Source organism: Pleurodeles waltl, chromosome 1_2 (genome assembly GCF_031143425.1).
Source record: "Pleurodeles waltl isolate 20211129_DDA chromosome 1_2, aPleWal1.hap1.20221129, whole genome shotgun sequence".
NCBI lineage: Eukaryota > Metazoa > Chordata > Amphibia > Caudata > Salamandridae > Pleurodeles > Pleurodeles waltl.
In genome coordinates this window covers 1,270,801,660-1,271,378,375 of record NC_090437.1, presented here as the reverse complement: position 1 = coordinate 1,271,378,375, position 576,716 = coordinate 1,270,801,660, and the positions used below count along the sequence as shown (strand labels likewise).

At 45.7% G+C, this 576,716-nt stretch overlaps 2 protein-coding genes across 2 annotated transcripts; one reads left to right on the top strand and one right to left on the bottom strand.

Moving 5' to 3' along the window:
* Positions 1-23,341: 23,341 nt before the first annotated feature.
* On the top strand, positions 23,342-24,376 carry LOC138256860 (5-hydroxytryptamine receptor 4-like). The gene has a single exon (XM_069205875.1). The coding sequence runs from the start codon at positions 23,342-23,344 to the stop codon at positions 24,374-24,376; it is 1,035 nt and encodes a 344-aa protein (XP_069061976.1).
* Positions 24,377-156,393: 132,017 nt separating this feature from the next.
* ADRA1D (adrenoceptor alpha 1D) lies at positions 156,394-415,618 on the bottom strand. The gene is made up of 2 exons (XM_069204697.1): positions 414,141-415,618; positions 156,394-160,146 (listed from the first exon to the last, which is right to left on the bottom strand). Exons 1-2 carry the CDS (start codon positions 415,078-415,080, stop codon positions 159,584-159,586), a joined length of 1,503 nt encoding a protein of 500 aa, XP_069060798.1. The 5' UTR covers positions 415,081-415,618; the 3' UTR covers positions 156,394-159,583.
* Between the last annotated feature and the right edge of the window lie 161,098 nt (positions 415,619-576,716).

The following is a 576,716-nucleotide window of genomic DNA, read 5'->3' as shown; positions in this document are numbered from 1 at the left end:
CACATACAAACAACACTCCCACACATCCAATCAACTATAAAACACACACCCACATCACCCACAAACCCCTACGACCGAAGATCAGAGACGAAGGAGAGAGAGACACATCACAGAATAGAGAGCAACATCACACAGAGGCACACTACACCATCACACACACCACATAGAAGCACAAAGCACCACACACCAACACACTCATCACCATATACACCACCCCACACCTCATCCACACCACCCCATGACACCACAAAGGCACCCACGGTTTTCGGACCAAGAACTCCGGGTCATGGTGGAGGAAATAATAAGAGTTGAACCCCAGCTCTTCGGCTCAAAGGTGCAGCACACCACTATAGCCAGGAAGGCGGAGCTATGGCAGCGGATCGTGGACAGGGTCAACGCGGTGGGACAGCATCCCAGAAATCGAGACGACATCCGCAAACGCTGGAACGACTTACGGGGAAAGGTGCGCTCGATGGTCTCGCGACACAACATCGCAGTGCAGAAGACTGGCGGGGGACCCCCACCCACTCCACCCGAATTCACAGCATGGGAGCAAGAGGTACTAAACATCCTGCATCCTGATGGCCTCGCTGGAGTACACGGAGGAATGGACTCTGGTAAGTACAAACTCAACTACTTCACCCCCCCCCCAGCATGCTAACCCCCACCCCCACCCTCACCCCCAACCCCCCATCACACATCCTCCCTGAGAATGTCTCTCCAGCACAACCCACCCAACACCAACCCCTGCATGCCACCACAAACTATGGACACCCATCACCTAAGCATGACCACTGCACATACCCCCCCCCCAAACACCCCCACAACACCTCCCCCAAGGGAATGACAGCACTGGGGGACAAGGGCACCCATAAATCGCACGCAATAGCACACACAGAAACAATAACCATACTCCCTTACCCCATGCAGGACCCGAACGCCAACACACCGGTCAGGAGGGTCCAGAAATGTCCATCCCCCCCCCGGAAGAGGCCCCCAGTGATGACAGCAGCTCTGTCGACCTGGAACCTGATGACCAGCCCGGACCATCGGGGACCTCTGGACAGTCGGTTCCCCTCAGGCAGCCACAGGCCACAGCAGACCCAACCCCCTCTGGGAACAACAGCACAGCTCCCACCCAGCGGGCCCATGCCTCTGTCTCTAGGACAGGTCAATCAGCGGTGTGTCTGCCACTACAGGGCACCCAGGCTAACCCAACACCCCAACACCAACAGGGACCTGGGGGCAGTGGTAGTGGGCACACCGTCCAGGGGACAGAGGCCGGGGGAAACCGGGCAACTCGGAGGGCTGCTGTGCGACAGGGGGGGGAGGAGAGGCCCAGGGAACCCACTCTCCAAGAGGCCCTCACCACCATCATGGCAGCCTACCACCACTCCCAAGAGACGATGGCGACGGTACTGGCCAGGTTCCAGGAGATCCAGGCACAGCAGGAGGAACGCTACATGGGGTTCACCAATCAACTCACCAACATCTCTAATGCTATGGGGAGCATAGTCCAGGCCTTCAACCGGATAGAAGACACGTTGCAGGACCATGTGGCACCACACAGGGCCCCTGTCACTAGCCCGGACCAGGAACAGCCTACCACCTCCGCCGGCGCTAGTGGACAGGAGGCCCCACCACAACGACAGGCCACCAGAACCCCACCTACTGCTGAAGAACAACCACCCCGCAAGAGGAGCCTGAGATCAAAAAAATAGACAGAGTAGGATGTCAAGACCCCCGCCAGCATGAGATACCCCCTGAAGTCATCCCACTGTCCCACATTGCCACCCTGTCCAACCTTGAACTGCCCCTGCTCCATCCTTCCACAGGCATATGGACAATGCACCTGTGAGACTGAGAACTGGTCTCTGCCATGGACATTACTCCACCCCACCCATCCCCGTGTTAATATCATGTACCATTATCTAGCACAAAAAATAAATCACTCAATGCACTGAAATCAATCAGGAGTCAGGCTGTATTATTTACAAATGTATAACACATTACAGATCAATTATGTTCTGTTAACTTTGTGCTGAACACATACCGAGATCAATAAGCATTAGTCCATGGGCTAACCAAGCAGAAGTCACGCAGTGGGTCATACAGCACTGAAAAGGGAAGGGAAAATCAAACATCAGTTTAAAAGAACTGGGGGGTCATAGACAAAGTTGAGATGCAGGAGGCTTTCAGGAAAAGTAAAATGGCGTGGGTGATTCTTACCTGTGTGCTACTGAAAATACTGTTGGATAACTCTGTCCCTGTTGTCTGTGTCGTCCTCTGAGTCTCCCTCCTCTTCACTCTCCGCAGGCTCCACAGCTGCTTCAACACCACCATCTGGACCATCCTCCTGCAGGAAAGGCACCTGACGTCGCAATGCCAGATTGTGAAGCATACAGCAGGCCACGATGATCTGGCACACCTTCTTTGGTGAGTACATCAGGGATCCCCCTGTCATATGCAGGCCCCTAAACCTGGCCTTCAGGAGGCCAAAGGTCCTTTCTGTGATCCTCCTAGTTCGCCCATGGGCCTCATTGTACCGTTCCTCTGCCCTGGTCCGGGGATTCCTCACTGGGGTCAATAGCCAAGGCAGGTTGGGGTAACCAGAGTCACCTATTAGCCACACACGTTGTCCCTGTAGCTGTTCCATCATATGAGGGATGCTGCTATTACGCATCACATACGCGTCATGCACTGAACCAGGGAACTTGGCATTCACATGGGAGATGTACTGGTCAGCCAAACAGACCACCTGGACGTTCATAGAATGGTAATTTTTCCTGTTTCTGTACACCTGCTCATCGTATTTTGGGGGGACTAAGGCCACATGGGTCCCATCAATGGCACCAATTATGTTGGGAATATGTCCAAAAGCATAAAAATCACCCTTCACAGTGGCCAAATCAACCTCATCAGGGAATATAATGTAACTCCGCATGTGTTTCGTCAGGGCAGACAACACTCTAGACAAAACTTTTGAAAACATGGGCTGAGACATTCCAGATGACATGGCCACTGTTGTCTGGAATGAGCCACTTGCAAGAAAATGGAGGACTGACAGCACCTGCACCAGAGGGGGAATCACTGTGGGTTGGCGGATGGGGGACATCAGGGCTGGCTCCAGCTGGGCACACAGTTCATGTATAGCGGCACGGTCAAGTCGGTATCGTAGTATGATGTGGCGTTCTTTCATTGTCGACAGGTCCACCAGCGGTCGGTACACGCGAGGATTCATCCTTCTCCTCGCAAGTCCCAGCGGACGGTGCCTAGGAATGACAACATGGAGCACAGAGTCAAGCTAATCACTGGTACGTTCACCACAGCTTGCATAGCACACGGTTATCTATGTATTGAAAGGCGTGTATGTGTGGCAATGCAAGGCCTAGACCTGTGTGACGCAGTAGAAATTATGCCATGTGGGCCCTTGAAATGGCGGCTGCCTGACCTGTGAAGTGGGACAATGGGATGTGAGGTCAATGCGCTGGTGGAGCACACCGTGGCGGTAGGCGGTCGAAGACCGCTATACGAAGCCGCATTGGTTAACATTGAAGCCTATGGGTTTCAGGAGCCAATGACGATGTGCGCCGGCGGTCGCGGTACGCACCGCCGCGCTACGCACCGCTTCGGGCGTGACCGCCATTTTCTATCTGCTTAATCACTCGAGACCTGATCATCCACAGGAGAGGACCTATACTGCAAGTGCTGCTGTGACCTCGGTCTGGAAGTGACAATGGCTGCTGCGACTGGGGAAAGGGCCCCTGCCTTCACGTCTGAAGAGTTGGAGAAGCTCGTGGATGGGGTCCTCCCCCAGTATGCGTTACTCTACGGTCCTCCAGACCAACAGGTAAGTACACCAGGTGCACATGGAATGGGCGATGCCTGTGTGGAGTGGGGTGGATGTAAGTTGGTGGGGTGGGGGGCGAATGAGGAGTGCAATGCACGACAGATGAGAGCATGTGCCATATGGCAAGGTTGGGGAGGGGGGGCCAATCACATCTAACATGCAGTAAATTGATGAATGTTTCCTTCCCACCCTCTACATGTCACATAGGTCAGCGCCCATCAGAAAGTCGAGATTTGGCGTGCCATCGCCAAGGAAGTCCGGGCCCTGGAGGTCCACGTCAGACGGGGCACCCACTGCCGCAAGAGGTGGGAGGACATCCGCCGCGGGACCAGGAAGACCGCCGAGTCACTGCTGGGGATGGCCTCCCAACCTAGGAGGGGTGCTAGTCGTACCCTGACCCCCCTGATGTCCCGGATCCTGGCGGTGGCCTACCCTGATTTGGATGGGCGCATGAGAGCATCACAGCAGACACAAGGGGGTGAGAATCAGCACATTCTGCTATCTTTATGCGCAGTGGAGGCGTCTGGGTGGGGGAGGAGGGTTGTGGGTGACATTAGGCCAGGGCGCTTTCTGTAGTGTAGTCCTCTCCCTTAGGCATGGCCCTGTGCTCCCGGCCCCCACCTCTGTAGGGTGACAAGTACAGCTATTGATGGTCCAGCCTCACACATGTGCGCGTTTGTCGTCTCTTGACCTGTTGTCCTAGTCAGAAGTACTGAGTAGTGTACCCCGAATGCGCGGCTTAGTGCATGAGGCTCCTGTGTCTGTCCTCTCCGCCAACGGTGTTGACATTGCATGCACTCAACCTGGTCTTCTTTTTTCTCCCCCCACCCTTCTTCTTCATCTTCTTGTGCATGTGTGCATTAGCATCATCAGGCGGAGGAGATTTGGCATCGGAGCACGAGGGAGCTGCAAGTCACAAGGCCCCGGTGGGCCCAGGAACAGACACAGAGGGCACCAGTGATCCGGAGGGCGAGGGGAGCACCACAACGGGGACCGGTGGTGAGACCAGCGACAGAGACACGTCCTCGGATGGGTGCTCCCTAGCGGTGGTGGCAACATCCGTGCCCCCGCCTCTACAGGTACAGCCGCCACCCAGCGCACCAGCCCCGCCCTCCCTGCAGCCCCGCAGCCTACGCTCCGTGCCCGCTCGCCCAGGAAGGCGGGCGTCTCCTTCGCCCCAGGCACCTCAGCCCCTGCCCCTGTCACCACTGCTGCCCTCAGTGCGGAGCTCATTGACCTGGTGAGGACGCTCATTGTTGGGCAGACTACCCTTTTGAATGCCATCCAGGGGGTAGAAAGGGAGGTGCATCGGAGCAATGCCTACCTGGAGGGCATTCATTCGGGTCAGGCTGCCCATCAACGATCGTTCACTACTCTGGCCTCAGCACTGACGGCAGCCATTGTCCCTGTTTCCAGCCTCCCTCTTCTGACTGCCTCCACCCTTTCTCTGTCTCCTGTTCCTCAGCCTATCCCATCCACACCATCTGACCAGCCTGCACACACCTCAACACCCAAGGGCAGCTCATCCAGACACAAGCACCACAGATCCCACAAACACTCACCCAAGCAACACCCAGATGCAGACATTCCAACAGTCACTACCACCCCTGTCTCCCCCTCCTCCTCGTCTCCCTCCTCCCTCCCTGTGATGTCTACACTCACACCTGCATGCACACCAACATCAGCCAGTGCTTCCATCACCACCACACCCTCCTGTACAGTCCGCACGCGTGCAGTCACCACCCCCACTGCCATTTACACGTCCCCTGTGTCCTCTCACACTGTGTCTGCCACCCCCTCTTCCAAGACACACAAACGCATGCAGCCACCCACCCAACAGACATCCACCTCACGACAGCCTACAGCACCAGCACCTTCACCCAATGACAGCACACCTGACTCTCCTACAACCACATCCTCTTCCTCCACTCCCATCACCACTTCTCCTACCCTTTACCTTGGCCCTAAAAAACTTTTCCTGGCTAATCTTAACCTCTTTCCCTCCGATGACCTACCCCCTCCATCTGCAAAGAGTCCCAAGAGCACCTCAGCCACCACCAGCCCAGCTTCGAGTGTCACTGTTGTGCATGGGTTCTGGAGTCCACCCTTTGCCAGCAGTGACACCTCAATCAGCAGCAAGGACACATCCAGCCCCCCCCCCGGCAAGAGGACCAGGAAACAAAAGGGCCGCCATGCGAGGACTGACACGGCTGCCCCCAAGGAGCAAAGTTCGCCCACTTCACCAGCCACAACATCTAGGGGAGGCAAGGGCCCGAGAGCCCCATCTAAGGAGCGAAAGGGCAGCAGGGCGGAGAAGTCAGCCAGCAGGAGCGCGGAGCAGGTGGGCCCCACATGCCACATCCCAGCTGTAAAGGAGGACACCAAAGGGCCCAGGACTCCGTCACCGAAGGGTCCAGAAACATCACGGTCGGAGGGCGACTGAGCAGGGAGTCCAGCCCAGGTCTGGCTCCCTTGACCTACTGGATGTGCACCGCTGAACAGGGCCCGCCGTGCAGAAGAGCACCGCTGAACAGGGCCCCGCCGTGAAAATAGGCACCACTGAACAGGGCCCGCCGTGCAGAAGAGCACCGCTGAACAGGGCCCCGCCGTGAAGATAGGCACCGCTGAAGAGGGCCCGTCGTGCAGAAGAGCACCGCTGAACAGGGCCCCGCCGTGAAGATAGGCACCGCTGAAGAGGGCCCGCCGTGCAGAAGAGCACCGCTGAAGAGGGCCCGCCGTGCAGAAGAGCACCGCTGAACAGGGCCCGCCGTGAAGATAGGCACCGCTGAACAGGGCCCGCCGTGCAGAAGAGCACCGCTGACCAGGGCCCCGCCGTGAAGATAGGCACCGCTGAAGAGGGCCCGCCGTGCAGAAGAGCACCGCTGAACAGGGCCCCGCCGAGAAGATAGGCACCGCTGAAGAGGGCCCGCCGTGCAGAAGAGCACCGCTGAAGAGGGCCCGCCGTGCAGAAGAGCACCGCTGAACAGGGCCCCGCCGTGAAGATAGGCACCACTGAAGAGGGCCCGCCGTGCAGAAGAGCACCGCTGAACAGGGCCCCGCCGTGAAGATAGGCACCGCTGAATAGGGCCCGCCGTGCAGAAGAGCACCGCTGAACAGGGCCCCGCCGTGAAGATAGGCACCGCTGAAGAGGGCCCCGCCGTCTCAAGCACCGCTCCGCTGGGCACCGCCGTCTCAAGCACCGCTCCGCTGGGCACCGCCGTCTCAAGCACCGCTCCGCTGGGCACCGCCGTCTCAAGCACCGCTCCGCTGGGCACCGCCGTCTCAAGCACCGCTCCGCTGGGCCCTTCCTGTCAAGCACCGCTCCGCTGGGCCCTTCATCTCAAGCACCGCTCCGCTGGGCCCTTCATCTCAAGCACCGCTCCGCTGGGCACCGCCGTCTCAAGCACCGCTCCGCTGGGCACCGCCGTCTCAAGCACCGCTCCGCTGGGCACCGCCGTCTCAAGCACCGCTCCGCTGGGCCCTTCCTGTCAAGCACCGCTCCGCTGGGCCCTTCATCTCAAGCACCGCTCCGCTGGGCCCTTCATCTCAAGCACCGCTCCGCTGGGCACCGCCGTCTCAAGCACCGCTCCGCTGGGCACCGCCGTCTCAAGCACCGCTCCGCTGGTCATCTCCGTCTCAAGCACCGCTCCGCTGGGCCCTTCCTGTCAAGCACCGCTCCGCTGGGCCCTTCATCTCAAGCACCGCTCCGCTGGGCACCGCCGTCTCAAGCACCGCTCCGCTGGGCACCGCCGTCTCAAGCACCGCTCCGCTGGGCCCTTCCTTTCAAGCACCGCTCCGCTGGGCCCTTCATCTCAACCACCGCTCCGCTGGGCCCTTCATCTCAAGCACCGCTTCGCTGGGCACCGCCGTCTCAAGCACCGCTCCGCTGGGCACCGCCGTCTCAAGCACCGCTCCGCTGGGCCCTTCCTGTCAAGCACCGCTCCGCTGGGCCCTTCATCTCAAGCACTGCTCCGCTGGGCCCTTCATCTCAAGCACCGCTCCGCTGGGCACCGCCGTCTCAAGCACCGCTCCGCTGGGCCCTTCCTGTCAAGCACCGCTCCGCTGGGCCCTTCATCTCAAGCACCACTCCGCTGGGCCCTTCCTGTCAAGCACCGCTCCGCTGGGCCCTTCCTGTCAAGCACTGTTAACCGTTCACTGTGCCCACCATGCCTCCTCCTTGACCAGTGGAGACTGTAATCCACCTGATGGACTGTGGCTTTGCACTCCCCAGAATGTAACAGTGGGCAACCCACCCACTGTAGAGACTTGAGAGACTGTGGCTTTGCACTCCCCAGGATGAAGCAGTGGGCAACCCACCCACTGTAGAGACTTGAGAGACTGTGGCTTTGCACTCCCCAGGATGGCACAGTGGGCAACCCACCCACTGTAGAGACTTGAGAGACTGTGGCTTTGCACTCCCCAGGATGGTACAGTGGGCAACCCACCCACTGTAGAGACTTGAGAGACTGTGGCTTTGCACTCCCCAGGATGGCACAGTGGGCAACCCACCCACTGTAGAGACTTGAGAGACTGTGGCTTTGCACTCCCCAGGATGGCACAGTGGGCAACCCACCCACTGTAGAGACTTGAGAGACTGTGGCTTTGCACTCCCCAGGCTACATCGATGGGCATGGTGGCCCCTTCGTGGATCTGGCGTCGTGGACTCATGTGGCTGTGGTGCCCCCCCTTCCCTTCCCCCTGAGGTGCCTGTAGTTTTTTCATCAGATGCCGCTGCAGTGTTCTCTCCAAAGGACTCAGGTCTCCTGTGTGGGCTTTGCCCTTGTGTCGCTACACTGTGGCCCACGGACTGTTCTATTTAATTTTGATGTAGAGGACTAATTGCCTCGGTTCTCCATGGCAGTGTATATAGTATTATTTTGGTATGGATATTTTGCATAGTTGACCTATATTTATCAGTGCCTATTTTTTAAATAAATTTTTCTTCACAATTTAATTATGTCTTTGCATTTTTCAGGGGGGTTTGGGTGGTGTCACTGTGCATTGTTGCTCTGCATTGGTGTGTACATTGTTTGGGGGGGTGGGGGTCGCATATGTGTGTGTCGTAACCTTTCCTCCTCCCCCCTCCCGTGTGTCGTAGGTGCAGTACTCACCGTTGTCGTCTGCGCCGGCGTTCGTACTCGTGGTAGATGAGAAGGTAGACGAGAGCAGGTAGGATGTTTAATTCGGGTTCCATGCTGTCCTCCGTACTCGTGGAGTGTGTTTTGGTGAGCGTTTTCCCGTTCGTAGTCTGTTTCCGCCGTGTTTTTATCGGCGGGGCTCCCGCCCCGGAAAAGGTGGCGGATTGGTGAGTTATGATAGTGTGGGCGGTACATTGTCTGCCGCCTGCCTGTTGGCGGTGACCGCCGCGCTGTTTGTCTGTACCGCCGTGGCGGTCGGAGTGTTAATGTGGCGGTCTGTGTTGGCGGTTCCCGCCAGGGTCAGAATTCCATTTTTTGGACCGCCGGCCTGTTGGCGGGTTGGCCGCCGCTTTATCACCGACCGCCAGGGTTAGAATGACCCCCTTAGTCACTATACAGGTAACACATTCAGGCACACTTATGAGCACTAGGGCCCTGGTGAACAGGGTCCCAGTGACACATACAAACATACTGAAAACATAGGGTTTTCACTATGAGCACTGGGCCCTGGCTAGCAGGATCCCAGTGAGACAGTGAAAACACCCTGACATACACTCACAAACAGGCCAAAAGTGGGGGTAACAAGGCTAGAAAGAGGCTACTTTCTCACAGAAGTCCTCAAAACCTAGTGAAGAACTTCAAAGAAGAGAGGTATAGAGATATGTTAAAAGCCGCAAGGGATAAGGAAGGGAACAAATGGATGTGAAATGACCAGGATAAGGAAGGAGGCTATACTTAGAAGACAAATTAAATTAAAAGGCACATTGAAATCTGTAGTAATAACATGCCACAGATGATAGTGTGCATGGTGCAAAGATCTGCAAGGCACAAGTTAAAATAGAGGCACTGATAACACTACCTTTTATCCATCTATACTTGTACATTGAGAAAAAGAGAAACATTGAGTTAGTCAGAGCTCTGGCACTGCCTAACAAGGAACTGTCAAGAGGAAAATGGGTCTTAATGAGAATAATTGTGTCCCACGTTTGCAAAATTTGATTGAGCAAGTAGGCAATCCTCAGAGAAATAACCTTTTTTAGATCTGTTCCAAGTTAAATAAATACAGCAAAGAAAAGTATTTCAGCCAATCGAATGTTATGATGAGGAATAAAATTGATTTATGAAAAGAAATGGAAATAAATGTATTTGTTATGATTGTGAATCATGACTCAGGCTTCCAACCCTTTTTCAGCACTCTTTTTCTCTATCACTAGGCTTGTGTTAGAAAAGTACCTACACATAAACATACACATACACACGTGTTGCAACAGCAGCAATCAAAAATAATCTGGTTTGAAACTTATTTATTAAAGGTTAGTACTGCAATGGGAATATTCACTATGGACTCTCAGTTCAGAGAAGCACATGGGGTTAGGTGAAGTCAGTTACCCCAGTGCAGTGTTGTCTGATACATGCATACATTGTCTTAAGTAGGACCCAAGTGCCTATAATTCTCAAGCATGTGTATCCAGAGGCTACTTCCTGAATGGAATGAATTCAATCCTCTTGAAAAAAGATGTAGGGTGGTTCTCTTCCAGTCACAAAGTCCTCTTGATGCAGTGTCTTTCTGGGTTCCATGCTGCTCTAGTTCTGGACCTTCCTTGACTCCAAAATTGCTCATGCTGCTATAGGTGTCAATGTAGATGAGGAATTACTCTTCAATGTTCCTTCAAAAGGCAGAGGGCAATCTTCGTGACAGGCATGAGTCAAAAGGAAGCAAATACAGTGAGATCTAGGGGCACTGCAAGAGGTTCTGCCAAAGAGCCACAAAGCTAGATCACAACTTTGACATGTAGACATCCGCCTAGGCAAATGATTAAATAAAAGTATTACAAAGTTAAACTTTACGTGTAGCAATTATAGACAACCTGTACCATGAGATTCCATATCTAGACAATAGTCTAGACAGCAGTACATACACACTTTGACCTGCTACACCACATAATTACTTGGGAAGCTAGTGACATTTTAACACACGTTACACATGGCAGCAAGGCTAAGTTGCAAGTCACCATAGTTCAATGAAAGCAAACAGTCTGATGTCAAAACGGCTCTAAAACATATCAGACTCAAACACCAAATAAATTAAGAAAATTGTTGAAAAATACATTATCATTTACAAGTTCCACCCCTATACATGTTTTACCGCTTTACTGAGGTACCTCACAAGAGTTTTACAAAAACTCTTCTGATTGCAATATTTCATGTGCCTATGAATGTTAGGAATTGGGGCGTAGGCAAATGGCACACATGTATTTTGCCAAACTTAGGTTCTACACAACTATCAACTATGCCCTCGAAGGTTACATGGCAATACAGATCAATGACTGCATTTTGCAGTGTCTGCATTCTGCAAGTCAACACCATCTCCTCCTGCTTCAATACCCTCCGCATGCTTTGGAAGATCTACAAATGGATCCCCAGCGAAACCAAAAGAATGGTCACCAAAGCCCTCGTGAGCAGCAAGCTGTACTACGCAATGCCGTAGGAACCACAGCCAAACTCCAGAAAAGACTGCAACGCATCCAGAACACCTCTGCATGCCTCATCCTGGACATCCCCAGCCACTGCCACATCACAGCCCATCTGAGAGACCTACACTGGCTCCCCGTCAACAAGCAAATCACGTTCAAACTCCTCACCCACGCTCACAATGCACTGCACAACACCAGACCAGAATACCCCAGCGGACAGGTCTCCTTCTACACCCGACCTGACAGCTCCGCTCCACTGACCTTGCCCTCGCCACCGTCCCGCGCATCCGCAGAACAACCGCAAGAGGCAGATTGTTCTCCCACCTTGCCACCAAAACGTAGAACACTATTCCTACCCACCTGCGTCAGACTAAGGACCTACTTACCTTCAGGAGACATCTCAACACATGGCTGTTAGAGCAGTAACAAAAGTGCCCACCCCCCCAGCGCCTTGAGACCCTCACGGGTGAGTAGTGTGCTTTATAAATTCTTTGATTGAGTGATTGATTGATTGTCTGGAATTCTGATATCCTTCATACACTCATTAAAGGCACCTCAAATATTTCCTTTTGGATCTCAAAATTAGTGACTTTTGACTCATAATAGATAGCCAATAAGATTAACTGAAATAACTAGTATCATAACAGAGACAATTTTTTTGTATGGGGTATTCAGTAGTTGATTGGCATTAGGGCGAGGATGTACCCTTTGTGGCTCCCTATTGCTCCTTGTTCTCACACTTTTTAATACGCATTGTACGAGTCTCATCACACCATGAAGAGGAAATTCAACACTACATGCAGGTGCTGGGAAGCATGCAGCCAGTACAATACAACTCAATATAATAGTAGGCAATATGGGAATGATGAGTTTTGTGTTTGCATTCATACATGTAAGTATAGCAGTTTTGCTTGAATTATATGGTTTTTAGCAGCATGTTCATAGGGGCTGTATGAGAAAATACCGTGCTGTGTGACAAACCAAAGGATGCTGTTCACAATTTACAACAAAATGAAGAACAGATTGGAGACCTCATAGAAGATGATTGCTTTCAATGTATTCCTCTTATTGGTGGGCACCTCATCTCTATTGCTTGATTTGTACTAGAATGCGGGTCATTGCCCAAAGCTCTGCTAAAAAACCGCAGCTGGTATTTTTAAATGTTGGCTCACCAAATACCAAGGCTGTGTAGTCTTGCAGCAACATCATGCCTTCCACCCACTATTAGAAACTACTTGCCCCTTTAACTTGCTCATGCAGGTTGTTCCTTTCTTCAGTTGCATGGTATTCCATCTTTCTCTTCCTACTTCTTTCCCCTTTGTGTTTTTTTTCCTATCTTGATTGTGGTTAGCATATACTGAGGAAAAATAAGTGCCAGTCCCCAAACAAAAATGCGGGTCAGACTCACTGACAAAACAATGGCTCAAATTAAACACTGCTCATCTCCCAAGGCCCTTGGTGAGGAAAGGTGGGACAGTAATGAAATATAGATAAGCATTCCTTTTTTGAGGAGGCAGTTTTGTGTCATTCTGAGAAAGTATGAGGGAGATTCTTGATTCAGGGAGGAGTTTATGATTTGTAACCCTACAGAGGTGAGGCATCTGACTGTTCCTTTGTGAATTTAAGTGGGATAGGAGCTGATGAAAATGTTGATGGTTTGATGTTGGCAATACCTTTCTGTGAACCACAAATGGAAGAGGGTGTGAAAACATTCCAGTTTATCTTTATCAGGTCAGGGCATATGCAGGATGCTATTTTGTTACATTGAGATTCAATGGTGGTTTGTTTCTCGCCTTATGATCTGAAAAGGTTCCCTGGAGTCATATGGTGCCTTTGTTTTTCAATGGTTGCAAGCTCACCCTACTAGAACGGTGAATAACTGCATAACCAGTTTTACTGGGCCTAAATCTGTAGGGATTTCCCTGTTCCAGGAGAATTAACACACTCACCACCAGGTCTGCACAGGTGGTAATTATGAGCTGGGAAAGAGGCACTGGGAAGGAGTGGGAGGATGGGTCTGAGTGTAGAGTCGATGGAAAAGAAGGTGCACTGGCAGAAAAAAGTGGCAGGGAGGGTGACAGTGGCAGTGATAGACTGTTGTGAATAAACCTTCATGTGAGTTTATCAGCTTTTTTCGCAACAGATGAAATTGGGTCCAATGTTCTCACACCTTGGAAAATAAGGTGCAGGACCACCAACCTACATCTGATCGGGTACAGCCAGATTCCACATAGTTTACAGTAGTTTTTGTATTGAGCTATTTAGTTGGTGTTTTGATATCTTCTGTGTTAGAAATTGAAGTTCTGGTTGGCAGAGGTATGCACACTGTTCAAGCAGGAAACCACAATCCTAGTCAGGGTAAGTCAGATATCAATCAATCAATCATTCTATTTATAAAAGCGCACTACATACCCGTGAGGGTTTCAAGGCGCTGGGGGGGGGTGCTGCTACTGCTCGAAGAGCCAGGTCTTGGGGTGTCTCCTGAAGGTGAGCAGGTCCTTGATCTGTCTTAGGTCAGACAGGAGGGTGTTCCAGGTCTTGGCGGCGAGGTAGGAGAAAGATCTGCTGCCAGAGGATTTGCACCCGACACGGGGGATGGAGGCGAGGGCGAGGTTGGCTGAGCGGAGTTGACGGGTGGGGGTGTAGAAGCTGAGTCTGTTGTTCAGGTAGGCTGGTCCGGTGTTGTGGAGTGCTTTGTGTGCATAGGTGAGGAGTTTGAAGGTGATCCTCTTGTCGACGGGGAGCCAGTGTAGGACTCTCAGGTGGGGGGTGATGTGGCTGCGGCGGGGGATGTTGAGAATGAGTCGGGCAGAGGCGTTTTGGATGCATTGGAGGCATTGCAGGTGTTTGGATGGGATGCCTGCGTAGAGTACGTTGCCATAGTCGAGCCTGCTGCTGACGAGGGCCTGAGTTACTGTTTTTCTTGTTTCGGTTGGGATCCATTTGTAGATTCTGGGAAGCATGTGGAGGGTGTTGTAGCAGGAGGAGGAAATGGAGTTGACTTGTTTAGACATTGAGAGGGATGAATCGAGGATGAAGCTGAGGTTTCGTGAGTGGTAAGTTGGTGTCGGGGCTACCCAGCGAGGCTGGCCACCACGAGTCGTCCCAGGCGGAGGAGGTGGGCCCAAGGATGAGAACCTCTGTTTTGTCTGAGTTCAGTTTCAACCGGCTGCTTCTCATCCAGTCAGCGACAGCCTTCATGCCCTTGTGGAGGTTGGTTTTGGCGGTGTGTGGTCCTTGGTGAGGGAGAGGATGAGTTGGGTGTCGTCGGCATAGGAGATGATGTTGAGGTTGTGTTGACGGGCCACTTGTGCGAGGGGGGCCATGTAGATGTTGAACAGCGTTGGGCTGAGGGATGAGCCCTGGGGTATGCTGCAGATGATGCTGGTGGCTTTGGATTGGAATGGGGGGAGGCGGACTCTCTGGGTTCTTCCGGGGAGAAATGATGTGGTCCAGATGAGGGCTTGTTCTTGGATCCCTGCTTCGTGGAGGCGGCTTTTCAGATTGTGGTGACAGACTGTGTCGAAGGCGGCTGACAGGTCTAGGAGGGTGAAGGCTGATGTTTCTCCATTGTCGAGATGGCTTCTGATGTCGTCTGTAGCGGCGAGGAGGGCGGTCTTGGTGCTATGGTTTCGTCTGAAGCCAGACTGGGAGGGGTCGAGGATGTTGTTGTCTTCGAGGTATCGGGTGAGTTGTGTGTTGACGACTTTCTCAATGACTTTTGCAGGGAATGGGAGCAGGGAGATGGGCCGAAAGTTCTTCAGATCTTTGGGGTCCGCCTTTGGTTTTTCGAGTAGGGCGTTGATTTCGGCGTGTTTCCAGCTTTCCGGGAATCTTGCAGTTTCGAAGGAGATGTTGATGACCTTCCGTAGGTGTGATGCGATGGCTGTGTCTGCTTTGTTGAATATGTGGTGCGGGCAGGGGTCTGATGGTGATCCGGAGTGGATGGAGTTCAAGGTCTTGCGAGTTTCGTCGCCGTTGATGCTGGTCTAGGTGGTCAGGCAGTTGGTGCGGGTGGAGTTCGTGGGGGGCGGGACAGGCGTGTTAGAGATGGTGGGGGTGTTGAAGCTGTCGTGGATGTCAGCGATCTTTCGGTGGAAGGCGGTGGCTAGAGCATCGCACAGTTCTCGGGAGGGGGGATGTCGTTGACGGTGGAGCTGGGGCTGGAGAGCTCCTTCACGATGTTGAAAAGTTCTTTGCAGTCGTGGGCGTTGTTCTCCAGGCGAGTTTTGAAGGAGGATCTTTTTGCTAGCCTGAGGATTTGGTGATGGCTGCGAGTGGCGTCCTTGAGAGCTGTGTGGTTGCTGGGTGTGCGTTCGTGGAGCCATTTCTTCTTGAGTTTCCGGCAGTTGCGTTTGGAGGCTTGGAGGTCTTGGTGAACCAGGTGGCTTTTATGTTGGTTTGGTTGTTGGAGGGTTTCTTGAGTGGTGCGAAGCGGTTGGCACAGTTGTTGATCCATAGCCTGAGGTTATGGACGGCGGTGTCAGGGTCGGTGGGTGGTTTCTGGGCTAGGGCGTTGGTCAACTGTTCTTCAGTGACTTTGCTCCAGCGTCATTGGGGTGGTTGCTCGGTGAGGTGGTGTTTGGTTTGTTTCTTGAAGGTGAAGTGGATGCCGTGGTGGTCGGTCCAGTAGAGTTCGGTGGTATGATTGAAGGTGACGTGGTCGCTTATAGAGAAGATGGGGTCTAGAGTGTGACCGGCTGTGTGGGTGGGTGCGTTGACAAGCTGTCTGAGGCCGAGGTTGGCGAGGTTGTCAATCAGGGTGGTGGAGTTGATGTCGTTATTGTTTTCGAGGTGAAAGTTCAGGTAACCGAGGAGGATGTAGTCCTTGGTGACGAGTGCGTGGGTGCTGGCAATGTCGGCGATGGCATTGCTGAACAATGCCCTGGGTCCAGGCAGTCTATAGATGAGTGTTCCTCTGAGGGTAGTGTTGGGGTAGGTGTGGATTTGAAAGTGAAGGAGTTCGGCGGAGCTGAGGGAGTCGTCCAGGTGGGTCTTGACTTCGAGGGTGGCCTTGTGGACGATGGCTATGCCTCGTCCGGTTCTGTTGGTGCGGTCTCTGCAGGAGATCTTGTATCCGTCCAGGATGGCTATGGTGATGTCGGGTGCTGAAGAGTCATTCCACCAGGTTTCGGTTAGGAAGGCTACGTCTGGGGTGGTGGAGTTGAGCAGGTCCCAGAGCTCGATGACGTGCTTGCATGCAGAGCGAGTGTTAAGGAGAATGCAGCGGAGGTAGTTGGTCTTGGTCCCGGTAGGTTTATGGGTTCTGACGCAGGTGAAGCTGCAATTGTGGCATGAGAAGGGTTCATGTGTGACTTTCGGAGTGGGCTGGAAGCAGGTGGTGTCTCGGCTGGCGTTGAGTGCGAGGAGGGTGCCGGCGACGTAACGGAGGCTGGTGATGTGGCTGTTGCAGGGTCCAGGGGTTCTGGCGCTGGGCACGGTCCAAGAGCAGACAGGCTTGCCTCTGGCACGCCACCGGCGCGACCGCCATTAATAGAGCAGGTTTTGAAAATAGATAATATTTATCTATGCAAAACAAGACCAAAACGGCAAAAATCCAACATACACAAGTCAAGTTATGAACTAAAAAGCAAAGGAGTCTTAAATCCTTTAGAAAACAGTAAGAACGTTGTAGGTGTGCAAAAGTAACTGGGTAGCGTCCAAAATAAAGCTGCACAGGAGAGTGTGGGTCGAAAAAGGCCAGCGATGCGTCGATTTCTCACCTGCAAGCAAGAACGTTTGTCGTTCCTTCTCCGATTGGGTCAGCGTGCAGCGTTTCTTCTCTCCCGCAAGAGAGCGATGCGTTGATCCGGACTGGCACCTCAGGTCCTGGCAGGCTTTGCGTTGATTTTCCACACCCAGCGATGTTGCGTTGAAATCCGGCCACACGGTGTCAAGAAACCGCACTGGGTTGGGGGCTTGCGTAATTAACAGCAGCTGGTACGGATGTTGCACATCATTTCTCAGTTCGCGTTGCGTCGATCTCCCAACCATGAGGCCGGCGGAGCATCGTTTCTCTGCCATGAGGCGTGTGGTGCGTCAAAGGTTTCCCCGCATGCCAGTCTTTACTTGGATTTCTGCCCTTTTCCACCAGTGTTAGCCTTTTCATCCTTGGCGTGGTCTCCCTTAACCTTTTGCCTCTGTTTCCCAGGTTGTTGATGTGTGCTGATTCTTGGACTTGGCCCTTTCTGCGGGTTCATACCAAGCTTTGTTTGGGCTTCACCCTCCTGATTTCTGATCCTGTTTTTTGCTGGCTTTTGGGATTCTGTACACTTTAACATTGCTTACACCTAATTGGCACATTTAATTTACTTGCAAGTGCTTAGTACAGTGGTACTATAAGTACCCAGGACCTGTAAATTAAATGCTACTAGTGGTCCTCCAATAAGCATGCAAAACAGTGATGAATGGAATGCTTGCATTAATCTCAGCCACTGGTAATCACTCGGACCACATCCCAATCCATTGTTATTTTGCACACCATGCCACCTCAGTTTGGCCCTCTTTGAACTGTAACACAAGCAACCTATGGCTGGTTTCACCCTAGTTATAGGCTAATCCGCTGGTAAAGCTTGGTTCCATTGACACAGTTTGCACTGGAACCACATATGAGCATGCCCATCCAGCTAAGGGGGACACAATAAGTATATAAAACTGTGATGGATGAAATGCTTGCATTAATCTCAGCAACTGGTAATCACACTGGGCCGCATACCATTGGCTGAGATGAATTTATGCATTCCAACCATCACCTTGGTGTTTTTGCATTTGCCACCGTAGGTGCTCTACGTGTGCCCAGATGTGAGTCCCGGGGCTCACTGTGCCACTGGATTCAATCCAGCCTGGCTGATGAGGGGTAATATCCTGAAACCGGCCCTAGGATTCTTGACTCTGGTCCAGGAAGGACTGGTACTGTGTTGCCCTGCTGTCCTGCTCCTCTGTTGCCTGAGTGAAAAGGATTGGACCTGCATCTTGAACCCAGGACCACCAGAGTGACTCCAAGGGCTGGTTGGCTGGCATCCTGATCAGAGCCCCGGAGACAGAAAAGGCTCTAACCTCCTTTAACCCAGTGTCTGGACTCAGTATCCTGTGATTCTTGCCCCCCTAGGTAGTCAGAGCCCAGCCTGCGACCCTTGAAAGTGGGCCTGAAGGTTCTCTGGTGACTCAGCTGTGGTCCTTTGACAAGAAACGATGCAGCACGATGCATCTCCTTTCAGCCGCATTGAAACTGCTGCTACGCGATACACCCACATTACAGGAACTTGCATCACAGCCTGCACCTTCCATAGAATCGCCGCTGCATGAAGCATCCTCAATGCAGGCCTTCCCCTTGCAAACCCCTCTTAAACAGCATCCTCAACGATGATTGAGGACTCTGCATTACAGCTCAGAACTGCTCACTGTGTAACGCATCCTCGACATGGGATCTTGCAACGCTCCACAACCAGGATTTAAGGTACTTTGTTCAGTGGGCCTAGCTTGGTCTCTGTATCTGGCCCAAGCTCTATTGTGGTTGGCATGAACTTGTGACTGTCCCAGGCTGGCATGACCAGATAACCACAATTGATGCTTTGTACTTCCAGTCACTATTGTCACTTAAATCTTTACATTTGCATATCTGTGGTTCTTCTAATTGTGTTTTTGTAGTTATGGACACAAATACTTCATTACATTTTACTCTATTTTTCTAATTTGTTTGTGTGCTGCATAAATACTTGACACATTGCCTTTAAGTTAAGCCTGACTGCTCTTGTGTGAAGCTACCAGAGGGTTGATTACAGGCTAATTTAGGGTTTGTTTGTGTCTCATCCTGACCAGTAATGTGGTTGCTGCATGAATAGGATTTCACCCCCAACCAATAACTCAATTATCTGATGGTAGTATTAGAGAACATAGCAATATGGAGAAGAGACTGAACCAGGTTTTTTTAGTGCAATAACATTAAGGTCACAGTCAAAGGGCATACATTAACAAATGTGAATTATTTTAAAATCCATGCAAACTATGTTTTAAAATAGGTCAAGTGTGTCAGCAGCTGGTCAGTGTTACACACCCAACCACATTAACCACCTTGCAATTGGATTTTACAGTTGTGATGTTGCATTGTATCCATTTAGGAGCATGATATTACTTCACATAGTGCTCCCTTTGTATTCTAAATTCAATTGTGCACTCAATTTTATTTTGCTAATGTTTTGCTCTAAATTAACACTTTTAGTTGCAGTTTTTTCTACGTTTTTCGACTCTCACTTTTTTGGTGGATGAATTTTTAAAGGACACTTTTTGCTATATTTACACGTTTTCAGTGTGAGGGTTGATGTGGCTCTGAGAAGGAGGTGTTTTGAGTTTTTGTAAGTTCATTTTTGGTTGTGCTGATGCAGTCTATTATATGATGTGAGGGTCATGCAAATGTATTTTGCAGAACAAAAGGTAAGATTTAGAGGAGGGTGGTAATGGAGGCTGGTAAAGGAGAGTCTGCCTAAAACATGACTTTGCTAGCTGTGCCACCAAATTTAGTATTCCCCAAGCCCAGCTCTGGATTAGTCTTCAGCTGACATGGTGGTGGATCAGCTGTCTAGTCTAAGGTGACTTCCCAACCTTTGGCTTGATTAGAAGTTGGGCAGTTTATGGAAGGGGCAGAGTTACTAACCTCCTACTTTACACTGCTGTTTATGAGTTATTCTTCATTAGTGTCAGGACAATCTTTGAGTAGCTGTGCACTTTATAAATCTGGTCATTAATTAATTTATTCATTCACATTGGGGAATAGCACGTGGACCCAGTTCACTGTGGGTCAGTGGGTGAGATGGCAAGAAAATGTCCAGGACATGGGCAAGCTGGTGTCAATCAAGAAAGGGTCTTCCAAATTCCCCTGTGCCACAGGAGGGGCTAGGACAGGATGTGTGCCTGCAGCCCATAGCTGAAACACACTCTCAGCTGGTTGAGAGACATTTAAGGCATTTACAAACATGGCACTGGCCCAGGAACTTAGTTTTCAGGGGCCCCATATGATAGAGCTACTTCTGTTCTGCAGACAGTCCTGCCCTGATGACCTTGAATGATTCTCACACATGGGGCAGAATTAAGAGCGCCTAGTGCCTCTTTGCACCACATTAGTGTCATTTTTTAATGCTAATGTGACCCGCCAAGCCCAATATCACCACACCAAATTTACAAAGTGGCGCAATGCATGCCCTGTCCCATTTTATAACCCTTGGCACTACATTATGCCTGCATCAAGCATAAGTATGCAAAGGAAGCATTAGGGGGGGTGAAAAAATGTCTAAAAAAAAATCAAAGAGATTTCTTCACTGCATGTTTTTTGACACTTTTAACGCTGTCTCAGAGCAGGCATTATAAAAAAGCACACCATTCTTTACAAAGGGCCTCAATGGGCTTTCCAGGATTTGCATCACAATTTTGGATGCTTATCCTGCAAAGCTTCGAACTAGAGTCAAAAATTCTGACGCTAGTTCCCTAACTACTGTCATGGTGCGTCGGGACGCAAGGAAAGTGGCATGGCACTGGGAGCAGCACTACTTTTCCTAAATCAGGCCCATAGAATGTTTGAACTGCTTCCCATTGATTTATATTTAATGCAGGCACTGTGTGGGAGTCGATTACAGACATTTTGCGGAGCAATATTGTATTTATTTTCCCAACAGGATGCAACAGCCATAAAATAAGTTTTTGTAGAACGAGGCAGGACCTGTGTGAGAAATGGAAGTGGGTCACAGAGATCATCTATAATATTATTAGTGAGTTGATGCTAAATTACAGTACTGAAAACACGCCTCAGTACCCCGGAATATTACATGGGACACGCATTTAGGACCAGGACCAGTGTGCCTCTGCGCTGTCAGTGACTTGGCCTAAAGGGCATAAAAAAGGTGAAATTGGATCATAAGTTCTGAACAAGGGTCCCCAAAACACATCTGGCCCAGGGCCCCCAAATGCTTAACTTGTCCCTAAACTGACTGGTAACTCTGGATAAACTGTAAACGTTGTACTTGTATAGCACACTACTCACCCATTAGGGTCTCAAGGCACTGTGTGCATACCGCTGTGGAACCCCTCCTGGCTTTTGTCTGTGAGGTGCCCACTCCTGGGCAACCTCCAAGGTGAAGCCAGGCATCCCAGCACTGTTGGGGCTGTTGTGGAGATTAAGCAAGCTATTGCCCAGAGTTACCAAGTGGGACCCATGAATTAGATTAGGCACCGATGCAAGAATTACAAGGTCTGAGGAAATTGAGCCCAAGCCCCGCTGAGGCAGGAATTGAACCCTGGTCCCAGGCCAGATTTCTGCAGCAGGGTCTGCTGCTCTAACCATTGAGCCACACTTCTCCACATGCGTGAACACCAGCCAGCTAGTGATCAACCAAGAGGGATATCCCACCGCAGACTCCACCACACTCACAATCGGGCCCTACGATGGTTTGAATTAACTCCATGGAAATAATTGAAGTCTTTCATTGAAAAGTTACCTAAGGTATTTGTAACTTGATGGGAACTTGCTTCATTCAGGATGGATGTGTGATCCTGACTATATATACCCTCTTTCTGGTTAATTTTCAGTGCCCATATTTGGCGCCAGGAATTCATCCATCCATCCAATGGGCATTGATAGAATCACTACTGAAGTTTCCTTCCAAAAGTGGCTCCTCACATGGTGGAACTACCCAGTTCAGTGGTGAAACCTCTGTTGCCCTTGTGGAACATTCTAATTAGAGCACATGTTGCAACAGTGCCTGGCAATTCCACCACAATCAGAGGTTGAAAGTGCACCAGCTAAATTGTAAATTAGGCCCTTGCGTTCCCATTTGTTTTCAATTAGAAATTGCATAATCTCTAATGTCTGAGCATTTTGCTCAAAGCGATGTCTTCCTTTTAGGGCAAAATTACAATGATGTCGCAAATGTACCTGATATGATATTTCATTCTATTTTTAATTCTTTTGCAGGCCTGCACTCAATACAGCCTTACATTTCTGGATTCTATGACTAAGGACTCAACAACATGACACAGAGGAGAAAAACAAAATTTATGTTGCAGTGACGGAAGAGCAATCTATAAAAAACATTTTACTGCAAGTCTTTAAATGAGTTTCAGAAGTCTGCCGTTAGCTTAAAAAACAATCGCGGATTTACAAAAATAAAACACATTTTCACAGCGACAAAAGTGTTTCTTAGAAGGTTCGGAAGTTTGTTACTCAGAGAACATACTTTTTTGGGTGTGGTGATTTGTATTCATTCTCAGGCACTCTTCCGAATACATTGCTTGCTAAAATAGTTGCACACAGATACGCCAACAGACTTCCCGAAAATCCGTGCAAACGCCACTGGTGATAGGCTTAAAAACATCAGACCAGTCTGGTTGCCCAACACCAATCCTTTCAGCAGCATCCAAGGGAATGTACTTATGGAGTACTTGGTTCATATGGTAGGGAACCAACCTACATGCAGTGCTTAATTTGAGCCGGTGGTTTCAGGTGCGGGGAACCAGCACTTATTTTTCTGCTTTAGGCAGTTACGGCGAAAAAAAAGACACATATCGGAAGGGCGGAGGAAGAGAAAGCCAGAAAGGGAGAAAGCAGAAAGCTGCAAGAGTGAGCTGAAGTGGCAGAGAGTGTCTGTAAATGGATTAAAGCTGCCCATGAGGGCTTTAGGATTACGCTGCCTCAGTATTATGTGCTCCCACATTTAAATGCAGCAGTTGCGTGTGCTCTGAGCACCGGCACGTTTTTACTTACAAATAAACCACTACCTACATGTCAGTCCATAGTCCATAAAATAATTTGTTTTTTGTAACTGCCAAATTAAGTAGGGGTTTTTGCAGCAAGTAAGATTGAATCCTGGGTGATCTGTTAAGAAATTCAGAACATGTCCAGCAAGCAAGAATTTTCAAACGCAACCATGTTTTCAGTGGATGAATTGTGCTTTTCCCCTATAAGAAACCTGGACATCAGACTCATTCTCTATACTCTCATTGTCCTGCTCATCCTCATCACTTTGAGTGGAAATTTATTGGTGGTGATCTCTATTGCTTACTTCAAGCAGCTCCGCTCATCGACAAACTGTTTCATTCTCTCGCTTGCGGTGGCCGACTTCTTGGTTGGAGTCGCAGTGATGCCTTACAGCATGATTCGAACCATTGAGGGATGTTGGTATTTTGGCACCATCTTCTGCAGGTTTCACTCCAGCCTGGATGTCATGTTCTGCACAGCGTCCATTTTGCACTTGAGTTGCATTGCATTTGACAGATACTACGCCGTGTGCAACCCTCTGCTCTATGGGTACAAAATGTCCTCTCAACGAGTGACTGCACTGATTGCCACCTGTTGGGTTGTACCATTGCTGATATCATTCGGACCAATAATGCTTGGAGTTCACACATTAGGCATTGAAAGTGGACAACAAGATGGCGTTTGTGACTTTTTAGTGAACAAGGTATATGCTGTTTGTGCATCACTTGTTGCATTCTACCTGCCCATGTTCCTAATGCTCGCTGCCTATTGGAAGATTTACAAAGTCGCCCGGAAACAGGCTTTGCAAATACATGCTGTGGAAAAGCATACTAGCAAGCCCAGTGACAAGGATGACACAAAGCGGAAGCCAAGGCGGTCCATGAAACACGAAAGGAAAGCAGCAAAGACCCTTGGAGTGATCATAGGCATTTTTCTAGCTTTTTGGGCACCTTTCTTCACAGCAAACATTATTGACCCATTTATTGGCTACAGGACAGGCACAGTAGAGTGGGAAGTATTTTTATGGTTGGGATATGTAAATTCTGCAATGAACCCTGTATTGTATGGATTGTTTCACAGATCCTTTCGGAGGGCTTTTCTTATTGTGATTGGCTGTAACATCTGCATGGCAAGGTCTACACCCAATACAGACCTTTCTAATGAAAAGTGACAAGGCAGGGACACTGCAAACTATCAACATGGCCTCTGATAAACTTAAGCTGTCCCTAAACTTTTCATGCTGATATGATTAGCTCCTTCAATTCCAGCACATTTGGAAACTCACTAAGTGGTTCAGTGATTGGAAGAAAAACTAAGGTAGCAATAGTCAGACACTGAAGCAAAATGTTCTAGTAGTGATTCAACTATTTTTCACTATTTTAATATATGCATTAAACGCGATTTTAGGGAAAGCACCAGAATTCTGGTAATATCTAGGGAGGTGGTTCTAGATTATGAACAAAGCTTGTGAAGTAAAGGAGTATAAATCTCTACTAGGCCTGGGATGGTAGCCCTTTGATGATACTGCATCTTTCATTATGTCTGAGTGGAAGGAGCTGTAGGGACAACACTTATTTTAGATGACATATTGTTCTAGATCTTGTTCCCATAGTTGAAGAAGGCTTGCATCTTGATGTGTTTTTTTCTGCAGCTTTTTAGTTCCAGTATAGAGAGGTTCTATTTTGCCTCCAGATGTGCGGAAGGAGAGAATGTCATGGATTATTGGGTAACTTGATAGATGTCTCTTGGTCCCTACACTTAGGGCTTCTCCTTGACATCACAGAACAATTCATCAGAGTGAACAGACTGTAGCCCCTTCCTGGTGACTAAGGGCCTGATTTAGAACATGGTGGGTGGGTTACTCTGTCACATTGATTACTTTTATCCCGTCTGCCGAAATCTAAATCTAATAAGATATAATGGGATTTAGATTTCAACGGACGGGATATCTGTCACCACTGTGATGGAGTAACACGTCCACCAAGTTCTAAATCAGACCCCAGGTCAAGTCTTTCTTGAGTGTGTCATTGGGGATCTCCTTGAAGGAGATGACATGTTACTTAACTAGCTTGTGTTGCGTAGTGAGTGAAAGGACTGTGACTGATGAAGATTGGGATAATATAGTGATCTATCCAGTTGAATGGTACTGGAATGGAATCCTAGACATAGAAGGAGGAGATGATAAGGTTTAGGGTGATGCCTAGGGGATGTGTCGATTCTTGGATGTTGTGTGAAACATTGAGAGTAAGATTTTTAATTGTTCTGATTATGGGGACATCTGTCGGTTGCCATCTCTAAGGTACACTGTAAGACTTGACATAGTTGGTGTGCTATTTCCCTGAGACTTTTTTGCTTTCACGCCTCTGTTGTTTAACTCTTTTTTGTTACCTTTAGGACTCTGTGCTCTTTAGCCTCACTGACCAATTGTAATATTCTTGTGCTCTTTCCCTAAAACATGTATAATTGGCCTACACCTAAATTGCCCATTTAATTTACTTATGAGTCCTAGTAAATGGTACTACATATAACTAGGGCCTGTAAATTAGAAGGTAAAAGTGGGCATCAACATTAATTTTGCCACCCACTAAATTAGCACTGCAAAACCTGTCTCCAGTGTACCACTGCATCCGGAAGTGCAGTTTAAACTACCATTACGGTTTAGGCCTGGCAAAAGATTTATTTTGCCAGGCCTAAACCGTCCCTTTTAATACTTTCAGCTCACCTCTAAAGAAGACCCTAACCACTCATAGGGCAAGGTGCATGGTATTTAAAAAAGTAAGATGTGTATTTAGGTTGTACATGTCCTGACAGTGAAAAAACTTCTAAAGTTGAGTTTCAGTGTTGTAAGACTGTCTCTCCCATAGACTAATTGTGACTTACTGTTTTACACTTAACAAGTGATAACTTCAATTTTGGACCAGATAGAAAATTGCTGTGTCCAATAATTTGAATTGTACATTAACGTTACCTTCAATGGTAAAGTCTGTAAGTTACTACTCTCAAAATGCTACTTTTAGAAAGTGTGAATTTCTAACAGTGTCCAGGGTCACATGACTGTGAATGGCTCTCCTGTAGTGTGTTGTGTATTCCTTTCAGACATGGGGCCAAATGGGCCTTGGATGTGAGGCAGGGGGTTCTACCTTCCTGAGCTTCAAAGAGTAGCTTCAGTGGTTTACCCACCCCATACTTGACTTCTAAGTTCTGCTTGCCCTTAAACTAACAAATGCAGCCTGCACCGAGATCTGCCTGCCCGTTTTTACCCTAGGCAGTTTGGAGCCAAGCCCAGGAAAGGAGGAAGGTTCGACAAAGTGGGCACCTCCACCCACCTTCTGGCACTGGGAATAAAAGTGGCACCTTAAGATTCTCTCATCAGAACACTCCTAGACCAGCAGAAAATTCAGGAGAAAGACTGCCTTGCTGTCTGCATAAGTAAGACTGGGCCTTTTGCCTTGATAACAGGCTCCCCAGAAGTGACTCCAAGGCTCAGTTAGCTAACTTTCTATTTGAGCCACAGGGACATAACAAGCTTCCAGAGGCCTCTCTTGCAACTGCCTATGTGACCAGCACCAACTGGGCCTGCCTGAGCCCTGCTGCTAGTCTCTGTAAGAGTGAGATATGATCCCCACGAGGTGACCCACCAGGTCCTGGACAAGTGGTTGACTACAAGTCCTACATTTCAGGTGAAGAACCAGAGTTTTTGTAGCTCTTCGTGACCATAAATGGGCTCCTCCTATCACCAAATGACCATATATTAGAAATGGTGTCTTTGGTTAGCAGTCAGGTTACCCCCTGTCCAAGCAGGGACCCTCCCTCTAGTCAGGGCAAAGGAAAAACACACCTGGTTAACCCCCACGTGGTACTTGGCATGAGCAGGCAGGCAGGCTTAATTCAGAAGCAATGTGTAAAGTATTGGTACCACCAAACACAGTAATACAGTGAAACACTACAAAATGGATACCACACTAGTTTAGAAATGTAGTACATATTTATCTACATCAAACAAGACCAAAATGACAAAAATCCAACAAACACAAGTTAAAATATGAATTTTCAAAAAAATAAGAGCCTTACTCCAAAGAAAACAATGGAAATTATGATTCTGCACAAAGTACCTGGTTATTGTAAAAAATAAAGCCACACAGGCAGGTGTGCATCGAAAAAGGAAGCGATTTGTTGATTGCTTCCTCGCAAGGGAGGCCATGAGTCGTTTCTCCAGCCACGATGTGTCGATCTCTGAGCTGCGATGCAGGTGGAGTGTCGATTTTAGCCACAAAACCGGTGGTACGTCGTTTATCAGCCGTGTTGCAGATGGTTCATTAACAAATTTCCCCTCATGGTATTCTATGCATGGATTTTCAGGTCTTGTCTGCCAACTTCAAATTTCAAGGGCCCAGGGACGGGACACCCCTTGGCAGGGCAGGAGTCTCAACAAAGAGTCCAGATGTTAGCAGAGGAAGCTTTCAAAACAAAAGGCAATCTCAGTTCAAGCCCGTGGAGATTCTTCACAAGCAGGAATATACCACAAAGCCCAGTCTTTATCTCTTTTTGCAGATAGAAGAACTGCAGGATAGCCCAACAACACCCAAACACAGGCAGGGGCATCACTTCCCTCAGCTCTTCTCCTTGGCAGAGGTTCCTCTTGGTTCCAGAATCACATTTTCAGGGGTTTTGGGTCCAATACTTATACCCCTTTCTGCCTTTGAAGTAGGCCTACTTCAAAGGAAAGTCTCTGTTGTTCACAAGATCCTACCTTGCCCAGGCCAGATCCCAGACACACACCAGGGGGTTGGAGACTGCATTGTGAGAGGGCAGGCACAGCCCATTCAGGTGTAAGTGACCCCTCCTCCCTCCACTGTAGCACAGATGGCTCACCAGGATATGCAGGCACCACCCCAGCTCCCTTTATCTCACTGTCAAGAGGGGATTCAAAAACAGCCTAACTGTCAAACTGACTCAGACAGGCATTCCACAAACACGCAGAGTCACAGAATGGTTTAAGCAAGAAAATGCCTACTTTCTAAAAGTGGCATTTTCAAATTAACAATCTAAAAAACAATTTTACTAAAAGATGTATTTTTAAATTGTGAGTTCCGAGACCCAAAGCTCCACATTTCTATCTGCTCTCAAAGGGAATCTGCACTTTAATAATATTTAAAGTCAGCCCCCATTTTAACCTAAGAGACAGATAGGCCTTGCAAGAGTGAAGACTGAATTTAGCAGTATTTCACTGTTAGGACATGTAACATACATCAGTACATGTCCCATCTTTACATACACTGCACCCTGCCCATGGGGATACCTAGGGCATACCTTAGGGGTGCCTTACATGTATAAAAAGGGAAGGTTCAGGCCTGGCAAGTTGGACCTATGCTGGGGTCCCTAAACCTACATGCCCTACAATATACTAGGGACTTATAGGTAGGTTGACTTAGCCAATTATAATTAGCCTAATTTGCATACTGATTTTACACAGAGCAAAGGCCCTGGGACTAGTTAGCAGTACCCAAGGCACCATCAGAGTCAGGAAAACACCAGCAAAAAGTGGAAAATGGGGGCAAAAAGTTAGGGGGCCTCTGCAGTCAGCCCTGTTCTCTAACAAAAATGAACTCTACATTTCAGAATTGGTTTGGTATTCTTACTGTGTTATGTTTTTGCAATATCTCTGTTTGAGTGCTGCATAAATACACATTGCCTCTCAGTTGAGCCTGACCCCAGATTTGTAACCACAAGTTTATTTAGTAACTTTTGTAGCTCGCCCTGACATGTACTGTGTAAATTACTTGAGTGGCGTTTCCATCCCTCTCAGCTAATAACACAGTTTCTTACATACACATTATTGATTTGATTTGTGAATGTGTTTGGAAAAGGTGAACAATGTTATATATACAGAGGTAGAAGTACCAAAACAGTCAAAATTGTGAAAATATGCCACAATGAACATCCTACTCTAGTGAACAAAAATGCAGAATATTTTAATTACCAAAATTACAATAAAACAATTAGAACGAATAAAGAGAAACAAGATATATTTTTTTGAAGTTGTAGAAAGAAATAGCGCCAAAATGGACAAAGTACCCTACCACATGCAACTGTTTGTGCTAAACTGGGAAAAAGGTAAGGTTTAAGACTGACCACAATGGATCATGGGTTGGACACAGGGAACATATTTGTGCTGGCCTAAGAGTTACCTTTGGACTTAAGAATTTTTATGGAGGAAGGTGATTGTTGCTGAGTAATTGGCAGGGTAAGCTGCATACTGGATCCGAATTGGGGCCCAACAACAGTAGGATGCTGAAGCGGGGGTCTCAGTGCTGTCATCAATAAAAGTGGGAACGGTCTGAGTGGGTAAATGTTGAAGTCCATGCCAAGGAAGCTCTCAACGTTGCTTGGATGCTGCTCCTCATCGGTCCAGATGAAGATCTTTACACTCAGACTGTGAAACTTTCTGAAGTTGAATTTACTTCAGCGGGCAAGCTCAGGACAAATGGCAATTCAACAGTAATGACTGCGGCTTTGACAGCGACTGTGGTCTCCGATGGTTCTCCAGCTAACAATTTGGGAAAAAGTTTCTAAATCCCAGGGTTAGAAATGGAGTCTTTGGTTGGCAGTCAGGTTACCCCCTGTCCAAGCAAGGATCATCGCTCTAGTCAGGGTAAGTCACATACAAAACAAATTATCCTGTGCCACCCTCTGGTAGCTTGGCTATGAGCAGTCAGGCTTAACTTAGAAGGCAATGTGTAAATTATTTGTGCAATAATCATGCAATAACACAGTAGAACACCACACAAATACACCACACAGTGTTTAGAAAAATATATAATATTTCTCTGATAAGATGCACGTCAAAATTATTAAGATGCAATGAGTATATGTTGAAATATCACTGTAAAAATGATGTAAAGTGTCTTAAAAGCAACAAATGTCTGTTGCACATACAAAGTACCTGGTTTGCGTTCAAATTCTCCACAAGGAACCGCAGAGGAGGAGATGTGTGAAAAACAGGGATGTGTGCGTTGATTTCTCCAGCGGCACACGGCGATGGGTCGATTTCCAGCGCTCTGACTTGGATCCACTTCGGGTTGTGGGGTTTTCGGACGCCCTGGGGACGATGCGTTGAAATCCGGTCCTTGCAGGACGAAGTCACAGGGGCTGCGTCGATCCGGTGGGCGTTGCATGAAAAGTTCTACGCACGGCAGGCACTGTGTCAATTCCTCTCAGGAAGTTGTGCTGCGTTATTCCGGCTTGGCTTTACGTTGATCCAATCTCCTCCTTGCAAAATCAGGTTGCGTCGTTCCGGTTCACTTTCTAAAAGTAACATTTCTAAAATAGTAAAATCCAACTTCACCATTCAGCCGGATTTCGTATCAACATTCTGGCCATATGACCTGGCTACTCCTTTCAGATCAGGATCTACCACTCAAATAGTATATGAGGGAAGCCCTAATGATATCCTATGAAAGGAGCAGGCCTCACAGCAGTGTAAAAACTAATTTAGGAGTTTTACACTACCAGGACATATAGAACACACATATTCATGTCCTGCCTTTTACCTACATAGCACCCTGCCCTATGGGCTACTTAGAGCCTACCATAGGAGTGACTTATATGTAGAAAAAAGGGAGTTTAAGGCTTGGCAAGTACTTTTAAATGCCAAATAGAAGTGGCAGTGAAACTGCACACACAGGCACTGCAATGGCAGGCCTGAGATATAGTTAGGGGGCTACTTATGTGGGTGGCACAACCAGTGCTGCAGCCCAGTAGCAGCATTTAATTTACGGGCCCTGAGCACATGTAGTGCACTCTACTAGGGACTTACAAGTAAATCAAATAAGCCAATTGGGTAAGGAGAGAGCATGTGCACTTTAGCACTGATTAACTCTGTTAAAGTGCGCTGAGTCCTAAAGCCAGCAAAAATGAGGTCAGAAGAAGAGGAGGAGGAAGGCAAAACGTTTGGGGCTGACTCTGCAGAAAGATAATTTCCAACACCCAGTTTTTGCAGTTTGGACTGTAGAAGTACACTCTAGTACTAGCCAGGCATTTTAGGACCTCAGGAACAGCACTTCGGCATCAGGACTCTTCGCAGCGGAGAGCCACCAGCAAGGGCTGGGGCAGGTCCAGCTGAAACTAGTGAGCTACGCTCTTTTAGAAAAGTGGTCTTCTTACAGATTTTGTGTCCCAGTATTTTAACAGAAGCACAGTCACTGACCTTGAAGTCCACTTCTTTGTCTCAGCTTTTAGTGCCCACTCATAACTAATCCATAAGCTATTCAGCATCTGAGTGACAGTTGGAAGATCAGGACAATATATTACTAGAGGCTTTAGGCAAGTGGAAGGTAACATTTTAAAAGTACCTTTTGTAAAATATTTGTATCAATTTTGACTTTGCTGATGAGTTGGATTTGTAAGAATGTAGTTTTCAGCTGGTTCCTAGGTGGCGATAGCATTAATTAATTTTAGTGCTAACACCTGATTCTTTCCTATGGAACAACCATCTCCGCTACAGTGAAAATAGCTTTTGGGGCCTTGTCATTGTAAGGACATGTTTTAGATTGAACATTTACATGTGCTACTTTGAAATATCATGCACCCTGCTGTACTGATCACTAAGGCTTACTTAGCTTAGGGGTGACCTATTACTATTTAAAATGAGGGTTTAGGCCAGTCAAAAGGGGTTATATTGTAGTTTAAACCTCCTCAGCTAATTTACTGGCTGGAGGCCTGCAGTCATGTTTTGCATTGCCACCTTGGTGGTAGCACAACATGTGCTAAAGTCCACCAGTAACACTCAACTTACATGCCGTGGGTGCACTTTGAACCATATACTGGGGACTTATAGATATGTTAAATGTGCCAATCAGAAGTATAACCAAAACAACAGGTTTTAGGGGTCAGAGCACATGCACTGGGCTAGCTAGGAGAGCCTCAGTGCACAGAGTCAAAGAATCAGCAGCACCAGTCCATAAAAACATGGGGTTGATTATGCCAAAAAGAGGTGGCCTTTAGTTAGGGCATCAATTGATGATTTATGAACTGAAATGGGGATGTAAGAGGGGAGGTCTAAACGTTTCTTAAGACTGTATGGTAATGAGGAATAATGGAAACATACACGTTAGCCAGTAGTTCAATGTATCTTTCATACAGTCAAACACAAATAATGTCATTATAAATACAAAATCTAGAGAGATTAAATAAAAGGAATGTTAGTTATACTGGTCAACCACTTGTGACCTGGAATACTGTAGCTTCCATATGCTCCAAGACCAAGTGATAAAAGTTTGGGCCCAGATTTATCAGAGGATTGCTTTGCACTTGCGTCACGCAGGGTGATGTGAGGGCAACCCGATAATAAAACATGGAAATGCTGGAAGATTCCACTGTTTTACTTTCCTGAACAGAGAGCTATCCACAGCTGATGACCAATGTAACCTATGTGTCTCTTAAATTAGGCAGATGTGCAGAACAGTCTACAGAGAGATGTTTTTTTTAGATTTGTAGAGATTTCTTGGACATCAGCTGCTGGTTATGAGAAACCACTGAGTCGACCCTCACAATTGTTACTCTGGAACCCACAGCTCCTTGCTTTAGGCACTAGGCTTGCAGAAAGAATTAGTACTCTTGTTAAATTATGTGGTGACCATGGAATTCACAGAGATAAAACTTGCTTTTTCTTGTTTGTTATTAACTGTAGTTATGCTGGGAAGCTCTGTGACCATTTGAAAGTCCTTGATCATCCTAGTCATTCACACTAAATCTAGTCTCTGTCCTTGAAGGATTACAGACATTGCAAAATTACTTACTCTTCATGTATTTTTTCTTTAGGTTTTTACAAGTTGCTTCTTTGGCACCCATGGACCATAGTGCCTCTTAAGATCTCTAAGTCCAACTACTTGATTTAAAAAAAAAGGTCTGAAAGACCTTTTTTACAAACATGGCTCATTATCAGTGCTTCATGATGTCTCTAAATGAGAAGGGCTACACAGCTGAAGTCTAAGCATTTGTAAGGCAATCTTCAAACAGCTTTGTTGTTTGTTACTTGCAATAGATCATTTGAGAAGTGACACCGTTTGACGCACTGCCACACAGACTTGCAATGGTATTTACTATCCAGTGCAAAATATGTTTTGCACTGAAAATTTACGTTTTTTCTGTGAAACAATCCATTTGCATGTCTTTGCGACAAGTGGGCATTACTGGGGCCATGCTGGGGTGGATCAGTGCAGATACCAATAGCGTTTATGCAAAGCCCAATTTACTAACAGAGACATAGTAAGCTTTGCATTAAAACTAACACCGAAGGCATTAACAAAGAAAAATGTACTTATTTCTCAGAAAATCTACTGCATTGCGCAGACTATTTCTTGGTTGGTCTAGGCATTAGAATTTGTACTAGAAAGGTATGATTCTAACATAAACCTGTGCTAGACAGTGCACACTCACCTCTGCACCATATCAGCCTTGTTTGTGTGCCAGGGAGGTGGATGACAGCAGCAGCGGGCCAGTCTTAGTAGATATGCTTTGGTGCTGTGGAAAATCTGAATTCTGTGATACTTTGCATGAACAATTTGTAAATCAGGTCTCTTGTGGTCTGTATTTGATAAGATAGAGTTATACTGCATAATGCATTAATATGCCTTACATTAGAGGGCTATCTGAACTCCCATTATCTCCCATTTTGCTTTAATAATGTCACAGCCTCTGCCCACTTTCAGAACAGTACAATGCTCCTACCCTGCAGCGGTTGCATATAACAAAGGTTACATACAACAAGGGACGGGCAGTAAGGGGGATACGGATTGAGAGCTGATGCAGCAGTGCTTAATTTGAGCTGGTGGTTTCCGGTCCCCGACACTGGCACTTTATTGCCAGAACCGGGACCTAACAGCTGCCACATGGTGGCACTGTTTTTTGTAATTTAAAGGTGAGCAGAACAACAGTTGTTTACTAATTCAATATACATTGAAAATAACTAATGCCTGCCACCCAAGCCATTCCTATAGCTTGAGGGGCTCAAACAGTATGACTTGTCACACTTGTAGCAGAGTGATGTTTAGGAGTTTGCAGGTACTGCTAATTGCAGCTATGACAGTGACAATATGTGGTGCAACCTGCAGTGGCCTCCTGAGGAGGGCCCTGGCTCTTATTTTCTTTTACAAACTAAGCACTGGATTAGGGCACACACTGAGAGCTACAGGGGTCATTAAAAGAAAGCTGTAAGGGGCATGATTTGAGATCTGCACTGAGTTTGAGGAGGCAGGCAGCTGGAGCAATAAGAGGCAAACAGTCAGAGCAACTGGAACAGGCAGTTAGAGCAGCAGGAGGTTTTCAGTGAGAGCAGGAGTGTGCAGGTAATGTGAAAAGAATGGGACATGGGTGTTGGTAGGAGAGGCCATGATAGGCAGTCGAGCTCACACAAGTCACCCAGCCTGAAGAACCGTCCCGTAATAAGCCCAAACTGCATAGCTAGCTGAGGATCTCATGGTTCTCCTTGAGATTACTGCACTCACTGAACAAACACTTGCTGAACAGAACCCTGGAGAGGATGTTCCCACACACAGGTATCTAGGGTGCTCCAGGCTGCAGCTAATGATAGAGCCCTTCACTGGTGAAGCAGATTGTCAGGGCAGGCAGGGATGTAACATGGCAGGTTTTGTTCTGGGAAAAGGCAAGCAAAGCCACACTTCTCTTGTTCAGCTTCATGTGGAGCCTCAGCTTCTGCCTGGGCTGCCACCCACCTTGCTGCATCAACACAATAGAAGGGCCAGCCACCAGAAGCTACAACCAGGCAAAAATGGAAATGGTGCAGCATTATGGAATGGTGGTTACTTTTGTAGTTTAACGTACAACCCGATCAGTGAATAGCGTTGAGTTAGACTGGCTTACTGTGAAGAACAGGTCTTCGAAACCGAAACAATAAGACTGTAGCAGTCTTGGATCTCATTGTATTTGGGAGACCCATAAGTATTTATTGTATGCGTTCTAATTGTCACCATTGTATCTGATGCACCAAAGTGCCTATCAGCATTTCCCCAAGAGCAACACAACCACATTCTCAGAAATAGGATCTATGTGCTGTACACCCCACCCAAAACAAGCACACTGCAGGAAAGAGTTTTGTACACCAAGCAGGAACAATACAGTAGCAAATGCACTAGGTATTGCCTGTTACACAGAGTGCAGACATAATCATTTTTACAATGCTTACTTGAATGAATTTTATTCTGTCTAAAACCCATTGCATGAAGTCTCCCATTTGTGGAAACGATTTTACTTAAAAATAAAAAAAACATTTCAATGGGTGCCGTGCATGCTTACATTAAAAAACGGACATGGATGGCCATCTTGGAAAGATATGAAAATCATTACAAAATGGCCGCTTGCTGAGTGATGTTGAAATATGGAGCAAGGCAGCTGGTGGGTCTGAGAGATTATGGGAAGACCTTAATTTTCAATATAATGGCAGTAAGAGCAAGGGGAACGAGGTGGAGGTAGAACAACAATGCAAGTGGGGACACAAAAAGCCCTGCCGTACATGACGTTGACAGTGGAAGGATACATGCCACCCGTTCAATATACAACGAGGCAAAAATGCTCCTGGACTAGACAAAAGTAGAATATCGAGAAAAGCCTTTGACTCAATAACAACAGAGTTGGATAGACAAAATAGCAATCCAGTGATTAGTAAAAAGAAAACTGACACTATGAACACTCCATGCATTGTCTTTAAAATCGCCCTTTGGAAACAAGCGAGAGGTTAAAAAGTGGCATCAAACATAGTAAACAATTGTACAAATGTTGCTTTCAGCATGTAGGTAAAACTTAATTTTCCTTTGAAGACGCAAAGCTATAAATAACATCAATTATCCCCACCTGAGAAATAATAGACAATTGATTCTCTTAGTTTCAAATATATAATTCAATGCTGAAAGTAGAGTTTTGATAACTTTTGTGTGAAGTAACTTTATGAAAGTGTACCTTGTGCCCCCTTAGAGTACACAATTTAGACCAGATTTGCATCTCATCCTTACTCATGCGGCTCAATGTATATCCTATGCTGGCTGCTAATGATTCTCCTTTGGAAGGAGAATAGCCTGAACTCTGGACCCTGGAAGGCAGGATAGTTGTCAACAGATTTTCAGTTGACATAGGTTAGCCATCTCAAAGAGGAACAAGACCAGTTGGAAGAAAAAAAAGGACAGCCTTTCCATTTCTTTTAACTTGGAGGCGCCAACTGATTCTGACAGTAACTGTTACCTTTCCCCAAAGGGCAGTCACAGAGTTTCCTACAGCCCCAGCAGAGAGAGAGAAAACCCTTCCGGATAGAGAGGAAGATGCCTCATTTACATAGAAATGTGGCTATGGGAAGGACCTGAGCTCTTTTAGGAGGATGCTGGCAGGAGCCATTCTGTTTCAGTGCTTATTGGGTGGCTAACCACAAACCAAGAGAGGAAATGCTACAGAATCTGGTCAAGAAAATTCAAGATAGTAGTCAGGATTGGGTGTAGGGGAGTTTCCACTCGCTGGATTGGGCTCAGGCTTAGACTGCCAACTGGCCAACATGTCCTGAGAATGTTTCCACACTTGGGAAGAACACATCTTGAGAAAGAAGACTCTGACTGACTGCTGGTCGTAAAATACTCCTGACGTGTATGGCTCTTGAAGGTTCACACAGTTGACCTCCTGTGTGCTTGCTCCCGGGAAGCAAAAAACAAAATCCCTCCTCATTCCAAGAGGGCCTAGTTGACCCTGAGAACCAGACTCTGTAGAGGCCCTAGGTTCAGAGAGTCCTGGGGCCAGATGTAGCAAACCATTTGCGAGTCGCAAACAGCGAAAATCGCCGTTTGCGAGTCGCAAACGTGAGTTTGCTATGCAGAAATGCATTTTGCGAGTCGGAACCGACTCGCAAAATGCATTTCAGAGTCGCAAATAGGAAGGGGTGTTCTCTTCCTATTTGCGAGTCGCAGTGGTATGCAACTCCAGGAGTCGCAGTTACCATCCACTCGAAGTGGATGGTAACCCACTCGCAAACGGGAAGGGATCCCCATGGGACCCCTTCCCCTTTGTGACTGGACCCCAAATTATTTTTTCAGAGCAGGTAGTGGTCCAAGGGACCACTACCTGCCCTGAAAAAATCCGAAACAAAAGGTTTGTTTTTTTTTTCTAAGTGCAGCTCGTTTTCCTTTAACTACAGCAGGCCTCCATACCCGTGAGTTCCCTGACTCGCTATGGGGCCGCAATTTGCGACCCACCTCATTAATATTAATGAGGTGGGTCTTTGCGACCCACGGACTCGCAAGTCGCAATTTGCAAAGTTCCTACATCTGGCCCTTAGTGTTTAAAAGCCTGCCTTGAGGTCCTGATGGTTATAAAAGTCACCTGGAGGAAGTTTCCCAGCATTTGGATAAAAGTGACACTTTGTCATTTTTCGTACCTCGCGAGGACTAGGTTCCATGGATTCTTCAGGGAGAGCACCCCCTCAGCATCCAATAAGACTAGGTTTGCCCATATCCAGAGTTTCTTGACAGAATGAAAACTGGCTCTGCAGGAGTCTCATGTGAAAGGCACCCAGTCTTTTGGAGCCTAGTCTGGCTACACTTTCAGCCTAGGCTTGCATGTCTGATGGATTTTGGGAGCCAATCAGTGGATTATATAAAACCTTGGTCTGGGGCAATGCAACAAATCTATCCCACTGGTGAAACAACCTTATTGGCTCGGAAATCCACTTCTGTCCGAACACCAAGCAAATTACTTTAAAAAAAAGCTCAACAATGACGTACCCAAATTAAAAGGGGCCAGCCTCAGCTTCAGCCTTAGACTTTGTCATGCTGGAACACTTTCAACTTGAAAAACTAGGCTAAACAAGATTAACATTTTAACTTGTGTGACCCTCTTGTCTTATCTGACCTCCAGTCCATTGGATGATTATTTGCAATGGGCAGTTGCCAACGTCAAGGAATAATATCACTAACCCTTCGTGTGAACCCTACAACTCACTAAATTAACCTGTGTTCTGTCTCCTGGTAGCAATTACCCAGAGCAGAGAGGCTTATCTTAGGGCAGAGTGTAACATATTTATGCAGTACCAAAACAGAAATAATGTCTAAACACGAAGAAATAAAAATCCCAAACCTACTCCGAAAGATAGGGTACAGTTCAACACAGAAAAGGACACCAACGTGACAAAAATCAAATAAGGAGAACTGGACATTTGAAATATTAAATTTAGAAGTAAAAATAATTCCAAGAAGCACTAACGGCAAATGGTAGTCTATGGTGGTGGCAGAATGGTACCTACGTACACTTTGAGGCAGACTGCGATGGACGCCGAGGTCAGATACACCAAGCTGGACAGCTAGATCAAGGACTTTACTTTTGGATGTATGAGAGTATTCCACCCATCAAACTCTAAATCAGGCCCTTAGTCTGCAAAATGAAAGTCAGAATCTCTCAGCTGGGCAAAGCAGGGGGGTTACTTCGGTGCCACATTTATGGTTTGCACTAGCCTGTGGCTGGGGGAGGGGGGTCTCCTAACTCCTTTGTAACCAATGGTGTAAAGTTCCCAAGGGTTACACCACCCACTGAGTAAAGTTCCTGGATACACCCCAACTGTCCTTCCTGCAAGGGGAGAAAAACATCTCTTCACACCACAGCTATTATCCCTGTCTAGGAGCAATTTTTACTCATTAAAGTCAAGCTGTCAGTAAGCTACTGCTGAATACTGCATTACTGCTGCAGGTGCAAGTAGGTAGAAGTTAATATTTTAAAAGATAATTCTTCAATATTTAGTACAAATCTGACTTTGCCAGTAAATTTGATTTTTAGCAAATGTTAAAAATAGTCTATGAATGACTGTGGTAACATTTTACTGACAAAAGTTACAGATTAATGACTATACTCTGTACTTTGATATTTCTTAGTATCCAGTTACAGCCCTGCCAGAAAAAAAACAGCTTCAATACCTAGTCACTGGAGAAAGATGCAAATTTTAGTTTGGAACATGTTCTGCTTTTAAATATCAGACTCCCCGCATTGTGGGCAACAAGGTGTACTTAGGGGTGATTTACTAATGCTTGAAAGCAGCGGTTTCTGCCTGTCAAAATGGTTATTTTTACAGGATTGTACAGCAGGTTTTATGCTGCTGCAGTCAGGCTACACAGGGTAAACTTGAAGCCATGTTTTACAGGCCAACCCTGTGGGTGTCCAATAGGTGCTGCATTCCACAGGTGACAGGTATTTTCCAGGCCCTTGCTGCAATCTCCACACCATATACTAGGAAATTATGGGCAAATTAAATATGTCAATTAGGGATAGGCCAATTTAACCATGCTTAAAGGTAGAATCAGGCCATTTACTCCATTTTGGAGAGTTCTAAGTACAGCAAAAAAAGAGTCCACATAAAGTAATAAAATCTGGGGTGACTATGCAAAAAAGGCAGATATGCTACAAACGTTGCAGCCTAAAATTGTGGCTCAGTCCAGTGGCGCCTGGTAAATTAGGAGGGAAGGGATGGGCTGGATACACAGGCACACATGCACACTCACACTCTTTCATTGACACACAGGCACAAACACACATCCATTCACAACATTCATTATCAAATATTCAAACATGCATGCACCAAACATTCATTTTAAAAAAACACACACACACTTAACTTCAGCTCTGCTGTGGGGGGCCCCCGGAGGGTTCAGACTGCTGCCTTCCTTCATTGGCTAACCTAAGGCCAATGAGGGAAGGCAGCAGTCCCAATTCGTCACAGAGTGGGATGGGGTCAGTGAGACTGCTGTCCCCACCCCACTCTGTGACTAGGTGTCACTGATTGACATTCGGCCCTGGGCGCTTCAGGGCTTAAAACTGAAGCAGCCAGGTCCGAAGCAATTGGTGATGTTCCCCCTCGTCATGAGTGGGGGGCCTCGAGGCACCTTTGCTAAGCTGAAGGAGTCACGCCCACAGGGCTGTCACTTCTTCAGCCCCACAAAGTTCAGCTCAGGCAGCCAGGAGCCTAACTCCTGACTGCCTGACCTGAAAATAAAAAGTGTCTGTCGGGCTGACCTTTGCTCAGCCTGATAGACACTCTTCTTGAGGGGCAAAAGGTGGGGGGCGTGGACCCTCAGCTCCAAAGGACGGGCTGCGGCTGGCTAGGTCTCAGCCAACATTTACATTGCGCTTTACTTTCCCTTGGGGCCTTTTGCCTTAACATTTTCAAATTTCGTATTTCCTCTTCCCCCTCATTTGATTCCAATTGTTTTTGTGACCTTTTCTTATAAAATTTCTCGATAGGTTTGTAAATTGGTTTGGGAATTTTATTGTGTTGTTACCTTGACTTCACATTGGCAAACCAACTCTTAAATGTGTATGCCGTTTTTCTAAGTGAATTTATCACGTTTACAAACTCATTGTTTAGGTACCTTTTGTTTCTTACTTTGATTGATTTGTTAAGTATTGGTTCAGATCTTATACTGTTTTTCAATTACTCTTTGTTTTTGCTTGAAGTTATTTTTTTTGCTACTTGTTTACTGTGATTTTAATAGATATGCTGCTTTTCCCAGTTTACTTGTTGTTTACTTTTAGCAGATTTACAAATAAAGAAATATAATTATTTTTCTTTCTTGTTTGAATGTTCTCTATTGTTGTTGATTTTTCCAGTACGCTCTGTTTCAGAGTTTTGTTTTTTTCATGAACAATATTTACTGTGTTGCCAACACAGACAAATTCCAGGCTGTTGTCGAAGTAATGAGCACAGATCTTCCCATGATCGAACATGGGTCTGTAAATAGCGGGTTGGCTGCCCTCTCTGTAGATGTGCAGTGGGTGATAGTCATCATACAGCAATCTACACCTAATTCACTTTGGAACATAAAATGCATCCCTTTATTATGAGAAAACCTCTGTTCTGATGCATAAATGTTATCTATGTCAGAAGCACATTATAGTAACTTACAATCTTTATCTAGAGTCCTTGTTACTAGCCTATTTAAGAGTGGGGCAATTATGGCGAGCAGAAGGAGTAGATATGGAAAGCAAAAAAGGGAAGAAAATTTTCTTTGGCTGCATGTGGTTAGTGAATTCCATAAGTTACCCCTGTGCCTAGAGGTAGACGGGTTCCAAGTGGTGCCCACAAATAGATCCACCACCTTTTTCTGAAACCCTGCATTGAGTTCCTAGGTTAGGCACCTCCTGGGTTGGACTGGCCTATAGTGCAATCAGGCAGTGCTCGACAGGATGGTCTGACAGCTCTGTGTGTGGGCAGATTTTTGGCTGTTTGTGGGCCTGATTTATAGTCTGCTGGACTGGTTTTTACTATTGATTTCCCTAAATAGCAAACAATGCCTTCAGCAAGCGCAAATCCATGAATCCTTCTATAACTTACACAAGATTTATCCAGCATGTTTTTATTAATCGAAACCTGATCCAATTTGCTAACATGGGCGACTTTCTTTTAACTATCAAATTCACTAATAAGGGCCACTTTCTATTTTGTTCCCTGGACTATTTTGTGTCCCAATCCAACTATGGGTACCTCTAACAAGTGTAGACTTGTAGGGTTACAAGAAAACACCTACACATCTTAGTTGGGCAACAGTTCATACTGAAGGCTTATGAGCTCATCTTCTCCTTAAAGGGACTCTCAAAATATTTTTTGTGCAATTCTTGTCCATCTTAGAGGGTAGCTCTCCTCTTTCTCATCTGCCTGTCCCTAATCTGCCTCACCATAAAAATATACAGGGCGCTATCTTCACTGCTGTATCCAATGCAGACCACAGGTGGTTGGCTTTGGCTTTTACCTGAGGAAATTCTACATTGACCTGCAGAATAATGAATGTAAACTGAGCAGACTCTATCTCTCACTCTTCTTTCCAAAACTACACTATTAAGCACTATGTCCCAAGAAGAACAAGAATACCACTCTGGTCACTCGAGATGACAATGAAGTGCTTTCCCACCCTTCTAACCAAACACTCTCATATGCTGTAGCATGCTAACCATCCAATAAATGTGCTCAGGGGCCTCGTAAGGGGGATGGAGCGCTGCATAATTGCAATTGCAATACTATACGCTACTTGAAACCCAGTAGGCTGCTGGGCCAATAGAAAACAGATTTGCTCAACTAGGTTTAACTCAATTGTGCAATAACAGTGTGTTCTATGGAAGAAAGTGGCTGATTAAAGATCCTCAGAGATGAACATCTGCAGAAGGAACCTGCAATTGTGGAAATGTGGCCAGGTGGAAGGTGGTGAACACCCAGTAAGGTATAACTTTGTGGATTTTCATGAGTCTTTGCAATAGCCTTTAGTACCAAATGTATGCACCTGACAATAGTGCAAAAAGATGCTCGAGTGGAGTAAAAAAATGATCTACAAATGCACATCTCTTATGTTTCCTCCATTCAGAATCATAGATCATATTTACAAGTGGCTTGCGCTGCCCGTGTGTCACTTTCTTTGATGCACCGATGGCAAAGGCTGCAGGCCATTTTCTTTTGACGCAGGGCAGTGCAGTGAGAAGCCTTGTGGCACTGACTTGTGCCAAAATATTGTAAATATATGCCACCTTATTTAGGGACTTATTTACAAACGGCTTTCACCGCGGGTGCACCACTTTCTTTGATGCACCGGCGGCTCAGGCTGCAGGTCCATACCTATAAGGCCACGCAAAGCCACTTGCCATGGCTTTTCATGGCCTTGTAGTCATGGCGACAGGCTACACACTGCAAGTCGTTGTGTTGCCATTCTCTATGTCAAATAGGCATTTCATGGGTGTTGCAGTGGGTTTTCCAACGCCACACCTATGAATTTTGAAGCATTCTCAGATTTACAAGGATTTGTAAACCTGGAAAGCCATCAAAAGGCTACACCACCCCAGAGGAGTTGTAAGGAAAAGAAATACCTTTATTTCTCCTTGTTTTATTCTCTTCCTATGTCTGCTACATTCTGCAGCACACTTAGAAGGAGAAAAATGCTGCCATTGATTGTTTTGTGCAGTAAGGTGTCCCTTGCTGCACAAAAATAATTATTCCTACAATGCAGACAACCTTGCACCCTGGTGCTTGGGTGCCTGCGTTGGCGTAGACAGCTTTGGACAGCTACATAACCGCACTCCAATTAATGAAGTCTGTATGCCCACATTTCCATTACACAATCAAGAATCTTTACATGTTCAGTGCACTCTATCATTACAGGAATCTCACGATTAGCATAATAGTGTAATGTGACAACGAACATCAGAAAGAGAAAGTTATACACTGGCATTCCTTGGATTTAGTTGTTCCTTCTGTGGCAGCAATGAGGGGGTAAAGAGTCTGATTTATTTGAGGATTTCCAATCATACAGACATCCAAGATCATTGTACAAAGGTAGGCTTTATGGTTAAGTACTTAGAAGTTGTAGAGCTTGTTAAGATTCATTTTCTGACCCAGGCATATTGAAAGCAGCACTCTTGAGGTGAGTATGGTGCTGAAATCTGTATCTGCAACAGGAAATGTCTCTGCATTATAGCAAATGTGAAGTACCACCTTTGATATCAACATAAGATTCTGAATAGTACTAATATACATTTGCAATATTTAATGACTATTAGTATTCAGGATGCAAAAGATCTAGATCATTTCTGCATTCTACGAGTAGACCTTAAAGTGTGATATCCAGAATCGAGCCATTCCTGGGTTTATTTGCCTGGCCATACAACCAGATCACACTAATGATATATTTCTCTTTCTTTAGTTGTCATTTTTTTCAAAGATTTAACAGCAAAAGGCATAGACAGAGGTGCTTCTAGTATCCCTATGTTTGAAATATTTTGAGAGTACAGTTGGTCTGTGCAAAATTTACGTATTTTTTTTCTGCAAAATTATGTGGTTTGTATCTGTTATTTTGCACTATATTTTAGCCTGAAATGTGTCGTTGTGTCAATTTTTGATGCAAGTATGCATTTTGTGGTAATAAATAGTGCAAAAAACATGCAAAAGCACCATCAATAGCAGATGTTCCCCTTCTGTTGTTTCTGTGCATTCACAGCAAATGGCACATAATTATATGAAGTAGTATAATGACGTAATTTTGGGAATTTCACGTAACAAGTGTTAAGTGAAATTCCAGAAAATACACAAATTATGCCAGTGCAATTCTAATTTTGGCTAGGCCTACAAGAGAACCTTGAGTAGTACACTGTACTACAATGCTATCTAAAAATACTTTGTATCATAGAGGCAATGCTGGAAATAGAATCCTTATCCTGTCACCAAGTAACTACACACTACTGTTGTGAACTAGTAAAAAATGTGAAACAAACTTCAAACATACATTGGATGAAGACTACTACACAAATTAAGCTAGTGGCTGAGGGGGTCTAACCCAAAGCCAACTCTCTGTCTACTTGTGTGTATTGATAACATGAGGTCTGTCTGATTTGATTACATTTTTTATTACCTTGCGCCTCAGTCTTTCACAATAAAACAAAAATAAAAAACATAAATACAACTTTGCCATAACATAGCTGTATGAGTAATGGTGAAGGTCTCTTTAGTTTGACCAAAAAAGGAGAGTTTTTATTGGAGACACACCGGGAGTTATTTAAGTGGAAATAGATGGGTGTTTATTAATGGTCCTGAGAGGAGGTTGATCACACTTTGCTTAGATCCAGTGAGTGGGCATGCTAAAATCTTAGCTCCCAGAATCTGGAACAACATTCACACCAGTGGTAGTATCTGCACACCCTTAACATTTTTACCATTGCAAATGATCCTGGTGGGTATTCCTGGGTTCAAAGCTGTTGCTCTTTAGCTCTTTAGGTTGATTCTTGCAATATAAGTTCCCCAAAATAATAATTGGCACTTGCACAAAGAAGGAATGACCTACCACCAGTTTGTTTTTTCTTTAACCTTGGAAGACATATGAATAAAATACTTAAATGTCAGAAATGTTTCTCCCCATGAAATAATTCTACAGCCTTAGTCTGATTAAAACAAAGATGCACCCAAAATACCAAAGTACTAAACATTTACTGCAATGCCATAGTCAAAAAGCTATTGGAAGCATTGAGTACAATGTAAGATATTAACATGCAAGGAAGTAAGATAGCTCAGTAATATAAGCATCCACCCAAAAGAGAATAAAAATGCACCATTCGATTGAGTGTTATTAACATGTGATATTTGTAACTCTATTAAACAGGGGCTTCCAAACTTTTCATTACAATGGCCAGATTGTGTAATTTACAAATATGTGTGGCCCGAAAGAAATCTGTTTTATAAACGAATGAAGAAAATTTAAATAAATGAATAAGATTTACTTTGATCTTTGTTGTAATCCGCATGATATCACTCAGAGAAAAAGAAAAATGTGACAATTACCAAGAAACAATGCTGTGCTTAAACTGAGAAGTGATATAAATATATAAAATATATCATATATAATGAGTAAAAATTTCAAACATTAGCAAATGCTCTGACTAAAAAATTAATTACTTAACTGTAAGAAAAGCAGGCTATTTGTTTTTTAATTTTAAATACTGAGAATTTACAAATGTACATTAAATTAGAATATTTCCAATTTTGTAGCACACAATAAGAACAATAAACACACACCAAGAAAGAACTTCCGTAAAACAAAGGAAAGAAATTCAAAATAAATTTGAGCCATTAATAAAGGTCGAACTTCTGTCTGCACCTTTCTATACAATTCTGTCAATCAGAGAGCTTTTTGCGGCATGGATTATCTGCACCAGGAATTTGCGTTTTTCAAAGATATGGCATACCTGACATCACTGGTCCAAAGCTTACAATAGAGCAGATTCAAAAGGCTCTGTTGCCACCTACAGGTTACCAAAGGAATTGGATATATATTTTCCTTTGATCATTAGAATCCAAGGATTTGGAAAACAAGTGAGGGCCAGAAAAAATCTTGTAGAGGACCAAATGTGGCCCGCAGGCCATGATTTGGGAGGCCCCTGCTGTTAAATGGCAAAGAGCTACATTGAGATAGTTTGGTATATATTATTTCTTAGATTCTTCAGAAGAACATATGAAGATGGATTTAATTCTTTTTGAGAATCGTAGCTCGGTCTCAAAGTCAATTGCATATTTTATCTGAATGTTTGCCTTCTAGTGTGTGACATTCTTTATAAGACAATTAATATAGAGTATTATTTTGAGGTACATTTTAGATTGAAGTTTACCTTCTAACCTAAAAATTACATTGGGTCTTAATTAGAGTAAGGCAAACTTCCTGCCGGCTTCCAGCCGGCTTGCCAGGTAAGTAATCGCTGCTCATCAAATGGGTGACTGCCTGCCATGTTTAGAGACCAATGTCAGTCAGGTGGGTAGCTTTGTGCCTTCTGTGGATATTTTCACTTTTAGTGGCTCCATTGTAAATACTGAAGCTTTGCAGACTGGGTGTAATGCCTAAAGCACCCGGTTCACAAAATGTGTTTGCATAGCTACAAAAGCAGAAGTCGGTTTTCAGAAAACAAAATGACAACAGCACTGACAGAGAGTTTCTTCTATGTTCTTGGTGGTGATTGTACATTTTTTACCTAGGACCACTGCATCTCATGTGGCAATCCTGGATGGGTGGGGAAAATAAATGACGATTGCCCCTCACCTCAAGAATGGTCAAAATGACCTGAACAGCATCCATTTTAGGACATCCTCATTCCTCACTCCTCATCCCTACTTCTCCTCCCTGCTTCTCATCCATCATCCCTACTTCTCATCCATCATATATCATCCCTACTTCTCATCCATCATCCCTACTTCTTATACATCATCCATCATCCTTACTTCTCATCCATCATCCCTACTTCTCTTCTATCATACAGCTTGGGCCATAAATCAGTTCGTGGAAAAAGGGTTATACAGTTCATTGAAAATCTTTCTGGTTTCAGAAAAGAAAAGAAACTGCTCTCATAGATGAAAGCAGCCTATGTTTTGGCGCTACTCCTGCAGAGTACATCAATAGCGTTTAAAAAATGACGCAATTTCCCCCTGTCCTGCGTCATTGTGCACCGTATTTTAAATACGACGCAAACATGGTGGGAGTAAGGGGTTGCTAAAGGGTGCAAGAAAAGTTGTGCTGCACTCTTTGCAGCACCACTTTTCTTAAATATGCCTGTATTTATTGCGGGCCCTCATCCTAGTCCACAACCATTTTAAACACCAAACTATGTTTCCATCTCTGTCTCCCTTTTATTTAATAACCGAAAGAGAGCGAGCTGCCTTCCCATGCCTACCATCTCGCACAGCTGCATGTACTGCTCTTCTCACATTCCTTCTTCCTGTTTCTTCTTATGCTTTGCCTTACACCAGACCATCTATTTTCTTTGCATTAAGCTAACCCATTCATAACCAAACCAAACCTCAAACCAAAACAGGGAAGGAACACACATCAAAAATATTTACATGCGTTAAAATGATACTGCAGAAAAATTTTACAAGTGTATTCAGGTACTGCCCATCTTGGGAGGAGGGCAGAACAAAAGAAGGAAAGTATAATGGAGAGTCCTTATAGAGGAAAGTATCTATTGAATTAGAAGGGAAAAGAAAAGACAAGTTTTGAGAGTTGAGGGAAACAGTCCTCCCGTATTATAAGTCAGGCCCTTATTATTTATTTCCATACAGCGTCTCAGGAGTCTTTATCAGGGCCAGAACTCAGTCCTCAAAAAGTAGTCATATCTCAAAATAATCAGCCACACAATAAAGCAAAACCTAAAATCCATTTGAAAACAAATGTGGTGTCCCACAGCCTCGAGAAGTTAGTTCTGCATCAATGGAGAGTACTCCAGCAATCAATTGCAGAGTGCCATGATCAGTCTAAAGCCTTGCATATCATAAAAACAGGAACATTTTGTTCTAAAGACCCTCACTCTTGTTCCAGAAACTGGCACAAGGTAATCTTAGCAGATGGCGGCCAATGTGATCCCTGTTGTGATGTACTTATCTGCTTACTGTCTGAAAATACATGTTACGATGGCTGTATTTTTTTATCACAAGTGGTAATTTTGTAGCACCAGGGTAATACATAATTCCAGGGCAGCCGGAGTTAACATAGACAGAGCTGACAAAATACAGCTATTATTTTAAAAGTGATCCGCCCTGGGCAAATTGTTGCACAATAGGTTCTTTTTACAATCCTGAGTAATTTTTTCAGTATCTCTATAAAATTACTGGCTAATTCTTTCAATGCATTTACACTTAGATATCCTGCAACCAGTTTAAACTTTACCCCAGTAAGACTGAGAAACCCCGGTAGGTTCGGGCACCCTACGTGAACAATCAGCATTGCTGGCTAACTTTTTCTGCCCCTCCCTCAAATGTAGAAGTTGGAGAGGATATAAACCTTCTTTGTTCTTTAGCCTTGTGGAGAATGTGTTAAACTTTCACAAACTTTGTGAACCTTTTACAGAAGTGTAGGAAAATGTGCTCGCAGTACTTGTTTTGCATTAAAAAAAACACAGCCAAGTCTACCCTCAGAGGGAGAACTGTAATGCAAAATCTCTACTAGTGCAAATATGTCTTTCTCAGGAGTAGTTTGGAAAAGTACAAATCAAGCGTTGGTTGTGAAAGTCAGTTTTTACAATCTGGGTTCAATGTCAGTTATTTTAGCATTTCTCCATAGGATTCGTACAGTTTTAGCAATAGCATTTTGCAGTGCTTCATTTGTGCTTGTTGTTTCCAGTGCTGAACACCGGCACTTATTTTTGAGGCCCGGGGCTTATTCTTTACCTCAAACATTTGCTGCGAGCAAAAGACACATATTGGAAAGACAGAGGAAGGGAAAAACGAAAAAGTGTCACAAAGGGAGGAAGTAGAAAGCTGCAAGAGGGGTAGCTGAAGGGGCAGGGAGTGGCTTTATATGGATTGAAGAGGCCCGAGATGGCTTCAGGATTGGGCCGCCTCAGTATTCCGTGTCCCGAAATGTAATTGCAGCAGCCGCATGTTTAAGAAGAGGCAGGGGCGTAGGAGACAATACATTTCTGGGGGGGACAGGGACAGCCTTGGGGACTTTCAATCAACCCTATACAAATTGCTCGTTGTTTACGAACTGCAGGCTCCGATAAATATACACAATCATATAAAGTGAAATAGGGAGAAAGGAAGGCATGTTTTCACAGTCTGAAAGTATCTTTCATTGTTATTTACATTCACAAAGTAATTAGCTAAAATGTGAAAATAACATGTTGATTAACCTTGCATGTTCATGCACCAAGCAAATAAAGGTAGGAGGGTAAAAAGGAAGAACATACCCTTTGCGCCCCACACCCACCATGCTCTTCGCCTCATGCCAATTGGAACCGCACTGGAGATATCAAAAGCGATTATGTACAAGAGTTGAAAACTGTGCTCGGAAACCATAGTTCTAATAACACTTCTACTCCTGTGCGTGATCTTGGGCAGCTCAGCTCCACATCAGTCATAACTAGAAACATTTCAACTGAAGAAGCTCTTGCAGTTACAGGCTATATAAACATGGATTCTCTAATCTCTGTATAAACTGCAGTCACTAATTTCTCTAGAAATGGCTGTTTGTGATGCACCAAGTCACTGCGTGTAAAGAAAAGACATTCACTGATTATAAAGAAAAGACATCGGAAAATGACTATGATAGGGTTATTACAGTCGAGTTCTGACATTACAATGCCTTCTGCCAGAGTTAGCAGCCAAGGTAAAAGGCAGACCAGGTCACAGAGCATAATTAATGCAGCTGTTTAAAGCAAAAAATGGAATGTTGCTTTTCTTTCTTCTGCTCTACTTTCATAGCTTTGAATGTCAGAAGCTATGCACTAAGGTTTTAAGTGGTTTGTGGGAAAGTTGGTGGTGTGACCATGTATTATATGGGGTAAAATACCCCCTGCGTACATAAGGATATTGCAAGTCACCTTGAAGTTCATACCTTATAAACAAGCATTGGCAAAGCCAATAGGTCTCGCCTATGCAAGTTCTATTGCCTTTGCCAATGTGTTTTAGCCATGCTGTACACTAGTGAGACTACTATTCAGCATGGGTGAAAGTTAATGGCATAAAGGAGAATGATGTGTCACCGACTGGTGTGGTGTAGTGTCATGGAGTAAGTGGAGTGTCCTAGAATGGAGCAGTAAACTAACTTTAAAGGAACAGGGGTCCCTTGAATAAAATGCAACACCACTCCCATAAACAATGATATTAAAGTAGTATGCAAATGGATTGTTTCATACATTTATTCAATCACAATATAAAAGATCAAATGTAGTGGGAAAACATCAACAGGGGAAATCGAGAAAGACTGGTATTCGGGCATTACACAAGTTATCTGGATGACCCAATGTCACCAATTACAAGAAAAATTTCAAAAGTAACCTATATAGTACAGTGGTTTAGAGGAGGCTGGCCTGGTTTGTATTGGGTAGCTATGGTACTTACACCTTATACCAGGTCCAGTTATCCCTTATTAGTGAAATGTAGGCAGTGTCTAGAAGCCAGGCTCTCTAGGGGTAGCTGTAGCCAAGGCTTATCTAGGAGACGTGCAAAGCTCATGCAATACCACTGTAGTCACACAGCACTCACACACATGAAAGAAAATACTCAGTGTTACAAAAATAAAGGTACTTTATTTTAGTGACACAAATGCCAAAAATACCATAGAGACTATACTCCCTTAGGAGGTAAGTAATACACCAATTATATACACTAGTATGCAGCAATAGCAATAAAAAGTTAGAAAAGTGCAATTAGTGAAAATCACAATGGTTAGAAATGGGCCTAGGGTAAACACAAACCATATACTAAGAAAGTAGAATGCGAAAGTCGGTTTCCCACCTAGGCAAGTGTGGTGTGTAGAGGGGCGCTCGGAGTATTAGAAAACACCAAAGGTAAGTAATAGAACACACTTCAGAGCCCAGGAAAGCAGGAGTAAATGACAGTAACTTTCCTAGAACACACAAGAACACGAGAAAGAAGATAATGCAAGAACCAGAAGATACTTCAAGACACAAAGGGTGGATTACTGGACCTAAAGACCTGTGGAAGAATGGGACTAGGTCCAAGAAGCACAGAAGAGTCCAGGGAGGACAGGAGCCCCTGCTAACCCGAATCAAGGTGCAAAAGAAGAACCACTGGTGAAGAACAACAGTCAGTACTGCACCCAAGAGGATGGATGCAGGTTCCTGGTTGGTGCAGATGATATCCCACACCGGATGGATGAATGCAGTCTGGTTGCGTCGCTGGATTCTGCCAACAAACCTTGGCACACGCAAAGCTCACGGTTAGCGGAAAATGGCACTGTCTGGGACCAGGAGGGACCTGGTAGACTCTACCCAGGAGGAGGAGTCAGATGGGGCTCTCAGCAACTCAGAGAGCCCACAGAAGACCAGCCAGTGCACACAGGAGTCCTCCAGCACAGGGACAAAGGAGTTGCAAAAGGAGCCCCACGCAGCACAAAAACAAAGGATCCCACACCGCCAGAGAACCGCTCAGGAAGCTGTGCATTGCCGGAAGGAGTGCTGGGGGCCAGAATTACATTGTGCACAAAGAATTTCATAGAAGGATGCCAACAAGCCTTGGCAACTGAAAAACACGTGGTGAACAGGGTTACTGTCTTGTGTGGGAAGGCAAGCTCTTACCTCCACCAAAGTTGGACAGTAGGACGTCAGGACCATCGGGACCACTTCAGTCCACCACCCGTGATGTAGGATCCATGCAACTCAACAGGAGAGGGGACCCAAGCAGATGGTCGTCGTTGAAGAGAGGTGCCTGCTGAATCAGGGGAGTGACTCCTTCACTCCAAGGGAGATTCGTTCATTCTTCTGGTGCAGGCTGAAGACAGGCTGTCCTCTGAGGATGCACGACCGGGAAACAGTTGCATATGCTGGCAAGAGCTGAAGATACAATGTTGCAGAAGTCGTCTTTGCTTCGTTGTTGCAGTTTGTGGAGTTCCTGGAGGGTCCAGATGCAGTTTCTTCGTGAGAAGGTGAAGTAAAGGATGCAGAGGATTCCTGGTGGAGTCTTGCAATCTGAATCTGAAGAACCTCCCAAAGGAGAGACCCTAAATAGCCATGAAAGGGGGATTGGTCAGCTAAACAGGTAAGCACCTATCAGGGGACGGCTCAGACACCACCTGCTGGCACTGCCCACTCAGATGCTCCCAGAGTTTGCTGCCAACTTGGAATCCAAGATGGCAAAACACAGGGACCCTCTGGAAGAGCTATGAGCACCACACCTGGGGTGGTAATGGACAGGGGAGTGGTCACTCCCCTTTCCTTTGTCCAGTTTCGTGCCAGAGCATGGACAGGGGGTACCTGAACCGGTGTAGACTGGATTATGCAAGGAGGGCACCAAATGTGCCCTTCAAAGCATTTCCAGTGGCCTGGGGAAGGAAGCTACCCCACCCAAGCCTGTAACTCCTATTTCGAAAGGGAGAGGGTGTAACACCCCTCTCCCAAAGGAAATCCTTTGTTCTGCCTTCATGGGCTTGAGCTTCTCAAGCAACAGGAGGGCAGAAACCTGTCCGAGAGGTGGCAGCAGCTGGGCCTGCCTGGAAAACCTCAGAAGGCTGGAATGGCAATACTGGGGGTCCTCTAAGGAGCCCCCAGAGTGCATAAAATCATACAACCAATGCTTGCAAAAGCCTTGGGTTATGATTCCAACATGTTTGATACTAAACATACCTATGTTCCGAGTTACCATTATGTAGCTGGGAATAGGTAGTGACCTATTTCAAGTACATGTGTAAAATGGCATCCCGCACTCAGGAAGTCTGGGAAAATGGTCCTGGAGGTCGTGGGAGCACCTCTGCTAGTGCAGGGGTGCCCTCACACACAGTTACTCTGCACCCTGCCCTCAGGGCTGGAGGGCCTGCTATAGGGGTGACTTATAAGTGACCTGGTGCAGTGCAACTGGCAGTGAAAGGGTGCATGCACCTTTTCACGCAGGCTGCAATAGCAGTCCTGCAGAAGCCTTTGCATGGGCTCCCTATGGGTGGCAAAAGAAATGCTGCAGTCCATATGGATCTCCTGGAACCCCAATGCCCTGGGTACCTAAGTACCATATACTAGGGACTTATAAGGGGGCACCAATATGCCAATTTTGGGTGAAATACTGGGTTACCAGTATGCAAAAACCATAATTTAAGGGAGAGAACATAACTACTGGGGTCCTGATTAGCAGGATCCCAGTAGACACACGCAAACACACTGGCAAACAGGCCAAATGTGGGGGTAACCAAGCTAGAAAGAGGCTACTTTCCTACAAGGTTAGCATCAACAACAATGATTTACAAGCTTTTATACACCGACTTTTACATGAATGACTCAAATAGTGAATCAAGAAGTCATTAGCTCATAGTACCTATGCTAATGCCAACTTATGTACAATATCACAAATTCAAGTCAAGGTACTTTGGCCGACAATATTTTGATCCCCTAGACAAGTATCAGGATCATCTCAAGCCTTCGTTAAGCTTGAGTTAAAAGGGTTACAGAGTGCTTGTAACCATAACGGCGAAGATAAATCGGACTCACGTCTCATATGAGTGAGAAGGCAATCAATGGAGATCTGAATCTCTAATCAAGCCCCAATGCCATAAAGTAGTATTAGAGTGGAGTAGTGTCACAGTGTAATAGAGTGTCATAGAGTGGAGTGGCAGAGTGTCGTAGAGTGGAAAGGCATAAAGAAGAGTGAACTGGAGTAGAGTGAAGTAAAGTAACGTGAACTAGCATAGAGAAAGTTGGGTAGAGTGTTGTTGAGCACAGTACATTGTTGTATATTGGAGTGGCGTAGAGGGTTGTGCAGTGGCATTGAGCAGAGTATTGTAGATTGAAGTGGCATAGAGTGGTGTGCAGTGGCATACAGTGGAGTAAAGTGGAATGGAGTGGCGTATAGGGAGTTGTGTAGGGAGTTACAGAGTGGAGAAAGTGTTAGAGTTTAATGGAATAGAGTGTCAGAGTCTAATATCATGGAGTGTAATGTCATAGTGAAGTGTCATAGAGTGGAGTTGGGTGGTTTAGAGTGAAGTGGCATAGAGTACAGTGGTGCAAACTAGATTGGTGTAGAGTGTAGTGGTATAGAGTGCATTGGTTTTGAGTAAAGTGGTGTAGAGTGCATTGGCGAATACTGCACTGGTTTAGCGTACAGTGCAGTAGCGTGGAGTGGTGAAGAGTAGAGGGGAGCACAGAATAGATTGGAGTGGTTCAGAGTACTGTGTCATAGAGTGATGCGGTGCATGGTAGAGTGGAGTGGTGCAAGGTAGAGTAGAGTGCAGTGGTGGAGTGCAGTGATGCAGAGTAGAGTGGCATAGAGTGTACTGGCATATAGCACGCTGGTGTAGAGTGCAGTAGAGTGGCATATAGTTGAGCGGTGCAGAGTAGAGTGCCGTGGTGCAGAGTAGAGAGGAGTATAGTTCAGTGGCAGAGTGCAGTGTTGCAGAGTAGAGTGTCATAAAGGGCAGTGGTGTAGAGTAGAGTGGCATAGAATGCATTGGTGTAGACTGCAGTGATGCAGAGTAGAGAAGAGTGGCTTAGAGTACAGAGGTGCAGAGTAGATTAGAGTTGCATAGAATGCCGTGGCATAGATTAGATTGCTGCAGAGTACAGTATAGTGGTGAAGAGTAGATTGTTGCAGAGTGGAGCATAGTGATGTAGAGTGCAGTAGCATAGAGCGGTGCAGAGCAGATTGGAGTGGTGCAGGGTACATTGGCGTGGTGCAAGATAGATTAGACTGGCATAGCATAGAGTAGAGTTGCGTAGATTGCAGTGGCATAGAGGAGATGATTTCAAAGTAGAGTGAAGTGCCCTACAGTGGAGTGGTGTAGAGTAGATTACAGTGCAGTGGTGCAGAAAAGAGTGCAGTGGTACAGAGCACAGTGGCATTGAGTGCAGTGGTAAAGAGTAGAGTGGCGTGGAGTTCAGTGGCAGAAAGTGCAATGTTGCAGATTAGAGGGTCGCAGAGTACAGTGGTGTATTGTAGAGTGACATAGAGTGCAGTTGCATAGAGTGCTGTGGTGCAGAGTACAGTGGCATTGAAAGCAGTGGAATAGAGTGCTGTGGTGCAGAGTAGATTGGCAGTGGGATAGAATGCATTGGTTTTGAGTAAAGTGGTGAATAGTGCACTGGCAGAGTGCAGGGGTGTAGTGTACAATGGTTAGAGTAGAATAGCATAGATTGAAGTGGTGTGGAGTGGTACAGCATAGATTGCAGTGGCGTAGAGTGGCACAGAGTGGAGAAAAGTGGTGTAGGGTGCAGTGGCATAGGGTAGATTGTTTCAGAGTAGAGTGAAGAAAAGATAGAGAAAAGATAATATACTTTAAGATGCTGAAGTATGGACCGATAACAACAACATAAATAATAACGCTAGGCATAACGGCCCAAAATGAAATAAGGCTTCTCCCTGTTAGCCACGCTGTAATCAAGCACTTCATTACCTAGAAAACAAAACATTAAACATAAATGTTAGAAAAATATACCCTTCTAATAGCTAAATTGTTGTGTAAAAATGTAAAATCTGGGCTCAGTCTCGACTTCACTGTTTCACCAACTGGTGTGATCTTAGGCAAATACAAATATTGTGTTTCACAGAGTCTCCTTTCTAGCCTGCAGGCATCACGGTGAGTGGGACTCTGTTCTCTCTTTAGATCTTCCTCATTGTTTTGCAGCTCCTCTTGAAGGCATCCTGCAGTGCTCCTCTTCAAGGCAGCAGGTGACAGTAATCATCCAAAACTCTTTTCTCCTCCTGTAACCTTTGTTCTTATGAGCACCCTTAGAACAGGACAAAAGGGCAGAGGGTGCAGGGGGCCTCCTGACTCACCTTCATTTGGTTACCATCAGCTTGGAGGATTTGTCTGTACAGGGCTATCGTAAGTAGCACTTTTGTGTGCTAATTGCCCTCTGAATGACAGATGTGAGAGGGGAAATTATTGTGTCCCCGTGTCCCCCCCACCTTCGTCCCCCGTGTCCCCCACCCTCCAAAATCTGGGGGGGATACATCCCCCGCGTCCCCCACACTTCCTACGTCCATGAGAAGAGGGCTTTGGGCACCGGCACGTTTTTCTTTACAAATGAAGCACTGGCATTTTGTTTCCTTTGCTTCTGCGGTGTCAACGCGATGATGAGAGAGCTTGCTTCTGACCATGCGCTGAGGAGGGGGCGGAGACATTGCACAGCAAGGAAGCTGGTAGCTGGGATGGAGGGTGGAGTGCAGCCTGTCTGCAGCCCGTGTGCACCCCGTACCGGGTGTGAGGGGGTATGGGTGTACGACACATGTGCCTGTGTGCCACACCCTTAGAGTTGCGTGCGGTGGGAGAAGACCGGGGCTGCTTACCGCCAGTGAAGCAGGAAGGAAGCCAAAGTAGGAAGCATCAGAGGCAGAGCGTAGGAGATGTGGAGGTGGGAGTGAAGTAGGGCTTAGGAGTGACAAGAGCAGGTGAGGATAAACGAGAGGGGGGAGTCACCATCAAAGGACTTGCCCCCCCCCACTTCTTCCTCTCTGCCACCCGCCTGCCTGCCTGGCCACCGCTCAACTGCTGCTTGTGGCCAGCCGTGGCCCCACCTTTGCCTTTGCTCTCGCCCAAAAAGCCATTACCCAGCCGCTACTCAGCAGGCAATCAAGCCACAAGCTGGCATCAGACAGCAGCTGATTCTGGACTTTGAGAGAGCCACAAGCCGCTACCCAGGGGGAATGAAGGCTACTGTTCAGTGCTCAGTGCCTAGAGTAAACTGAGACACTTTATACAGCTGCAGATGCCCGGCAGTGTGCAGAGGCAGCCGGCTTTAGGCCGGTGCGGCTTGAGCTCACTGAGGTGCCTGCTCACCTGTTCCCTTTTTGGACAATACAAGGTACCAAAAGGCAAGGCAAGGAATCACAGGAAAATTGGAAATCATCCAGGAAGAGCCCAGAAAGGCACAAGACAGTGCACATAGTGAGCAGCGGTGAGCAGAGGTCAGCCACATACATGCCAGTGATATTGGAGAACATAAGGTGGTGGTGAAATATATTGACAAGGAGGGTCAGAGGAGGAGGGTAGGAGGCAGGAGGTACACAGATAGCAGGCAGGTAGGAGCCAAACAAGGCCAAGAGGAGGCTTGCAGAAGACCAGATTGGACCGGGTCTGTCAGTCTTTAACTCCACGTCTTTTATTCGCTGCGTTTGCTCCAGCTGGCAGCTGCCCCCCACAGCAGACTGTGATGATCTGCATATCATCATCACTTAGTTCCCCATCCTTCCGTGCCTCAGCTTCAGCGAGCCCGAGCTCTCCACAACCATACTCGGAGAGGGCGTTTTGGGACATTCTGGCAAACTCCTATGTGAGTAGCATCTCATGCCTCTCCCTTCATCCCCATTGGAGCCCTGAAGGGGGGCCTGCAGTTTAGGAGGTAAAGCGGTGTTACAAACTGGCTAACTTGCCTGCCATAAAGTGCATCAAAACACTCACAGCTCGAGACCCAGCCAGCCGGCACACAATCAAGAGGACTATGCCAAAAAGGAAAGCACACCCGTGGAAGAAAGTAAATTACGCCTCAGAGGACTTCATTATTCCTCCTCTGGCACTTCCCTCACTGGAGTTTGAGCCTAAGTTTGATTTGGGTTTCAAGAAATACCATGCCTAATTTTTCACCCACTAAGGAGTGTAGCCTTAGTCCACCCACCCGAGCAAAGAGACAAGGGACGGAGGATTTCTGCCCAGAAGGCCCACATGGCCAACATGCCCCACTATCAATGCCCAAAGGCTCCAAAAGGAATTAGGCCCAAGCACCGACATTAGGACTGACCCGTGAATATTTCTACAAGGCCTCCAACACTGGACCCCAAACAACCAAATCAAAGGGGTCAAGGAAGACTAACAAGCCTCCTCCAGCATCATGCAGTGGGTGCCAGTGCGAGTCACCAGCCACACAGCCAAAACCCCACAGATTAAACTCTTTCCCAAGGTTACTACTGGTGAGCCAGAGCCGTGAGGGGACCCTTCTAGCTGATCCACTATCTGGCACCCAGGGAACATCCCAGGTGAGAGCAGTATCAAAGGCGGTCGATCTTCCCTTGGACCAGCCGTATATAGACAACCAGAAATTGGAACAAGAAGTCCCACCCAGTGAACAGCGGGCACATGAGTTTGTGGTGACAGCACTAGTCCTCAACAGCACGCTAGCCCCTGCCCCCCCAACCACTGCTACCAGAAATTGAACATGCAAATGAAATATTAGAGGTTAGTTCTACCCAATCCCTCACACAGTCATCCATAAAAAAGCCTAGGAGCAAAAGTATATCAGACAAAGAACTGGAAAATCTATTGGATCGCTTACTCGCAACACTAGAAGCTCAGATCAAAGTCCAATTTGAAGCATCAATGGCACATACTCCTGTATTCAGAAATGACAGTAATCCCAGGCCCATTAATCTAATACAATCCGGAACACAAGTCTCTCTTCACAAGGGACCCCTGGCCCCTTCTTGGCCTCTCTTGCCTCCATCAGCATCACACAAGACAAAATAGCAAGGGCATTCTCATGCTAAGTGCAAAAGATGGAACTCAAGATTGACTTAATTCAATTGATTGACTCAACTTTAGTGGACTTGGGTCTTAGGTTAAGCTGGCTAGAAAACTGACTTTAGCGGGCTGGGGTGGAACAGTCCTATGCATGCTCCCTGCTGATTGATAAGGTAAGCACTCTGGCTGAGATACTACGGACACTCATTGAAAGAGTCAAAGCTACATCTTGGACCTGAGATACAAACCAAACACCTTGCCCCGGACAGTGCTTTGTTAGCAAATGCAACCAGCGCCAAAAGCAGTCTCCCCCTCACAGGCTTAGGATCCCCAGCTTCTCTGGGGACTGAACACGGGTCTCAGTCTGCAAGAAAACAACTCCCAGGTATCGAGAGATCAAATGAGGTTCCATCTCTCCCAAGGTTGACTGAAGAGAGCACACACACCCAAAACCTGAACCAACATCCTCATCAAGCGTAAAAAACATGTCTTAACTTTCAGGAAGGGCAAAGAAGAGTCTGAAAAAACATTAAAAAAACAGCACCTCACTAAACGGAGGTCGATGATCACAGGTGTTACCTTCATCTCCCAAGCGGACTGTGGGGAAGGAACCTCAAAACTCTTCTTGATATTTACCCTAGTCACTAAATCAAGCACAGGGGTCAGGGGGGTCACAATGTCAGTGCCACCTGATAACAGCCCTGAAACCAAGCCAGCACTGACCCATCAAGGAATATTGGGACACATGGTAGACGGCAGCTCTGTGAACATCATTAAAGACTCTGAAAATATACCAAAAGCGGATGCTCAAGGAATCTCCTCCGCACAGGCTTCAACAACCAGCGTCACCTCAAAAGGACCCATAATGATGTCAGCAATCGGAATTGAGGTAGCAATCGTCCTTAAACAGTCCCAGGGAGGCATTAGTTCACCAAATACACACAATGCCCCCCTAGCCTGGCCTGCGAACAGAGGACAACACCAAAAGCACAGCCACTCCATCGGATAAACTGGCAGCAGCCTTATGTGGGACTAGAGGGGTACAGCCACCCAAGCCCACCACTCAAGGGCCCACAGTTTTAGTACATATATTGGCTTTGAGAACACAAAGGGCTGAGATAGGCACAAAAACAACTCCTCTCTGCAGCCACTAAAGCTACAGCTTACCTTCTATCAAAGGCCTCTACAGACGGCAGTCAAGGCACGTACCAGGATCACAACAACATGCCAAGCACATCAGCCCCAGGAACCGCTAGACGTGGGATAAGTTACAATCTGGAACAGCATCACTCAATGGAAGGGCATACCATTCAGCCAGGGACAGGAGATAGCAAGAGTGACAGTTAATGATCATCAGGATCGATCAGGCAACGATTGGTAGCAAAGTGGGAAGATACTCTGTTACAACCAATTTCAAAATCAACGACTAGCAACTGGAAGCAAGATAGTCCAGCATGCAGGCAACTTTAGGACCACTAAAGCCATCCTAGGCACCAATCTGATCAATTCAAATGGCATCCAGAGCCATGGCCAACTAGACAGAGAGAAACTGCACAAGATGAAGTTGCGGATCAGCTCAAACTGGCTTTCATCCCGCACTATACCCCAAAAGGTGCCCACGACACACTAAACAGAGGAAACCTCTTGTTCTTGTTTCAGTGTATTCTGGCATTGCATGTGATAACCTTGGATGAAATAGCCTCTGTAAAGTTCGCCAACATCCCCAGAAAAGGCTCCTCAGACTCACCAATAACCACATGACAAAAAGCGGACATCAGAGATGCTATCTTGAATGAATCAAAGATTTTCGAGGATTGGGGTATTGAACTGTTAAAGCCATAGCCACCAAAATACCCTCATGTTCTACTCCCTCAAGCGTCATCCAGGTTGCACAGGCCCATCTTGAGAGGGCCGCTACCCATGACTGGCTGCCTAGCACATCGAAAACGTAAAAACCTCCTAGAAATATCCTTTGTACATAATAGCAAAACTATAACATGCATGACAAACAGCCACAGCAACATCAACCGGACCCAGCTGAGTACTTTCCATGGAGGAATCCATGAGATCTATTCCTAGCCAACTGCAAGCAGTCTGTGCACAACCCCAGATATCCTCAGAAGAGTCCAAGTTCACAATAACATCATGAAACGTGGCAGGCCTAAAGATGGTCCTGACAAATCAATCAGCAATGGCTTTCTTGCCTGGATTCAACATCATCTCTTTCAGGAAACATGGGCACTTACTCCAACAGTCTTACATGGCTTTTATGAGCTCTTTAACCCAGCAAAAGGGACTAGCTTATTAGGATTGAAGTGTTGGCCCTTGTTCACAACTCTCAGGCTCTTCAACCTCAAGGCTAATGATCTGCCACAGTAAGACTCCCTTGCTTTTGATAAATTGCTATCAAAACATACAGAAAATATCAAGATTACAGTACTGTATATGCAGGAGAGAACTTTTGCAATTGCCTGGAAGCAATCCTTTTTGACTATCCATCACATGAAGTTTTGTTAATAGGTGATTTTAATGTCAAGGACCTGGGAAGTACCAGAGCAGCTGACTGAAATACAAGTAACAGGAAAAAATGAACAATTTCCTGAGTATCTACAAGCTAATCCCAGCAGAACAAGTTTTCAAGGCCTCTGTAGCCGACCCTCCACTCCCCCTGACCTTCAGGGGAATCTCAACAATCGATTATATATTCCTATCTGAATCTCTAGCAGACCATCTTACAAACTTAGAGATTCATAACTGGTGTGAAAGCGATCACAACCCTCTGACACTAAAAGTGAAGCTGAGAGCTCCCACTGCACCTATTAGAAATGGGGTTTCTGGTTGGCTAGGGTAGGCACCTCAGCCAGACAGTCACCACTGCTCTAATCAGGGCAGGGGAGCTACACACCTAAGATAACCCCTGCTCACCCCAGTTGGCAGCTTGGCATGAGCAGTCAGGCTTATCCCAGAGGCAATGTGTAAAGCGTCTGCACAACACACACACAATCCAGTAAATACACCACAAAGAAAACTCCACAACAAGTTAAATAAAAATAAACTGCATTGCAGAAAACATTAGACCAAGAACAAAATGAATCAGTAATATTGGACATAATCACGGCATGAACAATGCAGTATACTACATGAGGGCAGAGGTATCTGGGTGAGATACAATTGTAACTAGAATCGACAACCACATCTTCTACGTGAAGGTCAAAACGCCTTGGCGCTTCTTTTAGAGGTTATATGAAAACGGGATATCTGCCACATAAGACACCGAGGCCCTCATTACAACCCTGGCGGTCACCGACAGCCAGGGTTAAAGTGGCGTTCGTACCGCCAACAGGCTGGTGGTACGAATCTCCATATTATGACCACAGCGGTAGCGCCACAGTCACACCGCCGGGACCGGCGGTTTACCGCCATGGTTGTCCCGCCGGTCAGAATCCGCCAGGGCAGTGCTGCTTGCAGCGCTGCCCTGGGGATTTTGACTCTCCTTACCGCCAGCCTGTCCATGGCGGTAGACACCACCATGGAAAGGCTGGCGGTAAGGGTAGTCGCAGGGCCCCTGGGAGCCCCTGCACTACCCATGCCTGGCAGACAGTGAAAAGCGCGACGGGTGCTGCTGCATCCGGCGCACCGCCACATTGCCGCCGGCTCCATTAGGAGCTGGCTGTAATGTTACGGCCGACATCCCCGCTGGGCCGGCGGGCAGAAACTCTGTTTCCGCCCTCCGGCCCAGCGGGGATGTCCAAATGCGGCCGGTGGGTTTCTGGCCGCATGGGCTGCCTACTGGCGGTTCAGCCTTGGCAGTCAGCCCTGTCCGACCGCCAAGGTTGTAATGAGGGCCCGAGTCTTCTGCAATCTTTCTACATGATGGGTGGTAAATAAAGTGCACCCCTTCCAACACAGGGACGCCAGCGCTCCTATTACCATACTGCAGTACAAACTGGCTCCGCAGGAACAGGACCTCCGTTGAGGATCCCCTACCTGTACTGCGAGCTGTACTGTGAATGCAAGGGAAAGAAGGAAGGCGGCCTCAACAGGCCCCTCCCTGCATAATGGGCAAATCTTTCTCTGGCAAAGTTATGCTCCCTCCAAGGGCGGTGGGAACACACACACTGGGCAAACACCCGTGTTCATGCGAGGCAGCTACTAACCTCGGCAGCTTCCCCTTCCAGCTGCTCTCTTCTTCTGCATGCCACAGGGAGGCAAGCCCTTTTCTCCTCTGGATGGGCAGGGCCACCTGTGATGGTTGCACACTGTGGCCAGCCGGGCTCCTCTCCTCCTCGGGCAGATGAGGCCATCCACAAAGGCAAAGGTAGCGCTGCAGCTACCACACTGCCACTGGACCCGACTCAATCTCATGGGGCAGAGGCAGTGATTACACCCAAGTAGGTGCCTGCTTGTGCCCTAGGGGCACCAACAGATGCACACTTTGTCTGTGCTTCAGTGAGACTACCAGCAGGCCGATCTGCACTTCTCTTGGGCCGGGTGGGGCCTATTATCACAATGAAGGTCGGGAGCACTCCACTTGCACTGCAACCACGAACAACAGAAGGACGTAGGCGCTTCCCACATACTGGTGCAAATGATGAGAAAGCAGCGCTCTTCACGCACTGCAGCAAAAGTGTAGAGTGCACCCCTCACGTGACCACAACAAAGGCAGGGGGAAAGAAGGCACACCACCCAACCCTTGGAGAACACTGGGGGCACCAAAGCAGGGTGCCGGCAGGCAGTCCAGTATAAAGGGGTGCAGTGGCAGTCCGTCTGATAACCTAGCAGCCAACAGGTCAGCACGACAAAAAGGTTACTCCCAATGGCGATCACAGTCCCTTCCAGTAGCATCTGAGTACAAGTCCACGCAGCGTCTCTCTTCCTAAAACAAGCCCTATACTTATACTCATTTTGTCTTTGATCTCAGGGGGGCACTGCAAAGGACCTATAGAAGAGCACAAAATCCCCCTTCCGCCCCAGCCCTGTCTCCAGACATCATAGGCTTTAATCAGTCCATTATGTGAGGACAGGATACAGCCTATTCACATGTAAGGTGTGAACGACCCCCACCCCCCAGCCCAGGAAAACTGTCAATATGCAGATGCCTCTTCTATCACACAAAGCCCTTCCTTTGTTATGTCTGTCTGGAAAGTAAGCACAAAGCCCAGCTGTCACCCTACTACAGACGTGGTTCGGAGTCAGGCTGCAAAGCACAATAATCATAAGCACAGAGAACTCACCACTCTGTTGTGTAGCCATTTTAGTTATAGCTTCATACACGTTATTTAACAAATTAGGCCTGCTGCTTTGCACTTTAACCTAGACATATTTTATTCAGCTTCGTTTTTATTATTTAACAATGCCACATTTGCGGTCTTGTTTTATGTTCTATATCTAGCTGTTCTTTGCCTAGGACAGCACTGCATTCTTAAACAAGACATTCCTTTCACTCTGTGCTTTTCTCAAGGCTGCAGTAAGATAGGTTGCCGGCAAAAGTGGTTTGCTTTGTCTCTAATGTTCACAGAAACGTGCACACTCTTATGTGGGGATCCTCTCTTGGAACATCAGCTGTTTTATTATAAAAACACTACTTTGACCCATGTACGTTAGAGGGAGATTCCAGCCAGATGACCACAACTGTATGCTGGTTGCTGAGTGCTTTGCTGCAGCTGCTTATGTAGACTACAGGTCTATTACTCAGGTGTGAGGGATGATGTCTTCCCAGGGGAACCTGCAGGACAGAATTAGAGCTTAACATGCTGTGCACTAACATAGTCTAGGTAGGAGCTATTTTTAACAATCTTAGTGACAATATGATATTGTTATTTTTATGTTTCATTCTGTTTTTCACAATTTTAATCCTGCCATGCTTCATCGACCTAGTTATTGCAATCCATGCTTTATTATCTAAGATGCAGTTACTTCAATAAAACTTTATTGAACCATATTCTGCCTCTGATTGTCCTTGCTTGTGTGAGACTAATGTAACTGAGAGAAATGGATGAGATCTGAGTGATCACGATTTCCCTAAGGAGTCAATTGTTTCATGCGCTCGGTTGCCCAATCATCCCTGCTCTTGGTGGAGATGAGGCACTGCTAGATAGCAAGAGCAAAACCTGGATTAGGCCAACAGGTGTCACCTGTACTGGGTGCAGACTCAGTCCCCCACAGTGCATGTGATTCTGCCTCCCGAATCCAGTAGTCTCTTTAGGATAATGAGAGCCTACGGAACCATTCCAAGCATACCAAACATGGCCACACTGCACCTCATAGATCAGAAGATTGCACTTAGACATATACAAGGGCAGTTCCAATGCAAACCTATGAGAGGGACACACTCACAGCAGTGAGAAACCAATTAGGCTGTTTGCCACTACCAGGACATGCCACAAAATAAGGCACATGTACTACCTTTACCTACATAGCCCTTAGGGCTACCTAAGGCCTACCTTAAGCGTGACCTAAATGTAGTAAAAGGGGAGTTCCAGGCCTGGCAAGTAAATTTAGATTCCAGGCTACGGTGGCAGTAAATTGTGCACACATGCCCTGCATTGGCAGGCCTGAGACAGGTTTGAAAGGTTAATTCTGTAAAAGCTGCACTGCAGGCCCACTGTTAGCATTTAATTTACAAGCCCTGGGTATAAGGGATACCACTGTACAAGGGACTTACTGGGAAATTAAATGTGCCAAGTGTAAGACAATCATACCAAGTGTAGAATGGAGAGTATATGCACTTTAGCCCTGATCAGAGCAATGTTAAAGTGCCCAGAGTCATAGATCAAACAAAAAGAGGTCAGAAAAACTGTAGGAGTCAAAAAGCTTGAGGATGACCCTGCGAAAAGGGCCAGGTCCAAGAGTGCCATTACATTGGACAGTGGGGTTTTCTGCATGCTCTGATGCAACACAGTTAATCAGGAGGCTCAAATGGAAGATTGCAGATACTACATCAGTGAACAAGTGGCTACTGAAGGTGTCCATGGACCCTAAAAGTTTTCAGGGAGAAATGTATCCTATTTGGGGCACCCTCTTATTGGAGCACATGGATGCCGTAACAGCAACTAGGAGCTGCACAAACCCTTTAAAGGAGCACACTAAGAAAGGTTTGGGGTGGTCACAAGTCTAACCGCACAGTAATAACCACAAAACACCTCAGAAAAATATGCAAGTAGCACAAAAAAGCAGTGTGGGAAGCAAAGAAAGGCATGAAAGAAATGAATGATTAAAGGTTCATGAAATGCTCCAGGAAAGAAGCCTAGCATGCTTCTGGAACTATGTTCAACTAAAAGCACATTACTCCACTAGAGACCTTGGAGTTCCGGAAGGGGTCTGCGTGACCTATTTAGCAGCACAATACTCAAGCCATCCAGCAGCACCAGCGCACACAGACAAAGATGAACTGGCCTACCAGTTAACCTGGAACGAGTCGAATCTCACTACACTGTCACAAGTGTGCAAACTCATCAAGGAAATAGAGAATGATGGGACACCAGGACCCAACAGCTTGTCTGAGGGTATCTTTAAATGTGCAGCATAGGACTGGGCCAAACTGTTAATCCCTCTCTTCAACCAAGCTTTTCCTACCGCCCAAATCCCAGATGCATGGAAGGGCTTGATTCTGTGCCCAATCTTCAGGAAAGGGGACCCAGCAAAACCATTCAACTTTTGACTGATAGCCCTGCTAGATCTAGAGGCAAAAGCTTGCGCATGGTTTCTACTTAAGCACCTAGAAGCCTGGCATACTTCCATTCCTTCAGACAAGCTTCTGGGCAGTAGTGTCAACCATTGATAACATCATCTTCCTTGCTGTGCTGAGCCACCAAGCATCTCAACAGAAACAGCTTCCACTCTTTGCTGTTTTATTAACTACAGTGCCGCTTTTGACAGAGTTGATCGACCCACGTTTTGGAGGAAATTAAGCACATGGAGCATTTCCCTAAACCTCTTGCGGGCAATCATTTCTCTCTATTCAGACACATGGGTCCGTGTTAAAACTGGGCCACACACAGTCACTCCTAAAATCACCACCCAGGGTGGTTTGAAACAGGGCTGTGTACTTGCCCCACTGATTTTTAATCTATATATAGCAGATCTGGGAAGAGCTTTAGCGAACAACAGTCCGACACCCTCACGACTTGGCCATATATCTCAATACGCAGATGACATTGTCATAATGGATCACACACAAACTGGTCTGCAGCGAGCATTACGCTGTCTCCACACCTACAATGAAATAAACTTTCTCCAGATCAATTAAGATAAGACTAAAGTCATAATATTTGGCTGTTATAAGAGAAATAAATCTCTGACATGGTGTATGGGAACAAAGACTATCAAAACAGCACAGAAATATGACTACATTCCTTCTGTTCACTGAGGCGTCCAAATGCTCGGTCCACATAGGCTCATTAAAGAAAAAGGAGGCTGCCATAAAGTACGGACTTGCCAGTCTCAATAAAAAATGTAAAAGTGCTTCTGCTGCGCTGATCTTTAAAGGCATAAAAGCCTGTCTCCTTCCATCATTATAATACGGTCATCAGGCATGCCCAGATGCCTGTGTAACTCAGTGCTTAATTTGTAAATAAAAACGTGCCGGTGCCCAAAGCCCTCGTCTTAACCCCTTAGCTGCTGGGCCTTTTCCCACCCAGTGCTGAGCCCTTTTTTGGCTATTTGGGGTAGTTCGCGCTTAGGGCTTCATAACTTTTTGTCCACATAAGCTAACCACGCCAAATTTGCGTCCTTTTTTTTCCAACATCCTAGGGATTCTAATGGTACCCAGAGTTTGTGATTTCACCTGGAGGAGACCAAGAAAATAGCCAAAATACAGTGAAAATGTTGTTTTTTCCAAAAAAATGGGAAAAAAGGGCTGCCGAAGAAGGCTTGTGTTTTTTTCCCTGAAAATGCCATCAACAAAGGGTTTCTGGTGCTGAAATCACTATCTTCCCACCTTTCAGGAACGGGCAGACTTGAATCAGAAAAACACATTTTTCAAAACAAATTTGGCATTTTACTGGGACATACCCCATTTTTACTATATTTGGTGCTTTCAGCCTCCTTCCAGTTAGTGACAGGAATGGGTGTGAAACCAATGCTGGATCCCGGAATGCTAAACATTTCTGAAAACTTGACAAAATTCTGAATTCAGCAAGGGGTCATTTGTGTAGATCCTACAAGGTTTTCCTACAGAAAATAACAGCTGAAATAAAACAATATTGAAATTGAGCTGAAAGCAACAGCCATTTTTCTTTATGTTTTACTCTGTAACTTTTTCCTGCAATGTCAGGTTTCTGAAAGCAATATACCGTTTTGTCTGCTGGACTCTTCTGGTTGCGGGGATATAAAGGGCTTGTAGGTTCATCAAGAACCCTAGGTACCCAGAGCCAATACATGAGCTGCACCCTGCAGTTGGTTTTCATTCTATGCTGGGTATACAGCAATTCATTTGCTGAAATATGAAGAGTGAAAAAGAGGTATCAAGAAAACCTTTGCATTTCGAAAATGGGATCAAGATAAGGTATTGAGGAGCAGTGGTTATTTGCACATCGCTGAATTCCGAGGTGCCCATACTAGCATGTGAATTGCAGGGCATTTCTCAAATAGACGTCTTTTTTACACACTCTCTTACATTTGGAAGGAAAAAATGTAGAGAAAGATAAGGGGCAATAACACTTGTTTTACTATTCTATGTTCCCCCAAGTCTCCCGATAAAAATGATACCTCACTTGTGTGGGTAGGCCTAGCGCCCGCGACAGGAAACGCCCCAAAGCGCAACGTGGACACATCCAAATTTTTGGAAGAAAACAGAGGTGTTTTTTGCGAAGTGCCTACCTGTAGATTTTGGCCTCTAGCTCAGCCGGCACCTAGGGAAACCTACCAAACCTGTGCATTTCTGAAAACTAGAGACCTAGGGGAATCCAAGGAGGGGTGACTTGCGGGGCTCGGACCAGGTTCTGTTACCCAGAATCCTTTGCAAACCTCAAAATTTGGCTAAAAAAACACATGTTCCTCACATTTCTGTGGCAGAAAGTTCTGGAATCTGAGAGGAGCCACAAATTTCCTTCCACCCAGCGTTCCCTCAAGTCTCCCGATAAAAATGATACCTCACTTGTGTGGGTAGGCCTAGCGCCTGCGACAGGAAACGCCCCAAAGCGCAACGTGGACACATATAAATTTTTGGAAGAAAACAGAGGTGTTTTTTGCGAAGTGCCTACCTGTAGATTTTGGCCTCTAGCTCAGCCGGCACCTAGGGAAACCTACCAAACCTGTGCATTTCTAAAAACTAGAGACCTGGGGGGATCCAAGGAGGGGTGACTTGCGGGGCTCGGACCAGGTTCTGTTACCCAGAATCCTTTGCAAACCTCTAAAAGTGGCTGAAAAAAACAAGTTTTCCTCACATTTCGGTGACAGAAAGTTCTGGAATCTGAGAGGAGCCACACATTTCCTTCCACCCAGCGTTCCCCCAAGTCTCCCGATAAAAATGATACCTCACTTGTGTGGGTAGGCCTAGCGCCCGCGACAGGAAATGCCCCAAAGCGCAACGTGGACACATCCAAATTTTTGGAAGAAAACAGAGGTGTTTTTTGCAAAGTGCCTACCTGTAGATTTTGGCCTCTAGCTCAGCCTGCACCTAGGGAAACCTACCAAACCTGTGCATTTCTGAAAACTAGAGACCTAGGGGAATCCAAGGAGGGGTGACTTGCGGGGCTCGGACCAGGTTCTGTTACCCAGAATCCTTTGCAAACCTCAAAAAGTGGCTGAAAAAAACAAGTTTTCCTCACATTTCGGTGACAGAAAGTTCTGGAATCTGAGAGGAGCCACACATTTCCTTCCACCCAGCGTTCCCCCAAGTCTCCCGATAAAAATGAATACTCACTTGTGTGGGTAGGCCTAGCGCCCGCGACAGGAAATGCCCCAAAGTGCAACGTGGACACATCCAAATTTTTGGAAGAAAACAGAGGTGTTTTTTGCAAAGTGCCTACCTGTAGATTTTGGCCTCTAGCTCAGCCTGCACCTAGGGAAACCTACCAAACCTGTGCATTTCTGAAAACTAGAGACCTAGGGGAATCCAAGGAGGGGTGACTTGCGGGGCTCGGACCAGGTTCTGTTACCCAGAATCCTTTGCAAACCTCAAAAAGTGGCTGAAAAAAACAAGTTTTCCTCACATTTCGGTGACAGAAAGTTCTGGAATCTGAGAGGAGCCACAAATTTCCTTCCACCCAGCGTTCCCCCAAGTCTCCCGATAAAAATGATACCTCACTTGTGTGGGTAGGCCTAGCGCACGCGACAGGAAATGCCCCAAAACGCAACGTGGACACATCACATTTTTTCATAGAAAACAGTGCCTACCTGTGGATTTTGGCCTCTAGCTCAGCCGGCACCTGGGGAAATCTAGCAAACCAGCACATTTTTGAAAACCAGAAACCCAGGGGAATCCAAGATGAGGTGACTTGCAGGGCTTGGACCAGGTTCTGTTACCCAGAATCCTTTGCAAACCTCAAAAAGTGGCTAAAAAAACAAGTTTTCCTCACATTTCGGTGACAGAAAGTTCTGGAATCTGAGAGGAGCCACAAATTTCCTTCCACCCAGCGTTCCCCCAAGTCTCCCGATAAAAATGATACCTCACTTGTGTGGGTAGGCCTAGCGCCCGCAACAGGAATGGATCACACAAGGGTCAATGGTAGACATTGCTTGAGGTCTACTGTTAACCCTGGAGTGATTCATTCCTGAAGCATGCACTAGGCGCAGGCACACAAGCGGGGGGGTGTTTTTATCAGGACAAGTGGGGAAACACTGGGTGGTAGGAATTTTGAGGATCCCTGCAGATCCCTGGACTTCTGCTCATTGGAATGCAAGGAAAATGTGTTTTTTAAGCACATAATGTAATTTCAAGGGGATTCTGGGTGAAGGAAAACTGGTGAGAGCCATGCAAGTCCTGCACCCTTGGACTCCCCTGGTACTAGTTTGTTAAAGTTAACCCACCACTCACACTGGTTGGTGTTAGCACCTCCAGAAATTATGGTTTCAAAGCATGATTACTTATCAAAGTATCTGAATATTGAAACCAAGCCTTCTGAAGGTGGGCCATAAAGCCGCGTCCAGGCACCAACCTCTTTATGGTCCATTCACACGCCATTCACGCACAACAAACAACCCTTTCATATCGCCAGCCACGGGCCCAATCCAATCAATCACTCCACTCACATTAACTTACCGCTGCCAGACAAGGGCCCATCACATTCACACGCCACAGAACGGAATAAGTTTGACTACATTTTACCACATGTCAAGTAACTGCCTCCTTCTTCCTTAACATTACCAAATGCATGCGTAACAAACCTTTACTAATGACTCCTGTGACAGCCACCTGAGGCTCAGGAAGACATGTTTTTCATGCGCCTTTAACACACTCTCTGTGCTATATCCAACTCCTTCCAGTTTGTGGATGCAAGTTGGGGGTGTCCGAGTATGCCGTACAAAGCGATTCCTCGAACTGAGTGAGCATATCTACCTTTGAAACTAAGGGAGACATGCTGGGGATTTCTCATGCTGTTACCTAAAGAGAAGGTCATAGGCTACCTGCCTCCTTCTTCCTTAACATTACCAAATGCATGCGTAACAAACCTTTACTAATGACTCCTGTGACAGCCACCTGAGGCTCAGGAAGACATGTTTTTCATGCGCCTTTAACGCACTCTCTGTGCTAAATCCAACTCCTTCCAGTTTGTGGATGCAAGTTGGGGGTGTCCGAGTATGCCGTACAAAGCGATTCCTCGAACTGAGTGAGCATATCTACCTTTGAAACTAAGGGAGACATGCTGGGGATTTCTCATGATGTTCCCTAAAGAGAAGGTCATAGGCTATGGAAAAGGGTAGTGTTTGGTACATAGGGGAGTCCATGAGAACGTAGCATATGTCCCAGCCAACATTATGTGCAGTGATGTGACTATAATGCACTTATACAGCAAACTGAACATCTACTAAGTTCTGATGGAGGATGAACATGAAAAGCAGGTCAAACATTGACCTATACAAGTCATTCTCCTTCAGTGCTGGGATGACACCAATGGGTTTGAATCCATAGATGTAGATGATGTACATCTGTACTACCTTTACTATCTGCCTTCTACCTGTGCAATAACCCTGTGAAGGCACTCCTACCATAAGCTTTCCTTACCCATCCATTTCTCTGTTCTCATCAGAGTCCTGGCTAATCCTGTATAATAGCCAAGTGAACCTATACTAGTTTGTGGAAGCAAGTTGGGGGCTTCCAAGTATGCCCTACAAAGTGATTTCTCGAACTGAGAGAGCATATCTACCGTTGAAAGTAAGGTAGACATGCAGGTGAAGAAAGGGTACTCCGTGGCAATGTGGCATATGTTCTGTCCACTAGTATATGCAGTAGGGGGAAGAAAATGCATGTTAATTGAACAGAACACCGACCACGCCAAAAGGAAGTCCATGATGAAGTAAAATTCTGTGGCTCCTTTCCTAACGAAGCAGTGGCCCATGGACGTTCGGTATCCATGCACTGCCACTTAAAGGATTACCCAACAGCAGCTCAACCTCAGTCGATTTCCCAGAACTTTGCTTTAGTATGATACAACGTAAAGCAAGTAGGGATACAGAGGCCTGGTTTTGATGGACACTGGGGACAGTAATACCGACTCTCCTGCCGCTTTCCATGCTTTGAGCACACTTTACAGCGACGACATGGACAATCCTTTTTGGGTGTTTTAGGTATGCGATCAGCAAAGTGTCGCTCCTGCAGCCTTGCCACATCCTCCAGAACATATGAGGTGGAGGCTGCTGCTTCTTCTGTAACAGCAGTGAGGCTTTCAATTACAGACAACTGGAAGTCAAGGAAAGTCATGAGTCTTCCTGTTGTTGTCTGACGGTAAACAACATACGCATTATGGGCCATATTTATACTTTTTGACGCAAAACTGCGCTAACGCAGTTTTGCGCCAAAAAAATTAGCGCCGGCTAACGCCATTCTGAAGCGCCATGCGGGCGCCGTATTTATTGAATGGCGTTAGCCGACCGGCGCTGCCAGGTGTGCGTGAAAAAAAACGACGTACACCAGGCAGCGCCGGCGTATGGAAAAATGGCGTTTGGGCGTCCCAAAATGGGGCAAGTCAGGCTGAGGCAAAAAAATCGTCTTAACCCGATTTGCGCCATTTTTTTTGGGCACCCAGACGCCATTAACATGACTCCTGTCTTAGCAAAGACAGGAGTCATGCCCCCTTGCCCAATGGCCATGCCCAGGTGACTTGTGTCCCCTGGGCATGGTCATTGGGCATAGTGGCATGTAGGGGGGCACAAATCAGGCCCCCCTATGCCACAAAAACAAAATAAAAAAATACTTACCACAACTTACCTTTTCTTCCCTGGGATGGGTCCCTCCATCCTTGGGTGTCCTCCTGGGGTGGGCAAGGGTGGCAGGGGGTGTCCCTGGGGGCAGGGGAGGGCACCTCTGGGCTCATTCTGAGCCCACAGGTCCCTTAACGCCTGCCCTGACCCAGGCATTAAAAAGAGGCGCAAATGCAGGGTTTTTTGACCCGCCCACTCCCGGGCGTGATTTTTGCCCGGGAGTATAAATACCACGCACATGCCTGGGAGTCATTTTTTAAGACGGGAACGCCTACCTTGCATCTCATTAACGCAAGGAAGGTGTTCACGCAAAAAAATGACACTAACTCCATGAACTTTGGCGCTAGACGCGTCTAACGCCAAAGTATAAATATGGAGTTAGTTTTGCGTCGAATTTGCGTCGAAAAAAACGACGCAAATTCGGCGCAAACGGAGTATAAATATGCCCCTATATGTTGCCATCTGAATCAGGTGGGTAAACAGTTTCTTGTACCAAGTGTGAGTTTTACGACACGCATTGTATGGTTGAAGAACCTGGTTGTTCTTGTCCACTCCACCCATGTACTTATTGTAATCGAGTATACAGATGGGCTTGTGGACTTCGGCCATCTGACCCCAAACCGTGATGGGAGAAGGGCTCTCATCATGAATTGTAGTGAGCACGTATACATCACGTCTATCTAGGAACTTGACTGCGAGCAGTTCGTTAGAACGCAATGCAGTACTCTGTGATTTCTGGAGCTTCTTGCAAACAAGCTCCCGCGGGAATCCTTTGCGGTTACAACGAACTGTACCGCAGGCCACAGTGCCAGCTTTGTAGAGCTCACTGAACAGCTCTACTCCTGTATAGAAATTGTCCACATAAAGGTTATAACCTTTGTGAAGAAGTGGCTGGACAAGTTCCCATACAATCTTACCTGTGACCCATAACACCAGAGGGCAACCTACAGGGTTTAGGGTAGAATACTTCCCTGTATACACTCTCAGGCTGTACACATAGCCAGTAGAGCTCTCACACAGCATGTACAGCTTTATGCCATAGCGAGCTCTTTTGCTCGCAATGTACTGTCTGAAAAGCAGCCGTCCTTTGTACAGGATCAAAGACTCATCGACTGCTATATTCTTTCCAGGAGTATATATCTCTGGAAACCTGGCAGACAAATGTTCCACGACAGGCCGAATTTTGAACAACCTGTCATGATCTGGATGGTCCCGGGGCAATGCAGCAGAATTGTCATTGAAATGCAGCATGCGCTGCAGTAGCAAAAAACGATCTCTGCTCATTTATGGTGCGAAGATGGGAGTTACCCAAACCATGCGAGTCGTCCAGTAGGACTGCAAGGTGGGTTTCTGTACTAACCCCATTTTGAGCGTAAGGCCCAAAAATATCTTCAACTCCGCCAGCGAAGTGGGAGTCCACTGGCGTGCCCTAGAACGGGGCCCTAGAGTGCCTCCGCACTCCCTCAGAAATTGGTCTGCATGCAAATTTGTTTGCTGCACAACTTTCTGAAGAAAGTCAACATCCAAAAACAGATAGATGTAGTCGACTGGCAAAAAGTTAGCTGTATCGACTTTACATCCAGCGTCACCAGTAAAAGGTGGAATTTGGGGCTGAACCAAACAGGGGGGCTGCCAAGAGAGCACTCTCTCTGTGCTTGAGGCAGCAAGCACGTGCTTTCTGGGTTCGGCTAACCCAATGTGGTCCCGCTGCCCAGAATGTGCTTGCGAAGGGACAGCACGGATGTCGTCATTGTCTCCTTCAGACTCACTGGAAGAGGTGTCGTCAGATGGGACTCCGCCGACTGAAAGATCACTCCCAGAATCTGCCCCATTGTCCTCTCCCTCAGATGCTCTCTCAGTGTTTGGTGTCTCAGTCTCTGAGCCTACATCAGAACTGTCCTCCATAACCCGAGCTAGGGCTTGATCAGCAGTCATCCAACGAGACGCCATCTCTGCAACTGGCTAAACTGTCCCTCTAAATTACTAGGCAAAAACAACAAGTGATGGACGGAATGCTGAACATTAGCAAACACTCACCCCCAGTCACAGATCTGGGTTTAATCCATCGTTCTTTTGCTCACCATGCCACCCCAGTTTGGACCCAGCCATGTGCAAATCTGTCTTGACCCTGTTCCTCATGGGAACAGTCCAGCCCGAACTGCCAAGCCAGGTCCTCACTGGACCGGAAACAAGCATCCTGGGACCGGTTTCGGGGTTTGACCCCTCATCAGCCAGGCTAGCTTGAATCCAGTGGCATGGGAAGCACGGGACCCACGTCTGGGCATACCCTTCCCACTTAGGGCGACAAAGCAAAAACAACAAGTGATGGACGGAATGCTGAACATTGTCAAACACTCACCCCCAGTCACAGATCTGGGTTTAATCCATCGTTCTTTTGCTCACCATGCCACCCCAGTTTGGACCCAGCCATGTGCAAATCAGTCTTGACCCTGTTCCTCATGGGAACAGTCCAGCCCGAACTGCCAAGCCAGGTCCTCACTGGACCGGAAACAAGCATCCTGGGACCGGTTTCGGGGTTTCACCCCTCATCAGCCAGGCTAGCTTGAATCCAGTGGCATGGGAAGCACGGGACCCACGTCTGGGCATACCCTTCCCACTTAGGGCGACAAAGCAAAAACAACAAGTGATGGACGGAATGCTAAACATTGTCAAACACTCACCCCCAGTCACAGATCTGGGTTTAATCCATCGTTCTTTTGCTCACCATGCCACCCCAGTTTGGACCCAGCCATGTGCAAATCATTCTTGACCCTGTTCCTCATGGGAACAGTCCAGCCCGAACTGCCAAGCCAGGTCCTCACTAAACCCAGATCTATGAGAGAGAGAGAGAGAAAGAAAACAAGACACTCATGTCACAAATCTTTTTTTTTTTATACATGTGTGCTTGCCCTTGGCAAAGCACACATGTATAAAAAAAAGAAATGGCCCCATTGATGGTCACCCTAAGGGCTGACCACCAACAATTTGTTTTTTTTTTTGTTTTTTACCCTGGGGGGGGCGATCGGCCCCCCCAGGCAAAACTACATGTTTTTTTTTCCCCCCCTGGGGTCGGCCCGTGTTCCAAGGGCCGACCCCGCCATTTTGTTTTAATTTCTTTTTTTTAATTTTTCTTGTGGGGTGCGCGATCGCCCCCCAAAACCGTGTAAATACATAATTATTGCCCCGGGGGTGGCCCTTTTACTAGGGGGCCGACCCCCCCAAAGAAGATCCCTGGTGCATAGGGGCGTTTCCTGGCCGTGGATCGCAGCCGCGCTGCGATCCACGGCCAGGAAAGGTGCCAGGGAGGCATCGATGGAAAGGGGAGAGCCTCCCCTTTCCATCGATGCCTCCCTGGCATCTGGGCAGGCCGTTTTGGCCTTTTTTTCCCCACCGGAGAAAGAGAGAACGCTTACCTGCTTCTCTCCTTCTCCGGTGGGGAAAAACTGTGACGTCGGCGCGCCTCGCGGCGCGCTGACGTCATAAGGGGGCGGGAGGGGGGTGGGATGGAGACACGGAAGCTATTCCGCGTCTCCTACGGTAAAAAAGAAAAAAATCCTCCAGTGCATTGCACCGGAGGATTTTTAACCCCCTCCCTGGTGTCGCCCACTGGTCGTGACCCGCACCAGGGAGGGAGTGTGGGCGTCGGCCAGTGGCCTACACCCGCATTCAACAGGTTAAACACGCGGCTGCTGCATTTAAACGTGGGAGCACAGAATACCGAGGCAGCCTAATCCTGAAGTCATCTCGGGCCTCTTCAATCCATTTACAGCCACTCCCTGCCCCTTCAGCTGACTCTAGCAGCTTTCTGCTTTCTCCCTTTGTGACGCTTTTTCGTTTTTCCCTTCCTCTGTCTTTCCCATATGTGTCTTTTGCTCGCAGCAAATGCTCGAGGCAGAAGACTGAGCGCCGGCCCTCTAAAATAAGTGCCGGTGCTCAGCACTGGAAACAACAAGCACAAATTAAGTACTGGTGTAGCTTACCTTGGAGCACCTGCAGACTTTAGGATACAAGAAGGTATTCCAACTACCCAGATATCTGCGCAGAACCAGAATCCGTCTGAAATTTGGTTGTATATTTTGTAATACTACATACATATACTAAGAGCCCCTGTGAACTTACTAAAAGCCTGTCTTAAAAAAAGATTTGAGAGGCCAGGGAACCCTTGGCAATTCAATGTATTAACATAGCAGCTTTTTTTAACATGGAAAAAAATCTTTAACAAAAAGCCTCGCCTAGTGTAATTTCAGCAAGACAATGTTTCTCTGAGGTCTTCAGATATTTTACATATACTGAATACTTCCTACTTAGAAGGAAGCCCTCAGCCATACCTCACAGAGGCCAACAATTGTACATGCAGAGACATCATGTATATGTGACTGTTAGGCATACCTGTGGCAGACTTGAACCCGGTTTGGTCCTCCTTGAGGAAGAGAGGGGCTTGCAGGCTATGTGACTTTAGGATCAAATCCTGGATCCATCTCCTGTGCTGCTGCCCTTCTCTTGACGCTGCTAGGCGATTCCTGCTGAACCCGGTTTTTCTGATGAAGGGGGTCTGCACCTGTCAGGAGACATTCTCAATATGTTTTTCACATATCAATGCAAGAACTCTAGCAAAGTGTGGCAAATGCCTTATTGAACTAAGGGCCAGATTTACAAGGCCCTATCGCCACCAGAGCATCACTTTTTGTGACGCTTCAGTGGCGTTCACCACTGGTCCATATTTACAAGGAGGTGTAACACCACTTTTTGTGGTATTAGCCCTTCTTATAAATATGAGTCCCTCAGAAGCAGTTTTCTGCGTCAGAGGGCCGTGCAATAGGTGTTGCAAAGGGCATTCCATCGCAACACCCATTGTTTTTGATGCTGCCCCAGATTTATGAGAAATCGTAAATCTGTGGGAGCGCCAAAAACGAACGCCACTCCATGGGTGGTGTTAGCACATGAAACCAGGAGGAATGCTTTTATTCCTCCTTGTTTTTTGCTTTTTCTATGTGTGTTGCATTCTGAAGCACACAGACAAGAAGCAAAATGCCATGGATGATTGTTTATGTGCAAGAAGGTGTCCCTTCCTGCACATAAACAATCACACCCCTCAACGCAGACACCCTTGCACTAGGGTGCATGGATGCCTCAGCTGACGCAGGCAGCTTAATTTAGCGCAGGAGGAAACACAGGGCTACACCATATTCTTGTGAATATGGCACAGCCCAACTGCCACAGCGCAGCGCTGCTGATTTAGGCATTCTGCACCAGTTTCTCATAAATCTGGCCCTAAGAGTGCTCCTCTGTCCTCGATCCACTGACCCCAACCCTACCAAGAGTACTCAAAAGGTCATCGCTGACTATTTCAACTGCATGTAGCACCTTCTAATGTTTCTCTAAGCACAATCATCTGATATAACTGTATATTATTTACACCGGTTAGAGGTGGTGCTTTGCTTTTTTTAAGCGAATCGCTTATTAAAGATTTTGGCCCGTATTTATACTCCGTTTGCGCCGAATTAGCGTCGTTTTTTTCGACGCAAATTCGGAGCAAAACTAACGGCATATTTATACTTTGGCGTTAGACGCGTCTAGCGCCAAAGTATGGGCAAATAGCGTCATTTTTTTGCGTGAACGCCTTCCTTGCGTTAATGAGATGCAAGGTAGGCGTTCCCGTCTAAAAAAATGACGGCGACGCAAATGCGTCGTATTTATACTCCCGGGCAAAAATCACGCCCGGGAGTTGGCGGGTCAAAAAACCCCGCATTTGCGCCACTATTTAACGCCTGGGTCAGGGTAGGCGTTAAGGGGCCTGTGGGCTCAAAATGAGCCCACAGGTGCCCTCCCCTGCCCCCAGGGACCCCCCCTGCCACCCCTGCCCACCCCAGGAGGACACCCAAGGATGGAGGGACCCACCCCAGGGACATTCAGGTAAGTTCAGGTAAGTATAATTTTTTATATTTTTTAATTTTTTTGGGTGGCGTAGGGGGGCCTTATTTGTGCCCCCCTACATGCCACTATGCCCAATGACCATGCCCAGGGGACATAAGTCCCCTGGGCATGGCCATTGGGCAAGGGGGCATGACTCCTGTCTTTACTAAGACAGGAGTCATTTAAATGGAGTCATTTAAATGGCGTCTGGGCGTCGAAAAAAATGGCGCAAATCGGGTTGAGGCGATTTTTTTGCCTCAACCTGACTTGCCCCATTTTAAGACGCCCTAACGCCATTTTCCCCCTACCTGGTAGGGTACCCCGCTGCCTGGTCTACGTGTTTTTTTTCCACGCACACCAGGCAGCGCCGGTCTGCTAGCGCCGGCTAACGCCATTCCATAAATACGGCGCCCGCATGGCGCTTCAGAATGGCGTTAGACGGCGCTAAATTTTTTGACGCTAAACTGCGTTAGCGCAGTTTAGCGTCAAAAAGTATAAATATGGGCCTTTATATGCTTACTTTTACTCAAAAGCTCATCATTGACTATTCCAACTGCATAAAGCATCTTCTAATGTTCCGCTAAGCACAAACAATCATCTGGTATAACTGTATATTATTTATTCAAGCTGCGGTGGCATTTCGCTTTTTTAAGTGCACCACATTTTAGAGATTTTGTAAATGCTTATCTTTAATTTCTGGGGTGCCTGCCTCACACTTTGACTCGGAAAAACAACCCTCTCTCGTTAGTAAGTTCATGTCTCCTGATTGTAACTGGTAGTCTCTTATGTTTATTGTTGCCTTTGGTGATTCTATAAAAAAAGAATCCTGAAGGGTTTTATTAACTAAACGCTAAAAAATATCAATATCAATATCATACAGTTTTGACTGTTTCCACTGGGTTATGCCAATAGTCATTATCCCAGCCTCCCAATCTGAACAAGGAATGAGAGGTTGCCCTGAAAGCACCAATGTTTGTCTCATTAATAGAGGTTGAGTGCGGCAAAATGTCATGCTGCCTATGCACCAAATTTCTTCAGACTGACTTCTATCTAAAACTGGAACATTTAGAACCCCTGCATTGTTGCACTGATGTGCATTTTGAGTTAAGGTCAAATTGCACTCACTCAAGTTTTACACTCGGCGTATCACCACTTTTTAGATGATGGTAACAAAGAGTGCAAAGCATGAAAATAACCCATGAAGAATGAAGCCAAAATAGACTGGGTGTATTTTTTTCTTATGATCATGCATTGAGTGCTGTTCCGTACTGAAATAAGCGCGAATAACCACTCTAGATTTGGAGTGAGTGTTTTTTCTTTATTGTTAAATTCTGAATGTTCACATCTAATAGGTAGTTGGTCTTGATCCTTCTTCTTCTTTCTTGCAGTTCGATCATACAGAGGACCACCAGATGGATGGATGGATGCCCCTCAGAAACAAGAAGGAGAAGGTTTAGGTAAGTGTCTTTACTATATAATCTTTAGTTCTGTCTAGGTGAGGTTTGTTTCCTGGTGCTTATGTTGAGCTACATCCTCCATGTGGGATCCAAAGATGTCAGAAGATTTGTTCTGCAGGGTGTTAATACTATGGAAAGGAAGAGAGGTCTTTCATTGCAACGCCACCCTCAGTACACTTAATTCGATTAGGTCAGCAGTTGGATGAACCAAGTCAAACGAAAAGGAAAGAAGAAAGTAACAACAAAAGCAGAAATGGTAGCATCTTTGTATAGGGCGTGCTTTCTACGTGTCTGGTATTAAAACTGCATACCTGACACCCTGCCTATAAAGCAATATGGGACCTGGTTTCAAGAGGTTCCTATCTGGTCCTTTTCCCGGCTCCCTCTTCTACCCAGGAAACGTTTGCATACCTGTGTAGGCCACGTTCCCCCTGGAATGTAGTAGGGTGACTCGCTTCTCTGGTGGCCTCCTGGCATTCTGGGTGGTCCGTCTCGTGTCTTCTTCTTTGCATTTCTCATTGGCCCGCTTCTCTCTGTTCCCATCTTCCACATCTTCTGCTCCTTGCCTCATCTCCTCTTCCATACCGTGATTCACCTCCGCTGCCAAAGCTCTTAAACATTTAAAGGGACCACAAGTGTTTTTGCCTTCCTCCATCAGCCAGTCAGAGGAGTTTAGCTCCCACCTCCACTCCAAGAAGTGGAATAGAACAGAGGACTATTCCGGTGTTACACTTGGTTTTGTCTGACTTTCCTGAAACGGTTGCAAATAAACAGACCAATATCAGTAATGAGTGCTCAGTTCTCAAAGTTATTTAAAAAGGAACTGTCTCTTGTTTTATCACCACACTCATCAACCCCCACCTCCTGACACATCCCCTCCCCAGAGTTTTAACGATCAGAGAAAAGGGGATACTGGGAAAGGAAATTTGCATTCCCCTGAGCAGATCCCCGGGGGCGATGGACTTTGAAGCAGTAGGGTTGCAAGGAGAGGAACCACTTAAACACTCTGGGGTTGTTGCCTTTGTTATGGTTCATCGAAATCAGGGGCGCATGATTAGTGTAGAGTATAAAGGGCTTTCCCTCCAGGTAATATTGCATCTTTTCCATTGCCCATATTATGGCTAGACACTTCTTTTCTAAAACGGGATACCTCATTTCTCTAGGAAATAATTTGTGATTGAGAAAGAGGACTGGGACTTCACATCCTTCCTTGTTCACCTGGTATACAACAGTGTAGGAAAGTCCTTCTTTTTGCCCTGGCCACCCCCACACTTTTTGGACAGGTACTGGTGGTTACTGACTATTGGCTGTGCCCTGGGTACTGCTTACCAGTCCCAGGGCCAGTGCTCTATGTAAAGTGGATATGCAAATTATGCTAATTATAATTGGCTAAGTTAACCTACCTATAAGTCCCTAGTATATGGTAGGGCATGTAGGTTTAGGGACCACAGCATAGGTAGTGAACCCATAGGTGCACTGCTGAGGTGCCCAGTGTCATTTTAAAGGCAGGCCTGCCTTGCTGGCTGCTTTTAAATTAAAGTTATATGCACATTCGACTTTGGAATTAAAAGTAGTTCCAAAGTCCTAAACTACCTTATTTTTACATATAAGTCACCCCTAAGTTGTGCCCTATGTGCCCCTAGGGCTGGGTGCCATGTGACTATAAGCAGGGACCTTATAAAAGTAGTTTTATAGGCCGTGGTGAGGTAAAAACAGCCAAATTCGTTTTTCCCTCATTGTGGTGAATGGCCTTCATAGGCTAGAATGGGGAGACTTTATTTTAATTTTAAAAGTCCCCTTAAGTGACAAATACAAAGAGTTTGGTATCAAATTAATTGTTGTAATAAATCCCACAACTTCCAGTTGTGGGATTTAATATACCTTGTTCAGGTAGAATGTTTTAAACTGTACCTAAAAAGTTGCTAACTTCAGCCCTGCAGTGTTTTTGCTGCTGTGCTCTGATTGACCAGCCTGTGGCAGCCTGGCCAGGCTGCCTTGATGAGGTGTGAAGCGGCCTGGCTTCACAGAAAGAGATGTGCCTGTGGGAGGAGAACTCCCCTCAGCAGATAGTGAGGCAGGAAGGGGGAGGGCTTCCAAACTGGTCTTCAAAGGCAGAGAAGGACATTTGGAGCAGCCCAGCAACACCCCCACAACTAGGTGCCCCCTTAATTAGATTAGGAGATGTCAGAAGAGGGGTGTGTTTATGATTTTTAGCCACACCAGGGGGTGGGCTCAACCAGATGTAACCTCCAAAAATCACTTTCAGCCATGATGGATTTTTGAGGAACGTTGCCTCCCGGGATTGATTTTTGCCATACTTCCCAGGAAATGGTCATCACAGGGGGAAGGACCCTGCACCTGATTGGAGAATCAGGACCCCCCTGTTTTTCACCCAGGAGCAAGGATAAAACTGGCAGACCTGCACCCACACCTCAGATCCCCATCAGATTCCAACAAGGAAGAACCACAGAAGAAGAAGGACTTCCCTGCTGGACCCCTGGCCTGCACCTGGACCCTGCACTCTGAAGGACTGCACCAGCTGCACACTTGGGCTTCACCACAAGAAGGACTTTGCCTGGTTTCAACTGGTGCAAGGAGGGACTCCCTGTTTGCTACAGGTGAAAAATTGCTAACCCGAGTCCCCTGCACCAACTCCTGAAAAAATCAACCAGCTGACCACTGTCCAGTGGCCAAAAAGGAGTTTGCACCAGGTGCATTCTGGGAGTTGTAGTCCACATCCCCAAGGATCATCTCAGAGCTTCTGGAACATTGGGGTGAGCTGTGGACCCCAAAAGAACCTTAAAGGAACATCTGGGAGAAGATCCAGAAGTTTGGAGGAGTTTGGAGAACTTTTGAAAAAAAGCTCCATAGAGGGACCGACCCGCCTTTGCAACTCTAGCCGGCTTGCCTCAACCGTGACCCGGCCTGATTTGCAGGTTCGTCCCGGTGAAGAAAATCTCCCAAAAAGAGACTAAGGGGTCATTACAACCCTGGCGGTACAAGACCGCCAGGGCTGTTATGACGGAAGCACCGCCAACAGGCTGGCGGTGCTTTGCAGGTCATTAAGAACGCGGCGGAAGCGCCGCGGTCGCACCGCCGGGGCCAGGGCAGCACTGCTAGCAGCGCTGCCCAGGGGATTACGAGTCCACCCTACCGCCAGCCTTTCCCTGGCAGTTTGAAATGCCAGGAAAAGGCTGGCGGTACGGGGAGTCGCGGGGCCCCTGGGGGCCCCAGCACTGCCCATGCCACTGGCCCGTGCAGCTTTTCACTGTCTGCAACTGCACCCATTGCACGGCCGCATCCATTTGGAGCCGGCTCCTGTGTTGCGGCCGAGATACCCGCTGGGCCAGCGGGCTGAAACTAGGTTTCCGCCCGCCGGCCCAGCGGGGATCTCCAAATGGCCGCGGCCGCCCGGCGGTCCATTCTTGGCGGGCGGCTACAGGCACCCGCCAAGGACGTAAAGAGGGCCAAAGTCCGAACGTACAAAGTTGACTGGAACCTCCCAGCCAGCGTATCCGAGGAGGGCTCCAAGGATGTCGGATCAAGATCCAGGTTTACCCCGGTCGAAGGATTTTCACATCGAAAAAACGACTATGTCCGAAGGTAAAAGTCTCCACGGAGGGCTCCCACGATGCGTATCCGGAGAAGAGATCCAGGAGGTCGGTTTGGACTGGTAGGTTCGTCCCGCTGAAGAAAATCTTCAGAAAAACAACTAAGTGCGAAGGTAAACTTTTGACCGAGGCCTCCTTCGGCCTGTAGCCGAGCCGGGCTCCATCGCGGTCGGCCTTAAACTTTGACTTTGCCCCGTTGAGGTGCAACCAGATGACCCGATTGGCGCTTTTTGTTTCTAGGTGCTAAAAAAAACAATAATTCTTTAAAAATTCAGATCTCGGGTTCCCCTTATCCGATTTTATTAGTTTTTGTGCCATTTTAAAGATACAAATATAATCTATTTTTATAAATTGGTTCTGGATTCTTAAACTGTTTCCTGTGTTTTATTTAATTACTGTTTTGTGATATTTGAATGCTTTACACTCTGTCTCCTAAGTTAAGCTTTGTTGCTCGTTGCCAAGCTACCAAGGGTTGAGCTGGGTTAAATTTACTGAGACCTAACTGGACCTAAGTGGAGGTTAGTGGCCTATTGCTAAGTGTAGGTACCTACCTGCCCTTACCAATAACCCATTTTCCATCAAACAGCCCCTATTCCTATCTTGGAAGCGTCAGTCTGCAATATGAAGGGTTCATCAAAGTCTGGTGAAGATAGGACTGGGCTGGTGGGGATGGCCTATTTTAAATGTTGAAAGGTCTACCTTACTTTAGTTGATGGTTTTTGTATGTCCTTAGTAAATACACCTTTGTTTAAAAGGTCCATCAGAAGACCCCCAAAATCAGCATATTGGGGAATGAACCTCCTATAATTCCCCAGGAAGCCTAGGAAGGCCCTAACTTACTTTTTGGAGTTTGGAAGGGGAGCTTCATTATGGCTCTGATTTTTTCCTCTTGGGGTTCGATTAGGCTATTCCCTAAAATAAAGCCTAAATATTTCACCTTGTGGTATCCGGCCTTAGACTTCTGTGCTTTTCTGTGTATGTTAGCTCCCTGCAAGGCTTGCAATACTTTATGACAATGACCTAGGTGTTGCTCCCAAGCCAGACTGAAGATGATAATATCGTCCACATAGGCAGATGAATAGTTCTGGTGGTTTTGTAAGACCTTATTCATAAGTCTTTGTAAGGCCGCAGGTGCTCTGTGTAAATCCAAATGGAGAACTGTGAACTCATGAAAACCCAAAGGGGTGGAGAAAGCTGTTTGTTCTTGGTCCTCCTGTTTAAGGGGGACCTGCCAGTAGTCCTTGGTAAGATCTAAGCTGGTGAAACACCGGCCATCTCCTAGTTTCTCCTTTAGCTCATCTATTCTAGGTAGGATAACCAACACTATGGATGAGGACTAATTGCTCTGGGATGGCTTTATTACTCCCATATCTAGCATGGTATGTATCTTTTTGTCTATGACTGCTCTTCAGGGTGTGGGTATTCTGTAGGCCCTTTGCTTCACTACCACATTGGAAGCAGTAATTATGGCACATTCAGCTAAGTTCGTTCTTCTGAGGCTGTCACAAAATAAGGAAGCAAAGGTAGTTGTCAATTCATCTTACTGTGTCTAAAGAAGGGTTTAGTTGATGTTTAACTGCTCCAAGATACTAGAATCCAAAGCTACTGTTAGCGGCTACTGTATTTGCTTCAGTAGAGGACCTAACCATTTCTTTCTAACATATTAACATGGTAGGTTTATTCTTTTCTGGAAGTCATCTGGAGTCGGTATATAACATTGCCTATTTCAACAGTGATCTTATAGGGTCCCTTCCATTCTGCTTTTAGTTTGCGGGATGAGATGGGCATTAGGACTAATATCCATTCTCCCACTTGATAGCTACACCATTTCACCCCTTTACGATAAATGGTTTATTGTTTTTTTGCCTTTTCTCTAGCTTCATATGGACTAGTTTGTGGAGTTTTCCAATTCTATATTTTGGTTGGCATGGTCTAATAGGGATCCAGCTTCCTCCTCAGTGTCCTTTTCCCATACCTCCCTGCTCATCTCCGGAACACCGTGACTTCATTAGGGCTGTAGAATCTTTTCCCCTATCCTTTTGTTGCCACTTAGTATTTAAGTCTCGTTTCTGTACGAGTCTTTTCTCTGTCTTCTATCTCTTCTTGTTATATTGGCTCCTTTATTTCGCTCAGTAGTAATGTTCCGTTTGTTCTGATTTCCGCATCCTTTCATAGCCGCGAGTACGCTTCCTGTATTGATATCTGTACAGGAAGCGTACTTGCGGCTATGAAAGCGTACTCGCGGCCATGAAAAGACGCAGAAATCAGAAAACATGGAACATTACTACTGAGTGAAATAAAGGAGCCAATATAACAAGAAGAGATAGAAGACAGAGAAAAGACTAGTACAGCAAGGAGACTTATGTAGTAAATGGCAACAAAAGGATACGAGAAAAGATTCTACAGCCCTGATGAAGTCACGGGGTACACCCCTGACGAAACACGTATTGGGGGCAATTGGCAAGTGATGGCTGGAATGCATGGCTGAAATTTAAGAAGCAACGAATAAAGACTGGATATTCTACATGAAATGGACATTGATTGGATGTGTGCCTTATTTTCATAAGTGTTGTTATCAGTGATGTTTTGATTACTGAGTGGAAGGAATTAGGGGTGATTTTCCTTCAAGTGCACCATCCTGGATACTGGACAAAGAAGAGAATAATAATTTTGTAATTGGGAACTGACAGTGAGAGCCATATACTCCGTACAATCGCCCATTGACATAATAGTTATTAATTGTAGGCCTTAACTTAGCGAGTGCTTTGGCCTAGTTTTGCCAGGCCTCATGCAGAAGCTGTATTTCTTAGTGTTTAATACAAAATGCTGACAGAGTGAACTGACTGTGAAATGCTCATTGTTTTAATAAAATGCTTAGCAGAAACGTTCTATGGGAACCGTCGGACAGGAGATGAGATCTCTAGTAATGTATCCAAATGTGTGTAATGTGCAGGAGATGTACTTTCCCAAGACGCGAACAATGAAGACAGTGACTGGAGACGAAGATGCAACAAAATTAATACTTGACAAGCCGGATGATGAGAACATCGTAAACTAGACCAATTAACGACATGTGAACCGTGAAATATTACAGTTCATAGATTTGGTATATAGACACTATTGGGCAGAGTGATAACGTATGATTAGTTGACCAATTGGAATTTGGGGGGTGGTTTGGGGAACTTTGACATAACAACACGACTGAGAAGACCAGATTCATAAGATTAGACCTTATTCAGATTCACTGCGATATTGAGATTAAGGGGGTCATTCCGACCGGGAGCACCGCCAACTGGCTGGCGGTGCCCCGCAGGGCATTCTGACCGCGGCGGTTTGGCCGCGGTCAGACCAGGAAAACCGACGGTCTCCCGCCGGTTTTCCGCTGCCCTGGGAATCCCCCATGGCGGCGCAGCTTGCTGCGCCGCCATGGGGGATTCCGACCCCCTCACTGCCATCCTGTTCCTGGCGGTTCTGCCCGCCAGGAACAGGATGGCGGTGAGGGGTGTCGTGGGGCCCCTGGGGGCCCCTGCAGTGCCCATGCCAATGGCATGGGCACTGCAGGGGCCCCCGTAAGAGGGCCCCACTTTGAATTCCAGTGTCTGCTTTGCAGACACTGGAATTCGCGACGGGTGCCACTGCACCCGTCACACATCCTCCACTCCGCCGGCTCCATTCGGAGCCGGCTTCCTCGTGGGGAGGGGTTTCCCGCTGGGCTGGCTGGCGGCCTTCTGGCGGTCACCCGCCAGCCCAGCGGGAAAGCCAGAATGGCCTCCGCGGTCTTTCGACCGCGGAGCGGCCATATGGCGGCTCCCGCCGCCCGCCGGGGTCAGAATGACCCCCTAAGAGATTTGAGATTCTGTCATTGGGCTCATACTCTCTGACTGAGAGCCTGATGTTTGCTGATTGACTGATGACCTGAGGTCGAAGACTGATTCTGCTTGCTGACCCACTACCTGGCTGTTTGCGCGCAGTTGCTGCAGTTGGTCAGAGTCTTTCACAGTGCGAAGGAGTAGTGATGGGATATCCCCTGACTGTAGTGGTCCCACACTCGATTGAGATGTTACTGACCAGGAAGAAAACCCAATATTTGACTGGTGCTAGCCTGACTAGATATGAGACGAGCATCTTGGGTGCTCCGAACGTGACACTGAAAGGATGTACAGTGCTGAACCCGGCAACTTTACTTCCAAGTGATACTACTGAAATTGAGAAAGAGGAAGATGTTGAACATGGTTGTCTCAAAGTAACTGAGATGTGCACAAAACCGAGACCTGACATTAGAGATGCCCGATTGGAAGAAAATGACCAAATTGTTTTTGTTGATGGTTCTTGTCTGAGACATATCACAGGGACACTTAGAGCAGGATATGCAGTGCGCACAATGACAGGTACCTTAGAAGTTTCCTGGCTTCGAGGAGTGTATTCTGCTCAAGTGGCAGAGTTGGTTGCTCTTACTAGGGCGTGCCATGCTTCTGCTCGATTGAGAGTCACCATTTACACAAATAGCCAATACGGATTTGAAATAGTTCCTGATTTTGGCCAATTGTGGTCGCAGAGATGTTTTCTGACCTCTACTGGATCTCCAGTAAGAAATGGTGAGAGAATAAAGGAGTTGTTATATGCGATTCAACTCCCTGGAGAAATTGCCGTGGTGAAATGCAGTGCACATCTAAAGTCACAGGACTACGTGTCACTAGGAAATGGCTATGCGGATCAAGTCACAAGGTTTTGCGCATTGAACTGTATATTGTTCAAAGACAAGTGGGAATTGTTACCTGAAGAACACACAACATGTACGAGTTGTGCATTGAAGGTAGTTACTTTAGAAGAGTTAATAACTTTGCAGAGTAATGTCAACAAGGAAGAGAAAAGGTCATGGAGCAAAATGAAATGCGTTCAAAGACAGGATGAGTTGTGGGTATCTGAGGAGGGTCAGATGGTTTTGCCAAATAGCCTGTTGTCTCAGATCGCGAGGTACTATCATGGTCAGGCACACATTGGGAGGGATGCCATGGTCCGTTTGTTCAAAATTGACTGATTTAACCCCAGGTTTGGACAAGCAGCTGAAGCATTCTGCCATTGATGTAGCATTTGTCAGCAAATAAACACGGAGAAAGGGACAGTGGTAAATTTGAGCCACACTGGAAGAGCAGGAGGTATATTCAGCCGAATGCAATTGGATTTCATTGAGATGCCTGTGTGTGGAGGTTTGAGATATGTGTTGGTGATTGTGTTTATCTTTAGTCATTGGTTTGAAGTGTACCCTACACAGGGAAATGATAGCCTCACAGCAGCTTAATTGTTGCTTAGGGAACTGATGCCACTTTTCGGGTTTCCGTTCTCCTTATAGTCAGATAGGGGAACGCACTTCAATAACGAAGTGATTAAACTGTTGTGTGCAGCATTGAACATTGAGCAGAAGTTGCATTGTAGTTACCGCCATGAAGCGTCAGGACTAGTAGAGCAGATGAATGGAACTCTGAAATCAAGAATTGCAAAGATGTGTGCAGCTACGAATCTGAAATGGCCTGAGGCATTGCCTTTGGTGTTGATGTCAATGAGAAACACACCCAACAGGAAGACAGGATTGTCGCCCCATGAGATTCTCATAGGCAGAGAAATGAGGTTGCCAGCAGTTCCAGCAAATGCACTTGTCAACATTACAGATGATATGGTGTTGGATTACTGCAAGGGTCTGACTGGTGTAGTCCGCTCTTTCTCTCAGCAATTGGAGGCCACCACACTGTCACCGATCAATGATCCAGGGCACAACCTGCGGGCTGGTGCTTGGGTTGTTGTCCGTAAACATGTGCGCAAGATGTGTTTGGAACCTCGTTGGAAGGGTCCATATCAAGTGGTTCTAACAATTACAACAGCTGTGAAGTGTGCTGGGATCCTGAACTGGATTCACTCAAGTCATACAAAGAAAGTGGCATGTCCTCTAGATCATGAAGAAGTGTTGTTGAGAGTACTAACAACCGTGAGACAAATTACAGCATCGGAACAAGAAAAGGAGCAAGGAAGAACCAAAGCTGAACGTGATCTCATTGAAGATGGTTCTATCACTCCTGTGAGAGACGAAGGTGAAGATCTCCAGGAGGGTGCTGAGGAACGTATTGCAACTGAACCAGCTGGAGAGCTTAGTACCGAGGGAGTTCTCCCAGAAACAGACGATTCCGAGAGACAGACAGAGCAAGTGCCAGACCAAGAAGGGGAAGAAGTGGAGCGGGATCAAAGTCAAAGTGATCTGACTCCTCCTGAACCAGTTGCAGGTCCATCAAAAGAAAACACCACAGAGAAAGAAAAAGATTAAAGTTTAATCCTGAAGAGAATATCAACGTATGGTACACGAAAAGGAGATAAGTGGCCGAATTCGCAAGTGGAGAAAAGGAAAGAGGTGATAGTTGAACCAAAATAGAGGAAGAAGTAGATACTACGAGAAAGGAGGAATTAAGTGAAGGAGAGTTGAATGGTGATCGAAAGTTGAAAAGAAAGAGAATAGCAAGTCGAAGATACGCAGATCCTGAATGGGCGTATGCAACTAAAAGCGAATGGCAGCAAGAGTTTATGTCTTTTTGTTTTGATAGGGAAGTTCCAAGTTAATATTTTGAGGTGACCTGAAGAAGATTGATGAACTGAACTGTTGAAACGATCTGAGACATATTTTTGAGAAACAGACTGTTGCAAATAACCAGAAAAGACATTGATGACCTGATTTGACTTTTGAAACCTGATTTTGACAAAGCTGCTAACCGATTTTGACAAGGAGAAGGTTCCTGGAAGTGAAACTGACCTGCTGAAAGAATTGTCTATTTTTGATTTTTGATGCATGTTTTCTAAGTTACTTCTGCTTTCTGATTCTTTACAGATCATGGCTGATGTAGATAAGCAAATTAGGGATGTTAGGTGCTGTAAATATATGAGCATTGGTTTGGCAATTATCTGTGGGATTATGTTTATAGTGTTGATTGTGGGTATGTCTGCTCTTGATGCGAAAGGAGCCAACCATACTTCTGCTTTTGAGACTACTACATTAACGGCCTTAGGAAGATTCAAGTTAGATGGAAATATTTGCATGACTTTACTAATGTTCAAGGAGAACTTTCTTCTAATGTTTTCTATTGCTTGCTGAGTGAGTTTGTTGAGACTATGGATGCAAAGGACTGTCTTATGTGTACACAGATTCCTTCATCAGTTGAGTAGAGTAGCTAAGGATAATGACATAGAATTAGTTAGAGGATTCTTTGAAACTACACTAATGTTTGGGACAGCTTATGCTCACAAAAATAATCTTACATGCTTGCTTACACCTTTGGAGAAAAGTTTCTTAGATCATACTGATGACAGAAGGAAGGCATTGAAAGAGAAATTAGAAAAAGTCTTAGAGAAAAGGACTTACAAAAATGATTATGTTTACACTGCAGTTAAGACGCATGGAAAATTTTCTATAGATGCATTACATGTAGGGAAGCTTTGTATATATAGGCCTAAGTCGTGCACTGACACTTTATTTGTGGATACGAGTGAATGTAGGCATGTGTTTTTGTGCCAGAGTAAATGGACATTTATATTGAATGGACAGGACCCTGCAATTGCGGGGATCTATTATATTTGTGGACTTAATGCTTATTACTGTCTTCCGAGAGGATGGTATGGGACATGTTATTTGGGCATAGTTTTCCCAAACATTTACGAGATGGAGGATTTTAAAGAGTTTCCGAAATTGACAGAATTACATCGTAAGAGACAGAGGAAGGAGATCTCTTCTGCGATAGTGGAGATATATTTGGTGCAGTGATTCCTTCAGTGGGAGTCATCCTGAATTCAATCAAGATTCAAAAGTTGTCTACTATTGTGGATAACATGCAGACACATTTTTCAGGGACTATACTCCTGATGGATACTGAATTGGCTGCAGATAGAGCTAAGGCTCTTCAAAATAGTCTTGCTTTTGACATTCTTTTAGCGAAAAATGGCAGAGTCTGTAAAATGATTAACTCTGACATTGCTGCTCCTATATACCTAACAATAGTAAAGAGATAAGAGACTTAGGGCCAGATGTACGAATGGATTTTACCCATTCTGTGTCTATGGGAAAAAGCTTTCGTACATATGGCCCTTACTTACTAATCTGACTAACGCAAGTAGTTATTTGAAGGATTTGAAAGAACCAGGGATTTGAAAAAAGGTTGGTAAGGGGGTTGCTTCAGTGGGAAATTGGCTTAGTAGTATTTGAAATGGGTTACTATTGAAAATCATGCAGGGATTATTAATTGTCATAGGTTGCTTATAAGGAATCTGGGGATTATGTAATTTATGTAAAGAATAACATTAAAAAGGTCTAAGAATAATCATAGGAAGGAAGAAAAGAAAAGGGAAAGAATATATAGAGAAAATTCAAGGAGAAGACAAAATGTTGACGAATTTGAACTGAAAAATTGTGGGTAGTAAATTTGGTGTGATGACATATTTAGTCAACAGAGGGAGGATTGCTGATGCAGATGTCTTAATTAGAAATTCGTAATTAATGTTTACGTATTATGAATAATGACTTATGAAGAAAAATGAATAACGTAGAAAAATAATGTGCACGTTTGAAAATGTGACCTCGAAGAATGGCCACCAGTGTTCCTGAAATGTACTAATTCATGAATCATACGTACGAAATATTGAAAATAGATTAGTGTAGTAATATGTCATATTAAGGGTTATGAATTATGTTAATGCTTATTAATTGTAGGCCTTAACTTAGAGAGTGCGTTGGCCCAATTTTGACAGGCCTCATGCAGAAGCTGTATTTCTTAGTGTTTAATATAAAATGCTGACAGAGTGAGCTAACTGTGAAATGCTCATTGTTTTCATAAAATGCTTAGCAGAAACTTTCTATGGGAACCGACGGACAGGAGGTGAGGTCTCTAGTAATGTATCCAAATGTGTGTGTAATGTGCATGAGATGTACTTTCCCAGGACGTGAACAATGAAGACACTGTCTGGAGACGAAGATGCAACAAAATTGATACTTGACGAGCCGGATGATGAGAACATCGTAAAGTAGACCTATCAACAACATGTGAACCGTGAGATATTAAAATGAATAGAGTTGGTATATGGACACTATTGGGCAGAGTAATTACGTACGATTAGTTGACCAATTGGAAATTGGGGGATGGTTTGGGGAACTTTGATATAACAACGCAGCAGAGAAGACCAGATTCAGAAGATTAAACCTTATTCAGATTCACTGCGACATTGAGAAGAAGAGATTTGAGATTCTGTCATTGGGCTCATACGTCTGACTAGGAGCCTGATGTTTGCTGATCGATTGATGACCTGAGGACGAAGACTGATTCTGCTTGCTGACCCATACCGTGGATAGGTGGATTTAACAATGACTGAATTGCATTTTTATGCCTTTTCTTTCAAGGTACCAACGGCGCTGTCATAATACTTTCTGTAGGTAGGTGCTTTGCAAATTTGTGTTCTAAATTGTTTTGCACGAAGCCCCACATGCTGATGCTAATTTGAGTTAGTTGATGCTACTCACATGACGACTGACATATTGCAGGGACAAATGGTTGACAAACTATTTTGCTGAACTCTATGGACAGCTAAGCTTTGTTTAAATGGGTTTTACCAATAATTTTTGCTGATGCATTGGAATGTCTTTTGATTCAAGCTTTGGTTAGGTCATGTTTCTTGCGACCTGTTGATTAACAAGCATTATTAAATTAGTTTGTTTTGAGTTGATGTTTAAGATTCATGACTTTAGTATTGTTAATTTAAGTGAAATAAAAAGTACTGAACTTATAATTAAAGGTGTGGTTATTCATGGCTGAAGAGTCATGGTGTGTGAAATTTACTGACTCCATTGATTATTGATTTGACTAATGATTATTGATTATTATGTGTTGATTATTGTTACTGTACTGAAACTATGGCAAGAACACCTTAAACGAATCAAAAGGTTCATCGACCTATACACGTCCCCTTGTAAGTTTACTTATTAAGCACTGATGCGCTAACACCTACATGGTCCCTTTCCCCACTCCAACTCCTATCCAGGATATGGTTGCGTACCTCCAGTGGCTTCCAGGCATTCTGGCCTATCCATCTCGGGCGTCTTCTTCTTTGCGTTACCTGTTGGCCCTCTTCTCTTGGTTCCCATCTTCTGCATCTTCTGCTCCTCGCCTTGTTTCCTCTTTCATCCCATGACTCACCTCCCCTGGTAAAGCTCTTGAACATTTAAAGGACCCATTGGCAAATCAGAGGAGTTTAGCTCCAACCTCCACTCCAGGAAGTGGAACAGAACAGAGGACTGTTCTGACATCGCATTTGGTTTTGCCTGATTTTCCTGGAACAGCTATAAATAAAGAGTGCCAATATCAGTAGTGATTCCCCAGTTCTCATAGTTATTTAAAAAGGAACCGTCTCTTGTTTCGTCAGCACAATCATCATCCCCCACCTCCTGACAAGTGGTAAATCAACAGCCAGCTTGCAGTGACAAATCAGGTAAATGTACTTTGTGCAAGATATTTTAGGGCACGGTATGTGATAACAGGTTTTAAACAGCTTTTAAATAGTTCAGTGGCCTAAAATATTGTGCACAATGTAACTTTTAAAATCTTTTTTGAGCAGATTATTTTGTACCACTACTAAACTGCTATTGTTCATTTTTACAAGGATAGAATTTAAAGGATAATGCCATGCTCATCAGCTAGTTAAGCGAAATACTCCTAATTTTAAATTCACAAAATATTTCTATTGTGTATGACCCATTTTGGAGGGCAACAGGGTCTGGATCCGACTGGCCATATAGGCAGGGCCAAAGTATGCATCAGGGTTGAGTAAATTATGCATCAAAAAAAGGCAAATTATGTGGCTTAATGCTGCACATTTTTTAATAGTATTACTTAATTATTTCATCATTTTTTAAACTTGGTAACACTGTCTGGATATTAGCTGCACCTCTTTAGTACCCGTTCAATACTGACATACAGCAATAAGCATCAGAAAGTTAACCAGACCAGCTTTGCTAAAGGGCCTTCCATTGTGTGGCAACACGTGTCTCTGCATTTTTAGTAACCTTTGAACTGTTTGAGCTAGAAACACATTTGTTTTGATAAAATATGTAGATTATTCATCAGATGATGGATTATGTGGCAATTGCTGCAAATCTATAACTATGCAAAAATAGCTACAGCTGCACAATCACGTAATTCCAGTGTCCCTGCTTATAGGGCAGTTTAGCAGTGGCAGAAGGGCTGGTCTGACAGGTCAGTGCAGGGGTCAGATGTGTGCATGTTTGTGGGTCTGTTTATGGCCTGGTCTTAATTCTTCACTTCCTATATGTTACCAAAAACCTTGACTGCATCAAGAACAAATGCATGCAGTCTCCATACCTTCCAAACACCTACATAGTTGTTAGACCTGGCAGCCTTAGGGTGGTCAACCCTAACTTTATGCCTGCCTCCCTCCACTTTTTTGGACACTGTTTTTGCTGGTTTTAAGACTCTGTGCTCTTTACCACTGCTAACCATTGCTAAAGTACATATGCTATCTCCCTTTAAACACAATGACAAAGGATCATACCCAATTGGCTTATTTAATTTACTTATAAGTCCGTAGTAAAGAGCACTATATGTGCCCAGGGGCTGTAGATTAAATGCTACTAGTGGGCCAGTAGCACAGATTGTTCCACCCACTTAAGTAGCCCCTTAACCATGTCTCAGGCCTGACATTGTAAGGCCTGTGTGTGCAGGTTCACTGCCAATTTGACTTGGCATTTAAAAGTACTTGCCAAGCCTAAAACTCTAATTTTTGTACATATAAGTCACCCCTAAGGTAGGCCGTAGGTAACCCATAGGGCAGGGCGCTGTGTAGACAAACGGCAGGACATGTACCTATGTAGTTTATATGTCCTGGTACTGTAAAACTCCTAACTTTGTGTTGCACTGCTGTGAGACCTGTTCCTTTCATAGGCTAACATTAGGGCTACCCTCATATACTGTTTGAGTGGTAGCTTCTGATCTGAAAGGAATAGGAAGGTTATATTTAGTATGGCCAGAATAGCACTACAACATCCTGCTGACTGGTGAAGTTGGATTTAATATTACTATTTTAGAAATGCCACTTTTAGGAAGTGAGCATTTCTCTGCACTTAAATCCTTCTGTGCCTTACAGTCCACATCTGTCTAGGTTCAGTTGACAGCTCCCTTGTGCATTTACTCAGACAAACCCCAAACACAGGATGCTCAGGCTCACTTACATACATCTGCATATTGAATGGGTCTTCCTGAGCTGGGAGGGTGGAGGGACTGACACTTACATGGCAAAGGACAGTAGCCTGTCCTCACACAAAGGACTGCCATACCCCCTACTGAGACCCTGGCAGACAGGATTCAACTGAAAGGGGACCTTGTGCACTTCTAAGGCACATTTGCGTATTTAAACAGGGCCTCTGCTCCTACCAACTCAGACACTTCCTGGAGAAGAACCTGAGCCAGACCCTGCAACCTGCCAATAAGAACTGCCTGGCTGCCCAAAGGACTCACCTGACTGCTTTCTGAGACAAACAGCTGCCTTGCTGTTGCCCTGCTGCCATGCTGCTCTCTGGCTGTGGTGAGAAGTGCTCTACAAGGGCTTGGATAGAGCTTGCCTTCTGTTCCCTGAAGTCTCAGGACCAAAAAGACGTCATTCCTGCAAGAAGAACTCCCTGTGTGGCGGAAATCGATGCACAGCCTGCAGGAAACGACGCACAGCCTGCATAGTGGTGAAAAATTCACTGCACGCCAAACTGGAACGATGCAGCCCGACTTTGCAAGGAGAAGACCGACGCAGCGCCAGCATAGTGACGGGAAATTCGATGCACGGCCCACTGGATCAACGCAAAGCTGAGCAGGAACGAAGCAGCCCAACTTCCTGAGATGAATCGACGCAGCGCCTGTTCTGCGGTACAAATTTCCATGCAACGCCCACTGGATCGACGCAGCCCCTGTGACTTCGTTCTGCAAGCGCCGGATTTCAACACATCGTCCCCGGGGTGTCCGAAAACCCTGCAACCCGAAGAGGATCCAAGTCGGTGCGCCGGAAATTGACCTAAAGACATCCCTGCATGGAAAATAATTGCTGCATCGCCATGTGCGGCCCGAGAAATTGACGCACACCTCCCTGTTTTCCACGCATCTCCTCCTCCGTGGTTCTTTGCAGAGATTTTGAACGCAAACCAGGTACTTTAGGCTTGCAAGAGACATTTGTTGCTTTTAAGAGACTAAAGACACTTTATATAATTTCTACAGTGATATTTTCAACATATACTTATTGCATCTTAATTGTTTAATATATACTTTTCTCAACACTGTGTGGTGTGTTTTTGTGGTGCTATAATGTGTTATTGCATGTTTTATTGCACAAATACTTTACACATTGCCTTCAAAGTTAAGCCTCACTGCTCAGTGCCAAGCTACCAGAGGGTGGGTACAGGATAATTTGGATTGTGTGTGACTTACCCTGACTAGAGTGAGGGTCCTTGCTTGGTCAGGGGGTAACCTGACTGCCAACCAAAGATTCAATTTCTAACATTGGTGGCAGCGGTGGGATAGGACTTGTATTTGTGCAGTGACATACAATAGCTAAGTGTTCACTACCTACACACAGTTGAAGGTCAACTTGATTGTTTAAATCTTTTTCAGCAATTTTGTTTTCTACTTGACATTTTTCAACTAAATCCTCACTCAACATGTCTCTGGCTGGGTCTGAAGCAGGAGATGAAGATTTTGATATAGCCATGCTGGAGACCTACACTGTTAAACAGCTGAGGGGTTCTGCAAGGATATGGGAGTACCCACCCAAGGAGGAATTCAAATAGCACTGAGGGCCTGGGCAGAAGCCCAATCAGAGGAGGATGTTAAAGAGGAGAGTCCAAAGGATGGCCTCTCAGAGGATTTCTTGTCATTAGTAGAGGATTTTACCACTGTAATTGGCCCCCCTACCAAACCAGGGAGAAGTGTCTCTGACCATGGCCTGACCGCAGAGGAAAGGAGGGAGTAGAGAGCATTTCAATTACAAATGGCAAAGCTAAAAATGTAAGCTAAACAGGAGGAGAGGAGGGCAGAGAGAGATGCCAAAGCGGCTGCAGCTGAGAGAGCCTTGGCTGAAAAGAAACTTTTGTTGGCTCATGAACTGAGTCTCAAGGAGCAGGTTGTCAAGGCAAGACAGTCTGAGTCCAGCAGTGAAGGTGGCAGCATACATGCAGGACCTGTTGGGGAGAAAAAGGTTTGTATACCTAAAAGTGTGGTATCAAGTTATGTTGTGGGAAATGACATTGATAAGTGGTTGGCTCCTGTGAAGTTGCACTAAGGGCTCATTGGGTCTCTGAGGAACAATGGCGGGCGGCATTGTGGTTTTATGTACCAGTAGCAAGGAGGGACACACTTCTTACACTAAATCCACAAGATCAAAATGTTTATGCACCCATGAAAGCCGCTTAACTGGCCAAGTTTGGGGTGACTCCGGAGAAATACCAACAGAGGTTCAGGGACAGCACCAAACATTCCACACAGACTTGGGTAGACTGTTTTGATTTCTCCAATAAGGCACCGAAAGGATGGGTGAGGGCAGCAAAGTAAATGATTACAAAGGATTATATGATTTGATTCTGAGAGAGCATATGCTCAGTATTTGTTTTAAAGACTTGCGCCAGCACTTAGTAGCCAGTAAGCTGAGTGATCCCAGGAAGCTTGCTGAGGAGGTGGACCTGTGGGTTAACACCGCCAAAATTTGGGAAGAAGCTATGGTACTTTGATAAAAGGTTAGGGAAGTTAATCTCCAAATGCTTAGAGAGCTACCAGCATGGACACTCTAAGGAGGACCCCCAGTGTCCCAAGAGGGCACAGCCCACCACTGGAGGGCAGACACCTGGGTTGGCTAGTGTAGTGCTCGGGGGGGGGAGACAGTCCAAGTTAGTTTTGGGGAGCAGATTGAGGTGTCCCTAGTATTCCTGGGAGATAAGGAAATGGTGCCAAAAGCCCACATGCCTGTCAATACTTCCAAGTATAGGCAGTGGGTCACCATTGATGGGCAAAGAGTGGAGGCTCTGCGTGACACAGGAACCAGTATGACTACTGTCAAGAGTCAGCTGGTGTCAGCAGAGCAGATAATCCCTAATACATTCCACCAGGTCATAGTCGCTGACAATCGCAAGAGTCACCTACCGGTGGCTCTGGTTCCCTTTGAGTGGGGGGGGGATCTCTGGTACGCTAAAAGTAGCTGTGAGTCCTGCCATACCTATAGATTGTCTGTTAGTCAATGATCTTGAGCATACTGCCTCAAAAGAGGTAGAGCTCAGATCTCACCTGGTGATGTTAGGTTTGCCTGAGTGGATCTGTATGACCACAAGGTCCATGGCTGCCTGGGAAGGGAGTCAAGGGCGTCTGGACCCTGGAACACTGGCCGTCAAAAGGAACTCCACAGCTCCATGATAGCTACACTGAATACTGGGAAGTTTGGTATCAAACTTCCCGGAATAATAAACCCACACTGATGCCAGTGTTGGATTTATTACAAAATGCACACAGAGGGCATCTTAGAAGATGCCCCCTGTATTTTACCCAATCCTTCAGTGCAGGACTGACTGGTCTGTGCCAGCCTGCCACTGAGACAAGTTTATGACCCCCTGGGGAGAGAGCCTCAGGAGGCCAGAAACAAAGCCTGCACAGGATGGAGGTGTTTAACACTCCCCCCTGCAGGAACTGTAACACCTAGCAGTGAGCCTCAAAGGCTCAGGCTTAGTGTAGCAATGCCCCAGAGCAATACCTCAGTGCAATGCCCCAGGGTGAAGTTGCCCGCCCCCTGGACACACCTCCCATGTTTGGTGGCAACTCCAGAGGAGATAATGAGAAAAGCAAGGAGGAATAACCCACCAGTCAGGACAGCCCCTAAGGTGTCCTGAGCTGACCCCTGCCTTTAGAAATCCTCCATCTTGAGATTGGAGGATTCCCCCAATAGGATTAGGGATGTGCCCACCTTCCCTCAGGGAGGAGGCACAAAGAGGGTGTAACCACCCTCCAGGACAGTAGCCATTGGGTACTGCTCTCCTGACCTAAACACACCCCTAAATCTAGTATTTAGGGGCGACCCAGAATGCAGGAAATCAGATTCCTGCAACCAACAACAACAAGAAGGACTGCTGACCTGAAAGCCCAGCAGAGACATCGGAGACACCAACTGACTTGGCCCCAGCCCTACTGGCCTGTCCCCAGACTCAAAGAACCTGCACAGAGACGCATCCGACAGGGACCAGCGACCTCTGAAGCCTCAGAGGACTGCCCTGAACCCGAAGGACCAAGAAACTCCTGAGAACAGTGGCACTGTTCAAAAACAGCAACAACTTTGCAACTTTTTTGCAACTTTCAAAGACCTCACTCTTCCCGTCAGAAGTGTGAGACTTCACCCTCTGCACCCGACACTCCCGGCTCGAGCTCCAGAGAACTAACACTCCCAGGCGACTGCAACTCCGTGAGTAGCCTGAGATGACCCCCCTGTACCCCCACAGCGACACGTGCAGAGAGGATCCAGAGGTTCTCCCTGACTGCGACTGCCTTGAACAAAGAACCCGATGCCTGGACTAAGCACGGCACCGCAGCCCCCAGGATTAAAAGGAACCGAACTGTGCAGTAGTGACCATCAGGCGACCCTATGCCCAGCCCAGTCGGTGGCTGGCCCGAGAAGCCCCCATGTGCCCTGCCTGCACCGCTAGAGTGACCCACGGGTCCCTCCATTAATTTCTATTGAAAATTCGAGCCCTGCTAAGCACACTGCACCCAGCGCTCCTGTGCCGCTGAGGGCGTGTTTTGTGTGCCTACTTGTGTCCCCCCCAGTGCTCTACAAAAACCCTCTGGTCTGCCCTCCGAATACGCAGGTACTTACCTGTTGGCAGACTGGAACCAGAGCACCCCTGTTCACCATAGGCACCTATGTGTTTTGAGCCCTCCTTTGACCTCTGCACCTGACCGGCCCTGTGTTGCTGATGCAGTGACTTTGGGGTTGCCTTGAACCCCCAACGGTGGGCTGTCTATGCCCAGGCAACTGAACTTGTAAGTGCCTTACTTACCTGACAATCTAACCAATACTTTCCTCCCCCAGGAACTGATGATTTTTGCACTGTGTCCACTTTTAAAATAGCTTATTGCCATTTTAACCTATACTGTGTATGTTACTGATCTAATTCAAAGTTCCTTACTTACTTGTGTGGAGTACCTTGCATTTTATGTATTTACTTCAAATCTTGAATCTTGTGGTTCTAAAACAAATTAAGAAAATATATTTTTCTATATAAAAACTATTGGCCTGGAGTTAAGTCTTTGAGTGTGGGTTCCTCATGTATTGCCTGTGTGTGTACAACAAATGCTTAACACTATCCTCTGGTAAGCCTACTGCTCGCCCACAGTACCACAAAATAGAGCATTTGTATTATCTCATTTTGCCGCTATCAACCTCTAAGGGGAACCCTTAGACTCTGTGCACACTATCTCTCACTTTGAGATGTTATATACAGAGCCAACTTCCTACACTGTGTGTGCAGTTTTACTGCCAATTCGATTTGGCATTTAAGAGTACTTGCTAAGCCTAAAACTCCCCTTTTTCTACATATAAGTCACCCCTAAGGTAGGCCCTAGGTAACGTTAAAGCTCCTAAATTATTTTTGCACTGCTGTGAGTCCTGCTCCTTTCGTAGGCTAACATTAGGGCTACCCTCATATACTGTTTGAGTAGTAGCTTCTGATCTGAAAGGAGTAGGAAGGTCATATTTAGTATGGCCAGAATGGTACTACAAAATCCTGCTGACTGGTGAAGTTGGATTTGATATTACAATTTTAGAAATACCACTTTTAGAAAGTGAGCATTTCTCTGCACTTAAATCCTTCTGTGCCTTACAATCTACGTCTGGATAGGTTCAGTTGACACCTCCCTCGAGCATTTACTCAGACAAACCCCAACACAGGATGTTCAGTCTCACTTGCAGTCATCTGCATATTGAATGGGTCTTCCTGGGCTGGGAGGATGGAGGGACTGACACTTACATGTCAAAGGACAGTAGCCTGTCCTCATACAAAGGACTGCCACACCCCCTAATGGGACCCTAGCAGACAGGATTGAACTGAAAGGGAACCACGTGCACTTCCAAGCCACTCTTTGAGGTCTCCCCCACTTCAAAGGCACATTTGGTATTTAAACAGGGCCTCTGCCCCTACCAACTCAGACACTTCCTGGAGAAGAACCTGCAAACTGCCAAGATGAACTGCCTGGCTGCCCAAAGGACTCACCTGACTGCTTTCTGAGAAGGACTGCTGCCTTGCTGTTGCCCTGCTGCCTTGCTGCTCTCGGGCTGTGCTGAGAAGTGCTCTCCAAGGGCTTGGATAGAGCTTGCCTCCTGTTCCCTGAAGTCTCAAGACCAAAAAGACTTCATTCCTGCAAGAAGAACTCCCTGTGTGGTGGAAATCGACACACAGCCTGAAGGAAACTGCGCACAGCCTGCATCGTGGTGAAAAATTCAACGCACGCTGAACCAGAGCAACACAGGCCGACTTTGCAAGGAAAAGATCGATGCAGTGCCATCGTTGCGATCGGGAATTCGACGCACGGCCCACTGGACCGATGCAAAGCTGAGCCGGAACGATGAAGCCCGACTTCCTGAGAGGAATCGACGCAGCGCCTGCCGTGTGGTAGAAATTTCCACTGAGCCCACTGGTTCAATGCAGCCCCTCTGACTTTGTCCTGCAAGCGCCGGATTTCAATGCATCAACCCCGGGGCATCTGAAAACTCAGCAACCCGAAGAGGATCCAAGTCCTCCTGCCGGAAATCGACGCAAAGCCTTCCCTGCATAGAAAATAAATGATGCATCGCCGTGTGCGGCCAGAGAAATTGACGCACACCTCCCTGTTTTCCACGCATCTCCTCCTCTGCGTTTCCTTGTGGAGATTTTGAATGCAAACCAGGTACTTTGTGCTTGCAAGAGACATTTGTTGCTTTTAAGAGTCTAAAGACACATTATATCATTTCTACAGTGATATTTTCTACATATACTTATTGCATCTTAATTGTTTTGACCTGCATTTATCCAGATAAATATTATATATTTTTCTAAACACTGTGTGGTGCGTTTTTCTGCTGCTATAATGTGCTATTGCATGATTTATTGCACAAATACTTTACACATTGCCTTCTAAGTTAAGCCTGACTGCTCAATGCCAAGCTACCAGCGGGTGACCACAAGATAATTTGGATTGTATGTGATTTACCCTGACTAGAGTGAGGGTCCTTGCTTCGACAGGGTGTAACCTGACTGCCAACCAAAGACCCTGTTTCTAACAATAGTGTGTAATTGCAAGTTCACAACTGTGCCAGTTAGCAAATGTAGGCCACTTTTTTAGCTATCTGATTTGGTAATGAGGATGCTTTTATTTTGGTGCCTGATCCTATTTTCGGTATCAGTCCGATTCCACACATGGCAAGTTGAAGCTACTAGGCTTCAATCAGGAGGCAGAGGTTGTTTATCACTGATGACTTGGGGACCATCTTAATAATAACAATGGAAACTGGACCAAGTACACCTCTATCTGCTCTTCACCCTCAGGATAGTGAGGTTGAGCAGTCACATGCTTCTCAGGGAAGTAGTGTAGGGGTGCTCGATCTCAGCACTCACTGGTGAACCTTCAGACACAATAATCTGAGGGGCATATTTATACTCCGTTTGCGCCGAATTTGCGTCGTTTTTTTCGACGCAAAACTAACTCCATATTTATACTTTGGCGTTAGACGCGTCTAGCGCCAAAGTTCATGGAATTAGCGTCATTTTTTTGCGTGAACACCTTCCTTGCGTTAATGATATGCAAGGTAGGCGTTCCCGTCTTAAAAAATGACTCCGATGCTATAGCGTCGGATTTATACTCCCGGGCAAAAATGACGCCCGGGAGTGGGCGGGTCTAAAAAACCCGCATTTGCGCCGGATTTTAGCGCCTGGGTCAGGGCAGGCGTTAAGGGACCTGTGGGCTCAGAATGAGCCCAGAGGTGCCCTCCCCTGCCCCCAGGGACACCCCCTGCCACCCTTGCCCACCCCAGGAGGACACCCAAGGATGGAGGGACCCACCCCAGGGACATTAAGGTAAGTCCAGGTAAGTATTTTTTTTTTTTTTTTGTGGCATAGGGGGGCCTGATTTGTGCCCCCATACATGCCACCATGCCACTATGCCCAATGGCCATGCCCAGGGGACAGAAGCCCCCTGGGCATGGCCATTGGGCAAGGGGGCATGACTCCTGTCTTTGCTAAAACAGGAGTCATTTCAATGGGGGATGGGCGTCGTAAAAAAATGGCGCAAATCGGGTTAAGACGTTTTTTTTGCCTCAGCCTGACTTGCCCCATTTTTAGACGGCCAAACGCCATTTTTCCCTATGCTGGCGCTGCCTGGTGTACGTGTTTTTTTTTCACGCACACCAGGCAGTTAGCCGGCGCTAATTTTTTGGGCGCAAAACTGCGTTAGGGCAGTTTTGCGTCAAAAAGTATAAATATGGGCCTTAATGTCCAGTCCAGTGTTGTCTTCACAAGAAAGAAAGTAATTCAATCACATGATTGTACTAAATACTGCACACTTTTAATGAGCACACATGTCTGATCCTGAGTATAAGCCATTGTACTTTACACACTCCTCTTCCTTCTTCTTCATAACTCAGATGTAGCATTAATCATGACAGGTGCCCACAGTTCAAATGCATTCAATTTCTCAATTTCACCCCTTCTCAGAATAGGGGATGCTTCTTGAGTCTGTATGTTTCTGCCCTGTACCAGGGCAGCTCTCCCTGTGCTTAGTAGGAGCCAGGAAGAACAGCCAAATTGTTTGGCAGGTTTCAGAGCCAGGCATTATCAAATGTCTGGCACCATGTCCATCAAGCCCCTGCTGCTGAGGTATTGGTGCTAGGTCCTGTCCAGGTGTAGGTGCTGGCCCAGTTTTTGCTAGTGTGGCTCTGCCAGAACATGTATAGCCCACTAGTCGAGGGCTCTGCAGTCTTAAATGGTTGCAGCCCTGAGCTGAATGAAAGTAGGTGCAGCCCCAATTGACCAACATCATTCACACCGTTGCAGCTGTCAACCAGGCTGACAGGCTGACAGAATCAGGAAGATGTAAGCCTTTTCTGGTTCTAAAGCAGTCAAGCTGTTGCAACCCCTGATTGTGCCAACAGCACTCATACAATTGCAACTCACAAGTAGCTTAGTGTTCTCACGATTCCTAACAGGAACCAAGATGAGAAAAGGGAGATGCCTCCAAGTCTCTAGATCACTCTCAAGCATTTCACTTCTTCTTGGATGTCCCCCAGCCTCGTGGTACATGCTGAACCTTGCTCCTCTTGGACAGTCCCTATAGACGTCTTCCTTTTCACAACAGACAGGCTATCTTCCAAGTGCTTCAGGGCAGGCTTGCAACTTCTCCAGCAAAATAGAACTAACCTCAGGTGATGTCCCCTCAGATCTTTTACATAAAACTTCTAGGCAGAAGATGTGGACACATATCATGGCCAATTCCTCAAACTGGAAGAGTGGTGGGGGTTGGTTCTCACGTCAAATGTCCTTTCGAGGCTATTCTCCAAACACAGCCTTCATGCAGACTGATGATTCTGACAGCGTGTACTACTGGGTTGTCTACAATCTGGAGCACCCACAACAACGACAAAGAGCGTTGAGGGTATTGGGCCTGGCTGTCATCGACCTTATTGGACTTTTTTGCTTATGCAGGGTCATCCCCAATCTTTTTGCCTCCTGTCTCCTATTTTTTCTGACCTGTTGCTGTTGGATTTTGAACTCTGAGCACTTTACCACTGCTAACCAGTGCTAAAGTGCATATGCTCTCTGTGTAAAATTGTATGTAATTGGTTTATCCATGATTGGCATATTTGATTTACTGGTAAGTCCCTAGTAAAGTGCACTAGAGGTGCCAGGGCCTGTAAATCAAATGCTACTAGGGGGCCTGCAGCACTGGTTGTGCCACCCACATAAGTAGCTTTGTAATCATGTCTCAGACCTGCCATTGCAGTGTCTGTGTGTGCAGTTTTAACTGTAAATTCAACTTGGCAAGTGTACCCACTTGCCAGGCCTAAACCTTCCCTTTTCCTACATGTCTGACACTCCTAAGCTAGGCCCTAGGTAGCCCCAAGGCCAGGGTACAGTGTATGGCTAAGGTAGGACATATAGTAATGTGTTTTATATGTCCTGACAGTGAAATATTGCTAAATTTGCTTTTCACTGTTGCAAGGCCTGTCCCTCTCGTAGGTTAACATGAGGGCTACCTTTAAATCTGATTAAAGTGTAGATTCCCTTTGGGAGCGGATGGACATGTGGAGTTTGGGGTCTCTGAGCTCACAATTTAAAAATACATCTTTTAGTAAAGTTGATTTTAAGATTGTGTGTTTGAAAATGCCACTTTTAGAAAGTGAGCATTTTCTTGCGTATACCATTTCTGTGACTCTGCCTGTTTGTGGATTCCCTGTCTGGGTCAGTTTGACAGTTGGGCTGGTTGCACCTCACACTAGACAGTGACACAAAGGGAGCTGGGGTGTAGTATGCATTTCCTGATGAGCCATTTGTGAGAGGAGGAGTGGTCACTTACACCTGAAAGGGCTCTGCCTGTCCTCACACAATACCGTCACTGACCCCCTGGTGAGCGTCTGGGGCCTGGCCTGGGAAAGGCAGGATTTCACATTCAAAAGAGACTTTACTTTGAAGTAGGCCTACTTCAAAGGTGAAATAGGGTATAAGAAGAACACCCAAAACCACAGACTTTAGATCACTTCTGGACATCAAGAGGAACCTCTGCCTGGAGAAGAGCCGAAGAGCTGAGGAGAAGTGCTGCCCTGCCTGTGACTGTGCTTTGGGGAGCTATCCTGCAGTTGCTGCTTCTGCCAGAGCAAGAGGGCAAAGACTAGATTTTGTGTGCCTTCCATCTTGTGAAGAAATCTCCAAGGACTTGATTTAGAGCTTGCCTCTTGTTGTTTGAAGTCTCAGGGACAGCAAAGACTTCTCTCTGCCAGCACCTGGAGTCTCTGGAGAGACTCCTGCTCTGACAAGTGGTGCCCTATCCAGTCCCTGGGCCCTTGAAAGGAAAGCTGGTGGAAATCCAAGGAAATCAACTTTGGACAACTTCGGACCGACGCCGCTGCTGAATTCGGTGACGCCACCTGCAACCGACTCTGTGATCTTCGCTGGAACGCGCCGACCTTCGCAGGCCTGATGCCGCTGCAGCCCCGCTGAAGTCCGCAACTCCATGGAAGTTGCCGCACCGTGTTGTGACCTATGCCACTCGAAGTGCGCGGATTCAACATTTCGCACAGACGCCGCGATCCCAGACTTCGCGCATCAACTGGTGTTGTTCCATTTTGTAGTGTTTTCATTAAGTTAATGTGTGTGTTGGTACAAATACTTTACATCTAGCACTCAGAAGTTAAGCCTACTGCTCTGCCAAGCTACCAAGGGGGTTAGCTGAAGGTGATTCTCTTTTACCCTGACTAGAGTGAGGGTCCTTGCTTGAACAGGGGGTAACCTGACTGTCAACCAAATACCCCATTTCTAACAGACCCCATAAATGCATTGCTATTGTACTAATACATGCACAAGCTGCAGTAACTAACAAAGTATTTTGCAGAGCTCAGCTCCAGATGGTATGGGAAGGCAAAGCAGTAAGATATGAAGTTATTATTCTGGCATATGCAAAATGCAAATGGCTATCAAGTTTGCAGCTGCTTTGGGAAGAGTGCAGTGTTTAACAAAATGCTATGTCTGTACCAGAAGGAAGACATTACATGAATAATGAATACCCATCTGTTTACTATGCCTGAGAATTGAAATGTTGATTACATTTCCATTGCAGGATAAGGCTGTAACTACCTGTGCTTTTAGTTTTTGTCAATACACCAACTTCAGGAGCTGCTCGCAAACCCAGAACTAAGGGCGATTAAGTATATTGTAAACCACAATAGTTCCAGGAGAAATATTAAATTTAAAAAATGAAATTAAAAAAAAGTAAATAAAAAAAACAACAATAAAGGAAAGGGGTGCCAACACACAATATAACTGAAAAACGAATATGATTATTAAATAATCATTTTGCACCACAAAAAAATGGCTCTGCAAATCACACTGACATACAAATATACATAATAAACAGTGTTTAGACAAAAAAGCTAAAGACCACAATCGGTCAACACAGACAATACACAAATTGCTTACATCCAATCAGCTTCGAGACATGTTGACTGCGTTTCGACCTCTTTCCGTTTACAGGATCATCATCAGGAAATATTAATAATGGAGCACATGTAATAATATTCAGTCCTGGCAGAAAGTGTCAACTAGCAAGGAATACATTTTGTATCAAAAATGTAAGCCCAAAGAAGTATATGCTTCTGTGAGAAAGCCATTAAACTAGGCAGCCCTGTCAATCAAAATGAGCACGACTTTAGTCAAAGAGACGAATCAAAACTGTGCCGCAGAAGCGAGGATGAATCAAGCTGCAGGCACAGACAGTCTCGGTTTCCTCAACTGTCTCGTAACTACTTCCAGAATGATTTAGTTTTTGTCAGACATCTTGCAGGAGCTCCATGAGCCTCCATGTCAATTAGCTGAATAAACTTCACTTCCAAAGAACGATCATGCTTTAAAATGTTAAGGTTTGGGTGTTGACACACACATGAATAACATAGACTCAGGAAGAAACAGCAAGGATCTGGCTATGTGAATAGAAGCTCAACTTTGCACATGTGGGCCAGTAGGCCTCAACTCCAGTGACACTCATAAAGAGATCAGGTCCCATGATTAATGGTATGCTGCCTACACAGCTCCATGCACCACATCCTCAACAGCAGCTCACTGTCAATACTGAGGGCAGACATGGTTTGTTCGACTTGGACTTTTCTGCAGGGTCATCCTCAAACTTTTTGCCTTCACCCTCCTGTTTTCTGAACCTGCTTTTGTAGGCTTTCAGGACTCTGTGCACTTTACCACTGCTAACCTGGGCTAAAATAAATTCTGCTCATTTCTTTAAACATGGTAAAAGTGGCTTACACCCACTTGGCACATTTAATATACTTTTAAGCCCATAGAAAAGCATTACTACATGTTCCTGGGGCGAGGGCCTGTAAATTAAATGCTACTAGTGGCCCTCAGCACTTATTGTGCCACCCACTTAAGCAGCCTTTTTAAACATGTCTCAGGCCCACCATTGCAGCTTTTGTGTGCACATTTAAACTGCCATTTCCCCCTGGCAAAATAAACCTTTTGCCAGGCCTAAACCTTCCTTTTTAATACATATTTCACTCGTAGGGTAGCTCCTAAACAATCCATGGGACAGGGTGCAGTATATTTAAAAAGTTGGACATGTACTTTTAACTTTTTATGTCCTGGTAGTGAGCAACTCTCAAATTTATTTTTCACTACTGCAAGGCCTTCTATCTCCCACAGTATAATACTGGTGTACCTTATTACATTTAGTAAGAGAAACCTTTCAATTGGCAGCAGGTAGGAATGTTGAGTTTGATATCTCAAGAATTGTAATTTAAAACCCTCTTTAATGGTAAAGTCCAGTTTTAAGTCACAATTCTCAAAATGCCACTTTAAGAAAGTTGTCATTGCCTAGCACTAACCATTTGGTGACTGCAGCTTGTATTCTCAGTCACATGACTAGGTGTAGCTGGCAGTTGGTCTTTGTGTTTGCTCCCAGACAGTGAGATGGAACAGATAGATGTTGGCAGGATGGTTCATCTCTGACTTGATGAGAGGAAGGAGCTATTACCTACCATACTTGCATATCACAAAGATTCTGCCTGAGCACACTCCCAAAGGATCTGACTCAAGTGTTTTGTGACCCCAGACATGCTGAGGCCAAGGTAGGGAGGCAGAAAATTCCAAGCAACTCTGGGGATGGAAACTCCCAGAACCTTTTTCTACTTCAAAATGGCCAACAGAAATGGACCCTCTGACCCAACTCTTCAGGATACCGCTGGGCCTATGGAAGACTCAGAAGGACTGCTGCTCTGCATGATGGATTGCTATTCTGTTGCCCTGCTGCTTGAGTCAAAGGACTGGAACTACATCTTGATCGTATTCCCACCAGAGTGACTCCAAGGGCTAACTGGCTGGCCTGCTGGTCATATCCTCAGGACAGAAAAGTGTCTAAGCAATTCAAACACAGCACCCCGACTTGAGTGGCCTCAGCCACTCAAGTGGTTCCACCCCAGTCCTGGGGCCTGGTAAGTGGGTCTAAAGGTGCTCTGCCAGGCCGCCACAGTCTGACATATCCCTCATGCCACACAAACTCAATGCAGGCCTTCACATTGCAAGACTCTTGTTGACTGCATCCTCGATGATGAAGCAGAACTTCGCATCACAGCCCTGCAGCTGCTTTGAAACCACTGGCGCACAATGCACCGTCGACACAAGCTTTTCATCACAAAACCCTCATCAATGATAATGCTTGATGATGAAGCAGGACTCTCCATTGCAGCCTTGCAGCTCCTTGGATCGGCAGCTGCATTATGCATCCTCGATGCAGGATATCGCAATGTGCAGCAACCTTGATTTAAGGTACTTTATTCAGCCGGCCTAACTTGGTCTCTGTATCCTGCCCCTGCTCCATCATGGTCAGCCTGAATTTGTGACTTGCCAAGGTCCAACTAGAGCCTTATAAGGTGCTTCACGGTTAAAGCGTTTCTTACATCTGAGCTTTTTGTAATTTGGCTCCTCATCTCTGGAACCATCTGTCATTTAATATAGATAGATTATACTTATATCATTCAGAGAATCCTTAAACTGCTTATTCTGTTAGAAAATGACTCTGTTTATGTCTATTTTGCCCAGTATCTGTCTTCAACCCCATGATGTCTTTGGACGACCATGCCCTAATTTCTCAACCACTCACTCACTTTCTTTCTGGGAATATAGAACTGAAGAACTTAAAATGCTGGTAGGATCAGTAGAACACAGAGAAATATCAAAGCTTCTCATGGCAACATCACTTTATCACTGCAAATCTGGCTTTCTATTTACGCTTGTTGGCAAAATACATAGCTACCATTTAATATTGAAATTAAAGAATAAAATAGATTACACTTTGAACCAGATTTGATACTAAAGAGAAAGAATCTACTTCTAGGTGAAAGTGATGAATGGGAAAGGGCTTTATGCACTCACTCAAAATGAAGGAAGGCAATGGGTAAAATAGGCTGATCCATTACTCTATGCTGTGTGCTATGGTAGGTGGAAGCTAAATGTGCATAACATTATAATCAACTAGTGGTTCAAACCTTACGACCAAAAACCCCACTATAAGTAAATAATTTAATTGAACTGTTTTGAAAAACAATAGCCTAACAATACAGTTAAAGCTATCTCAAAGGCCAGAGCTAAAAATCTCATCTTTCTACTGCCACCAGAAGCGTCTGCATTTCAGTTACACATGCAGTAGCTTTGTAACTAGGGAGTTTGGCAGTTAGAAACACACAGGGCATAAAATAAACTTGTTTGAATTGGGCAAATTTTCATTGTTAGAAATGGGGTCTCTGGTTGGCAGTTAGCTTGCACTCTGTCCAAGCAGGGACCCTCACTCTAGTCCGGACAATGGAGATACACACTTGGATAGCTCCTGGTCACCCGCTTGGTAACTTGGAACAAGCAGTCAGGCTTATCCCAAAGGCAATGTGTAAAGTATTTGTCCCAACACACTTTGTAATACAGTGAAAACACTACAAAATGGACACCACACCAGTTTAAAAAGTAGCCAATATTTATCTACACATTAGACCAAAATGACAAAAATACATCATACACAAGTCAAGTTATTAATTTTTAAAGCAAAAAGAGTCTTACTTCATGGAAAACATTGGAAACATTGTTGTTAGACAAAGTACCTGGTTTAGGTAAAAAATAAAGCAGCACAGGGGAGCATGCATCAGAAAAGTCAGTGATGCATTGATTCCTTACTAGCGAGAGAGGCCGTGCATTGTTTCTTCCCCGGTCGGGTAGGCGATGGGTCGTTTTTCTATCCTGCAAGAGAGCAATGCGTCGATTTCCGGACAGGGCACCTCGGCTCCATGCAGGTTCATATTGATTTTGACACTCAGCGATGATGCGTGTGAAATCTGGCTGCATGGTGATAGAAAACCACGCTGCTTGGGGTTTGCGTTGTTTTCAGCATCCACAAATGCGTGTCGCGTTGTTTTCTCCAGCCACGATACAGGTGATGCTTCGATTTTGCAGCCGCAATGCAGGTGGTGTGTCGATTTCAGCTACAAGGTGGGTGGTGCATTGTTTTTACAACTGCGTTGCAGGTGGTGCATCAAAATTTTACCCACACAGCTTCCTGTGCATTGATTTCAGTCCTTATCCTACCAGCTTCACCTTTCACGGGCCCAGGGACTGGAAAGGGCAACCAGCAAAAATAAAGTCCAGCACACAGTCAAAACATAGGAAGCAGAGGCAAAAAAGACATGGGAGACTATGCCAAGGATGCCAGGTCTAACAAGTGTCCCCCCATCTGAAAGTGGGGAGAGCTGCCCAACCTCATCACTAAGGCAGAAGAACCTGGACAGACCATCAACATGGGTGCGTTCTGTTCCAAGGCGGTGTTCCACCATAAAGTCCATTCTGTGTAGGGAGATAGAACACCTTAACATTTTTGGGTTCTCACCCCTCATCTGCATTAACCATCTCAGGTGGTCTGTCTGAACCCGGAAGTGAGTCCCAAACAGATAGGGTCTTAGCTTCATTAGTGCCCAGACCACAGCAAAAGCTTCATGCTCATTTGCAATGTTCCCGGTGAAGTAACCTCCTACAAATGAAGTCTACAGGCTGGTCTAGGCCCTCTTCATTTAGCTGTGCAAATTCTGCTCCCACCCCATGCTCTGAAGCATCAGTCTGCACGACAAACTCCTTGGAGGAGTCAGGCACCTTCAAAGAATCAAAAGCTGTCTGGCAAGCCTCACTCCAGATCACCTATTTGGGTTGCTTTTTGGAGGTTAACTTGGTCAAGAGAGCAACAATAGTGCCATACCCTTTGACACACTTCCAATAGTATCCTTTGAGACCTATAATGACTCTCACCTTAGTCTGGGTCTTGGGAGGAGGCTCCCAGGCCAGAATGGTGTCAATCTTTGGTTGTAGGGATGCTACCTGGCCACTCCTCACATGGTGTCCCACGTACACTACAGAGCCCTGCCCTATTTGGCATTTACTTGCCTTATTAGTGAGGCCTGCCTCCTGCAGAACCTTCAACACTTTGCAGAGGTACTCCAAGTGTTCCTCCTAGCTGGAGCTGAACACAGCAATGTCATCAGGGTAGGCTGCACTGAAGTCCTCCAACCCAGCCAAAACCTGGTTAACCAACCTCTGAAAGGTGACAGGGTCATTTGTCATCCCAAAGGACCTCTTCTTGGCCCCCTCAGTTAGAGCAATCTTCCAATTCCCAGACGTTATATGAGATGTGCCAAGAAACTTTGCAGTTCCCAACCGATCAATGAGCTCATCAGCTCGGGGGATGAGGTGTGCGTCAGTCTTCAGACTGTGCTGAGTCCATGGTAGTCCACACAGAACCTGAGCTCTGGAGTGGCAGCGGGGCCAGCAGCCTTTGGCACTAAGACCACTGGACTGGCCCAAGGGCTACTGGAGAACTCAATAACCCCTAGTGCTAATATTTTTACACCTCTTCCTTACTGCTAGCCCTGACCTTGTCGGTCATCCTGTAAATCTTGTGTTTTACGGTTGGACTGTCCCCAGTGTCCACATCACATGTACACAAATGAGTGTCCCCTGGGAACAAGAAAAACAATGAGGTAAACAGCCCAAACACCTAGCGACAGTCCCTATGTTGCTCTGGGGTCAGTGAGGGGGAGAGGTTCACATCCTCCACAGACCCATCTTTCTCCTGATGAGACAGGACGGCAGAAAGAGGCTCACTCTCTGCCTACACCCCATCATCATTTGCTAGGAGCATTGTCAAGGTGAGGTGGTTCACATGCAGGACCCTAAAGGGGTTCCTTGGAGTCCACAAGTTCTCACTCACTCTTGTGCTCCACTACCTCAAACGGCCCAGTCCACTTATCTTGGAGAGCACGAGGCGCCACTGGGGTCATGACCTGCACTTTCTGGCCAGGCTGAAACTCAACCAGAGTGGCATTCTTATCATACCAGCATTTCATGTCCTCCTGGCTTGCTTCCAGGTTCTCTTCAGCGAGCTTCCTGTAGCGGGCTGTCTGGTTCCGAAAAGGCAGCAGGTAGCTAAATATATCCTGGTGGGGCTTACTGGCAGCTTTCTCCAAGCCCTCGTTCACCAGACTCCGAGGTCCCCTCACAGGGTGGCCATACAACAATTCAAAGGGGCTAAACCCAAATCCCTTTTGGGGCACTTCCCTGTAGGCTAACAGAAGGCATGGTAAGAGGACGTCGTCCCACTTATGCCTCATGGGATCTGACAGGCCCATAATCACGTACTTCAAGGTTCAGTTGAATCTCTCAACCAAACCATTTTCTTTGGGGTGGTGAGGAGTGGTGAACTTGTATGTCACCCCACACTCCTTCCACAGAGACCTCTGTCAGATACCAGCTCCTTGAGGAACCCCATGCGGGTAAAATCCCCCAATAATGCACGTCCCACCATAGGGGCTGTGATTGACCTCAGAGGTATAGCTTCTGGGTACCGAATGGCATGGTCCACCAAGACCAGGATAAACCTGTTGCCCATGGCTCTCTTGGGATCCAGAGGCCCCACAATGTCGATACCAACCCTTTCAAAGGGGGTGCTGACTACAGAAAAAAGGTTAAAGAGGAGCCTTACACTTCCATGACAAGTTTAGCAAGAACTACAGTGCGCATCAGAGGGCCTGCACATTTGGGGCCAATAAAAGTGGGTGACAAGCTGTACAAAGGTCTTGTCCTGCCCAAAATGATGGACACCTGGGCCACTCTTTCACGACCCAGGGCCTCCTGATCACCCTGATGTGCTGCCATTGACTGGGTGGACACACACACCCACCCAGGCAGACCCAACATCTTTAAGTGAGACCTGTGTTCAACCTCCTTCCATGGGGAATCCTACAGGTCATTACCAAGCAGATAATCAACAGGCATGGTTGGACTGATAGCTACCCTCAAGGAACCTGAGAAAAGGGAACCATTGCCACTTTGCACAGGCACTCAGAGTTGTCTACCACAACTACTTGGTGAAGTGCACAGGGAACTACCTGCTCTTCAGACACCAGATGACTTCTCACAGTAGTCACACTGGCCCCTGTGCCTCTCAGAGCCTCCGCCCTCTGTCTATTGATGGTCACTCACTTCTTGTATTTCTTAGTATTCTCAGGCATGAGGGTTCTCTGGACCATCTCAGTGTCCCCTGGTGAGACAAGGGTCATCTCAGCTGGCTCCCACCTATTTGGAACCAACTCATCCCCAAGAGCTACACGGCCAAACCCTGTGACTGAGCACCAGTTGGTGCCTGTGTTCCCTTCAGACATTTGGGGTCCCCCCTCATGTGACCCACCTGATCACATGCATAGCACTTGTGGGGACCCCCTCCCTGCATATTCCCGTGTCGAGACCCTTGGTTTCTTTTCAACTGTGGGCTGGGAATATTTACCCTGGGAACTAGGCACTTTAGAGAATGCGAGAATGCCCCCTGTGCTCCCTTAACCCTCCCTCACTTCTTATGATGGGTAACTTGCCAACCCTTGGCGGAGTCTACCCCATACCTCTTCTGGACCATGGTACTTTCTCACCGGTCTGCTTCCTGAGCAAGATTTCTGGGGTCAGTCAGCTTGCTTTCAAATAGGTGCTGGCACAGCTCTAGAAAACAGAGACTATACTAATGCTCACAAGCAATTAAATCGTACAGTCCCTCATAAGTTGTCACTTTACTGCCCTTGAACCAACCATCCAGTGACCTGCAAAAAGTGTCTACACACTCTAACCAGGTTTGGGATTCCTTCTTTTTGTAGGACCTAAACTTGTCCTTGTACTGCTCAGGAGTGAGACCATATCTTGTGAGTAGGGCATTGTGATAGTGTAAGTGAGTCCCTGAGGATCCCCTAAGGATGCCAGAGTGTCCCACCACTCTACCTCGAAGAGTTTCCACAGGCCCACCCCCTCTATGAGCTTCAGGTACCATGTTCATGTGGACAGCAGAGTCATTCCCCTTAAACCACATGTATATGTCATCCTTCCTCTTGTAATCCTTCACTAGATCTTTAGGAATGTGCACCTTTCTCTCAGGCTGCATTGAGGTACTGCTGCCACCATCTCTGCTAGACTGGCTCCTCTGATCCAGCTCTCTTAAACTGAGCTCATGAGCCAGGAGCATATTTTTCTCTTCAATGACCAGCCTCCTCTCTTCCATCTCCATCTTAAGCTTCTCCAGCTCAAACAGGTGCACCCTCACTGCCTGTCTGTCCTGCAACTCCTCGGGAGTCGGACCCACTTGCACACTTGAGGGCTCTCTTTCCAGCACAACGTTAGGGAGCCAGGGACCACAGCCGCAGCCTCTCTGGTCTCCTACAGACCGCTGATTATGCCTGCTCCAGCCAATCCTTCCACTGCTCTTATGCTATTTGCTAATATAAACTGCAAGGGGGAAGTATCTGGATTGGCTCAAGAGATGCAAGCAGACCTAGTCTAGAAGGCAACATTGAAGATGGGAGATTTGGCTTTCCAATAGAACATGGCCAATCAGTGTATGGCTTTAATATAAAGCCATGCACTGATTGGTCATTTTCTGTTCCTTGCTGGCTTTCCTTGTAGTTTCACTGTTCCCTCATCATCAAACCTAGGGAGGGTAAAAGACCAGGGTGAGGCTGCTGCTTGACAGAGTAACTTAAAATCATATCTCTCCACTCCAGTCGTCCGGTCCTGGTCCCAAGAGGCCCACACGATGACTTAGTAAGTGCTATCTGCTTCTTTTTGTACTGTTACTTTATTTCTTTAAACATTATCTGCGATGGATTTGGGCAGCACTCCATAATAGCTTGATCAATTGTAATGTAACTTGCACTATAAAAATACGTTCTCCTACATGGTGCTCAGAGAAACTCCTGTTATATCCCAGCACATCGCACAATCAGATTTCCCCGCCTATCGCTCTCTACTGGGTAATTTAATTAATTCTAGAATTATATTAACACACACGTAGAGACTGTGGGCATAGATGGGAATGTATTCTAGTTTATGACTTTTGTCTATTGGGCTTCACTTGCTTGGGCATAATTCTCATCCACAACTTTTATGCCCCACCATTCTCAAATGGCACTAGCCACCACTGATAAAGCATTGTGTTGCACATGGTACTATGGGGGTCATTCTGACCCTGGCGGTCATGGACCGCCAGGGCCAACGACCGCGGAAGCACCGCCAACCGCGGTGCTTCCGGGGGCATTCTGACCGCGGCGGTAAAGTCGCGGTCAGAAAAGGGAAGTCGGCAGGTTTCCCGCCGGCTTCCTGCCGGCTTCCCGCTGCCCCAGGGAATCCTCCACAGCGGCGCTGCAAGCAGCGCCGCCATGGGGATTCCGACCCCCTTCCCGCCTGCCTGGTTCTGGCGGTTTTCACCGCCAGAACCTGGCTGGCGGGAACGGGTGTCGTGGGGCCCCTGGGGGCCCATGCAGTGCCCATGCCACTGGCATGGGCAGTGCAGGGGCCCCCTAACAGGGCCCCACATAGATTTTCAGTGTCTGCGTGGCAGACACTGAAAATCGCGACGGGTGCAACTGCACCCGTTGCACCCCTTCCACTCGGCCGGCTCCATTCGGAGCCGGCATCCTCGTGGAAGGGGGTTTCCCGCTGGGCGGGCGGGCGGCCTTCTGGCGGTCGCCCGCCAGCCCAGCGGGAAACTCAGAATGACCGCCACGGTCTTTTGACCGCGGTACGGTCTTCTGGCGGTTCCCGCCAGGCCGCCGGTGGGGGTTCATAATGACCCCCTACATGTTTTACAGTCAAATTTCTAAGGTTCTCAGAGGCCCTGCACATAAGTTGACTTTTTCACTCGTAGGACATCTGCTCAAGGGCTTCCTTCTGCTGACAAAGAAGCCACTGGAGAAGGAAAATAATATGTTTTCCTTCATTAGCCCATGTCTTGTTGAAAGCAGTCTGGGAAGGTATGTCTCTCATATCAGGAGCCATTCTGGTACCCTTATGACATATATTTCCATCATGAAAAGCATAGGAATTTATTCACAACCTGGCATGAAAGACATTGTTTGATGTATGTCAGCAGAAGTAGCTGCAGCTAAGCTAGGAAGGTGTTATTGCATACTAAGTTCCTTGTGATGAGGTGCTGCTGAATTCGAGTGTAGTAATCTCCTGGTAATTCTCCCAACTTCCCAAGAGTTACTGGTATCTTTGGCATGGATAAATCTGGGAAGCAGTATCATTGGGAGGATTACCAGCCCACTTTTTATATGGATCTATGTCCTATATTTAGGAGCAAATGGCATATCATTTAGTGAAAAAAATGTTGTCACTAATCCTGCAAAGTGAAAGGAGGCCCATTGAAAACAATTGGAGCCTCATTTTAACACCTGCATTTAAAATGACGCTAAAAATAGCACAGTGGAATCTCATAAATCCCACTGTACCATTTTTCTGGGCCTCCTAACGTCACAACGCCGCCTTGCCTACATTCTGCCTGGCACAGGCATAATGTGGCGCATGTGGTGGCAAAGTAGCGCATGCATTGTGCTGCATTGTAAATCTGGTGCGCTTATTTTAGCCTCGTTGTGCCACATTGGCATCAAAAAATTATGCTAATTTGGCGCAAGGAGGCACTAGGGGCTCTTCAATATGCCCCTAATGTGGTGCAGAGTGGTGCTAGGGCAGTGCTTAATTTGTAAATAAAAATGTGCCAGTGCCCAAAGCTCTCCTCTGAAACACGCTGCTGCTGCAATTACATGTGGAAACACGGAATACTGAGGCAGCGTAATCATGAAGACATCTCGGGCCTCTTTAATCCATTTTACAGCCACTCCTTGCCCCTTCAGCTCTCTTGCAGCTTTCTGCTTTCTCCCACTGTGACGCTTTTTCGTTTTTCTCTTCCTCCATCTATCCCATGTGTGTGATTTCCTCGCAGTAAATGCTGAAGGCAGAAAAATAAGTGCCGGCCTTCAAAAATAAGTGCCGTGCGGAGCACCGGAAACAACAAGCACAAATTAAGCACTGCGCTAGGGCCTTCATATATATATGGCCCTATGAATTTTTCTGTTATCTAAACAGAATCACTTTGCATCTTCCTTTCACGGCTTATCTTCAGCTCCTGCGGCTTCACAGATAATTCATCCAACTTCCCCTAGCCTAGATTGTAGAATGTTACAAAGCGAGCGAAAGTGGAGATAAATAGATGTTTTTCATTTCATAGGCAATAGGTATGCTTGACATTAGGTCTGGGCTTTGCGTGGCTGAGAGCTGCCTCTAAAAGGACAACGGATTGCACGAATCTACCAAAAATAGAGGTTGTTATTGTCTGTGGTTTGGACACACATGATTCTGCAATGCAAGTACACAAGGCTGCGATCGGTCACGGAAAGCCATGCGAATGCAAGAGGGTTACACCGCACAGTATTCCAAATGAAAAACGTCCAAGCAGGCATTCACAGCGGTCATGGACAGGCCATTACAATCGTGCGCACATTAAAATGTTCTTTACAGGCATGAAACTCAAATCGTCCCCTGTGGTTAATGAAGAATTCCTAAAATGAGAGACGCGCAAGACTAAATCCTAAATGCAAGATATTCATATTTGCATTTTTCATACCATTGTTAGAAGTGATGACATACTGATGGAAGACATATTAAGAACTCCATGTTGAGTTTCTTTGTGTCGGCTGAGTCTGTGTGTCTGAACGCCTGTATTATTGCTTCCGTGGGTTTCCAAAGTTCATAAACACCTCGGAATTTCTCCGAGTTAGTGCTGGATATGCACACATCCGGCACGAGTCGTTAACAGTGTGCAGAACTGGTCTCTTTTTGTTTTGGACTTATTTTGTTTAAAGTTCATACACTAAGTCCAAGTTGTATAGACATGGATTTCAAATATAGTGGGGGCGAATTAGCTAGATCTGGGTGGAGCTTGCGGAGTTGCGTTACGTGGAGCTCCACAGAGTGCCCAAAAAACTCTGTCGCGCTATGCAGTCTTTCGCAAGCGGCAGAGTGAGTTATGTCACAACGTTTGCACTGATTTTAGTGCCAGGTGTTTGTCCAACGCTGAAAAATCAACTCAAACGACTGCCGCTCAAGTTGATTTCCTACTCGAGCGGTAGCTACCTCAACATGAACAGAATGTTTCTCAACGCAAGCGGTAGTTACCAACTGTGCTGAGTGAGAGAAACTCCACAAACTCCGCAAGCAGAGCAGAGTTCACCGCCCACCTCTAGAATTATTCACATTTGTTTACTGTGCAAAGTAACACAAAGTTACAGAAAGTAGAATACAGAATTGATAAAGTACTTACTTTCCAGTGCATTTTTTTTGCACTGGAACGTTGCCCTTAAAGTAGCTTAAATTGCATTTTTCACTACTTTAATTCAAGGGGGTATGTCAAGGTTGTTAAATGGTCATTCAAAAACACTACACCCATGTTTTTATTACGAAGGCTAGATCTACACAGGTTGTCAGCCCTGGTTTTGCATAAACAATAACACCTACTTGAAACAACTAAGTAGGGAAAATGTTTACATTTCTTCAAGCATTTTAATCACTGCAAGTGTGCTGCACTGTGTAACTCACATTTAGGGGCAGATTTACGAGAAAGTGGCGTATCGGTCTCAATGCACCACTTTTCTTGCCCCCCGCTTGCCAACCATAACAACACCATGGGTGAGCCATATTTACAATACGGCACACCATGGTGGTCATTGCCACAACGTTGTGGTGCTTTGCTGCCCTTACGTCAAATAATTTACACTAGTTTGGCAAAGCTCAGGGAGGCCCATAGATTATTATGGGTGTGTCACTTTAATGCCTGCCCTGAGCAGGTGTTAAAAATTATGGAAAAAATGGCACAGTGAAATCTTGTAAATTTCACGGCACCATTATTTCAGGCCTCCCTGTGTCAGAACGCCCCTTGCATACATTATGCCTGACAAAGGCATAATGAGGCGCAAGGGGTTGGAAAGTGTCACAATGCATGCATTGCACCACTTTGTAAATATGGCGTGGGGAACGGCCATATTAATGCTGCCTTAGCGCCATAAAAATGACGCTGAGGTGGCATTAAGCTGGCGCTAGTGGCTTGTAAATCTGCCCCTCAGTGTGTGAAATGTCAAACAATGGTGCGAGTAAGCATTGGATTTTGTAATAAAAGTCTAGCCTTCCAGTACAAAACCTATGACAGACAGCACACACACACCTTTGCTCTATGGTGGCAAAGATATGTGCATGGCTCTAGCCATCCTGTTTGTGTGTCATCACACAGGAAAGTACCCGCTGCAGGTTGTATTTAGGAAGTATGGCATACTCTTTCTCTCTGCTCACTGCTTTTTTCAATAACGATGCCACTATGAAAGTTAGGTTCCTTCATACAAAAAGTGTAGACAGTGGTCTATGTGGTAGTTTGCATGACTGGTTAAACATTATTTCTCATTTCCAAATCACAAACTCAAAATTTGGTGCAAAAACTGGCCGTCATAAACCCACCCCTGCGAAACAACAACTGTGGTATCATAATGAGTTGGGCTGGCTCAGAGCAGAACCGAGAGCCTATTTTTTTTGCAGGTGCCCTGATGAAAACTCCCATATGCACACTTTCAGACTGGTAAAAAATAAAGCTAGTCAGTAGTACAATACACACTCTTTAGAATAGGTCAATAAAACAAACGAAAAACATACACACTTTTCTTAAGTCTGTTCCAAGAACTTTGATTTTACTAAATAGTGTGTGCAACATACTTACTTATATGGTCTGTTGTTGTATCCTTCACTTTTTTCTTCCAACCACTGCTGCATATAGCACAGGGAAAAGGCTCAGCCCACTTCAGGCATTGGTTATCCTCATTGTGAGTGCAAGCATTGTGCTGTTCTGCAAGAAGCACATCCAAAAACAAATTAGGTCCCATCAGTCTCCCTTCAGAATAAAAAATATATTTGCTTTAAGCCACTGTTGTTCTTTTATACTGCCAAGGGCACAGCAGCTCCCCCATTGAAGAAAAGTGGAATATTAATTGGATTGGGCACTTGCCAACCTCAAGGCATAATAACACTAACTTGTCAGGGTGATCTTTCAGATGGCTGGTAGAAAAGACTCAGGGGAGTAATGAAATAAACTTCCAGGTCTGTCCAGCTTGTGGAATAAGGCAGAATTTTGGCAACTATGGTTTACTCTTGAAATGTGGAGGTCTGGGAAAATTCTGCCAATCGCCGCATGACAGAATTTCTTATTGAGCTAATTGTTCTTGACTTCCTACGTTTAGACCTTTGATGTTTGCTCATAATGCGTTGAATCAAATGTCCCATTGATAGGGCAAACATCAGCGGTGAGAGTGGGTACCTCTTTTTACTGGGGGGGGTAAGAGCAGAGAATTACCCACTTATTTTGAGTCCTGTGGAGGGTCGTTGATAATTTGCTGATATAAATGTTCTCTTTTTAAGGCTTGTCCAGATCTTTTCAAGCATCTGAATCAATTATGGCTATTCAATCCTACTTAAGGCCGTCTCTGCATCTATGGTGAAGAAAAAATTGATTGTATCCACCACTTCTATGAGATATATTGCCAAGCATATACTATTTCCTTTTTGCCTATTTCTAATAAAGCCTGATTGCTTTTGGGAGACAAGTTCCTGCCATATCTCATGAAATCTTTCCACCAGAAAGTAAGTGGTTAATAATCTTCATGAGTGGTTTAGTCAACAGTGTAGCATAACTTTTGTTGAAAGGTGGCTTTGAAGCCACATGGTCCTGGGGATGTACCACCTGGCATATGTTTTAATTGCTGCCAATCCTTTTTCATTTGTGATAACTTCATACATATCTGCAAAATGTGTTTGGATATCTGGTGAGCTATACGTGGATAAATATTATTTTTCCTTATCCACATCTAACTGCTGTCCCACACACAAGTGTGTATAATATTGTGAATGCCTGTAATATTTGAGTAGTGGTGCTTCCATTTTCATTATCATCAATGATTTGCTGATAAGTTTTCAGGAATTAAAATGTTCAGCACACCTTTTAGCTAAGAGCCTATTTGCCTTATCACCCTCCCAGTACTGCTTTTGTTTGAGTTGTTTGAGAAATAATACTTTTTTGGCTGCATCTCATAGTTGGAGGTGTTCTAGTTCACCTCTGATGCAACACCGCTTGTGAAGTACTCTAATAATCCCTCACTGTTTATGACTAATTTATGCTTGTTTGGGCTATGCCTCTACAATTTGTTTTTCCTTTGGCTCTACGTTCCAAGGTTTCTCACTGAGAAATCAACTCTCCAATTATAACGACTTTAACACCTTCCCAGGAATGTATGATGGAACGACGAATGCTGGAACCACACATGCCTGAACAACACGGTCGGAACAGCGACTGCGTTGTTACCAAAAATGCCTTTACCACGCATGCCTTTACAACGATTTTTCGTTGTCAAAGCATGCCTAGTGCAGACGTGTGGGAACGGCATGCGTGGTTCTAGCATCCGACCCCCACCTGTCCTAAGGCCCAGAAGTACCCCACCCCTAATACTAAAACTACCTCGACCCCCCCACCATAAAAAACAAAAAAATACCTCCTACCCACCCTGAGCCCTAAACCTTTCCCCGACCTCACCCACCAGCCCTAAAAACAACCAACCCCCACCCCGCCCCTAAAAACAAAACTACCCTGATGCCCTATCCCCCACTCCCAAAAAACAAACTACCCCGATCCCCCAGCCCCACCCCCAAAAACCAAACTACCTTGATCCCCAACCCCCAAAAACCAAACTACCCTGACACTCCATCCCCTAAAACCAAACAACCCCAATGCCCCCACCCCCACCCTAAAGAACACTAACTACCCTGATCCCCCACCCCCACAACACTGACTACCCCGACCTCCCACCCCCACCCCCAAAAACCAAACTACCCCAATCCCCGACACCCAAAAACCAAACTATCCCTACCCCACCCCAAAAACCAAACTACCCCAACCTCCCACCTCCATAAAACCAAAATACCCCGACCCCCCATCTCCACCCCAAAAAACAAACTACCCCGACCCCACCCCAAAACCAAACTACCCCGATCCCCCACCCCCAAAAAACAAACTACCCTGATCCCCCACCCCCAAAAACAAAAGAACCCCAAACCCCACCCCAAAACAAAACTACCCTGACCCCCACCCCCAAAAACAGAACTGCCCTGATCCCCTGCCCCTAAAACCAGAACTATCCCGATCCCCCCACCGCTGCCCCTAAAAAACAAACTTCCCCGAACTCCCCCCACCCCAAACCCTTAATCCACCCCACCCATAAAAACTAGCCCAACCCTGCCCCAGCCCCACTTACCTGACTGCATCCTCTCCCGATGCACTCTCCCTTTTTTTCTGCCTTAACCATGCATGTGTGTTCTGCACATGTGTGGTTAAGGCAGAGAAAAAGGGAGTCATTGTTGATGCAAGCATGGTTCCGCTTGCCATAACAACGTAGTAGTTCCCCCTCTCTCAGACCAGAGACTGATTGATCTTCATGTGTTGTTTTCAAAATATCTGTTGGTTATTTCTTTAATGGTCTCTCTTATAAAACAATCTCTAAAAGCTAATTCATTTAGCACCCCTGGATGACTCAGAGGGTGACCCATATTTGTAAATCTAAGCATAACTCTATCGGAGCAAGATCAGATAATGTTTTTACCTCTGTATGTGTTGCCAAGCCATTAGTGACGAAGATTAAGTTGAATCCAGAGTGGAACCTATGGTTGTTAAAGTAAAACATAGTCTTCCTCCCCTCTATGTTGTAGTCTCCATATATCTAAAAGCCCCAAATCATCTATATTGTTCCCATGTATGCTAAGCTGGGCTTAAAACTATTTATTTGTTTTAGTTTGGTATTCTGTATGCTCTGCTGTGACTTTTATATTTCACTCTGAATAACTTGATGATATATAAACTTTAGTCACAAAAACCAGGCTGAACAGTAAAAGACTTCGGGGGTGATTCTGACCTTGGCGGTCTTTTCGCAAGACCGCCGAGTTACCGCCGCGGTAAAGACCGCCGACCGCGGCGGTATGCCGCGGCGCGTATTCCGACCGCTGGGAGCGTTCCGCCGGAAAACCGCCAGCAGCCACACTGGCGGTCGGCGGGAAAGTGGAGACTGGTCAACCTCCACCGCCACGCCAGCAGAACACCGCCCACAGAATTACGACCCACACTTCTGTGTGGCGGTCTTCTGTTGGCGGTCTTCTGTTGGCGGTCACGTCCCTATGGCTCCCGTCGCCTCCCGGAGGACCAACGCACAAGGTAAGTTGATCGTCCGTGAGGGGAGGGGGTGGGGGGGGGGTGTTGTGTGATGTGTGCGTGCATGGGGGTGTGTAGAGGGGGTGTGTGAGTGCGTGCATGCGGGCGGGGGGTGCCGCTGTGCCTATGGGCAATGTGTGTAGTTCGGCGGGTGCGCATGTTGGCATGTATGTGTGCGGGTATGTGCCCCGTTGTGTATGTGTGTGTGTAGGGGGTGTGCATATGTGCATGTTGGGGGTGCGTGCATGTCGGGGTGCGTGTATGTGCATGTCGGGGTTGGGGGGGCAGGGGGTTTGTAACATCTCTGGGGGGTGGCAGGAGGTGGAGGGTGTGGGGGGGGACTCGTGGGGGGTAGTGGGGGGTGGGGGAGACCCCTATCAGTGCCAGGGATGGAATTCCCTGGCCCCGATAGTGCCTACCGCCATGGTTCGCATGGCGGTTCCCGACCGCCAAAAACCGCGGCGGTAAGCAGGGTCATGATGCGGTTGGCGGTCTTGGGTCGACCGCCGGGCCGGAGTGCGCAAACTCCAGCCCGTCGGTCATGACCGCCGTGGCGGTCGGAGTGGGAAAGTGGCGGTCGATCGCGTCGGTGACCGCCGCGGTCAGAATGCCATTTTTTGGACCGCCGGTCTGTTCGCGGTCCGACCGCCGCCTCTCCGCCGACCGCCGGGGTTAGAATGAGGGCCTTCATGTTACCCTGCATTTGTTTGCCCGATGCGCGTGTTACCAGCAAATTGGGTTGGGGGGCAGGCTCTGGAATGTAGTATTGCGCTCCACTATAATAGCATCTCAACATGCTAGCTGTAGTCACACAGATTGTGTAGTCAGTCTCAAGAATTTGTATGTATTGGAAACAAAAGTAAAGTCTTTGTTATTGGGGTCAAAGTTCCTCTTCTGATGAGTAAGTAAAGCGATCCTTCTTTTGTTGCTCTCAAAGCTGGTAACTCTCACAGTGTTCTCTGCTAAATCGTTGAGTGCACCACTTATTTCTATATTCAGATGTGGAGAGTCTGTTGTATCGTCCGGCATGTTGATCAATTTAACTGAGACCTAAAGTTTGTGTCTTGGCCATCTTTCGTTGCTATTCATTTGCCATGTATTGTAAGTGTACCTCCACTGTTAAGCATTCTTTTCTTTTTGTACATAGGATGAGATTTCTCTAAAGTCTCTTTTTCTTACCAGGTTGTATGCTTAGACATCTTAGAAGCTCAACACTGTGGGGGTTATCCTAACTTTGGAGGAGTTTTAATCCGTCCCAAAAGTGACGGTAAAGTGACGGATATACCACCAGCCGTATTACGAGTTCCATAGGATATAATGGACTCGTAATACGGCTGGTGGTAAATCCGTCACTTTTCCGTCACTTTTGGGACGGATTAACACCTCCTCCAAAGTTAGAATAACCCCCTGTGTGTCATCGAGATTGCACTGATTCAGACTTAATAGCTGCAGCTATCAGATTTTGTTTTATTTGGAAATAAGTAACCTTGGTTAGAAAATCCGATGAAAAATCTCTTTCCTGTTGCAAGGTGCAGTAAAACCTCTGCTTTCTATCCAGTTGTATAGACTTATTCCAGCAAGTGTTGCAAGAGTAATTCCTGCACATATCCCTCAAAGTCCTTGTTAGCTATATCATTTCCTCATGCATATATTATTTTTCCAGGATCTATATTTGATGTTGTTGACCTTGTCCATAATTAATTATTGCTGTTGTTCTACGGTTCTGTGTTAGTTCATCCTGTTCATGCAAGATTTCTGCTTGGCTGTTTTTGAATTGTTCCAAACGAAGTTCTCTCTTTCGTTCTGAATGGTCAGGCTTTGAGGGGGATTTATTAAATGTATGCTTAAGTGAGGAGATAGCTTTACAACATTTGGTAAAGAGGAGTTGTATACCCTCCTTTGTTGCATGGGCCTTAAAGTTCTGTACCTTTCAGTGCTGGTGGCTTTCAAGAATGTGCACTGTCTCCACTAGCTTGACTCAAACATGTTTTTTTGCATGGTGATCTTGTTAATATTCATCAGCTTTGAGGCTTCCCCTTCCCTGAGAACATGGATGAGTTTTGGAGAAGTTGTTACAATTATAGAAAGCTACTGGTGGAAATTCTCAGTAGTGTTCAAAAGATGGTGCCAAGGAGGTTCTCTATTTATGCCTGTGGGTGAGGGTGACTTCTGGCCTTCTGGCCCCTCCCTAAACAGTAGGGTAAAGTTCCCAGGCACACCCCAACCCACTTTGCAACAGTCCCTGTGTGCCCTACTGCAAACAATCACACTGTTTTCCTCTTTACCTAAATTCAACATGACAGAACCTTTCTTTTCATTTGCAGAGCTCTTGTGTCCACCCTAGAGGTATGACCGGGGAAATTAGCAACCCCTTCTCTGTGGTCACCCAAAACCAATTCTAAGGATAGCTCCTCTTTTACTAAGATTAATGCCTGGCTGACTAAAGGGACAAGGAAGACAAATGAGGGTGAAAGTCCAGGTGTTAGCTACATCTGCCTGTGACAGGGTAGGCATCTATGAAGTTAATAATGTTTTTGAGCACAGCCTACATGGTTTTCCTACCAAAGCAACAAAACATCTGCCCACACCCAAGGTCCTTGTTCCAGTTTGTTTGTAGCAAGCACGTTCACACATCATGAAGGGGCTATTCAGCTCAAGTGTGATAGTTAGCAGCTCGTGCAAATCAACTTCTAGACACTTTTGACAGTTAACATGTAACTTTCAAAAAGTACATTTCCATAAATTATTGATTACAAATATGACTTTTCAAATAAATTGGGCATGTAATAAATATTTTAATAAGTCCAAAAATGAACTCTGCATTTGTTTCCTAAGCAGAGATAACATTATTTAACTTTAATACTATCTCCCAATGATTTCTTATGGAACAGATAACCCTATTACAGGAGGTGCTGTTCACTGTGTGCACATGTTTGACATTACATTTCTAGATGTCCTATTGTTAAATACTATGCATGCTGGCTTTTTGACATTAAGGCATACTTAGGGGTGACTTATCCATATTTGGAAAGGCAGTGTAGGCCTGTCAATAGGGTTATCTTGACAAGTTGAATTTGCAGTTTTTAAACCGCACGGACAGACTACAGTGGTAAGCTTGAGGTCATGTTTGTACTGTCCCTGTAGTGGGTGGTACAATGAGTACTACTGATCACTAGTGAGGTGTAGCTCATATGCCCTGGGTACACTATGTACCATATACTAGTGACGTATGGGTAAATTAAATATGCTAGTTTGATGTATTGCCAATTTCAACATGTTTTAGGGGTCAGAGCACACACCATGGGGCCTGGGTAGCAGAGTCCCAGTGCAGTTCTGAGAGTCAAAACAAATCACGAGTATCTTCTGAATAAAATGATGGCGATCATGCACAACAGGCATTTTGTTACACATATGATCCCCATTCATGAAAAGGCGATGGTATGATCATGCAGCGAACCACCTCTTGAAAGCAAAGGCCAGATCAGATGCAGGACCAAATCACAATTCTTTTATCACTACCAGCTTGGAGGCTTAGTAATATGACAAGCCTGCCATATTCAGGCCCTGGTCAACTAAGGGTTTTTAAGCCTTAGTGATCAATAGAGGCTAGGTGCTTTCCAATTCCAGAGAAATTTGCTGAATAGAAAATTAAGACAATTAGGGGGTCATTCTGACCCTGGCGGTCCATGACCGCCATGGCGGAGGGCGGCGGAAGCACCGCCAACAGGCTGGCGGTGCTTCCTGGGCGATTCTGACCGCGGTGGTAAGGCCGCGGTCAGAAAAGGGGAGCCGGCGGTTTTCCCGCCGGTTTCCCGCTGGCCCAGGGAATCCGCCATGGCGGCGCTGCTTGCAGCACCGCCATGGGGATTCCGACCGCCTTCCCGCCAGCCTGTTTCTGGCGGTGTCCACCGCCAGAACCAGGATGGCGGGAACGGGAGCCGTGGGGCCCCTGGGGGCCCCTGCACTGCCCATGCCACTGGCATGGGCAGTGCAGGGGCCCCCTAACAGGGCCCCACAAAGATTTTCACTGTCTGCTGTGCAGACAGTGAAAATCGCAACGGGTGCAACTGCACCCGTCGCATCCCTGCAACTCCGCCGGCTCCATTCCGAGCCGGCTTCATTGTTGAAGGGGCTTTCCCGCTGGGCCGGCCGGCGGTCTTCTGGCGGTCGCCCGCCGGCCCAGCGGGAAAGCCGGAATGGCCGCCGCGGTCTTTCGCCGGGAACCGCTTGGCGGGCGGCGACCGCCGCGGTCAGAATGACCGCCTTAGTCTAGAGGACAGTATTTCAATCTAAATGAGAGGTTCTGAAGTGAAATTATATTAATGATGGCTACATGGCCCAACAATGACAATGGTAGGGGAAGTAAAATCCCATATCGGATACCAATCTGTCCAGTAGTAGTTTTTGTAAGCATATTACTTGATTTGAGAGAAGTATATACCATGGTAGGCAAACCTCTCTAGAATTTCCATCAATTCCGAGGACCAGCACAGCCCCAAGGGCCTACCAAACGAGGAAGACTATTATCTCAGCTCATGTACATTTGAGACTAAATAATTTCCCAAAAGTGTCTAGTATGGTTAATGTATGTAGGCCAGTTACAGTCAGGTGTTAAACCTAAATCTTTATGCCATCTAGGACAGGTGGCCTAATAAAGGGCAGCAGCTGTGCATTTACAGTGCCAGAAGGTTCTATAGCCATAGCAAACAAAGGTGGGATAGACTGCCTCTGCTAATTGATATCAATATTCCATTGACATTCGCCCTGACAGTTTGTTGTGAATAAAGAAGTCTAATCCATTATAAGAAGTTGGCACCAAAGTTAATTTTGAAAGGATTGCAAACAGGAAGTTTGAGTCAATCATTTATCATATCTTTTCAAAATCTACCTTTAATAGGCCCCCTCCAGGTGCTCTGAGAGGGGCAAAGTATTGTGCAGTCATCAAATTGGTGTTATACAACTCTTCACAACAAACTGAGGGGGTTATTACAACTTTGGAAGAGGTGTTAATCCGTCCCAAATGTGACGGATATACCACCAGCCGTATTACGAGTTCCATAGGATATAATGGACTCGTAATACGGCTGGTGGTATATCCGTCACTTTACCGTCACTTTTGGGACGGATTAACACCTCCTCCAAAGTTGTAATAACCCCCTGAGTGTAGCAGACAGCCTACCACTGAGACCAACTGTTTAGCTGGTGCATTGGCCACTACCTTAAATTCAACATTGATCAGACAGAATGGACCAATAAGAGGCACATGATTTAGGGAGTCTGCATAAGTTAAGGATAACCATGATATTTGCTTGGTGTAGGTCTTGTGGCAAAGCACACTCTGCCAAGAATACCTAAAACATGGATTGTATCTAGGGCACCACTATTTGTGCATAACCTTAGTAGACCTCATCTGGGAAGCCATTAGGACATGGGGCATTACCGTTCTGCAAGTGTTTCCACCAGTTGTGTGTTTCTCAATCAATCAATAGATTTATAAAGCGCGCTATGTACCCGTTAGGGTTTCGAGGCGCTGGGGGGAGGGGGAGGGGTGTTGCTGCTACCGTTCGAAGAGCCATGTCTTGAGGAGTCTCCTGAAGGTGAGGAGGTCCTGGGTCTGGCGTAGTGAGGTGGGGAGAGAGTTCCAGGTCTTGGCGGCGAGGTAGGAGAAGGATCTGCCGCCAGAGGTCTTGCGCTGGATTCGGGGGACGATGGCGAGGGCAAGGTTGGCAGAGCGTAGTTGGCGTGAGGGGACGTAGAACTTGAGTCTGGAGTTCAGGTAGCAGGGTCCGGTGTTGTGTAGTGCCTTGTGTGCTTGGGTGAGGAGTTTAAAGGTGATCCTCTTGTCCACGGGGAGCCAGTGGAGGTCCTTCAGGTGGGGGGAGATGTGACACCGGCAGGGTATGTCAAGGATCAGGCGGGCGGATGCGTTTTGGATGTGTTGGAGTCGTTTGATGTCTTTTGTTGGGATGCCTGTGTAGAGTGCGTTGCCGTAGTCGAGTCTGCTACTGATGAGGGCTTGGGTCACCGTCTTTCTGGTTCCTGTTGGAATCCACTTGAAGATCCTGCGGAGCATGCGGAGGGTGTTAAAACAGGAAGAGGAGACAGCGTTGACCTGTTTGGACATGGTGAGAGCGGAGTCGAGGATGAAGCCGAGGTTTCGTGCGTGGCTGACTGCGGTGGGTGGGGGGCCGAGGGTGGTGGGCCACCAAGAGTCATTCCAGGCTGAGGGGTTGCGCCCGAGGATGAGGACTTCCGTCTTGTCGGAGTTAAGTTTCAGGCGGCTGTTGCTCATCCACTCGGCAATGGATTTCAGTCCCTCGTGGAGGTTGGTTTTGGCGGTGAGAGGATCTTTGGTCAGGGAGAGGACGAGCTGGGTGTCGTCGGCGTAGGAGATGATGCTGAGGTTGTGTTGGCGGGCCAGTTGTGCGAGGGGGGCCATGTAGACGTTGAACAGTGTTGGGCTAAGTGAGGAGCCTTGGGGGACGCCGCAGATGAGGTTGGTGGCTTTGGAGCGGAAGGGTGAGAGTCGGACTCTCTGGGTTCTGCCGGAGAGAAAGGATGAGATCCAGTTGAGGGCTTTGTCTTGGATGCCGGCTTCGTGGAGACGGGTTAGTAGGGTGCGGTGGCAGACTGTATCGAAAGCGGCTGATAGGTCCAAGAGGATCAGGGCTGAGGTTTCGACGTTGTCCATTTGTTGTCTGATGTCATCTGTGGCGGCGAGGAGTGCGGTCTCAGTGCTGTGGTTTCATCTGAAACCAGATTGAGAGGGGTCTAGGATGGAGTTGTCTTCTAGGAAGTGGGTGAGCTGAGCGTTGACAATCTTCTCAATGACTTTCGCTGGGAAAGGGAGGAGGGAGATCGGTCGGAAGTTTTTGAGATCGTTGAGGTCAGCCTTAGGTTTCTTGAGGTGGGGTTGGATTTCTGCGTGCTTCCAACTGTCCGGGAAGGTGGCGGTGTTGAAGGAGAGGTTGATGGTCTTGCGGAGTTTGGGGGCGATGGTGGCGTCGGCTTTGTTGAATATGTGATGTGGGCAGGGGTCAGCGGGAGATCCTGAGTGAATGGAGTTCATGGTCTTTCGGGTTTCGGCGTCGTCTACTTGAGTCCAGGAGGTGATGCGGTAGGCGTGGGAGGAGTTGTTGGGGGTGGGGTCTGGCGGAGGTGAGGTGTTGAAGCTGTCGTGGATGTCTGCGATTTTCTGGTAGAAGAAGGTGGAGAGATCGTCGCAGAGTTCCTGGGAAGGAGGGACGTCGTCGACGTTGGCGTTGGAAAGTTCCTTCACTATGCAGAAGAGTTCTTTGCAGTCGTGAGCGTTGTTGTTGAGGCGTTCTGTGAAGTGGGAGCGCTTGGCGAGTCGGATCAGTTGATGGTGTTTGCGGTTGGCTTCCTTGAGGGTAGCAAGGTTGTCGGGTGTGCGCTCGAGGATCAATTTTTTCTTGAGTTTCTGGCAGGTGCGTTTGGAGGTGGTTAGTTCGTCTGTGAACCAGGCTGGTTTTTTCTTTCCTTGGTTGGCGGTGGGTCTCTTGAGTGGAGCTAGGATGTTGGCGCTGTTGAGGATCCATTGATGGAGGTTGATGGCGGCGGAGTCCGGGTCGGTGGGGTCGGGTGGTGGGTTTATGGCGAGGGTGCTGGCTAGTTGATCTTCGGTGACTTTTCCCCAGCGGCGGTGAGGCGGTAGAGGGGTGCGGTGGTGTTCGGTGTTTTTCTTGAAGGTGAAATGAACGCAGTGATGGTCGGTCCAGTGGAGTTCGGAGGTGTGGCTGAATGAGATGTGGTTGCTTGAAGTGAAGAGTGGGTCAAGGGTGTGTCCGGCGATGTGGGTGGGAGTGTTGACCAGTTGCCGGAGTCCGAGGTTGGAGAGGTTGGTGGTCAGTGATGCGGTGTTTGCGTCATTTCTCTTCAAGTCCATCTCTTTATGTCTGTATGATATGCCTGTTAGGGATGCTGGTATAGCTATCTTAGATAGCCTTTCTTTATGCCTCTGGTAACATCAAAGTGTTTTCAAAGCAACTGACATAACACTTAAAAGTTCTTTTGATCCACCTCCAAACACTTTAAAACATCAATCATCTGTTAACCAGCCCAACCAGTAACATTCTCATCCCTACGTAGCATAGATACACAGAAACAGTAAAGAAAACAACAGAGAGAAACAACCGAGGACAGAATAGACAACAAGAGAGGATAAATGTCTGTCCCTGCAGGCCCATAAGCATGCAGACCCGCAAGTGAACAGTAGGATGTTGTGAACCACATCAAGAGTGGGGAGGGTCATCCCAGAATCAGTTGCCTAACAGGTTTGTCACCAGCTTGTTCAGCTAGATTAAACCAGGGTCATAAAGAAAAAACATCTCACCCCAGAAGGGGCAATGAGGGCAAATCAACAGAAGCATCTGCAACAGGAAGCAAGCAAAGTTGCTAGTGAGACACCAGCAAGGTATATGGCAGTAATGGCGTGACACCAAAGCAATGTGCCATGTGCCCCAGTTTTGCCAACAAACTTTTTTTTCCTGATCTACGACAAAATGAGAGTCTTGGGATGGCTGAAGTTCATTCTCATCTTTAGTAATGCCAAAGTGGGCCTGCAATCTTCTGGCAGTCCTGTGACATTTCTATTGGGGTTGTGGGTCTCAGATTTCACACTTATCCTGAGAGCCTCTTGAGAGTTGGAGACAGTCCTTTGCACTCTATCTAGTCCAGAGCAGCCCTTTAGATATTAAAGAAGAGTGTTTTACAGTTGAAAAACACTTAAGGGCATGTTTAAGAGCCCCTAGCACCATTGTAACACCACATTAGTGTCATTTGTTTTATGCCAATCTGGCGTTTGAAGGCCAAAAAAGCTGTGTCATATTTACAAAGTGGTGTGATGCATGCATTGATCCACTTTGTAACCCTATGTGCTACATTATGCCTGCACCAGGCATAAATATGCGAAGGGGGCGTTCCCCATTAGGGTCGCCAAAAAAATGGCGCAAGGAAATGTAAGAGATTTCCTTGCACCATTTTTTTCTGCACTTTTAACACTTGCTTAGAGCAGGCTTTAAGAGGAATCTTGCATTGCTTACAATGGGCTTCTGGGTACTTTGCAGAATTAGCGTCAGAATTGTTGATGCTAATCCTGCAAAGCGCCGGACTAGCGTAAAGAATTCAGATGCTAGTCCCCTAACTACCGCCATGGTGCGCCATATTTTAAAAATGGCACACACAGGTGGTGTTTGGGGGGCACTAAGGGGCGCACATAGTGCAGTGCCACTTTTCTTAAATATACCCCTTTGAGTCTAGCAGGGTACAGAAGCATGCAGTCTAGCTTTATTGCTCTCAGTTTCTGTTTTATTCCATCAAAGGTTTTCCCCTGTTGCTTCAGCAAGCTGGTATAGTTGGAGAAGGTAAGGGTACAAATAGAGGTAAACATCATTAATTCTTGGGTGTGGGCAGCACAAAGAATGGAGACTCTGTCTTTGAAACTAGGGTTTTTTGCTAAGAAGGGTCTTGCCAGAGCACCAGGAGTATGTGTCTGTGTCAAGGCTTGATGGGCATGCTTAACCTCATGTTAGATTTTTCATCCTTGGCGTGGTCTCCCTTAACGTTTTGCCTCTGTTCCCCAGGTTGTTGATGTGGGCTGGACTCCGATTTTGCTGTTTTTGTTACTCTGGGCACTTTACCACTGCTAACCAGTGCTAAAGTGCAAGTGCTCCTTTTCAAAATGTGTATGTAATTGGCTTATCCATGATTGGCATATTTGATTTATTAGTAAGTCCCTAGTACAGTGCCCTATAGGTTCCCAGGGCCTGTAAATCAAATGCTACTAGTGGGCCTGCAGCACTGGTTGTGCCAACCACCAAAGTAGCTTTGTAATCATGTCTCAGACCTGCCACTGCAGTGTCTGTGTTTGCAGTTTTAACTGTAAATTCGACTTGGCAAGTGTACCTACTTGCCAGGCCTAAACCTTCCCTTTTCTTACATGTAAGACACCCCTAAGGTAGGCTCTAGGTAGCCCCAAGGGCAGGGTGCAGTGTATGGTTAAGTTAGGACATATAGTAATGTGTTTTATGTGTCCTGACAGTGAAATATTGCAAAATTTATTTTTCACTGTTGCAAGGCCTGTCCCTCTCATAGGTTGACATGGGGGCTACCTTTTAAACTGATTAAAGTGTAGATTCCCTTTGGGAGCGGGTGGACATGTGGAGTTTGGGGTCTCTGAGCTCACAATTTAAAAATACATCTTTTAGTGAAGTTGATTTTAAGATTGTGTGTTTGAAAATGCCACTTTTAGAAAGTGAGCATTTTCTTGCTTATTTCATTTCTGTGACTCTGCCTGTTTGTGGATTCCCTGTCTGGGTCAGTTTGACAGTTGGGCTGGTTGCACCTCACACTACACAGTGACACAAAGGGAGCTGGGGTGTAGTCTGCATTTCCTGATGAGCCACCTGTGCTAGGAGGGAGGGGAGGAGTGGTCACTTACACCTGAAAGGGCTGTGCCTGTCCTCACACAATGCAGTCTCCAACCCCCTGGTGAGTGTCTGGGCCCTGGCCTGGGCAAGGCAGGATTACACATTCAAGAGACACTTTGCTTTGAAGTAGGCCTACTTTAAAGAAGCAAATAGTTATAAGAAGGGCACCCAAAACTACAGACTTTAGTACATTCTAGAAACCAAGAGGAACCTCTGCCTGGAGCAGAGCTGAAGAGCTGAGGAAGAAGAGCTGCCCTGCCTGTGACTGTGCTTTGTGGAGCTATCCTGCAGTTGCTGCTTCTGCCAGAGTAAGAGGGCAAAAACTTGACTTTGTGTGCCTTCCATCTTGTGAAGATCTCCAAGGGCTTGATTTAGAGCTTGCCTCCTGTTGTTTGAAGTCTCAGGGACAGCACCTGGAGTCTTTGGAGAGACTCCTACTCTGCCCTGTGGTGCCCATCCAGTTCCTGGTACGCTGAAAGGAGATGCTGGCAGCCTAAGAGGAAGAAATCTACGAACAGGACGCCGTGCGGGGAAAAGATCGACGCAACTCCTATCTGTGGTTGAAAAATCTACGCTCCGCCGGCTTCCCGGCTGAAAATCTACAGTCGCCTGTAACGCGACCGAAGAATTGATGCATGGAGCTCGACAAACAACACGTGGTTTTCGGATCATCGTGCAGCTGGATTTCTGATGCAAACACCGCTGGGCGTGTAAAAACAACGCAAGGCCTGCCCAGACCCGAGAGTCCAGACCGGATCGACGCATCGCTCTCCTGCGGAGAGAAGAAACTACGCGCCCTGACCCGACGAAAGGAGAAACGACGCAAGGTCCCGCTTGTTAGTGGAATCAACGCATCACAAGCCCTTTTTGACGCACACTCGCCTTTGCTGGGTTATTTTTGACGCACCAAGGTACATTTTAAACTGTTTAAAACTACATGAAGACTCTTTTTGCTTCTTAATTGATATCTTGACTTGTGTATTGTGGTTTTTGTCGTTTTGGTCTTGTTTTGTTTAGATAAATATTCTCTATTTTTCAAAACCTGTGTTGTGTCATTTTATAATGTTTTCATTAAGTTACCGTGTGTATTGGTACAAATACTTTACACCTAGCACTCTGAAGTTAAGCCTACTGCTCGTGCCAAGCTACCAAGGGGGTAAGCAGGGGTTAGCTGAGGGTGATTCTCTTTTACCCTGACTAGAGTGAGGGTCCTTGCTTGGACACGGGGTAACCTGACTGCCAACCAGACCCCATTTCTAACACCTCACAAAAGTGGACAGATTTGTGTCAGGATTCCATGAGTGGATCCATGACTCCAGAAAATGTTGTGGTGGTGTTTCTTCCATTACTTCAGGAAATCCCACTTGCCAGTGGGGCCCATCACATGAGGCGAGGTAAAAGCTGTCTTGTGACCAGGGTGAAGTACCAAACCTCCAGGAGGCAGGCTTTGAGTTTGTATATAATTATGACTGCATAGGTGCAGTTCACATTTGTCCTTTGCTAATGGTCAGGAGGGAGTTTCCCTTTAAACTCACGAGTTACCCCACTAAAGCCTGGCTCCTTCAGCAGCGCAGGTGAGTAAAGTGGATTGGTACTGATGGAGTGTGTCTTTTAGAAGCAATATTAATATGAAAATATTGAAATATATTGTGTGATGAAGCTGCATAGAAAGCGTGTTAACATAGAAAAATAATGCACACGTTTGAAATGTGCCCACGGGCAGTGGCTACCAACGTATATGAAAACTAATGAAAATCGCTTGTTAATTCTGAATTGTTATGCAATAATGTTTTGAATTTGTATTAGCGTATCATAATTAGAGTTAGGTATTAAGAAATTGCTTATTAAATTAAAAGGCCTTAGATTAGCGAGGGTCTGGGCCTAGCTGCCTGGTCTCATATTAAACTGCATTTTCTAACGTGCAATGTGCTGTTTTCTTGAAGGACATGAAGCTGTACTTTTCCAGAAGTTATGTGTGTGTAGCCATAGTAAATTCTTTCTCATGAGAACTGATTTGCTCAAGGAGACGTTCTTGCTGAATGCAACAGTGTAATTCGTAACAGATGCAAGGTTAACTGTAGTATGAGAAAACAATGGAGACACTGACTGGAGCGCAAACTGTAACTTTTCCTACCTGACATTCCAACCGATGAAGACGACAATAACGTGGACCAATCCGCGACATGAGAACTGTGCTTTGTGGAAAATTCTGGCAAGATGCGTGAAGAATTATTGGACAGAGATAACGATGCACCAATTATTATCCAATGGAGAGTTATGGGGGGATCCAAGAAGAAGAAGCGTTGAGAGAGGCGCAGAGACTTTTAGACTCCACTTACTTCACAGAGACTTTTAATTCTTTTGCTTGTCCTGATACTTTGAACCATCCTCTACCCATTCTTTGCCTGATACTTACTTCTCCTCCATGTAAGGGAAGAGAGTTCATTCCTTAGCTATGCTATATTGAGACTTTGCCCCGTCCTATCTCTGCTGATGGGGAATCGACTGATGTCCTGAGGACGAAGACTGACGCTGTTTGCTGATCTGTTGGATTGGTAACTATCTGATGCAAAATTGTAATTGTCTGTTTGCCTTTTCTTTCTAGGTACCAACTGCTATTTTGATAGAGGCCATAGTTTAGATGTTTTCCAAATTTGTGTTTTCTAAAATGTTTTGCATGAAGCCCGACATGCTAATGCTGATTTGAGGTTAGTTAAGGCGTTCACAAATATCTTGTGCAAATAGACAAATGACTGAGTTTATGCTTTGTTGAATCATGCATTACTGAGACTTTGCTAAGTTGCTTCATATTAATGATGTGCCTAATTACTGAATGAATATTCTCTATGCATTGATTAATTGTGTTCTAAATTGCTAATTAGAAGAGTTCTAATGAGGTTTATTGCTAATGAGATTAACAGAGATGACATTAGATTGTAACCAATAGAGAAATAAATATCCTAACACTTAACTAACTTGTTGTGGTTATTCGTGACTGAAAGGTCATGGTGTGTTCCACTTATTAATTCTTATTAAACGTTATTGATTAACTTGTTGATTAGTTACTGTGAATATTGATTGGGCTATTGATCTATTGATTTGTGATGCCAAAAAGACATCTCGTACTGGGAAGTCCCCGAATGTGGTCCAAAGGTTCGTCGACCTGAACGCGTCTCCTTGTAAGTTTACTTATCAAGGCTCTGAGGTGCTAACAGTAACATATTGTCACCAGGGCAATGGAGGAGGGAATCCCCAATAGCAATAGGGATGAGACCCACTGCATTGTGTGGAGGGACAGGATTATCTGTCCAAGTGACAAGCTTGGAGGCAGTATTAGACTTGACACCGACCTGGTTACCCCACTCACCCAACACCTCGAGCCTTTGAATTGAAAGGTAAAGGGTAATCCCAGCAGTCAGTCCATGGCCATGTAGGTCAAACTACGTGCGGAGGTGCCCCTAAAGCAGGGGTTCTGCACCAATGCCCCACCCAGCCCACTCATGGCCACATCCAGCACCCTGTGAGCTGTGCTGTCTTCAAGATCTCCCTGCAAGGACAGGGAAGAGAATGACTCTACCTCCTCCATTCTCCTGCTGTCATGCAATCAGCCTGCCACATCCCACATTGTTAAATTGCAGCAACTCAACCTGGCAATCTCCCTCTGTGCTGCCTGCAGTTGCTGCACTAAACCTGCGGCCAGGTCGTGCCACACATGCTGCTCCCTTTCACCCAGCCTCCAGTTCTGAGCATGGCCACTTATTCTCTTACTCACAGCATCACCTTCGAAGAAAACTACAGTTTCAAGCCACTTTTATAGTGTGGTACCGAGCCGTGCTACCGCTGCACAGAATCGAGAAGGGTCATGGAAGGCCACATGGGAGCTGCCACAAGGCACGTTCATCTTGCTATGCCCCTGGTTGGCTAAGTTTATTGACTTTGCAGTTTTCAAGAGGAGGTTATATTTGCTTTAATTCATGAAGAAGTCTGTTTATCTGTTTCATGGAAAGAGGAGTATTTACAGAGCTTGTTGCTATGAGGTATTATAACTTGAATAGGAACAGGATGTATCGTGTGGACACATTTCAGTTGATTTAGGCAGTGACTATTTTGAAAAAGAGATGTACCATGAGGTCATTTTATAATTGCTGAGAATAAGCCACAGAGGTAGGTGCGGTTGGAAATGTTACCAATTCTTAATAAGGGCGTGGATCTGTTGATCATAGGTAACCTGTATAAAGTCAACCAATGTAAACTACTGTTTTCATGCCGATATAAGCAAATCTCTGAGTCAGTATTCCTAAGTAATAGTAACTAAATGCACCATTGCCATGCCATTATTTATGACATTTGAATTTAAATCATTATTATTATGACAGTATCATCTAGAATCAAATATTCCATTCTGTACAGAGATCGTTTGCGAAAACATGCATCCCAGTGGTGCTTTACATATAATGGTATATTTGAGTGTTGTCATGGCACCAGTGCATGTATTATGGTTTAATATGAATACTGGTGTAGTAATGTTACAATACATGCCTGGGTTATGTGTTATCGAATGGACATAGAGCACCAATGTTGTTGCAGAAATCGCATGTACATGTGTAACATGATAATCCACACAGCTCACACTGGCATGATGCAAACATATTGTGTGTTCACCACACGCTAACGCCTGAGCCTGCTGTAATGATGGTTTTGGAGTCGTGGAAGGGTGCTACACTGTTCACAGTTGGATTAGAGACTGTGGCATTCCACCAACCAGTGTGTCTTCTCCTGCTGGAGTTAGTGCAAGGAGATGGCAGGTTCCTTGTGTGGTGTCCTTTCTTTCTGACTGGCCCACCCACTCCCTGCCCGTCCTCTTCTGACTCTTCTTGTTTTCCAGCATCTTCTGTGCCTACTGCATTAGCACCACAACCACTCCTCTATGTGCAGCAGCTAGAGGCCCAAATTCACAGGTAGCTTGCAGTTACCATGCTGGCATGTTGCAGCACCAATTAGCAGGTACACACTGGGCACAGCGGTTCCTCTAGCCATGAAAGTAGGCCCCCTAGGAAATAGATGGTTGTCCCACCATCCACCTCGGTGTGAAAGCTGTTCCGAAGGAGCTTGTAGACCTATAGCACAGAGGAGATTTTTCTCTATCTAATGAAACGTTTTGCTTGAAATAGATGAGGACAGATCAAGACTTGTGTACTATCAGGCTGTAGTAGTTTGTGCTGTGGTGCACACTCCATTGGGTTTGCCCTGTGCAGGTCAGAACAGTGCCCTAATTACATACAAATATGCACCGATCTCTGTGCTGGGCAGACCACATCAGTGAAAGTTGGAGCCAGGTTTTCAGACTGTAACTTCCTCTTTCATTGAAATGTTACTGAACTGAGCTACAATTTTAAGAGTGGCAGTGATCTTCCCGTAGGCATGTGCAGTGTGTTCCATCTATTTCCCAGCATAAGCCTGACCTCACACCCAAAGGGTGCTGCTAAGGGGCACACTGACATCATATGTGATGTACAGTCAGTGCACCTGTTGAAGGCGTGTTCGTCCTTGTCCCTACCTGTCCCATGTTGCCTATTTCTGTAGGATGGTTTTGTCACAAGGGCATCCTTTATTTGCATGGTACCACATCCCCATTCAAACATCCCCATGCAAATGAGAGAACACTCCCTTGTGATTGGTCCGGCATACCCTTGGTGCACGGAGAAGTGGCCGCACAAGCATCTACAGCTACTATTGTAAGTGAGATAAGGGGGCGAAGGTCAGGTGTGCATACCTGTTACTCTGCCTGGACTCTACATGGAAATGTGTAATAGAATCACAGGAGCACTGTGTCATTTCCTGCAGAATGCTGTTCTTTTGTATGTGCTTTAAGACATGAAACAATGCAGGGCTTTCACCTGTAATGTAGGGTTTTCTTTCTGAGTTATGGGTGTTCCATTCATCGAAGTGTGTCATTTGATTACATAATTTTCTTACTGAAAGATTTAAACATATAACTAAAGAGCAAACAATATAATCAAACAGTGTTTCTTGAACTGTCACTCATTCCCCGAGATTTCTGAAATAGTTAAGTGAAAATTGAGACAAATATACAGATTTATTATTGGTGTACTTTACATTTTATTGTCAATGTGGAAGATACAATAAAACAAAGAACATGAACAACACATTATTGGATTTTTTTTCTTGTGCTGACAGCTATAACAAAGTACAATATTTATGATTGTCTTAGGACCTGCCATGTGATGAGCATTAAGTGACCCAAGCAATACGGAGCAACACGATGTATGAATTCGAAGCTTCCTTTATACCAATGATTGAGTTGTAAATCCTACAACTTGTTTAATGACTACAAAGTGCAGGGAGAAGTATTAGAGTGTGGGAGGGGCTTGTAGGCAGCAGGGATAGGCCTGCACCAATGTATGTGATTGGTTAGTTGGCCGACCTATGGAAGGCAGGCTTGCTGCCCAAGTCTTCAGACTGGTATGAACCTAAGGCAAAGATGGCTTTAAATACAAAGAAATAGGGGATATGTTGTGTTAAATGTGGGTCCTTTGGTGGAACAGAAATCAGACCTGGTGATAAACCCTGATTTGATTGAGTGACGTTTACCTTCTGCGTTGCTCTTGGCTTCAGTTGGTTAAGATCCATCAAATATAACAGTTATGAAATGAGGAAATTCTGCATTCTATTTCTGACCTCCTTGTATGAAAGTGAGAAAGCTTTCATGGAAGCAGGCCAATTAAAACTGAATTCTGCATCTGACAAAACGTTCTCTCTGTTATTGCGTGTGTGGGTGTATGTGTGTGAGTATATATATGTATATATTTTCAGGTGTGCAGAGTTTAAAATTGTATTTAGTATCATTGTTGAGTGTGGGGAGAGGGGCTCACAACTCACACGAGACAAGCCTTGCCATGATGCTCAAGGTCTCCAACAATTATAATAAATAACCTTTTATACTGTGCGCATCAAAATATATGATTTATGCTGTGTTTTTTTTAGCAAAAGATATTCAGAATGCAAGAATCAATTTGAAGAACCTGGTGACTATTTATGCAGTATTTTTTCCCTTGTGTAAAGTAATTGTTATATATACTTTATGAAGCAGGGAACGTGTTTTTCCCTTTCCAATTTTGCTGTATGTTGGTAATAAACTGAAAACTGACCTTTATGATGCAATAATAAACGTGTGAATGTGGGTTTATTAGTACAGTTGTTCTAAACAACACGTGTTACCAGGCCATATTTATTTTCGCTGCCTTGGCATAAATATAGATCTATTTCTTTCATATAGCTTTATATAAAATATATATTAGTACTATGGTGAAAAATATATGGATAAGTGAATGAATATGTGAGCACTACAAAGCATATTTCATCATTCATATAAAGAATTCAGTAATGGGACAGCATCTGTATAGAAATACAACTCGGACATGATTGTGCGTTTACAGTACTTCATAGGAACAAATACACACTTTTTACAACAGCATATACCCATTGTCCTAAAATGATCACAAGAAATCAATAACTTTATCAATAAATATATCTGACCATAAAAATAAAATTCCATATACGAAAATGAGAACCAAAAAAGAAAATTCTTGTAAAAGGAAATATACACATATATGTACACATTGTAAACATAAGTATGAACCAAAGATTCTTTCAATGGTTGCAAATATAACATTAACTACAATTCCAATGTCAATTTTTGGAGCGTGAATCAAAATGCCTTCAATTTCTTTGTAACTACCATACATTTCCTTAGCATGCTTGGCATGTCATCTAAAATGATCTTTTATTTTTGGGACAGTCTGACCTTGTTTGATAGTGGACAAAAAATTTAATTGATGTACTAGGTATTTCAGAGATAATTCAGTACTGATCTTGTTAATTTTAAGTCCTGAGAGGTGTATCTTATTGTAGAACAAAAGAATAAATTTAGCAGTGTGTGCATTATAATCAAGTTAAATATGCACATAAACAAAGTTTGATGCTGTTGAGAATGTGATAGTTAGAAAGTATACATTACCTATATAATAAATACCTTTGCCAAAAGAGTGCTATTGCCTTCACACACTGTTCAATTGAAATAATGGTTGGCTAATGTAGGAAAATGAATGCAGTGAATGTATGTTGGTAATCCTGATTTCTGCTTCTAGGACAGGCTTACAGGGACAATGCATTTCATAATTCAAATTGAGAAGTCTCAGATATATATTTTATTAGTCTCCAGAGCACTCATACGATCATGTGAATATTTGAAACACAGAGACATGGGCATATCCTAATTGATCAAAAGTACTCAATAAGGTTTGGTCCCTGTATTAACGTAATTATGATTGCCTGCTGGGTAATGTGTGTTCTGATCAGCCCTAACATGACACTGTTGATGTACGTGTTCTAACATATCGATTTTTCTTGTTTTAGTAAAAGTAAGGATAGGTTTCTAAGACCTAAAGTACACCCTCAATTTTAAATGAGCAAATTTTGAAACTCAGATAAATTGTTTAAGGCGGCTTGCCTTAAGTAATCTGAATATTGCAGTATGACTGCAGGTTTGAAGAATCTATATACCTACAAGGGGGGAGATATATCACTTTTTACATTTTAAATATAATGATTATCAAATGTTTAAGTGGCATCTGAACGTTTGTGGATGGAATGATCATCAGTGAGATCACACTATGCATGGAAACTATGAGGAGTAAGGTTATGTAAAGTCGTCAAAACACCGAAAGCATAACTTATTTTAAGATCCAATTTATGCCTCATGACACAATATTTATATCTAAGTGCACCAATTTTGTAGTATCTGTATCCTTTATATGGCGGATCTCATTAATCAATCTTTCAGGTATTGAAGTTTCGAGATGCTGTACTTTGCAAAGACATCTTACGAAGGATTTTACTCACTTATTTCTAAGAAACAGTAGGTCAGTGAGCATATAGTATTACAGCATTGACATGAGTATTTAGTGATGAGTTTTCATCACAAAGGATTATTGGCTGGGTGATAATGTCAATCACAGAAAGATTACACAAATAATCCCTATTCATCTCTCACTGTGATGAAATTGACTCTCAGGGGCATATTTACAAGAAAGTGGCACATCAGATATGATGTACCACTTTTCTTGCACCCTCCCCCGGTATCCACTAATATCACCATGGTAGCACTGTATTTGCAATACGGCGCACCATGAGGCATGTTTGTGGTGCATTGGTCGACTAGCGGCAAAAAGTATGGCGCTATTCCAGCAATGTGTGGGGTGACCCATTGGAAACAATGGGAGTGTCACATTAACACCTGCCTTGGGCAGGCGTTAAAAATTACAGGAAAAATGGTGCAGTGAAATCTCGTAAATTTAACTGCACCAGTTTTCTGGGCCTCCTAATGGGGGAACACCCTCCTTGCATAATTGTGCCTGGTGCAGGCATAATGTGGCAGAAGGGGTTATAAAGTAGCACAAAGCATGCATTGCACCACTTTGTAAATCTGGCGTGGGGTAAAGGTCTCCTTGATGCTGCCTTAGCATAAACAAAATACACTAGGGTGGCACAAGGAGGTGCTACATGCTTGTAAATATGCCACTTAGTTCCATGTTACTGCTGGCAAAGTGAGTTGCATCTGCACTACACTAATGCACGGTTGGATTTCACTGATGTATGATGTGAAGTAGTGGATGGTTTTTCCAGAAGAGGTGAACTCCCCAGGGCCCTACCTAGGATGTCAGCAACAACACTCTGTCCCCTTTCCGCCCTATCAAGCACCAGAGAAACCCATTGTAGACTCATCTATCATCAGCCAAGAAAAGGCGTGTCTAATCTAAAAATATCCAACTAGCTCTACAGGTAAAATATGGCACATTTTGGTACTATTTAATATGGCAGTTTTTCCTAGGTAGAATATATAAGAATATTCATCTTTATCTAGTTCCCTATTTGAAAAATAACCACAGACCTTGTAACAACTGCTTAACACATGTATACAGACATTTCTGAACCTCTACACTCTGCTGTGGTGCTGAAAGTCCACTCACAGGGGGAGGAATATTGCTCCCCATACAGTGCTTAATTTGTGCTGGCAGTTGCCGGTCGTGAGTACCTGCAGTTATTTACGTACACTGGGACTCATTTTTTTTCAGTCTTTTACTCTAAGCAAGAGATACAAAGACAAAAATTAAAATAATATAGGAAACTGTGTCAAAATATCAAGCAGGGGTGAAAGAGAACCTGCAAACGTGAGGTAAAGAGACAGGAAGAGCGGGGTTCAAGAAAGAGGCATGAGGTAGGATTAAACCTACACAGCCTTGCTGCTTGGCAATCCTTGTATTTGCAGAGCCTGCTGCAGGCTTCTAAGCAAAATGTTGGATCCCTGCACTTATTCTTCAATATATCAAACATTGCCCCTATAAATAATCCATAACAGGACTTGGGCCTGAAGCAGGGGGATGCATCTTTTGTAATACACTCTCTGGCATGTAGCTGGAGGAATAACTTGAAATGAATGTGACAGAATTTGCTGCTTGCGGTGTCACATTCAGAATCAAAGGAGGTATTAAGTGGTCAATTACATAAAAGACAGTTTTCACATGGCACAACACTTTCTGCTGCTTTGTGCCTCCAATAACAGATCAGGATATATGCCCTTGTATGGATGACTAAGCATCCTCCAGTACATTGTTTGAACCTTTTGTGATTCAATAACCACACACATAAGGAGTCAGTTGAAGATGTTCTAACACTGTTGGACATATGAAGTAGTAGCAATCTACATCATAATATTCCAGGTTGTCAGCTTTACATTTTTAAGTATGAATGCCACAAGGTCACTGCCATGCAATTCAGCTATTCTGCAAGTAAAACCCTATTTAGAAATGACTGTAAATGTCCACGACAGGGCCCCAGCATGTTGTTTCTGTGTGCATTACACATTTCACAACACTGTAGAACAAGGTACATGTATAGTCTTTTCCTGATTTTCAGCCACATTACAATAATCACATTGTTTTCCTGTGTTTTTATGCAAAGTTTCAAACGACAGGAGAGATCTGGAAAGAAATATAAATGGTAGAAATGGCCACGAGAGCCTTCTCTTCTCTTTTTGAATTCCGCAAGAAGATGAACACCTGGCTTTTTCATTAACCAGCCTACCATAAGCAGGGCTAGGCTCTCAAACATGCTCAGCACCAAGATACCGTTGTGGGTGATAGTGTGCTTTACAAATACACATAACATAACTTAACAGCAAGAGTGTTACACTGCACAACAGAACACAAAAGTCACCCTCAGGTGAATTGGCCCTGGACATCTTCTTTGCCTAGCTGACAGCTCTCTTTTCCTCCTCTCATTTTTTGGGAGTTCCTGGTTTTCTCAGGCTCCATTTGTTAAAGGGATTTATCTTTCAACATCCCTCTACCTCTACAGAGCATGAGAATAGGTTGCAGCAGGAACACTGAAATATCTGTATTGGTAGCTCACTGTTTGCTCATAATATGGCAAAACACCAAATAAAATCGGGTTCTCTAATTTATTTAAGAATGGATTTAGGAAAGTGAATCATCCTGTCCTCAAGTGATTTTCTATATTTCTGGGTCTGCTTTTTACCAGAAAATGTGAAATATATCTGAGATACATAAACCTATGGGGAAGTGCAAATTGACAGAACTCTGGATCAAACTTTTCTTTGAGTGGACACACCTAGCACCCAATAACTGTCAGCATAAAGCTAGGTAATTGCATACGTGTTGCTTCCTATCTATATTTCTTTTTGGAGATAAACAGGAACTTAAAACCAGAGTTCAAGACAACAGAGTGCAACATATAGAAGGGGAAGCGGGACAGAACACAAATAGAGTTTAGAGAAATATGATTGAGAGGTCAAGGGAAAGGGCAGTGATGGGACTGAGCTCTTGGAAGGTAGTAGGTGCACTGCCTGTTGACAGAGAAGAGGTAGTTTTTGAGTTCTTTAATGGTTCCCAGGTATGAGTTCCTCCAGTCAGAATTCTGTTGCATGCCTAACTGGGCTCTCTAGGACTCCAATGCAGAGATCAGATGATGTGTCACTCAAGAAATGTATTTTGAAGAATATTGTCTCCAAATCCTCACGGACTAAGGTTAAGGAAGAATGAGTTTGGTGTTGAGGGGCCTTCAAATTGGGAAATTGGGAAGGTCTCTTTGCTGGTCCTCTTCTTCTCACAGCAGGGTATTTCCAGCCAACCAGACTTCTGCTTTGAGTGGAGATTGAGTGTGAGTGGATGATCAGCTCATTCCAAAGGTAAACAGCCACCGAGAAAGAGAGGGGCTTGAAAATGATGAGGACATTTGGTTTACTTTTAGATTCACTAAACTTGGAATGCATACAGCTGTGCTCCATGTTGGTTTGAGCACCTGATAAAAACAGTATGAGTCCAAGGAAATTACTTCATTTCTCTGTAATGCAAGGGAGTGTGAATATATGCAATGTGAATTATGCGCAGTGCACTGTATTTGTAAAGTCCAAGGCATCACAATCAACACCACCGACCTATGTTATGGTTCCATATCCTATAGCCTAATGAACCATGCACAGAGATTATGTAGAAGTACCTAGATCACACTTAAATTCATATACAAAAATGCTATAGGGTTATTATAAGGCAGCTGGCTATGAGTTGACTTCAGAGGACAGAGTATAGAGTTGGGGTGATGGACGCTTCAATAAGGTGAGTGAGAGGGCTGACAGTAGATTACCAAGAGGCCAAGCGGTAGGGGTTGATTTTCTCGAGCAGCAGCAAATGATGCCAAGCACTTTAACACCTTTTCATCGTAGTATTAAAATCTCAGCTATGCTTCTTGTGTTATGTCTCACAACATGTGCATTACTATGGGAATGGCTCATAGTGACAACAATATTTGATTGTGGGCATTGGGAACACAACAAAAGGAAACAGCAAGATTAAATCCTGTGACCTGCAGATTCTACTTGGGCCTGAAGTTTATGGAACTCATGAATGACAGAAAAAGTTCCCTGTAAATTATTATATTATATTTGTTAATTATGAAGGACTTAGTTGGTTCGTTTGTGAATTGTAGACCAGTGAAAAATAATCCCTGTCTGAATCTTGTGTGGCTATTGACAAATGAGAGAAAACTAGCTGACCATATAATGAGGATATAATTTATTCATTTGTTAGGAATCTAACTCACAAATTATATTTATCAATACAAATTCATGCTGGACGGAATATTCTTAACTTTCCATCAAGCTTACGAATTAACAGAAAACAATGCAGAGAAATTCATTACTACATTGAGATGCAGGTGGGAATTCACATTCAGAAAAAATAACTTTTTATTATAATAGCCTAATTTAACCCTTTTTCTCTCTTAGGTAGTCCTCTCTGTTATTTTTTATGCCTTTTCCTTTGCTGTTTTTACTCTCACAACAACTTCCTTTTAGGAAATGTATAGCTTCATATACAAGAAACTGAAGCATCAGCATTGATGCATCGCATTTCTTGTCCCTTTCCCAAATCCCCTAATAACACCATGGATGCACTGTATTTACAATACAGAGCTCCATGACGCAGGTTTTCATGGATGTAGCAGAAATTCTGACGCATCTGTTGGCACCACAGTGATGCATTACTGGAGTTGTTTCGAAAAACTGACGCAACTCCAGCAATGCGCCAGAACACAGAGGACAGTCCCTATGTAAAAACCCCAGCATCAATATTACGCCTGGTCTTAAAAGGCGGTAAGATTTTGACACAGTGAAGTCATAGAGTGACGCAGTGAAAAGTTGTACATTTCTATGTGGATTTTTACACGGGAATGCCTACCCTGCATACATTATACCTGGCACAGGTAAAATGTGAAGTCGGACTTTACAAACTGACCCACTGGGCCCAATTCATCAGTTTGTAAATATGGAGCAGTGTAGAACACTGATTGCGCTGCTGCTGTGTCAAAAAAACGGACGCAGCGGCGGCGCAAGGAGCTTGTAAATGAGGCCCCTACTCCTGTCATTCATTTTTTACATTTAAGCACCAACATTCTCTAAGATTCACAAAGACTTCCAGCTGTATGCAGGGGTCTAACAAAGGCCCCCCAGCCCCTGCGGTGCAAGAGAGTCTCCGAGCTCCAGGTGGCATCTTAAGCACAGCACCTGGCCCGAGAGAGTCCAGAGGGGGGCCCCCTCCAAGTTCTTTGCAGGGGGAGCCCTCCAGTTTCGTTACCCCACTGAGTGTATGTCTAGAAAGATACAACAGTGAGAGATTTCCACCATTACTCCTATTTCCTAAAAATATTCATGCATGTATTCTAATGATTGCAAATTGGTAGGATGAAGTCATGTAGAAGAAATGTGCACAGTTTTGCTCTGTACCTAGAAAATATTTTTCCCTGTTGTATGCCTTCTCTCGCCATCCTGATAAAATGTGGTGGCGTTCCCTGCCCTCTCTCACCCTGGAGTCACGTTGACACATGAATAAGTGCCAAACTGGATGATTAAATCATTTCCGTGTATATGATTTCCTGGGCGAGCCTGTGCACAAGGTGTAAGGTATGCACACATAATGGCCGCAATTGTCGTTTGCACACTTAGGCCCATATTTATACTTTTTTTGCGCCACATTTGCCCAATTTATTTATGCAAAAGCGGCGCAAACTTACAAAATACAATTATATTTTGTAAGTTTGCACCGATTTTGCGTCAGAAAATGACGAAATGTGGCGCAAAAAAAGCATAAATATGGGTCTTAATTTTATGTCAAGCATGGAGACTCCTATTATGCTTCTCTAACTTGCTTTAATTTAAATAGCAGCAGTCAAGAACTACAACTCCCAGCAGGCTTAGAACAGAAGAAGCCAATGGGAGAAAAAAACATAATCAAATAACACACCAATCACAATAGCCGGAGACATGTAATCATTAAGCTTGACTGCGACCAGCCCTCTTTCTTGCTGCTCGCAGTCAAGATAAGTGACGCCTTTATTTCATTCCTCTTCCATTATGTTATTATAATGTGTTTTTTCACTTTGTTGTGCGTTCATAGTGTGGCGCTTCCCTGTTTAACCATATTTTTCTTCCCGGTTTAGTTTTCCTACGCACACAGCGTTTCATTGCCTCTTTTCATTATCAAGATTCTGTATTTTACCGTATGCGCGCTGCTGCCTCACAGAGATTCCAACGGTCGCGCTCGGCAAGAGCAGCTTCCGTTTTGTTAGCCCTGCAGTTCGGAGTGTGTTTACGCTCAAAGCTAGTGTTTAGCATCAACATGCGACCTGGTATCCTTACGCGCAACTCCAAATTACCGGCTTTCCGTGGCTGCAGTTTCTGAAGACTGCTTTAACACTCGGCCACGCCTCTGGGGGCGTGTTTATACACTGAGCAATCCCTGCCTAGAAATTTAACCCTTTCACCTGGGGTTTTGGCTCTCGATATTTGACTGTTTTGTTTTTGTTGGTCTCCTGCAGTTTTTTTTGTTTTTTTCAACATGGAAAGACAAGATTCTTTCCCTATTTTCACAGACAACAAGGACATTTGAGCGTTTATTAATGAGACTGTGACCAAGGCTGTTTCAGCCACTATGAACAAGATGTCAAAAAATATTGAAAGCTCTGTACAAAATATGGTGTACAAATCCTTTCTGGCCCAATCTGCGGGGGTTAGCAGAAAAAGAAAAAACAAGGATTTGTCTATTCAAAAAGATGGCACTTTTCTGGTTAGTGAAGTTTCTTCACCCATGACTGAGGATGAAATTCCTCCCAGGCCTCCTTCCCAGGAGGGGAGCTCTAAGAGCAATTATGGGAAATGTAAATCTAAGAAAAAAAATCTTATGTCAGCGCCAAAACAGATTGTGATATCACACATATTAGATACAGATGATGATGTTGAGGACATCGATGATTTGGATGACGATTCTGATTGGTGGGGTTCGTTGTCTCAAGCTTCCACCTCAAAAAAGCCTAAGTTGGAGGTGAATGATCCTTTTTCAGCAAAAGTGGTGTTGGATTCAAAGGGTAACCCCATGTTTGATCCCTCGTTTCTCCACCATCCTAATTCTACGGAATGGACCCCTGCCGCACATGTGGGTCAATATATTGCTTCCAGGTTGAGACTTCCCCTAGACAAAGAAACGAGAGCCAAGCTGAGATCAGAGTGTCCTAGACCTTCCCTTTTCTCCAGCATTATGACAACCCCAGTGATTGACCAACCGTTGGTGACCTTTTTCTCGAAATTCAGGAAATATCCCCTTAAAGGGATGGACAAAGTCTGGTCAAATTGCTAGGATTAACTTCTTGATTTAGTGGGACCTCTGGCCCGGATTCTTGATTTGGCGGAGTCAGCAAAAATGGAGAATGCTGATATTGACCCTTCCGAGCTTTCTCTGTGGACTAAAAGGGCTTTCTGTCTCTTGGGTAATGCCAACGCTGCCATTACCCATGAGAGGAGAAAAGGATTACTACTCAAATTAGATCCAAAGCTTTACAATCTGGCCTCCATGGATCCGGGGGTTAAAGCTGAGGGCCGTCTCTTCGGAGACTCTTTCATTAAGGATTTGGGAAAGTTCGTCTCTACTTTTTCATCAATTGATAAAGCGCAACAGAATATTAAGAAGGTGTTCAACCAACTGGTTTTCGCCAGGGCCGGTACTTTACCGGCCGGTCCGTGCATCCCCAGGGATCCAGAGGCCCTGCTTATGCCAACTACGGATACCAACACTACAAACCCCAGTTTTACCCCCAAAGGGGCAGGGGGTACAGGGATCGTGGACAACGTGGTTTCAAATCCGCCAACAACACACAAGGTAAGCCCTATTTCTGGCCCTCCTCCAATTGGGAGTCGGCTTAATTTTTTCATTCAGAAATGGCAATCCCTCACTGCCGATCCTTGGATTCTAAATACGGTCCAAGGCTACCGAATAGAGTTTTATTCAGAACCTCACCAGGTTAATTTTCCTCCACCTCTAATATTCTCAACAGAGATGTCTCTTCTCATGTCAGAGGAAGTTTGTTCTCTCCTCTCAAAATAGGCCATTCAGCTGTCGTCTCCGGATCCTTCCGGGTTTCTCAGCTCAATCTTTTTGGTGCAAAAGAAGAACAAAAAGTTCAGACCAGTCATAAATCTAAAAAACTTCAACCAATTCGTCATGTATCGGCATTTCAAAATGGAGACAATTCTTCATTTGAGGGACATTCTTCTTCCCTTAGATTTTATGGTGCGCTTAGATCTTCAGGATGCGTACCTTTCAGTTCCCATTCACTCAAGTCATCGCAAGTATCTCCAATTTCAATGGTTTGGTCAGACTTACCAGTTTTGTTCCCTTCCGTTCGGCCTATCGTCAGCACCATGGTGCTTCACAAAACTGTTAAAACCAGTGACAGCGCATCTCAGGTCTTTAGGCATCAGACTTCTGATTTATTTGGATGATATTCTGATCTTACATCAGAACCGCAACACTCTGCAGTCCCATTTACAAGTAACTTGTTCCCTTCTCTCCCAGTTGGGTTTTCTGGTCAACAGGGAAAAGTCAAGCACTATTCCTTCTCAAAGGATAAAATTCCTAGGATTCTAAATCAATTCTTCTTTTTCCACTCTCCATCTTCCTCAAAAGAAAGTACAGTCCATCAAGTCGGAGATCTTACGGACTCTTTGCAAATCCAAAATTTCACTAAGATCTCTATCCGGGATTGTAGGCCTCTTGGTCTCTTCAATTCAGACCATATTTCCCGGTCCTCTGCACTTATCGTGCACTCCAACGACTAAAGATTCGTCATCTCAGGAAAGGGCTTGCCTGTTCGGAACTAATTTCCCTACATCAAGAGTCCCGCCTAGAATTCCAATGGTGGATAGACCAGTTAGATGCCTGGAACGGCAGAGCTATTTTTCCATCAGCCCCAGATCTTGTGTTAGAGTCCGATGCAAGTCTGACGGGTTGGGGCGCCCGGTGTGGTCCAGTCTCGACTGGCGGCACATGGTCGTTAAGGGAGTCCAGATTGCACATCAACTATTTAGAGATGCTTGCGGGGTCCTTTGCAATTAAGAGCCTGGCAAAAGACAATGTGCGATGTACCATCCTCCTCCGGATGGACAATATTTTGGCTGTTCATTACATAAACCATCTGGGAGGAACCAGATCAAAACCATTAGCCGACCTAGCAAAAAGTCTCTGGGAATATGGTCTGCGCAACGAGATATCTCTCTCAGCGGAGTATCTCCCGGGATTCCTCAATCAAACGGCAGATTGGCACTCCCGCTTCTTCAGGGATTACAGCGACTCGAAACTTCATCCCTCGGTTTTTCAGTCCATCCTTCACAAATGGGGCCCCTTCGGTGTAGACCTCTTTGCCTCTCGCCTCAACGCCCAGTTACCTCTCTTTTTCAGTTGGCGGCCGGATTCTTCGGCCTTGGCCTCCGATGCCTTTCTTCAGGATTGGTCACAGATGGTCAAGTACGCTTTTCCTCCATTTATAATGGTTACCAGGATTCTGGCTCAAGTCAGGCGGCAGAAGGCAACGGTGGTCCTCGTGGTGCCATTTTGGCAGTCTCAAATCTGGTTTCCGCCTCTTTTAGAATTGGCAATCGATTTTCCCATCCTTCTTCCTCTATTTCCTTCCCTTCTGCTGGATCCCTTAGGGAATCCTCATTCCTTAATACTCAACAAAACTCTTACCCTTTCGGGCTGGAAGATTTCAGGCCTTCCTCATCTAGAATCCCAATTTCGGAGGAAGCTGTTGACTTCATCAATAAGGCCTGGGCTCCCGGCACCAGGAAAGCATACTCTTCCGCTTGGTCTCTTTAGTCAAGCCAGTGTTTGGGAAGGGACCTCGATCCAATTTCAGCACATATAAATTACGTAGTTAATTTTTTACCGGCCCAAGCTTGTATAGCTAAGTCCTATAGGACGATTAATTTGTAGAGGTCAGCTATTTCCATGCACCACATCTATGTCAACGGAAAACCTGTGGGCGAACACCCTCTAATTTGCCGTCTGTTAAAGGGAGTAAAATTTCCCATTCCTCCTTTACCGAAATATTGAAAGTTGTGGGATGTTAATGTAGTTTTGAATTTGTTTTTGTCTTGGCAGGATAATTCTGACTTGTCTTTAAAGATGCTTTCAGCAAAACTTACCATGCTACTTTACTTAGTTTCCATTAAGCGCTTATCGGATGTTAGAGCACTGGATGTTACTTCTCGACAGTTTGCCCCCACGGGGGTCTTGTTCTCTGTTAATAAACGTACCAAGACTAACTTACGTACAGTTTTTGTATCCGTATTTCCCAGGTCAACCTAAATTGTGTGTGGGACAATGTCTCAAAAGATATGAAGAATGTACGGCTGGTCTCAGAACATCCTCGTCCCCTCAACTACTCATTTCTTTCCAGAAACCCCATAATCCAGTCTCTTCAGCGATTCTGGCCAGATGGGTTCGTTGGGTGATGTCTTTAGCGGGTATAGATACCTCCGTTTTTGGAGCTCATTCAGCTAGAGGGGCCATGGCTTCTAAGGCTTTTTGGGTTGGATCCAGGTTAGAGGACATTCTGAGATCGGCTGATTGGTCCAATGATAATGTTTTTAGGACATTTTATTGTAAGCCAGTTCATACTGCTACGTCGGTGGTGATTAATATGCTTTAAAACAGCATAATAGGAGCCTCCGTGCTTGACATAAAATGTTGATTTTCCTAGTATGTTATGACGGAAAGTCTTACTTTGATTAAAGACACAGAGGCAAGTATTATCCCACCTCAACAAGGTAATATTGCTGATTTTCTCTTGTTTTTCCCCTCCCTTCTAGCAACCTCCACTCCAGCTCAATCTTCCACCTAATCAGAGGATGGTTCTGTCGGATACAGATCTCTCCGCTGGAATACCGGATTCTTCCCGCAGCAGTTTTTCTACTTCCGGCCAGATGACTCCTTCACTACGTCTCTGCTTGGACCTGATTCACGATTTTTGTTCATTGACTTTAGCAGTTGCAATAATTTTAACTATTCTTCCGTTATTTTCTCGTACTCACTAGCCTTCTCTCATCAAGAAAGAGGGCTGGTCGCAGTCAAGCTTAGTGATTACATGTCTCCGGCTATTGTGATTGGTGTGGTATTTGATTACGTTTTTTTCTCCCATTGGCTTTTTCTGTTCCAAGCCTGCTGGGAGTTGTAGTTCTTGACTGCTGCTATTTAAATTAAAGCAAGTTAGAGAAGCATAATACTTGCCTCCGTGACTTTAATAAAATTAAGACTTTCCGTCATAACATACTAGGAAAATCTACATTACTCACTTAATTGTGCGTGGGTTATAATCGGATGCAAAAACACAAGAGTTCTAGTGCATACCTTATTTGTACCAGGGAGATGTCACACCTTTTAACACAGCATGAGTCTAACTGACTAGGCACTTCCTTTCATTGAAGTAAAGTTGCACAAATTTCGAGCATCGAAAAACCACCCACAAAATAGGATGAGAATACAATTTTTTTTATAAGTTTGTGGATATTTAAAGGCTGCCTCCCTGTAATGACCCTCTTCCATTCCTTAGTCTAAACATATATTGATAGTAAACCCTCCAGCAAAAATCTAACAGAATTAGGAACCATAAATTAATTTTAGTTTAATTTACTTAAGCTAGAGTGTCTCTCTCTGTTCTCTATCACTGTCAGTTTCCCTTTTTTCCTTCCCCAGGGTTTTGTCTCGAAGTTCGATATTCCCACTTGAAACAACCCATTTTATACACTGCTGAAAAAGGCACATCAACATGGAATTGTTGCATTAAAATCCAGTCCCCATTCCCACACATAATGTCCCTCTTCTGGTATGTGTGAGTGCTGTTGGCAAGCGCACCCTGTCTGTGTATGTGGATTTAAGCAGACAAAGTTCAAAGTACTTCTGATATTGGCTAGCACTGTATGATACTGTTGGCCTCTGTTTCAAAGATATCTTGGGGAATGGCAGAGGTCTGTAATATTTTGAGATCAATATCAGCATACCACATTAAGAAGCATATTTAAATAAGACCTTAATTTATTGCTTTATTCCTAGACTTCATGTCAAATTAAAGCTTTTATTATGAAATTAGAATGTTAAAGTCTCAATGGAATGTCTGGTGTGCCCTGAATTTAATAAAGTGGCATTCATTTCCGAACTTAACATCATATTTTACAGATGTTGGACAAGCACTATGAAGCACTACATAAAATATATTTTTAATAAGTTCAGTTTATATTTTTGGTACGGAAACCAGTGTCTTCTCATGAGAACCATGGGGTAAATTGAAAAAGTAATTTTTGGGTAGATGAAGCAATATTCCTATGGCACTACTTTATGTACTCATACATGGGTTGGTGAATTGGAAAAGAAATGTCCAACTCCCTAATAGTAAAGTACAAACAGAACAGAGTCTTTTCTCTTTGAACTAATTGTATATGAATATACCCTGAACATACCCATTTCAGATGTTTGAGATTGAACCACAAAGCCCTGGTATCAGTGCACCTGCTGCACTATTGATAGCCGTGCCCCTGTCAATAGGGGTTTCCCGACTTCTTCGTCCTGTTTCTTCCTCAGTCAGGTGAGAGTTGCCCTGGCTCAGTTAGAAAGCTTTTTAACACAACTTATCATCTCCTCATCACAGTGCTTCATTTGTAAATAAAAAGGTGCCAGTGTCCAAAGCCCTCCTCTTAAACATGCGGCTGCTGCAATTAAATGTGTGAACACGGAATACTGAGGGGGCGTAATACTGAAGCCATCTCGGGCCTTTTCAATCCATATAAAGCCACTCCCTGCCCCTTCAGCTCACTCTTGCAGCTTTCTACTTTCTCCCTTTAGGACGCTGTTTCATTTTTCCCTTCCTCCGTCTTTCCCATATGTGTCTTTTGCTTGCAGCAAATGCTTGAGGCAGAAGAATAAGTCCCGGCCCTCAAAAATAAGTGCCAGTGCTCAGCACCGCAAACAACAAGCACAAATTAAGCACTGCCTCATCATCATGTAATTCACTGAATCATTGAGCGGTAGGTAGGTCGGTCAGTGCCTTACTTTGTCTCATCTAGTCCTTTGAGCTCATGTATGTTGGGCTCTTTCTAACAATGGTTTTAATTGTTAGTGAAAGTGTCTTAAATTGGGCTTCTTGTTTCATTGAAAGCCAATGGAGTTAATATGTAATTGATTAAATATCCCGACCTTGCTTATTAGACTTTAATGCATTATATTGATTATGCAATAGTAGAGTTAAAAAACTAAAACAAGTGTTTTTCAATCTTGTTGGTGAATTCCATGTTCTCACATGGAGGTGGTATGACATGCTTATGTTCTGCATGTATGAGTCAGTATGTTTCTCGAACTTACTAAGCAGGTGCAAATAATGCTATGTGTAGGTATAATTTATGCATGTTATAATTTACATACTTTTCTGAATGGAGTGTGTGCTGTTGAGATCTCACATGTATTCATAATGTTGCAGGTGTAGAGGTTTTGTCAAAGTGTGGACACATAAAACATACGTTTTTTATCTTTTTCTATCTGTGGATGAATGCTCTATCTTCCAATCTATGCTAATGTGTGATTTCTAGGGGAATGTGTAGAGAAGAGCACTATTACGTACACATTATAATTAAAACAGAATGCAACACACTGTTTAATGCCCGTAAGTGATAAAATGTATCTATGTTTTGAGCCATTAACTTCATGCAAATGCTTTCTCTGCCTGTGGCACTATCTGTATTTTTAGGGGAAATCCCTAAACTGGCATCTCTGGTAACAAGGATAACAAAATATTACTCTTATGCTGAACAGATGACTCTATCCCATAAAGAACATATCATTTGCAGGCCTTGTACTTTAGTTTATCTGCATTTAAATTAAATTCAGTGAACACCCATAATGCTTTAGCATAATGAATTCTGTGTCTCTCTGGCATGGAGTCGCTCTGTCGCCATTCCTCTTTGTGTTTTACTTCTATATCTCCCCTGCCTTTTAGCCCTAAGCTCTGCATATGACAAGTACAAGATCAGGACTATAATAGAAATTATTTCTGAAGACTCAGTGAGAATCTGCCTTTTAATGGTGTTTGTACCAATGACTTAACATCTACACATTTAAATACAATGGGCACTCAAAAAAGCTACGTTTCACAAGATAGAGAAAAATACATTCCGCATTTACCTGGCTTTTTTTTTACAAAAAACAGTGAATGTATCAGTCATATTTCCTGCAACCTCTCCTATATTACAGCTGGCTTGGTGGTTAACAAACACATATGGACTATCACTGATAGTACCATGGTCTAGCAAGGTGGCTATCCACAGGTGGTCTGGGTTGGCAGATCAATGATTTATCAGTTCAAAACAGTATATCATCAGTGGGTGTTTCAGTTGTTCCCAGGTGTGATTAGACATACCAACATCTCCAGCAAATGGACAAGCTCATATAAAGGATCACAGCACCAGACATAATGCAAATGATAAAGATGAGGGTTCTCAGGAAAAATGTTTGTTCAAAAAGCATATGCTTTTTACGTGTACCATATAATGTACCAATTGACTGAGATATTAATCCCACAAACTGAATGTTTGGTGGAATGAATAACTTTGCCAGGCCACTAGACTGAGAATCAAAGATGAACTGATCTTAAGTTCACTTTCCACACATGAAAATAGAAATATCCTTGTTCCTGTACCTAGATGTCTGTTTCTCGAAGTCCACAATGCTCTGTTAATTCGTACATTTGGTAATCCATATGTTCTGTAAAGTCATTGGGTATGCCCATTGAAACCGACTCCACCTCAGTCTTATGAGCCGCGCACGCACAGCCCTTGCTTGAGCCGCTCCTGATTTTGTTTGAAATGTTGTTCATTGTCTCCTTGAGCTGGGAGGAGGGTCTATGGAATGATGAGAACATTTTCCACCGCTTGAAACTAAGTGTTTGTCTCTTTGACATCCTGTCATGAAGACTAGGGTTAAATATGAACGAGTTGTTGCTCGAAGTGAGTCTGGGCCTAAGCTCCCCATCGGAGTCCCTTCCTGAGCTGGTCATAGAAGTTCTCCACTGATGGTCGTAGACCCTCCATAAAGGCCTACGTCGTCTATGGCACTGGCACTTGAGCAGTCTTATAAAAGCTCGCTTAAACTCCTTGCTAGAACAGGGGTAAATTATTGGGTTGAAGCAGCTGTTGAAGTATCCCAGCCAGAAGATCACCTTGAAAACCATATCAGAAGGCTTCAAAGATGGAAAGAATGAGCCTGGAAGAAAAGAAAACATTTAATTTAGCAGCAAGATTTCATTGTGCCCAAAGAAAAAAATGTAGAGATTTGGAACATCACAGCGGGTAAGCATCTATCATTATATTTGCTACATATTCCATTCTATTAACACACAATTTTGAACTGTACTAGAATTAGGGTGCTCCAATTCAAGGGCTGCTATCCCACAGAGTTTTCAAGATAGTCACTAACGATGTACATGATTGCCAGTTACATTACTTACTTTGGTGAATTTATCTTGTATTGATATCCTATAATAGTGGAATAAATTTGTCCCACAAAGAACACATTTGGACAGCCCTGTAACAAAAATATTGTGGTCATGCTAAATCATTATTGACTATTTGTTTAACTGTAACTTTCTTCAAAAGCACATTTACATTGTTCTTCAGGCACATCACAAAACAGTAATTTCACGCCCAGGGTGCATGTTTAGGCAATACAATTCCTATTGTGCTCAAAATACAATGTTTCAGTAAGTTAGTGTGAAGTACCACCAAAGGATATTGATTCCAATGATTTATTAAAATACATTACATACCAAGCTAATGATTCTACAATCTATACTGTGAAGAATATTACTATACATAATAATTCTAAAAGTATAGAAGAAATATAAATTATATGAACTGTCAAAGTGCACATAAGTATTGATCAAATTTTGTTGGGATTAGTTTTGCATATCTGTATGTTTATCTTGCTTATATGCTTGTCTTGCTTGCTAATAAGCAATGGAAAGTCAAGTAAACTTGGGGATTGAAAGAAATTCTAATTTACACCCAAAATTGACTAACATCGTCCCATGCAACCCTTTGAAATGCAACATTCTGATATATTAAACGTGTCACAACACCTACATTAGAAACTGAGTTTCAGCTTCTTGGAGTGAAAACCTACTAAAGCAGCAACCACAATCTCTGTCAGGGTGAACCACAAGCAAACTCCAAATTAACCTGTGCTTAACCTTCTGTTAGCTTGACATAAAAACAAAAACAGTGTGTAAAGTATTTATGCTGCATTTCAAATGGTAATAAAATGAAAACACAACACAAAAAAACTCACATCAATTTACAAAATAATGTGAAGTTTAATAAATTATTTGGCACAAAAATGACAAAAATCCAATCAGTAGAAAAGGAGATGTGCAATTTCAAAGATCTTAAGAAAGTAAAGCACCTAAAATGACAAAGTGGCACTCGCAGTTATTTGATTGTGAGAGACTGAATGAAAGTCACAAGCTCAAGCCATCTGCGATGGAACAATGGCTGGATTCAAAGACCAGGTTAGTTCAGCTGAAAGTATTACCTTGAACTCACTCCACCAGAAGCCAGCAGAGTTCAGGTATGTCTAGTTGCAGGTCCAGGAAGCTGGTCAGATAGGAAGATGCATGGAGCCAATGGAGCTTGCTATGTCTCTGTACCTCAATCTAAGAGGTCAGTTTGCTGATCCTTGGTGTCATTTCAGCCTGGGGTGAACGACGCAGGTCCAGTCTTCCTTCTCAGAAATCAGCACAGCAGGCAACAAAGCAGCAGAGCAGCATGGCAACAGAGTAGCGGTTCTTCTGCCAGCAAAGCAGCACAGCAGTCCTTTGTCTGTAGTATCCACAGTTCCATGGGTGTACTGAAGAGTTGAATTTGAGGGTCCAATGCTTATCTTTGATGCCAGCTGTGAAACAGGAGAAGTTTCCAGAGAATTTCTTTTGAAATCTTTGAAATTACCTGCCTCCACTTCCAGAGCACCAAGCTGGCTACATGCCAAATGCAGTGGTGACAAGTTCTTTGTGTGAAGGCAGGGAAAAGCATATTCAGTTGTAAGTGGGACTTTGAACAGTTCTGAACTTCACCCTGCCAGTTGCTGGCACATCCAGGCAACTAAACCCTCTTTTCTGTGGCAGTCTGGGAGGGATAAACAATATCCGAATCCCAGCTACACTCTGTCATGTGACCCTGGAACAGGCTGCTGGGACCAAATAAGGCAGCAAAATGTCAACTTGCTAAAAGGAGTATTATCAAAATTGTGATTAAAAAATCTAACTTTACAATAAAATACGGTTTTAAATTACAATTTCTCAGACACCAAACATGAAAGGTTTGCCTGTTCCTAATCAAATGTTAGCACTTATTAAACGTAGTAAAGCAAGCCAATGTTATCCTATGGGAGAGGTAGGCTTAACAGTAGTGAAAAACAATGTATTTCACTACCAGGACATGTAAAACGTAAAAGTACATACCCAGCTTTTTACGAACATTGCACCTTGTCCTGTGGGCTGTGTAGGTACGTCCCTATGGGTGACTTATATGCATGAAATAGGAAGGTTTAGGTAGGGCATTTTTCCAGGTTGAAATGGCAGTTTAAAACTGCACATGCAGGCTGTCATGGCAGGCCTGAGACATGGTTAAGAAGGCTACTTAAGTGGGTGGCACAATAGGTATTACAGGCCCACCAGTAACATTACATTTACAGGTCCTGGGTATAAGTAGTTCCATTTTAGTATGGGCTTACAAGTAAATTATATGTACCAAATGGTTGTAAGCCAATTTTACAATTTTAAAGGAGGCAGCACAAGAGCAGTAGCACTGGTCCGCAGTGGAAAAGTGCACAGAGACCTAAGGCCAACAAAAACATGATCAGCAAAAATGGAGGAGGAAGTCAAAACGTTTGGGGAAAGTCCATCCTAAGGCTGACAGGTCCAACAACTTTCAAATGATAATTTATGAAGATTGTTTTTGGTTAGACCTGGCATTCTTGTCATGGTTTCCACCCTACTTGTTGCCTTCAGACTGCCTGTTTTTGCTGACTTCATTTTTTCTGGCCTTAGGATTCTGCACACTTTACCCCTGCTAACTAGTGCTAAAGTGCCTGTGCTCTTGCCCCAAAGCTTGGTAACATTGGCTTTACCCAATTGGCATAATTAGTTAACCTATAGGTCCTTAGTGGGGCACACTACTTGTGTCCAGGTCCTGTAAATTAAATGCTACTAGTGCACCTGAAGCACTGATTGTGCCACCCATTTAAGTATCCCTTTGAACATGGCTCAGGCCTGCAACTGAAGAGCCTGTGTGTGCGGTCTTGAACTGTCATTTCAATCTGGCAAAATAAACCTTTTCCCCGGCCCAAACCTTCCTTATTAATACATATAAGACACCCCTAAGGTAGGCCCGGCAGTCTATATGGCAGGGGACAACATATTTAAAACATAGGATGTACTTTTTAGTTTTACATGTCCTGGTAGTGCATACCTCTTAAATTAATTTTTCACTACTGCAAGGCCTATCTCTCCCTTTGGATAACATTGGCAATAGCTTATTACACTTTACAAGTGTAATTTCCAAATAAGAAGAGAATTCGGAAGTGGAAGTCGGAGGAGTCCTGGGAGGCACGTCACACAGACAGGCTTGGGAGTTGTGAGACGCAGACAGGACATGAGCAGGAGACACAATCACTGCACTGACTTGCTCCGGTGCTGAAGTACTTTCCTGTGGCACTGCAGCACATCAGGAATGGAGCTTGCATTGGAATCAGTGAGCTAGAGTGGGCTAAAGCAAAGGAGCCGAGGTGAGGAGGTGGAGGGCGGAGGGGCTCTCGGAGGCGGAGTGCTACTTACTGGATGAGAGCTCCTGAGCGAACCGCTCTCTCCCACACTCCCTTCAAATCACCTCGCCTTGCATTTGATGAGTGTCCGCTCACCCTAACCTGGCTTGCACCCGCCTCATTCGCCATTCGCGTGCATTCACCTGTGTCTGCCTTGGACTCCATTGTTTACTTATCTCTCCCTCTTCTGTCCTGCTGGACTGCTGTACTGCCATCCAAGAGTAGGGAGATAGGTAGGCAAACACGCAGATAAGCAAAGAGGCAGATAGGCAAAGCAGGTGCAAAACCCTCTACAAATACCATGCTGGCCAAGTTTGAGACTAAGGAGCTCACATGGTTGTTTAAACCATTACAGTAGCAGCAGTTTCAAGACCAGTCATCTGGGGTTGGGGGCAGGGCAAGGCAGGCTCAGAGCTGTGGGTCTTGCAGGGTGTGGCGGAAGCAGGCAACGTTAGGTTGATATGGTTTGTCTTACCTGTCAGTCCCGCCCACTCTATCCCCCTCCTCCTTGTTTCCTCAGGACTCCTAAGAGATCTCCCAGGCTCCAAACAGAGCTGCAGTGTGCACTCCAAGGGACTAAGAATCAAGGGCTAGGATCAAGTCCCATCAATAGAGTGTGTCTGTATCCTCCAGACCAGAAAGGGCAAGAAAGAGCAGCAAAAGGGCGTGGTGAAACGCTGCAGATGAAGATTATCGAATGGTTATTAGGAAAAAACGGAAGAGCAAGTAATAATAAATCAACAATAAAGGAAAGGAGAGGAAATTTCAAAGAAAGAAAACCTCAAATCAATGCAAATTAATTTCCCAAAATGTGTGGAACAAGGGGAAAATCAAAGAGAGATAAGGAAGCCCAAATGTGCAAAAGTAACTGCTCTCACACTATGCTGGAATCAGCATTGTCTTTAAATTTTGCGAAAGACCTAGATGTTATTTCGAAGGGCTCAACTTCTAAATGACTAGAAACTATGATGCTGGTTCCATTTCCATCCTATCCTCTCCTACTGCCACTGGCATTGCAAACCAGGATGAAAACAAACAGACCTGGTGCAGTACAAGGTCCGGAAATATTGAGGACAGTTTGAGAAAGCACAAAATTGTGACCAACAGGCAGCAGAGGTTCCCCTCGGAATCGGCAAACTAAGTTCCTCATAAAAAAGAAGAGATAAAAAGCCAACATCGATCATTGCCCAAATTACGATTAAAGGCCCAAGCACCCTCAACCCCCAAACACACCGGCCTATTGAACACTATAACCAACCACTACAATCCCACTATAACCAACTACTACAATCCCTTCTATAGCATCTCCATCGTCAACACTGCAATTGAACCTAAATATCAATAACAAGGGCTGCACTTCAAAAGCAAGTGAATTAAAAGTATCAGAGGACTTAATTTTTGACGCGGTAACCCTAAACCAGCCTACCACAGTACTCATACATAATTACAGTTTTTATTTGAAGAAAATTGCATTTGTACAAAGAGTTTGGAACAGGGTAAGCCTGACCTTCAAGTCCCTAACAGGCTGTCCACGAAAACTGTAACTACATCTGCTGTTATTGAAAATAGTATTCACACCATGTTAACAGCAGGTGCAGCTGTCGACCCAGTTGTCGCCCAAAATATAATGGGAAACAAATCAAGCCAGTCATCAAGCATGCAGTTTTTACAGTCACAGTCCTCACCTATCCTCTCAGTTGGAAAGGATTGCTTTTCATCAGCCAGACAGGGCCTGGGATCACTCCGCCTGCAATTTTATTCATTAGACAATCTTAACATCAGTAGGACAGATCTTTATATGGATAGCATAACATTAGATGACCTAAACTGTTTGGATGGCAATCTCCTAAATAATGTTAGGGATGAAGAGGGGGATCAAACAGGCACCCATACAAATGGACAAGGCCAAGTGAAGTTGGAGAACGATTTCCCCCTAGATCAACCTATACTTAGTATCACGAAGATAATGTGCATAACACTTGATTCAAATCCAAATGCATTCATGATGCAATCGCTAAACTTGACAGTCAATTAGAACTCATTAGGCAACTTACAGCCTCAATAGTGAGAATAGATCATAGAATGGCCCTAGTGGAGGGTGCTGCAAAGGAAAATCTAAGATTGTAAATCCACTTCAGAACTCAAAGATAGCCAAAAGTGAGCTCACTTGTTGGTGAAACTGTTAGAAGTTCCGAAGGCTATTAATATCATAGAGGATTGCAGATCTAACCTTAAAAATCTGCCGAAAGTTGGTTCTGTGGCAAAAGACAATGCCCCTAGAAATTTACTGCCCAATCCTGGGCCACCACCCTTGGGCTCTGTGGAGCATACAGAAGCTCATGGTTGTACTGGTAGATGTACTGGTGACACAACAGAGGAGCTAAGCGTGCCCTGCACACCCACATTAGAGGCATTGTTAATCATTGGAAGGAAGTCTCAGAGGAAAAAAAAAACAATTTCAAAGGAAAAGTTAAAATTACTGGGAAAAGAGTCAAAGGAAGCAAAAGAAGTGCTGTTAAAAAAATTAAAATATCTGTCATTACAGCCACAGTCAGCAGGGCAATACCAAAATAGGTTACAATCTGGAGGTCCAACAGCAGAATGCACGTCAAAGTACCTCAGATAGTATCCTAGGAAAAATCATTAAACCAAATGTTTATTTTCTAAATCAAAATCCACCCCCACATAAGGCGAGTACCAATAGGATATAGGTCAGGTTTAATATTAAAATCAGCCACTATGAATGGGGGCAAGGCAACAATGAATCAGCCAACATCTGTGCAAGAGAAGATCTACCACACAGCAAGGATAAATTGCTTCCACAGACATGAAAAATAATGCAACCTCAAAGTAGAGACATTCACATGGAAGATGAAAGCACTACTAAGGTAGAACACTTTGCACATAATGTTTGTGCCACTGTAACTAGCAATGATGCCCGGAAACCAGAATTTTATTTCCAGCATTGACCATCTGTCCTGCACTAGAAGACATAGAGCAAATCATAACAAAGGCCATTCATGGGCCCCCTGACGAAGGTCCTGTGCACCTGTCTTCCTCTTCTTCTTCCTCCTCAATATTTCATCATGAACCGGTATGGCCAGATGATTTGTGTCCACTGAAGGGTCCTCCCCAACAAACGTATGAAGGTGCTCACTTATCATTACAACCATGCACATTAGATACAAGAAGTAAATCCCCAGAGGAGCCCAGGAGACAAAGTAGGCGAGAAAATAACCAATTTGAGGTAATTGAGGATTTTCGAAGTAGAAACAAAGTAAAAACAAAGAGCAGTTGGTCTCAATCATATTACGTCCAGAGTTTACTTCAAAAGGTAGTCAAGACATCCTCAACAGGAGCAATATCCTACATCTTATTAGCTCCCTGACGAGTCTGCAGCATGTAAAAACTAACGATTTGTTGTCAGTTAGATTCATACAAATGAAAGGATCAAGCAACAGAGAATCCACAGAAACAGTCTGAGCCTCCACAAGAACAGCCAATGAGATCCAAAACCAGTCAAGCCTAATGAAGTCTTGGAGTATCAGCATAGACTCCCTGTAAAGGTGCTATATTCCACTATATTTCTAAAATATGCATGCATACAGCGTTCAAAAAGTAAGTACGAGTCCAATTACAACTCTGGCTCTGTATTACAAGATGCAATAAGCTCCCATCAGCAGTAGGCGTGGGCGAAGTTCGTGGAGTCCTGCTATGTGGAACTCTTTGAAGTGCTGAAAAAACTCAGCCATGTTATGCGGAGTTCTGCGAGCGGCAAAGTTTAGGTAAGGTCAGCTGTTCGCACTGATTTTCTGCACAAGAATTTCTCCTGCACTGTAAAATTAGCGTGCATGGCATCACGCGGAGTGTCAGAGGGTGCTATCTTCATTTTGCCACTCAAGTAGATTTTCCACTTGAACGGCAACTTCCTCAACGTGTGTGGCAGTTTTCTCATCACAAGCGGTCACGGCATATAGCGACCGCTTGCACTCAGAAATCTCGCTCGTGCTCGGCAACTTAGCAATTTCTCTTGCTCATGCTCACCAACTTAACATTGCCGAGTGTGAGCGAGAGAGAAAACTCAGCTCTGCGTCTTTTCTGCGTTTTTTGAGTGCGGAGTGGAGAAAACTCTGCGAACTCCGCTTGTGGAGCAGAATTCTTCACCCACCCCTACTCAATAGCTCCCTTAACGGTCTAACCTGGTAAATATAAGGTTCTGAATATCTAGTAACATACCACAGAAGGAATCCCGCTTAGTTTTCAACCCACAATTGTGACCATCACTGGTAGATCAAGAACTGAGAAACCTGTAGATTATACTGAAATGCATCCTCCCTTAAACTAAATCAAGATTGCTTTTAAAAATCCTAAACTGGAACATGGCACGTTTAAACTCCAAAATGGAGGATAAGGACTGGTTAGATTTCTTAAAGCAGCAAGATATCTGTTGTTTTCAATAAACCTGGTCTGTTAATGCAATAGGCCTAGATGGCTATTACACATTTTATATGCCAGCAATCAAACGCAAAAGGGAAGATCAATGGGGGGACTGACCACTTGGATCAGTACATCGTTACTTGAAAATTCTGAAACAACCTACACCATTAAATAATAATATCCAAACTATCACATTCATAAATAAGGCATGGGTGTTAGAAATTATGAATGTATATTTTCCACCTGGCAATAGGGCCCAAGTCAAACAACGACGTCCTTTTGTTTAAAGAGCATCTCCTGAAGGAAAAGATCCAAACAGCAGCTGAAATTAGCTGAAGAAGACAGTGGGCCTGATTCTGACCCCGGCGGTAAGGAACCGCCGGGGCCAGGGTTGGCGGGAGCACCGCCAACAGGCTGGCGGTGCCCCGCAGGGCATTCTGACCGCGGCGGTTTGGCCGCGGTCAGATGTGGAAAACCGGCGGTCTCCCGCCGGTTTTCCGCTGCCCATTGGAATCCTCCATGGCGGCGCAGCTCGCTGCGCCGCCATGGGGATTCTGACAGCCCATACCGCCATCCTGTTCCTGGCGGTTCTCCCGCCAGGAACAGGATGGCGGTATGGGTTGTCGTGGGGCCCCTGGGGGCCCCTGCAGTGCCCATGCCAATGGCATGGGCACTGCAGGGGCTCCCGTAAGAGGGCCCCAAAAGGAATTTAACTGTCTGCTTTGCAGACAGTGAAATTCGCGACGGGTGCAACTGCACCCGTCGCACCTTCCCACTCCGCCGGCTCAATTCTGAGCCGGCGTCCTCGTGGGAAGGGTTTTTGCACTGGGCTGGCGGGCGGCCTTTTGGCGGTCGCCCGCCAGCCCAGTGCAAAAGCCAAAATACCCTCAGCGGTCTTGCGACCGCGGAGCGGTATTTTGGAGGGGGGAAGTCTGGCGGGCGGCCTCCGCCGCCCGCCAGACTCAGAATGACCCCCAGTGTCTGGAATATTTCACCCCCCCCACTATTGAATCCTGCCACACACAAAGAAAGGTGAACTGGTATTTGAAGTCCTAATAGAAGGCAGAATGCACACGATAAATGGAAGAACTAAATCAGACAAATCTTTAAAATCAGCATTTTGAGTCTACAGTAGGCAAAGTGTAACAGATTACAATGGGGTAAACATTGAAGTATGGCATCATATTATAGACATGGAAGTCTTGGACAAGATAGAAAGTGACCATAATCCACTTCTATTTGAACAGCCTCCCTCTGCTCTTGGTTTTATGTTTGCAGAGGGAGCTGGTGGGGAACAGGGACTGAACACACACCCAGATTGTAAGGCCAACAGGCAAATACTAAAATAACATAAACAGGACATAGCATAGCTGAACAGTAGTTGGTGCTGCTCCCAAAGTGAAAAGGGCAGAACAAAGAGGCAGAACTGACCACTAGCAAGCAAGGATTTTTAAAGGACACTGGAACCAACAAATGAAATCACTGGAACCCACAGTATAAGTATACTTAAAAGTACACAACATGTTGAATGCTTACGCTTGACCTAAAAAGGGCAAGGAAGGTGTTTTAGGTGTGGTGAGTTTGGTCATTACGCAAATTACAAAGATTGTGCGGGGTGAAAAGTCACTTGTAAAAATTGTGGTAAGAAAGGACATGTTACCACGTGTTGTAGACACTCTAATTTAAAAAAAATAGAAAGTCCAGGAAGTCACATTTGCTAAAGATGATTCTTCATCTGAGGAAATCATTTTACAAGTGAAAGATGGTAATAATGGTCCAGTAGAATGGTATTATTGAGGAGGAAAAAGCCACTGAGTGGTTGGCTCCCGTGGTCGTGACAATGAAGGCTAATGGCGAAGCAAGACTAAGGCCTCATTATGATCTTGGCGGTCCGGGCCGCCATGCCGGCGGTGGCAGGAAATCCCGCTATCCGGCTTGGCGGCCCAGACCGCCACATAATGAAGACAGGGCTCTGCCGCCAGGTTGCCTCCGACATGCAGCCTGACGGTGGATGGTATCATTATCCAACAGGGCAGCACTGCTGCCCCTCGGATAATGATTCCATTTCCCCCAGCCAAACCCGCCAGGGAAAGGCTGGCAGAAGGGATGCTCCGGGGCCCCTCTGGGGGTCCCTGCACTGCCCATGCACTTGGCATGGGCAGTGCAGGGGCCCCTGTGCAGTGCCCCATCGCGTAGGTCACTGCCTGATTTATGGGCAGTGATCTGCGCGTCAGGTGCAGCTGCACCCGCCTCACAGAGGCATTGACCACGGCTCCATGTGGAGCCGCCAGCAATGTACCGGCCAGGCATTCTGCTGTGCCGGCTATAGAAAGACCGCCAGCATGACCGCCGTGTTCATAATGACGGCCTATGTGTTGATTTGAGAGAGTTAAACAAGTGTGTGGTAATTGATCAATGTCCTCTACCAAATATTAATGAGATGTTGTCCATGTTAAATGGAGCAAAATGTTTTTCATCCATTGACTTCACATCTGCGTACCATCAAATAAGATTACACAAGGATTTGCAAGACTTAACATCATTTTAACCCCTTTTGGTACTCATAAGTTTATTTGCATGCTGTTTGGACTGATTTTGGCAACAGCAGTAGTCCAACATGCAATGGAAAGAGTACTAGAAGGAGTATAAGGACTGAAAGTGTATCAAGATGACATTTTGGTTTATGGAGTAAATGATAGTGAACATAATGAACGAGGTATGTGAGGTTCTCCGAAGACTTAAAAAGAGTTGCCTGACTTTGAAAGCTGAAAATTGTTGGTTCAATGTAGATGAAATCAACTATTGAGGTCACAGAATTTTTTCAAAAGGCATTGAACCTAAAAAGAAGTTGGTAGACACTATTGACAATCTAGTGAGTCTATCTTCCAAGGATGAGGTGATCAAGTTTCTTGGTATGATGGAATATAACAGTAAATTTGTAAGCAATTTTGCGGAAATGACAAAGCTCATGAGAGAGCTGGTAAAAAAGGGTACTGTATTTAAGTGGAATGAACAATGTGAAGAAGAATTCAAGAAAATGAAACTAAATCTAAGGAAAGCCTCAATTTTGCAGAGCTTTGAACTTTGTCAGTAAACTGTGATAATGGCAGATGCCAGTGCCAAAGACTTGGAGCTGTTTTATTACAGAAACACAGTGGTGTGGAGAGAACGATTCTTTTTATTTCTAGATGTTTGAAAGGAGCAGAGTTAAACTACTCTGTCATAGAGAAAGAAGCGTTGGCAGTGTTTTGGGCAGTACAAAAGTTAAGGAGGTTTGTCTGGGGCAGTGTTTTTGTGATAAGGACTGATCACAAACCTCTAAAAGAGATTTTTGAAAGGAAAGGACTGGATGTTGTCTGGAAGGATCAGAAAGTGGGTGGTAGCCTTATAAGAATTTCGTTTTGAGGTACAGTATGTAGCTGGAGTGAAAAGTAGTATTGCTGATTGTTGTTCAACTTGGGTGAATAATATCACTGATGTTGAAGGAGATACTCAATATGAAGAAGATGATTTTGAAGGATGTGTGGTAAGAGAAGGAATAATTAAAGAAGAAGAATGGGTGGCAGAACTAGGAAGGGATGAGGTGATGCAACAGGTGATATGTAAGATAAGTAATGGTTGGAGTGGGCGAGAGAAAAATGATCAATTATTGTGTGGATTTTGGAGAGATGAAGATAAGTTATCCTAACAAGGAATATTAATACTGAGAGGTACAAGATTAGTGCCCCCAATGAAATTAAGAGAAGAGTTGGTATCTTTAGCTCATGAGAGTCATCCAGGAATTTCCAAAACAAAAAGAGAGGTTGAGACTAATGTATCGGTGGCCAGGAACAGATGTTCAAGTTGAGCGAAGTGTAAGGGAATGTGTAGAGTGTTCTAATGCTGATAAAATGTGTACATGTAGAACTCAACCTATTAAAGTGACAGAATACCAAAGGAACCTCGGCAAGAAATTGCTATGGATATTTTAGGTCCTGTAAGACACTCTAAATCAGACAAATACATCATAGCGTTAATTGATATGTACACAAGGCAGCCTGAAGAAAGAATTACTACCTCTGTAGAAACACAAGACATTATACATTTTCTTGAACACATTTTTAAAAGAGAAGGATTTCCCTCTTCCATCCTGACAGATAATGGTGTACAACTTGTCTCTCACTATATTGAAATGTATCTAAATGCACATTTATCACAAAAAGGCTTCACTATATCATACAGAAACGAATGGTATGGTAAAGAGACTGAACAGGGCTTTGAAGGAAAAGATATAGATGGTTTTATCAAATGACAAGGGTTGGAAGAAGGAAATATTTTGTAAGATATACAATTTTAGATTAACTCCTCATACATCCACATGTATTTTACCTTTTGAGAAAACCTAACACATTAGTTTGTCCTGCATGGGTAAATGACTAGGTGGGACAAGAATTGAAAATTGTTCGTAATGATGAAAGGAAAATCAGGTTTGATAGTCGGAAAGCTGTAAAAACAAGTTGTGGTACAAGTTGGTGATGCTGTCAAAGTGAAAAATCCCTATTTGGGTCTATCAAGAGTATTCTGCTCCCCCCAGAGGTATCAAAGTGTTTGGGAATGGTATAAGGACTGAAGATCATAAGATGTGGAATATAGGAGGGTAGTAAAACTCAAGACTGGGTTGGACATTGTTAAGAAAGACTATTCAGTCAGATATGAAGGGAAAGAAGGGAAGGTTGATGGAAATCATCCAGAATTAAGGAGGAGTTGAAGAGTAATTAAGAGACCTAAACATCATGAAGGATTTGTTTGAAACATGTTTCTTGTCATGCTAAAATTTCTAGACAGATCTGTATGAAAAATGATTTTGATGTTATCTAAAGTCTTTTATTTTGGTTATGTACATTCTTTCAATAATATCTTTAATATTGTTGTTATATAATGACAGGAGGGAGGTGTATGTATTCTGAGCATAGAATGCATAGCATCACAATGTTGATGATGTAGCACTTGGTTTCCATGAGGACTAAGGGCAGTTGAAGAGAGAGATTGCTGGGAAGAAGAAGCAGATGTAAATGCTGGGTTGTACTACTTCTGACTTAAATAAATTGTAAGCTGTTTCTACTCTTCATCGCCTCCCTACATCATTTCAGTATTGCACATCTTTATTGGTCTGTGTGTAACTGTGAGTTCAACATTTTAAACCTGCATTTATTTCACTACATTCTAACACTTACATCACAGTTCTACGGAGTACTTCAGGAGTCAAAAGGGTTCTCTCATTCATAACTCATGCAACGCTACATCATAGTAAAGAGTTGCCTGAATCTGTAAGGTGGGGAAGGATCCAACCAAAGAGATATAGAAAAGGCAGCCTTCTGATCCTGCTGAAATCTGTGAGCCCATAGATAGGTCAGAATCTAGCTTGCCCTCAAGGTTATTGCCACTTTCAGGGGTGGATGTCCCAAAACTGGAAACCAGAAGGTATGTTCCATATACTTTCTTGGGCACCTTGTTTTGTCTTAGATTAGATTGATGAAGTTGTCACCCATCCAGGTGCATACCTTCTCCATACCGAGCTAAAAAGATTGACAAAACGGTGTGAATGTCTGTTTTCAGATATAAAAATAGGAGAGTGCTGAAACCACTTACATTGAAATCTTTCAAGCAACTTGAGGGCTGCATGGTGCAACTTTAGTACATGTCATTTACATTACAATGCTATTTGCATTTTATGCAATTTGTGTATTTAATATTTCTGACATGAACTTATACATTGGGGTCAGTGTGCTTCACATGAAGTGTTGATAAATACAATTGTATATGGCAAAAGGAGCACACGTTGCATATATAACTAAAGTCAGCTATACAGTGAGACCAATAATCCAGAAGTTTACTGACAAAAATTATCACAATGGGTTGTTTAACAGGATTCCATTAAGACGTTGTTAATGCTAGCATTGAAAATTCAAAGTACTAAGTGCAGCTTGGTTGAGAGAGAGTTCCAGATGTTTGGGGCATTGCTGTGGAAGACATTGGTAGAAAGTGGTTGGTTCACCTTTGGATCATGTTGAAATGGCTCCTTGCGATGACAAGGAGACCAATTCATGTCAACTCAGTTCCTGGTGGCTAGGGGCCAGATGTACCAAAGGATTTTACCCATTCTGTGTCTATGGGAAAAAGCTTTCGTACATATGGCCCTAGATCTCTAGTAGGGATTGATGCCAGCCAAATTAAACAAGCACAGTTATAAAAATTAGTTTAGCAGCCATGATTGGACAATGTGGGTTAAAAAATAAATTTGGACGAAAAAATCGCAAATCAGCAGAAGACATACTAATCAATATCAGTAGGGCTGCAGGTCAGCAATGGGAAGCGAATGTCATTTTTACTTGTGCCGATATAAAAAAGTAAAGAGATCTGAAAACCTTTCTGACTTTCATTTAATTCTCCCCCAGTTTATTTTTCTCCCACAATCTTCTGGCATAATCTGCCATTTCTTTTATTAAGGTTTTTACATTTATCAATAGTGACACTTAAGCTTCTAAAGTAGCTGCTGGTGCCCTAAAACACACATAGAAAGTACTATAGAAACCTATATTCCTGCCTCGTTATGTGCCACAAGATGGTTAAATAAAGAACAATTACTTGTGCTTAAGGCTGAAGTCTATATCATTGGATGCAATGGCATAACATCATTGCTGCCTGTGGCAATCCCGCTGGACACAGGAACCAACCAGATGAAACAACAAATGGATTGGAAGCAAGCATGAGTTTAGTTAAGGTAAGATGTGGGAACTGAGGTCCAGCAGGCACTGGTCATGCAAAATGCATAAGGCATCACCAATAGCTTGCATGAAGGTTCTCAACTAGCGTATTACAGCCTGTGGGAATAAAAAAAGAGAAGAAACAGGTTGCTATGCAAATTCATACATCTCTTGAACTCCCTCAAGAGGATTTCATCAAATACCCATATTAACCTTTTCACATTGTTAACATATTCCTTTGCGCGCCCATGTACAGCCTTGCATACCAATAAATCCATATCATATGCCAGGAATAGATTTATATGCTCAGATTACGTTTTATTTGTCAGATCCACGTGTAACTGATGCCTCCTGCCCCGCCAACCATTTACTGACCAATGTGCCCATCTACTTCCGGCACATGTTAAGAACAGCTTTCTCTAACCAGGTACAGCTTCAGATACCCATGTTTCCGCATAAATGGTCATGTACCGCCACATATGAAGCTAGTCATGTGGGTTGCCCACAGCACGTATAGAACTATATAATTTGCATTAATTTCTATGTTCAAAATCTCCGGATGTCAAAAGTCTGTGCACAATGTCACTGTAGGGGTATTTCTCATATATTTGTTTAATTATACTAACATTTCGCAAATGTGCCCTCTGTGGTACTCACAGGTATTCAGGTATGTAGTTTATCGTGAGTGAATAATTCAACCATTCAAGCTTCTTTTCAGGGCTAAAAATGCAAAATATACTTGGGAATAGGAGGCATTCCCACTCATAGCAAATTCTTGTTATTGATGCAGCTGCACCTAGCATCTGCACTTTATATTAAAAGTGATCTGAATTTTAATTAGCCCAATCTCTGATTCTATGCAGGGAAGATGGTTACGTTGGCAAAGAAAAGTCATGGGTATAAAATCAAAGAACAATCTTAAGGATAAGTACTAGTCACCCTACATTAGGTCTGGACTAGACCTGGTGAGGGTCTGACACAAACAAATCCCGACTAGAGGTTGATGTGCTTCCTTTTCACAACCACATTTTAAACGTGCCAATTTGATGGTTCATCACTGGCGACAAGAGTGTCGCTGATGATGAAACCTGACAGTTGCTTATTTATCTCCAGCAATGCATCTTTTTGTCAGGTGTTATGCAACAGAAAGAGCACCAGGGCTGTAGGGTGCCCTCCTCCCTGCAGATCATTACGAAAACTGTTTCCGGTCCTGGAATGGATGGATGCATGCATACCAAGTACTTACTGACCCTGTGGTACATAAAAACAATATGAAATGAACATGTTTCTTGAGCACTAGTTAAAATCTTTGTGTTCTTGGTGATGTAGGTTTCCATAACCTAGGCCATAAGGACAACTAGTGCAAGTAAATTTGAAGGAATGGAGGGCCACATGCTGCAAGTCAGCACTCATTTCCTAGGAACAACAAGTCCTTTGGCAAACAATGGAAACAGCTTATCAGCAGAGTAGGTCATTGGATGTACACAATGCTATAATATGCTATACTGCTGGAATGAAGAACACTGGGGCAATCACACAGTATTCTCATTTGTAATGTATCTCCCAAGTGGAGGGTTATGCGCTGAGCGGGTAGATCGAGGGTGATCCAGTTTGGTGGATGTGCAAACTCTAATATCCTTATTGAAAGTCGAATAGAAGATGTTATTGCCATGAAATTGTTAAAACAAATATTTTGTTCATAATAATGTATTGATTTTTTGGATCCATTGCCACTTATTGTTATGGTTTATTTTTTTAAGTCTAAATTAAATACACAAAGTGATATTGATAATATTGTGCTTATGCTACAACTACTTGGTAAATTGTTAAAAAATATTAACACAAACATGTTATGGTGTACTTGGGTGTTTTAATCTAGACTGATAGTGTACATTTTATAAATTGCATCATTTAAAGTTTAACTGGCTATGTCTAATAAAGTTTATTGTTTAATAATAAAATAAAGATTAACATTTGCGTGTGGCTTGTAGCTTCTCAGTATATCCTTTTCCTCATTCGTAAACTAGATTCATTGATTCAATTTACAGGTTTTTCTCATTTCCTCCAACAACCTAATTGGAAATACACTGCTGCAAATAGTAGGAAGGAAGTCATAAACCCTTTAAAAAAAATATTAAAACCATATGAAAAGAAAGCAGAGCTAAGATGGCAAGGTGGAGTCATTTCGATGAGCAGAGCTCTGAGATGAAGAGAAGCAGCATCCTTCAATGATAAAGGTATGGTTACTGACGAGACGACTACTGCCAAACAACCAGAAGACCGAGGGCTGGCTTTAGCGCTGGTGGAGCCCAGTGTGTCAGTCTTTTTTGGCGCCGCCCATCCAATGACCTCCTTCCCCACTGATTTCCCCATTACGGCCCCCCAACAGTGCCTCTCACCTCAACATAGCCCTTCTATCATGGATTTGATTTGTTTTATAGCGTTCCTCATGCCAGTGTAGTGTGTCAGAGCACTACATCACACACCAACATTATATAGAGACAACAAATCATACATGTGTAAATCAAGCTATAGGAAAAGTTACATAAAGCAATGAGGATTACAAGGTGTAGGAATCACATGTCATCCATGCTAGTAGACAGTATTTTTTGAGTGCTTGATCTGGAAATGCACACACTGAGGATTTAAAATGTTCCACAGTGGTCAGGTTTAGCTTCCCTAATGTATTCCTACTCAAACTATTTATTTTTATCAACCTTAGGATAGTGAAGACTTGGGGAATAAATTATGTTCTAACCTATACCATTTACTTTGCATGCAGCTCTTTGATGGAAGTTCATAGGTCACTGTGCTGTATTACGATTGCAATTCCTGAACTGCATGTAACCAAAGCAACTTTGTGACAAAAGCAGTAACCCACTGAGCTATCCACCTAAAATGCAGTCCTGTGGTCTTAATAGTACACATTGTTTTCATCAACCCTCTCTGCTACTTTATGATGAGTCAAAACTGCCACTAAACAAAACTCCAAAATCTCTCCAGAAGAAACATTATCCACCAGAGTTATTTTGACATATTTATTGTTGCCTTAAAACTGCTGGGCGGACAAGGAACTCTGAAGCAAGTTATTTTAAAACGAGAACTTATTTCTAAACATAGCAACGCCCCAACCCCCTCCCCCACAGCTCAGTGCCAAGAGCAGGTGCACTGGGTCGAACTGCCCTAAAACAAGCCCTGAGTAGACCCCAACTTCATCACAGCGCCTAAATGTTTATTACAATGTAAATCAAATGGTTTACATGTGAGATTGTGAGGCAGGCCCCTCTTTTACCTCCTTGAAAGCTCTCTTGAAGTATCACATATGTCTTCTCTTTTAATACACCCTAAACTCCTGCCTCTCATGACTTGCAGGTCCTTTATTTTGTCCTCTTTGTTTTTATGATCATAATTTAGGACTTACAAAGTGACTGGCAACCTGCCAACTCTTTCCAATTGCCTACTCCTAAGATTACATTTGATCACACCGATGAAACAAACTTTTATTTACTCTTCTTTCTCTTAACACAATATTTTTGTATTTACACTTTATGTAGGGCACAATGGTATCACTTTACAAAATTATTATCTCATCTCTTTTCTGTTTTGACTCTATGGTGGTCATTCTGACCTCGGCGGTAAAAGGCGCCTACCGCCGGTCAGAAATCCTCCATAATCCCGCCGCGGTCGCGGAAACCCGCCACGGTCATTCTGACCCGCAGAAGGCAAACCTCCGAAAATCCGACCGCCACAACAGACCGCCAGACCAGCGGTCGGCGGAAAGGTGGAGGTGACCAAACCTCCACCGCCACGCCAACAGAAATACGCCCATGCCATTACGACCCACGAATCCACGCGGCGGTCATTCAAACGCGGTATTCCATTGGCGGGACACACCGGCGCGGTCAGAATACACACAAACGAACAAAACTCACCCACATTGGACGATTTGAATCCCACACACCTGATACACATACACACACCACTCCCACACACACAATACAATATAAAACACCCACCCACATCACCCACAAACCCCTACGCTTAAAAATTCGTAAAGAAGGCAAGAGCGAGACACCAGCATCCAAAACATAACAGCCACAGCCACTCAACACCATCACCCACACACTATCCACACACAAAACAACACACACCACCACACTCAACTCACTTAAATACACATACTCCACCCCACACATCATACACACCACCCCATGGCACCCCAAAGACAACCCCGCTTCACAGACGAAGAACTCAGGGTTATGGTGGAGGAAATCGTTCGTGTAGAGCCCCAGCTGTTCGGCACACAGATACAATACACCAGCATTGCCCGGAGGACGGAGCTATGGCAGAGGATTGTCGACAGGGTGAACGCAGTGGGACAGCACCCCAGAAATCGGGAAGACATCAGGAAGCGATGGAACGACCTACGGGGGAAGGTGCGTTCCATGGTATCCAGGCACAACATCGCCGTGCAGAAGACTGGCGGAGGACCCCCACCTCAACCCCCACAATTCACATCATGGGAGGAGGAAGTCTTGAACATCCTGCATCCTGACGGCCTCGCAGGAGTCGGCGGAGGAATGGATACTGGTAAGTTGAAGCTTCAATACTGCTTCCCCCCCACCTGCATGCCAAATCAGACCCCAACCCTCACCCCCATCCTCGAACCCCACCCTCACCCCCACCCCCACCCTCACTCCCACCCTCACCCCCACCACCATCCTCACCCCCACCACCATCCTCACCCCCACCCCCAGCACACCTATTCCCCGCCAATGTCTCACCATCACAACCCACACATCCCAAAACCTAGGCCTGCATGCGTCCACTAAGCATGGACACCCATCACCAAAGCATGCCCAATGCATATACACATCCCCCCCACAAGCCACCCTCACCAAAGCCCCCACACACGAATGCCAGCACTTGGGGACACGGGAACCCACAGATACACCCATATGCCACACATTGAAACTATAACCATACCTCTATACCCCTGCAGGACCCGACCGTCAACACACCGCGGCGGAGGGGCCAGAATTATCCACACCCCCCACCCAAGAGGCCGTCAGCGATGACAGCAGCTCTGTCGATCTGGACACCGATGACCAGCCCGGACAATCGGGGACCTCTGGACAGTCGGTTCCCCTCACACAGGCACAGGCCACTATAGACCCTAACCCCCCTGGGAACACCAGCACAGCTCCCACCCAGCGGGCCCATGCCTCTGTCTCCAGGGCGCGTCAATCTGCGGTGTGTCTACCACTACAGGGCACCCAGGATAACCCACCACCCCAACAACAGGGACCTGGGGGCAGTGGTAGTGGGCACACCGGCCAGGGGGCAGAGGCCCAGGGAAACAGGGCAACTCGGCGGGCAGCTGTGCGACAGGGGGGGGAGGAGAGGCCCAGGGAACCCACTCTCCACGAGGTCCTCACCACCATCATGGGAGCATACAACCGCTCCCAGGAGACGATGGCGACGGTACTGGCCCGGTTCCAGGAGATCCAGGTGCTGCAGGAGGAACACTATTGGGGGTACAGGGAGGACATCCGAGCCATCAACACCACCCTGGTTACCATGGTAGGGCTGCTGCAGGACCTCGTAAACAGCAGGGCGGACACTGAACAACACCCAAGGGCCCCTGCCACTAGCCTGGACCAAGAACAGCCATCCACCTCCGCCGCCGCTAGTGGACAGGAGGCCCCCGCACAGCAGCAGCCCACCAGACCCCCACCTCCTGCAGGAGAAGAACCACCCCGCAAGAGGGCCCTGAGATCTCGCAAGACAGAGTAGGATGTCAAGACCCCCGCCAGCAATGGATACCACCTGATGTCATCCCACTGTCCCACATTGTCACCCTGTCCATCCTCGAACTGCCCATGCTCCATCTCTCCACAGGCCTCTGGACAATGCACCTGTGTGACTGTTACTCTGGACTCTGCCATGGACATTCCTTCACCATAGCCCCCACCCACTTGAAACCCCCCATCCCATTTTGAGCACTTCAATAAACACCTATTTTGCACCAAAATATCAGGAGTCTGGCTGTGATTTCAATAGATTGTAATTGACATGACAGTGCAAATATGTCCTTGTACATGGTGAAGTCAACAAACAGCTGCCACAAAGCTGTAGTCCATGGGGAAACGAAGCACAGGACTCGTAGTGGGGACCCCAGATCTGAAATAGGGAGGGAAAAGCCAAAACTCAGTCATCATACACTGGGGCAAATAGACAGGCAGCAGAGATGCTGCAGAGTAGTTAACATTTACTAAATTATCTTTGAAATGTTACCTGTGTCCTATTGGAAGTACTGTTCAATGATTCTGTCCCTGTTGTCTGTTTCAGCCCCGTCGTCTTCCTCCTCGTCACTCTCCTCAGGTTCCACCGCTGCCACAACACCACCGTCTCGACCATCCTCCTGCAGGAAAGGCACCTGGCGGCGCAAAGCCAGGTTGTGAAGCATGCAGCAGGCCACGATGATGTGACACACCTTCTTAGGTGAGTACATTAGGGATCCACCGGTCATATGCAGGCAGCGAAACCTGGCCTTTAGGAGGCCAAAGGTGCGTTCGATCACCCTCCTAGTACGCCCATGGGCCTCATTGTACCGTTCCTCTGCCCTGGTCCGGGGATTCCTTACTGGGGTCAGTAGCCACGACAGGTTGGGGTACCCAGAGTCCCCCACTAGCCATACACGGTGTCTCTGTAGCTGTTCCATCACGTAAGGGATGCTGCTATTCCTCAGGATGTAGGCGTCATGCACTGACCCTGGGAATTTGGCATTTACATGCGAGATGTACTGGTCAGCCAAACACACCACCTGGATGTTCATTGAATGGTAACTTTTTCTGTTCCTGTACACCTGCTCCCTGTCTCTTGGGGGAACCAAAGCCACATGGGTCCCATCAATGGCACCAATTACGTTGGGAATATGTCCAAGGGCGTAGAAATCACCCTTCACTGTAGCCAATTCGCCCACCTCAGGGAAAATGATGTAGTTCCTCACGGATTTCATCAGGGCAGACAACACTCTGGATAACACCTTTGAAAACATGGGCTGAGACATCCCGGAAGCAATTCCCACGGTTGTCTGTAATGACCCACTTGCCAAGAAATGTAGTACTGACATGACCTGCACCAGAGGGGGAATCCCTGTGGGTTGGCGGATGGGGGACATCAGGTCGGGCTCCAGCCGGGCACACAGTTCATGGATAGTGGCACGGTTAAGACGGTAGGTCAGGATAATGTGGCGTTCTTCCACTGTCGACAGGTCCACCAGCGGTCGGTACACGGGAGGATTCATCCGTCTCCTCGCCCAACCCAGCGGACGGTGCCTAGGAAGGACAACATGGAGCACACAGTCAGGCAACCCACAGGTACGTACTCACAGCTAGCACAGTATACGATTCTCTATGCAGTGAATGGCGTGTCTGAGTGGCTATGCAAGGCCTAGGCCTGTGTGACGCAGTTGAAATTGAGCCATGTGGGCCCTGGAAATGGCGGCTGCCTGACCTGTGAAGTGTGACAATGGGATGTGAGGTCAATGCGCTGGCGTGGCACACCGCGGCGGGCGGCGGGCGAAGACCGCGGCGCGAAGCCGCATTGGTTAACATTGAAGCCTATGGGTTTCAGGAGCCAATGGCGAAGGGCGCCGGCGGTGGCGGGACGCACCGCCGCGGTACGCACCGCCGCGGACGTGACCGCCATTTTCTATCTACTTATCCACTTGCGACTTGAACTTTCACAGGAGAGGACCTATACTGCAAGTGTTGCTGTGACCTCGGTCTGGAAGGGACAATGGCTGCTGCGACTGGGGAAAGGGCCCCTGCCTTCACTGGAGAGGAGTTGGAGAAACTTGTGGATGGGGTCCTCCCCCAGTATGCGCTACTCTACGGTCCTCCAGACCAACAAGTGAGTTTAATTCTATCTGGATTTGGGGCCACTGGCTGGCTTGGGGGCCTGGCGGGGATGGGGGGCATGTTGGGGCTGGTGGGGGGCCTGGCGGGGGGCCTGGCGGGGGGCCTGGCGGGGATGGGGGGCATGTTGGGCCTGGCGGGGGGCCTGGCGGGGATGGGGGGCATGTTGGGGCTGGCGGGGGGCCTGGCGGGGGGCCTGGCGGGGATGGGGGGCATGTTGGGCATGGCGGGGGGCCTGGCGGGGATGGGGGGCATGTTGGGGCTGGCGGGGGGCCTGGCGGGGATGGGGGCATGTTGGGCCTGGCGGGGGGCCTGGCGGGGATGGGGGGCATGTTGGGGCTGGCGGGGGGCCTGGCGGGGGGCCTGGCGGGGATGGGGGGCATGTTGGGCATGGCGGGGGGCCTGGCGGGGATGGGGGGCATGTTGGGCATGGCGGGGGGCCTGGCGGGGATGGGGGGCATGTTGGGCCTGGCGGGGGGCCTGGCGGGGATGGGGGGCATGTTGGGGCTGGCGGGGGGCCTGGCGGGGGGCCTGGCGGGGATGGGGGGCATGTTGGGCATGGCGGGGGGCCTGGCGGGGATGGGGGGCATGTTGGGCATGGCGGGGGGCCTGGCGGGGATGGGGGGCATGTTGGGCCTGGCGGGGGGCCTGGCGGGGATGGGGGGCATGTTGGGGCTGGCGGGGGGCCTGGCGGGGGGCCTGGCGGGGATGGGGGGCATGTTGGGCATGGCGGGGGGCCTGGCGGGGATGGGGGGCATGTTGGGCATGGCGGGGGGCCTGGCGGGGATGGGGGGCATGTTGGGCCTGGCGGGGGGCCTGGCGGGGATGGGGGGCATGTTGGGCCTGGCGGGGGGCCTGGCGGGGATGGGGGGCGTTGGGCCACTGGAAAGGAAAATGCTGAGTAACTTGAACGTGGTATTTCTCCCTCCCTGTACGTGTCACATAGGTCCGCGCCCATGAGAAGATCGGGATTTGGCGTGCCATCGCCAAGGAAGTCCGGGCCCTGGGGGTCCACCATCGACGGGGCACCCACTGCCGCAAGAGGTGGGAGGACATCCGCCGCGGGACCAAGAAGACCGCCGAGTCTCTGCTGGGGATGGCCTCCCAACGTAGGCGGGGTGCCTGCCGTCAACTGAGCCCCCTGATGTTCCGGATCCTGGCGGTGGCCTACCCTGATTTGGATGGGCGCGTGAGGGCAGCACAGCAGACACAAGGGGGTGAGTCCAAGCATTATCTACTCTGTTGTTGCGCAGTGGAGGTGTCTGGGTGGGGGAGGAGGGCTGTGGGTCCCCCTAGGCCAGGGCGATATCTGTAGGCTGGGCACCCCCGTAAGCCCCTGTGTCCCCAGCCACCACCCTCAGTAGTGTGTCAGTACAGCCATCCCTGGGCCGTGTCATCCATGGGTGCAGTTGTCAACTCTAGGCGTGTAGGGCATGTTCCACGGAATGCGTAGCGGACCCCAAGTGCGCAACTTAGTGCAGGGGGCATCTGTGTCTGTCATGTCCGCTAACTGTACCGGAGATCCATGTACTCAATATCCCTTTATTTCTCTCTCCCCCCCCCTTTTTGTTTGTCTTTCTGTGCTTGTGTGCATCAGCATCATCAGGCGGAGGAGAAGTGGCATCGGGGCAGGAGGGAGCTGCATCTCACATGGCCCAGGAGGGCCATGCCACAGAGTCAGACTGGACCAGTGAGACGGAGGGCGAGGGGAGCTCCACGACGGGGACGACTGGAGCCTGCAGCGACACGGACACGTCCTCGGAAGGGGGCTCCCTTGCGGGGGTGGCACCATCCGTGCCCCCCGCCATTACAGGTACAGCCGCCACCCAGCGCACCATCTCCGCCCTCCCAGCAGCCCCTCAGCGTTCGCCCCGTGCCCGCTCTGCCAGGAAGCCGGGCATCTCCTTCGCCCCAGGCACCTCAGGCCCTGCCCCTGTTACCCCCGCTGCCCTCAGTGAGGAGGTCATTGACCTCCTCCGAACGCTCATTGTTGGGCAGACTACCCTTTTGAATGCCATCCAGGGGGTGGAGAGGGAGGTTCATCGCAGCAATGCGTACCTGGAGGGCATTCATTCGGGTCAGGCTGCCCATCAGCGATCGTTCCAGGCTCTGGCCTCAGCACTGACGGCAGCCATTGTCCCTGTCTCCTGCCTGCCTCTACTAACTCCCTCCTCCCAGTCTCCTGTTCCTCTGCCTGTCCCACCCACACCATCAGACCAGCCTGCACACACCTCAACACCCAAGAGAAGCTCATCCAAACATAAGCACCACAGATCACGCAGACATTCACACACGCAACATTCCGATGCAGACATGCCAACAGTCACTACCACCTCTGTGACCCCCACCTCCTCGTCTCCCTCCTCCCTCCCTGTGACGTCTACACTCACACCTCCATTCACCTCACCATCAGCCAGTGTTTCCATCACCAGCACACCCTCCACTCCAGTCCGCACACGTGCAGTCACCACCCCCACTGCCATTTACACGTCCCCTGTGTCCTCTCCCACTGTGTCTGTCACCCCCTCTTCCACACCACACAAACGCAGCCACCCACCCACCCAACAGCCATCCACCTCACGACAGCCTATCCCTCCTGCACCTGCACCCAAAGACAGCAAACGTGACTCACCTACAACCACATCCTCTCCCTCCACTCCCATTCCCACTGTACCTACCACTCTCCATTGTCCCAAGAAGCTCTTCCTCGCCACTACTAACTTCTTTCCTGACCCTGAGCCCCCCCCTCCTTCTCGTCGGGGTAAGAAGAGCACCTCAGCCACCACCAGCCCTGCAGCCCCCTTGACAAGGGTGCAGGGGTATTGGAGCCCGCCAGCCCGCATGTCTGGATCTTCGCCCAGCAGCAAGGGGACAGCCAGCCCACCCCCTGGGAAGAGGAGCAGAAGGCGGAAGGGGCGCCGCAGGAGCCCGCCTTCTACATCCCCCCCGGACACCACCCAGAGACAGTCACCAGCCACAGCTCCAAAGGGAGGAAAGGGCCACAGGCCGACGACTAAGGAGGGCAAGGGCAGCAAGTTGGAGAGGTCAGGCAGCAGGCCTGCTGCCCAGGAGGAGCCCACAACCCCCATAGCCGCTGCCCCGGGAGGAACCGGCACAGCTGCCCCGGGAGAGCCCACCAGCCCCATAGCCGCTACCCAGGGAGCACCCAGCCCAGCTGGCCAGGAGGGCCCCACCACCCACAGCCCAGGTGGGCAGTGAAGGAGCACCATCCCCGCTGCCCAGGAGGGCACCACCAGGCATTTAGCAGTTGGCCATAGACCGTCCGCCGTCTCAAGAACCGCTGAACTGGGCCCTTCAAGGCAAGAACCGCTGAACTGGGCCCTTCAAGGCAAGAACCGCTGAACTGGGCCCTTCAAGGCAAGAACCGCTGAACTGGGCCCCGCCGTCTCAAGAACCGCTGAACTGGGCCCCGCCGTCTCAAGAACCGCTGAACTGGGCCCTTCAAGGCAAGAACCGCTGAACTGGGCCCTTCAAGGCAAGAACCGCTGAACTGGGCCCTTCAAGGCAAGAACCGCTGAACTGGGCCCTTCAAGGCAAGAACCGCTGAACTGGGCCCCGCCGTCTCAAGAACCGCTGAACTGGGCCCCGCCGTCTCAAGAACCGCTGAACTGGGCCCTTCAAGGCAAGAACCGCTGAACTGGGCCCTTCAAGGCAAGAACCGCTGAACTGGGCCCTTCAAGGCAAGAACCGCTGAACTGGGCCCTTCAAGGCAAGAACCGCTGAACTGGGCCCCGCCGTCTCAAGAACCGCTGAACTGGGCCCTTCAAGGCAAGAAGCGCTGAACTGGGCCCCGCCGTCTCAAGAACCGCTGAACTGGGCCCTTCAAGGCAAGAAGCGCTGAACTGGGCCCCGCCGTCTCAAGAACCGCTGAACTGGGCCCCGCCGTCTCAAGAACCGCTGAACTGGGCCCTTCAAGGCAAGAACCGCTGAACTGGGCCCTTCAAGGCAAGAACCGCTGAACTGGGCCCTTCAAGGCAAGAACCGCTGAACTGGGCCCTTCAAGGCAAGAACCGCTGAACTGGGCCCCGCCGTCTCAAGAACCGCTGAACTGGGCCCTTCAGGGCAAGAACCGCTGGCCCTTTGGCAGACGTGGCAGGGCAGGATCTATCTCGGGCAGGGCTGCAGGATGTCCTCTGGCCAACTTGCCTCCTCCAGTGGCAGTGGGGTCTGTTATGGACTGTATGGACTGTGGCTTTGCTCTCCCCAGGATGGCCCAGTGGGCAGGCCACCCACTGTATGGACTGTTTGGACTGTGGCTTTGCTCTCCCCAGGATGGCCCAGTGGGCAGGCCACCCACTGTATGGACTGTATGGACTGTGGCTTTGCTCTCCCCAGGATGGCCCAGTGGGCAGGCCACCCACTGTATGGACTGTATGGACTGTGGCTTTGCTCTCCCCAGGATGGCCCAGTGGGCAGGCCACCCACTGTATGGACTGTTTGGACTGTGGCTTTGCTCTCCCCAGGATGGCCCAGTGGGCAGGCCACCCACTGTATGGACTGTATGGACTGTGGCTTTGCTCTCCCCAGGATGGCCCAGTGGTCATGGAGTCCCCTCGTGGATCTGGCGTCGTGTACTCAAGTGGCTGAGTTGCCCCCCCTTCCCTTCCCCCTGAGGTGCCTGTCCTATTTTCTTTCTGATGCCCCTGCAGTGTTCTCTCCGTGGAGTTCTTGTCGTGGGACTGGGCCTTGCCCCTTTGCACAGGACCCCTGTGATCCACGGACAGTGGTTGGACTACATTTAGTAGCTGTATATATTTTGTACATAGTTTATTTATTTTTTGGGATTAATGGCGTACATATTTCAATATATCTGCCCGTTTATGATCTCTTCTTTTGGTCTTTGCATTATTTCGGAGGGGGGTGGTTTGTGGGTTGTGACAGTGATCTGTGGGAATGCATTGATGTGTGTGTTGTAGTGGGTGTGGGTGGGTGGGTGTGTGCCGGTAATCTTTTCCCTCCCCTGTGTCGTAGGTGCAGTACTCACCGATGTCTTCCGCGCCGCCGGGCGTGCTCCTGGTATATGAGGAGGAATAGGAGTGCGGGGATGACCTGTAACTCTGGCTCCATACTGCCGGAATCTCGCGTGGAGTGCGTAGAGGTGAGCGTTTTCCCGTTCGTAGTCTGTTTCCGCCGTGTTCTTATCGGCGGTGCTCCCGCCCCGGAAAAGGTGGCAGATTGGTGGGTCGTAATAGGGTGGGCGGTACTTTGTCTGCCGCCGGGCTGTTGGCGGGAACCGCCGCGCTGTTTGTTTGTACCGCTGTGGCGGTCGGAGTGTTAAGTTGGCGGGCTGTGTTGGCGGTTCCCGCCAGGGTCAGAATTGCATATTTTAGACCGCCGGCCTGTTGGCGGCTTGGCCGCCGCTTTATCACCGACCGCCAGGGTCAGAATGAGGGCCTATGTGATGCTAACACCATGCAAATCAATGCATGTATTAATGGAAATACTTACCTTTATGGATGTTAATCATTATGTTTCAAAATGTGAACATGTGCTAAACTCCTTATAATACTTATATGATATACAAATATTTATATTTCCCCCTCACTTCCTTCAAGTTGCGCTATAACTTTACGAAGGATAATGTCTGTTCTGTAGAAAAGTATTAAATAAATACATTACAAGTTAATAGTGAAAATACTTTAGGAAAAAGGAAGCATGTTGTGAGAGAAAGAAAGTGAGCCAATGCAGCTGTAAATTGAGGCAGAATGCCACAGAGGGCCTTGACTGAGCCATTCTACAACCTTTTAGAACCATTAAATTAGACCACTATCGAGAAACAGTTCATTATCTTAAAACACTCAGAGAAAAAGTAGTTATGGGAGAAAACATTTGCACTGCTGAGCTGTGCACAAAGGAACATTTTAGGTTATAGAATCATGAAGGGTGAGTGCAGTGTATAAGGGAAATCCTTTTGTGAACGGCAGATGCTCCAGGAAAATGAGAATACATAATAACAGAAAATACTATTTTTTACCAAACAGATTATGTGGCAGTGTAAAGTACGTATGGACACGTATAGAAAATGCATAGAAAGTCAACCAATTTGACAATAACACCGCAGGCATGGCTGCTTTAAGGAAAAGCATAATTGTGTCACATAGTATGGGTGCAGGGTGTTTGATTCACTGAGAGACAAAGGAAGTGCACTGAAGTTGGTCAGATCTAAAGAAAGCAACATCGTTTTCAGCAATGTATAATTTTCCTGCACATCCATTTAAAGATGCTTTTTGTTAATTTGCATGTTACATTGCAACAGTTAAATAACTTTCTGACAGAGTGAGTAGAGCAATGAGTATGGTATTCTTAGACATCTGTGAATTATTTCTCACCATTCCATAAATAAGACATACAGGCAAGTGGAATTTTCTTGGAGGAGGGAGTTAAGAGGTGTGGGTGAACTGGGTTAGAAATGGCATGTGTGTTGAGCATCAGAACATGGTAGCAGGCGGGATTCAAAGTTGTCCAAGGATTGGTTACTGGTCAGTGTTCTTGACAAGATTTACATACTACATTGCAAAGTGGATGGTGGATTATTGTAAAGAAAATGCTCACATTGCTATAAATCACAACAAGCAGGGGATGGAAATTTCATCCATTGCAGGTGGACTTACTCAGACAGGCGGCTGGGGAGTGAAGTGATTACATGGAATTAATATTCCGGAAGAGACAGAAGATACTTGTAACACAGCAGCGGTCCCACAATGCTACATCAGGGGGTTCCATCCAGTGAGGTACCTATAATCCTCCTTAAGTGGTGTTATTTTGCAGCACAGGAACTTTATCTCTGAATCTAGATGGGCTGCAGGTTATCCATTGAAGTCACTATGGAGAAGGACTTCATCCTTCTAGCTCAACTCCCAGACGTTCCTTGAAATTAGGCTGGGCAGAGTTCATGGAGTTCTACCACGCGGAACTCTGCGAAGTGCCGAAAAAACTTTGCTGTGCTATGCACAGCTCCGAGAGTGGTGGAGTTTCGGTAAGTTGAACTGTTCGCACTGATTTTCAGCGCAGGAGTTTCTCAGTGCAAATGGCATCATGTGGAGCACCAGAGGAGGCTAATTTCTTTCAGCTGCTCGAGTAGAATTTCTACTTGAGCTGCAGCTTCTTCAATGCGAGTGGCAACTGTCTCATCATGAGTGGTCGATGCCTACTGGTCCCGTTGAAAAATCTCGCTTGCCAACTTTACGTTGGCAAGTGTGGACAAAACTCTGCGAACTCCGCCGGCGGAGCAGAATTCTTCACCCACTCCTAATTGAAAACCTACAGAATGAAAAGAATGAATTGGTCCTAGATGGTCCTGCTTACATTCCTCCAATCCAAAATGGAAGCCTTAACCTAAGATTTGGAATGGGAAATGGGCAAGGATGACAAACTACAGCCGTACAACAAAGACACACTAAAGCTCAATACATTGGAAATTGCTTACTAGGGAGATTAAGAACAAAGGGAAGCAAGTAAGGAGTGGTACACAAAGCACAAAATGGAGGTAGTTTAGAGTATCATAAATTATCAGCCACCCCAAACAACAATTGGACACACAGATACGCGCTCACACATACATACATTTGCACACATGGACCCACCTATACGAGTGCACTAGCACATATCCACACACTGTTGAACACAGAGAAGGGACAGTTCTTTCAGTACATGGGAAGAGTGTTTAGCTAACTGGATGGCTAAATATCAGGTAATTAGTTTAATGACATGTTCAGTACATGTAGCTCAAACATTGTTGCGCATTAGCCTTCCACCCGCATGCAGCATTCATGAATCAAAGCCTGCAGTCTTACCTGTATGAACAATGGTGTATGCAGAAACGCTTATGCATGCAAAAACCTCTGAAACACACAAGAACTGATGAAGGGAAGCTTGCAAATAGTCAAACTCACTAGAAATTACTCTGGGTAGCATTCAACACCATTGTTTTTTGTTCATTGTAGCATTCTAAACAGAGGCCTGCCTTTTGCAAATTAGTAGTGGCCCTCATGGAACAGCCCATTCTAAATGAACTACCAGGCAAAGCCTCCTCCAAAAGAGAGCACAAGTAACCCTAGACCAATTGCAGACTTAATAGGCCTTGTCAATGAGGAATTGTTTGGATCCTACTGAAGAGCGAGCAACAGACCCACTTCTTGGTATTCCCTTGACCACTAAGGGATTCAAACAAAAAAGTGAAGGGTGAAAAACTTGCAAGTAGTCTGAACCACTGGCAACCACTCTGAGTAGCATTCTAAACACATCATGAGCGTTACCTGCACAGCTGCATTGGCAAAACCGCCTCTTAGTCTAAGAAATACGTTTGGAACCTGGGTCAGACAAACCAAAGCTGTCAATTATAGCAGTTTTCAGCTGTCACAGATGTTTCAAATTTTTCTGTCTGTGAATGAAAAGTGGACCCAGGAGTGGAACAAGAGTATCACCTGAAGAACTGCTGCACACCAAGATGAAAAATAAGTGGAGCACTGCTGGCCACCAAGATGGAAAGTAGTGGGGGTGCATGGGTGAAAAGCATGGGTGAAAAGCCTGTTTATTTGAATGCATGTATGTGTTTGTGTGTAGGTGCATGTTTGTGCATGTTTGTAAGTGTAAGTGTATGTGTTAGAAATGGGGTCTTTGGTTGGCAGTCAGGTTACCCCCTGCCCAAGCAAGGACCCTCACTCTAGTCAGGGCAAGTCACACACAATCCAAATTATCCTGTGCCCACCCTCTGGTAGCTTGGCACTAAGCAGCCAGGCTTAACTTAGAAGGTAATGTGTATTGTGCAATAAATCATACAGTAACACAATATAACACCACACAATGTTTAGAAAAATATATAATATTTATCCTGATATTTGCAGGTCAAAACGATCAAAGATGCAATAAGTAAATGTAGAGATATCACTGAAAAGTGATATAAAGGGGGTCATTCTGACCTCGGCGGTAAAAGGCTCTTACCGCCGGTCAGAAGACCGCCATTATACCGCCGCGGTAAACCGCCACGGTCATTCTGACCCACAACTGCCAAACCGCCAAAAACCCGACTTCCACTGAAGCCCGCCTCATCAGCGGTCAGCGATAAACTGGAGATGACCAAACCTCCACCGTCACGCCAACATAAACACGCCCATGCCATTACAACCCACGAATCCACGCGGCGGTCTTTCAACCGAGGTATTCCATTGGCGGTACACACCGCCGCGGTCAAAATACACACACCTTTACAAAACACAGCCACATTGGACAATTCGAAATACACACACCTGATACACATACAAACAACACACCCACACACCCATCACTATATAAAACACACACCCACATCACCCACAAACCCCCAGAAATCGGGAAGACATCCGAAAGCGCTGGAACGACCTACGGGGGAAGGTGCGGTCGATGGTGTCAAGACACAACATCGCTGTGCAGAAGACTGGCGGCGGACCCCCACCCACTCCACCCGAATTCACAGCATGGGAGCAAGAGGTCTTTAACATCCTGCATCCTGAGGGCCTCGCTGGAGTAGGCGGAGGAATGGACTCTGGTAAGTCTCATCTCAACTACTTCACCCCCCCCAACCACCAGCATGCCAACCCACACCCCCACCCTCACCCCCAACCCCCCAGCACACATCCTCCCTGTTAATGTCTCACCAGCACAACCCACCCAACCCAACACCAACCCCTGAATGCCAACACAAACCATGGACACCCATCACCTAAGCATGACCACTGCACATACCCATCCCCCCCCACAAACCACCCTTACAACTCCTCCCACAAGGGACTGCCAGCACTGGGGGACAAGGGCACCCACAAATCGCACGCCATGGCACACACAAAAGCAATAACCATACTCTTTTACCCCTGCAGGGCCCGAACGCCAACACACTGGCCAGGAGGGTCCAGATTTGTCCATCCCACCCACAGAACAGGCCCCCAGTGATGACAGCAGCTCTGTCGACCTAGAACCTGATGACCAGCCCGGACCATCGGGGACCTCTGGACAGTCGGTTACCCTCAGTCAGCCACAGGCCACAGCAGACCTACCCCCCTCTGGAAACACCAGCACAGCACCCACCCAGCGGGCCCATGCTTCTGTCTCCAGGACAGGTCAAGCAGCGGTGTGTCTACCAGTACAGGGCACCCAGGGTAACCCACAACCCCAACAACAACAGGGACCTGGGGGCACTGGTAGTGGGCACACCGTCCAGGGGACAGAGGCCCAGGAACAAAGAGGAACTGGGAGGGCTGCTGTGCGACAGAGGGAGGACAGGCCTAGGGAACCCACTGTCCAAGAGGCCCTCACCACCATCATGGGAGCGTACCACCACTCGCAAGAGATGATGGCGACGGTCCTGGCCAGGTTGCAGGAGATCCTGCTTCTGCATGAGCAACAGAATATGGGGTTCCGGGAAGAACTGCGCAGCATCAGTTCCGCAATGGGTACAATGGTGGTGGCACTCAACCAGATTGTCACCACTTTGCGGGACCATGTGGCCCCCCAAAGGGCCCCTGCCACTAGCATGGAGGAAGAACAGCCCACCACCTCTGCCGGCGCTAGTGGTCAGGAGGCCCCGACACAACAGCAACGGCCCACCCGGACCCAACCCCCTGCAGAACAAGAACCACCCCGCAAGAAAGGCCTGAGATCTAGGAAGAAGACAGAGTAGGATGTCAAGACCCCCGCCATGCACGGAAACCCCCGGATGTCATCCCACTGTCCCACTTGTTCACCCTGTCCAACCTTGAACTGCCCCTGCTCCACCTTCCACAGGCATAAGGACAATGGACCTGGAGGAACGACAGTCTGGACACTGCCATGGACATGCCTCCACCATCACCCATCACCCTTTTTGAACTATACACCTATTTTAAAACTTCAATAAACACAATTATTGCACAAAAACCAACTGGATTCTGCTATCTATTTATTTAAACCAAATGTATTCGATATAACCAACAAAACATTTCTATTTACATTGTGATGACAACATACCAGTGTCACACAGCGGTAGTCCATGGGGAAAAAAACCAGAGGGCACTCCGTGGGGATCAGATCACTGAAATAGGAAGTGATATACACAACTAAGTTACCATACATTGGGGTGAAAGGTCAGACAGTAGAGAGCCACTACAGTTACAGATATAATACAATGCAGGAGTAGATTATTACCTGTGTGTCACTGGAAATACTGCAGTATTACTCTGTCCCTGTTGTCTGTGTCGTCCTCTTCGTCTTCCTCCTCTTCACTCTCCGCAGGCTCCACAGCGGCCACAACACCACCATCTGGACCATCCTCCTGCAGGAAAGGCACCTGGCGTCGCAAAGCCAGGTTGTGAAGCATGCAGCAGGCCACGATGATATGACACACCTTCTTTGGTGAGTACATTAGGGATCCACCAGTCATATGCAGGCACCTAAACCTGGCCTTCAGGAGGCCGAAGGTCCGCTCAATCACCCTCCTAGTACGCCCATGGGCCTCATTGTACCGTTCCTCTGCCCTGGTCCTGGGATTCCTCACTGGGGTCAATAGCCAAGGCAGGTTTGGGTAACCAGAGTCACCAATTAGCCACACACTGTGTCTCTGAAGCTGTTCCATCACATAAGGTATGCTGCTATATTGCTGTGTCCAAGGGCATAGAAATCACCCTTCACTGTAGGCAAGTCACCCACCTCAGGGAAAATGATGTAGCTCTGCATGTATTTCATCAGGGCAGACAACACTCTGGACAACACCTTTGAAAACATAGGCTGAGACATCCCAGATGAAATGGCCACTGTAGTTTGAAATGATCCACTGGCAAAAAAATGCAGTATTGACAGCACCTGCACTAGAGGCGGAATCCCTGTGGGTTGGCGGATGGGTGACATCAGGTCTGGCTCCAGCTGGGCACACAGTTCCTGTATAGTGGCACGGTTGAGTCTGTAGGTGAGTATGACGTGTCTTTCTTCCATTGTCGACAGGTCCACCAGCGGTCTGTACACGGGAAGATTCCTCCGTCTCATCGCAAGTCCCAGCGGACGATGCCTAGGAAGGACAACATGGAGCACAGAGTCAAGCAACCCACAGGTAAGTGCCCACAGCATGCACAGTACACGAATCTCTCGGGATTGAATGGCTAGTGTGATTGTCGGTGCAAGGCCTAGCCATGTGTGACGCAGTAGGAATTAAGCCATGTGGGCCCCTGAAGTGGCGGCTGCCTGACCTGTGAAGTGTGACAATGTGAAGTGAGGTCATTGCGCAAGCGTGGCACACCGTGGCGGTCGCAGTCCGCGGCGCAAAGTCGCATTGGACGACATTGAACCCTATGGGTTTCAGGAGCCAATGGCGGTGAGCGCCGGCGGTCGCGGTACGCACCGCCGCGGTACGCACCGCCGCGGCCGTAACCGCCATTTTCTCTATGCTTAATCACACGAGACCTGAGCATCCACAGGAGAGGACCTATACTGCAAGTGCTGCTGTGACCTCGGTCTGGAAGTGACAATGGCTGCTGCGACTGGGGAAAGGGCCCCCGCCTTCAGTTCCGAGGAGTTGGAGAAGCTCGTGGACGGGGTCCTCCCCCAGTATGCGCTACTCTACGGGCCTCCAGACCAACAGGTGAGTACACGGGGGCAATGCATAGTGCCCAATGCCTGGCTTGAGTGGGGAGGATGTACGATGGAGGGGAGGGCAGCGAATGACGAATGCATGGCACGACAGATGAGAGCATGTGCCACATGGCAAGGTTGAGGAGGGGGGGCCACTCACATCGAGCATGCAGAAAAGTGATGATGTTTCTCTTCCCCCCTGTACATGTCACATAGGTCAGCGCCCATCAGAAGATTGACATTTGGCGTGCCATCGCCAAGGACGTCCGGGCCCTGGGGGTCCACAACAGAAGGGGCACCCACTGCCGCAAGAGGTGGGAGGACATCCGCCGCGGGAGCAGGAAGACCGCGGAGGCTCTGCTGGGGATAGCCTCCCAACCTAGGAGGGGTGCCAGTCGTACCTTGACACCCCTGATGTCCCGGATCCTGGCAGTGGCCTACCCCGATTTAGATGGGCGCTTGAGGACATCACAGCAGACACAAGGGGGTGAGTACCAGCACTTTCAGCTATTTTGCGCGCAGTGGAGGTGCCTGGGTGGGGGAGGAGGGCTGTGGGTATCCGTAGGCCAAGGCGATTTCTGTAGGATAGGCCCGTCCGTGAGGTATGGTCCTGTGCCCCCGCCCCCCACCTCTGTAGGGTGCCTAGTAACGCGATTCATGGACCAGTGTATACTGTGTGGGCAGTTGTCGCCCATAGGCTTGTAGGGCATGTCCCATTGAATGAGTAGTGTACCCCAAGTGCGCAGCGTAGTGCAGGAGGCTTCTGTGTCTGTCCTCTCCGCCAACGGTGTCCCCAATGCATGCACTCAACTTGTCTTTATGTTTTCCACCCCCCCCCATTTTCTTTGTTTTTCTGTGAATGTGTGCATTAGCATCATCAGGCGGAGGAGAAGTGGCATCGGCGCAAGAGGGAGCTGCATCTCACATGGCCCCGGAGGGCCATGCAACGGACTCTGACATGACCAGTGAGACGGAGGGCGAGGGGGGCTCCACCACGGGGACCCGTGGAGACGTCAGCGACACCGACACGTCCTCGGAAGGGAGCTCCCTTGCGGTGGCGGCAACATTCGTGCCCACCGATCCTACAGGTACAGCTGCCACCCAGCGCACCAGCTCCGCCCTCCCAGCAGCCCCTCGGCCTTCGGCCCGTGCCCGCAAGGCCAGGAAGCCGGCCATCTCCTTCGCCCCAGGCACCTCAGGCCCTGCCCCAGTCACCCCTGCTGCCCTCAGTGAGGAGGTCATTGACCTCCTGAGGACCATCATTGTTGGGCAGTCTACCCTTTTGAATGCCATCCAGGGTGTGGAGAGGGAGGTGCATCAAAGCAATGCATACTTGGAGGGCCTTCATTCGGGTCAGGCTGCCCATCAACGATCGTTCAACGCTCTGGCCTCAGCACTGACGGCAGCGATTGTCCCTGTCTCCAGCCTCCCTCTTCTGACTCCCTCCACCCAGTCCCACTCCCCTGTTCCTCTGCCTATCCCATCCACACCTACAGACCAGCCTGCACACACCTCAACACCCAAGGGCAGCTCATCCAGACATAAGCACCACAGAACACAAAAGCATTCACCCAAGCAACATCCAGATGCAGACATGCCAACAGTCACTACCTCCTCTGTGTCCCCCACCTCCTCGTCTCCCTCCTCCCTCCCTGTGACGTCTCCACACACACCTGCAAGCACACCACCATCAGCCATTGCACCCATCACCAGCACACCCTCCAGACCAGTCCGCACACATGCAGTCAGCACCCCCACTGCCATGTACACGTCCCCTGTGTCCTCTCCCAGTGTGTCTGTCACCCCCGCTTCCCAACCACACAAACGCAGGCAGGCACCCAAACAACAGCCATACACCTCACGTCAGCCTCCAGCCCAAGCACCTGCACCCAAAGACAGCACACTTGACTCTCCTACAACCACATCCTCTTCCTCCACTCCCAAACCCACTCCAGCTACCCTTCCCATGGCTCCAAAGAAAATGTTCCTCTCTAAACTTGACCTCTTTTCCTCACCTGACCCACCCCCTCCATCCCGTAAGAGTTCCACAAACACCTCAGCCACCACCAGCACTGCAACTCCCAAGAACGTCGTGCCTGGTTTTTGGAGTCCGCCCTTTCCTTGGTCTGGGACATCGTCCAGCAGCAAAGGCACAGCCAGCCCCCCCCCCCTGGGAAGAGGAGCAAAAAACTGAAGGGCAGGCGCGACAGGCCTGATACGCCTGCCCCCAAGGAGGGTAGCCTTGCACCGTCACCTGCCACATCGGGTAAGGGAGCCAAGGGCCACGGACAGTCTGCCAAGGAGGGCAAGGGCAGCAAGGAGCAAAAGGCAGGGAGCAGCCGACCTGGCCATGAGGGCCCCACCAGCCCCATTCCGGGGGTATCGGAGGAGACCCAGGGCCCCAGGACTCCATCACAGGAGGGCCCCGCAACGGAAAGGTCCGATGCAGACTGAGCGGCAAGTATTGGCCAGGTGTGGTTCACTGGAAACACAAGAGAGGCACCGCTGAACAGGGCCCCGCTGTGAGTAGCACCACTGAACAGGGGCCCACCAAGACAGGCACCGCTGAACAGGGACCCGCCGTGAGAAGCACAGCTGAACAGGGCCCCGCCGTGAGTAGCACCGCTGAACAGGGGCCCGCCAAGACAGGCACCGCTGAACAGGGCCCCGCCGTGAGAAGCACCGCTGAACAGGGCCCCGCCGTGAGTAGCACGGCTGAACAGGGCCCCACCGTGAGTAGCACCGCTGAACAGGGGCCCGCCAAGACAGGCACCGCTGAACAGGGCCCGCCGTGAGAAGCACCGCTGAACAGGGCCCCGCCGTGAGTAGCACCGCTGAACAGGGCCCCGCCGTGAGAAGCACCGCTGAACAGGGCCCCGCCGTGAGAAGCACCGCTGAACAGGGCCCCGCCGTGAGTAGCACCGCTGAACAGGGGCCCGCCAAGACAGGCACTGCTGAACAGGGCCCGCCGTGAGAAGCACCGCTGAACAGGGGCCATCCTGTCAAGCACCGCTCCGCTGGGCCCTTCCTGTCAAGCACCGCTCCGCTGGGCACCGCCGTCTCAAGCACCGCTCCGCTGGGCCCTTCCTGTCAAGCACCGCTCCGCTGGGCCCTTCCTGTCAAGCACCGCTCCGCTGGGCACCGCCGTCTCAAGCACCGCTCCGCTGGGCCCTTCCTGTCAAGCACCGCTCCGCTGGGCCCTTCCTGTCAAGCACCGCTCCGCTGGGCCCTACCTGTCAAGCACCGCTCCGCTGGGCACCGCCGTCTCAAGCACCGCTCCGCTGGGCCCTTCCTGTCAAGCACCGCTCCGCTGGGCCCTTCCTGTCAAGCACCGCTGGCCCATTGGCAGTCCCGGTTCTGTGTCGGGCAGGCCTTCACGACGCACTCTGCCCACCATGCCTCCTCCATGACCAGTGGTCTCTGTAATCCACCTGATGGACTGTGGCTTTGCACTCCCCAGGATGTAACAGTGGGCAAGCCACCCACTGTAGAGACTTGTGAGACTGTGGCTTTGCACTCCCTAGGATGGCACAGTGGGCAAGCCACCCACTGTAGAGACTTGTGAGACTGTGGCTTTGCACTCCCCAGGATGGCACAGTGGGCAAGCCACCCACTGTAGAGACTTGTGAGACTGTGGCTTTGCACTCCCCAGGATGGCACAGTGGGCATGGAGGCCCTTCGTGGATCTGGCGTCGTGGACTCATGTGGCTGAGGTGCCCCCCCTTCCCTTCCCCCTGAGGTGCCTGTTTTAACTTTTTGTGATGCCCCAGCAGTGTTCTCTCCAATGGACTCGATCTCGTGTGTGGGCTTTGCCCATGTGTTGCTGCACATTGGCCCACGGACATTTGGACTTTGAAAGACTGGGCCGGACTTTTGCTACTTGTATGGATATAGTTCTAGATGTGTATTAATTCTTCATATATTGCTAAGATCGCTATACTTTATTGTTGCAATAATATAGTTCTACTTTTACATTCATTGCCTTTTGTCTTTGCTTTTTGGGGGGGGGGTTTGGGGGTGTCACTCTGACTTTTTTATCTGCATAGGTGTGTAGGTATTTCGGTGGGGGTGAGGGTGGGGGTGGGTGTGTGGCGTATGTGTGTGCCCTTAACCTTTCCTCCTCCCCCCTCCGCTGTGTCGTAGGTGCAGTACTCACCGTTGTCGCCTGCGGCGAGGTTCGTGATCCTGGAAGAAGAGCAGGAAGGCAATGGCTGGGAGGGTGTGGAGTTCGGGTTCCATGCTGTTCCGATTCCGCGTGGAGTGTGTCGAGGTAAGCGTTTTCCATTGGAGATGTCTGTTTCCGCCGTGTTTTTATCGGCGGGGCTCCCGCCCCGGAAAAGGTGGCGGATTGGTGAGTCGTGATAGGGTGGGCGGTACATTGTCTGCCGCCTGCCTGTTGGCGGTGACCGCCGCGCTGTTTGTTTGTACCGCTGTGGCGGTCGGAGTGTTAATGCGGCGGCCTGTGTTGGCGGTTCCCGCCAGGGTCAGAATTCAATTTTTGTTGGCTGCCAGCCTGTTGGCGGGTTGGCCGCCGCTTTAACACTGACCGCCAGGGTCAGAATAACCCCCAAAGTGTCTTAAGTCTGTTAAAAGCAAAAAAGTCTCTTTTTAGCACAAAGTACCTGGTTCGCAGGTGCTAGAAATGGGGTTTTTGGTTGGCAGTCAGGTTGCCCTCTGTCCAAGCAAGAACCCTCACTCTAGTCAGGGTAAGTCACACACAATCCAAAATCAGCCTGTGCTCACCCTCCGGTAGCTTGGCACGAGCAGTCAGGCTTAACTTAGAAGGCAATGTGTAAAGCATTTGTGCAATAAATCATACAACACCATAGCATAACACCACAAAAATACACCACACAGTATTTAGAAAAATATATAATATTTATCTGGGTATCTTTAGGTCAAAACGATCAAAGTTGCAATACGAATTTGTAAAGATATCACTGAAAAGTGATAGAAAGTGTCTTAAGTCTTTAGAATATAAACAAAGTCTCTTTCAAGCACAAGTACCTGGTTGGGAGTGGAAAAATCTCCCCAGAGGGCCACAAGAGAAGAGGTGCGTGGAAAAAGGGTGTGTGCGTCGATTTCTCCCCAGCACACACGGACTTGCGTCGTTATTTTCCACGCGGGGAAGTCGGCGTCGTTTTCTGGCGCGTGGACAGTCTCTTTCTGTGGATCGCGGGGATTACCAGATGTCCCGGGTCTGTGCGTGGATTTTCCTGCTTGTTCTCCGGCTGCGCGTCGGTCTGCGGGGCTGCGCGTCGAAATTACGATCTCACGGCAGGCGTCGCGTCAATTTCTCCTCTAGACTTCGATCTGCGGGGCTGCGTGTTGAAATTACGATCTCACGGCAGGCGTTGCGTCGATTTCTCCTCTAGAGGTCGGGCGGCGTTGTCCTTGCGAGGCCGTGCGTCGGATCTTCGATCGTCCCCAGAGCGTCGCGTTGACCAGCGTCGGAGTGCGGCGTTTTTCTCGCCGCGAAACAAGCTGTGCGTCGAAATTTTCGGCGCACGGAGCGTCCAAGTAAAAGAGAGAAGTTTTTTTGGCCCTGAGACTTCAAGGAACAGGAGGCAAGCTCTATCCAAGCCCTTGGAGAGCACTTTCACAGCCAGACAAGAGTTCAGCAAGGCAGCAGGGCAACAGCAAGGCAGCAGTCCTTTGTAGAAAGCAGACAGGTGAGTCCTTTGAGCAGCCAGGCAGTTCTTCTTGGCAGGATGTAGTTTCTGGTTCAGGTTTCTTCTCCAGCAAGTGTCTGATGAGGGAGGGCAGAGGCCCTGTTTTATACTAAGTTGTGCCTTTGAAGTGGGGATGACTTCAAAGAGTCTCTAAGAAATGCACCAAGCCCCCTTTCAGCTCAATCCTGTCTGCCAGAGTCCCAGTAGGGGGTGTGGCAGTCCTTTGTGTGAGGGCAGGCCCTCCACCCTCCCAGCCCAGGAAGACCCATTCAAAATGCAGATGTATGCAAGTGAGGCTGAGTACCCTGTGTTTGGGGTGTGTCTGAGTGAATGCACAAGGAGCTGTCAACTAAACCTAGCCAGACGTGGATTGAAGGGCACAACAAGATTTTAGTGCAAAGAAATGTTCACTTTCTAAAAGTGGCATTTCTAGAATAGTAATATTAAATCCGACTCCACCAGTCAGCAGGATTTTATATTACCATTCTGGCCATACTAAATATGACCTTCCTGCTCCTTTCAGATCAGCAGCTGCCACTTCAACAATGTATGAGAGCAGCCCCAATGTTAGCCTATGAAGGGAGCAGGCCTCACAGTAGTGTAAAAACGAATTTAGGAGTTTTACACTACAAGGACATATAACCACACAAGTACATGTCCTGCCTTTTACCCACACAGCACCCTGCTCTAGGGGTTACCTAGGGCACACATTAGGGGTGACTTATGTATAGAAAAAGGGGAGTTCTAGGCTTGGCAAGTACCTTTAAATGCCAAGTCGAAGTGGCAGTGAAACTGCACACACAGGCCTTGCAATGGCAGGCCTGAGACAAGGTTAAGGGGCTACTGAGGTGGGTGGCACAACCAGTGCTGCAGGCCCACTAGTGGCATTTAATCTACTGGCCCTAGGCACATGTAGTGCACTCTACCAGGGACTTACAAGTAAATTAAATAGTCACTCATGGATAAACCAATCAGTAGTACAAGTTACACAGAGAGCATATGCACTTTAGCACTGGTTAGCAGTGGTAAAGTGCCCAGAGGTCAAACGCCAACAACAACAGGTCAGAAAAAATAGGAGGAAGGAGGCAAAAAGTTTGGGGATGTCCCTGTCAAAAAGCCAGGTCCAACATGAAAAACCTCTGCAATGGGCTGCAGAGGAGGAGAAGCGTGGAAACAAAGGGGGTGTGTGTCGATTTCTCAGGCCGCACACGGTGATGCATCGTTTGGTTTCCATGCAGGGACGGCTGTGCGTCGATTTCCGGCGCTCAGTCGTGGATCCTCTTCGGGTTGCGGGGTTTTCAGGTGCCCGGGGTCTGTGCGTGGAATCCTGGGCTTGTGCAGTGCAGTGGAGTCACAAGTGCTGCATCGTTCCGGTGGCCGTTGTGTGGAAGTTTCTTCCGCACAGCAGGTGCTGCGTCAATTTCCCCTCTGGAAGTCGGGCCGCGTCGATCCGGTGGGCTGTGAGTCGAAGTTCCGGTCGCAACGCAGGCGCCGCGTCAATCTTCTCCTTGCGAAGTCGGGTTGCGTCATTCTGGTTCGGCGTGTGGCGAATTTCTCACCAGGGGGGCAGGCTGTGCATCGTTTTTAGCAAGCTGTCCATCTAAGTTTCGCCACACAAGGAGTCCAGTTGCAAGAGAGAAGTCTTGTTGGTCCTGAGACTTCAGGGAACAGGAGCCAAGCTCTATCCAAGCCCTTTGAGAGCAGTTATTCACCACAGCCAGGGAACAGCAAGGCAGTAGGGCAACAGCAAGGCAGCAGTCCTTCACAGAAAGTAGTTAGGTGAGTCCTTTGGGCAGTCAGGCAGTTCTTCTTGGCAGGATGCAGGTTCTGGTTACAAGTTTCTACTCCAGGAAGTGCCTGAGTTGGAAGGGGCAGAGGCCCTGTTTATATACCCAAATGTGCCTTTGAAGTGGGGGAGACTTCAATGAGTGGCTTAGAAGTGCACCAGGTACCCCTTTCAGTTCAATCCTGTCTGCCAGGTTCCCAGTAGGGGGTGTGGCAGTCCTTTGTGTGAGAGCAGGCCCTCCAACCTCCCAGCCCAGGAAAATCCATTCAAAATGCAGATGTATGCAAGTGAGCCTAAGTATCCTGTGTTTGGGGTGTGTCTGATTGAATGCACAAGGAGCTGTCAACTAAACCCAGCCAGATGTGGATTGTAAGGCACAGAAAGATTTAAGTGCAGAGAAATGCTCACTTTCTAAAAGTGACTTTTCTAAAATAGTAATATTAAATCCAACTTCACCAGTCAGCAGGATTTTATATCACCATTCTGTCATACTAAATATGACCTTCCTACTCCTTTCAGATCAGCAGCTACCACTCAAACAATATATGAGGGCAGCCCCAATGTTAGCCTATGAAGGGAGCAGGCCTCACAGCAGTGTAAAAACGAATTTGGGAGTTTTAAACTACCAGGACATGTGAACTACATAGGTACATTTGTGTATGATCCAATGTTACCATATTTAAAGGGAGAGAGCATAAGCACTTTAGCACTGGTTAGCAGTGGTAAAGTGCGCAGAGTCTACAAACCAGCAAAAACTGTTTCCAAAAAATAGAAGGAGGCAGGCAAAAAGTTAGGGGTGACCACCCTAAGGCTGTCAGGTCTAACAGTATGCATTTATGCAATTAAGAGACTTGATGTGTCTTTGTCCTTTGGCGGGTTTCTCTCTTCTATAATGGTATCCCTTGCTTTATCTGCACCCCCTGTCACTCTAATAATGACAGCCGTGGCATTATGTTGCTGTCGACTCATTGTGAATACTCATGATGTATATGGAGCTTTTCCTGTCATGATGCTAACCCTGGACTAATCCTGCCCATTATTTAATATATATTGTGGGACTTCTGGGTATAAGCGTGGCTATCACTTGTCATAATGGTTGCCTTGGCATAAGGTTGCCCCCATTCATGTATCACTGGCGGGGAACAGCCATTACCATGCAGCGGGAAACACACAGTGACTTTAGAATGCAGTCTCGACAACTAATGCATCTTTACGTCGCATTCTTGAGCTACACAACTCTTTACAATGACTTGCTTTAAGGAACGCAATGAAACCTGTTGTTGGATTTTAAGTCCAACGCATTCCCTACTGTTGCACAGCCTGGAGGTGGAATAGTAAATTATACTAATCCAAAGTCCAGCGCTTCCCTAAGTCACGTCATTGAAATGACTTGTGTGGTAAGGGGATTCGTGGTAACAATGTGTTCATTGTTTAGACCGCATTCTAAAGCCATGCATGGTAAATGCGTGAGTGGTTCTGTCATCCAACGATAATTGGAACTCATGAAGAAAATCTGTCTCTGGCCTAATAGTGCCTACTTGACAAATTGAGGGACATTTTAACATATGTGTGGTTTTCCATGCCTTAATCATGGCCTGTTCTTAAAGAGGCTCAACCTTCATGTTTTTGGGTATTCTTGAAATATAATAGGCTGTCTTTAACATAATAGTAGCCATACCATCATATTGACCATTGTTGGCACCCTGTGACATACTTGACATAATAATGTCTTTTGTTGGCATAATGATGCCTATGTTCGATTGTTTGGGAGAATGTGTACATAAATTGGCTACCCGGCATGATGGTGGTCACTGGCAAAGTGCTGAGTATCCTTAATTTATTTTGAGTCTTTTTTGACACAAGTGTAACTATCCAACTATCCATAAGGTGGTAACATAATAGCCCATCTTTGGCGTGCTGCATGCATTTTTTTACATAAATTCTGGTTATGCCTGGCATAATGATTGTGAAAATCCCCAGAACTCACCTATGTGCCACAGTATTGTATGAGAGTATTTAATAAAATTGACAAGATGGTGTTTGCCGACCAATCATTTCTTATTAAAAATGAAAAACTGGATATTAAGACAGTTTATAAGAGTGACATGCTTTTATACAGGGGATTTGAGCTTACTTATACAAAAGAATACTACATTAATTGATGTAAAGCGTGTGTCTAGGAACAACCTCTGAAATCTAGAAACCAAGTGCCTCACTTTGGGGCATATTTATGGGGAATTGGCATAGGGCAGTGCCACAAATATTCTTTCTGTGCTGTCCTACACCAATGTGAAAATGCAGCAATGCACCATATTTATGAAATACGGTGCGTTTCTGCTCTTTCCCATAGCGGTGGCACACAATTGGCTACATAGCGCCAATGCAGGCACCCTTACACGGTCGGGTGCAGCTGGAGTCCATGGCGTAAAAAAACTTGAGAGCCCCCCCTGCAAAATACATGGAGAGGACCCCACATGCTCCGATCCCAGTCAGGAGCTCTTAGGTCAGGAGCCCGCCGCCCTTGCACAGAGCTGTGGGGCCCCCCATACCGCGAGAGATGCAGGGGCTATTGTTACCCCACTGGCTACAGAAAAAGAGAAGCAATTCATGGTCTCACACTACTTACAACCAGTCATAAGTGCTTTGTAGAATCCATCCAAGTCATTCTGATGGAAATTAAATCGCAGATGTCTGGCGCTCACAGTAATAATATTCATGGTACTAGAGTAATGCTGTAGAAGGAAATGTTAGGTAGGCAAGATTTGGAGCAGAAAAGGCCTTTAAAGGTGGATAGGGTGAGAGGATGGTCAAGAAGCATGGATTCTAGGTTAAATCCCCTTCCAGGCCCTAATTCGCCCAAAGGGGGAAGACAACTTTTATTTTTCTGCCCTTTACCTAGACCCCTGAGCTAATAATTTTTGGAAGAGTGGTCAAATTGACAGTCAGGGAGTGGCAGAAAGGGAAGAAAGGGCCTACTTAACCATAGGCAAGAAAGGACTCCATGTAATTTAATGAGGGTCATAGGAGGAGATGGGGGTCACTTATGTGCTGGAACTAGGAACACCAGGTCTTCGTGTAAAAAAGGCTGGGAAGGCAACCTTATGTTAAATGTTGCATAGCTGCTGCAAATCAAAGACACACAGAGCAAACCCTTTAAAGTGCCTTGAGGCCCACAGATCATGGCATACACATATTTGCATTTTATATAATTTACAAGCACATGCATATATACCCTCAAATGTACACAAATATATTTTTGTTCTGTAAGTTAGGCTGATAATAAGTATAATTGTTCGAAAACCGGAAAGTCGAGCGAAGCCTGGTGCATCCTTAAGGTCAGCTCTCCTCCTGCGCCCAGAAGAAGTCTCAGATGAGCTCTTTCTGACTCATCCATTCAGTCACACAGCAGCCGCATGCTTGACTTTTTCACACGAGAACAGGAAATTCATTGCTGGCTTCGGGGATATTATTTTAGGCCTGAGTCAAATTGACAAATCATAAAATAATGGGACTCCGAACTACAGCAAAATAATGTGTTTTTGCAAAGATCCTGGACTCTGAACTTCAGCTCGGCTGTGGCCATACACTGCTCATCGAGGTTAATTCATCAACAATTACAATGTGTTGAAGTTGTATGGCAAGTGTATGAATTAAATATTAAGTTCTCTGCGTGCCTAGAACAGTACTAACAGAGTCAAGCCATTAGCACCTAAGAGAAACACCTTTTTCAAACAGAACTCATTGTCTTTGACAGGCACACATCTAATAAAAATCCCTCACAGGCACAGATATTTAAACTGGAAACTGTTGCAGCTGAGCTTCCAAATTCTGCAGTTCCTCTAAAAGCACAAGAAGCAAATATATGTAGTGCCTATTATGGTATTAACAAGAAACGTGTGAATGCAGGTGTTTAACTACTACAGGTCATTTGCAGTTACGTGTCTGCCTGCCTGTTACAAAAATGCTTCAATTGGAGAACATTTGGATGGGTTTGTGAAGCAGCAAGACATGACTCCTTACAATTATGCTTATTTTGTTTTTACATCTAAGAGAATCTATGCACTAGTTGTAGATTTAAAAAAACTGTGAACAGTAGCCCCCCATCCCATCCCCTGCTGGGAGCTCTCACCCTTATGCACATACATTCCTTCCCTAGTTGACCCAATCTGCTCATCCAGCGATCAGAATTCCGGTCAGCGCATCAGCAAATTCTACCGATGCCCTTCATGGTTTACCCACTACCAGTATTGTGCCAGCTGCCCCAGTGCTTAATTTGTAAATAAAAAGGTGCCAGTGCTCAAAGCTCTTGTCTCAAACATGCAGCTGCTGCAATTAAAAGTGCGAACACATAATACTGAGGCAGCGTAATCCTGAAGCCACCTCGGGCCTCTTCAGTCCATTTACAGCCACTCCCTGCCCCTTCAGCTCACCCTTGCAGCTATCTGCTTTCTCACTTTGTGACGCTTTTTCGTTTTTCTCTTCCTCCGTCTTTCCGAGGTGTCTTTTGCTCGCAGTAAATGCTTGACACAGAAAACTAAGCGCCGGCCCTCAAAAATAAGTGCCTGTGCTCCGCACCGGAAACAACAAGCACAAATTAAGCACTGAGCTGCCATCCCTGACACATGTCAATATTCATTGCAAGATTCAGCTTTCCACAGCACCATTTCCTGCTTTAGGCTGACCAGTCCAGGAACATCCAGGAGCAGAAATTTGTCAGGATAGTAGGGGAATGTGTAGACAGGTAAAGTCAGAGCACTGATTCTACTACGTGTAGGTTGAAAATGTCAAATTTTCGCCAACTGCACACGTGCAAACATTTTTAAGCACAATCCGATCAATTAGGGTATGCCTATGCATTTCTGTGAATGAAACCACCATTCCCCTTTGCCAGAAGATTTGCACTATGGCACATTTCACAAAATACTTGAGAAAATCTTTCTAATTCCTTTTGCACATGAGCGTCTCACCGATCCTATGGGTGTATGCAGGTCTATTCCAATGAAGTCAGTGTAAATAAGGATGAAGATGGCTAATTTAAATCTAAAATGTTGGCATTGCCTCTGATCAAAGACACCAGAAGGTCTAAAATTGTCCATGGAAGTAGAATTGTAGTGTTTGGTGGACGGTTTTGAAATAAAGGAATGGGTAAATACCTGATATCATTGATGAATTAAAGTGTTTCTAAATTACATTTTGAAAAGTAAACTATCCCTTATACTTTGTCGTATAGGAACCTTTAAAGAATTAAAAGGAAACGGAGATTGACAATTACATTTAATGAAGTACTGGCACAGGTATACTTAGCCAAAAGTGCTTGATTCATTGAAGCAGTGTTCTTTTCTGGCATAGATGCAGAGGTCTATATTGGTACAGCATAAAGAATTTAGTTTTGGAGATTGACATCAGTAGAAAAAAATAAGAATACTGGCAGGCAGCTTTGCTGACGCAAACATTTTACTACACAAATGCACTTCACATTTATTGATTATGTTAATGAAAGAGCACTCTCCTTGTGCAATAAATCCTCCGATTTCTTGTTAATAGAACAGCCACTGACCAGATGTAATTCCTAGTATTCGAGCAGAAGGCAAGTACAGTAAGTGGCAGACCATTTATAAACACATGCAAGGCCAGGTTGAATTAAGTTTGCATGGCTACCTTCACAAAGCAAAGCAACAATGAGCAGGCAATATAGCATTTTAGAAATACTAGAGAAATATTGTGGCAACAGTAGCTTAACTATAGCCGCACCTTCCTATACATTTTATTAAGTGCAATGGTGGTGCTCAAACACTAAAAAACGTACCTGTTGCCAAAGTACGTATACTGGGATAGAAATAAACCTACACCAGTTAATATGAGATAAAAAACAGGCAGTTTGTGGAGCACACATATATAAAAAATTCCTAGCTGTCAAACATACTGGATTCAATAGTCTATAAACACTGGTGACAACATCTGAAATTACAGTACACACAAAAAGTGCAAGCAGAAAGCAAAAATTGAACAAATACATGCAAGATTGTTTACAGATGCACCTATCTCGACTCATTTTTTCAACTAGGCTGGATTGTATACCAATATTTTTCAATATAGCTGAATTATGGTTGGTATGAATTGTATTTTGTAAAGGATACAACTATGTTTATTAAATAGATTTATATATATTTGCCACATACTAGTTGACAATTTGTTCAATTTTTGCTTTCTGCTTGCATCTTTTTGTGCTAACTTTACATTTTTAGGAGACCTACATTTTCACCTAGACTGTCAGGATAACCAGGACTCACAGAATGTTGTAAACTTGCTGAATAGCTTAGGTTTCTGTCAATTAGTAGTTGTTCCTATACACCTGGCAAGGCATTTATAAGACCCCAGCCTTTCACAGTTGTGATTCAATATCTGTAGGAAAGCCATTGAGGCTGATCTGGACGGACCAGCTAGCCATCCCACTCTCATTTAAATTGCCTGTAATTACTGGCCGCAGAGTTCTTTCTGGCCCCACTCAACAAGTTCAAGAGTGGTCCAAAGTCAACAAGAAGGAACTTCAGCCATCACTTACCACCAAGATCCCAGTATTTGGAATATTATCATCAAAGCAGCTGAGGAGTTTAACCTTTGGTTAATTAAGTCGCTTGAATATCTTGTGCCTAAGCATGCCAGGAACATCAAGAGATGCAATTTTCAGCCCTCAGGCATTCCGAGGCTTTTCATGATGCCAAGAGAATGTGGAAGAGACTTGAGAAAAGTTTCATGCTCTGTTTAGCGATTAGGACTCGTTTGTGTATGTGTGTGTCAAGGGTGGCTCTTCCGTTAGGGTGGTGGAGCATCACCCCCTACGGGGGCAGGGCCATTGGGGTGATGAGCATGAGGGAAGTGCACAGAGCACTCCCCTCAGTGTGCATGTATGTTTGGCCAGCCATCTTGGGCCAGCCAAACACACATGCGCACAAAGGCTTTCTCCAACTCGCCACTATGTGACCGAGTTGGAAAAAGCCAGCCCAGGCTCCCAGTCTGCGTTGAAGCGCCCAGCCAGGGCACTCCAGACAATCATAACACTGGTTTGAGCAGCGTCATGATTGACTGCAGAGCAGGTTGGGAGCCTGAAGTGAAGCAGAGACCATTGGAGAACATCGTCGACGTCCAGGTAAGTTTTTTTTTCTTCAAATTTATATATTATTTTTTATCCTTCCCCCATGCCCCGCCAGTGTGTGTGTGTGTGTGTTTGTGTGTGTGTGAAGGGAAGGTAAGGAGTGGTGCCTTTCTGTTGTTCATGCTCCTAGGTCTTTAATGTATTTGTGACCCACAAACAAGTCAGAAGTTTCAAAGAGGTTGTCTTAGAACATAACTTTTCCATGTACCTTGTAAGTAGTAAACGTTTTAGATTATTCTTGGGAGTAATTTAGAAGCATTGTAAATAGGAACACAGTGAAACAGATGTCACTCCCAGTAGGTCTCTCTATTTCCTCCCAGTCTGAAGTTTCTAAGCCATTACAGAGTAAACCAAACTTGCCTTTACTGCATGATAAAGACTCAGAGGGAGCAAGAACCAAACTGTAAATCAGCAGGGTTCACACTTTGAAAATTTTGAGATTTTCTAGCCCTTTGATAGATGGGGCACCCCATTTGGAATGATGGTGGAGGATTTGCTGACTCTCCCTTGGTCAACCACTGGCATCAGCCTATCTGCTATTGTGTTGCTGACTTTCATGCATCAGGAGGCCCAGCCCTATTTATGGTGGACATGGGCAAAGAGAATCAACTGTAGACCCAACATGCAGAATGAAAACTTCCTGCATGTCACAGTGATTGTTTCTTTGTTTCAAAGAAAAAAAAACTCACATTTCAGGTTTCTTCCAGGTAAACAAATGAATTGTAAAGCTGGGCTTCCACAACAAGAAGTCCTCCAGGTATTCTTCTTTGTTGAACGTGCTCCCACAGTTTAACTAAATATATTTTTAGATCAATGGTTACTATTCAAACCCTTGGGTTGGCCTTACCTTCTTGCACAAAAATACCCACTTAATATGTTAGCTAACAATAATTTTCTATTCACAACACTTGGAAATACACTTTTCTTCAAGACCTCTTGGCTCAAAGCCACTCTTGTTCTACACGGTCTAGTCTTGAGACATAGAAACGAGCATTGATATTCAGTATTCAAAATCACCCATACAAACTTCTTCACATGAGTCCAGGCTACGGATTGATCTATGTATACTGGGTGTCTCCACTTCTACCTGGTGTACATGCTGTTTTCAGAAGTTAAGTTCCAGAATTTAACACTGGAACTAATAATTACAGGCTATTGCCTCTTTGCACATTTTGCTCTTGCGTCTCTTCTGCCTTTTCCCTTTTACTTGACTCCTTTTTTATTTCTCCCCATAGTTTATCTTCCTGACTTTAACAGAATGCTAGTGAATGTTGACAAATGGTGATGTGTGATATTTCCTGTGTGACACTTCTCAACTATGTCTTCTTCAGGTACTTCAACTGTGAAATAAAGAAGATTGTTTTACTTATATTAATATTCCAGTGTCTACTTTACAACACTGGTGACTGGCAATGTATTGCCCACAAGCAAACAGCATGGAAGAAAATATAAACAGGATGATAAAAGAATGCTGAGTTGCATTGTAATAATGCCTTAGGAGAAATGCTATAGGTCTACTGTATCACACCTAACTCGGTTACTGGAGTTTCATCTTTTATGTCTTTAAACGTATATCTCTGGGCACCAAGATTAGTCCCTCCTGGCTGATGACGTAAACTCATGTCCCAGGGGATATACACAGAGACATGGGCGGTCATTCTGACCCTGGCGGTCAAAGACCGCCAGGGCGGAGGACCGCGGGAGCACCGCCGACAGGCCGGCGGTGCTCCAATGGGGATTCCGACCGCGGCTTTACCAGTGTACCGCCGCCCCATTGAATCCTCCAAGGCGGCGCAGCTTGCTGCGCCGCCGAGGGGATTCCGACCCCCCCTACCGCCATCCAGATCCCGGCGGTCCGACCGCCGGGATCCGGATGGCGGTAGGGGGGGGTCGCGGGGCCCCTGGGGGCCCCTGCAGTGCCCATGCCACTGGCATGGGCATTGCAGGGGCCCCCGTAAGAGGGCCCCTAAATGTATTTCACTGTCTGCTGCGCAGACAGTGAAATACGCGACGGGTGCAACTGCACCCGTCGCACAGCTTCCACTCCGCCGGCTCGATTCCGAGCCGGCTTCATCGTGGAAGCCTCTTTCCCGCTGGGCTGGCGGGCGGCCTGAAGGCGACCGCCCGCCAGCCCAGCGGGAAAGTCAGAATTACCGCCGCGGTCTTTCGACCGCGGAACGGTAACCTGACGGCGGGACTTTGGCGGGCGGCCTCCGCCGCCCGCCAAGGTCAGAATGAGGGCCATGGGGTCTGTTTTCACCTTTTCTCTAATAATAACAAAAAGTCTTTAGAAATGTTATTGAACCTACAAATGGTCAGTGGTGGAGCCTAGATTGTATTAACAAATTCTAAATTCCATCATCTTATGATGGTGGCCCTAGAAGGGCTGTCTTTGAATTCATTCAGCCTAATATCTACTCACATCCTCAGAAAGCCATTAACTGGCACAAAGCAATGCTGAATAAAGATTGTTTTTCTAGTTCTGTTTTCACTTGGTTGTAAAGTCTAGATGTGTTTTATCTTTGCCCTTTTTTCCCATGAAACCAGTATCTTGTAAAAAAAACTATTGCCAAAGCCATTTCTTTTTCTTATATAGGAAGGGGATGCGTTGTACCTTTGCCCATTTTACTCTTGCCTCCCTTCTGCCTTTCCCCCTTTCCTTGACTCCCCCCCTTTTCTTTCTTTCCATGGTTTGGTCCTGCTGACTAGAGTACAATGGTTATATCTCGAAACCACGAGTGCTTAAAGCACCAATGGCTCAACAACGAGTTCGGAACAACGAACTTGTTGGTATCACTAATGCCTTTACCACGAATGCCTTTACAATGATTTTTTGTTGTAAAGGCATTAGTGATCAGCATGCACTGTTCCAGCATGCGTCCCCCCTAACCCCCCACCCTTAAAAATTACTGTGACCCCCCACCCCCACAACCACCCCAAACCCCCACCCCCAAAATTACCACAGTCCCAACCCCCTCCCCTAAAACCTAAAGCACCCCAACCCATCCCTAAAAGGGCGAAGGGCGAGGCACGCCCCCTGTCTTGCACTGCTCTTGCAATCGCTCCTCTGCACAGGGCCTAGCACTAGCAGCAGCAAACCAGCTCACCACCAGCAGCCTGGTATTTTTACAAAGTGCCTAGCCTGGCATGCAACTAGGCTCTAAGGCACTCTCTCTGGCCACACTTATCTCTATCTGGCAGTGCCTGCCGGACTACCACTCAGCAGCTGATGTTCACCCAGTCTTCAGCTCTCCCCGCTGGCCTCAGCAACACACCCCATAACACCACTTCCTTTCCCAAGGACTCTGGGGAGACAGGTACTTTTCAAGTGGAACTGTGACAGCACATTTCTTTTTTTCCAAGCACAGATCCCTCTTATATGCAACTACTGTCCATGCCCAGTGTCAGCCCTGTGTGAAGTGTGCATAAAGAAGAGAAAATGAAACGCAGGTCTTTCCTGGGTCCAGACTCCCTGTTGCCAGCAGCGTGACTCTCTGCCTCCCTCTGCTCCCGGGCTGCTGAGGGTAGTGAAGGGAGGGAGGTCTGGATCCTGAGCTGCCGCAAGTGCAGCCCCTCAGCAGCAGCTTACCGCAGCTCCATGCCGAATTAGGCCGAGTGCGCACTGCAGGCCAGTAATGAGCCACACAGTGCAAGCGCAGACTGTCTGCGCTTGCATTTCTGGCCAATAACTGGACTGCGGTGCACACCGGTGAGCTCCGCTCTGCTGCAGGGGCTAGTGGAGTCTTTGGCCAAACTCTGCACTCCAAGCAGAGCGGGGAGGGCCAAAAACTCAGTTAACTCCACCAGCAGAGCGGAGCTCACTGCCCACTCGTAATTACGAGTTCGGCAGTCACTGGACTGTCTACATCAGATTCCCCTCCCACAGACTAGATAGTACGACAGCCGAATTACGATGTTGTCGGTTTGCAGGCAGGAACATCACCAGTGACTGCCGATACCACCAGCCAGTTGGAGACAACTGCGATGGCAGCCGGGGGAGAGCAGCTGTCAGAGGACAGTATAGACAAGGGGCTCGCCATTGGAATAATGATTTGCCTTTCTGATAAGCTGACCATGGCGGAGGGACCACCTGCTTCGAGTGGGCGGAATGGAATGATTTGGGGTGCATACTCACCCACTTCTTGATCATCTCTGTAGTTTCCCACATGGATCATTTCCTCCAGGACCTCCATTCACAGTAGCAAACCTGATCCTGAGGAACACAACCTTGTTGGCACAGTAGTCAAGGTAAGTCCATTTCCAATCTTATCACCCATTGACTGGGATGGGCACATATGGCTTGGACTCTGACATTGGGACAGTAGTCGTACTAGGTATTTTTTATATGTGTACATATGACACTTGTTTAGTCAGAATGTACACACATGCATCAACACATATAACAACTATCCACCGCCATCAGTAACACTGCCACGAGGCCAGGGTCTTCCTGGGCCCGCTCCCACAGCGGTACAGTGGTAACCAACATAATCAGTGGTACAGCCAACCTCATAATCAGGCCCTAAGTTTACATTGCTTCTAATTTGTGTTTCCACTCACCTACACATGCAATTCATTGTAAAGTGGAGAGATGTTTCATGAGAGCGCAGAGAGTAAGTGGATGAGTGTATTTCTTCTATTTTTAAATATTCATTGAAATGAATGGCCAACTCCGTTTTCATGCACCAACTATTAGGCACAATGCATTGGATATCTTACAATTTTATTTTAAAAAAAAATGTTTTGTGCGCTTAATGTTTTTCGCGGTAATGTTTCCATCTAGTTGTTTGCCTATAAACAACTTTAACAAGCCAGTTTCTGCATGCTGACAGCCTTTCATCATATCTCCATAAATAAATACACAATGTGTATGCATGTTGCATGCAGAGTTCCTATTACAGAAGGGGGTCTTTTGCACAGTTCGTGTTTTAGAATTTGCAGCTGGTTTTACTATAGTACTTCAAGAAACTATATAACGCAGCTTAAGGACCAGAGGATCACCTAACAAGTAGGATGTTGGACCCCATCATGGAACGTGGAACCACTGATGTTTGACTAATGTCTTCTGGGCCAAATAATGTCCCTTAAGGCCTCCCTTAGAGATTCTTCACATCTGAAAAACATTAATTTAGTCAAATTCCAAGCGGTTTTATATCAAACTTGGAACTCATAGAACGTTTTTGTTACTAATTCAATTTTAAGATCAGTCTCCAAAATTATCCCGTCTTGTCTGCATCTGTTAATTGTGCACTCAGATGCTCTGTTGTGCAATCTAGAAACTTAAGAGAATACATATCTGTCGCGAATCCGAGTGAAAGGCAGCTCAGGGAGAGAGCTCAGGGGATCTAATTAACCTGTGACTGAGCTCCCACACTGCCTGAGACGTCCACCCCAGAAGAATCAATCCAGATCCTCTAAGGGCATTTTTGGCTGAGCTTTGGCAGCTAGGTCTGAGCAGTAAGGCACACCTTCAAAAACATACATTAGGTATGTGGTGTAGCAATACAACAAAAAGATGAAGATACATAAATGCAGCTGTAAAGGTACAGAACGAGTTTAATATCACTAATTTCACTTTTATGTAAGGATTTTTGCATCCAGGAAATAGTAGGTGGAATATGTCTACGAACCATTCAGAAACCAAACTAGTAGAAAATGTAATTCTATCAATCATAATATACCGGTTATTTTTATTCAGGATTGGTGCAGGGGAAAGGCCCTCAGATGCTTGTGTGGCAAGACAACCAGAGATCGGTTTTGGTAAGGCAGAAAAAAATTCACATCCCTCAGTCAAATAGTCCAAGTGCACACTGATGCAGTTGTGTGATGAGTATTAATATCTGCATCAACCTTTCAAGGTATTAGGGCAGCTACGTGCTAATAGGACTGCAGGAATGAGAAGGGAGTGCCAGTTTAAAGAGTATATAGGAAGTGAGAATACTTCAAGCATTACAGAGGTAAAATATTAGTGTATCTGCAATGCAGATGTTTGGACAATACTCATTGGCAAAGAAAATTCTTACAATACTATTATGGAGTTGTTTCTTCACTTCCGTCTCCTAATTCCTTTCTTGATCTATTTTGCAAAGCGTTGCACAGTCTACACCGCTAAGTATTATGACCCATATTTATACTTTTGCTGCAAAACTGAGCTAACGCAGTTTTGCAGCAAAAAGGTTAGCGCCGGCATGCGTCATTACACAACGCCAGCCGGGCACCGTATTTATTGAATGGCACAAGCCGGTGCTAAACGTGGGATAGCATCTTTAAAAAAAAGATGTTAGCTGGGGGGGGTGGTAGGGAAGGAGGGGGTTGTGCATCAAACAATGACCCTAGCCTTGTTAGAGGCAGAAAAAATGCCTGTAATCAGACTAACGCCATTTCCTGGCGCACAACCACCAAAAACATGACTCCTGTTTAGGAAAGACAGGAGTCATGCCCACCACCTCAATGGCCGGCACAGGGGACAAGTGTCCCCTGGGAATGGCCAGTGCACCCTGTGCCATGCAGGGGTCCCAGGTTAGGTCCCCTGATGGCAAAAAACATCTAGAAAAAAAAACTTACCTGGGCTGGGGCCCCCCATTATCCGGTGTCCCTGGGCTGGGGGTGTTCCTGGGGTTTGGGGGAGGGCACCTGTGGACCCATTCCATGGTCCCCTAACGCCTGGTCCCTCCTCCCACCTGTGCATTATTTTAGCACAGGGGGGATAAATATGGGGCTATGGACATAGCACCATTTTTTGGATGGGAACGTCTACCTTGCACCTCATTGATGCAATGTAGGTTCAGTCATCCAAAAAATGGTGCAAACTCCCATATTTTGACATTAGACGTGTCTAACGTCAAAATATAAATGTGGAAAAATGACTCAAATGCGGCGCAAAAAAAGTTTAAATATGGGCCTATGTCTTTAGCAGCAATAGCAAGCTATCCTAGTTACCTGAGTCTCTCTGATCTGATATCTTTGCAATAGCAGCACCCAGCAAATTACAGATATGCAATAAAAATGTTCATCAAAAGTTCCAATGACAATGAGGTCACCTGCACTTTGATAAAACTCCTTTAAGTTCGATAAGTGTACTGAAACTCTTTTTGCATTCACAAGATATCCATGGGGAATCTTAACTCTTAATATGCAAACTCTCCACATGATGGCACAATTGCTATGCAAATTCCTGTATTAATGGAAGTCCTTCTCAAAGAGACAAAAAATTGCAGTAACCAACATGGTGATCATTATCTAAAAATGGCAACATACCAATTGCTTATTAGCAAGCCCTGAGACTCGAAAGGTTAAACGCAAATACTTGTGATTAAAAGGGTCATCTATCGATGTTAAGTTTATATCCTAGTGCAGGTGAGATTTGTTTACCCTCCTAATTATACATTTGTCCATTCACAGTAAATTGCTCTAACCTAGAAGGAAGCTGAGGCAACTTTTTTATTTGTCCAGAGTGGACACCGGTTATGTGGTGTGCACCAGCTATCCAAAGGAGGTATTAATATGTCATCAAGCCAAAATTAAACAAGAATTGACAGTGGCAATCAGTTTGGATTAATTAACACTGGCAGGTTTTAACCACACTTCTTTGATACAAAAAAGTTGTTACCATACAGAATGAAGGAAGAGATGCACTCACATGTCCCAAAGATGTGTATTCGAGCTCTGGAGGTGTGATGAATGGCAACACTTGTTTTGAGCCTGTTCTGGCCCAGCCCACAGAAGCACCCCAATCAGAGCAAAATCGTTTTTGGGTTGCTTGTGTTCCAGTTCTGGTCCAGGGGTAAACTAACTTGGTAGTTGAGGCAGGACTGTTCCTATTTCAAAAACAACAAGGTGATGGATGGAATGCTTGAATCGCTCAGGCAGGATCCCAATCCATCGTTTTTTTGTCCACCATGCCACTCCACTTTGGGCCCAGCAATATGCAAATCAGTCTTGACCCAGCTTCCCATGGGAATAGACCAGCCCGAACTGCCATGCCAGGTCCTCCCTAGACCGGAAACATGCATTCTGGGACCGGGATCAGGGTATCACCCCTCATCAGCCAGGCTAGCTTGATTCCAGTGGCACAGTGAACCTGGTACCTACGTCTGGGCATACCCGGTACACTAAGGGCGGAAAATGCAAAAACAAAAAGGTGATAAATAGAATGCTTGAAATAATCTCAGTGTAGGAGGCTGGACTGGCTTGTAGTGAGTACCAAGGGGTACTTGCACCTTGCACCAGGCCCAGTTATCCCTTATTAGTGTATAGGGTGTCTAGCAGCTTAGGCTGATAGATAATGGTAGCTTAGCAGAGCAGCTTAGGCTGAACTAGGAGACATGTGAAGCTACTACAGTACCACCTAGTGTCATATGCACAATATCATAAGAAAACACAATACACAGTTATACTAAAAATAAAGGTACTTTATTTTTATGACAATATGCCAAAGTATCTTAGAGTGTACCCTCAGTGAGAGGATAGGAAATATACACAAGATATATATACACAATAGCAAAAATATGCAGTATAGTCTTAGAAAACAGTGCAAACAATGTATAATTACAATAGGATGCAATGGGGAAACATAGGGATAGGGGCAACACAAACCATATACTCCAAAAGTGGAATGTGAACCACGAATGGACCCCAAACCTATGTGACCTTGTAGAGGGTCGCTGGGACTATTAGAAAATAGTGAGAGTTAGAAAAATAACCCTCCCCAAGACCCTGAAAAGTGAGTGCAAAGTGCACCAAAGTTCCCCTAAGGACAAAATAGTCGTGTTAGAGGGAGAATGCAAGGAAAACACAAATCAGCAATGCAACAACGATGGATTCCTGTCTGAAGGTACCTGTGGAACAAGGGGACCAAGTCCAAAAGTCACAAGCAGCTCGGAGATGGGCAGATGCCCAAGAAATGCCAGCGGTTGGTGCAAAGAAGCTCTTACTAGGCTGAAGAACTGTGAATACTGCAGGAACGACAAGGGCTAGAGACTTCCCCTTTGGAGGATGGATCCCCCACGCCTTGGAGAGTCGTGCAGAAGTGTTTTCCCGCCGGATGGACGCCAACAAGCCTTGCTACATGCAAATCGTGCGTTTGGCGTTTTTGGACGCTGCTGGGGCCCAGGAGGGACCAGAAGGTCGCAAATTGGACCTGCAGAGAGAGGGGACGTCGAGCAAGACAAAGAGCCCTCACTGAAGCAGGTAGCACCCGGAGAAGTGCCAGAAACAGGCACTACGAGGATGCGTGAAACGGTGCTTGCCGAAGTTGCACAAAGGAGTCCCACGTCGCCGGAGACCAACTTAGAAAGTCGTGCAATGCAGGTTAGAGTGCCGTGGACCCAGGCTTGGCTGTGCACACAGGATTTCCGCCGGAAGTGCACAGGGGCCGGAGAAGCTTGCAAAGTCGCGGTTCCCAGCAATGCAGCCCAGCGAGGTGAGGCAAGGACTTACCTCCACCAAACTTGGGCTGAAGAGTCACTGGACTGTGGGGGTCACTTGGACGGTGTCGCTGGATTCGAGGGACCTCGCTCGTCGTGCTGAGAGGAGACCCAAGGGACCGGAGATGCAGCTTTTTGGTGCCTGCGGTTGCAGGGGGAAGATTCCGTCGACCCACGGGAGATTTCTTCGGAGCTTCTGGTGCAGAGAGGAGGCAGACTACCCCCACAGCATGCACAAGCAGGAAAACAGTCGAGAAGGCGGCAGGATCAGCGTTACAGAGTTGCAGTAGTCGTCTTTGCTACTATGTTGCAGGTTTGCAGGCTTCCAGCGCGGTCAGCGGTCGATTCCTTATCAGAAGGTGAAGAGGGAGATGCAGAGGAACTCGGCTGAGCTCATGCATTCGTTATCTCAAGTTTCCCCAGAGACAGAGACCCTAAATAGCCAGAAAAGAGGGTTTGGCTACCTAGGAGAGAGGAAAGGCTACTAACACCTGAAGGAGCCTATCACAAGGAGTCTCTGACGTCACCTGGTGGCACTGGCCACTCAGAGCAGTCCAGTGTGCCAGCAGCACCTCTGTTTCCAAGATGGCAGAGGTCTGGAGCACACTGGAGGAGCTCTGGACACCTCCCAGGGGAGGTGCAGGTCAGGGGAGTGGTCACTCCCCTTTCCTTTGTCCAGTTTCGCGCCAGAGCAGGGGCTAAGGGGTCCCTGAACCGGTGTAGACTGGCTTATGCAGAATTGGGCACCTCTGTGCCCAACAAAGCATTTCCAGAGGCTGGGGGAGGCTACTCCTCCCCTGCCTTCACACCATTTTCCAAAGGGAGAGGGTGTCACACCCTCTCTCAGAGGAAGTTCTTTGTTCTGCCATCCTGGGCCAGGCCTGGCTGGACCCCAGGAGGGCAGATGCCTGTCTGAGGGGTTGGCAGCAGCAGCAGCTGCAGAGAAACCCCAGGAAGGGCAGTCTGGCAGTACCAGGGTCTGTGCTACAGACCACTGGGATCATGGAATTGTACCAACAATGCCAGGATGGCATAGAGGGGGCAATTCCATGATCATAGACATGTTACATGGCCATATTCGGAGTTACCATGGTGAAGCTACATATAGGTAGTGACCTATATGTAGTGCACGCGTGTAATGGTGTCCCCGCACTTACAAAGTTCAGTGAATTGGCTCTGAACGATGTGGGGGCACCTTGGCTAGTGCCAGGGTGCCCTCACACTAAGTAACTTTGCACCTAACCTTTACCAGGTAAAGGTTAGACATATAGGTGACTTATAAGTTACTTAAGTGCAGTGTAAAATGGCTGTGAAATAACGTGGACGTTATTTCACTCAGGCTGCAGTGGCAGGCCTGTGTAAGAATTGTCAGAGCTCCCTATGGGTGGCAAAAGAAATGCTGCAGCCCATAGGGATCTCCTGGAACCCCAATACCCTGGGTACCTCAGTACCATATACTAGGGGATTATAAGGGTGTTCCAGTAAGCCAATGTAAATTGGTAAAAATGGTCACTAGCCTGTCAGTGACAATTTGGAAAGCAATGAGAGAGCATAACCACTGAGGTTCTGATTAGCAGAGCCTCAGTGAGACAGTTAGTCACTACACAGGTAACACATACAGGCACACTTATGAGCACTGGGGCCCTGGGTTACCAGGGTCCCAGTGACACATACAACAAAAACAACATATATACAGTGAAAAATGGGGGTAACATGCCAGGCAAGATGGTACTTTCCTACACAACCCCCCCCCAAACGAAGGACAATAAGACTAGCCATTACCTGATGAGTCTTCATTGTCTAAGTGGAAATATCTGGAGAGTCCATCTGCATTGGAGTGGCTACTCCCAGGTCTATGTTCCACTGTATAGTCCATTCCCTGTAGGGATATGGACCACCTCAACAATTTAGGATTTTCACCTTTCATTTGTTTTAGCCAAAGTAGAGGTTTGTGGTCTGTCTGAACAATGAAGTGAGTGCCAAACAGGTATGGCCTCAACTTCTTCAGAGCCCAGACCACAGCAAAGGCCTCCCTCTCAATGGCAGACCAACGCTTTTCTCTAGGGGTCAACCTTCTACTAATAAAAGCAACAGGTTGATCCTGGCCCTCAGAATTAAGTTGTGATAGGACTGCCCCTACTCCTAATTCAGATGCATCAGTTTGGACATAGAATTTTTTAGAGTAACAAGGGCTTTTCAGGACAGGTGCAGAGCACATGGCCTGCTTCAGCTCCTCAAAAGCTTTCTGACAGTTTGCTGTCCATAATACCTTTTTAGGCATTTTCTTGGATGTGAGGTCATTAAGAGGGGCTGCAATGGAGCCATAGTTCTTAATGAACCTCCTGTAATACCCAGTGAGGCCTAGGAAGGCTCTCACCTGAGTCTGAGTGGTAGGGGGAATCCAATCAATAATAGTTTGGATTTTCCCCTGAAGTGGTGCAATCTGTTCCCCACCAACAAGGTGTCCCAGATAAACCACCTTACCCTGCCCTATCTGGCACTTTGAAGCCTTGATAGTGAGGCCTGCCTTTTGCAGGGCCTCCAAAACTTTCCAAAGGTGGACCAGGTGATCATCCCAGCTGGAGCTAAAGACAGCTATATCATCCAAATATGCTGCACTGAAAGCTTCCAGCCCTTGCAGGACTGTGTTCACCAACCTCTGAAAAGTGGCAGGTGCATTTTTCAAACCAAAAGGCATTACAGTAAACTGGTAATGTCCTCCAATGGTAGAAAATGCAGTCTTAGGTTTAGCATCTTCTGACATTTTGATCTGCCAATACCCTGCAGTCAAATCAAAAGTGCTTAGATACTTGGCAGATGCCAGTGTATCTATTAGCTCATCTGCCCTGGGTATAGGGTGAGCATCTGTTTTGGTTACCAAGTTGAGACCTCTATAGTCTACACAAAACCTCATTTCCTTCTTTCCATCTTTAGAATTGGGTTTTGGTACCAGTACCACAGGAGAAGCCCATGGACTGTCAGAGTGCTCAACCACTCCTAGTTCCAACATCTTCTGAACTTCTTGCTTTATGCAGTCCCTGACATGGTCAGGCTGCCTATAGATCTTACTTTTGACAGGTAAACTGTCTCCAGTATCTATAGTGTGCTCACACCAAGAAGTGGTGCCTGGCACAATGGAGAAGAGTTCTGAAAATTGTCCTAGGAGATTTATGCAATTATCTTTCTGCTCAGCAGTAAGACAATCAGCCAAAACTACCCCTTCCACAAGAGCATCTTGTTCTGTGGAAGAGAAGAGATCAGGTAGAGGATCACTGTCTTCTTCCTGTCCCTCATCTGTTGCCATGAGCAGGGTGAGATCAGCCCTGTCATAGTAGGGTTTCAGGCGGTTGACATGGAGCACCCTAAGGGGACTCCTGGCAGTGCCTAAGTCAACCAAGTAGGTGACTTCACCCTTCTTTTCAACAATTGTGTGTGGACCACTCCATTTATCTTGGAGTGCTCTTGGGGCCACAGGCTCCAAGACCCACACTTTCTGCCCTGGTTGGTACTGAACCAAAACAGCCTTCTGATCATGCCATTGCTTCTGGAGCTCTTGGCTGGCCTGAAGGTTTTTACTGGCCTTTTTCATGTACTCAGCCATCCTTGATCTGAGGCCAAGTACATAGTCCACAATATCCTGCTTAGGAGCTTTTAAAGGTTGTTCCCAACCCTCCTTTACAAGTGTGAGTGGACCCCTAACAGGGTGTCCAAAAAGAAGTTCAAAGGGGCTGAAGCCCACTCCTTTCTGGGGTACCTCCCTGTAGGCAAAAAGGAGGCATGGTAGAAGGATATCCCATCTCCTGCGGAGTTTTTCAGGGAGTCCCATAATCATGCCTTTGAGAGTTTTATTAAATCTCTCCACCAGTCCATTTGTTTGTGGATGATAGGGTGTTGTGAACTTGTAAGTTACACCACACTCCTTCCACATGGCCTTTAAGTATGCAGACATGAAATTGCTTCCTCTGTCTGATACTACTTCCTTTGGGAAGCCCACCCTGGAAAATATTCCCAGGAGGGCCTTTGCCACTGCAGGAGCTGTAGTGGTCCTTAAAGGAATAGCTTCAGGATACCTTGTGGCATGGTCCACTACCACTAAGATAAACCTATTGCCTGAAGCAGTAGGAGGGTCAAGGGGGCCAACTATGTCAACCCCTACCCTTTCAAAGGGAACCCCAACCACAGGCAGTGGGATAAGGGGTGCCTTTGGAGTGCTACCTGTCTTGCCACTGGCTTGACAGGTTTCACAGGACTTACAAAAATCTTTTGTGTCCTCAGACATCCTAGGCCAATGAAACAGTGGTACCAATCTGTCCCAAGTTTTCATTTGACCCAGGTGCCCAGCTAAGGGAATGTCATGTGCCAGTGTTAGGAGGAACTTTCTGTACTCCTGAGGAATCACTAATCTTCTGGCAGCTCCAGGTTTAGGATCCCTTTGCTCAGTGTACAAGAGGTTGTCCTCCCAGTAAACTCTGTGTGAGTCACTGACATCCCCATTAGCCTGTTTGACAGCTTGCTGTCTGAGACCCTCTAATGTGGGACAGGTTTGCTGTGCCACACTCAGCTCCTCTCTGGCAGGCCCCCCTTCACCCAAAAGCTCAGCAGTGTCTGCTTCCAGCTCCTCTGGTGTAGGTTCTGCACAGGGAGGGAATTCTTCTTCCTCAGAATTAGAATCCACTGTAGAGGGAGGGATAGTAGGAAGTGGTTTGCTTCTACTAGCCCTAGCTTTAGGGAGCACTTGGTCCATTGTTCCAGGATCCAAGCTTCCCTGTCCTTTTTGCTTTTTGGCCTGAGCCCTTGTCAAAGCAAAAATATGCCCTGGGATGCCCAGCATTGCTGCATGGGCCTCCAACTCCACATCTGACCAAGCTGATGTCTCCAAATCGTTCCCTAATAGACAGTCTACAGGTAAATCTGAAGCTACCACAACTTTCTTTGGACCAGATACCCCCCCCCAGTTGAGATTTACAACAGCCATGGGGTGGCTTTGTGTTATGTTGTGAGCATCGGTTACTTGGTACTGGTGTCCAAGTATGTGTTGTTCAGGGTGCACCAGTTTCTCAATCACCATTGTGACACTGGCACCTGTGTCCCTGTAGGCCTGGACCTCAACACCATTTATTAGGGTTAGTTGCTTGTACTTCTCCAAGTTATGGGGGCAAGCAACCAAAGTGGCTAAGTCAATAGCCCCTTCAGAGACTAAAGTAGCCTCTGTGGTCTCCCTAATCAGACCAACCCCAACTAAATTACCAAAAGTGAGCCCAGCTACTCCCTTGGATTGGCTATTAGTAGGTTTGCTCCCACCACCACTGCTATTAGTAGGGACACTAGGTGTAGCAGTAGGGGTTGTAGTGGTAGGAGCTGTGGTGCCTTTCTTTGGACAACTGGGATCTGTTGTCCAATGGCCTTTTATCTTACATAAATAGCACCATGGTTTCTTTTCCTTGTTCTGATTAGAGGAGGGTTTGGGCCCACCACCCCCACCAGAGTGTTTTTGTGGGCCTGATGAAGACTCATTTTTAGATTTGTCCCCACCCTTGTCAGAAGACTTACCATCCTTCTTTTTGTTGCCATCTTTGTCACCCCCTGTATGAACTTTTCTGTTCACTCTTGTTCTGACCCATTTGTCTGCCTTCTTTCCCAATTCTTGGGGAGAGGTCAGATCAGAGTCCACCAAGTACTGGTGCAACAAATCAGACACACAATTATTAAGAATATGCTCTCTCAGGATTAAGTTATACAGGCTGTCATAATCAGTAACTTTACTGCCATGTAACCACCCCTCCAAGGCCTTCACTGCCTGGTCAATGAAATCAACCCAGTCTTGTGAAGACTCCTTTTTGGTATCTCTGAACTTGATCCTGTACTGTTCAGTGGTTAAGCCATAACCATCCAGGAGTGCATTCTTAAGAACTTGGAAATTGTTAGCATCATTTTCTTTTACAGTAAGGAGCCTATCCCTACCTTTTCCAGTAAATGATAGCCATAGGATAGCAGCCCACTGCCTTTGAGGGACATCCTGTACAGCACAGGCCCTCTCAAGTGCAGCAAACCACTTGTTAATGTCATCCCCCTCCTTGTAAGGGGGAACTATCTTATGCAGATTCCTGGAATCATGCTCTTTTGCAGGATGACTATGGGGAATACTGCTGCTGCCACCATGGGTATCTAAACCCATTTTCTGTCTTTCCCTCTCTATTTCTAAAGACTGTCTATCCAAATCCAGCTGTTGCTTCTTGAGCTTCAGTCTGGTTTGCTCCACTCTCAATCTATTGAGCTCCCTTTCCAACAATCTGTCATCAGGGTGGGTGGGAGGGACATTTCTAGATACAGAGGTATGATGGGAATGAACAGAAGGAGACCTGTCCCTTACAGAGGGCACCCTAACAGCTTGGCTACCAGCATAATGTGAGAGCACACCATCAGTATGGTGTGATTCAACCTCTGTACCAACTATGCTAGACTGTCTAGTAATGGGCAGGCTGAGAATTTTCTTTCCTGAACCTTTTCCTGGGGGAGTCCCTGGATCAGATTGAGAACCATTAGCTACTTTTTCTACAGATTGGGCACTTATGGCCTTATCCTGTACTCTAAGCATATTAATTAACAGTTCTAAGGAAGGATTCTTCCCTACACTCAAACCTCTCTCTATGCAGAGACTCCTTGCTCCTTTCCAGCTAAGGTGATCATATGCAAGTTTGGACAGTTCAACTTTTTGGCCTGTGCCAGACATTTTTAGAGAGAGTTAAAGTGATAGATAAAGAGAAAAAAGTTTTCAGAACTTTTTGGAAAGACAGAAAAAACTTTTTAAACTTTTAAGAACTTTTTGAAAGTTTAGTAGTACTTTTCAGCACTTAGAAAAGAGTGAAAAGAGGAAATGCAAAACTTTTTGGCTATGTGTATATACACTGACCTTGTTTTGTATATTTTTCTCTTATGAAAAGTACAATGACAAGAGTGGTAAGTAGTCTCAAGCACTTATCCCACCACTGCACAACCAACGTAGGAGGCTGGACTGGCTTGTAGTGAGTACCAAGGGGTACTTGCACCTTGCACCAGGCCCAGTTATCCCTTATTAGTGTATAGGGTGTCTAGCAGCTTAGGCTGATAGATAATGGTAGCTTAGCAGAGCAGCTTAGGCTGAACTAGGAGACATGTGAAGCTACTACAGTACCACCTAGTGTCATATGCACAATATCATAAGAAAACACAATACACAGTTATACTAAAAATAAAGGTACTTTATTTTTATGACAATATGCCAAAGTATCTTAGAGTGTACCCTCAGTGAGAGGATAGGAAATATACACAAGATATATATACACAATAGCAAAAATATGCAGTATAGTCTTAGAAAACAGTGCAAACAATGTATAATTACAATAGGATGCAATGGGGAAACATAGGGATAGGGGCAACACAAACCATATACTCCAAAAGTGGAATGTGAACCACGAATGGACCCCAAACCTATGTGACCTTGTAGAGGGTCGCTGGGACTATTAGAAAATAGTGAGAGTTAGAAAAATAACCCTCCCCAAGACCCTGAAAAGTGAGTGCAAAGTGCACCAAAGTTCCCCTAAGGACAAAATAGTCGTGTTAGAGGGAGAATGCAAGGAAAACACAAATCAGCAATGCAACAACGATGGATTCCTGTCTGAAGGTACCTGTGGAACAAGGGGACCAAGTCCAAAAGTCACAAGCAGCTCGGAGATGGGCAGATGCCCAAGAAATGCCAGCGGTTGGTGCAAAGAAGCTCTTACTAGGCTGAAGAACTGTGAATACTGCAGGAACGACAAGGGCTAGAGACTTCCCCTTTGGAGGATGGATCCCTCACGCCTTGGAGAGTCGTGCAGAAGTGTTTTCCCGCCGGATGGACGCCAACAAGCCTTGCTACACGCAAATCGTGCGTTTGGCGTTTTTGGACGCTGCTGGGGCCCAGGAGGGACCAGAAGGTCGCAAATTGGACCTGCAGAGAGAGGGGACGTCGAGCAAGACAAAGAGCCCTCACTGAAGCAGGTAGCACCCGGAGAAGTGCCAGAAACAGGCACTACGAGGATGCGTGAAACGGTGCTCGCCGAAGTTGCACAAAGGAGTCCCACGTCGCCGGAGACCAACTTAGAAAGTCGTGCAATGCAGGTTAGAGTGCCGTGGACCCAGGCTTGGCTGTGCACACAGGATTTCCGCCGGAAGTGCACAGGGGCCGGAGAAGCTTGCAAAGTCGCGGTTCCCAGCAATGCAGCCCAGCGAGGTGAGGCAAGGACTTACCTCCACCAAACTTGGGCTGAAGAGTCACTGGACTGTGGGGGTCACTTGGACGGTGTCGCTGGATTCGAGGGACCTCGCTCGTCGTGCTGAGAGGAGACCCAAGGGACCGGAGATGCAGCTTTTTGGTGCCTGCGGTTGCAGGGGGAAGATTCCGTCGACCCACGGGAGATTTCTTCGGAGCTTCTGGTGCAGAGAGGAGGCAGACTACCCCCACAGCATGCACAAGCAGGAAAACAGTCGAGAAGGCGGCAGGATCAGCGTTACAGAGTTGCAGTAGTCGTCTTTGCTACTATGTTGCAGGTTTGCAGGCTTCCAGCGCGGTCAGCGGTCGATTCCTTATCAGAAGGTGAAGAGGGAGATGCAGAGGAACTCGGCTGAGCTCATGCATTCGTTATCTCAAGTTTCCCCAGAGACAGAGACCCTAAATAGCCAGAAAAGAGGGTTTGGCTACCTAGGAGAGAGGAAAGGCTACTAACACCTGAAGGAGCCTATCACAAGGAGTCTCTGACGTCACCTGGTGGCACTGGCCACTCAGAGCAGTCCAGTGTGCCAGCAGCACCTCTGTTTCCAAGATGGCAGAGGTCTGGAGCACACTGGAGGAGCTCTGGACACCTCCCAGGGGAGGTGCAGGTCAGGGGAGTGGTCACTCCCCTTTCCTTTGTCCAGTTTCGCGCCAGAGCAGGGGCTAAGGGGTCCCTGAACCGGTGTAGACTGGCTTATGCAGAATTGGGCACCTCTGTGCCCAACAAAGCATTTCCAGAGGCTGGGGGAGGCTACTCCTCCCCTGCCTTCACACCATTTTCCAAAGGGAGAGGGTGTCACACCCTCTCTCAGAGGAAGTTCTTTGTTCTGCCATCCTGGGCCAGGCCTGGCTGGACCCCAGGAGGGCAGATGCCTGTCTGAGGGGTTGGCAGCAGCAGCAGCTGCAGAGAAACCCCAGGAAGGGCAGTCTGGCAGTACCAGGGTCTGTGCTACAGACCACTGGGATCATGGAATTGTACCAACAATGCCAGGATGGCATAGAGGGGGCAATTCCATGATCATAGACATGTTACATGGCCATATTCGGAGTTACCATGGTGAAGCTACATATAGGTAGTGACCTATATGTAGTGCACGCGTGTAATGGTGTCCCCGCACTTACAAAGTTCAGTGAATTGGCTCTGAACGATGTGGGGGCACCTTGGCTAGTGCCAGGGTGCCCTCACACTAAGTAACTTTGCACCTAACCTTTACCAGGTAAAGGTTAGACATATAGGTGACTTATAAGTTACTTAAGTGCAGTGTAAAATGGCTGTGAAATAACGTGGACGTTATTTCACTCAGGCTGCAGTGGCAGGCCTGTGTAAGAATTGTCAGAGCTCCCTATGGGTGGCAAAAGAAATGCTGCAGCCCATAGGGATCTCCTGGAACCCCAATACCCTGGGTACCTCAGTACCATATACTAGGGGATTATAAGGGTGTTCCAGTAAGCCAATGTAAATTGGTAAAAATGGTCACTAGCCTGTCAGTGACAATTTGGAAAGCAATGAGAGAGCATAACCACTGAGGTTCTGATTAGCAGAGCCTCAGTGAGACAGTTAGTCACTACACAGGTAACACATACAGGCACACTTATGAGCACTGGGGCCCTGGGTTACCAGGGTCCCAGTGACACATACAACTAAAACAACATATATACAGTGAAAAATGGGGGTAACATGCCAGGCAAGATGGTACTTTCCTACACTCAGCCACTGGCTCCCAATCCATAATTTTTTGGCCATCATGCTACCCTAGTTTGGACCCAGCCGTATTCACCTCAGGCTACCTGGACTGGAAACAAGCATCCTGGGACCTATTGGGCTGGGTCAAGACTGATTTGCATTTGGCTAGGTCCAAAGTGAGTTGGCATGTTGGGTGAACAAAATAGACTAGAGTGCAGTCCTGATTGGTTGGCAGTCACTGAGATTAATGCAAGCATTCTATCCATCATCTGGATGTTATTGCTGTTTAGGCAGCCTAAATCATATCTTCACAAGTTCAGTCACTTTTTTCAATGTTGTTAATGCATAACTCAGGAGAACATCATAACCAAACATTAGCATTACTTGAAGTGTAACTTTTAGCAGCCAAAGCAAACATCTTTCTGAGATATTCTACTTACACAGGGAACCCGTTTCTTGCCTCAGATTTATCATATTGTATAGTATATTTATATTTTTATAGCCTTTTTATAGTTAAAAAGAAAGAGATGATAAGAGGTAAAATATTAAAAGACATAATCCAAAGCTATATGTATCTTCTAAAACTGATTGTGCTTTAACACATGAACTTCATGAAAGTGATATCTGCGGGACAGAAACTACTGTGTGTTCAAAGCCATCTCTTCTGTGTGCTCCATAAATCAGGAACCCCTTTTACAGTGAATACAGAATGCCTTGTGTGGAGCTTTAACATCTTAAATAGAAATTGGACAAAATAATAATGAGTCTTAAGCAGAACAAATCTTGGCGTTTGGAGCTTCAGATATGCTTATAAAAACTCAGGTATCCTTCTCTAGCTAGAACTCCAGGGTGTAGATGTGTAAAATAGAGTATAGAATATTGAGTGTCCATAATATTATGGCCACAAACGTATGTGTACATTTTCTATATCTAACTCAAAATCTTTGTACATCTATGATATATATCTTCACAGTGCGTAGATGTGGATTTAAGAATAGCACATCTATATCTAACTTATATGCACTTACCTACTCAATATTTTGCTATTCAATATTTTGGTCATGATATTGTGTTCATTTGATATTCCTCACTGCAATAATCCAAGGTTTTCATTTTGCCAATGTACTTTAGCCAGGTATCATTTAGGTTAACTAACATTTGCTTCACCATTTCTAACAATAGAACGTTTGGTGTTGTGCATCATTCTTCAGAGCACTTTGGGGCAAGTATAGTGGGCTCAGGCCTTAACTTGAGCCAGCGTTTGTTAGTGCTCAGAACTGGCATTTGTTTGTAAAAGGCCTGGACTTTAAAAACAAACTAGTGCACAAATTGTACAGAGTGCTGGCCAGATGCCATCACTCACCACAATGTCATGATGAATTGTGGCACGAGGTGTTAGTTACGGTCCTCAGACAGTCATGGGTTGGCATGATTTGAAACCAACATATTGGCTTGCCCTTCTTTAATCAACTATTAAAATCAGCTAAATTAGCCCCAGAAAGCGTAAAGCTATCCGAACAGCCCTAGTCAAAGGTCCAAATGATAAGGCACCCTCTAGGGAACTGGGCTTTTTGTTGCCACCCCCCCACACACTTTTTGCCTGGTATTTGTTGAAATTTGACTGAAGGGGACTGTGTTCCTGCCCACCAGGTTCCCTGTGCCAGTGTCCTTTCCCCCGGCACTGTCCAATTGGCATGTGCCAGTGTCCTTTCGCCCAACACTGTCCAATTGACAAATGCCTCTGTAAGTCCCTAGTAAATGGTACCTCTGGTATCTAGGGCCTGGGGTACAGAGGAATGTCCCTAAGGGCTGCAGCACAAATTAGACCACCCAAAGGGACCACTCACCAAGCACATGAGAGACTGCCACTGCAGGCTGTGTTTCTTAGTGCAGACAAAAGTGAAAATCCGACATCTCACACATCCCTGTGTGCCATGTCCCCTACCACTGAATGCAATATTTGTAAGTCACCCCTACAGCAGGCCTGACAGCCCTAAGGCAAGGACCGTAATATTACATCTGAAGGCATACCTGCATGGGCAGATATGCCCCTGTGCTGCCAGTGCAAGTGACCAGAGAAGCCATTTTAAACCATGTACTGGACATTGGTGAAAATGAGTTCCTCAGCTACATGATGGCTTCACTAAAGATAGGGATGTTTGGTATCAAACATCTCGTATTGGTGAAACCACATTGCTGCCAGTGTCGGATTAGCCAATACATGCATCCAAAAAAGTAAGTCAAAGGGGCCTCCTGAAACCCTTCCAGACTCTGGTGTGTTCACTGACTGGTTTCTACCAGTCTGCCACCCGAGACACGGTTCTGTCCCCCTAGGGTGATAGTTTTCCGCCCTCAGGAAGCCCAGAACAAAAGCCTGCCCGGGAAAATGGTGTAACACCTCTCCCACAGGGTAACCTGCTGATTACCTTTTCCAAGGTGGCAAGCCTGAAAGGGCTGCCACCTATGAAATGAAAATCTGGTTCCCTCTCGGGAGGGAAAGTCACCCTCCCTGTCCACAGCACATTTGGCACCTGGACAGGCAGGAAAATTTGCTAGTCAGGTAAGCATGCCCCCCTCAGGCTAGTACCACCCCTAGGGTGGGCTACTGAAAGGTGGTCACGATTTATCAGAAGTAACCATGTATGTGATGGCATATTTTGGAATTCTGGGACAGGGTCATGCCCACTTCCCATGGGAAGTGTTCATATAGGGGAGGTAGTGACCCACAGGGTCAGGAGCCTATTGGCTACTACCCCACACACCGCTAAACCCCATAAATTCAGTATTTAGGGGAGCCCTTGGCACCAGAGGAGCAGATCACTGCTGACTTGAAGAAGGACACTCCAGAGATGCAAAAAGCAAGACTTGAAGATCCTTGATGGACTAGGTGCCAACCCTGTCAGCCTGTCTGTTGACTTCGACAACTGTGAGAAAGATGCCTCATTCTCCATCTGCTGAATCTTCCAAATGCTCAGGAAGACTGCCAGCCATCGCCCCAGCACAAGAAATTCCCTGCACCACTGCACCCAAACCCCCCAGCCTGTGTTGAAGTGGCCCAACAGTGCCAACCTGGTCCCCAGTCTCTCCAGAAAGAAAGTCCATCATGGGTTTCCCCCCTGTGACCTTCATACCTTTGTTCAGGCCCCGACCGCCTCCGGTGACAACAACCCCGACGATCGACTGCACCTCTGCACCCGAACGCCCCAGACCAAGGAGAAGAGGACCACTAGTGTCTTTGCACCCCCCAGGCTTGTGAGACTTGAACCCACTTGTTGGTACACCCGAAGTGGTTCCCCCACCCACACCCGCAGCCTCTTCTCTGGGCCTCCCTCCACTGCAACCGCTGACAGTGACGGATACCCAATGGTCCAAGAACCCTCTGCACCTAGGTGCCTCAGACTGAAGAGATGAGGACCACTGGTGTCCCTACTTTCCTGAGCAGTGCAAGACCTGAGCCCACTCGGTGGATCACACAAACAGGATGCCCAGTCCTAGCCTGCAGCCTCATTTCACAGTGACCGATCGCCAAAGAAACGCATTCGCCACCCGGTGCAGTTTTGCACTCTGCACCCGGCCGCCTCCATGCTCCTGAGGGTGTACTATGTGTGTTGCCTTGGACCTTGGCCACTACTCACCTTGACCTCAGGAGATTGATCTTGTAATTTGCTGTACTCTGCCTGTTCTCAAAAAAACTTCCTCCCATAAGATAACTTTGCAGAACTCAGAAACTGCTCTGTGTCCACTTTCTAAAGTGAAAAGAATTCCTATTTAAAAATGTACTTACCTGAATTATTTTTATCTGATGCCTAAACATATATAAAGATACCTACTATTTTTATAAATTGGTGTGGATCTCCTTCTTGAGTGGTGTGTCTCATTTATTGACTATTGTGTGCATTTGCAGATATCTTGTATTCCTCTGTGTTAAGCCTAAGGCTGCTTGACCACACTACCCCTACATAGAGCACATTGGGATTGCACAGCAAGCCCTGTCCACTCACTGTGGATTCCCTGGACCCTTTACAATGTATTCATACACCATATAAAGAGCCAGCTTCCTACACTCCCTTAATGCTCAAGGCAAGTGGTAACTCCTGTTATTAGCCACACTTTCTAAATACAAGGGAGGTGGTGATAACACAGCTCCAAACATTTTCCAGCAGATATTTTGCCTCCTTGTAGTATGTGACACATGTGCAGAATCCCTTGTTCACCTAGGTAACCCCTCATTTCTCAGGGGTTGACTTTCTACAGTGCCATTAGTTGATTGTCTAAAAATGCACACCATGCTTATTATACAGACATAACTTCAGGTTAAAGCACATCAAGTGATCACTGGGCGTGCTAAGACACAGTCTGATACAATTTGAGCTGACTACAATCTTAAGCAGTTGAACAGCTGGGGCATCATTCGTAACTCCTTTTAGAGTAGTAAATGGCATGTGCTGCTTTTGGCTGTAAATGGAGTAGCATTTGTTGACAAACCTAAAACAAATAGCAAAACATTATAGCATACACAAAGTAACATAAGTCAATAGGGTACATAATAGCATAACAGAAAAATGGAATAGAAGCATATTGTAATAATGCAGCACAAATACACAGAAGCACAAACACTTAAGAAAGACATCACCACCACAAACAAATACCTCACAACAAATAGGCCCAAAAATTCTTGCCACACCTTACTGCCTCCAGAATCCTGTTTTCCTAATACAGTGGTAAAAGGTGCATAGAACAACCACTACCTTAACGTAACACCAAGTAAATGAAATAGTGCCAGTCAGCGCCTGGTTTCAGTCAGATGAATGACACAAATGCTGCTATTCGAATTTGCAATTGTTATTAATTGTTTTAATTTGTTTTTATATCTGACACTGTTATTTATTTTAATTTTTTAATGTTTCTTTCTGATCATGATGTTTGTAATTTACTGTGTCTTTTATGGCTCTTTTGAGCCAAATAAAGTATTTTGATGATGACACAAATATCGAAGTAAAAATATTGGATGACATGAACATCTTGTCAAAAATATTGTGACCAGCAAAATATCGTGGAACAGAATATTTATTGGTATTGTTTTTTTAGTTTCACATATCGTTTTTGAGAATATTCTATTTATTATTAATTGCTTTTTGTAGTTATAATAAATATTGTTTTTATCAATGTAATATATATCTGTTAGTATTTCAATTTAAGAATTATTTTTTTAGCAGATTATTGTTTTTAAAATATAGTTTGTAATCTTAAAAGTGTATTTTTTTGTATTCAATTAGTAATTTAGTATGTAGTAGCAGGTTGGTGAGTTTGTAAGGGAAAAGTCAATAAATAAATTATATTTATTTCAATGTTAATTCATTTTACAGTTAGTTACATGTTGGATTAATAATTATGTAAATTGATTATTTGTTATTTATTTGATTCAGTTTAATTTGTTAACTTGCATTTAGATTTGATTTTTTCAATGTATGTTAGTAAATAATATTTTAGTAGTGAGTTGGTTGGTTTGTAGGGAAACAGGATGGGAAGTTGATTAAATTATAAATATTTAAATTTATATTTTAAAGATTTTTCCTTGTGCATGAAATATTTAATTGATTAAAAAAGGTTAAATTTTGTAAATTATGATGTTAACCCCTTCGCTGCCAGGCCTTTTCCCCCTCCTGTGCCAGGCCTTTTTTTGGCTATTTGGGGCAGTTTGCGCTTAGGCCCTCATAACTTTTTGTCCACATAAGCTAGTCAAGCCAAATTTGCGTCCTTTTTTCTAACATCCTAGGGATTCCAGAGGTACCCAGACCTTGTGGGTTCCCCTGATGGAGGCCAAGAAATTAGCCAAAATACAGTGAAAATTTCGTTTTTTTTTTTAAATGGGAAAAAGTGGCTGCAGAAGAAGGCTTGTGTTTTTTTTCCCTGAAAATGGCATCAACAAAGGGTTTGCGATGCTAAAATCACCAGCTTCCCAGCTTTCAGGAACAGGCAGATTTGAATCAGAAAACCCAATTTTTCAACACAAATTTGGCATTTTACTGGGACATACCCCATTTTTACAATTTTTTGTGCTTTCAGCCTCCTTCCTGTCAGTGACAGAAATGGGTGTGTGAAACCAATGCTTGATCCCAGAAACCTAAACATTTCTGAAAAGTAGACAAAATTCTGAATTGAGCAAGGGGTCATTTGTGTAGATCCTACAAGGGTTTCCTACAGAAAATAACAACTGAAAAATAAATATATTGAAATTGAGGTGAAAAAAACAGCAAATTTTCTCTACGTTTTACTCTGTAACTTTTTCCTGCAATGTCAGATCTTCGAACGCAATATACCGTTACGTCTGCTGGACTCCTCTGGTTGCGGGGATATATAGGGCTTGTAGGTTCATCAAGAACCCGAGGTACCCAAAGCCAATAAATGAGCTGCACCCTGCAGTGCGTTTTCATTCTATATTGGGTATACAGCAATTCATTTGCTGAAATATAAAGAGTGAAAAGTAGCTATCGAGAAAACCTTTGTATTTCCAAAATGGGCACAAGATAAGGTGGTGAAGAGCAGTGGTTATTTGCACATCTCTGAATTCCGGGGTGACCATACTAGCATGTGAATTACAGGGCATTTCTCAAATAGATATCTTTTTTACACACTCTCTTATATTTGGAAGGAACAAATGTAGAGAAAGACAAGGGGCAATAACACTTGTTTTGCTATTCTATGTTCCCCCAAGTCTCCCGATAAAAATGATACCTCACTTGTGTGGGTAGGCCTAGCGCCCGCGACAGAAAACGCCCCAAACCGCAACGTGGATACATCACATTTTTTTAAAGAAAACTGAGGTGTTTTTTGCAAGGTGCCTACCTGTAGATTTTGGCCTCTAGCTCAGCCGGCACCTAGGGAAACCTACCAAACCTGTGCATTTTTGAAAACTAGAGACCTGGGGGAATCCAAGATGGGGTGACTTGTGGGGCTCTGACCAGGTTCTGTTACCCAGAATCCTTTGCAAACCTCAAAATTTGGCTAAAAAACACATTTTCCTCACATTTTGGTGACAGAAAGTTCTGGAATCAGAGAGGATACACAAATTTCCTTCCACCCAGCGTTCCCTCAAGTCTCCCGATAAAAATTATACCTCACTTGTGTGGGTAGGCCTAGTGCACATAACAGGAAATGCCCCCAAATGCAACGTGGACACATCAAATTTTTTGAAAGAAAACAGAGGTGTTTTTTGCAAAGTGTCTACCTGTAGATTTTGGCCTCTAGCTCAGCCGGCACATAGGGAAACCTACCAAACCTGTGCATTTTTTTAAACTAGAGACCTAGGGGAATCCAAGATGGGGTGACTTGTGGGGCTCTGACCAGGTTCTGTTACCCAGAATCCTTTGCAAACCTCACAATTTGGCTAAAAAAACACATTTTCCTCACATTTTGGTGACAGAAAGTCCTGGAATCAGAGAGGAGCCACAAATTTCCTTCCACCCAGCGTTTCCCCAAGTCTCCCAATAAAAATGATACCTCACTTGTGTGGGTAGGCCTAGCGCCCGCGACAGGAAATGCCCCAAAACGTAACGTGGACACATCACATTTTTTTAAAGAAAACAGGTGTTTTTTGCAAAGTGCCTACCTGTAGATTTTGGCCTCTAGCTCAGCCGGGACCTAGGGAAACCTATCAAACCTGTGCATTTTTTAAAACTAGAGACCTAGGGGAATCCAAGATGGGGTGACTTGTGGGGCTCTGACCAGGTTCTGTTACCCAGAATCCTTTGCAAACCTCAAAATTTGGCTAAAAAAACACATTTTCCTCACATTTCGGTGACAGAAAGTTCTAGAATCAGAGAGGAGCCACAAATTTCCTTCCACCCAGCGTTCCCCCAAGTCTTCCGATAAAAATGATACCTCACTAGTGTGTGTAGGCCTAGGGCCCGCGACAGGAAACGCCCCAAAACACAACGTGGACACATTACATTTTTTTAAAGAAAACAGAGGTGTTTTTTGCAAAGTGCCTACCAGTAGATTTTGACCTCTAGCTCAGCCGGCACCTAGGGAAACCTACCAAACCTGTGCATTTTTTAAAACTAGAGACCTAGGGGAATCCAAGATGGGGTGACTTGTGGGGCTCTGACCAGGTTCTGTTACCCAGAATCCTTTGCAAACCTCACAATTTGGCCAAAAAAACTCTTTTTCCTCTCATTTCGGTGACAGAAAGTTCTGGAATCTGAGAGGAACAAATTTCCTTCCACCTAGCGTTCGACCTAGTCTCTCGATAAAAATGGTACCTCACTTGCGTGGGTAGGCCTAGCGACCACAAAAGGAAATGCCCCAAAACACGTCACATTTTTTCACAGAAAACAGAGGTGTTTTTTGCAAAGTGCCTACCTGTGGATTTTGGCCTCTAGCTCAGCCGGCCCCAGGGGGGGCAGAAATGGCCTAAAATAAATTGCCCACCCACCCCCCAAACCCCCCCGGGAGAGACCCTTGCCTAATGGGTCGCTCCCCATCTCTAAAAAAACAAAAATAAAATACAAAAAAATGTGCCCTGGCGCCTAGAGGTTTCTGCCCCCCCTTGGGGCAAATCGGCCTAATAACAATAGGAATGGCCTAAAATAAATTTGCCCCCCCCAAACCCCCCCCGAGCGACCCTTGCCTACGGGGTCGCTCTCCCTGCGACATTGGCGCCAAAAAAAAAATCCCCGGTGCCTAGTGGTTTCTGCCCCCCTTGGGGGCAGATTGGCGTAGCAAAAATCGGCCGATCTGCCCCCAAAGGGGGCAGAAATGGCCTAATTACAATTTTCCCCTCTAGGGAGCGACCCTTGTCCAAGGGGTCGCTCCTCATCTGTGAAACAAAACAAAAAAAAAATCCCCGGTGCCTAGTGGTTTCTGCACCCCTTGGGGGCAGATCAGCCTAATCAAAATAGGCTGATCTACCCCCCAGGGGGGCAGAAATGGCCTAAAATAATTCCCCCCCCCAGGGGAGCGACCCTTGCCTAAGGGGTCGCTCCCCTTGCATGAAATTCACGAAAACAAAAAAACTCCCTGGTGTCTAGTGGTTTCTGCCCCCCTTGGGGGCAGATTGGCCTCATCAAAATAGGCCAATCTGCCCCCAAGGGGGGCAGAAATGGCCTAAATATAATTTGCCCCCTAGGGGAGCGACCCTTGCCTAAGGGGTCGCTCCCCACCTAAAAAAAAAAAAGAACAAAAAAAATAAAAAAATAACCCCTGGTGCCAAGAGGTTTCTGCCGCCTAAACAATGCCCCCCATTGGGAGCGACCCTTGCCCAAGGGGTCGCTCCCTTATGTCACTTTCAAACAAAAACAAAAAATCCCTGGTGTCTAGTGGGCATTTCAAAAGCCGGATTGCAAGCAATCCGGCTTTTGAAACGCTGGGAGAGACTTCAAAGGGAAGGAAATACATTTCCTTCCCTTTGAAGCCTCTCCGGGCCTCCCCCACGTGATCGAAAGAGAAATGCTGAGCATTTCTCTTTCGATCGCGCTGGAAGCTCAGCTTCCAGCGTGATGGGGAAGCCCTGTGACAAATCAGCAGGTGCTCGCGCGCTGACGTCACATGGGGGGGGGGGGGGTCGGGGTGGAAGGGGAAGGGCTTCCCCTTCCATCCCTGCCTTGGGGGGTGAGTGGGGAGCACAGGGGGGGAGCGCTAGCGCTCCCCCCAGTTCCTGTGCCTTGGACGAGGTGACCTTGTCCAAGGCACACGGGAACCAGTGCCTTGGACGAGGTGACCTCGTCCAAGGCACCCACTAGGTTAATTTACATTTTTATTTTTTTGTTACTAATTTACATTTTAATAGGGGGTTTATTACAATTACATATCTTTGAATTAATTGTGAATTTTTCAAATTGATAATTATGTACATTTTTTATTGTTTTCTTATTATGTAAAGAACTTGTTTTGCTTCACTAATTTATTAGTTATTGCTATGTTTTTATTATTTATATTATTTAAATATTTGTTATCTTTGTTAATTCGATTTATTTTATGTAAGTAATATTTTAGTTTAAATATTTTTGTATTTAGTATTGTTTGGTGTGTTTGTTTTCTTAGAGTTCTAGGGAGAGAAGTGAATCTAATTTCACTTAACCTATTTTAAATTAGTTTTAATTTTTTATTGACTTTTTAAATGTTTTTTAAATAAAATATGTTGAAAGAAATTGTTGTTGTTAGCTACTAAATTGCTTTCTAAAATCAAATTATGAGTTGGAACAGTGTAAGTAATCTTTCTAAATTCACCACTTTTCCTACTGTTGTATACGTTGGAGTGCAAATAGTAAATCTAACCTCCCTGAAGTCCACCACGTTCTCTTTTGTTGTATAGACTGTATTCGGAATAGTATATCCAACCCCTTCTGAAGTCCAAATCTTTCTCTACTGTTTTTTAGACAGGAGTAGGAATAGTTAAGTGTATCCACTGCAAACTCAAACGATTTCCCTATTGTTGCTTAAATTGGACTAGGAATAGTAAATGTAACCTCTTGAAGGTCCAACAATTTCCTTATTGTTGCATATGTTGGGGTGGGAATAGCATATATAACCTCTTCGAAATCAAACAATTTCTCTAATGTTGGTTAGATTAGAGAAGGAATATTAAATATAACTTCTCTGTCATCCAAAGTTTTTCCTATTATTGAATAGACTGGAGTGTGAAGAGTAGATGTAACCCCTCCAAAGTCCCACACTTTCCCTACTGTTGATTAGATTGAAGTGAGAAGAGTAAATCAAACACCTCTGAAGTCCAATGCTTTACCTACTGTTGCTCAAACTGGAGTGGGAATAGTAAATGTAACACCTTCAAACTCCAACACCCCTGCTATTTTTGCATACATTGGAGCAGGAATAGTAAATCTTACCCCTCTAATGTCCACCAGTTTCCCTAATGGTGGTTAGAGTGGATTTATATTCATTTTCATATTGTTGTTACTTTATTTATTTTTTAATATTTTGATTTTTGAAGTGTTTATATTTTTGTACATATTATACTAATTAATATTTTTAATATATACATTTAAATGTATTTTTGTTTCTGTTAGTAATATTTTTCTACGTGTTTTTCATGTTTGTAGTATTTATATTATGTTTAAATCTATATGTATACGTGTATATTCATATATATAGAAATATATATAAAGTTAGTGTAGATTTTTAAATAAAACTTAATATGTATATTTAGTGTAACTTATTAAATTAGTGTAAATTACTAAATAAAACTACTTTTATATGTTATGTGAACATTTAAGAAAATACCTCATTGTTGATTGTTTTACGTACGTTTGCTAGTTTTCACTATATTTTATTGCTGAAATTTAAAATGTAAATTATTTAAAAATGTATTTAGTTGTGTGGTTATATTATTAAACACTATAGATATAAGTCAGAAAAAAGAATCAATTATTTTAAATAAATTACTTTAAAGTCAATATTTATTAATAAAAATTATATTCTTACTTTTTTGGGTGGCATTCTATTTCACAATCTTTGTCACAATTTTTGGATTTTCAATATAGAAACATGACATTTGGGTAAACGACACTTTTGACAGGTTATTTGCCATAAAACCATCAGCAATGCTAAAAAAAATAACGTACCATTGCATCAAATGTACCTTTGAGAAGATGATGACCATAAGAAAGCAGCAAAGGAAACCACTCCACTGTGTATCAAGTAACCACAATGTTTGGACAATGAATCTGTGAAACTCGTACAGGCAGCAAGCATGTCCAGACACTACTGAAATGTAACATTGGTATTTTGATTCAAAAGTATTGCATTTTGTTTAAACTATAATGAAAATAATCTGATTCTGTGGCTTGGCAGTAAAAATGTGTAATAATGTGGAAGACTGAGAGCGGAGGAATGTTGTGTTGTTCCTATTGTGCTCAGTTTCGCTGCTGCTGCCTTTGTTATTAGTTTGGTGTGAGGGAAGCTTGCAATGCCTCAGGCTGTGCTCAGTGGCGTAGCTTCAGGGCGCTGTGGGTTGTTACAACCCCCTATTAAATGCATTTTGTGATAAATAATTGGGTGCAGGTGCTTTCAGTCGGGTATGGTGAAACGTCTGTTGGATTTCACCAGAAATTTTTACACGCAAAAGCTAAAACGCACACACATTCTGTCCCTCTCTCTATTTGGAAATACTTCAAATATGTTGGTTATTTCACAAAATAATGTGCTTTCTCTCACTTAGTACACCTACCAATCTGCATTCCTCTCTCTTTCCACTGCCTTTTAAGCCCCTATTCTGTGCCTTGCTTGACGTATAATGTATTTTAACATCATGTGCCAGTGTGATTGTGGGGAATTCTGAATCTAACACCCCCATCATACTTACCAAGCTATGCCCCTGGCTGTGCTGCGAATATTCTATATCTAAAGAAAACTTACACTGCTGCTGCCTGTGCTATACATCTTCTGTTTGTGAATAAAGTCAGTCCATCAGCTATTTCTAGTATATCTTTTCTCTGTGCGACAGTACTTAAAAAGCTTCCCTCCCCTTAACTGTTCTGTATTTGAGGGGGCTTGCACAGCCGTTGCCTGTGCTGCACCTCTTCTGTGTGTGCTGTTTATGGTGTCCGTTTTCTGTGCGTGAAGGGCGCCCCGGATTAATGCACTTGTATTGTACCTTTGCTGTGTGATCACATTAACAACGATGAGGAAGGCTCATTAAATAGCTTAAAAGGCTGATACTGACCACACAAATAGGATCTAACTTCTAATAAACCTTAAGAGATCCCGTGAAACATGCTAGTCTGTAAGGGTATTTTGGCGTGCGCCAAGCAGGAGATTGCATTCTGTCAGCTTGTTGTGTACAGAAGAGACTGTATGTCACCTGTCCGCTAACACCTCACGTTCAAGGACATTTATTGTCAGAAGAGGATGTTTATAAAGCTTGCTGTACGATTAGACTACATGGGCAGAATCCCTGCATGCTGATGAGCTGAACTTGGCTTAAATGTACCTTACAGGTTCATTCAGTCCTTGTTCCTCTCTATTCGAAGTCAGATTTCTCTGTTTTGTCTGAGGTGATGTAATGGGACTATACAATGCAATGGCGGAGGAGCGTCACCCCCCTGGCCAAGAGCCAGGAGATAAAAAAAATTATGATATTTTAAAACTGTTTTATTTTTCATCTGCTGGCTCAACCAGCAGTAGAGGGAGGAGAGAGATTGGGTCATGAGAGGTGGGAAGGAGGAGGAGGAGAGAGTGCATGCTGGGACACCAGAATAAGAGCGACGAGCAAGGCAGCAGGAGATGGCAGGCGGAGGTGACAAAACGTAAGTATTTTTATCCCTCTTTCCCCCATCCCGTCGTCCCCCTGCCCCTCTCCTTGACATTTGCGGCAGCCGCCGCTGAGTGTGGAGACCAAAAGTTTTCTCTTTACCTGGTTCGGCATCTCTAACATCAACCAAAAACAGTCATTGTAGAATGATGTTTTATTTATTGACATCTGTTTAGGAGTGAGGCTGACATTGATGTAATTCACTAGATCACTCCTTTAAGCATCTTCCCAACATTTTCTCTGTGTGGTCAGACTAGCATATCTGATTGTCCTCAGCCTAAGGGGTAGGCAGAGAATTGAATTACCCTCCCCCCCACTTTGGACCAAAGCTCTTTTGGCACCAAGCAAGGGAAGCAAGTCATCACAACCCTACCCAGAAGAGCTCTCTTGTCCATCCACACATCTCTCCAGTCATCCTTTCATCCTTCCAGTCATCCTTTCGTCCTTCCATGCACTCACTGGTATCCACCATTTCACCTTTACACCTTTACATTCTCGTTCTTTCATCCATCATTCAGTTTTTCACCATTGAACATAATATTAAAAGACCGCTCATCCATACCCAAACCTATCCATTCATCTCCAAATGTATCCATCAAACCTATTCATCCATCTGTCCATTCACCCTTTCAGTAATCATCCTACTATCCACCCATTCAGTCATCTACCCTTCCACTCATCCATCCATCCATTCTTTGCTCATCCATCCGTCCTTTTACTCATTTATCCATCATTTCATTCATCCTTCCACCCATCCATTATCAATCAGTCCTCCCTTTCCCACATCCATCCATCTTTTCACTCAGTGAACCATCCTTTCACTCATCCATCCACCTTTCCACTGATACATACATACATTCACACATATTTACCCTTTCACTCATACATACATCGTTTCACTCCATCATCCATCTACCCTTTTACCTGTCCATCCAGTCAACTTTTCACTCATCAAGCCATCAATCCATCCATTAACCATCCCTTCCACTCATCCACCCATTCTTTCACAAACTTATCCTTGCACCCACCCTTTCACTCATTCATCCATCTATCTATCCAGCCAACCTTCACCCATCCTTTCACTCATCCATCCACTCAAACACCCAGCCATGCTTTCACAATAATTATGAGTTTAGGGCCCTGTTATGAGTTAGGCGACCTCCCCACCTGAGCTATTATGGGTTTCTTGCTAGGTCGGCAGGCGGAAACCTAACTTTCCGCCAGCTGGCCTAGCAGGAAACAGGCTATAGCATTGTCTCAGGCTCCTAATTGAGCTGACGGCAATGCTGTAGCCCACAAGGTGCACCAGCACCCTCAAAATGTTCACTGTCTGCAAAGCAGATAGTGAACATTGCGTTGCTGCTGGCCAGGGGATGCCCTGCACTGCCCATGCCAACGGCATGGGCAGTGCAGGGGCCACCCTGGGGCATCCTGCACCCGTTCTCCACCAGCCTTTTCATGGCAGTGGTCCCGCCATTAAACTGCTGGCAAAGAATGGGGTCCTAATCCCCAGGGCGGCGCTATTCTGATGGATTAGGACCGCAACCACCTCCAGCTGGCACTTCCATGGCAGTCAGACCGCTGCATTAGTGGCGGTTCAGACCGCCACTGCAAATGTGACAATCTATAGACTGCCACAGTCGTAATAAGGCTCTCTGTCTGCCAAGTTGCAGTCAGAAGATGCTCATCAAAACATCCACCTCCACTAAAGCTGCTAAAGCAGGGGGTTCACCCTTACCTACAAAGCTCTGCACAACACCACTTCCGAGTACCACAACCATTGTCTCACTTTATACCAACCAACCAGACACATTCTATCTGTGTCCCAGGCAAGAGCACACCTCCCTCGTATCAAGAAAACCAGAAGTAGAGGACGCTTTTTCTCATTCCTCAAAACCAAGACCTAGAACGACCTCCTGCAACACCTCAGAACCTCACCCTCACTCAAGGACTTCTGAAGCAACCTCAAGACACAGATCTTCCAGGTGAAACAGGCATGATCTCCTCCTCTCCCCTCAGTTCTCCCTTAATCGCTGCCTGGATACCCTCACAGATGATTAGCCCCTGTCTACAAATCCACAAGACATGACATAGCATATCATCACCTATCCAAACATATCCATCCATCTCCAAACCAAATCAAAGCCAATGGGACTGGCTTTGGCTGCCAGCCTTTTTGCTTTGTCAATGCTTGGTTTGTTGTGTCTTCTTTTTAAAAAAACCTGTTATTGGAGAAGCTACTGGGTACTTGTAAATGCAAAAAAGGCTAATTTTAAAAATATTTGTTTTGCTTAAAAAGCTTATATTGCCATATTAATCCTTGGAAGTGAAGGACACTACTTTGTGGGTGGGCCTGCTCCTGGTGAAAGGGTGGAATATTATCACTGACAGTGAAGTTGGCAAAGGCTGAAGTGGACTGACCAACTGCCCTATGTTGTATGCTGTAGGGCAGTAGAATGTGAATGACACAAGAATAGACCAATGGATGAAGAGGGCTGGCTGCAAGTCACTTTAAGTAAGTATATAATACACATAAAATTAAAAGTGCTTTGACTAACCCTAGGCTTAGTAATTGTTTTCTAATGTGAAGAATGAAGCACAATATTTGTGTTTCATGTTCCCTGCTTATGTAATACAGAAGCAAAATATTTGTACTTAAACTTGGACCCCTAATTTATTAACAAAATGGGGAGAATAAAAGTGGCAAAATTAAATTGATTTACTGATTCTGTTTGCCCCTTCCAAATTGCATAATCTGTAAAATTGATTTGTTTATCCTTATTTCTTGTGATGGAAAGCTCAAACAACCACCTAAATCATCTCAAGGAATACACAAGCATACAGAACAGCAGAGACGTGTGATGGTAGATCATTTTGTCGGCAATGGTGGATAATAGCAAGGAACAGTGGTGCACAATAGTGGGGATCTATGAAACCGCAGTCATGATGCACGCTCATCAACTGGTGTAGTAGGGAATACACAAATGTTCTGCTGTCAATAGAGACAGGTTCAATTTAATCAACATTTGTCACTGGTGCCTGATAAACAAACACTTGCAGCACTCTGGTTTTTATTTTTACTATCCACTTTTCTTTATTTCAATTATAAAGCAGCATGGAGCAAGCTTTAGGGCCCTAATTGTACAATGGAACCAGTCTTATTGTAGTCCTGGTGTAGGTCCATTTATGGATTAAAAAGTTCAAATGCAAGTTTGCGGTGGAGGAAAGTTCCTGTGGTGACACTCCTAAGGGACAGCAAGGTAGGTTTGTCATGGATTCCTCTGTTTTGCTGATAGTTCAGATAAGCATCTCCCACCCTATGACTATGAAGTTGGATATAAGTGTGACATCTGTGCTAATCTAAAACAACTTAAGTATCTAGAACATTGGAATCCAGTCTCAAATAGACAAAATCCTGCACACACAAAAAGTACTCTGTGGTGTATTAAATATATTTAAGTATGCAACTGCTATTTATAATTTCATTCTCAAGGTGAAGCTAGATCTACTGTACCGCACAGAAACATGGCTGGTTGAACACCACAATTTCAAACCTTCACATTAGCTCTTCTGGGTTTTACCATCTGTCTGTGAATAGAATCCAGGGGATTGGAGTTGGTCAGTTACATGTTTTAGAAATACACTGACTATCACCATCCATAAACATCATCAATAGTGGTCCTAGCATGACCATCTAGTAATACCCTTGACAATATCTGATAAGAAAACATGCATAATAAACAAGCAGTACAGAATGTGATCCAGCAAATACAGACAGTACCTACAAATTTCTTGCAGTATTTTACTCTAGGGGATCTTATCATAAGGATTGATGATGAAGGTGGTCATTCATTCAAATATGTTTACACTGCACTGGTGGACTTGGGATTTACACAACTCTCCTAAACTCCTATGGAAATGTAACTCCTATGGTAATATAATGGATGTTCCTTATTCCAATAATCATTAGATTAGTTTAAACAATTTCCCTTTTTGATGAATATGCACTAGACTGAAATGCGATTTTTTTCAAGACAAGATTATTGCTATTACAAAATCTTGCAACATATTAATTTCTCTTTCCGCCTATCCTGACGCACTCACATGTTAACAAGCACTTAGGGATTGCAATCAATTTGTTTCAAGCTCTGTTAGATCTGTTAATCCTTATCCTTGAAACTATGTAACCATGATGTCCCTTGGTTTAGCCTCATATTAAAGCACCTAAAAAGAGCTTTGTAGAGCCTAAAGGAAATGGTGGAAACTCTGCCGGTGAGAGACAAATCAGAATATAAAATTGCTAAGTGAGACTACTAAAGATACATAATCAAAGCAGAAAATGCAAATCTTGTTTCGTACTCAAAATTGTGACAGGCACATTACTATCAAAACATTATCGGCCAGAGGACAGTCTCCATGACACACTTAAACATTTTTTTTGCAGATGTAATTCCATAAAAACAGAGGCATTAACTGGAACTTCCTAAAACTAGGCCTTGTGAAATGTGCTGCCATTAAGTCTGCCTTTCGCCTTGGAACCTTTCTCAGAAGAAGGTGATCAAAGAGTAATGTCCCAGTTTAACATTACTATCAAGCTGCCTACCAAAGGAACATACTATCATCTCTACCCTGGTGGTACATGGATTGATATACAAATCTATCTCATCTGAATGAGAGACAGTCCATGACCTTTACCAGTAGGTCAGAAGAGACTCAGGGGGTTATTCTAACTTTGGAGGAGTGTTAATCCGACCCAAAAGTGACGGTAAAGTGACGGATATACCACCAGCCGTATTACGAGTTCCATAGGATATAATGGACTCGTAATACGGCTGGTGGTAAATCCGTCACTTTTCCGTCACTTTTGGGACGGATTAACACCTCCTCCAAAGTTAGAATAACCCCCTCAGTTTTGCTGTGTATCAAAAGGTAAGTATGACATCGAACCAAATATCTTGCTACTCTGACTCTTTGAGTCACTGAATGGAGATGGGATAGTGGCCACTCTAGTTAAAGAACTTTCACTAGCTTCATCATCAGCCATCAATTAGAGGTGAACCAATCAATGGGCTCCCTATATTTACTAACATCGTGAAGAGACGTGAAGTAGCACATATACAGCATTTTATTGACTCAAATTCCCCCATTTTAACAGTGTCAATCTAGATTCCAAATACAGTTCCAGACAGCAGCAGCACTCTTGGCCTCAGGAAACATTTTGGATTGAGTTTATAATAGACGTGCTGCGTGTTTAATTCTAGTAGATAGCTCAACAGCTTTTGTCATTGTGCATCACTCTGCTCTTTTGGATGTGTTTGCCATGGTTCAAAAAGCAGTCTTCCTTAGTTTGGTATGATTTATATAATTTGTTCTCAACCAAAAGCAGTATATTGACAAGACCCATTTTGCTCATTTCAGACAAGGCTCTACTGTGAAGTTACTCACTCTTTTCCACTCTCAACATGTTTGAAAAGCCAAAATATTGTTTGCAGTAAACAAAGAAGTTTCTTTTCCAGAATATCCATTGTCCAAAATTTATTAGGACAATCTTTTTAAGCTACCTCCAAGGGGAGGGGATTCCTGATACTGACCTTGATTCCTCAAATCCATACTGTCATCAAAAACAGTTTTTTTCAACTCACTGTGCTACACTATGGGTCTCATTACAGGTCTGGCGGTCACTAGACCGCCAGACTCGCAGATGGCGAAAAGACCGCCGTCAATGTGGTGGTCCATCCTCCTATGAGAAAACAGGGCTGATTGAAGAGGCCCCCTAACTTTTTGCTCCATTTTCCACTTTTTGCTGGTGTTTTCCTGACTCTGATGGTGCCCTGGGTACTGCTAACCAGTCCCAGGGCCTGTGCTCTGTGTAAAATGGATATGCAAATTAGGCTAATTATAATTGGCTAAGTTAACCTACCTATAAGTCCCTAGTATATGGTAGGGCATGTAGGTTTAGGGACCACAGCATAGGTGGTGCACACCTAGGTGCACTGCTGAGGTGCCCAGTGTCATTTTAAAGGCAGGCCTGCCTTGCTGGCTGCTTTTAAATTAAGGTTATATGCAAATTCTACTTTGGAATTAAAAGTAGTTCCAAAGTCTTAAACTACCTTATTTTTACATATAAGTCACCCCTAAGGTGTGCCCTATGTGCCCCTAGGGCTGGGTGCCATGTAACTATAAGCAGGGACTTTATAAAAATAGATTTATAAACCCTGGTGAGGTAAAAACAGCCACATTTGTTTTTCCCTCATTGAAGTAAATGGCCTTCATAGGCTAGAATGGGGAGACTTTATTTTAAATTTTAAAGTCTCCTTAAATGTTGCATACCAAGAATTTGGTATCAAATTAATTGTTGTAATAAATCCCACAACTTCCAGTTGTGGGATTTAATATAACTTGTTCAGGTAAAAAGTTTTAGACTTTACCTAAAAAGTTGCCAATTTCAGCCCTGCATTGTTTTTGCTGCTGTGCTCTGATTGGCCAGCCTGCAGCAGCTTAGCCAAGCTGCCTTGATGAGGTGTGAAGTGGCCTGGCTTCACACAAAGGAATGTGCCTGTGGGAGAGAATCTCCCCTCAGCAGATGGTGAGGCAGGAAGGGGGAGGGCTGCCAAACTGGTCTTCAAAGGCAGAGAAGGACATTTGGAGCAACCAGCAACACCCACACATCCTGCAACCCCAGACAACTAGGTGCCCCCTTGATTAGATTAGGAGAGGGCAGGAGAGGGGTGTGATTATGATTTGTAGCCACACCAGTGGGTGGGCTCAGCCAGATGTAACCTCCAAAAATCAGATTCAGCCATGTTGGATTTTTAGAGAATGTTGTCTTCTGGATTTTTGCCACACTTCCCAGGAAGTGGTCATCACAGGGGGACGACCCTGTACCTGATTGGAGAACCAGGACCCCCCTGCTTTTCACCCAGGAGCAAGGATAAAACTGGCAGACCTGCACCCACACCTCAGATCCCCACCAGATTTCAACAAGAAAAGAACTAAAGGAGAAGAAGGACTGCCCTGCTGGACCCCTGGCCTGCACCTGGAACCTGCACTCAGAAGGACTGCACCAGCTGCACACTTGGGCTTCACCACAAGAAGGACTTTGCCTGGCTTCAACTGGTTCAAGGAGGGACTCCCTGTTTGCTACAGGTGAAAAATTGCTATCCAGAGTCCCCTGCACCAACTCCTGAAGAAAGTGACCAGCTGACCACTGTCCAGTGGCCAAAAAGGAGTTTGCGCCAGGTGCATTCTGGGAGTGGTAGTCCGCACCCCCCCCAAGGACCATCTCAGAACTTCTGGACCCTTGGGGTGTGCTGTGGACCCCAAAAGAACCTTAAAAGAACATCTGGGTGAAGCCCCAGAAGTTTGGAGAAGATTTGAGAATTTTTGTAAAAAAGCTCCATAGAGGGACCTACCCACCGCGGAAATTCTAGCCGGCTTGCCTCAACCGCGACCCGGCCTGACTTCGTGGTTCGTCCCGGTAAAGAAAAATCTCAGAAAAAGAGACTAAGGGGCATATTTATACTCCGTTAGCGCCGAAATTGCGTCGTTTTTTTCGACACAATTTCGACGCAAAACTAACTCCATATTTATACTTTGGCGTTAGATGCATCTAGCGCCAAAGTTCATGGAGTTAGCGTCATTTTTTGGCGTGAACACCTTCCTTGCGTTAATGAGATGCAAGGGAGGCGTTCCCGTAAAAAAAATCGACTCCGAGGCATGTGCGTGGGATTTATACTCCCTGGCAAAAATCACGCCCGGGAGTGGGCAGGTCTAAAAAACCAACTTTAGCGCCGGATTTTAACGCCTGGGTGAGGGCAGGCGTTAAGGGACCTGTGTGCCCAGAGGTGCCCCCCCATGGCCCCAGGGACCCCCCCCTGCCACCCTTGCATACCCCAGGAGGACACCCAAGGATGGAGGGACCCATCCCAGGGACATTCAGGTAAGTTCAGGTAAGTATATATATTTTTTTTTATTTTTTTTTTTGGCATAGGGGGGCCTGATTTGTGCCCCCCTACATGCCACAATGCCCAATGACCATGCCCAGGGGACAGAAGTCCCCTGGGCATGGCCATTGGGCAAGGGGGCATGACTCCTGTCTTTACTAAGACAGGAGTCATGTTAATGGGGGATGGGCGTCGTAAAAAAATGGCGCAAATCAGGTTAAGTCGATTTTTTTGACTCAACCTGACTTGCCCCATTTTAAGACGCCCATACGCCATTTTCCCCAACGCCGGCGCTGCCTGGTGTACGTGGTTTTTTTCCACGCACACCAGGCAGCGCCGGTCGGCTAACGCCGGCTAACGTCATTCAATAAATACGGCACCCGCATGGCGCTTCAGAATGGCGTTAGCCGGCGCTAATTTTTTTGACGCAAAACTGTGTTGGCGCAGTTTAGCGTCAAAAAGTATAAATACGGGCCTAAGTCCGAAGGTAAAAAGTTGACCGGGACCTCCCAGCCATCGTATCCGAGAAGGGCTCCATGGACGTCGGATCAAGATCCAGGTTTACCCCGGTCGAAGGATTTTCACCTCGAAAAAATGTCTAAGTCCGAAGGTAAAAATCTCCACCGAGGAATCCAGCATCGCGTATCCGGAGAAGGGCTCCAGGAGGTCGGATTGGACTGGCAGGCTCGTCCCGCTGAAGAAAATCTTCAAAATAAAGACTAAGTCAGAAGGTAACTTTTTAACCGAGGCCTCCCGCGACCTGTAGCCGAGCAGGGCTCCATCGCGGTCGGCCTGAAACTTTGACTTTGCCCCGGTCGAGGTGCAACCAGATGACCCGATTGGCGCTTTTTGTTTCTAAGCGCTAGAAAAATAATAATTCTTTAAAAATTCATATCTCCGGTTCCCTTTATCCGATTTTATTCGTTTTTGTGTCATTTTAAAGATAAAAATATAAACTATTTTTATGAATTGGTTTTGGATTTTTAAACTGTTTCCTGTGTTTTATTTAATTAATGTTTTGTGATATTTGAATGCTTTACACACTGTCTCCTAAATTAAGCCTTGACGCTCGTTGCCAAGCTACCAAGGGTTGAGCTGGGGTTAATTTACTAAGACCTAACTGGACCTAAGTGGAGGTTAGTGGCTTGTTGCTAGGTGTAGGTACCTACCTGCCCTTACCAATAACCCATTTTCCAACATTTTTGGTGGCAGCGGTGGGATCCTGTACTTGTGTTCAGTATCACGTTACAGTTTTAAGTAAAACAAATAAAAAATCCTTTAAACTGACCTAGTGCAAAAATTGTTTTAAAAAAAAAAATAAAAAAAAAAAATAATTTGGATTAATTTCTATTATTGCATTTTTTCTAAATTATTGTTTCCAATTTTTGCAAAAAGTTTTTGTTGACACAAAACTAGGGAACCATGGAGCTTGATCTGGCTAGCCTACCCACACTGACAGTAGTCCAGTTTAGGGGGTTGTGTACTGAAAGAGGGTTGCCTGCAAAACCACTGACCTCAGGAAGCAAGTCCTGATCAAATCCCTGACAGCATGGGCTGAGGCCCAAGAGGTAGACCCAGGGGAAGCTCCAGAGGAGGGAGAAACAGGGGAGGATGCTAGCTCTAACCACTCAGGGGAGGGAGGGCATCTGAGCCTAAGTGAGGATGAGGAAGAACAGTCCTCAGTACATACAGTCACTAGGGGCAGGCCAAAGCTAGTGGTGGGAATGGGGTCCTTTCAGGAGGAGAGAACCCATCCATCAGGGAAAGAGAGCTGGAGGCCCAGCTAGCATACATAGCTTTGGAAGCAGACAAGCTGGCCCTAGAAAAGAAAAAGTGGGCAAAGAAAGAGAAAAGAGATGGTGGCAGCGACAGAGAAGTTGAGGTGTCCATGGGTGGGGGAGTTTGCCCCAGATTACCCAAGGGGGTGGTTCCTGCTTATGTAGAGGGGGATGATATAGACAAGTGGTTGGAGGCCTTTGAGAGGGCACTCCAAATGAGAAGGGTTAGGCCTCAATACTGGGGTTCCCTTTTGTGGGAGTAGGTCCCCAACTCAGGGAGGGATAGGCTTCTGACCTTAAGGGGGGAGGAGGCAGATTCGTACCCTAGTATGAAGAGGTGCTTAACCAAGAAGTTTGGTCTGACCCCAGAGCAGTATAGAATGAAGTTCAGGAACATCCAGAAGGTCAATACCCAGTCTTGGGTTGACTTTGTAGACACCTCACTTAAGGCACTAGAGGGCTGGATTATTGGTAACAAAGTAAATACTTATGAGGGGTTATACAATCTGATCATGAGAGAGCACATCTTGACCAATTGTACCCAAGAAAGGTTACGCCAGCATCTAGAAGGACTCTAAGCAGACCAACCCTAGAGAGCTAGGGGAGGCAGCTGATGAGTGGTTGAGAACCAGGGTGGTTGTCAAGTCCCAGGGGGGAGACTCCAAGAAGGGGGGGGCAGGTCCCCAAAAACCTAAGGAGGGAGGTGGTAAGCCCACCACAGAGACTCCCTCTGTACCCCAGAACCCTAAGAAGGAGGAGAGTAAATCCCACTCCCACTCTGACAACCAGAGACAGGGAGACCCAGGGTTAAAAAAGCTCTTGGATAGTAGGGCTTGCTTTGACTGTCAGCAGACAGGTCACTTCAGAGGAGATGCAGCCTGTCCAAAGAAGGTGGTTAGCACTGGGCTGTCCAGTGTAGCCATGGAGGAGGACTCCTCAGATGATGAAGTCCTCCTAGCATTGAGCTGGGAAACAGGACCAGATGGTAAGCTGGTGATCCCTGAGGGTGGAAGTAGGCACTTCCACCCCATTCAGGTGAATGGGATCCCTACCACTGGCCTGAGAGACACCTGTGCCAGTCACACTATAGTGAGTGACTGGTTAGTGACCCCAGACATGTATGTCCCAGGAGAGACAAGGAAATTCAGGATAGCCACAGGGGAGGTCACCTCCAAACCTGTAGCCATAGTGCCCCTAGAGAGGCAGGGTATCCTTGACTGGTTTAGGGTGGTAGTCAGTGCTGACCTCCCCCTAGATTGGATCCTGGGCAATGACCTCCCAGAGGTGGGTCTGGTCCCAGATGGGGCGGTCGCCCAGGGCGCCCACCCCAAACCAAAGTCCTGGGGAGTCAGTCCCTACAGTTAGGAGACAGGGGTCTCCAAGAAAAGGAAAGAAGAAAAGGAAGGGTAGGCCACTCTTAAAGAGAGTTCCAGGGAGCCAAAGGCCTTCTGCCCCAGTAGGGGGGGAGCCCAGAATTGGCACTGGTGAGGCCTCACCTGACCCCAAGGAGGTCCTGAGTAGTCAGGCAGCTGTCCAGATGCAGGGTGTTGCCCCTGCACTGACAGAAGGGAGAGTGGAAGGAGGGTGTCTGCCACAGGAGGTGATAGCCCCCCACTCTAGACAGCAAGAGGGGTGCCAGGACCCCAAAGTTGCCCCTAAATCAGCTCAGCCACCTGTCAGTGGAGAGTTTAGGGTGTGGTTCTGGGTACTGACAGCTGTCAGTAGCCTCTGCTGGGTGCTAGCCTTCCTGGCAGCACTGTACTTGGCCTGGGAGGCAGACCCCAGGGCCAATTGCAAAGTAGGCCCCCTGACCCTATTGGTCATGGTGGGGTTGCTCAAGTGTTGGGTGACCTCTTTGGGTAAGCTAGGTGTTGCCCTAGCAAAGTTAGGAGTAGGGGAGGTGGGCACCTCACTACCCAAGTTGGCAGAGAGAGAGGAGGAAGACCCCCCTAGAGGGAAGTTTCAGTTTGAGATGGGTCCTTTCACTGTTGGGATAGCTTCACTACCCAGAGGGAGTGACCATGACAGGAGGATGTAAGGCAGAGTAGGCCCTGCAAAGGGACAGCCAGTTTTCTTCACTGTCTTCCTCGCCTAACAAGCCAGGAAGACTCTCCCAGGGTTGGGCTGAGTCTCCTGGGCGTGTGGGCTGGGGGGGGTTGTGTGAGAAAACAGGGCTGATTGCAGAGGCCCCCTAACTTTTTGCCCCCATTTTCCACTTTTTGCTGGTGTTTTCCTGACTCTGATGGTGCCCTGGGTACTGCTAACCAGTCCCAGGGCCTGTGCTCTGTGTAAAATGGATATGCAAATTAGGCTAATTATAATTGGCTAAGTTAACCTACCTATAAGTCCCTAGTATATGGTAGGGCATGTAGGTTTAGGGACCACAGCATAGGTGGTGCACACCTAGGTGCACTGCTGAGGTGCCCAGTGTCATTTTAAAGGCAGGCCTGCCTTGCTGGCTGCTTTTAAATTAAAGTTATATGCAAATTCGACTTTGGAATTGAAAGTAGTTCCAAAGTCTTAAACTACCTTATTTTTACATATAAGTCACCCCTAAGGTGTGCCCTATGTGCCCCTACGTCTGGGTGCCATGTAACTATAAGCAGGGACTTTATAAAAATAGATTTATAAACCCTGGTGAGGTAAAAACAGCCAAATTCGTTTTTCCCTCATTGAAGTAAATGGCCTTCATAGGCTAGAATGGGGAGACTTTATTTTACATTTTAAAGTCTCCTTAAATGTTGCATACCAAGAATTTGGTATCAAATTAATTGTTGTAATAAATCCCACAACTTCCAGTTGTTGGATTTAATATAACTTGTTCAGGTAAAAAGTTTTAGACTTTACCTAAAAAGTTGCCAATTTCAGCTCTGCATTGTTTTTGCTGCTGTGCTCTGATTGGCCAGCCTGCAGCAGCTTAGCCAAGCTGCCTTGATGAGGTGTGAAGTGGCCTGGCTTCACACAAAGGAATGTGCCTGTGGGAGAGAATCTCCCCTCAGCAGATGGTGAGGCAGGAAGGGGGAGGGCTGCCAAACTGGTCTTCAAAGGCAGAGAAGGACATTTGGAGCAACCAGCAACACCCCCACATCCTGCAACCCCAGACAACTAGGTGCCCCCTTGATTAGATTAGGAGAGGGCAGGAGAGGGGTGTGTTTATGATTTTTAGCCACACCAGTGGGTGGGCTCAGCCAGATGTAACCTCCAAAAATCAGATTCAGCCATGTTGGATTTTTAGAGAATGTTGCTTTCTGGGATGGATTTTTGCCACACTTCCCAGGAAGTGGTCATCACAGGGGGACGACCCTGTACCTGATTGGAGAACCAGGACCCCCCTGCTTTTCACCCAGGAGCAAGGATAAAACTGGCAGACCTGCACCCACACCTCAGATCCCCACCAGATTTCAACAAGAAAAGAACTAAAGGAGAAGAAGGACTGCCCTGCTGGACCCCTGGCCTGCACCTGGAACCTGCACTCAGAAGGACTGCACCAGCTGCACACTTGGGCTTCACCACAAGAAGGACTTTGCCTGGCTTCAACTGGTTCAAGGAGGGACTCCCTGTTTGCTACAGGTGAAAAATTGCTATCCAGAGTCCCCTGCACCAACTCCTGAAGAAAGTGACCAGCTGACCACTGTCCAGTGGCCAAAAAGGAGTTTGCGCCAGGTGCATTCTGGGAGTGGTAGTCCGCCCCCCCCCAAGGACCATCTCAGAACTTCTGGACCCTTGGGGTGAGCTGTGGACCCCAAAAGAACCTTAAAAGAACATCTGGGTGAAGCTCCAGAAGTTTGGAGAAGATTTGAGAATTTTTGTAAAAAAGCTCCATAGAGGGACCTACCCGCCGCGGAAATTCTAGCCGGCTTGCCTCAACCGTGACCCGGCCTGACTTGGTGGTTCGTCCCGGTAAAGAAAAATCTCCGAAAAAGAGACTAAGTCCGAAGGTAAAAAGTTGACCGGGACCTCCCAGCCATCGTATCCGAGAAGGGCTCCATGGACGGCGGATCAAGATCCAGGTTTACCCCGGTCGAATGATTTTCACCTCGAAAAAACGACTAAGTCCGAAGGTAAAAATCTCCACCGAGGAATCCAGCATCGCGTATCCGGAGAAGGGCTCCAGGAGGTCGGATTGGACTGGCAGGCTCGTCCCGCTGAAGAAAATCTTCAAAATAAAGACTAAGTCAGAAGGTAACTTTTTAACCGAGGCCTCCCGCGACCTGTAGCCGAGCAGGGCTCCATCGCGGTCGGCCTGAAACTTTGACTTTGCCCCGGTCGAGGTGCAACCAGATGACCCGATTGGCGCTTTTTGTTTCTAAGCGCTAGAAAAATAATAATTCTTTAAAAATTCATATCTCCGGTTCCCTTTATCCGATTTTATTCGTTTTTGTGTCATTTTAAAGATAAAAATATGAACTATTTTTATAAATTGGTTTTGGATTTTTAAACTGTTTTCTGTGTTTTATTTAATTACTGTTTTGTGATATTTGAATGCTTTACACACTGTCTCCTAAGTTAAGCCTTGACGCTTGTTGCCAAGCTACCAAGGGTTGATCTGGGGTTAATTTACTGAGACCTAACTGGACCTAAGTGGAGGTTAGTGGCTTGTTGCTAGGTGTAGGTACCTACCTGCCCTTACCAATAACCCATTTTCCAACACTCCACATTACAATCTTGGCAGTCAGGCTGCCAGAGAACTGCCAGCTCTGCCAGGATCGGAGATCCCGGTGGTCTGGAGGTGGCAGCGGTCCTAATCCACCAGGGCAGCGCTGAAAGCAGCACTGCCCTGGGGATTACGACCCCCTTCTCAGCCAGTGGTTTCATGGCGGTCCCACCACCTTGAAAATGCTGGTAGAGAATGGGCGCACTTGGCATGGGCAGTGCAGAGACCCCCTGGCCAGCACATTTCAGACAGTGAACATTGCGAGAGTGCTGGTGCACCCTACTGGCTACAGCATTGCTGCCGGCTCGATTACAAGCCGGAGACAATGCTGTAGGCTGTTTCCCACTAGGCCAGTGGGTGGAAACTCAGGTTTCCGCCCACTGACCTAGTGGGAAACTCTTAACGGGGTCAGCGGAGAGGTAGCCTGTATGGTGGCAAACTTGCCATCTGAATTTGGTGGAGAGACATCCCGTCTGGCGGATGGTGTAAACCGTCTGCCGAAGTCGTAATGAGCCCCTATATCTGTTCCCTGATCTCAGTAAAACACATAGGACTAATGGTTAAAATGGCAGTAAATGTTTGCAGGATTATTGCATGACAGTAAATGTATGCATGATTAGTGCAATGCCATATATGCTAGTCTTTCAGCTAATACTACACAAATGCTGCAGCAGCACAGATCTTTGTTCTGAGGAAAAAGGCAATAACATAGCAACCAGATAAGCAATTGCTCCCCGTCAGGTAGTATTTTATGTTTTTTACACTATGCAAACTAGTATTTAATTGACTTCTCAATCTGACCCCTGCTTCTTTGGGTTTTGCCCCTTCTCGTGATAAGATGGCCTGCTCTTTGTTTAGACTAATGATTTTATGTTTTTTGCACCACCTTCTAAGTGGTCCTCCACTGGAGAGTGATGCTTCTCTGTCCAAGCTGCACCACCTGTGAAAGCCTTCCCTGGAACCTAAAGTCAGAAAAAAATCTGAGTTGCCACAGTTAGTTAAATCACATTCAGTCCCCTGACCATCTTGCTAACATGCCCTCGCCTGCTATTACCTTTTGTGTCTTGTAGAAAAATAATTTCCAGAGCAGATCCTAAATACACTGAAATAAAGTGATTCCTACTAAGGCAGACCCACTTCAAAACTGGGCAGAGGGCAGCTACATCATAGACAGGCCTTATTTCCAAATCAGCATACACGAGGAATCAGTGGGGTACCAGTTCCTAATGTTAACAATCTTTCAAGAAAGTTATCTTATACTTGTATTACCCTCGCCTTATAAAATTCCAACATTCCACCCTCATAAAGTGCAGTCACGATTGTTTGCTGTTCAATACTGCTTTCTGTCATCAGACTTTCAAAATAGCACTAATTGGCTGTGTGGATTCTCTGCTGATGAATCTAAGGCCCATATTTATACTTTTTGTCGCAAAACAGTGCAAACTAATGGGCTGAGTGGATACTCTGCTGATGAATCTAAGGCCCATATTTATATTTTTTGTCGCAAAACAGCACAAATGCAGTTTTGCAGCAAAAAGTATAGTGCCGGCTTGCGTCATTCCAAAGCGCCAGTCGGGCGCCAAATTGATGGAATTCCACAAGCAGACGCCAAGGTTGGGCTAGCGTAAGGAAAAAGAACGTTAGCCAGGTGGGGGTGGCAGTATGGGGGAAGGGGTTTTGCCTTGAAAAATCACGCTAGTCTGGTTAGAGGCAAGAAAAATGCAGTCAACCAGCCTACATCATTTCCTGACACAAAGCCATCCATACCACATGACTCCTGTCTTATAAAAGACAGGAGTCATGCCCACCACCACAATGGCCGGCACAGGGAATGAGTGGCATGGCCATTGCACCCTGTGCTATGTAGAGGGGCATTTCAGGGCCTCCAAAGGCACTTAAAATATTTATACAAAATTACTTACCTATATTTACCCTACTTACCTGGGATGGGGTCCTCCATCCTCTGGTGTCCCTCTGGTGTGGGTGGGGGTGTTCCTGGTACTTGGGGAGGGCACCTGTGGACCCATTTCAGGGTATTTAACCATGGAAATGGCTCCACAGGTCCCCTAATGCCTGGTCTGACCCAGGCATTAAATAATTTTTTGGCCCCTCTTCCTACCCGTGTGTCATTTTAGCACTGGAGGAGAAATATGAGGCTATGGTGATAGCACCATTTTTTAGATGGGAATGCCTACCTTGCATCTCATTGACACAAGGTAGGTTCACACATAAAAAAAATGGTGCAAACTCCAATACGTTGACGCTAGACTTGTCTAACATCAAGATATGAATATGGAGTTAGGTTTGCGCCAAATTTGCGAAAAAAGAATCGTGCCAATTCTGCACAAATGGAGTATAAATATGCCCCTTAATACGGAGGTGCAACACCCCTTGAATTTAGGAACTCCCCTTTTAGTGTGGCAGCGCCAGTTGTTATCCCGATGAAACTGAATGCCCAAATAGTCAAAACAGTCAAGTTTATCCATCAGTTCTCTATTCATTTTGAAGGACCTTTTCATGGATATCTATATATTTATCAGCAGAACCTTGGTTTTTACATTAATAGACGGGTTTCTGTTGCTAAAATAAGTATAGTATTTCTCTACCATAGTATGCATGGATTTTTCAGTTAGTAATAGTAAAACAGCATCATCAGCGCACAACAGTACAGGTACCATCTCACCAAGCAGCTTAGGGGCATTCACAATAAGCTCTACTAGGCAGGCCACAGCATCCTTGTGAAGAGGCGAAAGACAAGAGAAGGTGGCTAGTACCTAGCCTTGTCGTACTCCCCATGGAATAGAAAAAGGGGTACTGGGCCAATAATTAACCCTTGCTGTATTTTGGGTGGGGAGGCCTCTAATAGCTGTTAACACAGGCAAGCTCACACCAAAATGGCAGAGAGTGATCCAATGCTTAGATCTCCAGTCTAAGTCACAAGATCACCGTAGATCAATAAAGGGTCAGATATACAAGACATTTCTTGGTTCCGGCATCTTTAAAACAGATTAGATATAAACAGAATGCCTGCTCTATAGTCCACATCCTCTTCTTGAATCTAGCCTGGTAGTTAGTAGGACAGAGTTTGCATCTCCCCATCGTTATAAGTGATCAAGTAGGACCAACCAAGCATTTCACTGCCCGTGCAACAGTGAAATCAGTCAATAATTGGACAGGTCTTAATTGTTGCCTTTTTTATGTTAGGGGACCAGGACTGAGAAATGTGATACTGTCGCGAATGCTGCATTATAAACATTGCTAGGGATATCCGCCATGGGTTTTTATGTATATAGGGCATTTATCATACCTTATGAGAAAGAGCTGGTAATCATGGCTGCAAATTCCTTGCATGCTACAACTAGGAGTCAAGAGCATATCGCTCACCTGCAATTACCAAAATACAGGGTAACATTTCGCAGTTGGGGTGCAATTCGCACAGGTCATGTGATCAGGCTCGAGACGAGTAATTTGTCTGGGATCATGCAATGTGGCAACCCCAGATTTCAAGCAGATATTTAATGCCTCCACAATTGGCAAAAAAACATCTGATCCAATTTACAAACTGCACATGTAAAACTTAGATCCTTATACCCAAAGCTAGGATCTGTTCATTTTAAGTTTTCAGATGCCACTCAAGATCCACAGAAAGTCCAGTTAATATACAGACGTTTGGCTGCTAAAGAAGAAATCACAGGACAATTGGGAAGGTCACAGTTGAGTTCCAGGGGACTAAGCAATGGAGAAGGTGTGAACACTATAACATTGTGTGTCGTCATAAAGACCTCAAATCCTTTTCTGGCACTTATTTATTTAATAAATGTAGCAGATGTTGGATAAGGGGTTGGATTACACACTGCTGGCATATACTTGTGCACTTTGGCAATTGATAGACAGATGGTTTTTGAAAGGTGTTGAAAAACTAACTGCAAAGAATAGCATCTGAATATTTTGTGTCCTTAAACTCTGGGGTGTCCAAAGTAGATTCAAAGGGATCAGATCTATGGGAGATGTTCAGAAAAACCAATGACAATAGAAAATAATATTCTACTACATTAATTCTACCTACATTTGTATTATGTAGAGAGAATCGGTGGCGTGGCTCTGTGCTCTCCTGGACCTGTATCTGACACCCCTGTTTAATTTCATGTGGTTATTGGGAAAAAAAACTAAGTGGTAAAGTGTGCGATCTGTACATCCCACTTAGAATACAAATCTGAATTTAGATGCAGAAGAGAATTTTCACACAGCAGATGGAGTCAGAGATGTAAGACTCTGTAGGATTTGAAAAAGACTCCTAAAAAAAAACATTTAGTGGGAAAAAAAACAGTAAAATCTACATTTTTTGTATGAGCGTGAGTCTGCCAAAAATATGCACTGTGGGTCAAGTTCATCCAAGTTCACCTGCAGTTTATTACACCCTGAAGCAAAATTGTGAGAACTTATTTCACTGTGTTCTGAAAGGTTACATTTTTTTCTCAGCCTCTGGAAGGAATTTTAATCTGCACCCTTTAATTTTACATATATTCCAATCCCTCTCGTAAACAGCATGCAGATTAGGCACTTCCGTTTTTGCCAGCATAGCCATGGTTTAAATATTATTCTTTACACTAAAAACTACTTTCCCCAGCAATTAAGTTCCATAAAAAGACTAGAGAATAATGAATGAACGCATTTGTATATTATATACCATCGTACAGGGTCTCTTGATTTTGGTCTCGCTTTTCCAGTTTACCAAACAAGTAGGACCTGAGACCAGGAGGTCCTCAGCCCCAAATGATTTGGGATAGAATCCCGAGAATTTGTAACTTGAAACCTGCTACACTTGGTATAATTTTTTTCGAAAGTGGACAACCTTTATTTTACCTAGGTAAGTCTTACGTCATACTTTTTAAAGTAACCTCGCCCGAGAGCTTGACTGGTCGCGAGACTTCGTGCTTTCTGGTACAGACAGAGTAATTTTGGCTGCATACATTAGCCAGAATGGAGGAGTAACAGTAATGTTTCCATTGTTTTTTCTAGTCTGCTGGAAAAGTAGAATGAGTGCAGTGGGATTCCGTTCATTTACTCTTCTGGTAAACTTCGTTCTGCCCAGTGGTGTCACCTTATCCTTCCCTTTGTTAACAGTCGTGAAGGAGTCTGCAGACGGGCTTAACCAGTTAACACAGCCCTAAAGATATTTCTGTTAATAGCATCATCTGTTTCAAGCCATCAGTCAATTCGATATATGCCTGCCATCCATTCACCTAAGTCTATTTTGTTTAAACTATGCTTTCAGACCATTAGTAAAAAACTTAAAGTTATCTACCTAGGTTACATACGTTCATTTAATTACTGGTACAAATGTAGAGCTGATGTGAATTACCAGAATAAGGACTGTATAAATAGCCATTTTATTACAAACTGTACTTTCAATAAATCCCACAAGAGTTGCACGTGTGCGCCTGTGAACGGACTCGGTCCGTCTCGGAGGCCGGGAAGCTCTCTCCTCGGATGGAAATGTTATGGAAAATCTTGAGTAAGAAAGTACAGTGTGTGGGACGATACTGCAATACACCTAACCTACCATGTAACCAAAGAAGGGAACAAAAACATGGCCAAGTCTCATGTTGAGGCATGTCTGTGGTTGTTGCATGTGTCTGAGAGTTATCAGTTTCATGGCAAGGCATAGCTGTGATTGTTGCACGCGTCTGAGAGGTATCTGTTTCATGACGAGGTATATCTGTTCTTATTGCATGCATCTGAAGAATGTTGCATCGGAGAGATGTCTGTTTCATGGCGAGGCATGTCTGTGGTTGTTGCACGCATCTGAGAGATGTCTCTTTCATGGCGAGGCATGTCTGTGGCTATTGCACGCATGTGAGAGATGTCTGTTTCATGGCAAGGCATGACTGTGGCTCTTGCACACGTCTAAGAGACATCTGTTGCATGACTAGGCATGTCTGTGGCTGTTGAACGTGTCTGAGAGATATCTGTTTCGTGGTGAGGCATGTCTGTGGTTTTTGCACGCATTTGAGATATATCTGTTTCATGTCAAGGCATGTCTAAGGTTGTTGCACACATCTGAAAGAGATCTGTTTCATGGTGAGCCAGGCGTGTGGTTGTTGCACGCATCTGAGAGATATCTGTTTCATGGTGAGGCATATCTGTGTTTGTTGCACGCAGCTGAGAGACTTCTACTTTTTGCAAGGCATGTCTGTGGTTGCTGCACGCATCTGAGAGATATCTGTTTCATGGCAAGTCATGCCTATATTCGTTGCACGCGTCTGAGAGATATCTGTTTCATGGCGAGGCATGTCTGTGTTTGTTGCACACGTCTGAGAGATCTCTGTTTCATGGGGAGGCAAGGCATGTCTGTGGCTGTTGCACGTGTCTGAGAGATATCTGTTTCATAGCAAGGCATGTCTGTGGTTAGTGCACACATCTGAGACATATATGTTTCATGGCGAGGCATGTTTATGTGTGCTGCACGCGTTTGACACATCTGTTTCATGGCAAGACATGGCTGTGGTTGTTGCACGCGCCGCAAGGAGATCTGTTTCATGGCAAAGCATGTCTGTGGTTGTTGCATGCGTCTGAGAGATGTCCATTTCATGGTGAGGCATGTCTGTGGTTGTTGCAGGCATTTGAGAGATACCTGTTTAATGGCTGTGTGACCCGTTCTCTCACGCCCTGCCCTTTCAGTTCACTCTCCCTCTGTGTCGACAGAGTGCCCTGTCCGTGCTGTGACGTGTTTCAGCACATTGTCTCTTATATGAGGCTTTTCCTGGCATCCGCAGTTTGTTCCGTTCCTGAAACTGACATCATCCAGGACTGCAGCCTTCTCTCTTGAACCAGCATGTTAGTGGCGACCTCCAGTGACGTCACAGCAAAGGTCTTTTCCCAGAAACATCTCTTTACAGTATAGTTGTTGCACGCTCTTTACCCCGTGGTTATTGAAACCTCTAATATGTGCCACAAATGACTAAACCATAGGGATCACGCGAAATGCCTCCAAATGAAAGCCAAGAAGCTTCAGTTATTATTTTCTTGCCAGATTGGGAGGTTGCTGTCTGGAAACTGGAGAGTATTTATGACTAAAAGACTGAAGAAATACACCTAATTGCAGTGAAGTTATGTTCTGAAAATGTTCTGCACTGAGTGTACTAGTATTTTGCCCCCTTTTTAGGTCTCACCTATAGACAGCTTCAGCTATCTGTAGTAAGACATATTGACCCAAATTTAAGACGGTCCTAGCGCCAACTATTGCCACATGAGCGTCATTTTTTATGCCAATGTGGCAAGAGTGTGCAAAAACGCTGTGCCATATTTACAAAGTGGTGCAATGTTTGTATTGTGCCACTTTGTAAACCCTTGTGCAGCATAATGTATGCAAGGGGGGCGTATCCCCGTTAGGGGACCCGCAAAAATGGCACAGTGGAATCTCTGAGATTCCACTGCACCCTTTTTAGCTGCATTTTTAACGCCTGCACAGAGCAGGAATTAAAAGGAGGCACACCGTTATTTTTAATGGGCCCGTATGTACTTTGCAGGATTAGCGCCAACATGTTTGGCTCAAATGCTGCAAAGTACAACAATAGCGTCAAAAAGTATTATGCTATTGTCCCTAACCTGCGCCATGGTGCACCGTATGTTGCACACATGGTGGCAGTAGGGGGGCACGATGGGCCGCAAGAAAAGTGGCGCTTCATTACATGAAGCGCCACTTTTCTTAAATCTGGGCCATTGTTTCCAACATATAACATATAATCAAAAGAGTGGAGAAGGCCCAGAGAAGAGAATGACTTATCTCCCACTATCCCCTCTAAGGACATTAAGGCGGTCATTCCAACCGCGGGGGCGGCGGTAGCCGCCCGCCATGCGGTTACCGCCGAATGACCGCACCGCGGTCAAAAGACCGCGGCGGCCATTCTGGCTTTCCCTCTGGGCCGGCGGGCGACCGACAAAAGGCCGCCCGCCGGCCCAGCGGGAAAGCCCCAGCAACGATGAAGCCGGCTCCGAATGGAGCCGGCGGAGTTGCTGGTGTGCGACGGGTGCAGTGGCACCCGTCGCGATTTTCAGTGTCTGCTTTGCAGACACTGAAAATCATTATGGGGCCCTGTGAGGGGGCCCCACGACACCCGTTCCCGCCATCCTGTTCCTGGCGGTATTTACCACCAGGACCAGGATGGCGGGAAGGGGGTCGGAATCCCCATGGCGGTGCTGCAAGCAGCGCCGCCATGGCGGATTCCTTGGGCCAGGGGTAAACCGGCGGGAAACCGCCGGTTGCCCTTTTCTGACCGCGGCTTTACCGCCGCGGTCAGAATGGTCCTGGAAGCACCACCAGCCTGTTGGCGGTGCTTCCGCGGTCCCCGGGTCGGAATGACCCCCTAAGTGCTTGATGGCTCCTGAACATTGGAGGAATCGAATAAACATGTCAATGTAAATAATGCGTTTTCTTAGTCACACATACTCATGATACTGAGGAATTAACATTTAAACTAGCGGAGAAAAGTATGAGCTTGTATTTTCTCTGTTTTTGCATTTTCTATTGTTTTAAAGAACAAAACTGTTTTAGAACTGTAAAGTTACAATATATGTGCATTACTTATTTGAAAACTGACCAAAAGATTTGTCATGGAAGGGTAGGAAAGTTCCATTGGATTCCCTACCCCTTAAGGTAATTCATTGCTTTTATTTGTTTAATATTTACAGCAAATTTGTTTTATTGTGATTTTGAATCATAACACCAGTGACCTCATTCCAAGTTAAGCAGAGTGCATAAATGCTTGTTTTTATGTGTTAATTTCACTCAGACTTATTATGGTTGTTAGTTTTGTTCACACCGGTTTTACCTGGTGTGGGAAAACCTTCCCTGATTATCCCAGCTCGTTATTTCGGCTGGAAAATCTCTCATAAGGCTGTTGCTGCAACCAAGCCTCAATCCTCATCTTTTTCTTACAAGGGGATCATGCAATGCTCTCCTTTAATAGAACAAATCCATCATTTCACTTCCCTACACCCTACACCCCTCTCCCTTATGTGTGAACCCACCAACAGGCCTGCTGGGGGCGGCTCCTCCATAAGGGCAGAGGAGCGTCACCCCCCGCCAGCAGCGGCAGTTGCAAACCTTTTCCCAAAAAAACTATAATAAACTGTGCTTATTATTGTATTTTTTTGGGAAAAGAGGTGGGGCCACAGGGGTGACGAGCAATGAGGGGGAGTCCACAGTAATCCCCCTCAGAGCGCATGTGTGTTTGGCCGGCTGTCTCGGGCCGGCCAAACACACATACACACAGGGCTCTCTCCAGAGAGTGCCTACACTCTCTGGGCGCTCCCAGCCAATCCTAACGCTGCTCTGAGCAGCATCAGGATTGGTGCAGGGAAGGCTGGGAGACGGAGGAGCGAAGTGGCATGTGGTGGTAAGGTAAGTGTTTTTAATTTTTTTTTATAATGTTTAATTTAATGTAATTCCCACCGCGTGCTGCCCCACCCCTTCTGCTTCACACGAGCCACAACTGAGGCCTGCACATACATTTACCACCTACTGTGAGCATGTGGTAATACCCCATGGAAATGTGAACTCCGTGTTGTTTTGCAAGCAGCAAACTAGTTTCATGTGCCAATTCTCCAATCCATTGGCTTCTACTCAACCTGCAACTCTGACACATGCCCTATGTTGCTGACCCGCTTTTTGTTGTTGTTGATATTTTATAAGCTAAATTAAAATCTAATATAAATTAATTTTTGGGGAAACACTTAATTATTTTGTAAAAGAGTGACATATGTTTGAACTATTTGGTATCTTGATCACCACATCGAAATAAAATTATATTTAGGAATTTGTAAAAAAGTCTCTCAAAGATGAAATTTATGATTACTTTAACATTTGTAGGCCAATCTGGGCAATCACCAAAGCTTTTCCATAACTGGTTAAGTCAAAGTTGCAGTTGAAGGTCAATTAAATAGAAAAACCTGTTTAGACATGTTCTTCACTTTTTGTTTGTACTTACGTTTTATTTCACAATGTCAATGATGCAAGCGATCTAAGTCTATAGACTCTAATTTTTCATGCATGAGTATCACACATGTGAAGAGAGCAAGAGAGAGAACCCTCTGCCTGTTGTGTGGCACCAAATACATCTGACAAGTGGCTCCACACAATTAATGGAAACAATAATTACAATTCTGCAATAAGGAGCATGATGTTCCTCTTCGTCCTAATGGTCAGCAGTCTAGAGTCAATATTTGCCTCGGAGCCAAACTAGGACAACCTGTCACTCCTCCCTTGTATGCAGTGAGCATGACACTACAACCACAGTTTCCACAGAGCCCTACATAGTCTCTGAAAGAAAAACTAATTCTGAAACCACAGTTATAAATACGATTCTCAACAGAGGTTTTCCACCTGGTTTTGCTGATGTGGTTTGAAAGAGACCATTAACCTAGCAGCAGTTTTTGGTTATATTACAAGTTTGAAATTTAAAGGGGTGACGTATGCAACGAGTTAGAAAAGTCCAGTGGTGGGGGATGGGCCAATGATCAAATTAATGAGGCCCTAAATGGGGTAGCAATAATAAAAATGTGTTGATGATTAGGGTTACAACCCTTGACAGCCCGGCACCCAGATCTTGTGAAGCTAGATTTTGAAACAGGAGTTAATCCCCCTCTTTATTTATGTTTCACCATTTTTACTTTTGACTTGTTTTAGTTAGAGGCATGCGGGGTCTGTGGATTCCTTTCTTATCCTAGGCATATAGGGGGTTATTACAACTTTAGAGGAGGTGTTAATCCGTCCCAAAAGTGACGGTAAAGTGACGGATATACCACCAGCCGTATTACGAGTCCATTATATCCCATGGAACTCGTAATACGGCTGGTGGTATATCCGTCACATTTGGGACGGATTAACACCTCCTCCAAAGTTGTAATAACCCCCTTAGTCAGAGCAGCAGCTAGCTGCAATTGTACTGCTTTTCCTGCATATTGTCTTTCATATTTCCAGTGGCGGCTGCTGCAAATCACAAGGGGAGGGGCGAGGGAAGGGGGAAAAATAAAAAATAAAAATCTTTTTTTAATAAGGTTTTACGTGCAGCAGCCTGATGATGAAGAGACTTGGTCATGCAACTCTATATACAGATGGAGGCTTATCATGGTCCCACATACAGTCTTATTAGAACTTTTTTGAATTTATCTGCCGTCTAGATTTAATTTGAATGTGAAATAAGTGTAAGAAATCCTTCGGGCTTACTCTTCTTTGCATGCCAGTTTGCATATGATCTGATAATCTAGTGGTTCCCAACCTGTGGTCCGGGGACCCCTGGGGGTCCGTGACACCTTCTCAGGGGGGCCGCAGCAGCATAGAAAATTAAATAAGAGATTAGGTCTCCAGCTTTCAGTCATGTCTCTGTGGGGGGGGGGCTGGATCCGAATTAAGATTCAGTGGGGGTCCCCGGGTTCCAGTAATGATAAAGTGGGGGTCCACAGAAGTCAAAAGGTTGGGAACCACTAATCTATATCATAAGATGGGCTGCGCCATCAGACGCTTTTCTTACCTTGAAAAAGTCACATTTGTGACAAAATACGTCATTCAACTTTCAGAAAGTCAAAAAATTCTGAGATGGTAGATTTCGCAAGAGCTTCTAAACAAACTGCAGTATCTACAAATAGTTTAAAAAAGATCAAAACTAATGAAGTCAGTAATGTAATAGGTTTTCCATTTTCTAACACTTACGTAGCTTCATGTTACTGTAGTGTAGTAGTTAATGCTTTATTACACCTACAGCCAGTGGTTGAAAACATTGTTGAATAAAAAGAGAAACCTTTATGTGAAGCTTTGACAATCCTTTTAATTTACTACACACGGAAAAACACACAGATGTAATTGTACTGCACTTATACCTGCTAAGGTTGACAACTGCAATGGTGGAACCAAGTTTGCTTTCAATGAGCAACAAGACGCACAAGAGTTTTTAATAGTAGTGTTAAATGTGTTAGAAAATGAGGTAATTTCAATTAATGATGTCTTTGCAACCAAGTATTCATGGAATCATGAATGTGTAAATTCTGGCAGAACAGGCATTCAATCTGAATGATTTATTTACCTTACAGTCAGTGCCATGTGCAAAAATATTTGTGACAGTTGTACAGAACAACTCCTGTCCGGACTACACATCAGGGCTGTTGTCTACATTGGTTGTAAAAACACAGTTCAAAATATCTAATTCTGATATTACAAAGATGTACAGCTGATGGAGGCAACATCAAATACTGATAGCAACAACATTAAAGCTTGTCAGATATCAATTTGTGATAAAACATCCATGTCCTCGCAGCCCATTACTAAATGTATATCCGTTTGGAAGAGCTGTGGGAACGTGGCTAAATGACCGGGGTTACAAAACAGGGGTCATGAATTGCAAGCAAAAATGGACGGTAATTGCTATGTTTATTAGCTGTTTTCTTATGATGTAGGATATCAAGTACTGCTGAAGATTAAACATATTTCCGATGTGTGTTTGAAGGAAAATGTCAGCTGAATTTTAGGTAATGCCACAAACGGAAGGAAGGCGAGCAGCGATCTGGAAATCCATGTTGCAGCTGTCATCCTGAAGGACAGGCCTTTTTCTATTTCTGCAATGATCAAAAAATGACGCAACTGCGGTGCAAAAAAAGTATAAATATGGGCCTAAACATTCGCAAATGGAAAGAGGTGTGCGCATTCTCCATATCTAGACAGGATGGCTCAGTGAACGTGTAGTGCTCTTCAGATCACGAGGGCCCACTCATTTTTCATGCGCAGCGGGGCCCAGGCTGTAGACTGTTCATTTTCACTTACAAAGGGAAGAGGCCTGCGCCCCAGGAGGCAGCGTTTACCGAGTCAGAGAGCATCTGGATAGGACGCAATTCAGCCGGCCCGTTAATGGGGTCTAATTGGATCCTGTTCAGAAAGTAGGCATTAAAGGAAGGTCCTTATCTGTGCACAGTACGATTTCTGAAATAAACTATTTTTACATTTTGAGATGGAACCCACGGCGGATTTAGGAGCTGTGACCACTTGAACCGGTTTTATTTAACATGAAAATATTCTGCAATGAGATGGCTCAGTGAGTTAAACACCTAAAAGCTGCTTTGACTTTCTGACCACAAGTTTGAATCCTGGCAAGGTCAACTTCGCCTTTAAATGTTCCAAGGGCTCTCAATTAAAAAACATTGAAAAGAGTAATAATGACGCCTTTTGTTTACAATGCTTAGAAATGCAGAAAGCATTCGTATAATTTGTTGCATAAAAGTACCATGCATAAGTTTACGACAGTAAGGCTCATATTTATACTGTTTTTGTGCCGCATTTGTGTCATTTTTTGATCCAAAAGCGGCGCAAATTTACAAAATATAATTGTATTTTGCAGTTTGCTCTGCTTCTGCGTCAAAAAATGACGCAACTGCGGTGCAAAAAAAGTATAAATATGGGCCTAAACATTCGCAAATGGAAAGAGGTGTGCGCATTCTCCATATCTAGACAGGATGGCTCAGTGAACGTGTAGTGCTCTTCAGATCACGAGTGCAAATGAAGGCAAACTTGACTCACCGTTTAATCTTCCTCATGCAAATTGAGAACCACTATACTGAGTATTGTTCACAGCGGCTTTGTTGATGTGGCTATATCCATGACATTTTCCATAAACTCCAAAGCCTAGCCTTCTACATTGGCAGCAGCCTCAGCGTCAGGACTCTTTTTGTGCACAAGACAAAGACCACCTGGCACCATCTGACTCTGCTCTGCAGAGTAGGACATTCCTCACTGGAGTTCATTTCAGGACATGCCCAGTCTCATCTCTGCAGTGATCTGCCTAGTTGGAAATGGCCAGCTTTTGCATGCTGTTCGGCCAGATTTTTGCCTTAACTCTCCTATTTTTCCTGAACCTATTTTTGTTGGCTTTAGTGGGCTCTGCACTATTTACCCCCTCTAACCAGTGGTAAAATACTTGTGCTGTCCGTTCAGAACACAATAAAATTGGTATACATCTGATTGTCCCTAATAAATGGTGGCACTACATGTCCCCAGGTCCTGTAAGTTAAATGCTATTGGGCTGCAGCGGTTATTGTGTCACCCACTAAATTAGCACTAGAAAACATGTCTCAGGCCTGCCACTGCAGTGTGTGTATTTTGCCAGGACGAGCTGCCATTTCAACCTGGTAAACTTTTGCAAGGCCTTCCTTTTTAATACATATGTCACCCCTAAGGTAGGCCGTAAAGGATCATAAGGCAGGGTGCTTGGTGTTTAAAAAGTAAGCCATGTCTACTTAACTTTTACATGACATGGCAGTGAAAACACCCAAAGTCGTTTTTCACTGCTGTAAGGCTACCTGTCCCATAGTTTACATTTTTACATGTAATAAGTGATGCATTCAGTATGGGATCAGATAAAAAATACTTCTTCCACTCATTTTGATTGTAACTCACAATCCTCTTGGTAATGTCAGAATTTAGATTACTATTTTGGAAATGCCACTCTTAATAAGTTCCTGCCTAAACCAAATGTGCCTTTCTAGAAGTGGCCAGGATCACATGCCTTTTAATGGCTCGTCAAACGCAGGGGAAAGAGAAAGACTGACCAGAGCCAGTTTTAGGGCCAGTCATAGTGGTCTCCCCCACTACAAGCTGTCACTGGACATACAAGCGGCACCCTCAGAAACTAAAATGAAAACAGAGAAGATTATGAAGGACTGCATTTGGATCTGAAAAAGGAAGCCTGGACATGCTTGCTTTGAACTCAGGAAGTCAGAAGTGACTCCCAGGGTCAGATGGCTGACCTGCTGCTTGAGCTAAGGAAACACAATAAGCTTCCCGAAGCCTCTCATGCTTTCCAGCTGACCAGACCCAACTGGATCTGACCTGGTCCCCGCTGCTGGCCTTTGTGAGAGTGAGCACTGACCCCCAAATGCTGTCCTTAAGGTACTGGGCCCTTGGCTATAGTTAGCGTGCATTCTTTCTTACCAGACTGAAGGGTTCACTGGATCCAATGCAGCACAGTGCAGAACAATGCGGGGCCTCACATAGCGATAACACGCAGCTCCTGATCGACAGATGCTCTGGATCTGATGTATAATGGTGCAAGATGATACATGGTCATGCTTTGCGACACCACGCAACTCTTTTTCAGCAGCTTCACAGGATCCAACGCAGTGCAGCACTGCACAGCTTCTGATCAGTGCACCAAATGCAGCACAGAGTCTTACACTGCAGCACCATGCACCCCCGCACCAAGGACAAAAGGAAGAACTTCTAGCAGGCCACACACTGTACCCAACCTGTACTTTAACACCATCAGCCTGAACTCTTGACTTTGTCCCAGTCCAGCATGACCAGATACCTGCAGTTGACACTTCTTGCCTTTTGGCATGATTTTCACCTTAGAATTTAAAAACGCATACCTCCCATTCTACTGATCACATTTTTGTTGTTATTATGTAATGTTATCAATTAAAATATGTGCAATGTTTCTAAATTGGGGATTTTTCTTGTATTTTCACTTTATTACTGTTTGAGTGCTGCATAAATACTTTACACATTGCCTCCAACTTAAGCCTGACTGCTTTATGCCAAACTACCAGAAAGTTAATCCCAGATCTTTTTAGTGACTTTGATGGTTCACCCTGACAATGTTTGTGAATTAATATTTGAGATAAGTTCTCATTTCCCTCAAATGTTACTCCAACTTCGTCCACAACTCATCAATGGTCTTCGAAGATTCAACAGGGTAACTTTAACTTCCATTGTTTCCATCGGACTTCATCTCCCTAAAGAGCTCCTGCAGTATCAATAAAACCCCATCATACCTGGAGATCAGGAACAAGATGTTCAGAGAGTATTCAATGATGTACAGTATTGCCAGAGAGTCACCTTCTATGCATGAATGGTGTTGATCTCCGATCCAGCTGCTACCCCTCCACTGATTCAGAAGAGATCAAGCCCATACACTTCATATACCACATCAGTGCAGTGTAACCTTACAGCAACCAGCTGCACAGACTATTCTTGTATCCAGTTGATTACCTGCCTTCGCTGTAGTGCTACCAAGCATTAGTCTCTCCTTCTACCTGTTGATAGATGTTTCCTCCACCTTCCTATTGAATGGAGATCCAGTGATTTTTTTAAAACTAGAATTGAGGTAGATCAGTACACATTATAGCCTTATTGTTGGCTGTTGAGAGCTTTATTGGACGTTAAAGGCCCTGAACCCGAGTTATAGGCTAGAGCCACGGGCGATTGCCTATAACGGGGTGAGGGCCTTTAACAACAGGTATAGTGCAAAACAGAAAGGCTATAAGGCTATTACAACATTCCACCCACTGAGGGTAGAATGTTCTAAATTAAAAAGGAAAAACAGAAAGGCAACCATTGGAATGTTGGAGCAGAACGCTAATACTGGCCATTATTAGCCTTGAGCCACTCCATTGTCTTCAATGGAGCTCTCAACGTTACAATGTAATTAATATACATATAGAATTATAAAGGTCTTGTTTGAAGCATTAGGCCTAGGTTTATAATAATAACATGCTTATTCATTGATCACGCATTCACCCACAAGGAGTTCTCTTGATAATAGGGACAGATGACCGGTAACAATTTTATGCAACTAAATGGCACTAACTTTATCAACCTCTGAAAAATAAAGAGCTGAGTGGAGTGACTCTCATTTAAACCTGTGACTCAGGGGTTAAACACAGACGTCTGGAGTGGATGCATTAGCCCAGTGGCCCGTCAGTGATTTGAAACATTTTAATAGCCCCTTTGAAATGATTAACTTGTGTCCTTTCGGAATGTTACTTCACATTTGGTCAGTGGTTCATAAACAGCATTGTTGTTCCAAGGCCCACAAGTATTTCTAATGACTTAAGGCATTAAATTAGAACATTTACAGTAAAGGCAATTCTCTGTCATGTGCATGAATTTCTGTTTGAAGACCGGTGTCAGGTGTGAGGATGTAGGAATGACAGTTGAAAAATGACTTTACAATTCTTGAATCCTTGAGGGAAATGAGACATAGAAGAGGTCACGCAGTGGAATCCCAATACTTTACAAATCTATATCCTTCTTGCAGCCAAGCAGTGGAAAAATAAACCAATGAAAACATAGAACCTCATTGTTCTTGTAATGCCCAATCTAGCCTATCAATAGAGCCTCCGGGCACAAATGTTTTCTATAGCCAGACCTAACTTTTTAGAGAAAATCCAAGATTTCAAGCGCCTCCTGAATTTTAAAGAATGTGATTCCCATCACAAGGACAGTGTGAGGTAATTCTATAGTTAAGGATTGAACACGATCTACACCCCTACTTTTCTGATTTGTAACTTGGGAACTTAAAAGTCAGATTTATTTGCTGATCTAAGAGATCGAGCTGGGAAGTTTATGGAGTTAATTGGCAAGGATGGAAAGACTGTTGGAATAATATATTTTAAAGAATAAGTAGGAAGTTTTAAATTGGATATGCTGTCATACAGGGAGACAATGGGGTTGTTTTCCAAATTCAGGGATCTCATCAGCCCTTTCTTAGGTTCAGGAGAAGTCCATAGATATCACTTACGATGCATTGAATTAATAGAAAGCCTTCTTTTGGCAATCCTAAGTAAATGCCATTATCAAAATCCATTTTGGCTTGAATGTAGGTGTTGACCACAATTATTTTATGAGAACAGGTTAGATAAGAAGGGATTCTCTTGAGAATCCTGATCTGAAATAAACATGATTTAATGAACATTGCTGGTTTTTTAATTGAGCCCCATGCAAAATATGTATACACCCATGAAATGTGAGAAGTTCACAAATGTTGCTGTAATTTTTATAACAATTCATACATTTCAGGAGTGTACTATTACAGACACTATTTGAGGGCACAGGATGGGTTTGGGCATAAAATGTCTTGTAGGAGACATTTTCTCCTCGATCTACCCATGTGCCGGTATCTTAAATGATGTTTGAACATGTGAAGATGTGCTCTTGCATTCAGTTTTCATGTGAAGAAAAATTAATTTAGTTTCATAATTTCCCACATACTCAAGTTCTGCCAGAATTCTAACTGGATCAAAAAATGCAATGTCACTTCCCTTCCCTGCACTTCTTTCTCTTCTTCCCTTTTAGACCGGGGGTACTAGCTCACCTACAATTTCAAACATGACCTCATTTAACTATTCATTCCCTCGATCACTTCAAGCTTCAGACCACCGCACGATACATACAATTATCTAGGATCAATCCTGGACTCGTGGCCTTATGAGGTCAAGTGTATGAAACATTTTCAATACTTCGGTGGCTTTCACCTGACTGACATCAGCGTGGATTTCGGGAGAAAGTAATAGGTATCCCGATCCTTCGACTTTAAAGGTAGTGCTAGTAAAATAGGGGCCCAGCAATCTTGCAAAAAACTTCTATAGGCATTCAAGGCCAGCTTGGACCATTTTATGTGCGAAAACATTGCCGCGCAGACAGAGCGATATATAACAATTACTCAGTAATGCCTATCCTATATTCCTTTTCTGATCTTGCCTGACCCCTTCACTATGCTCCCCCATCCAAACTGTCGGGCGACCTCTAATCTGAAGATCTGATCTGAGCACACACAAGAAGCAAGTATTCTTTAATTCCCCTACTCATCATAGCTCACTGTGGCTACCCATCAACCACAAACCACTGACAGAACCACACTACTTCATACCAGAGCACTTCCTATGTTTTCAGTACATAGTTCAACAACTGTCTGAAGAGCTCCACATGCAACATTTGTTCACGTGAGTCACGTCCTTAAGACCAACGATGAACCTGAAGGTGGAACTACCTTCCCAACATATAGTTCCAGTACACATAAGTAATGCATAATAATTAGACCAAAACCATTCACCCAGCAACTAATATAGCAAAGTTTAGAGCTCCTGAGGAAGACCTTAATAAATTGTTGCATACTTTATCTACCCTCTACCACTCAAATTCACACTGCATCCATCAAAACACAATGGGCCTGATTACAACTTTGGAGGAGGGTGTTAATCCGTCCCAAATGTGACGGATATCCTGCCCACCGTATTACGAGTTCCATAGGATATAATGGACTCATAATATGGTGGGTGGTATATCCGTCACATTTGGGACAGATTAACACCCTCCTCCAAAGTTGTAATCAGGCACAATGTCACTTGTGCTGGATGCTTTAAAACTATAACATCATCCAACGTGCATCTTTTCTTTTGCCAACAAATGCATACTCCTAAGAATGGGCGCAAGTGTACAGGCATTGATCAGTCTGCATGTAGAAATGGAAAATACATGCTGCTCCTTAGGAAGCCTTCTAAATTAGCACATATTACAGCAGAGGAATACTTTCTGGAGAGCCACTTGAAGAATGGTAAGCACTATGTTGAGGTTTAGGACTGTCATGGAGATAGCAAATGTACAAGTTAATGGAAAGGGTAGGACTTCCTTCTTCGACATGCTGCTTCAGTTCAAGCAGTGGTGATTTGATTAGTCATATGGCTTCAAGTGACAAAAGTGAGGATCAAGTCACTGTGTGACTGAGACAAGATGCGGTCTAGATACAAGTTTGCTGACCTCAGCAAGTGAGGCTTTGGCGCTTGGCCAGCAAGCATTACTTTATGTGGGAATTACCATGTCTTTTTTTAAGTTCTCAATATTTGCAATGCATTGCCCAATGCTCATTAATTATCTTCACTGATTATGTAAAGACAGAGACCGGCAATAACAGGTAATATTTTATTCTAAAATATGCGGGGACTTTACAGGAGCAATGTCGGAACCGCTCCGTTCATTCTGATCCTTTCCTTCCTAACCGCCACCTTCCGAACCCCCGTCTCGTAGATCGAATGTGAATGTCAACCTTTCACATTCGATCTACGCACCACACATCTTCCCCTCTTATCAACAACAACAAAACAAATAACATACTTAAAATTTGGAAAATACATATAAGAGAAAATACATAATACATGTACCTCTAAAGGAAATAAATTTTTTACATTGAATTGGAAGCATTCCCATTTAGTTAACTTCCCATCACAAATTCATTGAAATGCCTTGGTAATTTCCTTTCTCTCAAACTTTTACGAATAGGTATCACGTCATCCTCCCGATTCCTAGATTCAAGACCACGGAATTCACCGCCTCCTTCACCTCTGTCTGGCCACGCATCCTCGTATCCCCACAAATATCCACTCTCTTCATCAAAATCTTCACACCCAAATTCCTGGGGAATGTTACTTGCTTTAAACAAACTCACATGCCGCAAATTACGTACTCTTCCATCCTCAAGCTGAACTGCACCATTCAACACCTTCACCACTTTCATAGGGCGTGACCATCTCGCATTCCCTTTATTTATTAGCCCAAAATTCTTCACACGTACGTACTGTCCAACTGCCAAGTTTGGCATATTTTTTCCACTATTGATTTTGCTTAAAACTTTGTTTTGATACTCTTGCACCCGATTTCTCACAGAGCTAAAGTCTACCCCACCAAAACTTCCTTGCCTTCTGTTCATCAACCACCAAGGGATTAGTTTAGAAGATGGTTTCCGACCCCTCAGTAACTCAAAAGGTGTTTTTCCAGTGACTGAATGTGGCGTAATTCTGTATGATAACAACATATTTTGGATGGCCTCCTTCCAAGACAAATTAGATTCTAAAGCTAATTGTATAGTGTCCTTAATAACCTTGTTGAACCTTTCAACCTGACCATTGCCTTCAGGATGGTATAATGACACCCTCACATGATTTACCCCACAGCTCTTCAAAAAGGAACTCATCTTAACAGAAGTAAGTTGTACACCATTGTCCGAAACAATAGTTTCAGGAATTCCTTCCCTCGCAAATACATCTTTTAAGAATTGGATCACAGTATCAGTAGTTATATTGCCAACCATACGAACCTCTGGCCATTTGGAAAAATAATCAACTAGGACAATCGCATACCCTTCCTTAGCAGGTAAGTTAACAAACGGACCCATAAAATCAATTGCAACTTTGCGCCACGGGCCATCAGGCAACTCAACCAACTGTAATGGTACCACTAATGGTTTCACAGACTTATCACTCAGTACACACTTACCACACTCTCTTACCCAACGATCTACCATACCATCTAACCCCGGCCACCAAAAAACTTCTTTGATCTTCCTCCTGGTACTTGCCATGCCACCATGACCTTCATGTCCCAACTTAACAATGGTATCACGCATACCATAGGGAGGCACAATTTTATCACCTCTTAATATAATATCATTCGACACAGACAATTCCTCTTTAATCTTCCAAAATGTACTGCTCTCACCTCGTAAACTACGTTCTGATGGCCATCCTTTCAAAATAAACTCCTTCACTTTCAACAAAACCTCATCCTTCTGCATTTCTCTCATCCACACGCATTCAGATAAATTGTCATGCACATTCCCATTTTGCAGAAACATAGCATCCCTATAAGTGAACGCAACATCACACTCTCCATCATCAATTTCCTCGGCACTACTATGCGATAGTGGTAACCGAGACAACCCATCTGCTACACAATTACTTTTCCCTGGAAGATGCAAAATCTCAAAGTGATACATTTGTAATTTGGAAGCCAACCTTGCCAACCTAGGAGTGAGGTTCCTTCCCCCTCCTGCGCTCAAAATATTAATCAGAGGTTTGTGATCCGTACAAATTTTAAATTTGCGCCCCCATATGTACATCCTAAATCGTTGCACAGCCCACGTAGCGGCCAATAACTCCTTCTCAATTACAGAATAGTTCCTCTCTGCTTGAGACAGAGTACGAGAAGCATATGCAACCACCCATGTGTCTCCTTTCTTCTTCTGAGACAAAACCGCACCAATACCATATGCGGAAGCATCTACTGCTATAATACATTCAGCAGTTTCATCAAACGATTTGAGACAAGAGGCATTGACAATTTCTTTCTTTATAGTCGAAAACTCCTTGGAATGTACCTCTGTCCAGCAGAACGTCGCATTTTTCCTCAGCAAGGCACGGAGGTTCTCCACCTTGGATGCAAAGTTTTCCACAAAGCGAGAATAAAACTCTGCTAGGCCTAAAAATGATAACAATTGTTCCTTGCACCTTGGTTCTGGAGCCTCACTAATAGCTTTGATGTGACTAACCTTAGGTCGAATACCATCCTTAGAAGTAATATGACCTAAATATTCCACGTGGCTCTCTCCAAATTTGCACTTTTGATCCTTAGCAGTGAATCCATAGTCACTCAGTGCTTGCAATACTATTTTTAAGTTCCGGTCATGCTCACTTCTGTCGCGACCATATACTAAAATGTCATCCTGGAATACCTTTGCCCCCTTAACATTCGAAAGTATTTTGGACAATTCCCTCTGAAAAACTGCAGACGCACTAGCCAATCCAAACGGCATCCTTTTGTACTGGAACATCCCCTCCGGTGTAATAAAAGCTGTACAATGTTTAGACTCAGGACTTAAATGTATCTGGTGATACGCACTTGCCAAGTCGATGGTTGAAAATACAGTAGCATCTCCAATAGACGACATCAATTCCTGCAAATTTGGTAAAGGAAATGTATCTATCCAAATTGCATCATTGAGTGCCCGCAGGTCAACACACAACCTGAGGTCCCCACTGGATTTTACCGAAATTACAATCGGAGAAACCCAATCGGAGCACTCAATGGGTTCAATAATATCATTATCACACAAATCCTTTAACATCTCCTTCAATTTTTCTCTATAATTCAAGGGAACATTCCTCAACTTCTGCCTTATGGGAACAGCATTCTCCTTTAATACAATTGTATGTCTAAAATGTTTCATACTTCCCAAACAACCACTAAACACGGTGGGAAATAGTCCCTTTATATCATGATACAAATCATCCTGTGACGTATCCATACTCACAATGTACACTGGCGGAGTAGCATTAGGGTCCACCCTCAACCCCAATTGACATATATGTGGCCAACCCAGAATAGTTGCCCCTCCTTCTGCCACAAGAACTTCACCTGAACACTTCTTTCCAGCATATTCGATGTCTGCCTGTATTTTTCCTACAATAGCAATTTTATGACCAGAATAACTGCAAGGACTGTTTTTTGTTTTTTGTAAACTCCTTCCAGCCCACAACTGATTAAATAGAGACTTGCCTATTATAGTGTACCACGCACACGAGTCCACCATAACTTCCAGTCGTGCACTGTCAATATTTATATAACACTTCGGAAATTGAAGCTCTTTTCCCTTAATGTTACGCTCTTGAATACTTAGTACCAAATTCTGAATTCCTCCCTCAACCTCATCATCATCCACATTCTCCACAACACAACTCACTTTTTTCTCGAAACTTCTGCAGACGCGTGCAAAATGTCCCTTTTTTTTACATGCACTGCAATTTTTCCCAATCGCCGGACAACCATTAAAATTTGCAAAATGCGAACTGGCACCGCATCTAAAGCACACTCTAGTATTGTTATTCATGCCAGACTTGTTATCCCCACTACCAGACCAGGAAACCATTTTTTTCTTTTTATCCTTGCAATCCCTGTCTTTGCTTACGGTACAAACGTTGTCACAATCTTTAACTTCCCTCCTCATAGTTTGTATGCAATCTTCGGTAATCTCAATGCTCCTCGCCACTTCAACAGCCGTTTTTAAAGATATTTCCCCAGAAGACCAAAGTTTCTCCTGTATTTTTTTAGATTTAGTCTTCATTAATAATTGGTCCCTTAAAACTTGGTCATATGTCATATTGTCAAAAGCACACGTAACCGCTAAGCCTCTTAACACTGCCATATACTGGTCAATAGACTCATCAACCTTCTGTTCCCTGGAATAAAATGTATATCTTTTCATAACTACATTTATTTTCCGGCCATACCTATCCTGTAACTGTTGTAAAGCACATTTATACACATCTACCCCATGCACATTATCTACAGGTGGTACATTTTTAAATTCCCTTAACCCTACAGCGCCCAAACGATGTTTAAGCAATGACAGGTGCCTATCAGGTGAACATTCGCCCTCTTCCAACACATCAACATATGCCTCAAATAAATCCAACCACAATTCCGACTGAATGGGCGGATCTCCTGGTTCATTCAAAAAAAATGGTGGAGGTTGAATACTAGACATTCTGTAATTAATAATGTCTTATATCAATAATTACTGAATGCAGTTGTATTTTTTATTTTTTTTTAAAACAGAGTCCAGTCACAATAAATTCCGGCACATCCAACAAGTCAAATGTATAGATAAAGGTTCTTTTTGTAATTATAAGCACAAGGTGTGCCTATCACCGTATTCCAAATTAAACGTACCAAATTCCTTGTAATTGTATTTATAGCACACTAAACGTGCCTAGTTCCTTGTAATTGTAGACAATATTTGCAGGTACGAAGTCTACTCCTTAAAGATGGCTGCCAATTTTCTATTTGTAGGCACACAGGTGTGCCTATCACCGTGTTCCTTAATAAAGATTGAAAAGATCTCCAAACCACTTCAAAATGGCTGCTTCAACTGTGTTGTTCACTCTCTAGAGTAATTTGGGCACACTCCAACCCATAATTCCTGGCGTAGTTGCAGATATTTTTCCGAAACAGGAATCTTGCCAATACAGGACATCAAGAAGTACTTAATGCGCCGCCCCTCAAGTTATGGAAACACCAGCAGCCAGAAATTCGCCGAAAATAAAAGCACGATCCTCACCTCCGACATCGCTCCTGCCCGCCTCGTCGCCACTGTAAAGACGGAGACCGGCAGTAACAGGTAATATTTTATTCTAAAATATGCGGGGACTTTACAGGAGCAATGTCGGAACCGCTCCGTTCATTCTGATCCTTTCCTTCCTAACTGCCACCTTCCGAACCCCCGTCTCGTAGATCGAATGTGAATGTCAACCTTTCACATTCGATCTACGCACCATAGATTTGCTTTGTAATAATGTAACGGGCAATACCCAAGGGTACCACTTAATGCACTGTTTATGGTAGAGAGAGATGCCTCATTCATAAAGAGTTAGTTTATTAAATAGATAGTTATGGGGGTGGTATCTAGCTTAATAGGGCATGGCAGGCTGAACTCTGTAGTAAATATAGAGATATTTTTAAAACAAAACAAAAAAGGGTTGTAGTGTGGGGAAAAAGAGGACAGAGGTGGTGTTTATCAGTCAATATTCTGTATGATTGCATAGAATTTTCACCTGTATTCATCATTTCCGTTGAAATTGGAGCAGTATGTTAAGAGTCTAATAGGAAAGATAAACTATAAAATATAAATACTACATTTCTCAGTGAACATCCTGCTTGTAGGATGTGATGAAACTCTCTGCATATTAAGGACTAAAGTCATGCCATTGTGGTTAAGGAAACCTTTCAGGTTGCTTCAACCCAATCAAATGAGTCACTGGATGAGAATGCAAATATGTATTGTATTCTTCTTTTTAAATGCCACATGGGTTGGACAGAATGTTCTAAACCATAAACACGTCTAGCTTTGAATGATGGGTGATGGCTGCAGTCCGGTACACATCAATACTTCAAACATGATGGATAGTGTTGCTGTGAAGGGCATGTGGAGTACATCACATTAATGAGCGGCCGACAGAAGAAAACGTTTGTCTATGGGGAAGCTGAGTGGGTGGGCACATGGGAGGAGGCGGGAATAGACATAGCTGACTGAATGTGGGTGGTTTGATAAACTGATAAAGCAAAGAATAATCATGTTTTTTAAGCATAAGGCTGTTACATATTTGAAAAAGGTTGACTCTAAATTGAACCTCAGCTTTCTCTAGCAGGGTCACAATTCCTTGAAGTGGTCAGTACCCCAGAGGAATTTGACTGAAATGCAGTTGAAATGTACTCTCCAGTTATTGGGTCCACCTGCAACACAAAGTACCTGAGAAATGGATCTGCCAAACAAGCACAATTTAAGATCCAATTCCCCTTACTTTTGAAAAATAGCTCAGAAATGTGAGAAGATCACTTAAATATTATTTTAAGGTTATCTCACAAGTTTCCCCTTTTTTCCAAGGGTTGTGTGAAGAGGAGTGCTGTATGATCACTCTAACTAGTTACATGTAAAATACAACACTTGTAATATTAGGAAAAAGTATGTTAATGTTTACTATCATTATTGCTAATATTATTAGTAGTAGTCGAAGCAGTAGTAGTTGTTGGTATCATTATCACCATTCTTGGGCCAGATTCACAAAAAAAATGAAAATTATTTTTACCTTTACAGGCAACTTCCGACTGTAGTTGATATCAAAAAGGACTCCTGGAGGACATTGACAGCAATAGTTTTCCAGCTCTGTAAGTATGTATAAAACTAGCACATGCAGAGTTTTCACCAGGTGCACATTTTTGCACAGAGTAAATTAATACAGATGTTCATTATCATATTTGACAGTATCCATGATTCTACAGGGAAATGCTTGGCTTCCAGGAGAAATTGCTTTCTTTGTGGTGAGATTGATTCTGATGTGTTCCCATTCCCTTCGTCACTTTGGAAATGCACTTGGCTTGTGTGGTTCATGAGAACAGTCTCTTTTCTCTGCCCTACTTCTCCTTAAAACTGAGTACATGAGAAAAACAAAGTCAGGAGCTGATGCTACATCCTAGAACTTTATGCAACATAACATTTTATGAACATTCTCAAAAAACCCTCACAAAGACTTGTCGTACAAGCACCTGGTTCAATTGTTAATTTTCTTCTTTGAGTTACAGAAGCTCTACAGTCAGTCTAGGACAAGTTCCCTAGCAACCACTCCAACATTTTGTACAATTCATGAGACTACAAGTCCATAATTATACAGGTGATAACTACTTATGATTCAAGTTGTCAGGCTGACCAGGTCAGCAAAATGCAATATCTACTTTCTCACTAATGCAATCTTAGATGAAGATGATCTTACAAAACTTGAATGCATCAAAAAAACAAGATTATTTTTATAACTTCTCTAAATAGTTTGCAAGAACATCCACCATCAGTATACATTCTCATTGGCATCTCATTCACAAGTCCTAGGAGCTACATAAGCTAAATCAAGCCATTGAGAATAATATCACAGTTTTTTCTGAGATACATTGGGCTACCACAGCGAGTGTGATCATTGGCTCTCAAATGTATTACAGCAATTCTATAGGGATTGGTCTTCTATATTGCACCTCAAATCAGCACGCATAGGGAAATGTTGGAAGCTTGTAAGTCAATCAGGATGATACTGTATGCTGACTCTATCTCTTGCTTTGTTGAGGGAGAAAGTAAGCCTGATCAACTACAGAACTTGTCTGCAATAATCTTCTTTGGTTGACCAAGCTTGCGTCCCCTCTGCGTCACAAACGGTGAAGCAGGCATGCAATAGCTGTGAAGGGAGAGCAGATTTCCTTTGTTACACCACTGAGAGTGGAAGCAGGAGGAGCATATCCAAACAAAAATGCTTTCAGTTACTTCTGCGTATTGGATCCATGTCTCACTCCATGGCTTCTGGAGAGGTTTTCTCTGGTGAGGTGCTGACAGGCGGTTGATAGTCCTACTGCCATTACCTGTACGGCAGTAATGGGTGGTAATTATGCCACCTCATTAAGGACCCATAATTGCAGGGATAGGTAATTGCCAGCTGTTATTGCACAAATGTGTGAACAAAAATTCAACTTAAAGTTTGGTTACAACCAGGGCCGGCTTCAGGGCGCCACGAGCGGTGCAGCCGCACCAGGTGCTGATCTGGATTGGGGGGCGCTGACCTCAGGGGGGTGCTGTGTTTAGTAATGACTTTCGAAACTTGTGACTTAAAAGCACCTGCTGAAAAGTTTTTCGTGCATCCAGCATTCAGGAAACAATTAAAATGTCAAGATACCGATTGTAATTAACAGTCCTGCTAGGGAGAGAGACAGGAGTTTTGTCTAGCGGCAGCTTTGACTCGCCATAAAGTAGCACAGAGTGTTAGTATCCCTGCTGCAAAGAACAGAACTATATTTCATGTGGATAGCTGAGAGGTTTAGAAAAGCCATCCTTTACAAGCGCTTTAAAACCTATGAATGTATGTGAAGGGGGGACTATGGAGAGATGAAGGGCACATTTGCTGGGTGGTAGTGAGTGAATCCAAGGAGGTGGTCATGGTGTGGGGGGCACCAAATAAGACTGTCGCGCAGGGCGACACAAGCGCTAAAGTTGGCCCTAGTTACACCATAAATGTATCCTACCTCTGCTTCATCCGTTACACTGGCTGCTAGTGCAAGCTCAGATTGAGTTTGAACATTGATACATACAACATTATATGGTTGAGAACCGAAATATCTGATGAAAAGGTTTATAGTTCATAAACCCATTATCAATGTATGATCTTGTAGCAAACTACTGATGGTCATCCCACAAGTTAAGTGAGATCCGGCAGGTGGCACAAACTTTTCCCCTGCTAGAACTGAACATTAATGTTGCTCAAAATATTGTCCATCAGAAACTAGCAGTGATCTTCAGTTTACAAAATGAGCTAAAACACTACAGTCCAGGAACAAATGAGTCTTGTCTGTTCTTTTTCTATGTAGAACTAAGATGGCGGGTCTTTTTAGTACTCTATTAAAAATTATGATAATGAACATGATTATGGTAGTGATGATGATGATGAGGATGTAAACATTATGACTTTAATGGGTGCAGGGAGGCATTGTGAGAGGTGGACATGGGGACAGAGTGGCACAAGAAATTTAAGGCGACGGTGACAAAGAAAGGACAGCATGAAGAGACAAGAATATGTGAGCGTGTGGACACCAATACACTGCACATTGCATGCTGTGACACAAACTCATAAAAGCCTTATGGAAGGAGGTAAGTAAATTGTCTGTACTGAGAAATCAGTCGGAACACCCACAGCTACAGGCAATGGCACGCTGAGAAAACCTGTGTGTAGATTAGGTGGAAAGTGATAGGAACTTCTCTCCTTCTCTTATGGATCACTGCTCTGGGAAACTCAAAGTGTATTTACCACATTCCCCTCACCTACTCGGGTCATGTGCAAATACTTATAACTCGCCGACCTATGAGGAGTCTCTCCAGTAGAAAACCCTCTTAACTTCCAGACACTAGTCCACAGTGCTAAGAGGCTGTTATTACACAGCTATTAAAATGTTCATAACCTAATAATATGAAAGGTAACTCTGTTAGCATATTGGTTTGGATTTTCTAGGTCAGTCACATTATATCTGTGACTTGAATGTTTTGATTTTGTACACTGCATATTTTTCAATTGTTATAATAGCAGAACAAAATAGAAATATGTCCTAAATTAGTTAAATAACAGCCTCTTTTAGTAATGTTAGATCATTTGCTACCAACAGAAAATAGGCAAAATCACTCTAGTTTTGCTAGTATATCATTTATCCTAGCTTCTTCCAGCCCAGTGCACATACGTCTTTTTGTGAACAATGACAATGTCCCCAGGTCAGGTTTTCAGAACAGTTCAATTGGATATGTGTTTACCATCCAACATCCATCAAAACAAAAATTAGCAAATTGAATATGTCTAGATTGCCTTTTCAATTACCCCAATCTATGAACTTTTCCAAAGCTGCCTCAAGCCCTTATCAGCTGTCACATTTCCCAAGGTAGTTGATAAGTTATATTATAACTTTGTTTTGCCTTAAAGTGAAACAATGTGTCTTACAGTGGAAAAAATTACAAAAAGACTGCTTTTTCTACGCAATGCATATATGAGATAAAGAACTGAATGTGAAAACAACCTGTAAAATAGTCCCTCATACATTACAAACAAAGCACTCACTAGGAGGATGAAGAATGCAGCAGACATCCATAGTGTGGCACAGAGACACAAATACCCCTTTGAGCTGGTCCAAGATGTCATAATGCAATGACTGAAAGGGGTTCACCCAAGTAAGTTAATGATTGGAAGGGGTTGACTCAAAGCCCACTCTCTGTGTACTGTGAAAAAGGGGTCAGCTTTGCCAGACCTGAAAATGATTACTACATGGCATGTAATAATATTGTACAACACTCACTCCTAAAGGCAGTAACCACTATTAAAAACATCTGGTCACAGAAAGAACTGAGAAAATCTTTATTAGAGATTTTTGTTTGAATATTATTGTCAGAAATCACTGGCTTAATGATTAACAGTAGGCCTGAGAAGGCTAAAGTTATTACTTTACAGGAGACGCATCAGTGGCAAGGACAGAGAATTCCTGTAACCTAGGTGGAGTCATGATTTGGTATTTCCTCTCAAACTGCATCTACCTGCAGAGTGGCCATCCTGGCAAAAAAGGTATCATGCTTCGGTTACCAGGGCTAGATGTGTGATTATCATTTTAATAGATAAAGTAGGCTTCAGGATTACTAATGCCAGCCTTTGTGGCACCAACACAGACGATGCAGAGGAAATGTATCAACTGTGTAACACATTAGACATTGGGATCCCTTTTGTCATTACAGAGGATTGGAATATTGGGCTGTCTTCCCTTATTGGTCTGCCAAATGTGGTTATTGAAAGCCTAAATACAAAGAGGCATGCGACTAGATCTTGGAGATGTGCGCCATAATGTATGTGCTCTCTGGCTCTGGTCCTAATATTTTCCCCGAGGTATCATTCTCATTTGAGAACAGTATTTTGTGATTTAAACAAAGTTTAAAAAGAAGGGATGGTTTATTACTTGCAGTAAAGTTCTTTCTCTCAGCTCCATGATATTATATGTCCCCGAAGCAGTGGGTTGCAAGATTAAAGATGAGGGTGTATTGTGGCAGTCTTTTGGCCACAAACGTTTCACCAATCAGTTTATGTTTTATGGTCTAGTGCCTCCTGTTTAGGTCAAACAAATGCTTCTGGATTAATTGGTAAGGGACATGATTTCTTGGTTACCTTTATTCTGAAGAGGTTAAAAGCCATATGTTTCTTGTTCCATATCTCATTATTAATTTTAATATAAATACTTATCATAAAATGCTAAATAATAAACATACTGATGCAATGAAAAATGCAATGATCTATTTTTAAAATACCAACAGTCAGAAACACCAGTGCTCCTTGCAATTTTCCAAAGCGTTCACTGTTGGCCATTTATTTCCACATTTCCAAGCTACTAGGTAGAACCAACCACAGAACAGCCTTCTTCAAAATTGTCACCACCCTCCTACCGCGCCCATGCCTCCAGCACCACAGATAAGGGAGTTTATTCCCATCTAAATCCCATGTATCCACAAGTGTACATTAAAAGTTAGTAACTGACCTCTATCAACATGATATATATCTTACCCAAGTTTTCAAATGCACACAGAGTACCAGTGTCATCCGCATCCCTAACAATGCACACCCTCACCTCCATCCATGCATGGCAATCATGTGTGCATGCCACTTCCCAAAACCTAGGTAGCGACCACACTGGCAACTGCAGAGATTATGGGGAGATACCTGGGTTCTTCAGAACCCAGTGTGCCAAGCAATATTTTCTTTTGAATGCTTTCTCTATATCCAATGATACTTCCAGAACTGATTGTTCCACCAGTGCATCATCCATTATATGGAATAGATGGCAGATATTAAGTAAGGTACTTTGTTGTGCTGGAAAAACAATTAGGTCATGATGTACCAAGGAAGATACCACTGTCAACAATCTGTTGGGCAGTATTTTACTTCAGATGGTGCAGTCTAAATTTATTAAAGACAGAGGACGTTATGCATTCACCTCAAAGGATACCTGTCTCATTCAAGTAACACATGATTGTTGCCTCCCTAATTGACTGTGGTAACAACACCCTTCTTTTAGATGCCTCATGTAACTCCAGTAGATAGTAGAGCATTATCCAAATGGGTTTTATATTATAACATCATATGCCATCTTGCCCTGCGGTATTGCCCCTTGCCAGCTGATTTATTGCAGCTGATTTATTGCAGCTATCACATTCCCCAACATCAGTGAGCCAGTGAGTAAAGCTCATTGTTCTTGTGTGATGCAGGGAGCAAAAAGCAATTTTCAACAAATATACAAGGGCGGCCAAGACAACTTATGAGAAGATTAATCTCATGAATATAGTTAGATGGGTGATATGTTTTGAAATGTCTGAGCAGTGTGGAAGGATGCTTGCAATCTAGACCAGAGAGGTGAAGCCAGTTCTCCTGTCTGATAGCTCTAAGTTAACATCAGTTTCTTATCTGGAAGTGATAACGCAGCATTGCTTCAGATTTCTTTAAAGTGTTCTTTCTTCCACTGAGCCCTTTTTTCCTTCAAATTCCTAATCATGTTTCTGATATGTGTCCCCCATCGGTTTCATGCAGCAAGGCATCTTCCATAGAAAAGATAAGGTACCTTTCATTTGGTTTTCTAGCAGCCTATTGCTGTGCTGAACTGCAATACCAAGAACTTTTCAACAATCTTGTAGTCTAGCTGGATTGAGTTCTAGGCAGGTTCAATCCACACAACAGTAGCAATAAATCAGAAATACATAGGTTCTGCTTGGGTTAGCACTGCACAGAAGAGGAGATACATTGGTTCTGCTGGATTCTCAGAGGCTGGCAGAGCGCCTTAAGCCCACTGCCAAGGATCCAGATCTGGGGTGGCACCACTTGGCAGGGTAGCATCACAGATAGTAGAGTTCAGATGAGGGTGCAAGGTTGTCGGAAGTATGTTGTGTTCCTGATGCTTCAGATCAGGAGGCCAGGCAACTAACCCTTGGAGTCACTCTGAGTTCTGGGTTCAAGAGATGCAGGTCCAGTCCTTCTCACACGGGCAAGAGTGTAGCAGGCAGAAGGTCAGCACAGCAGGGCAGCAATCTTTTAGAGCAGCAGATCAACAGAGTGGCAGTCCTTCCAGCAGCACAGCAGTCCTTCTTCCTGGAAGAGTATGAACAGGTCCAGAAATGAACTGGAGTCGGTGTCTGAGGTTCAGTATGTATACTCAGTTGTGCCTTTAGAGTGGGGGGACGTTTAGAGCCATGATGGCCGAACCAGTCACTCCTAAGCTCCCCATTGTGTGTGTCTAGGAGAAATACACAAAGTCCAACTGTCACTTATACCCAGTCATGTGACTCGGAGACAGACTGCGGGCACCAAACGGCTAAGGCATGAAAATGCTGACTTTTTAAAAGTGGCATTTTCAAAATTGTAATTTAAATCTGACATCACCATAAATTTGAATTTTCCATTACAATTCCAGTGACACCAACTGTGAACTGGTTACCTGTTCCCATTTAGAAATTACACTTATAAAATGTAATAAGGTAATCCAATGTAATCCTATGGAAGAGGGAGGCCTCGAAGTAGTGAAAAAATGAATGTTAGAGTTTTTCACTACAGTCCTATTTTTGAAGCATATTGCAACTTGTCCTTTGTGCTGTCTATCCTAGGGGTGATCTATATGTATAAACAAGGAAGGGTTGGGCCTGGCTAAATGTGTACTTTGCCAGGTCAAAATGGGGGTTTATACTGCTCACACACACAGGCTGTAATGGCAGGTCTAGAATGTTTTAAGTACTGCTTACGTGGGTGGCACAATCAGTACTTCAGGCCCATTGGTAGCATTTAAATTACAGGCAGGCCCTGAGCACAGCTACTGTCATTTAACTATGGATTTACAAGTAAATTAGATATACCAATTGGGTGTAAGCCAAATGGTATAACTAACATGTTTTAAAGGGAGAGCACAAGCACTTTATCACTGGTTTGAAGTAGTAAAATGCACAGAGTCCTAAGCACAGCAAAAACAAATTCAGCAAAAACAGGATATCTGAAAGCAAAACGTTAGGGGTAAACCACATTAAGAATGCTAGGTCTAACACCATATATGCCATAATCAACAAAAAACACACCAGAAGGCTGCAGACCACTCAGAAATCCACAGCCAGAATCACTCTCATCCTCTCACATCACGTTCATATCACACTACACCTGAAGGATCTCTGCATGCTCTCCACATACAAACAAGCACAAGTCAAACTCCTCACCCATACTTTCAAGGCACTAAACAACACTGGCCTAGCATTCCCCAACAATCGCATCTGCTTTTACAACCTTCCAAGACAAATCCACTTATCCGGACTTCTACTTGCACACATCCCGCTTATACGGAAAACCAGATCAGGCAGTCGAGCATTCTCCTATTTTGCGCCTAAAGTATGGAGCAACCTGCCGTTACACATAAGTGCCTTCTCCTTAATTCTGCAAGATTTTGAACACTTAGCTTTTCAAGTAGTCCCACTAAGACCTAGGTTTGACTAGACTCACACCTGCTTACCTCCAGGATACACTCGACAGTGATACTGCGCTCTACAAATCTGCATAATAGTAGCAGAAGCCTCCAGGGTGCCCTCCTCAACATCCATCAGTCCTTAATTGCTCCTGGAGAGAATAGCAGTGGGACATCAAATACAGTGCCAAAAACAGACCAGCAAACTGCATTTCTTCTGTTATGCAGAGTAAGGCAGCAAGGCCGGTTGGCAAAGTGCAGACACCTAAGAATATGAGGTCCACTCATCACTAAAGTCCAGCAGCAGAGAAGGACAGTCTGTAAGGCTGGTGTGGAATCTGACACCCACCAATCACATTCCAACAGTGCGACCCACCGTAATGCTGAGTACCAACCAGTAAGTATTCCTGCCAGTGCAGCCCTGCCCAAAGTGCACTCTTCACCTAAGCTTAAGATAACTATCCGGGTTGCTTATGACCACTAGGTTCTTTGTTTTAGATTTTAAAAAAACATGAAATCTTAAATGATTTGTATTATATGGATTGGTCATCAAACTGGGTACTATTTTGTCTGTACCCCTTTTTACTTACATTTGGTGTATCTGTGCATTTGGTATAATATACAGGGCTCAAAAGTATGGAGGACTGTCATAAAAAAGCCACCCCCTGTAGAAAAGAAAAAAAAAACAATCCTGAATCTCGCGCGCTAGGCATTCTAGAATGTTCTTTTGTTTGATGCTGTCAGCTTGGATTATGCGACCTTTTGTGACATCATTTATCGGACGTCGCCATTAAAAATAACTTACAATTCCTTCCCTCTGTGATCACCTTGATGGCATAGCTGACGGGAAGGGTTTGTATGGCACAATTAAAAGACATACCACGTTTTGCACACATATCTCTATTTTATACGTCTGCCGGGTCAAATCTGTCGACAGCATATTTGTTCAAATTCATAACCATGCGTCCCTAATCTTAAAATGACCACTTACGTTTTTTTCCTTAGTTTATTTTTGTTCTCACTGCCACAGCCCGATAGAATTTAGATTTGCTATAAAACGCAGTTTTGGTTGGTTAACACCATCCAAAGTGAATAAAGCGCACGCCAAGAGATTTCTTGGAACAACTTGTGACTGGTCTTAACGAAACTGCTTCCATTACTGGTCATGCTTGAACTGTTAAGCAGAACGCACTTTTTACAAAGTATCAAATTCTATTTTAAGCTCGCCAATAGATCCTTGTTCTGTCAAAGAAAAAAACACATATAAAGTGATATAGTGTGTATTTTTTGTAATTCGCTAAACTTTGTTTTATTCTTTGCACAATCGGATTTGGCTACCTATTTCTGATAAGGTATAATGTGGATTTCTACAAAGGCCTGATCATTATCTGCTTAATCCATTTTTTCAATTTTTCATATTCCCTGTTCCAACACCTACTATGTTGAGAAACGTGCTCATTTTCTCTCTTTCTGCTGACTTTTAACAACTTGTTCTTTGGTTTATCTGCATGTTACAGGTCTCAAGCAGTGCTTAATTTGTGCTTGTTGTTTCCGGTGCTGAGCACCTGCACTTATTTTTGAGGGCCGGCGCTTAGTCTTCTGTCTCAAGCATTTGCTGCGAGAAAAAGACACATTTGGGAAAGAGGAAGGAAGAGAAAACCGAAAAAGCGTCAAAAAGAGAGAAAGTAGAAAGCTGCAAGAGTGAGATGAAGAGGTAGGGAATGGCTTTAAATGGATTGAAGAGGCCATAGATGGCTTCAGGTTTACGCTGCCTCAGTATTCCGTGTTCGCACATTTAATTGCGGCATCCGCGAGTTTAAGAGGAGGGCTTTGGGCACCGGTACCCTTTTATTTACAAATTAAGCACTGGTCTCAAGCAAAGTCTTAACATAGAAGGATACTTCTTGGGTGCCTTTCCTTGGGTTTCTTCATTGGCCTGTAGTATTGCAGTGAGCTCAAGATTGTCATATTGGTTATACACCCAGGAATAGGACATTTCGTCTATGTGATACTTGTAATATTGTAGACATGCTTCACAGTTCTGTCTATGGTACAGTGGACCATGACAAGCATTGCATCATCGTTCATGAATACATAGGATCCAGTTAAGCAAGGTATGTATTTACATCTGAGGCAAACACAGAATTAAAACTAAGCCTTGTCAAAAATCTAAAATTGTGAAAACATTTACCCGCAGGAAAGTCATACGAAGTACCAGTTAAGACAGAACGTTTGCTGTAAAGGTCATTGATTGAGTCACGATGAGAAACTCACAAACACACCTGCATGGATACAGTACAATTATACATATCCCTTCAACATCGAACCAAATAACTGCGGTGTTGCACCTTCATGATAACAACTAAACTAAAGAACAAAAACAAAAGTAGTAAGATGGATGCAAAAGCAATGTACAAGTGAATGCAAAGTGTCACTGGAAAGAGGTGTGTAAATAGCACATTACATCACAACAGCAGAAAAACTACCACAAAGACCTAAGCAGTATGATTGGTCTTGTAGAGCCATCTGTGACTAGTTTGTATAATAGCCTATGACTCAGCAGTAACATACATGATCACAGACAACAAGAGAAACAGACACATCATACGACAGATATAATTTTACATCATCTGCAACACAAACCTTTATTTTGATTACTAAGATCATAAAAGGTACACTACATAAAGCTCCAATAAAAAACAATAAGAATCATAAAGTTAATATAAGGTTAAAAATATAGTGGAATAAAGTCACTAAATGTTTTCAATTTACTTAATACGCAAGTAAAAAAGTGAAAGAAGCCTAGGAGCAATAGGGTAAATATGTCAATAATAAGGGCACCCAGAAAGCATCACACAGAACACTTTCAACACAGAATGATAATAGGTCGTCAGCGGGACAAGGCTCTCCCACTACAGGGGCTACAGTCTAATCTTCCAGGTTAAAATGACAGGTGCATTTGAAGCAGCACAGAAATAGCCACACCACACGAACAACCAACCCCACTGTTAGACATCCACCTCTGGACTTACCCCAAACACAAACACCAACCTCATACTGCCGCAGGGAGAGGCATGGGGCCAAAAACTACTCTTCCACCACCTCCACAACCGCTATCACAACCTGATGTGGGACCCTTTGGACCATAAAAATGGCAACAAGACTGGTAATTAGAATAAGAAAATTGGATCATATTAATCCTTCCCTAGGATCCCATCAGTGGATTTCATTGAAGCCAGAAGCTCACACATGATCATATGCATGACATACAAGGCTGTACACTTCACCACTCCTAAATATTTAGCACGCTCTCTCATAACCTCAAAGGCAACCGTGCACTACGCACTGCAAGCGCTCTATTAATCAAACTGCTGTAGGACATATGCTCAGAGGTTCTCTAGAAAGGCACCCAGATTGTGGAACTCCATCCCACCAGCAATTTGCACCAACCCATCAACTACTATTTTCAAGTAGGAGGTGAAATGAACACTGATGACAAAATTCTTCCTTGTGAAAGCACATCCTCATCACTGAGGAAGCCAAGAATACACAAGTTCTGAACCAACCTGCTGTAACTACCCTGATGCAAGCCAAACATGGAATGATGTGCCACTGAGAAGCTGCCCAAGAGAAGCTACCACTTTACACATAGATCTCACTTTGTACGCTAAAAGACCACAGAACGGAGTAAAGACTACACCACCACAGCAACTATAAAATGATAGCCGACACACATCATACACCGTCTGTCTCTTTTAAGACATCTGATGTGAGGACCTGGACTACTGAAGACATTTCCAGCACAATGCAAAGACATACCAAAGGCTCTTACAATCAGGAAACAAATGTGTGCAACAGCTCTTTCATTAATATTTGTATTAGTGAAACAAGTAACTTATACAGTGCCCTTGAGTCATGTTCGCGCTCTTGAAAACTCTATAAGTATGATAAAATAGATTATTCTATTAATGTCTAGGTCTAGCTGGATTCTGAGTTGTGGTGAGTCATGCACATAGGACTGCTAATAGTTTCTTCTGCAGAAAGTTCTGGTTTGATAACTTGTGCATCAAATGCAGTGTGAAGACTACTTCGGCCTTCAGCAAGCCTACATGTCATTCCATTCGTTGTGAAGTGACAAGCTGAATTTCTGAATATTAATAAATAATAACCCAGAATATGAGATTTCTAAAAAAGAAAAGTCAGCCTGGATCAGCTGGTCATATGATTGGGTGGGTGTGTGTACAGTGTTAGGGACAAAGTGTAGGTTTGCGCCCTGAAATACAGAGTGTATGAATCATGGTTTTTCATTAAAATGAGAATTTAAGGCCTCTAACAGGAATACACAACTCTGTTCAAGTTGTCAGTCCGCAGAATATTTCATTCTGACAAATGAGAATTCTAAGACCCTCCTACGATGATGTAGATGCAGAACTTGCAAGGACACAAACAAATTAAAAAACAAGCTTTCTAATACAAGAAGTCTGCGCCAATCAGTGGACAAAACAAAGGTGAGCCTCATGTTTTATTTATGAACACTGTATTGCAGCTCAGCATGAGCACTAAAGGTGACTCTAACCTGTGATGATTGTGAGTTGTGCCTGTGAATACCTTTGATTCGAATCCGAGAGATGAGCTGTTCATCATCTGGAAGATGGATAAGAGGACATGTTGTCTTGGAAGTTGTACTGTTATTATTAATGATAGTATACTTATGGCTTGAAAGAGGGCTTCCAGAATTTCCTTCCTTTAACCCAAGAGGGCTCACTTTCAGCATCTATAATTTGTTAATTTTGATCAAGTTAGGGATACACAGAGGCATCCAACAAAATTTTTTAAATGTGATATTTGAATGGTCCACAAATTATTTAGAAAGGGAAAACTAAAAAGGCAATGAACACATATGAGCTTTCTGCCTGCTTTCCTTAGATTTTTTTCCCTCACTATGGAATAGATTTTCCTGGGATCAGAGCTCTGTTTGCTGTGGCACTGCCTTCTCTGCCATACAGAGTATATTCCGAATACTAAAACATAAGTTGAAATCAGTTACACCCAACTGACTGTGATAAAATGTGTGTGTATGTGTATGTGGACTGCCACTAGCAATTTTCTATTGCAACAATCAATAGCTGACTTAGGCCCGTATTTATAATTTTTTAGCGCCGCATTTGCATAATTTTTGACGCAAAAGCAGCACAAACTTGCAAAATACAATTGTATTTTGTAAGTTTGCGTCGTTTTTGCATCAAAAAGTGGTGCATATGCGGCGCTAAAAAGTATAAATATGGGCCTTAATGTCTCTTGCACATACAGGCTCATTGCATGATTTCTTTTGTATATGCTGGACATACACACACCTGCAGAATGGACAATTCTAATGAGGGTATGGCAGGTGACAGCAAGCCTGACCCTGCCTAATGGAGGTCGATGTGCATGCGCATCCATAGCCTTCATACTACCCACTGTCCAGCAATTTTCACAAATCAGGTATCCAATGATGCCGGAGGCATGAGCTCCTCGGTTGTCATGCAAATGCTTCCTCGCATTTCTCTGCATTAGGTACCTGAACTCTAACCACGTGCAATAAGGTCTCGATCATGCTGGGCCCACGAGTAAAATGGACCAACTATAAAGTCTAAATGCTCTAGAATTAATGGAAGTGATGGCCTCCAGAATGTCATGTTAGAAAGGAAGTCAATAGAGACCCAAACTTCTCATGGTGGGCACTTGCGGAGGGGAAATGGCTGTAATGGTTGGCTTTAGGATTTGGTTCAAACACAGAGTATAATTGAGTTACACTGTGATCTGGGGAAGAACAGTGGCATCTAAAGCAGGGCTGCTCCAAGAGGAGTTGAAGGCGAAGCAGATAACTGGGAAGACACTGACGAGGATATCAATGCTGACGTCAGACAAGGGATGACATGAAAGTGAAGGGCACCCATAGTCTAAGATGCTGCCTGAAGTGTAAGGGCGAACAACATGCCCTACATACTTGCCATCAGGTAGCAGGCTACAAACTGTAATGCAGGAGTAGGCAGAATTGAAATTTCAGCATTCCACTGAGAGGTGAACCACTTGGATGAATAGGGGGATTTACAATTTACCCATGGGTCTCAGGTATAGTATTTGAAGTGCCATACCAGAATACAGCAGCAGTGTTGGAGAGCAGGAGGAAATCCATCTATAGCACAGTGCTGAAATGGAACAAAGGGAAATATTGAGTTTAGCCATTTTAATGAGTCATTATGCATGAGCCCTGAATTATAAGTGACAGCACAAGCATGTGTGAGTATATCAGTCTTTGTGCCATGTCCCGCTAAGAGTCCCAGCAGGGCTGTTCATTTGAGGACCTCTATTGATATGTTCTTGCAACTATTCCATGTAGTTGCCTATGCCACCTACCACCCCTGACAGACCCTCATGTGTCTGTTCCTCGAGTGTGAGCAGTCCTGTGTACATTCTATTGCTATGCCTGTTGAAATGTTCGAGAGTCTATTGAGTGACATGTCTCTGGAGATGAGGGCCCCCATCACTGGTGCAAGTTACATCTGAAGGCCTTACCAAGTGTATTTTCTGAAGGGTTTCATTTCCTATACAAAGGTCTGTGTCTATGTACTTTATGTATATATGTCTTCAAGGAAGTCATGAAGGCATGCCTAGGACATAGCATCCAGTACGGCTCTCAAGGCAGCCCATACCACATAAAATGCTCTAACCTTGGCGTCCTTTTGTCTTTTTCGGTCTCCATTTGAGAGCCAGGCAACAACACAATTCAAGTTTAAAAATATATGTGATAAGTGCAGGCTCCTTTGACTGAGCTAAATCCTAGAACGCCAGTGTATTTTGGGGAATCCACCAAAAATTCCACGATTGATGCTAGCAAGTTGTGATGACCGGTTTCTCAGGGTCCTGGGATAATTTTGTGAAAAGTTAAACCTTCTTTGTGCATATGAATATAACAGGTGCATATTTGTGCATGTGCAAAAACTGTGAAAAACTCCCTTCTTTTATACAGCAGCCACTTTCAGGTGAGTGTTCCCTGTCCATTTCAATCCTGGTATAATCAATTACTCTTGCGTTGATGAAAGTAAATCTCCAACCAAATCTGGTGACAAGGTAACTCTTGAAAGCATGTGAATACGTACAAATGTGTAGGCTTGGGAGTATTAATTTGTTTTCAAAAGCATACCTGGCCATTGAGATATGGATATACTCCTTGATATACAGTAAATTGCAAATACAAACTTGAATTTATATTGGTAAAAGAAACCATTAGAACAGGTAAGTTCATCTTTGAGAATCAAGTCCAAAGAACTTGAAGCCATTTTCATGCAGTCACCCCACTGAGATCAATTTTCCCGTATGCTTCTTTCAAGAAGGCACTTTCCATTTAGAAATATGTCTTCCAGGATTGCAGCGCACTTGTATCTGGCAGAATTTCGAAAAGGCTAAAAGGTTTAAAAATGCTCCATATCAGAAATTACTTTCTTTCAACAGGTTGTAAATGTTTGCTTGGTTCACAGACATACAGACACTTATGGTAATCATAAAATGCTAAAATGTTCTTTTCTCTACAATGGTCTAAAGAAACACAAAAAGGAAGCCAACAACAAGAGCGTTCACATTTGAATACCTCACTTTATGATGAAATGTTCAGTTACTTACCCGTAATCCTAGTTACCCCGATTAGGAATCCTCCTCATCCTAACAAATGTTTGATACCTCACTGACAGCACTAGCACAGAAGTCCCTTCTTTATTCCTTCACCTTTTTTTAAATTTAGTGGCACCCCCCTCCTGTGTGTATTCAAGTAATGCCCATCAAGGAGCAACCGGGAGGGAGGAAAGGAGTGAGGGAGGGAGAGGACCGGGACGAGGAGGATCAGTAACCGGGGTAATGAAGATTACCAGTAAGTAACTGAACATTACCACCTCATGCGATCCACCTCATCCCAGTCCTAACAAACGAGGAAGTAATCAAGCATGAAGAAACAAGCAAGAACTAAAAGGTGGTCTGTATGCAAAGTTTATTCACAGAAACAACAACTTCATTTATAAGCACCGGCTAGAACAATGGAACCAAAATGTCCATAAAGGTCGTCACAAATTGAGAGATGGTAGTGGGTAAGGAAAGTATGATTGGACAACCAAGTGGCCTCCCTGCAAATATCAACAGAAAGAATCTTCCAGCTTCAGCCCAGGAAAGTAGATACTGCCCTAATAGACCTCCCCTACACATAATCTGAAGCATAAGCCTGAGAAATAGCCTGCCTCACCCACCTACTAAGAGTTTAGGTAGAGACCTTCTTGCCCCTGGAAACTGAACCCTAAGACACAAACAAGGATTGTGAAACACGAAATGGCTTAGAACAATCCAACTTAATCATAATATTTCTGACATCCTGGGTAGAAAGAAAAGAAGAGGAGGAATCAGGAAAAACCAGCAACACCACCTCCTGAGAGAAATGAATAGAGGAGGAAACTTTAGGAACAAACTTATGGTCCAGTTGGAGAACCAGCCGGTCTGGAAAAAACTTAAGGTAGTGATAACCTGCACCCAACAAAGCACTCAACTACCCCAAATGTCTGGCCGAGGTTACAGCCACCAAGAAAACCATTGTGGCATGAAACAAGACCAACTCAGCCATCTCCAAAGGCTCAAACAGGGCCACTTGCAAGCCTCTCAAAACAACTGACAAATCCCAAGAAGGAACCAGCCTGCGGACAGCTGGCCGTTTTAAACCTAAAGGTTTTAAGCAACTTCAAAACCAGGGGGGACAAGGTAGAAAAATAATCTGAAAAAGAATGGCAGGTCTGAATTGCAGCCCACTGAGCTGAAAGAGTGCTAGGAGGTAAGCCTTTAAAAAACCCATCCCATAAAAAATCCAGAATATTAAATTAGTCAATACGAGCAGGATCCTCTGACCGGGCTTGACATGAGGAAGGGAAAGAGCCCTAATGTTTACCGCAAGAATTCAGGGTAGATTGTTTCCTAGAAGACTTAATTTTCCGAGGAACCTGTGAGGAACAACCCAGTTGGACTAATCCTACCTGTTCAATAGCCAGGCCGTCATACACAACCAAGATGGCATCTGGCGAGATAGGAGCGGAAACTGAAGCGGAGATGAGCTGTGAGGTAGAATCAAAAACCAAGCCCTGGCCAGATTGAGATGAAGAGGAAACCAAGGATGGTGGGTCAGTAAGGGGCAATGAAAATTATCTTCACCTGTTCTGCCTGGACCTTCTGCAGCACCTTCTGCAGCAGAGGAATCTGAGGAAATGCATACAACAACCCGTGAGGCCAACGGATTGAGAAAGCATATACCACCCAAGCCTGTGAAGACTGAAGTTCCGTGCAGAATTGAAGGCAATGAGCATTCTCTGGAGAAGCAAACAGATCCAACGAAGGCTTACTGAACCTGTGGCACACTCGGTGGAACAGAGGGCAAGCCAAGTGATACATCACAGAGGACAGCAGCAGGTTCCGGCTGAGACTGTCCACCCAAAAATTAATTTTCTCTCTGACGTACACCGCCTAGAGATCCAGAACAAACATCTCCTGCCCATGCACAAATCTGAGATGCAACCAATTTCGGGGATGCAGAACGTGTGGCTCCTTGCCTGTTTAGGTAAGCCCTTGCCACTTGGTTTACTGTCCTGACCACCACATTCAGACCTTTCAGAGACTCCTGAAAATCAAGAAACGCCCTTAACACAGCCATCAGCTCCTGCTAATTCGCAGATGGGTGACTCTCCCAAGGAGGCCAAAGCGCACTCCGTTCTAGGTGGCCCAGCACCTCCAGCCAGCCCCACTCAATGGCATTGGTTATCAAAAGAACTGGGGGAGGGATCTGAAACAGATCCCCTCTTTCTAAGTTGTTCCTGACCAACCACCATGACAGAGCTGGGCAAACCTGAGCTGAAAGAGGAATCAAGACCCCATAGTCCTTGGAACTGGTATCCCAGTGCCTGAGAATGTGAGTCACAATTGGCTTCAAATGAAACCTCGCCCAAGAAACCACCGCAGTGGAAGCTGCCAACAGCCCTTGTACCTTCAACCAACATCTTGCACAACTGTGTGAGCAAGAAAGCAAGTCTGTCACATCTCCATGGAGAGACAGAACCCTGTCCACCAGAAGAAAGGCCGCTCCAATTTGAGTGTCCAGACGAGTTCCGATTAAAATCTGCACTTTGGAAGGAATCAGGCGAGACTTTGGAAGGTTCACCAGCAGGCCGAAATCGTCCAAGCCCCTCAGCAACAGTTCCACATCCTGTTGAGCCTTGAAAAGAGATAGAGCAGTCAATAACAAGTCACCCAAATAGGGATAAAGCACATCACATTTCAAATGCAAAAAAGCAACAAAAGGGGACAATACCTTTGTGAAGACTCTGGGTGAAGTAGTCAGTCAAAAAGGAAGGACTTGAAACTGAAAATAGTGTTTGAGGACCATGAACCTCAGGAATGTCTAACTCTCCACATGAACTGGAACATGAAAATAGGCATTTTGGAGGTCCATAGTCACTAGACAGTCACCCTTCATGAGGAGAGGAATGATAAATTGCAAGGACACCATCTGCAAATGTGCAATAAACACAAGCTTGTTCACAGTAGGGAGATTGAGAATGGGCTGAAACGACCCATCCAGCTTTGGAAGTGGAGTAAAACCCCAACCCCTGTTGAATGGCCAGCACTGGAACAATGGCTTGTTTCTGAAGGAGACTCTGCAACTGACTGGGATCTTTTAGAGAAAGATTAGGCCTGAAACGTGGAGGAGGAGGCTGATCTCTGAATGGAATCTGATAGCCACAATCCACTATGGAAAGGATCCAGGGATCTGTCACGGCAAGCTTCCACTGGGGAAGAAAAGCTTTCAGGTGAGCACCTACAGCCATATAGTCATTTTGGCTGCTGGAGAGAAGTGGCAGAGGAGGAAGAGGGCCAGGATTTATTGTAGAAGGCAGCCCCCCAACCAAGGGCTCTATTTCGATAGGGATGTCGTTCAGTGCCCTGGAAAACACCTCTCCGGAAAAGAAACTGCTTCTTATCAGACACAGTCTTAAAAGGCCGCAAGATCTTCTTTTCCTCTGCCGCCTTTTCCACCATGTCATTGAGTTCTGGACCAAACAGCTTTTGGCCCAAAAAGACAACTTACAAATCAAGGAGCGTTGACCAGATTCCAACTTCCAAGACTTCAGCCACAACAGCATAAGTCGAGGCCCAAAGACCGTCAAAGACCATATCAGACAAGAAGTGGGACACTAGTTCCATACGTACCAATAAATCAGAGGGATCATCATTAATCTGCGGGCAGTCAAACAAAGAATGAAAGTCCTTCGTAAGAGCCTGCGTGGCATTAGCCACACAAGTGTTTGCATGAATGCCATATTTAGAAGCAGCATTGGCCAGTTTCAAGGCTGATTCCACCTTCTTACCCATGGGGTCCGTAAGGACAGCATCCTCTGAGGCCAAAGAGGAGGAAGATAACTTGATTGCCAAGATAGTATAAACCTTAGGCACCTGAGGAAAAAGTTCTTCAAAATCCTCCTATAGATACTTCTTATGGAGAAAGCAAGGAAACCTAGACTCATCCAAGCCCTTCCATTCTTTAAGGGGCAGAGTATTAATGACCTCATGAAAAGTTAAACAATCCACTTTAACAGTATCATATTGCGCCAAAAACTCATCTTCTTTAAGCGTTGGGCCTCAAACCCCAGTTGGTCCCTTATATGAGACAAGACCTCCTGCAATTGGTCTGACTGAATATATCTGCCCTTACAGTCATCAGTCTCATCAGCCTCATCATCCAACCATTGGCGCTTTGCAGGGACTTCCTTTTCCAGCAAAGTGGATTCCACAGCCTCCTTAATTAAGGAGTACAAGTCGGCCCTGGAAATAGGTAGCTGCTCAGGAGATTGAATATGCTTTGACTTCTTCAAGCATTTAGCTATTGGCACCAACAAGGAATAAGCTGCTGTAGGCAGAAATTCAGGAACTCCAGTGCACCAGAGAAGCTCCCATTCACAGGACACACCAGAAATTAAACTGACACCAGGAAGCACAGAAACCCACTCCAGCAGCGTGTGTGCTTCCTGTTATATGCATCACTAGGCAACCATCTCTCATCTCGCAAGAACCTAGTTGCAGACAAGAAGGAAACTAAGGGGGTCATTTTGAACATGGCAGTCTGGGACGCCATGCCGGCGGTGGCAGTAATTACTGCCACCGGCATGGCGGCCCAGACAGCCATATAATGGATGTGGTAAAACCGCCACTGCCGTAACTCTGCCACCGCCAGGCTTCCGCCGCCAGGCAGCCTGGCGATGGCGAATTACTTATCCAGCTGGATAAGTAATTACTTAACCGCTGGATAATGTACCTGTTTCCACCAGCCTTTCCCTGGCAGTAAGTGAAAACACACACATTGACATGACATAAAACATGAACAAAGCACACAACTGCGCTTACTTGCCCAGCGACAGGAAACAAAACAGGAGAAGGAAGAGGGGAGCAGTCATTCATTTTTTTTTGTAAAGGGGTAGAAACTAAGAAGGGACTTCTGTGCTACTGCTGTCAGTGAGGAATCAAACCTAATTTGTTAGGACTTGGATGAGGAGGATTACATGAGGGTGTAATAGAAGTTGGTGTGATAAACATCGAAGTCTGTGAACACCATGGGGACTAATTCACTAAGGTCTTTAGGAGTAACTGATGCAGAAGTCCTGCAGTGCTTTACGAATGCATGAATGAATACACGAAGCAGTATTGTCACCTGTGTGTGTTTTGACACATAAAAAACTATTGTGGAATACCTCGTTTGATAGTTAGTTCATACTTTACATAGGTTATACTTTACATTTTGCACTTTGAAACCTGAAATGTGAAGCTTGAAACCTGTGCACTTTAGAAATTGAATACATTGCTAAACCCATTCCTCTTTTAATCTTTTTGAGATTTTGTGGAGATGCTAGATTTTGGAGGACTCTAAAAAGTGCAGTTATAATTTTCGCAAACACTGGTAAAGGAAATACGTTATTTTACTCACTTATGCCGGACTGCAGCTAAAGGGCAGAAACTGGAGAGCCATTTTCCCGTTCAGGGCTTTAGATGCGACAGGAGGGGTTTTTACACAGGCTGGTAGGGCGGCCGCCTGGCTGTGAGTGCTTTGACATGTAAACGCTAATGTGGATCGCCGCTCTTTTGTTTAATATGTCTGGCAAAGTGCGTTTCATAATTATTTTATCATTTGTATTTTGCAATTTGCACTTTGAAACCTGAGAAGTGAAAGTTGAAACCTGTGCCCATTATAACTTCAGTCGTTCGTGGTTAATCTATTTCTCTTTTGTCTCTTTTTAACATTTTTTATCTTGACATTAGACATGGAGGGACTCTAAAAAGTGAAGTTATCATTTTAATAACACTGGTAAACGCTAATAAAGATGGGGAGGGAAAATATTGTTTTACATATTATCTTACTCACTTGTGACTGACTGCAGGTAAGGGGCACTAAGTGGAGCGCCCTTCTGCCAATCAGCACTCTAGAGGTGTCAAGGCACTTATTTAAACCGCCTGGCTGCACGGCTGCAAAGAGGATGCGCAACCCGGAAGCAGAAATGGACACTCCACAGGCAAGACCATCTGCACCCAACCAGGACCCGGGGCCAGCCATTACGCCACTCTCAGGAAATATTCATCTACAGAAGTCGGGAAACTGGGTAATGTAGGCTGAAACCGAAGCATTGCTAAGGAATGACTATATTTAACAGTCTCCTCACATGTAGAAGCTTCCACAATTTGTAGGGAATGTGGAGTCCTGAAGGTGGCCTACCTAAATACTGGATGGGTGGTGAAGCATAATATTGAAGTTTTAGGCTTCCTTGATAAAGATAAACCGGATATGCGACTACTTATGGAAACATGGTTTTTGCAAGATTCTATTCCAGTTATATTAACAATGGGACCTGTCCCCTTATGCAATAAGAAGGAGAAAAAGTACGGAGTCCCATGGGGCTGTGCCTTGTCTCACATCTTTTTAGTTTTTGTATCAGACCTCTCATATAAGAGCGGGGAAACAATGGCTGCAGTACTTGTAGTTATGTGGATAAATACCAGATTTTGCTTTGACTGGAAGACAATGTCTCACTTCTAGATACGTCCCAGAACACCATGCGATTGGTCAGCAGATAGATAAGTCTTAACCACTTAAAATTGAAAGCTGACAAAAAGGAAATAATAGTCATGAGATCGAGTCTAGTGCTCTGGACTAGGCAATAGAGGCCCCATGAGATGAGACCGCTCCGTAAACACAAGATGGCTACTAAAAGCCTGGGAGCAACCGTGGACAATCCCATACGTGAGACCACAGATTAACGCACTTGTGTCTAAATGCATTTTTATCCTAAGGATGGTTAGGAAATTACAGGCAATTTTCTCTGTTAACACCACAAAAACGATTATGCCAGCAGTAATTAGATCTTGCTTGGACGACGGCAATGCCTTAAATCTTGGAGTACCCAAGGGGTATTTGGCCAAGCTTCAGATTCTCCAAAATTATGCTGCCAGGATGGTTTTTAACCTCGATGAGAAATTTCACTTCACCCCCTCCCTTCTAAAGAAATTGCATTGACTGCCTGGAAAACAGAGACTATAGTTTAAAACCTGCTGATTCGCATTTAGGGCCATTCATGGGATTGCCCCTGCTTTTATCTCTGTGTTAAGTGTTTATGTTCTCTCCTTTACCCTCTCGTTGATGCTCTACTGCCAACCTGCTGAACAATCCTAGAATTAATATGCTCAGATCTGGGGGCTGTAGATTCTCCAGACTTGCCCCGCTGGAGAGGAACTCTCTTCCTTCTCATCTCCACTGAATGGTAGAGTTAATATCTTTTAGGAAAGCTTTGTAGACATAGCTATTAAAATAGGCTTTTTTTAGAGTGTATGTGGACTGATAGTGGACACGCCCCACCTGGGTCCTAAAGGACATCCTCAATGTTTTTCCCCATTAATCGCTCACTAACATGATCTTTCAGCACCATGAAACCTCTGAGTGTAGCTTTACAAAACTTCATTAACATTAACACCATTTACACATACTCATGAATGCCTTTATGAATTTGCCCCCATAATCTTTACACTGACTCTAAATTAATGTTTCAGTTTTTGTGGATTCCTTTTTTTAATGATAACTCTTTAGGCAAGCATGAAAACTTTTTTTCATACTCGTCTATTTTCCAAGTGACAAAGGCAATTATGTGTAGGTGGACTAGTATTGGAGGAGTACTAATTAATAGACTCATAAATGCCTTTGTGAATTGGACCCCATATGCTTCCAGACAGAAAATGTATCTTGAGAGGGCCAATAACAGGGGGACTTAGGTCAGTGATAGAGGTCTGATCTGAAGTTCATACAAACAACTCTGGAGACCCCCATTTTGAAAGTGAAGAGCTGCAGCCAGCAAGTATGTGGCAGAAAGAGTGTGGTATGTAAGATCACACCATGTGTCAGCGGTGTCTGATTAGCAGAGAAGAATGATTTCTGAGAGTGTTGTGTCTGGCAAAGGCTTCCACCTGTGGTGCAACGCGCGGGGGAGCTGGGGTTTTTTAGCTCACTCTTGACAGACGGCTCTCCACTTCAATGCAAGAGGTCAATGCTTAGAACCAAAACTTGTACAAACACAGGGGAAACACAGGTTTTCCCCATGAGACACAACAAGTTTCTCTAAAGAAGGTGGTCCTTCATATGGAACCAAGCAGAGGTATCCATTCTGCCAAAAGGGTCCCCTCATATGCTCGTGCACAGTGCTTGATTTGTAAATAATTAATAAGCGCAGGGGCCTAAAGTTGCTTTTTATCATGGCTTTCTTATCCTGAATCGTCTTCATCTACACCTTACAGTTCCTGTCTCTTTATCTCACTGTTGCAAGTTCATTTTCATCATGTGTAGCTAATTTTATACTTTTCTCTTCCTCTCCCCTTTTTTCCCTCTATTGCTCTGTGTCAAGGTCTGATGATCAAAAGTATTTCCTGGTCCCTAAAGATGAGTGCCATGGACCCCCCATCTGTGAGCAAAGTCACATATTAAGCGCTGCTTGTGCGAATTTGTCAAAAGTCCAGCTGGGTGTTTTTCGTGTGGAAAGTGATATATTGCAATGTAGTAAGGACTGTGGGGAAGAGGATGAAATTAATCTTATTTTAGCATTGCAGCAGATAGGAAGATGCAGTACATTTTCATGACAGCTTCCCCATTACTTCGATATTATTATTAATGCCAAGGTAATCTTGAAATACTGCTATCCAGTGGGATTAATATACTTTTATAAAATGCTCATTTGTGTAGATGCCTATGCTGTCTTGAAAAACTGATGCACCTATTGTTTGATAAGACAACACCATACAGCAGTCCCTCTACGAATGAGAAAACTGAACAAAATGTTTTATAAAGTTTAGAAAAACTTTGCAGGGAATGCAGTTGACTACTTCAAAACAATTCTAAAATGTTTTAAGACTCAATTCAAGGCACTACAGCCATACTACTCAAACACTTAGGAAGCATTGAGGCCATATCATCATAGGTGAGGCTTTCTGGGTGGATGGCAATAGCCAGTGGCTAGGCACAACAGGGTGAGTCCTGGTGGGAGCTCTCTTGACTCCTGGCTTCTGCATCTGATGCAAGTTTATTCGATTAAATTTGGCAATCATGTTATTTTTATTTATATACTTACATTATTTACATAATGAGGCTCTAGAGAGATGGCAGCGAAGAGCTTTACATATAACATGCCGAGAAACCAATAGAGTACATTAGTGTTTTACATAAACAAAAACTGTGGAGAACATATTGAGAAATAAATGTGTGACAAATACAGCAATATGGAATGGTAATCTTTAGTAGTTAAGTGTAGATTGAAGAGGTGAGTTTTAAGATCTTTTTTCAGAAAGTTAACAGCTCAAAGCTACATCTGATGTTGTCAGACATGGAGAAGACTTGTAGGATGTCTTAACTTTTGGATCTGGGGACTTTGAGGACTAATCTCCATCTCTTCCTTGTGATCTGTTGTCCACATGTGATTTTCAGTTTCTCCTTCAAGTAGGAGGGCAAGCCATTGTGCATTGCTTTGTAAGTTATGAATGTAATCTTTAAGTTGATTCTTGCTCGAGGGGAAGTCAAATGAGTTGTTTTAGAGTGGGTGTAATATGGTCTAATATCTGAGCATCCCAAATGTAGGCCATGATCCGATTAGTTGGTGTCTGTACATTCTGTTACGTTTACCACCTTTTGCATAAGTATCATTAACACTCCAAAGCTTATTGAGAAACTAAATCACCAACACTAAAAAGACAAGTACATAGGCAAAAATAGATTTAGCATCCCCTTGAAGGACCTGAACATGGTGTTCCACAGGGTAGGGGCCTGCAACAAAAAGAAGCTCCTTCCTCTGCCAACTTTCTAAAAGAGGCATTTTTAGAATTGCGATTTAAAATCTGACTTCACTAGAAATTGTGATTTTAACTTATGATTCCAGTAAAACGAAAATCAAAATGTTCATTTGTTCCAGATTGTGAGTTACACTTATAAAATGTAATCCCAATGATATTGTCTGGAAAAGATAGGCCTTGCAGTAGTGAAAAACGATTTTGGGAGTTTTTTACTACCAGGACATATAAAACTTAAAAGAACATGTCCTGCTTTTGAAATACATTGCACCTTGCCCTCTTAGCCTTCCAGGATCTATCCTAGGTGTCACTTATATGTATTAAAAAGAAGGGCTGGGCCTTACAAAAGTTATTTTTTTGTCAGGTTGACATGGCAGGTTCTGAAGCGGCAGGCCTGAGACATGATTAGAGGGCTACTTAAGTGGTTGACACTATCAGTGCTGAGGTCCACTAGTAGCAATTAATTTACAGGGCCTTGGCACATGCAGTGCACTTTGCTAGAGACTAGTAAATTAAATATTCCAACTAGATACAGGCCAAGGTTACCATGTTTAAGTACAGGGCACAATCACTTTAGCACTGGTTAGCAGTTGTAAAGTGCAGTGAGTCCTAAATCCAACAAAAGTTAATTCTGTAAAAAAAGAGGAGGAAGAAGAAGGCAAAAAGGCTGGGGATGACCCTGCATAAAGGCAACTTTCCAACATTCACCATCATCTCTGTTGTACTTTTGATTTTTTTCTACAAAAATGTCTACTACCCAAATTATGACAAAGATATTGGTAGTAAAAATGTAGATGTGGAATCAATACCTACCTGTTGGAGTTGGCCCTCTCTGCAGGGACACCCAAAATGTTTGCCTTCCTTTGCTGAACCCATTTTTGGTGGCTTTGTACCCAGGGCCTAGCAATTAAATGCTGCCAATGGGTTGTAGCACTCACTGTGCCAGACACTCATTTAGCTCTGTAAAACATGCCTCAGGTCTGCAGCTGCAGTCTGTAGTGCATTCCTAAACTGCTACTTTGACATGGCAAAAATAAATCTATTTCCAGACCTAAGTATTCCTTGTTAATACTTATATGTCACCCCTAGGTTAGGCCCTAAAAGTGCATAGAGTAGAGTGCATGGTATGTAAAAAGTATGACATGTGTACGTATGTTTTACATGTCCTCATAGCAAACCTCCCACAGTCATTTTTCACTGCAGCAAGGATAGTTCTCCCATAGACTAATAATTGGTTACCTTATTACATTTAATCAGTGATAGCTTCAGTTTGGGAAAAGCTAGAGAAATACTTATTCTGATCTTGTTAATTTTAATCTAAAATCCTATTTCATTTTAAAGCCAGATGTTAAATTGCTGTTTTGAAACTACCACTTTTAGAAAGTTGGCATTTTTCTGCCCATACCAAAAGTGCTTTTCTGCCAATGTCCAGGGTCATATGACTGTTATTAGCTCTCCTGTAGTAAGATGCGTATTCCTTCCAGACTGCAGATAAAACAACCTTATTGGAAAGAATGTTCCTCTCCTAAGCTACTGGCTGTGCGGTTGTACTCAGCCCTTCCTGAGGTTTTGAGGGTAGCCTGAAGGCTGTACCCAGCCCTTTCCTGACTTCTGAAGCTGCCTGCCCTGTCACTGACAAATGCAGCTCACATCTGGGCATGTTGGCCCTTTGCTAGCCTAGACAGATTGGAACCAAACCCAAGACAAGGGGAGAACTGACCAATTTAGGGTTAGACAAAAGGGAGAGGGGGCACCCACACACAGGATGACAAGGAAGACTGGACCTGCTTGCCATGAACCCAGAACCCCAGAAGTGACTCCATGGGCCAGCTGGCTGACTTCCTAATTGAGCTAAGGGGACACAACAAGCCTCTAGAGTTCTCTCCTGCTTTCCAGTTGAACAGACCAAACTGGAACAGTCCTGATCCTCCTTGCTTTCCTCTGTCTCTGTGGGAGTGAGTCCTGACCCCCACCCCTTTCCTCACATTTGCAGTGCTCAAGGTCCTGGACCCTTGGCTGGAGTCAGAGTGTACTCCTTCCTGCTCAACTGGAGGTTTCACTGGATCCATCGCAGCACCTTGAAACCCCTAAACTGTGACTTCACCAAATCCAGAATAGAATGACACAGACCAACACAGGGCCTTTCAACGCAGTGCCTCTCAGCCCCTCATTGGCAGCTTCGTTGGACCTGACATAGCGGTGTGTATAACAACACTGAGCATTGCATCACAGCACCTCACTGCTCTTGGTCGGCAGCCTCAGACTCGCTTTGCAACCCCATGCAATCCCTGCACCAAGGACAAAACATGCAACTCCCAGTGGGCCACAGCGGGTGCCACACCTGATTTCTGCTCCATCGCAGTTGGCCTGAACTTTTAACTTTGTCCATACAGACATAACTATATATCTGCAATTGATGCATTGCACCTTTTAACACTATTTTCACCTTAAAATGTAAGCACTCGGTTGTATTAATTGGACTTTTGTCATTTTGGTGTCCGTTTATTTATTAAAATATTATTTATTTTACTAAATTGGTGTGGAATTTTTCTTGTGTTATATTTTTACTTTATCACTGTTTGATTACTGCATAAATACTTCAAACATTGCCTTCAAGTTAAGCTTAACTGCTTTGTGCCAAGATGGCAGATGGTTAAGCACAGATTTAATAGTGACTTTTGTAGTTCACCCTGACAAGGACTGTGATTGTTATTTTAGGTGGGTTCTCACCCCCTCCTCAACTAATAAACCAATGTCTAACACTACATCACTACCTAGCAAAATAGCTACAGGATACGAATTGTCCAGTTGCATTTTATGCCAAGACTGGAATTGCAATAGCTAGTTAACTCATTCTCAGAGCCTGTGAAAAGTGTTTTTAGAAGGATTTCAACTGTGTTAACATGTAGATATTTTGATAGGACGCTATTAATTGCATGGAAATATACAACAGTCAACATTTTTATTGTCACTCCTTGTGTAGTTTACACTTTGAATGTAGAAAGTATGACATAGGACTTTTCAGTGCTGTCATTTTCATATTTAGGGGGTCATTCCGACCCCGGCGGGCGGCGGACGCCGCCCGCCTGGCGGGAACCGCCAAAAGACCGTACCGCGGTCAAATGACAGCGGCGGTCATTCTGACTTTCCTGCTGGGCCGGCAGGCGACCGCCAGAAGGCCGCCCGCCGGCCCAGCGGGAAAGCCCCTTCAACAATGAAGCCGGCTCCGAATGGGGCAGACACTTTGCTTTGCAGACACTGAAAATCATTATGGGGCCCTGTGAGGGGGCCCCTGCACTGCCCATGCCAGTGGCATGGGCAGTGCAGGGGCCCCCAGGGGACCCACGACACCCGTTCCCGCCATCCTGTTCCTGGCGGTATTTACCGCCAGGACCAGGATGGCGGGAAGGGGGTCGGAATCCCCATGGCGGTGCTGCAAGCAGCGCCGCCATGGCGGATTCCTTGGGCCAGGGGTAAACCGGCGGGAAAACGCTGGTTACCCTTTTCTGACCGTGGCTTTACCGCGCGGTCAGAATGGCCCAGGAAGCACCGCCAGCCTGTTGGCGGTGCTTCCGCGGTCCCCGGCCCTGGCGGTCATGGACCGCCAGGATCGGAATGACCCCCTTAGTGTATTGAACTTAATGATCCCTTTAAAAGAATGTTGAAGAAATAGGCACCATTTGTGAAAGAGCTAGAACATTTTTGTGAAAGAGCCTTCAGCATTGACCAATAAAACTGCTCTAATTATCTTAGGAGCGCAAGTGTTGAGCAAGAAAAATTGGGTACACGAAAAGAGTCTATGCTGGACAGCCAGAAGAAGAGCTATACACTCACCTGGATGCCAGAAATGTATTGCCTGATGGTGTGCAGCTCAGCTTCTGGGAAAAGCTGCATATTGAATGAGGGACAGTAGAGAAATCCAGTTAACATACACAGTGCTCAGCTAGTTGTTCAAGATTTCTAATGTGGGGGTAATCCTGTGCACAATGTGAATTTCAAACTACATCAAGTGCTAGAGTTCTGGAGCTACTCATGCACCGCTGCAGGTGTCTGTGGGGTGCTGGGAGCTGCACTGTGAGCCACATGTCAGGCTGGCAGCTTTGTATACAGGTAAGCAATTGCCCCAGTAGCACCTTCCCACAAACTACAGCGATTTTGACGATACTTTGAGAAGATGTGTGCCCTACTGACATCCTTTATAGGGTCTGGCTTGACAGCTCAGCTGTCGCCAGACAATTATGTGAGCATCACTGGAGAGGGGCTTTGGCTTCACGCACATATTTGGAGCCAGTAGTACATGTTTTGGTTGGGAAGAAGATGTGTGCTTCCACAAAAAAATACGTACCCTCCACCAAGCTGTGATCATTTTGTTTATTTATCCAGCTGCCTGATCTTGAACTTTAAAGGACACATACATTTTAGGCCTTATGTACAAACACATTTTCCCATAGACACAGAATGGGTAAAACCCTTTGCTACATCTGGCCCTTCATTGTAATGGCATTAAAAAGCACAGATGGCAGAAGTGCAGTCATTAGCCCACGTGAAGGTGTAGCTTTAGCTTGACAGTGCAACCGTCACCTGACCTTTTAAGCTATACTGATGATATTCTACAGTTATTTGCTTCCACACAAATACTTATCCATTCCCATGCCACTTACTTGTAATTCTTCACATTACAACACAACATTCCTTTAAAACCAGACCTATGGGTCTTGTCAGTGCTCATTAACCTCTGGCTAGAGACGGCCTTTGCCTTCTGTGGCGTGTGCTCATCAGAACAATGCATGGCCATGGCATTTCATGGATGGTTACACTATGTTATTGACTTTACTATATGGCATTGGTGATGAAGAAAAGTAGTTCTGTACCACACATACAGGCACCGCAGATCTGTCTACAACAGGAGCAGCTTCTTCAGTCCAAGCCCCGACTTCCCACCAGATGCTTGCAGTCCCACTAAATGCACTCACCCAGCCCACTTACACTAAAGGTGGCCCTCCCCAGGTAAATCTCTTCAGCGCTCTTCACGCAATGCTAACCTGATGCGTTTGCTTTGCAACTGCTTATTTGTTAAAAGAGTCATATATTAGAATGAAGTTATCCTTCAGCAGACCTAAAGAAATAGATTAGCCGCCGTGCATAACATAACCCCCAAAATCATATGGATCCTTCACTCATCACCTGCTTAAACATAAATATGATGTACCTTTACTGTACTTTACTGTTAAATCATCATTATTAGTAAAAGAGACTGATGACGCAGAAAAAGAGGGTCCAACATATATTCATACATATCGTGTAATCAAAACGTATAATGTAGTGTGATTTTAGTAAAGAAAATAATGTACGAGGGAAATTGTGCCCTCGGGGTAGTTCGCCATCATTGTAAACGAGCTTTATTAATCATGAAGTATTGAAAATGTAGTAATCCGTCATAAATGCAAATGTATGCCATGATTTCTTGTTTGAAAACTGTTTTGCTTAGCTTAAATTTAGTACAGGCTTTGGCCTGGTTGCCTGGTCTCAAATTCTAACTGTGTGGCTTTTCCTTGAACTAATGAAACATATATTCTTGCTTGAAGTTGTATTTTTCCAGTAGAGCTGACTGATACACTTATCTCCAAGGTTTCGTACTAGGCCGGTTTCATCCCCTTTGATACAAGGTCAGTCTGCAGGTGCGGACAATGAAGGTACAGATAGTAAAATAATTGGCAACCCATGTTACAACTTGTGTTCCAAGGCCCCAAGGATAGTGTATGCATAAATGAGCGCTAGTAAAAGACAATTTTCATTGGACAATTTGAAGCCAACCTATGAACCCTCCAATGGAAGACCCTGCAGAATTTGGAATGTTTCTTACTTAAACCCACTGGACAAAGAGAAGTTAGCCATTTTTTCCTCGATGCCAGTTTGAAGCCAGATGCCAGACTCCATTTTGGACGACACCCTGATGCCCTTTTCTCTATCTGAGAGAAAGAGACTTTAAGAATTCTCACCCTAGAGACTTTAACTTTGATTTGCCCCGTCTTGCCCATGCAGTAACTTTGCCCCATTCTCCTTGCTGCTGCAAGGAAGCTTGCCCTTAACTTTGCCCCTATGAAACTTGCCCCATGCTGATCGTACCGGTACCTGAAGGACGAAGACTTTTCTTGAATGCTGATTGTATTTGGTAAATATGAAAGGACAAATGTATTATGCATTGTGTTTTTCCTTTTAGGTACCAACTGCTATTTTGATAGGGTCCTAGCTAGAAGTTTTCCAAATTTGTGTTGACTAAATTCGTTTTGCATGAAGTCCCACATGCCAATGCTAATTAGAGGTTAGTCGAGGGATTCATTTGATGCACCATGTCAATTTGAAATCTTGTTATGCTGACCAATGTATGAAATTAGTCAAATACAGTTAGTCATATTAGTGATTTGCATTGCCATAACTGAGTGTATCATTATCCAGATTTTGCGTAGATTGCGTTTCTTCCGCCGTTATGGACAGCCAGTAATGTTCATATACATATATCATTTGGTTTTGAGACTTATATACATCGTGTTAGCTTTGTTAATATAGGGAAATAAATTCACTAACTTTTAATAAACTGGTGTGGTTATTCATGACTGAAAGGTCATGGTGAGCCGAAATACCAACTGTTATTGATTTCTGATGTGTTATATTGATCTATTAATTGAGTATTGATTACCGATTGCAATAGTTATTGATTATTGATCTGAGTGACTCAACTATTTTAGGATGAGGAGAGCCCGACTCGGTTAAAAGATTCACCGACCTCCAACGTGTCCAGGTACAGGTAATTTATAAGGGCTGGACGCGTTATCAAGACCAAAAAGATAAGTGCTGCATGCAGCCGTCTCGTTCCTTGATGTAAAATGATGAGAACTCTTTCTGGTGGAAAGCCCTTGATGAATTCACTGGAGCAACGTCAGCTTCGACTTCACCGGATCCATACATTCATGTGGCTTTGCTTGTTGATGGGATGGAATCACTTCCATCCCTGTACTCAGCATCCTTGGGCTATGTTTACTTAACTCTGAACTCACTGAATGGTTCCCGCATTTCGTGGCCAGGGGCAGATGCTAATTGGGTTTGTGTTGACTAAGTCTTTGGAACTTGTTGAAAAGGAAAATTTCGTTAAGACAATATTATTTAAAAAGTGCCCGCGGTACCAGATGGTAATGGTCTGGAAAAGATCTTAATTAGCATTATGAGATATTAACTCAGAAGTTTAGGGTTGAGTCCTACAGACACTGTCGATCTCAAGTGCGCCTCATCAGCTGCGATAAAGACATGTGTAGCTATTGGCACTAATGCACGGGCCGGTATTACAGGGGATTTGTATGATACAATTTTTATTTCAGACAAGTCGTATGTTTTGTCCAATTATTATGTCCTTTTCATTTAGAAAACGTGCATTTAAACATACTCTGGGCAAGGTGGAACAAGAAGTCCCAAAAACTGTAAAGGAACTTAAAATATGCTTCATGTTTTGCATTTATGTCCGGCACTCAAAAAGCTAAAATCAAATAATTATTACTGTTGTTAAAGAGACACAACCTGGACACACATCAAGCTTTGATGCATTTGCAAATTGGACCTATTCGCTTTAAAGTGTACAGATTTACTAAATGTTTCTCAACAATTTTCTAATGAAGGGATATTAGGATTATATTAGCAGCATTATATGTATTGCAATGATTCTAATTATAGTGAGGTGTGATTTTACCCTGTTTTAGATGACAAGTTGTGTAGACCTCTGCCGACGTCCAGAACAATGTGAAATAAACATGAAACTTGAACTCCAAAGATGCATCAGACACAGTTCTGCATTTGGGCACATCCATAGTTTCTTCTCCGCGAGGAGATGTTGTCAGTGCACAGTTTTGTACAAAGTCCCTAGGAGAGCGGCTTTGAGAAAGCGATGCTATTATTTTATTTATTTTTTTAATTCATCATTAAATCTTCGCTTCCATTTGGCATATCTTTGCATCCCTAAATTCATGTAGATTTGGTTAAGTGATCCAAAACATATGGTTAGATTAAGAAAAAAATTATGGGTAAATCGTCTGGTAATCGCTACGATGACATTCTTCAAATAGAAACACAAGCCTTAAAAAAGTGCTATGAAGCAATGAAACGAAAATCCACACAACCAAGTCCACGTGGAGCACAGTGAAACCAAAAAAATCCCAGCACGTTTCAATGGCACATACAGTAAAACGCCTGTTAGTAGTATGCCATCATACACCAATATACAAGGAGGTTGGCTCACTCTCTTCTGGACTTCCTGAAAGAAAAGGACCGTCACAAACTTAAAACTTTGCACATGCGCAGCCATGAACTTTACCAACTACTAGTAAAGTGATGCCTTTCTAGCACAGAGTGAACCCTCACCCGAGACAATCCCCCGTAGATGGGAATGTGCGTTGCTAATGTACTCAATTAATATCTGCCCCTTATTTCCAACTTGGTGATTTGAAAGAGGTCTCAAATAGAACTACCTCATGAATATTAATAAGGTAGGTTGCAATTTGTGACTCACTAGGATTCGCTGCTATCACAGGGACGGTGGCCTACGGGTGTCAGCAGACTACAATGTCTGTGATTGCTTTTAAATACAGCAATCTTTTTTTCAGACACAGCTGTTTTAAAAACAAAAATGAAATGTTTCAATTTTATTTTTTAAGAGAGGGTGGTGGTCTATATGGGGAAATGCGTCCCATGGGAAACCCTTCCCATTTGCAAACGGGTTACCGCCAACTTGAATTGGTGGTGAACTGCAAATGTTTTGCAAGCACATTTCGGATGCAAAACATTAATACATTCCATTCAGATTCTCTATTTGGAAGTGATGTCCTGAACATGCTACTTCCAAATAGCGATTCTGTTTTGGGTCGCAAACCCAAAATGTGATTTGGTAACAAGTTACCAAGGCACAATTTGGTGTTTGTACATTTCAAAAAACATTTTTGAGATCACAAACTGCCTGATTCTATGAATTGAGCCTTTATGACAGCAAAAAAGCTATGTACATTTAGCCCTAAATCTATTCTCCTCACCTGTGCATCTGTTTTAAGGCTGCAAATTGTGAAAGAAACAAAATGCCTTTGAAATTGATGATGAAAGCAAAACAGGACCACAGTCTACATTACACTTGAGGCACTAGGTGAACTTTTTGTGTAAGCATTATCGAAAATAAAACAGAGGATTTTATACCAGAGTGCATATTTGATGTACTTCATGCATTGTTCAGTGAACTGTATTAAATTTTAAAAGTGCACAGGTGAGGCAGGTACTTACCTCTACATAGCATACTTGGGTGGAAACAGCACTTCCAAGGATGGTGCATTCGTTTATGTGGTGTCCTTGGGTGGAGACTGCACCGCCAGGGATGGTGCATTCCTGTATGAGGTGTGCTTGAGCTGAGAGGGCATGGCTGACAATAGTGCATTCTTTTATGATGCGTGCATGTACAGTCTACACTTCTGAGGATAGTGCATTCCTTTATGTGGTGTGCTTGGACACAGACTGCACTTCTATATGTGGTGTTCTTTGGCAGAGACTGCACCACTGTGGATAGTGCATGCCTTCAGGTGGTGCTTTCGGGCAGAGACTGCACTGCTGTGGATGGTACATACCTTCATATGGTGTGTTTAGGTGGAGACTACACCACAGAGGATGGTGCATTTCTTCATTTGGCGTGTCTGTGCTGAGAAGGCATTGGTGAGGATGGTACATTCCTTTATGAGGTTTGCTTGGACAGTCTGCACCACCGAGTATGTTGCATTCCTTTATGCGGTGTGCTTGGATACAGACTGCACCGCTGACTATTGTGCATTTCTTTATGTGGTATGCTTGGGCAGAGACTTCACAACCATGGACGGTGTATACCGTCAGGTGCATTTGGGCTTAGACAGCAGTGCTGTGGATAGTGCATGCCTTCAGGTGGTGCTTTCGGGCAGAGACTGCACTGCTGTGGATGGTGCATACCTTCATTTGGTGTGTTTAGGTGGAGACTACACCACAGAGGATGGTGCATTTCTTCATTTGGTGTGCCTGTGCTGAGAAGGCATTGGTGAGGATGGTACATTCCGTTATGAGGTTTGCTTGGACAGTCTGCACCACCGAGTATGTTGCATTCCTTTATGCGGTGTGCTTGGATACAGACTGCACCGCTGACTATTGTGCATTTCTTTATGTGGTATGCTTGGGCAGAGACTTCACAACCATGGACGGTGTATACCGTCAGGTGCATTTGGGCTTAGACTGCAGTGCTGTGGATGGTGCATGCCTTCATGTGGTGCGTTTAGGTGGAGACTACACCACAGACGATGGTGCATTCCATAATTAGGTGTGCTTGGGCTTAGACAGCAGTGCAGAAGATGGTGCTTTCCTTTGTGTAGTGTGCGTGAGCAGAAACTGCATCACTCTGGAAGGTGCATACCTGTTTGTGGTGTGCTTGATTTGAGGCTGCAACACCGAGGATGATGCATACCTGTATGTGGTGTGTTTGGGTGGGGACTGCACTATTGTTACACCATTCTTTGATGTTCCACTACTGAGGCATTAGCACAGCTCTCACAAAACACCCCTATTGCACTAGGCACCGCTAGCCCACTCATAAAATACCCAGATAGATCTTTAAGTGCCCCTCCATTTTCAGGTACACCAGGCACTCATATTGCACATTTGTGTGACTTGCCACAGGCACTCCTAGCCTACTATTGAGACAACACAAGCTCACAAAATTCACCTCTATTCTGACCTCCGAGATCTCGGAATTGAAACACTGACATGGTTTATCTTGTTCCTTAAACCTAAATTCAGCACCTAGACATTGGCAGGGCTCACAGTTTGCAGTTTATTGTCCTGTATGTGTGTAATCAAATGCCTATCTTAAACTGTACCACATGAACATAGGTTCCTGTTCTCTGTTGTCAGAGTTTGTCTTACTCTGCTTCTCTCCTTGACACTTTTTTCCTACAATTTTAAAACATGGCTGTCGAGTGACTTGATGCCTTTGTATGAAATCTTCATACATGTATACCTACCCATTACAAGTTACAAATCTGACTTTGTAAAGCGTAGGTTATCATGCCGTATATGTACAGACAAGAACTGACTGATCATCATATAATTTTGACTTGATATTTTGTTCATCATAATAGGTTGATTCAAAGATTATAATTCAGGTTCAAATCATGACATTTGATTCCAGCATTGTGACTTTATCATTGGCTTTATTCCTGTTACACATCTATGACCTGACATAAGTTCTGTGGCTTTAGAATTCTCATGATTAATTCTGTACATGTCCCTGATGAAGCGACTAAAGTTGTGAAACACATGTTGGCCGTTCATTTTAGATCAGTGCAGATGTGGCCTACATAGAGTGTTAAAACAATATTTTATCATCACTGGATTTACAAGCATCAAATTATTTTTGAAAAAATCAGATTTGGATACTTTTGTTGCTAGGCATAGGAACATGTTCTGTTCTCTGCAAAATTTGTTTTCTTCAATAAATGTACTGGAACAATCATTTTTTTCTCTTATGAGTATGACTATTTTTTACCTCTTAACATAAGTCTCTTTCTTGTTTTAAAGTGATGGCATTGGAGGGTTGATCCCGCTTAATTTTTGAGGCCATGGTGTCACTTACTAAATCTCCTCTGAATCCCTCCAATTGTTCTTTCTATAGTAAAACCTTATTGCTTAGGGTTTAGGGCCATCAAAAGGAGTTATTTTCAAAGGTTGAATCTGCAGTTTAAAACTGCACAGTGGGGTTACCATTGGAGGTCTGCAGTCATGGTTTGCATTGTCCTTTTAGTGGTGGCACAATATGTGTTCAGTCCACTAGTGACAGCCCTAGTTGTATTTTGTATGATACTGTTGGCACTTGTAGGTACGTTAAATGTGTGAACTAGGATTACAGTCAATTTCACATGTTTTAGGGATCAAAGCACATACACTGGGCACAGGACACCATTGGCCCAGTGTGAAGAGCTCAAAAACCAGAAGTACAAGCTAGAAAAAAGTGTGGGTTACCACATAAAAGGGGGAAAAGGGGTCATTTTGCTATTCTTGTTATTGGTGCTTTGTGGTTTCTGGTGCTATTTATACTCAAACTTAAAAAAATTGTATCTCTGGTTCTATCTATTGAATTTGTTTAGCATTGTTGTAATTTTATTTATTAACATATTCTCTATGCTTCTAAAGTGGTTTGGGTATGTGTTGGACCTGGCTTTTTGACAGGGACATCCCGAAACTTTTTGCCTCCTTCCTCCTATTTTTTCTGACCTGTTGTTGTTGGCTTTTGACCTCTGAGCACTTTACCACTGCTAACCAGTGCTAAAGTGCCTATGCTCTCTGTGTAAATTGTACTATTGATTGGTTTATCCATGATTGACTATTTAATTTACCTGTAAGTCCCTATTAGAATGCACTACATGTGCCTAGGGCATGTAGATTAAATGCTACTAGTGGGCCTGCAGCACTGGTTGTGCCACCCACCTCAGTAGCCCCTTAACCTTGTCTCAGGCCTGCCATTGCCAGGCCTGTGTGTGCAGTTTCACTGCCACTTCGACTTGGCATTTAAAAGTACTTGCCAAGCCTAGAACTCCCCTTTTTCTACATATAAGTCATCCCTAATGTGTGCCCTAGGTAACCCCTAGAGCAGGGTGCTGTGTAGGTAAAAGGCAGGACATGTACCTGTGTAGTTATATGTCCTGGTAGTGTAAAACTCCTAAATTCGTTTTTACACTACTGTGAGGCCTGCTCCCCTCATAGGCTAACATTGGGGCTGCCCTCATACACTGTTGAAGTGGCAGCTGCTGATCTGAAAGGAGCAGGAAGGTCATATTTGGTATGGCCAGAATGGTAATATAAAATCCGGCTGACTGGTGAAGTCGGATTTAATATTACTATTCTAGAAATGCCACTTTTAGAAAGTGAGCATTTCTTTGCACTAAAAACTTGTTGTGCCCTTCAATCCACGTCTGGCTAGGTTTAGTTGACAGCTCCTTGTGCATTCACTCAGACACACCCCAAACACAGGGTACTCAGCCTCACTTGCATACATCTGCATTTTGAATGGGTCTTCCTGGGCTGGGAGGGTGGAGGGCCTGCCCTCACACAAAGGACTGCCACACCCCCTACTGGGACTCTGGCAGACAGGATTGAACTGAAAGGGAACTTGGTGCATTTCTTAGAGACTCTTTGAAGTCACCCCCACTTCAAAGGCACAACTTAGTATAAAACAGGGCCTCTGCCCTACCTCATCAGACACTCGCTGGAGAAGAAACCTGAACCAGAAACTACATCCTGCCAAGAAGAACTGCCTGGCTGCTCAAAGGACTCACCTGTCTGCTTTCTCCAAAGGACTGCTGTCTTGCTGTTGCCCTGCTGCCTTGCTGAACTCTTGTCTGGCTGTGAAAGTGCTCTCCAAGGGCTTGGATAGAGCTTGCCTCCTGTTCCTTGAAGTCTCAGGACCAAAAAGACTTCTTCCTTTCACGTGGACGCTCCGTGCGCCGAAAATTTCGCCGCACAGCTTGTTTCGCGGCGAGAAAAACGCCGCACACCGACGCTGATCAACGCGACGCCCTCGGGACGATCGAGACTTCGACGCACAACCTCGCAAGGACAAAGCCGCCCGACTTCCAAGGAGAAATCGACGCGACGCCTACCGTGAGTGCGAAACTTTGACGCACGGCCTCGCAAGGACAACGCCGCCCGACTTCCAAGGAGAAATCGACGCGACGCCTGCCGTGAGACCAAAATTTCGACGCACGGCCTCGCAAGGACAACGCCGCCCGACTTCCAAGGAGAAATCGACGCGACGCCTACCGTGAGATCGAAACTTCGACGCGCAGCCCCGCAGAACGACGCGCAGCCGGAAAATAAGCAGGAGAATCCACGCACAGACCCGGGACATCTGGTAATCCCCGCGATCCACAAAAAGAGACTGTCTGCGCGCCGGAAAACGACGCCCGACTTCCCCGCGTGGAAAAGAACGACGCAAGTCTATGTGTGCTGAGCGGAAAACGACGCACACACCCCTTTTTCCACGCATCTCTTCTCCTGTGGCCCTCTGAGGAGATTTCCCACCAGAAACCAGGTACTCTGTGCTTGAAAGACACTTTATTGCTTTTTAAAGACTTAAAGACTCTTAATATCACTTTTCAGTGATATCTTTACAAATTCGTATTGCAACTTTGATCGTTTTGACCTACAATTATCCAGATAAATATTCTATATTTTTCTAAACACTGTGTGGTGTATTTTTGTGGTGTTATACTATGGTGTTGTATGATTTATTGCACAAATGCTTTACACATTGCCTTCTAAGTTAAGCCTGACTGCTCGTGCCAAGCTACCGGAGGGTGAGCACAGGCTGATTTTGGATTGTGTGTGACTTACCCTGACCAGAGTGAGGGTTCTTGCTTGGACAGAGGGCAACCTATCTGCCAACCAAAAACCCCATTTCTAACATTGGTGATCAGCGGTGAGGATAGGACTTGTGTTTGTGCAGTGACATACAGTAGCTAAGTATTTCACTACCTACCCACAGTTGAAGGTCAACTTGATTTTTCATCTTTTTTTTGGCTTTTTGTTCTCTGATGTCCTCCTGGATATACTAGTGATATTTTGGACTTTGGATTTTGGTTTTTGCTGATAAAATCTTATCAGAATGGGATTGCTTACCAACTCATGCTTTGTTCGTACTGACCACCTCACTAAGGCTGACCTAAGGAAGCTTTGCAGACAATGGGGCCTTCCTGTAGCAAGGAGATCTACTAAAGCGGAGATGCTCCATCACTACATAGTCTGGGGGGAGGAAAGATGGGCAGAGAGAGAGGCAGCAAGAAACCAAAGGACTAAGTACCCCTCAGATGAGGAGGAAGACTACTCAGATGAGGAGGAGGGCTACTCAGAGTTGGACAGTGACCCAGAAATAGATGAATGGCTCCGAAGTCAAAGGCGACAGGAGCAACAATTAGAGGAGTATCTTGCAGAGGTTGAGGCAAAAAGACTTTTAGCCCTGGAAGAAGAAAAGATTGCAGCTCAAGAGCTGAGCGGTAAAGAGCTGAAACTGGAGGCCGGAAGGGCTGAGTCCAGTTCAGATGGTGGCAGCAAAAATCTTGCATCTAGTACTGCTGAAGAAGGGCACAAGCCCAGAGATGTGGTGCCCAACTTGAAGAAGGGAGTTGACACACCCCAGGTAGTTCAAGGGTATGAGGTAGTTCCCGTTATGCACAGGGTCCCTGAGAAGGATTGGGGAACTGGCACAGGGAGTCATATTCCTACTGGGGGGAGGGACACTTTACTGACTCTAGCAGAGAGTGACAGAGAAAAAGGTTCCCCCCTGGTGGACGTCCTGGATATAGAGTGTAGAGACATCCCAGAAGAGTTTGGGTTGAGTGTCAGGGACAGACAGAAACTGTCTCACCAGTCTCAAGAGGGTGATGTAGAGTGCTTTTCCAAGGCTGAGTTACTAGGTGGTTGGGTGAAGGGTACTGTGGTTAATACATGTGAAGGGCAGAGTGATGTAATTGCTGGAGAGCATATGTCTGGTCCTTATTTTCCAGAGCTACGCCAACACCAGGTGGAGTGTGAGTTCTCTGACCCCAGGGAACTTACAGTGGAGGCAGACTTTTGGGTGAGTACCAGAGAGTCTGAAGAGGCATTTGGGGGTGCTCCTGAAGGGAGTGGTCTAGGTGGTTCCCGACCAAGTGAGGTGGGAGAGGATTGTAGTGTCCCAGGTAGGTCTCAGAGCCTAACCTGTACCGTAGGGCCACCTTTTGAGGGAAGCCCCGCAGTGTCAGAAGAACTTGGGGGGATGACTGTAGACAGCATCCCAACAGTTCTGGTGTCTGGCAGTACCACTCCTAGTGAGGGGGTGCAGAAGTCCAGACATAGGGTTGAGAGGGGGTGGCAGACCCCAGTGGAGGATCTTGAAAGTCAGGGGTCAGCTCTGAGAGCAGAGCCCCCCAGGAATGACCCAGGTGAGACCGTTTCTGGTTTGGGGGAAACCCAGACTCTGCCGGATGGGCAGAGGTCGGGAGACCTGCGCCAACCAGACTCTTGTGTGGCCCTTGGGGACGGCGTGTCCCTTGTGGGGGGTGAGAGTGCCCCCCAGGAAGTCCTGGCATGCCAGGCAAAGATTCAACCTCAGGGTGGTGACTCTGGATTGAATAACCGGGTTCAGAGGTTAAACTTTGACCTGGTGGGGGGTAGATGTGCCCCCCAGAAAGTCCTGGAATGCCAGGCAATGGCTCAACCTCAGGGTGGTGACTCTGGGTTGGCTTACCAGGTGAAGAGGTCAAACTCTGACCTGGTGGGGGGTAGGTGTGCCCCCCAGAAAGTCCTGGCGTGCCAGGCAGTTGTCCAACCTCAGGGTGTCGACTCTGGGTTGGATGGCCAGGTTCAGAGGTCAAACTCTGACCTGGTGGGAGGTAGGTGTGCCTCCCAGAAAGTCCTGGGGTGCCAGGCAATTGCCCAACCTCAGGGTGGTGACCCTGGGTTGGAGAACCAGGCTCAGAGGTTAAACTCTGACCTGGTGGGAGGTAGGTGTGCCTCCCTGAAAGTCCTGGCCTGCCAGGCAATGGTTCAACCTCAGGGTGGTGACTCTGGGTTGGATATCCAGGTTCAGAGGTTAACCTCTGACCTGGTGGGGGGTAGGTGTGCCCCCCAGAAAGCCCTGGTGTACCAGGCAGTTGTCCAACCTCAGGATGGTGACCCTAGGTTGGAGAACCAGGTTCAGAGGTTAAACTCTGACCTGGTGGAGGGTCAGTGTGCCCTCCAGGAAGTCCTGGCGTGCCAGGCGATTGTTCTACTTCAGGGTGGTAACTCTGAGTTGAATGGCCCAGTTCAGAGGTTAAACTCTGACCTGGTGGAGGGTCAGTGTGCCCTCCAGAAAGTCCTGGCGTGCCAGGCAATTGTTCAACCTCAGAGTGCTGACTCTGGGTTGGATACCCAGGTTCAGAGGTTAAACTCTGACCTGGTGGGAGGTAGGTGTGCCTCCCAAGAAGCCCTGCTGTGCCAGGCAATTGTCCAACCTCAGGGTGTTGACTCTGGGTTGGATGACCAGGTTCAGAGGTTAAACTCTGACCTGGTGGGGGGTAGGTGTGCCCCCCAGAAAGTCCTGGCGTGCCAGGCAATTGCCCAACCTCAGGGTGGTGACCCTGGGTTGGGGAACCAGGCTCAGAGGTTAAACTCTGACCTGGTGGGAGGTAGGTGTGCCTCCCAGAAAGTCCTGGTGCGCCAGGCAACTGTTCAACTTCAGGGTGATGACTCTGAGTTGAATGGTCAGGTGCAGAGGTTAAACTCTGACCTGGTGGAGGGTCAGTGTGCCCTCCAGGAAGTCCTGGTGTGCCAGGCAATTGTTCAACTTCAGGGTGGTGACTCTGAGTTGAATGGTCAGGTGCAGAGGTTAACCTCTGACCTGGTGGAGGGTCAGTGTGCCCTCCAGGAAGTCCTGGCGTGCCAGGCAATTGTTCAACTTCAGGGTGGCGACTCTGAGTTGAATGGGCAGGTGCAGAGGTTAAACTCTGACCTGGTGGGGGGTAGGTGTGCCTCCCAGGAAGTCCTGGTTTGCCAGGCGGTGATCCAGTCTGAGGGTACAGACCCTGGGCTGGAAGACCAGGTTCAGGGTGTCCCCCCGGACCTGGAGGGAGGGGCTACTGATAACAGTGCCCCTACCATGTTGTCTTCTGAGGAGGCCACTCCTAGTTGGAGGGTGCTGGACCCCAGAAGGGAGGGCAGGGGGAGGGAAGCCTCACCCCGGGCCCTAGTCCAACCTGAAGGTACAGACCCCAGGTTGGAGGGCCAGTGGCAGGTTAACAGCCCTGCACTGGTGGAGGAATGGTACAGGGCGACTTCTGTAAGCCCCCTGGCCATGTTGGACTCTGGGGGTACCGCTCCAGGAGGGAGGGTACAAAGCCCCAGAGGGGAGGACCAGGTTCAGGCTGTCATCCCTGACCTGGTGGAAGGGAGAGTGGTTAAAGGGTGCCCAGCACCTGGGGCTACCGCCCCCCACTCTCCACAGCCACAGTGGTTGGAGAGCTTTGAGAGGCCTGGGGCCTGGCTCTCATCCCTGGCAGCTGTCAGTAATCACTGTGGCTTGCTGTCCGGGTGGACAGAGTTATCCCTGGGGAGGGGACAAGTGTCCCACCCCGGGGATAGAATGGGCAACACCACTGTGTTGGTCCTGGTGGTACTATCCTGCTCCTGGGATACATCTGTGAGCAATGTAAGGTTAGGTGCTGCACAGATGGGATCCGCAGGAAAGGAGAAAGGTTCCCCATGGATGGGCTTAGTGGGCCCTGAGAGTATGGACAGAGGGATCCAATTGGAGTCAGGAAGGCGAAGAACTGGAGCATGCCCCTGCTGTTGTGGGCCTGGGTCCTTGTTCTGTCGCCTCAAACAGGGAAGTACGTCAGGATAGTGATTGTTCTCCCCTGGCTTTAGGCTGGTGGGGGGTCATGTTGGACCTGGCTTTTTGACAGGGACATCCCCAAACTTTTTGCCTCCTTCCTCCTATTTTTTCTGACCTGTTGTTGTTGGCTTTTGACCTCTGAGCACTTTACCACTGCTAACCAGTGCTAAAGTGCCTATGCTCTCTGTGTAAATTGTACTATTGATTGGTTTATCCATGATTGACTATTTAATTTACCTGTAAGTCCCTATTAGAATGCACTACATGTGCCTAGGGCATGTAGATTAAATGCTACTAGTGGGCCTGCAGCACTGGTTGTGCCACCCACCTCAGTAGCCCCTTAACCTTGTCTCAGGCCTGCCATTGCCAGGCCTGTGTGTGCAGTTTCACTGCCACTTCGACTTGGCATTTAAAAGTACTTGCCAAGCCTAGAACTCCCCTTTTTCTACATATAAGTCATCCCTAATGTGTGCCCTAGGTAACCCCTAGAGCAGGGTGCTGTGTAGGTAAAAGGCAGGACATGTACCTGTGTAGTTATATGTCCTGGTAGTGTAAAACTCCTAAATTCGTTTTTACACTACTGTGAGGCCTGCTCCCCTCATAGGCTAACATTGGGGCTGCCCTCATACACTGTTGAAGTGGCAGCTGCTGATCTGAAAGGAGCAGGAAGGTCATATTTGGTATGGCCAGAATGGTAATATAAAATCCGGCTGACTGGTGAAGTCGGATTTAATATTACTATTCTAGAAATGCCACTTTTAGAAAGTGAGCATTTCTTTGCACTAAAAACTTGTTGTGCCCTTCAATCCACGTCTGGCTAGGTTTAGTTGACAGCTCCTTGTGCATTCACTCAGACACACCCCAAACACAGGGTACTCAGCCTCACTTGCATACATCTGCATTTTGAATGGGTCTTCCTGGGCTGGGAGGGTGGAGGGCCTGCCCTCACACAAAGGACTGCCACACCCCCTACTGGGACTCTGGCAGACAGGATTGAACTGAAAGGGAACTTGGTGCATTTCTTAGAGACTCTTTGAAGTCACCCCCACTTCAAAGGCACAACTTAGTATAAAACAGGGCCTCTGCCCTACCTCATCAGACACTCGCTGGAGAAGAAACCTGAACCAGAAACTACATCCTGCCAAGAAGAACTGCCTGGCTGCTCAAAGGACTCACCTGTCTGCTTTCTCCAAAGGACTGCTGTCTTGCTGTTGCCCTGCTGCCTTGCTGAACTCTTGTCTGGCTGTGAAAGTGCTCTCCAAGGGCTTGGATAGAGCTTGCCTCCTGTTCCTTGAAGTCTCAGGACCAAAAAGACTTCTTCCTTTCACGTGGACGCTCCGTGCGCCGAAAATTTCGACGCACAGCTTGTTTCGCGGCGAGAAAAACGCCGCACACCGACGCTGATCAACGCGACGCCCTCGGGACGATCGAGACTTCGACGCACAACCTCGCAAGGACAAAGCCGCCCGACTTCCAAGGAGAAATCGACGCGACGCCTACCGTGAGTGCGAAACTTTGACGCACGGCCTCGCAAGGACAACGCCGCCCGACTTCCAAGGAGAAATCGACGCGACGCCTGCCGTGAGACCAAAATTTCGACGCACGGCCTCGCAAGGACAACGCCGCCCGACTTCCAAGGAGAAATCGACGCGACGCCTACCGTGAGATCGAAACTTCGACGCGCAGCCCCGCAGAACGACGCGCAGCCGGAAAATAAGTGTTAGACTTTTCATCCTTGGCGTGGTCTCCCTTAACTTTTTGCCTCTGTTCCCCAGGTTGTTGATGTGTGCTGGACTCTGATTTTGCTGTTTTTGTTACTCTGGGCACTTTACCACTGCTAACCAGTGCTAAAGTGCAAGTGCTCCTGTTTAAATTATATGTAAGTGGTTCATCCATGATTGGCATATTTGAATTACTAGTAAGTCCCTAGTAATGCGCACTAGAGGTGCCAGGGCCTGTAAATCAAATGCTACTAGTGGGCCTGCAGCACTGGTTGTGCCACCCACATAAGTAGCTCTGTAATCATGTCTCAGACCTGCCACTGCAGTGTCTGTGTGTGTATTTTTACACTGTAAAGTCGACTTGGCAAGTGTACCCACTTGCCAGGCCTAAACCTTCCCTTTCCTTACATGTAAGGCACCCCTAAGGTATGCCCTAGGTAGCCCCAAGGGCAGGGTGCAGTGTATGGATAAGGTAGGACATATAGTAATGTGGTTTATATGTCCTGACAGTGAAATACTGCCAATTTCGTTTTCACTGTTGCAAGGTCTGTCTCTCTCTCATAGGATAATATGGGGGCTACCTTTAAATATGATTAAAGTGTAGATTCCCCTAGAGAAGAGATGGACAGGTGGAGTTTGGGATCCCTGAACTCACAATTTAAAAATGCATCTTTTAGTAAAGTTGATTTTGAGATTGTGAGTTTGGAAATGCCACTTTTAGAAAGTGAGCATTTTCTTGCTTAAACCATTCTGTGACTCTGCCTTGTTTGTGGATTCCCTGTCTGGGTCAGTTGACAGTTGGGTTGTTTTTCACCTCACACCAGACAGTGACACAAAGGGAGCTGGGGTGTGATCTGCATTCCTGATTAGCCATCTCTGCTAGGAGGGAGGGGTGGAGTGGTCACTCTCATCTGAAAGGACTGTGCCTGCCTCTGACAATGCTGTCTCCAGCCCCCTGGTGTGTGTCTGATGCCTTGCCTGGGCAAGGCAGGATTTCACAAGAAGGTGTGAGTCCCCTTTGAAGGAAGGTGACTTCAAAGACTAAAATGGGTATAAGAAGGGCCCCCAAACTTACAAACTTTAGAAAACACTTCTGGAATCAAGGGGAACCTCTGCCTGGAGAAGAGCTGATCGCTGAGGAACAAGTGCTGCCCTGCCTGTGACTGTGCTTTGTGGAGCTTTCCTGCAGTGCTGCTTCTGCCTGAGTAAGAGGGCAAAGACTGGACTTTGTGTGCCTTCCATCTTGAAGAAGAAATCTCCAAGGGCTTGATGTAGAGCTTGCCTCCTGTTGTTGAAGTCTCAGGGATAGCAAAGACTTCTTCCTGCCAGCACCTGGAGTCTCTGGAGAGACCCCTACTCTGCTCTGTGGTGCCCTTCCAGTTCCTGGGACCCTGAAAGGAGAGGCTGGCAGCCTAAGGACAAAAATACACGCACCGCGCACCGTGCGGAGAAAAGATCGACGCGAATCCGATCGCGGCTGAGAAAACGACGCGACGCCGGCTCCGCCGCTGAGAAACGACGCCGCTGGAAACGCGACCGGAGAATCGACGCCCGGAGCAGGAGAAACGACGCGCAGCATCGCTGACGAAGGCTGAGAGATCGCAACCAGCGCCGCGGGACTTCGGACCGTCGCGTGGCTGGCTTTTTCGACGCGCCTCGCCGAGCCGAGCTGTTTTCGACGCATATACCCGTGCCGGGTTATTTTCGACGCACACCGCCCGTGCGGGGTTATTTTTGCCGCAAACCAGGTACATTTACACGCTAGCAGTGCTAGTGTGTTGTTACAACTACCTAAAGACTCTTTTTATTTTAAACCTTTTAAAAATCATAACTTGACTTGTGTATGTTGGATTTTTGTCGTTTTGGTCTTGTTTTGTCTAGATAAATATTTCCTATTTTTCTAAACTGGTGTTGTGTCATTTTGTAGTGTTTTCATTAAGTTACTGTGTGTGTTGGTACAAATACTTTACGCCCAGCACTCTGAGGTTAAGCCTACTGCTCTGCCAAGCTACCAAGGGGGTAAGCAGGGGTTAGCTGAGGGTGATTCTCTTTTATCCTAACTAGAGTGAGGGTCCTTGCTTGAACAGGGGGTAACCTGACTGTCAACCAAAGACCCCATTTCTAACATTGGTGACCAGCGGTCGGGATTGGACTTGTATTTGTACTTGACATACAGTAATTAAGTGTACACTACTGTTTTGATCTCAGACCACTACGTGACCACATACTACTAGTCTTGTGATTTTTGTTTTTTTACTTGGACTGTTTTTCTCTGCATTCAGTTTCTTTTTTTCACTGATCCCGGGATTGACTTTGCTGAAACTTCATTTGAGAACTTGCTTTTCTGTTTTTGGAACTGTGCATATTTTTTTAACCTCTCATCATGTCTCAGTCTGGAGATGCCCTAGCTGAAACCGCTTTTGATTTGGAGAAATTGGAGAGCTACAAGGTGGCTCAGTTGAAGCAGTTTTGTAGGAATGTTGGCTGTCCCATTGAGAGCTCATCCAGGAAGGATGAGCTGCAAAAGGCGCTGAGGGCCTGGGTGACAGCCAAAGCAGCTGAGAGGCACACAGATGAGGAGCCAGAGGGGGAAGAGGAGTTGCAAGTCACTCACACTGATGTAGTGGGTGGGCCTGCTATGTCTCAGGGGAGAATCTCTAGGGCAAGTAGCAGTGTATCCTCCAAGGGTCTGACACCTGAAGAGCTACAGGACAGACAGGCAGAAAGGGAGTACCAATTGGAGCAGAGAAGGCTAGCCCTTGAGGAGAAGAAGATAACAATGGCTCATGAGCTTAGCTTGAAAGAGATAGATCATAGAAACCAGTCCAGTAGGGATGGTGGCAGCAATTCTACAGTGCAGCCTGAGAGAAGGGTACACATCCCAAAAGACCTTGTGAGGGATTATAAGAGAGAGGATGATATCTACTTGTGGTTCAAGGGTTATGAGTCAGCTCTCCACATGAACCTGGTCCCTGAAGCTCATTGGGGGGCGGCCTTGTGGAAGCATTTTGAGGCAGAGGGGAGGGACACACTGACGGCCTTAGGGGATGCTCAGAGTCTCACCTACCCTGCCATGAAGGAGGCCTTACTTACCAGGTATGGTCTCACCCCTGAGCAGTACAAAGAGAAGTTTAGATCCTACAAGAGAAAGGAATCCCAAACATGGTTGGAATGTGTTGATTCTTTTTGCAGGTCACTGGATGGTTGGGTGAAGGGCAGTAAGGTAAACACGTATGAGGGGCTTTACAATTTAATTGCTTGGGAGCACTTGTACAGTTTATGTTTTCCAGAGCTGCGCCAGCACCTCATTGACAGCAAGCTGACTGACCCCAGGAAGCTTGCACAGGAAGCGGACCGCTGGGAGAGCACCAGGGTCCAAAAGAGGTATGGGGGAGACCACGCCAAGGGTGGGCAGGGTCCCTCTCAGAAGAAAGGGGGGGGTAAGGGCAAACAGGATGAGTTCTCTAAAGGGCCCCAAACTGATTCCCAGGGTAAGGATTCCCAACCCCCCAGTGAAAAGAGGCCATGGTTCTCCAAAGGGAAGCCAATGGCAGGTGGTCCCCTACGTAAGTGCTATTCATGTGACCAGGTGGGTCATGTGAGGGGGGACCCCAAATGCCCCAAAAGTACACCGGCACCCACTGGTGCACCGTCCCAGGGTTTGGCCAGTGTAGCGCTTGGGGAGGAGTTGGTTTCAGGTGGGTGGGAACCAGCAGAAATGACCCTTGTCTCACTAGGGGACAGTGAGATGGTCCAGAGAAACCTAGTGCCTGATAACACTAAGAAATACAGGCAATGGGTGACCATCAATGGACAGAGGGTGGAGGCTCTGAGAGACACAGGAGCCAGTGTGACTACAGTGAGGAGTCACCTGGTGTCTGAAGAGCAGATTGATCCCCGGGTACTTCACCAAGTAGTTGCAGTAGACAACTCTGAGCGCCTCTGCAGAGTGGCGCAGGTTCCCTTTGAATGGGGGGGGGTCTCAGGTTCCTGGAAAGTCGCTGTGAGTCCAACCATGCCTGTTGATTGTTTGCTAGGCAACGACCTGGAGGATTCCCCTTGGAAGGAGGTGGAACACAGGTCTCACTTGGAGATGTTGGGTCTGCCTGGGTGGGTATGCGTATCCACCCGGTCTATGGCAGCCAATCAGGGTAGTCAAGAGCCCCTGGAGCCTGAAACAGTGGCCCAGGGGACCGCCAAGAAGAGGAAAGGCAGGAGGCACGGGAAACCCGCCCCAGAAGTTCCCACGGTCCGGGAGGAGGCAGAGCCTGAGGGTGATGCCCCGGAACCTACAGGGGAACAGGTGGCTGAACTGGGGGAGGTCCCTGAGCTGTCGCAGTGGCAGCAGGAAGGGGGACCCACCAGGGAAGTATTCTGCACAGCGCAGAAGGAATGCCCTACTCTTGAGGGACTGCGGCAGCAGGCTGCAGCCCAGGCGGCTGGCGGAGCGCCAGGTACTCACCTGATTTACTGGGAGGATGGCCTCCTGTATAGTGAGCCTAAGGTTCCTGAGCCGGGGTCAGCTCGTATGCTGGTGGTACCCCAGGGCTTCAGGGCCTTCCTACTGGGTTTGGCTCATGATGTGCCTTTGGCAGGACATCTAGGGCAGGACAAGACCTATAAGAGGCTTGTCTCCCACTTTTACTGGCCCTTGATGAACAAGCAGTCAGCTGCTTATTGTAGATCTTGTCAGACTTGTCAGGCAAGTGGCAAGAGTGGGGGGAAATGCAAAGCTCCCCTCCAACCTTTACCGGTAGTCAGTACTCCCTTTGAAAGGGTAGGAATTGACATTGTGGGGCCTCTGGATCCCAAGACAGCCCTGGGCAACAGGTTCATCCTGGTCTTGGTGGACCATGCCACACGGTACCCAGAAGCTATTCCTCTAAGGACGGTCACCGCCCCCGTGGTGGGACGTGCCTTGATGGGGGTTTTTACCCGCATGGGGTTCCCCAAGGAGGTAGTATCTGATAGGGGTACAAACTTCATATCCACTTATATGAAGTCTCTGTGGAAGGTGTGTGGGGTAACCTACAAGTTCACCACCCCTTACCACCCCCAAAGTAATGGTCTGGTTGAGAGATTCAACCGCACCTTGAAAGGCATGATTCAGGGCCTGTCAGAGCCCTTGAGGCGTAAGTGGGACGTCCTCTTGCCATGCCTTCTGTTCGCTTACAGGGAGGTGCCTCAAAAGGGACTTGGCTTTAGCCCCTTTGAGCTCATCTATGGCCACCCTGTGAGGGGACCGCTCAGTCTGGTGAAGGAGGCTTTGGAGAAAGCTCCTAGTAAACCACCCCAGGATGTATTTAGCTACATGCTGGCACTAAGAAACCAGACTGCCCGCTTCAGGCGTCTCGCTCAGGAGAACCTGGAAGCAAGCCAGGAGGACATGAAACGGTGGTACGACCAGAATGCCACTCTGGTTGAGTTTCAGCCTGGACAGAAAGTGTGGGTCATGGCACCAGTAGAGCCTAGGGCTCTCCAAGATAAGTGGACTGGGCCTTTTGAGGTGGTGGAAAGAAAGAGCGAGGTCACCTATCTGGTAGACTTGCAATCCCCCAGGAACCCCTTGAGGGTCCTACATGTCAACCGCCTCAAACCCCACTTTGAGCGAACTGAGCTATCCATGCTCCTAGCGACAGATGACGGGGTGGAGGAAGAGAGTGAGCCTCTTCCTGACCTCCTGTCTGCAGGAGAGAAAGATGGGTCTGTGGAGGGAGTGATCCTCTCCCCCTCCCTGACTGAGGAACAGCAGAGGGACTGTCGCCACGTGCTGGGACAGTTCGCCTCACTGTTTTCCCTGATCCCAGGAGTCACACACCTGTGCACACATGATGTGGACACTGGGGACAGTACACCTGTTAAACATAAGGTTTACAGGGTGACTGACAGGGTGAGGGCTTGCATTAAGGAGGAAGTCTCCAAAATGTTAGCCCTAAGGGTTATTGAGCACTCCAGCAGTCCTTGGGCCAGCCCAGTGGTCTTGGTCCCAAAGGCTACTGCTCCTGGTGCCACTCCAGAACTTAGGTTCTGTGTGGACTACCGGGGTCTCAATGCGGTCAGCAAGACTGACGCACACCCCATCCCCCGAGCTGATGAGCTCATTGATCGGTTAGGAGCTGCCAAGTACCTCAGTACGTTTGATTTAACATCTGGGTATTGGCAGATTGCCTTAACTGAAGGGGCAAAGGAGAGGTCAGCATTCTCTACCCCCGATGGGCACTTCCACTTCAATGTGATGCCCTTTGGGATGAAGAATGCCCCTGCCACCTTTCAGAGGTTGGTCAACCAGGTGTTGGCAGGACTGGATGAGTTCAGTGCCGCCTACCTGGATGACATTGCTGTGTTTAGTTCCACATGGGAGGAACACCTGCAACACCTCTGGAGAGTGTTAGAGGCCCTGCAGAAGGCAGGCCTCACTATTAAGGCGAGCAAGTGCCAAATAGGGCAGGGTTCTGTTGTGTACTTAGGACACCAGGTGGGGAGTGGCCAGGTGGCACCCCTACAGCCTAAGATTGACACGATTCTGGCTTGGGAGCCTCCCAAGACCCAGACTGAAGTGAGAGCCTTTTTAGGTCTCACAGGATACTATCGGAGGTTCGTTAAGGGATATGGTACCATTGTTACCCCCTTAACTGAGTTGACTTCTAAGAAGCAACCCAAGAAAGTGATCTGGACAGAGGCTTGCCAGAACGCTTTTGATGCCCTGAAGGCTGCCATGTGCACAGCACCGGTGCTGAAGGCACCTGACTACTCCACGGAGTTTGTTGTACAGACAGACGCCTCAGAGCATGGTATTGGAGCAGTACTCTCACAGCTGAATGAAGAGGGCCTAGATCAACCCGTAGCCTTCATTAGCAGGAGGTTACTACCCAGGGAACGTAGGTGGAGTGCCATAGAACGTGAAGCGTTTGCTGTGGTCTGGGCACTGAAGAAGCTAAGACCCTACTTGTTTGGGACTCACTTCCGAGTTCAGACCGACCACAGACCCCTCAGATGGTTAATGCAGATGAGGGGTGAGAACCCAAAACTGTTGAGGTGGTCCATTTCCCTACAGGGGATGGACTTTACGGTGGAACATCGACCCGGTACAGAACACGCCAATGCTGATGGTCTGTCCAGGTTCTTCCGCCTTAGTGATGAGAACTCCCATGAGGTTGGGTAGTTGCTCCCCACTTTTAGCTGGGGGGGACACGTGTTAGACTTTTCATCCTTGGCGTGGTCTCCCTTAACTTTTTGCCTCTGTTCCCCAGGTTGTTGATGTGTGCTGGACTCTGATTTTGCTGTTTTTGTTACTCTGGGCACTTTACCACTGCTAACCAGTGCTAAAGTGCAAGTGCTCCTGTTTAAATTATATGTAAGTGGTTCATCCATGATTGGCATATTTGAATTACTAGTAAGTCCCTAGTAATGCGCACTAGAGGTGCCAGGGCCTGTAAATCAAATGCTACTAGTGGGCCTGCAGCACTGGTTGTGCCACCCACATAAGTAGCTCTGTAATCATGTCTCAGACCTGCCACTGCAGTGTCTGTGTGTGTATTTTTACACTGTAAAGTCGACTTGGCAAGTGTACCCACTTGCCAGGCCTAAACCTTCCCTTTCCTTACATGTAAGGCACCCCTAAGGTATGCCCTAGGTAGCCCCAAGGGCAGGGTGCAGTGTATGGATAAGGTAGGACATATAGTAATGTGGTTTATATGTCCTGACAGTGAAATACTGCCAATTTCGTTTTCACTGTTGCAAGGTCTGTCTCTCTCTCATAGGATAATATGGGGGCTACCTTTAAATATGATTAAAGTGTAGATTCCCCTAGAGAAGAGATGGACAGGTGGAGTTTGGGATCCCTGAACTCACAATTTAAAAATGCATCTTTTAGTAAAGTTGATTTTGAGATTGTGAGTTTGGAAATGCCACTTTTAGAAAGTGAGCATTTTCTTGCTTAAACCATTCTGTGACTCTGCCTTGTTTGTGGATTCCCTGTCTGGGTCAGTTGACAGTTGGGTTGTTTTTCACCTCACACCAGACAGTGACACAAAGGGAGCTGGGGTGTGATCTGCATTCCTGATTAGCCATCTCTGCTAGGAGGGAGGGGTGGAGTGGTCACTCTCATCTGAAAGGACTGTGCCTGCCTCTGACAATGCTGTCTCCAGCCCCCTGGTGTGTGTCTGATGCCTTGCCTGGGCAAGGCAGGATTTCACAAGAAGGTGTGAGTCCCCTTTGAAGGAAGGTGACTTCAAAGACTAAAATGGGTATAAGAAGGGCCCCCAAACTTACAAACTTTAGAAAACACTTCTGGAATCAAGGGGAACCTCTGCCTGGAGAAGAGCTGATCGCTGAGGAACAAGTGCTGCCCTGCCTGTGACTGTGCTTTGTGGAGCTTTCCTGCAGTGCTGCTTCTGCCTGAGTAAGAGGGCAAAGACTGGACTTTGTGTGCCTTCCATCTTGAAGAAGAAATCTCCAAGGGCTTGATGTAGAGCTTGCCTCCTGTTGTTGAAGTCTCAGGGATAGCAAAGACTTCTTCCTGCCAGCACCTGGAGTCTCTGGAGAGACCCCTACTCTGCTCTGTGGTGCCCTTCCAGTTCCTGGGACCCTGAAAGGAGAGGCTGGCAGCCTAAGGACAAAAATACACGCACCGCGCACCGTGCGGAGAAAAGATCGACGCGAATCCGATCGCGGCTGAGAAAACGACGCGACGCCGGCTCCGCCGCTGAGAAACGACGCCGCTGGAAACGCGACCGGAGAATCGACGCCCGGAGCAGGAGAAACGACGCGCAGCATCGCTGACGAAGGCTGAGAGATCGCAACCAGCGCCGCGGGACTTCGGACCGTCGCGTGGCTGGCTTTTTCGACGCGCCTCGCCGAGCCGAGCTGTTTTCGACGCATATACCCGTGCCGGGTTATTTTCGACGCACACCGCCCGTGCGGGGTTATTTTTGCCGCAAACCAGGTACATTTACACGCTAGCAGTGCTAGTGTGTTGTTACAACTACCTAAAGACTCTTTTTATTTTAAACCTTTTAAAAATCATAACTTGACTTGTGTATGTTGGATTTTTGTCGTTTTGGTCTTGTTTTGTCTAGATAAATATTTCCTATTTTTCTAAACTGGTGTTGTGTCATTTTGTAGTGTTTTCATTAAGTTACTGTGTGTGTTGGTACAAATACTTTACGCCCAGCACTCTGAGGTTAAGCCTACTGCTCTGCCAAGCTACCAAGGGGGTAAGCAGGGGTTAGCTGAGGGTGATTCTCTTTTATCCTAACTAGAGTGAGGGTCCTTGCTTGAACAGGGGGTAACCTGACTGTCAACCAAAGACCCCATTTCTAACAATAAGCAGGAGAATCCACGCACAGACCCGGGACATCTGGTAATCCCCGCGATCCACAAAAAGAGACTGTCTGCGCGCCGGAAAACGACGCCCGACTTCCCCGCGTGGAAAAGAACGACGCAAGTCTATGTGTGCTGAGCGGAAAACGACGCACACACCCCTTTTTCCACGCATCTCTTCTCCTGTGGCCCTCTGAGGAGATTTCCCACCAGAAACCAGGTACTCTGTGCTTGAAAGACACTTTATTGCTTTTTAAAGACTTAAAGACTCTTAATATCACTTTTCAGTGATATCTTTACAAATTCGTATTGCAACTTTGATCGTTTTGACCTACAATTATCCAGATAAATATTCTATATTTTTCTAAACACTGTGTGGTGTATTTTTGTGGTGTTATACTATGGTGTTGTATGATTTATTGCACAAATGCTTTACACATTGCCTTCTAAGTTAAGCCTGACTGCTCGTGCCAAGCTACCGGAGGGTGAGCACAGGCTGATTTTGGATTGTGTGTGACTTACCCTGACTAGAGTGAGGGTTCTTGCTTGGACAGAGGGCAACCTATCTGCCAACCAAAAACCCCATTTCTAACAGTATGTTTCTTGTGTTGTGTTTTCACTTTATTACTGACTAAGTAATGAAGTGATAAGTAATTTACAGGGTGCCTCTAAGTCGAACCTGTCTTCTCTGTAGGAAGCTACCAGAAGGTTGAGCACATACTTATTTAGTGATTCTAGTGGTTCACTCTGACAAGGACTGTGATTATTATTTGCAGTGGGTTGTCACTCCCCTCAACTAATACTACAATTTCCTACAGGATGGATCTTGTCAAATGACAGAGAGCCCCATTGCACAATGGTAGGATGGCCTGATGAGCTGCACATAGATTTGTTGAGGTATCAATAACCAACTACAAAACATGGAGGTTTGTGTGGCACTAATGCAGTGAGGAAATAAATGTGTAAACCTTGATGACTTAAGGGTATTGATGAATGTACCTTAGGATTAGAAGAACATAAAAAATAATTGGGAGATTTCTAAGCAGTAAATAACACAGCATTAGAAATGATCTACTGGAACCTCAAGTATCCTATCTCTCAGTGGTGCAGAATGCTTGAGCATGGCACAAAGCTGCAAAATAGCAGAGTGACTCTCTTCCTCACCATGGAATGACTTCATTTACTTCCAAGCAAATCTGAGTCAAAGGCCTATAACTCACTGAACATGAATTTTAAAAAAAGCATTATGTCGTGGGCAACACAACAGCTCAATTACACCTTAGCAGCCATGAGCCGTATCTCCAGCTCGACTAAACATGCTATGCCTAAAAGAAGATGTTAGAGGTTTTGCGGTTGATGGAATAGAGTTCGGTAAGTGCACTTTTCCCAATCCTTTCACAACTAACTTCTCTTAACCAGGCAGTGACATAGTTGTGATTTATAACTATCTCATTCATTTTATAATGCATGTTGATCCCTTTTCCATTTAATACATCTCTAGTTGGAATTTTAAAGTGAATGGTATACATAGAATTGGATACTTCTGTTTGGCAGATTTTAAACACTTATCTTGTGCCACTCTTGATGGTTTGGAAGCATCGTTTCAAAGACTTTCGACTTAGCTTCTTTAAGAGCAGCTGTCACTAGGCGATCATAAATCTCTGTACTAAACTCTAATTTATTGTCTTTCTCTGCACATCAATGTTGTTGCGGATGTTTGATAAAGAAACAATTCCTTTGATGTTGTCCTAAAAAAGAATGCTCACTTCCCAGTGGGCTTATTCCACCCCCATCTGTCTGTTCCTGTCCTTAAATAGCTAAAAACACACTTAACCTTCCTAAGACACATTTCATACATTTTATCCTGCTCACAAGCCTTTTCATTGGAACTGCAGAGTAAATAATGCACATCACGTTCTATTCATCTCTCTGCCTAGCTGTGCAAACTAGCAGACCTCTCTGGTGCACCCTGCGAGCTCTTCCCTCTGGTAAGCCCGGGCTGCTGCAGATACCGTAAGCCTTGACATTTTAAGCGTTTCAGTTTCCACTCTTTTGTTGGAAAGTTCATACATTTCCCCACAAGTATGTTTAGGCTTTTAAGCTTTTAGTCAGCCTCCCTTCCTTTGTGCACAACGTTGTATCATCTTCCTTCAAAAGTCCTCGAGAGCTACGATTATTCTCGGTGTCGAAACAAGACATCTATCTCGGCTCCCATCGAGCTGGAGTTCTGCATGAGTGGCTCTGGCTGCCCTTCCATTGGAAAGTCAAGCAACTGTGAGCAGAGCACAGCCAGAGGAAGTCTGGGTCTGTGGTCTGCATTTGAAACTTGTATTGTGATGCTTGGTTTAATTTGGAAGTAATAAAGGCAATCATAACAATTTCAATAGTTCACTACAGTAAACTCTTCTCACTCCAAAGGCGTGCACAATTTGTCACAGTATTCACTATAAATATAATTTCCAGCGTAATGAAAGATAGTCTGTCCAGCATAGTAATCCACCATAGTAGACGATTGTTAGGTGACTTTTCTAAATGCATTAAAACAGTGGACTATACTGTACTTATGTGGCGCGCTTAGAAACACGCCTCTATGAGCAGTGCTGTCAGTTGCCTGCAAAGTGAGAAAGGACAAAAGGAAGTCAGTTTATTTGGATGTTTTTTTTTAGGGCCCACAACCTGAGCTCAGATGGTACCAGGAAAAGGGGTATGGGTAGAGAATTTCAGAATTTATGTCATTTTAAGGCTTCCTAGCCCAGACATCTTAAGGATTTTGGAGGCCCTGGGCCAAACGTATTTTGGGGGTCCCTGAACAGTTTAAATATATGGTCTAATTTCAGCACTTTCATGCCCTTTTTGGCCAGGTCACTGCTAATGTGTCTACATCTAATATTCAGGGACAGTGATGTGTGTTTTGAATATTGTAACACAGCAGCAGCTCACTAACATCTCTGGGTCACCCTCCCATTTCTCACATGTGAGGTCATGTTTTGATGTAAAAAAAAACGTTTTTATGGACACTGCATGAATCATAAACACAACAATTCTCTGCAAAATGTCTGCAATAGACTCTCACACATCACCCACATTAAAAATAAGTTAAAGGAACAATTAGGAGCAATATTTAAAACAATCCTTTTAAGAATTGTTCAAGGTCATTGGGACTCTGCAGAACACACCTGTCTCTGTCTGGTGGCCCCTTGAAGGGCTGTGGCCCTGGGCTATCGCCCACGTTGCCCATGCCTTAAAACATCTCTGTCCTACAGAATTCGGCTTGTGCATAAAGAGACTGGTTGAGACCTAGCTTGCAATTTATGCTTTGCAAATTTACGAGTGAGGTTTAATTGACCACATACAAAGAGGCTCTACTGTACAAATTACATGGATCACTATCAGTAGCTCAACTTGATGTCAGATGACATTATTCCTCATGAAGGAGACTTAATGATCCTTAGAGAATGACTGATCCTTACTCCGCCAATCCCACCCATTTATTACAAGTACCATAGGATGTACTTGTAATAAGGTGGACGAGACATCCACCCGATCTATGACAGAGTAATGCATCCGCCAAACTCATGCCCTAAGTATGTGTTCTAGCTATACACGTTTTTCACTTTGTGATAGAATATCATGTTTGTATTTAAGACTTTTAAAGTTTTCTGATGGTGAATGTGTTCTTTGAGGGTGCCTTTAATGATCACTTTCATTTTTGCTCCAAATAGCTGAATCTAGCTTTACTAGTTCCCTAAGTGCCATGACATGGATCCACTGAAGCTGGAACTAATCATGTCACTTTAAACTCTAGGTTTAACTCAAAAAGTCACACACCGGGTCACCATGCGGTGGATTCTCATAAATATGTGCCATTGTTTACAAGTAAGTGCCAGTGCAAAGCGTCAGCAAAGACTGGCACAAATTAAGCACTGCTAGATCCACATCTTGCAGTAGCATACGCTTATCAAGATATTGTTATGCCAATGAGTGGAGCACTTTATTTGTCACTGGCATCAGACTGAACAAACAATCCATGTGGCTAAATAAGATCCAGAAGAGACTTATTGTGCCAGGAGGTAGATGTGGTCCAGTGGACAGAAGACAAGGGTGTTTTGATCCAGTGCTGGCCATATGATTATTAATTTAGTTATTTATGAGTGGTTTTATGGAGTATGGTTCATAATGTCTTCAGCATAAAAGTGAAATAAGATGAAAGATTCATCTAAAGGTAGGAGTGAAATTAGAATTTTAGGGAACCTTTTGCTGGGTCGCCACATGATTAGAGAGGATGCTGATTATTTTTTAGGTCTTGACACCTGTTTTCCAAGTGTGAACACAACCATCTGAGACTGAAATCTTAACATGTCACTCCTGGAAAATCATTTGATCTTGGTCTGGCTGAAATTGTTTATATAGGTGATGTAAACAATGTATAATGCGGAAATTTATTTTCCTAATAGATGTACACAATATCAAACGTTTTCCTAACTTCCTGGCAGATATACACCGCTATATTGCTCTCCAGCTGAGGCTGTGTTTCGTAAACTCCACTTTATATACAAATACTGAACACTCATACAAGTGAGGTGAAATCTGGCACATACCATACAGATGTTCATTATGGTGGGCGATAGGAAGGAGCACAGATGCACATTAGTGGTGAGATTAATAAAAAATGTATCAATGCCACAAACAATTAAAACATGATAAGGGGTTATGTTGTGCTTCCATTAGCTAACAATTGCTTTGAGAATAAGCTCTGATCGATAGCATAAGCTGACATGTTGAAGTATGGCTTGTATAATGTGCCTATTTCCATTCTGCTCTGAGGATTAATCAGAGGGAAGAGAAATGACCTGCTAGTGAGGAAGATCTACAATGATATTTATGGGAATAGAAGTTACATTCGGGGTCGGACTGGCATATAGGCAGTGCCCAAAGGGCTGTTCTCACCGATCAGTATGTAGGCTGGTTTTTGGCTGTTTCTGGGCTTGTTCTGTGGTTTCCTGGTATGAATTGTACTGTTAATGTCCCTGAAATTAAAGCAAACATTGCCTGCAGCAAGTCCAAAACCATGCAGTAATCCACACTTCGCAAAACTACTTAGCGTGTCTTTGCAAGTCCAAAACTGATTTGCAAACGTGGTCCACTTTTTAAGCTATTGTTTTTATAATGAGGTCACTATTATTTTTGTGCTAATGGCTGTTTTCTGTCCCTGTACGACCGTGGCTATATTGTGTTCACTGCCTGTAAGGATCACTGCCTACTTGAAGAATGTTTGCTACCTCTTATGAAAATCTGATCCTTAGGGCAGAAAGCTTTGTCAAATAACTAAAGATGCAATAGTTTGGAGCCAGGCATCAGTTTGGTTACCTGTTCTGCAAGCTTAGCCCTTTTACAGTGCCCTGCAGAGGGGAGCTGTAGAGGCGGTACCTGCTGTGGAATCTGTAGCAGTCAGTGAGTCGCAAGATCTTCAGATGGATCCCCATCGAAACAAGAAGGACTGCCACTCACACCCTAGTTAGCAGCAGACTGGACTATGGCAGCGCGCTCTATGCAGGAACCACAGCCAAGCTCCAGAAGAAACGTCAACGCATCCAGAATGCCTCCGCATGCCTTATCGTCAACATCCCACGCCGGTACCACATCTCAGCCCAACTCAGAGACCTACACTGGCTTTCAGTCACCAAGAGGATCACCTTCAAACTCCTCATCCACGCCCACAAAGCTCTTCACAACATGGGCCCTGCCTACCTCAACGAGCGACTCACCTTCCATGCTCCTACCCGCCAGCTCCGCTCCGCCAAGCTTGCCCTTGCTGCTGTCCCTCTCATCCATCGAACTACAGCCGGCGGCAGATCCTTTTCCCACCTCACCGCCAAGACCTGGAACACCTTCCCCGTCCACCTACGACAGACCCAGGACCTCCTGACCTTCAGGAAACACCTCAAGACCTGGCTATTTGAGCAGTAGCAGATCCTGAACCCCGCCCTACCCTCCCCCTTTTTCAGCGCCTTGAGACCCTAGCGAGTGAGTAGCGCACTTTACAAATGTTTGATTGATCGATTGATTGAACTTTCTGTTGCCTGACGTCAGGCAGGGAGTTTAGAAGAAATATTTTAGTAGTTGTGCATTTACAGAAGCAACCTTTTACGATTGTACATTTTGAGTGCTGTATTAACATATGCACAGACTTCAAAACATTTGTTACCAAGCGTTTTGACTCTCTTTTCCGGAGATGAGACACGTATAGTTTTGATTGAGTCCCTAGAGCCTGAATAAATTTACCACTGAGTTACTTCTGTTCTTAGGCGAACCATTGCTCCTCATTCAAGATGAGCTAATCTTGCCAGGTTAATAGGATCTGACGTTCAGCTTTGTCACTGTGGATACAACAGGTGGCATGTTTAACCCCCCAAAGGTACTCTCAGTTGGAATGAGCAGCAGGTGCACTGAAGCCCTTAAATAACTCCAGGTTGTGATCGAACCATTGTCATCTCTGCCATGGGCTTCTGATAGGTAAAAATCTCCATGTAACCCAAAATCACACTACACACATTGCATGTGTGTGCTTCAGGCAGCGCATTATTTATGGTCATTGTGAGAAATTAGGTTCTTGGTTGGGGGGGAACTTTCCCAAGCAACAGACACATTCCTTGTCAGGGTGAAGCACAAAGATACTTGTGCTTAACCCACTGGTATCTTGGCACAAAAGCATTCAAGCTTTTCTTAGAGCAGACCCTGGTGGTGAAACCCTTAAATACTCCCCTTTTCTACTCACTTCTGCTTGACACTGTTCTCATATATGAGGACTACAGACACAAGAGGGCTCTAATGGTAGCTACTTGGCAAGCCCCTCTTTAAAACCCAGGAAGAGGCCTGCATCACTTTTTATGACGCTACAGCAGTGCAGGCCTCTTAATCATATCTATGAGGTGACCCAAAGTCACCCTAAAAAGCGCTGCATTGCCTACTCTACGCCAAGGAAGGCGATCCATGGGGGATGCAGTGGGGTTTACCACGCAACACCCACAGGTGTTGACACATTCCAGATTTACAAGGATCTATAAAACTGGAAATGCGTCAAAACTGTCCGCCTCCCCAGGGGAGGCGTAACAAGGAGAAAAAACTTTATTTCTCCTCGTTTTTTTCTCCATTAATTTTTTTTGTGCAGGAAGGTGTTCCTTGCTGCACAAAAACAATTGTGCCAATAATGCAGACACACAATGCACCATGATGCAAAGGTGCCTGCATTGGCGCTAGGCACCAATTTGTGCACCGCTGCAGGCAGAAGGGACAAGAATGTGGCATATTTCATTATTAAAACATATTCTTGCCCTTTCCTTTTGATGCAGGGCAGCGCAGCAAAGTGACTTGCTTCACTGCCCTGCAAAAACAGGTAAATGAGGCCCCAGTCATTGGGGAATGCCCAAAAACAGCAATCTCTGTTTGGTACATAGGTGTACCGCAGACTCTGTTGAGCAGATATTACTAAGTTGATGTCTATGTGCTTTCTGCTCATAAAACAACTTTGGAAAATTGTCCAGTTTATTCCTCAGTACTGCAGACAGCTATTGGTGCAAACTCCGGTGTTAGGCAGCCTGGACTACTGCAATGCCCTATATGTTGGGCTTCTAGATTACCTCATTAGGAGGCTACAATTCATACAAAATGCATCAGCCCTCTTTATGGCCCACATGGCTCTCAATTCAGCAACCCAAACCTTGTATATTTCTGATATGTTTTAAATATACAGTCATTCCAGGTTGCATTTTGGATAGAGTAATTCTGGCAGTCTTCCCCCCTTATTTAGACAAATTCGCTGGTTCCCTATTAAGATTGGATCCCAGTTTAAAGTCCTCAGGATTTGAGATCTCAGTTTAAGCCCTCTTTCTGGCTCACATGGCTCTCAATTCAGCAACTCAAGCCTTGTATATTTCTGATATTTTTGGAAAATACAGTCATTCCAGGTTGCATTTTGGAAAGAGTAATTCTGGCAGTCTTTCCCCCTTACTAAGACAACTTCGCTGGTTCCCTATTAAGATGAGACCCCAGTTTAAAGCCCTCTATATTTGAGATCCCAGTTTAAAGCCCTCTTTATGGCTCACACGGCTCTCAATTCAGCAACTCATGCCTTGTATATTTCTGATATTTTTGAAAAATACAGTCATTCCAGGTTGCTTTTGGGAAGAGTATGTCTGGTAGTGTTTCCCCTTATTTAGACATCTTCGCTGGTTCCCTATTAAGATGGGATCCCATTTTAAAGTCCTCAATATTTGAGATCCCAGTTTAAAGCCCTCTTTATGGCTCACAAGAGTCTCTATTCAGTAACACAAGCTTCGTATGTCCTGATATGTTTAAAAAAAAGCAGCCCTCCTACACTGTTTTGCGCGACATCTGCAGGTCTGAGTATAATACGAAGCACATCAGAATTGTCTGGGTGGTAGGGTCTTTTCTGTCGTGACCACTCAGGCTTCGAACAGACTGCCTCCAGATATACGTCTGGAGCCTGATCTTTTAAAATCCACAGGACTCTGAATACCTATCTACCTACTAGGCTTTATTTCAACTACGGCCCATCCATATGGATGAAGAGGCCATGCCCCCCCCCCCACCTTTTTCACTGACAAGAAGAGTGTGTCAGGCTGAGCAAATGCCAGCCTGATAGGCTCTCTTCCTTTTTAGGTCAGGCAGCTAGAACCTGTACATGTGCTAAATGTGCAGGTCCCTGGCTGCCTAAGCAAAACTTTGCCAGCCTGAGGATTTCAAAGCCCTGTAGGCATGACATCCTCAGCCTGGCAAAAGTGCCTCAAGGCCTGCCCCTCATGACAAGCGGGAGTGCCACTGATGCCTTGGACCTAGGAGCTTCAGTTTTAAGCCCTGAAGTACCCAGAGTAGAGTATCGATCAGTGACACCCTGTCACAGAGTGTGGTGGAGTCAGCGCTTTCACTGACTCATCCCACTCTGTGACGAATGAGGGACCACTGCTTCTTCTCCTTGGCTGACATGAGGTCAACCTTTGAGAGGAGGCAGCAATCCCAACCCTCCTGTGACCTCTGAGGCTTCCCTCCGGAGTTGCAGTGTAGGTTTGTTTTATATTTTTGAATGTTTGGTGCATGTGTGTGTATGTATGAATGGATGAATTTGTGAGTGCTGTGAATGGGTGTGTGAGCACATATGTGAATGCATGGGTGTGAGGGAGTGTGTGTGCATATGTGTGTGGCCCGCCTGCCCTTCCCCGCTAAAACTACCAGCCGCTACTGTTTTATTTCTTAGTATATGCAATGGGATGCAGAAGGTTATTAGTTGGCTAGCGCCAGTGCACTATATGGGTAATCAAGTGCTTTACAAACAAATAAATGAACTAATAAATAAATAAGAGGTCATAAAGGTGGGGGCATTCACAACAATTAGCAAGCCAGCTGCAACAGCTACCACTCCTGGTTTGCCTTTTAGCATCCTCGCAACTGCCTTTTCCTCCCTGGAACTATGGCTCATGAGGTGGACATCAGGAACAAGAACCCTTCTTCAATCTGTAGATTCAATCACTTGCACGTTTCTTCACCAGCAAATATCATGCTGCTTATTAAGCTATAGATTGAAGTAGCTGTCAACCCTGTGATGCCCTCTGGGGTGAAATGGTGCTCAATGTCACTTTACTACTCTGAAATGTTGATGAATTGATGTCCATGTTAGAAGTCTCTGGTACTTTCTGTTATTATTCTTAGAGTGATAAAAAATCCAAACTTTTATGGTCAGGTCATATATTTCTTATTACAAAATTGGAATGTTGGGAGCTCCATTGAAAACAATGGAGTGCTCCGGGCTTCTAATGGCTGGTAGAAGGCCGGAGCTCCAACATGCCAATGTTGTCAATCACAGCTGTTGCTGTGAACAAAGGCCTAATGGACCCTGGGGGTATTTAACCTCCGCAGGCTCTGAGAGGCCTTTGTTTAAGTAATTAGAACCTTCTGCCCCACAAGACCAGAATGTTCTAATAACTTTGGACCCCAGCACAGCTGGGCCTTTAACGCTGGAGAGTGCCTTTGATGTCTGGTATAGCCCTCTACGGCAGTCTCTAAGGCTATATTAGTGGGTTGGCCAATGAGATTTCACATAGGAGCGAACACTGTAAAGCAGTAAAGAGTAGGCTTTCTCAGTTATTCTCCTCACTTCATGTGAAGTTTCTGATGCGTTTCTTTCCAGGATACCTTTTTATAGCCTAGGATTTTACATCTGCATCTATTTTAGGGGCATTGGCTCATCTGGTATTAGTAGTGGCCCGTAGCCTTTCATTGTCAACAGTAATGGCACAACATATGAGCCGGCCGTTCGGATAACTGCTACAAGCATGTCTAGTGTTTATCAGTGGCAGTGTTGCTCACTTCAATAAGTCTTTAATGTGTACACTATCAAATCAAGTTTATCTTCCTGTTACAACCAAGGAAATGAAACATAATTTAATTCTCATTCTTCCCACGAACAATAAAAGACACTAGCATCCAGCTGACTTGTGAGAAAGATTTTCCAACTGAGGTATCAGATTCTGCTGAATTGTGCTTGGCTAAAACACTTGTACCAAAGTTTAATGAAAGGAATAACAACAATAACCACATGAACACAGCACAAGAGTTCAACATACACCAAAGGGCAGCAACCCCCAAGGAAGCTGCTCCTCTCAATCCAACACACAGAGTCACTGGGAGAGGATGCTGGGGGCCATGTGGTACCTCCAGCTTGGTTTGATTACAAAACTGTTTCCAATTACTCAAAACTGTTTCAAACTAAAATTGACACAGGACTCAATCCTTTGATCTCACTGCATAAGTATTGTGGCCTCAGGAAAATAGACTAGCTCTGTCAAAGATTTGAGGATATGTTTAGGTCATTTGAGAACATGTTCGTGCTGAAAATAACACTTGCCACTTTTTTATTTAGAGAAGGCATATTTGCTTTTCAAATCCATATTAAGTTTATACGACTGAAGAATTGAGCATGAGATAAAGAATAAGTGAAACAGTACTCAAATCATGATGCTACTTTTAAACTACTGTCATGAGCATTTTTCTCAGATCTATTAAAACGTTCTAAAAATATTTATTCAGCATCCCATCACTGAATGTTAAGAAAAAGAGTATTGGAGAAATATGTAGCTCAGTTTAAGATTACAAAATTACGACAAACTCGTGAATGAACATTACATTTTAGAGGTCAGAGAATACTTTTGTTGAAATGCATGTGCCATCAACCATGCAGGAACCCTTGCCCTTAAATTGTAATTTAATCTCTATTAGAACATTGGAAAGATGAGAACATTATTGGCGATAATAGAGTACAACTGAATTAACAATGGCTGGCTCAAGCCCAGAGCTTAAACATTCCAATGTTTGTCTTCATGTTTCTCCCTTTTTAATTTAGAACTTTCAACCCTCAGGGGGTGGAATGTTCTAATACCCCTATAGCCCTTCTGCCTGCGGCTCAGGCCTATAGCTCAGGTTCAGTGTCTTTAACAGCTGGTCTACCCCTCTTTAACAGGCTATAAGGCTATACCGAAGACATTCAATATACCACAGAGGGGACTCTCATTGCTAGGGTAATATATACAGAATAAATTATAAAGGCAGCCACTGGCTCGAATAGTCAGAATAGCAGTGCTCCTGAAGTCTGCAGAATCTGACAGGGATAGTCTTATTGAAGGCTGTCAGGAAGAAATACTTAATCATCGATAATTCTAAAAGGGTTGCGTAGTCTTTGTGGGTGGTGATGCTGTTTCAAGTGTTTGAATGGGAGAGGAGGGAAAGAAAAGAAGTAGAATGAAACATTGTGGCAAATGCTGTTAAATAAATCACCAAGGGGGTCATTTTGGGTTTGTCAGAGACAGGAGTATGTATGAAGGGATAAACTGCAGGAGCTTGGTGGGAGAACAGAGTAAAGGCAGCTTGCAGAGATAGAAGCCCTGCTGCAACTTAAATGGGGGGAATCAATGCTAGAAGCTAGAAAGAGGGAAGCCCTGTCGGTACTTGAAGAGAGGCAGTGCTGCAGGAAACTGCTAGGAACCTCCTTTGGAAGGTCCCAGGCCAGACAGTGGTATCTTCAGGTACCTGAAATCTCACCAGTGTGGCAGATCATTTGCCTACTGGGTATCCACCAAGTAGTAGTTAATACCCCTCAACTTGAGGTGTCAAACCAACTTGCTCAATTTTAGGAAGGAACTCACGACTGGGGTGGGCGAATCTCACAAAGTTACAGTCCACAGAATTCTGTGGCGTGCATAAAACCTCAGTGCAATTCCAGAGTTCCTCCCACCACCAAATTCGCCACTATTATTGATATTTAACACCAACTGAGCTCTCTTTAACAAGATGACAGATGATGTATTGTGAATGGGGTGAGGATTGGGATCTGATTACATCTGAATCTATGGTGGAGTGTCCATCTAACTGCATGTCAGGAATCGCTTTTGGTTTCTTCTTCAGCACAATCTGTGCAGCTGAGTGAGGCACGGTCAGATGTGCTTTCCTTGGCCTGCCTCGTCTCTGACCCTTTCCAGGCACAGTGCCTGAGCTGACTGCCCAATTGTAAGAGCGTTCATAGAGGAGAACCTAGGTGGCAGCCTGAGGGGAGCACCATAGCCAGCAGCTGGAAGATCTGCCACCTCTAAGTGCAACTCAGTACTTTATACCAGACCCTCTGTGTTCTCAGCTAGAACAGACACACGGGTCACTCAGAAGAACTATGGGGTCATTACGACCCTGGCAGACGGCGGTAGTTTGGGAAAAGGTACTGCCAACAGGCTGGTGGTATCTTTTCGCAAATTATGACATTGCCAAGCCAAACTGCCAATTTACCATTCCATCTACCAGGGTGGTAACAGCCACCAGGATGGAGACTTAGGTCTCCAGCCCAGCGCCCGTCACAATCCCACCCTCGGAATTATGACCCGCCTACCGCCATGGTTTTCGTGGCAATCTTACTGCCATGAAAACCATGGCGGTAGGCACTATCAGTGCCAGTGGATTCCTTCCCTGGCACTGATAGGGGACTCCCCTGCCCACATCCCCAGAGTCCTCCTCCACCCTCTCTCTCCCAACCCCCCGACATCCAAACACCCACACGCGCACACATACACATTCATACACACAGGCATACTCACTTGCACCCAGCGCATGCACACATACGTACCCACACACCGCAACACACACTAACATACATTGTTGCACACACGCATTCACAACACACAACAGACATGTACACTTACATTCAGTCATACACGTATGCATTCCATGCAACTCACACCCGCATACACGCATAAAAAAACAGACACACACACCTCCCACACAGTCACACACACACCCACACACTCACACAACACCCCACAATCCCCCTCTCCTGTCAGAAAACCCGACTTACCTGCTTGCAGGGGGTTCTCTGGCAGGAGACGGGGTGCGGCGCTGCTGCCAGCAGCAGTGTCCGCCAGCAAAACACCACCAGGCCATATCATGGAACATGATACAGTCGGCGTTTTTTTTGCTGGCGTAGCGCTGCTACTGTCAGCAGCACCACCATACCGCCGTCTGCCGCCATGACCGTTGATGGAATTCTGCCAGTCTTCTGGCGGTATTCTGTCTACGGTCATAATCCAGTTGGCAGCTGGTGGCGACGGTATGTTGGCGGCCATTGCTGTGGTGGTAGGCGGCATTTGCCGCCAATGTCATAATGAAGGCCTAAGTCTCCTGCCCACTGACTATTCTGTGTGCGTCCAAGTCTTTCAAATCATTTATGTTTATTGCTGGCCTGCTAATTAAATCCCTGGCCTTTGCTCCAACGAGCGTCAGCTAGGAGTGCATATCACATGGACGGTGCCAGTGCAATCGTGCTGTCTTGGCAGAGCACAGCAGCGTTAGTATTATATGTATCTCGCATCTCAGGAAGGCCTGGTTGTGCAAAATGAAATATCCCATTTATGCCCCACTTTTATGCACCCCTTGTTTGTAAACTGCATGATAAGTAAGGGTAACAGACCCATTTGCCCTCCTGCTCTGCACTGAGCACTGTTTACAAAGAAGGAGGGGAGTACCATATCACCCCAACCTGCTTAGGGTACTATCAAAACATATTCACAAAAAATAGCAGGCAGGGACAAAACGTTTATTAGAGAAAGAGGTGCCAGTGCCCTTCGACTGTCCTGAAGAGGCCACGAGTTTAGAGGCCGAAACGCGTCAACACTAGTCTTGCGGGATCAAGGGCTTGTAATTAATGAATTGAGAGTTTAAATAATTCAGAAGCACTACATAAATACCTTAAAAAATTGTTAGGTGTTTTCAGCTGGGTACTAACCCCTTGGTAATCTTTATAAGGCAGGATCACTAGGTGAATTGAGCTATAGTGACCTTTATGAGTTATTTCGTTGGGCATTTCCCATTTTGATGTATTGGTTGTGCTTAGTTTTAAGTAATTGTGTTGTGTAATTTATGTAATAGTTAGTAATATGATGTGTAATTGCTGATGTCTTTATATATGTTATCATGATGAGGTATACATTGCTATCTGTAAATAAATAAATAAATACACATGGGAAAGTAATTGACCCTATTAACCAAAAGTGAGTTTTTTGGTTAGTATAATTAATGAATAGATTTGTCCCTGCCTGCTATTTTTTGTGAATCTGCACTGAGCACTGAGCACACATAATAACTACATAAAGAAGAGTACTCATGAGAAAGTAGCAGCAGTGCCTGTGGGTGGCCCACTCGCAGTGTTAGTTAGTGCTGCTCCTTGCTACTCTGCAGGAAGGCCTTGGGGTGCGGGTTCAAATCCAAACACAAAAACCCACTATCTTCCCACTTGCTTTGCTCTAGCCAACTCACTCACTGTCGAGAGGCAGCCATGTAAAACGTGCAGCAGATATCAAGCATTCTTCCAACCTGCTGCGTTTTTCGGGCTTTGCCTTTGATAGCCAATCAAACAACTAACATGAGCACCTCCCACCTTTCATGGACACATTAAGATCCCTCTGCTTGATTGGATTGGAATTACGTGGAGGCCGGACACAGAGATGCCCTCATTACCGTAATACTGTACAGAAGTAAGGAAGACTAGTGTATGGGGCTCAACAGGAACTAAGCAACTGCTGATTAATTTAATTCCACTGTGGGGTTGGAGCAACGGAATTAATTTATCAATTTTGTGTTACAAGAGAAACGTGGAATTAAATAATTAATACAAAATTCTGCCCACCCCTACTCAAGAATTGTTTGTTTACACAGTAGGCACTGAATGTAGTACCAGGATGATTTGTGGGGCAATTACATGCTTTAGAAGTGCTTAAAATTAAATAAATAAAATGTAACAACTTGACCCTTTGTCACTGGAGTCATGTGACTCCCGTACTGTTAAGTCCTCAACTAGAGACCAGTACCTCCTTTTAGCACTTGACTCCCAAGGCAGCGAGGCACAGCAGCCGAGACTTACTCAGGGGAAGTGATGTGGGCTCGAGACTAAACTTAAGAAACAACACTTAATAAATTGCAATCGAAAAAGCATTTTATTAAACAAACTAAACACTATGCATAAACTAACAAATTTATATAGATTAGAAAGTGAAAATGCATATGATGACACCTGCTAAGGGGGTCACAACCACAGGGGCAGAAACTAAGAGCCAATGAAGGATGCAACTAATGTTGGAGTTGGATGGCAAAGAACAGAGAGCCGCAGAAGTCAGTACCAAGGCCGTGCAGCAGTAGCCTGAATGGGGAGGAGGAAATGCTGGGAGGGCCTGGAATGAAGGAGGGGGTGCAGCAGAATACTCAATTCTATGAAGAAAGTCCTACAGAAGATAGGAGCATATTGAAATGGAGTGTTGTAGGAAAAAGGGGGTGGTGAGAGAACATTTGGAATGCTAATACTGGCCTGGACAAAATGCTTGCTGGGGATACATGGCACCTAGAGGCTGTTCTATTGGTGTTTACTGATTGAGCAGCACGTGAAGTCACTAAGAACACATCCGTCCTTTCTATTGCTCCATGTGGTGGCTGAACCCACCCCAGTGCTGGTCCTCAGAGCATGAGCCACTGAATGAGAAGCAGGATGAAGATGTACACCTAGGCCCTCATTCCGAGCCTGGCGGGCGGCGGAGGCCGCCCGCCAGGCTTCCCCCCTCCGAAATACTGCTCCGCGGTCGTAAGACCGCGGAGGGTATTCCGAGTTTTCCCCTGGGCTGGCGGGCGGTCTTCACAAGACCGCCCGCCAGCCCAGGGGAAAACTCCCTTCCCACGATGACGCTGGCTCGTAATAGAGCCGGCGGAGTGGGAAGCTGCGACGGGTGCAGTTGCACCCGTCGCGTATTTCAGTGTCTGCTTTGCAGACACTGAAATACTTTTAGGGGCCCTCTTACGGGGGCCCCTGCCGTGCCCATGCCATAGGCATGGGCACGGCAGGGGCCCCCAGGGGCCCCGCGACTCCCCCTCCCGCCATCCGGTTCCCGGCGGGAGAACCGCCAGGAACTGGATGGCGGGAGGGGGAGTCGGAATCCCCATGCCGGCGCAGCATGCTGCGCCGGCTTGGAGGATTCCTTTGGGGCAGCGGGAAACCGGCGGGAGACCGCCGGTTTCCCTTCTCTGACCGCGGCTGAGCCGCCGCGGTCAGAATGCCCCGCGGGGCACCGCCGGCCTGTCGGCGGTGCCACCGCGTCCCACGGCCCTGGCGGACTTGTTCCGCCAGGGTCGTAATGACCCCCCTAGTGCCTGGAAGCAATCATCAGACCCCAACTAAATGTCAGCGCTCTTGGATACTATGAGGCTTGGGTTACACCATGTATCTTTTGGAAGTGGAACATTTGTCACCTCTGCTAAGGATTGCTGGACTGTAAGTCTCCTGTCACTCATGGCCCAGTGGCCCTTCAGTCCCTGGGCAGTGGGACTAATGGATATAGTCTCCTTCTCACTCCACTCTTCTGCCACTTCCTATACCTGTCAGGCCTCCAACTCCTCCTGTGGGACTTCCATGCCCCCCTTCCTGCATGTAACACTCAGGTCCTCCAGTTTGCCACTTACTTTGGACATCACAAACTCTTCCTCGCTGCTTCATGTATTTCATCTTTGCATAGGGCCTGTTACAATCTCTTTCCTCACATTGTCAACCCAGCATCTTCTACTACAGTCATCTTTGAATGACATCCCAGCCATCCACATCACACTCCATCTGCAAGTTTAGCTCTTCCTTCTCCCGCTCTCTTTACATTGCATCCTGGCTCCAATCCTATGTCTGGTTACACGTCGCATTAAAAGCTTCCTGACTATGCAGTCAGTGCAGAGATGTGTGAGTTCTAGCTTGCCAGTGTCTAAGAAATGGTGTTAAATTGTCCTACCATCTCAGTATGGGGAGGGGGGTCACCAGATGTTTTAGCTAGGGGTAATTTCTCCCTCCTGTGTAACACATGCTCTTCTCACATCTGTAGCTAAGATTGCATGCCAACACACTGACTCCCCCACCCCTTCAGCCGTTCTCTCCAGCTGATCCTGTGTGCTCTCCCTCTCTCTCACAACCTCTTCTGTCTTGGAGACTGTCTCTCATCCAGCATGTCCTCAGTTGAGGCTGTGAATGGCCTTTCTCTGACATAGGCTCCCATGTCCCAGCATTGAGCCTGTACTCACCATCCAAGCAGCAGCAGTCTCTCACAGCCTCTCATACAGTGGTTAATTTGTAAGTGAAAACGTGACGGTGCTCAGAGTTTTCTTCTGAAACATGCGGCTGTTGCATTTAAATGTGCGAGCACAGAATACTGAGGCAGCGTAATCCTAAAGCCAACTCGGGCATCTTTAATCCATTCACAGACACTCCCTAACCCCTCTGCTCACTTTTGCAGGTTTCTGCTTTCTTCGTTTCTGCTCTTTTCAGTCTTTCTCTTCCTCCGTCTTTCCCATATGTGTCTTTTTCTCGGCATAATTGCCTGACGCAGTAAAATAAGTGCCGGCCCTCAAAAATAAGTGCCTGTGCCCCGCACCTGAAACCACCAGCTCAAATTAAGCACTGCTCTCATATCCCTGCAGCAGGTGCTGTCACACACACACTCCCATAGTTCTGTGGTCAGGTCTGAGCACTCTCTCCCACGCAGAGATTATTTAGAGACTCTCTATCATTTCCGGCTTATGTGCTAATTGTTCAAGTGCCTTTTGGAATGAATCTACAGAGTTGTTGCCTATGGCTGCTGGGGAAAGGGATGGAGGCTGCAGTGGCCTACCTGGGAAGTTGGTACCACTGCCCCCACCAGTGCTCAGACTCTGGGAGGCTTCACCTGCTTACGCACCCACATTCTGGACCAGGTCTGTATTTTGCAATACCTATATAAACACAAGAGTAGCAGGGGCACTGCGTGGCACTGAAAGGACTATGAGGCACTTAGCAGGTCGACTGCAGGACTAAACACCTCCAGGACAGGGTGGAAACCAAGGCCCATAGGCGCAAACTTACAAAATACAATTGTATTTTGTAAGTTTGTACCGCGTTTGCGTCAAAAGATGACGCAAATGCGGCGCAAAACAAGTATAAATATGGGCCCAAGATTGCAATGCTGCCCGCCTTATGGGTTAGGACCTGTCTGAGACAGTCATGAGAGCCTCTCCATCCTCCCTGCAAACGCCCCACTTGTCAAAGTCAAGCACCATGCTCGAGTGTAGTAGGAGGAAGCGGAGGGCGTTGGCTCTACCAGACCGTCCTCAAATTGTTGCAAGCTCATTGGTACTCAGCTCCGTCTCTGAGGCTGAGGCAGTCCCACCAAGGCTGTAGACCACAGGAGTTTTGCCTGTGGCCCTATGGATTTCAGTGTGAGAAGGAATGCTGCTGCTGCTGGGGCCCGTCATCCCTTCTGCATCTCCTGGCCTAGGACAGGCTGCTTCTGAAACAGGCTTGGCTAGGGCATCTCTGTCAGGTGAGGCTGGTGTTCTGTCTTTTGTGACTGGGCCGTGAGCTGTGTGTTTTAGGGCCAGATGTTTCTGTGTCTCTGGGAAAATGTGTTCGTACATATGGCCCTTAATGTCTACACGTCACAGTGTGTCTCTATGCACTTGCCATCAGAGGGAATAATATGCTTCCCCAGCAATGCCACAGAATATTTTGTTCCATTCTCAAGTATGCCACCGGTACTTTACGTTCCCTATACAAAAAGTTGTTGGCAAGAACCCTGTTTGTATTTCCGCATCTATTTTTGTGTTAATTGTAACGTCCTTAGACACAATCTGTCAAGGCAAACGCATCTTCAAACTCCCTACTTTGTAGGAGTTCCAGGGACAGCAAGATGGAAGATGGCTAATGAGCTGATAGTGGGGTAATAATGAGTAACGTCGAGTGTCAAGAAGGCTAATGAGCAATAATGATTAGTGTCATAGGAACTGCGAGGAAGCGAAAAACACAATAAAAAGAATTCAATTCAAAAGCCAGAACTGGGCTGCAGGGGATGAGCACAAGGATTCGTACATGGACATGTTGCACATGTTATCACCCTTAACCAGAACCAGATTTGCAGCAAGTGACCTAATTTTCTGGCTCACAGAAAAAACCACAATCCTATAAAGAAGGAAATCATCTCCCTTTTCCCATCTCCATTTTGTGGGGTTCTCCACGCTGTCGCCAGGGTAAACACACATGTGCAGTCTGGAGACGTGACTTACAGCCATGGATGGATCGTTAGTGAGTCAACAAAGGGCACATGAGTTATGGAATTAATCATAGGCCATGCTGTTGGATCAGCTCATGTTGCACCCATGGGCATTGAAAAGACTTGATCATGTGTTTTGACTTTTATTTGGTGAGAACAGAATTTTTATGCGCGTTGTGGGAGGAAGCGACATAATGTGATGAGCTGCTTTGGGAAATCCAGTCTGTCAACATGCTGTGTTGGTGATATGATAAAATCCTAGAAAGATGGGGACACCAATGTTTCAATTCACATGCAGGTACCAGGTCAATTGAGTGTCTCTGCACTGTGGGGACTCAATGGCCTCTACAGACAAAAGACACATTTGACCTCTCAAAAAATCCCTGTAGAAATAATTTAATTGCTTACCTATGTTTTAAAATTAATTTTAATCCCAGTCACGACAAGATGCTTTTCCAGTAGCAACCATAAGGTGGCAGAATAATGCACAACATGTGAATCTTGATTATCTTCATACACCCAATTCACCTTTTTCCTCAAACAAATGCAAACACAATACAGCTATTGATATAGTTAGAGCATCCGTAAAGGAGGTAGAACCTTTAAACAAGCAATCTAGCTCACTTCTTTGAAAAGACAACAATGTCGTACTGCTTGACAGATGCTTATAAAGGGCTCTCAACAAGCATTGGGTTTCCTTTTTGCAGTGAGGAAAGTATCTGTGTAACCTCCTTAAAGTTGAGTGTCTCTAGAAAGATTGTTAAGAGCCACATTATTTAGAGCAGAATGTAAAACTGTTTCTTTCCTCAAGTTTGCATTCACAAATTGCATTGTCTCGCAAAAAAAATAAAATCTCAACCTGCTATATTCCTCAAAATGGTGCATACAAATTTTACCAAGAATAAAACTTTTATTTAGTTTTTTCTCCCTTTTTAGGGTCGAGCCTGCGTCGCATGCACTAGCACATGCGTTTTGCTTGTGAGACGTTTTAGTAGTTAGAAAAGGGCTCGGAGCCCCGTCCATGTCATGTCAGTGTCTTTCATTGGTTCGTGGGCTTGCCTGTTAAAATCTGCTTGCTTTCATTAGTGGAAGGTATGCATACTTCATGCCTTTTCCGGTGGTTAGCCCTCCTCGAGCGCAGCGACCAAGTACTGAAAACATGCGAGGCTCACTGTTTTCCGTCCGATTTGTGGACTACTTTTTATCTTTTTTCGCAGCCCGATCTCGCTTGGCAGAAGTCGAGCGCTTTCCATGACATTGACCCTGTTACATAGTTAATTGCACTTTTGCCGGTTACGTAGATAATTGCACTTTTGCCGATAGGTTTCACAACGAGTGAACTGTAGCAGCACGATCGCACTCTTTTTTTCCATTTAATGTGGCAAGAAAAGTCTGATTGGGAGTTTACAACTGCTAAATAGCTCTAACTCGGAGAAATGCGAGACCTGTGGCATTGCTAATGCTTGTTTATTTTGAATGCCCCTCTTCTTCCCTTCTATCTTCTGCGTACCTCGTGTATACTCTGAATCTCAAGTTTGTCTGTCGTAAGCTCTTTTATTTTTTTAAATCATAACCAGAGCCTACTTTGTAAAAGAATGAGTGTGGGTGCCATTAATACGGTCTTTATTCTAACTCATGCTTCTTTAATCCAGTTCTAGGCACCACCTGCCCTTTAATCTTACTCCTGCAGGATCCTGCATTCCCTCTGTCACACGTTTTCCATCTTCTTCTCCTCCGTCTTTCTGCTTTGTGCGTTTTCTCTTTCCTCTGCTCTGCAAATGTCTGATGAGGAAGAATAAGCGCTGGTCCTCAAAAATGGGTGCTGATGGCCCTGAAAGGCAAACACCAGCTCAAATCAAGCATCGACTATAACAAAAACTATTCCGGTAAGCATTTGCTTCTCACATAGCTCCCTTGAATGATCACACTTAAGTCACTAATGTATCAAAATGAAACTGGAGTAAATGCATGGAATGGTTTTCTTAAGTATATAAAACTAACACAATAACCAATAAACTGACCACTATTGTTGGGATTCAGGGAGGGTGCTACTGACGTAGAATGCTTCAAGACCTTTCCAGCAGTACTAGGCGCATATAAATGCAATTGCAGTTCAAATGATTAGTAAAAGGTCCTTGCAAATTATTAGTCAATCTCACATCTCTTCCATTCCATCAAATTTCTAGCGAAAACAGTTAGAGATAACCTATAGAACATTTGGGTCAAAATTATAATCACCAATATAGACAGCCACAGTTCACACTACAAACTTCAAGCCTGGTTGAAGATTAATATTAAAACCCAAAGACTGATAGGCTGAATAAAAAACAAACTTTCACACAGCACAGTGCAGCAAGCAATATATGATGTTAAATACGGTGCCAGGAAAAAAAAGATATTTCTCCTTGTTGCGCGTACCCTTGGAAGGTGTAGTATTTTGATGCACTCCCAGCCTTACCAGTGTTGGTATATCTGGAAATGCACCAAAATTAATTGGTGGGTGCGCCTAGGGTGGGCGGAACTCACGGAGTTTCACTTCGTGAAATTCTGCAGACCTCCATGAACGGGTGGAATTAGGCATGTTGCGCTGCTTGTGATGATTTGTAGCGCCGGGAGCTCATTCTGCAGTGAAAAATCAGAGTGAACAGCACCACACAGCTCACTAGATGGCACTACTTCTTGAGTTGAATTTGCTGTCGCTCAAGTACATTTTCCACTCCAGTGGCAGCTTTCTCACCGCAAATGGACACAACCGCTTATGTTGGGGATATCTCGCCAGCTGCCCCTTTACCGACCAAAAATCACACTAGAGGACGGCAAAAGTTTTGCGCACTTGCCAACTTACCGTTGGCAAACAGCACACGAGAAAGGACTCTGCCATTGGCTAGTTAGCAGAATTTGCCCAGAACTCTGCGTTGCATGCAGAACACAGAGTGGTCAAAACTCTGCCTACTCCGACAGCAAAGCAAAATTTAAAGCCCACCGCTAGATGCGTGTGAACACCCACGCTCCAGTGATGGAACACCTCCCAGGGGCAGAGAAATGCAATGCAGTAATTTGCCATGCATAAAGCCAGGAAGGTCACACAAGGTGGCCTTGAGTGGATTGATAAGTCTGACATAGTAGTTGCTTAGCCCTTGCATTCACTTGCGTGGGACAAAGGCAACATAACTCAGTGATAAAAATACACCTTAGCTTTTCTGTATGTTTAGTCAAAACTGTACCCTCTAAATAGAAACTGGCCCCGTTGAATCATTCGATAACACATTAATGGCATATCCTAGTCATCCTCACTGTCCTCCCGCTGTTAATCATATTAACCATTCATTGACACGCTTCAGATATAGCGATATTGATCACCATTTGGAAACCTAATCAAGACTTTAGGATACTACAAAATATGTATGGACACCATCAGTTTTTAAATTCGGAAGAACTACTCCCACTTGAATAAAAGGTGCTACATAAGAGATGTTGGGGACAATCCCATTGAGTTGAGTTGCCCGGTTAAGACTAGAACAGCCTCAGCATTAGCTCCGAAAGGTAAAGGGCCTTTGATTGAGTTCACACTCAATGTGTGATTTGTGGCTAAGATTCTTACTCCTACTGAAAATTAACAAGGTAATTTTAATGTTCATTTAAAAATGTATATTTTTCATAATATCCAATGATTTCTGAAACCTAGTTGTGAGGTGGAAATTATGCAAATCTTGTTTATGGTACATCTACACACAAGTGGATTTATAAAGCTTACTGAAAGACTGCTATTACATAACTAAGGACTAGATTATTTTCTAGTCACTATCATGAATTGGTAGACTTGGCAAAAGCCATTTATGTGGAATTTGTACCAGATTCCAAGTTTGAGACCTCAGAATTGAGGATAACACATAGATTGTGTATATTTACACTCTTTGTAATACATGCAAAATGAATATTCACATATTTTCCAGTGGTGGATTGGACTTTCAGAGAGTCTGACAGTCTGTTACTGTCAGATGGGTCACTTTGAAAGGGCCAATGTGTGGCCAATTTTGTTTTGGTACCATGGAATGTGAGGGGACAAAACAATCCTTAACAGTTTCTCTTTCAAATTGGCCCATCTTGCAGTTCCAGGCTGCCTAAAAAGCAAGCCCAACACCGTAAATTTGCCCACACAATGTGAACCAAGTTTTACCAGGTTTTAATTGGGGGAGTGGCAATAGAAGGAGTCATCAACCCCACTACCCCCCACTCTCTGCTTGTGAACAGTTTGTGCCTGGATAATAAACTCATTTCAGGTACAAATAAACATTTCCATTGGATTGGTATTAGCTCAATGTTAGACCTGTCAGCACTTGACATGGTTTCCCCTGTGCTTTCTGCTTCTGACCGCCTGTTTTTAATCCTGTGCTGAATTTCGATTTTGCTGGCTTTAGAACTCTGGGCACTTTACCACTGCTGACCAGTGCTACAGTGCAAGACCTCTGTCTAAATTGGATTATGATTGGTTGTCCATGATTGGCATATTTGATTTACTAGTAAGTCCCTGGTATAGCGCATCATGTGTGCCCAGGGCCTGTAAATCAAATGCTACAAGTGAGCTTGCAGCACTGACTGTGCCTCTCATATGAATAGCCCTATAAACATGTCTCAGACCTGCCATTGCAGTGTCCGTGTATGCAGGTTGGAACTGCCAAGTTGATCTCAAAAGTGTACCCACTTGCCAGGCCCAAACTGTCTTGTTGTCTACATGTAAGTCACCCCTAAGGAAGGCCCGAGGCAGCCCCATGGGCAGGGTGGAGTGTATTTAAATGGTAGGACATGTACTGGTGTGTTTTACATCTCTTTATATTGAAATACTGCTAAATTCGTGTTTCACTATTGCAAGGCCTATCTCTTTCATAGGGTAACTTTAGGATTGCTTTGAAAGATCTTTTAAGTGCAGTTTCCAAATGGGAGCAGATGACAATGTGCAGTTTGGGGTCTCTGAACTCACAATTTAATTAATAAATACATACATCTTTTGGTGAATTTGGTTTTTGAATTGTAAGTTTGAAAATGCCATTTTTAGAAAGTGGGCTTTTTCTTGCTAAACCATTCTGTGCCTCTGCCTGGCTGTGAAATACATGTCTGGGTCAGATTGACAATTGGGCTGTTTGTGCATACAGTCTAGACAGCAACACAAAGGGAGTGGAGGGAGGAGCTGACACTAGCACCTGAATAGGGCTGTGCCTGCTATTACACAAATCAGGCTCCAACCCCATAGAGTGTGCCTGGGGCCAGGACAGGGAAAGGCAGGGTATTTTGCACTACAAAGACTTGCAGTTGAAGTTTCCCTACTTCAAAGGCAGAAATGAGTATAAGTATTGGACTGCTGACCCCACAACTTCAGAACACTCCTCGATTGAGGACATTCTGCCAGGGTGAAGAGCTGGATGCTTGAGGAGAATCTGCCACTCTGTTAGTTGCTGTGCTGGGCTGGCCTGCTGCTGCCGCTTCTGCCCTGGGAGTGAAAGGACTGGACTTTGCTTACTATATCCAGCTTTCCAAGGTTCTTTAAGGGCTTGAACTGAGCTTGCCTCCTGTTGTGAAGTCTCAGGGACATCAAAGACTTCATCTGCCAGTGGCTGGGCTATTCTGCAGAGACTCCTGACTTGCAAAGTGGTGCCAAATCCAGTCCCTGGGCCCTTTGAAGTGGAAGCTGGTAACCTGTATGAAAATCCATGCACCAGAGCCGTTGCGGCAAAATAATCGACGCAGCGCCTGTACCGCAGCTGAAACATCGACACAGCGCCTGTCTCACAGCTGCAAAATCAATGCAGCATCTGCTTCAGTGTGAACCCATCATTGCTGTCCATTTGATTTTTCACGCATCATCCCTGGTTGTCAAATCTTCAACATCACCGTACGGACCCGAGGCTGCGTGTCTGGAAGGCAATGCATCATCCTCCTGCTTTGAAAGAAATAATGCATTGCCCGTCCGGCGGAAAAAGAATCGACGCACGGCCTCACTTGTAAGTAATGAATCGATGCACTGCTTGCTTTTCTGATGCATCACCTCCCTTGCTGTTTTATTTTTGATGCTTAAACAATGCAACCATTGACTTTTATGGTTTAAGATTTTTTTACTTTTAAACAGAAATATATTTACTTGTGTGTGTTGGATTTGTGTCATTTTGGTCTTGTTTGATTTAGATAAATAGTGCCTATTTTTCTAAACTGCTGTGGAGTCCTTTTGTGGTGTTTTCACTGTGTTACTGTGTGTGTGTATGTACAAATACTTTACACATTGCCTCTGACAAGCTACGAAGGGGAGTGAGCAGGGGTTATCTTAGGTGTGTGACTCCCTTACCCTGACGAGAGTGAGGGTCCCTACTTGGGAAGGGTATAAACTGACTGCCAGCTAGAGACCCCATTTGTAACATTCACAAATTGTGATCCAGATGAAGAAATAAAACTGGGCCCTAACCTGAAACAATACCATTACACATCATCCATTACTCACACAGGAGATTGGGCACCACGAACGGTCCAAGCAACAAAAACAGAGTGACTCATGCTTGTAGTATATGCACAAAGTCTCAAGAACGCTCTCACCATCCCAGTAGAACCGAACCCAACCACATGGTAAATACAAATCTACTGAAAACAGAGTTATTGAGGCAAGTTTTAACCGATTACGTCACAAGGACCGAAGATCATTGCTATGCCTCGTGCCTCCGAATGACTAATTCAGCAGCCAGTTTTCGCTCCTGGCACACCCCCAAGGTGAATAGAACATAGTGGTACAAATAATAAAACCATTTAAGGAAAATAGATGAGCGAAAATTTGAATCTGCACCCACAACAACGTTATTAAGTCTATTCAAAAACTTCGCCAAAGTCACGAACTACACAAAAGTATTCCAGACTTGAAAATATGCGGATTACAAATAGTGCAAAGCAGGTTTTTTGATGTAGCATATACAACTAACCTCGTCCTGAGTGCTGATCCCTTTAGACCTTACACAAACGCATCAAAAGTAAATTGACGTACCACAGTTTCTTGGCGCTATCAAATGTAATCATGTTTATCGCTCATACATGTGTATAGTGTTAGCCCAGTAAGAAGCAACTGCAAGCCCAAACTGCGAGCACTGTTCAAAGCTATTGAACTAACAGGTGCATCAGTTTCAACGTCTGCTCCTGCATAACATGTCCCACAGCACATTTACAGTAACATTAAGTAACCCATTCGCCATTTGCATTGTTTACTGCATTGCTGTAGGAGTGACAACATTGATGACATATATGATTTCAGCTAAAACTAGCGTGATCCTGTATCCAGTGACTGAAAAAGCTGATACATAACTTTAAATTCGACTGGCACAGGGAAATTGAAAACAAAAGCCAGGCTCTGCAGAGTCCAGTCTCTGGAGAGAGCTCTACCTGGTTCCATAATTTACTAATAAGCCTAGAGGAGACGGTAAGTGGTCTGGAAGCCAGTGTTTATGACCTTGGGTGATGAGAAACTAGGTTAGAGAGGGGACCACTGTTGTCATTTCGAAAAAGAAGCATTCTCATTGGTGTGTGATTCTGGACAGGGAAAAACAATCACAAATTCCGTGAAAAAAAAACTAGATAAAGGCTGACTGTAGCAATAATAAGCTAGAATGAGGATTTACAAATTAATTGGGTGCAGGACTCACAGGGCTATTGGAGAAAAAACTGGGAAGCTAGAAGCTAGTGACTACTTTCAGGGACAGGTGATCTGGGGGTGGGGGAAATACAGCTTGCCCGAGAGATTTTCATTTGTATTGCTTTGATAGAATGCGATCAGTCTATATCATAAAACCAAATCCCTAATTCTGTTCAGTGACGTTACAAGACTTAAAAACAGTACTCATTATGTCCCTGCTGTTACACCAACCTTGGAACCTGGCTGCTCCTCTACCTTTTCACACCTTGCTTGAAAATTCAGAGATCCGCATATACAGGGAGACATCAAAAGAGTGGTGTAATAGGGAATGATAAGCTCACATCTTACTCGCCTTCCCTTGCCTCCCTCTGGTTTCTAGAGATCTGAGAGATGTGTTGCAAGGCACTGTGGTGCCACCATTCAGCACATCCACACATCTAATATTCAGTGTAGACCTGGGACACAAACCTCTTTCTGGTTAGATAACACTTTTTTTCTCATAGCCTCCACCAATGAGAGTGGTAGGACACCAAGTTCTTTACATCAGTAAAGAGGCGGAGGGTTACCGAGGAAGTGTGCAGGACAGTAGGTGTTTTTTTAATTCATTTTGGTTAGTTGTAAGGACATGGGAAATGAAATAAAATCTATGCTTGTAGAGTGGCAAAGGGCCCAGTACCCATTGCATCTGGGCTCTCGGGTACTCACAAGAGCCATAAATATTATTCAAACAAAGTAGGGCCATTTCTACCGAGATACTGGCCTCCAAAAGTGGTCACACTTTGTGACCCGACTTTTTCTGACCAGTACCAAATTTGCGAATTGACCTATGGCCTAATAGGTCTGTTCACAAAATAGAGAGTCATGAGGGGTCACACAACAAAGTGCCCAGTCGATGTTCTCTTGGCGGGTCGTATTTAGCGACCCCCTGTGATTGGCTAAAGACACAGGGATGGTGGCCTGCAAGGGACAGCAGACCACCATCTATATGATTACAATTAAAAATGGAAATCTTTTTTTACGCAATCAGATTTCATTATAGAAATACAAAACAGATTTCCATTTTGAAAAACGTCAGTGACATTTGGCAGTGCTCCCACCCCGGTTCTCAAAGAGGGGGTCTAAAGGTGATCTTTTGCCCTTTGCGAATGAGTTACCACTTCAATTTGGGAGTCAGTAACAGATTAATGGTTTGCAACCAGGTTTACCATAGCAACTACTGATTCGTATGTCACGAATTCACAATTTAGAAAGGACACTCAAAACACGGCCCTTCCTAATTGCGAAACGGTAAACATTTGTAACTTATTTTGTAATTCTGAAAACCTTTTCTGAATTGAAATTTTCAGTCACTAATCCTATAAGTTACCGAATTGGAGAGTTTGAGACTGAAAAAAAACCCATTAGGACACCTGGCCCCATTCTTGAATCCTCTCCTGAACAGGTGAAGCTCTTACATAAGTTTGAGACCAAGGTCATCTGGAATAGAATTCCACAGAACAAGCAAAGGATGCAAAATACTTTCCCCTGGCTTTTCTTCTGATGCTCTTCAGGGGAATCAGATGCTGCTTCCAAGCGTATCTTAAGTAAAAACGCTGTTTTATGTGGACTGGGGCATTGCCATTTAAAGATTTATGTGTCTCTGCAGCCAAAGTAATTTATGTCCAGCGCTGAAATATGTATAGCTTTTGGTAAAAAGAAAAATGCTCTCACTGCCGAGTTTTGCAGTAACTGCAGCTTGTTGATATCTGCTACCAGCCAACAAAGCGGTACCAGACTCAATTTTAGAGTAGATAATTGCTCTTGAAATAGTTGCCCAATTTTCATCTACAAGAATATGTTTAGATTTTATGTTATGCTAAATTCATCTGTATGACACATTTCCACAACTGTATGTTCCTAAAGTCCTTTCTGGAACCTCTTTAAAGTTCTGGAACTTTTCAGGAACTGAGCCATGACTTCCACCAACCTCACACCTGGTTAATGAGATAAGTAAGGGATCATTCTCATGGCAGGAAATATACAAAATAAAATTAATATTGATTTAATACCTCATTTTCTCTGAGGCTTCGCAAAACCCCTGGTTTGAAACAGATTGCCTTTGTTGTTAGCTTGTCAATAATTTGTGCTCTGAATGAACATATGATCACATACATGATTTGAAGCTACTGCTTAGTAATTCTACGGTGTGCTTCCGGACTTCCAAATATTAGGAGAGTTTTTAATATCCTTCCTTGCACAAATGCCTGTAAAACCTACTACTTGTTAGATAGTAAGTGGTCAGATGTTCTATGGGTCATTCTGCATTGCACCACAGACTGTGGGCAGCATGTATGATGTGACCCGACTAGTGTTTGTGCTTGTATGATCAATCTAGGTTTCATGGAGATAAATACTGGTGGCCTGTCCAACGCTGGACATGCCGAAGGTGGCGGGCTTCATCATAGGGTGTGCTCCTCTTTCAAAACAAGCAGCACACTTTTCTGGACGTGCAGCTTGTGGAAGGAGATCTAAGGGCAATATTTTTCAGAGACAAAGTGATATTTCAAAGAAATTAGATGTAGTCAGATTTAAAACTCAAATTACCTGGTGGTCATAAAATATATTTTTATTAGGATTCTCCCAAGGAAGGTTAAAATGAAATTGAAGTTGGATATTTGTAAATTCAGTCCCTCCCCACATCCACTGGCTAACATGTTTCGGCTGATCTCAAAAGCCCTATCTGGGCCTGTGGGGTTCTTTAGGACAAGTGGATCCCTAGCACTAACCCTACCCTATGGAAGTGATCATGGTTTGTAATGAATAGGCTGTGAACCCATCATTGCATCATACAAAGAGCAGTTTAGGCACCAAATGAGAGAAAGTATAATGACCATAACTCTTGCCAGTGTTGACAGTGGTTACCTAATAGGTGGTGGAAATATAACAAACACACATCTTAATATTATATCAGTAATTCAGAATTTCTATAATGAACAGAGAACATAGACATGTGCTGCCAAATGGGTTACTTAGTGGCCCACAGAGCAAAACATACTCAAGTATTTCACTGCAAACTTCTAAGGTACTCAAATCCAAAAATAGGGCTGGATGGAAATCCAGTTTACCTGCTGAGAATTATTCAGCTGTAGGTGTGTGAATAGAGCTTTTCTTGTGAGGTCAGTCTAGATGCAATTCATATCCATAGATGAGAGCAGGGGATGCAGAGAGAAACAAGGAAACGGGAAGGAGAAACAGGAACAAGAGTAACAGAGAGAGGAACGTAGACAAAAACAATGGAGTAAAGTTAAGAGATATATGGATAGTGCAGGAATTCTAAGAAAAATCTGAAATAAGAGTGATCAGGCGATACTGAAAAGAAACTGAGAGATAAAATAGTAATCATTGTTCAGAATAGAGCCTGGCATGAGCACGGGTAGCAATGAGTTGGGATAACTGAGATAAGAAGCGTGGCGAGAGGAGAGTGGAGGAAGAGCATTTATTAATAACAGGTGAGGATGAGCTAGAGCCAAGACCAGGAAAGAGAGGCAGGGATAAGTGTAGCAGATCGGAGAGGGGGAAAAAGAAAGTGTATTAGAAAAAAACCCACATAGAAACCTGCAATGTGCCGCAGAAGGGAACATCTGGGATAAGAGCAAGACACGAAGGGATAGAAAAAAAAATAGTAAGGACGTTTCCACATGAAAATAGACTGCAAAACCATACCCACAAACTAACACTACAGACCACCAAATTATCCAGCAAACACAATTAGGCCCTTGGGATGTTTTGACCTGCGTTTTCCACTAAATCCACCTTAACACGTTTCCCAGTAGAGTAAATTTGGGGTAACGTCTGGATAGATGATGATGGGTTAATATCTTCTTTTGTATGTAGCTTATCAGATATACCAGAGATCCTTGTACTTTATGTGCCAGAGTACATATTTAAGCAAACAATGTTTCTGCCTCCTGCATTTTCACAAGATTCTTCGGGAAAGACCCAATCCTAAAGTAAACTAGTTAGGAAAAACCATGCATACTTTTTTAAAATTATTCTCTAAGATCATAAGGCTGCCTCTTTCTTTTTAAATTGACTATTCATTTTGGGCAAATACTTTCAGGTGCATCCAGGACAGAAAATAATATGAATTCAATGGGTGTGGATGAAATAGAAGCCGCTGTAGTGCTTAGATCGGACGCATTATCAGGCCTGGCCTTCTGTAGAAGTTTCATCCCTGTGAACACGGTGCCACTCGGGCTCCCTCGGCTTTGAGGTCAAAGAACAGGCCGCCCCAGGAGGTGCTGTTTAAACTACACAAGGTTTTCACCCCCTCAGCCCACATCCCTTTCTGCTGTGAGCCCTCACTCGAGAAAGCTCCATCAGCATTTTTGTCCAGACCGCCGGTCCAGATATGCATAATTTTCACCACAAAATAAGCTGAACTCAAGCCTGAGTGGTAAACATGCCTGGGAAAGAAAATGTGGAGGAGAGACGTAAAGGGAGAGAGATGGAGGGAGAAAACAGAGGTGGGGAGGGGGGGGGAGAGAAAGAATGATAATGACCAACAGAGAGGGATAAAGAAAAAGAATGAAGATAAGGAACGGGGAGAATGAAATAGTGAAAAAGTGGAGGAGATAGAAAGATAGAAGGAGAGGAGAAAAAGAGAGAAAAAACAGCAGAGAAAGATAGTGAAGGGAGCAGTGCTGAATTTGCAAATAAAAACGAGCCTGTGCCCAAAGCCCTCCTTTGAAACACGTGCGAGCAAGGACAGAATACTGAGGCAGCGTAATCCGAAAGCCACCTCGGGCCTCTTTAATCCGTTTACAGGCACACTCTGCCCCTTCTGTTTACACTTGCAGTTTTCTGCTTTCTCCCTTTCTGACGCTTGTTCGTTTTTCTCTTCCTTCATCTTTCCCATATGTGTCTTTTTCTCGCAGTAAATGCTTGAGGCAGAAAAAAAAGTGCCGGCCCTCATAAATAAGTACCGGTGCCCCGGCTCAAATTAAGTTCTAGAAGAGAGGCGGAGGAAGACAGGGTTGGATGGAGGGTAACAGATGGAAACAGAATGATGAAAAATAAAGGTAAAAACAAAGGAAAGGTAAGGTTAAGAAGAGAATAAAACTGACAGTGGACTATAGGGGTAGAAAACAGGTGACTGGTATGAGGGAGGTAGATGGGGAGTTGGATGATAAGCAATTAAGCGAGGAATGTTGAACTGGAAAAGGAGAGTCAGAGGAGGAATACATGGGGGAAGATATTGAGGCCAATGACTGATGTGTCTTGGCTCTTGTTTTGTAAAATCAGAAGGAGAAAAGAGGTTGTGGTCCTGTGGGGACATCAGCATGCCTGATTCATGTAGGAAGAGCAACTTGAGTAATCAAGGATAAAAGAGGGGCAGAGATAGGGAAAGCGCAATAGTTTATTCCAGCACCTCAAAAGAAATAGAGGGGTAAATGTTCAGCATAGTGATACAACAGAGAATATACAGAGAAGGACCTCCTTCTTCCTAGTCTCATAGTTCCTCTGGCACAGCTCCCTTCAGAAACTTTGGGATAGCTGCTGACACCTCAGACAAACACACATGACATACAGGGCTTGCCTAAATATGACATTTCTTTGTTATGGCACCACATGCTCTATGAGCTGCTTAACACAACTTTAAAATGTAGAATTGGCAACACACAAGTTGGAGGGATGTGCCCAACATGCAGCTGTGCCACTTACCTGTCGTGGGTGGGCAGGAGGCCTCCATGCTGGTTCACCTTGGCTTTCAACGCCCCTATTTACCCTATCCCATGCCACACATTCTGTGCTCCTAGATGTGCTTGGTAGCTGTGTATGTGAATTAAACATCAGTGCCCACCCCAGTCCAACACATGCTTCATCTTCCTGCCCTCAAACGTCTTTATGTCACTAGGGTGGAATTTGTGTGATCGTATATAGAGTGATGCTGAAACATAAACACCTTACAAGCCACCCCTTTTACTGCAGATATCTATCAAGCTCTTCAGTGCCTGGTGGGCGGTCTGACACTTCCCATGGGCACCTTGAAACACCTCATACTCAGGGGCATATTTATGAAAACTTTCCATCATACTTTCACCACGCAACATGGTACATGTGTGACACAAACCTCTAAGTCAGATTTTTGAAGTCACGCAAAGTCACTTTGCGTGGCTTAGAATGGCTTAAAAATTCTGGAGTAATGCAACGGAGCGCCAATCGCTGCATTACATGACTTTGCACAAGTGAGGCACTCCATGGGTGTTGTGTGGGTGTTCCCATTCAATTCCTGTGGCTTTTTTATACATTCCCAAACTTACCTAACCTGGTAAACCTGGGAATGCGCCAGAAAGATACACCTCCCCCAGGAGAGGCATAACAGGGAGAAATATCTTCATTTCACTTTGTTACATCTTCTTTCTATGTGCTGAATTCTGCAGCACAAATAGATAGAGGGAAATATCCCTAAGGATTGTTTTTGCGTAGGAAAGTGCCCCATCCTGCACAAAAATAATTCTGCAAGCAATGCAGGCACCCTTGCACCATGGTGTAAGGGTCCCTAATTTGGCCACTGTATGCCAGTGCGGGTGGAAAAGTCAGAAATGTGCCATATGTCTTAAATATGACACGTTTCTGCCCTTTTCCAGTGATGCAGTGCACAACAGCAAGGTGACTTGCTGCGTCGCAGCACTGTGCCACTTTCCAATAAATATGCCCCTTAATTTTTTTAATCTGCGTGGCTGCATGGCTCTCTGTGACCAGCCACGACTGTGAAAATGAAGTTTGTCATAGTAGATTCCAATTCCCACAGTAAATAAGTCTATTGCGGTCATGGTAGCAACAAAGCCCACAGTCAACCAGACTTGTGAGTGCAAAGAAGCCACTGAGTCAGCAAAGCCAACAGCAAAGAGGCTGCTAGCTGTAGACTTAAAAAAGCACAACTAATTCTTCCACACAAGGAATGATGAAAATTGGAACACCCATGTTAACAAAGGGCAACTACCACTGGTTTAATGATAGCCCCCATAGCCCTTTGGTTGGGGGGGGGGCAATCTCCAGGGGTATTTGGTTGGCAGTCAGGTTACCCTCAGTCCAAGCAAGAACCATCACTCTAGTCAGGGTAAGTCACACACAATCCAAAATTAGCCTGTGCCCACCCTCTGGTAGCTTGGCACAAGCAGTCAGGCTTAACTTAGAAGGCAATGTGTAAAGTATTTGTGCAATAAATCATACAATACCACCATATAGCACCACAAAAATACACCACACAGTGTTTAGAAAAATATATAATATTTATCAGGATAATTGTAGGTCAAAACGAATAAAGTTGCAATGTGAATTTGTAGAGATATCACTGAAAAGTGATATGAAATGTCTTAAGTCTTTAAAAAGCAAACAAAGTCTCTTTCAAGCACAAAGTACCTGGTTTTGGAGTGGGAAATCTCTTCAGAGGGCCACAGAAGAAGAGATACGTGGAAAAATGGTGTGGGTGTCGATTTCTCCCCAGCACACACGGACTTGCGTCGTTATTTTCCACGCGGGGAAGTCGTGCGTCGTTTTCCGGGGATTACCAGATGTCCCGGGTCTGTGCGTGGATTTTCCTGCTTGCTTTACGGCTGCGCGTCGTTCTGCAGGGCTGCGCGTTGAAATTTCGATCTCACGGCAGGCGTTGCGTCGATTTCTCCTCCGGAGGACGGGCGGCGTTGTCCTTGCGAAGCCGTGCGTCGAAGTTCCGGTCGGCCCGAAGGCGTCGCGTCGATCAGCGTCGGTGTGCGGCGTTTTTCTCATCGCAGAACAAGCTGTGCGTCGAAAATTTCGGCGCACGGAGCGTCCAAGTGAAAAAGAGAAGTCTTTTCTGGTCCTGAGACTTCAGGGAACAGGAGGCAAGCTCTATCCAAGCCCTTGGAGAGCACTTTCACAGCCAGGCAAGAGTTCAGCAAGGCAGCAGGCCAACAGCAAGGCAGCAGTCCTTTGTAGAAAGCAGACAGGTGAGTCCTTTGAGCAGCCAGGCAGTTCTTCTTGGCAGGATGTCGTTTCTGGTTCAGGTTTCTTCTCCAGCAAGTGTCTGAGTGAATGCACAAGGAGCTGTCAACCAAGCCCAGCCAGACGTGAATTGTAAGGCACAGAAAGATTTAAGTGCAAAGAAATGCTCACTTTCTAAAAGTGGCATTTCTAGAATAGTAATATTAAATCCGACTTCACCAGTCAGCAGGATTTTGTATTACCATTCTGGCCATACTAAATATGACTTTCCTGCTCCTTTCAGATCAGCAGCTGCCACTTCAACAATGTATGAGGGCAGCCCCAATGTTAGCCTACGAAGGGAGCAGGCCTCACAGTAGTGTAAAAACGAATTTAGGAGTTTTACCCTACCAGGGCATATAACTACACAGGTACATGTCCTGCCTTTTACCTACACAGCACCCTGCTCTAGGGGTTACCTAAAGGCACACATTAGGGGTGACCTATATGTAGAAAAAGGGGAGTTCTAGGCTTGGCAAGTACTTTTAAATGCCAAGTGGAAGTGGCAGTGAAACTGCGCACACAGGCCTTGCAATGGCAAGCCTGAGACAAGGTTAAGGGGGCTACTTAAGTGGGTGGCACAACCAGTGCTGCAGGTCCACTAGTAGCATTTAATCTACAGGCCCTAGGCACATATAGTGCACATTACTAGGGACTTATAAGTAAATTAAATAGTCCAATCAGGTATGATCCAAAGTTACCATGTTTAAAAAGGGAGAGAGCATATGCACTTTAGCACTGGTTGGCAGTGGTAAAGTGCGCAGAGTCTAAAAGCCAGCAAAACAGGGTCCAAAAAGTGGTGGGAGGCAGGCAAAAAGTTAGGGGTGACCACCCTAAGGCATGTCAGGTCTAACAGTATCCCAGGCACTGTACATGGGCCCCTGGCCTGAGATCTCCTGAATCGGCCCATGGGGGAAGGGCCGGCTTTAGGGCGGTGCAACAGGTGCACTGACTTTGGTGTGGGCGCTGTGTTTAAAAATAACATGGGTTTAGAAACACTGAACTTGCTTGTGCATCCAGCAGTTTTCAGGCAACAATAAAACTCTCGAAATAACTTTGGTGATTAGTGTTACTGCTGGTGAGAGATTCGAATTTTGTCCAGTGGCAGTTTTGACTCAATATAAAGTAGCACAGAGGGATAATGTGTCTCGTGCTAAGAATGTGTACCACGCAGATCAGAAAACTGTGAGTGAACTATGAGTAGCGCTTCAAAATAGAAAAAGGAATGAATGTCGGACAGGGGCTATAGAGCGGTAAGGAGCACTGTTGGAGAGTGCTAGTGAGGGAATTGTGGAGTAGGAGGTCATGGGCGTGAGGGCGCCAAAAAAGACTATCACACCAGACGCCACTAGCACTAAAACCACCCTGCGTGGGGGGCACCCTTCATGTATTTTGCAGGGGGGCCTCCTCGAATTTTGTGACGCCACTGACAACGACCTGTACGCTGTGTGCAAGATGTATGTGTTTGGTAACTGGCACCTGTGAAAATACAAATAACCACTGGTACTGAATCACAACACTACGAGTGAACCGTCATGTCTCTATACAAAGCAACTTCAGCTTCTGTGCCCAAACCATGTGCCTTCACACACAATTTAGAGAATATCAGAGAACTAAGAAAAGTGAAATATTCAGTTTCCCTATAGTTCTAAAGATGATGATGTGGAGCCGTTTCGAAAGTGCCCGCTTCACTGAGGATGATCCTTTGCTTGCGTTCCTCAACGTTACAAGAAGTCAAAGTTGCAAGTAGAAGCTGAATGGCTGACAGCATGTGAGAGCTCCGAAGAAGCTGCTCCACTGGAGCTGACGCAGTAGCCATGATGGACGCTATGTGATACAGCAACTCTATTGAGAGACATGTGTGGAAGTCATGGCACTGTTGCCATGGTTACAAGGTACTTCAGCTAAGTACAGATGCTGGAATGACTCCTCTCCACATGGAAGCGCATTAAGGGCACCATGCTGTCCCCAAGGTGGACATCTTTGCATTCCATGGTGTCACCACTCAAAATGTGGTCTCAGGCAGTAAACAGCCAAAAAGCTTTCACTCAAACGCGAAAATGCTAATTGACTGTCCTGTGAATTGATCCAAAAGTAAATGACACTACCAAAAAGGTCAATAGCTGAAGGCGATGAGTCATTACACTCAATCAAAAATATGGTTTTGTAATGTACCTGCTGAGTTACTAGAATATGTGAAAAACAATTATGCATTTCCTGTGCTCCACCACACATCTTTTATCTTTACAATGTCCTAAATCCTACCACGTTAAGACCAATGCTCCTGCTCTACTATGTTTAAAATACTGTATTTATGACACCACTTGCCTCTAAATCCCCCTTCTTCCCCCCGTGAAGCACCCAGTCTAACAAACAACAAGACTTTCTACAACATGTACCACCCTACACCTGAAGTGCTCTCTATACCCCTAATTGTTACATTAGGGTTTTCCACTATGTTTGATATGGTTGCATTGAATGCATAAATCAATAGACAATTATGAATTTAGTTACAATATCATCTTTGTAAATAACAGGTGACAAAATTCCCATACAAGTTGGGGCAATCCAGTTGGATAGCTAGAAAATTAATGAATTTCACCAACTAATTCCTAACCCCCCTCTTAATAGTTCTCAAAGTGTGACTATCTCTTTGAATAACCATTATCGTAAAAGCAAATTTTCTAGGTGAATCAATAATAATCAACCACCACATATGCATTTATTACATTGAAAAGATCACACTAATTTTTACAGATCTGATAAACCACAAAGAAGGGCCTCCCCTCAATCCTCTTACGGGCATGATAAGAACATGTAAATGGTGGTCCAGGCATTCTACAACGGGGCTCTAGTGAGATGCATAAACCAAATCATGTGCCCTCTGTATATCAATGTAAACATTTTGTGTAAGGGACTATTTATTGTTGTTTCCCCAATGTTTTCTAATGTAGTTTTATCTAATGCTAATCAAAATACCTACTGCATATTAATATTAAATGTGGCTATTCCTGCCATATATTTTCTAAACGTCTGTGACATGCACAATTGTCATTTATTATCTAGAAAGCTTAATTTCAAATGGAGCTGTAGGCCTTTTAATTTTTTTATTTAATCCTACTTGAAGTTCTGTACCTTGGGAGGTACTTCTGCTCCTCCTTGTCTATTAATTTGCAAAGTAAACGCAAATAAACCAACAGCAATGTCATAGCACATTACAATTTAAAATTAAACACGGATAACATTGATCTACTTTGGTCCAACTGAATATTTAAATATGTAAGCATAACAAAGACAGCAGTAGTCACTGTGTGGTTGGTATGGTCGAGCTATTTTCTCAATAGCAAATTCAAGGGATGGAATATATCCCTATCCTGCCACAGAACATGGACACTTTACCCATTGGGCACTGTAGCCTATATGCAGTTTTTCTTTGAAAGAAGCATATGGTATGATAGCACTGATGTGTACTTTACAATGCAAAGCCTAAATTTAAGCCTAAACCTAACTCTGCCTCAACTCTTATTGTCTACAGGTAGTAGCATACACTGCAGAGGCAGCCAGGCCCTCTCCCCGGTACAATTTGTATTTTGTAATTTTGCGCCGCTTTTGTGTAAAAAATTACGCAAATGCTGCGCAAAAAAAGTATAAATATGGGCCTACGTGTGTTAATTGCAGCTGCTTAGTATTTTTTGATTATTTATAACTTTGGTCCAGTATGATCATTTCTAAAAACAAATTATTCCCACTCAAGTTTATCTTGGATATCTGTAAATAAGTTGCACAAGACACATTGACAGTTATAGGGAGTCACTTCCTTTTAAAAAAAAAAATATTAATAAGCATGAATGAGAAAGATACTGCCCAAGGACCTTTCTTGTAAGGAATGCCCGTAGTGCTGGCCAAAGACCATGCCTTATAGTTGATTCTCACTGGGCATGACCATAAACTGCGATCAGCGGCTAAATAGGAAGGTGGAACTTGGCACTGTTCACGTTTCAAGGTTAAGATGTAGACCCAGTGTCTCCTCTGAACACCCAAAGATGGTTCTCACCAAGGTTTAGGCTGGAGAACAAGGGTTAGCCCTAGCTGAATTCCAACTCTCAAATGTCCCTGAAGGAAGACTGACATCCCATTCCATAAATTACACTACATACAAATCATGAAAGAGAATAAAATCCACCTTTTTCACGCCTCCTTTATTTAGATGTTTAACTTTCAAACAAACATTTGAACATGTACCTTTCACACGTGTTTTTTTGCACGGAACTATTTCCCTGACCCACTATCCCATATCCCCGCCTCTTGCTCACTAGTCATGGAATCACTTTTGCAGTTGGGATTATGCTACCCCCAGCAGCACTTCTATATGTCCCCTTCACCAGATCCCTTCTCTGTAATTTGGCAAAACAAGGGATAATAAAGGCTATCTAATGAAGTCACATAGACGCGCTCGATGTACAGTGGGAAGGAGCACTGCGCTATGTCAGAGTTGACCATTTAATGTAGTCATTGTCACACAGACTGTGGGAATAGTACATGTATATGCACACATTATACTCAAAATATTAACCTTTTTGGAGGACATGAGGTTGACAAAAGAAAGAACAAGTCTATTAGGTCCTCTACTTTGGTGGCCTTGTCAATGTTAAGTTGTTATCCAGTGTAGAGAAAAAAACAGCTCTCCATCACTAACAGTCAACATTAAGCTTTCTAGAGTGTTGCTTTGTTTTGTTGGGTTTTGAGACATATTGTGAAATGATTCACTGGATTGTCATTTTAAGGGATGCAAGCACAAAATAGGAATGGAATAAAACTGGTTAATGTGGACCCCATGAACTCCATGGGATAGCAGATATTTCTGGGTTGGCGAGGTGGCATGTTTTACAAAGTAACTATAAAACAAAACATATTTGAATATTCTGATGTGGAATGCGAAACTAAATATAAAACTGTCTGGGAAAGTGTGAATTTTTAACAAGGTTGCATACATTATTTGAAAGATGTATATTTCAGTGACTTTGTTGATTGAAGGCTGGAAGGGATATTCAGAACCAAACCTGTCTTGTGTGCTTTATCAAACTTTGTGTAATCAATTGTGTTTCAAAGGAAATGCCTAGTTCTTGCTGTTTGTAATAAGTTGGCTATCCCCACTTGAACACTCAGCCTATCTTCACTTTTGATTGTCAGAAGCCAGTGCTAATGTTGTTTAAACTGGATTTGCTCCAGACTCAGACAGTTGATGCAGTTCCTTAATGAATGCAATTTAACTATAGTCATAAAAACATACATTGCATTCCAGTCCATCTCTAGGCTGCATCCATATAATCTATGCATGTGTTGCATACTCTCCCTACAGATTTTATCACTGACAATTCCGTTTGGTTAGTTCTTGAAATGTTAATTTGGCCTTGTCTTATCATCTAACTGCAATAGTCAGATGTACTTAAAAAATGGGCAAAAAAAGCAACATGAAATATAGTGTCACAGCATTTAATTTGTGCCGGTGGCTAATGGTGATCCCCAATGGCATTTATTTCTGGCACCAGGACTCTGGTCCCCTCCACGGGTGGTGGTCCCACCAGCATGCAAGGCCTGTCTATCTCTCCCCTCATGGTGCAGCCACGCGTCCTACACCCTACGCGTTTCTATGCATGGCTTCAGTGCTGAAGGTGATGGCATGATGAGATGGTCATATGCGGGGTCAACCTTGCTCCCACAAGACAGAGAGGGATCAGCAGGTCCAGGCAGTAGGGTTGGACTGGGGACAGTGCTTAATTTGAGGGAGTGGTTGTCGGTGGGGCCCACCAGCACTTATTTGCAGTGGCCAGCACTTATTCTTCTACATCAAACATTTCCTGAGAGCAAGAGAGGGAAAAACACACAGAGGGGAAAATAAGGAGGAAGCGAAAGAGAAAGATGGAGAATTGCCCCAAAGGTGGTCTCACCAGCATGCAAGACCTGTCTATCTCTCCCGTCATGGTTCAGCCATGCGTCCTACACCCTACGCGTTTCTATGCAAGGCTGCGGTGCTGAAGGTAATGGCATGATGAGATGGTCATATGCGGGGTCACCCCTGTTCTCACAAGACAGAGAGGGATCTCCACATCCAGACAGTAGGGGCGGACTGGGGACAGTGCTTAATTTGAGGGAGTGGTTGTCGGTGGGGCCCACCAGCACTTATTTGGGGTGCCCAGCACTTATTCTTCTACATCAAACATTTCCCGAGAGCAAGAGAGGGAAAAACACACAGGGGAAAATAAGGAGGAAGAGAAAGACATAAAATCGCCCCAAAGGTGGTGCCACCAGCATGCAAGACCTGTCTATCTCTCCCATCATGATTCACCCACGCGTCCTACACCCTACGCATTTCTATGCATGACTGCGGTGCTGAAGGTGATGGCATGATGAGATGGTCATATGCGGGGTCAACCCTGTTCTCACAACAACAGAGAGGGATCCCCAGGTCCAGACAGAAGGGGCGGACTGGGGACAGTGCTTCATTTGAGGGAGTGGTTGTCGGTGGGGCCCACCAACACTTAATTGCGGTGGCCAGCACTTATTCTACTACATCAAACATTTCCTGAGAGAAAGAGAGGGAAAAGCACACAGAGAGGGAAAAAAGGAGGAAGAGAACGACGGAAAATCGCCCCAAAGGAAGAAAGCAGGCAGCTGCAAGAGTGAAATAAAGGGGAGTGGTGTATCTGGTAGCCAATTAAAGAGGCCTGAGGTGCAGTCCAGACTATGCAGCCTTGATATTCAGCGCATTAACATGCCACGGGCTTCTGAACAAAACTTTATTAACCAGCACTCATCCTTTAGGAATTAAGCACTGGGGAACCAAAAGCAGTCCTGGTAAAAATGCCCGAATCAGCCCCTCTCCCTTCTTCTCCTTACACAGCCTCTATTTAAATCTACTCAGTTTCTCTCTCTTTCTCTCTCCCTCTTCTTATCTTCTCTCTGGTCACATTCTCTCCACCTGCTTCCTCCTCCCTCTCTCACACTCCATGTGGCTGTCTAAATCAACCTCTTAGAGCTGGGGAAAGTGAAATAGCTAGAATGAGAAGCCCTGCGTTTTCAAAACATCCTTACCAGGGCTCCAGCCCACCAGGGAAATGCCCGGCGGTAAGAAAGGCCTCTCCGGCCCTGCAGGGCAGGAGTATAGTGTGTTATCACAGTTTATTGTGGAGCTGTCATTGCTGCACTTCCTGCTCTGTCTGTGCCAAGCACCTGATAGGTAGTTTCCAGGCCAGCCTCGGGCAGCATTCTTCCTGTCTTCAAGTCGAACAGCTGCTCAACTTCTCTTGTTTACAATAAACTTGAATTAAGATATTTTTCTGTTGCCAAGAAAGTTGCAGAAAAATGTGTGTTTTTTTCATAAGCAGAGTTTGATGCCCTTCTACTTCTGATGCTCGTGCCAAGAGGGCATCGAATAGTAACGTGCTGCCTGTTCCAAACTGATACTAGTGCAGAACATTCTTTCCTTTTACTGCATAGAAGAGAAAATACAATGGATTATTTCATCGAGGCATGTCCTGTCTTTAAACAATACATAGCAAAGTCACCTGCAGGTTCAGGCACAGCTGACTCATAAAAGGACACACAACCTTTCGATAGACCTCATGCGAGCTCCATCAGCACACAGGAAACAAGGTAATCTGCCTCAGGTCCCACATGTCAGAGCATGAATGCCACAAGACACCCACCCTGCCAAGCTTGCCAGGTCCATGCATGAGGACCTGCTAAGGTCCAGGTCTTTTGTTTTCATTGTGGGCTTTGCAAGCCTGGCTTATAATGGGATAAGCAAGACTGCAGGTCCCAGAATGCAAAGAAAAACCTGGACCAGAGCAGTTAGTTAATGCACAAAACTTTGCAGATGTGAACACCTTTATTCCACAGCGAGTGCCTGTTTTCCAATGAGAAATGCTGGCACTCCCCCATTAAAAGGTTTGCACCCCTGATGAGAAGAGTTGTCCCTGCTGAGAAGAGTTGGTACTCTCCCTTTCAAATTCCATTAGTGTAGGTACTAAGGCCCATTTTTAGTAAAACATTTGCGTCTTTTTTTGACGCAAAAGCAGGGCAAACTTACAAAATATAAGTGTATTTTTTACGTTTGCACCGCTTATGCATCAACAAATGAGGCACTAAAAAAGTATAAATCTGGGCCTAAGTTATTGATAGTACAGGCCCATATAAAGCAGCTTGTGTAACTGTAATCTAGACTGACTGGCTTGGCAATGCTGGTTGGTAGCTGGGCAGTGGGAGGTGGGACTCTCAGGGGCCACTCGTCTGTCACTGTAACTTCCTTCCTGTTCGGTCGCTGTAGACTTCATCCTTTCCTAATCCTTGACTCACTCTTCACTACCACCTCACCCTGTGTCCTGAAAGGTACATTCAAGGAGAAGCAACCTAGAACATATTGGCAATTAATCCTCTAAAATACATTGTTTGACCCATTTTGTTCAAAGAGAGGTGTATTCTCTAGCTGCCACCCATCTGTGGTGTTGTCCATGTAGGCAGTGGGAGTCTCCTGTGGGATTGTACTGTGGAGTATCTTGTACAGGCATATCGTGGCACAGTGATATCATAGACAAACATTAGGACTAAATATTGAAAAGTAAGTGCATATAGGGAAGAGCTGATTTACTACTCTTAACTGCACAACTATATACCTTGAAGATGCATATATCATCATTGTTAGAAATGCGGTCTCTAGTTTGCAGTGGTTTGCACCCTGTCCAAGCAGGGATCCTCACTCTAGACAGGGTAAGGGGGCCACACAGCTAAGATAACCCCTGCTCACCCTCTTGGTAGCTTGGCTCACGCAGTCAGGCTTATCTCAGAGGCAATGTGTAAAGAATTTGTACACACACACAGTAACACAGTGAAAAACAAAAAAAACTTCACATCAGTTTAGAAAAATAGCCAATATTTATCTGAGTAAAACAAGACCAAATCAACAAAAATCCAACATACACAAAATGCAAATTTTCAAAGATTAAGGGTCAAATTTACAAAAAATAGGTGCTGCGCGGTGCTGCGTCACAGTTTGCAGCACTGCACAGTGTCACTTTAGAAACACAGGAAAGCGCTGCATTTACACAAATATGGGGCACCCATGTGTTTTACCCTGCGCCGGTTCTACATTTAGATGCCTGCGCCAACGCAAGCGCCCTTGCACCATAGTGCTAGGGTGTCTGCTTCAAGGGGAATGATTGTTTATATGAAGGAAGGTGTCCCTTCCAGCGCATAAACAATCTACAATTGCGAATTGACACAGTACCACATCCTCAACCTGGAGCAGAGCAGGAATTCTAGCAGCTCGTATTTTATTTATAAACACTCCAGTTCTTTTATAGCCAGCTTTCTTCCTTTGTCACTGGTTTTCCCCTTTCTCTTCCTCATCGTTCCCAATTTTGTGTTTCTCGCTCTCCTATTGTGGCTCAAAGTCTGTTGAGGAAAAACAAGTGTTGTTTCCCAAAAATGAGTCGCGGTGGGCCCCACCTGCAACCACCGTCTCAAATTAAGCATTAGACACATCCTGTCCCATAAAAATCCCCGGATGATTTATTTTAATCAGTGTGCTTTGGGGTTGAACGAGGGTCACTGCAGGTAGACCACCAGCATACATGAATAAAATAAATGCTTATTTAGTATAAGTTTTACATTTGTTTTGTATTTAGCAGTGTTGAATGTTCTTGTGTGTTGCTGCTTTCTATCTGTTCTCGGTGTTCTTCCCACGCTGCATTAAATAAAATGTGCCTGGATAACACAGTACAATGATGCAGAGGCACGTTTCCTTATTGTTAGATTGCAGAATTTTGAATTTTTAAATTGGTGTAGAATTCTAATGTGTGTGCACTAATTCATGTATGTCATATTAAAAGTGTACTTTAAAATAAACATGATACGGTGTGTCGCGCGATACGCCTAACATTACCTGCGACTGTTGATTCTGAAAGAACTAATTACCAACTCAAAACTCTTGTTGGCTTATCACATGGGATCCATTACTTTTTTGCATATTTTACATTGAGAATGCATTGTGATCATCTTGCCCGGAGCTCTCAGCCAGTTTCCACTCGGCCGACAGTCAAGTAATTTCCCTGGTGTGCTCGTGCCTTACATACATTTCCTTCTGCCCACTTAAATGCAAGGCGGCATTCACAGTGGATCAACGAGGCGCACATACACAAATGTAATCAAAGGTCTGCAACGAGAGCCCTTAGTGAGCAACGCCAACTTTTACTGGGTCCCATAAAAAAGCAATCTACGATCTGTGCGATACAAATACTATACAAGAATTGTGAGGCAGCAGTCCACGCGAAACTCCGGCATTAAAATTAAAAATGCCAGAGACATCTTGTAGGCAGTGCTTAATTTCCGCCGGTGGTTTCCGGTGTGGGGAACCGGCACTTATTTTTGAGGAAAACAAAAAGGCTTCGGAAAAGCCGGAAGCTGCAGGAGTGAGCTGAAGGAGCAGGGATTGGCTATGAATGGATTAAAGCAGAGGTGGCTCCTCCGCTTGGGTGGAGGAGTGTGGCCCCCCTGCTAGCAGCAGCCGCTGCAAACCTTTTACAACGACACAATAATAAATCACGTTTATTATCGTTTAGTTTTGAAAGGGGCGGGACATTGGGGATGACAGGTATAAGGGGTGTGCACTGTGCATTCCCCTCAGTGCGCATGTATGTTTGGTCTGTATATTTGGCCGGCCGTCTTGGGCCGGCCAAGCACACATGCGCACAGTGCTCTCTCTAGCCCAGTACTGTGTTGCCTGGCTGGAGAGAGCAGGTACAGGCTCCCAGTCTGCCTGGGAGCGCCGTGGCTGGGTGCTCCCAGCCAATCCTGATGCTGCTCTGAGCAGCGTCAGTATTGGCCGCAGGGCAGGCTGAGAGCCTGTTCCTCCTGTCAGGAAGAAGGAGCGCCAGCTCAACGACGAATCGAGGAAGGTACATTTTTAATTTAAAAAAATATATAATTTAATGTTTATCCTCAGCCCCCACACTCCCTTGCGTGTGCACCGCCCCACCCCTTCACAGTGCAGCAAGCTGCGACTGGATTAAAGAGGCCCAAAATGGCTTTAGGATTACGCTGCTTCAGTATTCTGTCTGTGCTCTCACATTTACTTGCAGCAGCCGTGTGTTTCGGAAGAGAGTTTTGGACACTGGCACGTTTTTATTTACAAATTAATCCCTTCTTGTAGGATGCATTGGGAAACTGCCATTACCTAGTTAGATCTCTTTGAATCTTATCAACTTAAAAGGCTGGTCTGACAGGACCAAGCATGAGACAGTTTTCTGGCTGTTTGTGGGCCTATTTTATGGTCTGGTGGGCCTGTTTTTACAGCTGATTTCCCTGGTATTGCTACAAAGGTGTCAGGTGCAAGCATGAATCCATGCAGCCTCCCATACCTTGCAAAACACTTATGCAGCACATCTTTACAAGTTCAAAACTGCCCGATTCGTAAAGGGGCTACACTTTTTATCCCATGCTCCACATTCACTCTGTTTCTATGTCCATCTCAAGAACAGCGCAACTGCAAAGACAAACACCTGGCAATTTCTTGCCATATGCATCATTACAGCATCCCTGGCACTGCTTACACTCTCCTCGTTCAGAAGAAAATGGAGTAAGCCTCTCTTTTAACTGCTAAGGAGCAAAATCAACATTGTTTTGACTGTCTCTGACAGTCACAAACACATAGGGGGTCATTCTGACCCTGGCGGTAAAATCCACCAGGGCCAACGACCGCAGGAGCACCGCCAACAGGCATGGGCATTCTGACCGCGGTGGTACAGCCGCGGTCAGAAACGGAAAACCGGCGGTGTACCGCCGGTTTCCCGCTGCCCTGGGGAATCCTCTGCCATGGGGATTCTGAGCCCCATACCGCCATCCTGTTCCTGGCGGTTTTGGCCGCCAGGAAGAGAATGGCGGTATGGGGTGTCGTGGGCCCCTGGGGGCCCCTGCAGTGCCCATGCCAATGGCATGGGCACTGCAGGGGCCCCCGTAACAGGGCCCCACAAAGATTTTCAGTGTCTGCCATGCAGACACTGAAAATCGCGACGGGTGCAACTGCACCCGTCGCACCCCTTCCACTCCGCCGGCTCCATTCGGAGCCGGCATCCTCATGGAAGGGTGTTTCCCGCTGGGCTGGCGGGCGGCCTTCTGGCGGTCGCCCGCCAGCCCAGCGGGAAACCCAGAATACCTGCGGCGGTCTTTTGACCGCGCAGCTGTATTCTGGCGGGCCGGCCGGGGTCAGAATGACCCCCATACTTTCCATGGCTTATGCAACTTAATAGTCCAGCTCCCTCCAAATTCAGGCCCATATTTATCATGTGTTTCCATCACCCTTATGCCCTGCAAGGAACACAAGGGCAACAGAAAAGCTAGAATAATATTTACCAAGCCACAAAATGCCATATTACGTGGCCCACCATGGCTTGGTAAATATAGAGTAACACCAGGCAGCACAAGTCTCTGCTTGCATTACTCTGCCCCAGGGAGGTGTTACATAGACGGAGCATGGGTGTTCCTATGCATCCACTCATGTATTTTATCTAGCGCATTCCCAGATTTACCATTACCGAATGCATCAAAATGCTACGCCTCCCCAGGGGAGCTGTAACAAGAAGAAATAGCTTTATTTCTCCTTGGTTTTTCTTCTTTCTACGAGCACTTCATTCTGCAGGCCACATAGAAAAAGAAAAATGCCTGTGAGGATTGTTTTTGTGCAGGAAGGTGCTACTACCTGCATATAAACAATCCTGTCTACCTTGAAGGCACCATTGCGCCATGGGTGCCTGTGTTAGCACTAGGCAGCACACTGTCTGCCACCACAGAAAGAGAGCAGGAATGTGCAATATAATGTTAGATACAGCACATCCTTGCCCTCTTCCTTTCATGTACCGCAACACAACAAGGTGACTTTCTGCATTATATTGCATGAACATTTGATAAATATGCCCTTCAGCATAAAAAAGTATAGCTCAGTTCCAGTGGCACAGTGTGCATGTGACACGTGTGGGCATATCGTTCCACTTAAAATGACACACTGAAGCACACAAAACAGTGATGGATGGATAGAAAGATTGAATTCATCTCAGTCATTGGTAATTACTGGGGACCCAGGTATATGTAAATCAGTCTTAACCCTTCTCCCAAACTGCCAGGCCATGTCCTTCCTGAAGCGAAACACAAATAACCCAGGACCAGTGTCACCCTAGTAAGGGCTCATCAGCCAGGTATAGCTTTGTTCCAGTAAAACATGTGCATTGGACCCACATCTAGTACCTGCATCTGGGAATTCCTGTCCCACTTAGGGCAGCACAATAAATATTTAAAAAAAGTGATGGATGGAATCCTTAAATTAATCTCTGGGAGTTCCCAACCCCATGCCTCTTATGGCCTTTAGCTGTGTGTGGCAAAGAGTTGGATGAAGGGTCTTATCTGCAGCCAAACTGTGTGCTCATCTCCCTCAAGTATGGCCAGCCCACTTGTAGGCACATCACTCCCCGTTTTTGGCCAACCTCATGGTCATGCAACACCCTAAGGCCCCCACTAATTTTGTTGTTTGCAGTATTGCAGTACTTCCACAAATTTTAACAGGGCCCATGCCAAGTGTTATGGTAGTACTGCAGTACTGGGGTGCAGATTAAAAAATATTTTTTATTTAATCCGAAGAAGGTTCCAGAAAGAGTGGCCATGGTACCTCTAACCTTTCTCCTTATTCCTTATTTTTTATTTACTACAACATAGCAACAGAGTCCCTGAGTGATAAAAGGGCAGCCTCAATATTTTCTTCAGATTACGGTCAGCCAATCAGATTGCATATTTTGAGCTTGGGGTATCACAGCAATACTGCACAGGTACCATATCGCAATAGATACATGGGGCATATTTACAAGCCCCTAACACCACCGGAGCATCACTTTTGTGATGCTCTGGTGAAGCTCTGCAATGTGCCATATTTACTAGGTGGCGCTAAGCCACTATTTGTGGCTTAATGCCACCTTGTCAATTTGGGCCGCTCCAACTCAGTTTTCTGCGGCAGAGGGGCATGCCATTGATTTTTGATGCTGCCCCAGATTTACAAGAGTTCGTAAACCTGTGGCAGCACCAAACACTTACGCCACCCCAGGGGTGGCATTAGCATGGCGCAACACGGAGAAATACTTTTATTTCTCCTTGTTTTTGCTTTATCCATGTGTGTTGCATTTTGCAGCACACATAGAAAGAGCAAAATGCCATGAATGTTTATTTGGAGGAAGATGTTCCAAAAGCGGACAGTGAACATTGGGAAGATGCTGGCTAGCGGGGCCCCTACACTGCCCATGCTAAATGCATGGGCAGTGCAGGGGCCCACCTGGGGCCCCCTGCACCAGTTCTCTGCCAGCCTTTTCATGGCGGTGCTACAGCCATAAAACGGCTGGAGGAGAATGAGGTCATAATCCCCAGATGCCCTGGCAGATTAGGACCACCACCTACCGCCAGATCCCTGATCTTGGCGCAGCTGGTGGTCTCCTCACGGCCCGACTGCAGGGTTCAAATATGGAGCTCTGACCGCTGCAATGGTAGTGGTCTGACCTCCATCCGCGAGTCTGACGGTCTAGTGACAGCCAGACTTGTAATGATGGCCTATTTCCCCAATACGTCCATAATACCAGATTAAGGGGTAGTTATAAGGAACAACTGGTTGGAAAAAAGTAGTCATAGGTTGCACATTGACTTTTTGCAACCACTCTTTAATTTTGAGATGAAATATGTGACCTTATGGGACAAATCACAGAGAGCTGCATAACAACCTACTTCATGAGTGTGACTTAGGCAGGTAGCTAATAGCAGATAGATGATCGGGTATGACATAGGGGTTGTGGCCTACAACAAACAGCAACACCCCCATCCCCATCATTGTGTTTGAATTCGAAATAGGAAACATTTTTTAGAGCAATCTATGTTGCTTTAAAAAAATAAAATCCCATTTGAGATCAAATCGTAGGAGGAAGAAATTTATTTCTAGACCACTGCCTGCTTCTACCTAGTTCACTTAGCACAATTCCCCAATGGAAATCTGTATAACAGAGACAGCTTTTCATTTGCAAATGTTTTATTTAAGCATCTCCGTTTGAGAAGTCGCATGTGATACTACTGTTGTGAGCAGCCTTGTAACTGCACACAGGTAGCCTGGCACAAAGTGGACTCTCCAGGGTAAGATATTGTCCTGAGGTAGGCCTTATAATGTTAGTGAGCAGTCATAAGTAAAGTAAGTATGATTTACTGTTTTGTCTGCACTGACACTTTATTATACAAATAGGAGGAAGTCTGCCCTAGTATGTAGTTTCACTTCCCTCAGGCCTACAAAGTCCTGTGAGGTTTGAAACTGGGTAGAATGTGTGCACCTAGTTGATAATCACCCCGATGCACATACAGAGGTCTGAAGAACATACATTTATGCTTTATGGGTCACCCAGAATTTTCGTATTTCTCTGGCTCAGCTCAGAATCAGAAACCAGACCTTTCATTACCCTGCTGGGCCAAGTTAATTATATTATTATTTCTCCCCAGCAGAGGCCACAAAGGCCTGCCCAAACGAAAGGAGCAAATAACAGTGTCCCCCCTTAACTCCTGAGGAGGAAGGGGTTGGTAGAAAATCTGAATCTGTTGATTAACTGTCACACTGTGCCAGGGTTGGAGCAACCCAGGCCCACAGAACAAAAAAAGAAGACCAGTCAACTGGAGCCAACACAGGGGGGTCCTCTTTGAAGTTCTAGTGGGGAAGGCCCTGGTACTGATGTCAGCATGGGGTGGAGCTGAAGCTCCTAAAGGAGAAGTGACCAGTGACTTATGGGCCACCATCTTAGATAGTCCCCAAATGCTTTGCAGGAAGGTTGGCAGAGGAGTGAAGAGGTGATGTGGTGCCCTTCAGATTGGCCAAGGGCTCCTGGTTTCTAGAACATTCCACCCATTTAAAAACTCTTGCACAAGGAGGAGAGAGTGCTTTGTCTGCTGTGCTTTTTACTAGGACTGTAATGGTAGCCACAGCTATGGGCAACTAGAATAACAAAGCCCCTGATGCATCAAATGACTAAAGAATCTGCCCCAGTTGACCCCAGGACCAGTGGGCCTCTCCAAGTGGCAGTGAGGCTGCCTTGTGCTCTCCCTGAGGACCGGCTGGGGAAAATCTAGACATCTGTGCCCCACAAAGAGGAGAGGAGCACCAGAGACAAAGATCAGGAGGAAAGCTGGCACAGGGAGCCATAGGAACCAGACCCCTGCAAAGTACACCACCTTAGAGGCTAAAAGGCTTGCTGCAACTGCTCCTGGAGCCCACAATCATGCAAAACAGCCTAACAAGGCTCAAGATGTCTACTCTGAAGTATGGTGACCTTTGACTTTCTAAGAACTAGTGCATGTGGGGCACTATCACACTTTCCTTAAATTACCCCCATGGTAGGTCAGGACCCGGGGCTTGGAACACAATTTAAATATATATTTTGAAGGGGGGGTGCAAGTGGCCCCCTTCTCACCTCACCAGTTGTGCCCAGGGGCTGCTGGGGGCTGATGCACAGAAACCTAGGAAGTGCTGTCACACACCCCTGTAGTGGTGGCCTCTCCCCGCTCCCTGTGCCTGTGTCTCGGGGAGCTGGACAGCCACTGCACACCAAACACACTGCTGGCATGGAGTGGGTAGGGGAGACTCACTCTGCTTGCACCCGGGCCCACTACAATGAATGTTGGTGCAATTGGTGTAACCTCCCCAAGCTGCTCCCAACAAACAGTGTGGGAACAGCACCACTAACAAAAAAAGGAGCAGGGACCACCTCATAATTCCTTGTAGGGCTTTTCCCTGATTCAGAAACTGTCCTGGGGTGGCCCTAAAACAGGCTGGGGCACCGCCAGCGATGGTGTGGGGGCTGCAGGAGATGCTGCAGTCCTTCCCACTAACTTTCCAAAAGTACTGACCCTGAGTTTAAACATTACCAAGGCTGGAGCTCTTGCTCTACAGCTGGGAGAGCAGCACCCTCTAAGAGTTGTCTCTATGGTTGCATTTGACTGTTGAGTAGTGTTAAAATGCTTTCTTAACAGTAATTTTGTATTTGTGCATTAAATGATAGAATTGTTTAGCATGTGGTTTGTTCCAACATTTGGTTTGTTGGTCTTGTAATATGGTGAACCCTTGATAAAGCCAACATGCTTGTTTATTTTAAGGTGACACCCACCTACTGTCTGGTATAGGAGGTGGGCACTGTGATTTTGAGAGTCATGGCCCGTTAGAGGTCAAATGTGACTGCAGAATGTCATGTAAGATATTTTCAATCTGCCTTATTTATATATTTGTAAATTAATGTGGAGTATTTAGTGGTGTGTTTAATAGATATACTTCTCGTTTTCTGAAGTAAAAGCTCTGATTGGACAATCATTTTTATTATTGCATGCCAGTGAATGGTGTGCCACACCACCTCCCCTGAGAATGCCTTGGACTGCTCTGCTTCGCCACCCTGAGAAAGTCAAGCTCTAAAATGGGGTGCTTGGTTTCCTGTAGGGGGAATTGTGGACATATTACTTGTTCAGGTTGTACCTCCTGCGAAATTAATAACCCAGTTTTTTACAGAAGGAGATTCCCTTTCATGCTCCTTCATAACTGCGATTGCAAGTAACAAATGCTCTCAAAATGTGTTGAATACGTAGAAAAAAACTTTTTTCTGGTTGCAAACAGTGTGATTTTATTAATTGCAGGGCTTGTGACTGTAGTGCTTAAAATTAAAAGATTTACCAGAATTCAAATAGCAGTCTTTTTTTTTATAATCTGGTTTAGTGAAGAGTGTGAAGTATGAAGAGAAATATTTTCTGTGACATTTATTGTGTATTCATATAAGAAAAACGAACCAAACACACTTTTGGAAAAACGCAATGCACCAACTAAAGAAGCTATCTAGTCTAGATTAAAAACTGTTCTTTTTAGTCAGTCCTGTAGTGCTAACAAACAGAAACAACAGGCTTTCTAGACTGTTCTTTTGAATGATGATGTCTCTTCAGGTTCACCGGATGCTTCCCTTAAGTCGGGCATGAAAGTGTGCATGCTTGAATGTTGTTGTTTTTAAAACTCAAGATCCTTTTACGCCTTGGAAACCCCTCCAATCCAGGGGTTTCTAAAGGGGAGCAGGGCTTTATATTTTCATATTTTTATGGCTCTCTGTTTTAAAAAATATAGTTAATTTCATATATTTAATTTTGTTCAACACAGTCTGCACCCTTATGGATTCGTTGGTGCAATTGGCATCACAGTTCTACTAAAATCATTGTTGTTTAGAAAAATGGATTTAAGGTTCAAAGATGTGAAGTGGTGGTGATAGCCTAAGGGCATAAGATGCTCTTGGGTCATGGCAAGCTTTGATCTCCATTCTGCTATAGGGTGTAAAGGAGGCAAGATCTCTGGAATGTTAAATGTTGTAGTTGTGGCTTTAACAGAGCTCCATCTTTTTGAAGGAAAGGTAGTGATGTCCTGTCATATCACGTTAGGATTGAAAGATGTTTCTGACTAAGGTTTTCAAGGCTCTTCTGAATTACTTGTGGCTCAGCAGTGCCCTCAGTTTAAGATCAAGATTGTTTACAATACTCATTAAAGACAGAATTATTTTAACAATCAACAAAAGGCAAGTGAAATTCCACAGTGATTTATGAAATTTTCAGGCCAAGACATCATCTTCAAAATGCTGCTGTTAAGCAGATCTAAATTATAGCCAACCTTAATTACAAGATACAGGATTCATTGAAATTTCATCAAGCATTTAACTATCTTTAGGGAACAATAGAGCTAAAATGGCAGTCACATGTCATGGTTCTATAGTCACATAATAGATCCATCACATTACCAAAGGCCATATTCTAAATCCAGTGCTAATCAGGTTCCAATGAGGATTACAACTGATAAGTTGCTCCCGACAAATGAAAAAGCTTGCCAAGAGATTCCAAATTAAGATGGTGTCCTGGTCAACATTTGTACCTTCTGCTTTTAGTCTTTAAGTCCCAGTCCACCACAGGAGTACACTTCTAAACACGCAGGATGACCTTTGGAAAGATGGGCAGTTGCAGGAAAGGCTTCATGTTGTGTGCTTATATCATTAACAGGTGGTCAGTCTTATGACTCTTGAAGTCCACTTCTTTGTCCTGGGTATCAGAGGAAGAGCAGGTCCGGTCTTCTGTTCTCTTCATAAGTCTCAGACAGCAGGTTTGGTCTTTTTCTGATTTGCCACAATCCCAGGAATGTTGTGAAGTGAAGTGAACAGCTGGAGTTGCCACATATATGCTTGGCATGGGATATTGGGTGGGAAACAATTCTGGGGACATCCTAACCAACGGGTGAAAGGTTCCCTGGGCTAACCCCACACACTTTGGGAATTTTAAGATGGATGAACTCTTCTGTCACACTAAACATGGGCTGTGAGGGTTGGGTGATTAGGGCAATTCTAGTGTGCTCTAACATCTAATACTAAAATCAGTTTTGGGCAGTCCCTGTACTCCCGACAAACTCAGAGACAGGAGTCTGGTTGGACAGAGCTGATTTTTCAGAAACCAGTGGATGAAGACAAATGGTTTTGACATTCTGTTTCTCTCCTTTGAAGTGAAACCCAAGACCCAAGTGTCATATGAAAACCCCCCAGAAGACCTGTCAAGCAGTTCTTGACACTCTTGCAGGATCTGACACTGTGATGCCAACAAGAGGCCCACTGTGCTGGAGGTCAGTCTGGCTGGAAGGGCAAAAGAAGAGTGTAGGCCTGGGTGTCATCTACATCTACTTGTGACAGAGTAGGCTTCTTTGAAGATTATCATCTCCTAAGTCCCACCTACAGATCATCCTGTCAAGGGAACAGCAACTTCACCTTAAAAGCCTTTTTCTCCTACAGCCAGCAAATATAGAGTTTAGCAAAAGGCAAAACACGTGGGGTGACCCTGTAATATGTGGAAAAGTTTCCAACACACACATAAAATAAATGGGTTCTTGACATCTTTGCAAATATGAGTTTACAAGAGGCATTGTCTGAATTAAGACAATTAATGAGCAATACCAGCACAACTTCAGAATATCTTTAATGAAGTAGTTAGACAAGTCACAGCTTCAATGGAACCCTGTACACAATTTCTTAACCTGAATGGACAGGATTCCACCATTTAGATAAAGCATTTATTCTTTTTGTGCATTCATTTTAATTGTAATATTCTATATTACAATATAATATACAGAATAAGACAGAAATAATAGACAGAATAATAGACAGAATAAGATCCTAACTTAATTTCAGTTTTCACTAGTTAAAGTAAGGTTTTTGTTACAGGTGTCAGAAATCCCACCTTGATCGATGCAAATTTCGTAACAACCAATCTTTGTAGAAACACATTCTTTTTACAATTATTGCAAATCTACTTAATCGCATTACAAATAAACCCACCCCCCCCCCAAGTCAAGCAATGTGAACTGTTTAGCTAATGCAAAGAGGAGAGAACCCTGGCTCAGCATGGTTTGAGCATTGTTGAAGGAGAAGTTCACCAAAAAACAATTTAATAATTGTCAAGCACTGAGCAGAATTTGGTTAGTACTACCTTTGAAGCCCTTTTGATTTGCTCACAATCAATTCCAGCTACCAGGTCTGTCATTTTGATTTTAGATCCACAGTAAGGCCCAACCAGAGATAGCTGTGTTGCAGACGGTTAATGGACTGAGCTGTAGTGATCTTTCAGGTATGCACCTCAAGCTCTTTCCTAAATTGAAGCAGATTTGCAGCATCCCTGACAAATACAGAGATGCTGTTCCAGATCATGAGTGCATAGATGAAAAAGACCTGCTGACTTTTTTTTATTTATTTTGACACATCTTACTCTGCCCCCAATGTCGCTGAAATGGTAGCAGGATGCAGCCCCATTGTCTACAATTCAATAGAGAGAAAATTGAAAACCTATTATTCCAGAAGGCCAATAACACCTGGAATGATTTGTGGTGGCCTATATTTTTGGGCCACGTCTGAAGTCTAAGAGAGTATTAAATCATTTAGGCTTTCTGACTAATGATTCCCTCTCAATGAAGGACGAGGTCAATGTTGTGTGCCGGAGTTGTTTTGGCTTTCTGCGACCTCTTCGCAGGATTTTCCACTGGATTCCTACTGTCTGGGGCAAAACAATTGTACATGCACTCAAATTGAGTCAGCTGGACTAGAGAAATCATTTGTATGTAGAGATGGACAACTGCTTCTTTACTCATTTACAATGTATTAAAAATATGGCAGCACAACTGATTTGTAATCTTCCCACAAGGACTTTGGCTTCGGTCAGTCTGAATACTCTCCACTGGCTGCTGGCCCATAAAATGGTCGTTTTCAAACTGCTCTGCCATGTTCATTGAGCTGTGATTTCACTGGTGGCTCTAAGGAGTAGAACTTCCTTCTACAAACTAGCAAGAGTTCTCAGGTCAGCTAGTCAGGCTTTTATACAAATCAGGCGTATTAGGAGGGCACGTGCTCAAGGTCGCTTCTTCACTTATTTGCCAGGCACTCATTCGAATGCCCTTTCACTCAACCTAAATATCGCCGCTGATCTCATGACAATTCGTAAATTGCTGAAAATCTGCCTGTTTTTCATTTTGAAGCTCTCTGTGTCTGGCTTACAGGAGCATGTTTAGGTCAGGATTACTGTCTAGTACTAGGAAATCCCTTCTGGGTGAGTGTGCACTATATTAATGCTGGAAATAAATACATAGCTACACCTTTGAAGCAATGACACTTCCTATGCACATAGATAATGAGAAATGAAGTCATCTTGCCTAACGTCTTCCTATGAAGATGGTTTTGTGGAAAAACCAGTCATACCCTGGTGCAAACCAACATCATCCCAGTTTACATCCAGAACAATGAACTTTAGGAAATTTCATCTGTTTTTAAGATTTATGGATATGCAAACATGACACCATCTTATTGTTCCCTTTTTGATGATGATACATAATCTTTTTTCATCTTTTTGAGATGTTATCTAAAGACCTACAACTGATGCTCAAGGTGTTTTAAAGTATAGTAAATTGTACAGACATACCTTGCTTTATTCTACGGGCAAACATCTACTTTTGTTTCTTACTGTTTTGTAGGAGCTCCTCAGCTCCTTATTACACTATTTGGACTCTTTTGATTGAGTTGATAAGGTACCTTCAAGGATTTACCTGTCTCAACACCTTCTCTATCCTGTTTCTTTAATTGCATTCCTCCGTGTAGTTTCTATTTTTCGAACCAATAAGCGCTCATCTCATTTTATTGAATGCTTGTTACCACTTTTCCAAACAGTCCCTTTAATTATATTTCTTTTTTGCAACGTTTTGTTATTAGGCATTTTTCTGTTTTTTCCACACACAGATTATACAGCAATCCGATGTCATGCATAGAAACAAAAGGGTCAGCCATCACGCCAGAAGATAGCTGCTGGGGTCAGGCAGATCCCAGAGTGATGAAAATAGCCCACACAGGACCCCTTAGGGGACAAAAGAATGGGCCTCAGTCCTGGGGAGTAGGGGACCACCCCCCCAGATATAGTGGACCATGATCGTACCAGTGGCAAGGGACTAAGAGGGTAGGGGACACCAGGCCACAGTCCCAGGAATGGTGGTGGGAAGAGGAAGGTGAAAAGGTACATGGATCTGGAGGGGAAGGAGTAAAGAAAATCTGTATGGGTATCCAGTAGGGTACTCGGGAGGGACAATGTCCGCAGGAAGACAGGATAAGGAACAATGAACAAGGGTGGGTCACCCAAGTGCTGGTGAAACAAGGCAGAACACAACCAAGGTGTTTGGGGCACTATGGGGAGGCAGTTGTCAATAACCTCAGGGCCGATCCAGGTCTACAAGAGCAAGAAAAGGACCCCATACCGCTTCAAAGGCACCTAGACTGTCATTGAGCTTGTACACCACCCGTTTATGAGCAGCAATGCAGTGAAGTTCTATGTGCCAGTCCATGACGGTGAGGCCTGCTGGCTGCTGCTAGTACGAGAGATGCAAAGCTTAACTGCGGTGAGTGTGGAAGTAACCTATCTATGTCCATGGGAGGTAAGGTCAGGGAGGTCCGAAATACCATGAAGTGGAGCGAGGTGAGGAGAGGGGAGAACTGGAAAGGAACAGTAACAGTAGAGCTGAGACCACATACTCACTTAGAAGTTTGCAAGAGACGGCCATGTCCAGAGAATATGGCAAGTCACAGTGATCGGCATCTTATCTTCAGCAGAGGTCATCAGGAAGCAACTTGGCCCACTTAAGTTTCCACAGCAATCAATACCAATCATGCAACACCTTGAAGTACAGAGATTTAAGCCGGGATTCCCAGGGGACCCGGTCATGCCCCATCAAAAGGGAAGCCCATGCCTCGGGGGACAGACCTTACCAACAACTGCCTGCCACATCAGCCGCATCACAAAGGTTAAGGGACCGAAATGCAGGGCTTTGAGGAGTACCCCATAAAGGCCCAAGACCAGACCCTGGTAGCGGCCCAGGGTGCGAAAGTATTATAGGACGGACCAAGTGAGGAGTGCCAGCGGCGCTGGCCTAGGACCACTGTCAGGAAATGTGTCAGATGGTGGAACCACCAGTGATCCACAGGCTGAAGGCCGAATTCCTCATTCCACATTGAGCCAGGAAGGTCTTGGGTGCAGCACCATCACATAGCTTATCCGCAAAGAGCAGACCTCAAACACGCAAGGACTCCTAAGAGAACGGTGCATCCCCAATGCACAGAGCAGAATTGGGCCACAATGGGCCCTTCATGTGCAATAGCGGAGACACACCAAGCATCCGGTGCTCATCCAATGCCAAGACAGGGTTACAGAGCACCGCATCAAGTGAGGGAAACAGTTAGGGTGGCAATGGTGGGGATGGAACACCAAACAAGTGAAGCTCCAGTTGCATCCAAAGAGGAGCGCCTGGAGGAATTCCCAAATGCGCCGCCATCTGGGAAAGCTGGAATGCCAGATAGTAAGATTTTGTCAGTGGCAATCGCAGTCCACCCACCTCTATGTCCGTCCAGAGGTGTGACACCTGGAGCCTAGGCTTGCAACCGCTTCATTTTTAAGAGAGGATGTCCACATCAATGTAGACAAGCAGTGTCCATGGAATAAGCTGGAGCAACTTCCTGAACTGCTAATTGATGCAGGGTCCAAAAGTCATCCACCCTAGTCCAGAGGGAGAGATTCCGAAGGGATCACTTCTGGGAATCCCACTTTGAGTGGTCTAGCAGTGGGAGAAGATTATCCCCTCCCATATGGGCAAGGCCCTTATTGACCTTAATACCTAGAAAAGTGAGGCGGGAGAAATCCCAACACAAGGGTTAGTCACTGACACAAGCTGCAGTGGTTGAGGGAGACATAGAAAAGGACGCACTCTTAGACCAGTTGATTTTATACCCCAATAGCCAGAACAAAATCATCAGTGAGTGAAATTGCAGCAGTAATTAAGATCTGGGAACTGGTCAAAAGCCACAAAATATTGTCTGCATACAGAAAGGCCTTGACATCACTGCCTGCAGCGGTAACACCAGTCACTCCCAGCGAATGCTGGATTGCAGCCACCAGGGGCTCCAGGGTGAGTAGAAATAATAAAGGAAAAAGAAGAGAGCCCTGGTAGGTTCCGCACATCAGCAGGAAGGAATCCTACAGTAGCCTGAAGTAGGACATCACAGCCTCATAAAGAAAATGCAACTTCTGAATAAAGTTCTCACCCTGACCCACATGTGACATAATGTGGAAAAGACAGCACTAATCAACATGATCAAATGCCTTCTCCTCATCCAAGGGAAGCACCAGAAATTTGGTGGGGTCATCCTTCATCTGTCACAATAGATGGGAAAAAAGTGCAGATGGTCCTGGTAGCTGCGGCCCGGGACAAAGCCCGCCTGGGATTTATAAAGGGTATGTTCTAATATAGCAATTGTCTGAAACCCTTTCAGAGGGCCACAATGCACACAGGAGATACTTGGCCCAACAGTGATGGTTGAGGCCTTTTACTCCTATCATGGGTCCCACTCAACTGAGCCAAGTGCCCCCTCTGCCCTTGACTCTCAGTGGTAGCTGTGGTAGAACAGTCAAGACTCGCTCAGAGGGGATGTAGATAGAGGTCAGTGGACGCAACTCACAAGAGTTATAGTTATCAGAGATGTCATCAGTGATGTCATAAACTATGTCATAGAAAATGCCATGTCATGTGATATGTGAGGTCATAAACAGTGCATGACAGGGAAGCAAGGTAATGTTACTTCTCCTAACTATAACTGGAGAATTTCTGTGTTTATTTAGTTCAAACGTTAATGGTGTCACTGATATATTCACCTAACTATTACAACCTTTAACCTTTGTTTTTTTCAGTAAATATATATGACTTTTGCACCAGCCATGTACTAATTATGACCTCATGCTAAATTACATCTTTGATTACATATCTCACGACACCATGCTGTCATTGTGGTAATTCAACAAGTTATATCTGTGAGTAATTTCTATCACCAATTAAGTGATAATCGATACAACCTTTGATATAGCATACCTTACAAGTCATCCATATTTGGTGGATGTTTACCATCTTTTGAATAGCATTCACTCACCTAACAAACAAAATGCTTTTATAAACTGTAATGGGGTCACCCTCTTTTTAAACCTGCAACATCCTCCAAAAATAGTTTGTACTCCATTCATCTTAACAAAAACATGAGCATTGTACATTTTTCTGCAATCCTCTATGCCTCAAAATCTTCAGCAAAGTTTTGGAAATAAACAGCCATGCCTTATAAAGTTTCTTGTTGCATAGAATGTGACTATACCACTGTATTACAATTATTTAACATGGGCAGGGGCCCAAACATCTACTGATAGCCAACATATTGCTATTTGCTATTGCATATTGCTAATAGATGATTTAATTTTCTCTCAGATGTTTTGCAACAGGATTTGGCTTTAAGCCACGACCAATTTTGAAGCGTCCCTCTGCAACCCACATCAGGTGTGGTCAGCCTTTACCTTGTTTCTCATGGAGTACTATTTACACCCCAGATTGTACTGGTTTATAAATGGTGCACCATATAACATTTAACATGCACAACCACACGTGCCCCCATTGCTTGAACTGTAACAATAATCTGTATATGACTATAGGTCCTTTATTAACAATTTTCTTTTTTTTAATTATGTATGTATTAAGTAATGTGTACAGCAGTAGCAAGGATGATGTCATTTGAGAAGTCATCAATGATGCCTTTTGAGATATCATTACAAATGTCCTCAATTATGTCATTTATCATGTTATCATGAGCAATGTAACATGTGAGGTCATAAGCAGTGTATGATGACAACACAAGTTATAGTTAGTTTAATAAACTAGAACTGGGAAATTTCTATATTTTTGGTAGTTCAGCACCTAACTATAAAGTCACTTTAACGCTTATTTTTTTCAATGAACGTCTGGGTTTCTTTCAAGGTAAGGTAAGATCTTATTACCATACCTACATATAACAGAATTACCATAACTTCTATCTTTTCTTCCAATTAATCTTTTTTTATCATCTTCAAAGTTGAGCATATGTTCAACTCCCCTGAGCAAACTGCAGCCAACCCCTCAGCTGTGCATTGCCTTCAGCAATGTACAGCAAGAGGTTGGCAACTGGGCCTGGCCTCCAACCAGATCCTTTGTGCAACCCTCCATGGGCGCCCAAACCCCTGCAGTGCTCAGCCACCCCAAACAACCACTGTGCAAGGCTTGGCTTTTGGACAGGCCCTGTGAGCTTCCCTCCATGGGTAGCCTTGGAATTGTGAAGCAACAGACAAGGTGCAGCTCCTGGCCTCTGGCCAGGCCCTGTGCCAACCCCTGTCAGGCACTAAACCACAATCAGCTCACTGATGTTGGCCATATGCAGTGGAGGTCAGATGTTTCAATCCATGCACTGCACCCAACCCCTGCAGTTGGCAAACCACCAACTGAACACAGCCTTTGGCTACGTACCATGATTAGCTGCTAGGTCTGGTCCATTACAAGACCCTTCTCATTATTTTTAATGTTTTATTGGTAGCGTGATACTGCACCCACAGCAATACTGTGGTACCACTAAATTTGAGTGACAGTGGGTACAACGCTGGGTGAGCAGGGTTGAGAGTCTGGTTCTATGGTACCTGCAAACTAAAATATCTTGTTCTTTGGGACCTCCTCACATGACCCTACCCTGTCTCCTTATGTTGCCTTTCAGTTGTATTTCAGAACTCAGGGACTAAGGGCCAAATGTAGGAAACGATTTGCGCCTCGCAAACGGCAAAAATTGCCGTTTGCGAGTCGCAAATGTGAGTTTCCTATGCAGAAATGCATTTTGCGAGTCGGGACCGACTCGCAAAATGCATTTCCGACTCGCAAATAGGAAGGGGTGTTCCCTTCCTATTTGCGACTCGCAGTGGGATGCAATTCCATTTGCGGCCGCGTACGCGGTCGCAAATGGAGTCGCAGTTACCATCCACTTGAAGTGGATGGTAACCCACTCGCAAATTGGAAGGGGTCCCCATGGGACCCCTTCCACTTTGTGAATGGACCCAAAAATATTTTTTCAGGGCAGGGAGTGGTCCAAGGGACCACTCCCTGCCCTGAAAAAATACCGAAACGAAAGGTTTTTTTTTTTTTTTTTAAGTGCTGCTCGTTTTCCTTTAAGGAAAACGGGCTACACTTTAAAAAAAAAACTGCTTTATTGAAAGCAGTCACGAACATGGAGGTCTGCTGACGACAGCAGGCCTCCATGTTTGCGAGTGTCTATACTCGCTATGGGGCCGCAATTTGCGACCCACCTCATGAATATTGATGAGGTGGGTCATTGCGACCCCATAGCGAGTCGCAGTCAGTGTCTGAGACACCGTACTGCATACCAATTTGCGAGTAGCAAATTGCGAGTCGCATGGACTCGCACTTTGCAACTCGCAATTTTTTTATTTGCTACATCTGGCCCCAAGTCCCAGAGTCCTGGTATGTCTGCCACAACAAAATATGCATTTTGTGACCAGCCAATCAGGATCCACCCATCACACTGAATGGGACAATCAGAGCACATCTGGATGCTAACATACCAGATATTTTAAACTTTGAACTAGCATAAACGCCTTCATGCCCACCCTGTTCATCTCTTTAAATATTAATTTCGCAAAAATGGATGAACAGATTTACACCAAATCATGAAAAGCATGCTTTCTAATTTAAGTTGTAACTTCTTGCCAATTTTGGTGTAATTTCGTTCAGCAGTATTTTCTATACTGGAGAGTAAACTTTCCTTTGGGAATTAACTTGAGAAACCACACTCTTGGGATCCATGGATTACACCAAACTGTCCATGAAAGAGTTAAACTGGGTGACCTTTTTTTGTAAGTCTTTAAGGAGATTCGTCAAACGGTGCAAAACCTAATACAGAAAAAAAGTATCTTTCTTATGGAAAACCTGACCTAATAATAGGTACACAGAATGAAACTTAAATAAAATAATGCACATGCATCTTTTATCAACAATTTCATTAATCTCCTCTTTTAACATATCTGTAACCCTTGTTTTTCAGATTGATAATGAACTGCAAAGGTAGTTACTAAACTTAGTCCATCAGGAATATTGGATCATAAAGGTACAATGTGCAGCTCAGGACCCATGAAACAAACACCGGTAGCTGAGAGTGAACGTCATACCTTACCATCCATAGTGGCTTCCAGCTTTCAAAGACCACAGAAGCACTTACCTAGGAATACAATTTAAACCTGCCTCTGCCTGGCCCTTTGAGTATTTAAAACTATCGGAATATATAAGTGTTCAATGGCTATGAATATTTGCACTTTGGACGCCTACATCACATCTCCCAAGAAAACAGTACTACATCAAAATAGAATATATATTATTTATTCGTATAACAATTCTATTTGAAAACAAACTTTTGCTTCAATTTGAAATGACTTTTATCACATCACACATAACATACATCCAAACACAATCATTCATTAAGGTTCATTTCGGGAACAGAAATTGCCTTTAAAAAACAATACAATACACTTGGTACATACAATAACCACCCACAAAGAAAACATGTATATAGAATAACAACAAGTAAAGAAGTATAATTGCAAGAACTCCTGTTTACATCTGCATATTCCAATAGAGTTGCCTCAAGTATGTATTCATTTATTAATTAATTAATGTATTTATTTATTATGCATGCATGTATTTATTTGTGTTTGTTTATTTACGTATTTACATGCAGGGATTTATAAAGCATTGCATAAACTATAAAGAGTCTCTTAGTACCCTAGATTCAATGCCTCCATGAGCTAAAGAGATCTCTTTTCATTTAAGATGCAAATAACAGAGGGCGTGAAGTAGCGTTCAGCGTTGGGTTACTCCATCATGGATTTCCCGTCCACCGTATTGCAAGTGCATTACATCCAGTGGCACTTGTAATACAACAAGTGGGATATCAGTCATGTTTGTGATGGAGTAGCCTGTCCGCCGAACTCTAAATCAGGACCAAAGTTTTTGATTTCCTCCTATGCTTTAAATTTTAAGACTCAGCCCAAAGATCCTTGGGGAGGTAATTTTAACCTTTGGTACTTCAACCTCTATGATTCTACTTCCTAGTTTATTAGGACTGTTTTTTGTACCTCAAACAGTCACTTCCTTTTTGATATTCATCTATATTAGATAAGGTATTTTTATTTTTTTATTCCAAACTCGAAGATCTTATGTATCGTACATGATGCTGTGAAGGGTGATGTTCTATGGATCGAAATCCATTGGAGATTATTTAAATTGTTGAGACATGATCATTTTTTTCATGTTCAGCAAATTTTTAGCTGCTGAAGTTTGGATGTGCTGCAGGAACTATATATATTTATATTCAAGCTCCTGATAAATTGACTTTACAAACCCAATTTGAGATTGCACAAAAAGCTTTAAGAGTCATAATCCTACAGGCAAATGAAAGAAAAAGAAAAATTTACTGTACAATAAAAGGGTGTTAGAAACAAGTTTTAGATATTGCTGCACCCTTTTATCAAGTGACAGTTTTGAATATATCAATGCCCCCAAATCGCAGAGAGCTTTTGGACTGGGGTAGGGCCTACTGATTGGCGCCACATTGAACCATTCCAGGTATTTAGATGTTTTGATGAGGTAAAACTTCAATTTTTGATTATTGTTCCTTAATAATGATCAAGGTCTGTGTGTTCCCTTCATATATGTCTACCCTAATAGGGTATCCATGTAGCAGAGGAGTACGGAGAGACGAGTAGAGATTAAAAAGCAGGGAAGAAGATGCGGCCCCGGTGGGTCTCCCCAATGCACCACTTACGGAGTTGAACGAGCCAAGACTTACTACCTTTGTTTTAAGGATTTGATCAACTCTTTAACCGTGTTGTCTATTGCGCAGTTAATTAGGATCCAGATGAAAATTTATTAATTGACAGTATCAGAAGCACAGTGTATTTCAATGACTTGAAAGGCCAACAAAGAAGAAACTGTATGGATCACTTAGAGGGGATAGTTTCAAAGGTTTGGGCAAGATCGATAAACTGGAACAGACCAATAGGAATTTGTTTGAATGTGGGCACAGCAGCAAGACAACAAATGTGCTGCCATGCAACAAAGCACGCAAACTCAAACCGTGATGCAAGGGTGTGACGATTCTTTCAAGCATAGGATTTTACTGGAAAGGATCATTTCTTGTACAAAAGGTATGCAGTAATACTTCTCCCACAGTGCTGTACAGTGCCCTACGGTGCAACTAACATGCAAAGTTGGAAAAGAGTGGAGACTTTTAAAAGTTTCTTCACTGTATGCCTGCCTGGAGGAGGCCTACATGTTGGCACTAATCCCTGTCTGCCAATATTAGTAAATAGGAATTTATGAAAAAAATCATGGGTGGTTGCATATGAATGCCCATGTATAACCAATAATACATCCCCTTGACAGAAGGATGTGCATAATGTTACTTGTGTTAGTATAGGCTACTTTGCAACTTAAATTATCATCTCCATTGAAAAGTAAATCCCATGACAACACCTTGTGCTGTATTAGAGTCTCTTATGTGATATAAACCTGGTGCAGAGTGTTAGTGAATCGGAACTGTAGTGTGTCTTTGTTTTTTTACAGGAGAACAGTTTCTTTACTTGTAGTGACACAATTTAAATATTTGAAGCAAAAATTGGATAGTCACAGAACCCAGGTGTTTTTTAACTCAGGCCATATACATTAAAATGCATGCATCCTCAATACACAAGTATTGGATGATGAGCAGTCTACCAATCACTTTCAAGTAAATGACTCTAGCAGCAAAACACACAATCAAAAAATATCAGAAAGAGACTAGGATGGTAGGAGTATATCATCCCATCCAGAGTGGGGTCATACTAGTCTATCATCTTAAGCAGAATTAGGCTGTATAGGTTTATCATCATTTACGTTCCAAATTGGTGTCATGCAAGTATATCATCATATCTAGACTGGAGTCATACAGGTCTGTCATCTGATTCAGGCGGGGGTAGTACAGGTATATCATCATATCCAGACAGGGGTGGTAGAGGTCTAGCGTCTTATCCAGACTAGGTTTGTATGGCTCTGTATTTTTATCCAGACATGGGTCGCATGTGTCTATTATCTTCTACAGACTGAGGAAGTATGGGTCTATTATCTTATCCAGACTGGGGTCATACAGGTCTATCATCTTATCCCGTGATTGTACGGGCCTACCATTGTATCCAGAATGGAGTAGTACAGGTCTATCATCATATCTAGACTGCAGTAGTAGGGCTCTATCATCTTATCCAGCCTGGGGTCTGTGTTCTGATCCATAATTGGGTAGTACAGGTCTACCATCAGATTCAGACTGGGGTGGTAGGGCTCTATTATCTTATCCAGACTTGGATCATAAGGGTCTGTAATTGAATCCAGACTGGGTTGTACAGGTCAATCATCGTATCCAGAATGGGGTTGTACCACTCTATCATCTTTCACAGACTTTGTTTATCATTGTATTTGGACTGGGGTTGTACAGGTCCATCATCATATCAAGACTGGGGTCATACAGGTTTATCATTTTCTCCAGACTGGGGATGTATGGATCTAGCCATCGTATCCAGACTGCGTCGTATGGTTCTATCATCTTATCCAGACTGAGTCATATGGGTCTAGCATTGTATTCAGATAGGTTTCTCATCGTAACAGCTGTTTCACAAATGGATACTTAGGACCCAAACTAGATTTAAATGTGAGGTTAAGCTTCTCACCATCCACATACTTGCCACAGATGTGTTGAATGTTACTTAGGATTTGCATATTTAGACTAGTGGGGTCAGATTATACATAATAAAAACCCAATTGCATGAACCAGTGTATATGTTCATGAAGAGGTAAAGGAAAAACTGTGACTTGATACCATGCAGGTTAGTGTGTGCAGCAGGATTCACCCAAACCCAGGACAAATCCCCCACAATACCACTCTATACTGCTCCCCACCTTGATTTTAGTCTGGAAGGACTCCAATGAAGCCAACACTGCTCCCAATCCAAAGCATTTTATTATACAAATATAAACCATGTACAACATTTGTCATTCTCCTGGTACTTTAAGGAAGCTGTGCTGACCATGTGCCTTTGATGTGGAATTGTATACTCAAGAAAACTGTGGCCAATCATTATTTACCCTAAAGCTTCTTTGTGAGGTATACATATAAGTAAAGCACATTTCCACTCATTTGTAGCAATGCATTTTATGTATTAGTCCTCAAATGTTTAAATAAACATGGTGGGACATTCTCCAACCTGGCCAAAAGTACCATATATGTGCAAGGGACACCACCTTTGCCTCTAGGTAATTACAAAAACTGTTACCAGTCCTGGACCTATCTGTGATAGCCTAATGCATCCTAGGTGTTGTAGTCTTATTTTGCTTACATTGATGTGGTACTGGACTGATATATCTGGGATCAGTGATTTGTAGGTGAAACGGTCAGGACTTAGGACAGTGTCTGTAATGACCAGGAGTGAGACAGTCATTCTAAATTGGCATACAACAAACGTGGCCCTCCCATAGCACCTGCCAATGGTCATTCAGCATCTTTTTCTCCCAGCAATGTCCGCACCATTAATAAAATATTAAATTAAGTTGATGCCAACAAACAACCATGCCTGATGCACTGGGGGACATCAAACCAGTCAGTAGACTACCTCTGTGACCTTTATACAATGGAAAGATGGCTTTAATCAACCCATCTTTGACGTAACTGTTCAGTAGAGTTCATTCAACGGGGCACAGTCCATATTATAAAAAGCCGTGTTTTTATTCTGAAAAAAAACACAGCCTTCCTTTGAAAAGTGTGACAAGCCTTACGAATAAGACCAGCGATTGGAGACCTTGAACCACTGTTTCCCAAGAGTATCTAAAGCCCGCCTAGCAATGAGTGATGACATTAAATTTGCCCAAATGATACTGCAACCTGTCAGCCAAAAGTTTTAGCAAAGCTTTTACCAGCCCCAGTTTAACAATTAAATTAGTAGATCACCACTGTCTAACATTCCATTCCCCTTGTTGAAAACAAGACTTTCATTGTTGTCGTCAGTAACGTTAACACCAGTCATGACGTCTTTGCCTTATTACAAAAATAGGTAGAGAGTGGCAAGAGCAGGAATTTGTAGGTTTCTTAGAAGTTTATCTATTGTGAGTGGTTTTCACACCTCCCCCGCCCCCTAACCAGACAATAGCCAATTGGATTCTACTGAGGGGATAAAAGTGGAGTGGGGGGGGTAACTCTGTGCTGTCGGGGGAGAGCGAAATGTTTATGCCACTACAATGCCGTCCCCAAACAAGGAACTCCTGACAAGTGATATCAGCTGAAAATTATACAATTCACGATGTACAAATCATAAAACCTAATTTATATTGTTTAAAATAATTTTGTACTAAATAGTTTGTTTATTATTCCAAAAATAGATAAAATTAGATCTCAGAATTCTCCCTCCATATTACTTTATCGTATTATCTACTTAAAATACTGAAAAACAGAACTTACCACATATGCATCAGTGCATAATAGTGAACATTAAATTCATCTATTTGGAACTTTGCATTATGTAAACAGTGATCTTGCGAAAAACCATCCATATAGCTTTTTTGTGGTCTTGGTCAATATCTGCCAACTTCCACAGGTCTAGCAATTGAATGCACTAAGAGAACAAACATACAGTGACATCGCTTAGGCAAAATTTACAACATAGTTCCTGGTTTAGTGGCAACATTGTAGTGTCTATGGTGGAGTCCCTCTTGGTTTCGAGTGAAGAGTGGTGGGATAGCCCGCGTGGGAGGAAGTTTGTGTTCGCATACCTGTTCCCCTGTATTACTAGAATAAGGAGGTAATCAAGCTGGGAAAGCAAGTGTCTACTGGTTGCCAAATATGGATATTCTCTGGCAGTGGGGTGTGTGTGTTTCGCCAAAAGTCCAATAGACCAAAAGTGGTCAGGAAGTTTTGAAGTCATTTGTCTTTATGGATTGGTGGGCAGACAGTCATAAATCTATTCAAATCAGAATGTAGCGTTAAGTTGATGTCTCTTCCTATGATCAGGAGCCCTACGAGGACCTGTGCTATCCATGTCCCTATACGGTCCGACAAGGTCAATCGTATCTCGGCCGGAAGTACCCGGACACAACCACTATCCTTTTCCTATTCCACTCTCCAATATTGCTGGAAACAGGCCTCCCTGTCTGTCCAAACCCAGGTGATCATCAATGGGAGTGAACTGTGTCATGATACCCACCCCATGAGAGCTGGATGAAAACTGTAAATGGGCCTGGACCTTCTACAACCCCTACCGATAAAGCCCCAGTTATTATCCTACTAGGTGTGTGTCCTCCAGTAAAATCAATTTGGGGTCTTGTCTTGTGAGGTAGCCATTCACCGTCCCCCTCCTTAGTTTATGCCCCAGCTCATTCACATCCACATTAGGATTCAAAGACACTGGTGGTCATTCTGACCCTGGCGGTCTTTGACCGCCAGGGCGGAGGACCGCGGGAGCACCGCCGACAGGCCGGCGGTGCTCCAATGGGGATTCCGACCGCGGCGGTAAAGCCGCGGTCGGACCGGCACCACTGGCGGGGTCCCGCCAGTGTACCGCGGCCCCATTGAATCCTCCGCGGCGGCGCAGCTTGCTGCACCGCCGCGGGGATTCCGACCCCCCCTACCGCCATCCAGATCCCGGCGGTCGGACCGCCGAGATCCGGATGGCGGTAGGGGGGGTCGCGGGGCCCCTGGGGGCCCCTGCAGTGCCCATGCCACTGGCATGGGCATTGCAGGGGCCCCCGTAAGAGGGCCCCTAAATGTATTTCACTGTCTGCTGCGCAGACAGTGAAATACGCGACGGGTGCAACTGCACCCGTCGCACAGCTTCCACTCCGCCGGCTCGATTCCGAGCCGGCTTCATCGTGGAAGCCTCTTTCCCGCTGGGCTGGCTGGCGGTCTGAAGGCGACCGCCCGCCAGCCCAGCGGGAAAGTCAGAATTACCGCCGCGGTCTTTCGACCGCGGAACGGTAACCTGACGGCGGGACTTTGGCGGTCGGCCTCCGCCGCCCGCCAAGGTCAGAATGAGGGCCACTGTCTCTTATGAGTTGCTATTCCGTAAAGACCCAGTGTATGAGAAGTGTACCACACCGCTGGCTGTCCCCATTGGTTTTGTCTGTAGGACTTGCCCTCAACCACCTAATCCCCTCAACTATGATCTCCACACCCTACTGCCTCATGCTGCAGGCATACAACTGCCTTCTGCCCCAACGCTTGAGGTGCTTATCGTCTAGTCCCAACAAACACTTTTACTTATCAAACCTGTTAAATGTAGCACACTAAAAGATCAGTAGTTCCTTTTGGTGAGCAGCCCTGAGGATGGTATCACGGTCTCTGTAACTGAGGGCCCGGGCATTCAGGGGTTAGGCCCCAGTTCCATGTTTAGGCAGTGTCCTTTGCACTCTGTATGCCTGCTCTATCACAAACTGGCTGGAGAGGTCCTGTGGGCAGACCATGGTCTTAACAAACTCCTTTAAAAAAGTGCTCCAGGTTCTTGCTTTTTATAGGAGGCCAACCACATGGATATTATTCCATCTGGACCTTTCTTCTACTTCCTATGCATTGGTGTGGAAGTGTGCTGCCATCTCTCACAGGAGTGTGATTTCTCATTTCATTGTTCTGCGGGACTCCGAGTGGCCTGTGACTATTTGCTCAAGTGCGGTCACTCTAGTGGTGAGCTTTATACTATCAGTTCACGTGAGAACAAAATATATTGCCTCTGTGTCAATTTTGTGCTGTGGTGTGGACTTAGAGTCCCTGATCCCCTGGATTAAGTCTTTGAGGGTGGTGTTCGAATACCCAGTCTTGTCACCTCTTTCATGCCCAGCACCAGAGTCAGCAACCTAAGCCCCCCCTTTGATTCATATCTGAAGGCATAGCGCTCCAGAATGTGATACTGTGTTGAATTCTAGCCTTTGTTGCACCTCATTGTCTCTCCCAGCAAAGTAAGTTGTATCTCTGTAGGTTGTGGTCCAGGGCAGCCAGCATCTCACATTGTCCTGCGGTGCAAGGGCAGACTCCAGAACCCGATGGGCAAATGCTAACTCCAGCCACCAAGTCCCTCCCAAGGTGGTGTGAGAAAGAGAAGGAGAGAGGATGCAGGCCCCTCTCCCTAGTCAGATCCACAGCCCAAAAATGAGCCACGAGGGTCTAGCATGCTTGTGATGTAGAGGTCACTCACCACTACCACCCCCAACAGTACAGCCTCTCCTGTGACCAGTCCACAATGTGGATAGCACATGGTGGGGGGGCTGTAGGGGGATGCAGGATCCCAGCATCCAATTAGGAAAGCGTCCACGGGGCCAGCCTGGGTTTATTAGACACCCGTCACCTCACCACAAAACATATCACTTTGCACACCACTGGGGCTCAGCTCACTTCTCCAGGAGTCCTCCTCTGCCTGGAGTTCACTGCTATCCCAGCAGGGCACCAAGTGTGACCCACTGCCTCTGGGCCTCTGCCTGCGCCAAAACAATTCAGGGCTTCAAAGCCCACCGATGGAACAGCTCTGCACCTCGCAGTCTCCAGCTGAGCCGGCATCCGTCCCCATCGCCATTTTGCAGGTAAGCCATGCCACTGTACACCACCAGTGGCTCCCTGCTACAGGAACTGCCGATGAGCGTAGACCACCTCCATCAGTGGCATGTTGCCCCTCCAGGTTCTGCTCCATGTCACAGGGGGCACACCACCAGATTACATCACATGGGCACCAAGAGTTCCCTTCCTTGGCAGGAACTAGGACTCCATGCTCCATGTTGCTAGGAGCTGAGACCACAGTCCTGTAGTGTCTCTATGGTTTATTCCATCAACTTAGTAATCAAGGCGTAGCTCCCTTGTTTCATATATTGGTAAAAATGTTTATAACAACAATTCTACTACCCCTGGACTGCTGGTGAATTGCCACCTATGGTTTCCATACCACTATTCACCAAAGAGTATGTGCCAACTTACGACCATTCCTAAAATAAGTATAATGTGAAGAGATATTCAGGGATGTTCCTCAGAATACAGGTGCAGATAAAATCCTGATTTTTAAAGAGAATGTTCAAAAAGAAGCTCCTGGAAAACATGTTTATCCCAAAAACGTCTCTGACAGACAAAGGTGTGCAAAGATGACAAATCTCACAACCCTTGATGTTAAGATGTATCTTACATTCACAGAACTTGGCCAGTGGAATTTAAACTTCGCACAATCCCGCTGTTTCCATCCCAGGGATCTCTAGAACCCAAGCAGTTCTGTCAACTTTGTAAATTGCAAACTTACATTTAAAACATTGAGCTTTTCGGGCTGAAATTGTGATTGTTGTCTCCTGATGGATTTTCTGATAATGTGCGACATTGTTTCCTTTTTCATTTTTGTCATTTAAGGTGCCAATGAAGGAATGTACGTGTGTTAAAATGATGTACCAGTGTTCTATCACCTCACGTGAGTTGCATAGTGTGTAGTGTATTAGTTTTGTTTACACACCTGTCAGTTTGTGATTCACTTAAAACCCCTCTTAATTTGTTGAAAAACAATTAACAAATTGTGGGAGGGGAACAGAAAAAAACTGTTTATGCCTCGTTTAGATATACGTGTCCAGGTCACCTAAATAGAGTTATAAATGACTGAAGTTGTGAAATGTTCTAACCATGTAACTTTGAATCTCAACTTCGCTCCTGGGCCGACAGGTCGTATGATGGAGTCAGTGGTCCCCTGTGCTTTTGTCTATGCAGCGCAGTGTACTGTCATATTTACAAATCCTTCATCCAAGCACATCGGGGGTCATTATGAACATGGCGGTCTGGACTGCCTTGTTGGCGGTGGCGGTAATTACTGCCACCGGCATGGCGGTTCATATAATGATGCAGCCTAAACTCCACGGCGGAAAACACCACCACCACCAGCGGTAAGTCTGGCTGTGGCGATGTTTTCCTATCGACCAGGGCAGCGCTGCTTCATGATACCCATTCCGCCAGCCTTTTCCTGGCGGTTTACACCGCCTGGGAAAGACTGTCAGAATGGGTGTCTTGGGGTAATTTGAGGCCCCCTTGGGGGCCCCTGCACTGCCCATGCACATGGCATGGGCAGTGCAGGGGCCCCCGTGCAGTGCCCCGTCGCACAGGTCACTGCCCGATTTACGGGCAGTGATCTGGTGCGACGGGTGCTGCTGCACCGGCCGCACACCAACATTGGTGGCGGCTCCATTTGGTGCCACAGTCATGTTAAGGCCCTGTTCCCTGCTGGGCCAGCGGGCGGAAACACTGTTTTCGCCTGCGGCCCAGCAGGGAAAACATTATACGCCCGGCAGGGGGGGAGGGCATTGCCCTGGCGGTCTTCTGTTGACCGCCAGCGCTGATCTCGGAGGTTTTTACCGCCGAGATTATAATGATGGCCTTCATCTCATCAGTAATCTGGTCCCAAGGGGCCACGTTATTCTATTTATAGCGCTTATTTTTTTACACGATCCTTCAACAATGCAAAAAGTCCTCCTTAAACCCCTACCTTGTGGGAGCTAGACCTGCATTAAAAACAATATAGCGCCTCGTCAGTAGTAGTAAGCGTTATGCAAATTCTAGTACACCATAATGAAGCGTGGATATGCCTAGGAACCTATATATTAACCCAAGATCCAGGGGTGGGTGAACTGGAGATAGATCGGCGCTATATAAACTAAATGTGCAAAAAAATGTGGAAATCAGGTGTCATTGGTCAGGTAACCAGGAGCCTTGCTTCTGTGGCCCCTCTAACACCCAGACAACACGCCTTGAAGCCACGATCCTCGCTGCCTCGCCCAGCCCTCCTGCAGGGCTTCTCTGTCGGGACTAGGATGAGGGAGGAAGCCACGCACCGGCTCCACACTCCTAAATGATGCAATTTTCATTGTTCGAAATCTTGTACTTTTCACGAATACATTTTTACTAGGATGTTCAAAAGTTTTGCTTCTGAACATATGTAGCTCAGCTAGAACAAGCCTCCGCGACACGTGAAGTCGTGTGCAGAACAAAAGAAAAGTTGCCAGGAAGAGGGACATGGGGTGCTTTTAAAGCAATATTTGGGACAGCTCTCGCCTAATGCCATCTCCAATAACTACTGGTTTCACCACTGACCTAGGTTCTCGGAGCAACTTGATGCGCGGCGTAAAGCGCTTCGGCGCCTCGTCAAGGGTTGTAAGCGCTATTGGAATTCAATTACGATATTGATGGCGACGATTGTAGGCCAATCCCGGTGGGTACACGATGGAACAGGACACACACGTTGAAGCATTGACAGGCGGGAGAGATCACGCAGATATTGATTACTCCACCCCGGCGGACTGGGGACTACGAGGCTGACAGGAAAGCGGCGGAAAGATGCTCGAGTAGAGAGGTAGGCTGGACGGAGCGGACTTGCAACAGGCTGACCTAAAGGCTGACAGGCGGATATATAGATAAAACAGACAACTGGACGACAGAGGAAGAGAAAGAGATGAGTGAGTGGATTGAAAGATTGATGGACGAATCCACACAGGTTGATTACCAAACAAATAGCTGGGAAATTAGAAAGAGAGAGAGAAAGGCGCGCAAAAAGGGATGGCTGGGTAGATGCACGGACGGGTGAATGGGCGGAGGGGCGGACGGAGTGCACTCAAGTACGAAAATATACAGTAAAAAAATGCAAAATTTATGAAGAGACAGCACACAGATGTTCCACTGCTGCCAGTTCAGTGTTTCACTTGTCGAAATAAATTCTGGCTATTACATACGTTGTTGAAAGTGAGGTTGACGCCATCAAAGATGGCAATGAGATGCTAGTTTGTAAAATACACTAAACGTGCACCGACGAATTTGCCACATACATAATTGACACTGTGAGGGACCGAACCCGCCTTTTGTTGTTTAATGTGAGTTGAAATGGTTCAATGTATCCCCTGCGTAACCTGCGCACGTGTTTTAAACTCTCACCACTTTCTGGAAGGTGGGTGAGGAGCGCGTTGCAGCCGCGCCCGCCGTGCGCTCCTGGGACGCGCAGCGCAGGTGGCACCTACCTAGGGGCAGCACGAAGAAGAAGGGGAACCAGCAGAGGATGAAGACCCCCACCACGATGGCCAGTGTCTTGGCCGCCTTCTTCTCGCGGGAGAACTTGAGCAGGCGCACGGAGAGCGAGCTGCGGAAGGTGTGGCTGGCCTTGGCCCGGGACAGCGACTCCTCCAGCACGCTGCGGCAGTGGATGCGCAGCACCACCTCCATGGACTTGTTGCGCTCCTTCTTGACGCCCGCCTCCAGGCTGCGCGTGGTCCGGCGGGCCACCACGTAGATCCGGAAGTACATGACCAAGATCACAAGGAGCGGCAGGTAGAAGGAGCAGAGCGAAGAGAAGAGGACGTAGCCGGGCTCCTCGGTGATGCTGCAGACGCTCTCGTCCAGCGGCGGGGGCTCCTTCCAGCCCAGCAGGGGCCCGATGGAGATGACCATGGAGGAGAGCCAGAGAAGCACGAGGATCACCACGGCCTTGCGCTCAGTCATGATGGTGGGGTACTTGAGCGAGTACTTGACCCCGATGTACCTGTCCACGGAGATGATGCACAGGCTCATGATGGACGCCGTGCAGCACAGGACGTCCACCGCCGCCCAGATGTTGCAGAAGATGCGCCCGAAGGCCCAGAAGCCCAGCACCTCCAGGGTGGCCGAGAAGGGCAGCACCGTGGTGCTGAGCAGCAGGTCGGCCATGGCCAGGTTGACGATGAAGTAGTTGGTGACCGTCTGCAGGTGCCGGTTGAAGGCCACCGACAGGATGACCAGAATGTTGCCCACGATGGCGAAGAGGATGAAGACGGCCAGGAAGATGCCCACCCCGATGGCCTGCGGGTCGATGGGCAGGGCCCCGAGGGTGCCGTTGTTCTCCGAGGCGTTCCCGGCCAGGGAGGATCGGTTGGGCTCCGTGCGGCTCCCATTCACGCTGGCATTCCCAAAATCGACAAAAGTCATTTTAACATGGTCAGGAGAAATTCGGTTTCAAACAAATGTTCGGACTGGCAGCAGACATCCTCGCTGCGCTGCCCTCCTCCAGCTCTAAGCTAGTAGAAGTTGGGTATCGAGGTCCGCGGATCCCTCAAAGCCCCGTCCGCGGGATCTGTAGACGCAAAAGTGCGCATAGAAGACGGCTTCATCGCGCATCCATCACGGAGCTGCTACTCGGCTGGTTAGTGGTGAAACTGCAGTGATCCGGAGGGGGCTCGCCATTCCCTGGAACTTTGGGATTACCTGCCTTCAAGTGGTGGCATCGCCCGGCTGAGGGAGCATCCCTGTGTGAGAGCATCACTCGAAGCGCGAACAGCCCAACTCCAGCTGCGCCAGCCCCTCCCTTCCCGAGCCCGCACATGGCAGCAAGTGCACCTCACAGCAGCAGTTCTCCATTGCTCGATGCCCTCTGCCCCTGCAACGATGGCTCCTTCTCCCTAGCGCCTGCCAGCAAAAGTAGCTAAAAAAAAAACAAAGAAAAGATGCTGTCTACTCAAACTTCAAACCCCCCTCTCTTCCCGAAGTCTCCTCCCTTCTCCCCTCGCTCCCACTTGGTGCTTGTGGCGCGGAGTGGGCGAAGTTCGTGCCGCAGCCGCTAGAGGGCGGAGGTGGTCAATTTTTCGGCATTTGCGGCTTAAACCGAAGATGCTAATTTTAGACCGTGTTGGTACTTAGCTGTCTGAGGTACCACCCGGCTTCTTTTACTGAAGGCGCTCACCTGCTGGAAGTTTTAATAACACCCGGGCCTCAATGAGCAGCTCATTGAAAGTTGAAGAGCCCTCGTAACGATACATGCTGCAGTATGCAACACGTGTTTTGCTTAATTTATGGTCTATTGTGTAAAATAGATCAGACTGTTTCAATAAAACAAGGGAGGCAGATTAGAACAGCCGACCCCACGGCAGTGCGTATCTCTAAACGGAGACACCGTAATCCCCCTCCCCGCTCCAGACGTGAACTTCGGCTCTTTCTGCACCTGGAATCTATTATACGGGGGTCGCCGCAGCCCTTTGAAGTTGCTCCTCAGATGGGAAAACTCCTGCCCTGTTGGATGTGTGACGGAACCGTGCGGGCTTTACCCTGTGCTCAGACAGCAAGGGTTCCCGAAGGGCTTGCATGCATTCTTCAGTAACACAAAACTGTCCCGGGGTGTTAACATTCCGCAAGAACACTGCGGAAAGGCGCGCTGCCCGGTGAATGTAAACTAAGGAGGAAAACAACAGACAGCCTGCTCTGTTGGGTCAATATTCAGTGTATCGCTTCTAGGGTTCTCGCCCCTTTCAATGTAATACGTATGGCTTGCTGTGGAAGTGGGTGTGTGGGGGGGCTGGGGTGGATGATCTTAGTACCCGCCCTGTTCTGTATGCTGACCAGGGAGAAACTGCCCGGAATGAACCAGAAAGCAGGAGACAGAAAGAAAAAGGGCGGGGGTGGGGCAAATAGAACAGGAAGTGAGAGGAAGGTTAACAAGAAAAGGGGGTAATAGGTGGGGGAGAGGCAGAGATGATGGACAATGGGATACAACGAAAGAGGGACATATATGGAGGAGAAGGGAGAGTGGAGAGAGAAAGAGAGACACAAAGGAGCATATTTAGACCCCATTTGCGTCATTTTTTAAATGCAAATTCGGCGCAAAACTAATTCCATATTTATAGTTTGACGTTAGGCCCGTCTAATGTCAAAATATTGCAGTTTGCACCATTTTTTAGATGCGTGGACTTACCTTGCGTTAATGAGATGCAAGTTAGGCGTTCCCATCTAAAAAATTGTGCTATCCCCAGAGCGCCATATCCCCACCCCCTCCCAATGTTAAAATGATGCACAGGTGGGAGGAGGGGCTAAATAATGGCGCAAAGCTTGCTTTGCACCACTATTTAACACCTGGGTCAGACCAGACGTTAAGGGACCTGTGGACCCACTTCCATCGTTAAACACCATAGAATGTGTCCACAGGTGTCCTCCTCAAGCCCCAGGAACACCCCACCCACACCAGGGAGACACCAGAGGATGGGGGACCCCATCCCAGGTAAGTAGGGTAAGTATAGGTATGTAGATTTTCTTTAAATGAAAGTGCCATTGGGGGCCGAACTTGGGGTCCTCTGCGTGGCACAGGGTGCAGTGGCCATGCCCAGGGGACACCGGTCCCCTGTGCTGACCACTGGGGTGGCTGCATGACTTCCATCTTTTCTAAGACAGGAGTCATGTGGTATGGATGGTTTTGCATTAGAAAATTATGCTAGGCTGGTTAGAGGCATTTGTTTTGCCTATAACCAGTCTAACATCTTTTTTGGGTGAAAAACCCCTTCTCCCATACCTCCAGTCCCACCCGGCTAGCGTCATTTATTTTTACGCTAGCCCACCCTTTGCACTGGATTGCTCCATTCCAGAAATATGGTGCCCGGCTGGTGGTCAGGAATGGCGCAAGCCAGTGCCCTGCATTAGTGCAGTTTTGCACCAAAAAGTATAAATATGGCCCGCAGAACGAAAGAGCGAGGGGTGAGTGAGAAAGACGAAAAGAGTGCCTGGGTGCAAGTGCGCAATACAGTAACTGAGGGCAAGGACACAGAATGAAATAGAAAATAACAGGGCTTGAGTCAAAATGGAAATATAGAATAGGAGAAAGAGACAATGTTAGTTATAGGGTGAGAGGGAAAGAGAGACTTGAGAAGGGGGAGAACGGAGGGATGGAGCATGAGAGAAAGACGAGAGAGTGAAAGTGGAGGGCCAGCAACAGACAGATGTAAGAGAGTGTGAGACAGGGAGAGGATGAAAGAGTGAAAGCAAGTAAAAAAACAAAACAAAAGGCAGTGGAAATACCCAGAAAAACGGTAAAAAGCTATAGCATGGGTGTGCGGTCGAGAAAGAGTGAACATCGGAGAGACGAGTGAGAGGGAGTGATAGAGGGCGTGAGACAGAGAAGAAGTGACAGAAGGAAAATCAAAATGCAGAAAAGGGCGAAGGATGCAGAAGAAGTGCAGTGGGTCTGATTCACAAAGCCATTTGCGCATATAGGCCCATATTTATACTTTTTTTAGTGCCGCATTTGCATCATTTTTTGACGCAAATGTGGCGTAAACTTACAAAATATCATTACATTTTATAAGTTTGCGCCGCTTTTGCGTAAAAAAATTACGCAAATGCGCCCACTAACAAAGTGTAAATATGGGCCATAATTTCAATATAAACGCATTTCAGCTTTACTGTAGCGTCTTTTTTTAAAAATCATTAAATGTAAACTAAGCACCAACATAGATACATGGAACACTAGTGTAGAAAGGCTCCCTGGCACACCCCTTGTGTATTCTGTAGGGAAAGCCCCGCACCCAGTCTTTCATCTCAGTCCATCCATTCCCCAAGCACATTTGAAAGACGAGATTGGTTTGATGACACTCTCACAAGGGGCAGCAGTGGCGCAATCATCATATCTGGGTTTATATTGTGCCCCGCAGAGCCCTGTGCTCCGAGGCTTTCGATGAAGGCAGCTCTGAATTATTGGGGGATGAACTACTCGATAGCCTATCAGCAAAAAACAATAAATGACCGGGGAATCCGGAAGTAATGGGGCAGCAGCGGAAATTACATTAACCAGACTTAAAACCACTTACAAAAAATGAGTATCTCACCGATGACGTAAAATAGGATTTAGTACGATAATGATTAAGTAAAATAGAGAAATACGTTCAGGGGTGTATGGGGTGTTACACCCCCCTAATAAATGTATTTTCTAATAAATAGTTGGGTACAGATGCATTCAGTCCGGTATGGTGAGATGTTTGTCGGGTTTCTCCAGGAATTTTTACATACACACAGACATAATCACCCACACTCTCTCTCTCTATGTTTTGAAAGTCTTCAAAAATGTAAGTTATTGCACAAAATATTGTATTTTCTCTATCAGTGCTCCTACCAATAAGCATCCTCTCCCTTTCCACTGCTCATTAAGCCCCTCTCATGAAACCTGCTTGTCCTAGAAATTAAATCTGAAGCTCACCCCCCCTCCCAATCTGACTGAGCAAGCTACGCTAAATTATGGCAGCATGCAAATTAATTAAATATTATTGCCTCTTATAGGGATTACGCCTCTCAAGAATATCTACTGACGTCATTAGCATGGTATAAATATTTGAGATTTAGACAACCACAGGTAAAAGCCCTAGAATGCATATATATATGGAAAATCCTCATTTTTACTTGTAGATCGATTAATTCAATGTATTTGCAAAACATGATCTACACCACCTAGGTGGCCTCTTGGCGCTGAGCTAAACCAGATCTGGTTGCCAGAAGTGAGTAAAGTCAAATAGAAATAAACCAGGTTTTTTCACTTAAACAGGAAGGGTTTGCTCGTTTTCATGAATGATAAGTGATTAGTAAAGTGTCTCAGTGGTGGACCTGGCCCTTTTACAGGGTCATTCCCCAGACTTTTTGCTTTTTGCCTCCTTATTTTTCTGACCTTTGTTTGCTGACGTTTTGACTCTGAGCACTTTTTCACTGCTAACCAGTGCTAAAGTGCATGTGTTCTCCCTTACAAATTTGGTATGATTGGATAATACCTAATTGGCATATTTAATTTACCTATAAGTCCCTTGTAAAGTGGTATCCCTATACCCAGGGCCTGTAAATTAAATGCTACTAGTGGGCCTGCAGCGCTGCTTGCGCCACCCACTGAAGTAGCCTGTCAAACCTGTCTCAGGCCTGCTAGCGCAGAGCCTGTGTGCGCAGTCCCCTGCCACAGGGACCTGGCATCTAAATTTACTTGCCAGGCCCAGAACTCCCCTTTTACTACATGTAAGTCACCCCTAAGGTACGCCCTAGCTAGCCTTTTGGGCAGGGTGCCATGTATGTAGAAGGAAGGACATGTGCCATGTTGCGTGGCCTGTCCTGGTAGTGACAAACAGCCTAACTTGGTGTCTCACTGCTGTGAGTGCTGCCTCCTCATAGGATTGCATTAGAAATGCCCTGCCTTATGTGTAAGGGGTTTTGTCTGATTTATGAGGGGTAGCGTAGGCATGTTTGGTATGGTTGTGATAGTGGTGAGAAATGCTGCTTACTGGTGTAGGTGTATTTTTTATTACTATCACAGAAATGCCACTTCTAGAAAGTGCACATTTATCTGTGCTTATGACTTTGGGGGTTTGCAGCTTGTCTCCAATCCACGTCTGGGCAGACTGACAGCTGGGCTTTGTGCATACTTCTCAGACAGCCTGAACACAGGGAGGGTGGAGGTGACACAGAGATGCATCTACATATTGTAAAGCCTTCCTGTGCTGAGAGAAGGGAGAGGCGGGGCACACCTGCATTTGTAAAGGCTGTGCCCTGGCCTCACACAATAGGGTTGTTAACCCCCCACAGATGTTTGGAGCCTGTGCTGAAAGGAGAGAGGGGGCACTCCCAGAACCAGTTGTAACTGGCTGGAACCTCCTCTCCCTACCATTGGAAAACACACTGTAAACCCAGTATAAGTACAGGGGAATTTTCCCCACAATTTGAACATTCTTGGAACTGGAAACTGGACACAGAACGCTGATGAATGGACTCACCAGGAAACCACCTTGGACTGCTGCTGCTGTGCTGACCTGTGACCTGCCTGGTCACTAGGATGAACTGCCACCATCTGCAACCCTTGTGCTGTAGCTGGGCTCACCAGCCTTGTACCTTTCCTTGTTGTTTTGGTGTTCCTAGGGGCAGGGTGCTGTGGCCCCTGACCCCTGCACCGATCTCTACAGATTTGCCTTAGTGCTTGGGAAAAGCGTTCTCTCTTCATTTCTGAGGAAAAGATCGCCGCAGCCCGGGCTTTGGATTTGCCCTAGCGCTTTGAAAAGCGCTTTATTTTTGCTCCCTGAGTCACCGCTGCGGCCGGGGCAGAAGCACAGAGCCTTCGCGCTTTAGGAAGCGCTCCTGTGCTGAGAAGAATCACCGCCACAACCCGGGCGCCGCATTCTGTCCTTAGCGCGAGGATCGTGCTGACTCTAGTGCCCCCGGGGGACTTTCCAAAGAGAAGAAAGGAGCCTGCCCACTCCTATCGTGTCCCCGGGTGACGCGCGCTTTTCAGAGCACCCCCAGGGCACACAGCATCTACAATCTCTACGCTGCCTCCCTCCCGGACGAGGGAAGGCAGCAGTGCAGCTTGCGCAATGGACCAGGTGCGGTCGCCTTCGGAAGCGGGTGAAGAGCCTCAACAGAGGCCCCTGCTTCCTTCACTACCTAGTAGGCAGCCGCACCACAGACAAGGGCGGCTGCCCCCCTCCAAAGCAGGACGCGGGGAAGAAAGGGAGTTCCCTTTCCCCCGGTCACTGCGCTAGGGGCACGCTCGCCACTACTGCTCGAATCTTTGGTATTTTGGGCCCCCCCCTTCAGGAGAGGGCCATTAGAGGCCAGGGGGGGCCCCACAAGGATCACGGGTCCCCAGAGTGGCCCGTTCTTTTCATTGTAGAGGAGGTGCAGACTGCCCCTCTCTCCCAAGAGACCTCAGAGGCCCCCGTTTTGCGCATAGGAGCGCCGGGGGCCCCATTGTTCATCTTCTAGGCACTGGGAGTGCTTCTTCTTCAGAAACAGGTACTCTCTTGGCCTACATGTGTTACCAGTGTTCCTGTTACGGGCACTAGGGATGTGTATTTTCATGACCCTGCATGTATGTGCTAATGTTCCCGTTATGGGCATGTCTAGCTGATATGTATTTTATGTGATTTGCTCTCTGATGTTCCTTCTATGAGTATTTAGGAAATATTCATGACAAGTGCATATATCTCTTACTGTAATTCCTGACTACTGCTTATGTTGCAGAATTCTGAGTACTTACGTGTTCTAGTATGACAACTGCATATTCTTGCAGAGTATTAGTACCTTGTGTCACGTTCTGACAACTGCTAAGGTAGTAGGGTATTACTTACGTGTAATGTTGGTCTAATTGTGTTTTGAGCAATACAGATTATTTTTACATAGCTCAGTGTTGTGTTTACTTTGTGGTGTACATTTTGCGTCACGTGTGTTGTGTGTGTTGTGCAAATGCTTTACACATTGCCTCTGGGATAGGCCTGACTGCTCGTGCCAAGCTACCAAGGGGGTGGGCAGGGGTTATCTTAGACGTGTAACTCCCTAGCCCTGACTAGAGTGGGTAGGTTCTGCCTGGCTGAGGTGCATACCCTAGCCAACCAGAAACCCCATTTCTAACATTGGTTGTCAGCGGTGAGGATAGGACTTGCGCTTGCACAGTACCTCGTGACTCATTTTTGCACCGCAAATTGCACTTAGACCATTACATGTTTTAATTCTCTTTTTAAATTATTCTCCTGTACTCTCAAGCTAGTCATTTTATTTTTACTCCTGTGTTGTATACCCGCACTTTGGACTCTTGTTGTTTACGCTAGTGTTGTGCTCTTTACAAAATGAAGTCTACCTTTGACATGGATGAGTTGTTGGGGTACACTCTAGAAGAGGTAAAGGTATTCCGCAGAGAGAGAGGGCTGCCTGAAGAAGGGGACCTCACAAAAGCCGTATATTATTTTGAGCGGGCACGTGAGAGAGCAACAGAAAGAGAGGCCCAAAGGGGAGATGGTTCTGAGGGAGACACTGAAGAGGCCCATGACAGTAGTGAGGAGCTCAGAGATAGGCGGGAAGAGAGGGACCTGAGGCTACAGCTAGCCAGGCTGGCCGTAGAAGAGAGACAGGCTGAGGTTGAAAAAGACTTAGTCCAGGAGAGGATGGCAGAGGCTGAAAGGGCCTTTGCCAGAGAAAGGCTCGCTCTAGAGCGCAGTCTTACAAATCTGGACTCACCAGTACTGCAGGTGGAGTCCAGTGGTGGCAGCATCTGTAGTGTTAGGCACAATCCTTACTTACCCACAGATTTGATACCTGGGTTCAAGGAGGGGGATGACATACGTCAGTGGCGGAGGAAGTATGAGGAAGCTCTAGTTGTGCGCAGGATTCCTGAGAAAGATTGGGGAACTGTCCTAGAGAGCTATATTCCTGAGGTGGAAAGGGATGTCCTACTGGCCCCAGAAGGGAGTGACAGGCAGGGGTATCCCCACATCAGAAAGGCCCTGATAGAAAAGTATGGTCTCACCCCTGAAGACTACAGGTTGAGGTTCAGAGGCAGCAAGAAGCGGTCTCACCAGTCTTGGGAGGATTTCATGGGGACTTGATGCAAATCACTAACAGAATGGATGGAGGGTAGCAGAGCAACCACTTATGAAGGGCTGTTTAGTCTTATTCTAAGGGAGCACATGTTCCGTTGCTGTTTTTCAGAGCTACGCCAACACTTGTCACACTGTGAGTTCTCTGACCCCAGGGAACTTGCAAAGGAGGCTGACCTCTGGCTTAGTGCTAGAGGAACTGGTCAGACATCAAGGGCCGTCTTAGGTTCACCCCTGGAAGGGGTGGGGGAGGTTCTGGGTAATCCAGACCAAATTCTGAGCGGGGAGGGAGCATGATCCAGAGGGACCTGTCTTCTTACGCATGTCTTGGAAGGCACCCAGAAGGCGCCCCAAGGCTGGAATTTAACCGACCCCAACAACGTTCTGAGCAGGGAGGGTGCAGGATCCACAGGGACCTGTCCTCCTACGCAGGTCTTGGAAGGTACCCGAGAGGGGCCCCAAGGCGGGAGGGTAGTCGTTACCAAAGGCCGATCCTCTAAAAGGGATTCCCTAAAGTCTGAAGGAGAAGGGGGAACACCTGGGAACAGGGTTGCTCCAACTCTGGAGATCAGCAGCACCACCCTGCAGAGGGGGGGTGCGGACGCTTTCTTTTGAGGGTTTGAGGGAGGGCACTGCCCTGACCCCTGTCCAGCCCAAGGGTGTCGTCCCTAGGTTGGAAGACCAGATCATGGGCAACCCCCTAGATCTGGGAATAGAGACTGCTGTAACCAGCATCTCTACTGATGCATTCCCTATGGATTCAGTTCCTACAAGGGGGGATTCGCGGGAGGGCACTCCCCTGACTCCTGTCCAGCAAAAGGGTAATGTCCCTAGGTTGGAAGATACATGCCCGAGGGATTCAGTTCCTGTAAGGGAGAGTTGGAGGGAGGGCACTCCCCTGACTCCTGTCCAGCAAAAGGGTATCGTCCCTAGGCTGGAAGACCAGATCATGGGCAACCCCCTAGATCTGGGAGTAGAGACTGCTGTAACCAGCATCCCTACTGATGCAGTCCCCAGGGATTCAGTTCCTATAAGGAAAAGTTTGAGGGAGGACGCTCCCCTAACTCATGACCAGCCCAAGGGTACCGTCCCTAGGTTGGAGAACCAGGTCCAGGGTAGCTCCCTTGACCTGGAGGTGGAGAAGGCTGTCCCCAGTCTATCTACCATTACTTCTGGGGGTGTCACTCCTGATGGGAGGGTGCAGAACTCTAGAAGGAGTGGCAGGAGGAGGAAAGGCTCTTTCCTGACCCCGGCTCAGCCAGAGGGGAAGGACCCTGGGTTGGGAGAGCAGTTACAGGGGGGCTCCTCTGAACTGGTGGGTGAGCTGACCAGGACGACGGTAACCAGCAGTTCTGGATTCTGGGGGTACAATTCCTCGGAGGAGGAGGCGGAACCCTAGAAGGAGGGGCAGGAGGAGAGACTCTCCCCTGGACCCTATTCAGGCTATGGGACCAGTCCCTAGGCTAGAAGACCAGTGGCAGGGAATAACTCCTGAACTGGTGGGAAGGAGAGTGGAAACAGGATGCTATGCACCTGGGGCTCCCGCCCCCCACTCTGAGAGGTTTCAGAAACCAGAAGCCCCGGGCTGGCCTTGGACCTGGCTCTGGCCACAGACAACTAGGACGCCTCCATGGGTTAGTTTAGATTGTCTTGGGAGCATAGATAGAGGAATTCAACTGGGTTCAGATTGGCGTAGAACTGGATCATGCCCCTGCAGTTTCGGGCCAGTGTCCTGGTTCTATCGCCCTAAGCAGGGAAGTCCATCAAGGTATTGATTGTTCTCCCCTGGCTTTGGGCTGGTACGGGGTCATGTTGGACCTGGCCCTTTTACAGGGTAATTCCCCAGACTTTTTGCTTTTTGCCTCCTTATTTTTCTGACCTTTGTTGGCTGACGTTTTGACTCTGAGCACTTTTTCACTGCTAACCAGTGCTAAAGTGCATGTGCTCTCCCTTACAAATTTGGTATGATTGGATTATACCTAATTGGCATATTTAATTTACCTATAAGTCCCTTGTAAAGTGGTATCCCTATACCCAGGGCCTGTAAATTAAATGCTACTAGTGGGCCTGCAGCTCTGCTTGCGCCACTCACTGAAGTAGCCTGTCAAACCTACCTAAGGCCTGCTAGCGCAGAGCCTGTGTGCGCAGTTTCCTGCCACAGGGACCTGGCATCTAAATTTACTTGCCAGGCCCAGAACTCCCCTTTTACTACATGTAAGTCACCCCTAAGGTACGCCCTAGCTAGCCCTTTGGGGTGAAGGAAGGACATGTGCCATGTTGCGTGGCCTGTCCTGGTAGTGACAAACAGCCTAACTTGGTGTCTCACTGCTGTGAGTGCTGCCTCCTCATAGGATTGCATTGGAAATGCCCTGCCTTTTGTGTAAGGGGTTTTGTCTGATTTATGAGGGGTAGCGTAGGCATGTTTGGTATGGTTGTGATAGTGGTGAGAAATGCTGCTTACTGGTGTAGGTGTATTTTTTATTACTATCACAGAAATGCCACTTCTAGAAAGTGCACATTTATCTGTGCTTATGACTTTGGGGTTTTGCAGCTTGTCTCCAATCCACGTCTGGGCAGACTGACAGTTGGGGCTTTGTGCATACTTCTCAGACAGCCTGAACAGAGGGAGGGTGGAGGTGACACAGAGGTGCATCTACATATTGTGAAGCCTTCCTAGGATGAGAGAAGGGAGAGGCGGGGCACACCTGCATTTGTAAAGGCTGTGCCCTGGCCTCACACAATAGGGTTGTTAACCCCCCCACAGATGTTTGGAGCCTGTGCTGAAAGGAGGGAGGGGGCACTCCCAGAACCAGCTATTACTGGCTGGAACCTCCTCTCCCTACCATTACAAAACACACTGTAAAGCCAGTATAAGTACAGGGGAATTTTCCCCACAATTTGAACATTCTTGGAACTGGAAACTGGACACAGAACGCTGATGAATGGACTCACCAGGAAACCACCTTGGACTGCTGCTGCTGTGCTGACCTGTGACCTGCCTGGTCACTAGGATGAACTGCCACCATCTGCAACCCTTGTGCTGGCCTGTAGCTGGGCCCACCAGCCTTGTACCTTTCCTTGTTGTTTTGGTGTTCCCAGGGGCAGGGTGCTGTGGCCCCTGACCCCTGCACCGATCTCTACAGATTTGCCTTAGCGATTGGGAAAAGCGTTCTCTCTTCATTTCTGAGGAAAAGATCACCGCCGCAGCCCGGGCTTTAGATTTGCCCTAGCGCTTTGAAAAGCAATTTATTTTTGCTCCCTGAATCACCGCTGCGGCCGGGGCAGAAGCACAGAGCCTTCGCGCTTTAGGAAGCGCTCCTGTGCTGAGAAGAATCACCGCCATGACCCGGGCGCCGCATTGTGTCCTTAGCGCGAGGATGGCCCTAACTCTAGTGCCCCCGGGGCACTTTCTGAAGAGAAGAAAGGAGCCACCCACTCCTATCGTGTCCCCGGGTGATGCGCGCTTTTCAGAGCGCCCCCGGGGCACACAGCATCTACAATCTCTACGCTGCCTCCCTCCCGGACGAGGGAAGGCAGCAGTGCGGCTCGCGCAATGGACCAGGTGCGGTTGCCTTCGGAAGCGGGTGAAGAGCCTCAACGGAGGCCCCTGCTTCCTTCACTATCTAGTAGGCAGCCGCACCACAGACAAGGGCGGCTGCCCCCCTCCAAAGCAGGACGCGGGGAAGAAAGGGAGTTCCCTTTCCCCCGGTCACTGCGCTAGGGGCGTGATCGCCCCTACTGCTCGAATCTTTGGCATTTTGGGCCCCCCCCCCCTTCAGGAGAGGGCCATTAGAGGCCAGGGGGGCCCCACAAGGATCATGGGTCCCCAGAGGGGCCCGTTCTTTTCATTGTAGAGGGGGTGCAGACTGCCCCTCTCTCCCAAGAGACCTCACAGGCCCCCGTTTTGCGCATAGGAGCGCCGGGGGCCCCATTGTCCATCTTCTAGGCACTGGGAGTGCCTCTTCTTCAGAAACAAGTACTCTCTTGGCCTATATGTGTTACCAGTGGGATGTGTATTTTCATGACCTTGCATGTATGTGCTAATGTTCCTGTTATGGGCATGTCTAGCTGATATGTATTTTATGTGATTTGCTCTCTAATGTTCCTTCTATGAGTATTTAGGAAATATTCATGACAAGTGCATATATCTCTTACTGTAATTCCTGACTACTGCTTATGTTGCAGAATCCTGAGTACTTACGTGTTCTAGTGTGACAACTGCATATTCTTGCAGATTATTAGTACCATGTGTAACGTTCTGACAACTGCTAAGGTAGCAGGGTATTACTTACGTGTAATGTTGGTCTAATTATGTTTTGTGTTCAATACAGATTATTTTTACATAGCTCAGTGTTGTGTTTACTTTGTGGTGTACATTTTGCATCACGTGTGTTGTGTGTGTTGTGCAAACGCTTTACACATTGCCTCTGGGATAGGCCTGACTGCTCGTGCCAAGCTACCAAGGGGGTGAGCATTGGTTATCTTAGACGTGTAACTCCCTTGCCCTGACTAGAGTGGGTAGGTTCTGCCTGGCTGAGGTGCATACCCTAGCCAACCAGAAACCCCATTTCTAACACTCAGGAACAGTGGAGGAGGAAGGCTTGACTTCTACACGTTTTCATGGGCCTGCAGCATGAGCAAGCCTGAAGATTTAAGTGCCTGATTTAAGAAAAGTGGTGCTGCACGCAGGTCAGCACCACCTTTCTTGCGCCCCTTAGCGCCCCTCTAACGGCACCATGTCTGCACCATATCTAAGATACGGCGCACCATGGCGGTAGTTAGGGAACTTGCGTCAAAAATGTTTACGCTAGTTCTGAGCTTTGCAGGATTAGCGTAAAAAATGTTGATGCTAATCCTGCAAAGCCCATTGGGCCCATTGTAAATGATAGTGTGGTTCCTTTTAGAGCCTGCTCTAAGCAGGCATTAAAAGTGCCCAAAAAATGATGCAAAGACATCTCTTAGATCCCTTTGCGCCATTTCCGTTACCTAACGGGGGAATGGCGCATTGTGCCACTTTGTTAATTTGGTGCAGTGGTTTTGGCCTCATTGGGCCACATTAGCATAACAGAACTGACGCTAATATGGATCAAGGAGGTGCTAGGGGCTCTTAAATCTGGCCTTAGTGTTCTTGCGGGTAGGTAGTTCTTTAGCTGACAGGCTCCATCCAGGGTGCCATCTTTATAAAATAAGGTTTATGCACCAGATACAGCATTTTTAATGTTATTTTTGATCATTAAGTAGCCAATGTAGGCTCTTTCTATCTGCTGATAATCACATTATTTTAGACTAAAGACAAGACTGGTGGCATAATTGTGCATGCTTTGGAGCCTGGAGATCTGAGTTTGTGGGAGGCCTAAATAAAGGGCATTGCAATAGTCCAAGCATGGCATAATGCAGGGTACTTATACAGGTGCCCATAAGTCTTTCAGGAGGAAGATCAGAATTTTCCTCAAGGCCATCAGAGAAATATATTAGTTGAAAGTCAGGTTGTTGTCCAAGATTAGTAAAATTGCCATGTTGTTATTATCTGTGTCTGCTGTGATGGGAACAGTACCCATTCTGCTCTGTACATACCCTAGTGTGCCTTTCTGTGTGACCACATCATGAGCAACCATAGGCAGTCAATTTCTGCTGCCTCCCCCCACCGCCCCCTAAGGTTCTAGATCGTTGGAAGAATTGTTACATTTGTGAATGACATATTTATGTGCCAGCATAGGAGAGAAATACTAAAGAGAAGTCCACTTGTGTAGTAAACGAGGTCTGCAATCACCGCTGATTCTGTGGTCAATGATGATTGATTTTTTCACTGTACGGCCAGAGTTAGACTTTTAGATCAAGATATGATCAGAATTCATGTTGATTTATGGATTAATTTAATGTATTTGTTATGTCATCTAATGTGCCTCCTAAAGTTTTGATTATTTAAACAAATAATCTTATTACATCTGAAGTGTGAGAACTTTTATTAACAAGTGCACGGAATTCACTAAAATTAACTTTCACCTCTAAGTCCATTTATCAAATAGTTAATTTTAACGCACTGCTATTTGATAGTATGAATGGGTAAATATTATTCTAGAGGTAGGGAGTGGGTGTACCATGGCACAGATAGCTTGGAAAATTTTGAAATAACTGGGTATTCCCCAACAATTTTCTGGGCAATTGCCACCACTGAAAAGGCCATAAATTGACTCTTGTCAAGACAAAATGCTTTTCCAAGGTGGGATTGGGAATGGAATAACCCAAAAATTGTTTGAGAGATATATGAAAGGATGTCTCTATGGAGGAAAGTCTTTTCCTCTTGGGCAAAAGACAAGAAAAGAAAAAATGTTAAACTACACAAATACAGTTGCCTTTCCTCAATGTACAATTATACACTATGTAGGATTTTGTAGGTGGAAAGCCATTTGCATAAACATATTTAGGATTTCTCAATCTTATTTCTAATATGCATAAATCTTCATCCATGCTAGATTGTTACTATGCGAACCCAGATTTGCATATGTCTTTGTGAATCAGGCCCAATGTGCTCATCTTCAAGCTTTGAGAAGCAAGCTTAATCTGTGGTAGGTAGAGTGACACATCCCAACCTTGATATTTTGTTTGAAAAATTAGCTATGAAAAATATGGGACAACATACTTACCATACATTCTAAAGACATGATATTCCACAGGGTAATTCTGTGACATGGAGGAGCCAAGCTGATGTTTGAGTTGAGGTTGAGCACACACAAAGGAACCTGACACCAGGCATGCCTTTGCTATTGTCCACCAGACAGGTTGTAGCCTAGCTTGGGAAGGAGGACAAGGTGGGTATCTTCCATCCACCGGCTGGCCCTGGGGATAAAAGGTGGAAACTTCAGACCCCAAATCAGATCGCGTCCAGACCTGTGGAAGACTCAGAAGAAGGACTGCTCCCCTGAAGGAAGACTAGACCTGCCCCTTTGACCCCAGGACCACCAGAGTGACTCTAAGGGCTAGCTGGCTGGCCTCCGGTATGAGCTATAAGGACAACAAGATCAGGAGGCCTCCTTGCAACTCCCCAGCTGACTACCATAAACATTTCCTGCCTCGGTCTGCCTGAAATCTGCTGCTGGCCTCTGATGGAGTGAGACCTGAACCCCAAGAGGTGCCTCCCCCGGGTCTTGGACCCTAGGATGGAATTCATGAGCACTCCTCCTGATAGAAAATCTTGAAGTTTAGGCTCTTCACAACTGCAAATGGGCTCATTTGCTTGCACCAAGACTCTGCGGTCCACGATGATGGTCAGCACAAAGCCTTGCCCTTTGCGATGCCAGAGACGACAAGCAATTCAAGAGCGGCACTTCAGGGTACAGCAACAACAGACCGCAGGGACCAACAACACAAAGTTCAGCAATTACCATTCATGACTTCTGAACGACTCTTTGCGCTACACCCATGACCCCTTGAGATGCTGACAGTCTAGCCTCGCTACGCTATTTGATTGTAATTACTCATTCTAATCACTTATAATAAACTATTGCAGGTGAGCAGTGACATCATTTTCTTATTATGGAGAGGTTCTCATGGCAGAACACAACTGTGATAAGAAATTAAAGAACAGACATTTATATGGATATTGTATGCTTCTATATATTATGACAAATACTACCATCTATGTCTCCCACTCAGATAAGGAGGGAGAATTATCTGGGAAAACTAGGCTTCTCTTTAAATGTTATGTCACAATCGTTCTGTTTATGGAACAGAATAGCTAGACCTCTCTTGACTTGTTTACAATGTAGTTGATGTTCTGGTCAGGAGGTTATTTTTCATGACATATGCTGGCTCTGGCAACAGACATTGTGATATGCAACAAACTATAATAATTTATCAAAATAAAATAGTGATGTCAGTTTCTTAGTACAGATAAATCGTGATGCCAATGTTGGTACACTGTTTGTGTGCACCTAGGCTGCAAATACAGAAACTAAACTGATTTCGTCTTGCCTATGTCTGGTGAACGCATTGCTACTTCACTAATACACTCAAGCTTCAGCAACTAGCAGTTATGGATATTTTCCTCAGCTCCAGATGGCATGGTAGACAAGGTAGTAAGATATGATGCTCTCATTCTGGTATTTGTAAGCAAATCTCAAGGTTGCAGCTGCAGTGGGAAGGGTGTACTTTTTAACAAAATTACAGCAATGTACCAGAAAGACGTTACACAAATAATGAATGTCATTTGTTTACTGTGCCTGAGAACAGACCTGCTGAGTAAATTTCCATTGCTAGATGAGGATTTAACTACCCTTGGTTATAGCTTTTTAGCAGGCATTTTGCAGGAGCTCCAGGAGCTTCCATTTCATTCAGCTGAAAAAACCTTGTGCTCAAAGAAAGATCCTGCTTATGAATTTTATTTAAGTTTCCGGCATTCATAATTTGAATTCTAATTAAATGCATAATTCAGTTGTAACTGTTTGAAAATGTATTTAATTCCTTTAATAGTGTCTTACAAAACAAATACTTTTTTCTAAGGCTGAAAAGACGTTCTGTTTATCTAAACCTTCGGGCCATGCCTGAGACATCACCATTCATTCACATGAAGAACAACTGGTTTTGTTAAACAGGTGATCCACGTGGAATCATTGATGTTTCTATTAGCAGGAGATCAATTAAGACCAGATTATTTAAATGTGAGCACAAAATACGAGGACTGCTGCAATTCATTTGCACAGCACACACGCCAGAGCTGTCTTTGTTCACAGCAACACATAGGAAGTTTGATAAACTACACATTTCTTGATGCTAGGCAAGTATTCTTGTCATGAAGAGAATTGGGCAATGCAAGTAGTTTGTGGGTCCCAATGCCTGCCTTTGAATTTTCAAAGTTCAGGGAATCCTTGATTTGATCACACAGGTGTGGAGTATGAGTGAATTACATAAACCAGTTCATGTTTTGCTGAAAGAATAAAAAAGGTGGACAAAATCCTTTCAAACGTTGCTTCCCCTTACTCTGAGCTAGGTTAGGACTAAGAATGCCTGCCTACTAATCAAATCCAGTTTGAAGCAGGTGTGCCTATCGTTCCATGGAAAGACCTGAGAAGCAGCACCTGGTAGTTGGGGTGCTCCTGCTATGGAGGTGAAGTTCCATACTGCTATGACTATTTAGAAGGCCAAGGGAGAGTGCAATGCAGGAGTTCTGCTGTAGCATTCTGTATGCCCTGCCCTACTGGCTCAAGATACTTGTCACCAAGCAGTTGGCAATAGGTTAGACATATCCAATTAGCATATTTTTCATTTAGAGAAACTGTCTTTGATTCTAACACTTATTAAAAGGCTCATACGCCTCCCAACTTCAATAACCCTGAACTAGATTTAGAACAACACTTTTGTTCTAATGTCTTAAAGAAGCTACAAAACACAAATCTTTGAAAAATCTAAGCTAGATTACAAATGCTTTGGGCCTCATTACGAGGCTGGTGGTCTTGAAACCGCCAGTCTTGTGGTGGCGGTCTGGAGTGCCGCAGCCGTGGCGGTCCAACCACCACATGAAGACCCTGATGGTTAGATCACCAGGGTACCACCAGCACTGCCAGGATCAATGATGCCGACAGACTGGCAGTGGCAGAGACTGCAATCAGCCAGGGCGGTGCTGCATGCAGCACCCCCTGCTCATTACAACGTTGTTGTCTGCCAGACTTTTAATGGCGGTAGCACTGCCATGAAAAGGCTGATGGAGAACAGGTGCGGAGGGCCACAGGGTGGCCCCTGCAATACCCATGCACTTAACATGGGCAGTGCAGGTGTCCCCCTGCCCAGCACCGTCGCAATGTTCACTGTCTGCTGTGCAGACAGTGAACATTGCAAAGGTGCTGGCACACCCTGCAGGCAACAGCATTGCCACCGGCTCGACTACGAGCCAGAGACAATGCTGCCACCTGTTTCCCTATAGATTGACAGGCAGAAACTGTGGTTTCCATCCGTCAGCCTGACGTGAAACACCTAATAGGTCCAGCGGGGTGGTCACTACTACAGCGGCGGCCACACTGTTGGGAGTTTGACAAATGGGCTTTCCCGTTCGTCAAACTTGTAATGAGGGCCTTTATAGCATCTATATAAACACTTTCGCCCTCATTATGAGTTTGACAGATGGGAAAGGCCTTCTGTCAAACTCCAGACTGGGTGACCGTCGTTGTAGTGGGACCACCCTGCAGGACCTATTAGGTGTTTCCTCGATTTCTGCCCGCCGGCCTAGCAGGAACGAGGTGGCAGCATTGTCTTTGGCTCATAATCGAGCCAGCGGCAATACTGTTGCCTGCAGGGTGTGCCAGCACCGTCTCAATGTTCACTGTCTGCGCAGCGGACAGTGAACATTGCAACAGTGCTAGGCAGGGGGACCCCCGCATTTCCTATGCCAAGTGCATGGGCAGTGCAGGGGCCCCCCTGTGGCCCCTGCACTTGTTCTCCACCAGCCATCTCATGGCAGTGAAAAAGGATGGCGGAGAACGAGGTCATAATCTGCAGGGCAGAACTGCATGCAGCACTGCCCTGACGGATTACGACCTCCACTCGCCGACAAGCGACCGGAATCACCAATCCTGGAGGAGACAGAGAAACCCTGGCTGTTGAAATAAGCCTCAGCAAGGCCTACTAGTGCAAGGGGTTCACCTTTCTCTGCACAAAGTCCTCAGACCATGTAGGAAGAAGTTGGCACAGAAACTGGAATAAAAGACAAAAGTTTATTAACCTCATGAGGTGGTACTACAGTTCAAACAGCACCCTAGGGTAATGTCTGAAGTAGCACACTGAACTGAGAGAGCATGGTCCTTTTATACCCATGCAGGGGCTAAAAGGAGATGGTATAATTATGGAAACAAGACTTGTATACATGTAAGGTCATGTGGAAAATGCACAGTCGACAGGTAGGAGGAGCTAACAGTTTCCAAGGACTAACAGCTGCAGACCTTACTGAGCATGTGCGAAAGTAAGAGATGCTAAATATAACTTGTCACTAGGCAGATTTCAAGAGCAGTTAACAGAAAGGTAGGACAGAGCACATGGTGAGCACATGGCAGCATGTAGCAGAGAAAATGGCTGCCATGAATACAAAATGGATTCCGCAAAATGTTCACAATAGTTACTAAAGACAAAATGTCTTCCGCTAATGCTTAATCTAATCACTGCTAAATTACAACAGACGACCCTTTCAGCATTAGCTGAAGACATTCGTCTTTCTCGGATAATCTAAATATTCATCCTGTATGTTTATGCTCATCATTTCAGCTATTTCCTTATCTAACATATGTTGTGCTTTCATTTCTGTAATATTTCTTTTGGTAGGCATACAAGCAGTAATACACATAGAGCAGAACATTGGACCACATTGAATACAGTTACAGCATGTAAAAAATATTGCAATTATTACACACAGGATAGTCAGTAGTTTCCAGCCCCAGGCGGAAACAAGAGCCCAAAACCATCCAGAAAAAGTCCAAGTACCAGTCTCTGCATGGATTTCTGCAGCAATTTTATGCAATTTAGATATTGCATCATATACTGAAGGTGAGTGATCTGGGATAAAAACACAACAACTACTACTGATGATTCGACATGCACCACCTCGATCAGCTAATATCACATCTAATACCATACGATTTTGGAGTGCTACAATCCTCGCAACTTGGAGCTCCTCAGTAATATTCCCAAGTGCCAGAGCTGCCTGATTGGTAACAGCTTCCACAACCCTAGTCATTTGTCTCACTTTCCTACTGTTTAATGCAACACCTACAAAGGGGAACAGTCCTAAATTAAAATCAACATATTGTTGCAGGCTGGTATCCATTTGGTCTACCTCATTTGTACTTATTTCCCTTTTATATCTATTGTTAATGATGTCATTGAACAGTTTTAAATCTCAGTGATATGATGCAGGAGCCAAAAACACAGGGGGCAATAGAAAAGATACATAACACACACCTGACCACCCAACAGGTAATTGGTAATATCCATGGTTACCACAAACAAAATATGTATTATGTGAGGCTGTGAAACTACTATTATTTACACCCTCAATAGTTAAAATCAAGGCACAATCGCTTATCCCTACTGGAATTCGTCCAATACTTCGTATACATAAATCTGCTTTAGTTTTTGTAATAGAAATCACAAATTGTTCTTTCTTGTCAGAGTCTCGTATATTTGTGAAGACATATGGTATTGAAACATTGTCCGGTTGATACTCTTCCGATTCCCATTTAGTTCCTTTAGCTTGGGGATACCCATCTTTGTCTTGGTAGCACACTTTATTAAAGCGAAAAAGAAGTCCGCCCTCCGTACGTTTTCTAGATGCAAACAAAAGCATGTACCAAGCTTGACAAGAACCATTGTGTGAAAAAGGAAGAGGAATGAAAGGTGTTCCTCCTTTCTTTTGATGCGCAGGTATCATTCCACATACCCAACAGTTAGTAGTATTTGTAGCATTATGAGTATGATGCAACATCTGAATGAAAGTATTATTGAAGTACGATTGACGGTGCTTCCGCTCCTGATAGGGAAGCGTAAAATAAAAGTGATCCTCTGGTACTGGAGTAGTGGCAACAAAGAACTCACGAGCAGGAGACTTCTTTTCAATAAACCAGGTGATTGTTGCTGTAACCACCAAAACAACAACAAACCCCATAATACTAATAATCAATTTGTTATTCATTTTAGCAACAGTGATAATCGACCCTTTCAGAAATGAATTAAAAACAATCGTTGGAGCTCTTATCCTTGGGCAGCCGCTGATTTCTTCACCACGGGCCAAGACGGGTGTCACTACTCTAATGCACGGCTGATCCACCCCCCTTGCCACATTGGCTCTCCGTTTCACTAACCCAGGGCGGTAGCTCAACCAGTCTTTTCAAAACAATTTTCAGATTCTTTCCTTGGTCTCAAATTATATCGCGACACTCCAGAAGTCGTATGGTCCGGGAAGACCTCTGCAGATTCGTCAGGTGATATAGCACGGCCTTTCTCCGTAGTCAAGATCTCTCGATGATCGGTCAGCACAGCAGGTTCCACCAAGGTAGGTAGCACTCTCTTGCAGTGAGTACTATGGACCCAATTCTTTCGGTTCGTCACTCGAACTGCTGTCCTTGTCGCAAGGAGCACCTGTTCTGGGCCTCGCCACCTTGGTTCCAAGCTGCTTGATCTTTCAAAAGACTTAATCATCACCTGGTCACCAGGTCGGAGTTCATGGCCTTCACCTATAGATCTGTCAGGAAGTACTTCTCGAACCTGTTGATGAATAGAAACCAAATTGTCGGTTAACTGTGCCAAATAATCATTCATCAGGACACAAGGTACATCATATACAGATTTTGGTTTAGGAACTCCCCAAATATTCATTGGTCTCCCAAACACTACTTCATAGGGGCTAAGGCCAAGTCGGGAGTGTGGCACTGACCTAATAGACAATAATGCCAATGGTAATGCATCCGGACAAGTTAAGGATGTGGAAGCCTGTATCTTCGCTAATTTCAGGTTCAATGTAGCATTATACCTTTCCACCAACCCTGCTGATTGTGGGTGGAAAACCGCATGGAACTTCTGTTTGATCCCTAATCCTTTCAGGACATACTTAATAACTTCCCCAACAAAATGAGGTCCGTTATCACTCCATAAAAGTCTGCAAACACCAAACCTAGGGAAAAATTCTTTCAAAAGCACCTTCGCTGTAGTAATGGCAGTATTATCCTTTGTGGGGTATGCCTCTATCCATTTACTGAAGGCACAAACCACCACCAAGACATACTTTAAATTGTTGCAGCGTTCAAGCTGAATATAATCCATTTGTAGAACTTCAAAAGGTGCAGTTGGTGTAGCAAACGCTCCTGCAGGAGTACGTGTCCCTTTTCCAGCATTGTATTGTAAGCAGATCAAACAAGACTGTACTATTCTCTTAGCTGTACTGGAAATTTCTGGATGCTCCCAAACTTGCGTAAGCAACTTCGTTATTGTTGAAGCTCCAACATGTGCCAACCCATGTGCCATCTGAACCATAGGTTGTACAAAAGCTATAGGCAATTTCCATTTATCCATCTGCTTATTCCGCCAACAGCCCTCATCATCCAATTCTCCATCTTTAGACCATTGCTCACGTTCTTTCACAGAAGCAGATTTCTGTATATCTAATACGTCTTGTCTTGCATTATGCCAGCGTTCAGCTTGTGACTTCACTACATACATAGAAGTAGTACTTCGTTGCATCGCCGTCTCACGTGCTACACGGTCTGCAAGAGCATTACCTTGCCCTATCTTATCGGTCACTTTCTTATGTGCACTACATTTCACAATAGCTAGTTTATTTGGATATGTCAATGCAGTCAAGAGGTTATGCACTAATTCTCCGTGCATTATCTGCATCCCGTGGGATGTGAGAAAACCTCTCTCCTTCCGAAGCAAACCAAAATCATGAGCCACTCCAAAAGCATAGCGGCTGTCTGTGTAAATGTTCACACTTAAATCAGTACTAAGCTCACATGCTCGTGTCAAAGCTATTAGTTCAGCTGCTTGAGCTGACTTCTGTGGTATACGAGCTGTCTCCACTACCGTGTGTATTGTGGTGATTGCATATGCAGCTGAGGTCGTACCATCTGGCAACTTCAAACAAGACCCATCAACCCACAGTTCCCCGTCTACATCTAAACGGGGCGTATCTTGTAAATCAACACGACCCTTTGTCTGTTCTTCGGTAAGGAATATACAATCATGTGTTTCTTGTGACTGAGGCTGAGTCACCGGATATGGCAACAAAGTAGCTGGATTTAGTGTCATACATCTCTTCAGTGTAATGTGAGGAGCGAACAATGTCAACTCATAACCTGTCATACGGGCGCTAGTTAAATGTTGTGTTTTTGTTTGATTTAAAAGAGCATCAACCGAATGGGGTACTAGCACCAACAGTTTATGTGACAAAACTATCCCTTCACTCTGACGTATTGAGACAGCTGTTGCGGCAACTGAACGAAAACACCCGGGCAACGCTCGAGCGACAGGATCAAGTACTGCTGAAAAATATGCACAGGGACGCTGCTTATCGCCATGTGTCTGTACTAAAACTGACAATGCACATCCATCTTTCTCGTGTACGTAAAGTGCAAAAGGCTTCATGTAATCTGGAGTACCTAACACTGGTGCAGAACAAAGGGCTTGTCGCAGCTGCCGGAAAGCAGTCTCACATTCATCTGTCCATGGGAGGGGCATTGGAGTATCTTTAGTCAAAAGTGCTAGCAAAGGTTTGGCAATGTGTGAAAACCCTAAAATCCATTGTCTACAAAAAGAAGTAAGACCAAGGAATGCACGAACATCTTTCTGAGTAGAGGGTACTGGTGTGTCTAAAATTGCTTGAATACGATCTGATGTAAGTGCATGGCCCTCCTTAGACAAAAGGTGACCTAAATAGGTTACCTTTGGTCTACAATATTGCAATTTCTTTCGTGACACTTTATGATGGTGTGAAGCAAGAAAAGAAAGTAAGGACAAAGTGCACTTTTCACATTGCTCCGGGGTATCAGCTGCCAACAAAATATCATCGACATATTGTATGAGAGCCACACCTTCAGGCAAAACAAAAGAATCAAGTTGTCGTTTTTAACGCCTGACTATAAATACTTGGGCTCTCCGTATAGCCTTGAGGAACTCTGCAAAATCTATATGATTGTTTATTCAAAGTAAAACAAAACAAATCTCGGCTGTCAGGATGAATAGGGATCAAAAAGAAAGCATTCTTCAAGTCTATCACAGAGAACGTAATTGCTGTCGGGGGAACCAAAGTAAGGAGTGTCGTGATGTCAGATACCACAGGATATTGTGGTATCACAGTCTTATTGACTTCTCGTAAATCAATAATGAATCGGTAAATCCTAGTATCAGTATCCTTTTTCAGAATGGGAAGAATCGGACTGTTACAAACATTATACAGAACTTCCTCGACAACTCCAACTGCGATAAGATCATGCACAATTCGTGTGAGTGCTTCTTCGCCCTCCTGTGAAATTTTGTATTGAGGCAAACGTGGCAATACAGCTCCCTCCTTGACACTAATATGTACCGGTGGAATAATCATTTGTCCCACATCAGTATCTGAAGTAGCCCACAAAGTACTAGGGAGTGAAGCTAATGCAATATCCTCCTTAACAAGACAAACTCTTTCCATCACAGGATGATTATCATTTAAAATAACACGCACCCCTTCAGGAGAACATCGTATTGTAGCCCTGAAATACTTGAGCATATCAAGACCCCCAATATTGTCTGGTGTATTTGGAGAAAGCTAAAATGGACATGGAGCAGTAAATTTATCAACATGGAATGCAAGTGGTTGTGACAATGGGCTAGGGGAAGGTGTTCCATCGAAACCTACCGATGTAATGGTTAAGCCAGACAGGGGAGCCCTCGGAATCAATTGTTTAGACAAGGCGCTACGAGTAGCTCCTGTATCAACCAGAAACTGATCAGTAAGACCCAAAACATGTGCTGTAACATAGGGACCCCTCTGATCTACTGGAACTTCAACTGATTCCTTACCCCATCCTAGGCAATCCTATGCATAAGCAGAATCTTGGAAATCAGGCTGCACATGATCAGATATCTGGTATTGGTTCCGTCTATCAAAAGCGTTAAACCCATCCTGCCCTCGTGTATTAGCATCAACCCTAGCATGATCATTCGTGCTTCTTCTAAGTCCTGAATATCCTGAGCGATTTCTCATTTGTCCCCGACCACGTGAACACTGCTGAACACGTAGTGCTGGACAATCGCCAGCCCAATGCCCAAATTTTTTACAATACGCACACTGATCAACAGACAAATTCGAACGAGTGTAAGAAGAACCATAAGATCCACGTCCACCTCTATCACTACCTCTAAAAGGCGGACCATAAGCTTGAGCCAACATAACCTTCGTCTTTAATTCTTTAATCTTTTTCTCCTCGCTACCTTTTGCTTCTAATTCCTGACGTTCATAATACTGAGCCATAGTCAAAAGAGAAACCGGAGTAGAGGTAGTCCATGAACTTTCACTACCTTTAGACGACTAGCTATTCCTGGTAACAGATTTGTGACATATTTATCGACAAACAAATGTCTGCCCGTATCATCTGACAATGACTGACCGCTAAAATCATGAAATGCTTCTTCAAAGCGTGTAAAGAAATCAGAGACCGATTCATCTGCCTTTTGTTTACAAGACGCTAAAACAGTCCAATCTATCTTTTTAGGGGGAATAATCGTTTTCAACTTAACTAATATGGCTGCAGGAAGATCTAGAATCAACTGATATGGCTTTTTCGCAGGTTCCCTATCCCCGTCCATCTGTTCTATTTCTTTCCATGATGCTCCAAAAACTGTACGATCATCAATTTTACGAACAGTTCTCCACATATCTGGCGGTAATATCAATTCGAAAAATAAATCAATGTCAGCCAAAGTCATAGTACAAGAACTAATTGCTCCCTCAACTTCCTCATAAAAGGCGGCTGGATTTTTCCGCGGGTCAGGTAATGCTGTTTTAAGTGCCATTACATCTGCCCTATTCCAAGGAGTATACACCCAATTATGAATAAAATAACCCTTAGCATCAACAGAAGTTTTATCATCATTTGTACCCAATCCTTTAGGAGGAACATACAAAGGCGCAGCCTCCCGCATTGGTTTCGCGTGAACTATCATAGTCTTATCTGTTTCAAAGATGGAAGCTTGCGCCCCTTCGGTCTGAGATGCTCGTGCAACTGCGTCCGCAGCCCTTTTCTCTTCTTGCAAACGGACAGCCACAATACGTAATTTCATTAAACGCCTGATTGCATCAGTCACCTGGGAGGAAACAAAAAGACCATCACGCATTTGCTTATAATCAGCTGCTACATCATTGGGCTTTAACTCATCAGAATATTTCCGATATAGTTCAATAACTTCTGAGCCAAATGCCTCAGTAAAATATAGCTGCTCCCTTTCCGTCCACCCTTTCATGTTGTCTAAAAGTTCAGAAGCAGAAACAGCTCTACGAATTGTTTTACGAGCAATCGATCTAAGCTCAGACGCACGGTCAGCAGGCAGCATAGAGCGACTGTCCCGCATCTTCTGTTGCTCCGAACTGGAGAATTTAGGTAACTCATGAGGGGCAGAAGGGACGACATACGGAGGTGGAGGGCGATCTAGTAACAATAAATCATCATGTGATTTATTAAGGATAGGATAGAGAGATTGCCTAACAGTGTATTGGCCAGTTACCTGTAGCTTACGTTCTTTCTCTTCTAGCTCCTTTAAGTCATTTATTTCTTTCTTTCTTTTTTCCAATGCTTTCACATATACATTCTTCCGTTGCTCTTTCTCAAGCAAGGCTTGCTCACGTTTCACTCGTCCACACGCTTCTTTCTCCCACATTCGTACACAGTCAAACATATCTTGCCTAGACTTTCGCTTACACATACATTGTTCCACATACTCAATCTTTCGTAAATCAAATGACCCATGCATAGGCCAACGTAACTCAGGATCCGCGCGGGTGTATTTATTCCATAATGTGCTGTACATTATAGAAGAAAGACCATGTTTAACATACATATCTCTATTTGGCGTCCCCTCTGGGGGTGCCGGTTGCGATTCTTCCAGTCTCAAATTGGTACCTTTACAAAAGAAACACATCCTACGAAGTGCGCTAAAAACAGGCATGCCAAAAATAGTGCAGAATATGCAATATTATAATCAAAGTAGCACTTAAGGTGCCGTTCAAATCAAAATCAAATTGGAGAAAATTCTCCTCATTACCTGCCTATATAAATTGCAATTTATATATCAAATCCAAAGAATACAAATTGACTAGTCACCCAAATCACAAAAGCCACAGTAAGAAGTGCTAAACTACATTACCAAACACAGGCATCAAAACCCACAGCAAGTGCCGTAAAACGGCTCTTACCAATCACAGGGTGTCCAGGTTCCAACTGCCAAGTTCTAAAATCGACCAAATGGTCACTGCATGACGAATGAACAAAAAGGATCTCAGTCGAGGACCGGCGCCACCTGGATGGTCAAATCAGAAAGAAGGGAAAAACGCTGTGGTTGCCAAGACTCGGGTCTCCTCAGGCATTGATCGTCCGCAGCGAGATTCCAATCCTTCGTCGCGACCAATCCGTTGGGCATCCGAGTCGCCGGTGAGTCCCTGTTCGGGCGCCAATTTGTTGAAGTAAGCCTCAGCAAGGCCTACTAGTGCAAGGGGTTCACCTTTCTCTGCACAAAGTCCTCAGACCATGTAGGAAGAAGTTGGCACAGAAACTGGAATAAAAGACAAAAGTTTATTAACCTCATGAGGTGGTACTACAGTTCAAACAGCACCCTAGGGTAATGTCTGAAGTAGCACACTGAACTGAGACAGAATGGTCCTTTTATACCCACGCAGGGGCTAAAAGGAGATGGTATAATTATGGAAACAAGACTTGTATACATGTAAGGTCATGTGGAAAATGCACAGTCGACAGGTAGGAGGAGCTAACAGTTTCCAAGGACTAACAGCTGCAGACCTTACTGAGCATGTGCGAAAGTAAGAGATGCTAAATATAACTTGTCACTAGGCAGATTTCAAGAGCAGTTAACAGAAAGGTAGGACAGAGCACATGGTGAGCACATGGCAGCATGTAGCAGAGAAAATGGCTGCCATGAATACAAAATGGATTCCGCAAAATGTTCACAATAGTTACTAAAGACAAAATGTCTTCCGCTAATGCTTAATCTAATCACTGCTAAATTACAACATGGCGGTCTGACCACCAGGGTCTTTATGTGGCAGTCGGAATTCCACAGCAGCTGCGGTCCTGACTGCCACCATGGGGTTGGCTGCTGAAGACCACCAGCCTCCTAATGAGGCCCTTTATAGCATCCAGGAATCAATCTATACTAAGTACTGGGCCTGACCCATAAATTGAAGTAGGGTCATGGGGTAAATATATTGGAGACAGTGAATGGCTATGTATAATAAATATTGTAAATCTATTGATTTTAAGGAGAGGCCCACCACACTGGGTCCAACCATGAATATGATGTAATTGACTATACAAGCGAAAGGAAAAATCTTCAGAATTGCCATATGGGTGTAGCAAAAAAGAGCATAAAAACATGGGTTGGGAGAATCCTTTGAAGACATCATGTCTAGATCAAAGGATCTCAAAGGGAGCCAGTTCACAGTGCAGTGAAAAACGTTGATTCTGCAGAGAAACAATGTCTAATCCCACAGTATCATGTGCACGGTGAAGCAAAGGTGTAGGTAATAAAACACAGCATGCATGTGTGAATTTATAGGTCTGTCTCTTACAAAGAGCCTAACTGGACTACCCCAGTCAGAAAAAAAGCTGCAGCTTCACGGGTACCAGTAGAGTTCTGAGCATGTGTGAGCAGCCATGTTTGGCTGGATCCTACATGAAGAGAGCTGATGTCAGCATAGTTTGTCAGCTGTCACTCATCTTGGAGGTGAAGAGGCCTGGGACTGAGCAACGATTTCTTCACATTGCGTAAGAATTGGTGAACCAGCATTAGATAGAAATAGAACTTCCAGTGAACCTTAAAAACAGCAACCACCAAGCTTACTGTAATGAGACATTAGCCTCATTGGAAAAACTCAATCAAACAACACTCAGGCAACAAGAAAAACATTTAGTGGCAGTGATGTCGTTAATGATTCTTATATACAATGCAAGAAAACGATTGCTTCCAAAGTTCGATGCATTCGTATAAAATTCGAGAAAATCTGTATTACTATGGGATTGTCATTTTTAAATGCGTGTTCATGGTAAATTGATTCAGTCTAGAAGAAACCAATGCTTGTGACCCCTGATGTGTTTAAGTTCTGTGTCATGTCACCCACCTATACAAATAGCACTTTTCATGAGCCAGCAAAAGAGCCTCTGCAAAGAACTCATAAAGGACAAATTTCCTTGTGAGACTTATCTGCATAACGAGTCTGGATCTGGTTACCTGGACCCAATTTCAAGCATTACTCATCATATGAGGTAGGTTTTTTTTATGCTTGTCGCTTTGTGAAACACTTTCTACCACACCACACTTAACCATCCTCACCGTGATCCCGTTGAGAAGCCCTGCCAGTGCAAAGCTGCCATAACACTGATGGGTTGTACATCCATAACACCACAGAGGTAGGGAAAGCACACAGCAGTTAAGGATACACCATGCTAAGCCACAGGTAACGATCCCTCTACTGGGGTTAATCCGCGGTGAAGGGCATGTGCTGCAACTTAATTTTCATTTGCTGAAGGAACTAGTTATAAGTCCACCCTTCCATTCTGTAGCCGATGGACCTTAACATGTTTTCATATAAATAAAATAAGACAGGGCATGTGTGCATCTCATTGATGTCTACACCAGTGGAAGTCATCACCGAAGCAGAAATCCCAACTCCCAGCAACCAAAGCCTAATGTATCTGGAAAGGGTAAGAAGAGTCATGCTCTTTTTAATTACCATCCCCCAGACATCCTGATGTTAATCCCATTGAAACTTTACAAATGTTTTCTACTAGATTCAGAGGCTGGATATTGTTTTAATATATCAAGTCCTGTTTTAGGAAACACAATTCGATCCTTAATTTGAACCCAAACTGGGTGTGTAGGCATCACCATATGAACATTAGCAAAGCCAATCATGGACTCATAGGTTCTGGTAGTGTATTTACTGAAGAGAGGGCAGCATTTAGACTCGGGTCTCCGGTGGGCTCCATGTCTGTGTGCTTGGAAGGGGCCCTGAGTGGATCCACGAGGAACGGAGCAGTCGTAACCTATACTTACACAAATGGGGACCTTCAAACGAGGACTTTAGGACAAGTTATCCATGTGCAGATATCGAAAAAGCTCCCCATGACACACTGTAGGTCTCAGTCCATGGGTACCAACCACCAGACGTCATTTGGAGAGGAGTGTGGGATATTCTCTTATCAAAGGCAGCAATACATTCCGTAAGCTATCGGAGGGATGCCTGGCAGATCACTGTGATCCTCACAGCCTCATTCCACAGATCACTTTGACGGATCACTGCTGCATGTACGTCACGGGAGCCTCCTTACCTGTACACAATCTTTGATAATACCTTCAGGCAGAAAGACAAAATGAATTATCTCATTTACATGGGCCCACGACCCCAAGCTAAGAAGGGAATATCCATATTTAAATGCCGCATTTCAGAAAGAACCTTAAATACACTCTTCTAGGGTAAACTGAAAAAGTTTTATAAACTGGCTCCATTTAACTGCTAGGAAGAAGTTTCCAGTTGATTCCAGTTGTATTTTCATACTGGTTATTGTTGTTGTTATTATTAGTGTAAAAAATGTTCCAAATGTGCATGAAATCAGAATTTTAGACATATTTAATTTGGTACTGAATTTTTTTATTTTTTTATTAACCCAATGCATTTGTACTTACTACTGTGATACTGTGTTATTATCTCTTACTATATTTGCATTAACCAAGGCTCACCCATATTTTAATAGGAATTTAGGTTTTGGGGAGAAACACTGCAACTCTATGTACCTCACTTGCGTTGCAGCCAGAAAAGCTTCACTCGCTGAAAAAAATGTCAGAATAGTAAATACATCTATTTTGACAACCACTCTGTAAAATGCAGAACTCTGCTTCTAAGCAGAATGCCAGACATGCTGTACATTGTGGATAGTTTGGCCTCTGAAGGCACAAACACAGAGACAAGGAATGTGGAGGAAGTGGTTCATATTTCTGGCTTTGAGGTTAATTGACAGGCAGAGATGACTGTGAGAAAGAATAGGGAATGAACACTTACTATAGAAAGTGAACTCAATTTTAAGTAGATGAGAGTTGACGAAAAATGTGTTTATGTGTTTGTCAGTGCACCAAAGTAGTTTCATTAAGGCCATCCAAATAACCTCATAGTTTGACTATGAAAAATATTAAGGCCAGGGGCGTAGCTTTTGGGGTGTTACACGCCCCTAATAATTGTACTCTGTAGAAAATAGTTGGTTAGTCGGATTTCTCTACGGGCAAAAAAAAACCACAAACACACACACACACACACTTGGTTATTTCTCAAAATATTGAGGGCCTCATTTACAATGTTTTGAGGCAAGGCAGCACCACAAGCCTTCTTGCTGAGCTGCCCTGCGTCAAAAGGGCAGGAGAGTGCCTTATCTACAAGATAAAGTGTGTTCCTGTCCTTTCCCCCTGCGCTGGTGCACAAATTGCTTCCATGCAAAATGCAGCACACATAGAAAATTGAGAAAACGGGGAGAACTAAAGATATTTCTCCCTGTTGCACCCCGTGGGTGGCACAGGCTTTTGAAGCATCCCAGGTTTACAAAACCTTGTAAATCTGGTAATGCATCAAAATCAGTGGATGTTGCGTGGGAACACCCATAGAAATGCCTCCATGACGCAAAGTAAGTCAACTCACAAAAAGTGATGCTCCGGTGGCACTGGCCGCTTGTAAATAAGCTCCTGAGTTTTAAGTACTCTTCACAGTCCACACTCCACTCCCTTCCTACTGCTCCTTAACTCCGCCTCCTGCTCGGCTTCTCATATAGCCTTAGAACCCGCCGTAGCGGGCTCTACCGGCTATTAAAGGCCCGCTCCCGCGTTAAATGCCCGAGCCCAAGGCTATTAGAACATTCTGCCACTCAGGGCAGAATGTTCTATTAGATAAAACAAATTCCTCACGAAGCCCAAGGGGACAGCTCTTGCTGTGAACAAAGAGAACATTGGAATGTTGGCGCTGCGGGTTTTTACCGGCCAGCAAAAGCCCGCAGCACTCCATTGCTTTCAATGGAGCTGCCAACGTTCCAATGTTGCAATATAATGTATTTTAACCAGCGTGAAGGTTGGGAGGTATGAAGCTCACTCCCCCGACAATCTTACTGACTGAGCTTCTCCCATGATTAACACCCTGGTGATGAGGTAGAGGGAGTGGAATTCCACTCCGTCTTATTTTGCATGGGCCAGTGTTCCCGTACCTGTTTTTCCCAGATGTTAGAAAACCAGACCCAATATTACTGGGAGGTAGTTCCATATGGTAAAATCACCTAATGTTTTTCCTGCAGCAGTAGCCAGACTTCTTTCTATGTTTTTTCTATCATTGCAGGAATAGAGTACTTCCCACGTGCCAGAACATTGGTTCACCTTCCTTCCCTTACTCCCCAAGCCTCCCTCCCTCTAAGCCCACCCATACAGAGGTCGCAGCCTGCATTTACAGCCTGGTCACAGGTGGTAAATGTATACGTTACACACCATAGAGTTGGGTTTTCCATATGGTTTCACAACCGTTAAATCCTATATCACATGGAAATTCCCCCTCTCGTGGTGTTTAATTGCTTGCAATTGCATGGTACAGATGTTGTTTTACAGCACTGTAGCATTATTTTTGCATGCAGATATATCACCCCACCAATACTAGATAACTCATATTTGCTCCTAAAACCAGGTTTTAGAGTATTTTAGGCCTTCAAAGAAATAGAATGATGTGACAAGAGGCATTACTAGAACCTGTAATTGTGATACTGTCACAACTTTAAAATTAAATAGGAATAACAAGATCTTATTTTTTCCACTTCATAAGCGTGGAACTAGCACCAGCTTTAGCTTGATTTTGCCAACCTTTTGCTATCTCTAAATGAAGAACTAGGATGTACATTTGGGATACTAGAAACCAGCACTGACCAAACTAATAGGTTGTGAAAGCTATTGCTTTTATCAATGTGTCCTATCCATGTTGTGCAGCAGCACAGCGTTTGCACACTTTTTAAAAAACTTTCAACTATGCAGCCATCCTGCTGTACAACATGGCTAAAAGAAACAAAGCCAATAAGTCACTCATACCTGAGACCTATTTGCTTTGCCACTGCTTTTATTGAAATCTGCGGGAGAGGTTGTGGCCGAGCCGTACAAGTGTCACCATTGCAAGCACACTCTAATCACAGTTGCAGTGGCGTAGCAAAGGTCAATGCAGCACCTGTGGTGCGGGGGAGCCCTGGAGCTCCTGGGGCCCCCCTCAGCACAGCACCCTGTCCTGAAACTCATGAGTGAGCATGGAGAGGGGGCCCTTCATGGCCTTCGCAGGGAGGTCACCTCCAGTTTCGTTACGCCACTGCACCCTGCCTCCTCGCATTGCGTGATTCAATACAAATCATTTTTCTCTCTCTGACTTGATTGCCTTGCGCATAGGAAAATTATCGCCCCTAAAACTACGGGGTTCATTACAGGTTTAGCAGTCTCATGACTGCCATGTTGGCGATGGTGGTCGTACCGCCAACAGGCTGGCGGAGAAGACCGCCAAAGTAAGACCATGGCGGTATTTCCAACAGAATATAGCCAATCCACCGCCGGCACCGCCAGAGCAGTCAGGACGCCACGGACGACAGTAGCCACCTGCAGGCTAGCGAAGACCATGTTCCTGCCAGACAGATCATGAGACTGCACACCGCCAAGGTTCCCGCCCGTGCGCACCACCATGGAAACCCTTTGCGGAAACCAGGTCTATAAAAGGAGACACTCACCTTCAGGAAGCCATACTGGTCTGTAGCAGCCATGGAACCTGAACTACACTTCTTCCCCTTGCTCCTGCTCGCCCAACTCCAGAATCAGCGATGACAACAGCAACCCTGAGTACACAGACTTTCCTGTCACTGTTGCAAAATGGCAATGTACCTATGCACACAACACATAAACATCCGGAACTGGTGGCGAGGGTGACACACACATGTAACCTCACACTGACACGCACACTCACAAACAGCCACATGCACACACACGCACATACATAGTACACACACTACGGCCATCACACACACACACACACCAAAAACACACACCAACTCCCAGATACACAGCACTGGCACAGTCAGACACAACACCACCAAATGACACAACAACACCACAGCCAAAAGCACAGTTAAACATCCACAAAACACATCTCCATTTGACAAATCATACATACAACACAACGTAACAACACCAGAGAACTAACACACACAATCACACATTGATACAATGAGAAATACGTCACACCCCCGCAAACACACATCGCAATGGATCTGACATACCAATCACCACACACACTTACGCACACAGTACAACCACACAAAGGCACACAACACTGCAAATAACACATGTCAACACAATCACAACACACAACACCAACACAAATACATGTCCCCAACTTTTACATGGCCATCACAGAATACACCTCCATCACTGCAGGACAAATGCAGTGCATACACCCACACATGCTGCCCAGACACAACTGGTAGCACAACCACCACACACAAAACCTACACACACACAAACAAAAGCAGCTAAGACCAAAACAGCTTAAAAAAAAAGGCAAATCCAAGAGAAACATTTCTTAGACACACAGGATGGTCATGTCAAATGGGTTTGGGAGTGGAGAGAGAGGGAGTGGTTGCAAGAGGTGTTTCGGTGGATTGCTTGGGTGCATGTGTGTGTGAGGTATGCTTGTAGATGCTGGGTGTCTGTTGAGTGGGTGAGTGTTAGCGTTTATCTGTCTTGGGAGGAGGGGGGTTGGAGGTGCTGGGAGATGCAATGGGTGACTGTCTATTGGGTTGGTGACTGCAGGCATAGTGGATGTGCTGCATGTAGGCGTGTCTGTGGTTGTGGTGTCTGCGGATGTGGTGACTGGGCTAGATGTCTGATGGTCTGCTATTGTACCGACTGTGGGTAGGATAGGAGTTGTGGCGGATCGGTGAATGTTGGTGTGGTGTCTGCAGGTATGTCCGGTGTTGTGCCAGTGATGTTGGGGGTGGTGGTCGAGTTGTTGCAGGTCGTGAGTGTTGGTGTGTTTGCAGGTGGGTGTTGTTTGTGTGCATGCCGATGGTGGGTCTTGTAGTGCTTTTGTTTGTCAGCGGTACCCTTGAATGGTGAGGTGGATGCATGGTTGTCTCTTTGCGTGCTTTGCCTACATGGGGGGTGAGGGGTTTGGGATTGGTAAGAGGACGCTGGGAGGGGGACAGAAGACAAAGGGTGACTGGCTGCCATGAGTGTGGAGGCCAGAGCCTGAAAGGATCTCTGTAGGCCAGCCAGTGCACCAGGAATGCCCTCCAGAAACTCATTACTGTGCTGGACTTGAGTTGCCAGTCCCTGGATGTCATTCATGATGGTCGGCTGATCAACAGAGATTGACCTCAGGAGGTCAATAGCCTCCTCACTGAGGACAGCAGGGCCGGCAGGGGCAGGGGCAGAAATGCCTGCGGTAAAGGAGACGCCCACCCTCCTGGGTGAGTGGGCATGGACAACTGGGGTATTCCCAGATGGGTCTGCCACAGCCAGGTAGTGTCCACTGGAGGAGGATTCCGAGGTTGATGATTATGATCCTGTCTCCCCGTGGCACTCCCCTCGCCCTCCTGGCCACTGGGTCCCTCACTATCAGTGGTATCAGCACTCCGGTCCGTGGCCAGCAGCACCCCTATTTGTCTGTTCCCCGTCTCCTTTATCTGCCAATGCTGATGCACAGGGAGTGACAGGGAGAGATAGAGAGAGAGGGTGATCACATTCTTCACATACACACATTACAACATGCATAAATGTAGGTATACATCTCCTGCCTAGGCAATCACACATAGAAAATCACATAACCTACATAATGTCACAACATGTTACTTCTATCTACCCCTTTATGTCATCTCTCTCACCGACACCATAATCCATGTAAGGTAGCACAACTGGAGCATTCCATCAAATCACCTGTAAAGCTATGTCAGCATGCTCATCTCGCTGGCAAAAGGTGAAATTCTGTTCTAATCCTGGTCATAACTTTCCATACTCCTATCCCCTTTAGGCAAAGCAGTTGACTGATCATACCATATCAAGCATGTTCAGATACAACACCAGACAAGTCCATAAGTCATGTCTCATGCAAGTAGAGACAACTATATTCACAGGCGACACAGCACCTGCCATTCCAATCAAATTCCTAGCTGAACCATCTGTACATATATTGCAACATGGATACAATCTCTGATGAAGACACAACATGCTGCAGTCCCATACAGGTGGTATCTGATGTTAAGAATCTATGTCTGGAGAACAGATGTGCCACTACATGTTCCAAATCCTAGAGGAATATCTGCAGGCACTTTTCACAGATACACCACTTCACATAGTACATGCATTTACAGCTACAGTGGCCTACATAGCACACATGAGACACCTACTGACAATCACAGAGAAAACTGTAAGAACAACTAAACAAAGGCCAGCCAACTAAATCATAATAGTGCACATGACATTCCACCTGGCATGCAGATACAGTTCCATGACATGACAACATGAGCAAACCAACATCACTCACACCATTCCTGACATGTGATTACCTGTATCGAAGTTCAGACAACACACATATCCCACTGAAAAGACATGTACACATGATGTACACATGGTACTACACGACTGCAATTTGCACTTAGAACATACACCACAACAATACCTATATGACAAAAAGTAGCTCAGCCAAACCATAAGATTTTGAAGTAAGAAGTGACCCAAAACCATTTCCTATCCAACCTGTCCACAGCAGCTAGGCTAAGGTTAGCAAGGATTGTCCCACTCAACAACATCTGCCCCCAAGTAACCATTGTGACATGATGTATGCGGCTAATACCATCTGTTGCACTAGTATTGGTAGGCCATTGGCACTCATAGCATGGACATTGCACAGTGTCATAGGGTAGGACAGCCTAAACACTTACCTCCTCTAAAACAAGGGCATTGGGATAATAGTGAATCACCTACAGTACAATGCCATGGAAATGCAAGGTTAGGCCAAATATTAACAATCAGAGAGCCATAATTGGATGTCCCTCTGTTACAACCTCCACATTCCCCATAGCATGGTTGTGAAGGGACAATGGGGACGCCTCCAAAAACCCATATGTACTGTCCTATACTGGCCATATCAGTTGACTGTTTGAGATGCCAGCCTCAAATGGACTCAATACCTGTACCAGGACATAAGGTAACTAGGCCCTGTACCATATATATCCGGCACTCAGTGGCAAATACATGTGATCTACACAGATTAGAGTGGTCTGACACCTTAGAGCTACATATTCACACATTCAGATGTATGGACCTGGAAGTACTAGATGGCTAGGATGAAACAGCAGCTTACGTGCATGTATATGGATGGGTGGCGTCACGCATGTGGCAATGTCACTTGTGCATCTCCACATGCAGTCATACTGTAGGTATACCTTGAAACAGGTGATCCAAACGTACACATGGCCAACCCCAATGCCAAATCTCCATCCCTGAGTCAGACAATGAAATATTATCTATTTCCACTAGTCTACATACATGCAGCACCTATTACTTTGTCACAACCTCTAACGTGTGACAGCAAACACCATACTACCTGAGCCAAGTACAAGGATACAGTCACTACTTATCCCCTTGTGGCTGCTGTGGTGCCTCAAACACCCATCCAGCTCCAGGTAGGCCAACGCCAGAACGTGGGCCATTGGGGATCATTGTCCGACGGTTACCCCGCCCACACTGGGAGGACATCCCCAGCTGGGCATCTGCGATCTTCTGGGCCCAACGTCTCAGGTCCTCCCACCTCTTTCTGCAGTGGGTTCTCCGCCGGCTGTTGACCCCCACGGTCTGCACCTGCTTGGCGATCACTCTCCAAATCCCTTTCTTCTGATGGGCGTTCACCTGCATGGATGCAAAAATAAAAAACAAAAAATTATGTCCACAAGTCCCATCCAAATTGGCAGAGTCACATACATGTCAGCACACAAACCTATTAAAATTCTTTTTTGGTGAAACTGCCCAAGTGTGTCACATACCAGCCACTGAGTACAGGTGCATAACTACAAACAATTCCCAATCTGCAGACCTATCCATGACCCTGCTCAGGCCTTCCACTGACTAGGTAGGCCAACTGACAGCTTGTGGGACATGCTCTGGAGAGCTGACTGTGATCTGAGGACCGATGGGACACATCACACCTCTGCGGCTTCTGAATGGTACACTCCTTAGACATGATTGCACTTATATTCACACACTCTGTGAGAACGAGTCCCTGCACACAGTTCCTAAAGGCTACTGCCAGAGTATAAACTCAAACATAACACATGGCTAACGATAAAGGGACCGGCATGGTGGGTATAGAAAGTGTCTAACCTGTCCATGTGTGAATATGTGGACTGACAAATGCATACTCGTGCCACCTCAGGTGATCGGGTTCTGTATCATATACATGTCTCACAAAACATGCTTCTGGATATACGTGTCCATCCTACAGAGATAGCATCCAACAAATAAAGGTTTGTATTGTCTATTTCCTGCTATGTGACTAAACAAACGAGTCACATATCATGGGTTCCTAGGATTCATCAACTGTCTGCACTATGGGACTATCATTTATGCAATAAGCCTGCACATGACAAATATGACCTGTGTGATGCTGTTAACAGGGCTGTGGGAGTAAGGGACCTGTTGAGGGTCAGAGACACACATTGACAGTGATGCCAAGTGCACATTAGACACAGCTCTTTGTCTCCCTACTTAAACTATTTACATACTCATTAGGGAAAGAACCACAATAAGCTGCATTTTCTCACAGAGCCTAGATTGGTTCACATGACAGGATATACTTGGATACAGGGAGTGGGCACAGTGTCACACACAATTGCATAGTCAAAAACACTCAACACCAGCCTAGACTTGGATCCATACTGAGAGATACATTTGACAGTCCCTGGTGTCTGCAGGCTGAGCCCACATGGAGCTCCATTCCCTTCACTTCCATGCATGACAGAACATCATGTAGCAACAACATATTGGCATGTGGTGTGTATGTGGCAACCTAAAGGGCAAAGCGAGTCAGGATATGCCTTCAAAACAACAGTTTATCAATGTCAGATGTAGGATGAAATCTCGGTGGCAACATACACATAGCTCACTTGACACAAACCTGACACATACAACATGCATACACAGCTCATGCTGTCATGCAAATATGTGTGGTCTCACATTGACAGAATTCATGTGTTAAGTGATGTATGGGGAAGGCTGTGATGTCACCTCACCTAGTTGTGTGCATCCAACATAAGGTACAACAGGGTAGACCCAAAACAGACCCACAACAAAGTCTAAGGACCCAACATCTAGCACTGATCACAGTTACATGAAGATTGACTCTCCCATTGATGCCACACAGACTCCACCTCCACGGCCTTGACATTACATTCTGGCACACATGGGCACAATTTAGTCTGTGAGGAGGGAATATATGGTGAAGTACAGTGAAAGAAACTGGACATGAGGTACTTACCTGCTCCTCTGGTGCACCATAGAGCTGTCCAAAAAAGGGTAAGGACCGCCTCCATTAGTTTCTCCAGCTCCTCTTGGGAGAATGCAGGGGCCCTATCACGTGTTGGATGTGGCATGATTGCTCCCAGTGGCAGTACACAGCAGCTCAGGTCATGGAGGTCTTGCAGGCAGCAGTGTCAGGAGTCAAAATAGGCATTTTTCAGAACATGGTGGTCACATATACTCGTACGCAGCTGTCACTACCAGCGGCAAAAGCCATTGGCCTATGACTGCCACTGGCAAAAATGTTAGCCTATGGCTGTGTCCACCACTGTTGCTACCACATAGCACCATGACGACTTCCACAGGAGGTCGCGTGTAGTTCATAATGTCCAGTGGAGTAGGTCAGGCACCTGCCATTTTGTAGATGCATTATAAGGCTAAGAAAAATGCGTCACAACTCTGAAAAAGTTGTTAATACCAATGAGAAGTGTTTGTCCTGTCCTGTAATGTGGGTCCTTGAGTTGGACAGCATTTTTGTTCATTGCTTGACACATGTGGCAACTTGCTTTGTGGCACAACCAACCCCCCACCGGTAAGATAAGTCTTGGGACATCAAGTCACAGTCCAAGTGGCAAGTACACAAATACTTGCTGTGCAGATAGATGATATGTACACATTTGTGGCAAAGCAAGGGGGAAACATGTTGATTCTGTGTCATTGACAGTTGTGATACATACTGTGTATCATGTCCTCAATTTATGACATGCCTTGTCACAGTTTGTCATTGACCTGCCTAATGTATGTTTCAAGAGATACATTTAGTGATGGCTAAACTCATTACTTGTCCTACATAAGTACCGGGGGAGGGGAAGGATTAGACTTCCTCCTGTCTACCGTCCACCTCCAGACCTTCAGGTTATGGAATAAAGACATATTGTTCAGATTTACAGTCTGAATGGTCAAACAATCGTAGATTTCTGTTGTCAGTTGGAGCCAGATCTGATGCCTGCCATTCATCACCCGAATAGCATACCACTGTTTACACAAGTCATGGCAGTGTTGCACTTCCTGGCCACAGTGTCCTTCCAAAATACAGTGGCTCTATCTGCTGGGACGTTCCAGCCTTAGTTCTCTCCGCAATGTTAAAACACCTGGACAGCTACATCCGGTTTCCTCAACGTGAGTATTTTGCCCATGTGAAGGCTGACTTCTATGGTTTGACTCACATCCCAGATGTTGTGGGAGCCATGGAGGGTACACATGTTGCCTTTGTTCCACCGCATGGCAATGAACAAGTCTATCGTAACAGGAAGAACTTCCATTCCATCAATGTCCAAGTTTATCTGGCAGACCTCTACGGTCTAAGGTCTGTGCCTGTTATCCGGGTTCAGACCATGATGCATTCATCATGCAGAACAGTGCAGTCCCCTAACTGATGTCACAACTGTACCCAGAGAGGGCCTGGCTGATTGGTAGGTCACATATATTCTGTTTGTTTATATGCAATATCGGTTACAAAAATTCGGATCAGAGGGACTCATAGTTGCACATATGTCCCATTCCATTATAGGGGACTTTGCATACCCAAACTGTCCATGGTTGTTGACACCGGTGAGAAACCCAACTACAGCAGGGGATCTCCGCTTCAACAATGCCCATTGCCCTGAGGAGAGATAGCCCATATATTCCAGATGAGGGGGAGCTAGCAGTACCACCGGGTGAGGATCCAGAAATGCCAAGTGAGGATGACAGTGATGAAGAGGAAGGAGAAGATTTGCGGGCAGATCTCATCCACCACTACTTCACTTGAGTGTAAGTATGTAATGTTATGTGATAATTGTGACTGTATGGGAAATGGTAGGGTTCAAGATGTGTTGAGTGTTTCCAATCGACAGGGGATATGAAGCTATGCAGTATGCAGCCAAGGTATGCTTGCTAAATCTGACTTGAAAATGTTGCTACATTGATGACGTGCTTTGCTTGTGTTAGTCTCATTGCAATGTGAGTGGATCTACTGAAGGTTGATATGAGGTTTGGGTCTAATATATGACTTTTCATGCCTAAACTCCTGGGTTTGTGTTTTTGCCAGGTCTATGCATCATGCCATCCTCGTGGGCATTTCGGAATTGTGACATTAACAGGTAGCTGTTGCTGTTCTGGCATATGAAGTTGACAAGGATTGATCCAGATAATGTTGGTCACAGATATGGGGTGTATGAGTCCTGTGCCAAAGCAGCTTGGACAGTGGGTGGATGGAATTCTGAAGTACACAATACACGTGTTTGATGTGGTGATTTGGTCCAACTGTCTCAGGTGAATGATCAATCAATCAATAAATTAATCAGTATTTGTAAAGCGTGGCTTCTCATCCGTGAGGGTCTCAAGGCGCTGGGGGGAGGGGAAGGGCCTCATCCGAAGAGCCACGTCTTGAGGTTTTTCCTGAAGATGGTGAGTGATGGGCTTTGTCTGAGGTGCAGGGGAAGGTTTTGCGGATGCAAGGGATGGTGGCCAGGGCCATCTGGGCGGAGCGGAGGGATCTGGCAGGGGTGTGAAAGAAGACACGCTGGTTCAGGTAGGCTGGTCCTGCGTTGTGCATGGCCTTCTATGTGTGGGTGAGAAGCTTGAAGGAGATTCACTTCTTGACCGGTAGCCAGTGGAGGGTCCTCAGGTGTTGGGAGATGTGTTCTCAGCGAGGGAGGTCCAGAATGATTCTGGCAGCTGTGTTCTCGATGAGTTGTGGTTTTTTGATGTTCCTGGTTGAGGTGGCAGTGTAGAGGGTGTTACTGTAGTCAAGCTTGCTAGTGACTAAGGCATGGGTGACTGAGCAGTGACAGTCTGCTGGTATCCATCTGAAGATCTTCCAAAGTTTGTGGAGTGTGTGCCAGCAGGAGGAGGCAACAGAGTTTACCTGGCTGGTCATGGATAGAGAAGAGTCGAGGATGATTCCTAAGTTGTGGGCATGCTCAGTCAGTGCAGGGGGGGGGGCGCTGAGGGATGTGGGCCACCAGGAGTTGTCCCAAGCTGAGGTGGCATTTCCACGATGATGAGCTCAGTCTTGTCAGAGTTGAGCTTGAGGCAGCTTTCTCTCACCCAGGTGGCGACGGCTTCCATTCCTGAGTGGAAGTTCCTTTTGGCTGTGTCCGGGTCTTCAGTGAGGGAAATGATGAGTGATCATATGACATTGAGATATCATGTCATCCAGTGGAATCCATGCATTCTCTCTTCACATTGTGTTGACAATGACCCTATATGAACTTTGTTTATCTGCCGATGTGCTTCCTCATTGCAGGCGACAGTGCCTGTGCCACAACACTGACATAGGTTTGTGCATGCCACCAGATGCTTGTTCATTGGAATAGGATGGACCTATGGTCAGGGACTGTTGTACTGCCCTCTGTCTGTGCCAAGGCGTATTTTAAGTTGGCAGGCATGGTTTAGGTATGTGATGAGGCTCTAGCTAGTGACAAGATACACTAATTGGTTAGCCTATTCTAATGGGCAAGGTCTGACAAAGCCCTTTCTTCTGTGGCCTGGGGGACAGTACCTTTGTGATATCTAGCCTACCTGAAAGTGGTTCTGCCATTCTTGGCTATGACAGTCCAATCATTTTAACAGCTGATGTGCTGCACTGTGCAATAAAATGTTTGGTGTGACCAGACACTCATGTCATTGTGTTGCGAATCTGTCCTCAGCATGACATTACCTGAGACATCTCCCCCCTTCCAATATCAACTTATGTATTCCACATGTGCATCACATGGGTTTACAATTCAACCTTTTGAAATGTTGAAATAATGGTAGTAGGCAGTGTTTTTGAGATAGGTGTGTTTATTCACATATGCACATTACACAATTGTGAGACTCAACAAAAAAGTGAAGTGAAGGGATCAGTCATGGTGGATGAAATCAAATAAGTAGATGCCACAACATTTGAAGTCCAAAGTCCAGAGTTCTACTACCATGGAAAATGGAAAGTAGTTAAAGAACAGTCAACAGAGTGAATCTGTGGCACACAAAGGAGTTCCTTCAGGAAGAGGTCACTTGCTGGCAGTGGTTGATGTGTTACCATCCTCACCTCCTGGATTCTTGGTTGCATGTCCCCCTTTGCGGGGGATCTTCTGTTACAGAGGTAGGGGTTTCTGGTACGAGTGCTTCCCCTAACACGGCCTCCCTTCCAGTGGCTGCCACAAACGTTAAAGGGACACGTGTTGCTTGGCCAAAGGAAGGGGTGTGGTGTTGCTCATGGTCGCTGATCGGGTACTAGTGATCTCCCTGAACACCCCTGTTAGGAAGGCTAAGATGGTGTTGGTGGCTTCCCACTTTTCCAGAGACTCCATAGATGGAAGTCCCTCTGCAGCTGCTTTATCTCCCGGAGTTCAGCAAGTACCTGGCCCATCACACCTTGGGATGTTAGTAGGCTTCTAAAACATGCCTTATGGTGTCCTGGTCAGGACCATCCCCAGTGGCCTTATGCTGCTGGCCCACACTAGCCCTCCAACGCACCTTACCCCTGCATGCCTGTGCCCTTGGCACAGCTTGCCCTTACCACTGGTTCCAAGACCATCATTGTCGGAGGTCTTTTGCTGTGACTCAGGAACCTGGACTGGGGGGCACAAGATGGTTGTCACAGTCCTGTGGAGACAGGTTTGGGGGCAACTGTATGCCTGAAATGTTGAAGCAAAGGGGCTGAGAGGAGTCAATGTGACCACAGTGAGGCTCACTGGTGTTGTCTGATCAGGTTGCCCTGATGGGCCAGAACCATCCTCAACGTCCAGACATCCAGGAGTGTTGTCCTCACAGAGGGCTTCAACCATGGAGTAGTGACAGTCTTTTCAGTGGGCTCAGTATTCACAGTGGCAGCTAGACCTGTTGATGTGAGAGATACAATGTTAAAGGTTGTAGTGTGACATCTACCTCCAACAGTGAATTGTGACATTTGACTAAGGCCATGTACACATTGTACTTGCAGATTTCCCTTATGTGACAGGTATACATGCTATCAGTTGTATTGACCTGACATTTGGGTAGCATAGCAATTCCATTTCAGTCAACTAGCTTCACAATATCTGAGTTTATTAGCACTTAGGAGGATGGCCATAGACTGATTTATTGCCAGTAGTGCAGGCTAAACTGTGGCTGGGCAGGATGTGGTATAGGTCATTATAGTGTCACGTAGGTTCTAATTATCCTAATGAGACTAGTGGATTCAGGCGGCAGCATCACCTGTATTGTGGAGGACTGAGTCTGATCCCGCAACATGTGACACCTGTCGGCCTAATCCAGGTTTTTTTCTGGCTAACTAGCAGTGCCTCATCTCCACCCAAGGGCAGGGATGATTAGGGCAACCGGGCGCATGACATAAATGACTCCCCAGGGGAATCGTGGTCACTCAGCTCTCATCCGTTTCTCTCAGTTACATTAGTCTCACTTATGCAAGGACAATCAGAGGCAGAGTATAGTTCAATAAGGTTTTATTGAAGCAACTGCATCTTAGATAATAAGGCATGAAAAGTAACAATTAGGACGATGAAGCACAATAGGATGAAAATTGTGACAAGCGGTGTAAAACACAAGAATAACGCTACCGTGTTGTCACTAAGGTTTTTAAGAATAGGTCCGACCTAGGCTATGTTAGAGCACAGCATGTTAAGCCCTAATTCTGCCCTTCAGGTTTCCCTTGGGAAGACATCATCCCTCATACCTGAGCAAGAGGCCTGTAGTCAACATAAGCAGCTGCAGCAAAGCAATCAGCAATCCACAATCAGCATACAGTCGTGGCCCATCTAGCTGGAATCTCCCTCTAACGTACATGGGTCAAAGTAGGTTTTTTATAATAAAACAGCTTATGTTCCAAGAAAGGATCCCCACGTAAGAGTGTGTATGTTTCTGTGAACATTGGAGACAAAGCGTACCACTTTTGCCGGCAACCTATCTTACAGCAGCCTTGGGAAGAGTACAGAGTGAAAGAAATGTCTTGTTTAAGAATGCAGTGCGGACATCAGTGAAGAACAGCTAGATGGAGAAAATAAAACAAGACCGCAAATGTGGCTAGCGTTAAAATAATATAACAAAGCTAAAATCAAACATATCTAGGTTTAAGTGCACAGCGACAGGACTAGTTTGCTAAAATATGTGTATAAAACTGCTGCTAAAATGGCTACACAACAATAGGACCTAGCTAACTATTTTGCAGGCAGACCCAAAGCCTTGTTGTATATGTGATAGTTGTCATCATGTGGTCAGTGCATTTTGAATGTGTCTGCTGCAAATACCATTCATATGATGCATCTTGGGACCTTTGATATGTCTCAAAACTTTTTAGCACACAGGTTGAGGTATCCTCCCTATCCATTATATCATCATCTTTGCTTAGCTGCTCAAGATGTTTGTAGGTGTTTAGCCACATTACAAAGTGTACTATGATCTGCATCTTGGTCCATCCCAGGTTATTTTCATTTGTGAGTTCACAGACAGATGCACAATGTCATACGGATACTGTAGTGGTTATTGGAGTTACAGGACTGTCCTTCCTGGGATCTACAGTCATGTTAGTCCAATTACTGCACACAGTGTAGATGTCAGAGTCACCACATCCTCGGGGTCCGTGCACGTTCCCAACACTTCCACCACAAGACAGCTCCAATACTCTGATTAGATTTATCACAGAGTCTAAGAGAGTCCAAGTGGGGAAAAGGGGATTAGGACGGGAACAGCTGGGAAGGAGGCCTGTAGGAAGCAAAAGGTTAAAACACAACATCAAAATTACATCTCATGAAATCAGTACCATGCTACAACTCTAAGCTTCGTCTTTTCCGAAAAAACATGAACAACCCTGGAATAATCCTAAAACTGACTAGACTTTAGATGACCGAATACCTGAGGAGGAAACAGGAAACGTTAAATAGGACTTTCAGATTCAAGTATTTTCTTGAGCATGAGAATCAGGAAACACGCTGAGCAATTTCTAAACAACCATATGAATCTCCTTTTATGAATACATATCAGGAACACACAGCATTACATCTAAAATTCTGGTATTGTTGTGTTCATCTCAGAAAAAACATTTGGAAGTAAATTGCGCACATTGCAGATTTTTATATGAGTATTAAACACCATAAAGGTTTGTGCACCATGAAATCACACAACGTAGATTCAAGGAATAAATCATGCGACGTGTCAACTTGAAATGCTACCAAGAAAATGTCTTAGAATGGTAGCGCACAGTAACTTACATTATTGATACACGAGGAAAGAATTGCGCGTCTTGCCGATTCAAATGCCACCATACAAATGCCAAGAAATAGTAGCACACAATGAACAACATGAAAAAACACTCAAGGAAAGAATCGCGCGTGTTGCCGATTCGAATGCCACCATGTAAATGCCAGAAAATGATAGCGCACAATGAACAGCATGAATTACACACGAGAAGTGAATTGCGCGTTTCGCCGATTCAAATGCCACCATGTAAATGTCAAGAAAAGTTAGCGCGCAATGAACAACAAAGTTAAATGCTCATGAAACGAGTTGCACGTCTTGCCAACTCGTAAAACATCATGTAAATGTCAAGAAATATCAGCGCGCAATGAACAATAATGTAATAACGAAGTCAAATCTTTATGGAATAAATTGCGCGTCCTCCCTATTTGCAAACCACTATACAAATGTCAAAAAATGGCAGCGCACAAGTAATCTGTTATTCATTTAAGAATTAAAAGCAAGAATATGAAGATTCTCAATTACGGTGTTGGGAAATGTCCAAACACCGTCTTACCGCCTGGAAACAGTGATCACCAATGAGAGATGAGTGCAGAAGACTGGAAAATCCAAATAGGCCGCCGGGGACAGGAGTTCAGGAAGAAGCTGCTGCTCCGCACCGGGACCTCTGAATAGTGAGCACTGGAAGTTGGGCTGACTCTCTTTTATAGAGTCTTGGCCCAGCCTAGAACCACGCCCAGGCATGTTGCAGGGAAAGTCTCCAGAAGGCCCTGGAAAGGGACCACACCCTAACACACTCTGAATGTCTGCAGCAATACATTGTAAATGTACAGTATTTATAAGCACCTTAAAAATGAATCTTTTTGATGGAATTCTGCAATGCAAAATGTTAAACAATAACATTTCATCACAATGCATAAATTACTTTATCTTGCAATTGTTGGGTTTTTGCATTCTAGATGCCCGTAGAGCGCGCACTGTCCTGGTGTTGACAGTAGAAATGTCATCCTCTCAGTGGAGTGAGAGTAGCAGTGCCTCCTGACCTTAGCATTCCAGCCAGTGCCTGTCCTACCCACACAGTATACAGATGGCACCCTCTCTGGTGAGTAGAGTTCAAAGGCTGAGTAAAGGGAGAAGGGTCATTGGAGCAGACGTGTGTACATTCCAATGTGGAGGTGACAAACAAGGTAATATTGAGTAGGATACACTGTTCAGGTTTTTGTAATTGTGGAACAATGCGTGCCATGGATTGCAGTGCTGTCAATCCTTGTGCTACACACACTTTACAGAGTTTTTGTTGCCCCAGGTGAGTCTAGTTTACATGTTGGAGACAAGACAGGGGTCTATGGAAAAGTGGACACTGGGCTGGTGAGTGGGGAGACAGTGAAGTTGGTCAAAGGTGATCAGTGAGCATGTTTGACAATACATTTTGGCGATATTTTTGTGTGGTGACTTACCTGACTCAACTCCCCCAAGCCCTCTGGATGCAGGATGGGCAAGACCTCCTCCTTCCAGGATTTGAGTTGTAAGGGAGGAGGTGTGTGCTCACCTCCAGTATTTTGGATATGCAGCTGGTGCCTGGATGCCATGGAACTAACCTTGCCTCTGAGACCGCTGCACCTTTTCCTGTTGTCGTCCCTTGTGCATAGGGTGGTGCCTACAGCATTCACGACTAGCCTTTGCCACATTTCCATTTTCCTAGTGATAGTAGTGTGCTGGACGTGAGCTCCAAATAGACACGGCTTTACTCTAATGATTTCATCCGCCATGACTCTTAACTCATTTTCAATGAAACAGGGATTTTTCAGGGGTGTCATGGTGGTGATAATAAAAATTTGATAGGCGGTGGAAATTAGAAAGGTGACGGGGAGTAAATGGAGTTGTGTGGTGCAAATTGATGTGATAGGGATGTGTTGAGGGTGTGCGATATGTGCTTAGTGTCAGTTTGTGGGGTGCCTATTCTATGTTTTTATCTTTTTTGATTATGCGCTCTGGCTTCTGTGTTTGACATTGTGGATGCAAAGGATTGTGTGTGGAAGGGGTGTGTTTTATAGTGTGCTTTGCAGGTGTGTCGAGTGTGGCAATGTGTGTCAGCTGTGTTGTTTTCAAACCGATCCAATGCGATGTTGTGTTTTACTTTGTTTGCTGCGAACAGCCGTGGTTCAAACCGCCATTGGCAGATCACCATGGCTGATTGCCACTGCGATTTTATACTTGTAATAGGTGGTTGGTTGACGGGCTGTCGGTGCTGGTGGTCGGACCGCCTATTTCCCACCCTCCAAAGTGCTGGTGGTGTTGCATTTTTGGCTGCCTTTTGTCAGTCCTGCTTGTAAGACTCATAATACGGCAGTCTGTATGACCGCCAACATGGTGGTCTTTTGCAGGCCCCCACTATGGCAGTCTGGCGGTCCGATTGCCAAACTTGTAAGGAGGACCTTAGTGCAGATTTTTGGAGGTGTTTCCATATATCTTTTTGAAACGATAGCAAGTGCCTTGTATGGCTGTGTGGGGGTATATTTTTATAATGGTTTGAATCATCTCTGGCTCAAACCCTATAATTATTTTTGAGGGGTAGTCATTTTTTGTTTTATGTTTTAAATGGTTTAAGAGGTTGTAGTAAGTGCTGCTTTTTTATTTGGTAATAGGGCATATATAAAAGAGATGTTTGTGTTTTGCTATTGACCATGTATGTTGTATATCTGAGTGAATGGTTTCGGACACATTTTGAAGGTCCTGGCTATCATCCAGGTTTGCCAATTGCTAAGTTTTATTACGGTATTTGCTGTAGAAAATATTAGGATTTGTTTCCCATTATTTGGATTGTCATGTTAAAGGAAATGTTCCTCACTATGTGTAATTGTTAAATGCTCAGGTATGTGTATGTCTTGATATCTACTAAGGGCAGGTGGGGTATCACTGGTGTTCTTTTTTAGTTTGTGCAATTAAACGTTTTAGAATGGGTTAGGGTGTAGTTTCCCATTTATGTGTTTGGGGACTCTAGGTAGTATAGCTTTCAGGGTTTTGCTTGTGGGTGCCTGAAAACGAGTGCTTGCCTCTCCTATGTCCTACAATGTTCCTTTTACTTCTATATCTGTCACATTAGGGGGTGGTTGTGCTCTCTTACATGAATTACAACATCATCTTTTATAGTTGCCTGACAATAGCATGCATGAGTAATATTTAGTACTTTGCCAGTTTATATTTTTTGATGATTGACTTCCTTGGCTGTAGGTGTGCCCTGTGTGACTTAGGCCCCAATTTGGAGTTTGGCGATAGGACCAGGAGACTGCAATATGGCAGTCGGGAGGACACCACCAAGCCACCGGCCTCCTGACCGCCGTATTACAACACTACTACCGGGCTGGCAGTAGTGTATTCTGCAGAGACATGCTTCAGCTCAGAAAGTGAGCCTCAAGCATGTGCTGCTGCACTGCAGCACCAGATGCATCTCAGGCGCACTGTTGCAATGCACAATGTTGTGCATGGCAGTAGTGTGCACCAACAGGGCAGGCATGGGGGGTGCAACATGTGTCCCCAGCCACACTGCACAATGAGGAAAATCGTCCTGGGCCCTGTTTGGGCCTCATCCTTGCCTGTCTGCCAAGCTTTTCATGGCAGGGTCCCTGCCATGAAAAGCTTGGCAGAAAGGCAGGTTGCAACAAGCACGGCGGTGCGGGCATCGGCACTACTGCGATGGACCATGGTTTTCCCCACCTCTGCCCCCACAGGATCCAATGTTCTGGTGGTTGTGATGGTCTTGTGACGGTCCGACTGCGATCCTCGTAATCTGGCGGACAGACCACCATACTCGTAATCAGGGCCTTAATAACTGCTTTCCTTTCTGTGAAGTGATAAATTTGGGGGGTCCTGTCATTGTATCTGTAAATAGTGTAACAGTATAAATATATATATATATATATATATATATATATATATATACACATATATATATATATATATATATATATATATATATATATATATATATATATATATATATATACACATATATATATATATATGCAAATATATTTTATATTTTAACTTTTAGACATTTGTTATTAGCATGTTAAAAAAATGCAACTACATGACATAGGGGGTCATTCTGACCCTGGCGGTCGGTGATAAAGCGGTGGCCAAACCGCCAACAGGCAGGCGGTCAAAAAAATGGAATTCTGACCCTGGCGGGAACCGCCAACACAGCCCGCCACTTTAACACTCCGACTGCCACGGCGGGACAGACAAACAGCGCGGCGGTCACCGCCAACAGGCAGGCGGCAGACAATGTACCGCCCACCCTATCACGACCCACCAATCCGCCACCTTTTCCGGGGCGGGAGCCCCGCCGATAAAAACACGGCGGAAACAGACTACGAACGGGAAAACGCTCACCTATACACACTCCACGAGGAAGGAGGACAGCATGGAACCCGAATTACACATCCTACCAGCTATTGTCTACCTGCTCATCTACCAGGAGTACGAACGCCGGCGCAGACGACAGCGGTGAGTACTGCACCTACGACACAGGCGAGGGGGGAGGAGGAAAGCTTACGGGCACACACATGCGCCATACACCCACCCCCCCACCACAAATACCTACACCCCAATGCCGAGCAACAAGTCAGAGTGACACCACACAAACCCCCCGGAATAATGCAAAGACACAATTAAAATGATCTATAAAATATATGTATAAATAGCTCCATTGAAGGTATGGGAAATATGCCATATAAAAGATACAAAAATAAGGAATGAACATATTCAACAATATATACATAGGCAAAAAGTCCTGCACATTCCGTCAAAGTTCCATAGTCCGTGGGCCAATGTGCACAAACACATGGGCAAAGCCCACACAGGAGACCAGATACCATTGGAGAGAACACTGCTGGGGCATCAGAGGATAAAACTACAGGCACCTCAGGGGGAAGGGAAGGGGGGGCACCTCAGCCACATGAGTCCACGACGCCAGATCCACGAGGGGCCTCCATGCCCACTGTCCCATCCTGGGGAGTTCAAAGCCACAGTCTCACAAGTCTCTACAGTGGGTGGCTTGCCCACTGTGCCATCCTGGGGAGTGCAAAGCCACAGTCTCTCAAGTCGATAACAGTGTGTGGCTTGCCCACTGTTCCATCCTGGGAAGTGCCAAGCCACAGTCCATCAGATGGATTACCGACTCCACTGTTAATGGAGGAGGCATGGTGCCCAGAGTGCTTCGTGAAGCCCTGCTCGACACAGAACCGGCACTGTCAATGGGCCAGCGGTGCTTGAGACGGCGTTGCCCAGCGGAGCGGTGCTTGACAGGAAGGGCCCAGCGGAGCGGTGCTTGAGATGAAGGGCCCAGCGGAGCGGTGCTTGACAGGAAGGGCCCAGCGGAGCGGTGCTTGACAGGAAGGGCCCCTGTTCAGCGGTGCTTGTACCCGGCGGGGCCCGTTCAGCGGTGCTCCTCCCAGAGGGGCCCGTTCAGCGGTTCTTGTCCCGGCGGGGCCCTGTTCAGCGGTGCTCCTCCCGGCGGGGCCCTGTTCAGCGGTCCTTGTCCCGGCGGGGCCCGTTCAGCAGTTCTTGTCCCGGCGGGGCCCGTTCAGCGGTGCTCCTCCCGGCGGGGCCCTGTTCAGCGATGCTCCTCCCGGCGGGGCCCGTTCAGCGGTTCTTGTCCCGGCGGGGCCCATTCAGCGGTTCTTGTCCCGGCGGGGCCCTGTTCAGCGGTTCTTGTCCCGGCGGGGCCCTGTTCAGCGGTGCTCCTCCCGGCGGGGCCCTGTTCAGCAGTGTTCCTCCCGGCGGGGCCCTGTTCAGCGGTGCTCCTCCCGGCGGGGCCCTGTTCAGCGGTGCTTGTCCTGTGTGTCTAGGGAGCCAGACCTGAGCAAAACTTCCTGCTCATTCACCATCCGAACTTGCAGTCGCGGCGCCCTCCTGTGATGGAGTCCTGGGCCCGTGGGTGTCGTCCGTCACACCCGGAATGGGGCTGGTGGGGCACTCCTGGGCAGCTCGCCTGCTGCCTGACTTCTCCGCCCTGCTGCCCTTGCCCTCCTTCGCTGAAGCTCTGTGGCCCTTGCCTCCCTTGGATGATGTGGCAGGTGACGGGGCAAGGCTACTGTCCTTGGTGGCAGCCGTCTCAGTCTTGTCGCGCCGGGCCTTTTTCTTTTTTGTCCTCTTCCCAGGGGGTGGGCTGCCTGTCCCCTTGCTGCTGGCCGATGTTCCTGCCCTAGGATCTGGTGGACTCCAATAGCCCTGCACTTTGGTCACAGTAGATGCAGGGCTGATGGTGGCTGAGGTGCTTTTTTTACTCTTACCAGATGGAGGGGGTGGGTCAGTGATTGGAACGAGCTCAAGGTTGGAAAGGAAAAGGACTTTGGAAGGACAGGGACGGGTAGGTGTAGTGGGTTTGGGAGTGGAGGAAGAGGATGTGGTTGTAGGAGAGTCAAGTGTGCTGTCTTTGGGTGCAGGTGCCTGTGACGGAGGCTGTCGTGAGGTGGATGGCTGTTGGGTGGGTGGCTGCCTGCGTTTGTGTGCTTTGGAAGAAGGGGTGACAGACACACTGGGAGAGGACACAGGGGACGTGTAAATGGCAGTGGGGGTGGTGACTGCACGTGTGCGGACTGTAATGGAGGGTGTGCTGCTGATGGAAGTACTGGCTGATGGTGGTGTGCATGCAGGTGTGAGTGGAGACGTCACAGGGAGGGAGGAGGGAGATGAGGAGGTGGGGGACACAGAGGTGGTAGTGACTGTTGGCATGTCTGCATCTGGTTGTTGCTTGGGTGAATTCTTGTGTGATCTGTGGTGCTTATGTCTGGATGAGCTGCCCTTGGGTGTAGAGGTGTGTGCAGGCTGGTCTGATGGTGTGGATGGGATAGGCAGAGGAACAGGAGACTGGGACTGGGTGGAGGGAGTCAGAAGAGGGAGGCTGGAGACAGGGACAATGGCTGCCATCAGTGCTGAGGCCAGAGCGTTGAACAATCGCTGATGGGCAGCCTGACCCGAATGAATGCCCTACAGGTATGCATTGCTCCGATGCACCTCCCTTTCCACACCCTGGATGGCATTCAAAAGGGTAGACTGCCCAACAATGAGTGTCCTGAGGAGGTCAATGACCTCCTCACTGAGGGCAGCAGGGGTAACTGGGGCAGGGCCTGAGGTGCCTGGGGCGAAGGAGATGCCCGCCTTCCTGGGCGAGCGGGCACGGAGGCTGAGGGGCTGCTGGGAGGGCGGGGCTGGTGTGCTGGGTGGCGGCTGTACCTGTTGTGGCGGTGGGCACGGGTGTTGCCGTCACCGCTAGGGAGCTCCCTTCCGAGGACATGTCGGTGTCGCTGACGTCTCCACGGGTCCCCGTTGTGGAGCTCCACTCGCCCTCCGTCTCACTGGTGTACTCGGAGTCTGTTGTATGGCCCTCCGGGGCCATGTGAGATGCAGCTCCCTCGTGCGCCGATGCCACTTCTCCTCCGCCTGATGATGCTAATGCACACATGAACAGGAAGACAAAGAAAAGGGGGTGGGGGGGAGAAATGAAGACAGGTTGAGTGCATGCATTGGCAACACCGTTGTCGGAGAGGACAGACACAGAAGCCCCCTGAACTAGGCCGCGCAATGGGGGTACACTACTCAGTTATTGTGACTAGGCCTACAGGTCTATGGACGACAAATGCACACATGGGTGAGGCCGGACCATGGATAGCTGTACTTGGCACCCTACAGAGGTGGGGGGCGGGGGCACAGGGCCATGTCTAACGGAGGGGCCTAGCCTACAGAATGCGCCCTGGCCTGGAGATAGCCACAGCCCTCCTCCCCCACCCAGACACCTTCACTGCGCGCAAAGATAGCAGAATGTGCTGATACTCACCCCCTTGTGTCTGTTGTGATGTCCTCACGCGCCCATCCAAATCGGGGTAGGCCACTGCCAGGATCCGGGACATCAGGGGGGTCAATTGGCGGCTGGCACCCCTCCTACGTTGGGAGGCTATCCCCAGCAGAGACTCGGCGGTCTTTCTGGTCCCGCGGCGGATGTCCTCCCACCTCTTTCGGCAGTGGGTGCCCCGTCTGTTGTGGACCCCCAGGGCCCGGACGTCCTTGGTGATGGCACGCCAAATGTCGATCTTCTGATGGGCGCTGACCTATGTGACATGTACAGGGTGGTAAAGGAAATCGCATCAGTTTTCTGCCTGGTCAATGTGAGTGGCCCCCCCCTCCCCAACCTTGCCATGTGGCACATGCTCTCATCTTTCGTGCGTTGCACTCCTCATTCGCTCCCCTCCCCACCATCTTCCATACACCCCACTCAACACAGGCATAGCCCATTCAACGTGCACCCTGTGTACTAACCTGTTGGTCTGGAGGACCGTAGAGTAGCGCATACTGGGGGAGGACCCCATCAACAAGTTTCTCCAATTCTTCGGAAGTGAAGGCAGGGGCCCTTTCCCCAGTCGCAGCAGCCATTGTATCTCCCAGACCGAGGTCACAGCAGCACTTGCAGTATAGGTCCTCTCCTGTGGATGATCAGGTCTCGAGTGATTAATCAGATAGAAAATGGCGGTCACGCCCGCGGCGGTGCGTACCGCGGCGGTGCGTACCGCGACCGCCGGCGCACATCGTCATTGGCTCCTGAGACCCATAGGGTTCAATGTTAACCAATGCTGCTTTGCGCCGCGGTCTTCGACCGCCTACCGCCACGGTGTGCCACGCCAGCGCAGTGACCTCACATCCCACTGTCACACTTCACAGGTCAGGCAGCCGCCATTTCAAGGGCCCACATGGCATGATTTCTACCGCGTCACACAGGCCTAGGCCTGGGTTTGCCACTTATACAAGCCATTCAATGCATAGCGATTCGTGTACTGTGCAAGCTGTGTGAACGAACCTGTGGGTTGCTTGACTGTGTGCTCCATGTTGTCCTTCCTAGGCACCGTCCGCTGGGACTTGCGAGGAGAAGGATAAATCCTCCCGTGTACCGACCGCTGGTGGACCTGTCGACAATGGAAGAACGACATATCATACTTACATACCGGCTTGATAGAGCAACTATAAATGAACTATGTGCCCAGCTGGAGCCAGACCTGATGTCCCCCATCCACCAACCCACAGGGATTCCCCCTCTGGTGCAGGTTCTGTCAGTACTCCATTTTTTGGCAAGTGGGTCTTTTCAGACAACAGTGGCCATATCATCTGGGATGTCTCAGCCTATGTTTTCTAAGGTTTTGTCCAGAGTGTTGTCTGCCCTGATGAAATACATGCGGAGCTACATTATTTTCCCTGAGGTGGGCGATTTGGCTACAGTGAAGGGTGATTTCTATGCCCTTGGACATATCCCCAACATCATTGGTGCCATTGATGGGACCCATGTGGCTTTGGTTCCCCCCAAAGAAAGTGAGCAGGTGTACCGAAACAGAAAAAGTTATCATTCAATGAATGTCCAGGTGGTCTGTTTGGCTGACCAGTACATCTCCCATGTAAATGCCAAGTTCCATGGGTCAGTGCATGACGCGTATGTCATGCGAATTAGCAGCATCCCTTATGTGATGGAACAGCTACAGAGACACCGTGTGTGGCTAATTGTTGACTCTGGTTACCCCAACCTGTCGTGGCTACTGACCCCAGTGAGGAATCCCCGGACCAGGGCAGAGGAACGGTACAATGAGGCCCATGGGCGATCTAGGAGGATCATAGAAAGGACCTTCGGGGTCCTGAAGGCCAGGTTTAGGTGCCTGCATATGACAGGGGGATCCCTCATGTACTCACCAAAGAAGGTGTGCCAGATCATCGTGGCCTGCTGTATGCTTCACAATCTTGCATTGCGACACCAGGTGCCTTTTCTGCAGGAGGATGATCCAGATGGTGGTGTTGTAGCAGCTGTGGAGCCTGTGGAGAGTGAAGAGGAGGAAGACGACGGGGACGACACGGACAACAGGGAGACAGTCATACAACAATACTTTCAGTAGCACACAGGTAAGAATCAGCCACCCCATTTTACATTTACTTAAGGCCTCATGCGTCTCCACTGTCTGTGTTTCCCCCCAGTTCCTGTTAACTGATTTGTGACTTTCCCTTCCCTTTTCAGAGCTGTATGACCCACTGCCTGACTTCAGCTTTGTTTGCCCATGGACTAAAGCTTATTGAAATTGGTATGTTGTCATCACAAAGTAACTGGACATTATAGCACCGTTATGTGTAATACATTTGTTAAGAATACAAGCAGACTCCTGTTTTTTTAAGTTGAATATGTGATTTATTTTAAGTGCTAAATATAGGTACATGATTGGGAAACGGTGATGGGTGGGGGTGGAGTAATGTCCATGGCAGAGTCCAGTTCTCAGTCGCACAGGTGCATTGTCCATATGCCTGGGGAAGGATGGAGCAGGGGCAGGTTAAGGTTGGACAGGGTGACAATGTGGGACAGTGGGATGACATCAGGGGGTATCTTAGGCTGGCGGGGGTCTTGCAATCCTACTCTGTCTTCTTGTGAGATCTCAGGTTCCTCTTGCGGGGTGGTTCTTCTTCTGCAGGAGGTGGGGTTCTGGTGGCCTGTCGTTGTGTGGGGGCCTCCTGTCCACTAGCGCCGGCGGAGGTGGTAGGCTGTTCCTGGCCTGGGCTAGTGACAGGGGCCCTTTGGGGTGCCACATGGTCCCGCAATGTGGTGACGATCTGGGTAAGGGCCACAACGATGGTCCCCATTGCGGAACCGATGTTCCTCAGTTCCTCCCTGAACCCCATGTACCGTTCCTCCTGCAGTTCCTGGATCTCCTGGAACCGGGCCAGTACCGTCGCCATCGTCTCCTGGGAGCGGTGGTATGCTCCCATGATGGAGGAGAGGGCCTCTTGGAGAGTCGGTTCCCCGGGCCTGTCCCCCCCCTGTCGCACAGCAGCCCTCCCAGTTCCCCTGTGTTCCTGGGCCTCTGTCCCCTGGACGGTGTGCCCACTACCACTGCCCCCAGGTCCCTGTTGTTGTTGGGGTGGTGGGTCAACCTGGGTGCCCTGTAGTGGTGGACACACCGCTGATTTACGTGTCCTGGAGACAGAGGCATGGGCCCGCTGGGTGGGAGCTGTGCTGGTGCTCCCAGAGGGGGTTGGGTCTGGTGTAGCCTGTGGCTGTCTGTGGGGAACCGACTGTCCAGAGGTCCCCGATGGGCCGGGCTGGTCGTCTGGGTCCAGGGAGACAGAGCTGCTGTCATCGCTGGGGGTCTCTTCTGGGGGTGGGATGGACATCTCTGGACCCTCCATGGCGGTGCGGTGGCGTTCGGGTCCTGCAGGGGTATAAAGGTATGGTTATTGCTTCTGTGTGTGGCATTTCGTGTGATGGGTGGGTGTCCGTGTACCCATGTGCAGGCATTTCCTTGTGGGGGCATTTGTGAGGGTGGCTTGTGGGGGTGATGTGTGTGTGCAGTGGGCATGCTTTGGTGATGGGTGTCCATGCTTTGTGGTCTCATGCAGGGCTTGGTGTTGGGATGGGTGGGTTGTGATGGTGAGCCTTTTGCTAGGGGTTGGTGTGATGGGGGAGGGGGTGAGGGTGGGGGTATGATTTGGCATGCAGGTGGGGTGGGGGTGGGAAGCAGTAGTGAAGATTTGCCTTACCAGAGTCCATTCCTCCGCCTACTCCTGCGAGGCCCTCAGGATGCAGGATGTGCAAGACTTCCTCCTCCCACACGGTAAATTCTGGGGGAGTAGGTGCGGGTCCGCCGCCAGTCTTCTGCACCGCAATGTTGTGCCTTGATACCATGGAACGCACCTTCCCCCGTAGGTCGTTCCATCTCTTCCTGATGTCCTCCCGATTGCGTGGATGCTGTCCCACCGCGTTAACCCTGTCCACTATCCTTTGCCATAGCTCCATCTTCCTGGCAATTGCGGTGTGCTGCACCTGTGCCCCGAAGAGCTGGGGCTCTACACGGACTATTTCTTCCACCATGACCCTGAGTTCGGCGTCACTGAACCTGGGGTGTCTTTGGGGTGCCATGGGGTGGTGTGGTTGAGGTGTGGGGTGGCGTTTGTGGTGATGAGTGTGGTGCGTGTGGTGGTGTGCGGTGTTTGGTGCGTGGATTCTGTGTGGGTGATGGTGTTGTGTGCCTCTGTGTTGTGGGATTGTCTTTTCTGTGCTCTCTCTCTAGCCTTCGTCAATGATTTCGGGTCGTAGGGGCTTGTGGGTGATGTGGGTGTGTGTTTTATATTGTGTTGGGTGTGTGGGAGTGGTGTTAGTATGTGTATCAGGTGTGTGTATTTCAAACTGACCAATGTGGCTGAGTTTTCTATGTGTGTGTGTATTTTGACAGCGGCGGTGTGTACCGCCAATGGAATACCGCGTTTGAAAGACCGCCGCGTGGATTTGTGGGTCGGAATGGTATGGGCGTATTTCTGTTGCCGTGACGGTGGAGGTTTGGTCATCGCCATTTTTTCGCTGACCTTTGGTGTGGCGGACTTTTGTGGATGTTGGGTTTTTGGCGGTTTGCCAGTTGCGGGTCAGAATGACCGTGGCGGTTTACCGCGGCCGTGGCGGTGTTATGGCGGTCTTCTGACCGGCGGTAAGCGCCTTTTACCGCCGAGGTCAGAATAACCCCCATAGTGTTGATAACTCGTTAGTGCTGTTATCTGACTCATGTGCGGTTATCTTTTTCCCTGCAATTTATTGTTGATCTCATACTATGAAGTAGTTCTGTGTATCAAATGGTCTTCTGATACACTGTGCTGGCCTATGGTGTTCATGTGACTTCATATTGTAATTTGTTTTAAACTTCTTGTATACTTACATGTATGTTCTGTTGAGATGTTTTTCATGGTTTTGCAGCTTTTCTGTTGGTGATGTTCTAAAGTGGAGCAGGTGCTTTCTTTTCTGTTGAATGACAAAAAATCTAAGTTTTATTTTAAATAGTACTGTTTTGGTAGTTTTTAGAGAGTAAGGTAATTAGGTTTATTGTTGCCCTATCTTTGGGTGAGTTTATAATTTGTTATTTATTTATGTATACTTTCTCATATCATTTTGCTGGTCTGTGATATTTCTTATTTTTTGCAGTTTCCAAGTTTTAGAATGGTTCCTTTAGGAAGTCTATATAAAAAGTAAAAAGTTGGAGAGTCTGTTAATTATTTGCTATTTAACATTTTCAAATTTAATAGCAGTTAAGTTTTAGTTTAAATATCAGTATTACGCACTTGGTTATGCAGAGGGTGAGATGTATATATTCCTTCTTTAATGGTCTATTGTGAGAATCCGGAAGGGTTTCCTCGTCTTGCAGCATTTGTCCTTTTTGAAGTATTTAGTTGCTTAAATTAGTGTGCCTTTTAGATTGTTGTTTTAATTATTTGTTAGATTTTATTGATTAGAGTTGTTTATCGTTTTCTTTGTTGGTTGGTTTAGTATAGCATGATGTTTTTGTCAGTTGAGTGCTTTTATGGTAAAAGCTGATTTAGGTTTTAATTTCGATGTGTGATAAATAGTTTGATGTTTTTGAACCGAAATGCGTATGCTTCACAAAATTGTCCTTTTAGAATTTACGATATATATATATATGTATATATATATATATATACATAGATAGATATAAATATATATATATATATATTTACATATATATATATATATATATTACCTACTGGTAGTCAGACCTAGGACCTAGTTTCTATAGAAAAAGCTGTTTTTTTGCTTGCTTATATCTTTGGCACCGCTTGACAAATCTTTACAACATTTTCCCCAAAAATTTGACAGTCACGTGAGCTGCTGTCTGGAAAATTTCAGGGTGATCCATCAAGTAGGGGACAGGATAAAGGGGGGTGAAATTTAGAGCTTTTCCAATGTTAATTCCCATAGGAAAAATTAAACAGCGATAGAGCACAAACCACTGGACGGAATTACTCCTAATTTTGCAGAAAAGGTAGCTTTTGGTCCAGAAAGAGCCCTTTTTGTTAGTTGGTGTAAATCCATTCAGTAGTTTTCGAGAAATTCAAAGAAATCCAATTTTGTATATTGCAACCCCTCCCGATCTGTTGCAGAGATCTGATGGGCTGAAAACACTTCAACAAAGTCTTATCAGCCATCTTGGGACTCGCCTGAAGCCAAGTCCCAGAAAAAAAAAATATACAAAAGGGGCCAGGGTATGAACACCCTGTCCCCTTAGCTCTGGTGGTGGGGTCCCAAAGTGACCCCCCCCCCCCCCGGCTAAAAAGAATTCTTTTTTATTTTACGGTGTGATCTGCAGCAGGCCCGCCGTAATTTATTTTTTAAAAAGCGCATTATTATTATGAGGACCCCGAGTGGGCCAAGCCCCGGGGGCATTACGTGAGAAATGTGGGGGGGGGCTTCTAAGCGCCCTCCCACTGCCCCGGGGATCACCACCTCCCCAGGGCTGTTATGATATGCGGGAGTGCTGCACAGCGGAAGTTGTCTGAGGCCTCTCTGGGTGTGAGAATAAGTGTGAGAGGGTGTATCTGGGTGTGAGAGTACATATATCATTCTTTTAGTGGGTGTGTCACTATGTGCGCTGGTCTGCGAGTGGATGCATGAGGGTGTCAGTGGGTATGTGAGTGAGTGTGTGGCAGTCTGAATGGATGTGTGACTGGGTGCATAGCTCACTGAGTGGGTCTGTAAGTGGATGCATGAGTGTCGTCTGACTGGGCTGTGAGTGAGTGCATGAGAGTCTGAATAGGTCTGTGAGTGGGTGCGTAAGTGTCTGAGTGGGTGCGTAAGTGTCTGAGTGGGTGTGTGAGTGGGTAAAAGATTGGAAAATAGACAGAGAGAGTGTGGGAGAGAGAGATAGTTGTTTAGGCTTTGCTATATGACATACTTAGAATGAGATATTTCTGGACAAATTAAAAATAAAAACTTATTTGTTATTTAAAAATCATGAGATTACCTTTCAGTATGAGCCTTAAAGATTTGTAGTTAAAAAAAAAAAGAGGGAAACGAGTTCAGCTGGGCTTGAACCCTTAACAATCAGTGTGAAGGTCGCAGACTGAAGTATTGCCTTTTTTTAGTCCTTTAAGGGCTATTAGTGACCGTGAGGGGCCCTCAAGGGCTCCCCCATGGTGCCAACAGATTTATTTTTTATTTTATTTTTTTAAATGCCCTTTACGGGCTACCTGACACTGCTGGGGAAGCCTTAAGGATTAAGCAAGCACAGAACTATTTTGACAGCAGCTCCGTGCTTGCTGAAGCATTTCATCTCTGGCCCCTGCATGCGTGAAGGTGATAGAGATGAAAACTTTGGATTTTGACAGCGGAACCTGCTTTAAAGGTCTGCTGTCAAAACCTGAAGTGTTTACTGTGGCTTGGTTTGGCTGCAGCGCTCCAGTGAAGCCATAGTAAACAGCTGGGACATAGCAGGAGCCAGCCCTGGCGGGTGGCAGTCTTGATGGCCATCCAACGAGAACATAGCCCTGGGTGTGGTGGTCCCTGGTGCTAATCACTCTTTCTCCGCCCCAGGGGCTCTGGTCCTCAGGGCGCGAGGGGCCCTGGCTCCCTTCATATATTTAAAATGAAGCCCCAGGGGGTGGTGGTCCACAGGGTGCGGGGGGCACGGGCCCCCACATATATTTTAAATGGAGCCCCCGGGTGGGTTAGTGGTGCCTGGGGTGCAGGAGTGTCGTGGCCCTCCCCACCTATGATATCATGGAAGCCTTGGGCGGTGGTGGTCCCCGAGGCACAGGGGGAGGCTACAGAAACCCCATATATAAAAATGAAAGCTTTGGGGAGGTGGCGGTCCCCAGGGCAGTGGGGGGTGTGGTCACCCACATATAAAATAATGAAAGCTCCAGGGATGTGGTGGTCTCCGGAGCTATGGAGGGGCCATGGGGCCCCCCCACATACAATTTTTAATGTCCCCAGGACCTGGACCACTTGGGTGTCTATAAAAAAACAAGCACCGGAGCACTTGTTTTTTTTATTTGTTCTGCTGTGAAGTCGTTAATATCATGATTTTGTGGCAAAAAATAATTACACAAATATTTTTTTGCTCTGTGGGGGGGCCCTTTGGGACCACCTCACCAGTGCTAAGGGGTCAGGATCTCTCTACCCTGGCCTCTTTTATTTATTTTTTACTTTTCTGATGGGACTCGGCTCAGTTCCAAGATGGTTTCCAACACTTCCTTGATTGAAGTGTTGGCAGCCAATCAGAGCTGTGCATTTCCCTGCACAAGCTTGTCTTTGTTCATGAATACTTCGCAGCCAGAGTTATACAAATTTGAATTTCTCTAAATTTCTCAAGAACTACTGACCGGATTTACAGCATCTAACAAAAAGCACAATCTGCGCACCAACAGCTAGCTTTCTGCCACATTTAGTGTAATTTGGTCCAGCGGTTCGGGCTGTAGAGGTGTTGACAGATCCTATGGGAACTAAAATGGGAAATGCAGTGTTTTTTTAGCCCACTTTTTCTCGGATCCCGCTTGACGGATCACTCCAAAACTTTCCATGCACACCAAGAATCACTGGGCCACTTTTTTTGGGGAAAATGTAGTAAAGATTCGTCAAACTGAGCCAAAGGTATAGGCAAGTCAAAAAACAGTTTTTCTATGGAAACATGGTCCTAACTATAACTACCTACTTGCGACCGCCAGTTTTTTAAATATTTAATTTACAAAACCAAAGGTTATAGGGAAGTTATAGTTAGGCTCACATTTTAAATTTGAAACATACAAAACCATAGAACTCCACCATTTCTAGTTAGAGTTACCTTAAGGAACTATAACTTGTGCCCTAAGGTAACTTTAACTTGTGCCCTCACCTTGCACTGCTAATTACCCCACAAATTACGGCACTCATGACCTCTTTGATAATATCATTGATAAAGTGGCTGTAACATCTGCAGTAAAATTATAGATCACATACCTGTGCATTACAGGGGCGTGAGTTTTAGTTACCTTAGGGCATGAGTGGGTGAGGGAAGCAGGAGAGAGAAAAGTGGTGGGAGGGAGACTCAGTGAAACTAAGGAAGCAAGGGGGACGAAAAAAGGGACGTGAGGAACAGAAGTAGGTAAGGCGTATGATTCATGTGAAGAGGTCAGCCCAGGATAGTGGCTTGGCTCTAAAAGTGATTTACATGCAGTCGTAGTCAATACCTATAAACCTAAATTCAAAACTACAAGTCACAGAATTCTAAGTACTATTTCTTAAAGGGAAACCTGGCTGAAGGTGTAGCAACATGGATCCACTTCACTTAATAGCTTTGTTGCGTGCTGGTGCTTACAAATGACAATGAAAGTAAAAATTAATGTGACAGTGTGTAATGTAACTGGTGCTAATTTACAGTGCTTCAATACACTCAGGTCAGGTTGGTCTACATAAAATTACAAACCAATGAATGTGAACTTGTGTAATGTAACTGCTGCTCACATAAAGCACTTCAATATTCTCATGTGGTTTGAGTTTGCATTACATAAAAATGACAAAAGAAGAAAATGTACTTCATCACAGGCCAGCAGTCGACGAATACTAATTAAGAAAAATCAACCTGTACTTGGACCATGTGGAAAGGAAGTAACGCAGGAAGTGATGCCTCACCTCTGCTGCAGAACTAGAAGGCAGCAAATGATGCCAACCATTGGTAAGTAATGGGCATGCTAAATGCCCGTTTGTAGATAAATGTTTTTAACCCCTACGCTGCTAAGTCTTTTACCCCTCCTGTGCTAAGCCTTTTTTTTGCTATTTGGGGTAGTTCATGCCTAGGCCCCCATAACCTTTTGTCCACACAAGCTATCCAGGCCAAATTTACGTCCTTTTTTCCAACGTCCTGGTAATTCTGAAGCTACCCAGGGTTTGTGTATTCCCCTGGTGAGGACCGAGAAATTAGCCAAAATACAGTTAAAATTTGGGTCCTTTGGGAAAAATCTGAAAAAGTCCTGCAGAATAAAGCATATGTTTTTTCCCTGCAAATGCCATCAATGAAGGGTTTGCAGTGCTAAAATCACCATCTTCCCAGCTTTCAGGTACAGGAAGACTAGAATCGCAAAACCACACTATTCCGCAGAGTTTTGGCATTTTACTGGGACATACCCCATGTTTCCTATTTTTTGTGCTTTTAACCTCCTTCCAGTTAGCAGCAGAAAGAAATAGGTGTGAAATCAATGGTAGATCTCAGAAAGCTATACATTTCTGAAAAGTAGACAACATCTTGAGTTCAGCTAGGGGGCATTTTTGTAGATCCTTCAAGGTTTTATATTGAGATTGAGTTAAAATAAACAGCCATTTCTGTCTACATTTACATCTGTAACTTTTTCCAGCCATGGCAGATTTTCAAAAACAACATACCGCTACATCTGCTGGACCCTTCTGGTTGTAGAGATATATAGGGCTTGCAGGGTCACTAAGAACCCAAGGTACCCAGAGCCAATAAATGAGCTGCACCTTGCAAATTGGTTTTCATTGTGTACTGGGTATACAGCAATTATTTGTAAAATCTAAAGAGTGAAAAATAGCTATCAAGCAAACCTATGTATTTTTTAAATGGACGCTAGATACGAAGTTCATAAACACTGGTTATTTGCACATTTATGAATTTGGGGGTACCCATTCTAGGATGTGAAGTGCAGGGCATTTCTAAAAATGACTTCTTTCTTACACACTGTCTTACATTTGGCAGGTGCAAATGCAGTGAACGGCAATATTTAATACCACTTGTTCTGCTATTCTGTGTTCCTCCAAGCTTAGCAATAATAATGGTACCTCACTTGTGTGGGTAGGCCTAGTACCCGCGACAGGAAACACTCCAAAATGCAATCTGAACAAGTCACATTTTTCTATTGAAAACTGACGCGTTTTTTGCAAAGTGCCTAACTGTGGATTTTGGGCCCTAGCTCAGCCGGCACCTAGGGAACTAGCGGAACCTAGCAAATGTGTACAGTTTTGAAAACTAGAAACTCAGGGGAATTCACAATAGGCTGACTTGCAAACCTCAAAATTTGTCTAAAAAAATAATTTTCCTCACATTTCTATGATTCCAGATTCAAGATCATTTATAAAACTTCAAGGTTCCCAGTGCTGTTCGACAAGGAGTGAAATGACTAACCAGAAGATACAGGAAAAAAGAAGGTCTTTAATTTTTTTTGAAACTCAAGAGGTTGTTTTCTCCTCGCAGACTTCTGGGCAACGAATTCCATTTTTTAGGTGCCAAGTGTGTGAACGACATCCCACTGCTTTTTGATCTTTAGATTTGAGGAACGAGCAACAGTTCCTGGTTGTTGAATCTCAGGTCCATTTTTACTTTATAGGGAATTGCCAGATGTTGCAAGAGGACAGGAACTACTCTATACTTTGCCTGATGTAGGATGAAAAGTGCCTTAAACTGCACCCTATGCTTTATAGGCAGTCAGTGAAGCGTTTTAAGTGCAGTGGTTGCCAACTGTTCTTTCGAGATTCATAACAATGTGCAAGCAGCAGCATTCTGGACAATCTGTACCCTGTTTATCAATGCTTTCAGACTACCTAAATTGATCACCCCTTGGAGCACCGCTCTGAGTGCTCTCAACAGGCCGAAGCAGCTACTGGTCACTTTTTTTCCTTGCAAGGCCATTGTCAGATGTTTATCCAAAATCATTCCTAAGATTTTTACTTCTTCCTTAGGGATGGTCGTTCACCCAGGGAGGTTGGCCATCATATCTTCTCCCAGAATATGGAATTATGTCCCAACACCCTCATTTTCTCCCCATTTAGCTTTAAACAGCTAGCTTTCATCCATTCAAACACCCTTTCCAGGCAACAGCTCAATCTTAAGGAGATTGAATTAATGTCTAGTGATAGTGTAACAACCACTTGAGTATCATCTGCATAGGGTACCATCTTAAATCTAGATGAACAAATGATTCTCCCAGTGGGCAAATATAGATATTAAAGAGAGTGGTGCTTAGGGAAGAGCCCTGTGGTATGCCGCACTTCAGCTGATAACTAGATCAATGTTCAGATCCTTCACTGACCTGAAAGGTCAGATTTTCCAAAAATGACGCAAGACAGCTTCGGGCCGTCCCTGTAATACCTACCATATTCAGCCGATGGAGGAGGGAGGGGTATGAGAGGGTATCAAAGGCAGCACTTAAATTCAGGATGATTAGTGCTGCCAATTGACATTGATCCATAGTCATTTTCAGGTCCTCTGTGGCCCATAAAAGAACTGCCTCTGAGCTACACCCTGCACAAAAACCCATTTGGGTCAGTGGAAAATATTATTTTCTCAAAGTTTTGGTAAAACATGGCAACAGGAAAATAGGTCTTTAGTTCCCTATTGTCTCTGGATCTAGATTTGTTGTTTTCAACAACGGATGGATGATGGTGTGCTTCCAATCCTTCGGGACACTGCCTTTTTGCCAGAGAGAGATTGAACATATCTGTCAACATTCCAGCCATTGTCTCGCCTCGTTCCTACTGCCATAATATCCTCTTTAGTCAGTATGGCAAAGGTAGAGAGTAATGGTTTGTTGTTATCTTCTCTCATTTCATCCTCTATACTAGCCGTATCCTCTATTGATCCTGTCAGAACATCATAAAGGCCACTCACTTTCCCAAGAAAATTATGTGCCAGAGCTTTGCATCATTCCACTCATGCTACAGGCCGAGATTCTGGAGTTTTATGTTCAAAAAATGCATTTACTATTTAATACACCTCTCTAGAGGAGTTCCATGATTGTTTGATTCTTTCTGCAAGGTCCTTTACCCTTGCCTTATGAATTTGATGGTAATATTGTTTCAAGGCTGCTTCGTAAATCAGTTTATTTGTTTCATCATAATCAGCTCTCCATTTCCTTTCCATTTTTTTTTACAGGATTTTTTTTCTTCTTCTTCTAGAAAGTTCTGGAATCTGAGGGGAGTCACAAACTTCCTTTCACCCAGCATTCTTCAAAGCCACCTGATAAAACTGGTACTTCACTTGTGTGGATAGGCCTAGTGCCCCCGACAGGAAAGGGCCCAAAATGTATTGCGGAGGCATCAAAATTATTTATCACAATATGACCTGTTTTTGCAAGGGGGGCACCTGCATTTTTGGTCCCGGGCTCGGCAGCCATCTAGGGAAACCTGCCAAACACAGACCCAGACATTTCTGAAAACTAGACACTGGAGGGAGTCCAGAGAGGTGTGACTTGCGTGGATTACCCCGCATTTTCTATCCTTGAATCCCAATCAAACCTCAATTCTAGATTAAAATCATATTTTCCTCACTTTTCTGTGTGGGATCACTGCACCACCAGAAATTTCCTACCACCCAGCATTCCTCTTGGTCTCCTGATAAAAATAGTATCTCCCTTGATCAGGTGGTCAAATGCTTGTGACAAGGAAGACCCAAAAACTTGTAGAAATTGAGAGGGAACCACAGTGGGTCCAAAAGGGAATTTCTTTTCAAACGTTTTTAGACTGACTCTGCTTTCGGAACTGAATGTGGGGCAGAATTTTTATCAGTACAGATGGGGCAATGCAGGGTGGTAGGAATTTTGTGGATTCCTGCAGGTTCCAGAAGGTTCCATCACATAAATGTAGGGAAAATGCATGATTGCAGGCAAAGTTGGAGGTTTGCAGGGCATTGTGGCTAAAAAATGGTGTGGGGTGCATGTGAAGCACACTACCCTGGACTCCCCCTGATGTTTAGTTTTCAGATGTGTCTGAGTCTGGGTCTGGTAGGTTTTTCCAGGTGGCAGCGTACCCAAGTCCAAAAAGTGCAGCCATTCACCATTGCAAAATGGATGATATTGGGAGTTAGCCAAGCTTTCTTGGCCCATATGTGAAATCAAAACCCAAAAGAGTCAAACGTCCTCTTGTTTGCCATTGGAATGCGGTGCTTTAGTTCATGTGGAGCTGAAAACTGGTGTCTAGTGGGCTTTCTGACCCCGCCCCCGGAGGATCAGGGGTAATAATCTCCATCTGACCCAACTAGTGGAGTGGAAAAACAATTTTTACATTTTAGAGTGGGAGGCGGCATGGTCTAGCCCATTTTGGGCAGTCCTCCACCCCAAAGTCTGAAAAAAAATCCTTGGTGCTTAGTGGGCTTTCTGCCCCCACCCCGGGGTGCATATCAGGGCTAATTACCCCAACTGCCCCCATGGGGCCAGAAAGACTGTATACATAAATGGGGGTGGGTGGGGATCATTGGCATGCCCATTAAGGGCAGCCCCTCACCCCTATTGCTATTGCCCCCATCTGTCCCCTTGGGGGGCAGAAAGACTGTTTACATTTTTGGGATGGGTGGGGGGGCATTGGTAAGCCGATTTTGGGCAGCCTCCCACCCCAAAGTTTGAAAAAAAGTAATTCCTGGTGCCTAGTGGGCTCTCTGCCCCCACCCCTGGGGTGAGGCCAGGGCTAATTATCCCATCTCCCCCCCAGGGGGCAGAAAGACTGTTTTCATATGGGGGTGGGTGGGGGTCATTGGCATGTCCATTTTGGGCAGCCTCTCACCCCTATACATTATTAAAAAAAACGTTTCTGACTCCTAGTGTGCTTTCTGCCCCCTGCTGGGGCAGATCAAGGGCTTATGCCCCCATCAGATCAAGGGCTTATGCCCCCATCTGCCCCCGGGGGGCAGAAGGTCTGAATTGTTCCAAGAACTTAATGGGGGAGCAAAAGACTTTTCCCAAGGGGCCACTCCCCCTTCCTGGTGTCTAGGGGGTGGATCCCTTCTTGGGGATCACCCTACTGCAGCAATCCCCAAGCACGGATCCACTTGGGAGTGGAAACATTGAAAAGAGGAGATTCTCCCCTTTCCAACAATACCTCTCCCCCCTGCCTCGATGCTCAGGGCTAAGATAGCCTTCTGAGCAACGAGACAGGGAAAGTGAAATGAGCCTATAGGCTCATTTCACTTCTGTTTTACTTGAAATGACATCAGCACAATGTGCACACTGATTGGCATTTCAATTAAAACAAAAAAGCAGCCTCAGGAGTAGGGGAAGATTTTCCAGACCACCTGAGGCTGTTTCTTTGAGAAGGGAATCCCTCTGGTGCCTGCACAAGTGGAAGTTCCTGCTCGTGTGCTGAGGCTGGCCGGGGGCCGTCCTCAGTACACGAACACAGTGACTGAGGACAGCCCTCAGCACAGAAAGGATTAACAGACATAATAGGTCTCCAAGCAACAGCAAATGCACACTACATAAAGGTACATTCTAAAAACTAGTTTCACTGAACCATCACAATGGCACCACGAATGGTCTTAGCTGAATGAGGGCATTGTTTGGGCGACTTCAAGGGGATCCAACTTCTTTGGCATGTATTTTTGCATTTTCAGCTGTATAGAGCGAACTAGCTCTAAATAATGTCAGGGCACTTTAGTGCATAAGACAATTTCAAGGTATAAGTTACAATCGGACAAGATTCATCTTTCCAAGGTAGTTTGTGTGTAAGGGTAGCAATTCCAAATTCCAAAAATTGATGGGAAATGGACAGTGGCATAATGCAAAATGATGGGCCTCCCCTGCTAAATGTTATGAGGGACTCTGGGTCTCTTATATCTCACAGATGCTCATTGGCCTTGGGCTGAATGGGGCTCCACTAAAGAAGTAGGGGCTCACTGAAGGGTTGGTAGATCCCCTGAATGGTTGGGGGCCTTGCATGAAGACGTATAGGCCCTCATTTTGACATTGGCGGGTAGCGGAGGTCGCCCACCAATGCCATCCCGCCATCAGGCTCCCTGTGCGGCGTGAACCCACCGGCCCTAATATGGCTTTCCCTAATGGACCCGACGGCAATGTGGCGGTGCAGCGGGTGCAGCAGCACTTGTCGAGCATTCCCCTGCCCGTAATTCGGGCAGTGGAATGCACGATGGGGCTGTGCATGGGAGCCCCTGCACTGCCTATGCCAAGTGCATAGATAGTGCAGTGGCCCCCAGGGGGCCCCCAAGTCTCCCATTCCACCAGCTTTTCCACTGCAGTGTTGGCGGTGTTGGCTGGCGGATGGGGACTCGTACAAGCGCCGGGACCGCCAGGCTGCAGTCTGCCTGCCGGTGTCAGTGGTTTGACCGTGGAGGTCATAATGTTGCGGCCGGACCACCATTTTGGTGGGAGGTCTGACTGCAACTGTGACCCCCATAGTCTGCCCTTCTTTGCTAGATAGATACTCCCATCACCATGGAGACATCCACAGTCTCACCTTCTCCATTGCTGAGGTTCAAAGAAGTGCAGTGTAGTTGCTTCCCATATATTTGTAGTTCTGGTCTGTCATTTCCATGCATATTATGATGTTCTTTAATTATGATATTATAATAGGATTGTGAAAAATACGTTACGCAAAAGCAACGTTACTCATGTCACTCACATGATTTGAGATTCAAACCCCTCAACTATTGGGTTAGAGTCATAGGGCAGGTTTATAAAGACTTTGCAACAGCAGAAACTCATGCATAGGGACACAACCCAGTGCAAACACCTGATGAAGTATTTACTTTCCAGAAAAATACATTTCTTGTCATTAAAAGTAGCCATAAACGTAACACAAGGAGTGCATTGTTTAGTAATACTTTATGTCAAGGGAACATCCCATGGGTGGTACTTGGGTGCTCCCATGCTACCACTGATTGTTTTGGATACAAAGCACTATCTACTAAAATTGAAAGACAGGGCTTAGCGCCAAAGATAATGTTTTATTGAGGTAGCTGTTAACAAGGAGATATTTTTTTATTTCTCCTAACTTTTCACACATTGCATGTGTGCCAGATTGTACAGAATAAAATACAATTTGGAAAGAGTTTTTAAGTTAGTCTAAGCACAGAGTTTTGTCCAGTACAAAACGTAGGCTAGACATCTTGCACACAACTTTGCACCATAGTGCTGTGGTGCTAGGCAGCCTGCAAACACTGGACAAGAGAGCAGCAGCTCTGAGTCTTAGTAGATGTTGCTTTACTATGCACTCTCCCCGAGCACAATACAACGCTGCAGCTTTGGTTGCTGTGCTGAATTGCACATTGCATTTGACGCTAGTTCAGAGCTTTGCAGGATTAGTGTGAAAAATGTTGACACTAATCCTGCGAAGCTCATTGAAGCCCATTGTAAACAATGGTGTGCCTCCTTTTAACACCTGCTCTGAGAAGGCGTTAAAGTGCCCAAAAAAAGACATAAGAAATCACTTATATTTCTTTGTGCCATTTTTTCACCACCCCCTAACAGGGGAACGCCCTCTTTGCATACATTATGCCTGTTACAGGCATAATGTAGCGCAAAGGGTTACAAAGAGGCACAATGCATGCATTGCACCACTTTGTAAATTTGGCACAGCGAATTTGGCCATGTTGGGCCACATTAGCATCAAAACAAATTACACTAATGTGGTGCAAGGAGGCTCTAGGGGCTCTTAAATCGGCCCCTAAATGCTTCTGGGGCCTGCATTACTGTGATGGTGTGTGAACTGAGGTGTCCTCTTGTGGACCCTTGGCCCTGGTTAGAGTATTTTTATGGGGAATTTTCCTCAGGAGTGAATTATCCATTGCTCATCCATGGTGTTTGAAAGTACTTAATTTTAGTGTCTAGTTACCCAGTGCTAATGGACCGCAAAATGTCTTCTTTGTTTTTGGTAACCCACACCATTACTGTTAGAAATGGGGTCTTTGGTTGGCAGCCAGGTTACCCTCTTTCCAAGCAAGGGCCCTCACTCTAGTCAGGGTAAAAGAGAATTACCCTCAGCTAACCCACACTCACCCCCTTGGTAGCTTGGCACGAGCAGGCAGGCTTATCTTCAGAGTGCTAGGTGTAAAGTATTTGTACCAACACACACAGTAACTCAATGGAAACACTACAAAATGACACAACACAGGTTTAGAAAAATAGGAACTATTTATCTAAACAAAACAAGACCAAAACAACAAAAATCCACCATACAGAAGTCAAGTTATTAATTAAAAAGCAAAAAGAGTCTTAAATCGTTTGCTAAACAGCTAAAACACTGTTAACGTTGAAAAGTACCTGGGTCGTGTTAAAATAACACGCACGGGCAATTGTACGTCAAAAAAGGTAATTGGTGCGTCGATTTTTCACCCGCAAGCGAGCTTGAGCGTCGTTTCTCCTTCTCCGGTTGGACCGGCATGCGTCGTATTTCCTCCCTGCAGGGGCAGCATTCGGGTCCAGGCAGTTGTTGCGTCGTTTTTCCACGCCCAGCAAGGTTTGCGTCGAAAATCCTGCTGGTGATAGCAAAACCGTGCTGTGTGGGTTGTAACGATAGCGGCCTCCGTCAGCGATGTGGTGCGTCATTTCTCCAGATGCGTGCATCAATCTCCCAGCCGTGCTGCAAGTGCTGCGTCGATTTCAGCAGCAGAGCCGGTGGCACGTTGTTTCTTCAGCCGCTCTTGGAGGTTGCGTCCGAAATGTCCCTGCATGGCGGTTTGTGAGTGGATTTTCAGGCTTGGTCTCAGCAGAGAGTCCAGGTGCTGGCAGGGGAAGTCTTTGATGGCCCTGAGACTTCAACAACAGGAGGCAAGCTCAGGACAAGCCCTTGGAGATTTCTTCACAAGCAGGAACGTACAACAAAATCCAGTCTTTGTCCCCTTTCACCAGGCAGAAGCAGCAACTGCAGGATAACTAAACAAAGCACAGTCACAGGCAGGAGAGCTCTTCTTCCTCAGCTCTTCTCCAGGCAGAGGTTCCTCTTGATTTCCAGAAGTGATCTAAAGTCTGTGGTTTTGGGTGCCCTTCTTATACCCATTTTGCCCTTTGAAGTAGGCTTACTTCAAAGAAAAGTCTTTCTTGTTTCTGAAATCCTGCCTTGCCCAGGCCAGGCCCCAGACACACCCCAGGGGGTTGGAGACTGCATTGTGTGAGAGCAGGCACAGCCCTTTCAGGTGTGAGTGACCACTCCTCCCCTCCCTCCTAGCACAGATGGCTCATCAGGATATACAGGCTATACCCCAGCTCCCTTTGTGTCACTGTTTAGAGAGAGGTGCAAACAACCCAACTGTCAAACTGACCCAGACAGGGAATCCACAAACAGGCAAAGTCACAGAATGGTTTAAGCAAGAAAATGCTAATTTTTTAAAAGTGCCATTTTCAAACACACAATCTCTAAATCAACTTCACTAAAAGATGTATTTTTAAATTGTGAGCTCAGAAACCCCAAACTCCACATGTCTATCCACTCCCCAAGGGAATCTATGCTTTAATCATATTTAAAGGCTGCCCCCATGTTAACCTATGAGAGGGATAGGCCTTGCAATAGTGGAAACCGAATTTAGCAGTATATCACTGCTAGGACACATAAAACACATTAGTATATGTCCTACCTTAAACATACACTGCACCCTGCCCATGGGGCTACCTAGGCCCTACCTTAGGGGTGTCTTACATGTAAGAAAAGGGAAGGTTTAGGCCTGGCAAGTAGGTAAACTTGCCAAGTCGAATTGGCAGGTTAAAAACTGCACACATAGACACTGCAGTGGCTGGTCTGAGCCATGTTTACAGAGCTACTAATGTGGGTGGCACAACCAGTGCTGCAGGCCCACTAGTAGCATTTGAATTACAGGCCCTGGGCACTTCTAGTGCACTGTACTAGGGACTTACCAGTAAATCAAATATGCCAATCATGGATGAATCAATTACATACACATTTTGTATAGGAGCACTTGCACTTTAGCACTGGATAGCAGTGGTAAAGTGCCCAGAGAAACAAAAACAGCAAAAACAGAGTCCAGCACATATCAACAACCTGGGAAACAGAGGCAAAAAGTTAGGGGAGACCATGCCAAGGATGCCAAGTCTAACACGTGTCCCCCCCAGCTGAAAGTGGGGATCAACTACCCAACCTCATGGGAGTTCTCATCACTAAGGCGGAAGAATCTGGACAGACAATCAGCATTGGCGTGTTCTGTACCAGGGCGGTGTTCCACCGTAAAGTCCATCCCCTGTAGGGAAATGGACCACCTCAACAGTTTTGGATTTTCACCCCTCATCTGCATTAACCATCTGAGGGGCTGTGGTCGGTCTGAACCCGGAAATGAGTCCCAAAGAAGTAGGGTCTTAGCTTCTTCAGCTCCCAGACCACAGCAAATGCTTCATGTTCTATGGCACTCCACCTACATTCCCTGGGAAGTAACCTCCTGCTAATGAAAGCTACAGGTTGATCTAGGCCCTCTTCATTAAGCTGTGAGAGTACTGCTCCAATCCCATGCTCTGAGGTGTCTGTTTGCACAACAAACTCCTTGGAGTAGTCAGGTGCCTTTAGCACAGGTGCTGTGCACATAGCAGCCTTCAGGGCATCAAAAGCGTTCTGGCAAGCCTTTGTCCAGATCACCTTTTTGGGTTGCTTCTTAGAAGTCAACTCAGTCAAGGGGGTAACAATGGTACCATACCCCTTGACAAACCTCCTGTAGTAGCCAGTGAGGCCTAAAAAGGCTCTCACCTCAGTATGGGTTTTGGGAGGCTCCCAAGCCAGAATGGTGTCAATCTTTGGTTGTAGGGGTGCCACCTGGCCACTCCCTACCTGGTGTCCCAAGTAAACCACAGAACCCTGCCCTATTTGGCACTTGCTTGCCTTAATAGTGAGGCCTGCCTTCTGCAGGGCCTCAGCACTGAACTCATTCAGCACAGCCAACACCTGGTTGACCAACCTCTGAAAGGTGGCTGGGGCATTCTTCATCCCAAATGGCATCACTTTAAGATGAAAGTGCCCATCAGGGGTAGAAAATCCAGACCTCTCCTTAGCCCCCTCAGTCAAGGCGATCTGCTAATACCCAGACGTTAAGTCAAATGTGCTGAGGTAGGTACTGAGGCAGCTCTCAACCGATCTATGAGCTCATCAGCTCGGGTGATGGGGTGTGCTTCAGTCTTGCTGACTGCATTGAGTCCCCGGTAGTCCACAGAGAACCTGAGTTCTGGAGTGGCACCAGGTACAGCAGCCTTTGCGACCAATACCACTAGGCTGGCCCAAGGACTGCTGAAATGCTCAATAACCGCTAGGGTTAACATTTTGGATACCTCATACTTAATGCTAGCTCTGACCCTGTCAGTCACCCTGTAAACTTTCTGTTTAGTGGATGGACAGTTCCCAGTGTCCACATCATGTGTGCACAAGTGTGTGACCCCTGGGATCAGGGAAAATAGTGAGGTGAACTGTCCTAATACCTGGCGATAGTCCCTCTGCTGCTCTTCAGTCAGGGAGGGGGAGAAGATCACTCCCTCCTCAGACCCTTCCTTTCTCCTGCAGACAGGAGGGCAGGAAGAGGCTCACTCTCCTCCTCCACCCCATCATTTGTTGCAAGAAGCATGGACAGTTCAGTCCGCTCAAAGTGTGGTTTGAAGCGGTTAACATACAGGACCCTTAAAGGGTTCCTGGGAGTCGGCAAGCCCACCAGATAGGTGACTTCAGTCTTGCACTCCACCACCTCAAAAGGCCCAGTCCACTTGTCTTGGAGCGCCCTAGGCTCCACTGGGGCCTTCAACCCCACTTTTTGACCAGGTTGAAACTCAACCAGAGTGGCATTCCAGTCATACCACTGTTTCAAATCCTCCTGGCTTGCTTCCAGGTTCTCCTGTGCGAGACTCCTAAAGCGGGCACTCTGGTTTCTCAGAGCCAGCATGTAGCTAAATACAACCTGGGGGGGTTTACTGGGAGCTTTTTTGAAAGCCTCCTTCACCAGACTTAAAGGTCCCCTCACAGGGTGGCCATAGATCAGCTCAAAGGGACTAAACCCAAGTCCCTTTTGAGGCACCTCCATGTAAGCGAACAGAATGCATGGCAAGAGGATGTCCCACTTCTGTCCCAAGGGCTCTGACAGACCCATAATCATGCCTTTCAAGGTGCGGTTGAATCTCTCAACCAGACCATTGCTTTAGGGGTGGTAAGGGGTGGTGAACTTGTAGGTTACCCCACAACCCTTCCATAGAGACTCCACATAGGTAGATATGAAGTTGGTACCCCTATCAGATACCACTTCCTTGGGGAACCTCATGCGGGTAAAAAAAACCATCAAAGCACGACCCCCCACAGGGGAAGTGGTTGACTTCAGAGGAATGGCTTCTGGATACCGGGTGGCATGGTCCACCAAGACAAGGGTGAACCTGTTGCCCATGGCTGTCTTGGGATCCAGAGGCCCCACAATGTCAATACCAACCCTTTCAAAGGGGGTACTAACAACAGGAAAAGGTTGGAGGGGAGCCTTACATTTCCACCCCACTCTTGCCACTTGTCTGACAAGTTTGGCAAGATCTGCAATGTGCATCTGAGTGCCTGCACATTAGGAGCCAGAGAAAGTGGGTGACAAGCCTCTCAGAGGTCTTGACCTGCCCCAAATGTTCAGCTAAAAGCACATCATGAGCCAACACCAGTAGGAAGGTCCTGAACAACTGGGGTACCACCAGCACACGGGCTGACCCAGACTGAGGAAACGTAGGCTCACTATACAGGAGGTCGTCCTCCCAGTAGATCAGGTGAAATCCTGGCTCCCTGCCAGTCGCCTGACCTGCAGCCTGCAGCCTCAAACCCTCTAGAGTGGGGCATGTCTTCTGTACTGCACTGAATGCTTCCCTGGTGGGCCCTCCTTTCTGCTGCCACTGCAACAGCTCAGGGGCCGCCTCCAGTTCAGCCACCTGTTTCCTTATAGGCTCTGTGGCGTCACCCTCATGGTCCGCCTCCTCCCAGACCGTGGGAACTTCTGGGGCCGGTTTCCCGCACCCCCTGCCCTTCCTCTTTTTGGCAGTCCCCTGAGCCACTGTTTCAGGCTCCAGGGGCTCTTGACCACCATGACGGGCTGCCGTTGACCTGGTGGGTAAGCATACCCATGCATGCAGACCCAACATCTCCAAGTGTGACCTGTGTTCCACCTCCTTCCAAGGGGAATCCTCCAGGTCATTGCCAAGCAAACAATCTGCAGGCATGGTTGGACTCACAGCTACCTTCAAGGTACCTGAGACCTCCCCCATTCAAAGGGAACCTGTGCCACTCTACACAGGCGCTCTGAGTTGTCCACTGCAACTACTTGGTGAAGTACCCAGGAATTAATCTACTCTTCAGAAACCAGGTGACTCCGCACTGTAGTCACACTGGCTCCTGTGTCTCTCAGAGCCTCCACCCTCTGTCCATTTATGGTCACCCACTGCCTGTACTTCTTAGTGTTCTCAGGCACGAGGGTTCTGTGGATCATCTCATTGTCCCCTAGTGAGACAAGGATCATCTCAGCTGGCTCCCACCCACATGGAACCAACGCCGACCCAAGCGCTACACTAGCCAAACTCTGGGACTGCTCACCAGTGGGTGCCGGTGTACTCTTGGGGCATTTGACCCACTTGGTCACAGGCATAACACTTGAGCAATAAAACTGAGGAGTGCTGGCGGAAGGCTCAGAGTAACCGGTATTGACCAAAGAAGTTGCCCGTTGACCAAGTCGAAGGCTTGCGAGAAGTCAAGGCTAAAAATAAGGGTGCACGTTTCTTAGTGGAACTCCCATAGATGATGTAGGTAAGATTAACAAAATGATGGTAGATGGTAGAGAAACCCATCCTTGAAGGTTTCCATAAATGGGGTGCATAATACCATTCTTGCTGGCCCATTATGACTAATGTCCCAGGATGATTTAAGAAAATATTTTTTTTCTTCAATGTTGATTAGGCTGTTAGGACAGTGGGAGCTAGGCTTAAAAACCTTGGCCCATAATTATACTCTGTTTGCACTGGATTTGCGTAATTTTACGCAAATTCAGTGCAAACTTAACTCCATATTTATACTTTGGCGCTAGAACTGTCTAGCGCCAAAGTTATGGAGTTTGAGTCATTTTTTGTACGTGAAAACCTACCTTGCGCTAATGACATGCAAGGTGTGCGTTCCTGTGCAAAAAATGACTCTAAGGCATGTGCGCCTTAGTTATCCTACGGCGTCAAAATGACGCACAGGAGGAGGCGGGCCTTAAAACATGATGCCCAGCCGGATTCACACAGTTTTTTAACGCCTGGGTCAGGGCAGGCGTTACAGGACCTGTGGGCTCATTTCCATGGTGGGAGACCATGGAAGCAGTCCACAGGTACCTTTTCCTGCACCCAGGGACAACCCCTGCCACCCTCGCTCACCCCTGGAGGATACCCATGGATGGGGGGACCCATCCATGGTGAGTGCAGGTAAGTGCAGGTAAGTATAATTTTTTTTTTTTTTTAAGTGGCATAGGGGGGCCTAACTTGGGCCCCCTTACATGCCACTGTGCCCAATGGACATGCCCAAGGGAAAGAAGTCCCCTGGGCATGGCTATTGGGCAGGGGGGCATGACTCCTGTCTGTGCTAAGACAGGAGTCATTTCCATGGGGGTTGTGCGTCAAAAAATGGCACAAGTCAGGTCAGAGCCAATATTTTTTACTCTAACCTGACTTGCACCATTCTTTTGCGCACAACCCCCAGTCTTCCCTTCGCCTCAGCTGCCCGGTTACCGTCATTTATTTTGACACTAACCAGGCCTCAACGCCGGCTAACGTCATTCCATAAATAAGGCGCCTGGCTGGCACGTTGGAATGGCGTTAGCCGGTGGTAAACTTTTTGACGCAAATCTGCCCAAGCGCTGATTTGCCTCAAAAAGTATAAATATGGGGCCTTGTCTTTCTTGTAGTGTGGTGCTATTTAGCTTGTTTTCCTTGATTCTGGGAAACTTATATTGTTGGTGAATAATATCAGAATCTCAGAGAGAAGGGGTGACCACCAGTCTGTAAAGTAGATGGAACACTCAAGTGGGAGCCATCTTGGGTTCTGGTACTTTGTTGTTTTGATTTCCAGTTCTGATATCACCTCCGACATTTGTGCTGATATCAACCTGTTGATTTGATCTCCATGGAGTGCTTCTGTGCATTTCTGTTCTTTGGCTACTGGTTAATTGGTGAGACTGGCAGTGTAAAATATTTTATTGTAGTGGGCTATCCATATTTTCACTTTGGCTTTAGCATTGATGTTTGTTTGGGTGTTGCAAGTACCGTACACCCCAAGAGGGTGGATGAAATTCTCTCTGTGTCCTAGTGATTATAGGTATGGTCTTGTGTTGAGTGCCTGCCTCTGTGTGGCTCCTAGTGACAAATATCCTTGGAGCTGCATGTTTGGGTAGCTGGCATGTCATGCTGCTGTCAATTTGATGTGAGATATTTGGAGTGGAGGGTCAGACCGAGTAAGTAAGCACAAGTGCACGGTGGCACAGATTCAAAGAAGGACTTTGAGCATGGGTGGCTGGGATAGCAGGCAGGACAACTGTCAATGGTGACATTACTAAGCAAGGTACAAAACACAAAATGCAGCAATTCAGTTTCAAGTGGGAAGCGCAAGTTGAATCAGCCTCTGTCTTTTGCGCTACAGTCATGATAAAATCCCATGGTGATTGTTCACAATGTACTTTGATGCTTTGAACACAAGGACCTGCTAGTCTGTGCTGTGCAATGGAAACATGTTTTTTTCCTAAAAAGTACATGGGGTAAATAAAAATATGCAACTATCCCAAGGTGGCCACTTTTCCAAACCTTGTACTGTTACAGGGGCAACCAATTTGGGATTAGGCTACTTGACTTGAAAATGGACACCATAAGAGGGTGGCAGTCTTAAAGTCCTGCTCACAGCTGAGTTTTAAGGGCCTGATTTAGATCTTGGCAGACAAGTTACTCCCTCACAACGGTGACAGATATCCCATCCACCGAAATATAAATCCCATTATATCCTGTGGTATTTATATTTTGGCTGGCAGGATATCCGTCACCATTGTGAGGGAGTAACTCATCCGCCAAGATCTAAATCAGGACCAAAATCATTAAAACACACACTGATTCATGCAGAAGGGTTGCACAAGCAAGAAGGCAGTAGCTAGTCTGGATAGGTGAGCAATCTGATCTATTTTTTGTATTGTAAATAATTCAGCATAGTCATCAATTAGCAAGCACGTATCAGAAAACACAATTAAAAGAACCAGGAAAGAGGAGGGAGGGAATCATGGGTGAGGGTATCAAAGTCACAAGTTTGCCCTCCGCAGGGTCTTCTTAATCCCACGCACTTTCTTGTTTATTTGGGACACCTCCTGCTGCAGCCTGCGCAGCATCCATTGCATGTCACGTTGCATTGCACGAAATTCAACATTGTCAATGACTGCAGCAGGGGTGGTCTGTGTGGCAGTTGTGGAGGGTTGTCCAGTTGGTGGTGCCCTGCTTGGAGGGGGAGGTGCAGGGGCTGCTGTCAGTGGTCCAGGAGCTGAGGATGTTGATGGACCTGCAGTGGTTCCTACTGCCACCTGGGTCGTAGTCGTGGTGCTGGTGGTGGCAGCTGTTGTAGACACAGATGGGCCTCCTTGGGCAAATGCCCTCAACACCCCTGAGGCTCTTTCATGGCGATAACGCCGTGCAAAGTGGCGGAACCCAGACTCTACATCCAGAATGTGGCAGTAACCCATCGCCCTCCGATGAAATTCACGGATCTGGTTGGCATCCATATTGGCTGCTGTTAAAAAAGATAAAGCCAAACATTAGTTACATCATTGTGTGATACAGCTACAGATGAGAATCAGAAAATACATCTAATGTAGCTAAAACAGGCCATATCACCGTACAGATCACAGATTCTCCTTGACGAAGTACATGCCAACGCAGCCTACACATGTCTTATCTAACAGCACAGCAATGCTCAAAAAGATGTGTACATACTTAATTGCTCTAAGTATCATTGTTCTGCCATTAGTCACATAACACATGCTGCAAGTCCCCCACATGTGACAGGCCAACTAATGACTATCTTCTGGATGACAATCAAGGGCCACAAGATCTGTGATTTGTAAATGGAATTGCCAGGATGGTATGCAGTTGCTAATCAAGAGTGGGTATCCTAGGTTGCGACAAATGAATTACAGATTTACATGTCTGTGTACTACACTTGGATCCTCACACCTACATACACATATTTTATAACCCTAATCCTGCGTCTCAGGGGGATGGACAAGCAAAACATACTTTCAAACATCAAGGACAGCCAGGAAGCATTGGACAGCTCTCCATGGGTTTAGTCAGTCCACCACAGGTAAGGAGGGTGTCCAACTAGGATAGACACAAACATTGGACAATCCCATCCACCTTTATGTTTGTAATTGCAGACAATTATCAACATCATTTGATGCCAACAATACCTGTCCTAAAACAAGCAGATACATGCAAGCACCCATCTGGGCATGAGCTGCATGCACACCTTTGACATTGTACTCAAGTGCCACATACACGTAGCACAACATGTGGAGCTAGATGCTGCTAGGAAGTCAAAAATACAGCCTAACATGTTCATTAGTGAACAGGGAGGCTCAAGTCTGTGGGTAATACTTTGGCATTCCTAGTATGTGAGATTCAGGGTATGACTTGCTGACTAAATCATGAAAATGTCCCTCTCCAAATTTTTATTTACAAGAAATGTAACAACAAATGTCACCCATATTCACATGGCCATGCCTACTGGGCTGCACTACAATCCCAAAATATTACTCTACGCCACTGATTGTCCAACTCAAATATGGAAACTCCAGACAAGTTAAATATCAGATAATGTGCCAGCACATCATACCTTGCAATGTGTTCAACACACGAGAGTCAATCACACAACAGCTGCAAACACAACACAGAACTGAAATATCAACACTTACTGGATATGTCTGGGTCCGAAAATCGAGCCACTTCTCCGATTGTATAAGGGGCAGGTCCACCTGCAAAGCATGGAAGGGTGAAATGTGCTCAATGTCTGTGCACTGTACAACACTTTAAAGTAAAATTACTGTGTGTGACATTATATCTGAAAGTCCAGCCCCTCAGGCATGATGATACTCCAACATACATACCACTGCAAACATGTATAGACCCTGTCACTCCAGTGAGTGATACACACACCTATGCACACATACAGTGGCCCTAACTATCATGTGGTGACAAACATGATCCCTCAGTTGTTTGCAGACTCATTTATAGAGTGTCATCATTTGTTGTTATGAGAGACATGCAAAGCCACATTCCTGGTGCACTGCAATACCAGTCACTCAGGTATTGTGGCTTGTGCATCAAGGGACAATCAGTTACTGTGTGATGCTCATGTGGTTTGAGTTGATCTCATGATTTATTATGCTTTCTATGGTCCCTTACATGTGGGCCTGTGTTGTGTGTAGGTTACATATGCTACATTTACAGTGTCCCCAGAGCCACATATGCCCCCATGACACCATAATGGCAGAGATCCTGTGTGTTACTTGATGACAATCTGACGCTAAACATGAATTGGCCATTTATCAAAATTAATACAACAAACAAAGATATGCTGACAGTGTATATGTTGGTCATCCATGGCAGAATGCATGGGCACAGGTGTAGTAATTGCACCTGAAATGTGTCACTCATTGCCCTGTGTACCCATATTGGTTATTGGAATTCACAGTTAGCCACATTCCTCATCTTACATTTGCCAAGTTGGGAGATCAGCGGGTATACAGCAAACTGACACTGTCCCATTATTGAAACATGGTTTAGCAAATGTCCTACTGTGTCAATCATGATGATGTAGGTGTGAATTTCTTTGTACCTTCAGAATGGCAGCAGTCACAGGAATGCTGGTCTTCTGATCTTAGCATACACCCATACCTGTGATAGCCTTCATACTGGTAAGTTAGCTATTGTGCATATGCTGCACTAGATCAGCAGGGGTGTACCAAGAGTAAACTTGCAAAGTATTTAGAAACTTCATATGTATGATGGAATTGCTCAGGGGTCCCTTGCACAACATCATGCAAGTAACACATTGTGACCATGCATTCCCCAACTTCAGGTATCCCATGATGACCCAATAGCTTATGAGAAGTGCATGGCTATTTAGTTACACAGATGGCAAATGCATCAGCTCAGTTCCAGCTATGGTGCCCAAGACCAATTTAAAACACACAGGTACAATGAACAGAGGGCCAGGGATATTTGTTATCCCTCAATTTGTATCATTTGCTTCATGTTTTATGCTACAGCTATGGAAAGTAGCACCAAACATTTAGATATGAACCTGTGTGCATTACTTTGGCATCCATTCCTAATTTACTTGCGGCACAACCAAGTCAAACTATCAGCCTCAGATATTACCTGAGTTCAGGAAGAAAATTGTCAGAATATAGTTCAGACATGTATTCAAAATATTTGGGGAACACATTAATTCCTTGCTTTAGCTTGTGAAAAACATCTCTTTCCTGGTTGACTCACAGACCATGGATAAAACATATGTTTGAGCCGCATTACCATCATCTATTGACATGAAAGCAGCACTAATTTACATGATCAAGTTGTGTTTTGTAAGTTTGTGCAGCTGTTGTGTCAACAAATGACGGTAATGTGTAGCAATTATTGTATAACTCAGGGCCACTGTATGTTTAACTTGCATTGCACATGTCCAAAAACATTGCCTGCAGCACATCAACAAATCTGCTACTGTCACTACAGAGCATTTAAATGTGCACATTACTCTTAATTGTACTCACCACCAAGGCCACCAATCACAGCACCCAGGTGGTCCAGCAGGTCTTGCTCTCTGGCAACAAGGTCAGCCCAGCGGTGCTTCAGTTGGTGGTCGTTGCGCGGTGTGTTGAAAATGCGATGCAGATGGTACAGCATCTTAGACCACCTGAGCATCCTAGCCTCCGTGTGATACCCTTGTATCACCCTGCCACCTGCTTCAATCATCGGGGGAGGAAGTGGCCCACCAGCCAAATGAATGCCCCCAGCTCCTCCTCCCCCATTCTCCCAAGACATGGCCTACCCAGCATGACAGGAATAATAGTAAAAATAAAGGGTACAGAGAAAAATAAAGGGAAAGGAGGGAGGAAAATTAAAGTAAAGTAACTCCCAACAGTACAAAGACAAAATTAGACACCAAATATGACAAATAAACACTTACAATGAACAACTGAGACAATTATAAATAAAACAGATGACAAATAGGATGGCACACAGGAGTCACAATTGGGACAGACAAAACTCTAAGCACAGCCACACAGTCTAGAAAAATCACAGACTGCAAAAGTGAAAGTGAAAGTACACCCACTGTACCATTTCTGTAAACAGGATATCCTATTACATCACATCCTGTCTCAAATGCAGTGCGTTTTTATTATAATGCGTCACAATTTTATGACCCTTACAGTCTGTGCGTCAATTTTTTTGTCAGTCCAAATGCTTAAAAATTACCCCGCATCCATAGTTCAAAATATTTAGCATTGGTAACCAATTTCATAGGGTACAGTGTAAGAATTACCGTTCGGGCCAATGGCTGTGAGCATCATTTTTCAATGCGTATGTGGCGATTTTTTACGCATATGCGTCTTTTTGATGTATTGGGTCAAAATGTATGTGTTTTACTGTGTTTGTGTTCTTTCTCACATTTTTTAAGTACATGACAGCTCTAACTGTACAGAGATAGGCTGTTTGCACCTGCACTGTGTATTCCAGTGTTTGGGCACATGTGGCAGATCACACTACTACGGACCATGATACTCCAGTTGTTGTACCGGATGAGTACTCTTCACTGACGCAATAGATACCTAAACATTTTTAATACAAATTAGTATTACCCAGTCTGAGCAGGTTGTTCGTCAATAGAGGATAGCAAAGCTACGCAACTTAATGTCTGTGAATTGGCTATTTCAATTGTTATTGGGCCTCTGTGTGAACGTCACAAGACATGCTTTCATTACTGTGCTTGCATGCATGTGTTGTAAATGTGGGGGGTAGTAAGGGTGAGAGGTGCCGCACATCCAGGGAGTAAACACAGTATGAGTTGCTGATATACGCACAGTCCGATGTTGGTGCCAGTGGTCAGGTGCCTTACTACCCAGTAGACACAAAAGTGAGTACCAATGTACACAATACCAATAAACACAATATGACCACAGCACACAGATGAATAGTCCAATCAAATTGCAAGGATTAGTATCCCTGGTAGAGTGCTGAAGTTGGAGAAAGAAAACGCAAGTGTCCCACGTCCATAGGAGAAGGTGTCTTTAATTGGAGGCACAGTTAGCCTCAATACAGATACCAAGTTCTTCAAAATACAGCCAACACGTGTTTCGTCACTCAGGTGACTTCATCAAGGCTACAAAACAATGATATAAACAAGCTTATATGTAACGATACCCATAATTCATGAAATACAGTTTAAGTGAAGCGGTAAGCACTTGTTAGCGTGTAGAAAGGAAGGTAGCAAGTATTGTGCGACCCAAGTGAGCAGAGAAGCAAGAGGGTAGGCATGGCATAGTAAACAAATAGGAAGGACTGTGATTGTTGTGAAAGTCAAAGTACACCCCAAATGAAACAAAATAAGAACATATACAGAACAGACCTGGTCCGGGTACTGGCAAGTGGTGGACGTGCTCCTGATTTGTAATGCGAGCCCATATAGGTGCTAGAGTGTGCTTAAGAAGAGTGAAAATTGGTGAAAGTAAGAGAGATAAGAACACAATTATACCTAGACCATCCGGCCCGCTGGGAATTGTTGGAGTGCCTGCATTTGGGCTAGTAGATATTGATCTGAAAAGATGGAATAAAAATTGGGAATTGGCAGTAAATGGCCACCAAGAAGTCTAAAGGTAAGAAAAAGTGGAAAAATTGTTAACCTAGGTACCACAATACCTGGTAAAGTCTGTTAATGGTAGTAACTCTAAAACATCGAGGTACATGAAGTTCCAGTAGTGACTGTGAAGACTGAAGACTGATTGTGGTAATGAACAGATCTGATTATGTGTCTGAGATCAATAGACAACTTAGTGACAAATTGGCATACACACAGTTACATGGTAACCCCCTGCCTGGGATCACCAATCTGATGAGCCACTGGCTCATGTATGATGCAGGTTTTTTACTTGTGATTGATGGTGTCTTAGTTGTGTGCCATATGCTGCAACGAACCATGTTGCCAACATGGATGTGTCCCTTAGTTGTGCTACTCTGACATTGCCCTTCAAATGTGAAATGAACACCATATATGTCATTTACACTGTATGCGAAGTTGGTGGTAGATTCATACCCAACAAATGTGATATGGCTTTTTCAGTATCCTAATCTGTATTAATGCACTGCTCCATGAGGCTAAACTCAGATTGTGATTCCTAGGGATTATGTGATGCATAAATAATTATCCAGACCATGATTTAGTGATTAGACTAGGTGTTTAATGAGATATGGTAAGAAAGTGGTGATGGTGACTATAGTTAAAATACGTTTTGTACAATGTGTTGTTTCCGACGCAATCCTGCAGCAGTGTTTGGATGGCCCCCCTCATGATGATGGACAACATCCTCCTCTTCCTCCTCTTCAGGCATTTGTGGGTCTGGTTCATAGAGGGGAATGTTCCTCCATACACATATGTTGTGCAGGATGGCACAGGTCAGAATGATCTTGCAGACCATTTCTGGGGAATATAAAAGGCTTCCTCTGGTGACGTTGAGGCACCTGAATCTTGACATCAGTTGCCAAAGGTCCTCTCTACTATGGTGCATGTCCTCCGATGTGCCTCATTATAGGTAAGCTCTGCTGCTGTGCTTGGGTTTGCAAATGGGGTCATGATCCATGGCGGGATCTCATACCCCTGATCAGCTGAAAGAGAAAATGAGAGAAAACCTTTGATGGAGCTTGCACCATGATTATCACTTTGCATGGCAGGTGTTATCTTGTGTTGTCTGTGACTCATCTGTGTTTGTGTTATTGTGTGAAATCCTAGGCTTCTAGGATGTACCATCAGCATTGGGATGTTTCATTTTCTGAACTGGTGTTTTCGCTGATTGACCGGATGTCAGCGGTATTTTTGTAGAATTGCAGTACATTGTGTACTCCCATTCATTATGCCATGTGAAAGAGGTGTCCATGTGTCTTAACTGGGGGTGACATGATACTTCCATACACAGAATCATTTCCAAAGTGGTGGTAACACGGTTGCATCTATATGGCCTGGACATCCCATCCAATTTAACATATGCAATATAATTTGTTAAACATCAGTGAGGCCCTTTGATTTGGCTAGGTGACAATATACAACACATCTCCATAAGTTGGCAGCACTGCAGTGTTGACAATTGACAATGCACAAATATCCCATGTGTGACAAGTTCTATGCAAACCTATTTTTCTGCCCTCACCGAGTTGGCTCATGTTCAAACGTGTACCTACACTACTGAACCTGGTCCAGATAAGCTGGTTAACTTGGTTGTGGGGGTGAAGGTTTAACTGTCAGAAGGTCCATATGCCTGTACATCTGTTGTGTATATGTGTAATTGTCTCAATCTGTATGTGTAGCAATGTGCACTTTGCAATATTGTCACATCAATATGTGTTCTTAGCACTGTCCACTTGCTTATTGGTAGTGGGCAATGTCAGCCCAGGAGTGATGTGAGATGTTGGTACAACCTCAATGATTCCATGTCCCATTCATTAGAGTCATCATCATCATGCTATGTGTGTCATGGTGTTTGACCTGTGGCGAAACACATTGCATACCCCTTACACAGTACATATTGTTTGGAAGGGTGTGTAATTGAGTGTTATTGATGTGATATTGGAAGATTCATCTTTCAAGTTATACTGCCAGTTAAGGCCATGTCATTGTCACTGTGTGGTTTTAAATTGTTCCCTTGTGTCTCTGGAGTGGCATCTGTTGTTATTTGCATCTGTCATTTGTCCATAGGTGTGTATCCCATTGGGTCAGGATATCAAACATGACTAGCAGTGTCACAACCTCAGTGTCTTCCTGGGCACGTGTCAATGTAGTGGTGTATGTGTTGCGTGTACTACAGGGTTGCTGTGTTGTGTGTATATAACTGGGTTTCTGTACTTACCAACAAGTAAGCCATTTCCATATTGTCCATCCTGGAAGTGTTGATTGATGGTGCAGTGGCGGAAGATGAATGAATCATGTACACTCCCAGGATACTTTGCTGCAATGTTGGTGATCAAACCCCTGTGATCCACAATGGCCTGCACATTGATGGAGTGTGTGCTTCCTGTTGCGGTATAGATGCTCGGTTGCAGCAGGTGGCACAATCCGTACATGTGTGCAGTCAATGGCACCAAGCATGTGTGGGAAGCCGTTGATTTGGTAGAAGCCTTGTTTGGTCTCTTGCTGCTTCAGCTGTGTGTTGGGGAAGCTGATGTGGCGGGCGTGAGGAAGATGATGGCGTGCAGTACCTTGGGTAGGAAGGCAGAGAATGAGGGCTGTGAGATCCCGGCAACCGGGGCACCAGTGGTTTAAAAAGAGCCACTTGCCAACATGTGTAGGACAGCTAGCAGCTTCGTCTCTGGTGGAATGATGTGGGGTGTCTGCAAGCTGGGTGCCAACTGTGGCTCAATGTGGTGCAGCGGCTGCTGAATAGTTTGCCAGTTTAGTCTGTACCTCTGGATGATGTCATGTTCCCTGAGGCGCAGAAGGGTTGTCCTGGTCCGGAATATCCTCTCCTGCCTTCTGCGTTGCCTTTGGGGTCCCTGCTGGTGTGGTGGAAGCTGGTGCTGTTGGTCCTGTGCTCTGCGTCTTTGTGCATGCTGGATGAATAGCACCTCCATTTCTTCCTTTTGGAGATCTGCTGTTGCATCTGTGTGTTTTCCTTAAGTATTGGTGTGTTTGCCCAATTTTAACGCCTGCCCTGACCCAGGTGTTAATTTTTGACGCAAATCGGGCTGTGCGCCATTTTCTGCCTCCGCCTCCCAGCTGTGCGGCATTTTTGCGCGGTAGGATAAATATGGCGCACAGGTGTTTAAGTCATTTTTTGGACGGGAACGCCTACCTTGCATGTCATTAACACAAGGCAGTTTCACGCATCCAGAAAATGACGTACACTGCGGAATTTTAGCGTTCCCGGGCTCAGGTTTCAAAGTATAAATATGGTGTTAGGTTTGCGCCGAATTTGCATCAAAAATTCGCCGCAGACAGAGTATAAATATGCCCCTTAGTTCTTACACAGATGATGAGACTGTACTTCAGTGTTTGGTCTTCCTGAGGCAGGACAGGAGGCTGCCAACTGACTCAGAGAGAAAATATCAAGTTTGTGGGTTTGAAGTGTAGAAATGGAAAAATCTAATGCTTCGTTACAGGCAGGAAATACAGTATTTTTCCTTCTTCTGATGCTTGTTACAGGCCCAGCTATAAAGGTTTCTTGTACCTGGGACTTCTTCTAGCATTTTCTTATGAAAAAAGAAAACTTTTGCTCAGATCGTTTGTAATAATATGTGTTTCTTCCCCTTTTTGTTATGTTATGTTATGTTATTGCTACTTATATAGTGCCAGCTACCCGGAGGCCTCGTAGCGCTGATCAGTTTGAAAAGTTTAGAACATACTGGAGGAATCTCAAACTTCACTGGAGAGGGGGAACTTAGAAGAATTTAGAATAGCCAGGTTTTAATGGCCTTCCTAAATTCATGCGAATATTCGTGGGTAGAGAGTTCCAAAGTCTGGCTCCCTGGTACTTCAGGGATCTTCCTCCCCATGATGTTCTCTTTACTTTGGGTACCACTACCAGGGATTTAGAGGCCGATCTCAAAACTCTTGTGGGTGTGTATAGTGAAATTAATGATTTTAGATAATGAGGATCCTTTTTATATAAAGCTCTGTGGAAGAAGCAAAGAGCCTTAAACTTTATCCTTTTTGCCACTGGAAGCCAGTGCAGTTCAATCAGAGCTTTTTTAGCTGATGTGGTCCTAGGCAGATTAAAGAGCAAACGTGCTGCAGTATTTTGTACCACCTGTAGTTTGTTAACCACATAACCTGGAGATCCCAAAAAGAGGCTGTTTCCATAATCTAATCTGGATAAAATCAGGGCTTGTACGGCCAATCTTTTGGCCAATGGCAGAAGCAGACCAATAATCTTCCTTAGTAGCTTAAGAATCCCAAAACAGGTGGCTGACGTTCTCTTGGCTTGATGTTCCATGGTGAGTTTGGGATCCAACCAAACTCCCAAGGCTTTAATCTTAGCTTTGGGGGGGGGGGGATTAAGTAATCTAAATGTATTACTGGTCCTATATTTTTAGCAGGGTTGGCCAGTTTTCCTAAAAACATAATTTCTGTCTTTTCTTCATTGAGTTGCAGCCTGCTTTCTGTCATCCAGGCAGCAATCACTTGGAGACAGGCAGGCAAGGCCAAGTTGTCCGCCTCCATATTGGGGGAGAAGGAAACCACCAGCTGTGTGTCGTCCGCATATGACACCAGGGATACCCCAAAGGGTTCTATGAGTTCTGCTATGGGGGACATGTAAATGTTGAACAGAGTGGGACTCAAAGATGAGCCCTGCGGAACTCCGCATAAAAGTTTCAACTGGGCTGAGAAAAAAGAGCGATCCAAGACTTGAAAGGTTCTATTTTGTAAGAACGAGCTTAACCATTTAAGCGCCCTTCCTTTAATCCCACTATTTTCCATTCTTTGAATGAGTAGATCATGATTGACCGTATCAAATGCCGCGCTCAAATCTAGCATTATTATTACAGTTGCCTGACCTTGGTCCATTTGTTTCCTCGCTGCTTCCGTAACCGCAATCATGGCAGATTCAGTGCTGTGGCCCGGTCTAAAGCCCATTTGAGTTATATGCAAAATCTTATGTTCCTCCAAAAAGCCCGATAGTTGTATATTTACGTGCTTATCAATAAGTTTTGCCATCATGGGAAGGAGCGAGATAGGCCTGTAGTTTTTAAAGACCGCTCCATTTAGATTAGGCTTCTTTAGAAGGGGCTTGACCACTGCATGTTTCCAGGAGTCCGGCACCATCCCACTTTGTAGTGAGCTGTTTAACAGCTCGGTAATTACCGGATTTAGCGCTACTCTACCCTGCATAATAATATGGGGAGGTGCGGGATCAAGTGGAGAGCCTGATTTTAATTTGCTGAGGAGCCCCAAAGCTACTTCCTCAGAGATGGGAAAAAAACTCTGTAAAACATTGTCACCTTCCTTCTTCTCCATCGCATGCCCTGCGACTCCCCCTACTTCCCCTGAGAAGTTTTCATAGATGTCCTCAATCTTCTTTAAGAAGAAGGAGGCAAAATTGTTACCATGTTCTTCTGAAGCTTCCATTGCTTCCGGGCATGCAGGAATATACAATAGCTTCTTGAGCACACCAAAAATTTATTTTGGAGATCCTGCCGCCTTTTCAATTTTATCTCCATAAAAGGTCGCTTGGGCTAATCTGATCTCCTTCTGGTACAACCTAATTGAACCTCTGTACTCTTCTCTGTCCTCCTCCTTTAGTGATTTCCTCCATTTCCTTTCAATCTTCCTACAGTTCCTCTTTAATGTCATTAAGTGGTTATTGAACCAGGGAGCCTTTCCTCCCTTCTTTTGCCCAGAGGGGGGTGTATAGGGCAGCACTCTGTCCAGACTATCCGAGATCCACTCATTAAAAGAGGTAGGGTCTATCTGCCGGTCCCTCATAAAATATTTGTTATTTCTATTCAGTGAATTGACCCATTCTATTGTCTTTAGTTTGTTCCAATTCCTAATCTTACTGTTGGAGTGATGGTGGTGTCCAAACCTATTAGTTATATTAGCCGTTAAGGTGATTAAAAAATGATTGGACCATGCAACAGGGGTAGGGGGTAGTGCGACCAACGATGAAAGATTACTAAACACCAGGTCTAAAGTATGCCCTTTCTCCTGTGTGGGGCCGCTGATCAATTGGTGTAATCCCAGCGCTTCCAGATCATTCACTAACCGCTTAGTTGCCATCAGTTCTAAATTATCAACTTGGATATTAAAATCTCCTAATAAAGTAAAATTCGGCCTATTGCAAATGAGACTTGCCATCCGCTCTGGTATTAGGTTCAGGAATTCATCATACGTCCCCGGGGGGCGGTAAAGTAGTACTCCTGTAAATGTAAACGTAGGATTGAAGGTAATGGAAAAAAACATTCCCTCACACCCTGCGAGGTCAAGGGGACTATAGTTAAAAAGAAAATCTTTTTTAAAAATAATTGCTATTCCCCCTCCTTTACCTTTATCTCTATCGGTTCTTGCTATCACATACTCTTTGGGTAAAGCAAGAGCTAAATCCGGCCCTGAACCCTCATGGAGCCACGTTTCTGTCATAAAGAGGGCATCTGGTGCCCCCTCGCTCAGCAAGAGATTTATGTCTAGTTTGTGTGCTGGAGTGGTAATTTATTAGCTGAATCCTCACATTATATTTGGAGGGTTCTGCCTGATCTGAGTCAGGACCCATAGGCTTTTCCAGAGTCCAATCACATCTAGGGCAGGACCATGTCTCCCTCGCATAGCTGGGACAAATGTAGCAACCTTCTCCTACTTTTTTCCTAAGGTCCTTTAGTGCACCTGACGAATAGGTAAAGGTATCAGGACTTACCATCCTTAATAGATACAGGGGGGGTGGCCCCTAGCCCCGTCCTGGCGCGGACGGGTGCAGACGGGCAGACGGCGCGCCCGCTGCACGCGTCCGCTGCGCAGACGCCGGGACCGGTTTTATTAAAGCTGGGAGGCGGTCAACTAGACCGCCAACCCCCCAAGATGGCGGACCTCCGTTGTCCTCTACAGTGTAGTAAAAATGGCTGCCCCTTAAAAACCGAACTTCATTACGGATTCAATACAATTTTAAAAAGATGTTTAAAAACTTTGCAGTAAAATGTGCTAATCGGCTGACCTTAAAAAACCAATGGTCAGGCTAGGAAAATGCAGTCTGACCAAAAGTGCAGTGCTCCTTCTCCTAAATAAATCGTAATTCCCTCTTGTTCACATCAACTTTTCCACCTACTTCAATTTTTCCCCACACCTTAGTTCCCTCTTCCTCCCACTCTCCACTACCAGTTTACATGAATTCAGCCACTTAAAAAACCTTCAAAATCCGATCTCCAGCTCGGACGCCGGGACCGGTTTTATTAAAGCTGGGAGGCGGTCAACTAGACCGCCAACCCCACAAGATGGCAGACCTCCGTGGGCCTCTACAGTGTAGTAAAAATGGCTGCCCCTTAAAAACCGAACTTCATTACAGATTCAATACAATTTTAAAAAGATGTTTAAAAACTTTGCAGTAAAATGTGCTAATCGACTGACCTTAAAAAACCAATGGTCAGGCTAGGAAAATGCAGTCTGACCAAAAGTGCAGTGATCCTTCTCCTAAATAAATCGTAATTTCCTCTTGTTCACATCAACTTTTCCCCCTATTTCAGTGTTTCCCCACACCTTAGTTCCCTCTTCCTCCCACTCTCCACTACCAGTTTACATGAATTCAGCCACTTAAAAAACCTTCAAAATCCCAGCTAAGGGTTTTATACTCGGTGTTTGCCTCACAACAGTCTCCAAGTCTTTAGACATTGGAATATTCTTTCCTGGCAACAAAACGGGTCATTACTCATCAGATTGCTAATAGCTGATTCTTGAGGAAAGGAATCAGATCTGAATTAAATCTGCATAATTTGCCAACAGCACAAAGTATGATTTTTTAAAAAGGTTTTTTTCCTACTATAGATACTTTCACTATCGAGCTTGAGTTTTAATCAAATAGCAAATCATGTTTTAACATGTTTCTATTGTCTTCTTAGGACAAATTTATAAAAATAGTATTTGTGATCAATTGGGTTTCTGTTTGACTTGGATGTGAGCCCTCGTCAGGCAGCAACCACAATCCTTGTCAGGGCAAGGCATAAGTAAACTTCAGATTAGCCTATGATCAACCTTCCAGTAGCTTGGCACAAAGCAGTTAGGCTTAACTTAAATCCAATGTGTAAAGTTTTTGTGCAACTCTTCAAACAGTAAAACAGTGAAAACACCACACAAAAAGGTCCCACACGAAGTTACAAAAATAGAGCAACATTTAATAAATAAAACATGACCAAAATGACAAACATCCAATTAGTAGAACCGGAGTTATGAATTTTTAATAAATAAAGTGGAAAATAGTGACTAAAATCATTAAGGGCCAACTGTGGCTATCTGCCTGGTCGTGCTGGACCGGTTCAAAGCCTAAAGTTCAGGCCAATCGCGAATGGAGTGTGGGTCTGATACAATTACAGATCAGTTCCTCTGAAGCTTTACTTTCTCAAGTTTTGTGTGAAGAGTGCCGTTCGCATTGAAGAGGGGGAAGGGGAGCATGGAGAGCATCATGGGACGTTGTCGGTGTGATGTGAAGAGCAGGCTAGGAATCGCAGAAGAGTGGGCTTGTGCTTCGCATTTGCGGTTCCTCATGGGCTGTCAATGCTGCTGTGTGAAGAGACTTGCTGGCGGTGGCTTATATTGATTTTCAGTGCAAGTGGTGTGGACTCAGTGCGAAAGGGCTTGTTCGAGGTAATGAAGAGCCCAAAAATTTGATTTAAGAGCCTGTGAGCCACACCAAGGGACTAGTTGTGCCTTTGAAGTGGGGAGAAGTTTCTAGGGGCCCTGACTCCAGACTAACTGCAGAAGGTATGCATCCTTTTGGGTGGAGACAGGAAACAGCCTATTCAAATGTAAGTAGGGCTGGACCCAGCTTCTCCCACCCATCCTGCCAGTGATGGTCCTTCAAGTCACACCTAAGCTCCCCATTGTGTGTGGCTGTCTAGGAGGAATACACAAAGCCCAACTGTCAGCTACACCCAGTCATGTGACCCAGAGACAGCCTACATGCACAAAATGGCTAAGACAAGTAAATGCCAACTTTCTAAATGTGCCATTTTCAGAATTCAAATTTAAAATCTGACTTCATTATAAGTTAGGATTTTAAATTGTGATTCCAGAGACACCAAAAGTGAATCGGCTATCTCTTCCCCTTTGGAAATGACCCTTATAAAATGTAATAAGGCAACTCCAATGTTATCCTATGGGAGAGATAGGACTTGCAGTAGTGAAAATTGAATTTAAGAGTTTTTTAGTACCAGGATGTGTAAAACTTAAGTGTATGTCTTACTTTTGAAATACATTGCACTCTCCCCTGTGGGCTGTTCAGAGCCTATTCTAGGGATGACCTATGTGTACTACAAAAGAAGGTTTGTGTCTGGAAAAAGGTATATTTTGCAAGGTTGAATGGCAGTTTAAACTGCACACACAAGCTCTGCAATGGCAGACCTGAGACATGTTGAAAGTGCTACTTAAGTGGGTAGCACAATGATTGCTGCAGACCCACTAGTAGTATTTCATTTACAGGCTCTTGGCACTTGTAGTGCCACTTTACTTGGGACTTGCAAGCAAAATAATTATGCTAATCGGGTATAAGCCAATGTGACCATATTTTAGGGAAAGATCACAAGCACTTTAGCAGTGGTTGGCAGGGGTGAAGTGCACAGAGTCGTAAGGCCAGTAAAAATGAAGTCAGCCAAAACAGGTCTGAATGCAAAAAGTTAGGCGGAAACAGCACCAAGAATGCCAGGTTTAACAGTATTTTATTCAAATCAGGTCCCCACATAGAACATTAGAAAATACATGCATTTAGTGACAAGCTAGCATTGATTGTTGTTCACTGTAGGGGCATAGGGCCTGATGTACAAAAACCTAAAAAAGGTTTGTAAATCCATAAGTAATTGTTGTTTGGAAGGAAATATTCCTTCCAAATAGCAGCTTTTTAAGAGATGTATTAATGTTTTGCAACCGTAACCCAGTTGCAAAACAATGACGATTTACGGACTCCTAAGTTAGGGTAGAAAGCCATTTGCTATAGTGATGGGACCTCTTTGCCAATGAAAATTTCTGTGAAGCAGACAGTGGTCCAGGGGAGCAGTGGCATCTATCAAACAAACCTTTTTCAAAAATAAAATCTGCTGAACCCAGCAAGTCTCCATCCCTCTGATGACATCCAATCAGAGTAAGATGCAATTTATGACCTACCAATTAATATCCAAGAAGTAGGTCGGGCAATTACCCACTCCAAATGGGAATTTTGCAAATAGAGCTATATTGTTTGTCAGATTTCCACATGAGCTCAAAAATACCTGGCACAATTTGCACTCAGGGTTTTCTGACCAGTGTTTTTTTACATCAGGCCAAACCTTTTCTTTCATTTTTAATATGTCCCACTGTTACACCTTAAGCACCCAAACCTGATCACAGGGCGCACTGATGAGGTGACTTATCTGAAGTTTGAAAGTGCATTTTTCTACAAGGTAGAGCACTTTCCACTGACATGTGTAACTGTAGGGTTGTAGATTGCAGCCAGCCAGGACACAATGGTGCCCTTGAAGTCTTAGATGTTTGTTATATGTATGGGTGGTGTACTTATATTCTGCAGACCACATATGGCTCTTACCGTCCTTACAACTGGTATACTCGTGCACAAAGGAACCATAGCATTACTTGGAAATGAAATAAGGCAGTTATGAGCAACTAATTTCACCCTATGTTTATGGGGAAACAGCACACGTGCTGCGATAATGAATGGTAATGTCATTCAGAGAGTCCTATTGTCATAAAAAAATCAGTCCATTAAAATGTTTTAAAAACCTAGGACGTCCACACAGACAAAGCAACTTTGATACACCTGTCTAATAGAATGAGAGTAAGGAACCTTTGTAAGCACATTTTGATTGACTGTTGTGTATTGTTCTTGAACAATATTGTTACCAAAAAAGTATATAATGTTTTCTTCTCAACTAGGTAAATATTTGTTACCAACAGATGAAACAAGAAACTACCAGCTTTGTGGTATGATAGTCTAGTATTGGTGAGGCCACTGAAGACACACATGGCGGTTTAGCGCAAGACACTGTTTCAGATTTATGTTTAAACCATGTTTCTATCTAGGAAACTGTCTCACCTTCAACAGTCTGCAAGCTTCACTAATAATTGTACTAACACCACCAACTGGAAATATAAACTCAGTCTATAAATTCAACACAACATAAGACATTGCTTCTCTCCTTTACTCATCCCAAAGCCTAATTATATACTTCCAATTAACACTTCTGGATTCTTCCCTCTTCTATCCCTCCTTTACTCTACTCAATCCAACTAACAAACTCACATTTCTTCCGCTCAAATTAACTCATACTAATGATAATACTGTACTCATATTTCCCAATACTAATCCACCTCTAATTCCTCTTGGGTTCCGGAGTAGCGTGCTACTCGCCGAAAAGTGCTTCAACACCTCGTCAGGGTTAGTAAGCACTATATTAATACAATTACAAATACAATTATATATAGATATAACCTGCAAGGTTAGTCCCACAATATTTACAATCACCAGAATATCAATTTTTCAGACTTCTTAAACATCAGTGCTCTACAATTCTTGATTTTGCCAGTGCTATAAGATTATTTATAGACATGCTTGCTGAATGTGGGAAACTCACAGACAGGAGGAAGGAGAAATCAGACAGGACATAAATTACAACAGCCTTTAAAAGCAGGGCTAACCCAAAATCAAACTGGGTTTGATGATTTTTCTAGTTGTGTCCAGTTCAGTAGCGGCTCGAGGCACGTAACGGGGCGACGCACAGGGGGAGGAGGGATGAAGAAAATGTAATAATAAAAAAAAAAACGTGCCTGAATGCCCTGCCACTGCCACCACTGCGCAGCTCCTCTTTCCTTTGCCGCAGGCACAGGCTCCCAGCCTGCTGCACCCCAATCTAAACGTTGCTGTCATGCTGCTGCCAACATGACAGCAGCGTTCGGTTGGCCAGAGTGCCCAGCCACGGCACTTCTAGGCAGACTGGTAGAGTCTGCCTACTCTCTCCAACCCGGCACTGCGTGGCCAGAGCTAAGTGCGCCGGCTGGCCAAACATACATGCGTACTGAGGGGGAGTGCCATTTGTGCTTGTCATGGCCCATGGCCCCACCCCTTCTACACTACAATGATAATAAACATAGTGTAGACGTTTGCCAGCTGCTGCTTCAGGCAGGGGGGCAACGCTCCTCCGCCAAAACGAGGAGCCGTCCCTGGTCCAAAAGCAATATGTTTGACCAATAGCTTTTTGCATTCAGAAGTCTAATAGTGGCCCGAAACCTCAATTTGAGAAATTGGACAGCTTTGTTCGTATAAAAATTATTTTGGAGTATGACAAGGCCAATTGGCTACCAGTGAAATAACTGACTCTAAATACAGGAAGTGGACTTAACAATAAAAAGTTATCAATAGGGCTGGCTGCGCTGTTTTCTGGATTATGCATTCTATTATCTATTAAAAATGTGTACCATTCTGCACACACAATCAATTTATCTGTTTATGAGGAGGGAAGAGCCCTGCAGACGGGTAAATATGCCAGATAATGTGCAATTGTCACAAAATTAAATTTTTTAGGGGCATTCTCTTGCCTGTTCACATCCAATAGAAATTGGGGGTGCACCTCGAGTAGAAATCGTTCATCCGTCCCTGCAGCTGAGTGCTAAAATTAAAAATATGTAAGATAGCGTGTTGCGAAGGTCAAACTGTAACAATGTTAAAATCGAGATGAAGAAAGTTGCAAACAAGTTTTTTCTCCCTTTTCATCTCTTAATAGTTTTTCAAAGCTGAGTAATTGTAAGTGTTTGAGTTTATGTACGGTGCTCCTTTACAAAATGTATATGTAATTGGCTTATCCATGATTGGCATATTTGATTTACTAGTAAGTCCCTAGTAAAGTGCACTGGAGGTGCCAGGGCCTGTAAATCAAATGCTACTAGTGGGCCTGCAGCACTGGTTGTGCCACCCACATAAGTAGCTGTGTAATCATGTCTCAGACCTGCCACTGCAGTGTCTGTGTGTGCAGTTTTAACCCACTTGCCAGGCCTAAACCTTCCCTTTTCTTACATGTCAGACACCCCTAAGGTAGGCCCTAGGTATCCCCCAGGGCAGGGAGCAGTGTATGGTTAAGGTAGGACATATAGTAATGTGTTTTATATGTCCTGACAGTGAAATATTGCTAAATTCGTCTTTCACTGTTGCAAGACCTGTCCCTCTCATAGGTTAACATGGGGGCTACCTTTCAATCTGATTAAACTGTAGATTCCCTTTGGGAGCGGTTGGACATGTGGAGTTTGGGGTCTCTGAGCTCACAATTTAAAAATACATCTTTTAGTAAAGTTGTTTTTAAGATTGTGCGTTTGAAAATGCCACTTTCATAAAGTGAGCATTTTCTTGCTTATACCATTTCTGTGACTCTGCCTGTTTGTGGATTCCTTGTCTGGGTCAGTTTGACAGTTGGGCTGGTTGCACCTCACACTAGACAGTGACACAAAAGGGTCTGCATTTCCTGATGAACCATCTGTTCTAGGAGGGAGGGGAGGAGTGGTCACTTACACCTGAAAGGGCTGGGCCTGTCCTCACACAATGCCGTCTCCGACCCCCTGGTGAGTGTTTGGGGCCTGGCCTGGGAAGGGCAGGATTTCACATTCAAAAGAGACTTTACTTTGAAGTAGGCCTACGTCAAAGGAGAAATTGGGTATAAGAAGGGCACCCAAAACCACAGACTTTAGAATACTTCTGGAAACAAGAGGAACCTCTGCCTGGAGAAGAGCTGAATAGCTGAGGAAGAGGAGCTGCCCTGTCTGTGACTGTGCTTTGTGGAGCTATCCTGCAGTTGCTGCTTCTGCCACAATAAGAGGGCAAAGACTGGACTTTGTGTGCCTTCCATCTTGTGAAGAAATCTCCAAGGGGTTGATTTAGAGCTTGCCTCCTGTTGTTTAAAGTCTCAGGGACAGCAAAGACTTCTCTCTGCCAGCACCTGGAGTCTCTGGAGAGACTCCTGCTCTGACAAGTGGTACCCTATCCAGTTCCTGGAAGGAAAGCTGGTGGAAATCCAAGAAAATCGACTTCGGACGACTTCGGACCGACGCCGCTACCGAATCCGGTGACGCCGCCTGCAACCGACTCCGTGATCTTCGCTGGAACGCGACGCTCTTCACAGGCCCGATGCCGCTGCAGCCCCGCTGAAGTCCACGACTCCATGGAAGTCGCTGCACCACGTCGTGACCGACGCCGCTCGAAGTGCACGGATTCAAAGTTTCGCACCGACGCCGCGATCCCCGACTTCACGCATCGACTCGTTTTCACTCTTCACCAAAGGTACTGTAATTGGGGGTCTACGTGACTCCGTGTCCGGCGCCGCTGGTGCCAGCTTGTTGGGAACGACTCCGTCACGATGCCGTGTTAACACCTCATTGAAGCATTTTGTGTTTCTAAGCGCTATTTTTGAGTTTAATCTTTAAAAATTAATAACTTGACTTGTGTATGTTAGATTTTTGTCGTTCTGGTCTTGTTTTGTTTAGATAAATATTTCCTGTTTTTCTAAACTGGTGTTGTGTCATTTTGTAGTGTTTTCATTGAGTTGCTGTGTGTGTTGGTACAAATACCTTACACCTAGCACTCTGAAGTTAAGCCTACTGCTCTGCCAAGCTACCAAGGGGGTAAGCAGGGGTTAGCTGAGGGTGATTCTCTTTTACCCTGACTAGAGTGAGGGTCCTTGCTTGAACAGGGGGTAACCTGACTGTCAACCAAAGACCCCATTTCTAACATTGGTGATCAGCGGTTGGGATTTGGACTTGTATTTGTACTTAACATACAGTGATTAAGTGTACACTACTGTTTGAGTTCAGACCACTACGTGACCACATACTACTTGTTTGGTGATCTTTTGATTTTTTCTCTTTGGGACTGTTTTTTTTTTCTACTTCCATTTTTTTGCTGATTCCTTGATTGACTTTCTTTGGAACTTCATTTGAGAACTTGTTTTTCTGCCTTGGGAACTTTGCACTTGTTTTTGAATCTTCATCATGTCCCAAGCTGGAGATGCATCAGTTGGAGCTGACTTTGACCTTGAGAAATTGGAGAGTTATACCAAGGCTCAGTTGAAGCAGTTCTGTAAAAGTTTTGACTGTCCCATTAAGAGCTCATCCAGGAAGGAGGAGCTGCAAAAGGCGCTGAGGGCCTGGGTGACAGCCACACAGAGGATGAGGGAGATGAGGAGGAAAAGTGATCAGTACACAATGGTATTGTGGGTGGGCCTGTTTTGTCCAGGGGGAAGGTCTCCAGGGCAGGTAGCAGTGTCTCATCCAAGGGTCTGACACCTGAAGAGTTGCATGACAGACAGGCAGAAAGGAAGTACCAATTGGAGCAGAGAAGGCTAGCTCTTGAGAAGAGGAAGCTACAGATGGCTGATGAGCTTAGCTTGAGATAGATGGATCATAGAAGCCATTCCAGTAGAGATGGTGGCAGCAACCCTACAGTGCAGCCTGAGAGGAGGGTGCACATTCCTAAAGACCTTGTGAAAGATTACAAGAGGGAGGATGACATATACTTGTGGTTCAAGGGGTATGAGTCTGCTCTCCACATGAATCTGGTCCCTGAAGCACATTGGGGGGCGGGTCTGTGGAAGCACTTTGAGGTAGAGGGGAGGGATACACTGACAGCCTTTGGGGATGCTCAGAATCTCACCTACTCTAACATGAAGGATGCCTTGCTTACAAGGTATGGTCTTACCCCTGAGCAGTACAAGGATAAGTTTAGGTCCTACAATAAGAAGGAATCCCAAACATGGTTGGAATGTGTTGATTCTTATTGCAGGTCACTGGATGGTTGGGTGAAGGGCAGTAAGGTAACTACGTATGAGGGGCTTCACAATCTGATTGCTCGGGAGCACTTGTACAGTTTATGTTTTCCAGAGCTGCGCCAGCACCTGATTGACAGCAAGCTGACTGACCCCGGGAAGCTTGCGCAGGAAGCGGACCACTGGGAGAGCACCAGTGTCCAAAAGAGGTATGGGGGAGACCACGCCAAGGGTGGGCAGGGTCCCTCTCAGAAGAAAGGGGGGGTAAGGGTAAACAGGGGGAGTTCTCTAAAGGGCCCCAAACTGATTCCCAGGGTAAGGATTCCCAACCCCCCAGTGAAAAGAAGCCATGGTTCTCCAAAGGGAAGCCAGTGGCAGGTGGTCCCCCACGTAAGTGCTATGCATGTGACCAGGTGGGTCATGTGAGGGGGGACCCCAAATGCCCCAAAAGTACACCGGCACCCACTGGTGCGCCGTCCCAGGGTTTGGCCAGTGTAGCGCTTGGGGAGGAGTTGGATTCAGGTGGGTGGGAACCAGCTGAGATGACCCTTGTCTCACTAGGGGACAGTGAGATGGTCCAGAGAACCCTAGTGCCTGAAAACACTAAGAAGTACAGGCAGTGGGTGAGAGGCCCTGAGAGACACAGGAGCCAGTGTGACTACAGTGAGGACTCAGCTGGTGTCTGAAGAGCAGATTGATCCCCGGGTATTTCACCAAGTAGTTGCAGTGGATAACTAAGAGCACCTGTGCAGAGTGGCGCAGGTTCCCTTTGAATGGGGGGTGGTCTCAGGTTCCTTGAAGGTAGCTGTGAGTCCAACCATGCCTGTTGATTGTTTGCTAGGCAATGACCTGGAGGATTCCCCTTGGAAGGAGGTGGAACACAGGTCTCACTTGGAGATGTTGGGTCTGCCTGGGTGGGTATGCGTATCCACATGGTCAATGGCAGCCCGTCAGGGTAATCAAGAGCCCCTGGAGCCTGAAACAGTGGCCCAGGGGACGGCGAAGAAGAGGAAGGGTAGGGGATGTGAGAAACCGGCCCTAGAAGTTCCCAGGGTCCAGGAGGAGGCGGAGCCTGAGGGTGACGCCCCGGAGCCTACAGGGGAACAGGTGGCTTAACTGGAGGCGGCCCCTGAGCTGTTGCAGTGGCAGCAGAAAGGAGGGCCCACCAGGGAAGCATTCAGTGCAGTACAGAAGACATGCCCCACTCTAGAGGGTTTGAGGCTGCAGGCTGCAGACCAGGCGGCTGGAAAGGAGCCAGGATCACACCTGATTTATTAGGAGGATGACCTCCTGTATAGCGAGCCTAAGGTTCCTGAGCCTGGGTCAGCCCATGTGCTGGTGGTACCTCAGTGATTCAGGGCCTTCCTACTGGGGTTGGATCATGATGTGCCTTTAGCTGGACATTTGGGGCAGGACAAGACCTTTGAGAGGCTTGTCACCCACTTTTACTGGCCCCTAATGTTCAGGCACTCAGATGCACATTGCAGGTCTTGTCAGACTTGTCAGGCAAGTGGCAAGAGTGGGAGGAAATGTAAGGCTCCACTCCAACCTTTGCCTGTTGTTAGTACTCCCTTTGAGAGGGTAGGCATTGACATTGTGGGGCCTCTGGATCCCAAGACAGCCATGGGCAACAGGTTTATCCTGTTCTTGGTGGACCATGCCACCCGGTACCCAGAAGCCATTCCTTTGAGATCAATCACTTCCCCTGTGGTGGGTCGTGCTTTGATGGGGGTTTTTACCCCCATGGGGTTCCCCAAGTAAGTGGTATCTGATAGGGGTACCAACTTCATATCCACGTATATGAAGTCTCTGTGGAAGGAGTGTGGGGTAACCTACAAGTTCACCACCCCCAAAGTAATGGTCTGGTTGAGAGATTCAACCGCACCTTAAAAGGCATGATCATGGGCCTGTCAGAGCCCTTGAGGCAGAAGTGGGACGTCCTATTGCCATGCCTTCTGTTTGCCTACAGGGAGGTGCCTCAAAAGGGACTTGGCTTTAGTCCCTTTGAGCTGATTTATGGCCACCCTGTGAGGGGACCTTTGAGTCTGGTTAAGGAAGCTTTGGAGAAAGCTCCTAGTAAACCCCCCAGGATGTATTAAGTTACATGCTGGCTTTGAGAAACCAGACTGCCCGCTTCAGGAGTCTTGCTCAGGAGAACGTGGAAGCAAGCCAGGAGGACATGAAACCCTGGTATGACCAGAATGCCACTCTGGTCGAGTTTCAGCCTGGTCAAAAAGTGTGGGTGATGGCACCAGTGGAGCCTAGGGCGCTCCAGGATAAGTGGACTGGGTCATTTGAGGTGGTGGAGCACAAGAGTGAAGTCACCTAACTGGTGGACTTGCGGTCTCCAAGGAACCCTTTAAGGGTCCTGCATGTCAACCGCCTCAAACCTCACTTTGAGCGGACTGAACTGTCCATGCTCCTTGCGACAGATGATAGGGTAGAGGAGGAGAGTGAGCCTCTTTCTGACCTCCTGTCTGCAGGAGAAAAAGATGGGTCAGTGGAGGGAGTGATCCTCTCCCCCTCCCTGACTGAGGAGCAGACGTGTTGGGACAGTTTTCCTCACTGTTTTCCCTGATCCCAGGAGTCACACAGTTGTGCACACATGATGTGGACACTGGGGACAGTACACCTATTAAACAGAAGGTTTACAGGGTGACTGACAGGGTCAAGGCTTGCATTAAGGATGAGGTGTCCAAAATGCTTACCCTAGGGGTTATTTAGCACTCCAGCAGTCCTTGGGCCAGCCCAGTGGTATTGGTCCCAAAGGCTGCTGCACCTGGTGCCACTCCAGAACTCATGTTCTGTGTGGACTACCGGGGACTCAATGCGGTCAGCAAGACTGACGCACACTCCATCCCTCGAGCTGATGAGCTCATTGATCGGTTGGGAGCTGCCAAGTACCAAAGTACGTTTGATTTAACATCTGGGTACTGGCAGATTGCCTTAACTGAGGGAGCCAAGGAGAGGTCAGCATTCTCTACCCCAGATGGACACTTTCAATTTAAAGTGATGCCATTTGGGATGAAGAATGCCCCTGCCACCTTTCAGAGGTTGGTCAACCAGGTGTTGGCAGGCCTGGATGAGTTCAGTGCCGCCTACCTGGATGACATTGCTGTGTTTAGTTCCACATGGGAGGAACACCTGCAACACCTCTGGAGAGTGTTAGAGGCCCTGCAGAAGGCAGGCCTCACTATTAAGGCAAGCAAGTGCCAAATAGGGCAGGGTTCTGTGGTGTACTTTGGACACCAGGTGGGGAGTGGCCAGGTGGCACCCCTACAGCCTAAGATTGACACAATTCTGGCTTGGGAGCCTGCCAAGACCCAGACTGAAGTGAGAGCCTTTTTAGGTCTCGCAGGATATTACAGGAGGTTTGTTGAGGGATATGGTACCATTGTTACCCCCTTAACTGAGTTGACTTCTAAAAAGCAACCCAGGAAAGTGATCTGGACAGAGGCTTGCCAGAACGCTTTTGATGCCCTGAAGGCTGCCATGTGCACAGCACCTGTGCTGAAGGCACCTGACTAATCCAAGGAGTTTGTTGTGCAAACAGACGCCTCAGAGCATGGTATTGGAGCAGTACACTCACAGCTTAATGAAGAGGGCCTAGATCAACCTGTACCCTTCATTAGCAGGAGGCTACTACCCAGGGAACGTAGGTGGAGTGCCAAAGAACGTGAAGCGTTTGCTGTGGTCTGGGCACTGAAGAAGCTAAGACCCTACTTGTTTGGGACTCACTTCCGAGTTCAGACCGACCCCGGCCCCCTAGATGGTTAATGCAGATGAGGGGTGAGAATCCAAAACTGTTGAGGTGGTCCATTTCCCTACTGGGGATGGACTTTACGGTGGAACACCGTCCTGGTACAGAACACGCCAATGCTGATGGTCTGTCCAGGTTCTTCTGCCTTAGTGATGAGAACTCCCATGAGGTTGGGTAGTTGCTCCCCACTTTCAGCTGGGGTGTACACATGTTAGACTTTTCATCCTTGGCGTGGTCTCCCTTAACTTTTTGCCTCTGTTCCCCAGGTTGTTGATGTGTGCTGGACTCTGATTTTGCTGTTTTTGTTACTCTGGGCACTTTACCACTGCTAACCAGTGCTAAAGTGCAAGTGCTTCTTTACAAAATGTGTATGTAATTGGCTTATCCATGATTGGCATATTTGATTTATTAGTAAGTCCCTAGTACAGTGGACTAGAGGTGCCCAGGGCCTCTAAATCAAAAACTACTAGTGGGCCTGCAGCACTGGTTGTGCCACCCACATAAGTAGCTCTGTAATCATGTCTCAGACCTGCCACTGCAGTGTCTATGTGTGCAGTTTTAACTGTAAATTCGACTTGGCAAGTGTACCCACTTGCTAGGCCTAAACATTCCCTTTTCTTACATGTCAGACACCCCTAAGGTATGCCCTAGGTAGCCCCAAGGGCAGGGTGCAGTGTATGGTTAAGGTAGGACATATAGGGCCTGATTACAACTTTGGAGGAGGTGTTAATCCGTCCCAAATGTGACGGATATACCACCAGCCGTATTACGAGTTCCATAGGATATAATGGACTCGTAATACGGCTGGTGGTAAATCCGTCACTTTACCGTCACTTTTGGGACGGATTAACACCTCCTCCAAAGTTGTAATCAGGCCCATAGTAATGTGTTTTATATGTCCTGACAGTGAAATATTGCTAAATTCGTTTTTCACTGTTGCAAGGCCTGTCCCTCTCATAGGTTAACATGGGGGCTAACTTTAAATCTGATTAAAGTGTACATTCCCTTTGGGAGTGGATGGACATGTGGAGTTTGGGGTCTCTGAGCTCACAAAAAAAATACATCTTTTAGTAAAGTTGATTTTAAGATTGTGCGTTTGAAAATGCCACTATTAGAAAGTGAGCATTTTCTTGCCTATACCATTTCTGTGACTCTGCCTGTTTGTGGATTCCTTGTCTGGGTCAGTTTGACAGTTGGGCTGGTTGCACCTCACACTAGACAGTGACACAAAAGGAGCTGGGGTGTCGTCTGCATTTCCTGATGAGCCATCTCTGCTGGGAGGGAGGGTGTTAGACCTGACCGCCTTAGGGTAGTCACCCCTAACTTTTTGCCTGCCTCCCTCCACTTTGTGGATACTGTTTTTGCTGGTTTTTAGACTCTGCGCACTTTACCACTGCTAACCAGTGCTAAAGTGCATATGCTCTCTCTCTGTAAACATGGTAACTTTGGATCATACCTGATTGAACTATTTAATCTACTTATAAGTCCCCAGTAATGTGCACTCCAGGTGCCTAGGGCCTATAGATTAAATGCTACTAGTGGACCTGCAGCACGGATTGTGCCACCCACTTAAGTAGCCCCTTTTCCTTGTCTCAGGCCTACCATTGCTAGGCCTGTGTGGGCAGTTTCACTGCCACCTCGACTTGGCATTTAAAAGTACCTGCCAAGCATAGAGCTCCCCTTTTTCTACATATAAGTCACCCTTAATGTGTGCCCTGGGTATCCCCTAGAGCAGGGTGCTGTGTAGGTAAAAGGCAGGACATGTACCTGTGTAGTTATATGTCCTGGTAGTGTAAGAAACCCTCAATTCGTTTTTACACTGCTGTGAGACCTGCTCCCTTCATAGGCTAACATTGGGGCTGCCCTCATACACTGTTGAAGTGGCAGCTGCTGATCTGAAAGGAGCAGGGAGGTCATATTTAGTATGGCCAGAATGGTAATACAAAATCCTACTGACTGGTGAAGTTGGATTTAATATTACTATTCTAGAAATGCCACTTTTAGAAAGTGAGCATTTCTTTGCACTTAAATCCTTCTGTGCCTTACAATCCACGTCTGGCTAGGTTTAGTTGACAGCTCCTTGTGCATTCACTCAGACACACCCCAAACACAGGGTACTCAGCCTCACTTGCATACATCTGCATTTTGAATGGGTCTTCCTGGGCTGGGAGGGTGGAGGGCCTACCCTCACACAAAGGACTGCCACACCCACTACTGGGACCCTGGCAGACAGGATTGAACTGAAAGGGGACCTGGTGCACTTCTTAGCCACTCTTTGAAGTCTCCCCCACTTCAAAGGCACATTTGGGTATAAAACAGGGCCTCTGCCCTACCTCATCAGACACTTGCTGGAGAAGAAACCGGAACCAGAAACTACATCCTGTCAAGAAGAACTGCCTGGCTGCTCAAAGGACTCACCTGTCTGCTTTCTACAAAGGACTGCTGTCTTGCTGTTGCCCTGCTGCCTTGCTGAACTCTTGCCTGGCTGTGAAAGTGCTCTCCAAGGGCTTGGATAGAGCTTGCCTCCTGTTCCTTGAAGTCTCAGGACCAAAAAGACTTCTTCCTTTCACTTGGACGCTCCGTGCGCCGAAAATTTCGACGCACAGCTTGTTTCGCGGTGAGAAAAACGCCGCACACCGACGCTGATCAACGCGACGCTCTCGGGACGATCGAGACTTCGACGCACAACCTCGCAAGGACAACGCCGCCCGACTTTCCAGGAGAAATCGACGCGACGCCCACCGTGAACGCGAAACTTTGACGCACGGCCTCGCAAGGACAACGCCGCCCGACTTCCGAGGAGAAATCGACGCGACGCCTGCCGTGAGACCAAGATTTCGACGCACGGCCTCGCAAGGACAACGCCGCCCGACTTCCAAGGAGAAATCGACGCGACGCCTGCCGTGAGATCGAACCTTCGACGCGCAGCCCCGCAGAACGACGCGCAGCCGGAAAACAAGCAGGAGAATCCACGCACAGACCCGGGACATCTGGTAATCCCCGCGATCCACGAAAAGAGACTGTCTGCGCGCCGGAAAACGACGCCCGACTTCCCCGCGTGGAAAAGAACGACGCAAGTCTTTGTGTGCGGAGGAGAAATCGACGCACACACCCTTTTTCCACGCATCCCTTTTCCTGTGGCCCTCTGAGGAGATTTTCCACCAGAAACCAGGTACTTTGTGCGTGAAAGACACTGTATTGCATTCTAAAGACTTAAGACACTTTATATCACTTTCCTGTGATAGTTCTACAATTTTCCATTGCATCTTTATTCTTTTTGACCTACAATTATCCTGATAAATATTATATATTTTTCTACACACTGTGTGGTGTATTTTTGTGGTGTTATATGGTGGTATTGTATGACTGTAGGAGGCTGGACTGGCTTGTAGTGAGTACCAAGGGGTACTTGCACCTTGCACCAGGCCCAGTTATCCCTTATTAGTGTATAGGGTGTCTAGCAGCTTAGGCTGATAGATAATGGTAGCTTAGCAAAGCAGCTCAGGCTGAACTAGGAGACGTGTGAAGCTACTACAGTACCACTTAGTGTCATATGCACAATATCATAAGAAAACACAATACACAGTTATACTAAAAATAAAGGTACTTTATTTTTATGACAATATGCCAAAGTATCTTAGAGTGTACCCTCAGTGAGAGGATAGGAAATATACACAAGATATATATACACAATAGCAAAAATATGCAGTATAGTCTTAGAAAACAGTGCAAACAATGTATAGTTACAATAGGATGCAATGGGGAAACATAGGGATAGGGGCAACACAAACCATATACTCCAGAAGTGGAATGCGAACCACGAATGGACCCCAAACCTATGTGACCTTGTAGAGGGTCGCTGGGACTATTAGAAAATAGTGAGAGTTAGAAAAATAACCCTCCCCAAGACCCTGAAAAGTAAGTGCAAAGTGCACTAAAGTTCCCCTAAGGACAAAATAGTCGTGTTAGAGGGAAAATGCAAAGAAAACACAAATCAGCAATGCAACAACGATGGATTCCTGACTGAGGGTACCTGTGGAACAAGGGGACCAAGTCCAAAAGTCACAAGCAGCTCGGAGATGGGCAGATGCCCAAGAAATGCCAGCGGTTGGTGCAAAGAAGCTCTTACTAGGCGGAAGAACTGTGAATACTGCAGGAACGACAAGGGCTAGAGGCTTCCCCTTTGGAGGATGGATCCCCCACGCCTTGGAGAGTCGTGCAGAAGTGTTTTCCCGCCGGATGGACGCCAACAAGCCTTGCTACACGCAAATCGTGCGTTTGGCGTTTTTGGACGCTGCTGGGGCCCAGGAGGGACCAGGAGGTCGCAAATTGGACCTGCAGAGAGAGGGGACGTCGAGCAAGACAAAGAGCCCTCACTGAAGCAGGTAGCACCCGGAGAAGTGCCAGAAACAGGCACTACGAGGATGCGTGAAACGGTGCTCGCCGAAGTTGCACAAAGGAGTCCCACGTCGCCGGAGACCAACTTAGAAAGTCGTGCAATGCAGGTTAGAGTGCCGTGGACCCAGGCTTGGCTGTGCACACAGGATTTCCGCCGGAAGTGCACAGGGGCCGGAGAAGCTTGCAAAGTCGCGGTTCCCAGCAATGCAGCCCAGCGAGGTGAGGCAAGGACTTACCTCCACCAAACTTGGGCTGAAGAGTCACTGGACTGTGGGGGTCACTTGGACGGTGTCGCTGGATTCGAGGGACCTCGCTCGTCGTGCTGAGAGGAGACCCAAGGGACCGGAGATGCAGCTTTTTGGTGCCTGCGGTTGCAGGGGGAAGATTCCGTCGACCCACGGGAGATTTCTTCGGAGCTTCTGGTGCAGAGAGGAGGCAGACTACCCCCACAGCATGCACAAGCAGGGAAACAGTCGAGAAGGCGGCAGGATCAGCGTTACAGAGTTGCAGTAGTCGTCTTTGCTACTATGTTGCAGGTTTGCAGGCTTCCAGCGCGGTCAGCGGTCGATTCCTTATCAGAAGGTGAAGAGGGAGATGCAGAGGAACTCGGCTGAGCTCATGCATTCGTTATCTAAAGTTTCCCCAGAGACAGAGACCCTAAATAGCCAGAAAAGAGGGTTTGGCTACCTAGGAGAGAGGAAAGGCTACTAACACCTGAAGGAGCCTATCACAAGGAGTCTCTGACGTCACCTGGTGGCACTGGCCACTCAGAGCAGTCCAGTGTGCCAGCAGCACCTCTGTTTCCAAGATGGCAGAGGTCTGGAGCACACTGGAGGAGCTCTGGACACCTCCCAGGGGAGGTGCAGGTCAGGGGAGTGGTCACTCCCCTTTCCTTTGTCCAGTTTCGCGCCAGAGCAGGGGCTAAGGGGTCCCTGAACCGGTGTAGACTGGCTTATGCAGAATTGGGCACCTCTGTGCCCAACAAAGCATTTCCAGAGGCTGGGGGAGGCTACTCCTCCCCTGCCTTCACACCATTTTCCAAAGGGAGAGGGTGTCACACCCTCTCTCAGAGGAAGTTCTTTGTTCTGCCATCCTGGGCCAGGCCTGGCTGGACCCCAGGAGGGCAGATGCCTGTCTGAGGGGTTGGCAGCAGCAGCAGCTGCAGAGAAACCCCAGGAAGGGCAGTCTAGCAGTACCAGGGTCTGTGCTACAGACCACTGGGATCATGGAATTGTACCAACAATGCCAGGATGGCATAGAGGGGGCAATTCCATGATCATAGACATGTTACATGGCCATATTCGGAGTTACCATGGTGAAGCTACATATAGGTAGTGACCTATATGTAGTGCACGCGTGTAATGGTGTCCCCGCACTCACAAAGTTCAGTGAATTGGCTCTGAACAATGTGGGGGCACCTTGGCTAGTGCCAGGGTGCCCTCACACTAAGTAACTTTGCACCTAACCTTTACCAGGTAAAGGTTAGACATATAGGTGACTTATAAGTTACTTAAGTGCAGTGTAAAATGGCTGTGAAATAACGTGGACGTTATTTCACTCAGGCTGCAGTGGCAGGCCTGTGTAAGAATTGTCAGAGTTCCCTATGGGTGGCAAAAGAAATGCTGCAGCCCATAGGGATCTCCTGGAACCCCAATACCCTGGGTACCTCAGTACCATATACTAGGGGATTATAAGGGTGTTCCAGTAAGCCAATGTAAATTGGTAAAAATGGTCACTAGCCTGTCAGTGACAATTTGGAAAGAAATGAGAGAGCATAACCACTGAGGTTCTGATTAGCAGAGCCTCAGTGAGACAGTTAGTCACTACACAGGTAACACATACAGGCACACTTATGAGCACTGGGGCCCTGGGTTACCAGGGTCCCAGTGACACATACAACTAAAACAACATATATACAGTGAAAAATGGGGGTAACATGCCAGGCAAGATGGTACTTTCCTACACAACCCCCCCCCAAACGAAGGACAATAAGACTAGCCATTACCTGATGAGTCTTCATTGTCTAAGTGGAAATATCTGGAGAGTCCATCTGCATTGGAGTGGCTACTCCCAGGTCTATGTTCCACTGTATAGTCCATTCCCTGTAGGGATATGGACCACCTCAACAATTTAGGATTTTCACCTTTCATTTGTTTTAGCCAAAGTAGAGGTTTGTGGTCTGTCTGAACAATGAAGTGAGTGCCAAACAGGTATGGCCTCAACTTCTTCAGAGCCCAGACCACAGCAAAGGCCTCCCTCTCAATGGCAGACCAACGCTTTTCTCTAGGGGTCAACCTTCTACTAATAAAAGCAACAGGTTGATCCTGGCCCTCAGAATTAAGTTGTGATAGGACTGCCCCTACTCCTAATTCAGATGCATCAGTTTGGACATAGAATTTTTTAGAGTAACAAGGGCTTTTCAGGACAGGTGCAGAGCACATGGCCTGCTTCAGCTCCTCAAAAGCTTTCTGACAGTTTGCTGTCCATAATACCTTTTTAGGCATTTTATTGGATGTGAGGTCATTAAGAGGGGCTGCAATGGAGCCATAGTTCTTAATGAACCTCCTGTAATACCCAGTGAGGCCTAGGAAGGCTCTCACCTGAGTCTGAGTGGTAGGGGGAATCCAATCAATAATAGTTTGGATTTTCCCCTGAAGTGGTGCAATCTGTTCCCCACCAACAAGGTGTCCCAGATAAACCACCTTACCCTGCCCTATCTGGCACTTTGAAGCCTTGATAGTGAGGCCTGCCTTTTGCAGGGCCTCCAAAACTTTCCAAAGGTGGACCAGGTGATCATCCCAGCTGGAGCTAAAGACAGCTATATCATCCAAATATGCTGCACTGAAAGCTTCCAGCCCTTGCAGGACTGTGTTCACCAACCTCTGAAAAGTGGCAGGTGCATTTTTCAAACCAAAAGGCATTACAGTAAACTGGTAATGTCCTCCAATGGTAGAAAATGCAGTCTTAGGTTTAGCATCTTCTGACATTTTGATCTGCCAATACCCTGCAGTCAAATCAAAAGTGCTTAGATACTTGGCAGATGCCAGTGTATCTATTAGCTCATCTGCCCTGGGTATAGGGTGAGCATCTGTTTTGGTTACCAAGTTGAGACCTCTATAGTCTACACAAAACCTCATTTCCTTCTTTCCATCTTTAGAATTGGGTTTTGGTACCAGTACCACAGGAGAAGCCCATGGACTGTCAGAGTGATCAACCACTCCTAGTTCCAACATCTTCTGAACTTCTTGCTTTATGCAGTCCCTGACATGGTCAGGCTGCCTATAGATCTTACTTTTGACAGGTAAACTGTCTCCAGTATCTATAGTGTGCTCACACCAAGAAGTGGTGCCTGGCACAATGGAGAAGAGTTCTGAAAATTGTCCTAGGAGATTTATGCAATTATCTTTCTGCTCAGCAGTAAGACAATCAGCCAAAACTACACCTTCCACAAGAGCATCTTGTTCTGTGGAAGAGAAGAGATCAGGTAGAGGATCACTGTCTTCTTCCTGTCCCTCATCTGTTGCCATGAGCAGGGTGAGATCAGCCCTGTCATAGTAGGGTTTCAGGCGGTTGACATGGAGCACCCTAAGGGGACTCCTGGCAGTGCCTAAGTCAACCAAGTAGGTGACTTCACCCTTCTTTTCAACAATTGTGTGTGGACCACTCCATTTATCTTGGAGTGCTCTTGGGGCCACAGGCTCCAAGACCCACACTTTCTGCCCTGGTTGGTACTGAACCAAAACAGCCTTCTGATCATGCCATTGCTTCTGGAGCTCTTGGCTGGCCTGAAGGTTTTTACTGGCCTTTTTCATGTACTCAGCCATCCTTGATCTGAGGCCAAGTACATAGTCCACAATATCCTGCTTAGGAGCTTTTAAAGGTTGTTCCCAACCCTCCTTTACAAGTGTGAGTGGACCCCTAACAGGGTGTCCAAAAAGAAGTTCAAAGGGGCTGAAGCCCACTCCTTTCTGGGGTACCTCCCTGTAGGCAAAAAGGAGGCATGGTAGAAGGATATCCCATCTCCTGCGGAGTTTTTCAGGGAGTCCCATAATCATGCCTTTGAGAGTTTTATTAAATCTCTCCACCAGTCCATTTGTTTGTGGATGATAGGGTGTTGTGAATTTGTAAGTTACACCACACTCCTTCCACATGGCCTTTAAGTATGCAGACATGAAATTGCTTCCTCTGTCTGATACTACTTCCTTTGGGAAGCCCACCCTGGAAAATATTCCCAGGAGGGCCTTTGCCACTGCAGGAGCTGTAGTGGTCCTTAAAGGAATAGCTTCAGGATATCTTGTGGCATGGTCCACTACCACCAAGATAAATCTATTGCCTGAAGCAGTAGGAGGGTCAAGGGGGCCAACTATGTCAACCCCTACCCTTTCAAAGGGAACCCCAACCACAGGCAGTGGGATAAGGGGTGCCTTTGGAGTGCCACCTGTCTTGCCACTGGCTTGACAGGTTTCACAGGACTTACAAAATTCTTTTGTGTCCTCAGACATCCTAGGCCAATGAAACAGTGGTACCAATCTGTCCCAAGTTTTCATTTGACCCAGGTGCCCAGCTAAGGGAATGTCATGTGCCAGTGTTAGGAGGAACTTTCTGTACTCCTGAGGAATCACTAATCTCCTGGCAGCTCCAGGTTTAGGATCCCTATTCTCAGTGTACAAGAGGTTGTCCTCCCAGTAAACTCTGTGTGAGTCACTGACATCCCCATTAGCCTGTTTGACAGCTTGCTGTCTGAGACCCTCTAATGTGGGACAGGTTTGCTGTGCCACACTCAGCTCCTCTCTGGCAGGCCCCCCTTCACCCAAAAGCTCAGCAGTGTCTGCTTCCAGCTCCTCTGGTGTAGGTTCTGCACAGGGAGGGAATTCTTCTTCCTCAGAAGTAGAATCCACTGTAGAGGGAGGGATAGTAGGAAGTGGTTTGCTTCTACTAGCCCTAGCTTTAGGGAGCACTTGGTCCATTGTTCCAGGATCCAAGCTTCCCTGTCCTTTTTGCTTTTTGGCCTGAGCCCTTGTCAAAGCAAAAATATGCCCTGGGATGCCCAGCATTGCTGCATGGGCCTCCAACTCCACATCTGACCAAGCTGATGTCTCCAAATCGTTCCCTAATAGACAGTCTACAGGTAAATCTGAAGCTACCACAACTTTCTTTGGACCAGATACCCCCCCCCAGTTGAGATTTACAACAGCCATGGGGTGGCTTTGTGTTATGTTGTGAGCATCGGTTACTTGGTACTGGTGTCCAAGTATGTGTTGTTCAGGGTGCACCAGTTTCTCAATCACCATTGTGACACTGGCACCTGTGTCCCTGTAGGCCTGGACCTCAACACCATTTATTAGGGTTAGTTGCTTGTACTTCTCCAAGTTATGGGGGCAAGCAACCAAAGTGGCTAAGTCAATAGCCCCTTCAGAGACTAAAGTAGCCTCTGTGGTCTCCCTAATCAGACCAACCCCAACTAAATTACCAAAAGTGAGCCCAGCTACTCCCTTGGATTGGCTATTAGTAGGTTTTCTCCCACCACCACTGCTATTAGTAGGGACACTAGGTGTAGCAGTAGGGGTTGTAGTGGTAGGAGCTGTGGTGCCTTTCTTTGGACAACTGGGATCTGTTGTCCAATGGCCTTTTATTTTACATAAATAGCACCATGGTTTCTTTTCCTTGTTCTGATTAAAGGAGGATTTGGGCCCACCACCCCCACCAGAGTGTTTTTGTGGGCCTGATGAAGACTCATTTTTAGATTTGTCCCCACCCTTGTCAGAAGACTTACCATCCTTCTTTGTGTTGCCATCTTTGTCACCCCCTGTATGAACTTTTCTGTTCACTCTTGTTCTGACCCATTTGTCTGCCTTCTTTCCCAATTCTTGGGGAGAGGTCAGATCAGAGTCCACCAAGTACTGGTGCAACAAATCAGACACACAATTATTAAGAATATGCTCTCTCAGGATCAAGTTATACAGGCTGTCATAATCAGTAACTTTACTGCCATGTAACCACCCCTCCAAGGCCTTCACTGCCTGGTCAATGAAATCAACCCAGTCTTGTGAAGACTCCTTTTTGGTATCTCTGAACTTTATCCTGTACTGTTCAGTGGTTAAGCCATAACCATCCAGGAGTGCATTCTTAAGAACTTGGAAATTGTTAGCATCATTTTCTTTTACAGTAAGGAGCCTATCCCTACCTTTTCCAGTAAATGATAGCCATAGGATAGCGGCCCACTGCTTTTGAGGGACATCCTGTACAGCACAGGCCCTCTCAAGTGCAGCAAACCACTTGTTAATGTCATCCCCCTCCTTGTAAGGGGGAACTATCTTATGCAGATTCCTGGAATCATGCTCTTTTGCAGGATGACTATGGGGAATACTGCTGCTGCCACCATGGGTATCTAAACCCATTTTCTGTCTTTCCCTCTCTATTTCTAAAGACTGTCTATCCAAATCCAGCTGTTGCTTCTTGAGCTTCAGTCTGGTTTGCTCCACTCTCAATCTATTGAGCTCCCTTTCTAACAATCTGTCATCAGGGTGGGTGGGAGGGACATTTCTAGATACAGAGGTATGATGGGAATGAACAGAAGGAGACCTGTCCCTTACAGAGGGCACCCTAACAGCTTGGCTACCAGTATAATGTGAGAGCACATCATCAGTATGATGTGATTCAACCTCTGTACCAACTATGCTAGACTGTCTAGTAATGGGCAGGCTGAGAAGTTTCTTTCCTGAACCTTTTCCTGGGGGAGTCCCTGGATCAGATTGAGAACCATTAGCTACTTTTTCTACAGATTGGGCACTTATGGCCTTATCCTGTACTCTAAGCATATTAATTAACAGTTCTAAGGAAGGATTCTTCCCTACACTCAAACCTCTCTCTATGCAGAGACTCCTTGCTCCTTTCCAGCTAAGGTGATCATATGCAAGTTTGGACAGTTCAACTTTTTGGGTTGTGCCAGACATTTTTAGAGAGAGTTAAAGTGATAGACAAAGAGAAAAAAGTTTTCAGAACTTTTTGGAAAGACAGAAAAAACTTTTTTTAACTTTTAAGAACTTTTTGAAAGTTTAGAAGTACTTTTCAGCACTTAGAAAAGAGTGAAAAGAGGAAATGCAAAACTTTTTGGCTATGTGTATATACACTGACCTTGTTTTGTATATTTTTCTCTTATGAAAAGTACAATGACAAGAGTGGTAAGTAGTCTCAAAGCACTTATCCCACCGCTGCACAACCAATGTAGGAGGCTGGACTGGCTTGTAGTGAGTACCAAGGGGTACTTGCACCTTGCACCAGGCCCAGTTATCCCTTATTAGTGTATAGGGTGTCTAGCAGCTTAGGCTGATAGATAATGGTAGCTTAGCAAAGCAGCTCAGGCTGAACTAGGAGACGTGTGAAGCTACTACAGTACCACTTAGTGTCATATGCACAATATCATAAGAAAACACAATACACAGTTATACTAAAAATAAAGGTACTTTATTTTTATGACAATATGCCAAAGTATCTTAGAGTGTACCCTCAGTGAGAGGATAGGAAATATACACAAGATATATATACACAATAGCAAAAATATGCAGTATAGTCTTAGAAAACAGTGCAAACAATGTATAGTTACAATAGGATGCAATGGGGAAACATAGGGATAGGGGCAACACAAACCATATACTCCAGAAGTGGAATGCGAACCACGAATGGACCCCAAACCTATGTGACCTTGTAGAGGGTCGCTGGGACTATTAGAAAATAGTGAGAGTTAGAAAAATAACCCTCCCCAAGACCCTGAAAAGTAAGTGCAAAGTGCACTAAAGTTCCCCTAAGGACAAAATAGTCGTGTTAGAGGGAAAATGCAAAGAAAACACAAATCAGCAATGCAACAACGATGAATTCCTGACTGAGGGTACCTGTGGAACAAGGGGACCAAGTCCAAAAGTCACAAGCAGCTCGGAGATGGGCAGATGCCCAAGAAATGCCAGCGGTTGGTGCAAAGAAGCTCTTACTAGGCGGAAGAACTGTGAATACTGCAGGAACGACAAGGGCTAGAGGCTTCCCCTTTGGAGGATGGATCCCCCACGCCTTGGAGAGTCGTGCAGAAGTGTTTTCCCGCCGGATGGACGCCAACAAGCCTTGCTACACGCAAATCGTGCGTTTGGCGTTTTTGGACGCTGCTGGGGCCCAGGAGGGACCAGGAGGTCGCAAATTGGACCTGCAGAGAGAGGGGACGTCGAGCAAGACAAAGAGCCCTCACTGAAGCAGGTAGCACCCGGAGAAGTGCCAGAAACAGGCACTACGAGGATGCGTGAAACGGTGCTCGCCGAAGTTGCACAAAGGAGTCCCACGTCGCCGGAGACCAACTTAGAAAGTCGTGCAATGCAGGTTAGAGTGCCGTGGACCCAGGCTTGGCTGTGCACACAGGATTTCCGCCGGAAGTGCACAGGGGCCGGAGAAGCTTGCAAAGTCGTGGTTCCCAGCAATGCAGCCCAGCGAGGTGAGGCAAGGACTTACCTCCACCAAACTTGGGCTGAAGAGTCACTGGACGGTGGGGGTCACTTGGACGGTGTCGCTGGATTCGAGGGACCTCGCTCGTCGTGCTGAGAGGAGACCCAAGGGACCGGAGATGCAGCTTTTTGGTGCCTGCGGTAGCAGGGGGAAGATTCCGTCGACCCACGGGAGATTTCTTCGGAGCTTCTGGTGCAGAGAGGAGGCAGACTACCCCCACAGCATGCACAAGCAGGAAAACAGTCGAGAAGGCGGCAGGATCAGCGTTACAGAGTTGCAGTAGTCGTCTTTGCTACTATGTTGCAGGTTTGCAGGCTTCCAGCGCGGTCAGCGGTCGATTCCTTATCAGAAGGTGAAGAGGGAGATGCAGAGGAACTCGGCTGAGCTCATGCATTCGTTATCTAAAGTTTCCCCAGAGACAGAGACCCTAAATAGCCAGAAAAGAGGGTTTGGCTACCTAGGAGAGAGGAAAGGCTACTAACACCTGAAGGAGCCTATCACAAGGAGTCTCTGACGTCACCTGGTGGCACTGGCCACTCAGAGCAGTCCAGTGTGCCAGCAGCACCTCTGTTTCCAAGATGGCAGAGGTCTGGAGCACACTGGAGGAGCTCTGGACACCTCCCAGGGGAGGTGCAGGTCAGGGGAGTGGTCACTCCCCTTTCCTTTGTCCAGTTTCGCGCCAGAGCAGGGGCTAAGGGGTCCCTGAACCGGTGTAGACTGGCTTATGCAGAATTGGGCACCTCTGTGCCCAACAAAGCATTTCCAGAGGCTGGGGGAGGCTACTCCTCCCCTGCCTTCACACCATTTTCCAAAGGGAGAGGGTGTCACACCCTCTCTCAGAGGAAGTTCTTTGTTCTGCCATCCTGGGCCAGGCCTGGCTGGACCCCAGGAGGGCAGATGCCTGTCTGAGGGGTTGGCAGCAGCAGCAGCTGCAGAGAAACCCCAGGAAGGGCAGTCTGGCAGTACCAGGGTCTGTGCTACAGACCACTGGGATCATGGAATTGTACCAACAATGCCAGGATGGCATAGAGGGGGCAATTCCATGATCATAGACATGTTACATGGCCATATTCGGAGTTACCATGGTGAAGCTACATATAGGTAGTGACCTATATGTAGTGCACGCGTGTAATGGTGTCCCCGCACTCACAAAGTTCAGTGAATTGGCTCTGAACAATGTGGGGGCACCTTGGCTAGTGCCAGGGTGCCCTCACACTAAGTAACTTTGCACCTAACCTTTACCAGGTAAAGGTTAGACATATAGGTGACTTATAAGTTACTTAAGTGCAGTGTAAAATGGCTGTGAAATAACGTGGACGTTATTTCACTCAGGCTGCAGTGGCAGGCCTGTGTAAGAATTGTCAGAGTTCCCTATGGGTGGCAAAAGAAATGCTGCAGCCCATAGGGATCTCCTGGAACCCCAATACCCTGGGTACCTCAGTACCATATACTAGGGGATTATAAGGGTGTTCCAGTAAGCCAATGTAAATTGGTAAAAATGGTCACTAGCCTGTCAGTGACAATTTGGAAAGAAATGAGAGAGCATAACCACTGAGGTTCTGATTAGCAGAGCCTCAGTGAGACAGTTAGTCACTACACAGGTAACACATACAGGCACACTTATGAGCACTGGGGCCCTGGGTTACCAGGGTCCCAGTGACACATACAACTAAAACAACATATATACAGTGAAAAATGGGGGTAACATGCCAGGCAAGATGGTACTTTCCTACAATGACTTATTGCACAAATACTTTACACATTGCCTTCTAAGTTAAGCCTGACTGCTCGTGCCAAGCTACCAGAGGGTGGGCACAGGATAATCTTGGATAGTGTGTGACTTACCCTGACTAGAGTGAGGGCTTTTGCTTGGACAGAGGGTAACCTGACTGCCAACCAAAAACCCCATTTCTAACAGAGGGGAGGAGTGGTCACTTACACCTGAAAGGGCTGGGCCTGTCCTCACACAATGCCGTCTCCGACCCCCTGGTGAGTGTTTGGGGCCTGGCCTGGGAAGGGCAGGATTTCACATTCAAAAGAGACTTTACTTTGACGTAGGCCTACTTCAAAGGAGAAATTGGGTATAAGAAGGGCACCCAAAACCACAGACTTTAGACCACTTCTGGAAACAAGAGGAACCTCTGCCTGGAGAAGAGCAGAATAGCTGAGGAAGAGGAGCTGCTCTGCCTGTGACTGTGCTTTGTGGAGCAATCCTGCAGTTGCTGCTTCTGCCAGAGTAAGAGGGCAAAGACTGGTCTTTGTGTGCCTTCCATCTTGTGAAGAAATCTCCAAGGGCTTGATTTAGAGCTTGCCTCCTGTTGTTTGAAGTCTCAGGGACAGCAAAGACTTCTCTCTGCCAGCACCTGGAGTCTCTGGAGAGACTCCTGCTCTGACAAGTGGTGCCCTATCCAGTTCCTGGGCCCCTGGAAGGAAAGCTGGTGGAAATCCAAGAAAACTGACTTCGGACGACTTCGGACTAACGCCGCTGCCGAATCAGATGAAGCCGCCTGCAACCGACTCCGTGATCTTCGCTGGAACACGACGATCTTCACAGGCCCGACACCACTGCAGCCCTGCTGAAGTCCGCAACTCCGTGGAAGTCGCCGCACCACGTCGTGACCGATGCCGCTCAAAGTGCACGGATTCAAAGTTTTGCACCGACACCGCGATCCCCGACTTCGCGCATCGACTCGTTTTCACTCTTCACCAAAGGTACTGTACTTGGGGGTCTATGCGACTCCGTGTCCGGAGCCGCTGGTGTCGGCTTGTTGGGAACGACTCCGTCACGACGCCGTGTTAACACCTCACCGAAGCATTTTGTGTTTCTAAGCGCTATTTTTTAGTTTAATCTTTAAAAATTCAGAACTTGACTTTTGTATGACGGAATTTTGTCGTTTTGGTCTTGTTTTGTTTAGATAAATATTTCCTATTTCCCTAAACTGGTGTTGTGTCATTTTGTAGTGTTTTCATTGAGTTACTGTGTGTGTTGGTACAAATACCTTACACCTAGCACTCTGAAGTTAAGCCTACTGCTCTGCCAAGCTACCAAGGGGGTAAGCAGGGGTTAGCTGAGGGTAATTCTCTTTTACCCTGACTATAGTGAGGGTCCTTGCTTGAACAGGGGGTAACCTGACTGTCAACCAAAGACCCCATTTCTAACAGGCACCACACAGGGAACACATACAGGGCACATACTATGAGCACTGGGGTCCTGCCTGGCAGGATCCCAGTGACACAGGGGTTAAACATACATACATACAGTGAAAATGGGGGTAACATGCTAGGCCAGATGGTACTTTCCTACACATGTGAAGTGCACACATGACCTAGGGGCATGTGTGCGCTACATGTCATTTTTAAAAACACATTTATAATGCATTTTTAAAGGTTGCACAGGCTTACCACCAAATTAGATTTGGTGGTAATAGCATTTCGCAGTTAGGAAATGCTTGATACATGTGCTTTGGAAATCACAAATAGGAATTCCCTATTTGCGATTTCCTATTTAGAGAATCGCAATTTGCGATTCTCTAAATGGAGTAGCAATTTCTGGGAATCGCTATTTTAGCGATTCCTTGTAATTGCATTGCAAATGTCTTTCATAAATCTTGAAAGGCATTCTTGTATTCGCAAATGGTCAAAATTTGCGATTTGCACCGTTTGCGAATGCAAAGTCCTTTGATAGTCCTAAGTTAGGGTAGAAAGCCATTTGCTACAGGGATGGGACTTCTTCGCCAAAAAAAACATTTCTGGGTAGCAGACAGTGGTCCAGGGGACCTATGACAACTATCTCAACAAACATTTTTTTTTTAAATCTGCTGAACCCAGCTAGCCTCCATCCCTCTGATGACATCCAATAAGAGTAAGATGCAATTTATGACCTATGAATTAATATCCAAGAAGTAGGTCGGGCAATTACCCACTCCAAACGGGAATTTTGCAAATAGAGCTTTTAGTACATAGATTGGTTGTCAGATTTCCACATGAGCTCAAAAATACCTGGCACAATTTGCACTCAGGGTTTTCTGACCAGTGTTTTGTACATCAGGCCAAACAGAATGGCAGAAGGTGACAAATTCTGTCAATGCATTGGGGAGGAGGCACACTCCACAGGGGTTATTTCTTTTTAAAAAGTGATAAGATGAAAGGATGCTGGTGAAAGAGAACTTCTCCAGGATTCAGCTGGCACACATTTTCCTGGAAGGGCACCTGAATCATGTCTTTGTCTGTCCACCGTCAAGAAGGCTGTCTGCTCTACAATTCAACCTCTTCTGTTATATGGGCAGTCCCTTTAAGACAACACTAATGTTGTGCCAGGTAGCATTCTAAACTCCTTTCTCTCACAAAAAACAAATCTTCAAATAGTCACCCAATTCTGCCGCCATATCTGTATTGTTACATACACATCAAATATTTACCCCTCAAAAACACTCACTAGCACATACCCTATAAAAACCTAGTTGTTTTAAGTATAGAATATACTTATTTTATTTTTTTCTATTCTCTTGTCATAAATTCACTCTTTTAAGTAGATTGACCACTTCGGTTAGGACAGAAGTCAATGCAAGTGCACCAAGACAACACATCTTGCAGGTCTAGTAACGCAGTCTGGATACACACACAGTAATGCACTTATGCTAACAACATCACATCCACACTCTAAGAAATTTCTAACATTTGGTTCGTTAAACTCTAATACTATAATTTACAATGCATTCTTTAATGACTTAGAATTGTATTCAAATCTGACCTTGACCTTTTATTATTGAATGGTTACATATGCATTATTTTTTTATTTTTAAGGCCCTCTGTTGTTGTCACATCCACTATATGCCATATTTACTTTTGCTCCTAGCACTGCACCAAACCCAATCTGGCTCCACAGGATACACAGAAGGTAGAGACTGATTGGTTAAATACAGGGGTGGCTCCTCCGCTAAGGTGGAAGAGTGCCACCCCACTGGATTGTGGGGAAAGGAAAAATAAAATGATAATAACGCTATGATATTATAATTTTATTTTTCCTAGGAGAAGGGGTGGGGCATGGCTGGGCTGGAGGGAGTGTGACAGAGGAGGACTATGTGCACCACAAAGTGTGCATTTCTGCTGGCCGGTCGTGTTGAGCCAGCCAAACAGACACGTACACTTTGCATGTTCTCTACCAGGCTGTATTGCACAGGTGTGTGGAGAACATTCCCAGGCTCCCACTCCCAGACTAAGCGACAAACCAGGCCGCTCAGACTAATCACAATGCTGCTGTCATGCTGGTGACCACATGGTTACCCCACAGGTAAGCATTGTTTTTTCTTTTCTTTTTTTCACCCCGACCCAATCCTGTCCTGCCCCGCCACCCCCATTGAGAGGCAGCCGCTACTGGTTAAATATCTGCTTTTTTGTCTTTGGGGTCTAACCTCTTTATTTGGCACTTACAGGGTAGCAGTATGTGTTGTCACACATCCCTCTTTGCACCCTGGTTAATATGTAATGCAACTGCTTAATATGGTATAGATTGTCTGATAAAGTTGCCATTAGGCTTGCCATTTTAACATAACATATCTGTTAGGCCTTGACTTAAATTGCAAGAGAATAATCTTTTGGGGTCTCAAACTTTGTATTTAAAATCACAATATCAACTTCATGTAAGAAATAGATTGGTATGCACTACTATGTATGTCTCTCCCTACTGCCAGCCTCTGTCATACATCAGCACCTAGGCCCGTATTTATACTTTTTGACGCTAAACTGCGCCAACGCAGTTTTGCGTCAAAAAAATTTGCGCCGGCTAACGCCATTCTGAAGCGCCATGCGGGCGCCGTATTTATTGAATGACGTTAGCCGGCGTTAGCCGACCGGCGCTGCCTGGTGTGCGTGGAAAAAAACCACGTACACCAGGCAGCGCCGGCGTTGGGGAAAATGGCGTATGGGCGTCTTAAAATGGGGCAAGTCAGGTTGAGTAAAAAAAATCGACTTAACCTGATTTGCGCCATTTTTTTACGACGCCCATCCCCCATTGAAATGACTCCTGTCTTAGTAAAGACAGGAGTCATGCCCCCTTGCCCAATGGCCATGCCCAGGGGACTTCTGTCCCCTGGGCATGGTCATTGGGCATTGTGGCATGTAAGGGGGCACAAATCAGGCCCCCCTATGCCAAAAAAAAATATAAAAAAAATATATATATACTTACCTGAACTTACCTGAATGTCCCTGGGATGGGTCCCTCCATCCTTGGGTGTCCTCCTGGGGTGGGCAAGGGTGGCAGGGGGGGTCCCTGGGGGCATGGGGGGGGCACCTCTGGGCCCACAGGTCCCTTAACGCCTGCCCTGACCCAGGCTTTAAAATCCGGCGCTAAAGCGGGTTTTTTAGACCTGCCCACTCCCGGGCGTGATTTTTGCCCGGGAGTATAAATCCCACGCACATGCCTCGGAGTCGATTTTTTAGACGGGAACGCCTCCCTTGCATCTCATTAACGCAAGGAAGGTGTTCACGCCAAAAAATGACGCTAACTCCATGAACTTTGGCGCTAGATGCGTCTAACGCCAAAGTATAAATATGGAGTTAGTTTTGCGTCGAAATTGCGTCGAAAAAAACGACGCAATTTCGGCGCAAACGGAGTATAAATATGCCCCCTAGTGTTCAATCTGCATACATCAACAACAATGACATTAGGGGACATCCTGACAGCAGCAATTACCATCCATTGGCCAGATAAGTCTGGAAGTATCTGAGGTTAAATTTGCATCTCATTAGTCCTGTTATTAACTTATTTTTCATAGTAATGTTTCCTGGCCTTGGCTCTCTTTGCAAGGCCACCCTCAAATGTTTGCCTTCACCTCTCCTGTTTTCAGAGCCAGTTTTGGTTGATGTTTAGGGCTATGTGCCCTTTACATTGCTAACCAGTGGTAAAGTGCTTGTGTTCTCTCTTTTAAATATGATAGAATTGGCTTACACCCGATTGGTGCATTTAATTTACTTATAGGTCCCTAGTAGAATGATACAAAATGTACCCAGGGCCTGTAAATTAGATACCTGAGGGCCTCAACCCCTTATTGTGCCAACCCTCTAAGTAGCCCTTTATAACATGTTTCAGGACTATCATTACAGCCTGTGAGCAGTTTTAAACTGCCAATTAGAGCCTTCAAAATAAACCTTTTGCCAGGCCTAAACTTACTTTTTTCATACATATATTAGTCACCCATAAAGTAGGCCCTAAACAGCCCATATGGCAGAGTGCATTGTATTTAAAAAAAAGTTAGATATGCATTTCAAATTTTTGCTTGTCCTGGTGGAGTTTTGCTTGGGTGATTGTAATGAACCAGGCCCGAGTAGACCCTAGCAGCCACATGCAGAGGTCAAGCGTCCCCGGTTAGAGAAAAAGACCCAAGTGGGTCTGTCAAGGGATTTCGAACAGCAAAGTGAAATCAAATAGATGTTTCTAGATTCTGGGTCACTCCACTAGATGTCGATAACTTAGAGGGCCTTTACTTTATGCAGTTGCTTAGAAGATTTTCGGAATTCAGCAGATTAGTCCAAGAAATCGACTTTTAAAAAGTTCAATTACAAGCCATTGATAGGCACTGCATCATTGATGTCAGTAGTCTTTGAACATGCATAATATTTCATTCAGTCCAGACATAGAATGCAACATCTCCTTGCTAGCATAATGGAAAGTTTCATTCATATTATAGACACAGAGGTAAGGATTATCACATCCAATTGCTAGTAATTTGTAACACCCGTCCTAGTGTAAAGAAACGACACAAAAATATTCGGTAAAGGTTTCTATAGTATACAGTTATAGAATGTGTATTCAATGTAGACTACTATTGCATTTGCTAGAGATATGGTAGGCCATAGGCAATTAAATGCTAAGGATGACAGGACTAGAACAGAAGCAGGATTTTTAAATATGTTGGGAAATGTTGCATGGTTGAAGGCTAATTACAGCAAGATTGAGGAAGTAATATTTTCTTGAAGACTGTTATGTTGGCATTGCTTAAACATGATTGGCTGTCATATGCTATCTTTCTCAAAGAATCATGATTCCCTTGATTTATGTTACTGATTTGTTTTCTATGATGATTACTGAGAAATAAATGATGAAAGAAAATGAATAATCCTGCCTCCATATCCCTAATGAAATTGAAGCTTTCCTTTACAATAGGTATTATTATTTTACTTATGTAAAAGGAGGTACTGCAAAGTCTATTCATGACAATGGCACTAGATCACAATGACCAGCGGTGGCTGCTGCAAATGTCAAGGGAGGGTGGGTTGGGGGAGGACGGGGGTGGGGTGGCAACAAAACAAATATCCGTTCTCATCACTGCCCCCTCCTGCCTCCTCCACCTCCTACCGCTTCACTTCTCTTCTGGTGTCAAAGCATTCACTGATATACCAGAATGAAAGCAGCATCAGGATTGGTCTCAGAGTCTTGGACTGCTGCTTCGACAACAAAGCACCGGGGGTCTGTGCCGTTGCACCAGCCCAGCTGTTCAACACAGCTGGATTGGAAAAACCCTAAGTGTGCATGTGTGTTTGGTCGGCCTGAGGCAGCCAGTTAAACACACATGCGCACTTAGATTCACTCTCTCCTCTACCCCACGCCCTAGCCCCATCATACACAAGCTGGCTGAGCCAGCAGATTAAAAATAAAACCATAGTAAGCTATTGTTTTATTTTTTATCTGCTGGCTCTTAGCCAGGGGAGCGGCACTCCTCTGCCATTGCAGAGGAGCCGCCCTTGACAATGATTTATTATTAATGCTGGACCTATGCTTTAATGGCACATTTAACTCACAAATTAGTGCCAGGTATATATTAGCATCATGTGATTGTTTACTAATGCTGGGTGTTTCATCATGTTAACATTGTTTAAGCTATTATCTCCCATGAGCAAGTCCTTACCGAAACTGTGCCGCTCTTCTGGGAGCACCGCCAGCAGATATCTGACTGAAAATGGAGTGCACATCTGTGTTCTATTTCCTCATACATTGTCATTTTGTTAGCGAGAAGCCTGCACAGCTTCTACCAATTTGTGGAAGAAGGAAGCTTTCAGTGTGGCTGCCAGTTATGTACATGGACTATGTGATTGTAGCATGCATAGCAGCATGCATAGACTGTGCCTGATCTCTGTGACTGAAGGGTGATTGCACTGCTGCTGCATGTGCAGTGGCTTTGTGGTGTTCGAGCCAATCTTGCACTGCTCCCGCATGCACTGACTATAAAGGGCCTGATTCACAAAGGTAAACTTACACTTTTGTGTAAGTTTATGATTGTTCACAATTGACAAAGGTATTTTCCTGGTAGTATGATTAACAACTGTGGAGTTTCTGCATATAAAAAGATAGACCTTCCATATTTTTTTATGTGCAGAGACTCCGCAGTCGTAATGATACTACTGGTAAAAAGATAGGTCAGTACTATCTTTTTATGTGGAGAGACTCCGCAGTTGAAGAAATACTACTAGTAAAATACATTTGCAAATAGCAAACAATTGTAAACACAAAAACAGTGCTTAATTTGGAAATAAAAACGTGCCGAATAGCCCAAAGCTCTCTTTTGAATTTAAATGTGCAAACCGTCTCAAGCCTCTTTCGTCCATTTACACCCACTCCCTGCCCCTTCAGCTCACTCTTGCAGTTTTTTGCTTTCTCCCTTTCTGACACTTTTTCGTTTTTCTCTTCTTCCACTTCTCCCTATGTGTCTTTTGCTCACAGTATTTGCTTGATACAGAAAGATAAGTGCCGGCCCTCAAAAATAAGTGCCGGTGCCTTGCACCGTAAACCACCGGCTCAAATTAAGCACTGCATAAAAGGAAAGTAAAAATACGTTACTATTTACCTTAGTGTGCCTCTTTTATAAAAAGGCAGTGGCCAACATACTCATACTGCTGACGTTTTTAATGCCAAATGTACACAGCTCTTACAACACGTTCTCCGAATGTGTTATATTTCTTTCAGGGACTAGGGCACTTTCAGAGTGGACAAGCTAGATTGTGACAAGTTTTGTAGCCCTGAAAATCTTTAGATTCACAGTAACGCCCCAATTTTAATAGAGCCGTGTATGAAGGAAATGAGCATCAGTAGCCTAGATGTTATCCCAGATGAGCATCTTGATGAGTAGCTTTTGATTAAGAAGCATGAGGGTGCACTTTGTTACCAAAGGGATACCTTTGCTATCAGGTATCTAAGCACGTAAGATCTGTGTGACCTCAACAAAACCTTTCTCATCTAAATACCTGTAATTTTATGTTTAATCTAAGGTATGGCTTGGCCGTCTGAGGCCTGAGCCTGTGTGATCTGTGTTAACCTGTGGGCGAAGTCACCTTTTGGGAGGCTTTGACAGTAGGATCTGTGTCTAGTGTAGCTCTCCTATAAAGTCACGTGTTTGAATACCTCTTGTTCATTAAGCCTTGGCATGCAAGTTCCTATATAACTAATACACAGCTCTGCTGTTAAGGTCTGAGACCATATGATCTCTGTAATGTAAGAGATTGCTGTGTGAGCCTATATGGGTTTTGTAACTAGATGGAAAGCTTTCTTATAAAAATCCTTCTTAAGAGCTGTATGATATGACATACTGCTCTAATGCCGAAAGCATGAGCCTCTATCATTTGTGCATCTTGAGTTATACCTTGTTTTATTAAAGTCTGAACCAATGACTTGTTTTTCCTGAGATTCAATTAACTCTATTTGAAAACCTGTCAAGAGTATTGATGTTTTCTAAATGTACATAGTGAATTCCTAAAATATCCATAAACAATAAAATTATTGTTCTGAAATTAAATAAAACTCATGCACATATATGTTTCTCTTGTAAGCATAGTTGTTGACATTCTAGTTTGACCTCTAAGTCTGTTGATTCAGAACAGTAAAACTTTGATGTCAGTAGGGTCTTGAAAATTCTAGAACTTTTTCACAAACGCAAAATGTGCACGTTGAAGGGGCATGGATGAGTACATATTGGAACTTTCTTTAGTCTATACCTAGTCAGCAATAGAGTGTTGTACACACTAAGGGATATTTAAAGATTAAATGTTGTGTGCAAAATGTTAGAGGATTGGAGCTGGGGTAATTCTTCTAAAGGTTTTGTTGATAAGGGTAGAAAGGTTTGTTGGAGTTTCCTTGTCACTAATGGTTAAGATGATCATTGAAAAAATGATAGTTTAGCTCCTTTCTTAAAAATAGAAGTGAGTATGCAACCTTCTTTGTGGAGCAATGTTGTTCTGGAATCTGGCTCCATAGCTTTAAGAAAGATTGTGGGCCATATGTATGAAAATCTTTAGAGGTCGCAAACAGTCCGATTCGGATAATCAGACCTTATGCTACTGCTAAAAACTACCTTGGGATGTACCAAGGCCCTATTTTTGATTTGGTAACCTATTACAAAATCGTAAATAGGGTCTCTTATTCGGTTTTAGGAAGGGGCATGTTAACGGCGTCCCTTCCTAATAGCGACTCTCAGTGGGATGTAAGAATGTTTTGCGATCATGTGTGTACTATGGCTCATCTGATTATATCTTACACCACATTTGGAACTTCAATGGTAGTTGCTGTACTACAATGCATGAAAGGGTGAGGTGCTAAGTGTCCAACACTGTTACTTATAAATTATGTTGCATTGTTCCTCTCCCATTGTGATCGTTTAGTGTGTGTGGAAGAATGGCTAAGGTGGGACATGTAGAACATTCTGTAAAGGTGAGTGTTTAATGGACAGGAATGTAGTAAGTGGCTAGAAAAGCTCAAAGTCTAGTTGTAAGTAATATCATAAGATCTTTATCCTTGCTATTTGAGTGCTACACAGGGTAGTACATATGAAAAGTCAAAATATCTCTGTAAAAAATATCCACGCTCATGTTTACTAATAATCTGTTGAATATGGTTAGAGTAAGGAAATGTAATCCCTGGCCAATTAGTTTCCTTAAATGCAGCTGGGAATATACAGGTGTGTGTATTAATGTCAGGAGGCATGAAACAGAACTGTGATGTCACATAAATGTCTAAAAATAGGATATATAACTTTTGTTAGTAAATGCAGTATATGCCGAAAGTTGTATCTACTGTGTGATCTCTAAGCATTAATTATATGTGTGTGTCAACATTCTCTGTTGTTGCACTAACATATACATATTGCATCATGAACATATAAGAATGGTCAGTTACTATGGTAAAATTGCAATACATTACATTCTGCCCAAAGTGCTATATACAAAATAATACGTGTACCTTTCCTATATATGAAGAAGGTAAAAATGTGTCTGATACAATATACGTATAAAGTAGCCAATAATTAGTCTTATAAATGCTAATATTGTGTATATTTTTTCAGAGGGAGGACCTACCTCTCCTGCACAACAACCTGTCAATGAAGAAGAACCTGACCTTAAATTCTACCTGCCCTCGATCGATGAAGACATCTTTAACCAATTCCAGGACACAATTGATTGTTCTCTTCTTATCTTTGCAGAGGAAGAAGAAGTTGTTTAGTGTCTACATATGTCTCAGGAGGATCCAGAGGATCTACAAGTTAACTTTCAGCTGAAAGTGATTGGGGTACAGCGGTGTATGATGGAAGAAGTCAAGTTGAGGTGGAGACTTTTTCAGGCTCTCTAGAAGGAGTCCAGAGGTGTCTCAGTCCCAATAGAGGGTTGGCAGAGGCTGTACAAGACACTCATTCCTGGCTCTGTGGAGCTAATATCTCTTTAGCTGACATTGCTGGTGTCATGATGTAAAAGACCAATCAACAACAGCTTCCTTCATCAAGCACCAGTGATGTTGTCAACCAGCCAGGATCCATCAATTACTCTATCTAATCCTTGCATCATGAACTGTAGGGCTTAGGAAATAGAATGGAGGTAAAGATGGACTCCATCATGGCAACAGCAATTGTCCTCAACAGCAACTTTGTTGCTGTGTTGCAAAATCAGCAAACCCTAGCCAGGGAATACCATTCAGCCTTTTTGGCACTCACTAATGTTCTAGCAAAAATGGGACATGTATCTTCTACCTCTGATGATTGCTCAACTGAGCGACTCACAAGTGCTCCACGCCCTCCAAATGAACTGCACCCACAATCACAGGAGGCTGCACAATTGACAGAGAATGAAGATGGAATCTAGTTTACGGTTGCTATGATGCCAGGAAGAAGAATACATATACAAATGCAATCCAAATCACTGAATGAGCAGGTGGCAACACTCATTACCACTGAATACTGTAGCTGCATTGTAAGTCACATATAATGCAGAAATATGTGAGTCTGTAAGTGATCCTGCTAAGGACTATGCACTGGAACATCACAAATAATACTTATCTTTACGTTTATTCTAATGAAAGTGAGTATCAATGCCATACATCTAATTATGATTCAGCTGGAAAACTGTATATTTGTGAGGATCAGTCATAAAGAAAGTTGCCAATCAGCAAATCAAGTACACTTGCAACACCTGCTTAAGTTGGCAAGTAACAAAGGTACAAGTGGCTACTCCACATCAACTACACAAAAACATGTAAATTAATCTCAACCAAGGTCAGTTCTCAACCATCTCAATCATGGTTATCAAATTTGTAAATGAGTGCCACAATTATGAAGTAGGTGTGTTTACTTTGTATCATGCAGGGCAACAAAAGGACAACACATATCCTTCATGGCCATTAATTATGACACCCCTGGACAGTTTTGAGTGGTCTTGGGTGGTGTTTTTGACAAAAGAGAATGCACCTGAGCAAGTTGTGTTGCATGAAATTATATTGCTACTTGGAAGCCATTCCATGAGTTGTGCTTGGAACTTTACAAGCTTATGCCTATGTAAATTGCTACCTAGCCATATATAGCAAGAGTTAGAATTAATGAGATAATTAAAAATGGTATGCCTTTCCTAGTATGGCCTAACAAGTAGGTGTATACTGTATTGGTTCTCATCCTTCTTATTATGTGTGTTGCGTGGTGCGACACATATAGGAAGATAATACGTGGTCAAATTGTGTGTGCAGGAAGCTAGCCCTCCATAGCCAAAAATACTGTGGCCCATATTTATGTGTTCTTTGTGCAGGGAAGCTCAGCAATTCACTTTGCTGCAGTTCTTTGCGTCAAAGGGCAAGGCAGGAGTGCACCGTATCTATGGCATGCAGTCCATTCGTGTCTTTTCCGACTGTGCTGGCTCTGTTCTGGCAGCCTAGCTCAAATGCAGGCACCCTTGTACCATGGTTGGGTGCAAGGTTGTCTGCATTGTAGGCAGAATTGTTTTTTGTGCAGGAAGGGGTACCTTCCTGCTCAAAACAATTCTGGGAGCCTTTTTCTATGTGTTCTGCAGCACACATAGAAGGAGGAAAAAACAAAAAGAAATAGAGATATTTCTACTTGCTATGTCTCCCCTGGAAAGGCGTAAGGTTTTAGTGCATCCCAATGATTGGAAGGCCTTGTAAATCTGGGGATGCATCAAGATCCATGGGTGTTTTCATGGGTAGCGTACTGCAACACCCACGGAATGCCTCCCTAGTGCAAAGTAAGTAAACCATTCGATTTGTGCTGCCTTGCCTTACTCCATATCTATGAGGCCATTCAAAGCTATGCAAAGTGGCTTTGCGTGGCCTCATAGATATGATTTCAAGGTTTGCGCTGCTGTTGCATCACAAAGAGTGATGCAACAGCCATGCAACAGGCTCATGCAAATGATCCTGGGTCTGTAAGTAACCCCTTTATACTATGGTCAAAGATTACCTATGTTGGCAGTAGGATGCACAAAGTGTTGCAAAGCAAACAGAAAGTACAAATGCTCCATATCTTCGAATATATGGATCTGTCATCCTCTCTCCCTTTCCCTAGCTGGCATGGCTGTGTTGTGTAACATAGTAGAGAATATGGGCATGTGCTTTATGTGTGGGTTTGTATAAAATGAAATTGTTGAGAACGTCATGTTGAATTGCAACATATAAACTACCACGACTACTTCATTTTCTTAAAAGTAGACAACTTAATATTTTACCTATTGGTATGGTGCATTTGTACTCAACCACATATATATCTCAAACAATCTAGTAAATAATTAAAATATGTATTACTAACGAAGTACATTCACTAATTACTAATTGTAATTTATCTGTTATGTCTAATCTCTACACTACCTACACTAATACTTCTAATCTGGCCTTGACACCTCTGCTGTCCTCTGAGTCCAAGGAACCTTTTTAGGAGTCCTGAGGGTCAAGGAGAAACACACCCACTCAGTTAAGTGACAGTGTAACCTATTTGGTCACACATTAAATCTCGAAGACAAACTTAAAGATCAAAAAGGATTTATTCCTAACTTTAGGTCAAACCTGCATAAATGAGTCCCAGAAACATGCTACGTAAGTACAGAATCACCAAAGGAGAGTTAAAGCATCAAACCAAATTAAACTTTCGAAGCATGCAAAAGATCAATGTCTCTGCAGCAACTATACAAAAGATGTATATGATGACTTTAATCCAGTCTCAAATTCTCCTGCCTTACCATAGAATCGAATAATCCTAACTATTTTAATGAAGCTAAAAAGATTTGAAATAGAAAATGTCAGCATCACAGAAACCCAGTGAAAATTCTGCAAGGGAGATGTCTGTAGCATAAAGCCACTTCAGTCAAGTAACGAAAGAGGTCTGTTCCTCTCTAATTCTAAGGTTCTACTCTAGTCAAAGTGTAAAGGGAGTCTGAATCTCCAGCTAACTGAACAACAACCTTCTAGTAGATGACATCACAGTCAGTGACTTTCCATTGACAGGGCACAGTTGTTAATCTCAACCTTCTTTAGCCTTTCATCCTTTCAGACCACATCTGAATGACCTTGGATCACACCCATACTCAGGAATCTGGAGGGGAGGTCTTCTCCATGGAGCCTTATTACTTCTTTCGTGCTTGGCAACCCATCTTCTCATAGCCCCTTATCTATAACTAACAATGAACTTTCCATTAACTGGAGACTGTTACTGATGCACCTGCAAACTGGAGTAAAATGCAGCAAGTACAACCTCACATTGATGTTTAGACCCAGAAAAATATTTCAGGCCTTAGCTTCAGCCAACTTGACATAGACTTCAATGTGTATTTGATTATATGACTGAATGTGCATTTTTCATAAGCACAATAAAACGAAAAATTATCATGAAAAACACAACTTCTAAGACATCATAACACCAATACATTTGAATAAGAGCGCATAAATGTGATTTGCGTATGCCATTTCTACATTTCTACTTATAAGTGCACTTCAATATCATCTTTTCAGTGTGCCACATTTACATGAATGCAATTTACACTTGTTATATATGTAGCTGATTATTGTTTCTTTTTCTGCAAGGCATAATGGCACAGCCAAATTATGCTCTTTCACTGATCCGATCAACCCTCCTTAACATACATCAGCACAGACAACACCTACAAAAACTACATTCTACATATCAACCATCTTAACATTCATTACTAAACATATACACTACACAACTAACATTAGCACTCCCACAGTAACTATCTAAGTTATACAAACTTTCTACTACCTATGTGTAATTAACCCTGAACTTAACCTACTTCTAAAATAATAGATATCCTAACTGTCTGCCTATTTGATAAAACATATTTACAAAGATTTAGCAGAAGGGGGTGAGAATGAGGGAGAGTGAATTTGCCCTCCCTTCTGTGCAATTAAATAAAGTGTCTTCCGGCAACCACGAACGAGCTTATTATTGTCAAATTTGAGTTTGTTCACTTTGCTCAGTTGAAGTTGATGTTTTTAAATATTTCTAGTTCTTTTGAATCATCCTCATGATGAATAATCCCTTGTTCGGCATCTTGTCATTAGTGGTAGTTTGTGGTGCAGCTGATGTTTGTGGGATCTCACTCTAGCTGTTAGATTTCTTGGTCCTTGATGGTCACACAGGGTCTTTGGAGGATAAAGGCTGGTTGGGGGAAGTAGCTTGGACCCGTCATCTTTGCCCTTTCTTTTTGTCATAGGCTTTGACCATTTTACGGCAACCACAATCCATTTTCTCTAGTTGCCATATCTCGTTTGCACGCAATGTATTTCTTCTTTGCATCACCACTCAGTTTGTCTATTACATTAAGAGAGAAACATTACAATTAGACAGTTTGTTCACTTAGTAATTTTTCAAATGATTAGTCTTCATCCTTTTTTTAACACATGCATTCCCTGCTTTTATATGTCATGATCACTTATTTCAAATGACATACAAATAAATTGCACATAACAACTCTTTGCTAATGCTTTAACAAATTACAGGATGGATCACATGTTTGTACTTAACAACTGTCTCTACATATTGGGCAATACATGCACTATGGTTGTTTGCTTTGTGGCCACTCACCCCAGAGAAAAATTACTAATAGTAGAACAACAGTTACTCATTCACTGCAATTTGCATGATAGAAGTGTTGCAATCGTAGTTAGGAGAAATCTTTTACAGTACATTCCTACCTTAGCTTTTCGAGGTATCTCTAGATAAATTAACGGCCAGATATCCAAAGGGATCAGGTAGTGATTCCATCATGCAAGGGGATGAAAGCCAATGCTTGTACTTAACTGAGAATGACTATGCCACACAAAGCCACCTTGGTTGGTTCAGGGTGGTTGACTTTATTCGGGTATGTAAGGCAGCACATATGCCGGCCTTGCATAATACTGCTTTAAGTCTACCTTCAATGGGAAGAGTATAGGTGTTCAAAGTCAGGTGACCAGCGCATCTGCCCTATTTATGCCCCCACCCCACATGCCCAGTCATGGAAAGGAGGAGCATATATATTTTTGTTCAGCATTCTCCTGCGTACATTGCAACAAGTATATAGATCAACAGTTTTGTAATCGTTAATAGAGGTATCCCTTCTTTCGTATACACAATGTGCATTCAGTAATGCAGCCACCCTTCCACTATGACGCAAGACTGTCTGTGGCAGCACTAAGGGCCAGATGTGCGAAAAAAACAAATTGCGATTTGCAATTTGCGAGTCTCTGCGACTCGCAAATTGCAAGTCGCAATTTGGGATGCAGAAAGGTGTCTCAGACACCTTCTGCAAGTCGCTATGGGGTCGCAAAGACCCACCTCATTAATATTAATGAGGTGGGTCGCAAATTGCGGCCCCATAGCGACTATGGGCACTCGCTAACATGGAGGCCTGCTGACGTCAGCAGGCCTCCATGTTAGCGACCTGCTGCTCAATAAAGCAGTTTTTTTTTTTTAAATGTAGCCTGTTAACCTTTTGTTTCGTTTTTTTCAGGGCAGGGAGTGGTCCCTTGGACCACTCCCTGCCCTGAAAAACTATTTTTGGGTGCAATCACAAACTGGAAGGGGTCCCATGGGACCCCTTCCAATTTGCGATTGTGTTACCATCCACTTGAAGTGGATGGTAACTGCGATGCCATTTGCGACCGCATATGCGGTCGCAAATGGTATTGCATACCATTGCGAGTCGCAAATAGGAAGGGAACACCCCTTCCTATTTCCGAGTCGCACATGCATATTGCGAGTCGGTAACGACTCGCAATATGCATTTGTGCATTGCAAACCCACGTTTGCGAGTCGCAAACGGCGATTTTCGCCGTTTGCGACTCGCAAAAGGGTTGCTACATCTGGCCCTAAGTTCCCCAGCACAAGGAGACAGCATATAAACCTTTGTAATCATTTCACATTCCTTCCACAAGCTGTTATGCAACACAGAGAAGAATCTTCTTGTGCTAGATAGTGCCGGGTGTTTTATTATAGAGACACCCTGACCCCTTAGCACTGTTGGGCGGGCCGCAAAGGCACACCCCCTGATCAAAAAACAATTTCTTAAATATTTTGTTGCCGCAAGTTTGAAATATCCACAAATTTGCAGCAAAAAAATAACAAGAGCGGATTTCCCTGCTTGTTTTTTTTTTTAGGCCCCTGGGTGGGCCAGGTCCCAGGGGCATTAACAATTTAGTGTGGGGGGGCCTTCTGGCCTCCCCACAGCTCCGGGGACTATCACCTCCCTGGAGCTTTCATGTTTTTATAAGCTGCTGCCCTACGGACCGTCACCGTCCCTGGGCTTTTATTTTTAAATATGCGGGGGCCCACAGCCCCTCGCTGCCCTGGGGAGCACTGCCTTCCTATGGCTTTCCTTTATGAATAAGTGGGGGGCACAGCCACCTCCATAGGACTTTCAATTAAAATATGTGGGAGGGCCGTGCCCCCCGCTTCCCTGGGGACCGCCACCTCTCCAGGGCTTTCTTTTAAAATATGTGGGGGGTGGGCTGTGCCCCCCGCCCTGGGGACCACCACCTCCCCAGAGCTTTCAATTAAAACATGCAGGGGGGGCACGGCCCTCCCACTGCCCTGGGGACCGTCGCCTCTCCAGGATTTCAGTTAAGTATATGTAGGGGGCCCAGTGCCCCCATTCCCTGGGCACCACCACCGCGGGGCAAAATGTAAAAAAGAGAAAGGGTTGCCTTTGGGACCCCCATGCCCTGGGGACCACCACCTCCCTGGGGCTAAGTCCTTGTGGCTTTGCTGAAGGACTGCAACTGCAGCCAAACTACAGAAACACTCTGCTGTTTGACAGCGTGACTTGTAAAGCAGGAACCACTGTCAAACAGCAGAGATAAAATGCTTCAGCAAGCATGGAGCTGCTGTCAAAGAAGCTCTGTGCTTTCTGAAGCAATGGCACTGCAGGGGAAGCCTTATGTCTTCCCCTGCACTGTCAGGAATTCCGTAAGGGCATTTTATGACATTTTTTGGTGTAATTAAAAAATAAATAAATACCGAAATAAGGAGGGACTGTGGGGGAGCCCTTAAGGAGTCCTTCGCGGTCCCAGATAGCCCACAAAGGGCTAAAAACAAACACCGTAGCTCAGGTGTTCGAGTCCAGTTGGACTCATTTCCTTTTTTTTTTTTGTTCATAAAAAAAAATATTTTATATTAAGAAAAAACATTTTTGATTTTAAATTGGAAACAAATAACTCTTTGTTTCAAAGAATAAAACACCCTATCTCTCTCACTCTCACTTTCTTTCACTCTCTCTGTTTCAATCAATTCTCCCACTCACACACCCATTCAGACACTTACGCAACCACACACAGTCCCACTCAGACAGTCCCACTCAGACACACTCAGACACTATGCACTCACTCAGAGCCCCAGTAAGACCATCACACACCTACTCAGACCGACTCAGATAGTTATGCACAAACTCAAACACCCAGTCAGCCCGTAACACACCCACTCACAGAACCATTGACAACCTGATTCACCCACTCACAGACCCACACACATAATGACGCTCCCACTAAAGCACTGATATATGCATTCTCACACCCAAAGACTCTGACAGCCACTCTTACAGCCAGATACAGCCTCTCACACCTATTCTCACACCCAGAGAGGCCGCCGTCAACTTCTGCAATGCATGCATAAATGAAACCTCTGCTAGCAGCGAGGGAGAACTGTTTGACAGCTCTCTCTCACGCAGCCACCCTCCAATGAAAAGAGCCCCGGAAGGTGGTGGTCCCCGGGGCTGTAGGGGGAGCGGGTGCACAGCCCCCTGCTAACAATTTAAGATGCCCCTGGGAGGTGGTGGTCCCCAGAGCTGCGGGAGAACCACGCACCCCTGCATACAATTTAATATGCCCCTGGGAGGTGGTGGTCCACAGGGCTGCGGGGAGGTCGTGCATCTCCCGCATTTAATTTGAGCAATGTCCCAGGGTGGTGGTGGTCCCCCAGGCTGCACAGGAGCAACACAGTCCCTCACAAAAAATTGGAGCAATGCCCTGGGAAAGCGGTGGCTCCCAGGGTTGCAATGGGGACCAGTGGGCCCCCATTACAGTTGTTTGAAAACCCAGGAGCCGGTGGTCACCAGAACTGTAGGGGAGCTGGGTGGCCTCCCCTTGTTTCATTTTTTAAAGCCCCGGGAGGTGGCAGTCCCCGGAGCTGAAGGGGAACCAGAGTTCCATGCTGATTAAAATGTAAATACCCCCAGGACCTGGCCCACCCAGGTGCCTCACAGAGACAAGCAGGGGAGCCTGTGCTTGTTTTTTCTAAATTTATTTTGCTGTGAATTTCATGAATTTGAACAAAATATTTTAAAAGAATGCTTTTTAGCCCTGGGAAGGTTGCTCTGGGACCCCACCACCAGAGCTAAGGGCTCAGGTTATCCCTATCCCTATCCTTGCTCTTTTTTCTTTTTTTCAAATTTCTTTGTGGGACTCAGTTGAAGCCCCTGGATTAGTCCCAAGATGGCTGGCAACACTTCCTGGTTTGAAGTGTTGTCAGACAATCACAGCTCTGCATTTGCCATGCACGAGCTCTTAATCCTCATGAAGTCATTGCGGCCAGAGATATTCACATTTATTTTCCCTTTAATATCTCAAAAACTACTGAACAGATTTACACTAAATTAGTGAAAGAACAATCTGTGTACTAAAATCTAGCTATCTGCAAAAATTGGTGTAATTCCGTCCAGTGGTTCGGGCTGTAGTCATGTCTGCAAGCCCTATGGGAATTAACATGGGAAACGTAACTTTTTGAAACACCCCTTTTTTCTTGGCCCACACTTGACGGATCACTCCGAAACTTTTTGTGCTCAACAATAATCACCAGGGCACTTTTCTTAGAAAATTTATTGAAGATTTCTCAAAGGGTGCAAAAGATATAGGCAAGTCAAAACCCGCTTTTTCTATGGAAACAGGGTCCTAATTTTAACTATATATTTAATATACACATATTAAATAGATAGTTATATATATATATCCCCCCCTCCCCCACAAGTATATAGACACGCTATATGACTAAGGGCCTGATTTAGATGGTGGGGTTACAATGAAGGCGGATATCCTGTCCGCTGAAATCTTAATCCCACAGGACATAATGAGATTTCGGTGGTTGGGATATCCGTCACTGTTGTAATGGAGTAACTCTTCCACCAATACCTAAATCAGGTCTCAACCTGCATGCATGCTGTAAAGTAGTTTCTGGCAAGATCACCTTTGTCACACCCACACACTTGCAATGAATTTGGTTGATGCATTCCCCATTCACTTTTGTTGTCTTCACATACACTATGTACAGAATGGTATGTACAATTGCAACATGTTTATATTTAACAACCCATTGCAGGAAAATGTAATTCAATATTATTACTTTAGTAATTTTTTTAACATTGAATTTCACATTCTCAGACAATTTAGAATTTACACTTACCAATTAGAAGTTCATTTGCATATGTACCATTCTGTAAGCACTCATTTATGGTGTAGTGTATAAATATCTTGGCATCACAGACACTTCCTGGGTACTTTGCTAACTGATTTGTGAATGTGCCTTTATGTTCCACATTTGCCTGCACATTCATTGAGTAGTTATGCTTCTGATTTCTATATATATGTGGAGGTGCTGAAGGTGCCACCCATTGCACACGTGTGCAATAAGTTGCTCCCAACACATTCACAGCAAATTGTCAAGTACCCACCCTCACTTGGTAGTAAATTGTTCTTGGCTTGTTTTTGACAAAGTAGACATTTTGGAGTAATTTTGATGATTGCATCCAGTATAGATGGCAGAAATGTGAAAAAGACAGCCTGAGATGTACAGTCAAAATGGCATTTATCTTCTGAAAAGATCCTGAAGCCAAAATATAAAGTACCGCCATCAGTTTCAAAGGAGATAGTATGGCATTTGAAGGGCCTTTTGATGGTTGTAGACTTGAGCCAATCTCCTCCAATAACTCCAAAATCCTCTCCTTCTTGAGTCTACATACCTGGATCACCTCTTCCTCTCTGAGATTTATGAAGGTGATCCTTTGTCAGAACATTTGTTCCTTCCTCCTTCGCTATAGCTGTTGTTAACGCAGACCACAACCCAATTGCAGTATGATTATCTCAATGGCTAATAAGAGTTTCCTTATTCTACTAGGTGAAATATCTATTTATAGTGATGCTTTTGTGTCTGTTCTTGTGCCTGTGTTGACCATGCGTAGCATTCTAACACTTTCCCATTGTTGGATTACACTGAGTGGTGCAGCGTCATGTAGTATTTTCTTCTGAAATACCACTGCATTAGACTTGCATTGGGATTTGCATTGAAACACCCACCTTGCATACTACCTGGGTCAAATACATTGACACAGTGCAGCACTGGCATGATGCAGCCAGCCTGAAATTATGTAAACTGGCTGCTGCGTCTCTTGATGAATTTAACTTAACCCCTTGTGTTGCCTTGCACTGGTTTGCATGATGCAACAATGTAAGGACTTAATAAGTCACCCCCTTTGCTACGAACACTGAGCATCAAGATTGTGAGGCAGACTAAAGTGAAGCCTTGAGGCCATGCCACTTGCAAGCTGTGCCATGGCCCACAGTGCACATGCCTGATGCCAGATCTGCTTATCTATGTGTCCAGGTGAATAGTTGATTGATGGCATTGCACTTGCTAGTTGATTTGCATATTGTGGTGTCTGAGATTGAATTGAAGCTGTGCTTGATGAATTTAATTAGTGGTGTGATGTCTTTGAAGAGGTAGCTGCAATGGTTGACTGTTATAATTAGCTTTGGATGTGGTCATTGGATTTCAGTGTAAGAAGCAAATGTTTCCATCTTGGGTTTAACTTAATGCTTTTTCTTTTCTTTCTAGCCCATAGCTCATTTTCAGCTGGCTATTTCTGAGTAAGAAGTGGAGAAATCATTTAGATTAATTGGACATATCATAAGTGGGTGCAAGTGTAGATTTTGACTTTTAACGCAAAGCGAAGTCCAGAAGGAAGTTGACATATCTGTTGCCTCTGCCATGTGTTCTTACTTGAGCATTAGCATGTGGAAGTATGTAAAATAGTCGTACAGTAGTTTGTTGGGTTTTGTTTGTGTGGGTTGGTATGATGACCAGTATGGTGGCATACTCAGATCATTTGAGTAACAGCCAGGGTACTAATCAAGGCATGGCAGTCTGGCGAAGACTGGGGAGATTGCTGTTGAAAATTACCATTGTTTGCATAATGCCCTTCTGCCAGATTTTTGCCTTTCCTCTTTTACTTTCTTTGGAACTCTGGGCTCTTTAATACTTTTAACCAGTAGTAAATTGCTTGTGCTCCCTCTTCAACATTGTGGACTTGGTATGTATAAATTAGTATATTTAACCTGCCTATATATCTTTCATATATTGTACTAATTGTGCGCAGGACTTGGAAGTAAAATGCCTATAGTGGACTCCAGTACCTCTTGTGCCATACACTAAAGTGGCAGTACAAACATGGCTTCAGGCATAACATTGTAGCTTGAAGCAGTGGCAGTGCAAACATAGCTTCAGGCCTAACATTGTAGTCTGACTAACCACAGCACCGAAACCGAACTCTTAGCAGCCACTGACAACATATGCTTCGTACTGGACCACTACCACACTCATCCTCCTCGACCTCTCCGCTGCATTTGACACCATCTCCCACTCTACCCTCTGCGACAGACTGCAGGGCACTGACTTCCAAGACAAATCCCTGAGCTGAATCAGGTCCTTCTTCATCGGAAGAACACAGGGGGGTCAGACTACCACCATTCACATCAGAACCTAAAGACACTAGCGGTAAATACTGCCAAATTATGACCATGTCGGAAACAGCTCAGACAGATAGCCACTTTAACACACCGACCGCCAGGGCGGAAACAACATCCACCACGATGTTAACTGCCTACAGCCAGGGGGAAGACAATGTTCTGCCCACTGTATTAAGACATACCAATCTGCCACCTTTTCCGGAGCGGTACTAACGACATCAAAAGCCTGGCAGAAACACTGTACAGAAGGGAAACGACTCACCTGTGGAGACTCAGGGAACAACCACACCGCCATGGAGCCCAAGCTGCATGTCCTTCCAATGCTCTTCTATGTGCTGATCCACTACGAACACCAACGACGGCGAAGACAACCTCAGTGACTACAGCCGCCTAGCACACAGGGGAGGGAGGGAGGAACACACATGCAAAACCCCCAACATCATACACAGAAGCAAAATAACATATTTACCCCGTACCCCTCAGGAATAATGCATGGACAACTACAATAGAGTAAAAAGAGCGTAATAAGATAAAAGAGTAGACAATCTTGCATCCAAATCAAAACAATATACATATTTACAAATGTAGGGACACTGCCCAGTCCTAAATGTTCATGGCCACAGGGCCATATTACAAAGTCCAAGGCCCCACTTCACTCCTGCAACAACATGGAGAGAACACTGCAGGGGCATCAGTTAGAAAATAGGCAGGCACCTCAGGGGGACGGGAAACGGGGGGCACCTCAGTCGGCAGATGGTACAACATGCCCATTGATTGATCCTGGGGAGTTCATGGCTACAGTTTCTCATGTGGGTGTCTTTCCCACTGGTTCTGGGGCGGCAACATGCCTGGTGCTTGATCCTGGGGAGTGTAAGGCCACAGCCTCTCAAGTGGGTGACTTGTTCACTGGTTCTGGAGGGGGCAACTTGCCATGTGCTTGATCCTGGGGAGTGCAAGGCCACAATCTCTCAAGTGGGTGAATTGCCCGCTGGTTCTGGAGGAAGCATCGTGTCCAGTGAGCTTCATCCGCGGAAGGATGGGGTGAGTGGATGGCATCTCCACTGGTTCGGGAGGGGGCATCATGCCCTGTGAGCTTCATCCTGGGGAGGATGGGGTGAGTGGATGGCATCTCCACTAGTTCTGGAGGGGGCATTGTGCCCTGTGATGAAGATCTTGGGGAGTGCACAGTCACAGTCTCTCAGGTCGGTGTTATACCCACTGGATTTGCCGGGGGCGGGCCGCACAACAGCCTTTGGATGTAGGTCTACAGAATGTCTGCCAGCGGTGACGGCTGTTCAGTGGTGGCAGTGGTGCTGCTGCTGCTGGTGGTGGTGGGAGGGGGCTCCAGCCCATCCCCTGCAGCCTCTGACGGCTGCCCAGTGGAATTGGTGGTGCTGGTGGCGGTGCTGCTGGTGGAGCTGGTGGTGGGGAGGAAAGTTCCAGCCCATCCCCTGCAGCCTCGGACAGCTCCCCACTGGTGTTGGTGGTGCTGCTGGTGGTGGGGGGAAGCTCCAGTCCATCCCCTGCAGCCTCGGATGGCTGCCCACTGGTGCTGCTGGTGGTGCTGGTGGCGGTGCTGCTGGTGGAGCTGGTGGTGGTGGGGGGAAGCTCCAGCCCATCCCCTGCAGCCTCGGACGGCTGCATCACCATGGTTGGTGGTGGGGTCTCCGACTGAGTCCCAGCACCAGGCCCCTTGTCCTTACTGCCTGCTGGTGCAGGCCCCTTGCTCTTCCTTCCTGCAGCACTTGGGGCTGGCTACTTGCCCTTCCTCCCTGCAGCACCTGGGGGTGGCTCCTTGCCTTTCCTTCCTGCAGCACTTGGGGCCGGCTCCTTGCCCTTCCTTCCTGCAGCACTTGGGGCTGGCTCCTTGCCCTTCCTTCCTGCACCACCTGGGGCAGGCACCCTTTCCGTCTGGCTGGCTGGTGGCCGGGATCCTTTCCCACCTGGATTTTGTGGGGACACTACTGTGCATGTAGACTGGGTGGCTGAGGTGCTTGCCTGGGTTTTGACCACCCTGGCCTGACGTGAAGGATGGGGGGTAGGGGTAGGGAAGAGGTCAATGGTGGAGAGGAAAAGCTTCTTAGTAAGTGGTTGTAGGAGGTGTCAGTCTGCTGTGTTTGGGTGCAGGTGCAGGTGCATGGGCTGGATGCTGTTGTGAGGTGTATGGCTGTTGGGTGTCTGAGTGCTTGCGTTTGTGTATTTTGTGAGGAGGGGGCACAGACACAGTGGGAGAGGACACAGTGGACGTGTGCATGGATGTGGGGGTGGTGACTGCCAGTGAGCTGTGTGATCTGATAGGTGTGCTGGTGATGGGGGTAGAGGATGAGGATGTAGTGCATGCAGGTGTGAGTGTATACACAACTGGGAGGGAGGTAGACGAGGAGGAGGAGGGGGCCACAGTGAAGGCAGTGGATGTTGGTATGTCTGCATCTGGATGGTGTTTGTGTGAGTGCGTGTGGAATTAAGTGTGGTGCTTGTGTTTGCCATGTCCACTCTTGTGTGTTGTTCTGTGTGCATGCTCGTCTGCCTGTGTGCTTGGGATAGGTTGCGGTTGAAGAGAATAGGATTGGGAAGAGGAAATTGGAGGAGGGAGGGTGGAAACAGGGACAATGACTGCCATCAGAGAGGAGGCCAGAACCTGGATTGATCTTTGTTGGGCCGCCAAGCCAGTGTGAATGCCCTCCAGAAAGGCATTGGTTTGTTGCATTTGGGCTGCCAGCCCCTGGATGGCATTCACAATGGTTAACTGCCCAACAGAGATGGATCACAGGAGGTCAATAGCCTCCTCACTCAGGGCAGCAGGGCTAACTGGGGCAGGGCCCGAGGTGCCTGGGCGAAGTAGATGCCCACCCTCCTGGGTGAGGGGGCACGGGAAACTCGCTGAGGGGCTGCTGGGAGGGCTGTGCTGGTACGGGGTGGTGGCTGTACCTGTAGCTAGGGTGGGTACAGAGGTGTCCGCCACCACCAGAAAGCTTCCATTGGAGGAGGTATCTGTGTCCGAACTGTCCCCTCCAGTCTCTGCCGTGGTGCTCCCCTCGCCCTCCGTCCCGCTGGTGCCCTCACTGTCGGCGGACTCAGCCTCTTGGGTCCTGTGGGATGCAGCTCCCTCTGTCAACAGTGCCTCTGCTCCTCCGCCAGATGATGCTAATGCACATAAGGACAGGATGACGAAACAATAAGGGGGGGATGAGACAAAGGATACACTGGGTCAATGGCGGCACCAACACAACCGTTGGCATACACAACACACTCACACACAGGGGGCAGCCCTACGCACTAGGCAATGTACTACCAGTTACAATGCTAGTCACCAGGAAATGGTTAGAGATACATACCGCCAACTGCAGCATACCTGAGACCCACACAACCCTGCCCAGTTGTGGATGCCTACTAGCTAGGTTGGAGTAAGTTCACATCAGAACCCTGCCCAACGTGGGACCTACTCTGCAATGTCAGGCCTGGCCTAGGGGCACCCACAGGCCCACATCCCCCACCCTGATACCACCACCCCAGGCGTAAGCTGTAATGAAAGGCACTGTACTCACCCCCTTGTTGCTGCTGTGATGCCCCCAAGCGCCCATCCAGCTCCAGATAGGCCACCGCCAGTATGCGGGCCATCAGGGGAGTCAGGGTTCAACGGGCACCCCTTTCTCGTTAGGAGGCCATCCCCAGCTGGGCCTCCACCGTGTTCCGTGCCCAGCGTCTCAGGTCCTCCCACTGTTTGCGACAGTGGGAGCTCCGCCTGCCATAGACCCCAAGGTCCACACGTCGTTGGTGATGGCACGCCATGTACCCTTCTTTAGATGGGTGCTGACCTGCAGAGAAATACACACAGGGAAAGGTATTAGTCAGACCGTCCTGCCTGTTACACTCATGGCCCACCATGCCCCTTTTCCCACCCCCTTACGCACAGACATGGCCCTGCATACATGCTGCACGCTGCCCAGGGGACATCCACCAACCCCCCCCCACACGAGGCCTGCACTCACACCACTCCATGCATTCATGCCCCATGCATCGTGCACACAGTGTACTCACCTGTTGGTCTGGAGGCCATTACAGCAGTCGGTACTGGGATATGACCCCATCCACCAGTCGCTCCAACTCTGCCGAGGTGAAGGCAGGGGCCCTTTCCCCAGTCACATGTGCTATGGTAGGTTCCAGACACAAGTCACAGCAGCACATGAAGTGCAGGTCCTCTCCTTTTGAAGATCAGGTAGCAATTGAGTGAACAGATGGAAAATGGCGGGTACGTCTGTGGCGGTGCGTACCATCACCGCCAGCGTACATCACCATTGGCCACTGTAACCCATAGGGTCCAATGATAACCAATGAGGAGTTGCATGACGGTTCTCGACCGCCTCACGCAACGGCACACAACATCAGCGGAATTACCTCATTTCCACCTGTCCCTCAATACTGGACAGGCGGACGCCATTTCAGGGGGGTGGGTGGCCATGGATCCTAACTGCGCCATAGTAAATAATTTCACATTCTGGACATATGCCACCAAAATATTGTAAGAATCACAAAATGCATTGAACTGTAGTGGTAACAATGTACAGATAATGACCAGCTGCTCACTCTTTTACCCCATAGAATGTAACCGCTGCAGATGAATAGGAGATGGAGACATCCCCCGTGTACAGACCCCTGGTGGACTTGGCAACAAGGGTGGACAGGCACATTATCCTCACCTATAGACTTGACAGGGCAACAGTCACAGAGCTTTGTGCCCAATTAGAGCCTGACCTGATATCTGCTGTCCGTCACCCCACCGGGATCCCCCCTCTTGTGAAGTTCTATCTGTGCTCCATTTCCTGGCAACTGGTTCCTTCCAAGTGACAGTGGGCTTGGCAGCAGGAATGTCACAGCCAATGTTCTCAATAGTGCTGACCAGAGTGTTGTCTGCCCTGATCAAACACATGTGTAGCTACATCATCTTCCCCCAGGTGGAGGATTTGGCCACAGTGAAGGCTGACTTCTATGCAATGGGACATATCCCCAACATCTAGCATGGAACACATATCGCATTTGCCCCTCCCAGCAAAATGAGCAGGTCTTCAGAAATCGAAAAAGTTATCACTCGACTGTGCAGATGGTGTGTTTGGCGGACCAGTACATCTCCGATGTCAATGCTAAGTATCCAGGCTCAGTGCATGATGCTTTTATCCTGTGGAATAGCAGCATCCCAAATGTGATGGGCCAACTCCAGAGGCACAGGGTGTGGCTAATAGGTGAACCATGGTTCCCACCCAGTGGATGTTGGTGTATGGGGATGGTGTGGGCCATATAGGATAGTGTGTGGCTAACAGTTGTCCCTTGATATTTGCAGGTGACTCTGGTTACCCCAACCTCTCGTGGCTACTGACCCCTGTGAGGAATACCAGGACAAGGGCAGAAGAACGTTACAATGAGGCACATGGGCGAACAAGAAGGATTATAGAAAAGACCTTCGGCCTCCTGAAGGCCAGGTTTCGTTGCCTTCATCTAACAGGTAGATCCCTGTGCTACTCACTCAAGAAGGTCTGCCAGATCATCGTGGCATGCTGTATGTTGCACAACCTTGCCTTGCGCCGCCATGTGCCTTTTCTGCAGGAGGAGGAGGCTTGAGAAGGCCGTGTGGCAGCAGTGGACCCTGTGGACAGTGAAGATGAGGAGGCAGAGGATGAGGATGAGGACAACAGAAGTGCAGTCATTCGTCAATACTTCCAATGACACACAGGTAAGACAATGTTATTTCACTTTTCATTGACAGTTTGGTGTGTGACATTGTCACAGGCAGGCTGTGAATTCCAACTTCAATGACCACCGACTGTACCCATTGCCATCTCTTTTTGCAAATGTTGATGCCCTACTATTGCTCCTGGTGTGTCAGTGCCGCCAACTACAGGTCTTTCCTAAGTATACATTACTGTACAGTTGAATTGCAATTTTTGAACCTTGTGAAACGAATACATTTTGAAATCATTTGACATACTCCATACTTGTATTTATTCAAAGTGTGTTTATTGCAGTGCTCTGACGACAAGGGGGAAGTGCAATGGAATGGGATGATGATGGAGGAAAGTCCAGGTTAGAGTCTAGTCTATTTGTAGCACAGGTGCAATGTCCAAAGGGGCATAGAAAGGGGAGCAATGGCAGTTCAAGGTGGACAGGGTGACAGAGTGAGACACAAGGGTGACAATCAGGAGAGTCTTACTTTCTGGTGGGGGTCTTGGCAATAGTCTCTGGCTTCTGCCTGGATCGCAGGGAACGTTTGCGGGGTGGTTTTCCTATAGGGGGAGGGATGCTGGTGGCCTGTTGGTCTTGTGGCAGAGCCTCCTGTCTACTAGCGGCAGCGGAGGTGGAAGGCTGTTCAGTAGTCTGGCTAGTGTCAGGGGCCCGTTGGTGTGCCAGTGCCTCCCTCATACTGTTGGCCATGTCTGGTAGCACCCCTGCAATGAGACCAGCAATGAGACCAGGGTAGTGTCAATGACCTTCAAGTCCTCCCTGATCCCCAGGTACTGTCCCTCCTGCAGCCGCATGTTCTCCTGCATCTTGCCCAGGATCTGGCCTAGCGTATCCTGGGAATGTTGGTATGCTCCCAGTATCGTGGTGAGTGCCTCCGAAAGTCGTTTCCTTGGGCCTGTCCTCCCCCGGCACACAGCAGTCCTCCCAGCTTCCTCGTAGTCCTGTGCCTCTGTCCCCTGAACAGTGTGCCCACTGACGCCAGGTCCCTTATTGTCCTGTGTTTGCGGTGTGCCCTGGGGTTCTTGTAGTGGTGGACACACTGCTGATTGACGTGTCCTGGGGACAGAGATAAGGGCCCGCTTGGTGGGTGCTGTGGTGGTGTTTCCTGAGGGGGGAGGCTCTGTGGTGGTGTGAGACTGTGCCTGGGAAACAGACTGTCCGGAGGTCCCTGATAGGCCAGGTTGGCCATCCAGATCCAGGAGACCAGGTCTGCTGTCATCACTGTGGGCCTCTTCTGTGGGGGGACAGCATGTTGCTGGCACCTCTTCTCCGGTGAGATTGGCTGGGGTACCTGTGGGGATGTAAATGCAGTGTTGTTGTTTCTGTGTGTGACATATTGTGCATGGGTAGGTTGCCCTCTATGGTTGTTATTACCCTGTCAGCTTTCCCTAGGTGATTGTCTCTAGTGTGCATGCTGTAGTGATAGGTGTCCATGCAGGTCTGTGAGTGGTGTCCTTGCATTGGTATGGCATGCAGGGCTTGGCATTGGGATGAGTGGGTTGTGATGGTGGGGTGTGTGGGAGGTGGTGGGGTGATGGGAGTGAGTGTGGGGGTATGTGACGGCATGCAGGTAGGGGGAGATAGTAATAGAGAGTTGACTTACCAGAGTCAAGTCCTCCTGCTACTCTTGCCAGGCCCTCAGGATGCATGATTACCAAGACTTGCTCCTCCCATGTTGTTAGTTGTGGGGGATGAGGTGGAGGTCCACCGCCAGTCCTCTGTACAGCGAGTTGCCGTCTTGCTGCAGTGGAACATACCCTCCCCTGTAGGTCATTCCACCTCTTCCTGATGTCATCTCTTGTTCTTGGCTGCTGTCCCAGGGCATTGACCCTGTCCACGATTCTCCGCCATAGCTCCATCTTCCTAGCAATGGATATCTGCTGCACCTGTGATCCAAATAGCTGTGGCTCTACCCAGATGATTTCCTCCACCATGACCCTTAGCTCCTCCTCAGAGAATCTGGGCTCTCGTTGTGGTAACATGGGTGTAGTGTGAATGGTGTTGGTGAGGATGTGTGTGGTGATGTGTTGGGGTGTGTGATGTAAGGTGCGTGGGTAGTGTATAGGTGATGGTGGTATGTGGCTCTGGTTGTGTGAGTGCTCTTGCTGTCTCTCTCTGCTGGCAATTATTATTTGTAGTAAGGGTTTGTGGGTAGTGTGGGTGTGTGTTTTATAGTGGTGTGGGTGTGTGGGTGTGGTGTGTGCATGAGTGTCAGGTGTGTGTTATTTAAATTGTCCAATGTGGTGCTTTTTTGCTGAGTGTGTGTATTTTGAGCGCGACGGTATGTACCACCAATGGTTTACTGCCATTGAATGTCCGCCGTGGTGATTCGTGGGTCATAATGTTGTGGGTGTAGTTCTGTTGGCGTAACGGGGTGGGTTTTGATACCACCAGTTTAGCACTGACCTTTGGGCTGGCGGATTTGTGTGTGTGGCTCAATAGTGACATATTGGTGTATGTGTGTCATAATATGGTTAGCGGATATCCGCGGCGGCGGTATGTTGGCGGCAGTCTGCATGGCGGTAAGTGGGATTTACTGCCAATGTCATAATGAGGGCCATAGTCTCCTACGCCAATGACACCCAACATATCCTCTCCCTGTCCGAGGACGTCCCCTCAACCTCAGGCAGACTGCATCACTGGAGCAGTTCAGGAAGGACCTCAAGACCTGGCTCTTCGACTGAGCAGCACACCTACATTCAGCGCCATGAGACCCTATGAATGATTAGCCATGATTGATTGCTTGATTGACTATAGCAGTGTAAAACTGCAGTACTTCCTGTCAAACTAAACCCTTTTGACAGGCCAAAAACCTGCTTTCAGTAATAAAGTAGGGGGTATAGCATTTAAAAGTAGGACATGTAAAAATGTAATGTTTATATGAGCTTACTGTGAAAAGCACCTAAACACTATTTTTAATTTAGGAAGTGAAACACTGAGAAGTAATAATGAACATTATGTTTACAATCTCAGGATAGGGGTCAGCTAGCAAATGATTCAAACACTATTTTCAATATTTATTAAAAACCCAACTCAATTGTGAAGTAGGATTTTTAATTAATATTAAGGACAAGTCAATTTAGAAGGTTGCGCTTGTCTTGCATGAAACCCATAAAGGCCAAATTTAATTGACTATCAGCTGTCTGCAAGCTGGTTAATGGCCCTGAATTAAATGTAAAAACTGCTCCCAGAAGAGAAAGAATGGCATGGGTGTGGGGATATGCTTCAGTTCCCCTAGTAAGGTGGACAGTTGCGGTGAACCCAGGAACATAATTTATTTGCCCCTGGCCATTGTTAGCTGATGCTTGGGCGGCCCACTTCCTTTATCTCCCCAATCAGTCAGGCAGACATAGAACCCATTGGGAGGTGAGCAGTTCCAACATCTGGTTAGGACTGACCACAGAGTGGAGGCTGCTTATTACCCTAGTCATACCCATGGGTGGGTACATGGATTCTGCACAACGGGAGAGGGATTTCACCATCTTTGATTTTAGATGTCAGGGGCATTGTACGATTGTTTGAAGTATGGCAGAAAGGAACTGTTGCAAAAGTTGGTGAGATTACCCGTGGAAACACTGTTGGTAGGGAAGGGCCAGGAATCACCCCCACTCACAAGCTAGTGCATGCATAAATGTGGCATCCCATGGCACCCACTTCAGAACACTGCTAAACTGAAGAAAATCACAGAAAGAATGAACCTGCTGTCTCTTACCTGAAAGGAACCCTGAAGGATTGGACCTACTTCTTCTTGTACCCATGGCAAAGAAGTAGACTCCAGTGGTCATAAGACCTGCCCTCCTGCTCAAGCTATAGAGATACAACAAGCTACAAGATGTGTTGTCCTGCAACTGTCCAGCTCATTAGTTCCAAATGGACCTTCCCTGGACCTTGCTTTTGACCTCGGCTGGAGTATGTCCTCACCCCAAGTTCTCTTCCTAATGTCCTGAAACTCTAGGCTGTGTCTAACTGAACATCTCCTACCACTCCTAAAAACCTGGAACTCAGAAAACATTTTAACTTCAGGACCTCCAAAGGACCAGGACCATCATGCCAAGCCAATCAGCACAAGATGTGACTGCAGGAGCAAAGATTCAGGTTTCTCCCACTCAGAGTTTCTCTGCAGCAGCAAATCAGATTCAGCAATACCTTACAGAAAATGTATCCAACCTCTTGAAGCCCTTTTCAGCTACACATGTAACCTTGCTCATAGGAGGATTGAAGTATAAATATGGAAATCTTGACCAGCGAAGACGTCAAAAGTATGCAGCCGGTAAGAGGACTTCCCTGTCAGACATTTGAATTTCTCCAACTTGGAGCTTTTCTAGCCAAATCCAGTGGTTTCAACATGGCTACTTTCAAGGGTTGACCTCGTGGAGGGTTCTTCGGCTACTCTATGCTGTTCTGACCTGCTGAAGATTTTTGATTTCCATTTTTGAAATGAAGGGCCTGATTTATATATTGGTGGAGAGGGTACTCTGTCACAACTGTGAAGGAGATCACTCCCCGACAAATTTATCTGTGGGTGGACTTTAAATTTGGCCACGGTGTGGACTACTCTGTCACTGCTGTGGCCACAGTTCTCCGACAGAGGAGTAAGGGCCGTTGGGGAAATGGCTACATGTCCATCCACCCAATTTAGATGGGCTGGAATGTAGTCATTTTTTACTGTTTCTTACCACGACATATTTTTCCCATAGGAAAAGTCTCTTCTTTCTTTATCATTGAGTGAACATACACTGCCTTGATTGCCAATTTCCCTCTGACATGAGCCCCTCATCTCTTATTGCTCATATCCTCAGCTACCTAAACAGAGATATGATATTGAGGGAGAATCTGAAGCAAAGCACTCTCATGGATGAAAACAATTAGGCCCAGATTTAAGAAAGGTGGTGCTTCATTACATGAAGCACCACTGTTCTTGCACCCCATTGCGACCCCCTAACACCACCATGTGTGCGCCATATAATGATTCGACACACCATGGCGCACGTTAGGATCAATAGCATCATAATTTTTTATGCTATTGTGGTACTTTGCAGGATTAGTGCCAAAAATGTTGGTGCTAATCCTGCAAAGTACATAGAGGCCCATTATAAACAATGATCTGCCTCAATTTAATGCCTGCACTGAGCAGGTGTTAAAAATTACTAGAACAATGGTGCAGCGTGCCATTTTTCTGGGCCTCCTAACGGAGAAATGCTACCCATGCATACAATATGCTTGGTGCAGGCATAATGTGGTGCAAGGGTTTATAAATAGGGGGACTTGTAAATTTGCACTCTGTGTTTGCCTACCTAGCGCTACATTAGTGTAAAAACAATTACGCTAATGTGGCGCTAGGTGGCGCTAAGCTCTTCTTAAATTTAGACCTAATTTTTTTTTTAATTTCTGAACCAGACGCTCCTGGTGCAGCAGTGAAAGCATTTCTTTTTGGAAGTAAAACAAAAAATGTGATTCAAGCAGATCACTTACATTCTGATTTTTCCGGTATGCATTCATTTTGCCTTACAAGGAAAAACATAATTTTTTTACTCTCCCAAGGATGCTTGGAACTGGGTGGTTGAACAGCAGCTGCTGCCACATATTGGAATTCCTTGTGGAGGGTGGTGAAAAGTGGAGGAGGGTGATTCCTCCTTTTTCAACCAGGACACAATTAAACATGCCAGAGGTGCACCGCCAACTGATGTAGCCCATCCCAGCAGAGAAACGGTGGGGAGCTGCAGGAAATGGGGGCTACGATCCTGGGACTCAGCACCTCTGGAGACTTTAGACCCTCTGGCCACAGATGCTGCCCCCTGCGAACTGGGCACATGTTCTGTGGGGTTCTAAAGGACAATGAGATCACTCCCATAGCTGTTTGTGCTACCTCCCCACCCGACATTGGCTCTGAACAGCATGTTTGTTAGGCACTTCAATTGTGATTTTTTTTTTGTAATTTCCTAGTCTGTAATGATTACTCTGTTACCCTTTGATGGTAAGGAGAGGGTTGTGGAGGTACAGTCAGCTGGCAAATTTGACCTTTTCTGATGGAATAAATCCATTATTCCTTTTATGTGAAGAGGAAGTATGGGGTGGGGGACTTGAGGTATGTTGGGTATGTTTTGCTGCTACATTGTTTATTGAGAGACTTTCTAGACAGAATCCCATAATGATCACTAGCTTTACTCACGTTTCCATATGTTATCATGACTCCCATAGGTGGCGATCTCACTACTGAGCAACAGAGTGGTTACTGGCAGCTCTCCTGGAATGTTAATGGCTTAAACAACAAAATCAAACATGCCTTGGTGATGGAGAATGCTAATTTCTTTTACAGGTGATGCATCTGTTGGGGTCCAGGTGTAGGATTTTGGGCCATTGTGGCCCAAGGGTCTTCTATGCTGGATATTTCTCCAGAAAATCTTCCTCCAGGTGGTCACGAGGACTCAGGTTGACCTGTTTTGGAGTTATGTCTTGGTGACTTGTACTCTGGAGGGCAGGGACTAGATCCAAACAAGTGTTTATGCCCACCAGGTTTGATGGTGGATACACTGACCAAGATCACAAGGATGGTGGCTGACTCCCCTCAGGGACTTACGGTAATAGGGAGAAATTTTAATTTGGTCATGAACCTCACCGTTGAGGTACTTAGTATCTTCACCTCGTCTACACGAAATGTGTAGACGGAAACATAGATGGAAACATCCCCATTTCATTGCTGCCCATCTATAATTGTTTTTTACACTTAGGGCAAGGAGAAGAGGACGAGGGGCAGATTAATGGAAAGTGGCGCTGCACCCAGTGCAGCACCACTTTCCCTGCGCCCCTTAGCACCCCCCTACCGCCACCATGTGTGCGCCATATTTAAAATGCTGCGCACCATGGCGCAGGGTAGGGGCAATAGCATCATCCTTCATGATGCTATTGATGTACTCTGCAGGAGTAGCGCCAAAATACTGGTGCCACTCCTGCAGAGTACGTAGGGCCCCATTATAAAGAATGAAAGGCCCCTTTTAACGTCTGCTCTTCCAGGTCTTTGTGGCAAAGTAGAAGTAGGATCTAACTCCAGCTGTGGCCTTGCTGATCCGTGGGATGGGAGCCAGGGCCAGTTGAGTGGAATGGAGTTGTCTGGTGGGCGAGTAGAAGGCGAGGATGTGGTTGAAGTATGCAGGTCCAATGCCGTGGAGGGCTTTGTAGGCGTGCCTGAAGAGCTTGAAGGTGATTCTTTTGTTGATCAGGAGCCAGTGTAGGTCTCTCAGGTGCACGCAGATGTGGCTGCGGTGACGGACGTCCAGGATAAGTAGGCTTGCTGGAGAAAGCAGAAAGTGCTGACATGGTGGCATGCCTTGAGGCCTGGCTCACAGATACTGTGGCTCTTGAGGGACTAACCCCCTTCTCCACCCTGGAATTGGCACATAGGGTGCCGGCACGTCTTCCACCCACCCAGAGTGCCCCCACCAGGTGGTGGTGAGCTTTGGCACTTCCGGAACCAAGATTGCATTCTGTGGTGAGCCCAAGAACTGGAAGGGCTGCGTATCGAGAACAGTAAAGTGATGATCTTCCCAGATTTCACACTGGCACTGTAAAAACAAAGAGCATAATCACTAGAGGCTTAGAAGCAACTCTGCACATTGGGCTTCAAATATGCAATGCTTTACTCCCAAACTCCACCGCTCAGGACTCTAGATTCTATACCAACCCAGGCACTGAAGGGTCACCATTCAGAGGGTCAGACCCACCAAGATCGCCAGATGGAAGTGCAAATGACTGCAAAACTCCCAACTTCTGAAGCTAAAACAACCCATGAACTTGCCTGGAGACACCGACTCTGGAGATATGGGCTCTGGTGAGCTTTCACCGAAGTTCTAGCCTGGCCCGCGTCACCGCCAGGATGGTGGATGACCTTGGTTGAGAACTCCAGTGACTGATAATGCAAAGGTGATTTATTATGGGGAGTTTAGCATTATTGCCTTCATGCCTGTAGTTTGAAACTTTGCTGAGGACCAAGAACACTGGATGATATAATTAAATATACTGACATAGCCAGATAGAAATTGGTATCTTTGGGAACACTCACCTTGCCTTGTCTACCATCACCCACTAAGTGAATAGGCACTGTTGCCAGCTGACATGTTAGATTATTTCATAAAGATTGGATGGAAGGGTGTTGTCTCTCTAGCCACGGGATGGACAGTTGGGGCTTATAGGGTTTATTTTTGTGGTTGTAGTTGATTTGGGGGTACTGTGAATTCCATGGGAGACGGAGTGCAAGGTGGACTGGAATAGGGATGCACCAGAAGGAGGTATTATGTAAATGGCAGTCAGACCTAACATGTACAAAATGCTATCCTGCAATGTTTGGGGCATAATAAGAGGGCTAAAAGATATAAGGTCCAGTACTACTTGAAGCGTAGGGGGGTACACATTGCTATCTTGCAAGAAACACTCTTGAGTGAATGTGAGGGGGCAGCACTATGCAAACTATGGAGGAGCCACATTACATTCACTGTATACTCAGCCTTTGCCAGGTGGACACTAATATGAGTGAAACACGGAGTACCCTCTCAAATCCTCCAAGAGAAAATAGACAAGGAGTGGGTGATACACTATCCTGAGTGGTCGCTTGGTAGACAGTGTTATCACCAGTATGAATGTCTATGGCTCTAACTCAGACAGGGGACTATTCCTCGATAACATCTCTTATGCACTCGCCCCTTTTATGCCCTAAACAATCCCTACTGGAGGGGACTTTAGTTGCATAGAGGACACTGACCTGACCATTCCTACCCCCTTCGAGGGATTCTCCTACCACAGCTAAGCACTGTTGTACTACCATGCTGATGGATGAAGGAGCAAGGGGACCTCCTTCCAATGCTTCAATATTTCTCTTATTCTATAAATGGGTTATCCTACCATACAGAGGTGCTCCTGACGTGATTACTTAATAAAAATGTACAACCACTGTGCAAATGTGAAAACTTAATAAATTATGTTTGTAAAAAAAGTATTGAAAAGGAATGTTTAGGTCTAACAAAAGCTTTATTTTACCATGTCGAAATGACAGTCTAAAACTGCACTACAGGTTGCAGTGGGTGACCTCAGACATGTTTCAAAATGCTACTTTAGTGCATGGCACGAGTGCTGCTGCTCACTAGCAGCATTTAATTTACAGGCCCTATGTACCCACAGTATCATTTACTAGGAACTTACAAGTAAATTCAATGTGCCACTTATGTGTCACTGAAGTGTAGTCCAATTTTACCATGTTTGCAGAATAAAGCACAAAGACATTAGCACTAGTTAGCAGAGGTAAAGTGTATAAAGATCTATTGACAACAAAAACGGTTTCAGCAACATAAAGTTAAAAAATCTGGGGGTGACCCTGTAAAAAAGGACCAGGTGCAATGCTAGTGCACCGCTATCACATTCATTAACTCACTCATTCACTCAGCCTACTCATTTCATTGCACCATTTCTGGTGTCATTTTTAATCTCTGCTCAGAGCAGGCCTTAAAAAGGACGCACCCATTGTAATCAATGGGCCTCCTTGCACTTTGCTCCACTAGCATCAACATTTTTTACACTAGCGGAGCACAACATCACAATAGCGCCAAAGATTTTGACGCTATTATTCCTAAAACCACCATGATGTGCTGTATCATTTATACAGCGCACACATGGGGCTTTAGGAGTGCAGGGGGAGGGGGCGCAGGAAAAGTGGTGCTGCATTGGATGCAGCGCCACTTTTCTAAAATTTGGCCCAAAGTATGTTGTCATGGATTCCGCTATAATTTTTTGGAGCAGCCAATAGAGACATTAGCAGGGGCCCCGGTGCTTGAGTGAGTTGCTTAACGCCCCTTGGGGTGGAGAGGCTATGATAAGAGCAGGTTTTGGGGACGTATTGAGGGGCATGTATATGAGCCCCTGGCGCCACTGGAGCATCACTTTATGTGATGCTCCGGTGGCGCTATGCCCTGCACCGTATTTACAAGGTGGCAGTAAGCCACTTTTTGTGGCATTTACAAGGTGGCAGTAAGCCACTTTTTGTGGCTTAACGCAACCTTATAAATATGGCCCCTTCACACACAGCACTGTGCGTGGAAGAGCTGTGTAATGGGTGTTGCTGTGGGCGTGCCACAGCAAAACCCATTGCATTTTGACACTGCCCCTGATTTACGTGTTTTTGTTAACCTGAGACAGCTGCAGCACCAAAATCTTACACCACCCCAGGGGTGGCGTTAGAGTGGCACAATGAGGAGGAATATTTTTATTCCTCCTCGTTTTTTGCTTTTCAATGCGTGCTGCATTTTGCAGCACACATAGAAAGATCAAAATGAAAGAAATTGTTTATGTGCAGGAAGGTGTCCCTTCCTGCACATAAACATAAACAAACATTATGTGCAGGAAGGTGTCCCTTCCTTAACACAGACATTCTTGCACAATGGTGTAAGGATGCCTGTGTTGGCGCTAGGCAGCTCAATTAAGCGCCAGCGAAGGGGGAAACACAGGAGTGCGCCATATTCTAATACGGCACATCCCTGCGTTTCTAAGGTGACACAGAGCTGCCAATTTTGGCGCAGCACCATCCTGAGTCATTTTCTGTTAAATGTGGGCCTGAATGTCTTGCCTTTGCGAGGAGGTGCTGAAAGACTGGCTGTGTGCGTCGGTAATTCTGCTGTGAGTACAAACGTTGTTGCTGAGGCCTGCCGTGGCCTCTTCAAAAGGAAGCACTGATGCTGAAGCACTCATCTGGGCATCACTGAGGGTTCTGGTTTTATGAGGCAAAGGAAGGAATAGGCTAGATGGTACTTGAGGAGGCAAAGTGTATTGAGGATGCGTCATACGGACATTGGGAAGCAGAGCACGTTCTGGGCCCAGTGTGATGTACGACTGTAGAGTGGGTTGCCTCTTTAGTCTTTACATGGACTGATAGCACCAAGACTTTGACTTCAGGTTTATGTGAGAAGTTGACTAATGAGTTACCCGGCTTCAGAGAGCTCTGCATGCAGCAGTGATGGGATGTGTGCTGTATTGGCTCCAAATGGTTTCCATAATTTAGTTTGATCTCTTGGGGTTGCAAGCTCAGGAAGCTGGAGATTACGCATATTTTGTTTCAGGCCTTGCAGTTGGATGGAATCCCTCATGTTAGACCTCACAGCCTTAGGGTGGCCACCACCCAACGTTTTGCCTGCCTGCATCTCTTCACTTTTCTGACACTGTCTTTGCTGGTTTTAGCACTCTGCACACTTTACCACTACTAACCAGTGCTAAAGTGCATATGCTCTCTCCCTTAAACAAGGTAACATTGGTTTATTGCTATTTGGCACATTTGATTTACTTGTAAGTCCCTAGTACAGAGCACTACATGTGCCCAGGGCCTGTAAATTAAATGCTACTAGTGGGCCTGCAGCACTGATTGTGCCACCACCCTAAGTAGCCTCTTATCATGTATTAGGCCTGCCATTGTAAGGCCTGTATATGCAGTTTCACTGCCACTTCTACTTGGCATTTAGAAGCACTTGCCAAGCCTTACACTCCCCTTTTTCTACATATAATTCACCCCTAACATAGGCCCTACGTAACCCATAGGGCAGGGTGCTATGCAGGGGTTAGCGCACCTGGGGCCAGATGTAGCAACGTAACAATTTGCGAGGTGCAAAGTGCGAGTCCATGCGACTCGCAATCTGCACCTCACAAATTGGTATGCAGTACGGTGTCTCAGACACCGACTGCAACTCGCTATGGGGTCGCAATGACCCACCTCATGAATATTCATGAGGTGGGTCGCAAATTGCGGCCCCATAGCAAGTATAGGCACTCGCAAACATGGAGGCCTGCTGTCGTCAGCAGACCTCCATGTTCGTGACTGCTTTCAATAAAGCAGTTTTTTTTTTTTAAGTGTAGCCCGTTTTCCTTAAAGGAAAACGAGCTGCACTTAAAAAAAAAAACGAAACCTTTAGTTTCTGTATTTTTTCAGGGCAGGGAGTGGTCCCTAGGACCACTCCCTGCCCTGAAAAAATATTTTTGGGTCCATTCACAAAGTGGAAGGGGTCCCATGGGGACCCCTTCCAATTTGCGAGTGGGTTACCATCCACTTGAAGTGGATGGTAACTGCGATACCATTTGCGACCGCGTACGCCGTCGCAAATGGTATTGCATACCACTCAGACTCGCAAATAGGAAGGGAACACCCCTTCCTATTTGCGATTCTGAAATGCATATTGCGAGTCGGTACCGACTCGCAATATGCATTTCTGAATAGCAAAGAGGCTTTTGCGCCTCGCAAACGGCGATTTTCGCCGTTTGCGAGGCGCAAACCCTTTGCTACATCTGGCCCCTGGTCCTTAGTAAGTCAATTTACAAGGGGACGGGTATAGGTCGATGAACCTTTTGGATTGCATGGAATATCCCAACCATGTAGTGATCACTAATATCAATAATCAGCATAACCAACCATTAATATTTATTGACAACGTCTAAAACCATCTATTCATGAATAACCACAACTCGGTAAAGAGTTAAAACTTTTATTTCCCTATTGGTTACAATACTAAATCTTCAAGTTAGACCAAACTGTATTCAATCAGCTCAGAATTAATTAATTAACATACTTCAATAACATGATCTAATCAAAACTTAAGAAAGCATATGCTCGAATGCTTTAACATAAGCCAGTAAATGAATACGCAACATCAATAGCAGAGTTCAGCAATTAGTTTGTCAGTCAGTTGTCACTGACAACGTCACCCCTAGGAAAGCCTACCTAACCAAGATTAGCATTAGCATGTGGGGCTTCATGCAAAAC

Bases quoted from the DNA above. Each gene is read 5' to 3' on its own strand.
- LOC138256860 (XM_069205875.1), top strand. From the start codon at position 23,342: ATGTCCAGCAAGCAAGAATTTTCAAACGCAACCATGTTTTCAGTGGAT.
- ADRA1D (XM_069204697.1), bottom strand. From the start codon at position 415,080: ATGACTTTTGTCGATTTTGGGAATGCCAGCGTGAATGGGAGCCGCACG. The intron at 160,147-414,140 runs GTAGGTGCCACC...CTTTTCTTCCAG, and splicing joins CTTCTTCGTGCTGCCCCTAG to GCTCATTCTTTCCATCTTTG.